The following is a 565,573-nucleotide window of genomic DNA, read 5'->3' as shown; positions in this document are numbered from 1 at the left end:
GCAATTCAGAAGATATAGGCATTTGAAGTTGGCCACTGTCATGATGTCTATACATTTGCTATCTGCATGGAGTATGTGCAAGTAAGGTATATACAACTCTTTGGCATTTGTAAATGGGTTAAATTGAGTCCTATGTTTTGGTATAGAAATAGTTTTCTTTGTTCCCTCAGATTTCTAGTTGTCATACTACCATTACTACTCTTCCATCAAATGTTCAAACTGGAAATCACTAAATTCCTATAATTAGTGCACAATTTTTACTCCCTCCTCTAAGCTTATGCGTAAGACTTAAACAATAGAGTCGGTGTTTATATAAATAGTAATTGTAACCTTTATTGAGCAGTGTGGTAAACAAGCAAAATGACAAATACTGTAAAAAATGACAATGGTCATCATTTTAAAGGGAAACATGATTAAGGGGAAATTTTTGAAGCAAAATGTTTGTGAGTGCCGCAAAATTTAAACCTGCCATAATAATATTAATTCTTTTATTGATATAGAGCACACTGATTACGCAGCGCTGCACCGAGCTTGCCAAATCAGTCCCTGTCCCCAATGGGGCTCACAATCTAATCCGCCTCCCAGTATGTTTTGGAGTGTGGGAGGAAACCGGAGGAAACTCACGCAAACATGGAGAGAACATACAAACTCTTTGCAGATGTTGACCCTGGGACTTGAACCCAGGTCCCCAGCCATCAGGATAAATCAACTTATTCCACTGGAACCTCACCCAAGATGCCTTCCTTATGGTACTATATGATAGATAAATATCTGCCCATATTACAGGTGTTCCCCGAATTAAGATACATTATGTGGAAAAACAGGAGTACTGATTGTCTACTACCTAAAATGTGGCTTATTTTTCATAAATATTCAGCTTCATGGTGGAACTAGACCAGTCTACTGTGATTTCTCTTGTAATGCGGTGCTCAATTCCCAAAAGCATACAGGCCAAACTTTAAATAGTAAAAGGAAAAAAGTGGAATAGCACTCACCACAGGCTTTTTCTTTTTTCTTTATTTACACTCATAACAAAACATGTTCATTTTCATGGGAGGGAGTTGATGATGAGAACAATTGCAAACAACAGTCGTTTCATGCTAACAGTGCTTCATCTGCTTCTCTTGTATCAAAACCATAACCCACAATGGATATTTTTATCCCGCAGATAGAACCGCCCCTTTTCGTAATCTGGACCGAATAGGTCCTTAATATGCAAATAATTGGACAGATAGCCTGTCTTTTACCCTGAATGTCACTTTATCTACCAATGAATGGGAAGCATAATCATGTGTTTAATATAATTCAGCTTACCTGCGAACATCCGCCAGTCCCAATATGGCGCCGGCGCATGCAGCCACTGCTACGTAACTATGGGGTGTGGTGAATCGATCCACCCATCCCACTGAGATGTTACCGATGAAGGAGGAGGCACAACGTCGCTTGGCAACGCTGTTAACATTATTAACATTATTAATCAGGGTGGAAATGTTCTTTTATAAGGTATAAGAAGATGTAAGAATGCCACTAATAGGGGCTAATATAGTTAAATATACGGTTAAAAACACTAAGGACTGAGGTGAAACCTTAGTCCATAACTGAATTGGAAAAGAGAGATTTTTTTCGTGGGACATCGAGCAGCCCCGGGGCACTGACAGATCCGGGGGCTGCCATCAGAGATGGGTCCGAACTAGAGCAGAAGCCCCTTATATGACGCAGTCATGTGTGACCGCTGTATGTAAGGGGTTACCACCGTGATCGGAAGAATCTCCTCTTTTGGGTGTAAGAGGCGGGTGTTGGCTGTAATACAAAGCTGACACCCGCAGCTTCTGGCACCAACTCCGTTTGGTAGCCGGTGTCAAAAAAAGAGCGCCATAGTAGTATATCAGGGGTCCCCAAACTTTTTACATTGGGGGCCGTTCATTGTCCCTTTGAGACCGTTGGAGGGCCGGACTAAAGTTTAAAAATAAATAGCGGTACATGTGACCGCATCCATAATACACTGGGCCCCCCTCAATTAATTATTTAATGTACTGCACCCCCTTTTGAACTATTTTTATATATTGGCCCAATATTGGATCAATTAATTATTAAATATACTGGGACCCCTCTCCATTAATTATTGAATAATGCTCCCCCCCATTAATTACTAGACTGCCCCTCATAATTAATTATTTCTTATGCCCCCCCACCATTAATTATTTACTATGCTGCCCCACACCTTTTATTATTTCCTATGCTGCCCCTCATAATTAATTATTTCCTATGCTGCCCCTCAAAATTATTTCCTATACTGCCCCTAATAATTAATTATTTCCTATGCTGCCCCTGATAATTAATTATTTCCTATGCTGCCCCTAATAATTAATTATTTCCTATTCTGCCCCTAATAATTAATTATTTCCTATTCTGCCCCTCATAACTAATTATTTCCTATGCTGTTATAAATTATGGCGCCCGGCCGCCACAATCTTTCTCCTGCCGTTTTAGGTATACTCACCTCAGTCTCCGCGCTTCTTCTATCTTTTTGCTGCATCCGGTCAGGAAGGGGTGCGTGGCCGCGTGATGACGTCATCACGCGGCCGCGCATCCTAGTTCACGGAGCGATGTGCGCCGGGGTTGTCTTCCGGCCACATCGCTCCAGTAATAGTGCTCGAGCGTCCGTTTCTGGCCGCATCGAGCACTATTTAGTGACAGGCAGGAGCTTCCTGTCCGGACGGACGGAAGCCCCTGCCTGACAGTCGAAGGCCACAAGGCCCCGGTGCTGGCGCTCCAAGCGTCAGGGGCCGGTTAGAAACATGCGGCCCGCGGGCCGTAGTTTGGGGACCCCTGGTAGTATATCACGACACGCGGAAAGTGCCTGTAGCACGTGATGTACTTCTATGTCAAATGTCTTGAAGGGGTTAAGAACATGTTTGAAACTTTGGAGGTTGGGTATTACCGTATTTTTCGGACTATAAGGCGCACTAAAAATCCTTTTTCTCAGAAAAAGAGGATTTTTTCTGTACTTTCTGATGGACAAAAGGATCTATAGTTTCTATGGTATTTGAATTGGTATTTTGATTTTTCAGGGTGAAAAAACGTTTTCTAGATAAATTTCTTACAAAGTTGTTTAAATGTAAAAATAACTCAAAATCGTTGGTTATTTTTTCAGGGCAAAAATTAAGACCTTTAGATAACAATGTAATTTCGTCTTCTGTCATTTTGTTTTCCTTTTGGATCTATAAACTCAAGTGCCTTCAGCCGGACGGCTTGAACGAAATAATAGAATTTGTCTGACGATGAGAATATCCCATCAAGTACACAGTTACCCTTCATACATACCATACAATCGGACCGTCTCCAGTCTCTTGTTACAGTACCCACTGCATTTAAAGATCTGAAACTGCTCAGCGCAGTTACCGCGAGAACTGTGCGAAATCATGAGCTACACAATCACATGGTGGTTGCTTGGCAACCGCAAACAAACCTCCGAGCCGACGCACACCTATCATTCAACTTGCGTGAGACCACAATAAGAGCGTACCACATGAATTGCCCCTAAATTTGAACATTTCTCTACAGGTTTTATGTGTTTTAACATGTATTTTTAAGAACAGTGATGTTTTTACATATAGATATTGGCCCGTTTTTTCAGTTTTTAAGCTTTTTTGTCTTTTTGTGATGTCACTTCCGCTGTACGTCATCAGACGTCAGCAAACATTTGTTGTATATATACGTGTGAGATTACATGTAAAAAAAGTATATGTCTTTTACACCTGAGGAAGGCTCCAGACCAGGGCCGTTTCGCGTAGTGATCGAATAAAATAGTCCAAGTTAACCTCCAGTTTGCTTGTGGCTTTCGGACGTTGCAGCGCCGTTACCGACGAGATCTTCCACTCCACGTGCATTGTATCTACTTGTTGGTCCATCATCCTGGGAGAACGGACCAAAATAGTATCTTGTGGCTGCCAGCGTCTCCAGATGCCCATAAACACTCAAGAGCACACTTGCTCGCTGACACGCTCAGATTCTTCTACCACCAGGTGAGAGTCATCATCATTTATCTCTACACCCGATGTAACAAAGAACCACTTGAGTCTTTTTTGCGCTTTGTTTCTTCTCTGTTTTGTGGTCCACCCTGCCATACCTGAGAGGACATACTCGGACTCAGTATCTTTACACTAGGAGCTTGGCGAACTCAATAGTTGCACCATTACTTGACTTCCCTTCCTCCCTGCTCTCAATTCTCCAGAGACCTAAATTCCTTTGAATGCCTATGCTCTGCCACATGTACTATACGACACACGCTCTCCTCCTCATGTTCATGTCTCCTGTCCATTCCTGATTATCCTGGCCCACTATATTTGACGCAATGGGAAACTGACTTGAATATCTCACACACACCTGAAGAGAAGACACATATCTTCAAATTGTGCCACAGCACCTCAGTAAGCTCAAGATTTGGGTACAAACTCATGGCCAGATGGTACAGGGTTCCTACCCGATTGCACACCATTTTCCCGCAAGTGCCCCTTACGTGCTGGAGATGTGTAGAAGAGAATGGATACTTCTTTCATGTGTTTTGGTTATGCCGGGTTCTTACACCATTGTGGCATATTCTGCAACGCTAATCTCCTTAGTTTGTGGAAACTCATTAAAGCTGGATCCTCCTCTCCTTATCCTCCACCGCTGCGACATCTGAGCGTGCTCTTACAAACTATCTCTGCTTAGATTCTAAATAATGGTGGCTCGATAATGGCTTGTATCCCATTACTTTGGAAGCAATCCACTCCTCCAACGATAGCCATGTGGATCAATAAAGACAACGACATTATGCACATGGAAAACCTCACCTCCTCTCTCCATGGCACATTTGCCAAGTTTCATAAAACCTGACACTCGTGGATCCTCTTTCATTTTTTTTTAATATTTGTTTAATTGGTGGCAAGAGTACAAACAAGAGCAGGAACGCAATCCTTATAACATTACAAACAATAAGCCAAGTGTAAGCCATAATTGGTAATAAGATAAGACAGTCCATTTGATATGTTAGGATGGTTTCTCCTCCAACCTTTCCTGGCTAAACTTTTACCCCCGACCTGCATGCCCCCGCTGTTGTGTTGTCTTGTGTTGTTCCTCCAGCTCTATTCTGTACCCCTCTCTTCCCCTTCCCCTACTCCTTCCCCATTTCTCCACGCCTTCCCCTTTGTAGAGTCATAGGACTCCCCTTGGTTCTGTTTGTTATTATTATAAAAATGGCCAGAGTACAGTGGGGACTGGAACATGAATATGTATGAATAACTCCTACAATGATTAAGTGTAGTACACACCACCATTTATGGTCCATGAATGACCTATTGCTTGAATGTTTTCTACCTTTTTCATGTGTATTATTGATATGACAAGGATTTTGTTCCTGTTTTCTTCTTGTATTCTGGTTACCAATAAAAATAAAATTTCAAAAAAAAAAAAAGAATAAAGTAGACATGCCATTCTGTAAATACCATGAAATCTGTAAAATCCAAGCCCTCAGGAAAAGGGAGCAAATGCGTTTTTTTCACCAATTTCACTGCATTTGGATTTTTTTTTTCACTTCCCATTACACGGCATGGAATATTAAATACCATCACTATGAAGTGCAATTTGTTACGCAGAATCACACAGCTCTGTACATGGAAAAATAAAAAAAAAAATCTAGATTTTTGAAGGTGGGGAGTGAAAAATGAAAATGCAAAAACCAAAAAGGGCTGCAGCGGGAAGGGGTTAATATTCCATTCCGAGTAATTGGAAATAAATTCCAAATACATCAAAATTGGTGAAAAAAAGCATTTGCACCATTTTCTACTGGGCTTGGTTTTTACAACTTACAACGACATGTCACCTTAATTCTTTGGGTCAATACAATCACGAGGATATTACATTTATATAGAGTTTATTGTGTTTTAATACATTAAAAAAAAATAAAACCTGCTATATTCTGGCACTAATAACCTTTTCATACTTTTCATATTCGTTGTGTATGGAACTGTGAGAAGTGCATTTTTTGCAGGTTAAGCTTATGTATTTATTTGCTACCATTTTGGGGGCTGTAGGACCTTTTCATCCCTTGTTATTAAATTTTTATATGTTGTAAAATGGCAAAAAGTGTCATTTTGAACATTTGTTCGCTACTTTGCGTTATTGGGTTTAACCCTGAGAATAACCTTTATTATATTTTCATAGAACAGACATTTTGAGATGTGGGGATACCTAAGATGTTTATGATTTTTACTGTCTATATATTTTTACATCAATGCTAAGGAAAGGGGATGATTTTAATATTTAGTTTTTTATTATTATTTTACCATCTTTCATTCCCCTGGGTTGTCTAATTTATCCTACCACACGCCGCCATACTAGGGCATGGCAGTATATGTGGATTTAACACATGATATTTTAAAATGTATGACTGGCACATTGTAACAGATCTTGGAAAAATATCAGAATACAATTCTGTATTCACAGTATATATTATTTATTCATGTAGATTGTTGTTATTATAAGGTAGTGGGGAGCTGTATGTATTATAATAAATTAAAAGAGACAATGTAAATATCATTGGTGTGATATTAGAGAAACTAAAAGATTACCTTTTTTTTTGACCATCCTGTTACCCCACTCACTGCCCAAAGTACATAAAGACATTTTTCCACCTCCCATGAGACCCATTGTTGTTGGGATTGGCATTTTGGGTGAAAGACTGGGGGAATGGTTAGATATGTACTTACAGCCCCTGACACGAGTCACTCCTCGTTACATCCGGGATACCAAACATGTTATTCAAGTTATGGAGGATTTTGTGTGGAGGGAGGAGTACAGCTGGGCCACATGTGATGTGGCAGTGCTGTACTCCTCCATCCCGCACAATCTGGGTGTCTGTCTGCTTTGACAACACTTAGACCATTACAGCACATATGATACTAATCTCAAGCGTTTCATTTTGATGGCTACTGAGTTTCTATTAAAGAACAATTTTTTTGTGTTTGACTGCACTTTTTATTTGCAAGTGAAGGGGGCCCCAATGGGAACAACCTTTTCCCCTTCACTTGCAAATATTTATATGTCCCAGTGGGAGGAGGATATAATATTTTCAGACACAAACCCATACCGATTAGTGATGGGTTTGGAAAGAGTCAGAAATCATGTTTTCTTCCTTTTTTAAATTTTTAAACAGTAATGAGATGAATTTAACATTCACCTATGTGTATGGAGGAAAGTCCATAGATGTTTTGAGCATCAGTCTCAATCTTGCATAAGTAAGGAATTCTGATGCGGGGATATGCAACTTCTCCCTAATAGGTTCAAATGAGCATAACCCCGCTTCAGACCAAATATCAGCTAATGTGGAGACCCCTTGTCTTTCCCAGCAGTTTAGCCTATGGTTAATTATGCACTTGTTCAGCAGGGACAATCCTATATCTGATGGTTCCAGAATTAGGTGTTTTCTACTCCCCTGGTGTTTTTTACAGTCTAGCCCAAACACCCTAGTAGTATCAAGAAGTTGGATGTTTCCCTTTATTAGATCTAGATTGGTGAGTATAAGCAGGTCTTTTAATTACTCATATGCTGCATAATCCGCCTCTATCCGCATCCAGTTCTCTGGGGGGCTGTCTGACCAGCATTTTTACATGCTTCCAAGATTACCGCCTGATGATATTTAAGTATGTTGGGAAGACCTGCCCCACCCCACCATCTATTGACTCTTGGAGGGTCATTGTTCCACACAAATTGAATCAGAATGCATTTTCTTGAACAGATATTTAGGGAAAGATAGGGGAATACATTGGAAATAGTAAAGTATATTTGGAAGTAAATTACTTTTGATAGCACTTATTCTTTCCAGCCATGGTAGTGAATTGGGTAATTTTTTAAACATAATTTTTATTGTATCTATTAGATTTGTACTATTCATGTTAATAATTGCTTCCATTGTGGGCACGATCATAATTCCCAAATATTTCAGACCACTTTGCGCCCAAGCAAAGGAGAATTTCAAGCTGATATTAAGTTTGAGGTCCCTTGTTTCATTTACTAAAAATATACTGCTTTTTGTTTCATTTATTTTATAATATGATACACAGGAGTATCTTTCAATAGTATGCCTTATGGCTTCCAGGGATAATAACGTGTTGAGACAGGTAATAATTATATCATTGGCGTATAAACCTATTCTGTGTTCTGCCCCCTTGCTTTTAATCCCATGAATGTCCTGGTTTTGTCTTATGGCCTGCGCTAAAGGTTCCATTACTAAATTAAAAAACAATGGTGACAGGGGGCAGCCCTGCCTAACCCAGTTCGTTATTGGAAACTTCTTGGTGATATACCCCATCCCTGAAACAAAAGCTTTTGGATTTGAATACATCATCAATAACAAAAAAAGTAGAAGATAAACCAAACTGGGTTAGGACAGCGTCCAGAAATCCCCTGTGCACCTTGTCAAATGCTTTCTCAGCATCTATTGACAGGACTGCACATGGTGATCCATGGGGATCCTGCCAGTGGTATTAAATTAATTGTTCTACGTGTGGCGTTCCTGGTTTGTTTCTTTGGCATAAAGCCCACCTGATCGGGATTTATTAAGGTATCCATAACCAAAGCCAATCTTGAGGCTAATATGGAGGAAAAAAATTTAAGGTCGCTATTCAGGAGGGATATTGGTCTATAATTATCGGGCCATGATGGATCTTTATTATCTTTATGAATAGTGACTAATTTTGCCTCCAACATTTCCTTTGGTATTTTCTCCCCGGACCTTAATGAATTAAATAAAATAGTCAGGTGAGGCGCCGGAGTATCTTTCAACTCAATATAGTATTCATTTGAAAAACCATCGGGGCCCGGACATTTCCCTCGAGTAATTGTTGGAGCCGTTAAATCTTAAATCTAATAGATGTCTATTTGAAAAAAAAGGATAATTTCTTTCGCTACCATGTATATATATCGCCAGATATCATGCAGATCTTGGTTAGCAAATACTTTTTTAAGATCTGTGGGATAGACAGTGGGGCAGATTTACTTACCCGGCCCATTCGCGATCCAGCGGCGCGTTCTCTGCGGTGGATTCGGGTCTTCCAGCGATTCACTAAGGCAGTTCCTCCGACGTACACCAGGTGTCGCTGCTGCGCTGAAGAGCATCGGAATGCACTGGAGTTCACGAGCCATCCTGGATGAAGGTAAGCGCGTGTCCCACAACACTTTTTTTTTTTTTAATGCGGCGGTTTCTCCAAATCTGTCGGGTTATCGTTCGTCCACGCCCCCCCCCCCATTTGCGTCGCTTGCATGCCGGCACCGATGTGCCACAATCCGATCGCGTGCACCAAAAACCCACGGCAATTCAGGAAAAAAACGGCGCAAATCGGAAATATTCGGGTAACACGTCTGGAAAAAGCAAATAGGGCCCTTAGTAAATGACCCCCAGTGTCTCTATTGGAGCGGTCTATTGATGAATCTGCCACCATATTGAAATCTCCAGCTATTATAAGTTTACCTTTAAAGGAATCTTTTGTTTAATACTTTTATTAAAAACCTTTTCTGGCCAACATTTGGCATGTTAATGTTTGCTATAGTGAATAATTCGTTAAATATTTCACACTCCACTATAATGTATCTACCCTCTGAGTTGCTTATTTTATTAATCAGTCTGAAATTTACTTTTTTATTTATGGCTATTAAGACTCCCCATTTTTTTTTCTTTTCATTCGAGGCATGATATATTTCGGGGAATTGAGGGTCAGTAAATCTATAGGTATCTTTTCCCAATAAGTGTGTTTCCTGTAAGAGTACTAAATCACAGTTATTTCTTTTAACTTCTTTCCAGACTGTGTGTCTTTTAACTGGTAGGTTTAAACCACACACATTCCAGCTAAAAATATGCAACCTATCCATACTAGCTTTTATTTATTTATTTTCACAATAAATTATATACCACATCCTGTGCCAGTTAATTCAAATCACGACCCTGGAAGGGACAAATTAGATGACCTGGACATACCGTTCTTTTTTTTTTTTTTTTTTTTTTTTTTTTTTAACTTTATGAAAAATGTTATGCGGACAGAAAAGAAAAAGAAAAGAAAAGAAAACATGATGAGGAAAAACATATTTTATAGTATTGATGGGACAGATTCCACTGTCCTTTCCTCTAAATCCATCTACCACCCATAGGAGGCTGTAAGACCAATCCATATCCAGGATCAGAAACAAAGTATCTGACACCTGGCCGGGAGAGAGCAACCGAAAGCTCCCTATTACACTTTATGCCAATCAATTGAGCTTTGTCAGCAATGATGGAACACTAGTTTATGTCGGTCAGTTCCTTTAAGCTAGGCCCAACCTACAAACAATTTCTCTGCATCATATACTGCAGTGATGGCAAACCTTTTAGAGGCCGAGTGCCCAAACTACAACAAAGACCCGCTTATTTATTGCAAAGTGCCAACACAGAAATTTCATTTGTGATTTATACTCCCTTCCCTGTCACAGTTTTCATTGAGACCAGCCCCTGAGGCACCAATAAAGCAGAAAATAGTCCCAGGTAGAGCTGTCACTTTAAAATAGCTCTGTGCACAGCAAGTCCTGGGCTGTCTGGGACTGCAGGAAGATACCTGGAGTCATCTCTGGTGATGGCCTGAGTGCCCACAGAAAGGGCTCTGAGTGCCACCTCTGGCACCAGTGCCATAGGTTAGCCATCACTGATATACTGTATTACAAAAGAAAGTCTGAGTCCTTCTGGAATATGAGTCTCAAGGGGAATTCCCACTTATAGCGGATATTTTTTTGATGTAGGACTGTTGTTATTGTGTTGAACTCTCTTCTTTTTGACAGTGTTGCTGGTGAGACATCATTGAACTTAATATTTTTAAATTTTTCCGGAATAGAGTCCTGTCTTCTGAAATTTTTAACAAAGTCCTCCTTAATGTGATACTAGTGAATTTGCGCAAAAGTATCTCTTGGGCATTATGTATTTTTTTTAATCCGATGGATTCTATCTATCATCAATTCAGAATCAGTCGCCTCAGGGAGAACCATGGAAATCAGATCCCATACGACGTTAAGGAGCTTGGTATCTGTTGCTGATTCCGCAATCCCTCTGAAGCGTAGGTTGTTCCTACGGGAACGGTCTTCCAGTTCCATCAATTTAGCTTGTTGTATATTTAAGGTTTCTTGTAGCTGACTGGAGACATCTATAAAGGAGTTGCATGTGACCACCATGTTTGACACTTGAGTTTCAACCTGAGTCGTACGCTCACCAAGTGCAGTGATTTCCATTCTCAGTTCTTTGGTCTGATTTTCCAAATCTTGCTTGATATTCAAGTGTAGTTAATTTAATAATTGTTCCATTGATGATTCCCCCAGCGCTTGAACCTCCGTTGCTTGTATCATGTTAGAGTGGCTGGGGGAATTATCTCCATCTTCAATTGAGGCATTTTTTTTGAATTCCCTACATTTCTTTTATTACCAGCTGGGGACATCTTTCTTTTCTTATTGATCTCTTTAGTAGTTTCAGAAAAATTAGAACGGGAGTTTTTTGGTGAAAAATAATTTGACATATCTTGTTTTGATTTCAACATACATTTGGGACGACCCATGCCCCTTTGAGCCTGCAACTCGAGAGCTTACTACTTAAACAACACTGTACTTCTAGTAGCCACTTTATTTATTTATTTTGCAATTTATTCATGATGAGTACTTTTCACAGTAACCTCAGAGTACGATTCTTTAGTAAGGGAGGTATAGATCAAGATGGTATAACTCAGGTTCAGGTCTAGCACCTCCAGTGCGCACTTAGTAGTAGTATTTAGAGTGGAATCGTTAGTAGAGAGGATGTAGCTCAAGTCTATGTAGCTCAGACTTAGGTTCTATCACCACAGATATCCAATTAGTAGTAGTGCATGGAGGGGATTCGTTAGTAAAGATGATATAACTCAAGGTAATCTGGCTCAGGCTCAGGTTCTATCACTAGCTATACACAGTTAGTAGTAGTATACAAAGGGGGTTCATTCGCAGAGATGATATAAGTCGATGTGTTGTGGCTCAGTCTCAGGTTCTGTCCCCACCAAAGCACTCTTAGTGGAAGTGTATGGAGGAAATTAGTTAGTTCAAAATAGTGTGGCTCAGACTCCGGTTCAATCACCACCAATGCACAGTTAATAATAGTGTACGGAGGGAATATTGGTAAAGGTCATATAGCTCAGGGTTATGTGGCTCAGCCTTGGGTTTTATCTCTAGCAATACACAGTTAGTAGAAGTATAAGGAGGTGGTTTGTTAGTAAGGATGATATAGCTCAAAGTAATATGGTTCAGACTCAGGTTCTATCGCCAGGAATGTACAGTTATTAGTAGAATACGGAGGAGGTTCGTTAGTAGAGATAATATAGCTCAAGGTGGTGAGGCTCAGAATCAGATTCTTTCACCAGCACTGCACAATAAGTAGTGGTATACTGAGGAGGTTCGTTAGTAAATGCACAGTTAGTAGTAGGGGATGGGGGACTTTTAGTTACTCACAACCTAGATGTTACTCCGCTCTCGGCAGCCAGTATATCACTGTCTTCACAACTAGATAGCAGTTCATTCCACACTGGCAGCACGGTCCAGTCTTGGTTCCTGGTGAACTCCCTGTTCCCCTTCGTATTCAGGGAGGCCTCCGAGCCTACAGCCTTCCTCTTCCCCGGAGCCTTCAATTCCCGATCAGCGTGGAGGTTGTTAGACCTGTATACTGTCCCGCATCTCTCCCGGCTCAGTCGCCCTGATGACATGGCACGTCAACACATCATGGTCTGATGTCAGTGTGCCCGCCTCCCTCCTTGTCAGAGCGCGCCTCCCTCGTTGAATAATATTGATTAGCCAATAATAAGCTCTGTAATTGGACAATTCATTGCAGTTCACAATGTGGATAGACAGCACCTTAATTGTTGCATAATTTTTCTAGTACTTCTGTGGTGACAAAAGTACTAGAACATACACTACAGACAGGACCTGCAGCCTCTATTTACAGTTAATGACCTTCTATTTACAAAACAATCTGCAAAAGCCTCAGCTCAGAGCAGGAGAGGAGAGAAGTTTGTAGGATTTTGTAGATACTACAGAGAAGTGTCCCCCGTGTAGCAGGATGACCACTCTGGTGTCTGAGGAGGATACTGGCCAGAGCAGCAGAAGATCAGCACTGGGGGATCCTCTCCAGGAGAAGCCACTGCTGAGGAGATCACTGAGTGCAGCAGGTCACACACATGGGCTCTGCTGTGAGAGTGAGTGTGAGTGAGGGAGGGAGAGAAGCAAAGAGGAGTTTGTAGGAGGATCACATGTAAGAGCCCAAATCTAACATTGTGCCTAAACTGTGCCTAAATTGCGCCTAATGTGCGCCTAAAGTCAAGTGATTAATAAGAGGCAGGAACTCAACTTATCACAGATGGTTGTAGCTTGTGATGATTCTGGCGCAACAGTGCGCCAGAAATAAGGCACAACTACTACACTTAAGCGCAGAACAGTGAAAAATCAGGCCCTTTGTATGACCAAATAATTTTTGTGTGACAAAATGGATTCTGTAAAGAAGAACGTAGCACACATCCTATGTTGATTTTTAGATTTTTCTTTTAATTCATATAATCAGTATTTACAAGAGTTGCAAGAATCGTACAATGAAACAACAGATCACAAAATTTTTTAGACGTTTCGGTCTAAATCGACCTTTTCAAGCCCGATCTGAAACAGGAGGAGTTTCTTGGAGCCGGCTCAGGTGGAGGAAGGAGCTACGTTCTTCTCTACTGCATATTGGGGCTGAGTACCCGACGTAAGCACCATCCAAACTTCATTAGGAGTGCGATACCCCTGTTTCCTAAAATGGATTCTGTGTGACAACAATTTTTTTGTGAATACTATGTGACAAAATGCATTTTGTGCTATATAATTCTTTATCAATTCTGTGTGACAAGATAAATTGTGTGTGCCAAAATGAATTCTGTGAAATTTGTGGGACAGAATGCATTTTGTGAGACAAAATTAATTATGTTACAGAATATATGATTTTTGTAATGACAAAAGACAATTTGGGTCCATAAATATTACTTTTGTAAGCACAAAACAGATTTTGTGATGACAACTTTGAATTTTGTGTCCATAGTATGAATTCTGTGATCACTAAATTCATTTTGTGCCACTAAACACATTTTGTTGCACAGAATAGATTGTGAATAGAGATGAGCGAGCACTAAAATGCTCGGGTATTCGTTATTCGAGACGAACTTTTCCCGATGCTCGAGTGCTCGTCTCGAATAACGAGCCCCATTGAAGTCAATGGGAGACTCGAGCATTTTTCAAGGGGACCAAGGCTCTGCACAGGGAAGCTTGGCCAAACACCTGGGAACCTCAGAAGAGGATGGAAACACCACGGAAATGGACAGGAAACAGCAGGGGCAGCATGCATGGATGCCTCGGAGGCTGCTTAATCGCACCATTATGCCAAAATTATGGGCCATGACAGAGTGACCGAGTGAGGCTAGATAGCATCTAAAACATGCAATAATTGACCCTGACACTATAGGGGACGGCATGCAGAGGCAGAGGCAGCGGCAGGCTAGAGAGTGTCATGGCGACATACCCTAAATGGACTCAGGCTTCACCAAAGGAGGTGAGCAAGAAGCGCTGAAATGATTTCCTATGTGAACAAAAGGTTGACGGTATATTTAGTCGATAACACAGCATGATGGTGACATAGTGACCAAGTTCCATAGCGTATCTGGTGAAAGACCCGAAAAATGAGCCTGACACAGCTCTTTTGATAAGGGGACGACATGTGGAGGCAGCCATGGAGACGACTTCCATGATTAAGAGCGACAGTATGGGGCATTCATATTGCGCTGCTATGATTGCAACTTCAGGTCTCCAGCATGGCGGCGACAGATGGGCCGAGTTCCACTATGTATCTGGTGAAACACCTGAAAATTCTGCCTGACACAGCTCGTTTGATAAGGGGATGATGTGCTGCATATCCTCTCGTGCTCCAGCGTCTGGGGTATAGACAGTTGAAATGAGACATTGGTGGACGCTGTGGAGGATCGTGGAGGCAAAATGGACAGGAAACAGCAGGGGCAGTATGCATGGATGCCTCTGAGGCTGCCTAATCTTGGGATGGAGCTGGCGGTCCACTGCCAGGCGAGATTTCGCCTGTCCAAGCCCCTGTCTCTCGGCTCCTCCCCACCCAAAATGGGCCTGGGGGCCAGAAGCATTTACTTTGAAAAAAATGATAATTTTCAAAGCATGCCGGGTCGTTTGAATATTTCACCTAGGAATAATGGAATAGCATAGTGGTTCTATTTTTAATTGTTTTTACGGAAATGGTTCCATGATTAAGAGCGACAGTATGGGGCATCCATATTGCGCTGCTATGATTGCAACTTCTGGTCTCCAGCATGGCGGCGACAGATGGGCCGAGTTCCACTATGTATCTGGTGAAACACCTGAAAATTCTGCCTGACACAGCTCGTTTGATAAGGGGACGATGTATGGAGGCAGTGAACTAGTAGTAGATTAAAGGTGCTGCAGTTAAAACTATGTTAGTTGGATCTTGGGATGCAGCTGGCGCTCCGCTGCCAGGCTAGCTTTCGCCTATCCAAGCCCCTGTCTCTCGGCTACTCCCCAAACAGCACTTCTAAGAACCTTTTGTATAAGATCAAGTGTAGTAGCGTTCTTATAAGTTTGGGATATGGCAGGTGAGGGGAATGTAAACAGATGCGCAAGAAGCGCTGAAATAATATCGGTAAATGATAAAAGTTTGCCAGTATATTTGGTGGATTACACAGCAGGGTGGCGACAAAGTTAACAAGTTTGATGTGGAAGCCATGAAAACAACCCAAAATTCTGCCTGACACAGCTCGTTTGATAAGGGGACCATGTATGGAGGCAGTGAACTAGTAGTAGATTAAAGGTGCTGCAGTTAAAACTATGTTAGTTGGATCTTGAGATGGAGCTGGCGCTCCGCTGCCAGGCGAGCTTTTGCCAATCCAAGCCCCTGTCTCTAGGCTACTCCCCAAACAGCACTTCGAAAAACCTTTTGTATAAGATCAAGTGTAGTAGCGTTCTTATAAGTTTGGGTTATGGCGGGTGAGAGGAATGTAAACAGATGCGCAAGAAGCGCTGAAATAATATCGGTAAATGATAAAAGTTTGCCAGTATATTTGGTGGATTACACAGCAGGGTGGCGACAAAGTTAACAAGTTTGATGTGGAATCCATGAAAACAACCCAAAATTCTGCCTCACACAGTTCGTTTGATAAGGAGACCATGTATGGAGGCAGCTATATGGACGACTTTTGGAGGCAGCTATGGCGATGATGTGTGGAGGTAGCAATGGAGACAACGTGTGGAGCCAGCTAAAAAGACGACATGTGGAGGCTGCTATGGAGACAATTTAATTTGGATAGTGCCTGTATGTGGCAGTCCAAAAAAGTTTTCAAACCAAAGGAGCAGGTAGGAGGTCCTCCCGAAAAATTAAATAGATTGAGTGCCTGTATGTGGTACTCCCAAAAATTGCTTAAAACAGAGGACCGGGTAGGTGGCCCTCCAGAAAAATTAAATACATAGAGTACTATAGCTAGAGCCAGTTGGCCCTGGCAAAAAATAGCCAGTTTCCTCTGCTTTAGTGTACAAAGAGGAGGAGAAGGAGGACAATGAGGAGGAGTGCATACATTATTCAGGTTGAGCTTCTTTCACCTGGTGGAGAATGAAAATCCAGAGAAATCCAGGCTTTATCCAGGCTATAACTGGCAAAGGCCTTGTAAAGCGTAACCCTGCCAGTGCTGGACAAGCTGCCTGCTCGCCTACTCTCCCTCGCTACTTGTCCCGCAGAAGTACGCCCTCTGCCGCTAGTGCTGTCAGAAGGGAAATACTGTTTCAGCTTGTGCACCAGGGCCTGCTGGTATTCATGCATTCTCAAACTCCTTTCCTCTCCAGGGATGAGAGTGGAAAGATTTTGCTTGTACCGTGGGTCCAGGAGAGTGAATACCCAGTAATCGGTGCTGAAATAAATTCTTTGAATGCGAGGGTCATGGAATAGGCAGCCTAGCATGAAATCTGCCATATGCGCCAGAGTCCCAACGCGCAAGAATTCACTCCCCTCACTGTCCTGACTGCCCATTTCCTCCTCCTCCAACTCCTCTTCTTCTGCCCATACACGCTGAACAGTGAAGGACTGAACAATGGTCCCCTCTTCTGTCTCGCCAACATTCTCCTCCTCTTCCTCCTCATCCTCCTCCGATATGCGCTGAGAAACAGACCTAAGGGTCCTTTGGCTATCAACAAGGGAATCTTCTTCCTCCGTCTCTTGTGACGAGCGCAAAGCTTCCGACTTCATGCTGATCAGAGAGTTTTTCAACAGGCCAAGCAGCGGGATGGTGAGGCTGATGATGGCGGCATCGCCACTGACCATCTGTGTTGACTCCTCGAAGTTACTCAGTACCTGACAGATATCAGACATCCACGTCCACTCCTCATTGTAGACTTGAGGAAGCTGGCTGACCTGACTACCAGTTCTGGTGGAAGTTGACATCTGGCAGTCTACAATCGCTCTGCGCTTCTGGTAAACTCTGGATAACATGGTTAATGTTGAATTCCACCTCGTGAGAGTGGCAGCATCTGTGCTGGACTTCCTGAAATGCGCACAGATGCGGCGCACCTTCGTGAGCAAATCAGACAGATTGGGGTATGTCTTGAGGAAACGCTGAACTATGAGATTTAACACATGGGCCAGGCATGGCACATGTGTCAGTCTGCCGAGTTGCAGAGCCGCCACCAGGTTACGGCCGTTGTCACACACAACCATGCCTGGCTTCAGGTTCAGCGGTGCCAGCCACAGATCGGTCTGCGCCGTGATGCCCTGTAATAGCTCTTGGGCGGTGTGCCTTTTATCGCCTAGGCTCAGCAGTTTGAGCACCGCCTGCTGTCGCTTAGCGATGGCACTGCTGCTGTGCCTAGAGCTACCGACTGATGGCGCCATGCCCACGGATGGTAATTCGGAGGGGGGGTGGGAGGAGGAGGAGGCATAGTAGGCCTTTGAGACCTGGACCGAGGTAGGCCTCGCAATCCTTGGCGTCGGCATTATATGACCAGCCCCAGGGTCAGACTCGGTCCCAGCCTCCACCAAGTTAACCCAATGTGCCGTCAGTGATATATAGTGGCCCTGCCCGGCAGCACTCGTCCACGTGTCCATGGTCAGGTGGTCCTTGTCAGAAACGGCGTTGGTCAGGGCACGGATGATGTTCTCTGACACGTGCTTGTGCAGGGCTGGGACGGCACATCGGGAAAAGTAGTGGCGGCTGGGGACCGAATACATCTCCAGGCTAAGCAACTTGGAGATGTGGACGTTGAGGGCTTGGGCGTGTGGGTGGGTGGGTTGTGCTATACTTCCTTTTGCGCTCCAGCGTCTGGGGTATGGAGAGCTGAACGCTGGTGGATGCTGTGGAGGATCGTGGAGGCGAAGATGGGGTTTTCGCACGGGAGGTGTTTGGGCCGGGGTCCTGGGCAGGGGGCTGACTAGCAGATGACACAGGGGAAGGAGCAGTGGTGTGCCCGGCCGGAGGGGAACGGGCTTGGTGCCATTGAGTGGGGTGTTTAGCATTCATATGCCTGCGCATACTGGTGGTAGTTAAGCTAGTAGTTGTGGAACCCCTGCTGATCCTGGTTTGGCACAGGTTGCATACCACAGTCCATCGGTCATCCGGTGTTTCTTTAAAGAACCTCCAGACTTCTGAAAATCTAGCCCTCGCCACGGGAGCTTGACTACGGGAAACATTTTGCACTGATGCACCAGCTCTGGCCCTGCCTCTCCGTCTGGCCCCACCACTGCCTCTTCCAACCTGTTCTGCTATAGGACTCGCCTCCGTCTCAGAAGCACTGTGTTCACCCGGCCTATCAACCCAGCTTGGGTCTGTCACCTCATCATCCTCCGATCCCTCAGTCTGCTCCCCCCTTGGACTTCCTGCCCTGACAACAACTTCACCACTGTCTGACAACCGTGTCTCCTCATCGTCCGACACCTCTTTACACACTTCTTCCACTACGTCAATTATGTCATCATCACCCACAGACTGCGACCGGTGGAAAACCTGGGCATCGGAAAATAGCTCAGCAGCAACCGGACAAGTGGTTTGTGACTGTGGGAAGGGTCCAGAAAACAGTTCCTCAGAGTATGGTGGTTCAAATGCCAAATTTTGCTGGGAGGGGGCAGACTGGGGGGAAGGAGGCTGAGGTGTGCTGATTTTGGTGACATGGGTGGACTGCGTGGAAGACTGACTGGTGGACAAATGGCTAGAAGCATTGTCCGCAATCCATGACATCACCTCTTCGCACTGTTCTGGCCTCAACAGTGCTCTACCACGAGTAACAGTAACTTGAGACATGATGAACCTAGGGAGTGTAGCTCTGCGGCGTTCCCCTGCTCCCTCATCAGCAGGTGGTGTCTCACCCCGCCCAGGACCACGGCCTCTGACCCCTGCAGTAGTTGGACGCCCACGTCCACGCCCTCGTCCTCTACCCCTAGCCCTCGGGTTAAACATTTTCCAAATTAAAGTGTAAACTTTAAAAAATTGTAAAATTTACATTTTTTTTTTTTTAAACAAAACGATGCTATCCTATTGCTATGGCTAGTTTCTAACCTACACTGACAGCACACAACTGGATTTTGTGCTGTGCCTGATGACTTTGAGTTATAAAAAGAAATAAAAGGTAAAAAAAAATAAATCAGCAAACCCCTAATAAATTGTCCCACTTCGGTGTTTGAGGTGGATATGCGTGTCACTAAGAGCTAAACACAACGGTCGCACGTCTCCCAGCAAATTCCTCACAATATGGTACTAGCTGCACTACTAATGGCAGCAAGCCCAGCCACAGGCAAACCAAAAAATAGTAAAATAAAACGTTATTGTAGCCCTAAGAAGGGCTGTTGTGTTCTTGTAGAATCACTCCTGCCTAACACTATTCTAATAGAACACCCTAACGCTTTCCCTGACCAGCAGCAGCTCTCTCCCTAGCGGCATCCAGACAGAGAATGACGCGAGCAGCGCGGGCAGGGACTAGTCTATTCCAGGGTCACCTGATCAGGCCAGCCAACCACTGCTATCGACGTGTAAGGGTACCACGTCATGCTGGGTGGAGTGCAGAGACTCCTGGCTTGTGATTGGCTCTGTTTCTGGCCGCCAAAAATCACAACGGCGGGAGATGCCATTTTCTCGAGCGGGCGAAGTATTCGTCCGAGCAACGAGCAGTTTCGAGTACGCTAATGCTCGAGCGAGCATCAAGCTCGGACGAGTATGTTCGCTCATCTCTAATTGTGAACAAACGTCGCCCCATAGGATAATGCAGTGCAGAGCAATGGCCTCCTCCCCACCTTCCTCTTCCAGTTCGAACAAGTGCCACCAGTCCATTTGTCCTCGCTGTCATTGATGGCACTCCATCAGTTTTTATTCCAGCAAACCTCCTCTAAGGCAAACCGGCATTCTCAATGGCATCACACAGCTGGTGAAATATCTCTGGAGCGGTGGTCTGGCCATGCATTGCAGTCATTGTGAGCAACTCCTCTATGACTTCAAAATTGTCATCAACATCACAAACATAGATTGGGAGCTGAGCAGTGTCGGTGATAGCTGTGGTCTTATCAAGGGCGACTGAGTATAAATGAAACATTTTGCTTTCTCACAAAGTTGACCACAAATGTCACTTGACAGGTCAGGAAATACGCTCTGCTGGGGTTGGCAAAAAGGCTGATGTTGCTAAACGGACCTTTCTTTTCAGGACAGACAATAATATGAAATGTGTACTTTTTTTTTTTTACAAATTCACCTTCTTTGAATGGCTTCCCTGCATTAGCAATCATTTCACTAGCTTTTACTGCTGCATCATTCTCTTTGGTTGCTTTCTTAAAGAAATCTTGTTGTCTAATAGATATGTTTTAAGATTAGCAACCCGGTTTGCTCTCTTATCTCCCCGGTATTTTGCATACTACTCAGCATGTCTAGTTGTGTAATGACTTTTCAAATTGTATTCTTTGTGCAACTTTCTCTGTGCAAATAAGACACGTTGGGATTATGCCCCTGTGCTCAACAAAGAAAGATTGCACTTCCCACTTTTCCTGAAATTGTCTGTGCTCATCACCAACCACTGCAGGCTTTGAAAAAAAACATGTCTGGGGCTGTGTAATATATAATTCCACTTGGTGTCACTGTTTCAGTGTTTAGCCAATGCGTCGTATTTGTGTTTTTTTCTGTCCCCCTGAGCAGCAATTTCCACGGCCGCCTCAGCTTCTGAGCTTGGGGTAATGGCGCAAGTTTGCAATAAGTCCAGATGATGTCCCGCCTCTGAGAGTAATATACCCAACTGTGATTGGTAGGTTTATTCAGTTCCGCACACAACACTGGAAAGTGCCATTCTTATCAAACTCAGGCCACACTAATATCAAACTTTGATATTAGGTAGGGGCCGCAAACGATTGTCCCGAGGGCAGCAAGCTTGAGACCCCTGCTATAGTGGGAAGTACTTATACTATATCGGCTAATGTAGGGGAACTGTTACTAAATTATCTACTTTGAGACCCCCTATCATGAATAATAATATATATATGGTCTCCATTATAAATTGAGAACCCTATTGAGTATATGGCAAATTTGCAGTATATATTTTTTTTATTATGGAGGGTACCAATTTATTATAAGAGCAACATATATTATTAATAATGGCCAATAATGAAAAATATTTTTATAGCCTCTAACATAAATGAAGCTTTTCATAATGAATAATAATATATACTGCTCTCATACTAAACCCTGTAAATAATGAGGAGTCTCAATTTATATTGTGGTGGTCTCTTTTCACATAAATATTATTATGGGACGGGAATGTAATATATGTAGAAAGCACATTGTAGTCAGTTTTGAGCAGTATATATGATATATTCAGGGATAGGACAGTGGGGCTCAGTTGTGGTGTAGGGTATATAGGATATATGTGGGAGCACAGTGGGGGACATTTACTTAAAGTGTCGGTGTCTGCATTGGCTTTGTTACCGACCTGCTCTCGGAAAGAAGATACAAATTTAATATTGTAGAGCTGTGCAGAGACATTTCTGGCGCCGGGACCATTTTCTGTCCCTGGGACCAAAATCTGTCCTGAGCACCAGAAATGTGTCCAACAGTCCCTGCTAGACCAGTTTTCTTTTGGTCTACTTTCCGCCAGTTTACAGCGCCCAAAAAGGGCTGCGACACACATTAATTGTGTCTGAGTTTCCACTCCGCCAAAGCCACGCCCCTTTTCGGAGAAGAGACGGAGCAGACGGAAAAAGTCATTTTTTCTGTCCCCGACAGCTAATAAATAGGTAGGAGAGCAGAAGATGCGGTGAAAGCGCCACAAAACTAGCGGAAACGCCATAGTAAATGTCCCCCAGTGTGGTTAATGGTGTCGTGAGGGGTGTATAAGATATTTTTGGTGGGTATGGTGTGGTCAGTTGTTGTGTGCAGACAATAAATGATAAATGTGGTGTGTGAGATATAGATATATATTGTAGCGGGGTCAGTTTTAATGTGATAAAGTCCAGAGACACAGACAGGCTTGACGGCAGAAATGCGGTTTCCTTGCGGCTTTTATTGGCAGCCAAAACAAAGCAAAGCTTTACAGGCAAGTAAAATAAAACAAAGCGGGGAAACAAAAACGGCTCCTCTGAGCACTACCTGTACATCAACAGGTCCCTCTCTAGCAAAGCAGCGTACTCACAGCAGCTAGTGACACACGGCTGGCGAGCCTTCCAGAGCAATGTCTCTCACACAGAGCTCCAGCCCAGTATGCAGCTCTGGGATAAAACCCCTTCTCCCAGCTGCACCTGGTAATTAGGGCTGTGCAGTCTCTGGTCAGTGCATTAACCCTTTACCCCAGGTATGGAAGTAACCTGAAAGGAATATATACACCATCTATTACCTTCCCAGCTGGGGTAGAGTGTGCCTAGGTATGGTGTGAGGGGTATACATTATTTAGTACAGTATGAGATATAGTATAGTGTAGTATAGTGTCCTCTGGATAACAACTGTAAGCAACTCTATTTACTATTTGCACAGTGTTGGCATGTGCTGAGAGATTAAAGGGGTATTCTCATCTGGGCATTCACATTTAATTAAATTCATTTGCCATATGTAAACATTTCTTCAATTGGATGTTATTAAAAAAAATGTTCCTGTGTGAAGATAATTTCTCATAAATGTAGCCATGTTGTTCCTTAGAAATGAGAGAGCTTCCCCGGATACGACCACGTCACACTCTGGCAGCGGTGGCCAGACATGCGCTAATGAGCTCTGCCTCACCACCAGGATTCAGCGATCATTACCACAGGACGGCTGTAGGATATGCAGTAACTCCCAGACATTTAATATTCAGAAACTTTTTGTTTCTTTGTGCAATCTCTCCAGCAGACGTGGCCGTAACCAAGGACACAGTCTTGTTTCTAAGGGACCATATCACTACATTTATGGGAAATTATCTTCACACGGGAACATTTTTTTTAATAACATCTAATTGAAGAAATGTTTATATATGGCAGATTTATCAAACTGAAAGTGAATGCCCAGATGAGAATACCCCTTTAAGACATTAGTGGGGGCGAATGCAGCAGCAAAAACTCACAGATGGGAGTAATCACCATGAACATTTATACTCACTAGAGCAGATTTCACATATATCTGTTATATGATCCACCACTGTAAACTGTAATGTAATGCGATTGGGAGGAGATCCACAAAATCTGCCTGTATGGGGCCCCCCAAAATTTCTGGTGTCAGCCCTGTATATGTACATGTGTGCATATGTGTACCGCTAGTGCAGAGTTTACAAACACAGAGCTAGGGTACGGAGTCGGGCCTCCGTTTCAATGGAAATGCAGGTGACTGGTAATCTGAAGCCGATGTATCTGAAGCCTGATTACCGGTAATCTGAAGCCTGATTACCGATCACATGCATTTCCATAGAAACTATACGCAATTGGGTTCGAAAATGCATGCCTTACTGTCACGTCTTAACACCCAGGCTGCCAATCAAGGGGATTAAAGGGGTATTCCCATCTGGGCATTCACATTTATTTCAATTCATTTGCCATATGTAAACATTTTTTCAATTGGCTGTTCCTGTGTGAAGATAATTTCTCATAAATGTAGTCATGCTGTCCCTTAGAAACAAGACAGCTTCCTCAGATACGACCACCTCACATTTTGGCAGCGGTGGACTATGGAGTCCTGCCTGACCCGCTGGGTACAGCAATCATTAGCACAGGAAGGCTGTAGAATCTGCTGTAACTCCTCGGACATTTAATATTCAGAAACTTTTTGTTTCTTTGTGCAATCACTCCAGCAGAGGTGGTCGTATCCAAGGACACAGTCTTGTTTCTAAGGGACCATATGACTGCATTTATGATAATTTATCTTCACACAGGAACATTTTTTTTTACTAACATCTAATTGAAGAAATGTATATATGTATGGCAGATTAATGATACTGAATGTGAATGCCCAGACGAGAATACCCCTTTAATTATGGGAAAGGGGGTGATTTGACCTTTTGGGTTTTTGTTTAATTTATTTTTTATTTTATCAACTTTTTTTTAATTTTAACTTTATAAAGACTTATAGAGATGTCAGTGTGTGCAGAGGCCATTTGGTCATTAGTATCACAAAGGCCTTCAGCAGGAAGAAGCCATCATGAACCAGGTGTGAGATTCTCTTTCTGTACACACTGGGGTCTATCCTGAATGGTCTTAGGGTGGAGTTATTGGGGTTGGCAAGGGCTGGTGGTGATGTGGTACATGGACAGAACCCTGGTCCAGGACCAATTGAGTGATAATCCACAAAAAGCAAAAACAATGATCCAGCACAGGGTGCGATCGGGCATAGCGTCTAGCAGCAATCAGGTTAGCAGTGTCTAACTAACCTGATTACTGCTAGACGCTATGCCTGATCGCCCCCTGTTCTGGATCATCATTTTTGCTTTTTGTGGATTATCACTCAATTGGTCCTGGACCAGGGTTCTGTCCATGTACTCCACATCACCACACACCACCAGAGAAGACTTGACAGTGGGCAAAATCGCATCCAAACAGTATACAGTGCTATAAAGTGGATCACTGTGTGGGGACTTCAGATAATCAGTTATGGTCTGACGAAGGGTATTTTTTTCCTGAAACGCGTTACCATTGGACTTTTACTGCTGTAATAAAAACACAAAATTACTCTCAGCCTAGATCTATTTATATCTTTTCTTCTCCAATTTGGTTATTAGCGCACCCGCACATAGCTCCAAAACTTTTTGCTTCTCCTATATTTACACACTTACGGTTTCTTCCGGATACCAGTCATTGGAGCAAGTGGGAGCTGCTGGAGTAACCATTACAGGAGACCCGCACAAAGGGTGGATATCATCCCCCAGTTGATTTTCTTATTGCACTTGTACAAGTGGCTATCAGGTGAGCACCTTTCAATACTTACCTGACATAACTACCCTGACGATATCACGCAAGGTGCCGTCCTCTTTGTTGTCCTTTTGTTCTCCACTTTCGTTTCACAGGGATATTTAGGCTGGTGAAACCAGAAATCTTTCTCTTTGTTTCCTGACCCTTTGTGGACAGCCAGCACTTAAAGGGATATTCCCACGAAGATAAGTTTCTTATATGTACTCAGCATAAGAAAATAACACATTCTCTAATTCACGGTTATTAACAAAAATACAGCATTTCACAGATATAAGTCCAACCCTTCTCTATGAGTCCTGCTGTACACAATTTCAGTTTCTGCTAGACAGGACCCAGCACTCCCTACAACTTTTAACATAATCTATAGTACCTGCATCGTTCGACGCAGACACAGACGCAGCGCAGCACCACTGCTTCTGTGTATAAACGCAGCTACACAGGTCGCGCAATTGACGTAATTGCGCGACCTGTGTAGCCTGGAGGAGGCTGACACTTACCAGATGTCAGCTGTACGGCCCTTCGTGTAGCTCCGCGGCTTGGTGTAAGAGGCGCAGAGCAGTGACGTTACTATCCCGCGCCTCCACACCAAGCTACCGAAGACCGAGGACAGGAAGAAACCTGCGCCAAAGAGGTGAGTATTATGTTTTGGGTTTTCTTTTAATTATAGAATGGGGGGGCATTAATTATGTCTGGGGCAGGGGGGGGGCATTAATTATATGGCGGGGGCATTATTGTATAACTGGGGCTGGCAGGGGGCATTAATTATATGTCTGGGTTGGGGGGGCATTATTCTACATCTAGGGCTGGCAGGAAGCATTAATTATATGGCGGGGGCATTATTGTATATCTGGGGCTGGCAGGGGGCATTAATTATATGGCAGGGGGCATTATTGTATATCTGGGGCTGGCAGGGGGCATTAATTATATGGCAGGGGGCATTATTCTATATCTGGGGCTGGCAGGGGGCATTAATTATATGTCTGGGGCGGGGGGCATTATTCTATATCTAGGGCTGGCAGGGGGCATTAATTATATGTCTGGGGCGGGCAGGGGGCATTAATTATATGGCGGGGGCATTTTTTCTATATCTGGGGCTGGCAGGGGGCATTAATTATAAGTCTGGGTTGGGGGGGGATTATTCTATATCTGGGGCTGGCAGGGGGCATTAATTTTACGTCTGGGGTGGGGGGGATTATTCTATATCTGGGGCTGGCAGGGGGCATTAATTATATGTCTGGGGTAGGCTGGGGGCATAAATTCTATCTCTGGGGTAGGTTGGGGGCATAAATTCTATGTCTGGGGTAGGCTGGAGCCATTAATTCTTTTTCTGGGGTAGGCTGGGGGCATAAATTCTATGTCTGGGGTAGGCTGGGGGCATAAATTCTATGTCTGGGGTAGGCTGGGGGCATTTATTATATGTTTGGGGTAGACTGGGGCTTAAATTCTATGTGTGGGGTAGGCTGGGGGCATAAATTCTATGTCTGGGGTAGGTTGGGGGCATAAATTCTATGTCTGGGGTAGGCTGGAGCCATTAATTCTTTTTCTGGGGTAGGCTGGGGCATAAATTCTATGTCTGGTGTAGGCTGGGGCCATTAATTCTATGTCTGGGGTACGCTGGGGGCATAAATTCTATGTCTGGGGTAGGCTGGGGGCATACATTCTATGTCTGGGGTAGGCTGAGGGCATAAATTCTATGTCTGGGGTAGGCTGGAGCCATTAATTCTTTTTTCTGGGGTAGGCTGGGGCCATTCATTCTGTGTCTGGGGTAGGCTGGGGCCATTCATTCTATGTCTGGGGTAGGGGTGTTACATTATGGGGCACTATTTGTGTGGTACTTATATTTCAGGGGGCTCTATAAAGCTCTATTACAGTATTTGGGGCACAGTATTGGTGGTAGCAGAAGAAGGGACAGTTAAGGGACACTGGGAAAGTGCAGCACATAAGACGTCTGTGTGGTAAACTTTGCAGGAACGCTGTGTTCCTGGAGGAAGAGACAAGGTGATGGTGGAACTAATGGAGAAGATAAGGAACGAGTACAATCCGAGGACCCGAGGATGCAATAGGTGAGGATCTCATGTGTTTTCTGTAGCTGTATATGATAAATACTGATTTTTTTTATGTTCGCTTCTATACTATATGTAGTATTATAGTAGTTAGGCTGCATTCACACCACAGTACGTCCCCCATACACTTCTATGGGCTCGCGGCGCCCTACGAGAGCGGTATGGTGCCGGACATGTCCTATCTTGTCCCGTATTACGGCGCCGTGGCCATACATCGCTATGGAGAGGGGGGGTGAGCTGCGCTCACCTCCTCCTCCTCTCCCCGAGCTGCCGTGTGCCCGCCATACTACGGTGCGGCGGGCACACGGCAGTGTGCATGTAGCCTTATAGTAGATACTTGTACATAGGGGGCAGTATTATAGTAGTTATATCCCTGTACATAGGGGGCAGTATTATCGTAGATATATACTTGTACATAGGGGGCAGTATAATAGTAGTTATATTCTTGTACATAGGGGGCAGTATTATAGTAGTTATATCCTTGTACATAGGGGGCAGTATTACAGTAGTTATATTCTTGTACATAGGGGGCAGTATTATAGTAGTTATATTCTTGTACATAGGGGACAGTATTATAGTAGTTATATTCTTGTACATAGGGGGCAGTATTATAGTAGTTATATTCTTGTACATAGGGGGCAGTATTATAGTAGTTATATTCTTGTACATAGGGGGCAGTATTATAGTAGTTATATTCCTGTTCATAGGGGACAGTATTATAGTAGTTATAGTCTTGTACATAGGGGGCAGTATTACAGTAGTTATATCCTTGTACATAGGGGGCAATATTACAGTAGTTATATTCTTGTACATAGGGGGCAGTATTATAGTAGTTATATTCTTGTACATAGGGGCAGTATTATAGTAGTTATATTCTTGTACATAGGGGAAAGTATTATAGTAGATATATTCCTGCATATTTATTTTGTATATAGAAGGCAGGATTGAATATGTTATTCTACATGTGTTATTGTAGCATTATTCCTGTACATAGGAGGAAGTATCAATATATTCTTTATCTGAATTGTACATGTATGGCACAGGGAAAGGTATTTAAGGCTTACCGGGTCATGTGTTTGCATCATTTACTGATCGACAGGTCACATTCCTTGCACATTACATTCACTTACTAGTAAAAGATGTTCTTGTTTTGCATTAACCCCTTAAGGACGGAGGGTTTTTCGTCTCATTTCTCGCTCTCCAACTTCCAAAATCCATAACTTTTTCATTTTTCCGTGTACAGACCTGTGTGAGGGCTTATTTTGTGCGTAACAAATTTTACTTTCCCGTAATGTTATTTATTTTAACATGGCGTGTACTGCAAAGCTGAAAAAAAATTCCAAATGTGGAAAAATTGAAAAAAACCGCACAGGCGTCACGTTCTTGTGGGCTCAGTTTTTATGACTTTCACTCTTCGCTCCAAATAACACGCCTACTTTATTCTTTGGTTCGGTGCGATCGCGGTGATACCAAATTTATATAGGTTTTATTGTGTTTTAATACATTTTCAAAAATTAAACGAATGTGTACAAAAAAGAAAAAAAAATTTTTGACATATTCTGACGCTAATAACTTTTTCATACTTTGGCGCACGGAAATGTGTGAGGGGTCATTTTTTGCAAAATGAAGCGACGTTTTCATTGCTACCATTTTGAGGTCTGTGCGACATTTTGATCATTTTTTATTACATTTTTTATGTTATGTAAAAAGGTGTAAAAGTCGCATTTCGGACATTTGGGCGCCATTTCCCGCCTCGGAGGTCACCGCCGGCCGTAACCGTTTTTATATTTTGATAGATCGGGCATTTTGGGACGCGGCGATACCTAATATGTTTGTGATTTTTACTGTTTATTATGTTTTATATCAGTTCTAGGGAAAGGGGGGTGATTTGAATTTTTAATATTTTATTAATTTTTTTTCTTTTTTAAACTTTTTTTTTTCTTTTTTTTTTCCACTATCTTTTAGACCATCTAGGGTACATTAACCCTAGATGGTCAGATCGCTGCTACCATATACTGCAATACTTCTGTATTGCAATATATGGCATTTTTGCAGCACATTCATTACAATGAGCCACTGGCTCATTGTAACGAATCTGCAGATGTCAGATAGCCTCGTGTCAAAAGAAGACACGAGGCTACCATGGCAACCGATCGCCGCCCCCCGATGACGTTCGGGGCGCAGCGATCGAAAAAAAGATGGCGGCGCCCACGCGCCGCCGTCTTTTAAATGCCGCCGGCGACTTTGCCGGCGGCAACGGGGGGGTTAATAGCCGCGATCGGTGCTAGCACCGACCGCGGTTATTAGCGGTGGGGGTTTTATGCATTATGCAAAAACCCCCACCTTTGTATGAAGAGGACTCAGCCCGTGAGCCCTCTTCATACATCCCTTATACCTCTGCGCCGTAGAGCTACGGCGCAGAGCGTTAAGGGGTTAAGGCCATCTACCAACAATTTGTCTGTTATAACCCCACCCCCACATTATCTAACCACACCCACTTGTTTTGACTCCGCCCATAAAATGGGGCCATTTTAAATTCACAGTCCGCCCCTGGGACCCAGGAACTTCTGACTGAGGGTTCTCTGCTGTGTGGCTGTAGCCGTGCCCCCTGCCCGGAGTTTAGAGCCACTGACTGATGACATCCTGTCATCCTGAGCTGCTGTAGTGTTAGAATTTATTGTATGTACATACACATTACTGGGGATCCAGCAGGATCTCCCTGTAGTTGTGTTCTCTATGTATTTCGTATTGTATTTTATGTAGTTACTTTGTCACATGTATGTTGTTAGTAAAGTCTTTTTATATAAAAGTATCTGCGAGGGTTGTATGTAACTCCTTTGATGTATGAAGGACTGGAGTGGGTGCTTATGATAAATAGCACAGACTAAGGGGCTGCATAGAACTATAAAGAACCCACACTCCGTCCCCTTTATCACACATGTATCTATAAAGTGTCTGCCACACATTTGTGTCGCAGCTGCACTATACCCGACACAACATAAAATTCTGAACTGAAAGGGGCGTTCCACTTCGCAGTTGGACCGTGCGCCATATTCATCATGCAGCGTCCGAAATAATTGTGTGCGCATGCTCTACACTCACTGGCCACTTTATTAGGTACACCTGTCCAACTGCTCGTTAAGACTTAATTTCTAATCAGCCAATCACATGGCGGCAACTCGGTGCATCTAGGTATGTAGCCATGGTCAAGACAATCTCCTGCAGTTGAAACCGAGCATCAGTATGGGTGCCAGAAGGGCTGGTCTGAGTATTTCAGAAACTGCTAGGATTTTCACGCACAACCATCTCTAGGGTTTACAGAGAATGGTCCGAAAAAGAAAAAACATACAGTGAGCGGCATTTCTGTGGGCGGAAATGCCTTGTTGATGCCAGAGATCAGAGGAGAATGGGCAGACTGGTTCGAGCTGATAGAAAGGCAACAGTGACTCAAATCGCCAACCGTTACAACCAAGGCAGGCAGAAGAGCATCTCTGAACGCACAGTACGTTGAACTTTGAGGCAGATGGGCTACAGCAGCAGAAGATCACACCGGGTGCCACTCCTTTCAGCTAAGAACAGGAAACTGAGGCTACAATTTGCACAAGCTCATCGAAATTGGACAGTAGAAGATTGGAAAAACGTTGCCTGGTCTGATGAGTCTCGATTTCTGCTGTGACATTCGGATGGTAGGGTCAGAATTTGGCGTCAACAACATGAAAGCATGGATCCATCCTGCCTTGTATCAACGGTTCAGGCTGGTGGTGCTGGTGTCATGGTGTGGGGAATATTTTCTTGGCACTCTTTGGGCCCCTTGGTACCAATTGAGCATCGTTGCAACGCCACAGCCTACCTGAGTATTGTTGCTGACCAGGTCCATCCTTTTATGACCACAATGTACCCAACATCTGATGGCTACTTTCAGCAGGATAATGCGCCATGTCATAAAGCTGGAATCATCTCAGACTGGTTTCTTGAACATGACAATGACTTCACTGTACGCCAATGGCCTCCACAGTCACCAGATCTCAATCCAATAGAGCATCTTTGGGATGTGGTGGAACGGGAAATTCGCATCATGGATGTGCAGCCGACAAATCTGCGGCAACTGTGTGATGCCATCATGTCAATATGGACCAAAATCTCTGAGGAATGCTTCCAGCACCTTGTTGAATCTATGCCACGAAGAATTGAGGCAGTTCTGAAGGCAAAAGGGGGTCCAACCCGTTACTAGCATGGTGTACCTAATAAAGTGGCCGGTGAGTGTATGTTATAGGTGCATCAAAATAAAAAGTTGGTGAACTCTGTCAGAGCAGTGCAGGGGGCACCAGATTCATAAGGAATGTGCACCACAATTACAGAATCTGTTGCTCTCTGCAACTTGCATTGTTTTTCATAAATGTGGACCATTGTGTCTGATGCTGGATGATAAATCTAGTGCAGTAGAAGACTGTTGAGGCTTCCCTGATGCTCATTTGTGTAATTAAAAAAACATGTTTTTCTTAAAAACTAAGCTACTAGATGCAAGAACGGATCAGGAGACACATGCCAGAATCTAAGTGTGCTTGGTTTAGAAGCACTGCATTCATGTGGTAGATTTCCTTTAAAGTGGATTTGGTCTTTGGAAAGAATAGATATAATTAGGCGCACAAGTGTAAATGCACTGTAATTGATGCCGTCTGTCAGCTGCCCATTAGCAGACGGATCACTGTGGTACTTATTATTTTTCCTGATTGCTGAATGCACATCATGCTTCCTGTAAGCAGTTATCTATTGGTTTAGTAACTTTTTACAAAACCTTAAAAATATAAAGCCTAATAAATAGTATGACACATATTGTGAGGTTGCTGTATTTATTTGTTTACAGACAACGCTTTAAGGGTACATTCACACGGCGGTGACCCCTTCTCCCTCCACAGAAAACGGCGACACACAGCCGCACACTCAGGAAAAAATAGAGCATGCTCTATCTTTTCCCAGTGTACGGCGCGGAACATTGCCACAGCCGCCGGCCCGCCATTGCCGTCTATGGGGACGTATATACATCCTCCCAGACAGACGCGTAAATGCACCCCAAGTTGGAAAAAATGTTATAATAACAAGATAGTACATTAGAACAATATCAAAAACATAGTCCAACTGTATACTGGAACGCCCCCTTTGGTGACAAAATTTGTGTCAGATATAGAATAGTGAAGCTGCAACACAAAAGGGTTGTATGCGACACATATGTGTCACGGACACTTAAATACATGCAAGCAGTTTGTACATGAAAAAATGTGCAAAGTTTGGCAGAAAAAATGGTGCAAAGTCCTTGTGCCCCACGGTGTCAGCCTATGCATGTGCGACATGGGTGTAGATTTTTGGAATAAAATCGTTGACTGTTGTGTTGCTAATGCTACGAGCAGCACCAGAACAAGAAAGGGCCATCGGGGCCAAGTGCTGAGAGATTGGGGCCATTGATTCAAATAGAAATGGAGTCACGAGATATTCAGCATGAAAATAAGAGTTAGAATAGTAAGGATGTTAGAGAAGTTTTTTAAAACAGTTCTTAACCCCCTTAGTGACCAAGGTTATTGCGGTTATTTGCGTTTCGTGTCACTTTATCTGGTTATAACTTTAGAATGCTTTAACTTACCCAATTGAGTTTATTTTTCCGTTGATACATTTTGAATTTATGAAAAAAGGTAAATTTGGTAAACATTAAAAAAAAAAATAGCTATTTTCAAAATTCTAAATGTTTTTTTTTTCAAACTGATAGTAACTAATTTAGGTAGTAAGACTAACTAACATTTACTATATCTCAGCTTTGTGTTGTTGTCATTTTAGAAGTGTCCTTTTGTTTTATTACAAATCAAACTGCATTATCTCAAATATTCTAAAATTATTTTAGGGACCATTTCATTTAGGGGTTTTGGAAGTTCTGTTAATCAAAACCCCCCACATATCACCCCTTTCTATTAACTTCACCTCTTAAACAATTGAAAACAGCCGGTAGGAAGCTTGTTACCCCTTTATGTATTTTACAGAAATTCAAACAAAATGAAGGTTTGATTTAGAATTCACTAATATTTATCATTGATACATTCATTTAGCTGAAAATTTTACCCACATTAACTGAATAAAAGTAGGAAATGCATCTAGGAATATGTTGTGCAGTTTTTTCTGAGCAAGAGGAAATGCGTGTTGGAACCATCTCTTGTGCTCCTTGTACAGTTCTTCAATGAAGCCGGAGCACTGTACCCCGGATTTATTGTGCAAGAGGCGTAACCCTTCACTGCGCCGGGAGCATTGGATCAAGGGAAGGTTTTTTTTGGTTAGTGCCCACATAAGGACCTGTGGGTAGTTTTATTGTCCTAAATCACCCTGGCAAGTCGCCTTTAACCCCATAACGCAATAAGACGTACCCTTACGTCTTACTGCGCATGGGGGAGTATGAAGAGGGCTCACGGGCTGAACCCTCTTCATACTCACCGGGCATTTGCTTCATAATGAAGCAAACGCTCGTCGCTAACACCCACGATCGGTGCTTGCACCGATCGCGGGTGTTAACCCTTTGCCGCGTGGGCGCGGCCATCTTGGCTCCGATCGTCACTCCCGTGACGTCACTGGGGAGCGGCGATCCGTTGCCATGACAGCCTGGGATCACACAAAGATCCGAGGCTGTCATGATCGAGGCTATCTATTACAATGTGCGATCTGCACATTGTAATAGATGGTATGCAAAATCCCCATATACTGCCATACTGTAGTATGGCAGTATATGGTAGGATCAATCAGACAACCTAGGGTTAAAGTACCCTAGGGAGTCTGAAAAATAGTAAAAAAAATAAAACAAAGTAAAAAAAAAAAAAATTATATTAAAAAAACATAAAAATTCAAATCACCCCCCTTTCCCTAGAACTGATATAAATATAAATAAACCGTAAAAATCATAAACACATTAGGTATCGCCACGTCCGAAAATGCCCGATCTATCAAAATATAATAACCGTTTTTCACTGCGTTTAACCCCGTAGCGGAAAATAGCGCCCAAAGTCGCAAATGGCATTTTTTTGCCATTTTTAAAAATAGAAAAAATTCTATAAAAAGTGATCAAAAGGTCGCACAGTCCTAAAAATAGAAGCATTGAAAACGTCATCAGAAGTCGCAAAAAATGACACCACTCACAGCTCCATACACCAAAGTATGAAAAAGTTATTAGCGCAAGAACACGGCAAAATGAAGAATTTTTTTTCTGTACAGGAGGTTTTAATTTTTGTAAATGTATGAAAACATTATAAAACCTATCCAAATTTGGTATCCTCGTGATCGTATTGACCCAATGAATGAAATAGACCTGTCATTTGGGGCGCACAGTGAAAGCTGTAAAAACCAAGCCCACAAGTAATGGTGCAAATGTGTTTTTTCATCATTTTCACTGCATTTAGAATTTTTTTACCGCTTCCCAGTACACGGCATGGAATATTTAATCACTACGAAGTGCAATTTGTTACGCAGAAAATAAGCCATCACATAGCTCTGTACACGGAAAAATAAAAAAGTTATAGATTTTTGAAGGTGGGGAGTGAAAAAAAAAACCGCAAAAACGAAAAAGGGCCTGGTCCTTAAGGGGTTAATGTAATCTTCACATGGATACAAAAATGTTAATCCCAAATTCTATCCAAAAGCTGTTAACTGAAGAGTATCATTTTTTTTATATATAAAATAGTAATAGAACTCACACTGCATGTACACTGCAGGTTTTTTTTTCACAGGTACGAAACTGTGCATCTATGGAGCAGTGAAAAATACTGATGCCACACAGGTGTCATCCGCATGCTGTTCATATTTGTGGATCTGTTGCTAGGTAACACAGAATAAAGTGACTGGAACAACAGCATTTACCAGCCTGCAGTATTTTATATGGACCATAACTACTTTGGACTTGCGGGTGATACACGGACGGTATCGGCGTCCATATAGGAGAAGAACAGGAGAAAAACACAGAGGACATACGTGGGCAATGTTGTTTTCAGCGCATTTAAAACTGCTTGCTGTGTGTATGTAGCCCAAGTCACAAAGCCATATGAAGGCCCATGATCCGGACAAACAATTTGTGGCCGGATCACGGCCCCCTTTAAAGTCTATGGCACGTGAACAAACCGTCTCCCCACACTGTGACCGAGCCATGCTGAGCTCAGCTTTCAACTCAATGTTGACATAGTGTGAGCAGGTGTGTTAAAAATTGTGTTTTGTTAACACAATGTTATTACATTAACATTGTGTTAACATTGAATTGTAAACGCGAAGGTTAACAGCAATGCAACTTGCCAAATCTTCTCTTCCCAGATGTATTGCATTTTTTATTCATAGTTTTATAAATCCCCCTAAAGCTCCACTTAAGAGATAATGTGAATAATTACATTCTCAGAATCTTTTTTTTAGTATAGATCAGCGCTATTTATTTGCCATTATTTATACAATTATACAACGTTTAAAAAGGTCCCATTTCTAGGATGTAAAGCAACAAGAAAAATTGTATTTAGATGGCATTACTAAAAGCCACGGTTCTATAGCAGCGTGTCTTCTGAATAGAAGATATCAATATAGTTTTCTATAAAGGCTCTTATATGCAAAGCACCTTATGATCATACTCTCCGCTATATTTTCTCAATTCTTCATACAAATGTGCAAATTTACAGGAAACAGACCAAATCCGCTCTGTAGATTGTACCTTAATAGTGCTTAAGATGGTAGCAAGCATATTAAATAGTATAGTGGAGACTCACAAGTTCTAAAATCAAATTGCGCCAATTTTTCTTCATTAAACTGGATTTCTGGATAAGCGATCCCATTACCACATAGATGATATAGTGTGTTCTAAGGTCACCTTAAGTTTTGGAAAGCAAGAGATTCTAGAAGAGCAAAAAAGTCAATCTATAATCCAGGTAATGCAACTCTATAGTAGATAATGAATGCATATATTTCAAGCTTGTCTGCGGGACACCAGTGTTATCCATAACATTTTCTCTCAGCGTCACATGGAAAATGAAACATGATTCTCCTTTTTATGAAGCTGCATAGGTTGTCATTTTCCAATTGTGTTACCAATCAATGTACTAATGGTGAGATCTACCCAGTTAGTTTATTATTAATTATTCAGGGTTTTCAAGTGCATCAGATGTAAACATCACCATCGTGTCCTACAGTACAACATTTGCAACCTTCAGAATAAAATCAGGAATTTTGTTGCTTTGTTTTATGAAGTTTTATTTTTATCAATAGTTCCTTACAAAGGAGAAAAAAAAAAGAAAAGAAAAATCTGATTTACCAAATCCCTTTTAACGTTCCACGGAACCAAATAAATTCTCTATACAACCATTCAAAGTCAATAAATTAAAGAATTTTACAAGAGCGAGACACAGGCCTTTCACAGTGACAGGCAGAACAGTGGAATATAAAGTTCCGAGAAAAAGCATTTGTGGCATATGGCAGGGCTGTGCACGGATTGGCCCTCCACCGACAACATAATGTGAACTATCCATAAGGCTTCATTCACATCTTCAAAGGAATGATAGATGTAACAAAGATCTTTGATTGCATGTTATCCTTTTTTCCAAAATATACATACGTCCCAAACTGACCATTCATATGGAGGCGTTAAGCCTTATAAGAGGGGAAAAAAAAATCTGAGGTGGGTTTAGCAGATCCCTTCATACCCTCACCTCTATAAATTCCAGTTTGGACAGACCCTCCTCTCGTGCACACAGACCTTCCTGCTGCGCACACAAGCGAGGTGGAGGGCTTTCATGACGTTGTTCTGGAGGAGAAGGTGGAAGGAGATGAGGAGAATCATATTCTTCTGATGCCAGGTCAGGCACATCATCAGATTGAGCATCAGAACTTTCCAGGTCACTGCGAATGCTCTCAGGTTGTGCTAAAGTGATGTCCCGAGTAGCTACTTGGCCCCGGCAAGCATCATCTTCCTCCCCTTCTACAAGTGGAACACTTGCATGCAGAGATTCCTCAGTGCTGCTTTCACTCATCAGCTGGTATCGAGAAGGTTTGGCTTCTATATGAACTTGGATTTCAAGGTTATTGACCTCCCTAAAAGAAAGAAATTGGGGGAAAAAATAACAGCTTTTACATTTGAGTAAAATTTAACAAAATTATACATCATTCACACACACACTTAAATACATACAGTGGGGATGGAAAGAATTCAGACCTTTCTACATTTTTTCACGTTGTTTCATTGCAGCCAATTGGTAAGATCAAAAGGTAATTTTTTTGCTCATTAATGTACACTCTGCACTCCATCATGACAGAAAAAAACAGAAATATAAATATTTTATAATTTATTAAACAAGAAAAACTGAAATATAACATGGTAATAGGTATTCAGACCCTTTGCTGTAACACTCATATTTAACTCACATGCTGTCCATTTTCTTCTGATCCTTCTTGAGATGGTTCTACTCCTTCATTGGAGTCCAGCCATTTTTAATTAAACTGATTGGACTTGGATTAGGAAAGGCAAACACCTGGCTATATAAGACCTCACAGCTCACACTGCATGTCAGAGCACATGAGAATCAGAGTTTTAAAGAACTCCCCCAGGAGCTCAGAGACAGAATTGTGACAAGGTATTAATCTGGCCATGGTTACAAAAGAATTTCTGCAGCACTCAAGGTTCCTCAAGACCACAATGGCCTCCATAATGCTTAAATGGAAGAAGACGACCACTTCATCGACCTGGCTGTCCAGCCAAACTGAGCAATCGTTGGAGAATAGCCTTGGTGAGAGAGGCAAGGAAGAACCCCAAAATCACTTCATCTGAGCTCCAGAGATGCAGTAGGGAGAAAGTTGCACAAAGTCAACTCAGCCCTCACTGCAGCCCTCCACCAGAAGGGGCATTATGGCAGTGTGTGAAGCCTCTCTTCATTGCAAGACATATGAAAGCCCACTTACAGTTTGCAAAAAAAAAACAACACATGAATGACTTCCTATGAGAAATAAGATTCTCTGGTCTGATGCAACGAAGATTAAACTTCATGGTGTTAATTCTAAGCAGTTAAGAAAACCAAGCACTGCTCATCACCCAGCTGCCAAATACAATCCCAATAGCAAAACATGTTGGTGGCAGCATCATGCTATGGCGCTGTTTATCACAGAGTACAGAGATATCCTGGTTGAAAATCTCTTCCAGAGTGCTCTGGACCTCAGACTGGGCCAAAGGCTCTTTGACCATTCCTAATTGGCCCAGCCAGAGTCCTGACCTAATCCCAATTGAGCATCTCTGGAGAGACTTGAAAATAGCTTCCACCAACGCTCACCATCCAACCTGAGGGAACAGGAGAGGATCCCCAAGGAAGAATAGCAGATCCCCAAATCCAGGTGTGACAAACCTTATTACATAATTCCCAAAAAGACTCATGTCTGTACTAGCTCAAAAGGTGCTTCTACTCAATACTGAGCAAAAGGTTTGACTACTTATAACCATGTGATATTTCAGTTTTTCTGGTTTCAAAATTTCTACATTTCTGTTTGTTTCTGTCACGATGGGGTGCAGAGTATACATTAATGAGCAGATAAAAGATATTTTGCTTTCTTACAAATTGGTTGCAACGAAACAAAGAGTGAAAAATTTAAAGGGGTCTGAATACTTTTTGTGCCTACTGTATACACACACTGATCAGTCAGGTGAATGGGAATAAACAAAGAAAGCTAAATAAGTGTTAAAAAGCTGGCACATTTCTATGTACCTTTTCCACAGCCAGAAATGGGCCACATCATCACTTTGGCTATTGTCTGCTGTGAAATGTGCTACACAAATGAAAACTAACGTTCTAGATACAATAGCTAGTTTCAATTTATACAAGGTGTAACTCTGCTACTGAATCAACATTGTAAAAAAGAAACACAAATAAGAGGAGCAGACTGCCCCAAAGAAGCAGCAGCACCATGTATTTAACACATGGATGTCATGCATCCCCGGCGCAAGACAGAACATGTGTAAGAAGATGCACAGTTCCTTTGTAGATAGATAGTTCTCTAAAACTGTGTTCCTTGTGTAACCTGACTGACACACATATTACTTTTTTGAGATATGGAAGTCACATGTTTGGCATTTAGCTTTGTGGCCATCAGACATGGGTTAGACCATAGTCTAACCCATATAACCTATAACAGTGATGGCGAACCTTTTAGCAGCCAAGTGCCCAAAAAGCAACCCAAAACCGCCCTTATTTATTGCGAGGTGCCAACCAAAAATTAAAGCATTACCTTATTGCTACCTGTTCTTTAACAACTTTCAATCATATTTGCCTCCTGAGGACATCAACACAGTAGAAAGATGGGAAATTTGCATCATTTTAGCTTCTTTCCAGTGTCCCTCTGTGCACAGAGAATTGTGGGGCCAGCAGGGGGTCCTCCAAAGATAATTCAGCCCCGTCTATACATTCTGCCTCTTCCTACAGTCCCAAGTAGCAAAGTAAGTGTTAAAATATGACCGAAAGCAGCATCTTTTAAGTTACTTGTAACTGCAGGAAGATCCTTTGAGTCCTGTCTGGTGTGCTGGGGCAATGGCCCGGGTGCCCACAGAAAGGACTCTGAGTGCCGCCTCTGGCACCAGTGCCATAGGTTCGCCATCACTGACCTATAACCTAATGTTCAATAAATCTGGAAAGTATGGTTTGGGATTTGTCTATGGCACCTTAAAATGAAGCCTCATAATGCCTCTATATTTTGTAATCCATCAACTTAGAAAGAATATCTAGAGGAGAAGGGAATACATGATCAGAGGACTGCATTGTCTGGTTTTATAAAGCTAAATAAGTTTAGTTGTCAGAACAGGAAAACAGCCCTTATTGCCCATAGCAACCAGAGACAATCGTTCTCAGAAAGGGCCTTTAATACAGGGCAACGGTCAGTTTATTAATACGAATGGATAGTGATTACGTGTAAAAAAAAAAAAAGTCCGTATTCTGCCAACAGGTAAGCAAGCATTTGTCAGCTCAAAACAAATCTCACTGTGGAAAACAAAAGGAAAGCCTTGCGAGTCTATGAAATAAACAACAACCAGCCAACTTTCTATACAGACAACTGTAACCTGTCTGTGTCATAGGAAGGCACTTTCTTTAGTTTAGTGTGATGTGTTTTCAGTGTTAGAAAGATTCTATAAATAAAACGGCATAAACATTACTATAATCACTAAGGAATTTTGCAACCTGAAGTAGCCTGTGCTTAGCTAACTAGGAAGCTCAAGGGAATGTGAAATCCCTGCTGCTCTATGCCATAATAAAACTCTGATGGAAAAATTGAGATATTCTGAGAATAGCAATTGCCTAATAAAGCCACCAAAGCTAAATGTACAGCTTTGAAGGGAACCTGTCATCAGGAAGGTAATTTTTACATGAAGACAGGTTCCAATAGGTTCTGCAATGTTGATTTAAAAAGGCACCTGAATAATTCCACTGTTGTTTAATTGTTCTATTAACATTGCCTGGCTCCTGTTTATTGGAACCGGTCTTCATGTAAAAAGTACCTTCCTGATGACAGGTTCCTTTTAATACAACTCTAATACAAAATTAGGATGCACAGATTTTGCTACCTCGTTGGTCCATTCTTTATACGGAGATGGTTTCTCTGAGCTTGGTTTATGGCTTGGTGGCATATGAATATTACTTACCTCCCTGTCCCAAGCTTACTTTCTTACATCTTTGCATGGCCGCATTTCTGTAAAAAGTTTTCTGTAAGTTTCTATCAGGCTCCACTGTAAAATAATTTATGCACGCCCCGGGCGCCACAGTGGAGCCTGATGGTGCTCTGAAGAGCACCAAAGGCTAATTTGCATATCTTATAAAAACTCATTTTTTACAGAAATACGGCCATGCAAAGATATTGGAAATGAAGCGTGGGATTGGGAGGTATGCAATAGTCATCTACCATCGGGGTAGATGTCCTTTAAGATTATCCAATGTAGGAATCCCTTTTCAAGTGACCATGGAGGCAACTTAAGAGGCAGGCCAATAAAACCGGCCTCTAGAAGTCAAAGGGAATATTTGCTTAAGTAATTGGTATCCACATACATTACACAATTAGCCCAACAAATACAATATCATGGCAATTTTGTTATTTCCCCTGCAGAAAATTGACGCAACTAGGCAATGTTTACATTATTAGCAACATGAATCATATTAACACAGGAGACCACAATCCTACAAACATCCCATACACTTTCAATGCATAAACGACTCACGTATAAAAGGTTCAGCTAGCTCATCTTATTCTTGAAATGGTGGCGATTTTATGTTCTAAACAACTGAAACTATAGGAAGGGGCTATTAGCAGGGTCAGAAGGGTATTTCTAGTAAGGAAAATGTTTTAACCCCATAAGTGACCACCTTTACGGGTTTCTACTTCGGTCACTAAGGGACCTTGGTCGACGGGTTTTTCCATTATGCACAGGGAAAAAAACCGATTTGGCATTACAGACGGTGCCCTTGCTCTAACAGTCTGGATTGGAATGATCTAAGGTTAACCCCCTAGATCCTGAGGTCAGTGCTGTGACAGTGGGATCTATGTACCTGGTGAGGGCTCCCTCGTCCTCCCGGCGCCCCACAGAGTGATTGTGGGGTGCCATTTTATTTGCCGACAGCTGAAGGTCTCCGGGTCTGTCCGTTTCAGAGCCTACTCAATCCAGCCCCTGGGTGCAAGTGCATAGGCTGACACTTCTAATGCACTTCAATACATGGTTATTGCAGTCCATTAGTATGAACTAGTGATCACAGAGTTGCCACACGTGGCATTTTGGTTGCATTTTTAAACACAATCCAAAGACTCCAACCAAATGCCACGTGTGAACGCAGCCTCGGGCTCTGCAAACACATCATGGCAACGTTATGATAAATATTATTGAATTCCAAATCAACCTTCATTTTGTTTGAAGGCGTGTAAAATACCTAGTGTTAACAAGATTGCTCTTTTGAATAGTTTGAGGGGTGAAGTTAATAGAACAGGGTGATATGTGGTGGTTTAATATTAACAGAACTTCCAAAAACGCATATAGAAATAAAATGATTCCTAAAATAATTGATTCAAATATTTTCTTGAATTTACTTGATCATTGTGATCATCATAATAAAACAAAATGACACTTATAAAATGACGCCAACACAAAGCGGAGATGTGGTAAATGTTAGTCTTGTTACCAAAATTAGTTACTATCAGTTTGAAAGACAGAACATCTTAAATTTTGAATATAGCTAGTTTTTTTTCCAAATGTTTACTAAATTCACCCTTTTTCATGAATAAGGCTAGATTCACACGAACATATGCCATACGCTAGGTGAGCATACTGTCGGCGCGATTGAGAGGAGGGGTGGCCCCCCTCTACATCGAAGTGCACAGCATACTGTATTGATAAGTACAGTATATCAACCAAAATTTCCCACTAACTTGAAGAACAAAATGTCATGAAAAAAAAAAAAACTCAAAAACTCTTGGGTAAGTTAAAACATTCTTAGGTTATTACCAGATAAAGCGACAATTGATGGTTTTGAAAAATAGGCCTTGGTCATCAAGGCAAAAATGAGTTGGTCACTGAGGGGTTAAAGCCATACCTTTCCTGTGGGTTATAAGAACTTATGATGGAGCCAGCCATTGCTCTCGTGCTGGCACTATCACTTGCGGCTCCAAGGCTGACGGAATCTTTTTGGCAAGTATCTTTCTGTACATCTGCCTGAACCTCAAGCCTGCAGAAATAGAAATCACGATAAAAAGTATTAAATGAAGATGTTAATTTTTCATTCAGTGATATACACCAGGATATAGATCACTCATTGGGCCTCATTGTTATCATAATAAGTACCTGCAGTACTTGGCTCTGCTGCCACTCAGCATACCACCAGTTAATGTGCCACCAGTTAAAGTACCCCCAGAGAGAGCAGCAAAGCTAGCAGTTTCACTGTAGTTTCCTTGAAGAACACTCAGTCCATCTGTGGGGCTTCCGCTGGTGCTCAAGACACTGGTAAGGCCCTCCATGCTGCTTTCCCCAATACTGGGGTTTTTCAGTGCTCGCCAGGCATCTGCCACTAAAAATGGAAAACATAGCCTCGACATGAGCACAAAGCACACATCTCATGATGCATTACAGAGCATACAGCAACACTCTTACATTACCTGTGATTGGTCCATCTTCTTCAAAGTCAATTTTGACCCCTTTGCCATTAGCTGTGCTAACACCACATCCCCCACCACGACATAAGGAAACTGGCACCACTCCATACACATAAGCTAGCATGATGGGTACACCAATCCCTGAAGAGATACAATCAATATAGTAAGACAGGGTCAATACTATATACAGGTTTCTAATTTTTCTGTTCTGAAGATTTCAATCACTTACCAACACTGACGGCTGCCACCACAGGAGAAGCAATTACAGACAAGATGACGCCTCCGGTCACAGCCAAATTCTTCTTGTGTTTAGAGGTTTTTTTGTTCTCAAAGCGGCCATGGATCTGTAGAGAAATGAAAACTAATAATGAGATACAAGCTACCTACCTCATAATAATATTATCAACAGTTATATTGAATAGGAAAAGGTGAATGCATAGAGAAAAAAGATAAAACAAATGGTAAACAGATTTGCTAATTCCACTCATCTATGTCAGTGAATTCTGCTTCATTTTATTTGCATTGTATAAAAATACATTGCTTATTAGGTTATTTCCATCTTCTAAAGTTATCACTAGAATTGCTTTATGATCTGATGAGGTCAACCTCCAAAATGGAACAAATAAGTTTTTAACTGATTGGAGCTTTGCAGGCGCTTCCTTGTTCTTTGATGTCATCCTGCACTGGACATCCCCTATCGACCCCAATGGCCAATAAATACAGACTGGCTAGTGACATAGATCCAAGTAATGGCAGATCTAAGTATTCCACCGCTCTCCAATGCCGCCATTCTGCATTTGGTGGCGTTGGAGAGCGGAATACTTGTGATCCGTCCTGTAGATCCAAAAACACTATAAACCCTTCCAATCATCCATTTTTCCTTGTGTTATTCCCCCCAGTGTGGAGCTGGTAGTAGTGCAGCGGAGGTAGCGGTGCACGCCACGTGTTGAGGAGGTAGCGGTGCAGAGAATGTAACGGTGCACCCTGCATATGGAGGTGGTAGCAGTGCACACAATTTGAGAACTTCCTAATAAAACTATAAACCTTCATTTAAAAAAAAAAAAAAAAAAAAAAAAAAAAAAAAAAAAAAGCAAACGTAAACAAAATTATGGGAATAGAAAGAAGACAAATGGCAAAAGTTTTATTGGGGTCCAATTATCAGCTCCGAATCTGATATTTATGAACTATCCTAAGGATAGGTCCTCTACTTCTAAAAAGGAGGGAAACCCGTGTAAAGTGCAAGGCAAATCAAACAAAGCAAGGGGGCTGCTGAACTTTACATACTTTCTGTACTAACCTTTCTGCCAACGTAAACAGGAATCCCTATGACCATGGCAGGAATGGCAATACCAGCGATTAGGGAAATGCCAACAGGAGCACCAATCAGTGTTCCCAATTGCCAAATAATTTTCTTCTTCCTGCTCCATGGCTTTTTTCCCCAAAATGTACAACCTGAGGGGCTGTAAGAGACAACAGAATATTATTATTATAACACTGGTAAAGGCCCCTGGGCATATTATAAGGTAAAATAATGACCTGAGGTAGTGTAGATCAGAAATCTCCTTCATACAGAGCCAGCAGAATTCACAGCCACACACTGCACATGTCATGTGATTACAGCTCCCATCATTCATCTTGATAATGTAAGCGCTACATCTAGGGCAAGATTTCATGTCATCAGCTGGAAAAAAAGACAATGGTCAGAAGGTTGCAAAGCATCAGACAGTATGAGCCTTCTGCTGCTAGCACACCCAAAGCCTCAGTTACACAGAGGCCATCAGAGATGGATGCCATGGCACCCAATGGTCTACACTGAACGGATAACTTTTCTGGCCCACATCCACTATACATCTTGTGTTTCCAACTATATGCTGCCATTTATAATGAGGGACTGAGACTCTTTTGGCTTCTGTGACAGTTTAGGTTGTGTGATAGTGATGGGGAAAGTCGTTAAGGGTAGATATATTTCCCCTAGGTATCTGTCTAATATATTTATGCTTTAGGTAAGTTGTTGTGTGTGGTGGAAAGCAGAATCCTACAAAGGTTGGCTTTTAGTAATACCTGGAATAAAGGTGGCCCTGGTGCTGGACTGGAAAAAGAGAGGACACATTTCCCGTTCTACTGGCTTATCTCTGGCTTTTGGACCACATGCCTGTGCGATCATCTGCAGCAGGTGCTGACTGCAGGTCTCTGTCTCTTGGAGTCGACAGCTGAGCACTGCATTTGAGAGCTGAGACCACACATTCAGTGACTGCAACCAAGGCTGTGAGTTTTGCCTACTCAGGGCCTAGTAGTAAGGTACCTGGTATAGTCATTATTGATTGTCTAGAGCTCAAATGAGTAGATAATGTGTCTTGTTTTTGAAACTTTGAAAGTCCTCATCTTGGTCTAATAAAGCCCATTTTCCTTCCTCTAACAAAGCCAATCCTCCACAAAGGGTGTTTTGGATGCGGGCAACAGATGTAATGTGCAAATATGGAGGAGCTGGTAAAGCATTTCACCATGCTGAAGCAATAGGCAACCAGATAGAAACAAACATGTTGCTGCAAAAATCTTCTGAACATTACTATCAAGGTAGAAGGATGTACTGTGACTGCATTATTGGACTTTAGTGCATGTCAGTTTAATGACTTTAGTACACCAACTTAGTAGACCGTGTAAAATGTAAGGGACAATATATTGGGGTCCTCACCCATCCCCTTTCTATAGGCAGCCATGTCATAAGTAAGGGAAAGATAGAGCATGCTTTCTTTTTCCCATTGACATTACGGTAGGGTGAGACACGTGTCCAAATACCTATCCGGCCACAAATTGTGCGGTCGGAGATCGGTCCAACAAATATTCGTGTGCAAGGGGCCCAAGGGAAGTCTTGATGATTCTTTATCATGGAAGTCTGCCATGATAAGGTGGAACCTTGAAGCTGAGAGGGCATTCCAGGTGTTGAAGATAGTCCTGTGTAACCAGTCTGTCTTAGTCATACCTGAGTTTTATTTTCCAGACCAATGCTTCAGATGTGGGACTAAGACCATTCCTCTCTCTGAAGGTAGGTGGAGAGGAAAAACTCATTCAAGCAGCACCACTCCTGAGAAAAATTATAGCATAGTTGAAAGGGAGTTCTTGGCCATTAACTGGGCTCTCATGTCTCGTGTCTCTCTGCTGGGCCAACAACTAGATTAATTACTGACCACTCTCCCCTTGCATAGATGTGTCAGACAGAGAGAAAAGGCAGTTACAAGGTGGTTTCTTACTTTGCTAAATTTCTAATTTACAGTGGAGCACAGTACTAGAAGGCTGCAAGGGAATGCTGATGCTCTGTCTAGGACTCTCTGCCTTATAGCAAAGAGTGTCCAATGCCACAACAAAGAGGGGGGGGGGGGCATGAAAGGTAGTGATGGGGCAAGTCGTAAAAGGGGTATTCCCACGAAGACAAGATTCTTAGATGCACTCAGGATAACAAAATAATTCACATTCTATAATTCATTATTATTTACAAAAATATAGCATTTCACAGTTATAATTCCAACATGTCTGAGTCAGACCTGGTGTACACAATTTCGGTTGCCCCATGATCCGACTACAAATCAAAACTCTAGGGTCGGGCTGGATATATTATTCTCCTATCTGATGCTGCAGCGAGTTCTCTCTGCATTGGCTCCTTCCCCTGGCATTCCAAGACAAGCTGACACACACACAGACTTCCTGCCAGCAACTAACAGTGTGGGGAGATTTACTCTACCAGCTAAAGGCAAGATAAGGTCTTTATTCAGGGGGGAGGCGCAGAAGAGTGGACAGTGTATGTTATGGCTAAAACAGTAGAGATGAGAATGTCATTGTGTGTTATATGCATTTCATCTCTGATCTGTGTCATCTATGTGTGTCAAATACTAGTGAATGTTCAGAGGCTAAATGAAAGTGTATATAAACCTGGGCCCTAATAATTTAACCACAATGTCAGCATACAGCATCTCACAGCACAGGAGGGATCATGAAATGTCTGCTTGAGAGTCATGAGAGTCCACGTCCCCACACTGGATTTTTACACTGACCATCACCGAGTTATAGTAAAATTGTAAAGTAAGGGGTTACTTTGTGTAACTACCACAAGGGGATTGAAATTTGAGAATTTCCCAGATTTCTGCATGTGTATCTTGTGGAAAGCAGAGACTTACTAAAAGTCAGACTTGGTAAAAGCCAGAATAATGGGGGTCCTCGTGCTGCACTGGTAAAAGAAATGGCATGTTTCCAATCCTTGGCCTATCTCGGGCTTCAGGACCACACATTTGTGAGATCAACTGCAGACAGCTGAGCACTGCACGTGAAAGCTAGAACCACAAAGTCTGGGACTGCAACCTAGTATAGACAGGATAGGACTGCAGGTAGTAGGTTTTGTGTCGAAGAAAAGCATTTTTTTTTGTATGCATTTTTTTTATATTGCACAGGCCATATGTTTTTGAAACCTGTGTCCTTATTTCGGGCCCCTTTCACACAAACGTACGATTTCTCCAGTTCTTTATTTCTGTGCCCTCCGGCTCCATATATATGTGATGTTTTTCATGCATATATGCATGTAAAAAAACATACCTGAACCAGACTCTTGACCATAGCTGATTCCAGAAGGGTGCTTCCGGCGCACACCAAATGAAGGTGCTCGTTGCTGGCGTGCCATGTCACAGGTTTGATTTGGGTGCCACACATGTTTGCAATGGTAACAAAATTCTGTTTGGCAGCCTTCTCTCTCACAAACCAGCCTGGGGCAACTGGCACAACCATAGGCAATGACGGCATACCTAAGATAGAACATAATAGATGGTCACATTCACAGAATAGATGATAAAGAACTTTGGTTTATTCTTGTTTCACCTTGCCACTCCTTTTATGGAAGAGAATTCTAATGACAGTAGGGTGTCCGGCGTCAGTGTGCAATGTTAAAACACAGAGTGCACACATACAACATATATGTACAATTCCAGATATGGTTCAAAATTTGAATTTCGGGTTTGATTTTTATACATTCCCTGGCACCTAGAAACACAATGTGAAATGATGAACATTTGATCCTCTTCACCTAATGTGGCTACATATTAACACTGTGACCCAGAACGTGTCCAACAAGTTAAATGTAACACGAAAGACACACACATTCCTGAATATAGTTTTTATTTCAGGCCATACTCCATTATATACACCTATGTTATGACGTTCTTACTTTAATTCTTATGAGCCACAGAAGGTTCCGAGATTGTGCTGCTAATACAATACCACACATCTAACATTGACCTTTGTTATCTCATTAGCTTGGTTTATGGATATATAGTTTTTTATTTAATTTACCACTGTGTAAGGAGCATACAATGATAGATCTGTGTGAAGCTCAGTGCAATTTTCTGCAAAAATTGTTTAGCGCCCCCTGTGGATAGAATGTTCCTTCTACTGCATATTTTGGTGAATATAAAATTGTGGATATGTATGAACTCCCCATATCTTACTGTTTTTCAGGAAGTACATTTTCTATATACAATTTTTTGGGATTTCTACAAATGTAGTGGATATCACTGTTTCATGCAAAGTTGCATTAAGGTGGTTGCGTATGAATTAGAATGTTATTTTTTTTATACATGGTAGGCTGTGATTTTTGTTTTAGCATTCTTGGGAGTTTAAATTCTTGTCGAGGTTGTGTATTGTTGTATATGTAAATCTGCTCACTGTTATTTTTAAATCCCTATTTGTGCGTAAATTAGTAGTGATATTATGATTATTTATTATTCTGTAAATGATGATATCTCTGAAAAAGTTGTTTTAATAGGTAACTTACCAAAATAAGTTATAAATAAGTACACCATTATTCCATCACCCTTTCCCAGGTTCAGTTACAGATGCAGAGGGTGCATGTACTTCTGTAAAGTCCAAGTCTCTCCTGCAGGTTCTTCTATATTCTGCCTACAGATGACAGACTGATAAGAGGGCACATTTCAAACGCCTATATCTCCTGCACCCATATACACAATTATGGTGTCATATTAAACAGGAGAGTTTCCCTTTTAATAGAAGATATATGGAATGTGCATGGATGCTTCACAGAACTGGAGATAACCACTATTAAATTTACAAATCGGAAATAGAAAGCTGTACATAAAAATCACATTTTAGTACAACTTTAAGAGTGGATAGCTCTAGTTCTGTGTCACATCCATACACAATCTAGATCTAGTATTAAAGGATAGATTCTCCTATTTGACACCAGGATAGGTGCCAGGGTACAGAAGATATGGCCGTTTGAAGTTGGTCACTGTCATGACATTTATAAACGTCTTTTCTGCAAGGAGCATGTGCAAATAGGACGTATAGCTGTAAGGCAGTCATGAAGGGGTTAATGCGATTTTGACCAAGGGGCAAGTCTCTTTCATAAAACATATGGTTTGTTGGGGTTTAGTAGAATTCTTTATGCTGTCATTTCGGTTTTATTTGAATATGTCAAAATTGTAAACATTTCTCTCGCCAATAACGGCGCAATATTTCCAGAAATGCCCAGCAGGAAAAGTTCATTACTGTCTTTAAATGCAATATCAACATAAAGATTGTTACATTAAGGCAATGGGACCATTACAGTCCGAGGTCTAGCAACAATAACAACATTAGTATCACACTGCTGATGTCACCGAACTCCCATAGGTGGCTCCCTAGGATATTTGTGCCAAGAGGCAGACATAGCATCCTTTGTTGCTAAGCAGGGTTCTGAATGCCTAAGATATAGACCTGAAGTCCTGGTCATTGACAGAAAGATTGCAGCTATTCACTTTACACCTTAAATTCTATCCTACTGTTTAACCCTTTAATGTCTTCTAATAGAAACCCTTATTTAACATGCCACTGTCCTGTGACTATTCAAGCCAATAGACGATGGAATCCAGGCACTACAGACAGTACACTGTTCTCAGTGCTGGAGATGTTCAGGTATCCTCTAGCCAGGGGTTCTGCTGGTCCAGTGCTGGTTGGACGACATGATCTCATTAAAGGCCACCTACCCACTGGTTCTGGAAGAAGAATGTGAGGTGCAATCTGTCAGCCAGCCAATAGTCAGTTATCCATTATCTGCCAGCCCACGGTATTTTATATGGATGCAGTACAGTTATAGTGCAATATGTCCCACATTTACGGACAGAATACAGCCGTATATGCAGAACAGAAAAGACCATTTGGTCGTGTGCATGAGGCCTAAAAGGACATCTTCCACCAGGATGGAAGATTGTAAACCATGCAAACTGACATACTGGCGAGTGCCCCCTCTGGCAGAATCTGCTCTTTTAGCTTCTTATGCCCTGGTATTTGCAAAAAAGCTTTTTAAACTTATGCAAATGAGCCCGAGGGGTTCCAGTCTACAGAGATGTCTGTATGAATTGTAGAATTGTATAGTACTGTGGTCATCTTTTTCTCTACATAGAACTGTGGACTAGGTTCAGACACTCATGACAACACATGTGTATTTCACTCCACTGGTGTATACAAGCTAAAAGGTAAAATCCACCCCACATGAACAGATTTTGCCTTAAAGGGCTATTCCCACAAAGACAAGTTTTTTAAATGTACTCAGGATAACAAAATAACATTCTCTAACAGCACTTCTGCCTTGCAGCGCTGGGGTCCTGGGTTCGAATCCCACCCAGGTCAACATCTGCAAAGAGTTTGTATGTTCTCTCCGTGTTTGTATGGGTTTCCTCCCACACTTCAAAACATACTGTTAGGTTGTTTAATGTGTGAGCCCCATGGGGACAGGGACCAATTTGGCATGCTTTGTGCAGCGCTGCGTAATCTGTAGGCGCCATATAAATAAAGAATTATTATCAGTCCTGGTGTACACATTTCAGTTGCCCCTAGACACGACCCTGTAACTTCTGACTTGGGGTCGGGGATGCCATCTTGGATTTCTGTGCAAGGCCGTGGAGCTGGGTTTCTAGAGTGGGTCACTCTAGCCCCACCCTACCTGCAGTCCAGGACTGAGCTCACACACTGATACACAGACACCAAGTTCCTGCTGCCAGCAGCATGAGGAGAACTACAAGCTACAGACAGATTAGTTCTTTATCTAGGGGAGGCACAGAAGGAAGGCACAGCAGATCTAGTGTGTTGTGCAATAGCAGGGATGTAGGAGAGCTGACAGTGTGTAATAGGCATCAAATGGATCTCATCTCCTCTCTATGTGTCAGATACTAGTACAGTGTTAAGAAGCCAGATGAAAGTGTATATAAACCCTGTACCCTGAAAATCTAACCACATTTTCAGCTCACAGAACTAGAGGGATTATAATGTGTCTGCTTAGAGAGTCCCCGTCCAAACCCTAGAATCTTATACTGACCATCACTGAGTGATAAAACAGCAATAAAAATGAGTAAAATTATGAAGTAAAGGGTAAACATCACCAGGAGATTGAAATTTGAGAACTTTCATGGAAAAACCCTTTTAACTACTTGCAACTCAGTGACTGAGTGAATATCCGTTACTGAGCCTTGACACTTAGCGGCAGATTTATCCTTCCGGCATCAGTATACACTGGGTGTCAGCTGAGTGAGCTCCTATTGCGGGTGTTTAACTCGCCTGCCAGGGGTCTCTCCCACACTTTGTGGGTCGCTGATAGTTTCCATGGCAGCCCTGAGGTCCGATCAGGACCCCAGGGATGTCTGAAGACATTGCCTGTGAGATCCAGCCTGTGACAGGATTTTAAAGGCAAAGTGTCAGCCTATGCATGTGCATAGGCTGACTGAGCTAACACCCTGCAAAACATCAGTATTCAGATGATTACTTGTTCATGTCCCATGGTGAAACTAATAAAAAGTTTTTACAAAATCTTATTCAATAAAAAAAAATAAAAATGTCCAAAATCCCCATTAACACAAATTGTGAAAAAGGTAGAAATCATAACAGAATCCCCATATACAGGCGGTCCCCTACTTAAGAACACATGACTTACATACGACCTCTGGATTTTGGTAATTTACTGTACTTTAGTCCTAGGCTACAATAAACAGCTTTAACAGTTAGCAATGGTGCCTGTAATTAAGATTTATTGTTTATCCTGGTTCTTATGACAACCCAACATTTTTAAAATCCAATTGTCACAGAGACCCAAAAAATTCTGACTGGGGTTACAATGATAAAGTATACGGTTCCAACTTACATACAAACTCAACACGATGAATGCCATAAAAAAAAAATGTTAAAAACCCAAAAATTATTATTTTTACCCATTTCATCCCACAAAAAAAATGCAAGAAAAAGTGAAAAAAAAAACATATCTACTCCATAAATGATACTTGTGCAAAGTACTACACGTCCCGCAAAAAACACCAAAAATGCCACATGGAAGACAACGATACAAAAATGATAGACATTTTCCCACATTAGTAAATCTGCAAACTAAAACCTAAACTATAAGAAAAAAAAAATGTAAGTATGATATTCCCATAACCGTATTGACCCATAGAATAAAGTTAACATGTTATTACGCTATTACCTTTTTTACCGTAAAAAAAATCTAGTACGGAATTGATTCTTTTTTACTCCTTCGCCCCCCCAAAAAAGTTAAAGGGGTTTTCCCACGAACAAAAATTAGGCCCATTTCACGGAATAGAGAATAACTTGCTGCTCAGTAGGGGTCTCAGTGCTGAGATCCCCACAGATTGCAAAAACGGAACCCATCGTCGCTCCATCAGACTGATGGAGCAGATGACCACGCGTGACCGTTTTGCTCCATTAATCTCTACAAAGCTGACCGAGATCACAAATGCGCGTCCCTCCCCAATTTCCATTAGAGATTAATGGAGCAGGAAAAAATAAATAAATAAAATCAAATGTTGCCGATAAATGGTGATCCCCATGGAAAACAAATCTTTAAAAAACTAGGCTTTATTGAAAGTCCATTAAAAAAAAAAAAATTAAAAAGGAGCTCACGCATTTCAGGCCGTCTGGCCCTTATTCATAGCATAACCTTTTGTAACAATGCCGCTTGTTTAAATAACTGTAGCACATGCGTGTAGATTTTGCCTACGTCATAGAACATATGACTAAGAAAGTCCAAAACTAAACAAGACTTAATGAAAATACATCAAATCAGTTTTGTAGTTTAACCCTGAAGGATCTCCCCTTGGGTGATTTATCCAAAAATCAAATTAAAAAGAAATCCAAAAAGTTTCTTCTGTTCTTAAGGCACTGGTCCAATCTCTGCCTCTTTTTGGACGGAAAACTTTCTCTATAGCAACAACCTGTAATGTATCTCTGAAATGTTTGGATGCACCTGATACTGATTTGGGTGTATTGGTGTAGCTCCTTTAATATGTTCTCTCATTCTAGTTTTTAATATTCCGATGGTGCCATCTTTGTACAGTTGTAGTTGGCATTCAATACATGTAATTAGATATACTATATGGTGGCTACTGCAGTTCAAATGAGTTCTGATTGTATAAGAATTGTTTTTATGCATATGGGTGCATATCCTACACCTCACTTGTTCACATTTGGTACTTTGTACTTTAACCAAGACTGAGTACTCTTGGTGCTCATGAATAAATTAGGGGCTAACAAATTGCCCAAAGACATTACATTTCTGGCTACAAAGAGGCAGCCTTGGTATAGTAGGTATATATTTTTTAATGATTTTAACAACCTAATGAGAATTCCTGCTAAAGGTAGTACTAAAGGTGACAGGAGAACATTCAGATTTGCCTTCAGTTACTTTTGGTTATATTAATTCCTGTCTAGATTTATGTGATGGGTCGTTGTACGTGTAGAATACTAGTGTATTTGTATCCTCTTTGATGCAAATTATGTGTAATGTTTTTGGTTTCTTGTGAATATGTATCTTGATTGTTATCAATAGTCTGAATGAATTCTCCTTTAGGTAAATTGCATGAGATGGATGACAGCTTTTGGCATGTAATAATGAGTTACTTGATATGCGTTTTCTATATGTAATAACTTTAGATGAATGAGTGTTAGTATTTAGTTTCATGTCTAAAAAGGAGATCTCTGTAGAAGAAAAAGTGTGAGTATGTTGTAGATTGTGTGCATTGTTAAGATAATGCCTAAAAGTTGGAAATGTCATCTTGATTGTATCCATCATAGTGTGTAGGGACAATCATCGATATAACGATCTTACAATTTTGGATGACAAATGGATTGAATTAATTAAAAATACACATTTCTTCATACAAGTTTGCCAAAGAGGGTGAGCCCATGGGACACCTCTGTTCTGTAGATAAAAAACACTGTTGAACATGAAAAAGTTGTTGATTAAAAAAAAATTAATTTTTTGTTTGTAAGACCAACTACAAAACATAGGTAGCACCAGCAGAAAACTAGCATGAGAGAGCAATATAATAGGCGCTACACCTACTGATATACCCAAATCAGTAACATGTGGATCAAAACATTTGGGAGACACCTCTAAACTATAGGTTATTGCTGTAGAGAAAGTTTTCCGCCCAAACAGAGGCAGAGATTGAACCCGTGATTTACAAACAATAGATCTCCAAACAAGATATCGGATTTTTATTAAGTCTTGTTTTTTCTGTAATGAATATAGTTGTGTTAGCCTTTCTTTGTCATGTGTTTATGACATAGGCAAAATCTACACGTACGCGCTTCAGTTATTTAAACAAACGGCATTGTTACGAAAGATGCTACGAATAAGGGACATATGGCCTGGAACGTGTAAGCTCATTTTTCTTTAATGCAGCTGGATCAACCATTTGTCAATATATATTTCTGATTCCGACAGAGCAGATGCTGTGCATGGATATTCCCTCACTCTATGGTTTAAAGGGAAGGTGAGTTGAACCATATATTATTTCTATTGTACAAAAGAATAGGCAGAGCCTTAACTTACAAACTGGCTATGTCCTGCAGGGGTTAAACATCATCGCACATTTCTGGGCTGGGCTAGGTTCACACCAGTGTGTGGCACTATGGCCACCTAAATATACCTGTCACTATGGAAGGGCTTATGTAGTTCTCCTAGAACAATGGTGGCAAACCTATGGCACCCCGACCATCGCCCCAGCACACAAGATAGGATTTAAAAAATCTTCCTGCAGTTCCAAGAAACTTAAAGGGCACCTACCACCACAAATCTACCTATAAAGGTAGATCGGGTGGTAGGTGAATCAATGGGACGTGAGGATAGCCCTTTTAAGGGCTAATCCTCACGTCCCCGCACTGTTTTATAAACTTTTATTACTTATATATGTTAATTTACTTATGCGGCTACCGGGGCGTGGAGTAGCCGCATCTGAGGTTACACGAGGCGGCTACTCCACGCCCCGGTAGCCATATTACCCCTCCTACTCACCATGTTCGGCGCGCAGCTGCTCGTAGCTGCGCGCCCTCGTCCGCCGATCCTGCCGTCTGCGCATGCGCAGAACAGCAGGCCCGCGCCTGCGCAGCCCCGGCTTCAGAGCAGTGACCGCGCAGGCGCGGGCCTGCTGTTCTGCGCATGCGCAGACGGCAGGATCGGCGGACGAGGGCGCGCAGCTACAAGCAGCTGCGCGCCGAACATGGTGAGTAGGAGGGGTAATGTGGCTACCGGGGCGTGGAGTAGCCGCCTCGTGTAACCTCAGATGCGGCTACTCCACGCCCCGGTAGCCGCATAAGTAAATTAACATATATAAGTAATAAAAGTTTATAAAACAGTGCGGGGACGTGAGGATTAGCCCTTAAAAGGGCTATCCTCACGTCCCATTGATTCACCTACCACCCGATCTACCTTTATAGGTAGATTTGTGGTGGTAGGTTTCCTTTAAAAGATGCTGCTTTCAGTCATATTTTGATACGTACTTTGCTACTTGGGACTGTAGGAAGACTGAGAAGTAGACAGGGGCAAATTATTTTTGGAGGACCTCCTGCTGGCCCCACCATTCTCTGTACAGAGGGAAACTGGAAAGAAGCTAAAATTATGAAAATTTACCATCTAAAATGATTGAACGTTGTTGAACAGGGAGCATTAAGTTACTGCTTTAATTTTTGGTTGGCAACTCGCAATAAATAAGGGGGGTTTTGGGTTACAGTTTGGGCACTCGGCTGCTAAAAGGTTCGGCATCACTGTCCTAGAACAAAATCACTTCTGCAGTGAATAAGACTGGTGTGCCCACAGACATCCACCACAGCTGCACCCAGGGGACACCTATGCCAGCGGCACATAATGAGCTGGCCTCCTCCGCTACCTGGCGCAGCGGGCACAATCTGAGAATTCCCCACACACCCTAGCACTAGGAGCTCACCCACAGTCCGGGGCAGGGCACCACCTGCAGTCCGGGTCAGCTGCCAGGCAGCGGCGTAGCAGGAACTCCTCGTACTTGCGGGTGAGCTGAGGGTCGCGCAGGATGGCCCGGACATGCTGAGGGCTCAGGCGCTCCGCGCACTCGGGACACCGCAGGTTCACCCTGCTCTCGGTGATCTCGATGCGGAGATACTGACGCAGACAGCGGAGGCAGGAGCGGTGCCGGCAGCTGAGTAACTCCGGCAGCTCCTCGGGGGGCTGGCGGACCAGGCATAGCGGACACTCCAGGAGCGAGTCCTGGCCTCCAGGGGAAGACGGGGGCTGGGGAGCAGGGGCCGGAGGAGGAGGCGGAGGAGACGGGGGTGGAGAGGGGACTGATGGCTCTGGAGCCGCACGAGTCCGTCCCGGGAATACGCTGGGCAGAGACAAGAGAAGCCGGCGGCGCCGGGCCCCGGGACAGGGGGGAGGCTCCGCAGAGCCCTCTGTCATGGTACAAGTGCCGAGGACTGCTAACCAGGAAGTGATCAGAGCTTGGGGACGGACTGCGCCTCCGCCTCCAATCCGCCCCGCTGAACGAAAGAGCCTGCGCAAGTAAAAGCGGCAGAGAGAATACTTAACCCCGCCCTAGTGAGGGCACTGATTATGCGCAGTCAGGTGATGGGGGGAATCAGATTCCTGGAGGATGCGTATGTTCTCGCAACATGATGTGAAATGTCATTGAACGCTTAGAAGGATTATATCCCTACTGACAGCTCAGTAACAGATTGCTGGCATTATGCGTGTGCTTGGGTTGTACGACTAGGGTCACGTCTGCAATGCTATCTCCATTAGGAGCCATTAACACATCAGCTGATAATTATCACAGTACAGGGATAATACACACGCTGATGTCACAGTTCAGAGATTATACAAACAGTGATGTCACAGTACAAGGATAATGTACACAGTGATGTCACATGACATGCATAATACACACAGTGATGTCACAGTACAGGGATAATACACACGCTGATGTCACAGTTCAGAGATTATACAAACAGTGATGTCACAGTACAAGGATAATGCACACAGTGATGTCACATGACAGACATAATACACACAGTGATGACACAGTACATCGATAAAACACGGTAATGTAACATTACTGGAATAATACACACGGTGATTCATGCACACACTGACAAACAGAAATGTTGCTTCTTTAGGAAGGTTACAAATTGTTTTATGCATTAGCACTAAGGGTAAATCTTTGTATCTGACTTTGAAATAAGACTTAAAAGGTAGAAGGGGTGGTAGGTGGATGAATGGGACGTGAGGATAGCCCTATTTTGGGCTAATACTCACGTCCCGGGTGTCTTTTAGAAAACTTTAATGTCGGAATATGTAAATTTTTTTATGCGGCTACTGGGGCGTGGAGTAGCCAGAAATGAGGCCAATAGTCCCGGCTACTCCACGCCCCAGTAGCCTTGTTCCTCCGCCTACCATCTAATCTTCGTCGCGCAGCTCCTCGTAGCTGCGCGCCCTCGTCCGAGTTCCCCGGGATCTGCGGCCTTCTGCGCATGCGCAGTAGCTCTGGCCTCGGGGGGGGGGGGGGGGGGCGTTAGTGTGGAACAATTTTTTAGTTAGCAGGCAAAGTGGTGTGTGGAATCAATTATGAGTGCATGTTGGCAAGGTCCCGGTACCAACACTGTGTAAACATCCAATCTAAATGCTGGGCTCGTTGACAGTGACGTTAACTGTCAATTAGAGCCACTATATGAGTTGCTAAAGTACCAGTGGAACAAATGAGATGGAGTACTAATTAGTTGATATTGATGCTATATCTATTTAGCAACAGTTAGAATATTGTTACAATCTTCCAGTGCTTAAACAAGCAGTACAAGATTGACACCTGCTGCTGGAAGTCAGAATTTTGATACTAACTGCTTACAAAACAAGTACCATTGTTACAATCTCACAGTGCTGGAATCAGCAATATAAGATTGACATCCATTGTTAGGAGACTTTATCTGGGTACTAAGACCTCAGGACACTGTTGCCCAATTGCAGAGTGTGCACTCTGAACCACACAAAGAAGTCTCCACAACGGCCTGCATAATTTTAACGTAACATAGAAACGGTCCATACCAAAAAAACTTTCTTTTGGAAATTACACATTGCTCTTTTAAGAGTGTTTAATAAAAGTGAAGTTTTTATTGACAAATGAGTTTCAGTGAGGCTTATATGCCTTTTTTGTAAATAGAAGTTACATAATGGGTCTCATTTACTGAGGGTCACACGCGCACTTTTTACTGTGCACCTTTTTTAAAAGGGGTAAAACGGCTTGCACAGGTATTTAAGAGGTGTCTGCGCTGGGATTGTGTCGCACGGAATCTTTTTTGTGGCGCAGCTGCCCTGGCTTCCATGGAGCACAATTTAGGGGGTGTGCCGTTGGACTGCCCAACTGATTCGGACTGAGCGTGGTATTTAACTTTTAAATTGTGTTGCAAGCCCTAGCCCTAAGATGCACCACAAAAAAGATGGTGAACTCTGTAGGACCTGAGCGGGGAAGTGACACATTCATGATTTTGGGCGCACGATCTTAGTGAAACACCGCTCGCACAATGGCCTTTCTGTGAACTCCAGTAACCGGGTATATAAATGTGCCCCAATATTTTTTGCCTTACTTCTCTGTTGCTTTGTGGCTGGACTCCAGCTAAATAGTTTGTTTCTTAATGTCATGTGTGCCTAACCCCATTTTATTACATGTACAGAATGTATTGATTCCCTTGCAGCGGAGGATGCTAAATGTTTATTCGAACCCTCTTTGGAGGGGAGGTTTACTTTTTGGTCAAGGGAGAGCTGTGGTCTGGCCTCTATCTACTTGCATACACTTCTTTTCTGCTGTAGAGGGAGGTGGGTTCTAAAACATGGTGGGGAGGTGGGGGCATTGCTGTTATCGGGATGATATTAAACTATATATTTTGGAATATCCAAGGCTTTTAGGTTTTATTCCTCATTTGCAGATCGAGGGGGCTGATTTGTGGGGGTGCACTGTCAATTGTATCAATGGGACTGTATTATATGTTCCAACGCCATACTCAAGTGTGCCACTGTAAAACCTGTTGGAGCGCTTGTCCTGCCAGATGCACCGTTGCTCATAATGGTCAACTTTAACACAGTGTTGGATGAGCATATTGAGAGGTTTCCAAACAATAGTAGCCATGGTGAATGGAGTCCTACAACCCTAGGCAGATGGTATGAAAACATGGGCTTCCATCATTTGTGATATAAACATCATTTCAGTGTCCTCTACATCTAGGGCCATGACATGCATTTATATGATTTGGGGAACTGAGAGAAAGTTCCCTGAGGTGCTGGAAGTTTTTTTTTTTTTACCATGGATGCTCACGGGTGTTATTGGAAGTGATCTGTGGTGAGTGTGCTGCTTGTGTATGTAAGAGGGGTGGCAGCTGAATGTGTTCTGGTTGTGATTGATTGATGGAGTGCCAGTGAAAGAAAAGTTGACAGAATACTTTTTTTTTATAGGGGTTATCCGGCTGTTAAAAATTAAAATGAAAGTAAACATTAAAAACCATTAAAAGTACCATAAATGCCCCATGCATACTGGAGATCATAATTGGAGAACAACACACATTTTCCATTGTGTAGCCCTATGTTACTATATCCTAACATGAGTAAAATAGCAGTATTTTAAGCTTATTTCATAAACTTTATATATTCTAAAACATAATACAAATTTAAATGAGACAATTGTGAAAGAGCATTGACCAAAATTAGACAACACTTGCAGATACGAAGTACAGAAGTTATTGGTGTTTAACCCCTTATCGACAGATCCTTAATTATTTTTGCTTTTCCATTTTTCACTCTACACCTTAAAAAAAAAAAAAAATCAATAACTTTTTTATTTTTCCGTGCATAGAGCTGTGTGAGGACTTGTTCCAAATGCAGTGAAAGTGTTGAAAAAAAATGAATTTGCACAATTTTATTGAGGGTTTAGTTTTTCCAGTTTTACTGTGCACCCCAAATTACATGCCTTCTTTATTCTTTTGGTTGGTATGAGATACTATATTTATTTAGATTTATTTATTTAGATTCATATAGATTTATTTAACCCATTGACGTTCTGCGTCGTACATGTATATACAACACCTGAGTGAAGTTGGCCCCCCCACCTTGTTCAAATCAAACAAAATTGGTGTCAAACGTTTGTGCTACGTTTGTGCAGCAGAAATTTTCGTTTGTGCCGCTATCGTTTTTGAGATTTGCTTTGATGTACCACTTTGATTTGGGCAATGTGGGGGGGGGTGGTTGACCTCTGATGACCTCTGGAAACTTTCATTAAAATCTCAAAAACGATGGCGGCACAAACAAAAATTTCTGCTGCACAAACCAGCACAAACGTAGCACAAACGTTTGACACCAATTTTGTTTGATTTGAACAAGGTGGGGGGGCCAACTTCACACAGGTATATACAACAGCTGAAGAGAGGAGAGTTGCCTAATAACATTAGGCAACAATGAGTTAACACCATGTATTGTGTAAACAAAGCACAAACATTAACTCCTTCAGGATTCTGCCTATTTTGGCCTCTAGGACACACCCCATTTTCAAATCTCACTATAAGTGGCTATAGCTCTGGAACGCTTTAATATATACTGGGGATTTTGAGATTTCTCGTGACATATTGTACTTTGGATGATATCTTTGTGTTTAGTTTGGCAAAAATTTTGAAAAATTCTTTCAAAATTCTCTACTTTTGAAGCAGATAGTGATAGCACCCGTCAAGGGTGCTCCTGCACACCCGTGCGCCTCCCTGTGCCGCTAGACCTCACTCACCTTCCCTCGTTCCGGCACAAGTTTCCGCAGACTAGGGCGTGCTGGCTCTGTAGGATTTAAAGGGCTAGTGCCCTTTTCTGTGTCCCCTGCCGGATCTTTGTGCCCTGTGCCTCTGAGAAAGCTTTCCTATTGTTACTCTGTTCATTTATAGTGATTTCCCTTTGTGACCTCCATTCCGTTCCCAACTGCGCTCGTCTGCTGGCAGCCCTGACTCTCTGCCTTGTTCCTGACCTCTTGCTGGACCCAGACTCCATCTCTGCCTTACGATTCTGTACTTCGCCTTGGGCACCACCGTGAGCAAAGTCGCGCCTGTTTAGCGACCAGGAGGTATCACGCCGCAGCAAGTCCAACCCGCTTTGCGTCGGGCTCTGGTGAAAACCAGGTGCCACTTAGACTCTGCTCCCAGGTGTCGGCTTACGTCGTAGCTAGCGGTGGTTCAGTGGGTCCACTATCCTTGACCCTGACACCACCCAAATTAATTCATAACTTACATTTTCCAAATGTCTGCTTTATGTTGGCACGGTTTTTTAAGATTCCACATATTTTACTAGAATGTTATGAGGCTTAGAATTTGGGTGACATTTTTCACATTTTTTGGAGAATCGCCAAGATCTGTATTTGGAGGGACATGCTCAACTTTCAATTGACTGTGAGAGGCCTAAATAATAACAAGACTAGTAAATTACCCCATTATGGTAACTACACACCTCAATGTATAAAAAAAGCACTTTTAAGAAGTTTGTTAACCCTTTAGCTGTTTTATAGGAGTTAAAACAAAATGGGGGTGCAAGTTTACATATTTTTAATAGAACTATTAAAAGTTATATTTTAGTCTTGTCCCTTTTTCCTACTTGACCTTTTTCGTATTGAAAATTATGGAATTGCACCATGTCCATTTATACAGTTTATAATGTCTGAAAATAGTCTGTTTTTCCAGGTGGCAGCCTTACCAATCTGTTCTATAGATGCAGATGCTCTTTCTGCCCAGGCGGTGAGACTGCTCTAATTGAATGAGCTCGTACTTTCTCCAGTCGTGATTTGAAATGCTGAATATAACAAATGGATATGGTGGATTTTTATCCAAGTAGCAATTGTAGGTTTTGTAGTTTCTTAATAAATGAAGACACATCTCACATCTAAGCAATATGTTTGGTGTCTTAATTGTGTTAACCTATAGAATAATTTTATCATGTTTATTATATTGTACTGTGACCTGTGTAAAAGTTTTAATTAAAAAAAAAAACAAGTGGCAAAACCGCAGTTTTATTCTGTTCTGCTGCAGCAAGCAGTTAATAAACTTGAATCATTTTGCTATTTATAACATAAAAAATAACCCATTGGAAAATACTAATTTTACTGCAAAACACAAGCCCTCATTTGCATGAAAAAAATAAAGAAGGGAAAAACTAAAAAAGGGTTGTGTCCTAAAGGCCCTTTTAGGCTGTGTCCTTAAGGTTTTAAAAAATTGAAACATTAAAACACTGAAAACAGCCATTTCAACAGAAAAAAGGGTTAGAGAAATACAGGTGTTCCTTGATCAAAAGAGAGTTATTAGTGCTTGTTTATTGCGGGAAAAATTATAGCGTACATCTAACTTTTTGATCGCAACTGCAATTTTTAATTAGATTTTCATTTTTTATACCCTTCACAATAAGGTATAATAATATTATATCTGGTTGGCCAAGGTCGCTACGGACGCAACGGTGCCAAATTTCTGGGGTGGGTTTAAGATGATAAAAGAAAAGTTTGTAGAGGTCTGGAGTGTTCCTAAGCACGTTAAACTGGATGGAGGTCTTCTACTTTTATAATCTCTCATAAAGAAACCATATTCTTCAGTTTGTATATCCATGTGAGTATAGAAATTATCTTCTCTTTGGGAAAAAAGGATATTTGTTTCTGCGTGTCCAATTAATCCCCCCAAAAAACACTTTTGTTGACTTGGTAGTAGCCTTGCCTTTTCACCCCAGGAATAAGAATTTCTATAATCCAAAATCCAGTTCCACAAGCAGTGCTTATGGAGACTTGTTGCTAAGAGGAAATCGTCCAGTTATGGAACAATATGGATGCCGCTGTGGTGTACAACCCCTTTACGTTTGTAATAAAAAGGCAGAGGAGATACTGATGAAGTGAGGAACCTAAGATTCCTATGTTGCCAAATCTGTGGTCAAAGAAGAAAATTAAAAATCTCCTCCAAACAAAGATATCACCTGTGAGTTGCTGGATTTACACTGATTGTCTTAACCATGAATTCACAATTCTCCTTTTGTTGCTTTTAAAAATACTTTTGTTGTTTTAAAATGAAGGGGAGCTACATTGAGAATTTTTGCAACTTTACCCATAGAGCTGCAAGGGCACAGCTATACATGGAGCAAAAGTAGTGTGTCATGGAATGTTTTGGACTGCTGTTACAAAAAGCATCTATATAACCAATAACTAATTGCCAGCAGGAGTAGCCATTCTGCTTGGATGAGTCCTTAGTTTTGAATGGACACAGTCATAGTATGAATCAAAAACAGTGCTGTGACAAGACATAGATTTAACTTTGGAGAAAGAGATGGCAGGCCGCCTTTAAACCCAGTTTAAATCCAGTTTATAGCTTAACCCCTTATCAACCTGGCCCTTTTTTGTTTTTTCATTTCCAATTTTCACTCCCCATCTTCAAAAATCCAGAACTTTTTTTAGTTTTACACGTAAAGAGCTCTGTGAGGGCTTGTTTTCTGCGTAACAAATTGCACTTCATAGTTATGGTATATATTTGTTCCATGCCATGCACTGGGAAGCAAGAAAAAAATGCAGTGAAAATGGTGAAAAAATGCATATGCAACATTTTCTTGTGGGCTTCGATTTTATGGCTTTCACTGTGTGCCACAAATGACATGTCTACTTTATTCTTTGGGTCAGTGCGATCATAGGGATACCAAATTTGTATAGGTTTTATAATGTTTTACTACATTTCCAAAATATGGCGATTTATTCAGTCGTCAGTGCGATAACCATGATGCCAAATTTCTTTATTTTTGCTTACGTTTTACTATTTTTGTACAATAAAACCTAATGTGGGAAAAAGCTATAATTTTTGCATCACCATTTTCCAAGTAGTATAGCACTTTAAATTTTTGTACTATATAGCTGGATGAGAGCTTTTTTTTCACTGTTGTCCTTTAACACAGTACCATTTTTGCATCCACTGGCATTATTATTTATTAAAGCAAATAATATAGAACAATTCTTAGTCTCCTCCTTTTTTTTATTATTTTATTATATAGGATCCCTATGACTGTATAAATTTATTAAAAATAAGTATATAACTAAAACCTTATTATGTGTCTAAATCTCACTGAAAAACACGTGAAGTAAAAAAAAGTATGTATCCCGAGTTGTGTCCTATTATAGTGATGCCTTATAATATGTCAGTATCCAGCTGGTATAAATGTAAAACATGTGACTCTTGCAAATAGAAAGAAGTGTATACCCTGTATTGTGTCACTAATAATGTGCTCGCCATACATAAATTTACATACAATAAATGGACTTGTCAATATTGTACCCCTTAAAACAATATCATAGTGTAAATTAGTGTTATATTATTCCCGATGTGCTCAGGTGCTGTGCTAAAACATATATATTTAACAAAACATGTGCCCTCCTGTAACGTGTACTCCATACTTACCTAATCCTTTAAAAGTTTTTTGAAGGTTGAATCATCTAATTGTTGTCAAACGGATGCTTACTTCTGTTTGTAGACCCCAGAGAACAGGAGTTCTTCGTTGAGTCCTCTCGGAACCATGGATTGCATCAGATAGATTCATTTGGACTCTGCTTGTAATAATTTAGGGATAACCTGGCCTACCCCAATATTTGTAAAGATTTTGTCCAAGCCCAAAGCCTGTACCTTATCATGTTTGCCTCCATAATGGTACATAAAGTGATTGGAGACGGATGTCAAATTTTTATCTTTTAGGTTTGTTTTATGCGCTGCATTAATGGTGGAAAAATGCTGCTCTATTCTCCTCCTCAATTCTTGGGTGGTCTGTCCTATATAGCCACGAACATATTATAGCATACACCGCATTTTTGGTCTTGCAATTTATGTAGTGTTTCAAAGGCAGGGGCGTAACTACAGGGGGCCCCGTCATTCGACCTGACACAATAATGGATGGTGGATGTGCACCATTATAGCATAGTATCATAGTATATAAGGCTGGAAAAAGACACAAGTCCATGAAGTCCAACCTTTAAGAATTAAATAAATGCTTTATCCCCATAACCTGTGATATTTTTTCTCTCCAGAAAGGCATCCAGGCCTCTCTTGAACATGTACATAGAGTCCGCCATAACAACCTCCTGCGGCAGAGAGTTCCAGAGTCTCACTGCTCTTACAGTAAAGAACCTTTGTCTATGTTGATGGTAAAATCGCCTCTCCTCTTGGCGCAGAGAATGCCCCCTTGTCCTGGCCACAGGCCTAGGTATAAAAAGATCTTTGGAGAAATCCTTGCACTGTCCGTTCAGGTATTTGTACATTGTAATGAGGTCTCCCCTCAGTCGTCTTTTTTCTAAACTGAATAATCCCAAATTTTGTAATCTGTCAGTGTATTCTAATCCCCCCATTCCCCTAATAATCCTGGTTGCTCTCCTCTGCACCCGTTCCAGCTCTACTATATCCTTTTTATACATTGGTGCCCAAAACTGTACACAATATTCCATGTGTGGTCTGACCAGGGATTTGTATAAGGGCAGAACTATGTCTTTATCATGAGAATCTATTCCTCTCTTAATACATCCCATAATTTTATTTGCTTTAGTTGGCTCTGGTCACTAAAATTAAGTTTACCATCCACCAATACCCCCAAGTCCTTTTCAGCTCCAGTTTTACCAAGTAATTGACTGTTTAGAACATAATTATACTTTTTGTTTCCATGGCCCAAGTGCATAACTTTACATTTATCTACATTAAACCTCATCTACCATTTCTCTGCCCACTCCTCAAGCTTCCAAAAATCACTCTGTAATGGTAAACTATCGACCTCACTATTTATTACTTTACACAGCTTAGTATCATCTGCAAATATTGAAACTTGACTGTGTAAACCCACTACAAGGTCATTAATAAAAATATTAAAAAGAAGTGGCCCCAATACTGACCCCTGTGGCACTCCACTGATAACGTCAACCCAATCTGAGAATGTGCCATTAATGACGGCCCTCTGTTTTCTATCACTAAGCCAATTACTCACTTACCCAAATACACAGATTTTCCCCTATTCCCAGCAGTCTCATTTTATATACCAACCTTTTATGTGGCACGGTGTCAAATGCCTTTGAAAAGTCCAGATATACAACATCCACAGTGTCCCCCAGATCCAGTCTTGAACTTACCTCCTCGTAGAAACCAATCAGATTAGTCTGACAGGACCGATCTCTCATAAACCCATGCTGACGCTGTGTTATAAGGTTGTGCACAGTGAGATGCTCCAGGATAGCATCTCTAACAAACCCCTCAAATATTTTCCCCACCACAGAAGTTAGACTCACGGGACTGTAGTTTCCAGGATCACTTTTTGATCCTTTTTTGTATATTGGTACAACATTTGCTATGCGCCAGTCCTGTGGAACATAACCTGTCCTCAGTGAATCTTCAAATATTAAAAATAACGGTCTGTCTATCACGGTAAATAGTTCATGCAGAACCCGGGGGTGTATGCCATCTGGCCCCGGTGATTTATCTATCCTAGTGGTTGCGAGGCGGCGCCGTATCTCTTCCTGGGTTAAACTGTTGACATTCCAAAAAGAATTTACATTATTCCTCATTGTGTCTTCCACCAGGGGATTTTCCTGGGTAAAGACAGTTGAGAAGGCGACATTCAGTAGATTGGTCCTTTCCTCTTCTCCTTCCACCATGACCCCCATGTTATTTCTAAGGGGACCCACACTCTCTGTTTTTAGTTTCTTATCATTTATATACTTGAAAAATATTTTGGGATTATTTTTGCTCTCCCTGGCAATATTTCTCTCAGTCTTTATTTTTGCGGCCTTTATCTGCTTTTTACAGGATTTATTTTTCTCTCTATAATCCTGTAATGCTACCTTCACGTTTTAGCACCTTAAACGCCTTATCTTTCTCGCTTGCTTTCCTTACAAGACTAGTTAGCCACATTGGCTTTTTCTTGTTCCTCTTATGCTTTTTCCCATAAGGTATGTGTTTCTCACAGGACTTTTTCAGAATATATGAGAAAAAGTCCCATTTTTTTGGGTGGGGGGGGGGGGGTTTGTCTTTGAGAACATTATCCCAGTCTATGCCTTTAAGGTCTTCCCTTAGTTGCTGAAAATTTGCCCTCCTGAAGTGTAGAGTGTTGGTTGCCCCTTCCCTAACGCTCTTAGTAAAGCGTAATAAAAAGCAATGATATTATGATCACTATTACCCAGGTTCCCCCCAACCTGTAGTTTTGATACCCTATCAGGTCTGTTGGTTAGGATAAGGCCCAGCAGTGCCCCCCCTCTTGTTGGCTCCAGGACTAGTTGCGACAGGTAATTGTCTTTTGTTGTTGACAAGAACCTGCTGCCTTTGAAGTACCTGCAGGTTTCTGCCCCCCAGTCAATATCTGGGTAATTGAAGTCCCCCATGATAAGTACTTCACCATGCTTTGAAGCCGCATCCATTTCACTTATCAGCATTTCCTCTGCTGCCTCCATTATATTTGGAGCCTTATAACAAACCCCTAGTAATATTTTATTATTTTTTTTCCCTCCTCTTATCTCCACCCATAGGGACTCCACATGTGCATTTGCGTTACTGATGTCATCTCGCAAGACAGGCTTGAGGCAAGAATTCACATATAAACAAACCCCTCCCCTTTTTTTATTTATACGATCCTTTCTAAAAAGTCTATAACCATCTATAGTAACAGCCCAGTCATAGCTACTGTCCAGCCATGTCTCGCTGATACCCACTATATCATATTTTCGCTCCAACATCAAGAGTTCCAGTTCCTCCATTTTGCTTGTGAGGCTTCTGGCATTTGTGTACATACACTTTATATGGTTTTCCCTATCCTTATTCATTTTGTTCTTATTCCCCAATCTCATTCCAGACCCCCTTCCTCCCCCATGGACTATGACTCTTCCCAGCTCTCTATCTACACTGTCTATTTGCTCTGCACGAGTGTAGTTGCCCTCCCCCCAGGTCTCTAGTTTAAACACTCCTCCAACCTTCTAGCCATTTTTCCCCCAAAACAGCTACATCCTCCCCGTAAGAGGCAGCCCATCCCTACTGTAGAGCCTGTAGCCGACAGAAAAGTCAGCCCAGTTCTCCATGAACCCAAAACCCTCCTTCCTACACCAACTTTTGAGCCACTTATTTACCTCCCTGATCTCCCGCTGCCTTTCTGGTGTGGCACTTGGTACAGGTAGTATTTAGGAGAAAACTATCTTTGAGGTCCTTGCCCTGAGCTTATGGCCTAAATCCCTGAAATCATTTTTAAGGACCTTCCACCTACCTCTTACTTTGTCATTAGTGCCAATGTGGACCATGACCGCTGGTTCCTCACCAGCGCCTCCCAGTAATCCGTCAACCCGATCCGCAACATGCCGAACCCGAGCACCCGGGAAACAACACACTGTTCGGTATGCACGGTCTTTGTGACAGATTGGCCTGTCTGTTCCCCTAATAATCGAATCTCCCACTACCAGCATCTGTCTGACCTTGCCCGTGCTCCCATTACCCTTCTTACTGGAGCAGACAGTCCCCTGGTTGCTAGAGGCCACGTCTTGCTGCAGCATTGCTACCCCAGAGCTGATATCCCCCTCATCCGCCAGCCTGGCAAACTTATTGGGGTGCACCAGATCAGGACTAGACTCCCTAAAACTCTTCCCTCTACCCCGCCTTCTACATGTTACCCAACTAGCTGCTCCCTCACTCTGCACCTTCATACTTCCCTCCCCACACCCATCTTCCCCAGAGAGCTTGTGCTCCAGGAGCAGCAAACTTCGCTCCATATTGTCAATTGCCCGCAGTCTTGAAACTTGCTCATTTAGATTCAGAATCTGGACTTTCAGATGAGCAATTTTCACACATCCCACACAGCAGTATTCCCCTCGAACAGCTGTTCAAGGAAAGCATACATGGCACAGGATGTACACTGTGTAGCAATGCCACTTATGGAGTCCATTGATCTAATGGGGATTACAATAGAAATATGCACAGAAAGAAGAATTTACAGTCAAAGTAACACAAAATACAGCAGTTACCTGCTAAAGTCCCTCAAACTTAAGTCCCTTAAATGTAAGTCCCACTTAGGACACTGCACACACTTCGGATCACTGCACACTCGCCACCAAGCTCGTATACTCGCTTTTCTGATGCTTTTTGAAAGGTTATGTGCCACAAAAATCTGCAGAGCTCACTGCACAAGATCTGGCTGCAAACCACCAAACAAACTGACCACAGAAGTATATAAAGGCTGCCAATTAGATAGCCACACCCCACTATTAATTAGGCAGCACCTGTGCCTATACTGTCTAGATAAGCAAGGTGAATGCCTCCCTATACCCCCCACACAATATACAGATTATGCAAGTAAAATACCTTCAGATCTACTTGGTTGCAATAAAACTCACACAATGAAATTCAGGAAATAAAAATGTAGATGCACTTATCTATTTGTTGCTGGATCCAAAAAGTACTCCTTCCCTTAAACGTAAGTCACACTTAGGACACTGCACACACTTCGGATCACGGCACTCTCGCCACCAAGCTCATACACTCGCTTTTCTGATGCTTTTTGAAAGGTTATCTGCCTCAAAAATCTGCTGAGCTCACTGCAACAAGATCTGGCTGCAAACCAATTATATCTATATTGTACTGCACATGTCCAGCATAATATGTATATAACTTATGCTGTGATGTGTATATGGTGTCTATATACACTGTATGTGAGTATGTTGCATATGGCAATTTATGTATGTGTATATACACATGAGTGTATTTATATATGTGAGTATACTAATATGTATATTTTTTAAGTGGAAAGGGGGGCCCCATGCAGTAGCCTGCTAGGGGGCCCTGTCTCTCCTAGTTACATCACTGTTCAAAAGATACATTTTCTAATTGATGGGGCCTTTGAACGTGTCCTGCAAGATCATATATTGACACACATTGAAGCTGACGCATGCAAAATTGCCCATCATTTTATGTCCCACAGTGGTTTTTGCAACGAGTCTCACAAAATGGCCGTGACTCAATTGGTCTTTCAGGTTTGTAGCTCTTCTAGCTGTTAGAGTCGCTTTTTCCGTAACATTATCTGCTATTTTAGGTTCACTTAACAGTATGTTCCCATTTCTTTTCATGATCGAATAGGTGTCATCCCACTTGATGTTATATGTTGTAACCAGTCTCACTTTATTATCACTGTCTCTCTGTTTTGGGTGTAAAATTTCTAGTCTTACACAGTTTTTTGCTCGCATATATGCTAGTGAAATTATTTTTGGGGGGCATCCTAGTCTTGCAGTGAGTTCTAATGCATTCTTCTTGAATTCTCAATCGTCACTGCAGTTGCGTCTCAACCTTAGAAATTGGCCGATTGGTATGCCATTTTTTAAAAGTTGTGGGTAAAAACTTAAATATGTGAGTATACTAATATGTATATTTTTTAAGTGGGAAGGGGGGCCCCATGCAGTAGCCTGCTAGGGGGCCCTGTCTCTCCTAGTTACGTCACTGTTCAAAAGATACATTTTCTAATTGATGGGGCCTTTGAACGTGTCCTGCGAGATCATATATTGACACACATTGAAGCTGACGCATGCAAAATTGCCCATCATTTTATGTCCCACAGTGGTTTTTGCAACGAGTCTCACAAAATGGCCGTGACTCAATTGGTCTTTCAGGTTTGTAGCTCTTCTAGCTGTTAGAGTCTCTTTTTCCGTAACATTATCTGCTATTTTAGGTTCACTTAACAGTATGTTCCCATTTCTTTTCATGATCGAATAGGTGTCATCCCACTTGATGTTATATGTTGTAACCAGTCTCACTTTATTATCACTGTCTCTCTGTTTTGGATGTAAAATTTCTAGTCTTACACAGTTTTTTGCTCGCATATATGCTAGTGAAATTATTTTTGGGGGGCATCCTAGTCTTGCAGTGAGTTCTAATGCATTCTTCTTGAATTCTCAATCTTCACTGCAGTTGCGTCTCAACCTTAGAAATTGGCCGATTGGTATGCCATTTTTTAAATGTTGTGGGTAAAAACTTAAATAGTGTCAAATATTGTTGGTTGCTGTTTTCTTCCTATACAGTGTTGTTTCCATTTTGTCCGCTCTTATCGACAGCTGCAGGTCTAGGAAGTCCACTGTGTCTCTAGATATCTGTGGAGTCAATTTGAGATCCCTACGCTTCTGATCTCCATCAGGGTTTCAACCCAGCCTTCTCTCCGGGCTCTTTCCTTCGTACATGCGCAGTGTCTCCGCTATTGAGGTGGAGGTGCGGCAGCACCACGCGTGCATGGGGTGGGTCCGGTGGGGTGGGCGAGTGCTGGGATCCAGGGCAGGGGGGAAGGGATGTCAGACGCCTTGCCTTATTGAATCACATATAAATCATTGATCGCTCTTGATGTATTATATCCTCTGAGGAAGATGTGATGGAACAGCGATACGCATGGGGCTTGAACCTCCATCAGCCAAAGAGCCGTTCAGGAGCCAGAAGAGCTGGCTCTTCTTAGTGAGCGGAGCTTAATGTGCCAGCTCTCTGTGACTACCTATGACAAGATGCAGGTAGTTTTGACAACACCGCGAGAACCCAGCAGTATGTAAAAACCAGAATGCATAGGCTGACTATCTAGTATGCTACAATACATTAGTTGTACCAAATGATCTGTCACGGGTGCTCCCGCGATCCCTGTCACGGATCGCGGGCGCATCCGTGCTCCTGCATGTGCCCCCGCTGCTGCCCGGTGTCTCCTACCTCTCCCGGCTCCTGCACTTCCTCGGACTGCCGTGCGCGTCCCCGCCTCCTAGGGCGCGCGCGCGGCTCCGGCCGCAAATTTAAAGGGCCAGTGCACCGCTAATTGGTGCACTGGCTGAACACCTCACCTTTAAGAATCTGCCTCTTCCTGTGTTCCCTGCCGGATCTTTGTGCCTCATAGCCTTAGAGAAAGCTTTCAAGCGAGTATTCCTGCGTTCCCGTGTATTCCTGCGTTCCTGTGTATTCCTGTGTATTCCTGTGTGTTCCCGCTCCTGAGTCCTGTGTTACCTGAGTTCCTCCGTGTTGCTGTGTTCCGTGTGCCTGTGTTCCCGTTCCCACCTGCCTGGACCTCCCGTTGCTGACCCCGGACTTGGACCTGACGTTGCATCTCTGCCGCCTGCCCTGACCCTGTGCCTGGACCTGTCTACGAGATTGTCATCCGCTAAGGTACCTCGACCTCGGCTGCCACCGTGGGCTAGTCACACCTGGGAACGACCTAGTGGTATCCTGCCGCAGCAAGTCCAACCCGCTTTGCGGCGGGCTCTGGTGAATACCAGGTGCCGCTGGGCTCCGGTTCCGGGTGTTGGCTAGTTACATCTCCTGCGGTGGTCCAGAGGATCCACTGATCCTAACAGTAAGATCCGGCCATGGATCCCGCCGAGGCTTCTTCTCCCAGTCAGCCTGATCTCGCCACCATCGTGATCCACCAGTCCCGGCAGATTGCAGCACAGCGGAATCAGCTAGAGCAAGTCACTGCCATGCTACAACAGCTACTTGCTACCCAACATCAGCAACAGTCTCCAGAAGCGGCCGCTGCGACCCCTGCTACCCCGGCTTATCATCCTGCTGCTGAACCCAGGCTACGCCTCTCTTTGCCCGGCAAGTATGATGGAGATCCTAAGATGTGCAGGGGCTTCATCACCCAGTGCTCCTTGCACATAGAACTCATGCCGTCGCAATTTGCCACAGAGCGGTCCAAGGTGGCATTTGTCCTCAGTCTTCTTTCCGGGAAAGCCCTGGCCTGGGCTACTCCGCTTTGGGACAGAGATGACCCGGTTGTGTCTAGCCTCACTGCGTTTCTGTCAGAGTTCCGGTCAGTCTTCGAGGAACCAGCACGAGCCTCCTCTGCGGAGTCTGCATTGTTGAACTTGCGTCAGGGCAACTCATCGGTGGGAGAGTACGCAGTTCAATTCCGCACCCTGGCTTCAGAACTGGCTTGGAACGATGCAGCCCTCATCGCTACATTTAAGAAAGGGCTCTCTGCGCAGGTCAAGGACGCATTGGCAGCTCGGGATCTTCCATCTACTTTGAGTGACCTCATCACCTTGGCCACTCGAATTGATGTCCGGTTTAAGGAGCGAGCTGAGGAACTACGATCCGAGTATCCCCAAGGCCGTGTTAGACGCATTCCTCGCCTGGCGCCAGTCTTCCAAAGGCCGCTCCAGGTCCCGCCTGAATCTTCTGTTGAGGAACCCATGCAGGTTGACCGAACCCGGCTCACTCTACAAGAGCGTTCCAGACGACGTCAGGAGAACTTGTGCATGTATTGTGCCAGCCCACAGAACTTCATCGGGACTTGCCCTGTACGTCCCCAACGCCCGGGAAACGCCAGCACCTAGGCTTCTCAGGAGAAGCGTCCCTAGGTGTGAATAAAGCTTCTCCACGCTTGATTCTCCCTGTACTCCTCAGCATTGGCACTGGTACTCCGGTCCAGGTTTCTGCTTTCCTGGATTCGGGCTCCACAGCGAACTTTGTAGATGCTGCACTGGTCGCCCTGCATCACTTCCCGGTGGTTCGTCTTGAGAAGCCCTTGTCCATTGCCTCAGTCAGTGGCCAGATTCTCTCCGTGCCTATCTGGTTTCGCACTGAACCCCTGCTCCTTCAAGTTGGTGCATTGCATAAAGAGAGACTCTCCTTTTTTGTGCTGCCACAGTGCACTTCCACTCTCCTGCTGGGTCTCCCCTGGTTGCAGCATCATGCCCCTGTTCTGGACTGGTCTTCTGGGGAGATTCTCCGTTGGGGTCCGGATTGCCCCTCACGCTGCATGACGGTTGCACATCCGCTTCCTGTCAGGACTGCTACCTTGTCTCCCAAGCCCCTGGAGGGACTTCCAGCTCCGTACCGGGACTTTGCAGACGTGTTTTCTAAAAAACAAGCCGAGATCCTTCCTCCACATCGTCCCTATGATTGCCCCATTGATCTGCTGCCTGGATCTTCTCCACCACGGGGTTGTGTGTATCCGCTCTCGGTTCCTGAGACTGCCGCTATGTCGGAATATGTTAAGGAAAATCTGCAAAGAGGTTTCATCCGCAAATCCTCCTCACCAGCTGGCGCTGGTTTCTTTTTTGTCACAAAAAAAGATGGCTCTCTCCGCCCCTGTATAGACTATCGCGGTCTTAACAAGGTCACCGTTAAGAACCGCTATCCTTTGCCGCTTATCACGGAGCTATTTGATCGTCTGCGGGGTGCAAGAATTTTTTCCAAATTGGATCTTCGTGGGGCCTACAACCTTATCCGCATCAGGAAGGGTGACGAGTGGAAGACCGCCTTTAACACCCGTGATGGGCATTTTGAATATCTAGTTATGCCCTTCGGACTTTGTAATGCGCCAGCCGTTTTCCAGGAGTTTGTAAATGATATTTTCCGGGACTTATTGTACAGTTGTGTCGTGGTGTACCTGGACGACATCCTTGTGTATTCTGCCAATCTGGAGTCCCACCAGTCTCATGTACGGGAGGTTCTCAGCCGCCTCAGGACAAACCACCTCTATGCCAAGCTGGAGAAGTGCCACTTTCATCAGAGGAGCCTTCCATTCCTCGGCTACATAATTTCTGATAGGGGTTTGCAAATGGATCCTGCCAAGTTATCTGCGGTTCTTCAGTGGCCACGCCCAGTGGGACTGCGAGCTATACAAAGATTTCTGGGCTTTGCTAATTATTATAGGCAATTTATCCCACACTTCTCATCTCTGGTCGCGCCGATGGTGGCGCTTACAAAAAAGGGTGCTAATCCCCGTGTCTGGCCACCAGCAGCAGAAGAAGCCTTCACGAAATTAAAAACTGCTTTTTCCTCCGCTTCAGTCCTTACCCGACCGGATACTGAAAAGCCGTTCCTGGTGGAGGTTGATGCCTCCTCCGTGGGTGCTGGGGCAGTCCTTACCCAGAAGGGTCCCAGGGGACAAACACTCACTTGTGGTTTCTTCTCCAAAACCTTCTCCTCCACGGAGAGAAATTATTCCATTGGAGATCGGGAGCTTCTAGCCATCAAGCTGGCTTTGGAAGAGTGGCGTCATCTGCTGGAGGGAGCCCGATTTCCAGTCAGCATTTTCACGGACCACAAAAACCTTCAGTACCTTCAGACGGCTCAGCGTTTGAATCCACGTCAAGCCCGGTGGTCCCTCTTCTTTTCTCGCTTTGACTTCCGAATCCATTTTCGCCCTGCAGAGAAAAACATCAAGGCTGACGCCTTGTCCCGTGCTTATGATGTTATGGGGGAGGACTCTGCTCCGAGGCATATTGTTCCTCCAGAGAGACTTGTGCTTGCAGCTGCCTCCCGGCAAGACTTATGTGCGACCTGGTCTCCGAAAGAGGATTCTGACCTGGGGACATTCTTCTTGTGTGGCTGGGCACCCTGGGGTGCAGCGCTCTGTGGCCTTAATTTCCCGATTCTACTGGTGGCCTGATTTGGTCAAGGACGTTCGTGATTTTGTGGGTTCCTGTGCCTCTTGTGCCCGCAACAAGCCTTCACAACTTAAACCTGCTGGTCTTCTGTTGCCGTTACCCGTGCCTACCAGCCCATGGTCTCATGTGGCTATGGACTTTGTTACGGATCTACCGCCATCTTCTGGCAACACCGTTATCTGGGTGGTGACTGACCGCTTTTCGAAGATGTCTCACTTTGTCCCTCTACCAGGTTTGCCTTCTGCTCCACGTCTCGCCAGCCTCTTCTTCCAGCATATTTTCCGGCTTCATGGTCTCCCTCAGCACATCGTCTCGGATCGAGGAGTTCAGTTTGTGTCCAAATTCTGGAGATCTTTGTGCAACCAGTTGCAGGTGAACTTGGACTTCTCTTCTGCCTATCACCCACAGACTAACGGCCAAGTGGAGAGGGTGAATCAGACTTTAGGTTGCTATCTCCACCATTTCGTCTCTGCCCGTCAGGACGACTGGGCATCTCTTCTACCATGGGCGGAGTTCTCTTACAATTCCCTGGACTCCACTTCTGCCGGTTCTGCTCCCTTTTTTATTAACTATGGACTGCATCCTCGACCTCCTCTTCCGTTACCTACGTCTGCAGATGTTCCTGCTGTGGAGGACCTGGTACGTGATCTGAAAGCCATCTGGGAGCAAGTCCACACCTCTTTGCTCCGAGCTACAGCCCAGACCAAGCGTCAAGCAGACAAAAGACGCCGACCATTCCCTGTTTTAGCTCCTGGTGACAAGGTTTGGCTGTCCGCCAAGTATGTTCGGCTGAAGATCCCGAGCTATAAATTGGGACCTCGGTTCTTGGGTCCATTTGAAATTCTCGGCCGCATCAACCCGGTGGCTTACAAGTTGCGTCTGCCTCCCAGCATGCGTATTCCTAATTCTTTCCACGTTTCTCTCCTTAAGCCAGTTATCTTCAACCGCTTCAACCGACAAATTACTCCTCCTCCGGCACCACAAGCTGATTCCACCGATGTCTTCGAGGTGAAAGAGATCCTGGATACTAAGACTGTGAGAGGTAGACGGTTGTTTCTAGTAGACTGGAAAGGATTTGGTCCTGAGGAGAGATCCTGGGAGCCAGAGGATAACATCCTGGACAAGAGCCTGCTCCAACGTTTTCTCAGGCCCAAGAAGAGAGGGAGGCCGAAGGGGGGGGGGTACTGTCACGGGTGCTCCCGCGATCCCTGTCACGGATCGCGGACGCATCCGTGCTCCTGCATGTGCCCCCGCTGCTGCCTGGTGTCTCCTACATCTCCCGGCTCCTGCACTTCCTCGGACTGCCGTGCGCGCGCGTCCCCGCCTCCTAGGGCGCGCGCGGCTCCGGCCGCAAATTTAAAGGGCCAGTGCACCGCTAATTGGTGCACTGGCTGAACACCTCACCTTTAAGAATCTGCCTCTTCCTGTGTTCCCTGCCGGATCTTTGTGCCTCATAGCCTTAGAGAAAGCTTTCAAGCGAGTATTCCTGCGTTCCCGTGTATTCCTGCGTTCCTGTGTATTCCTGTGTATTCCTGTGTGTTCCCGCTCCTGAGTCCTGTGTTACCTGAGTTCCTCCGTGTTGCTGTGTTCCGTGTGCCTGTGTTCCCGTTCCCACCTGCCTGGACCTCCCGTTGCTGACCCCGGACTTGGACCTGACGTTGCATCTCTGCCACCTGCCCTGACCCTGTGCCTGGACCTGTCTACGAGATTGTCATCCGCTAAGGTACCTCGACCTCGGCTGCCACCGTGGGCTAGTCACACCTGGGAACGACCTAGTGGTATCCTGCCGCAGCAAGTCCAACCCGCTTTGCGGCGGGCTCTGGTGAATACCAGGTGCCGCTGGGCTCCGGTTCCGGGTGTTGGCTAGTTACATCTCCCGCGGTGGTCCAGAGGATCCACTGATCCTAACATGATCACTTGTTCATGTCCCACATTTGGACAAAATAAAAGTAAAAAAAAAAAGTTACAAAAAAATAAAAGTGCAAATAAAAAAACGATTACAAAAATAAAAGTCCCCTAATTCCCCATCCAATATAAAAAAACCACACAAAAGTCAAATGCAACGTAAAAAAGGGGGAAAAAATCACCAAAAAAACCTGTGCAATAAAATAAAATTGGCACTGAACCCATATGGTGAACCCCATAAAAAAAACCTCACAAAAATAATATTTTCATATTTGACCTTATTAAAAAAAAGATAAAAAGTGATCAAAAAGTAACATTTACCCTGACATGATACAGGCGGTCCCCTACTTAAGGACATCCGACTTACAGACAACCCATAGTCACAGACGGACCCCTCAGCCCACTATGACCTCTGGTGAAGCTCTCTGGATGCTTTACTATGGTCCCAGAATGCAATAATCAACTGTAAGGTGTCTGTAATGAAGCTTTATTGATAATCCTTTGTCCAATTACAGCAAAAATTTTGAAACTCCAATTGTCGCTGGGACAAAAGAAAAAAAATTGTCTAGAACTTCAATTATAAAATATACAGTTTCGACTTACATACAAATTCAACTTAAGAACAAACCTCCGGACCCTATCTTGTACGTAACCTGGGGACTGCCTGTACCAATAAAAAGTACAGCAAAAATCAGGCCCTAAAACAGCTTTGTAAACAAAAAAAAAATGTTATGCCCATTAATACATGGTGATGCAAAAACAAGTGAATTTCTCACAAAATTAGTGTTTTGTTCTGCAAAAAAAAAGTCAACCATAAAATGAGAATTAGACTCACTGGTAATTTGGTTTCTGTAAGTCCACCATGACAGTCCCACCTGGACTTTGCTCCTATACTATATTAATTTAAGAAGTAGAGGAGGGAATAATCGGGGGCCCCACCTGGAGATTTACCAGATTATTACTTAGGGAGGGATCACCGCCTTGAGAATCTTCCTTCCGGAGGATAACTCTCCCGGATCTACATTTTGGTGGTAATGGCGAGAAAAGGTCAGTGGGTTTGACCAGGTGGCTGCTTGACATATCTAAGTCATAGTATCATAGTTTATACGGTTGAAAAAAGACACATGCCCAACAAGTTCAACCAAGGAAGGGAAGGGATTGATGAGGAAGAGATTTATGGGAAACAATTTTATAGAACATAACCATCAATGTTATTTAGGTGTAAAAAGGCATCTAGACCCTTTAGAAGCTCTCTGCTGTCCCTACTCTGACTAGCGCCTGAGGCAGGCTATTCCACAGATTGACAATTCTCATAGTAAAAGAGCTTGCTTCTGGTTATTAAACCTTGATTTCTCCAGATGGAGGCAGTGCCCCCTTGTCTTTTTATTTGATTTAATCTGGAACAGTTTACCACCATATTTTTTGTATGGACCATTCATATATTTATATAAATTAATCATGTGCCCTCTTAGTCATCTCTTTTCCAAACTAAGTAAATCTAGTTGTTTTAATCTTTCCTCGTAACTGAGACCCTCCATACCCCTTATCATTTTTGTGGCCCTACGTTGAACCCTCTCCAACTCCAGGGCATCCTTTTAATGAACTGGACAGCATATTCCAGGTGAGGCCAAACCAATGACTTGTACAGTTGTAATATTACATCCCTCTCCCGAGAGTCCATACCACTTTTGATACATGAAGTAACCATGTTGTACATGAAGTACATGTTGCTGGCTTTAGGGACAGCTTGTTGACATTGCATGCTGTTATTTAATCGCTCCTTTTCTTTCTGCCCTGGATGCTGCTACTGCCCTGGTTGAGTGGGCTTTGACTGATTTTGCACTAGGAGTATTTGCAATCGTGTAGCAATCTGAAATGGTGGTGCTTAGCCACTTAGCAATTAATGCTTTCAGGCCCCTGTTTTTGCCCTTAACCCTTTAATGACCTGTCCCTTTTTTGTTTTTTTTTTCACATCCATTTTTCATTCCCCACAATCAAAAATCTATAAAAAACTTTTTACACGTAAAGAGCTGTGTGACAGCTTGTTTTCTGCGTAACATATTGCACTTCAAAGTGGCAGTATTAAATATTCCATGCCATGAAATGGGAAGCAGGAAAAAAATCCAAATGCAGTGAAAATGGTGAAAAAATGCATTTGCGCCGTTTTCTTGTGGGCTTGGATTTTACATCTTTCACTGTGCACCACAAATTACACTTCTAATTTGTTCTTTGGGTTGGTGCGATCACGGGGATACCAAATTTGTATACGTTTTATCATGTTTTCATACATGTTTTTGTACAATGTTTTTTTTTTTAGATTTTGCCCTCTTCTGACGTTAATAACTTTTTCATACTTTGGTGTAGGAGCTGTCGGTAGTGTCATATTTTGCTACTTTTGATTAAGTTTTCAATGCTACCATTTTTAAGACTGTACGACCTACTGTTCACTTTTTATAGAATTTTTGATATTTTTTCAAAATGGCAAGAAAGTGTCATTTTCAAATTTGGGCGCTATTTTCCGTTACGGGAAAACCATTATTATATTTTGATAGATCTGACATTTTTGGATGCGGTGATACCTAATGTGTTTGTGATTTTTACTGTTTATTTATATTTATATCAGTTATAGGGAAAGGGGGGTGATTTGAATTGTTAGGTTTTTTTTTATTATAATTAATTTTTTTAAACTTTTTTTTATTTTTACTTTTACTATTTTTCAAACCCCCTTTAACCCTTGGTTGTCTGATATGGGGATTTTCCACCTCATTCATTAAAATGTAAAAATCGCATATTGTAATGAATGGGTTAAAACGAAACAGCTTCGGATCTTCCTAAGACCTGGGGCTGTCATGGCAACCGATCGCCGCTCCCTGATGATGTCATGGGGAGCGACGATCTCCAACAAGATGGTGGCACTCATGCGCCGCCATCTTTTTTAGGATGCCAGTATCTTTGCCGGCGGCGATGTTTGGGTTGACACAGGTGTTACCAGTAAGTTTTTCCTGCAATATGCAGCAAAGACTTACCGGCTGTGGAGAGGGCTCAGCCCGTGAGCCCTATCCATGCACCTGCAGCCCACCTGTGACATGCTATTACGTCACGGGTTGTTAAAGGGTTATAGTGAATAAGCAGATTACAGTCTTTGCGCCATTCTTTAGTAACATCAAGATTTTGAATAACAGCTCTCCTTACATCTAATGTATTCCAGTCTCTTTAGCTGCTATTTTTAGGGTTAGCACAGAAAGGGGGCAAGACTACATCTTGATATACACTCACCGGCCACTTTATTAGGTACACCTGTCCAACTGCTCGTTAACACTTAATTTCTAATCAGCCAATCACATGGCGGCAACTCAGTACATTTAGGCATGTAGACATGGTCAAGTCAATCTCCTGCAGCTCCTTGCCTTTGAACGCGGCATGGTTGTTGGTGCCAGAAGGGCTGGTCTGAGTATTTCAGAAACTGCTGATCTACTGGGATTTTCACGGACAACCATCTCTAGGGTTTACAGAGAATGGTCCGAAAAAGAAAAAACATCCAGTGAACGGCAGTTCTGTGGGCTGAAATGCCTTGTTGATGCCAGAGGTCAGAGGAGAATGGGCAGACTGGTTCGAGCTGATAGAAAGGCAACAGTGACTCAAATCGCCACCCGTTACAACCAAGGTAGGCAGAAGAGCATCTCTGAGCGCACAGTACGTCGAACTTTGAGGCAGATGGGCTACAGCAGCAGAAGACCACACCGGGTGCCACTCCTTTCAGCTAAGAACAGGAAACTGAGGCTACAATTTGCACAAGCTCATCGAAATTAGACAGTAGAAGATTGGAAAAACGTTGCCTGGTCTGATGAGTCTCGATTTCTGCTGCAACATTCGGATGGTAGGGTCAGAATTTGGCGTCAACAACATGAAAGCATGAATCCATCCTGCCTTGTATCAACGGTTCAGGCTGGTGGTGTCATGGTGTGGGGAATATTTTCTTGGCACTCTTTGGGCCTCTTGGTACCAATTGAGCATCGTTGCAACGCCACAGCCTACCTGAGTATTGTTGCTGACCATGTCCATCCCTTTATGACCACAATGTACCCAACATCTGATGGCTACTTTCAGCAGGATAATGCGCCATGTCATAAAGCTCGAATCATCTCAGACTGGTTTCTTGAACATGACAATGAGTTCACTGTACTCAAATGGCCTCCACAGTCACCAGATCTCAATCCAATAGAGCATCTTTGGGATGTGGTGGAACGGGAGATTCGCATCATGGATGTGTGATGCCATCATGTCAATATGGACCAAAATCTCTGAGGAATGCTTCCAGCACCTTGTTGAATCTATGCCACGAAGAATTGAGGCAGTTCTGAAGGCAAAAGGGGGTCCAACCCGTTACTATCATGGTGTACCTAATAAAGTGGCCGGTGAGTGTATATGGAAGTCCGATACAACTTTTGGAAGAAATAATGGGTATAGCTTTAAGATGATTATGTCCTCTAAAATGGTGAGGAAAATTTCCTTACATGACAGGGCCTGTATTTCACATATTCTACAAGCAGATGTAATTGCTATCAGGAAGGCTACTTTCTTTGTTAAATGTTTGATATCACTAGTCTGTAGCGGTTCAAAGGGTAATCTGGAAAGCATGTTTAATAATAGAGACAAGTCTCTTATCGTAGGTCTAAGTCTAGTACAACCTTTAATAAATCTACGAATCTACGGATGTTCAGCAAGAGAAGTGTCAAAGAGGTGATATGTGTACCTTTAGAGTATTGGTTTTTAGTCCCTTAGAGAAACCCTGCTGCAGAAATTCTGGTATTTGTGATAAATTTGGTTTCTTCTGGTCAGGACCCTTATTGCCACCCCCGCTACAGAATCTCTTCCAAATCTTGACATAAATTGCTTTCGGCACCGCTTTCCTACTGTTGTGTCTCATAGGTAGTAGTATAGGCTTTCCAAACAAGCTCCTGATTACAGAGAACCAACTCCTTTTGGGCCAGAATGAAGCGATAAGTATCAACTTGATTCTTTCCCGGCTAAGGTTTTGTAGAATTCTGGATATTAAAGGAATTGGAGGCATATGAAAGGTCTTTGTTCCATTTTTGGGAGAACGCGTCCAGGCCTTCTGCCTGATCCCCAGGGTTTAGAGAAAAGAAAGATTTTTCCTGTGTACTCCTTCGAGAGGTGAACAGGTAAATTTGAGGATTTCTCCATCTCAATTTTATCTGATGATAAATTGCTAGTGGGTTTCTACTCTAGTACGGCTTCAATAGCCCTCTTCCCTGTTTTCTGCACACACATAAAAATCTTTTTTTGAAAGGTGGCTCAGGTCCTGAGACATTGCGCCCCCTGATGCTAAAAGTAAAACAACTGTCCTGTTGTCTGACATTATCTGAACATGTTGATTCCTGATCAGGTCCGTGGACTGTAACATAACTTTCCAAACGGCTTTCAATTCTCTGAAATTTGATGATTTGTCCCTGGTACTCTGGTCCCACTGCCCCTGCAGGATCGCGTCCTGTAGGATTGATCCCCAACCTGAAATGCTGGCATCTGTGTGTATAACTACTACCAGACTGGATCCCAAAATACCTCCCTGAGAATATTTTGTTTCTTTACTCACCAGGCCAGATCTATCATTACTCTGGGAGGGATGATTATTTTTAAATCTAGTTGTAAGGGGTTCTTTTCCATACTGATAGAATCCGGGGCTTAAAAAGCCCTGGTATGATTATGGCCCCATCTTACACTCTGGATGCAAGCTGTCAGAGACCCTAGTAGACTCATTACTAAACAAATAGTACAGATCTTCTTTCTGTGAAAGGATTTTATCTGAAAATTTATTTTTTCTGGGGGTAAAAACGAGCATTGCTTTCCTGATTCCATGGTGACCCCTAGAAATTTTTCCGTTTGCTCGGAACTAGGTCTGACTCCTGAGTGTTTACTATCCAACCTACTCTTGATAGTGTTTGTATGGTTAGATTTTGACACTTTCTTATTAACTGAAGCCTTCTTTAAGATAGAATCTAGGTAGGACCAAAAAGTAATATTCTCTGAAAGGGTAGACCACAAAGTTTATTTTATTTCAAATCTCCTGCTTTAACCAAAGAGCTCTGCGCACAGAGTTTGTGAGCGCAGTCTCTTTGACTGAGAATCTAATGCCTTCCGCAGAAGCATCCGCTGGGAAGGCCTCGGCAGATTTTAAAAGAGAAAGGGATTGAATGATAGCTTTTCTTTTTCTTTTATGTGGGTCCTCCAACAAATCTAGTTCCCCCAACCAATAATGAAGCTTGCAGGCTACCAAAGTGGCTGTCACATTCAATTTTTACATTATCATGTAGGACTCCCATGATTTTTTAAGAAGTGCATCAGACTTCATATCCATAGGAGCAGTTAATTGTCCTGCATCCTGGATGTGGAGATCAGTTTTTTTAAACAACTTTGGTTATTAAAGGGAAATACTCTTTCTTAGCCCCCCAAAGAATTCTTCCTCAACTGATTTAGGTTCAATGACTTCTTCTATAATCAACGTATCTCGTACCGCTTTTAATAGACTTTGTAACTCTTCAAAAGGAAAAAGATATCGAGTACAGGTACTGTCATCTTAAATATCATAGGGGGTCTCTTCATCCCAAGACTCTTCAGGATTACTGCAGTTTTTATGGGTCAAGTGTCTCAAACAACAATTGATCACCGCGGTGCATCCTCAATCTATATTCCTTCCACTGGTTACGAAAGTGCAAGAGTTACCTGTATTTTAGCAATTCGGATGGATGGCACTAAAGTCACACCTTTAATCATTACGAAGGGCAAGAAGGAAAAATCGAACGTGTTTCAGGTGTTTTTATCCTTGAAACTGAAAAGGCCTGGGGCATGCAAGCAGTTATAAGGAAGTGGGTCGATTTAATGTTTCCCCTTGTTATGCGAGGGAGCCAAAGAGGTCTGCTAATCTGGGATGCCGCCAGCACACACCGTGCTAAAGACATGAAGAAATTTCTTCATGAAAGAAGAATAGATTCCATAATGATTCCAGCAGGAATGACGGCCTATCTCCAGACACTTGACATTGCAATAAATAAGCCATTCAAGGACAATTTGCGCATGGAAATTAAGGACTACATGGAAAATAGAATGGAGCGAAACCAGCGTGGAAACTTCGTGAAGCCTAAACTACAAGAGGTTGTGACATGGGTGAAATATTCATGGGATAGAATTACTGACGGATGCGTTACAAATGCGCTACGAGCAGGCTATCTTGAGAAGAAGTCCTCCTTTAAAGAAAGTGCCATTGGTAAACATGAGAGACTGGGGCCAAATGGAGTCAAAAGAAATGGAATTACAAAGAAGTCACCACGAAATTCAGGATTTGGAAGGTTATGATGATGTTCCAGAAGACGATGATATGACTGTATATGAATAATACTGATAGTGGTAACAAAGTCTTGATGGAATTCAAAGTTTGGACAGTTAAAGGATGTACCACAAGTTAATAACAATTTAAGTAAAAAAAAGCTTGTTTTTTGTTCATAACTACTGGAACCAGTAAATGAACCATATATGTACATTCTTTTGTGGCTGGTTATGCTAATGTATGTGATATGTCTACAGTTTATTAATAAATGTTAATTTTTGTTCAACAAGAAATGTCAATTCTTGTTCATGAAAAAATAAGACATCCCCCTGAAAATAAGACATAGTGCCTCTTTAGGAGCAAAAATTAATATAAAGACACTGTCTTATTTTCGGAAAAACAGGGTATGTACCCATTTTGCACAAAATAGTGATGAAGATAGTAGTATATTTATGAATACTGTTTATGCACAAACATCGAAGTAAAAAGAAACATCTGCTTTAAAGAATTGTCTATGGTCTATATTGTTGGACATTATTCATTGACAGGCCATACGTAATGCATTGCAATGGAGAGAGAAGGGGTCACCCCTCTCCATCGCAGCTGCCGTATGCCCGCCCGGCCGTAGCCGGGAGGACATATGTCAGTGTAAATGCAGCCTTACACATTTATTCTTTTCCATTTTATATACAAGTTCCTGAATTTTACAAGTGTTATTAAAAGGGGTTTGCCCATGAAAAGATTATTTTTAGCCCATACATTTATAATTTTACTCAGTTTTATTGCCATTTTAGCTCCTATCAGTCAGTGATGGTCAGTGTAAGATTCCAGATTGTGGGCGAAGAGTCTCTAAGCAAACACATTATGATCCCTGTAGTACTGTGAAATACAGTGTGCTGAAAAGGTGGTTAGATTATCAGAGTACAAGGTTTATATACACTTTCATTTACCTTCTGAACATTGTACTAGTATCCGACACACAGAGAGATGAGATTATGAGTTCCATGAGATGCATATTACACACAAAGACAGTGTCAGCTCGGCTACATATCTGCTCTATCACACTATCCCAAATAAAGAACTTATCTGCCTATAGCGTGTTGCTCTTAGCTCTCCTCATGCTGTGCTGTTTTCCGGCAGAAAGTTTGTGTGTGTAAGATCGTCCTGGAATGCAAAGGTGGGGGCCCACTGCAGGAAGCAGAGAAGAGCACAGCTCCACAGCCGCAGACAAGATAGCTGCCAACCCTAAAGTCAGAAGATACAGGGTCAGAAACCAGGGGCAACTGAAATTGTGTACATCAGGACTGAGAGAGACAGGTTGGAATTAATGTGAAATGTTGTATTTATTTATTTTTTTTAAATAACCATGAATTAGAGAATGTGTTATTATGTTATTCTGAGTACATTTAAGAAACTTGTCTTTGTGGGAATACCTCTTTAAGTAAAAAATAAGCAGCAACCATCTAGCTAATGAAAAGTTTAATCTCCATTAGCTTATTACCTATACCAATGACTGATCTAGCGATGATGGATGCGAAATGTTTCAAGACTTCTCTGCCATACCTTTTTCAAGAAACTGCAGGGGTAACTGCTACCAAGAAACAAGTTGACACAAAAGAAAATAAAAATAAATGACAAGTTGAAACTGGTACATATTTTATTGCCATGTTCTTAAAAATAAGGCACTGAGAAAATTTGATATATATTATATATCAAGAGTAGATTTAAGCTATACAGGTAGGGCCCAATTAAATTTTCTTTTTTAATGGAAGGAATTCTTTAATATCTTGGATCTGCCTCTGTTTAACAAACAAATTTGAGTTACATATCTAATAGTCAAAATTGTTATCGTAATGGTCAACGATTGGTAATCATTCAGTCGATGGATGAAAACATACAATATTGCAAAAGTCAGAAGTTGAAATACAATTTGCATTTCAATATGTAAAGCATGGCTTTTCAACAGATCTAGGCCAGCTTTCTGTAACTAAAGTAATAAGGTAGACAATACTTGAATCTGGCCATATATCTCTTCAATGAAGCAAGACAACCTCCAGATTCTGTAGTACAAGAAACTTTAAGACATGATGAATGCAGTGAACAAACAGCAGCATAGAAAGTGGAGAGTCTACTCAGTCCTCATAGTTTTATAATGTAGTACCCTACTCTTGTGCACAGGGTTTGGGGTCTGTGGAAAACACACTCCTGGGATGGCTTGGAATCAGAGGGCTGAAATGAATGAAGACAAAAAGAAAATATGAATCGTAATATAAACAAAAGGTCAGCCGTGCATGTAAAATGGACAGTGTAGAAAGCCAGCAGTGGATAGGAATCTCACAAATGAAATTATGACATTTATGTATTCAGAAACATTTTACAAGCGCCTTTATTTAGAAATGATTGTAAAAGCAGAAAATCAAAGATCCAGGCAGTGACAGTAGAGGTCACTGCAGAACACACATGTTTATATTGATCACCACCAACACCATATAAATTAACCACATTCTATTTCCATATGATCATCACAGAAATATAACAAGGTCTTTACTGCGTGCTTTGGAGAAAGCTGCCAAGATGCTTGCAAATACAACATCTGGAGATTGGGAAGCATCCACTGCTGTGTGGATTCCATGCTTTTGATAGTAGTCCACCAATGGTGCAGTCATAGTGTGATAGGCATCCAGTCGGGATTTCAGAGTAGCCTCATTGTCATCAGAACGTTTTATCAAAGGCTCACCGGTCACCTGTGAATGAATTTGAGAATGAACAGGATGGGTTAGGAGGGCAACTTTCACAATCTATTGTAACTAGCAGACAGAACAACACACTATCAAAAACCAACAGTGAATAGAAGTATTCAAGAATGCGTTGCCACTTCTTGATTCACAACAGTTGCGGGATGGGGTTAGACAAGCCATCCTCAAAATATTCCAGGTGTGACTTACATACATCAGATATTTAAAGTAGAGTAGAGCGGAGCAATTAAAAAAAAAAAAGGCCCAACCTCTAAAGCATCAAATACTGACAATAGGTATAGCCCATCTACGTCCTCCCTGCAAAAAGCACTCCTTCAAGTTGGTGTAAAAAGGTGTAAAAGTTTATCACAAATTGCAGTTAACTGGGGCTTGCATGTTGCATTTAATCATAAAACAATATATATTGGATAAAACCAATAGGGTTTGAAAGGCTGCATTGCATACTCACATCATCTTTCATGTGCTCTTTAGGAGGATTGAATTCCTCATGGTATGAACGTCCACTTGACTGGTGGATCAGCCTGCATCAAAAGAGAAGGAACATAAAATTTAAAAGATTTTTTAACATAAATAATTTCAGCTACTATCTAGCTTTGAAGATGAAAAGATATGGAAAATCTGAAGGGTCAAACATAGAGATACGGAGTAATGGGTCAGGACAAGTGGTTTATGTTGCTTTAGGCTAAAAGTATACGTCTGTGCTCGATATACGATGCAGCAAGTCTTGTTCGTACTCACGATTACAGTTCACTGCTGCCTTTATGAGATATCACTATGATGCACAGACTGAGCCTTAGGCCCGTTCTACACTCGCAACGCATGCTGCCACAGCCCAAACACCGCAAACCAGGGCTGAACTCAGCATGTCAGTGCACTCCCTGTTTGCAGCGTTCAGGCCGTGCGATTCGGGCAGCATGCGTTGCGAGTGTGACGCGAGTTCATCGCATCACACTCGCAAGTGTGGAACGGCCCTTAAGGTTCTTTTACACAAGCTTATCCTCAAAAAGGCGATTAGTGACCATTAGTAAGAAATTAGTAAAATGTGTCTGTTACCTTCCACAGATTCTACGCACAAGCAAAGAGTCATCGATGCAAAATTCAATAACTGAATCCAGCTTCTCTTGTCTTTTTTCAAGAAGATCATCAAGCTACGGTAGTATATAAAAAAAAAAAAAAACAACTAAAAATAACATTCAATCATAGAAAGACCTGCATTCTGGAAATGTTGTAATGTATATTGTGTGTGATTTACATGGTCTTAAAGGGATAGCAAAACATAGAAATTAAATGATAAATACATGTGACCGAACAGTCCAGCAGCTTGCAGCACTTTTTTTTTTCTCCCATGCTAAAAAGACAAACTAACAGTCTTGAAAAATGTATGTAGAGGACCGGAGGGATAATTTCCCACCAAGGTATTCTTTTGTGGATTTTCTGTTCTTTTACTGATGGTTGTAGCACAAATGCAGAAAGGTAAACTGTAAGGAACATTACTCGGAGATACATTGTAATGTGCAGATGTGCCTAGAGAAATAAGGATGTCTGTCTAAGCTTTTTGTTTAACCCTACAGGGTTAGGCAGTACCTGTGAGACTTCCTTCCATATACAGTGACACTCATTTAGCTAATTTGTTAATTACTCTTTACTTGTTGTTTACTGCGGGGCATTGCTAACTGGTATAGTTTACAAAACTTTACAATAAAAAAAAATTAAGTGCTTTTTAATTTTAAGATTAATAAAATTAAGTGCTTTTAGGATCTTTGGAGCCATTAACGCAACTGGATAAGAAGAATTTAGTACAAAATCTTTATGACCTTTTTTTTTATGCAATAAGAACAGTTACATCATTCTGTGACTGCAACTGTCCAAGTAATTCCCTACCTGCATACTTGTTATTTTTAAAAACCCTCAATAGCACTGAATAAGCGAAGTAACCAATACTTCATATGGTACACATAATTAATCTTTATTAATCACACAGTCATACACAATGACCAGAAAAAAAGTATTTAAAAATACCCGATACACATAAAAAACCAACAGACAGTGTGATAATATCTGGACTGGGAGTTATCATATACCAAATCTGTAGCAAGGTCCTGGTAACACATCCTAAATATCACAGCAGCAATTACACATTTTAGGGGAACACAAAAGACTAAATACACAAAGTCTAGTCTAATACTCTAAATTACCCCAAATTATTTTAAGCCAGCTGTGACACAACCACAATACCAACCAGAGGCCATACTCCACAAGTCCAGTACCACACGGTCGGAACACCCCCATGTATATTTCGCACCCTGCTTGGTTAACTATAAGCACATTTTGAAAAGGCGTGGGGTGTAATTTTATGGTGAAAGATCTAAATGAATTATGTGATATTAGGGGTTTTCAGCGACGTACAAGCTAGCCCCTATGGATAGGATGGGGGCTAACTTGCTTATAGGTGGGGGTCTCAGTGACCATTGTACCCCTGCCCTGCCCCAAGATGAAGTGAGCAGCTGGTCGCACACACTGCTCCATTCATCTCTATGGTGCTGACAGAGATAGACAAGCATTCGGCCATCTGTCAGTAGCATAGAGCTAAATAGAGCAGCATGTACTTACGGCTGCTCACTTAATCTCGGGGTACAACATGGGGATACCACCATCACAAATTAGCAAAGTAGCCAGTATTACGTGGATAGTGGCTAACTGGAGAACCCCTTTAAGGGCTCATGCACACAACTCACGGACAATAGAGCAGATCCCATTTCTGGCCAGACTACAGGTGCACCCACCACTATGTCTACCAGTCTAAACTGGCCTAACAGAAAGTAACAATAGCTCTTCCTCCTCACATCTGTTCATTTCTGTATATGACCAGAACAAGGGTGCATCCTCTACACCCAGAGGAGCTTCTACCATCGCTATAGAGAGATATTCTTTACTGTAACAGCAGTGAGCCTTTCTTAAGCACAAAAATATCATAGTTATGGGATAAAAACATTTCTTTTATCTTACAGGTTGGTCTTGAAAGACCTGCTTCTTTTCCCAACCTACACTATGATCTAAATTGAAAAATAAGCAAAATACAAAGGCATGTCAATCAGACAAATTACCATTTCTGCTTGTTTGACAGTGCGAGGAAATCCATCTAGCAGAAATCCCTTTTTACAAGGTGGTGTATCCAGATTCTTCTCAATCAGCTCTACCACCATTTCATCACTGACCTAAAAACAGAGGGAAAAAAAATGTATTATTAATAATCATCATTGATGCATCTCAAAGATGTTACACGTATATATGTATACCAGATCAGGACATACTTACTAGTTTTCCAGCATCCATTGTGGCCTTCAAGCGTTTGCCCAATTCAGACCCTGAAGCCACCATAGCTCTTAACATATCACCTGTGGCAAGGTGACACACGCAGTACTTTTCTGCCAGTTTAGGAGCCTAGCAATATAAAGAAATGTGCAAAATAAAACATAATATAATGGCCCGTTCACAATGGCAAGCAGCTAAGCATAAATTATGTGCATCAATCAGTTCGGAGTGGTGATGCCGCTTGTGAATAAGCAGTGAGAGAGGAGCTGTGCCATCAGCACCTCTCTCTAGTCCCTGAGCAGTGACTGCATATTGTAAGCACTGGCTACTCCTACAGTAGTATATACCTACATACAAAAGGAGACAGACTTCAACGAACTATATCCAAAATAAAATAATTAAAAGGGGTATTTTGGGGCTGGATACACCAGGAGTAGTATCAGCAGAGTTCCTAAGGGAAAGGCTGTTACAAATTAATATAGGCTAATAGGCGTGATAAAGGGATTCCTTAAATGTTTATTTCACACATGTATTATTGTACAGTATGCAGCTTATTGTATTTATGAAGCAATCCATTTATAGCCCTGCGTGGCGACCTAAGAGTGTAAGGGATGTATGCTGAATATGCCATAAATAATGTAGAACCCTGGCTGGGATGGGGGTGGGGGGAATGTTTTTTTCTCTTTTATTGTTGTATGTTTTTTAAAAATTGAAAACAAATAAAGAAATATCTGATTTTAAAAAAAAGGGGCATTTCGGGAACGTGAACGTCTGATACAAAAACCCATAATGCTATAAATAAATGAATACTCAATGTGTCAGTGCGTAATCCGAATCCGTCGGGTTGTTCGACGCCCGCCCCCTGGATTTTGGCGCATTGGCGCCGGCTTACACGCGACACAATCCCTGATGCGATACGGATCGGAAATCGCCAGAATATCCAACCAAAGTGCCGCCGCAGGACCCTTGTAAATGAGCCCCAATGTGTCTGCTTAGAGAGTCCCCGACCACACCCTGGGATTTTGCACTGACCAGCCTAGGGAGTAATACAGCAATAAAACTGAGTAAAATTGTAAATTAAGGGGTTAAAATGATTTTTTATTGTGTTTACATCACTAGGGGATTGAGATGTGAGAATTTTCTTTCTGAGAAAACGCCTTTAAGCAATGAGGTACTAAAGCTGTATGCAAATGAATCATTAACATATTCAGCTTATTCATGAGTGGGAAGTACAGCCACATCCCCAGTGCATGCTTGATTGACAGCCTGTATAATGAGGTGACTCCTGATGTTGGCTCCTCTCTATACTTCCTGGTGCTGCAGGCCACGCCCCCTGTGGCCTGTGTGTGAATTGAACTGCTCCAGGATGCAGCCATGTGTATAGCAGAACATGTCAGGCACTTGTGTAGCTGGCGTCTGCGCCTCACACACACACACGTGTATAAGAGAAGACAGCACGTCAGACACTTGTGGAGCTGGCGTCTGCGCCTCACACACGTGTATAAGAGAAGACAGCACGTCAGGCACTTGTGTAGCTGGCGTCTGCGCCTCACACACACACGCGTATAACAGAAGACAGCACGTCAGGCACTTGTGTAGCTGGCGTCTGCGCCTCACACACACACACGCGTATAACAGAAGTCAGCACGTCAGGCACTTGTGTAGCTGGCGTCTGCGCCTCACACACACACACGCGTATAACAGAAGACAGCACGTCAGGCACTTGTGTAGCTGGCGTCTGCGCCTCACACACACACGCGTATAACAGAAGACAGCACGTCAGGCACTTGTGTAGCTGGCGTCTGCGCCTCACACACACACGCGTATAACAGAAGACAGCACGTCAGGCACTTGTGTAGCTGGCGTCTGCGCCTCACACACACACGCGTATAACAGAAGACAGCACGTCAGGCACTTGTGTAGCTGGCGTCTGCGCCTCACACACACACGCGTATAACAGAAGACAGCACGTCAGGCACTTGTGTAGCTGGTGTCTGCGCCTCACACATGTGTATAGCAGGGCATGTCAGGCACTTGTGTAGCTGGTGTCTGTGCCTCACACATGTGTATGGCAGAGCATGTCAGGCACTTGTGTAGCTGGTGTCTGTGCCTCACACATGTGTATAGCAGAACATGTCAGGCACTTGTGTTGCTGATGTCTGTGTCTCACACATGTTTAGGTGAACATACCATGTCATCAGGTAGAGCACATAGACCAGCAATGCTTTACTACACATTACACAGACATGAGCAGGGGAGAAGGGAGGGGGAAACATCATTTTCTCTCTTTTATGTCATAAAACAGCCTAAAGGAAACTAAATACAGAAGGTGACGTGTTCCTTCATGTACTAGAGGCAGCCTGTGTTAGTTACATTGACATACACTGAACTACATAAATAGGGAAACCCTTCAATGGTTTGGCTTGTATAATACGATGCACTTAGGGGGCAGGGAAAAAAAGGGTTTCTGGTGTGCCAGGCGTTTCTGGGTATTTTGCATACCACTGTCAGACAGGTTGTACTGTGGCATTGTATGATACATAGCACCCTAATACAGGTCACTAAATGGTAACATTTCATTGACGTCCACGACACGCTACTGCCATACATGAGACGTGCACTGTGGAGTTCCCTCCCCTATACGAGTCTCCAAAGCAGCACTCCGTCATGGCATAGTCACACTACACCGCGACCATCCAGACACAGGCGGCGCTACCGTCTATGAAGCTCTCCTGCTGCGCCTCAGTAATCACATAGTCTTTAAACAAGTTATCCTGCCATCCAATCACAGGGCTCCACGTCACTACACAGCGTCCAGCAGACTAGGTGGAAGGTAGAGGACGCGCAGGGTGCCCTGCTAGGTAGAGCCTGCAGTGACATGGGGTCCTTCACTTCCTTACCTGTGTGCCCTTGCCAGCTCCTGGTGGCCCCAGTAAGATGGCTCTTATCCCGTCCATTACTGAGCTCCGTTCCGTGCCTTCCCTGGGAGCCATGTTTCAAGCAAAAGAGCTGTCACCTTCTAACCTACTACTCACGCCGAAGGTATACCACACCCACTCTAACATCCCATTGGCTGTTGCATGTAGGCAGTTCTTTTTGGATTATGGCTATTGGCTAATATGTCTGCCTATCATGGACCATATTTAGCCAATTAGCGGCCATTGGAGGATATTCAGGTAATGGGATGTGCTGAGACGGCGGGAAGCGGAAGGTCATGAAGCGATCCTGATAGCCGGAGAACATGTGGCTACCAGTGGGCGTGGTTTGGTCTTAACTATTGAATTCTGTGGCTGTAGAATGCAGAAGGATGCAAAGAGATACCCTGTAGGCTCACTGCTACACGCTGACATGTAGTTGCAGGATATAACTGGTAACATATAGCAGAAATTCAACTCCTATTCCTGTGCAGCAGGCTGCATTAACCCCTTAACGACTTGGCCTTTTTTGTTTTTTTCACTTCCATTTTTCACTCACCAACTTCAAAAATCTATAACTTTTTTATTTTTCCACATAAAGAGCTGTGTGATTGCTTATTTTCTGCGTAACAAATTGCACTTCGTAGTGATGGTATTTAATATTCCATGGCGTGTACTAGGAAGCGGGGAAAAAAATTCCAAATGAAGTAAAAATGGTGAAAAACCACATTTGCAACGTTTTCTTGTGGGCTTGGATTTTACAGCTTTCACTCTGCGTCCCAAATGACATGTCTACTTTATTCTTTGGGTCGGTGAGATCACGTGGATACCAAATTTGTATAGGTTTTATAATGTTTTCATACATTTAAAAAAATTTAAAACATTTTTTATTTTGCCATCTTCTGGCGCTAATAACTTTTTCATACTTTGGTGTACGGAGCTGTGGGTAGTGAATTTTGATGGCGTTTTCATTGCTATAATTTTTGGGACTGTGCGACCTTTTGATCACTTTTTATAAATTTTTTTATATTTTTGAAAATGGCAAAGAAATGCCATTTGGAAAAGCGAAAAGCCTTTGGACGCTATTTTCCATTACGGGGTTAAACGCAGTGAAAAACCGTTATTATATTTTGATAGATCGGACATTTTCGGACGCGGCGATACCTGATATGTTTATGATTTTTACTGTTTATTTATATTTATATCAGTTCTAGGAAAAGGGGGGTGATTTAAATTTTTAGTTTTTTTTTTTTAGTTTTTTTTTATTTTTACTTTTACTATTTTTCAGACTTCCTAGGGTACTTTAACCCTTGGTTGTCTGATCGATCTTACCATATACTGCCATACTACATTATGGCAGTATATGTGGATTTTAGTCCCCATTCATTACAATGTGCAATTAGCACATTGTAATGCATGGGTTAAAACGAAATAGCCTCGGGTATTTGGAACACCCGAGGCTACCATGGCGACGGATCACCGCTCCCTGTGACGTCATCCTTTTGAAGCCGCCAAAGGGTTAAAATGAATCAAAAACGAGCAGTGGCCCGTATAATACAAGTTATACTAGTATGGTGGCTAGTTGTAGGGGCGAGTTATACTAGTATGGTATGGCACCATGCCACTACATCTAGCCACCATACTAGTATAACTTGTATTATACGGGTCACTGCTCGTTTTTGATTCATTTTAACTCTTTGATGTGGAGCTTTTGCAGCCATACTTAGCATCAAGACTGCATAACCCACTACATTACTTTATTCCCCTGATGAGTGCGTCACACGATGTACGAAACGCGTAGGGATTACATATTAGGGACTAACAGGGTCTGAAAGGGACAGTACTGGGACCGTCCTTGTCAGGGCGGGAGCAATATTGCGGGATCAGGATACAAAGCGATTGTAGGGCTTAATAGGTCCTGTACCTCCAGAACAGTACCGCTGAACCAGGAGACGGAGCATCGAAGACTGATGAGATCCACCCTATTATTCCTTACTGTCCGGATTAATGTTGGTCCGTGGTTTTGAGATGGTGCACCGTGTCATATGCTATACAGGAAAGCACTAAGGCATGGTGAGGTATTACTGGGGACTGTGTCAGACGAGACTTATTGGAGGTCTGAACGAGCTCCCTTTCTGATGTGTTTTTGCTGACTAGATGGTTGATGCGCATACTATTGTGGTTCACTGTGAACTTATTTTATCAGTAATTATTAAAAGTTGCAAATTAAGGTGGAAGATAAGGATTTGGTCACCTACAACCAAGCTTTCTGTATTTATGTCCAGGGTGACGTCTAGTTCACGTTCCTGGATGTACATATTCACTCTCAACTGCTGTCACTGTTGAAAACTGTACATGGTGACAGCAGTGTGGGAGCCTGACTGTAACACCTGGGATTGACAATTGTCATTGTCCCAGCTGCTTAACCCTTTAGGTGCTTCTGTTAAATATGACCGTGTCGTCAATTGGGCTTCTGTATGTGCCACCGGTCCCGTTCAAACCTAATTCCCCTCCCCCTTCCCGTGCTGGTTTCGGCTTCGAGTCTCAGAGTGGGACAGTAAAAGAAATTTGTAAAAAAAAAAAAAAAGTAATAAAAGTCCCATAAATGGCCCACGTATAAAAAAAAAAAAAAAAAAAAAAAAGTTAAAATTGGCACACAAACTGTACGTACAACATATCTCTACGTAAAATAAAATCATTACTAAGTCTGTACGGTAAACAGTAAATAAATTATTTAAAAAAAAAATGCCAAAAAATTTTTGTGCATCCAACCAAACAAAAAAAAAAGCAATAGAAAGTGATCAAAAAGGCATATTTACACCACAATAATTCCATTAAAAATTAAACTGATCACACAGAAAATAAGCCCCAATACAGCTCAATCAACGAAAAAATGCCTCCAAATGCATTTTTATAAAATGTGTATAAAACAAAAAATAATAGTTAACCCCTAGCCAACCAAGGACGAAAATGCATGTTCAAATAATTGGGGCACATTTACTTACCCGTCCCGTTGACGCCGCCGATACGGATGTCCGAAGAGGATTCGGAGCTGCCGCGATTCACTAAGATCGTGCATCCAATTTCCTGAATGTGTCGCTTCCCCCGCTGAGGTCCGCCGGAGTTCGCCTTCTTCCTGGTGCATGTGAGTTCTGATCTTGCGACACAATTTTGTTTTTCTGTTCAATAAACTTTTATTAAAAGTAATTAGTGTCAACATACATAGACTTGTCATTGAGTCACAGTGAGATTTCAGAATATAAGCTTTCAAGGCATATACACACATAACTTTGGCTTGTCTAGCATTACATTCGCAGTACAAAATGAATTCCGCACTTCTCAAGCCGCTAATTATACCTAGATAATACTTGTCTCCTTTAGTGCAATGAGCAAGGAAACCGGAAAGAAAATCTATGTTACTAAACATTATTAACAACTCGAACCACACTAAACACTTACGACGCGGGGGACCATAGGAAAACACATAGCGGAATACAGAGGGGAAGGGGGTATAGATAGGAAGGGGAAGGCACACCGGGAAAGAGGGAATGTTAAGAAGAAAAAGGGAAAATTTCTCACTCACTTAGGCCATGCACCCTCCACCTGCTTCTATCCACGTGGCAAATTCTGCCGAACTGCGGAAGTCGATCCATGGGGACCAGACTCTGGTGTATTTTTCTATCTGAGAGTCCGCCAGTCCCTCCACAGCTCTCATCTCCTCCATTCTCATAATATGATTTAAGGCTTCCGCCCACTGGGCCCTTGAGGGACTTGCACTTGATTTCCATAGTCTGGGGATAATCTGTCGAGTGGCGGCAATGCAATGTCTCAGAAAACCTTTCTTTATCACAGAGATAGAGCCAGGGATCATAGATAATAGCCCAATCTCTGGGCTCGGTACAACCGAGTCCGACCATAATTTATTGTAAAGTGCAAAGACCGCCTCCCACAGACCACTCACCCCAGGGCAAGACCACCAAATATGTAACATGGAACCCCGTTCCCTGGCACATCTCCAACACAATTTTGTTTTTAAATTCCGCGGGTTGTCCGAATCAGTCGGGTTGTCCAACGTCCACGCCCCTGATTTGTGTCGCATGCAAGCTGGCGCCGATGCGCCACAATCCGATTGTGTGCGCAAAAAAACCGGGGCAATTCAGGGCAAAACGGTAAAAAAGTCGGAAAACCCGTCGAAAATGCAGTGTTCGAACCCTTAGTAAATGTGCCCCATTGGGTAGTTTCCGCTCCTGGATGTGAATTTTTGTCCTGCATGAAACTGTAACCGTGACAACTGTAAGTGGTGACGGTGTGCTAGACCCCGGCTGTATGCAGGCGGCACGGTCAAACATGACCGTCGCTTCTAAAGATGGTGGTTTGTTCAAGTCCAAAGCGGGACAGTAAAAAATTGTAAAAGAAAAAAAAAAGTGATAAAAATGTATGCAAATAAAAGAATAAAATAAAAAACTAAAAGTCCCTTAACCCCTTCCCGACATTTGACGTAATAGTACTGCATGGCGGGAGGTGCGTTCCTGCAAAATGCAGTATTATTACGTCAAGCTTCTGGCGCCGGCTCCTGAATGGAGCCGGTGCCAGAAGCTGCGGGTGTCGGCTATATATTATAGCCGACTCCTGCCTCTAACACCCGAGATCGGAGATTTCTCCGATCGCGGGTGTTAACCCCTAACGTGTCAGAGGCATTTAAATCTAATCTGAAGGGAATCGGAGTCCCCCGCGGCGCTTACCGGGGGGGTCCGCTGCTCCGATCGCAGCCCCGGGACTGCCGGTGCCCGGGGCTGCGAGATCTTCCTCCAGAAGCCGGGTCCCTGCCTTCTGGCAGGACCCGGCTGTAAGACACTGGGCATGCGCAGCATGCTCAGTGTCTTACATTGCACAGTGCAATACATCTGTATTGCACTGTGTAACCTGTAAAATAGCTTGAACAAGTGATCAGAAGATCACTTGTTCAAGCTTAGATGTCATTAACTGTAAAAAAAAGTTAAAACAATAAAGGTTTTTTAAAATAAAAATAAATAATAAAAGAAAGTGAAAGTCCCCCCAAACACCACATTTCCCTGTACACAAGTAATAAAGTATAAAAAACACTAAATCACAAAAAAAAAACACTTATTTGGTATCACCGCGTCCGTAACAATCTGTACAATAAATCCTAATCATAATTGGACCCTCTAGGTCAGTGATGGCGAACTTTTTAGAGACTGGGTGCCCAAACTACAACCAAAACACACTTATTTATTGCAAAGTGCCAGCACGGAAATTTAAGTAGTAATTTATTGCTACCTGTTCAATCATATTGGCCAACAAAACAGTTGAAAGAATAAGGGCAAATTTTGACAAATGTTGTAGCATCTCGCTATGGTTCCCCTGTACAGGAACAAATGTGGGGCCTAGAGGAGCTCTAAAGATAATCCTCACCTTTCCACATGGTCTACCTCTTCCTGCAGTCCCAAGCAATCAAGAATGTGTTTCTTTAAAATAGCACTGAGAGCATCATTTCTGGAGTCTCCTGGGACTGCAGGCTGATTCTTTGAATTCTATGTTGATGGCTTGGTGCCCAAAGAAAGGGCTCCGAGTGCCACCTCTGGCACCCGTGCCATAGGTTCGCCATCACTGCTCTAGGTGAACGTGGTAAAAAAAAAACCCCAAAACTTGCCAAAAATTAAAACTTTTTATCAAATTGCTTTACAAAAAATGTTCTAAAAAGTGATGCGAAAAAGTTACAAGCGCCAAAATGATACCACTGAAAAGAACAACTTGTCACGCCAGAAATAAGCTCACAACCAGCTCCGTCAACCAAAAAATGCTATAGTTATGCTGCTATAAAAATGGCAATACTAAAACAAATGCAATTTTTTCTATTCTAGTCTTTCTTCAATAAAATTGGACAAATATAAATAAAACTATATAAATGAGGTATCACCGTAATCGTAGTGATCCGTAGAATAAAGATAATATATTATTGTTATGCTACAGCGAACACCCCCCCCCCCAAAAATGCTAAAAATCCAAAACAAGAATTGATGATTTTATTTTCCTCCACACAAAAAAAGTTAATAAAATTGCTTTGATAGGCTAAACACCCTCTAAAATAAAGGGTTTTTTTTACAGTGCATCTCGTCTCGCAAAAAATAAGCCCTTATTTGTCTAAATTGCTTAAAAAATAAAGATTGTATAGCCTATTCCCAACGCGCGTTGTAATAGAACGGTGCGGCGGGTAGTGACTTGCCAACACGGTTCAGACACAGTGATCGGGGCAAGATGGCGGCTGATCCTGACAGCCATCCATCCTGCCCCATGGACCAGAAGGGTTACGTCCCCCCCCACACCCCCAGTTTATTATCGCTGCTATTGGCTCATCAATTCAGACGAGCCAATAGCAGCGAATTTACTTATGACGTCAATAATACCGATCACCATGTCTGTAGACACGGTGATCGGGGCAGGGTGGCGGCTGTTCCTGACAGCCACCAATTGTGCCTTGTGGTTCAGAGGGGTTTTGTTGCCCCCCTCTGTCCATGTTTGCCGCTATTGGCTGGTCGATTTGGTCCAGCTAAAAGCAGCAATATTCGTCACAATGGGCATCGCTAGGGTGAATAAGAGCCACACTTGGCGATAATTTCCCTACGAAAAACGAAGATATGGTACAAAAGCGCTGGCCGTGCACATTGTACAGATGATGCTGTACAACTCTTACGAGCTGTTCCAATGTGCAGGTCCTGTCGTATCATTTCTCCGTTTTCCAGAGGAAGATATTAGGAAACTAATATTGGGACAAGAAGGACGGGGCCCAAGTACCTCTGGTTTAGATGTTCCTGTGTTTTGCCAGGACAGCATTTTCCCGGTGAATTCTGCTGCTTCTAAAGATAAGACTCAATAAAGAGTCTGTTCCAAAAGAGGAGTTAGGATGGACACTACATACTACTAAGAGACCTGCGACAACTCCAAGTGTGACAAAAGTTTAGTTGATCCCCTGGTCTATTCTACCTCCTTATACGCAACACATTCACAATTCACGCCCAACCTGTTGTGAATTCAGTAAAATGAATAATTGTAACAACTGTTAGGTCCCGTTGCTCCCTATACCCCTCGATTATCTCATAAGGGGCGCCACATAACGGGCACTGAACTTTCCAGAAATAATTGCAATTTCCATCTTGGACTCCATTGCACATCGTATTTGGAAACCACCTATATGTTCAAAATGATCATTTCACCATGTGTATTACACTACACCACATAATACACATGCTATATTCCCCAAGGGGTGTACATTCAACAATTAGGGTCACTTTTCGGGTTTTCCTCCGCTTTGGTACCAATACGGCTCTCCAAATGTATCCTGACACATGTGAAGGATTTCTTGCAAATTTGGCCTCTAAAAGACAAACACCCCTCTTTTCCTCTACTGTGCGCCCATAAAGCATTTTATATGCACATGTGGGGTACTTCTACACTCGGGAGAAATGGTTTTACACCTTTTTCAGGGTTATTTAATATATTATCCCTTGTGGCTTACATAAATTAGGGGTAAAGTGACATTTATAGGAAAATTTTCACCTTTTTAATGTTTAGGGCCTAATTGGATCATTCACCTGTAGGGGCAAATGCATATATTACACATTGCAAAATTCTCTAAGGGGTGTGCGTTCAAAAATTAGGGTCACTTTTTGGATTCTTATCTGTTTTATACCACTACGGTTCTCCAAATGCATGTCAACATTTCTGTCAAATTTGGCTTCTAAAAGGCAAACCTCCCCCTTTCCTTTTACTGTGCGCCCATACAACATTTTATATACACATGTGAGGTACTTCTACACTCGAGAGAAATAGGTTTACACATTTTGGGGGGTTATTACATTTTTTTATCCCTTGTGGCTATAAAAAATTAGGGGTACAATGACCTTTATAAGAAAATGTTCACCTTTGTCCTATTTAAGCCCTAATTAAATCAAACACCTTTCTGGACAAATACTCATATTACACCTTACTAAATTCTCTAAGGGGTGTGCTTTCCAAAATGGTGACACTTGTTGGGGTTCCCCTCTGTCTTGGTACCACTACGGCTCTCTAAATGCATCCTGACACATGTAAAGGATGTTTGTCAAATTTGGCTTCTAAAAGGCCAACGCCCCTCTTTCCCTTCTGAGCTTCACTGCGTACCCATACAACATTTTATTTGCATGTGTGGGGCAATTTTATACTCGGGAGAAATGCTAGTACACATTTTTTGGGGTTGTTTCATCTTTAATGCCTTATGGGATACAAAAATCAGCCGTAAAAGTGACTTTTTGGGGAAAATGTTCATCTTTTTCCTTTTAGGGACCTAATTGAAGCAAACACCTGTGGGGGAAAATACACATATTACACCTTGCTAAATTCTACAAAGGGTGCACTTTCCAAAATGGTGACATTTGTTGGGGTTCCCCTCTGTTTTGGTACCACTAGGGCTCTCCAAATGCATCCTGACACTTGTAAAGGATGATTGTCATATCTGGCTTCTAAAAGGCCAAAGCCCCTCCTTCCCTTCTGAGCTCTACTGTGTAACCATACAACACTTTATATGCAAAAGTGGTGCAGTTCTGTGCTTAGGAGAAATAGTTTTACACATTTATGGGGGTTGTTTCATCTTTTATCCCTTGTGGCTTACAAAAATTTGGGGTAAAAGTGACTTTTTTGAGAACATTTTCACCTTTTTTCCCTTTTGGGGCCTAATTGAATCAAACACCTGTTGGGGCAAATACACAAATTACACCTTGCTAAACTCTCCAAGGGGTGTACTTTCCAGAATGGTGTCTCTTGTTGGGGCTTTCTGTTTTGGTACCATTATGGCTCTCCAAATGCATCCTGACACATGAAAACTTTTTCAGCCATATTTGCCCTGCAAAAACGAAACAACTCTCTTTCCATTCCAAGTGCCCCCCTGTGCCCGTACAGCAGGGTACAGTGACAAAATGGGTATTGGCATGCTCAGGAGGAATTGCCCTAAACATGGTAAAATGCATTTTCCTTTTTAACCCATTGTGAAGGTGCAAATTTTAGTGTTCAATGAATCTATTGTAAGATAAAATTACATTTCTGTAATTTCACTTTCATTTATCTTTCACCCTCATGAAACGCTCATAGGGTTAACAAAATTCCCAAAGGTTGTTTTGAATATTTTGAGGGGTGTAGTTTCTAAAATGGTGTCATTTGTGGGGGTTTTCTTTCATGTAGGCCTTATAAAGTCACTTCTAACTAAACTGACCCTCCAAAAGTAGGTTTTGATGATTTTCGTGAAAATCGGAAAAATTGCACCTAAAGTTATAAGCCTCCCAGCATCCTAAAAAAAGGAAATCAACTGGATATGTTAAAGCGTTCCAAAGTTATAACCACTTAAATAGACACATGTCAGATTTTAAAAAATGGGCCGTGTCAGGAAGGTGAAAAGTGGCTTCAGCGTTAAGGGGTTAAATGCCCCATACATTCTAAAACTCCCACATATAATAAAAAAGTGAAAATCACCACACAATCCGCATATATATGGCATCGCCGCTTCTGTAACATCCAGTACAATAAAGTAAAATCATTACTGAAGCCGTATGGTGAATACTGTAAAAACATCTAGATTTTTGCGCATCCAACCAAACAAAAAAGCAGTAAAAAGTGATCAAAATGTCACATTTACACCACAATGATTCCAATATAAAAAGTACAACTCAAAAAATAAGTCCTTATACAGCTCAACAAAAAAATCTAAATGTTATACTGAGGATGGCGATGGAAAAGCAAGTGATTTTTCTCTCCAAATGCATTTTTTTTTCTGCAAAATTAGAGGAAGAGAAAATCAATAGATACCCTGTGCTCATATGCTCCGGGCGTCATTGATAGCAAAGTGGATGTTAAAGGAAACCTACCACTGCTCTCATGATGAAATCATACAATCACACCACCCTGTAGGCTATTTTAATACTGATGCCGGCACATACTTTGGTTAGGCACAGCGATTTTTAGTTTAGCTAAAAAAACGATTAACTCACATATGTAAATAGCCCTCCAGTGCTACCCCTACGTCATCAGCCCTCCGTCGATGCCTTCCTATTATTATTTATTCATGCCTCAGTCTTTCATGGCTTTTGGCACCTGAAGGAGGGCAGGTAGAAAGAAGGAGGCGTGAATAATTAACAATTGGAAGGCATAGACTGAGGGCTGATGACGTAGGGGTAGCACCGGAGGGCTAATTTACATATGTTAGTTAATCTTTTTTTAGCTAAACTAAAGATCGCTGTGCCTAACTAAAGTATGTGCCGGCATCAGTATTAAATAGCCTACAGGGTGGTGTGCTTGTATGATTTCATCATGTGAGCAGTGGTAGGTTTCCTTTAAATGTTCTATTTGGCTAAGACAACCTTCAGTGGAGAAGGCAAATTTCAATTACTGGTAAAAAAAAAAGTTTGGGGCGGAGCTACGGTGGCAATGTGAGCAGACAAGCTGCAAGTGAGCACCCGCACACACTGCTGTGCCCAGCCTGAACCGCCGTGCCCAGAAGCCCAATACCTGTGCCCCTGACAGAGGAGACCATCCTGCATGTACGGTAGATCTGAAACTCTGCTCCCGACAGCCGCAATGCGGGGCTTCAGGTCTGGTAAGGGGATGAGGAGAGCCTCACAACATCACCAATAAAGAAGGCTTCTTCATATGTCTATATGGGGAACTATATAGACATATGCTAGCGGTAGAGTACGTACCCCCACCCTACTCAGCGATAGTCCTAAAGAAGTTGCTATGTTTTGCGATAAAATATCCGGGTATCCCCCTATTATTGATGGGAGATTTTAATAATGTGCTTGATGACACATTATATAAATTCAGTGATTCCCACCCCTCGCCTCTGTCTAATACCCCTACTCAATTTGGCCGCACAGTGACCGACCTTGGATTGATAGATGTATGGCGCGTGTTGCACCCCATAGACAAACAGTATTCTTGCCACTCCAGATCACATAATACTTTATCTAGGATTGATCTAGCTCTTGGCAATCTATTAATGATCCCTATGATTTTCGAAGCTAAATACTTACCAAGGCGTCTTTCAGATCACTCCCCACTTTTAGTGCGGTTGAGGCCCTTGCTAGAGCCTATTAGAGGACTGAGATGAAGACGCTTTAATCCGTTCTGGCTGCCAGTGTTGTCTGAAAAAGGCTGTAAATGGAATTACAAAATACGTTTATTGATTTTCTCGAATGCAATGAGGGGTCTACTTCCCCTCTCTTAGTGTGGGATTATGCCAAGGTTTGCTTTAAAGATAGCCTGGTCATAGAGGTAGCCGGAATAAAACGGAAACCTTTGGAATTTGGGGAAGTTCGTCGTAACGGCGATGGAAGGGGCCTATATCCTGCATCCGTCTGAGACTAACAAACTGTCATGGAAGGAGGCGCAAAATCAATTTACTGAAAATTTACTAACTGTCATTGATAATAAGCACTTCTTTTGCAGGCAGAAGTTTTATGAGGAGGGGGGAAAAGCCGGCCACCTCCTGGCTATTATGGCCTCTAAACAGAGGACAGCCACTCTAATACCAGCAATTAAGAATCCAGATGGTAAAGTAGTCACCAAAACTCACAAAATATTAGACAGTTTCAAATCTTTTTATTCTTCCCTTTACTCATCCAAGGTTAACCCCATGCAAGAGCAATTAAACAGCTCCTTAGACAGCCTTACACTACCTAAACTAGATAGAGAACAAGGGTCGGTATTGGAAGCTCCGTTTACATTAAAGGAGCTAGAACTAGCATTAGACTCTATGTCCAATAATAAAGCTCCAGGAATGGATGGAGTTGCAGTAGAAATTTATAAATCATTTAGAGACATTCTTCTTCCCCGCTTATTAACACTATTTAATGAGGCTGTCACAATCTTGGGGAATGGTCCCTTAGGACTAAAGTCTTGTGGACTCCCTGGACCACCACGGGAGATAACGATGCCAGCCGCAACCCGGGAGCGGAGTCTAAGTGGACTCCTGGTCTCCGCCAATGCCCGCCGCAAAGCAGGATGGTCTATCGTCATATCTCGCTCCTTGTGTAGCCACTTACCGGATGCTGTGGTCATGTCTTTTGACGCGGCCAAGGCATTAGATAGTGTGGAATACTATTTTTATTTGAAGTATTATGAAAGTTAGGATTTGGGCAAAAATTTCTAGCATGGGTACATCTACTGTACTCTCCAATAGCCAGGCTACAGATAAACTCACTGCTTTCCTCCCCATTTCCATTATATAGAGGGACTTGCCAGGAGTGTCCGCTGTCACCTCTACTTTTTGCGGTTGCAGTGGAACTTTTGGAGACTGCCCTGCGAACCACAATAAAGGTTAAATGTTTTCAATATGGAGAGCACCAGGATAAAGTAGCATTATACGCTGACAACCTGCTGCTATTCCTAGATGATTGGTGCTCCTCTCTGCAAGCGGCGATAGATATAATAACATCCTTTGGATCCCTGTCAGGCTTTATTATCAACTGGACAAAATCAGTGATAATGCCCCTTTCCCTACAGGTGTGCCCCAGACCACTCACTGAGTATGGTCTTTTAATATTTGGGTGTCCAAATATCGGTGTTTCATTGCGGTGAATATTCTACCCCTGATTAATAAGTTTCAGATGGAAGTAAAGGGCTGGTGTAAACTTCCTCTCACCGTGATTGGCCACGATTCCCCAACTTTTATACCTCCTTCACAATTCTCCCATTTGGATCCTGGTAAAACTATTCCACAAGATTAATAGTATTTTTTTCTGGATCTGCTTTGGAAAAAATTGATCCCGCGGATCAGAATTGCCACCCTACAGAGATCTAAGGAAGATGGGGGTTTGTCATTACCAAACCCGTGGTTATAGTTCATGGCAGCTCAGCTGCAACACCTCCAGGGATGGGGAGATATAGCTGGAGGGCTGTCCTCACAGAAAGTGCTTAGACATATCTTGAATACGGGTAATCTACTGGAAGCATTAGAAGGGAGCTTATTCAAAACTGTAGATGGAGAGTTAGTACCGCTGAAATGCATAGGCAAACTGTGGTGGAAGATACGTAGCCTGCTGGGGATAGAGGGATATATTTTATACACTCCTATATGGCCAAATGTGTCCTCAATGGATAAGCAAGGGAATCACCACTATGGCTCAACTATATGAGGACAATACACTGAAGTCCTTTGAGCAACTACGCTCTCAATTTGAGCTTCAGCACTCCTGTTTTTACCAATTTCTCCAAGTTAGGTATGCAATAACCCAAAAAGAACGTTCCCAACCGATTAAAAAGTCAGCCCACAACATAGTAGTGGATATAATTAAAACGGGGGATGTGCGGGGTATAATCACAGTTAATTACTCATATCTACGGGACTCGTATCAAGCAATTACCTATAGAATTAAAGTCTAAGTGGGAGGGGGGGGGGACCATTACAGGGGATCAATGGCAGGAGATCTTAGAATCCACGCTCAGAGTGTTGGTTAGACAGGCGCAGAGATTATCCAATTTATATCTGCTGCATAGAGTTTCTATTTTACCCCTGTTAGGCTGGTCAAAATGGCATATGGAAGTGATGATTGCTGCCCCAGATGCGACAGATCGCTTTTGGCAAGAAGTTCTTGATCTGATTGATCGGACATATTCTACAGTCACCACACATAATCCTCTTATATGTATTATAGGTTGTGTATCTGAGTTGCAGCTGTCTGATAGTCATAGATTGGCAGTGCTGTGGCTGCTCTATATAGCCAAGAAACTTATTGCTTTCCATTGGAAAGATACTGAGCCTCCACGAGTTCAGAATTTATTTCTTTTAATACGACTGGATAAATTTGTCAACCAAAAGCGAAGTTCAATGAAAAAATTTGATGCTCCAGACTTAGATCCTCTGACTCTCATTAGAGACAGAATAATCAGTGGAAATGTAAGATGATTGTTATCACCATTCTACTAAAACATGGCAGATAACGTAAACGTTATCTCTCCGACAATCAGCAATTGATGTTATATGCTTGCTCTTTATCTATATATATCATTGTTTGATCTAATGTAATATATGTAGCCTACAAGGATTAAGGGTATCCTGGATGGAATTTCTCTCGGAACCTATGCACCCAAAAAGAGGAACACTGGCTATGAGTTATATGCATACGCCTGTTATGCATTGATGCATGGACATTTTACCCGCCAAGCAGGGGAAGGGTGGGGGGAAGGGTTTGGTTTTGCTTATTTTTATGCTGTTTAAATGTAGAAAATGAAAAACTATGAAAATGTTGAAAAAGTAGTATAAATGTATGTATAAAATATTCTGGGGTGTGAAGAGTTTAGTTTATACGCCATAAAAACCTGGACATGCATGGTATATGGTCTGAGAGCTGTGTACAGCGTCATGTCCAGCTTCATGGTTTAAGTAGCCTTGAAGGCTGTGATGCGCGTGTGTGATGTACTGGTGCATGCTCCATAAAAAGCCTGTAGCCAGAATAGAGTGATGTTCGCTTGGATGCGCTGCTGGAGCGATGGTGCGGTAAGTTGAGGGCTATAATTTGAAACTATCTCTTGGGCTGGAGCTATAAGGATAATAATCGGGGCAACACTGGAGTAAATAAAAATGGGCTAATAGGCATATAGATATAAGGGGAATATAATGGGTGAATTAGTTTAGGTAATATTGTAAATTAGTTCAAACAGTTTAGACCTTAATTGGAATATATCTAGGACATATATTTTGGCAATTTGGTGAATATATTTTAGGAAATGTAGACATTGTTCAGGGTAAGGTTGGGGAGGCTCTAATAATCTTAAAGATAAAAAAGGATAATTGTATTAGGTACATAGAGGTATGATTGGGAAAGGGAAATTGAAAGAGATAATTGTTAGGGGGAGTACTAGATTATAGGGAATAATTTATGGAGAAAAAAAATTATATTATGGAGCTACATAAGGAAAATCCATTACCCAAAGATGGTGCTTTCTGGTAAAGACTATTTGGCATAGCCTAGTGAAAGGGAGTGACAATTATAGAGCGGTCTTATCAGAACTCTAAAGAGACCACTGCCATACAAACAGAAGAACAATTTGAACAACTCTGAGAGGAGCTTATGGAGAATGAAGACATAACAATCAAAACTGCGGACAAGGGTTGAGGGACAGTAATTCTGAATAGAAGTGCTTATTTAGAAGAAAGCCAACAGATTCTCTCAGACCAACTATACTTCCTCCAATTATCCACAAATCTAAACACCTAGTCCTGAACAACTGGATCCCTTAAAATCCTTCACTGCAGAAGCACACAGAAGAGGCATTCTGACAAAGAAAAAACTGGATTTTGTAATCCCCACCAATCCAAGGTTGGCCTTGTTCTACCATCTCTCTAAAATTCACAAAAACCCTACCCTTCCTCCGGGTCAACCTATAGCATGTAATTGAGTTGATCCCTGATACTATCTGTCTGAATAGAATGACCATTTTTTGCAACCATACGTCAAGACCCTGTCAACATACTTGAGGGATTCCACCCAACTGAATATGGAACTAGAAGGCTTTGAATGGTAACCTTCAATCCACAAATTGGGCATTTCCGCAGTACGAAAGACCCTAGAGCATGATTTGAACCTACCCCCATCGCCAGAAAGTCAACTTTCTGATTCATAGCATCCGATTCATTTTAGAGCATAACGTTTTTGCATTTCAGAAGAACTTGTTTAAACAAAAACGAGGGAAGGCAATGGGCACTTGCTTCACGCCGAGTTACGCAAATATCTACATGGGGGAGTTCGAAGCAACCTTTATTACTAACAACTTGCAATGTAAAAACAAAATAAATGTCCTCAAAAGGTACATTGATGACCTGTTGATGATTTGGGAGGGAAGTCTACAGGAGGCACAGTATTTTGTCAGAGAAGTCAACTCCAACTCATCCTCAATTTGTCTCACTACCAGATAGAGTTCTTGGATTTACTAATCTCTGTAAATACCTAACTTAACTCTGTCCACTTGTACTTATTTTAAGACAGTGGACATGAACAGCTTCTTGGATTTCAACAGTGTGCACTATAAAAGCTGGCTGATCAATGTTCCCTACAGCCAGCTCAAGAGAATTAGAAAAATTGCACTGATGACATTTCAGGAACAATCATGCATTCTGCATAGGTGCTTCCGAGAGAAAGGATACCCACAGAGCATCGTTAATAGGACAAAACTATTATCCCAAAAGGACTGTCTGTCCAACCACATGCAGATGAAGACCTTGTTGTCAAAACACTGGCCTATCCTTCTCAAGGACTCCCGCCTGGAAACCCCCCCTATAGAGGGGCCCCAACTTTAAAAACATTATTGGCACCAACCAAGCTTTGGAACAAGAAACTGTCCCCAAGACAAGTTGGCGCTACCTTATTTCCAGATCTCAAGGTGTTTCCAGTGCAATAACGATCGCTGTGTGATATTGTGATATTATTTCACATGGACTGGAACTGTTATGCTCTATCTCCACCACTGAAACATTTGAAATTCCATCTTTTCTGAACTGCGCCTCTGAATATGTAGTACAATTACTACAATGTCCATGCTCTCTCAAGTATGTGGGAAGAACAACGCAAAATTTGAGCGAGCGGATGATCACCCACCGATGTCAAATAAAAACTGTGTTTCAACTGCACAGTGTATCACGACACCGCCACCAACATCACAATAATGACATCAACAACTTGTCCCTCATTCCCATTGAACAAATTCCCAGAAATTATTGAGACCGAATTTCCCAAATCCTCAAGAGAGAAAACTACTGGATTTTCAAACTAACACCATGGGGCACGTTTACTTACAAAGTCAGACAGTTAACTGAAATTACATTGTCCATCTATAATGCTGTGTGTGGTGATTCACTAAGAAATTCGCCAGAAATAATGAATCTGTCGCTTCCCTGCACTGGTCAGACAGAGTTCATCATCTTTTATGTGGTGCACCTTTAACATAGGGCCGACCAACGGCACGCCTCCTACTTTGTGTTGCATGGGATCCTGCTCAGCTGCGACACAATAGCAGCGCAGTCCGACAAAAGAGTGGCGCAACATATTTACTCTTCAAGACCCAACATCCTGACTATCTTGGCTATTAGAAAGGATGTCTTTTTTTCTGCTAAGGTACCAACATATTTCTTTTACCACCCACAGACTGACTCTGAACATTTATTACAGGGTGCACAGTATGAATTAAAAGGGGGGGCTGAATGTAACATTTCATTATGGGGGTATTGGTACATGTAAATTAGAGGTCTCTGTACATATGTTAAATCATTTGTGATACTGTATATATGGACTGGGAATTGGTCCGAGTGCTGTGTTTCTGTATGAAGCTCAGTTCTAGTACTTGAACTCCATACTGGTGCTGTATTAATGTACTTTGTTCTGGTGAAGTATATATGTAAATCACTATAATAATAATTCATAACATTCACAATATTATAAGTTGAAAGACACTGTACATTGTAATTAAAAGGGGAACACTGTATATGTTACAATGAATGGGGGGGGGGCGCATGCACGCAGGGCTGATGTCGGACATGTGCGCTTGAGCTCCGCACCATTCAGCGGCAGTTAGCAGCTATCTTTAACGCCACACCGGGATAACAGCACACTGCCCCAACATCAGAACCCGGCAGGGACCTAATTATGGCCGGAGGGGGGAAGAAAAGAGACGCTGGGACTGGAAATTCACCTCTGCTCCCAGCACAGGAGGAGGCCGGGTGTTCGTGCCATGCCACAAGTGCTGTGCAGCAGTACGTGAATAGTGAGACTCCACTACTAGGCCTGATAGGCCTCAGTTACCCACTTATCACCTACCCACCTACCAGTCACTGGCAGACCCACAAGGTACACAGGGCACCAAATTTTTATAGCCTCCCGACCTCCACAGCCTCCTCGCTGCAGCAAGCAATGGCGACAGCCGTATTCTGCCAGATAGTCTTTGACCTTATGGATGACAAACCACAGGCCTCTGGGGATAAGATCTTACTAGCCCGCTTCTCTCAGATGTTTCAAAGTGAACAAACTAAGGCCTATTTGCAAATAACTACTGATCTTAAAGAAGACTTCCAATCGATTGGCTCCAGAATCAAGGCTATAGAGAATTAAGTGGGCAAAACTGGGGCTAAAGTGAACCAAAACAGTGATCACATTGAGGACAATTACGCTCAATTGGAAGAGGCCCAACTCAAAATAGAGGACTATAAAAAAGGTCGGGGTGTCCCTGAGTTGGTTTCAGACACAGACAAAACAGTACAAGACCTACTTAAAGTACTCATTCTGGACCTGCCTGCAATATTGACAGCACATTGTGCCCTGACGGCTCCATGGGCGGATGGCCTCCCTAGGGACATTGTGGTGAGACCCCATTACTTTTCAGTGAAAGAAAAAGTGATGCAAGCTTCCAGCACCTTGGACATGCTGCAGCTATATGGTTCTGACATACAGATATTTTCTGACCTGGCCCCTGTTTAAACCTCTGTTGCAGGTCCTACAACAAACTAATATCAAGTACCATTCCCTTTTTGCATTCCCCTTTCACCTGATATTCCAACATCAGAACAGATCCCATGGTTTTTCATAGAAGGAGAATCTCTCATTGGCAAGTAAGCCTTCTAATGTCAGAATGCCAGAGGCCTCCTGCTCAAGCTGCAAAACAGATGGTGGACCCAGTTACCACCATTTAACCTCCATGGAGTGCTGTGACCCAAAAGAAAAAGTGACAAAGAGCTCGCCTGATTGAAGACATCCAGTCTATGCTATGCGATCTCACAGTTGCATGAGACTCCAAAGTCTGAAGGCCACTGTTGACCGATTCTATATCCCGTCCAGGACTTAGAATGTTATTCTTGATATGCATTTCAAAAGTCTATTATGCATCAGGCTAGTTAATCGCTATGCAAGTTGTTTAATGTTTTCTTTATTCCTGGTGTGATTATAGGAGGTATCTGTTTGTCACGATTACACCCGCGATCCTCGGTACGGATTGAGGGTGTACCCGTGCCTGCTGCGTCTCTCCCCGCTCCCCCAGCCCTCACTTACCTCTCCTGGCTCCGGCCTGCACTTTGGCTCCCAGCGTGTAGGCCGCATGTTTCTTTCCTACAGTCGTGCGCTCCCACCACTAGGGGGGCGCGCGCGGACTTCTCCCAGCCTTAAAGGGCCAGCGCCCCCCTTATTGGCTCTGGCATTCCTGGCTCGGCTATATAGCCTGGCGACTCCCAGCATCCCCTGCCGGATCTTCAGGTCATTCTACTAGAGAGAGAGCCTTCCTGAGCGTTTCCAGACGCCTCTGTGTTTCCGTGTTCCTATGGTGATTCCTGTGTTCCGTGTTGTTCCCGTGTTCCTGTTGTCCTGTGGCGGTGCTGGTGTCCTGTGGCGGTCCTGGTGTCCTGTGGTGGTCCTGCCTGCCATCCCGTGGTCCTGGATGCCTTCCCGTGGTCCTGCCTGCCTGCCTTCCCGTGGTCCTGCCTGCCTTCTCGTGGTCCCCGTGTCCCTACCTTGGCTGCCACCGCGGGCCTAATCGCACCCGCGGAGCGACCTGGTGACTCCCCGCCGCAGCAAGACCATCCCGCTTTGCAGCAGGCTCTGGCGAAGATCAGGAGTTCACTCCCGGGTTGCGGCTAAGGTTGTTATTCCCCGCGGTGGTCCAGGGTGTCCACTGTCTATTCCCCTGAGACTGTGACACTGTTGCAGGGTCTCTACTAGATGGCCCACCAGGGTAATCTAGGAATGTCATCTTTTGTTATCATTATCTGTTATCCCTTTCCTATCCTTTCCTAATCTCCCCCCCCCCCCCCTTACCCTACAACAGATGAGCAATGGGACTGTCACTTACTAAATGACGGATAAAAACTTGTTCACAATACTTACGCACAATGTACAGGGTCTTAATGCCCCAACCAAGAGGTGTACATCATTTAAATTTTCTAAAGCTATGACAGCAGATGTAATTTGTCTACAAGAATTGCATTTCTCTAGAACCTAATGCCCGAAATAAATATATATCTGCTAACTATCCCATTTCTTTTCTAGCACTAGCCAAGGAGAAGAAGTGGATTGGGTATATTTATGACACCAAATATACCGTTTATTCATCGAATAACCATAGCTGATGCAGACGGGCGCTTTATACTGGTTGCAGGTACCATCAAGGAACAGCAGGTGTCTTCCCTTAATTACTATGCCCACCTTCAGGGTTCTGTCTTTGTTGGAGGAGACTTTCCTGACTTGGCTCTGAATCATAAATTGTCCCCCTGCTCTGTCCTCCATCCTCCCTCTCAGCCTAGCACTGATCTCGCAACACTGTTAAGTCATCACAATGTAGAAGACACCTACTATACAAGGCTACACATATAACTCAGCAGCCCACCTATTCATAGGACAACGGATGATCCCCAAGATTAAAAAGACTGCTATAGTACCCATCCCTTGGTCAGATCACGACCCTATAATGGTCTCTATGAACCCAATGTGATATAGACCCCCTCAATTCTTTTGTAGGCTGATCAAGCTCACTCTAACCAATCCCACCATGTTAGAAGAACTCAAAGTGGATGTCCAGTACTATTTTTAGATGGGCAACTCGAGCTAGGAAACCCATAAGATAATCATTAGGGGAAGGCTGTTGGAGATGGCCTTGAGGTTCAAAAGACACCCTCCTACATAGTAAATTAAATCTATATGTGGAATTAATCCATCCAGGCAGAAATCCAACATTCATTAGACCTAAAAATTACATGGAGGTAGCTAGAATGGAGTTGAACATATGCCTAACTACCTCAGCATAAAGAAGCTTAAGATGGTCACAATACAACTTCTATTCTCAAAGTGACAAGCTTTGTTACAACATATTACCAAGAAACTTCCCTGAATTAGTAAAGGGAATTATACTGTAATTTAAAAGACACAGTACATGTTTTAATTAAAGTGGGGGTTCCTGTAAATGCTGAAATTAATTCTAGGAAGGAATTATTTAGACCAATGTAGTGGGATGACGATCTCTACACTATAAATCCAGAATTACTGTATGTAATACACTGTATTTGTTATTTTAGGAGGATTTATATGCTACAATTGCCATAATTACAATATATAAAATGCCTCCCTAAATTAATTACATTATTTATTTTATTTTTTTTGAGATTCACCCTGTACATAGAATAACCTAGAAACTGCCTTGGACAGTTTTATTTTCTGAACCAAGTCTCTGCAATTTTACACTGCCTCCCTTTTACTCCTCCCATTGTTCTAAACATCTGTTATTGTACTGTTATGGATATAGTTCAGTAAGTGTGGTAATCACTGTTTATGAAACCTAGCAAGCTAGAACCAGCACAGAGCAGTTCTAGTAAAAAAATTGTACAACTCTTTTCCTGTACTCGGAAGTGCCTGGAGCTGTGCAATTTACGTAATTATGTTTACTGCTATCCTGCGAACAAAGTGAAAACTGCTCTGAATTGGTAAACGGCACTTGTACACCACAAAGTATTTTACTGTTTACACAACAAGTATGTGTCACCAGGAAGGTGAATGTCTTCTGCATCTTGTGAGATCTGGTTTCTTGACGCCACTTGACTTGTATTAGGCTACATACACATTAACGTGTGCTTGCCCAAAGGGCCGCATCTGCTACGAGGCAGGGTGAAGTCCCCACCTCAGGCGGCAGATTGCAGACCCTTTAGGAGGCGGCATTTTGCCGCTGGTATTATGGATTTGCCAAGTTCTGGCAAGTCCTCACTACCTGAAAAATCTATTACATCGGCATCTGTGAGCACCGCTCTGTAGGACACAGTCCGGCACACGTGATGATGTGTGTCACTACAGAAAGAGCAGCTGCCGGCGCCAGGAGAAGAGGACAAGAAGCTGCGCGGGAGCGATGGTTTATGAAGGTAAGTGGCAGGTTTAATATTTTTTGCTGGGCTGTAAATGATATTATGTGGTTGGCTGTGTTTATCCTATAGGTATCACCTGAGGTATGGACATGCCGCTAGAATGTCTGTACAGTCTGAGGTCCCCCTACGCCGCTCTATTTCTCTGGAGGATTCAGGCGGCGTATGATGACGTGATAACATGCCCTCTGTATCCCTGCACGGATCTGGAACCTGTCAGAAAACAACAGCGTCAGCGTGGGAAACAAGCAATGGAGGTGAGTATATTTTTTTTTCTTAAATAGAACCCATCAGGCAAATTAACCCCCTAAACTAAATATATTTAGAAATCATTGCCTCTGTCCCTTCATTGTCCCTCTTCATGCCTGTAAACTTAAGCAATTAGGTCCTAAAGCTGTATGCAAATGACCTGTGAGATGCCCATTATCATATTCAAGCTGTCAAGCTTATTCATGAGTGGGAGGTACAGCTACACACCCCAGTGCTTGACAGCCTGTATAATGATATGAAGCATAATGGTGTAATGTCTCCTCCATGTGCTTCCTGGTGCTGGTGTCCAAGCCCCCTGAAGCCTGTGTGTGTATAGGAGAGATACATCAGCTCCAGGCAGCCATGTTATAGCAGAACATGTCAGGTACTTGTGTAGCTAATGTCTTTGTCTCACACATGTGTATAAGGAGGAGAGAGCATGTCAGCAGATAAAGCACAGACACTAGCAATGCTTTACTATACATTACATACAGACATGAGGAGGGGGAGGAGAGGGGTAACAGGAGTGACATCACTGCCTCTGACCGAGTGACTAACCTCATATATGTAAAAAAGAAAAGATGATTTTTACAATGATAAATGTATGAATTGACTAGATCAAGGCTGGGATGGTAGTGGTGACAGAAATAGTGACAGAGACCTGATGACAGGTGTCCTTTAAATTGTCCATATTCATAATTCAAAAGTTTAGGGCTATGCATAATAAAACTAAGGAGGGGAAATGCTTTATACCTGGGCTGGAGTTTAATAAAATAGGAAGTTGGGGGCTCTAAACAAAACTAAACAGGGGATCTGCATTTGTGGTCCGTGTCTTAATCATATTTGGGGAGTAAGAGGGATATTTAATTGGCACTGTGTGTGACTAAACTGGGTATGTATATGTGGCCATATCTCAATTAAACTGTTGGCTGTGAGGGTACTGTATGTAATTACACTGGGTGGCTGAATCTGTCTATATGGGACAGAATTTAATTAAACTATGGGGATCTGAATAGGGGGGGCTGTATATAATTATACTGTGGGAGACAGGTGCCAAAAGGTAATTTAACTGGGGGGCAGTGTATATGGGGTATCATATATATTCAAACTGAGGAGATTAAGAGGGGGCTGTATATAAAGACATTTAGGAGGTCCTATATATTAAGTTTTTAAGGTGGCACTCTATAACTATAGTATATACATTTGTAAATTAGAGCGGGATATCTATATGAGAGTATGCTGGTGCTGTATATAAATTCATTAGGGAGTTTTCTGTAAATAAATAATAACAGGGGGATGTATATTAATTAAATTCTAGAATATTATTGAGGTTGCGGTCACATATATAAGTACCTTATGCATCTTGTAAGTAGAAGCATGTGTTTTGCTTTGTTAATTTTAAATACTAATGTTAAAAGGGAACACACATGCTATTGCTTATATAATTAACTTTTATGTATTTGTGGTGATGAGCTTTATGCAATATTATTTTTTTTAGATTTTAAAACACAATGTAAATGTATTATGTGAATGCAGACTTTGGGGGCTCTATATTAATTAAGGATTCTGTACATGATACATATGTAATAATTGTCATGGATGCCCCTGCGACTCATGTCTCGGGTCACAGGCGCATCCGTGTCCCTCGGGCTGAAGAGCCAAAAAGTGTTGTGGGGAGGCGCTAGGAGGTGAGACTTCAGAAGCTACAGGAGTGTCATGTCACCTTAGGTTCCGGCGCTTGGACAGGCTACTCTACACCCCAGTAGCCTCTGAAGTACATTTACATAAGCAAAAGATGTAAATGTTAGGGGAAAAATATTAGGTAAAGACACTCTAGGGCAGCGATGGCGAACCTTTTAGAGCCTGAGTGCCCAAACTTCAACCAAAAGCCACTTATTTATTGCAAAGTGCCAGCACAGCAATTTAAGCAGTAATTTATTTCTCCTTGTTCTTTGACAACTTTCAATCGTTCAGCCTCCTAAGGACACCAACGCAGTTCAAAGGAGGAGGGCAAATTCATATATCATTGTAGGAAGATTCTGCAGGCAGATTCTGTAGGAAGATTCTTTGAGTCCTGTCTGGTGAACTTCATGCTGGGTTGATGGCCTGGGTGCCCACAGAGTGGGCTCCGAGTGCCGCCTCTGGCACCAGTGCCATAGGTTTGCCACCGCTGGTGTAGGGCTTAATTTAGAGCTTAAATGTTGTGGCAAAACTTTCCAACTATTGAACATGTGATAAATGTGACTATTACTTCTGACATGTCATTTTACAAAATTTTCATTTTAAGGACCACTGCTGAGATTAAATATAAGCGACAGAGTATATGACACACGTCAGAGAGGGAGTGGTGTCCAGTCACAGCCCTCCAGTTATGGAATGATTGTTTAGCACTATGTCAGTAGTCAAACTCTCACAGTCACCTAAGAGATAAGCTGTGTGTACATGACAAATGAATGCAGACTGGAGATTTGCCTGTGTTTTTGGGACGGAGTTTAATCTATGCATTAAAAAGGTTGACTTTGGCTCCAGAATCTGTGTAATTGACTTGCACCTAAATGGGCGTTCTGGTGCCGATTTGGACAGTGCTAAAAGGTCCAGATGATAAAGGTCCACCAAAAAGTTGGTGCACACTTCCCGAGCAGTGCACGGTGCGCCAGAGTCATGAAGACTGTGCTCCAGTACAAGCAGTCCCCTATTTAAGAACACCCGACTTACAGACGACCCCTGTACTGTACTTTAGCCCCACGCTGCACTGATCAGCTGTAACAGTTCTCAAAGGTGTCTGCAATTAGGACTTATTAGTATTTCTGGTTCTTATGACAATCCAACATTTTTAAGAACAAACCTACAGAACATATCTTGTACCTAACTGCCTGTATTCAATAATCTGGCTCACTGCACATTATTGAGGCAAATTGCACATAGTGCAGTTTACACAACTTTTGATAAATGTGGGCCAATGTATGTTTGCATTATGCAGGTGGGAGATACATGTGAAATACGGGATAGAGCACTGTTAAAAAAAAGGTTAGAGAAGACTATACAAAAATACAGTTCACCTCCTTAAGATGGATTGTTAAACGAAGCACTGTCATTATATAGAAGATTGTTAGTATACATGTATTTGGTGGTTTTATACATGTAGCCAAAACCTAGTTGAGATTATCCCATGGGCATAATTTAGGGAAACTGGATTTGAGCAGCACTGGGGAGTGATGGCTAGCAGGAGGTCAGACAATAGCCTGTCATGTCTGGACAGTCTTGGAATGCAGATCTGGCTGCTTTTCATCTAGATACCACTGTTACCATAACAAAGCCATCACATCTTGTACAATGACAGTGACATGTACTATGTGACACAAAGCAAATTGCCCGAGGAAGCTGCGACTTAGAATAGTCTTTTCCATATGGAAGTGGATCCTGTGTGTAGCAAATGGGGGGATATAGTAGTAGCAGTTGTACCTGAGTTCAGGACTGGCACCAGAAATCAGGATACTTGGCATGTGAAGGATCTACAAAGCTGACATGTGTAAATACCAGTTACAGTGCTCTGATCCCCGCCCTTCCTATATCAATCAGCATACAGGGGATTCTCTCTGCTCCCACCCTGTCCTGTTATCCGAAATGACCTTGTAAACACGTGATCATTTCCTTATTCCAGTGTGATTAGTCATAATCACGTGCTCCACCTTTCGCTAATTCCATAAAAACAGGGATTTTCCCTGGCTCCAGGACTCCCTGTATCATGAGGTGATGGAGATGTAAGTGGGCGGGGCTAATATGTGATTCGTAGAATGCGGTGTTGCCCGGAAACACACGACATCATGTTTGGCTCTGTCACTATATAAAGGAGCAGCTGCTGCGGAGCGAGAAGAGATTCGCTAGATCGCTGCGGAGAGGACGTTACTCCGGGTCCTTCCTATTGTCACCACTCATGGGAAACGGCCGTGTAAATGCGTTATAAGGTGAGGCGGGGGCCGCATCTCTACAATGGCTGCCCCGTGGATGCCATGTTTCTGCCCATTCACATGGCTGTGTTCTTCCCGCAGAGATTACAAGACGCCAGCACCAGCGGCGATAGCACAGGGCTGAGACGAGCGCCTCCCTGGGGCTTCTGATAGTAGGTATGGTATTCTACCTTGTCACCTGGCACCGCTGATGTATTGTGCTCTTATGGGACTGACCCAATCTTATTCCATCTATGCCTCCTGTCTCCCCCACCCTGTGCCCGGGGTTTGTGCCCTTATTAGTACCTCCTTGTCTCCTTCAGCCTCTGCCGCACATGTCCCCCTCACAGCCTGTGCCCTCTGCCGCACATGCCTCCATGTCCTCCTCACAGCCTGTGCCCTCTGCCGCACATGCCTCCATGTCCCCCTCACAGCCTGTGCCCTCTGCCGCACATGCCTCCATGTCCCCCTCACAGCCTGTGCCCTCTGCCGCACATGCCTCCATGTCCCCCTCACAGCCTGTGCCCTCTGCCGCACATGCCTCCATGTCCTCCTCACAGCCTGTGCCCTCTGCCGCACATGCCTCCATGTCCCCCTCACAGCCTGTGCCCTCTGCCGCACATGCCTCCATGTCCCCCTCACAGCCTGTGCCCTCTGCCGCACATGCCTCCATGTCCCCCTCACAGCCTGTGCCCTCTGCCGCACATGCCTCCATGTCCTCCTCACAGCCTGTGCCCTCTGCCGCACATGCCTCCTTGGCCTGTACCCACCCCTTTCCATGTTCCAGGCCTATTCCCTCCTCAGGCTTTGCCCAAAGACTCGTCACTGGGCTGTCTCCCTCAGTGCCACCCTCAGCTTCCCTGGTCCCTGTCCTCACTCGTGCCTCTATGGGCTGTATTCTCATCTGGAAGTGTGCACTAAGCATGTTTAACAGTCAATATTTTGTCTGTACTTTGCATTATTATTTGTAAAGTAGAGAGAGAGAAAGAGGAAACGTATATCAGTAAGTTCTTGATCCTCAGGATTTGAGTCTCTCCTTCTTTTGGCTTGCTACTGACCATGTGAAACAGTTTTACATTTTTTTCTTGTTTTACAACCAACATAAAATGATGACAACCTGTACAATGCTGGCGTTAATATATCTATGTGATTATTTTATAAATTTAGAAAAGTGTATTCGCCCCCCTCCCCAAGAAACTTCTGATATGTAATTGATTGGTGGCTATAGTTTCCATTTTTTTAATTTTATTTCAGCTTGTTGCATACTTATTAACAACCTAAGACTGAACGGTCAGCAAGACCCAATTAGAACCTAAAAATGCCAGGGTACATCGAGGAATCTGATTTCATCATGGTAGAGGAGGGCTTCATGGCCAGAGACTTGATGGAGGAAATTATTAATGACGTCTCACAGACTGTAAGTACTTTGAAATACTGTCCATGTTCTATAAAAGGGAACATTACCTTCAGGAATAACTGTCCTGGAACAAAGTGTGATTCCATATATTACAATTATCTTTTTAAATGGTCAACACAATGGTCCACATTTATTAAAGTGTTTGCTTCAGTTTTCTGTCTGACATTGCAATAAGAACAGCAAACTGCTTGCACAGGTATTTATGAAGTGTTTCCTCTGAGCCACAAAATTCTGTACCTAAAGGAGTGTGCCGGTGCAGTGTCGGACTAAGCACCTCATTTATTATAGTGACTCGATAAAATTGTTAATGTTCAGGTCTCCAAAATAAGTTGATGTACACTTCCCAAGCACTGCAGCGTGTGCCAGATTAATAAAGGTTGTGCGCAAGTTTTGATCCAGAGCACTCTGCAGTTTGCAGTAGTTTGGATTAAATGTGAACAATTTTTATTTCTATTTTCTGATTTGTGTTTTTTTTTTTTTCCAGGATGACAGGGATGCTTTCTTTGTGGCTGATTTGGGGGATGTTGTAAAGAAGCACCTACGTTTTCTCAAAGCTCTTCCACGTGTGAAGCCCTTCTATGCCGTAAAATGTAACAGCAGCCGAGGCGTAATCCAAATCTTGGCAGAACTAGGGGCAGGATTTGACTGTGCCAGTAAGGTAATAATGGAAAAAATACACGTCACTCAATGTTTCGGAGTATACGGGTGCACAAGTAGGTTACTACACCATAAATATAGAGAAAAGATAACTTGGCACTCCTTATTGGTCAAAAATTGAGAATTTATTTGGTCCAGAATAAACAGTATAGCAATCCAACAAAATTAGACCTCTGTCAGGCACGGATTGCAAGGTACAAGTAGAAATGGAGGTGAGATGCGGTGCTATGACCGCTGGAGCGCAGGAGGAAAAGGGCTCATTTCTCCAGCGGGAGCACCCGCTTTTCCTCCTTTCCGCATGCGCTCCAGCAATCACCACCACCTTGCAATCCGTGTCTGACAAAGGTCTGATTTTACAAGACCGAAGCGTTGCAAAAAATAATTTTGTTGGATTGCTATACTGTTTATTCTGGACCAAATAAATTCTCAATTTTTGACCAATAAGGAGTGCCAAGTTATCTTTTCTCTATAAGTAAGGTAATAAATGGGCTCATCTGCAATCGGATTGGGGTAATTCAGCAAAAGTTAGACATTATCAGATAAATCCAGAGCTGTTTAAATGTAATTCTATACTGAATTATAACTTTATTGTAGTATATAAGAAGACTATAATGTCTAGTCTAACTGTGCACCTGGTGATTGAATTTACAGCAAAAAAATGCCAGATATTTTTGCACTCATGGCATTTTAGGGCCTTTTGCTTTGACAACACACCTTTAGTCATAACAGTCACAAAATTGTCCTAAATCTATACAAACGTGGTACATAAGTTATGACGGACGTCATTGAACAGATTGATCAATGTTTCTTTTGTATGGTTTTTCTGCAGACAGAAATTGAATTGGTCCAAAGCATCGGCGTAAAGGCAGAAAACATCATTTATGCCAACCCCTGTAAACAGATCTCTCAGATAAAGTTTGCTGCCAGGAATGGTGTCCAGATGATGACTTTTGACAATGAAGTGGAGCTGTCCAAAGTGTCACGCACCCACCCAAATGCTAAGTATGTTTCTGTTGCTACAGCCATAGTCTAAGAAGCTACCTCATTTTTGTATGAAGACTATCCATGACTAATTATAATGTTTTTTGTTGATAGAATGGTACTCCGCATTGCTACAGATGACTCCAAGTCTTCTGCCCGTCTTAGTGTAAAATTTGGAGCACCTTTAAAATCATGTAGACACCTTCTTGAAATGGCCAAGAATTTAAATGTTGATGTCATTGGTGTTAGGTAAGTTTATTAGCGCACTTCTTATACGTAATTAGTACAACAACTTGTTTTTGTAGAATGACTATATCTATGCAGTGGGCATCATTCTAACAGATGAATTGCTGAGGTCTATGTTTATAAAAGGATAATGGAATCACCGTATATACTGTAAATTCTGTGTCTAAAAAGTTGAAATTATGGAACTAGTTGTGCTAAACATTTCTATGACCCCAGCAAAATTGAGATAAAAGTGCAGCAAAGCAAAACAATTTAATTTTCATAACTCGGGGACTGCATAACTCACAGGGGCATATTATCATTTGGCAGTTACCTTGCTCCAGATATTTGGAGTGTCTATGGCACTATTTGCACTTCATTTGTCATTCAGCATAGGGCACTATAATAAATGTGGCTTCATTTTTCACATGGTTTGTGATTTGTGACTTTTAGACTAAAAAGTCACACCTAGTTCCTAAGTGGACAGTCTTCTGCTCGGGTGATATACACTTTGAGGCATTTGACATTGCCGTTCTGTCTGTAGCTAAAGTGATAACTTTTCATTTCAGTTTCCATGTGGGGAGCGGCTGTAATGATCCCAAGGCATATGTGCAGTCCATTTCAGATGCCAGACTGGTTTTTGAAATGGCTTCAGAGTTTGGATACAAGATGTGGCTGTTGGATATTGGAGGGGGCTTCCCTGGGACAGAAGACTCGAGAGTTACTTTTGAAGAGGTAGAAATATATACTTCACCAATCCATCATAGTATACTGGATAAGGACCAGTTTCGGAGAACTAATTTAATATAACATGTCTTTCTCAAACAGATGTCAGCGGTAATAAACCCAGCACTAGACCTATATTTCCCAGAAGGCTCTGCTGTTGAGATCATTGCAGAACCTGGAAGATACTATGTAGCTTCTGCTTTCTCTCTGGCCGTAAACATCATTGCTAAAAAGGAAGTGCAACTAGACTGCTCTGGATCAGATGGTATGTATCATTTGTCATAATAAGAAGTTATTTAAGATTAGCAGGTTACTGTTGATTGTATAAAAAGATAGTTAAGCTTGATTGATATTTAATACCCTCTTTTATGTCAATTTCACACTGGTGCATTGTTTTCATATTTTGTCAGCAGTCTCGAATCTGCTAGATGTTACTAGGCTGAGTTTTTCCGAAACTCCTCTTGAAGTGGTTATAATTAAATGAACTACGGGATTGTACAAAACTGTCTGCATTAGGAAACCTCATGTTGTTACAATGGTGGACAACCCCATTTGGATCAACCAGTTCAGTCCTATATTTTATGTATCTTCCAAAATAGACAGCCCCTCTAAGTTTAGTGACACTTTACCCGTTGCAGCTTTTCCTGCATAACTATCGACCCCTACTTCTAGTTTCATTTATGACTTTCACTAAAGATGCACAGATAACTAATTTTTGCATTTAATCATTTTTAGATGAAGAAACATGTCCTAACAAGAACATCATGTATTATGTTAATGACGGTGTTTATGGGTCATTCAACTGTATCTTTTTTGACCATGCTCATCCTAAACCCATTCTTCACAAGGTACAGTTCATTTAAAAGACTTTTTATATAGATTTTGTGTGGATAAGGACTATATTACGTAAAGGGGTTGTTTATAATTCGAGAAAGCTGTTACTTTTACAAACTTCCACTTTTGTACATGGTTTGTGGCTGGTATTGCAGTGCAGATGGTACATGCAGTTCTATCTGTAAGCAACATACTGTACATTAAATTGATGTATACTTGTGTTTGAAATGAGTCTGTATCACTGATTTTTCTATGCTTTGGAGTTCAGTGAGCAGATTTTGACATCTTGCTACAGATATAATAAAGTTATACTTTAAAAACTTTTCCCACAAATTCTATATCTATTTGACCACCCCCTCCTGCTGTCTCATAGAGCAGTTGCTATCTGCAGACACAGTGATTAATTGGGACTTATCACAATCTGCCACTACATTGTGTGCGATGAGAAATGGAACTCCCAACCATTTCATATCTCAAATAATAAAGAAAATGTTGCAAATGAAAGACATACCGTAACTACCCTATATACTCACATAAAAGCCGAGACCCCGAATTTTTAAACAAAAATTCGAAAAACCTATTGACTCGAGTATAAGCTGAGGGTGGGAAATGCATTGGTGCCCGCCCCCTCTAGTGTATAGCCTGCCCCCAATATAATGCTGTAGGAAAAAACTAAGTTTACTCGCCCTCTGACTCCCCCCGGAGGTCCTTTACTATCCATTGCGGCTCTGGCATTGGCTCAGTGTCCCTGCACAGTCGGTCACAGGCACCATGACATCAGCCCCTTGCTGATATCATAGTGTGTGCCGATGCACACATTAGAATGTCAGCGTGTGGCTGATGTCATGGTGCCTGCGATGGACTGGGACACGGAGCCGATGCCAGAGCTGCAAAGCATAGAAGTGGACCTGTGGGGGCGTCAGAAGGTGAGTACACTGTTTTGTTTTCTTGACTCGATTATAAGCCGAGTTAGGGTTTTTCAGAAATGTTTTTTTTGTGCTGAAAAACTTGCACAGAAGGTGTGCGCCCACCCATCCCTATTCCCTGCGCTGTAACAGGTGCTGAGATATGGTGACTGGTAAACGTGACCAGCCACCTTGGCTGGTCAGCAGCCCACCTCAGCAGAGGTTCTGGGCAGCGCAGGATGTCTGGAGCAACTGAGGGGGTGAGTACACTTTTTTTTTTTTTAAGTGTCTCACCATTTTTTACAAATTTACTTGGATAAACTCTTTAATTGCCTCCCCCGAATACAATTCCTATTGTAACTGCCCACTTCCGCCGCAGGATCTGTAATGGCCACTATAACTGTAGTTTTTCAAACATACTAATTTTTTTTTTAATTAATTTCCACTAGTATAATCTTCTAAATCATTTACTTTTTGTAGTTATTACATTAAAATGACTTGTTCTAACTAATAAATACCTTGAGATATTATTGTTTTTTCAATTGTCCTTTCTGTTTTTCCTTCAGAAACCTTCTCCAGAACAGCTGTTATACAATAGTAGCTTGTGGGGTCCCACATGTGATGGCCTAGATCAAATTGCTGAGCATCTTCAGCTGCCAGAGCTTCAAGTTGGTGACTGGCTCCTGTTTGATAACATGGGAGCTTACACAGTGGCAGCATCTTCTACATTCAATGGCTTTCAGCAATCCCGCATTCACTACGCAATGCCACGGGCAGCCTGGTAAGAATGTATCCACAGTAGAAGAGGCTTGTGCATTAATATTTTAATGAGGATTGGTAGATATTAAAGTGTATAGGCAAAAAATCTACAGCTTACTAAAAACTATACTCCTTCCTGTCTTTGACTTATAAGCCTACGTAAAGGAAATCGACCATTTGTTTTTATGCATTATGAACCAAACACACTATGAGCTGTAGCAACACTGATGCAGAAACAGATCTTGTTAAACCCCTGAACAGAGTGGTTTTGCTCAAAAAACAATTATAAACTTCAGGACCTTGGGAAAGCTGTGTGCAGGCTGGCTGCCGTACACTTACATACACAGGACTAATCAACCTGAGCTGGATGACTTGTACACAGAAGCTGGTTGATGGTGCAGCATTTGATTACTTCTGCTTCATATTCGGCTTATGCTGGGCAGGACAAAATTGGAGCAGTGCAGAATTAGGGGAAGGGAGACCGCCAGGGCAGCCACAGAGCCTCATTATTATAATTTTAGAATTGTTTTTCCAGCAAAACCACTCAATCCAGGGATTAAACAAGATATGTTTCTGCATCAGTGTAGCTACAGCATTCTTAAGGTATGTTTGGTTCACAATGCACAAAAGCAAATGGTAGATTTCCTTTAAAGTGAAACAGGAAATGGCTGTAAAATTAAGTGTTCTGCTTTTCCTTCCATACTTGTACTTTGTTGATATCATAGTATCTGCTGTGTGAATGTTCGTATAACGTATACTAGCCATTTTGCAGCTAGCGTATGCTTACATGTTTAAGGCTGGGTTCACATCACATTTATTGTGTATGCTCAGTGTATACATTTTGTGTATATAGTGGCAGGCAGAGGTATAGTTGTTGTCCCCGTCTGACCACCTTATGTTGTATCGGACGAAAAAGGCAGGATGGAAAGAGGTAGCAAGCTGCGTCTTTTCTCAGAGCCAATGTTTTCAGCCCCGTGAAATGTGTGGAACAGGCCCAAGTGTGTGAGGATCACATCACAGCAGTATGACCTAGCGCCAGACCTAATGGAAAGCACATGGATATGCAGTGGAGGATAGAGACTATTACACCTACCAGTTTTTAATGTACCCACATTTCCCACCAGGGGTGTTTTTTCAAATTTGCTTTACATTTCAATAGTTTATAGCTGCTAATGTATTTTTAGTTTTATACTATGTACTCCAAAACCCCCCCAAAACAAATCTTGAACTTGGCCTTTCTGTCTTTTCCAGGGACGCTGTTCAGTTGCTGCAGAAAGGATTAAAGCAAGTTGAGGAAAAAGAGAACATTTGTGCGCCAATGTCCTGTGGCTGGGAGATTTCTGATTCTCTTTGCCTGACTCCTGCATTTGCACCCACCAGAATCATCTGAGCTCCTGCATTCTCTTTAGAAACATGTAGAGGTTGTCAATGTTTTTTTTTTCTCTCTAAGCATGTGGGACCAATCTTGGCTTTGCTGTTTTTAAGTATGCAACATAAAGTCTCTTACCAAACATAATAGGACTCTGTTGACTTATTTTTCGTGTTACTGAAATTTGTTGAAATTGTATTTCATTTAAAATAAATATTTATGTTTTTTATTATCTGCACATTTTTTTTTCTTGTTTTATGGTGTATAATGTTTGACACGCTATTATCTATGATTTACAAGAGGTGATTTTGCCCATAAATAAGTCTCTACGCGCTGCAAGGAAAAAAAAAACACTTTATACTTGCCTAAAGATGAGACGCATCAAAACTTATCTCTTGGGCTTGCAGTTCTTCAATGAAGCAGGAGCACTACACACTGGCTTCATTGCGCATAACTACGGGATGAGCAAGAACCAAAGTGATTTGGTGGGTGAACTCTGCAGAAATGCATCACAGTAGCTATAAAATAGACTGCCTGAAGGAGAAGAAAGAACATGTGAACAGTAAGTCATCACAGATCCATGGAGTCTGGTTTGGGATAACCCGGAAAGCTGGTTGATTTGTTGCGGAGCAGACCTACATCCATAATTTAGCCCCTAGCTATTTGCATCCCTGCCCATTGTGGGCTTCGGGTATAGATGGTAAGCCGGGACACAGGCTGTGATAGAGAGGGAGAGACTGCTGGAGATAGCAGTCAATGCATTTCTAATCTCAAACGGTCTGCATGTGCATACTGTCCTATAGTGACACCAGGGTCGGTTCTAATAGACAAAAGTGGGGTTCTAGCTAATAGTGGGGCCCCAAAATAAAACTATTTTATGATTAGTCCCAGTCAGTAAGAGGCTCCCTTTTAGTATGGTAAAACATACTATTTTAATATGGGAGAATTGTATAGGAGATAGATGATAGGGAGATTGATGGGCAGCACGGTGGCTCAGTGGTTAGCACTACAGCCTTGTAGCGCTGGTCAACATCTGCAAAGAGTTTGTATGTTTGTAATCTGTGTACGCTATATAAATAAAGGAATTATTAACTATAATTATTATGATAGAAGATAAATATAAAAGATGATAGAGATTTCTAGATGCAGAACTATGAAATAGATGATATATACAGTAGATAGATATGAGAGATAAATACATGCAATTTTGAATCAAAGTTAAACATTTTATAAAAAATACTTAAAATTTGATTCCAAAAAAATTTGACTCCAAAAAAATGTGCTCCAAACAGAAAATATTTACCTTCACATCTCCTAAATGTAATAGATGGACATGTGTAAAGTTCACAAATGCCTCATATTGATATGTTCACATAAATAAATCCACATAATATCACTAAACCTGAAATAAGTAAACATCTGCTTTTAGAAATTTAAAGACAGCAACAACCTGCAAAATCTGTAGATTAAAAAGTAAAGGCAGCCGTAAAAGCTATATATTTTTGAAAGCAGATAACTAGGCGATGCATTTGGCAATTAAAATTTGACCACCCTCATATAACTTTGTGACAAACGCAAATTATTAAACAAAAAGTGCATTGAAAATGCCTTGATAACGTACTTTTTACATAAAACTTACATCGAAGTGGAGGTTTACGCACAAATAGGGATTTAAAAATAATAACACAAAGTGAGCAGATTTATATATACCACAATACACAATATCAAGAATTTACACTCCCTAAAATGGTAAAACAGAAACTATGACATATGTGGTTGCTATCCACAAATGTGTTTAAAAATATATAATGCACAAAATAAATATCTCCTATTCTGTCAAAATCTATTTTTTTCCAGAAATCACCATATGAACAAGAATAACTTTTAAATTCATACACACTACCACCTTCATGCAACTATGCAGCAAACGGCAATAAAATGCAAAAATTCCATGAAAATTAAAAATTTCCTCTAAAATATGTACAAATCCAGAATACTTTTAAAAAGAAAACATACTTTCCTAAAACAGCAAAATGCGGGGAGATCATACATACCCCACATATGTATATTCACCAAAATATGCAGCAAAGGGAACGTTAAATCCACAGGGGACACCAAACTATTTTTGCAGAAAATTGCACTGAGCTTCACACAGATGTATCATTGTACTCTCCCTTACACAATGGTGACCCTAATAATAACTATGTATCCATAAACCAAGCTAATGAGATAATAAAAGTCACGTTTAGATGTGCGCCATTGTATTAGCCGCACAATAACAGAACCCTCCGCGATTCATAAGAATTTGCGTGAGAACGTCATAACATAGGTGTAAATAATGGAGGATGGTGTGAAATAAAAACTTTACTCCAGAACATGTGGGTGTTTTTGGTGTTACATATAACTTTATGGACATGTTCTGGGTTGCGGTGTTAATATGTAGTGACATCAGGTGAAGAGGATCAAATGTTCATCGTATCAGACAGTTTTTGATAAAAAAAAAAACTATCACGAAATAAAAGGAAATAAGAGAGAAAGTGTGTTCTTAGATAGTTCTGGATAGGAGAGGGTTAAAACATGAATATTAATTGATATTATTCCTTATCAGTAACATATAGGGGCAGATTTATCAGACTTATCAGTGTCTGAAAGTCAGAATATTTCTAGTTGCCCATAGCAACTAATCACAGCTCAGCTTTCATTTTACTCATGAATATTTTAAAAAGGAGCTGTGATTGGTTGCCATGGGCAACTAGGAATATTCTGACTTTCAGACAGCTTGATAAATCTGCCCCATAAAGTGAATATTTCCATTATCTGTGAGGTGCAGCAGCTCCTGTGTTCAGCAAATTCTCCCTGTAGCTGCCAGTTAAGAATCTGGAGGGGGCTACACTTCAGGGGGCTGCATGTCTGGCTCTGTGACCTCACTTCTTTTTTTCCTATAAAAGAAAAGAGTCTCCTCTTTTATATGAATCTAAATGTGTTTCTACGTGTCAGGAAAACGGAGATATTGGAGCATGTTATTATTGATAGCTTTTGCCATTATTTGCCCCAATCCGCCACCTTCACGCCAGTGGTCCGGCGCTGGGTGTGCCCCCACCAAACTTGTGTATTTCTTTTAAGTGTTTATGCATTTATTAATTTTTTTTAGAACAAAACAGTTACAAAAACCTTATCAAAATACTATATCTTACAGATATTGCTGAATGAATACTTAAAAAAGGTGGCATAGATGGAATGTATCGCATTGTAACACAAAGATTCTTCATGTGCAGAACGGCAGAGAAAAACACAGTATTAAGGGTGCAGCCACACGTTCAGTTTTGGGTGAGGACTAATCATTAAGAAATGCTACTCCTACTCTATTTTGAATCCACTTCTGGTTTATGCATCAAAAATTGCATCTAAAAAACTGAACGTGTGGCTACACCCTCAATGGCATTATACCAAAAACCACACTCTCCACACACACCCCCAACATACAAATAAGCATACCTTTATACATACGCCCCCTACCCCCATACCCAAATAGACCCAAACTCAATGTATTCAAAATATTATAACCCTACAATTCAGTATGCAAAGGGTTATACCACCTGGCCCAGATTAGGTAAAAAATGTTATTATGGGGTTTAAAATTGTTTACCAAGAGAATCCATCTCTTTACGGTAGGAGTATCTTGCTCCTCCCATAACATCACAACCACCTTACAAGCATAGTACAGAACAAGTCTATTAATATCAAGTCTGATTATTCCCAGGAGGCACACTTTTGGGGACAGGACCCGGGATATAAGAGTGTATGAATTCCGTAACTGCGCCCCAAAACGGTTGAACCCTGTGGTAGCACCATACACGATGAATAAAGGATTCACTGGCAGCCTGACAGCGGAAGTAAGTGTCATTATCCATAACTCTTATGTTGTGGATTTTTTTAAGGGGTATAGTAGATACAATGGAGAAACTTTTTCTGGATCAGGAAGTCCCAAGCTCTCACCACAGTATCAAAAAAAGATGTCCTGATCGTCCTTCAGGCAGCACAAGGTAACAATGAGATTATGATCCCTAGAGATAGATCAAATAGAGGCTAGTTAGTACAGTGACCAATCACCACAGAGTGTGGTTAACCCAACCCATATAAGCTCCCTGGGATCATGGGCACCTATTTTATTTTTTGTAGATATTTCCATTAGACAAGATTGGCAAGAAGGGCCAGTCCACGCGTCCCCAACTCCTAGTGTGTGCACGCCGACGTTCTGAGATTTAAAGGGTCAGCTCGCCGATAATTGGCGCTGGCCGGCTGCAGGGGTGCACCTAGCCTTTCTGCTGCCTGAGGCGAGCTATAGAAAGACGCCCCCCCCCCCTCACAATCCATATATGTAATATATCAAGGAGCGTCAGGACCAGACCCAATCATTTTGGGTTAATATGAAAATAAAGCAATGCAAAATACATAAAGTGTGCCACCGTTCACTATATAATATACACAGCAAGTTACCACAAAGAACAAAATACATAAAACGATCCGCCATATAATATAAAATCAATACAGCGTGCCACCATATATCATAAAATACATCCGGCGTCCTTCATGTAATATTTAATACATACAGCGTGCCGCCATATACCATATACTACATACAGTGTGCCCCATATACCACATAATACATACAGTGTGCCGCCATATACCATATAATACATACACTGTGCCGCCATATACCATATAATACATACAGCGTGCCGCCATATACCATATAATACATACACTGTGCCACCATATAATACATACAGCGTGCCGCCATATACCATATAATACATATAGTGTACCGCCATATACCATATAATACATACACTGTGCCGCCATATACCATATAATACATACACTGTGCCACCATATACCATATAATACATACACTGTGCCACCATATAATACGTACAGCGTGCCGCCATATACCATATAATACATACAGTGTGCCGCCATATACCATATAATACATACACTGTGCCGCCATATACCATATAATACATACAGCATGCCGCCATATACCATATAATACATACAGCGTGCCGCCATATACCATATAATCCATACAGCGTGCCGCCATATACCATATAATACATACAGCGTGCCGCCATATACCATATAATACATACAGCGTGCCGCCATATACCATATAATACATACAGCGTGCCGCCATATACCATATAATACATACAGCGTGCCGCCATATACCATATAATACATACACTGTGCAGCCATATACCATATAATACATACACTGTGCCGCCATATACCATATAATACATACACTGTGCAGCCATATACCATATAATACATACACTGTGCCACCATATACCATATAATACATACACCATGCCGCCATATACCATATATTATATACAGCGTTCCGCCATGCAATATAGATACATTCAGTGTACCACCATGTAAAATATACTATATGGCAGTATATGTAGATATACACATACAGTCATACAGCATGTACACATATATACAGCAAATATGCAGCATATACACTCATATAGCATGCATAAACACACACACTCGCTACACACATACAGTATACACACACTTCTATACAGTCATACAGTATACATACACACACACTCACCATACAGTATATACAGATGAATATAAACATATATATATATACCCACACATCTTACTATAAAATAGATACATACTTACGTGGACGGCGGGCGAGTGGGAAAGGTGGGCCGCAGATAGGTGAGGCGGACCGCGGACGGGAGAGGTGGGTCAGGTGGCTGGGAGTGGCGGGCCGCGGACGGGAGAGGCGGGCCGGGTGGCTGGGAGTGTCGGGCCGCGGACGGGAGTGGCGGGCCGCGGACGGGAGAGGTGGGTCAGGTGGCTGGGAGTGGCGGGCCGCGGACGGGAGAGGCGGGCCGGGTGGCTGGGAGTGGCGGGCCGCGGACGGGAGAGACGGGCCGGGTGGCTGCAAAGGGCGGGCCGACTGGCTGCGAGAGGCAGGTCGCGGACGGGAGAGGCGGGCTGCGGATGGGAGAGGCGGGCCGCGGACGGGAGAGGCGGGCCGGGTGGCTGCGAGAGGCGGGCCGCGGACGGGAGAGCCGGGCTGGTTGGCTGCGAGAGGCGGGCCACGAACAGGAGAGGCGGGCCGCGGACAGGAGAGGCGGGCCGGATGGCTGCGAGAGGCAGGCCGCGCGGACAGAAGAGGCGGGCCGAGGATCCTGGAGAGGCGGTTCGGGAGGCGGCTGCAGGAGGGGCGGCCAGGACGTTCACAGCCGAGCTGCGGTGAGTGACCTACCTGATGCCGCCCCTCCGTCCACCAGGAGGCGCTGCCGCCTGAGGCGAGTTTCTCAACTCGCCTCATGGTAGGTGCGCCCCTGGCCGGCTGCCCTTCCTGTTTAAATTCCGGCCCTTTCCTTGTCCCGTATGCTCCTTGTCTGTATTGCGATTTCCTGTTGTGACCCCGGTTCCGTTACTGACTATGATGGAGCGAGGAGACCGTAGGTGGATCGTGGACAGGTGAGTGAGGCTGCTGCAAGGGAGAGGGGGCACAGGCAGACCCACGGGTGTGCCTAAAGCCCGGGAGGGAGGTCGCAGGAGCACCCGTGACAAAAACCTAAATATGACAACCTGCCGATTTTATTTGCCTTGATTAATAGTTGAAAGCCTGTACCACCATCATGCAAATTTGTGACAAACACAAATTATTAAAAGAAAAATGCATGAAAACATTAAAAACACAGCGTACCATGTATGCAAAAATAACTTTTTATTCATACGTAACCACCTTCTTGCAACTTTGCAGCAAACACTGATAACATGCAAAAATGACATTTCCACTAAAATATTGTATATACAAATCAGACTACTTATATAAAGAAGATGTACTTTCCAAAAAACAGTAAGATGTGAGGTGTTCATAAATAATCCTCATGTATATCTACCAAAATACGCAGAAAAGGGCACAGAGCTTCACACAGATATATAATTGTACACTCCCTTAACCCCTTAACGACTTGGCCTTTTTTAGTTTTTTCACTTCCATTTTTCACACCCCACCTTCAAAAATCTATAACTTTTTTATTTTTCCACATAAAGAGCTGTGTTATGGCTTATTTTCTGCGTAACAAATTGCACTTCGTAATGACGGTATTTAATATTCCATGGCGTGTACTGGGAAGCAGGAAAAAAATTCCAAATGCAGTGAAAATGGTGAAAAAACACATTTGCGACGTTTTCTTGTGGGCTTGGATTTTACAGCTTTCACTGTGCACCCCAAGTGACAGGTCTACTTTATTCTTTGGGTTGCTACGATCACAGGGATACCACATTTGTACAGGTTTTATAATGTTTTCATACATTTAAAAAAATTAAAACCTCCTGTACAAAATTTTTTTTTTTGATTTTGCCATCTTCTGGCGCTAATAACTTTTTCATACTTTGGTGTACGGAGCTGTGGGTGGTGTCATTTTTTGCGACTTTTGATGGCGTTTTCATTGCTATCATTGTTAGGACTGTGCTACCTTTTGATCACTTTTTATTAATTTTTTTATATTTTCCAAAATGGCAAAAAAATGTCATTTTTGACTTTGGACGCTATTTTCCGTTACGTGGTTAAACGCAGTGAAAAACCGTTATTATATTTTGATAGATCGGACATTTTCGGACGCGGTGATACCTAATGTGTTTATGATTTTTACTGTTTATTAATATTAATATCAGTTCTAGGGAAAGGGGGGTGATTTGAATTTTTAGGTTTTTTTAATATAATTTTTTTTTTTTAAACTTTTTTTTACTTTTACTTTAACTATTTTTCAGACTCCCTAGGGTACTTTAACCCTAGGTTGTCTGATCGATCCTACCATATACTGCCATACTGCAATATGGCAGTATATGGGGATTTTACTCCTCATTCATTACAATGTGCTGATAGCACATTGTAATGAATAGGTTAAAGCGAGACAGCTTCGGGCCTTCGTGAGGCCCGATGCTGTCATGGCAACGGATCACCGCTCCCCGTGACTTCATCGGGGAGCGAAGATCCGCGCCAAGATGGCCCATGCGGCGCCATCTTTTTGAAGCCTCCGGCAGCATTGCCGGAGGCGATCGCGGTGAAAGCAATATGCAGCAAAGACTTACCGGCTATGGAGAGGGCTCGGCTCGCGAGCCCTCTCCATGCACCAGGACCCGGCGCGCGCCGTACTAGTACGGCGCGCGTCGGGAAGGGGTTAAAAAATGGTAACCCAAGTAAAAAAAACTATACATCCATAAACCAAGCTGATGACATAACAAAGGTCACTTTTAGATGGGTGTAATGTATGGATGCCATTGTATTAGCAGCGCAATAAAGGAACCTTCCATGGTTCATAACAATTTGAGTAAGAACGCCATAACATAGGTATAAATAATTAACCCCTTAGCGACACATGCCGTAATTGTACGGTGCACGTCTGGTGAGGGTACATGGAGAGGGTCACGGGCTGAGCCCTCCTCACAGCCTGTAAGTTTTTGCTGCATATTGCTAGCACTGATTGCGGGAGTTATCCCGCCCATGTGCCACCATGGGGGGGGGGGTGTCACGATCGGTTGCCATGACAGCCTCGGGTCTTCCAAAGACTTGCATCTTTTTTCACGCGTACACGCGTGTTTTTTTAACGCACGTTAAAATCTCGGCATGCTCTACTTTTTCAACGCACCATACAAGTCTATGCATCAAAAACGCAACGCACTCTGAGACACAACGCATTGAAATTGCATTGAAAATGCGTGTGAAAAACTGAGACACTGAACAAACTCTGACTGAAAACTGATTGAACTCTGATGCAAAATGTCAGTTTTTCACTGACCAAACCCTGAGTGCACCCTGATCAAACTCTGACGTGACCTGCAATGCAAGTGTGGAAGGGGCCTTAGGGTGAAGACACACATGGCGTTTTTGGGCCGTTTTTAGTAAGTGCGTTTTCAGATCGTAAAAAACGCATGCGTTAAAAAACGCATGTGTTTTTGTCCTGTTTTCCGAATTTGCGCAATTAAAAATGGACAAAAACGGATGCGTTTTCAAAAAACGAATGCGTTTTTTAACGAATGCGTTTTTTTACGATCTGAAAACGCACTTAGTAAAAACGGCCCAAAAACGCCATGTGTGTCTTCACCCTTAGTGTGAATGTAGCCTAATCGGCGGGCGGGAAGCAGAATTGTTCTAGAGCAGTCTTTACGTGTATGTCACTTAGCACAAAACAATCTTCTGACGTGGGCATAAGATGATCTGTTGTGCAGGCCTTTATAACACTGTACTAGCAGCAAGCTCTGTTTTGTAGGGGAAATTGTCTTTCAGAGGTATTTAAGAATAGCATACCTCCCAACATTTGTGAAAAGGAAAGAGGGACAAAATGGCGGCACGCGTAGCGGCGATCCCCCTAAGCCACACCCCCAATGACTCCCTGGCCACGCCCCAAATTTTAGCCATATTAAAATAATAAAAATCATCTCAATAAAAAAAAAAAAATAATCCTCATTGGGTTTTGAACCCAGAACCTGCAGTGTCCATGTACAATAGAACACAGCACCTCAACCCACTGAGCTATAATCTCAGTTATTATCTGGGTGGCGAATTTTGGTAACTAAGAACTATGACTATATACTGCCCTGGTATATAGGGAGGGATCTTCTCAGATTATTGTAATTATGGAGATTATTATTATTATTATGGAGATTATTATTATTATTATTATTATTGAGATGATTATTATTATTTTTACCATTATTAATAATCATCTCCATAATAATAAAAATAATAAAATTTATAATAATAATAATAGTCTCAATAATTACAATAATAACCTCTGAGAAGATCCCTCCCTATATATCAGTGCATTAGTCTGTATCACAATGTAACACTGGCTGATAACATGTCTTAGTTACCAGAAATCCTCAGCTCTATATCCCTGGGCTTATAGCTCAGTTAGTTAAGGCTCCTGTCTGCAGTGCAGAGGGTCCCAGGTTCAAATCTCAGCCTGGCCAAAACTTTATGTAATTTATTTAAATAAATAGCTTGTGTCTGGGGAAGCCCTGGAGACCATATATGGACAGATGCTGATCTGACCTGATGACGTGGTCCCGGCTCTCCACTAAGCCCGGACCATTCTGTACTGTGAGTTCAGACTTTCAAAGTATTTACTATGCGGACACAGCGGGACCTGGGGGGAAAATCCGTGACAATCTCATAGCTGCCCGTGACGCGGGGCAGAGGTAAGAAAAACGGGAAAGTCCCGTCAAAATCGGGACGGTTGGGAGCTATGGAATAGCACTGCTATATTGTGTTGCACGCGACCCTTTTGTGGCGCAGCAGCGCTAGCCTCCGTGTGACACAAATTAGGGGGCTTGCTAGCCGGCGGTCCAACTGATTCGGACAGAGCGCAGTATTTAACTTGCAAATTGTGTCACACATCCTATGTTAAAGGTACACCACAAAAAATATGGTGAACTGTGTTGCGCCTGTGCAGGGAAGCAACACATTCATGATTTCTGGCGCATGATCTTAGTGAGTCATCGCACCCAGCATTATACACGGAAAAAAACACTTTTAGTGAAGTTTCCGACTTTGTAAGTAAATGTGACCCATTATCTCAGAGAACTAACATTCTTTCACTTCATTCTTCCAATAGACAGGTGGCGCTGTAACAAAAGCAAAGCGTATATGCTTCGTCATTCAGCTTTTTTTCATGGCAATTTAAATGAGCACCAGGTTACACCCATTCATGCACACTTGACCAGTACACCAACTTACATATTATTTATTGATATTATGCTAATATCTTACGTAAACGAGCGATTTATCTGGATGTGCCCAAATCAAATATGGCGGCCTAATTATTCATCACGTGACAGGCGCTCTACGGCTGTTAGTGTCGTGAAGCACCAGGAGTAGAGGACGTCCGGATCACTACAGGTGACAAATAAAACTGGTGATTCTCCCCCTGTAGTTTTAGAAGGTGCCCTGTATTACTGCGTAGTGCTCTGCACCTGCGGGCCTTCTTTGTGGTGTAGCCCGTACTACCTGTCATAGCGGCTGCAGTATGCACTTGTGCTAATGGTTATTGCAGTGTAGGACACAGAGGGCCCATCATCCCAGGAGGCAGCGTTAGTTACATGTGGGACTAGTGCACTATGAGCTATGCTAGTGGTCCCTGGTGCCACCATAGGCCTTGTACCATTACATAGCTCCAACCTGTAAATGGTGTTGGAGTTCAGAGGATAGTAAAGCCGCAGTGCATGTAGTTCCCTGCCATGTCCCTATATCTGGTAACTTTGTTAATACTCTGTAATCCATGAGTCTGCTGCAGTCAATAAACAATGGGCTATATTTTCTATAGGGGGTCACTTTATGTAAGGGCTTTATAATCCTGAAATTTAAGGGTCTGCTTTAAGGCTGTCTTCGTTTTGTAGGGTGCGGATCACATGTGGCGGTTATATTGTTATTTGAAAAGTGGAAAGGAGATTTGCCTAGATGCATTTGGTGGAGAAAGCTAATGAATCACCCCACATGGTTTCTCAGACCAGCATATGCCATTTTGAGTGGTGCAAGCAGGGGCGTGAAGGCCTGGTCCACCACATTTACCATTGCCTCTGCTGGAAAACTGGTGGAAACTATAGCAAAATAACTGGGCCAATTAAGACTTGGTCTACAGATCCACAATGGCAGAGGTTGCATTTGCATTTACTAAGAGGCTGGAGCCTCTTGGTGAATATGGGCACAGGACCACCAGCGGAAGGAATTTTAAGTGAGACTGCAGCTATAGAATATTTATGTTGCAGGGGGCAAACTAGTACTAGTACCCCTCTTCAGTCTTTGCGGACTTCGTAATAAAACAACTGTCTCCTATATATAGCTTTCATAAAATCCTTAATTAAATATATCTTAATTCATATTGTTTTTCAGTTGCACTTAGAGACACTCTCATAAATGTGTAAACTATCTTTTGTGTATGTTTTATCTCCTACTAGTGGCAGGTGACCTCTCTCACAAACCCCTTCCAACATTTAATCTATCTCTAGCTGTGTTGAGATAAATGCGGGCATTGCTTCCTAGTGCCTTATATGTATATGAAGTGCAGCATGCATTCATCTCAACTAAAAGCCTAAAAGAGGATGTACAATCCATAGTTGCTGGCCACATGGGGCCTGTTAGCAGTTATACTAATAATTCCTTTATTTATATAGCACACACAGATGACACAGCACTACTCAGATCTTGCTAAATTGGTCCCTGTACCCAATGGGGCTCACAATCTATTCAACCTACCAGTATGCTTTGGAGTGTGGGAGGAAACCGGAGGACTCAGAGGAAATCCATTCAAACACGAAGAGAACATACAAACTCTTTGCAAATGTTTACCTGGATGGAACTTGAAACCAGGACCCCAGCGCTGCAAGGCAGTAGTGCTAACCACTTAACCACCACGCACTTCTGTAATTGATGGAAGCATTCATTGGTGTAGGAGGCCAGGTGCAGCTGAGAAGTTCTCACTGCTCCCAGGTCTCCACTCTGTGTCCTGTATGCATTGGGGTGAGGACATTGAGCAGAAGAGGACACAGTTGTTGTAAGTACTTGTCAGCTGTACTGTACTGCTCCTCAGTCCTCTCCTGCTCCTGGCACAGCTATGCTCCCTGTAGTTAGTTGTTATTGTTAGTCTGCTGTGGGAGTCTTCAGTATTATTACTGTCTGCCAATAAATGTTGTGCACTCCTGTTTGGAGTTCTTCCTTTTTATCACCAAAATGGTCACCGACACCGCTGCTCTGGTTCTAGGTTGCCATATGGGCAGTTGGTCTCAAAAATGTTTGCCATTACTGTCATATACAGCATAAGGGAAATAAGAAGTAAGAATTTCTACTTGTTTTTGCTGGATATATGGCTGTCTTTGGTTGTGAAAACTTTCTGTAGTTGTTCCCCCTATTGTCCACTGACAACTGAGTATGTGGCCCTAGTTTAAATGCTGTATTTTTAAATTTCTGGCGTTTTATTGTATTTTCTGTATTTACTATTTTTTTTCGCTGCACTTAATTAACAGACATGCCGTTCCTCGATCTTCAGAGCAAATTGGGGATTGATATTGACAAATGGATGCTGCTGCAGAGTTCTCGGCAACCTCTTCGTCAAGTTGGTCGTTGCCATTCCTTTGAGAAAGACTGGGTAGAGTGTGCACATGGCATTGGGGCCATTCGGGCAAAGAAGGAATGCAAGTTGGAATACGAAGACTTTCTTGAGTGTATGCATAGAAGCAAATTGGTGAGTGATCTGCATTTCTAGAAGAAACACTGGGTATTCCAAATATTCATGCCTGATTTTTTTTATGTATATATACATGCGCACATATATATATATATGTGTGTGTGTTGAAGATGTGCATTTTAGGGACAAGCTAAAACAATCTGCAGAATCTGCTTCCTTTATATAAAAGCATTGTGAGGGCTAACTAAAATTTTTAAGTTATGTTATTTCAATTGAGTTACCTTTCCAATTATTTAGTCACTAAGTGTTATTGGATACCAGGATTTCCCACTTGTTGGGGAATTTTCACTTTTCTATGACTACCTTACTGACATCTGGGGATTGGATTTAGGAAGTACGATAAATTTACTGCAAATTATGCCAAAGCAGACTCCAATAATATACTGTATATACTCTAGTATAAGCCGACCCGAGTATGAGCCAAGGCCCCTGATTTTACCACCAAAAACTCAGAAAACCTATTGAGTTGAGTATAAGCTGAAGGTGGGAAATGCATTGGTCACAGCCACCCAGTATAAAGCCAGAAGCCCCCCCAGTATATAGCCAGGCCCCTTTACCATATAGACAGCTCAGTGTAGTATATAGCCAGCCAGCCCCCAGTTTTTCCAGCACATATAAAATCTTACATACTCACTCACTTTCCGGTGGTCTCCCGATGTTCAGCGCAGCTCCCTGATGCTGTTGTCCCCGCAGCTCCTCTTCTTCCTTCTCCCTGCTGTATTAGCCGTCAGAGACACGGCCATGTGCTCTGCCGGCAGACGCACACTATGACGTCATCAGCGACAACATCATAATGTGTGCTGGCAAAGCACATGGCCGCGCCTCTGTTGGCTAATACTGCAGAGAGAAGAAAGAAGAGGAGCCGCACCGAGCATCGGGAGCACTGGAAGGTGAGTATGTAAGTTTATTTTTTTTATAGACTTATGTATAAGCCAAGGGGGTTTACAGCACATTTTGTGCTGAAAAACTGGGCTTATACATGAGTATATATGGTAGATATGAAAATGTAGATTGTATTTCAAATCTACCAGCTTTTAGCAAAGGGTGGAATAAGCCTATACTGTACTGTGTGAAGAGAAAAGAGCAACATCACTTGGTAGGCCACTCTCATTGGATAGGGTCAGAGGAGGGAATGTTTACACCCTGTTGACGGTGTGAAGCTACCTATTTGTCCATTTACTCGAGGAGCATGGCAGATGGGCGACTTTACAAGAGCAAGAGAAGTATTAGTGAGAATGCACTTTGCATTACACTACCATGTTTCTCCAAAGATGCAGCAAACAGGATAATTATTCATTTCTTTACACCAAAAATGTGACATCAATATATCCATAAAGACCATAGCTATTTAGTTTTTATAACACAGGCGACGATATGGTGTTGTGATGTTCTTAAAGGACAACTATCATCAGATTACCCGACGGTAGATAATTACTACTTGGTTCCCCTCCCTGTCCCCGGTTACACTTAGCTTTATTCAGTATGAATGGCCGCATTTAGTAGAAAAATAACTTTATAAAATATGTAAATGAACAAATATGAGCATATCTGGGCTTTACTGCTATATAATGTAATCATGCCCCCGGCCCAGTTGGCTCAGTCTACATAGTGTTCAGAGAGCCAGTGACGTCACTGTCTCTCTCTGCAAATCTTGTGTGAGAATAACACTACATGTGCTGCTTGGCGGGTATGTGCAAGATTTCAAATGAAAAATGGTAGAGGTGTGCACTTGGGCCCTCCAGTGCTACTCTGCCCCTCTTTTTGCCCAGCCTATGATCCTTAAACCATTGTTATATTTTTATATGTATTTTTATGTATATTTTATGTTTATATGTCATATATTTGATCTCCCAAATAATGGCATATACTACCTTTTGATTTTGACAACTATATGCTTTGTTTTAAGATTTGATAAATTTGATAAATAGAGCCATTTGGCTCTACAGTGCGAATTGGTGCTAGGTGTCATTTTTATTTGCAATTTTGGCCATACTTGTATAGTTAGGCACCTGTATAAGGCCCCTTCTACACTGGCGTTTTTCACGCGCGAGTTCTGCGCGTGCATTTGACGCGCAGAACTTGCATTGCACTCTGTCCCATTGTATTCAATGGGTCTTTCTTCATTTGCGTTGTTTTGCACGCGCGTGCTTGCGTTCGTTTGCACGCGCGTCAAAATCGCAGCATGCTCTATTTTTGCGATTCACGCGCATTTTTCACGCCCCATTCAAGTCTATGGGGACGTATCAAAAACGCATTCCACTCGCAAACATTGCAAGTGCAATGCGAGTGCAATGCGTTTTAAACGTAAGGGTTGCTAGGTGACCAGTATAACAGTATTTCCCCTGCTCGCGAACGATCATTTAATTAAAAAAACACAATGAAGAACAGTGAAGAATAGAATAAAAACAGTGAACACAGTGAACACAGGATCATTTAAGATAAAAACACAGTGCAGAACACAGTGCAGAATAGATTACAGATGTTCGGCACATCTGCTTACTTGTCGGGAGATACGCGCGGAGCGGTGCGAACAAAATAGCATGTGAAGAACAATATATATGTGTGAAGAAGACATTGCAGATGTATGGAAACATCTGCAATGTGTTCTTTACACACATATATATTGTTCTTCACATGCTATTTTGTTCGCACCGCTCCGCGCGTATCTCCCGACAAGTAAGCAGATGTGCCGAACATCTGTAATCTATTCTGCACTGTGTTTTTATCTTAAATGATCCTGTGTTCACTGTGTTCACTGTGTTCACTGTTTTTATTCTATTCTTCACTGTTCTTCACATCTGCTAACTTGTCGGGAGATAATATACGCGCGCGGAACAGTGAAGAATAGATCGCAGATGTTTGCAACTTATCAGAAGACATTATTTTTCAATTAAATAAAACATTTTATTCCTGAACCTCGGTCCCTTTGAAAAAGTCCCATTGACTTAAAAAAACGCGCGTGAAAAACGCACCGAAAACGCAAAAAAACGCGAACAAAAATTAAACAAAAACGCAGCAAAAACGTCAGTTTTTCACGCATTGCACCCTGACGTGAAACGCAACGCTAGTGTGCAAGAGGCCTAACACTGATAGCACATCTACTGTCCCACCATTTATGTATCACACATAGTTATCGGGATCAGGTTAGTGCTGAGATAAAAAAAAAAAAAATTATGTGCGAGATTTGAGACATTGACGCCCCCGCCTCTCTGAACATTATGTAGGCGGAGCCGGTTGGGCCAGAGGAATAAGTAAATTATATAGTAGCAGAGCCCAGAGGTGCTCAATTGCTCATTTGCATATTTTATAAAGTTATTTATTAAACCAGGGACGTGAGTAGTAATGCTCTACCATCAGGTTATCTGATGGTAGATGGTGTTTAAGTTGAATTTGTTTGGAAGTATATATTTTGTATGTAAAACTCCAGTTAAAAAAAAGTTTTTCTTAAAATTTTGCACTGTCATGTAAACGATTATCAATAAAACTTCATTGCAGACACCTCTGATAACTAAGAGTTGATCATTGCAGTCTGGGAGTAAAGTTCAGTGAATTATCAGCATCCAGAGGTCTGTCTGTAAGTTGGGTGTCCCTAAGTTGGGAACTGCCTGTACTCTGAAGCCAGCTGTAATCAAGAAAATTAATTTTTTGTTGTTGCAGTAGAATTCACTCTACACCAGTTCCTCATAGGACTGTACAGTACATATATATATATCATTTACCATAGATCAAGCCTTTAATAAAATTACATTTCAAAAAAAGGAAAGTAATCAGTTTTAATGTAGGTTTTCAGATAAAAAGCAGAATAACTCTACCTGCTAGTAATAAATCTACGGTATTTGTTTCTTACAGTTGCAACGCTTGAAAGCCATCAGAGAGCAAAAAGAAAAGTTGGAGAAAGAAGGAAAATACAAAGCTCCAGATTTCAATCAAGACACAAATACCCCTTAATCTCATCAAAGGAGCTGTTCTTGTATCTATTGTTATGTTCGTTCAGTGATTAGAGACAAGTGAAGTGTCGCATTTGAAATATTAAATCATTCACTTAAGTCTATTTTTGTTGTGTAAGTGTCTTATTATGTGACTTAATATCTCATAAGTCTAGTATATCATATCTGTAAAATATTACCGAAAAGCCTAAGGGTGGTGGCACACGTGCTGTTTTGTCTGCGTTCGCAGGGGGCGGGCTGCGGCCCGATCGCATCAGCATTTCTATGAAAATGCCTGCGATTGTGCCTGTGTTTTGAAATAAATTAACGTAAAACACTGGCAGCTCGTTCCCAATCGCAGCCGTTACCATAGAAACGCCGATGCAATCGTGCCGCGGCCCTCCCCGGTGGGTGCGGCTTTGTTTGCGCTTGCAAACGCAGACAAAATGGCACGTGTGCCACCACCCTTAAGGGTAAAAGATGGCAAATGCTTGTACAAAGTAACCCTAGATATTTTCAAATGAACCCCCCCCCCCTCTACGCTTCTAGTAGTGAAGTGCTTCTAGTGCACTTTAGCTATTCATCTCAATAGACCTTACAAAAATCCATATTGTCATCAAAATAACTATTCATTTAATTGGAGCTGATTCTCAGCAGCAAAAATCGCAGTTTTGCTATGAAATGGGAAAATCTTCCACTTCCACATGGGGACATTCTATTATGTCCAGCTTCTGCCGCTGTCAGCTATATATTACAGCTGACACCGAGCTCTAACACTTGCGATTGGAGCTGGCTCCAATCGCAAGTGTTAACCTCTTGCATGCCGTGGCCAAGCATTAGTGCGCCGTGTAAGGGTGTTCCTCCTGAGGATCGGATGCTCTTCTGGGCACCCCGAGGTCCTAAGCAGTCACATCCCTTCCAGACCTGACTGAGCATGCGTGAGGATGTCAGACAATTTACACTGCTCTGTAACATATAGAACCCAATATCACTTAGGAAATAGAGGGTCACCTATATAAACAGATGGAGCGGGCTGCACAGGAGCAGGGACAGTAGTGATAATGGAGACTTTAACTTTACAAATATAAATTGGGGTCTGGGCTTTTCTTCATCTGTGAAGGGGAGACATTTACAGTCCTATAATTGCTAGGCGAAGTTCTAGAGCCCTTTTTAAATATTGGCACCACATTTGCCTTGCGCCAGTCACTTGGCACCATACCAGACTAGGGTTGCACAGTGCATCGAAATCTTGGTACTTATACGATACTTTCAAAGCTAGAACAGTTCAACCGATCCCTCTTAAACCCATGATGATGCTGGGTTATAAGGTTATGTACAATGAGATACTCCAGGATAGCATCTCTAACAAACCCCTCAACAACAGAAGTTAGATTCACAGGTCTGTAGTTTCCAGGATCGCTTTTTGATCCTTTTTTGTATATTGGTACTACATTTGCTGTAACGGTGGCGACGGGTCGCGGCTCTGGTCGCTTTCCCTGTCGCAGGCTTACCTTCAGCCACTGTCCAGCAATGCATCAGCTCCTTTAGGGCTCGAGTGGCGCCTCTCTTTTCTTCTTAAAGGAGCAGAGCGTTTCCCAGTTAGTCTGTCCATGCCTATCAGCATGCATCTGCCATCCTATAGTTCACAATCCCTATTCTCCGCCCCTGAGCAAGGTTGTTAGTTAGATCTAAACTTGCTGTATGGTATCTGGACCTGCTTGTCTTCCGTGTGTGATCCAGGTCCGTCCTCTGATTCTGTTTCTGCTCCGTGTTCCCTGGTATCTGACCCCGGCTTGTATTCACACGGAGCTGTTCCCTATCTGCAGACTACCTCTTTTCTGTGAAGAAGTTTCACTGTATATATACTGTTCTTTGTGTGCATGATCTGATTCATTAGAATTGATAGGGAGTCTGAGCTCAATCTTTATTTGTGCTATCTTTATTTGTGCATTCCTCTTAATTCTACACATACACAATTCTGCTGCATTCAAACTTCAAACACAACTAACACTTCTAGATACCATTTATGTGGCAATGTACAAAGACTTTCTCTTTGTAATTGGATGAAGCATGTGATCAGGTCCTGGAGATTTCTTCTTACTGCCAGCAATAGTGAGGACTGATATTCTCCTGCACCCAGCAGCTACAGATTGTCTCCTAATGCCCCTGTCCAAAAATGATTCACTCACCATCTTCTCAACTCCAGAGTCTAGCATGTGTAATATTGTTCCTGGAAACTGATTGAAACATTAGAAGGGAAACAAGATGAAGCACAGTGAGAAGTGGCAAGGTGATGTAAGACAACACTCAGGGCAATGGAGGTGAAAGTAACAATAAACCCTTTACGTACAGAATACTGAATGGCATAGTTCCTCAGTTGCTTGATTTGGTGTATTATTTTTCATATCTGAAGAAGATATGCCTTCCCTTTATGTGAATAATATTTGTGTGCTGTATAAAATAAAAGGTTAATGCCCCTATGGTTAGTACAAGCTCAATCAAATTGATTGTATGTTTTATACCATTTTTAGGCAGTTGGCCAACTTTTCCAAAAAAGGAAATGTCCTCTGTAACTAGGGGGAGCGACCAGAGAGAAAATCCAGTCTGTGCGCCAGCAATCGTGGTTCAGCAATAGACCAACTAATAGGAGGTACAAACTCACCAGTCTTATGATGCACCAGATTAATCATCCAGCATCAGACACAGTGATTAATCTGGCCCAGAGAACTGTCTAGTTCTACTCTGCACTGGTCTAAAGGCCGGCACAATACATTGCCCCCATTATGTTTGGCTGCTTTGAAACCATTTTTCTTCATGGCGGGAAGAGTATACAGCTGTGAAAATGTTAACACAGCTGCTTACACTGCTTACATTCTCCATATGGTTGATGCCATACATGGCGTTCTTGTTTTTAAGCATGCGCATGCTTAAAAACGGACCAAAAAGGCCACGTGTGGCATCACCCTAAGGTGGCAGTGCTGCCAGGCAAAATTACACCATGTTCTGGACGTCTGTGTTCGCCCACGGCTGCACTCCTTCACACCCACACGGCGTGCAGATGACCTAGCCGCAAAAATAATAGAAATTTCTTGTAGTGTGCAAGAAATTTTGATGATTTTAGTGCTTCTAGAAGACTAGAAGCGTAGAAGCGTAGAAGCACAGATAAATTCCCCCTATGTGTGTAGGAATACAACACTTCACATCACCCTGAACACACCATCCCCAATGTGTTGCAAGGTGATGGCAGCAGCATCGACTGAGAAAATGGATAGAGTTGGTATGATGAATGAGGCTATGTACAGCTAGAGACTGTAAAAAAAATTGTGACTGTGGTGTAGGTTTACCTTTAAGCAGGACAACAACCTTAAAAATAGCATATTAATATGCCGAAATAGTTCAAGGTCCAGACCTAAATCCCATCGTGTAACAGTTTCCAACCAATCTGACTGAGCTGGAGCTATTATGCAAAGAATGGGTGAAAATTCCAGCCTCTAGATGTGCAGAGCTAGTGTGGACATACCCCATCAGAGTTGCAGCTGTCATTTGGAACTAAAAGTGGTCCTACAGAGTATTCACTTCAGGGGGTGAATTATGTATGGAAGCCACACTTCTCAGTTTTAAAATGAGCAAAATATGTAAAAGCATGCATACTTTTCTTTACACTTCACAAATACTTGATACTTTGGGGCACATTTACTTACCCATCCCTTGCGCGATCCTCACAGTGCGTTGTCCGATGATCATGGACTCCAGCATGATTCACTAAGATTGTGCGCCCGATTTCCTGCTTGTGTAGCTTCCCCGCGCAGGTCCGCTGGAGCTCACTATCTTCTTCCCGGTGCATGGAAGTGCTTGCGACACAAATTAAAATTTTAAATCCCACGCTCAGTCGGAATCCGTCGGATCGTCCAACGGCCCGCCCCCCCCCCCCGTTTCGTGTCACATGAAAGCCGTCTCCAAAAGCCACAATCCCATTGCGACGCAAAACAGTAAACGTTTGTGTGGTCTGCGGACCCTTAGTAAATGAGCCCCATTATGTTGCTCGAGTCACATAAAATATTCAGAAACATTTACATTTCAGTTAGTGGCTGTAGAAGTTTAATGATGACAAAAAGTTTAACGGGGTAAATAGTTTTGCAACCCACTGTATGCCATTTAGATTTCTGTACATGATAACAGGTTAATTGCAAAGGATCTCTCATTTGTGATTGACTAGTTGCTAACACCAATTTACACCTGGGGTATTGTTCTGTTAATAAGCATTTTTTTTTTTTTTAAAGGGCTCAATTTCAAAGTTAGAGATTGTGCAATGCTGGTGGTTTTATGTACCGGTAAATCAAAGCCTGTAGTCCTATGGAATAGGGGAGGCAGCAAGGTAGAAAACAAGGGAAAGATGCAGTGTTAGATTTCACAGGTAAATACCTGGTGTTCCTGAACATGGATAGATGGTGGTTGTTGCAGTAATTCAATCATGTAGCCTTTGTCTTTGTGAATGCTTCCTGTATACCTGGAATGTAAACTAGGCTACACACGTATTCCAGTACATCAACTCCCTGAACTACTGTATGGATTTTGTGGAGCTTGCGTTATACACTGTGAATCTCTGCTTGCGACTTTTGGCTAGAGAAGACATATTCCCTAAGACTTGCACAGAAACATTACATTGTTGATCAATTTCTAAGGAGAAACTTTGAAAAGGTAAGCAAAGGACCAATGCAATGGGAAATGGTGAATAAAATTTTTTTTGGAAGTTCACACTCAGGGCCCATTTGACACTTGCATTGCAGATCAGGTCAGAGTCTGATCCGGGTGCGATTAGGTCTTGGTGAGTGAAAAACTGACATTTTTCATCAGAGTTCAGTTTTCAGTCAGAGTCTGTTCAGTGTCTGAGTTTTTCACACACAGTCTTTTAGTGTTTCCAATTGTTGGTGATATATTCCTCTACGGCGGCCATGTTGACCAAGAGAACTAAACAGACGCCATTACAGGTCTGGCCTTGGGGGGGGGGGGGGGGGTTTGTGTGTTGCCCACTCAGAAGCTCTAGAGTTAAATGTCTTAATTCATGTATTTTTCTTATTTAAACTGTTGTTTGCCTTTTACATTATCCTTGGCATTTTACTGTCCTTAGGCCTCTATGTTTTCTTATTATTTGTTTTGGTTATCAAGAAGCTTCTGGAGACATTCTCTATACATTCTGTAGATAAACATGTCTGTGAACAAGGCCTATTAACTTTTTCCCAGAATGTGTTGGTGAATTAATTATGGCCAATAGCATCTAAGCACCTTATCTCCTTTCTTTCACGCCCCCAAAGCTAATTTTTATGTTCTGATATACGACTGTGGTTTTTTGGAAATAAACAGTGTGATTTGAGTGCATTTGAAGGCCAATCTGCGTCTTTGTTCTACTCTGTCATCTCGCTGCCGGCAGCTATCTCATCCTCCCTCAAAGAGTTAATTAGGACTCACCTTACAAAATAAAGAGGGCTGTTGGGGCCCTGCATAAAAAATCCATTTCACAATGCATTTTCAATGCGTTTTTTCACGCGCAGATAACACGTGTGAAAAAGACTCAGGACTGAGGTCTGTCTTTTCTATGGCAATTGATCAGTAAAAAACGCATTGCACTTGCATTGGACTTGCACATGTCTCAGACTACAATGCATTTTTGAGGCAACTCCATAGACTTGTATGGTGCCTGAGCATGCTGAGATGCGTTAAACATGCTAAACATGCGTTATAAAAAACTGAGTCTGAAAAAACCTGCAAGTTCTGCACGTCAAAAGCACACGCAGAACATACGCGTGAAAAAGGGGCCATACACCTTCGGTTGGAGTTAGGTACGATCACTAGTATTAACCTGTTAAATGCCTCTGTGAGCAAAACCACTGCATTTAAATCCCTAGACCTTAAAGAAAATCTACCATTAAAATCCAGCATGATAAACATAAAGAAAGGCAGGTTACCACCTCAGGTCATTCTAGGGGAGGCTGGCCAAATAGTTAAGATACGACTGTCTGATAATGTCTCCTACTTTCTAGATATGTTCCACACTGATTTGACAACTGATCTTTGTACACTGACGAACATTGGGATTCTATCTGTCTGCTGTAGGGAAGAGAGAGGGGGGATTGGGATGTCTTTGCTTTTTTTTTTCTTTTATCTTTTGTGAATGTATACATCTAAATTAATGTATTACATACAAATGGAGACCATTCTTTATTACACCTCAGTTTTATTTTAATTACTATGTGTCTCTCAAAGGGTTGACAATCTTCCTGAAAGCTGTTTCTAATAATTTGAGGGTTGTACTTTTGAAACTGGGGTGATATATAAAGGGTACCTCATACTATATATTTCAAATCTCTTCTTGCGGTCATTCTATAGAAAGCTTCTATGTTTACTTCCAATGGACAGAAATCTGACCATGGTCACGCAAAGCTTCGTTAGTATCACACTGCATAATCATGTGTTATAATGAGCCGTGCACCTGTGTGACCATTGTCAGATTTCTGTCCACTGGGAGTAAACACAGAAGCTTTCTATAGCATGGCCACAAGCAGAGATGTAGAAAACCATGAGAAATTGATACAGAAACAATACTGAAAAGTTGTATAACTTTTTATAATACAAACAATAACATTTAATTTTCTGAAATGGGAATACAGGCAGTCCCCGGGTTACATACAAGATAGGGTCTGTAGGTTTGTTCTTAGGTTGAATTTGTATGCAAGTCAGAACTGTATATTTTATCATTGTAATCCTAGACAGAACTTTTTTGGTCTCTGCGACAATTTTTTTTTTTTTTTGTAAGTTTTTATTCTGAATTTTTCCCAAACATACATACAGTCGAGAAGTAATACATTTACAATGTTTCTTTTTCCTATGTTCTAAATATATATGCATTTCTATATATTAGATGTTTACATATTGGGTAGTTAGTTTTGTTAGTTAGTGCTTATTTATCTTCTAATTCTTCTCGGGTTTCACCCAGGCTGAACTTAATTCTATTGTTCAGTCTGTGTGATGTTACTGTATGTTGAACCATACTATAACTAAAACGTCTAATAACAATAAAGACAACTTGTTGTTCATTTTCTTTAGGTCTTTGTCCAGGTATATTTCAAGGTTTTCGGGGTGTTATTTCCTCTTATTCTTCATAGAACGAGCTCTTAGTCCATGTCTCCCATTGGGCATTGAATTGTGATACTCTATTGTTTTGCTTTGCTATGGCTTGTTCATAAGCATGTGTCGTGTTGATTTGTCTTATAATTTCATTGCTGTCCGGACATATAGGGTCTTTCCAGTGGCGGGTGATTATTAGCTTGGTTGCCATGACAATGTGGGCGATAAGCGCACTGTTTTTGTTGTCAATTTCTTTTATGTTGATGAGCAAAAGGACTTGTTGGGGTGAAAGTTTGGTTGTTTTGTTGCATAGTGATGATAACAAATTTGATATTGTATTCCATAGTGGAGTGATTTTTGGGCATTCCCATAAGATATGTAGTAATGTCCCTCTTTTTCCACATCCACGCCAGCACAAGGGTGACGTGGTATTGTAGATTGTGTGCAATCTAGTTGGGGTGAAGTACCACCTATGCATCGTCTTAATTATTGCTTCTTGATGCGACACACATCTAAAGGTAGATTGTGTTAAAGCCAGTGCTGTTTTCCATTGTGCTAAAGTAAAGGATGTTTGTAAATCTCTTTCCCATTTGTACATATATGGTAATTTTTTGTGTGTTGGGGATTCTTGTAATAAATTATAGAAAAAGGATATGCCTTTTGTCTTGGGAGCCGATTTCTCTAGATAGTTTGAAATTTGTGGATCCAATTGCGGTGGTGTTAGTCCTTTTTCCTGTAGGGTGTTTCTTATTCTCAGGTATAGGAGAACATCTATTGCTGGAAGCTCATATTTTGCTTCTATGGCTCGGAAAGGTAGTATGTCTTTTGGGCCCCATATGTCTTGTAATGTTTTAATTCCTTTGCTTGTCCATGTTGATAGGTCTAGATTTTCAATGTTGTACTTTAACCCCTTCCCGCACCTTGACGTGATACTACGTCATAGGATGCGGGTAGTTCCCGCACCTTGACGTAGTATCACGTCATGGCGATCACCCGGGCTCAGAAGCTGAGCCCTTGCGATCGCCGCGGGATCCCAGCGGTACGCGGTAGCTGGGATCCCGCAGTAACAGCCGGGATCGCGACTATCGCGATCCCGACTGTTTAACCCTATAGACGCCGCGGTCATAGTGACCGCGGCGTCTATGGTGCATCGGTGCGACGATCGGCATCCTCCGTGCAGGGCACGGAGGTGCCGATCATTGCCATGGCAACCCTGAGGCCCGATCAGGTCCCCTGGGCTGCCTATGGCAGCTGCCTGCTAGGATCGTGCACTGTGCACGATCTAACAGTGCAGCTGTCAGCCTATGCAGAATGCATAGGCTGACTATGTAATATGCTGCAATACATTAGTATTGCAGCATATTACAATGAACAAGTGATCAAATGATCACTTGTTCATGTCCCACCCTGGGACAAAATAAAACAGTAAAAAAAAAGTTTAAAAAAAAGGTGCAACTAAAAAAAAATTATTTAAAAAGAATAAAAGTCCCCTTAAGTCCCGTCCCATGCAGTAATCAAATAAAACATAAAAAAAAATAAAAATCACCAAAAAAACACAACATATTGGGTATCACAACGTCCGTAACAACCCGTACAATAAAATAAAATGGTCACTGAACCCGTACGGTGAACGCCGTAAAAAAAAACACAAAAAAAACCTCACAAAAATGATTAAATTTTCACATCTGACCGCATAAAAAGTGCATAAAAAGTGATCAAAAAGTAAAATGTACCCCAACATGATACCAAGAAAAAGTACAGCTTGTCCCGCAAAAAATAAACTCTAAACCAGCTCTGTAAACAAAAAAATATAAATGTTCTGCCCATTGTTACATGGCGATACAAAAACAAGCAAATTTCTCACAAAATGAGTTCTATATTCTGCAAAAAAGTTAACCATAAAAAAGCCATATAAATGGGGTATCGCCGTAATCGTGATGACCCGTAGAATAAAGATAACACATTATTTTTATGGTATGGTGAACGTCAGGGGGAAAAAATGCTAAAAACCATAAACAAGAATGATTTTTTTAACCACCACCAAGAAAGAGTTAATAAAATCTGATTATTAGCTATTGAGCCCCCCCGTAAATGATGTACCTGAAAAGTGGATCTCATCCACAAAAAAATGATCCCCCATATGTCCAAATTACAAAAAAATAAACATTTTATAGCCTGTAAAATGTGACATTGCAGATCTGCTCTGAATGGTGCCTCCTTCCGTTCTATGCCCGGCCGTGCGGCCGTACAGCAGTCACCACCACATATGGGGCATCCTCTGACTCGGGAGACGTTGGGTATCAAACTTTGTGGAGTTTTTTGTCATTTAATACTTTGTGACGGTTTAATTTTTGGCCAAAATTAATATATTGTCTAGAAAAAATGACAGCTTGTAAATTACACCTCCATTTTGTTTTAACCACTGTGAAGAATCTAAAGGGTTAACATACTTCTTAAAGTTGATTTTTTACACATTGAGGGGTGTAGTTTCTAAAATGGCATAATTTATGGGGGTTTACTGCTGTTTAGGCCTCTCAAAGTCAGTTAAAGCTGAGCATGTGAGTCTAAATAAGGGTTTTGGCGTTTTTCCTAAAAATGAGAAAAATTGCTCCCAAAATTCTGAACCTCCTAACAACCTAGAAAAGAGAGAAGATGCATAAAACCCTGCGCCGATATAAAGCAGACATTCGGGAAATGTTAGTTATAAAGTTACTTGGGTGCTATGACTATCTGCCTGAAAAGCAGAACATTTTGAACTATGAAAATGAAGAATTTTTAGAAATTTTTGCCAAATTTCAATTTTTTTCATAACTAAACACAAAAGATATCATCAAAATTTTAATATTACTTTGAAGTACAATGTGTGACGGTAAAACAATCTCAAAATCCCCTGGTTAAGTTAAAGTGTCAAAAAGTTGTAACCTCCTATAATGACACAGGGCAAATTTTAAAAATCAGGCCTGGTCCTAAAGGTCTAAAATGGCATAGACACGAAGGGGTTAAGAATGTTATTGGAATTTTGCTTAAGGGAAAGTTTGTCGCTACTTTTTTCCGTGAGTTGAGCAACTCTTGCCATGCTCTGTCGGTGGCCTTTAGTGTGAGGATATTCGTAGATGGGGCTTTTTTTCCCCACATTCCATTGAATAATCTTAGCTGTAGAGGTTGGTTTCTATTGAAAAAGGATTCTTGTTTGATCCATTGTTTGTCTGTGGGTTCTTTCCACCAATTGCTTGCATGGTCTAGGATTGTGGCGTAGTAATAATTCTGGAGATCTGGTAAACCCAGGCCTCCCATTGTTTTTGACTTTGTCATTATTTTTAAAAATGTTGGGTTGTCATAAGAATCAAGATTAACAATAAAGCTTCATTACAGACACATTTGATAACTGTTACAGCTGATCATTGTAACCTAGGACTAAAGTACAATAAATTACCAATATCCAGAGGTCCGTTTGTAACTAGGGGTCATATGTAAGTCGAGTGTTCTTAAGTAGGGGACAGCCTGTACCCCTTTAAGCATTAACCTCCTGTCAGTATCTATCTTCTGTGTACAGACTTAAGAAAGTTTACAGAAACACTGCTCGCTGCTGGAGAAGAAAAAAGCAACAAAGCCTTTTTCTGTAACCTCTTAAGGACCACCCACTGTACATGTATGTCCTGCTTCCCTGGGCTTTAAACCTGTGCCATAAACTATGTACGGCACAGGTTTAAAGCTCTCTCCCACCCCCACCCTCTCCCTGTGATACAATCGGGTTAAAAATGGTGTGGAATGGGGTAACTGCGGGTCCCTATTATACATGTAGTAGGGAGCTGTTCACGAGCCAGGCTCATCTTAGTGAGCAGAGCCTAATGAGCCAGCTCTCTAAGAAGAGCCGCAATTCCCATCACTAATGTTAAAAACTCTAGACCTTGAGTGATGTCATAAGCACGTGACTGCTCAAAATCTTCAAGTCTTTGTTCATTGCTCCATGAATGGTATTTAGCAGAGCTGTGTGTTTTTGACAGTTCAAATGTAGTAGAAATGTGTATGTATGAAAGTTTGGATATAGTAGAAATGTGTACGTATGAAAGTTTGGATATAGTAGAAATGTGCATGGATGAAAGTTTGGATATTGTAGAAATATGCATGGATGAAAGTTTGGATATAGTAGAAATGTGCATGGATGACATTTTGGATATTGTAGAAATATGCATGTATGAAAGTTTGGATGCACAAATAAAGACAGAGCTCAAGCTCCTGCACACACTGAACAGTATATATACAGTGAAAGCTCTTTTCACAGAATAGGGGTGGTCTGCAGATAGAGGGCAGCTTCCATCAAGTAAAATGGGAGGGTTCCTCTCAGAGAGGTGGTCTTTTGGAGAGCTTTCACTGTGTGTTTATATTTATATATGTACACATACTGTGATGTTGCCATGTGTCCTGTGGCGTGACAAGACATCAGTCGGCCCCGATGCTAACTCTAGTTCGGGGCCCCCATATACCTAAAATCGTGCCATTGCCTTCCATCCAGCACATTTGAAAATACACATATATGTTACACATGCATGCTACACCAACATATACTCACAGAACCATACTCATACACCTTAGGGTGGTGTCACATGCGGCGTTTTGAGACCGTTTTTAAGTCCGTTTTTTTCTCATTTTCATGAAAATTGCTAAAACTCACATTTTGAGGGACAACTCAGCTTCCAAGTGACTTTGTAAGGCCTATATGATAATAAAACCCCATAAATTACCCCACTATAGAAACTTCACCCCTCAATGTATGTAAAACAACTTCTATTAAGTCTATTAACCCTTTAAGTGTTTCACATGGGTTAAAACAATATGGACCTGCGATTTTTGGAAAATACATTCATTTAGGCCAAAATTGACAGTTTCATAATAAATAAAATGATGAAACGCTCTGCAACGTCTAATGCCCAATTTCTCCCGAGTATACTGATACCCCATACTTGGTGGCAAACAGCTGTATGGGCGCACGGCCGGGCATAGGATCAAAGAAGCGGCATGCACAGCAGATTTGTATTGTCACATTGTACAAGCTATAAATTTTAATTTTTTTTGGTAATGCGAACATATGAGGGCTTATTATTTCACGGGTGACACAAACAAAATCATCAATTTTTATTTTGGATTTTTAGCACTTTTTTTCCCCGCTTACCGTAACGTAAAAATAATATTTTATCTTTATTCTCTGGTTCACTACGATTACGGTAGCACCTCATTGATATCGTTTTTCTTATCTTTGCTCAATTTTACTGAAAAAAGCAATTTTTCGGGGCCATAACTTTTGTATTTTTCTGTTGTCAGTTCTGGTTGAGGGCTTATTTTTTGCGAAAAGAGTTGTTCTATTCAGTCGTAGCATATTAGGGAACGTAGCTTTTTTTGATCACTTTTTAGAACATTTTTTTGTGATGGTGTTTGATGAAAAATTGTATATTACGGGAAGTTTTTCGTAGTTTTTTTTTTTGTCGTTCACCGAGCGGGTTCAATATTGATTTAGATTTATTGTACAGATTAATACGGACGCGGTGATACCAAATATGTACATTTTTCGTGTGTTTTTGTGTTTTATATACTGTATTTGCATTATATGTGTAACTGGATTTATGAGACTTTATTTTATTTATTTATTATTATAAAATGATTTAATCTTTTTTTCTTTCACTTTCATACATTTTCCACCTTTCACTCAATAAAATAGCAGCAGCGGTGGCCTCCACTCAATAAAATAGCAGCAGCAGAAATATCACATTTCTGCCCCTCTTCCCTTATTCTCTCCTGTTGGCTGATCCAGTCAGGTGACTATCTAGCACTCTGTATGAGTGCAATATAGTCCCGGCTGAAGTAGGGCGGAGGAGCAGGGGGCCTGCAAGAAGAACAGAGCAGATCTTGAACAGCCGCGGGCCCACTGTCATTGATGGCCCCATCGCATCCCCTGCAACCGTGATTGTTACGCCCTGCATGTGTTTATTTTTTTATTCCTGTGTAGGTGTTTTATGGTGTAGGTCAGTGGTGGCGCACCTATGGCACTGGTGCCGGAGGTTGCACTCAGAGCCCTTTCTGTGGGCACCCAGACCTTCACCTCAGCATAGAGTTTGCCATGTAGGACTCAAGGCTTCCTCCTGCAGTCCAAGACAGCCCAGGATGTGCCATGCTCAGCGCTATTTTATAGAAACATCCTTGGCTGCCAGGACTACAAGAGGAGCAAGATGGTGTGGATAGAGATGGATTGTCATTAGAATTCCTGCTCTGGGTCTCCCGATTCTTCCTCTTCAGGGGACCTTGAAGGTAAGCTACAATCCAAATTTCTCTGTCTTCTTTCTATTGTATTGTTATCCAGCTGTGCTAAAACTATTTTTTGTCAAGTAACTTTATAGTTAACCTTTAAGGTGTATTATGTCTGCACTATTCACTTGTGAAATTTAAAAAATCTTCAAAGGTTAAGTGTATGTTTAAGAGTACACTTTAGTAGGAAAAAATTACAAAAAAGTTTATTTTTTTTACATTGTTGTAACCATAATATATCTGCATCCACAATACCAACAGAACCTAGTTGATAATAAAATCATAGATGACTAAGACTAAATTCACACCTGCGCTCTGCAGTTTCTGCCCTCTTCCCCCCTCATCAACACAGTTTTTTTTCCTGCTATTAATTATGGGAGCATGGGCATAACTAAGCCTAAATCATAACGTTTATACCTTAAACTGAAATCCTTAGACATGTATAAAGTATCATGACCTTATGGCGTAATATTCTATTTCAAGATATAACAAAGTGGACCCCAAAAATCTTGCTGTGATACCCATTCTTTATCGTGCCCCTTTCCTGCAGCTACTGCCCTCTGTCTCTCTTTACACGCACTGTTTATAATGTCTGTGTGGACCCCTGCTGATAATGTCCCCTAATGTGACACCCAACTAATAATGCGCCCCAATCCTGTACCCCCACTTAAATTGCCTCTTCTGTACATGTCCCCTTTTTTGTTGCACCCTCACTTTGTGTTGCCACTTCACCTTTTCTTTCCACACCCACTTAAAATACTCCCTAATTTATGCACCTATTTATGTAGTAGCTCCTTACTTATAATGGCCACTTTCTGTAGCCCACCCCAGCTTCTTAGACATTTTCCATACACCCCCACTTATAGTACCCCATTTCCTTGTCATGCCCCCTTTTTTGTTGCCATGCTGTGAAGTATGTGATACTACAAATGCATTATTATTAGGAGAGCTCGCAGATGCCATGCTGTTGGGGAATGTTATGTCCCAGTGATATGGATACAGCATGAATAGCTATTGGGTACGTCAGTGACAAGCTATGCGTCCTCCCCCATCATTTCCATGCCTGTGTGTGCCCCCTGGTTGAGTGTGCAGGACACGTGTGCCGGGCACCAGCAGATCTGGGTGAGGCTCTTTGTACAGCAGCTCCTCCCTCCCCCATCATCGGGTGCACAGCCCGGCACAGTGGGGTGGTCCCTATCCCTGGATCTCCTCTCTAGAAGGGATTGTAGTCCTGGATGTGAGGATGCCCGCAGTATGCTGATGCCTCTGTGCCAGGGATGATGATGAGGCTTTCCTCAGTGTGGATGTGAGCTGCCTCTCCTTCTCTATCTCTGGAGCTCCTGTGCTGGGGGCAGGGTCTCTTTCATTCTGCTACACATAAGACTCTCCTCCCTGCAGCCTCTGGACACTGGATGTCATCATTGTCATCAGGCTATGGATGGGAATCTCTCAGCACCTGGCATTTGCTTTTAAGGTTTTCCTTGGATGCCATATTCTTCCCTGTCTGCCTCTCTGGATGTCACTCTGTTCTAGGCAGTCTCACTGGATGAGACTCTGGATGTGATTGTCACTTCAGGCTTGGATGTCCCTTATCTTTTGGCGTTTGCTGCAAAGATCAACAAATTCCCCATAGTTTCTGTTTCCTCCTTTTACAAGGGGGTAAGTGGGTAGTCCTTATACAAATCATAACATCATACAACCATTATGAGTTTCATTCTGTCATCACTCACTGTGTGACATTTTATCATATGTACAGTGCCATACCAGCAACATGCAAATGTCATAACCCCATAACATAAATTATATATATATATATATATAGGCCCCTTTCCATCTGTGTGTATCTGTTTGCCATATGCCACATTCTTTCATTTCCTTTATACTATTTATACTTAATATATTATTTTGTGTATCTCTACCATTGTGTCATTAGCATGTAACATGCAGTGTTATGCCTTCATGGAGTGCCTTATCAGCATAATATTAATATTCAATGTTATCCTCAGTATCTGTTGCCATATATATGTCACTATAATGTATGGATTCTGTCATCATAGACAGTCCCCTGGATAAATAATGATTTAATGATAAGAACACTATGAGCAGATTGAATGAAAAATATGTGATAATTGTGTTTTAGTCAGAATATACAGCCATTTCTAGTCTCTGGAGAGGTTTGCATCCAGCTGGGAAGGCAGAGCGGCATTGTATTTGTTAGTGGTTACATCAGCAGAGAGGTAATACAAATCCAGTCTTCATCAGAAGACATTACACTTTGCTTGTGCGCAATACCATTCAAAATTGTGTCCTCCAGGAGCCAACACAATGTATGGGACACCAGGGTCTTCTCAGATTGGTTGCTTACTGATCTGATCCAGCAATCCAGTCACAGTGGCAGAGGGTGTCTTCTTACATCTCCATACATAATCCTCCAAGAACATGGCTGACGTTTCATGTACTTTCTACGTGTGTACATTTTACTTTTCATATTTTACAGTAATTTAACCCAAAAGCATTACAATGGCTCAACATCTCCAACCCATTGAAACCATGGATTGAATTAAAGGAAATCAACCACTCAAAAAAACAAAAGAAAAAACCTAGAAATATTCACCTCTGCTCCTCTTCACTTTGATCACGGTGCTCTCCGTAGCTAATCTAAACATGCCAGGACCACCTGGAAAAGGAAGTTCTAATTAGTAGCACACAGAACAGGGACAAGAAGTCCAGAGTTTCGTGCTGCTAATTATGCACACCCTTGCCACCTCCTATGCTGGGAGAGTGAGGTGTTGTCACACGAGAGGCGTGAATACATGCCTCTAGCGTGATGATGCCATGCTCACCTATGCTCCTACTGTAGCATGGAAGAGGGAGGTGCAGAGAAATAAAGAAATAACTTTTTTTTGTTAGTGATCCCAGCGTTTCAAGACTAGTGCTGGATGGGACTGGGATCAAGAAGCAGAAGGAGGGGAGGTGAAATGTATCTTATTGATGTTATGTGTGATTGAGCAACACAAAGTATAAAGTATTTGTGAAGAGTAAAAATGGCTAGGGCCCACCAGTGAAATTGATTCATGCTCAATGTTATGTATATTGGGGCTTTGGTTAGGTATATTACAGGTATAGGTTTGTAAGCAGTGGTTGGGGTACTGGGATGATGTTAAGCAGGGCATTGTTGTAAGATGATATAAGAATTTTCCCTGGTTTCTCTGGGTTTCCGCTGGTGGCTGGACTTTGGTTAGGGATGTAAGTGTCAGCCCTAATGTTACCATTTAATAACTGATGGCCATAGTCATCCTCTACCCACCACATACAGAAGTCAACTTGTTTCACTGATAATTAGTAAATGGCACTACATATGCTGATAGTTGTCCCACAATCTGGATGCTTAGTCATTGACTACAGTGCTTAGCAGCCAAAGGCAGAGTGGGCCTCTAGCTCCTCACAGGTAACATGTCTTCCTTTTCAGGGCCAAAACTGCATGAAAACTACCAGCAGCAGATCTCCACACTGTGCCCCTAAAAATACCACAGTATAACACTTACAGTATAGTGACACCTGGATAACATATATGCCACACACTGTGTTTTGTTAATTAATATTACCCTCCAAAACACAACTGATCACACTGTTCCCACCAGATACATCCCTCACAACACAACCTGCTTTGCTATGCTCCATAAATAAATCAAATGTAAACTCCCTTAACAAATGTATTCTGTACCCCCTGCATATATATGCAGCCCCTCTATATATCTTTCAAATTAATCATAAAATAGATGGGTTAATATATAGCCCCCTCAAATAAATTACCCACATAATGTACCTCCAATTATTTGTATAAATATCCCCTACTAATCAATTTTTTTTATAAATTGTTTACAAATTTATTTTATATGTATGGCCTCTATAATCATTAATTTTACATATAATTTATGATTATTTAACATACAGTAAGCCTTTAAATGATTGAAAAATTTAATGGCCACTATATATGACTTACTTATTTAAAGGGGTATTCCCGCGAAAATAACACATTCTCTAATTAACATAAATACAGCATTTCTCAGATATAAGTCCAACCTATTTCTATCAATCCTGCTGTACACAATTTCACCAAGTGTCACTGCTGCACTGAAGTCCGTCGGAGTTCACTTGAGTACACCAAGCTACCCTGGGTGCAGGTAAGTCTGTGTCAAGCGACACTTTTAAAAAAAAAATCCGGCGGTTTTTCCGTATCCGTCAGGTTTTATTACGGCCACTCCCCCCATTTCCGTTGCGTGCATGCCGCCGCCGATGCGCCACAATCCGATCGCGTGCGCCAAAATCTCGGGGCAATTCAGGGAAAATCGGCGCAAATTTGTAATATTCGGGTAACCCGACAGAAAAACGTGATTCTGGCCCTTAGTAAATGACCCCCAATGTGTCTGCTTAGAGAGTCCCCATCCACACCCTGGGATTTTGCTCTGACCAGCCATAGGATCAGTGATAGGAGCTAAAACAGCAATAAAACTGAGTAAAATTGTGAAGTAAAGAGTTTAAATTATCTTTATTGTGTTAACATCACTAGGGAATTGAAATTTGAGAATGTTTCTTTCATGGGAAAATCCCTTTAAAGAGAACCTACCCCCACGAATCTACCTATAAAGGTAGATCGGGTGGTAGGTGGATGTAAGGGACGTGAGGATAGCTCTTTTTAGAGCTAATCCTCACGTCCCCGCTAACTTTATGTAGACTTTATTCCCCTAATATGTAAATTTCGTTATGCGGCTACTTGGGCGTGGAGTAGCCGGCACGAGGCTACACAGCGCGGCTACTCCACGCCCCAGTAGCCACATTACTCCTCCTACCCGGTTGCATGCGCAGAACGCCGGCCGACGGCTGAGCAGTCCCAGCTCCGAGGCCGGAGCTACTGCGCATGCGCAGTAGCCGGCTTGTCGGACGAGGGCGCGCAGCTACGAGGAGCTGCGCGCCGCAAGCAACCGGGTAGGAGGAGTAATGTGGCTACTGGGGCGTGGAGTAGCCGCGCTGTGTAGCCTCGTGCCGGCTACTCCACGCCCCAGTAGCCACATAACGAAATTTACATATTAGGGGAATAAAGTGTACCTAAAGTTAGCGGGGACGTGAGGATTAGCTCTAAAAAGAGCTATCCTCACGTCCCTTACATCCACCTACCACCCGATCTACCTTTATAGGTAGATTCGTGGTGGTAGGTTCCCTTTAAGGGGACGCAATATTAATTAATCATTTAGGGGGGAAATTGTGTGCTTTACATGGAATACATCATCTAGGGGGGGGTATTACATGTATATATATATATATATATATATATATATGTAATAAATATATATAGTATATATGTAATATATATATAGTATATATGAATAAATATTTTAGGAGGCACTGCATGAGAATAATTCACCTATATTATATATATAATTCACCTACATTATATTATTTTATATAATATATTATATATTTTTTTAATATACCCCTTATAGGTCACCTGTCATCAGGTCTTTGTAACTAGTCCTGTCACCACTACCGGCTGGGTAGGTAGTGGTAGGGACAGGGACTATGTCGGTCTGATGCGTGCAGGGGATGTCTCCCAGCCTTTTCTCATTCTTAGAATGGCATCTGCATCTTATAGGTGCAGATGCCATTGACTGTGTGATTGGCAGGCATAGTACTCAATTTGACATTCCAACTGCATCAAGTACTATTACTATTACAGGAAGTGGACTCCAATTTGGATGGAGGCTCCTGCCATAGCGATAAGTGTCGGGGCCCTGTTTAGCCAAGTTTGTTTTTTGAGAATGTTTGTCAACAGCAATTTACATGTGAAGCCACATATACTCAAGGATTTAGGTATGGGCTGTGACTGGGCCATTTTAATAAATGAACTTGCTTTGCCTTAAAGCATTTCTTTTTAGCTTTGCCTGTATGTGTAGAGTAGCTGTCATACAGGAAACTTATACTCTCCACGCTTGGCAATCTCTGCCAGCTCCATAGAGATGAATGAGCAGAACGGTCATGCAGGCCGTCTGCTCCATTACTCTCAGGGTGTGACGAGGAGTCCGGCTGAGGTACCTGGGACCCCATCGGACCCCTCGTTCTCGTGATCTGTGGGGGTCTCATCACTGTGACCCTCACAGATCAGCAAGTTAGGCCCTTTCCTGTGGATCACCGTAATCGTAGTGATCTATAGAATAAAGATAATATCTTATTTTTACTTTACAGCCCCCAAAAACTACAAAAAGAAAGGAGACCAGAGTTGACGATTTTCTTTTCCTCCATACATTCATGAGTTAATAAAATCTCATGAATATGCTAATGACCAACTAAAATGAAGTATTTGTAAAGTGCATCTCATGTCACAGAAAATAAGCCCTTATTTGTCCAATTTGGCAAAAAAAGTAAAATTGTATAGCCAATAAAAAGTGCCAATGCAAATCTGCATCCCTTCCCTTCGATGCCCTGGTTACCGGGTTACCACCACATGTGGGGGATTGTTATACACGGGAGGGATTGAGTATCAAACTTTTTAGAGTGTTTTGGTATTTTATCCACTGAGAATTTGTACATTTTTTGAAGAACACATTCATTTAGCCAAAAGTAGATTTCAAAATTGCACAAGATTTTGTTTTAACCCCTGTACAACAATTAAAGAGTTAACAGACTTCATAAAAGTTGTTTTACATACGTTGAGGGTGTAGTTTCTATAATGGGGTTTTACCATTATTTAGGCCTCTCAAAGTGACTTGAAACTTGAGCAGGTCTCTCAATAGCATGATTTTGTGTTTTTTATGAAAATGTGAAAAATTGCACCTAACGTTCAAACCCTCATGACCTCCCAAAAAAAGAGAGGATACATAAAAAAGCATGTCAACATAAAGCAGACATTTGGTTAATGTTAGTTATCCAGTATTTTTGCTGTTATGACTCTGTGTTGAAAAAGTAGAACATTTAACATTTCAAAAATTGAGAATTTTTGCAAATTTCCACCAAATATTGTGGTTTTTTTAAAAATAAATAAATGCAAAACAAAGTGTCACAAGAAAACAGTTTTAAAATCACCTGGATATGTTAAAGCGTTCCAAAGCTATAATCACTTATAGTGAAACAGGGCAGATTTGAAAAAATGGGCCATGTCAGAAAGGTGAAAAGTGGCTTTGGTGTTAAGGGGTTAAGCAAAAAGGTAAAATTTTGATCTGTTCTAACCAGAACCACTTCTTCCCTGTGCTTTCGTGTCCCATACATAGTTTTTGCATTCTGCAAATGGAACACATAAAATATCTTAAAATACAGTACATTTAAGACAGTGGCTGTAATGTTTAAAAATGAGGACAAGCTCAAGGGCTATAAATACATTAGCAATCCACTGTAGTTTGTACATGTCAAATTAAATATAAACACATCAGAACACAAATAAAAGGTCCATTATTAAATTATATAAATATACTGATCTGCTTTCCCTCCAAGCCTAATACAAAGATCAAGCTACAGTAGCACACAGAATCCCTGCTGCTTTACCATATGTGACAGGTGTGGTCCTGTTTCAGGGTTATCCCTTGTCATCTATGCCCTTGTATCAGTTGGGGCCTTCTCTTTTTACCTGAATTTTAAGAATTTAAAGTCTTAAAGGGAACCTGTCATAAATGTTTGCCCAACCACACTATCAGCCCCTTCCATTAGGGTATGATATTTTCTTTTTTAGCATTTCCTATTTTATGTGAAATCTTAGTTTACCTAAAAAATATCACATCCAAAGTCATGTGAAAATGAGCAGAAAACTGTCATCTTTTACCATAGAAGCGTCAGGTTCAGAGACCGGAGGGGGATCACACAGACGCCTATACCTTGTGTTCTGTATCAGCTGATGTTATCTTTCAACCCACATCAGACTTGTAGTTCAGTGAGCTTTGAAGATATGGGCAGGTAGAGTCATAGATGGCAACAGGGTCGGACTGGGGGACCTAGGTCCCACCAGTGAAATATATTCTGCGGGTCCACCTACTGCTGCTGAAGTGTGCATTTGAATAGCTTTTGCTGTTTCAATAGTTTATATTGGTTTAACAGATAAAAAGCTCGAAGCATCCAGTATATTGTAGTGAATAAAGAGTCATGAACAGCATGTATTATAAATCTACATTTTAATATCCTGAAGCTGAATTTTGTTTGTTGTATGAATACACTGGTTATGTCTGTATATGGTTGATTGACCATTTCATAAGAAGAACCAAACAGTTGAAAAAAATAAAATGAATCAACACAACATAAACTTGCATTAGAATTGTCTGAGCGTAGATGTGTACTTCTATAAAAAGAATGGAAAAGTTAAATGTTATGGTCTAGGGTAAGGGCGGTCATAATGTTGTAGATTATTGGCCCAGGGAGAGGAGGACCAAGGTTGCCATACCTTGAAGGGGGTGTGGGATTTGAGGAATCCACATGCCAGTGCTGTCTCATAAGAGTACATTTGGTTGATCTCTGCTATAAGGTCTTCCCGTTTGGGATAGATGAAGATTTCCATCTCCTGGTTATTGAGAAATGTAGCCGTTTCTCCTGGGTCTCTCTAGTATCTATGCCAAAAATTTGCCCTTGATTGGCAAAAGGAGTCAGTCCAATACTTAGGAGTTCATTTGATTAATTCCACATACTTTGTACTCACATAACTATATCCCTCTTCTGACCTCACTCACTAAGGAATGCGCCTCTCTTCAAAAAAATGGAACCCTCATGGTTAGTCCGCATAACAACGAGCCTTTTGGTTAGACTTATATATTTATTTAGAACTCTGCCGATACCTCTCTGTTAGAGATTTCAATCTAGGGCTTCGACATCCCTTCACAGTTGTACAGTGATTTCCAAATTAACTGCTATAATCAAAATGGCTACCAGTACCAAACATAAAATCGCTGGAGGCTGGTAGTCCCTGTCATTGTGGTATATTACGACACAACCCTTTTATCACAGGCAGCCAAATGGCACAGTGCTACTATATTCTCTCCGTGGATGCAAATAGAAAGCTTTTTAGCTAAGGGAATAAATATTCGCTAACTGATTGTAGCAAAAATGAGGAATCTCAGCAATTGTATACAAGAAGAAAGCGTGTCAAGACAACCAAACTATAAACAAAATATCAAACTTTATTTACACATATGCAATTTTGACAAACACTGACCAATTTAAAAACACTTAAAACGTGTAACAAGTACACAAAACAGGACTCAATGGGATGAAAAGTGTCCAAGTCATCCCAAGAAAACCACCCTGGCTACAACAAATCTTGTCTGGTGTTGATGAATGTACAATAAGAGCTCCCAAAGGGAATCAGCTACATAAGGTGCATGGCAACACAACAGTATAGTAAACTTTTCCTACATAGCAATCATAAGAAATAAGGCACTGTGTATCACCCATATATATACAAAATCATGGTAATTTACCAGACAACACCAGAGACAGCCAGGGGGTCGTGATGCCCCACGCGTTCCGTCACCTAAAGTGACTTCATCAGGGGAGAGCTCTTATTGTACATTCATCAACACCAGACAAGATTTGTTGTAGCCAGGGTGGTTTTCTTGGGATGACTTGGACACTTTTCATCCCATTGAGTCCTGTTTTGTGTACTTGTTACACGTTTTAAGTGTTTTTAAATTGGTCAGTGTTTGTCAAAATTGCATATGTGTAAATAAAGTTTGATATTTTGTTTATAGTTTGGTTGTCTTGACACGCTTTCTTCTTGTATACAATTGCTGGTATTTTTGTGTCTATAAAACAACCAGTGCATATTGGCTGTGCAGGACCCACACCCTTCTTTTGTGAAAAATGAGGAATCTCCCCAACAACATAAGTTAATTTATCAAATTGGAACACTCTGCACCTGACAAACAATAATAATAATGTAGACAGACTCCCCTGGAAAGATTTCTCCATTTCTCTACATGCACTGCAACCGCATCAGGCAAAATGCAGCTTTAACCCCTTAAGGACACAGCCAGTTTATAGTTTAACGCTCAGTCCCATTTTTTGGATTCTGACGTGTCACTTTATATGGTTATAACTTTTTAACACTGTTACTTATCAAAGCGATTCTGAGATTGTTTTTTCCTCACATGTTTTACTTCATTTTAGTGGTAAATGTTGGCTGATAAGTTTTGCGTTTATTCATTTAAAAAAAAGAAAAAAATTATGAATCTTTTGAAAAATGTGCCATTTTCGAAATTCGAAATCATTGTGTTTTCAGGCAGATAGATTTGCCACCTAAATAAGTGGCTAGATAACATTTCCCACATTTCTACTTTACATTTTCATAATTTTTGAAATGTCTGGATAATTTATTTTGATGTCACGCGGCTTACAAATCGAATATAGATTTTCCGTATTTTCAGAATTGACTATTTTGGGGATAAATACAGTTTTGAATTAAATTTTACATATTTAACATAAAAAACCCTATATCAGTGATGGCGAACCTTTTAGAGACCGAGTGCCCAAACTACAACCAAAATCCAGTAATTTACTGTGAAGTGCCAACGTGGCATTTTAAGCTGTAATTTATTGCTACGTATTCTTCCACATCTTTCAATTGTATCGGCCACCTAGGGCCACCAATACAGTTGAAAGAAAGAGGGTCTCTCTGTAGAGGAAGAATGGTGCGTCCAGCAGGATGACCTCCAAAGATAATGCAGCCCTGTCCACACCTCACTTTTCCTGCAGTTCCAATCAGCAAATGAAGTGTCGCTTTAAAATAGCGCTGAGAGCAGCATCTCATACGTTGCTTGAGACTGCAGGAAGAATTGGTGGATTTGTCCTATTTGGTCAACTCTGTCCTGTGGTGATGGCCTGAGTGCCCACAGAAAGGGCTCTGAGTGCCACCTCTGGCACCCGTGCCATAGGTTCGCCATCACTGCCCTATATAATCAACCCATTTCAAATCGGTTATATGTTCATTTAGCGCTAAAATTGACACATTTCCAAAAGATAAAAAGAGAAAACCCACCATACAATTTTTTATGCAATCTCTCTCGAGTACAGAGACCCCCCACATGTGGCCTTTACTTTTATGGGTGCACAGCGAGGTGCGGGAGGGAAGGAGGGACCTGCTGCTGCCAGGATTTCTCATTGGCCTATTTTGTTGTTTATAAAATTTTCGCTTTTTGTTATTGGGGCCATGTGATGGCATTCTTTTTGCAGGATGAGATGCTTTTTCCAGTGTTATCATTTTGGGGTTGGTATCCCCATTGGTAAAAATTTAGGAACTTTTTTTTGAGGACAGGAGTAGAAAAGCATCAATTCTGTACTGAATTTTTTACTTTTTTTTTGTTGTTGTTCACCGTATAGACTAATAGTCATGTTATCTTTATTTTATGGGTCAATAATTATGGGATACCTTACCTGAATATTTTTTCTTATGTTTTATATGTGTCAGAGACACCGGGAGACACTAGTGAGAAGGGAGATGTGGTGTGTTACTGCTTCACCCTTCTCCACCCCTTACAGCATCTCGCTGAATGAGGGCGATGCAGTGAGTAGCAGAGCCGTCACGTCCGCCGGCTAAATAGACTTGGCAGTCACAAGACCATCGGGTCTAAAGGGGTTAAACAGAGCTGCTGAACAGATCCCCAGTGACAGCTGGTCATTTCCTCTGTAACTGAGGCTCTTATAGATTCCTTGTAAAAGCAGTGGTGACATCTCGGTGGGAGGCATCGGCATCGCCAGCCGACAACCCTCCGATGACATCACAGGACCAATCTGATTGGTCCTGTGACGTTGATCATCGCCATTGGCCAGTCAATACAGACCAGCCAATGACAGCGATCAGTGACAATTTTTGTGCAGATCTTACTAGCCCAATGCTCTGTCTCTTTACTGTACCCCAAAACACACGATTACCCCCCCCATTGTCCGTTTTCCCTATCCCCGACAACCATCTGTTGGGAGAAGTAATAGTAGCGTGGGGAAGTAGTAGTAGCCTGGAGGAGGTGTTGTGGTGGCGTGGGGAAGTAGTAGTAGTGTGGAGGAGTTGGAGTAGCGTGGAGGAGTAGGTGTTCTGTGGAGGAGTAGGAGTAGCATGGAGGAGTAAGCGTATTGTGGAGGAGTAAGCGTTTTGTGGAGGAGCAGGCGTTTTGTAAAGAAGCATGTGTTTTGTGGAGGAGCAGGCGTTTTGTGGAGGAGTAGGCGTTTTGTGAAGGAGCAGGTGTTGTGTGGAGGAGGAGGCGTTTTGTGGAGTAGCAGGTGTTGTTTGGAGGAGCAGGCATTGTGTGGAGATGTAGGCATTATTCTGTGTTGTTCTGCGTAGGTTGTGTACTATCCCCCCCATCATGTCCTAGAAGACACATACTGACTTAGAGGTATATAATTATAAGGTTTTATGTGTCCACCTCGTTCTCACAAAGTGACTCTGAGGAACCCTCGAGAAGGCGCTTTCGTAGTAGTGCCTAGGAACAAGGACAAGAGAGAGGTCCTTGTACTAACCACAATACATGGGCACACCACCACCCCTTCCCCTGTACAAGGTACCAGTGTAGAAGTTACATCGATGTGGAGGCCAGAGGGGAACGTTCCTGGAATTTCAAGAGGTGGTAGTCAAGCAGTTGATTTTTAGAGACCAGGAAGGGGGGAATGCTAGTACGTCTGGAAGCAAGGCCACACGTATTGTACCAAGGCAGCACTTTCCAGGAGAAGTTTCCCAAACTACCAGCAAGGGAAGGACTCAGAAGAGGTGCAGGGTGTGCACCCAAAAGGGCATAAAAAACAAACGATATACCAGTGGGACACATGCCCTGAAAAAAACAGGGTAATGCATGAAAGATTGGTTCAGGATTTACCACACGTCCCTGGATATATAATTATACCCTGATGCACTCTCACACAGCTTATACACAGCATACATCATGCCGCATGCTGCACCTTCCCTGCTGAGCTATGCCGTGTGTGGAGCCTGTAGATTATTGCTACATATGGGGTATTGCTGTACCCGGGAGAACCCGTGTCATGATTTTTGGGGTGTTTGTCTCCCGTGGCAGGAGCTGGGCACAAGATGACATAATGGATATTTTGTTCGATGCGCTATCCATTATGCATCAGCCTTGGGGTCCACCTGTGGGGTTAAAATGCTCACCACACCCCTAGATTAATTCATGGAGGGGTGTAGTTTTCAAATAGGGTCAGTTCTCAGGGGTTTCTACTGTACTGATCCCTAAGGGCATCTACAAATGTTTTATGGTGCCAAAAAAATGTAAATATCTGTGCTCCAAATGCCATTCTCTTCCAAGCCCCACCATGTCTCCATCTTGGAGGTTATTGTCACGTACTCGGGAGAACCTGTATGATGATTTTATGGGTGTTTGTCTCCAGTGGCATGAATTGGGCAAAATACGTTTGACAAATTTTGGGAAATTGCAAAGCAAATATTACTTGATACTATTCAATTTGTGTTACATTTGTGCCAGGATCTTATGGGTTAAAATGCTCACACAACCCTGAATAAATTCTTTGAGGGTTGCCCTTTCCTAAAATGGAGTCACTAGTCAGGAGGTTCTATTGTACTGGTACCTCAGGGGCAACCCAACACCAGTCTAGTGAAAAGGATGCTCCAAAAGCAAAATTTTGCCTGTCCCTTCTCAGGCCTCCCTTGTCCCTAGCCTGTAGGCTATTGAAACACATGGGGTATTGCCATACCCGTAATAACCCACAGAATGATTTTTGGGGTGTTTATACACAGTGGCATGAGTTGGGCTGAATACATTTCTTCCTACTATGGCACATTTGAGAAAACAATGCAAATTTTACAATGCCCCCTTCACTTTGTATTACATTTGGCCTCTTGGGGGTTAAAATGTTCATACAACCCTAGATAAATTATTTGAGGGATGCCCTTTCTTAAAATGGGGTCACTACTCGGGGGATTCTATGTTACTGGTACTTCAGGGGCATACTTGTCACTAACTGGTGTTAGGGTGCCCCTGAAGTACCAGTACAATAGAATAGTAAATTTTGGTTCTTCCCTTCTCAGCCCTGCTTTGTTCCCAGCCTGTCAATTATTGGCACATGTGTGGTATTGCAGTACTCGGGGCAACCCGCAGAATGCTTATTGGGGTGGCAAGACTTGGGCACAATATATTAGGCATTAGACATTTTTGAGATAAAAACACAATTTTTGCTCTGCACCGTTTACTTTGGATTAGATTTTGACCAGCATGTTAGGGGTTAAAATGCTTACCACAACCCCAAATAAATTCTTTGAGAGGTGTTTCTGAAATGGTATAATTTTTTGGGGGTTTCTATTGCACCGGTACCTCACGGGCTCTGCGAACATGGCATGGTATGACTTTTTGGCTAAAAAGTAGGCCATTTGAAACTTTGAAAATTGTCATTTTGAAAATTGTCATTTTTAAAAAAAATTTCCTAAATTATTGAATTCCCCCCCCCCCCCCAAAAAAATAAACTGATCACCGAAATGACACTACTAACATAAACTACAATGTCTCACGAGAAAACAATCTCAAAATCACAGGAATATCTTAAAGCATTGAAAATTTATTACCACAGGAAGAGACACATGTCAAATTAAAAGGACTGAGCCTTTACGTACAAACAGGCTGCGTCCTTAAAGGGGTATTCTCGCCTGGGCATTCACATTCAGTTTGATAAATCTGCCATATATAAACATTTCTTCAATTAGATGTTATTAAAAAAAATGTTCCTGTGTGAAGATAATTTCTCATAAATGTAGTCATTTTGTCCCTTAGAAACGAGATAGCTTCCTCGGATACGGCCACCTCTGCCTGAGAGATTGCACAAAGAAACAAAAGGTTTTGTATATGAAATGTCTGGGAGTTACTGCATGTCCCACAGCCGTCCTGATGGTAATGAACGCTGAAGCCAGGTGCCCAGGCAGGACTCTACAGCGCAAGTCTGGCCACCGCTGCCAGAGTGTGACGTGGTCGTATCCGAGGAAGCTATCTGGTTTCTAAGGGACAACCTGACTACATTTATGAGAAATTATCTTCACACAGGAACATTTTTTTTTAAATAACATCCAATTGAAAAAATGTTTATATATGGAAGATTAGTGAAAATTAATGTGAATGCCCAGATGAGAATACCCCTTTAAGGACTTAATGTTCAAGGCCTGCATAAGGCCATATTCACAAGATGACTGAAGTCACAGATGCCCCTGCAACCTCTGGTCGCAGGCGCACCTGTGTACCTCAGTGTGCCCCAGCGTCTGGACTCACCTGTCCTAGCTCCAGTGGTGATCCCTGTAATGGCCCTGCTCTGGCGCCCACAAGCTCCCGTGTCCTAGGGCGCGCACGCCAGTTCTGTTAAATTCAAAGGGCCAGCGCGCCTCTAGTTGGTGCTGGCCAGCTCCCTGCCCTGATAAATTTTAGCTCCTTTTTATGTTCCCTGCCAAATCTTTGTGCTTCCATGCCTGAGAGAAAACTGTATTCCAAGCCCTCTGCGTTTCAGATTTCCCGTTGTGACCTCGATTCCCTTCCTGACTCCGATTCCGTGCTGCCTGTCCTGACCTATTGCTACGTCCCCGACTCCGAACCTGTGCTGCCTATCTTGCCTGTCCCTGACCACGAGTCTGCCACACGATTCTGCACAACGCCTTGGCTGCCACCGTGGACAAAGTTGCGCTTATGGAACAACCTGGTGGTACCATGCCGCAACAAGTCCAACCTGCTTTGCGGCAGGCTCTGGTGAAAACCTGCTAACACTTAGACTCCGGTCCCAGGTGTCGGCTTACGTCATCGCCCACGGTGGTACAGAGGATCCACTACCTCTGATTGTGACAACTGAATTGCATTTTGAAACACATTTCATGCACATCCAGAATAACTTCTCCCTTAATGAAGATGTGTCTAGATCTAAAACTTGCGTACAGCAAGTAGCAACAAGTTTGAAGCATCTCACTACTTAACCCCTGTTTGGGCCACTATGATGTTCCCTAATGTCATGTGGATCGCACATGCCCTATACCTGTGTGATCCACATGACATTGGGGCACGTGCCCAGGGGTGTCTTGTCTGACTTCCTGCTGGGTCAGACTCAGCAGTTCAGACTATGGGTTTGCATAGGCTGACTGTTCTAATACACTGCCATACATCAGTATGGCAGTGTATTAATTTCAGATTATCATTTGTGATAATAAAAACCCATACAATAAAATAAAATAATTACCATATATACTAGAGTATAAGCCTAGTTTTTCAGCACAAAAAAATGTGCTGTAAACCCAAACTCGGCTTATACTCGAGTAAAAAAAATATATCAAAACTCACCTTTCTGGCTTCCCCCACTGCTGGCTATATACTGGGTCAGGGGGCTGGCTATATACTGGGGGATATGGGCTGGCAGGCTATATACTGGGGGGCAGGTGCTGGCTATATACTATGGGGCAGGGTTCGGCAGGCTATATACTGGGCTGTGACCAATGCATTTCCCACCCTCGGCTTATACTAGAGTCAATAGGTTTTCCCAGGATTTTGTGGTAAAATTTGGGGCCTCGGCTTATACTTGGGTCGGCTTATACTCGTGTATATTCAATACTGAACCCTTATGTTAAATGCTCAAAAAAATAAATAAAAAACAAAAAAACACAGCAAAAATTTTGATTTTTGCGCATCTAACCAAACAAAATACACCATAAAGTACAACTCGTCCTGCCCTAAAACAGCTTGATCAACAAAATAATAAAAATATTACGCCGCTTATTAGACGGCAAAATTAAGGGATTTTTCAATGTTATCAATGTTCACATATAACAAATTAAACTTATAAGGGTAGATTTATCAAGCTGTCAGAAAGTCAGAATATTTCTAGTTGCCCATGGCAACCGATCACAGCTCAGCTTTCATTTTACCAGTGCTCATGAATATTTTAAAGGGGAGCTGTGATTGGTTGCCATGGGCAACTAGAAATATTCGGATTTTCATTCTGCTTCTTAGAATATACATATACACTTTACACATAGATACACATAAATATGTACCTGTTATGAATACAAATATACCATAAATTAAAGTACTGCACACATAACTATATACCAGGATATAATACATAGAAGCAATAAATGTGCTGTACAATAAGGCTGAGAGCAGATATAGACTTCACTCATGGATTAAATCGGTCACAGTCACTGCCTTCTCCCTCTGTCCTGGCCTTGTCCGTATCTTGTGGCCTTTTCACAGGTGACAATTCTCCATCAGCTATGCAACCTCTCGAAGACTTTTCCAAGCCGTCCCAGCAGGATTTGCCAGGCAGTCAGCTCCTTGCCACACTGTGCCACTAAAAATATATCACAGTTAGAATATAGTGTCTCCTGGATAACTACTATGTCCCATGCTGCTAAATAACACTCCATACAATTGAATACACTGCCGCGTATAGATATTAAATAACACACAGTGCCCCCAGTCATATACAATTAATAACAGCCGCTCCCCATCATATGTAAAATTAATAAAGCCCCCACCCATGTCATATAAAATTAATAACGGCAGCCATACTGCCATATAACATTAACAACAGCCCTCCCCCCAGTCATATCAAATTCATAATAGCAGCCCACCCCACCGTCATATAAAATTTATAATAGCCCCCCCATCATACAAAATTCATAAAAGCCCCGACCAGTCATGTAAAATTCACAACAGCACCCCCCTTCATATAAAATACATAACAGCAACGCCCCATCATATAAGATTCATAAAAGCCCCAACCAGTCATGTAAAATTCATAACAGCAGACCCCCCTATCCTATAAAATTAACCCCCCACAACTTATAAAATTCATTGGGCCACCCCCCTCATAATAGCATCATAAGAGCCCCCCACCCACTCATTATAACTTCATACAGAATGCCCTTATCAGTGCTCATTAAAAAAAAAAAAAAAAATCCGTACTCTCCTCTTTTTCCCAGTATACACTGGCCTCTCTCAATGCCCTATACATGCGTGACACCGTGTGACTTCACGCATGGCATCATGCACGTCTGCTCTCTGCTGGCAGCCTTCGCATGGGTCCTTTTTGAGGCGGGCGGTGTGGTGCCGATGCCGGCATAACTGCTTCCTTTGTTTAACTGTTTATTGGTATTTTCAATGTATTTTCCAACATATACAAAAGCATAAATACATTGTATGTTTACATTACACAATCCACCTGTAACACAGGATACATAGAAATTATTTAACATGTTTAAACCAAAGTCCTAGTCATTTGGAGTGGAGCCCCATTGACTAGGTAAGAGATTAACCTTATAGAAATACATACCAGAACCAGACAAACGGACAGGGTTAGGTGTACCATTGGGGAGTAGTTGTAATGTACATAGCTACCATTCAGTCTTACAATGCCAATTAGGGGCACAGTCCCCTTTGCTTCTCAAAAAAATCATCCCACAGTGTGCAGATGAGGTCGAAGGGTTCCATTGTATTTTGCGGGAGTGCCGTTAGAAGTTCCATTGTACAAATCTTGTACTCCCTGGAACAGTAGTTGGCCTGGGAAGGAGGGGCAGATTGCCATCTAGATGATATGACACATTTGGCTGCTGTTCGAAGGCGTAATAACAATCTTGCCGCGTGTTTACCCAACTTGCACGGAAGGGCATTCAAAAGGTAGACACTGGATTCTATGGGTTGTCCTAACTCTGTTTCTATTATTTTCTCCACCATGTGCCAATAAGTGTTGATGTGAGAACATGACCAAAAGATATGTGGGGCATCGGCTATTCTAGAGCCACATCTCCAGCATGCCTCTGATTCAGCAGAGAATATTTTGTCTAATAAGTCTGGGGTATAGTACGACCACATCAACACTTTCTATTGGTTTTCCTTATACTTCACAAAACTTCACTCATTGGGATGTCTTAGCTGCTCTGTCCCAGATTCCTTTCCACACTGTCACTGGTGCTCCTGCAATACATATCCTGGGTCACAGGCACAAACGTGTGCCTTACTGTGCCCCCGGAGCCCGCCTGCACGTTGACTCACCTCTCCTGGCTCCAGCAGTGGTCTCCGCGCTCCCCGCCGTCTGGTGTGCGCGTTCCTGTCTCCTAGGGCGAGCGCAAGCTGGCTCTGTAAGATTTAAAGGACTAGCACGCTGATAATTGCCGCTGGCTGGCCGCCTGCCAAGGTAAATTCCTGACCCTTCCTGTGTCCCTAATCTTTGTGCTTTTATACCTAAGAGAAAGCTTTGTTCCATGCCCTTCCTGTCCTGACCTACTGCTACGCCCCTGACTCTGAACCTGTGCTGGGTACCACTTCGACCCAGGTCTCAAGTGTCGGCTTACATCATCGTCCGTGGTGGTCCAGTGGGTCCACTACCCTGGTTCCTGACACACTCAGTGACACACTCAGTGAAAGGCTTTTTCCCTGGAACTCTTCCCATTTAATTATATATTTATGGCAGGGTGCGGCAGGGCTGGTTCTAGACAAAGTGGGGCCCTGGGCAAAACTAAAAGTGGGGCCCAAAAATAAAACTATTTTATGACCAGTCACAGTCAGTAAGAGGCTCCTTTAGTATGGTAAAACAAACTGTAATATGGGAGAATTTTATAGGAGATAGATGATAGGGAGATTGATGGGCAGCATGGTGGATCAGTGGTTAGCACTACAGCCTTGCAGCGCTAGTTAACATATGCAAAGAGTTTGTATGTTCTCTCAGTGTTTTGTGGGTTTCCTCCCACACTCCAAAAAATTACTGGTAGGTTCATTAGATTGTGAGCCCCATGGGGAACGGGACTGATCTGGCAGCTCTCTGTAGCGCTGCGTAATCTGTGTGCGCTATATAAATAAGGAATTATTAATTATAATTATTATGATAGAAGATAAATATGAAAGATGATAGAGATTTCTAGATGCAGAACTATAAAGCAGATCATATATACAATAGATGGATAAGAGAGATAAATACGGTAGAAGAGAAATAGAAGATTATAGGAACTATAGAGATTATAGAGAACTAAACGGATTGATAATAGATATATAGACAGGAGATAGATGATAAGCATCTTCACCCAGGAATTCAACCAAGGGGTATTGTTTACACTTTCACTGCCTGGCATTTCTGTGCATTTTGTCATGTTATTGGCCAGAGCAATTTTTACAATTTTGACGTTTAAAAATAAAATTACAGCAAAAATAATTAAAGTAAAATTGTATTAAAGAGTTTATAGACATGCGCCTCCATGCAATTTTTATTCAAACTGAAGCATTTTATAAAAAATACTTAAAATTTGACTTTGATGGCCAAAAATGTGCTCCAAACAGAAAATATTTACCTTCACATCTCCTAAATGTAATAGATGGACGTGTGTAGAGTTCACAAATGTCCTATATTGATATGTTCACATAAATAAATCCACATAATATCAATAAACCTGAAATACGTAAATATCTGCTTTTCAGCTAGAAATTTTAAGACAGTCACAACCTGCAAAATATATAAAAAAAAAGAATAAAAAGTAAAGGCGCCATAAAACCTATATAATTTTGAAAGCAGACAACCAGGCGATGCATTTGGCAATTAACAATCAAAATTTCCTCCAAAATATGTACAAATCCATAATACTTATATAAAAAAACATACTTTCCTAAAACAGCAAGATGTAAGGAGATCATACAGACCCCAAATGTGTATAGTCACCAAAATATGAAGCAATGGGAACATTAAATCCACAGGGCACACCAAACTATTTTTGCAGAGAATTGCACTGAGCTTCACACAAATCTATCATTGTATGACCCTTACACAATGGTAACCCAAATAAATAACTATATATCCATAAACCAAGCTAATAAATAAAGATAATAAAAGTAAGTAATGTGCCTACACAGCCCCCCAGTAAGTAATGTACCCCACTCAGCCCCCCAGTAAGTAATGTGCTCACACAGCCCCCCAGTAAGTAATGTGCCCACACAGCCCCCCAGTAAGTAATGTGCCCCACACAGCCCCCCCGTAAGTAATGTCCCCCACACAGCCCCCAGTAAGTAATGTCATCCACACAGCCCCCCAGTAAGTAATTTCCTCCACACTGCCTCCATGTTCTCCCCCTTCCGTGGCCCCTCTCATGTCTCACCTCACAGATGCAGCTCTCTCCCTGTGTCCACTGCTTTCCCCAGCAGGTCATGTGACCATGACATCATCAACGGTCCTTCAGCCTCCGATGCTGCAGCTCCTGCTGGGGAAAGCAGTGACTGCAAATGATCTCATCAGGATCTGTGTCCTGAGGACACAGATCCTCATGAAGGAGGGAAGGAATCTTGGCAGCGGGGGCCCGAGTGGGCCACTCAAGTACCCCGTGGCCCCGGCACTTGCCTGGGTTAGCCGGGTGCTGGCGCCGGGCCTGGATGCAGTGGGTGTTGGCGAAGCCAGCGGTGATGAGGGCAGAGTCAGCGTGTTTTGGTATAGCAGTGGGCTACTTCGACCCTGGTTGGAAATGCAAGCCTAATGCAGTTTGATAACTTAAAACCAAAAGTACAAGCGTCAAAAGTTACATTCCCCCTCCAGCCTTTTGGCCTCACACTTCTTTCACAAAAGTTTTCTACTCATTTTCACATGACTTTAAAGGTGATTTTTTTTTAAAGATTAAAGAGTGAAATTTCACATAAACAAGGCAAATCTAGGATATTTCATACCTTGCTACTAGTGGAGTGGAGTAAAAGTTAGTGACAGGTTCTCTATGAGTGAATAAAACACCAGATAAACTGCACGTTGAGCATTCTAGAATGTTGAAAGTACACCACTGAGCTAGGATACATATAAATTATTGTAAATAAAAATATGTTTTATGAAATAGAAGATTCAACGCACATCTATCTGCCACGTTCAAAAAACACACACGCAAAGATGGAATCAAATTTCTCTATGCAAATGAAGTCATAAAGTGACCTTCAAGTTAAGACTTTGGAGGGCATGCTTCATATTTTCAGATGATACTCTAAAATAAATAGATTGAAGGTCAAATAACAGCATCATGGGAAGAATGGAGGGCAGTGGATTTGTTGACTATGGGTACATTTACACAACCGTATGCCCCCTCCCCCTTCATAGAAAAAATTGCTGCATGGCTGCATACACGGGGAAAGATAGAGAATGCTGTTAGGGTAGGATTCAAGACATCCTCTTTTAGTGTGCGTTGGCTGCGTGTTTCTAATCAAAAAGCATGCGTGCACATCATAAGAAATTAATTCAGACACATTTGCTGATTTAAATCTCACTCATGCGATCATGGCCATGGCAAATCTGCACTGCTAGAACTTTATTTGGTTTCACAAAACTATATAGAAATTATGGAAGAAGCAGAAGGGGCGGAGAATTCCCAGCTCGAGTAGTCTCTTGATTGGAGAACTTCCCTGCTGTTGCTTATTGACGTCAGGATTGAAGTCTTGTTGACATTCTTTAGCCTTAATTGTTTTCATTATGATCACGATGCCGGCGCCATTTTATAATGAAGTCTCTGTTACAATGATTTTAGGAAAATAGAACAAGTAGAAATGACAGGATTTGATCTATCAGCAGGTTTACCTTAACAGTCCCCCCTAAATCCTGGAATTTCTCTCAGCTACTCTTAGTCTAGAAGGACCTACAGATCTGCCCATATGTGCTTCGTTCTCCTCTTCACCAGTTGGATGACAGCAGACCCCTGTTGGGTGCGCCCCCATTTAGTGGACTTTCACATATGGGAATCAAATCTCTACTCTACCTCTCCCTACTCCAGGGGGCTGTTTGATATGTTTCAGGGGTGGTTGATCTTAGAGGGATATCTTGATTATGCAAATTTAGGTAACTTGAGTAAGGGGTCTTTGGCTTGTCTAACTACTGATACCCATGATACTAGGTGGACTTGATGGGGGGGACCACATAACACACAATAAGTGACAAGAGCAAAATCACAATCCCCAATTCGCACTTAAAGGAAACCCTTCCAATCCCCCAACCACAAAGTGAAGGATATAGCGTCCACTTCCGAGTTTCTCTTGGGTTCCCTGGACAGTCCTTCAATCTTTTTCAAGAGCATGGGTAATGGATCCATAGGGGGTGATGTCATCTGGGATGTATATGCGACAAGCCACTCCCACCATCTTACAGACTCCTCCCTTCTAAGCAAGGGTCATGTCCAAAATCATGCGGTTCTGGGAAGCATCTCCGGTATAATTCACAAATCTCTGTTGATTACAATAAAACCAGTTAACCCAACCAACATCTTTGCTCATAGCTCTCTGGGGAATAATGGACTCTAGACCTGCCCATATCTGATTGTGGGCCTTGTACTCATCTGGGACCCCCCTTGGTGCTCCCACTGTATCTATATAAATGTTGTCATCTAGGTGCTTCTCTCAGACCTCCAGAATCCTTTGGGATTCTCTACCTTTTCTTATGTGCCTAATCAACCTTATCCCTGGGGATCACGAGGAAGGAATGCACAAGAGTTATCACCGTACACTCACCTTCCCAGCCTCTAGGCCCGACCTGACTCTCCTATCCCCACAAATCCTGTACACATCAGACACTGCTAATACAGGGTTACCTGTGCTGTCAATGTTAAAGAAGGTCATTGTCTGCACCAACTGTAGGTAAAGTCTCCTACCCTGGGGGCATCCTGGTCACCCGTATAGATACAGTGATAGTCATGGTTGGGGTGTCCCTGAGCATACAGTCAGTCAGAAGAGACCAGCTAGCAAGAAGAATAAGTAAGTTTGCAATAGAAAGCGTGGAAGCATGCTGACTTCCCTCTAGCTTCAGACGTGGCACTGGTCAGCAGGACTTGGAAAGGACCGTCATAGCGAGGCTAAAGACTCTCTCTCTGGTGTGTCTTTACCACCACGTAGTCTCCAGGCTTCAGGTTATGCATCCTGAGCTCTCTGTCTGCATCTGAAAAAGGAATCAGAAACACTTTTGCCGACCTTTTTCAAGGCCTGGCTCAACTGTGTGGCATGTTCCACCTAGTTTCCTGCCATCAGCTAAAGGGCCTGTGGGAAGTAGGGGCCTAGTCTGGGTGCACAGCCAAAAAGTACTTCAAAGGGGGGCAATCCCATCTTTCTGTTAAGGGTGGTCCTAACTGAATGGTGGTCAGCAGAAAAGCACTCGCACCATGGTTTCCCTGTTACTTCCATGGCCTCCTGGATCTCTAACTTAGGAGTGCTGTTTAGTTTTTCATTCCCACCACTAACTTGGGAAGGGTAAGGGGTGTCCAGGGCCTGTTCTACACCCAGGAGGGACAAGGCTTCAGGTCTTTAACTGTCCAGTGAAGTGGGTTCTGCGACCGGACTCTATGGTCTCTGGAAGTCCAAACCTGCAGAAAAATCTCACTCACCACCTTCTTGGCTGCAGCTCTGGCGGTAGCCTTGGTCATGGGAGAAGCTTCTGGCCACCCTAGAAAGAGATCAATGCACACAAGCACGTACTCCTACATACCACTTTTTGGTAGCTGGATAAAATCCATCTGCAGTCTCTGGAAGGGATACAGCAGCTTGGGTGTCACCTTCCGTGGGGTCTTTACCACCTTACCCGGGTTGTGGCGGGCACAGACTATACAGGCTTTCACTAGTCTAGTGACAGGGGTAGTAATGCCCGGGGCAAACCACTTGCGGTTTATGAGTACTAGCATGGCCATTTGGAATATGTGTGTGTGTCCGTGGGCTACTTGACTTACAGTCGGGTGCAGGGCTCCGGCCAGGCACACCCTCTCTCCCAGCATCCAGGTCCCATCAGCATCTGGGCTCCAGCTTTCCTCCACACTTCCTTCACTTCTGATGACACTCGGGCCACCAGGGACTGGAACACCTGTGGATCAAACTTTTTTTTTTTTTTTTAATCAAACTTGTTTTTATTAAAATTTTTGAGTTTTAACACAAACAAACAAATCCTTTGCATTACAATCAGTCATTTAGACTTCAGAAGGTTGCATATGTATAATTGGCCAAGCATGGCCTACATTGTTACTCAAGTCCAAAATACAGTATATCCAAGGAATTTCTTCCAAAATGCGGATCAATATACTAACAATATACAGCAACAAACAACCCTCCCCCCCCCCCCAGAGTCAGCTCCCAAGAGTAGGGCATATGCGCCCAAAAATGTTACTTCTCCTAATCTTGCCATAACATCCAGTTATCTAACTAGACTACGTGGCTAGAGAAAGCTGGTATTGCATACTCGACCTTATTTGTAATAACCGTTGCGAAGGCAGACCTGACGTATCCATCCACTTCCCCCAAATTTTTTCGAATTTAGCAATAGAATTTCTTTTCAAGTAAGAACCATATTCCAAAGTGAGCACGTTATTAACTCTACTTATGTACTCCCTCACTAATGGAGGCCGTGGCCTAATCCAGTGTGCCGCTATCAATTTTCTTACTTGATATAGAGACCTCTGAATCCCCACGGTTTGAAGTGCTAATAAGTTGTCTGTATCAAGGATTCCAAACAAACAGGAGAGAGGCGTAGCAGGTATAGTGACCGAGAACACCCTGCCCAATATATCCAACACTTCTTTCCAAAAGTTACCTAACTCTCCACATTCCCACATCATATGCAGGATACCCGCTTCCTCACAACCACACCTAGGGCAATTAGAGTCTCCACGGATCCCTATTTGATGTAGCAACTGTGGTGATCTATATGCCCTATGTAGCATGAATAGATGGGACATTCTATGAGCCTCACTTGGAGATAAGGTGGGCACCATCTCTAGGCAATCTGACCATTGCTCATCCGATATTGGACCTATGTCTCTTTCCCACTTAATACGGCATTTAAGTTGCGTGTCACCCAAAGATTTGTTCAACAGAACCACATTATAAAAAGAGATCAGTCCTTTGGTTGTGTTGGTCATCAATGCTCTATTAAGGGCTCCACAAGGACCTATTATTATTGGACTTGCACGGTTTTGAGTGTCATATGCGTGTCTCAACTGAAGGTATTGGTAAAACCATGCCTGTGGTAGTTGATGAGTGTTACTCAATTCCTCAAATGTTTTACATATACCGTTAGAGCATAGATCCTCTATAGTAATGACACCTTTGTTTTCCCACGGTGAAAAACCTTCCAAGCGGAAAATTTCGGGTAGAGCAGGGTTTCTCCATATAGGACTAAAGGGGGTATATTTGGGGACTCCCAAAATAGCTTTCACCTTGGTCCATATCTTTTCCATTAATACCAAAGTAGGTTTCTTACTTAACTGACCACCCCCAAAACTAGCTTCTAGAGCGTGTGCTGGAGTGGGGAACCCAGTCCATGACATAATCAATCTGCCAGCTGAGTTAACTCCCTCCTTCCTTCCCCAGCCCGCAAAATGCTGAATTTGCGAGGCCAAGAAGTATAACCATGGACTAGGAATAGCCAGACCACCATCTGTTTTACTCCTCTGAAGCGTATCTAAACTGATCCTCGCCTGCTGTCCCTTCCAGATCAGTTTGCGAAACAGCCCTTGAATTTTGTGGAAATATGACTGCGCTATCCAGACCGGAGAGTTGTGTAGGATATACAAAAGCTGCGGCATCAGGACCATTTTAACTAAATTACCTCTGCCTATCGGGGAGAGAGGTAGTTTACACCACATCTGGATCTTACTCATAATACGAGAAAGTAGCGGTTCTAGGTTGTCCTTTATATAGTCCTTTGGTTGTTTAGTGACCATCACCCCTAAGTACTTAATCTTAGATTCCACATGAAGAGAACCCACGGTGCTGGGGTCCCCAGGGATAGGATCAAGAGGGAGTAGGACTGATTTGTTCCAGTTAATACTGAACCCTGAGTATGACCCAAAAGTCTTAATTATATCCATTGCTCCTGTGAGTGACTTATCTGTATCTCCGAGGTATATCAGCATGTCATCAGCATAAAGGGAAACACGTTCCTCCCGGTCTCCCCCTGCAAATCCCTGCACTTCTGTGGTGCTTCTAAGTATGGCCGCTAAAGGTTCTATTGCGAGCGAAAACAAAAACGGAGAGAGCGGACAGCCCTGTCGCGTCCCTCTCTCCAGTTCAAAGGCATCAGAAACCAGCCCGTTAACTTTAATTCTTGCTTTTGGACCATTGTATAGCAGCTGAACCTTTCTAATAAAATTAGGTCCGAAGCCCATTCTACTAAGAACGGCCCATAAAAAATCCCACTCGACGCTATCAAAGGCTTTGGCAGCGTCGAGTGAGAGAACCGCCCTGCCAGTCCTACCATGTCCCTCTGCCTGAATATTAAGATATAATCTTCTTATATTGACCGCCGTGGACCTATCCGGCATAAATCCCGATTGGTCCGTGTGCACCAGGGAAGTGATTACATTATGAAGACGATTGGCCAGGGTTTTGGCTAATAATTTAATATCAACAGGGAGCAAGGATATCGGACGATATGAGTCCGGGTTCCTCGGGTCCTTTCCTGGCTTTGGCACCAACACCACTATTGCCTCCCGCATTGATGGTGGGAGGGTACCTTGCTCTGCTGATTCTCCAAACACTTGCAATAACTTAGGCAACAGTAGCTCCTGATGTTTTTTAAAGAACTCCCCTGGTAACCCGTCTAATCCTGGGGCCTTGTCATTAGGAAGAGACGCTAGCGCCTCTTCTAGCTCTTCTAGGGATAGGGGGGCTTCCAAACTTTCAACTTGTTCTCGTGATAGACGCGGCAAGTCTATAGCTTCCAAATATTCCTTTATATCCTGTGCACTACGACTTAACCTGGTTTTGTAAAAGTCTTCATATAATGTATGAAAGACCCCCAGTATTTCTTTATCACCAGTCACTATAGAGGTATCCGGAGCCAGTATCTCTCTTACCTGTGTAGTGCCCTTCTGAGCAGAAATTATAGTTGCAAGTAAGTGACCCACCGCTTCTCCCTGAACGAAATATTTTTGTTTAAGAAAGAATTTTTTGTCCTCCGCTACTCTCAATGTATGTTCTTTCAAAAGAGTCTGAGCCTCCTTCCAATTAGTCTCTGTCCCTGGCACTGGGTTCTGCAAATATTCCCGTTCAGTAGAAAGGACCCTCTGCTGTAAATGTATCGTCAGTTCCCGCGATCTAGCCTTATGTCTGTTAATATGTTGTCTATAAATTCCCCTAATGTACATCTTCATAGCGTCCCACACCAATCCATCCGTGCTTGACTCCTCATTGTCCTGGAAAAACGCCTCTATTTCCCTACGAAACAAGTCTCCCTTATCCACTAATTGTATCCAAAAGGGATTTATTGGCCAACTACCTACCTGACGCGGTACTTCTGAGGGGATAACTAAGGTGACCAGAACTGGGGAGTGGTCTGATACGCTTCGGGGCAGATACTCCACCCCCTTAATATATCTGTGCATGGGTGGTGATATTATAGCCAAGTCTATCCTAGAGAGAGTATTATGTGAACTGGAATAGCATGAATATTGCCTGGTATTAGGATGTGTGACCCGCCAATAATCATACCAACCAACCTCATCCAATAATCTAGCCAGCACAGTAGCGCTTTCAGGACCTGCTCGCGTGGCCCCCCCAAATGTATCACAAGCCGCTGATAGGACCATGTTATAGTCCCCCACCATCAGGACCGGGACCTGCGGTAGGCCATTAACAAATGTAAGTATCTTTTTAATGACCTCACATGTAAACGGTGGAGGAATATATAATGCTACCAGTATTTGAGGTATCTTGTGAATAGAACAATGTAGGCACACAAATCTCCCATCCGTGTCTATCAAGGAGGAGAAGCATTCAAATGGAATTGAATGGGGCACCAAAATACTAACCCCTCTAGAGTGTGTCGAGTATGTAGAATGATAGGAATGTGATAACCATCTTTTTTGCAAGTAATGCGTGTTGTCTTTAGTCAGATGCGTTTCACATAGACATATTATAGCTGGCTTATGCTGCTGAATTGTAGAGAAGACTGCCATTCGTTTAGTAGCATCTCCTAAGCCTCTAGTGTTCCACAAAATCACATTATACTTCTTAGCCATGTGTGCATGATTCATCATATATCTCAAATTCGTCTACCGTAAGTACCCCCAGGAGCTGACTCTTCCCTCCCCCCAAACCAAAAATCCCCCCACATAAACTCACATTAACAACATTCCCCCAAGTATGGGAGATAGGGGCAATACATTTACTTTCCCGTACCTTTAGAAGGCACCAAACCAACAATTGTAACTTATGCATATAAGTCATTTACCGTAATATGCAGATCTAGAATACCCAAACTGAGCTCCTGTCCACAATAAATGTTGACATTAGCATACTAGCAAGCATTTATGCAACAATATGAACATTAAAGTATGAACTTTACACCCTTTTAGAAAGAAAACGGAAATAAAAGACTCCTTCCCCTATAAGAAGGAGAAAGATACAATATATAATCAGAAGATACTGCTCACGGCTCCTCCCGGTCTGCGCTTCTAAGCCTTCCTTCGTTAGTGTCCAGCCACTTTACAGCTTCTGTTGCCAGATCGAAGAAATGGGTCGTATCAAATGCCACCACCCTCAATCTTGCTGGGTAAAGCATGGAGTATGGGACCTGTAGGGCTCTCAACCGACGTTTTACCTCCACAAATTTCACCCTTCTTTTTTGGACTTCAGCAGAAAAGTCCGGATAAATAGATATTTTCTGCCCATTGATGGTTAAATCCGGATGGTCCCTTGCTGCTCTCAAAATAGAATCACGATCCTTATAATGCAGGACCCTTAGAATGAAGGATCTTGGTGCTGCTCCTGGCGGCAAGGGTCGAGATGGAACTCTATGGGCTCTTTCTATTGCAAACAGCGGGGATAGGACCTCCTTCCCCATTTTTTCGTTCAACCACGATTCTATGAATGCCACCGGATCTTTGCCTTCAGCTTTCTCAGGAATACCGACAATCCTCAGATTATTCCTGCGTAACCGATTTTCAAGATCGTCCGATTTTGATATAAGCAGGGACACATTGTGTGCCAAGCGCTTTAATTCTTTGTGAACTGGGGGCAGTTGGTCTTCAATATCACTGACTCTGTCCTCCACCGCATGGACTCTCTCATTTGCTCTCCGGAGATCTTGCCGGATTAAGTTAACATCCTCTTTCAGGCCTCCAATATGATTATTCATAGCCAACAGTGCTGAGCCACAGTGTGCAACTGCCAAAAATACATCTTTAATAGTAGGCTCCTCCGGGACTTGCAGAGAGGCTTCTAGATCTGCCGCAGGACCAGGTTGCAGTGGCCCCTTAGGACCCCTTTTTGATCGTTGAGGCAGCGGGGTTTCCACTTCCTCCTCCATGTCTCCATCAGAAAGTGCTGGTTCAGACTCCACTGACGGGGTTGCTTTTGCAGCTTTTGGAGCAGATTTTCCTGTGTCCCCCCGTGCAAAGCGCTCCAGACGTGCGGCTACGTCCTGAAACCTCACAGCTGAGGTGTCCTTAGGATGTTTTGCTGGGGTATTAGGGCCGCAATCCTTCCCCTCCTTTTTTCGTGCGCCAGAACGCGACATGGCAGGCAGAAATAGGATTATCGCAATGGAGTGAGGGAAGGACAGGCCAAAGAAATACTAGTAGGGAACTCCTTGTCCTATTTACTGAGAGTCCAGGGGTCTGGGCAAGGCAGTAAAAGTAATGTGAATTATATACAGCAGATACCTGGCAGTAATGACGGAGACTTAGCTCTGCGAGTTACGGCCTTATGCTCGATGCAGCCTGCTCTTCCCCAGGAATGGTGCTGAGCCGTCTGTCACTGTGTCCAACTCCTTGTTCTCTGCAAAGTCCCACTCAGGACCCGCATCAGTGCTCCGAGGGCTTCAGGGACCCAGGCAGTATTCACTGCTCACCCTCTCTCTCCTCCGCGGGTTGGCACTGTCTCTGCGCGCCTCTAGGTCTCCCTGTCAGAAGCACGTGGCAGGAGAATATGGCCGCCTCCGTCTACAATCTGGCCGCGCTCGCACTCGGGCAGCGCTAAAACGCGGGACCAGGCAGTATGTGTAGCCGTCCCTCTCTCTTCCTCCGGCGCCTTCTCTCCTCGCTGCCTCTCTACACCCCTCAGTCTCCGCTGCAGCAAGATGGCGGCCGGAGCACCCGACTGTGCTCTGCACAGGATAAGCCGCTTTCCGCCGCGCGCTGTATTCTCCGGTAAGGTCTCCGGCTGGATAGGGCTGACCGGAGCGTTCTCCCGTTCTTTCCTCAGGTAAGTGGGCTGCTAGTCACCAATGTGCAGGATGGTACAACAGGATAATGTGCAGGAGCTCAACTCCGTGCGTCTTACTCCATCGCTGGTCAGGCCACGCCCCCCCGTGGATCAAACTTTTAGCTCAGAACTCACTGCTGAGACTTCAGGACAGTCTCTGGGCTCCATCTGTGCAGCTGCCTTCGCCATCCCGTCAGCCACATACTTGCCCTTGGCTTGTGGAGTTACCAAATTGTGTGTGGTTTAACTTTTATTATCCTCACCTCTTGTGGAAGTAAGAGAGCATCCATGAGCTCTTTAACCAGCGTGCCATGCTTAACGGGGGTCCCTGCAGAGGTGAGGAAATCTCTAGCCTTCCATAAGGGTTCATAGTCGTGTTAAGACCCCAGACCTATACCTTGAGTATAGATGTTTGCCCTTCTACCTTCCACCAGCTGTAGTGCTTCCCTGAGTGCCATCACTTCACCTCCTGCGCTGACCTGTGTGGAGGGAGTGGTTCTTGTACTACCTCATGTGCGTCACTGACCACTGTATATCCAGTGTAGAACCGTCTGTCTTCTGCAGACCTGGAGCCATCTATGAGAAAAAAACTCAACATCTGGGTTAATCACCCTTCTCTCCCCCCCTCTGAATCCTGGCAGACTGGTGACAGAATGAAGGATTCAGAGCTGTGCACCTTATCAGTGTATCCTGGGGAATCAGGAGTGCACACTGGAGTCTGAGCTGTCTGGCCTTTGCTCAGATGCTTGGGCTGTACTTGGGTGAGGACACTGTGCGAGGTATGTGGGGTTTGCACAGTAACTGAGTGATCTAGGGTCTAGGATCAGCTCACTGGCCTTGCTGAGCAGATTGCTGGCTGCAGCTACTGACACATGAGGGGCCCCCCTCACAACTGGGTCTAACCGGGCCTAATAACGGGCCACTTGGGAGGCCACCACGTTCCTGGGCTAAGACACCTGTGGCCTAGATACTCTGTGCAAAATAAAATAAAAGGTCTGGTTCAATAGGATGTGTCTAGGCCGGGGTAGACAGGATTTGCCAGCTTAAGGCTATGGAATGCATCAATTGCCTCCTGACTAAGGGCAAATGGGGAAGAGGCAATGCAGTCAGAAAGGGGCAGCATTGGTCTGCAGGCAGCAGACCTTATCCCAGGCTGCAGGAGTTGGCCAGTCCTAGAATCATGTGAAGAGGCTTAGGGTCTCAGGGCAGGGGCACATTCTGGACTGCCAGCTTTCTTTCCTCTGTCAGATATCTGCCTGTGGCTGAGAAGCAGTGACCTAGGAAGACCACCTTCTCCTGGCAGTACTGGAGCTCGTCTCTGGAAGCTTTGCAACCCTTCTGGAACAGAAAACACATAAGGGCAATAAATGCATCCTGGCAAACAAAAACAGTAGGTCATCCGCATACTGAAAAGGAGAACATCCAGTAAGGGGCTAGTCTGCCAGTCTACTCCCTGTAGGGCCGTGGGTGAGTTTTACCCCCCCTTGTGGGAATCTACATCAGGTATACTGGAATACTGAACTGGTAAAGGCAAATAGGTCCTGGCAATCCTCATGCAGGGGCACAGAGAGGAAAACATTTGCCAAATCAATAACAGTGAATAATATGTCACTCTCAGGGACTGCTGCCAGTTTGGGCTAGGGACTACTGGGCTTCAGTACACTCATTGGCAGCTTGGAGGTCATGGACCATGCTACATGTATCCGGCTGTTCTTTCTGAGTCTTTTCTTGACCGGAAATGGGCTAAAATCATCATCGGACTAGCAGGGCAGAGTCACACATCAGTTCTACAATGAAAGGCACTAACTCTGTTTGGGGGGCCGTTCTCGCTGACATCCTTGTCCATTACCACCCCCCCTTGTCTTGCCCTGTTGGGGCCGTCTCCGCCACTCACTACGGTAATGTCGCCTCCCCGTAATGTCGCCTCCCCGCAACGGTCGGTTGAGACTTCCAGAGATGTTGTCAATCTCACTTCGGCGTGGTCTGTGAAACATCCTCTATTCCCTCTGTACGTCAATGTGTCAGAGTCCCTCCACCACATCTCCAGCCCAGTGTTCTGTGCTACCTATAAAGTTCTGGCCAGACTCCAACGTCTCAATAAAATCCAGGTACACTTAAGATGGTTTTTAATCAAAAAGGAACAAAAGTCAGTCATAGGCTCTGTAATACAGTTGGGGGGCTTGTTCTTGCTTAGTCTGTTCATGGGGTACACAGGAGGACATCACATCATACTGTATTCTTGTTGCACAATCAAATAAATTCCTTCAAGTCTTTTTTAGATTGTCAGGGAGAAGTCTAAACGCAGCGATCTACCCCTCCCAAATGTAAATGTTCTCACTAGCCTGTAAACCACGAGATAACAGAACACAGATTCCAAGCAACTCAATATGGAGAAATTCAGTTTTCCGTGAACATCAAGGTCACTATCGTCTCTCTCGTAGATAAGACAGACACAGCACATGTCAGTTCTTCACAAAACAAAACGCAGCTCCAACAGCCCCCACCCTTTTGTTAACCCCTTAAATGCCAGAAAGCAGGTACCGGAGACATTTTAACACTTTTTATAGCAATTTTTCTCTAATAATACTCAAACAAACAACATCCCTCACTCCAAGACCCCTAGCAGACGTCCGAAAAGGTGAACAAAAATCACCAGCCGGCATTTTTTCAAACGTCTTGCAGGACGCCCCAAGCATGGTCAGCTGTTATCCTACAAAGCCCCACAACAGCTTTTATGGCTGCCAACAGCAATCAACTTTCAGGGACTTGAAGGGAATATAACTTAAAATGGCCGCCACAGAAAAATAAACTGTCTTAAGATGGCCCCCACTGAAGGATGGTAGGGCGTGTCATCTTCTCTAACCACCAGATACAGGGGTGGAGTCTGGATTACAGGGGCCATTTTTCACTCCAAGGAAAATATAATTGAATCTCTTTTTCTCAAATATCACCTGTCTCTTTCTTAAACGGCACTCTGAAGGATCCCTGTCACTCTGTGATGGTCCGTCAGTCAAAGTTAGAGGTTCTCAGAGTCTGTTTACATGTTTACAAGTTGTACAATCATCAGATCCTCTAACACATCCCAAAACTCTCAAACCTTCATTATTACTTTTTATTTCACCGCAAACCTGTTCCATTAAATCAAATTGCACTTTTCCAACAGTCCTACTTAATTCATCCTACTTGACTCAACAACCTTCTCTCTACTTACATCAAGCCAATCTTCTGTCTGTGCATCTTTCCCTTCCCTGCACTGAACTATCGCTAGCACACCAGTGGTTCCCTCTGGGAGGACGTCCTTTCTATTCCGAAACCGCAGCATAATTTGTCCGAGACCCTTACCGTGCAGCTGCTCACGGCTTAAGGGCTGACCTTCAAGCTCCCCGATCACCAGTTATAGAGACTTGGCTCACTGCGTGTCAGTTACAGAGGTTTATCAGAAGGTCTGACCTTCAAGCTCCCCGATCACCAGTTATAGAGACTTAGCTCACTGCGTGTCGGTTAGAAGTTTATCAGAAGGTCCCCGCTTAACGATCTCCCTTTTTCTCCTAATTCCTGTCAAAATCCCTAGACACCCGTTCTTTACCCGTTCTCCTATTCTGGCGGCCTATGTTTGGCGGGCAAACATCCGTCCTTTTTCTCCTTATTCTGGCGGCCTATGTCTGTGTGCAGACATCCGTCCTTTTTCTCCTAATTCTAACGGCCCATATGTCTGATCTTCACTGCGGCTTCGCTATACTCCTCTCTATATGAACTTCGAACGTCCTCCCCCTCCCTTTCTGTTCTGGCTCAGCAAAGCGCATACACTCAGCAGCCAAGGCACTTCTCATACAGTGCTATATAACAATTCAGACCCCGATGCAGGACACCAGGTGGCTATACATATTTACCCTCCAATCCCAGCTGTCTACAGCCACAGGTATCACCACTCCCCGAGTCACAGGCAAGTCACAGGTTAACATATGTTATCTGAAACTTACCGTGATCGTGGGCTGATCAGACCCAGTCGGGAAGTGGTAACCCCGAGGCTGCAAACGGTGCTGGAAAGAGGGGGCGTCCTGGTCATCCTGATCGCGAAATCTCAGCAGTGCCTCCAATGTTAGGGTAGGATTCAAGACATCCTCTTTTAGTGTGCGTTGGCTGCGTGTTTCTAATCAATAAGCATGCGTGCACATCATAAGAAATTAATTCAGACACATTTGCTGATTTAAATCTCACTCATGCGATCATGGCCATGGCAAATCTGCACTGCTAGAACTTTATTTGGTTTCACAAAACTATATAGAAATTATGGAAGAAGCAGAAGGGGCGGAGAATTCCCAGCTCGTGTAGTCTCTTGATTGGAGAACTTCCCTACTGTTGCTTATTGACGGCAGGACTGAAGTCTTGTTGACATTCTTTAGCCTTAATTGTTTTCATTATGATCACAATGCCGGCGCCATCTTATAATGAAGTCTCTATTACAATGATTTTAGGAAAATAGAACAAGTAGAAATGACAGGATTTGATCTATCAGCAGGTTTACCTTAACAATGCTCTATCTTTTCCCCGTGTGCAGTGCAGACTGGTGCCACACATGTGTACCACCGTACCGCCGGGCCGCCATTGCCGTTTATGGGGACGTTTATGCGTTAAGATGACAGTACACATTAGATGTACAGTATATTTTAGTAGGTCCTGCTCCCCATCTAATGTCTATGGAAGATTCTCAACTGCTTTCTAACAGCAGATGTTTAAGCAGAAAGTAAGTTTGGGCATTTTTGTTTTCAACATGTACTATCCTCCAATCCTTGTCCTTCCTGGGGACATAAGCTTCTAAATGCACGCATAGGTGAGTAGAACGTGCATATGTATGGAGATATAGGGAGAAATACCGTAGCTCTCAGGTTTGTGGCCTGTTGGATGACAGATTTGTGTGGACCATCAGGGTTTCTTATGCACATTCCAGCATTGTTTGCTGAGGCATAGCAGGTTTGACACAGCCCAGCTGGGATTGCTCAAGAACTGACATCCGCTGCAACACTGGAACCGGGAGTAGGTGAAGTGCACTGTAATATTTGTCCCTAGAGATTTTTCTATTATATTCCTGGAAAAGCCCTTTAATTGTCAGAATAAATGTATCTGTTGTAATATGGTAAAATACATTTCTATGAAATAAATAAACAAGAAGGACCCCAAAGAATAAGTAATCTGCTGTCATTTGCACCCCACATGTGTTTACCGCATCTATATATATGACTTCATTTTTTTTTTTTTATACTGTTGGTGTGTTCAGAGACACAGAGAAATTTGTCAAGACTTGTACTGTCTTGTACTGACTCAAAGTCGGGAATTGCAACTTTTCACCCAATTACAGCAACTGCATGTTGAGTAGGTGGGGAGGGGCAAGATGAGTGCAGTGCCAGGCTGCATAGTGGGCTGTTATGGGTCAGGGAAACCCCACATCGGTGCATCAGCTATAGCTAGCGCCAGTTTTTGACACAGCTAATAGCACAATTCTTTATGCAGTTAATGAATCCGGATGCCCTCTCCTTCGCTGGATATACTTAGAGGCTGGCACGAGCTACAGGCTAGGGTAACATCAATCATTGATAAATCCCCCTCCCCCCCACAGTGTGTAGTTTCTGGAACTAGATGCAAGTTTTTTTTAACTCAAAACCCAGCAAAGCATGCTGCTACTCCCCGATTACCCGAACCAGGCGCATTCCTGGTGCCCTAAGTAATTTCAAAGGTTACTTTATTAGTAAATCTGCCGTTATGTGAGGAGCATGGTTGGATTTCCTCAAGATATATAACATTGTCACCAGAAGACAGCATCCTCTGTCATGAAGCAGCATTTAAATAAAGGTTCATTTTAATTCAACTTAAGTATGGCCACATGAATGAGATCTATAGTTAGTAGGTGGAACTCATTAAAATTCCCCGGCGGCCCTGCGCCTATATTCACTAAAAGGCTACTGATGGTTTTCCAGCAGAGACTACAGTTAATGTGGGAGAACCTTGTGTTCATGCCTTGGCCAGTCCCTGCCCTCTCTCCGTCCCCAACACTGGGGCGGGGATATTCAAGTTTTTTTCTCTACCAGAAAACTGGTGAAGCCATAATGAATCTCCTCCATTATCTGCATTACCAGATCTGATCAAAGTACTAGCCAGTAACCAGAATTGTAGTGGTTTACTTCTGATGGGCCGCAGTTTAAACCATGTCCGTATATTGCATATAATGTCATTCAGAGGCTTGATGACATATTTATCAAAGCTTTGTATGTAGGCGTAGGCACAAGTCTTAGCATAAGCATAAGTAAATGTTTCATAATGGTATGGCAGCTAATAAGCACACACTATTATGGTATACAGTCAGGTACACTACTACAATGCTTCTTTATGCATGATAGTCTTCCCACATGATTATATATGTACATTGTGTATCTTTCATAACACCTCCACACATACAGTCTGTATTGGTGGCAAAGACACAAAATACAAATATAAGAATTAAAAAAACACGGAAGCATAAAATGTTATGAAAAACGATGCACTTTATGGTCATAGGTTGACCATTATCTCCCAGTTTACAAGTTTAAAAATGCTATGTTTTCTTCTGCTCGTCTTGCATGACATTATTTGTATATTGATCTCTGGCTGCCCTGCCCAAGTCTTTTTCTTTGTATATAGGGAAAGACCTATCATACAAGCCAAGATAAACAGGGAGAAACCATAGGGCAGTGATGGCGAACCTTTTATAGACCGAGTGCCCAAACTACATCCAAAACCCACTTATCGTGCCAACATGGCAATTAAAGCAGTAAAATTATTGCTCCCTTCTCTGTCATAGCTTTCTATCAGAGAAAGTCTGATGTCAGTATCCTGAGCACATCAAAACAGTAGAAAGAATGAGGACAAATTCAGGTTCCCCTGAACAGTAAGAATTGTTATCTCTGGAGCTGAAGCGACAATGATAATGCAGATCTGCCCACCCCTTCCAATTCCTCCAGTAGTCTCAGACAGTGCTTTTGCTTTAAAGGGGTTGTCCAGAGGTTGAATAACTTGACTGATTTCTTCCAAAAACAGTGCCACACCTGACTATGGTTTGTACCGTTATTGGGACTCCGCTCTATTCATCTCTATCCAGCAGAGTTGCAATACCTACACAAACCATGGTCAGGTGTGGAGCTGTGTTTGGAAGAAAGCAGCAAAGTTTTACAACTTCTTGCCAACCCCCTTAAGATAGCACTGAGCGTGGCAAGTCCTTGGCTCTCTGGGAATCCATGAAGATACCTTTTGTCCTCTTTGGTGATGTCCCATATGCCCCACTCGTTACCTTATGCTCATGATGCAGCCTCTTTGCGCTTCCTCCGTGGCCCCTGTGGTGATGGCCTGTGTACACACAGAGAGGGCTCTGAGTGCCACCTGTGGCACCCGTGCCATAGGTTCGCCATCACTGCCATAGGGGACTTGTACATCAGATGCTTCTCCCCATTCCCAGAATTTTTTACATATTTTTTCTTTGCATCATGATTAATTCTTATAATGAAGCATACATTTCATACTGCCCGCTGTTAGCATCATGAATCTGCTGACAAGATCTTTAATCTGTAATTTTATCTTGAAATTTTTTTTAATTTAATTGTTGGATATTGAATTGATAATAGTTAAGTTTGTAATATGTTTAATTAAAACCCTTCCTGACACGTGACATGCTATTACTGCACAGAGTCTGGAAGCAGGTATTGAGAGGGCTCATATGCAGAGTCCTCACCATACAGAGTGGGTGTTTGCTTCCTACTGCAGCAAATACCCACCTGTTACACCCGCGGTTGGTGCTGGCACCAATCGCAGGTGTTAACCATTTAAATGCCACCATTTCACCCTCCTGTCACCATTTCAACCGGAAGTAGCTATTTGTTGCTATAACAGCTGGTCTATGCTAGATAAATAGTCCATGTTTGCTTTGGGTTCCAAGAGCTTTTCATTTAACCCATCTATACTCATCATTCTCGCTTTTCAATTACCACATTTCCTACACAAGAACATTGTTCTTTCTAATGCATTGTTTTTCTCTAATGTTTAAGGAATGAAGTTTTATATAAAGTTTTATTTATTTTACAGAGTAATATCCATTTGTCCCAGTAGCCATGTCATCTTCAGATGAAGAAACCCTCAGTGAGAGGTCATATAGAAGTGAGAGGTCATGTCGGAGCGAGAGATCTGGAAGTTTGTCCCCTTGTCCTCCAGGTGACACTCTTCCATGGAATTTGCCACGTCATGAACAGAAGAAAAGGCAAAGCAAGGACTCAGTTTTAGATCCTGCAGAGAGAGCTGTAGTCAGAGTGGCAGGTAAGGAAATGATTACAGAGTGTATGAAAGGTATGCTGGTCTTCCATACTGTTGGATTATTAATGCTTAAAGGGGTTTTTCAAGATTATTGATACTGAGGACATATCCTAGTGGCCCACTAGCGTCTATTTATTCGGGGACCTACAGGCAGCTTATTAATGGGGGTGTCAGACTAGATTGGTGATCAATATCGATAATGCCTCTAACCCAAATATCCATCTCTTAAGGACTAAACAACACCATGACTAAGGTCACTGAACACATTTATCAGCTTGTGGAAAGAAAGAGCAACATGACATATATTTTGACCTGAATCCTCACAGATGTCACTTTAAATATAGGGTTTGCACTGTTCTTAGTAAATGTGCCCTAACACTATTTCCACGGAGACATTAATTTAAACAATTAAACATCCCCTTGTGGATTTAAGTTCAATTGTAATTTACAGAAAATCAATATTGTGTAAAAAGATTCATGATATTTGTAAGGGCTCAATCATATCCATGGATGGGTTGCCGAACTGTAATGATGATTACAATTTACCACTGCTACTCCATCGGGAAGCAGGGGCTCATTGCATCATATATCACTATGGTGCACGGAGTTCCATCCTCAGCATTGTCGGTCCATAAATCTAAGATCTAGGATTCACAACCATGTTTGTCTGCATTGCTGTTAATTTTGGGCTGACCCGTCTTGAATGTGTGCATACAAAGATAGATGGTGCAGATTACTTGCCAGACTCTGGACTTAGGATACATGTTATATTGAAACCTGCTTTATATTATAACGCTGGCAGATTAGGATAGCTGTTCAGTGCGACAGGTTCCCTATAATATGTTCTTTGGGTCTCATATGTTGTTAACAATCGGACAGTCACTATAGAATAACACACATTACTCCTTTGGGTGAAGCACAAATCCTCCCACTTAATGGAAAGGGTGTGTACAATTGTCATTGTCAGCGAACTTGGCAGTGAAATAAGTTATTGAAATTTTATTTGTCTTCTTGCCAAAGCATCACATCAGACTATAAAAAACAAAAGGATTACACAAAGTATTGGCGGGTGATGTTATGCAGAATGTCTTGTTTATGGCTACGCCATTCATGACTTACCTGTGGGGGCATGAATGCATAAACATAGACATTTCACTTAATACCCAACATGAGGCACTGTCATATTATTGTAATAAACCAACTTTCACATAAAATATGTTCTTCACATTCCTGTAACCTTGTGTAATTGGGCACCCCACCCTCCTTTGAAAGGTACACTTAGTTGAACTGGGAGCAGGTTAATGTAAAAGCTTGTGTGGCAAGAAGTGCTGGTGCTATACGTGAAGCTGCTGTATAGATATTAAAAGGAAAGCAGTGGGATATGTAAGTAGATGCTGATGGGAGACTCATTTAGTATGATCTGTTTCCATGGCAACACTAAAGCCTGAGCAGCCATTCTTCTAGTTGCTATGGTCACTGAGCTCCCCTCTCCGATTCCTTAGGAGGGGGAGGAGATTCCCAGCCTCCTCTTTTGGTCTTTGTTCTTAGTTGGCCAATTCAGTATTCCCTTCTCAGCAAGTATGCCCAGATCACTGCGCAAACCATCATGTCAATGTCCTCCTTACATTGAAGTGAGGAAGGAGACGAGGAGTGAGGAAATTCACAAGACGGCTCCAAGCTGCATACTTGTACTAGATCCTTTGCTCTCTGCAGCCACACTATTACCTTTGTTTAAATGCTGCTCTGCTCACAAAGGTCATCATTCTTTATAATATATCATATCCTCCACAAGGGTATAGCCATGACCATTGTCAGCTCGTTTGCATTTCGTCTTATAGTAGTCTCATGTCTCTTTTCTGAATCTTATTGTATGTACCAGAGTGGATTTGGCATGTGTAAAGATGTTATGACAGTTATATCTATTGATCTGTGGCACCTAAAAACACAGTCATGGTGTAATTTTAAAGAGGGGTATCTACCTTATTACTGAAAAGGTAGAGAGAGAAGGAGCCACAGGGAGACAGAACTAACAAGTATATGCACTCTCCTGGGACATAACTAGGAGAAGAAGGGCCCAATAGCAGACTTATGAAGGGGTCCCCTACCCGCTCAGAAAATATACATATTTGTATACTCACACATTTATACTCTCTTACACATATACATGCATTTATATACTTATATACTTTGTATACAATGTACATGTGATTTTGAGATCTCACAAGAACTCACTAGCAGATGTGTCCTTAGTAACCTGCCTTAGTGTACTGTGTGAACATCCATCCCCGCACCTCCGATACCAGCGGATTGTACTTCTTCTGTCCGCATGAAGTAACATAGCTGCTGGTATTGAGAGTCTTTTTGTTATCCCCGCCCTGATGCTATAATGGCTGGATGTAAAACAAACCATGGGTTGCTGGTAGCTAAGGATGCAATAGCTGGTGAGTTCGCTTAGTTACCCGCACCCTCCTGCTTAACCCTTTCCCGACATTTGACGTAATAGTACTGCATGGCGGGAGGTGTGTTCCCACATTTTCAGTAGTACTATTACATCAAGCTTCTGGCGCCGGCTCCCGAAACCACTGATCAGTGGGTGGCAGGATTCGTGGCCCCGTTCGTATCTACGAATTGTCCTCAACTTGGATCGCCGTAAGTTGGGGACTGCCTGCATATGATTATGGGTTGAGTGGGAATTTTTAACCTACTTGAGTACTTCGTGAATTATATGCTGTGACAGACCATATTTTTAATATTGGACGATTCCTTAAAGGGGTATTCTCGTCTGGGCACTCACATTCAGTTTGATAAATATGCCATATATAAACATTTCTTCAATTAGATGTTATTAAAAAAAAATGTTCCTGTGTGAAGATAATTTCTCATAAATGTAGTAATTTTTTCCCTTAGAAACGACATGGCTTCCTCGGATACGGCCACCTCTGCCTGAGAGATTGCGCAAATAAACTAAAAGGTTTTGTATATGAACTGTCCAGGAGTTACTGCAGGTCCCACAGCCGTCCTGTGGTAATGATCACTGAATCCTGGTGGTCAGGCAGGACTTTATAGCGCAAGTCTGGCCACCGCTGCCAGAGTATGACGTGGTCGTATCCGGGGAAGCCATCTCGTTTCTAAGGGACAACCTGACTACATTTATGAGAAATTATCTTCACACAGGAACATTTTTTTTAATAACATCCAATTAAAGAAATGTTTACATATGGAAGTTTAGTGAAACTGAATGTAAGTGCCCAGACGAGAATACCCCTTTAAGGACAGGTTCTGACCTTTAGGACTTTGGGCATAGCAAACGTGGTGCCAATATTCAAAAAGGGAACAAAAAGTGATCCCAGAAACTACAGACCTCTGCGTTTAATTTCGTTTTTCTGGTAAATATTTGAGGTGTTTGTTAGAGATGCTATTCTGGAGTATCTCCATAACCTTATAACACAGCATCAGCATGGGTTTATGGGGGATTGGTCCTGTCAGACTAATCTGATTCGCTTTTGTGAGGAGATAAGTTCTAGACTAGACCTGAGGGAGGCTGTGGATGTTGTGTATCTGGACTTTTTCAAGGCATTTGATAGAGTGCCACATAAAAGGTTGGTACATAAATGAGACTGCTGGGACTAGAGGAAAATCTATGTATTTGGGCTAGAAATTGGCTGAGAAAACAGAGGATCATCATTAATGGCACATTCTCAGTTGAAGTTACCACTGGAGTGCCAGAGGGCTCAGTATTGGGCCCCTTTCTTTTTTATATTTTTTATTAATGATATCATAGAGAGTTTCAATATTTGCATCTTCAATATTACTTTGATACTAAGCTCTGTAAAGTAGATGATACAATATTAGATGGTATAATATCAGGGATTTGTGGAAGCTGGAGGATTAGGCAGAAGAATGGCCAGTTAAGTTTAACATAGATAAATGTAATGCACTTATGAAACAAAAAGTGCAATTATTCCAAAGTTCTAAACAGTCAATTACTTGGTGAAACTGTGGCAGAAAAGACAACTGTGTTGGTGGATGAAAAACTTAACTTTAGTGACCAGAGGCAGCCAGTTGCTGATAAGGAAAATAAAATTATGGGAGAGACATGGTTTCACATGCTAAGGATATAGTATTGCCCTTATGCAATGTAAAAAAAATGAAAAAAGATGTGCTATTGAGCAAGATATATAACATTTTATTGAATAAACAAAAAATTCCTAATATATATATATATTTTTTTTTTTATCATCGACTTGTGGCATTATGTGACACGAGTTCATATTACCTTTATATGACCAATATATACCTATATGATTTGGTTTGATATCATGGTTGTATTATTCTCATGAATTGTCTGTTATTAAATGTATTGGGGCACATTTACTTAACCGTTCGGAGTTGTTCACCGAAAGTGCATTGTCCGACGATAATGCATGTGTGCCGCGTTTCACTAAGATCGCCTGATATCGTGTATATGTTGCTTCCCAGCTCAGGCCTGCAGGAGTTCCCCTTCTTCTTCCTGGTGTATGTAAGTTCATTGGATTACGACGCAATTTGAAAGTTAAATCTCGCGCTCAGTCCGAATCAGTCGGATCATCCAACAGCATGCCCCCCCCCCCGATTTCTGTCACATGAAAGCTGACGCAGCTGCACCAAAGTTCGATCGCATGAACCACAATCCTCTGCTAAATACCTGTCCGAGCCGTGCAATCCCAGATTGTTTTTCTATCCTTGTTTATCAATATAGAGGGAAAAACCAAGGGGTTTCTTTGTGATATACATAAATGTTTATGTTGTTAAAGAATTGTTTGTATATTGAATAAATTTTGATATATTTTATATGAGATATGTCTTATTCGATGTGCAGGCTTCCTATTTTTGCCCTTATACAAATCATTATCAGGGGAGACATCATTGTAATGTACAAATACCTGAATTTCCAGAAGATCTTTTTATAACTACTGACCAGGACAATTGGCATCTTCTACACTAAGATAAGAGGCAGTTCTGCCATAGACAGGGATTCTTTACTGTAGGAGCAGTGTGACTATGGAACTCTCTGCTGCAAGAGCTTGTTAAGGCGGATTGTACCTGTTCAAGAGGGGCATGGATGCCTTGCTTGAAAACAAAAATATCACATGATATGGAAAAAAACACATTTGTTTAATTTTATAGGTTGGACTTGATGGTCTTGCATATTTTTCCAACCGTATCTGCTAAGGTACTATGATATTTTGTAAAGTTACAGATGTAGCACTGCGTAACTTGTTAACCAGACTTGATAACTCAGTCTGTTGTGTTAGCAAAACCCTGAACAGGATGAATCATTAGGTTAGGGATTGCGTCTAAGCATGGGGGATGCATGTATTATGTAGTAGATATACACCCAGAAAACTCAGATTGTTCCAAAAGATTTGCCTTTATACTTAGGCCCCTTCTCCACTGGCGTTTTTCACGCGCGAGTTCTGCGCGTGCATTTGACGCTCAGAACTCGCATTGCACTCTGTCCCATTGTATTCAATGGGTCTTTCTCCATTTGCGTGGTTTTCAACGCGCGTGCTTGCGTTCGTTTGCACGCGAGTCAAAATCGCAGCATGCTCTATTTTTGCGAGTCACGCGCAATTTTCACGCCCCATTCAAGTCTATGGAGATGCATCAAGAACGCATTGCACTCGCAATCATTGCAAGTGCAATGCGAGTGCAATGCGTTTTGTACGTAAGGGTTGCTAGGTGACCAGAATAACATTATTTCCCCTGCTCGCGAACGATCATTTAATTAAAAAAACACAATGAAGAACAGTGAAGAATAGAATAAAACCAGTGAACACAGTGAAAACAGTGACCACAGGATCATTTAAGATAAAAACACAGTGCAGAACACAGTGCAGAATAGATTACAGATGTTCGGCACATCTGCTTACTTGTCGGGAGATACGCGCGGAACGGCGCGAACAAAATATCATGTGAAGAACAATATATATGTGTGTGAAGAACAAATTGCAGATGTTTAAATACATCTGCAATGTGTTCTTCACACATATATATTGTTCTTCACATGCTATTTTGTTCGCGCCGTTCCGCGCGTATCTCCCGACAAGTAAGCAGATGTGCCGAACATCTGTAATCTATTCTGCACTGTGTTCTGCACTGTGTTTTTATCTTAAATGATCCTGTGGTCACTGTTTTCACTGTGTTCACTGGTTTTATTCTATTCTTCACTGTTCTTCACATCTGCTAACTTGTCGGGAGATAATATACGCGCGGAACAGTGAAGAATAGATCGCAGATGTTTGCAACTTATCAGAAGACATTATTTTTTAATTAAATAACCCATTTTAATCCCAATCCATGGTCCCTTTGAAAAATGCTCGATTCTCCCATTGACTCGCGCGTGAAAAATGCGCCGAAAACGCAAAAAAAACGCTAACAAAACGCGCGTGAAAAACGCAAAAACGCTAATTACTCCAAGGAAAAATGGAACAAAAGCGCAGCCAAAAACGTCAGTTTTTCACGCATTGCACCCTGACGTGAAACGCAACGCTAGTGTGCAAGAGGCCTTAGGGAACAAACAGCAAGATTCAACATGTTACCACTTCTTAACTTCTGTCTCTATGTCTCCCATCTCTTTGTAAAGTTGTTAGGGGATAGGTATAGGAGTACCTTTTTATCTCTTTGATCCTTTGCACTTACTATTAAGTCCCTCTTTACTAATATGTTTTCTTCTATAAGTCATTACACAAATCCTGGATACACCTATATAATAGACTGAACACAGTGATTTACACACAGGTGTGGCTCTCTATATGCTTCTTTACTACATTGCATTTTCCTAGTTTTTGGCCTTATTATATAAAGGTGCCTGTGGCTTATAACTTGTATTGGATGGCTTTGAATATAATTTGCAGATAATATCATCTGTTACTGCTATCACAGTAATGCTAGGGTCAAAACAGAAATATTAGGTACATACTATGTTTACATAATTTACATTTTTCCTGTAATGATAATGATATCTAATTATCAGATGGAAGTACTATCACTTGGCCTACTTACTCCTGTTCCTATTTAGAAGTAAAATATACTGAGAAGTAAAGATAAACATCACAGAGTCTGCTGGCTGGGCTGTGCGCACAGAGTTGTCTCGGACCTGCAGCCGCCATGAAAAAGAAGAGGCGCTGCCCACGGAGCTGTCACAGACCTGCCGTGCACATGAACATAGAAGAGGAGTTGCCCGGGCCATCGGAATTTATTATTTTTTTTAATATACCAGAGTATAAGCCGAAAAAATTGTTCTGAAAAACTCAGCTTACAGTCGAGTATATACGGTACAAAACCTATAAAGATCAAACAAGGAATAGAGAAATAGTAGTATTGTATATTGTACCTGGGCTTTTTATATGGTCCTTTGCTCTTGTTCCTTCCACAAATGTGTGTGTGGGCTTCTGATGGGTAACCGATAAGTAGAGCTGTACCAATGACTGGTATAAGGGGATACATTCCATGAGAAGTGACGTGCAAAAGATAAATGAGGACACCTTGATAACATCGGCCAAACTAAAACAAACACAGTTCTTACCTTCTATAACTGTTTGATTTGCTGTAACATATATCAAACAGTATTCTTAGCACATTTTTGTTAGAGAATGCATATCATTAAAGAGCATGTCAGAAGATTGATTCTGCCTGCAGTATTACGCCAGCAGGGGAATGGAGTGACTATGCAACTTTTTTATGCAAAATTTTTTTTACAAGTCGCAAGTCATGAATTTGGCTTTGCACAGCATTGCACGGTGTATACGCCAGGATATTGAATTGGCGGAAATAGCATTGAAAAGTGGCAAAAAAAATAATTGCAACTTTTTTTGAAACTTTCTTACACCAAAAATGCCAAGCAAAATCAATTCTAAATAACCCCCAATAATCCTTACCTGTTATCCTTTACTGCAAAAACATTAATATGGCAGCAATGCCCATTCAAGTCCACCACTCTCCTGAAAGTGGTCCTACATGAGGGAGAAACATGGGGCTCAAGACATGTTTCCTAGTGGTAGGGCTTCCAGTGAGGAAGGATTGGTGATTAATGTTCTTAATTAAGGATGCAAAGCCTCGGGGATTGGGCCACTGGGCCACTAATCAACGTATTGGTCTTATGAGTTTTATGTCTCTTTGTCTTCTGTTTGAAAATGGAGGGAAAATCAGCTGAAGCCTCTAGAGACGATGCAGCTACAGAGATCTTTTGAAGGCCGGACACCTGCCATGTTAGTTTAATCAGCCTAATGGAGCTAGCTAGTGTTACCTGAGACTGAGGGGAAGTGAGGATTTTGAGTAGTATAAGGCCTCCCTCCCTAAACCCCTATTCATCACAGTACTTTATATAGGTGAATGTTGAGATTTCACAAAAAAGAGGCAGTTCTAGAAAGGATATTTCAAACAGTACCTGAGGATGCTGGTAATTTATTGGGGTGAAGACTGGAGACAGGTTTCCTTTAACTTCCATAATTTGATGCATTGAGACTGAAATGGGCGTATGATGACCAAGCAGGGGCGCACCTGCCATGAGGCGAGTTAAGCATCTCGCCTCAGGCGGCGCGCTTCCTGCTCGAAGAGGGGGCGGCACCGTGCTCCCACTCCCCGCCAGCCTGCACCATGTGCCTGACCCCCGCTGCCGCTGGTCAGGACAGCAGGCCCTCCGTCCAGGACCATGCTCCCCGCTGCCTCCGGCACTCCAGTGTTAAGTCCATCTCCACGCTTTCGGCCGTTGGCCGACACTCCCACCCGTGCATACCTCCGCTCCCGCCCCTCACACTCCGCCGCTCCCCCCACCTGCTCTCGCTCTCGTAGCTCCACTCCACCCAACCTAAGCTTCCGACTCCGCTCCCGCGGTCCTGGCTGCACTCCCCCCAATGAAAGCTCCCGGTCTGACCCCGCTCGCGCGGTCCTGGCTGCACTCCCCCAGCCCAAGCTCCCAGCTCTGACCCTGCTCCCGCGGTCCCGGCTCCATTCCCCCCAAACTAAGCTCCCGGCTTCGACCCCCTCCCGCGGTCCCGGCTCTCAAACCCCCCCCCCTTCCTCGCTGCTGGGCTGCTGGCTCCCGGCTCCGACCTCGCCTTCCCCCGCTCCCGACTCTCCCCCCCCAACCCTCGCTCCCGGCTTGAAACCTCCACCGATGGACAAGGCAGCAAACTTACCAAGACCCCAGGACCATAAAAGAAAGTTAATGGTATTTTATCTTTGCATATATAGATGTATGTATGTATGTATGTATGTGTGTGTATATATGTATGTGTGTGTGTATATATGTATGTGTGAGTATATATGTATGTGTGTGTGTGTATATATGTGTGTATATATGTATATGTGTGTGTATATATTTGTATGTGTATATGCTTGTGTGTGTATATGCGTGTGTGTGTATATATGTATATGCGTGTGTGTATATGTGTGTGTGGATATATGTATATGCGTGTGTGTGTGTATATATGAATGTGTGTGTGTGTGTGTATATATATATATATATATACTGTATATATGTTTATGTGTGTATATTTGCTATATGTATGTGCAGTGTGTGTATATGCTGTATCTACAGTTTGTATATGTGTATATATGCTGCATGTATATGCTGTATTTGTAATATTTATCAGGACTTCTATTTTGTACTACATGGCGGTACGCTGTATGCATTTTATACTAGATGGGGGGGCCACGTATGCATTTTATACTACATAACGGTATGCTGTATCTTATTCTACATGGCGGCAGGCTTAATGCATTTTATTCTACATGGTGCTACCCTGTATGCATTTTATTCTACATGGGGGTACACTGTATGCATTTTATTCTACATGGCGGCATGCTGTATGCATTTTATACTACATGGCGGTACTCTGTATGCATTTTATACTACATGGCGGTACGCTGTATGCATTTTATACTACATGGTGGTACGCTGTATGCAGTTTATGCTACATGGCGTCACGCTGTATGCATTTTATACTACATGACGGTACGCTGTATCTATCTTATACTACATGGCAGTATGCTGTATGCATTTTATACTACATGGCGGTATGCTGTATGCATTTTATACTACATGGCAGTACACTGTATGCATTTTATACTACATGGCAGTACACTGTATGCATTTTATACTACATGGCGGTACACTGTATGCATTTTATACTACATGACGGCACACTGTATGCATTTTATACTACATGGCGATATGCTGTATGCATTTTATACTACATGGCAGTACACTGTATGCATTTTATACTACATGGTGGTACACTGTATCTATTTTATACTACATGGTGGTACGCTGTATGCATTTTATACTGCATGGCGGTACGATATGCTTTATCTATCTTATACTATATGGTGGCACGCTGTATGCATTTTGCATTTCTTTATTTTTACACCAAACCAATATGATGGATCTGGTCCTGACATTCCCTGATATAATACATATATGGGAGGGGGGGGGGGGCGTCTCTCTATGGCTCGCCTCAGGCAGCAGACAGGCTTGGTACACCCCTGTGACCAAGACATATTTCATGTGCATGTATGAGCAGCATAGTATTAGTTCTGAATGGTAGCACCTAGCTGTAAGGAAGTGGAGCAGAGATGAATCACAAATTGACTCATTCCTTGTTGATTATCTCTCTAGGTGAACATGAGCTGTGAACATTATACATGAGTCAGATTTTGAAAGAAATCAGTTTTATTTTCTACCTGCAACAAATGTAGTGGGTCTATGTAAAAAATAAATGAGATTAAAAAAAACAAGGGAATGGAAAGATGGGTTTTATTATGGCAAAAGAAGAAGAGGCCATCACTCCTTCAATCTATACTTTGTTTTAAAGGTTTTGTCTACTTTCAGCAAATAATTGATATGGTTTGTGTAAGGAAAGCTATACAACCAATATACTTTCGCTAGATCTCTGCTTTCACAATTGATAAAGAAATAATATTTAAAAATCATTTGATATGATCACTTTTACTGGCAGTGTTTATTAAATGTGAAGTATTTCTATTAGTTCTTCAGATTACTTATGATAAACGTGATAACCAGTAATAAACAATTATATTTTATTACAAATAATAAACAATGATTTTGACAGTCGCTTCATTCACTATATTTTCATAGCCAAGCCAAAACAAAGGTACATGTGCCCCTATATGATTTACAAGTCAATTCCCCGCTGATTTACAAATTCCTCCTGCTGGTGGTCGTGCGATCAAATTCACTAAGAGGCTCCAGTCTTTTAGTGAATATGGGTGCATACTCATTTCTGATCTGTAGACCAGATTGGAACTGGCTGAGTTTTTTCTTATAGTCTCTGACAGTTTTCCAGTAGAGCGTGGTAAATGTGGGCCGGGCGTTCACACCCCTGCCTCCTACCACATGCTCCCTTCGCCCCTCTACGATCTCTGCCTGCTCTTTGACCCATCATGCAGATCAAAAAAGAACAAAATCTGAGATTCATGCTCCTTCTCCGCCAGTTTTCTGGCCATAATGAATCTCTCACAATGTATATTTCTCTTTTATTTGAATATGGATTTTTAGAATAAAGAAGAAAAGTGTTTAATTTAGAATTTTTTTTTTACAATGGATGTGTAGCTTTATGCACCAGTTCTTTATAATTAATCTACCTTTTACAGGGAATCTGTATCTCTGAGGGCGCGTTCACACGTTCCGCTATCGTCGCGTTCATAACGCGACGCTAGCGCACAGTGGGCGGGGCTCGGGCCGATCGCATATGCAGGCCTCCACATGCCTATTTTTATGCAGCCCCACATAATTCATAATCTGCATGTTGCAATCAAAAAAAAAAAAAGTATACTTACCACTTACGTGCCTGTTCCCATGCAGATGCAATCTCTCTTCTCCCGGCTCTTCTTGTTTGCAGGGAGACAAAGACACGACAAAGACACGTCATCACACTGGGTCCTCCACACTGTACAGAGCGGGCCGACAGACCGCTTTGCATATCAATGGCACCTGTGTCTTAACATTCACCTCCCTATGGGTGAAGACACACATGGCGTTTTTGGGCCGTTTTTGGGCCCATATACTGGTGCTCTTCCACCCATAATGAATTGTTGCAAAAACAAGAGTCACTTACTCCCTGCTCCCCACATCCTTGTGCAGCTGCTATAGATAACTGTGCATTACCCATTGAGTTGAATGTAGCAGCAGTGAACCATCACTCTATTTAGACTGGAACTTCTGTTTTTCTGTGGCTTTGGGTCCAAGAGGTGTGACCTCCCTGGTCTACAATGGGGAATTAGTTACCTTGATATTCAGGCCGCGGTCACACGTACCACTAAGCGTCCGTCATAACGCGACGCTACCACACAGGGGGAGGTCCTTGGCCCGAACACACATGCGTTTCCAGGGAAACGCATGCGATTGTTAAGCCGAACGCATGAGTTTCTCTGGAAACGTATGTGTGTTAGGGCCGAGGACCTCCCCCTGTGCGCTAGCGGCACGTTATGAACGGACGTCTAGCGGTACGTATGACCGCGGCCTCATGTGAAAAAAAAAATAATTAAAACCATGTTTACACTGACAGCGGCTGGTGATCAGGGGTCGTGCCGTGGCTGAATGGGTCCACCAGAGAAGGTGAGTATGAGCTGTCTATTATTTTTATTCCCCACACCCCCCTATATGCTGGAACAGAGGTGTAACAACCGCCGTAGTAGTTGTAGCCGCTTAGACAAACTTCTGCCCTCTCCTCGGCTCATCTTCCCGGATTCCAGCTGAACGGCACAGCCACCTGCCTGCACCAGGCCACTGAAAAAAGCAAAAAAAAAATATTTGCACATAGCCACCTGCCTGCACCAGGCCACTGAAAAAAGAAAAAAAAAAATATTTGCACATAAATAAAGCATAAATGCATGCATATATATGTGTATATAGACAAAAAAAAGTTTTTTAGCGACACACTCCCAGCTCTGCTAAACCTCCAGACTAATAAATGCAAGGCTATACCTGGTCTGGATACATGGGAGTAGTCATCCCACCTAGCTCTCAGACTACTCCAATAAAAGCCGGCCCGGATCAGCTGCATCAAGCAGCTGTGCTACTTTTAAATAAGGGTAAGAAACCTGAGGGCGCGTTCACACGTCGCATTTTGACCTGCGTTTAAAACGCATATACAACAGCTGAGGAGAGGTGATTTGCCTAATTACATCATTGTTAACATTTCCGTTAACAATGCGTTAACGCATGCGTTAACATACCTAAATGGTAATGTAATTACTGTAGGCAAATTACCTCTCATCAGCTGTTGTATATGCGTTTTAAACGCAACGGAAACGCAACGTTTGAACGCGCCCTAAGGTTCCTGATAAAGATTAGCAGCTTACTTCACTGAGGCCAGGCACCTTGGTGACACGTATTTGCCTTCAACCATGATACCGTGTGCCTTATCACACTATATACAAATACGGTATACGTATATATTATATATACATATGCTGCATGGGTGTGTCTGCTGTATGTGTGTGTATAAGCTGTATGAGTGTTTATGGTGTGTATGTGTGTATGTGTTGTATGTATATGCAGCATGTGAGTATATGGTATGTGTATATATGGTGAGAGTATGCTGTATGTATTAGTATATGACAGTGATGGCGAACCTATGGCACGGGTGCCAGAGGTGGCACTAGGAGCCCTCTCTGTGGGCACCCAGGCCATTTCCCACACAAAGTTCACCATTCAGGAATCAAGAAGCAAGGCGGAGTGGACAGAGCTGGATTATGATTGTAGAGCCTTCTTCGGACCCATGATTCACCCTGTTAAGGGGACCTTAGAGGGAAACTACAATAATAATCCAAATTTCTCCTTCTTTCGTTTGAAACCAGTGAGTTACTTTAGTTACTTTACATTGGCATTTGGCACTTTGTGAAAAATATGTGGCTTTTGGTTGAAGTTTCGGCACTCGGTCTCTAAAAGGTTTGCCATCACTGGTATATGATGTATGTATACTATGTGTATGTACTATACAGTATATGTGCAAATTTGATGTGTACAATACAATACAATAAAGCTTTATTGATCCCTTAGGAAATTGTGGTGTACATGGCTCCAGCATTTAGAGTACACAAAAGAAAAATCATAGACAGAAACAAAGATGATAACACATGAAATAGTGGTACAATATGGCTTGGGGGGAAGGGGTGCTTTCTTTGGAGGGGCAAGTGGGCGTTAAGTTGGTTTGGCTGTTCCTTGAGTCCATTTATTGTAGAAATCGATGGCTCTTGGTATAAAGGAGATTTGAAACCCTGTTGTTCGGCAGCTGATCTGCCTGTACCGGTCACTTCTTGTTCTCCGTTGTTGGAGAAGTACTTGGTGCAATGGATTTAATGTGTTTTCTGCAATGGAGATAAGCTTGCTACGACTCCTAACCTGCCAAATACTGTCGATTGGGCTCAGGCTATTGTCTACAATGCCTTGTGGCCTTCTGGTGATTTTGGCCAGACTATTATATTCCTTCTTTTTAATTGACCCTCCACAGACAATGGCATAGTATATAATGCTTGGGATACATATACTGTATAATACTGTATGTGTGTATATATAGTCTGAGTTTGTATATACTGTATGTATTAGTGTATATACCAGTGTATATGTGTGTACAAATATGTATATATTTTTTTTAAGAGGGGGGGGGGGGGACTATGCAGAAATCGGCTATGGGGCATAAGCTCTCCTAGTTACCAGCTGTTCAAAACTTCTTTATTCAGTGCTAGATGAGGGGGTTAGAACAATTGCCTAATTATTTGGATCACAAAATCTGCCGCAAGGACAGTACACTACATATACAATGAAAGGGGATCTACAAGTGATACATGACTCAACCCCACAAAAGACACAACTTTAGCCTTGATGTTGAACTGATACATTATTCACATTTAAATATTAGTTTTAGAATGTATCTTTTTAGACAAGTCTGTTGAAGGGTAGAATATATCAAAAATTTCAACTTGGGTAAGCCTTTTAGTATTGTACATCTAGATAAGGTGGCAAAATATAGCAAACTAACACAGAAACCACCACCTTAAATGTGCAAATAAAAGAGATTTACTAAAGCGATGTAGCATGATCTCCTTCTGTCTCTTGTGTAGCAGTTGACCCCCCAGCATGAGCTTTCGTAGATTAATCTCACTCAAAGACTATAATGCGACTGAAGATTAATCACTGATCCCAAGAGAGGTTAAATCATTGTTTACGCTTAATCCTAATTCATAGTAGCATATCTTGGAACAATATTTATTTTGTAACAGACATCCTATCACAAGAGATCTGGTGAGCAGTAACTACTGTAACTGCTAGATGTAATTCTGGCCCTGGCATGTGTATAGGAAGAGGGACGGGATCCAGTCTATGTACAGAACTGCGGAATATTAACCTAGTGTGACAGAAATAATTTGATTCGAATACACATTTCACTATTGCAATCCAAAACAGTTCACTATTGCTATACACGTACACATTTTCCATATTTTGGAGGGACTAACATAACTGGCCCTAATAATTGCACACTTCTGCTGTACAGATCATAATCTGGGATTACGGATTAGCATGACTCCTAAATTTGAATGAAATAGGTATGTAGGTTTTGCATCTATAATCCTGGTGCTTGTCTTGTCAGGGCACCAGGAATGAATGTTCACCACTGTGTGGATCTGTAGCTTTGATGAGATTTGGATTAGGGTTTTTTTTTTTTAAATATAATTGTGAAATAAAAACACTGGATTTTTGTTGACAAGTGTCTGTAATTTACCAATAGTTGTACATGCTATAATATTACAATATTTAAAGGGGTTGTCCATTTTCAGCAAATAATTGATATTGTTACTTATTAAAAAGATCTACAATTTGCCAATATACGTTCGGTATCAATTCCTCACGGAATTGATACAGAAAGTATATTGGAAAATTGTGTAACTTCTCATTACACAAGCAATATCAATTATTTGCCTAAGGTGGACAACCCCATTAAGCAATGTGGATAAAAGTGCACCAGATTTCAACCATGATGAGCCGCTTTATTAAATCTAGGGCGCTGTCACACAATCCAGGCTAACGGTCAGTTCATGCTTGCATGTTACACTCTCTGTGTAAGAACAGTATTACGGAAACTAAAAACAGAAGGTGAACCTTCCGTTCATCTCCCATTCTTCATAGACTTCAGTGTACAAAAGGTTTCCTTCCGTTATACTTTCATTATTAATAGTGAATTTGATGATGGGCGATTAGGCGAATAGTTTTGTATTAGTTAGAACTGATGCTTAGGCTAGAAGCTTGTGACCATGGTTGGTCCATGAATCCATGAATATATGAGCAAGGAGTCTCTGCTACCATGAGGAACAGCAGTGCCAATACTGTAATCATGATTGGTATACAGAGCCGCTGTTTTGGGAAGAAGGGATTTATTGGGGATTGGGGACTGACCATGGTCCTCTGCTTTTAGTCTTACTATTGGTCCTGTTTTGCTGACAGGCACAAAGGGGGACAATTACTATGGGATTTCCATCTTTTATGTGGCTCTCCCACCGAATTTTCTCAGTTTCAACCCATTTATTAGTGATCAGTGCCAGAATAAATGTGATTTTATTCACCTCCACCAACTCTGCTCTGAAAAGGGGCTTGGCTTTTGTGGTGCGGTGACACAGACACTATTAATATATGTGTCTTTTTCATTTTTTGTCTCTGGTAAGTGGTGGAGAGTAGTCCAAAAGAAAATTGGACCAGCAGGCACAGGCCTACCCTTGGGAGTCACAGCTGTCCACATGTGGAAGTTGGAGTGCTGATAATCCGGTGGACACAGCGGGCTCCCTCCTCTGGATATTATTTTGCACACCACTTGTAGATGGATGTGGGCTTTCAGAAGATAAATGACTCTCCACATTTACATTTCTTGTGTCCAACTCTGACTGGATGCCATGTGATGCCAGCCGCAGCAGAAATGTATCCCTGGATAAAACTCTTTTATCCAGAATATATGATAATGGGAACATGGGAAGGTCTCCTATTTCTCTGAAAACTCCAGTGCTGAAATTGTGCTGCGAGCGAAGCGCTGCGCCGCCGCTAGATGTCCCCTCTCTCCTCTATCACGGGCTCACCGCAGTCCCTTGAATGGCCGCTGTGCGTCCGCCCAGGCTCCACACTCCCAGGCGCAGTACCCTATCACTCGCCTGGGTGTCCCTTTCCTCGACGCTGCCTGGGCGGAGACAGGAGCCGGAAGTCGGATCCACAGGCACCGGACAGACCGGCGGGGAGAGAAGTTCGCCATGTCCGGGTATATCCCGGGACAACTCCCGGTGGATCGTAACCAGGAGAACGAGTTTGTTCGGGCATATGAAGGAGTGCTGGAGAGATATAAAGGTACCGGCGATGAGGGCTGTCATGCACATGATCAGGGGAGGGTCGGGCTATGTGCACTGCTGCTGCCAGCCTGGTACATATGGCACAGCACTGGGCATTGGCCTCACAGATGCCGGACACAGCAGTGACAGCTCTGCGAAGGCTGGGGATGTGACATAATACGGACGACACACGTACAGTCCCCGAGCAGGCTGCTAGTAGCACGGGAATGGAGGCCCTGGGAACGTGACACTGCCTCCAGAAATGTAGCAGAGCTGAGGTGTCATTTAACTCTTTGAATCTCCATAGCAATCCGGTGTAAACCCACATGTAACACTGCATAAAGTGACAAATTCACCTCTGCTACATGGGGAGTTGTATAGTGCTGGGACATGTCTGCATCTTGTTAATGCCATGAAACAGGTGAATAAAGAATGTCCACTTTATTCATGTCATGCTATGAGGCTTTATGTTTACGTGTGACCCTATGTGAAAGAGTCTGGGTGTAACAGCCAAGTGTTCAGCAATGGGTGTAACATTGATATAGGAAAGGATAATGCTGTGGTAGAAGACATAAGTTACAGCATGGGTGTAGCAACCTAAAGAATAAGGGGTGTGTCAGTAATGCAGGTTGTCGGGCAGGACAGGGTTAATACCAGGGGGTACAAGGTCATCATTTCTAGGACATTGGTTTTGCTCTAGTGGTTTCTCAGTGTGAGGATACAGGGCCTCTGTGATGTTTCCTAACAATAGAGTGGCTCATTGCCAGTAGCGTCTTAATCATAAGGTGGGTGACGTGATATGAGAGTATATAAGCTCAGAAGAAACACTTCATTGTCTATGTGCTAGCAGCCATTTTTAGGTACTGACATTGCAGCTATCCCTCCTATATGGCTCAAATGAAAGTTGAAGAGGAGTTTAGTATATTAGGTGTCCTATCTACAGACATAACGAAACTGCATTGTGCTATTCTTCTAGCACAGGTAACCAGCACTTCATCAGTTAACACTCAGTTTTCTCCTGTCACCTTGGATTTCCTTGTCCTGTATAAAAGCTTTTGACCAACTGTGTTTTTGTCTTCTTTTCTATATCCAACATTTACAGCTGGTTAAATATTACCTCGTATATAAAACAAATGGCTGCCGTTTTCACTAGAAACATAGTAGGTGGGTTAGGGAGTTCAGTTATGGCGTATGATCCCACTCAGGGGGACTGGTGTGTTGTTCCTGTGAGGTAGTGTAACGTTATAGATATGATACCTTCTGTAGGGTTACACAATGTCTCCCTGGTGTTTATTCTTGTATAACCATTTATATGGACATGAATACACAGTACAGAAATGTGAAGCACTCCCTCCTTCCCCTTTTGTCCACATATTAAAATACCTTTCCTCTCCTGTAGCCAAAGTGTCAATATTATATTGGATGAGCGTTAATTTAGGAAACATCTGTCACCAGACGTAATTCTTATACTACCGGTAAGATATGCGCAGCTCTGAGGAGCCCTGGTGTCAGTGTGTGGTAGCATACAGCACAGGTAATGCTATAGTCATTTATAAAGAACCCTCTGCGGTGGAAAGACACCCTCTGTGACAAGAATAGATGACCCTCAGGGTGTAAAGTTCTTTTGAGATAAATGCATTAACTCATTATCTTTCTTTTGGGGTGTCAATTTAATATTTCCTAGAGAAATAGTTATATTGATCAAGTAGATGCGATAGGTAGCAATGTAATTGGTCACTTACCCCCTGTAACTAAAATAGGTCTGTTCTGCATCTTCTCTGTGGCATGTTTCTTTTACGTTTGATGTCACTTTCTAGGGGTGCTCTCTGTAAAGTGGAATTTCTACACCCTGAGGGTACCTGCACACTGAGGTGCACAATATCGGCTCGCAAACAACAGCTGTCTGCAGTTGTGTATCATTGGTGTGTGAGGTCCGCTCACACACCAACGACAATGCTCAAGCCACAGATAAGGGCAGAAATAGGACCTGCTCCAAAATTTGGGGCTCAGTTGGCTCATAAATGGGGTCGTGGAAGCCACAGCTGTGGGTATGAGCCCCAAGAAATACATGGAGACCTGCAATATCTATTAAAACAATGACTAGCACACCTAATAATAATAAATAATATTTCCTTTATTTATTTACATAGCACCTACAGATTACGCAGCGCTACACAGAGCTTGCCAAATTGGTCCCTGTCTCCAATGGGGCTCCCAATGTAAGGGCTCATTCACACGATCGTTCATGGGGACATACATGTGGCCGCATATACGTCCTCATAGACACTCATAGACAGCAATGGCGGCCCGGCGGTGGTACGGTGCCACACGTGTGGGACCGATCCTTGCACAGACACCGTAAAAAGGCAGAGCATGCTCAATCTTTCTGCGATTGTGCGCCCGTGCGCTGTTGTTTCCTATGGAGAGAGGAGGGGTCACCTCCAGCACATGGGTGTATGCCCACAAGGCGGAGCATACCGCGTGGGAATGAACCCTAATCAACTTACTAGTATGTTTTGGAGTGTGGGAGGAAACCGGAAGACCCGGAGTAAACCCACACAAACACAGAGAGAACTTACAAACTTTTTCCAGATGTTTATCCTGGGACTTGAACCCAGGTCCCCAGCACTGCAAGGCTGTAATGCTAACTACTAATACACACACGCAAAATAATGTTTCTTAATGATTGATGGTTCATGTAGCTGCCTTGGGGCAATAAAAATGTACATTTTTAACAAATAATGTTCTGTATTTTATCTATTTGTTAACAGTAAAGTTTTACAGTAGATTGCCTACCATGAACTTGCCAGCAAATAACTTGTCGCTATGTGCAGATCTCATCCGCATAGAAGGATTGAAATGTACAGTGCTGTCACCTGCAGCCTATACATGCAGAGAAACCTTCATTTCTGGGTAGTTTCCCTGACAAATCTCTGAAGCATGTTCACACCATATAGCCCCAGCTGTAGGTGCAGCAAGGACATGACAGCGTTTAGGGTGTGTTACTCTGAGCGGACATGAAGTTATCTCCAGTTGTGACAACAGCTGTAGGTTTGACAAGAATGTGACAGCACTGTTCCTGTGCTGTGTAAGTTGTAGGGCTGGGTATTGTAGTGGAACATTAGGAATAATGTTTTTCTATGTGATCTGTTAGTCTAGGGCGAGATTACATATTTACAGTTTAGCACCTATGTATGTAAAAGTTTGTCATAGAGCCATAGTGCGACCCAGCATGCATTGCAGGTGTTCATAATGATATACTGATATACAAAAGGAATTTGACAGACGTGCTTCTTAAAGCTTAGAGGTGTCTGACATGGAAGGTGCGGCAAACTAGCAGAGGTGTGTCTGCCTCCAGGATAGACGCTGAGAGGGTAAATCAGGTGTGTCCCAGACACTTGCTTCCTTCCTGCATCTGTGCAATCTGTCAAAGCACTGGAATAGGGGCAGGGGTAACAATGGTCTTCAGATACTAATAGTGGGACTGGTCAAACTAGATCAGTGATGGCAAACCTTTTAGAGATCGAGTGCCCAAACTTCAACAAAGACCTGCTTATTTATCGCAAAGTGCCAACACAGAAATTTAATTTGTGATTTATACTACCTTCTCTGTCACAGTTTTCATTGATACCAGAACCCTGAGAACACCAATAAAGCAGAAAATAGTCCCAGGTAGAGCTGTCACTTCAAAATAGCTCTGTGCACAGCAAGTCCTGGGCTGTCTGGGACTGCAGGAAGATACCTGGAGTCATCTCTGGTGATGGCCTGAGTGCCCACAGAAAGAGCTCAGAGTGCCACCTCTGGCCACCAGTGCCATAGGTTAGCCATCACTGAACTAGATCATAGAAATGACAGCCTGTTCACTGATGCTCACCATTGGTTAGGATGTAGGAAGCTGGTGTGATGGTAATAGGACGAATGGCCAAAGGACAATAGAAGGTAAACAGCATCAATGGAGGTCACCTTCAGCGGAAAAAGAAACTGCTTAAAGGGAACCTGTTACCAGGGACCTCATTTTCACTAAAGACAGATTGCAGAATTCCATTACACCTGCAGTGCAAAGATGCCATTCTGGCTTCTCTAAGCATTTGTATAACAATATAATTGTGCGTTTTAACTTGCCTGGCTTCCTGACAGAATCCTCTGGTAAGTCCAATGATTTGCTTTGGTTTGGATGCATTGGGGGACTGATGTAGGCTCACCAGGCAGTGAACTCTGTCCCTGTGTGAGTGAAGGAGCAGAAGGGAGGAGTTGTACAGGAGCACAAAGGTGGGGGCTGAAAGCTGAGGAGTGATTGAGCAGCATAGACAGGTCACTTTTTTTTAATTCATCCAAACCAAAGGAAATCCAGGGACTCCTTGCCACATGATTCTGTCAAAGCCAGGTAGGTTAAAACACACAATTATATTGTAATGCAAATGTTCCCTATAAGAAATACAATACTTTTAAGGGAAGCAACTGTACTTTTTATTTGTTGGACCTATAAGGATAAAAGATACAATGCAGCTGTCACATATTAAAAGTATGTAAAATGCATTATTTGGGGCATTGATTACAAATATCAGCTTTTTGCTATATGTAAAATGTAAAGCTGAGATCACCTTAAACAATAAACAAGTATTGGGCATTGTTGACATTGTGTGTGCGCTTTTTTGGTGGATGCAAATATTGGCCAACGTATGCCAGTGTGTTGGCATTTAGTGGCTTGCTTTGTGAAAGACTCCCATGTAGAAACATGTGTATCACAGGATGCACCCATAAAGAAAATGATTTGTTGACCCTTTTTCTATACAGTTTGCGAGGCTAATAAGACACTTCATCTATACCAGAGGTTTCCTGCCAAATGACATTTATTCCTTGTCCGCAGGATAAGACGTATCTGCCTTATAACTGGGAGATACCCAGCGATAACAAGATGGATGGATCATTAAAATAAAGCTGTATATGCACAACTGTGTCATATAGACAATGTGAATGGTGTTATAATTGTCTGCATACGTTTCTTCTGATCTATTCCCATCTACAATACAACAGTCCCATAGAAGTGAATGGTCACTCATATTATTTGTGGGACAACCATTTAATTGGAGCCCTATGACTGTTCTGTAGTAATTTTAACCTTCTAGTTTCTTTAAAAAAAAAAAGCACAAAAATGATGCCACATGTGAACTTGGACGCATCTGGTTGTATATTATGTCGGTATTTCATTTTTATTGCAATAAGGGCCCTTTCATACACACATTGGCAACAGAAGTTTATGTTTGGATAATTAAAGAAAACCGGGCCAGATCAATGTCTGGATACTGTTTTACAGATAACTTGGTTACAAATTACTATTCAGTAAAATAAATAATTTAAGAGCAACATTTAAATTTAATGGGAAAATATAAGTCCTTAAAAATAAAAACAAACTAATGAAAGCTGTTAGGTCCCTGCTTCCCAGGGAACTCCTTCCTGTTTACTGCAGTAAGAGAACTGCAATGTTAAGCTATGCAGTGTGCGACCAGAGATAAGTATAATGATAGTTGGGCTCTGTCTGTCCGTCCTTGTTTTCCAGCTTCTGATTGACAGGGATATCTCTGGAATCCAATCCACGGCTGCGGAAATCCATTTGTCTCTCATTAGACTTGCTTCTCCCACTCCTCCATTTGTAATTTTATCTTAATCAATGTTTATTGGGGAATGGGTGGGGGGACAATGGAAAAGAAAATGATTGTCACTAGTATGTCAGTGATGTAACAGAAACAGTAAAGGTATAAAAAGAACGGGGGGAGAAGACACATAGGGGGGGATGGGAAACACGAAAGATTGTGGTCCAGCGGACTAGCAAGATAGAAGCGCCTACAGCTTATGAAAGGAAGAGATCTTGGAAATTCTGGCTACCATCTCCTCCATTCTACTGATCTCATCCTGATCATGATGTTCTTAGTAGCTAGTTTGTCCCAGGTACCATTGTAATTGTAGGATCACAAGTCTTGCACTCCAATGTTCATAGATGAATGTGTTGGGCTTATAGCTGTAGGTACTGTACTGGGACCACACTGTACCTTTTGTATGGCTCTGATTCAATACGCAAACATTTTTATTTCTTTGGCTGCATTGGCTCCAAGGATCCTGTAACATTAGTGTGGCAACAATGTGTACATTAGCCTAATGTGATCTTGAATAACACCAGTCTTTTTTTGCTGGTAGGGTCACATATGATAGTTTTCCTCTTGTAACCAGCAATCTTGTTTGTTATCTTGAATATCATCTCGTCAGCACTACCTGCAGTTGCTGTGAGTGAGATCTGCAAGGCAATTATGTTTCCTGGAGGCAAATATTTCAAGTGTTGTTTGCATTTTCCATATTTCAGTTCCCGTAGAAAAAGATATCTCAGTTTAACCGGATATATTCCAGTGTGTACAAGCATTTAATAGCGGTGTACTCAGTCAAAAGCATTTACTGTTTCTCAGTATATGTATATGGATGTTTTTGCATGATTTTGAGGTGAATTTTCATGTTTTTAGTGACATGGACAACTGGCAGAGTACTTGTGTGCGGCAAAACATATTTTCAGGCATGTTGTAGGGACTTGTCATTTCCTGTATATCAGAAAATAGAACCTGTGTAAGGAAGCCATTGTATACAGGGAAGGAAGCTGCTTTTATTCAAGTTTGGGATCATAAGGACTTCACTTATTGTCAGGGTAGCAATAAAGTTTAGGCTGAAGCCGCTATACATGAAAAAGATCAGATTTACCTACAAATGACCAGACAGTCTGCATACACATGTATGCCGTTTTCCTGTCCATGTTGGGTCACAGTACATGGCTTGTGTATTGTATACTTGAGATCAAAATTAGAGATCAGTGTAAAATCATTTGAATTCTTTTCAGAAATAATGTAATCTACATTGATCAATGTTTGATGGATTTTTTTGTAAAGGGTATACCATAACACTAGAACAATGACCAAAGTATATCAACGTAAAAACCTTAATTTTTCAAAAAAACTTGATGACCATAATTTGAGAACAGAAATGACTGTAGCACAGAGAAAGATTAGAACTACATTTTCTGAAGGTTATAAAACTCAGCAAGCAGTAGGAACTGTACAGGCCTTTGCTGTGAATGACTTCAGCACATCTGTGGTCACAACAGAACATCACTCATCTCTGACACTGCTCTGGTGGGTTTTTTGTCTACTCTTCCACAATTATGTGACTGTTGTGGGATTCTTTGCCATAACTTTGTTACCAAGGATTTTCCAGAGGTTTTTTTATCGAGTTTAGATCAGGACACACGTGTTGTTTAAGAAGGTTCTGATACACTGTTGCATTCACTCTGCCACTTTGGAATCAGTCTTTCCCCATTTTTTAGATGAATGTAATGGGGCACACTTACTTACCCGGTTCCTGCGCCATCCCTGTTCCGGACAGTCCGTTGAGTATGAACTCTGCTGCGATTCATGAAGATCGTGTGCCCGATATCTTGCATGTGTCGCTTCCCCGATCAGGTCCGCCGGAGTTCACCTTCTTCTTCCCGGTGTATGTAAGTGCATGGCTTGCGGCACAATTTTTAAGTTAAATCCCGCGGTTTGTCAGAATCCGTCGTCCGACGGCCCGCCCCCAATTTGTGTTGCAAGAAAGCCAAATTGCGCCAAAAACCCCTTTTAAATCCCTGTCCCAGCGGTGCAAAACGGAAATCGTCGGGATGTCCGACGAGAGTGAGATCCACGGGGGCCCTTAGTAAATAAGCCCAAATGTTTCCCATTAGACCCAAATAAATTAAACTTACTTTCATCACTATATGAACTGTAGCCTTTTGATTCTTTCTGCTAACGAGAGGTTTGGTCACTGCATATAACAAGACAGATCCTTACCCTGTTCAGTGTTGAACTTGGGAGCAATTCCATCTTCAGTGTTTGCACAATTACCCATGAAGAAACTCTGCATTATCCTGTCCTCTTTTACATTTGTGTTTTGAGGGCTACGGGCCTACTTGGGAAACTTGAATGAGTGGCTGCCATTCAAATAGGGCTTGTCAGATAATTAGGGAAATTGGCACCAGGTGCCAGATTACACCTATAACTTGCAGTATCTGAAAGTCTTCTCTAATTTTGATTTGTTCTTTATAATCTATAACATTTAATACTGCTATGTTACTCATGTTAGGATATATTCACAGGGGACTACACAATGACCTTGACATTTAGGAAATTGTGTATTTGTATCTCCAGTTTATGTTTAGCTCTTATTCATTTTTAGCCTATGTAATGTACAGTATAGTATAATAGTAGATAAGGTTGAAAAAACATGTTGATCCATCAACTCCAGCCTATAACACTACAAGTCTGATTGCAATTAGATTTGGTAGAGAATCAAACCTTCTAAGCCCCCATTAGCTTTTATTAGTTAAAACTAGCAAACTAGTTTCACATGAAACAAGTTAGACCCTAACTTGCTGATCAGTGGGGATCTCGGTGATGAGAACCCCCACAGATCACCAGAACAGGGGGGTCTGATGTCCCTCTATTGAACCTCCTTGTTGCTCCCCGAAATGAGCAGAGCAGCCGGCCGTGCAGGTCTGTGCTGCCCCATCCATGTAGTTGACGGAAAGGGCCTAATTTGTTTTGTGGGAAGCCCTTTTAATTGGACTTTGTATGGGTCTACTATAACCCCATTTGCTACCACTTCTTTCAGTCAGGGAATATGGGACACTCTCTTGCTTGTGGTGGGACAGAGGACAGTAAAGAAACTTGAGATCTATGCTACGGATTGGTGCCGGGAGAAGGCATTTCTTCTTTTGGAAATGGCTGAGTAAATTAGGTGAACTAGTAAAAGAAAATTGTATGTTTCAGTGTATTCTGCTTAGGGGAGGAATGAAAGTCCAGAAGAGCTCCAGGCTCCTAACACGTACTGGAAGTGGACATGTGATGCGGTTACAGAAGGGTTTTATATGATACATTGTAAACCCTAATTCTATCTATAGAATCAGACTGTAACTTTTACTGCAAGTTTAGCTTGCAAGGAGCTCATTTGAGTCTTTTTTTTTTTTTTTTTTTTTTTTAAAAGTCATTATTTTTTTTATCAAATAATGTGGTGTCTGTCTAAATAAAAATCTCTTTCACATTGTGTTAAATGAAATGTAAAAACATACCTGACCTCTCTGTTCTAGTGCTGCATTACAGCGCTTTATGGAAATAATGAAGATATGCTTCGGCACCAGCTCGCCCTGAGCTGGTGCACGGTATTTGATGCTTATAAGTACAATTTTAAAGTGGTAGGTTTCCTTTAAAGCAGTTTTTAATTCTAGTTGGACATCCTTTTTGACCTCCCTTATAAACAAACCATGTGTTGTTAACAGATGGCACAATTCACTTGGGCAAAGTGAATGTATGATTCAAAATTGCGTGGTTAGCCATCCACTGGATAGGTGATACTGTATATGTAATACAAGTGGGTCCATCTAGTAGAACCTCTCCTGATCAGCATACTGGAGAACCTTGTTCCTGCTTACAAAAAGGTGTCCATCCAAGGCGGTTTTGTAAAACAGAAATGTAGTTTAACTATCTAATGCTTTGGAATACATTTTTAAGGAGGTGCGCTCCCCACCTCTCCTCTCAGCTCTCTCTATAGCGAGATGTGCTGCTGGGTGGTACGTACAGCGCAGCAAGGTATGGTGACAGGCGTATGTATTCACCGTACATTGCCGTGCTACATAACTGCTGTTCGTACATCATGGGAATGGAGCCCAAGGTTCTATTCCCATAAATATTTTGTATGATCTACCTAAATAGCGTGGTCATAATGATGATGAGCCTTATTATTACTGTACATTTATCATGTTTTATCACATTATTATTCAGAGTTGGAAATTGAGGAGGTTTGCCTTTGACTCCACAGCCCTGGTTCCAACACTTTTAAAGCATGAATTTTCAAGAAACGTAATAATCCTGAGATTCTTTAGGCTCAGAGGCTTAGAATCTGCATTTTTGTAGGGGTTCTTTAGGAATTTTATAATTTTTCTTTTAACATTTTTTTCTTATTAAAATAAAGAACCATTAGGTGAGCACAGGAGCCAGACAAGTTTGCCTTGTAGTGGGATGGTTGGTAGAGGACGGCAATGAGCCCTGTTTAACATATTTGTAAGGCAAAAGGTTGGTGCAGCTTTGATGCTCCTTTCATGGACTGGTCGTGTTGGCGTGGGTGTTTTTGGGGGGACTGGTTTGGCTGGCTTAGCAGCTGGTTGTGTGACACCTAGCAACTGGTTTATGGATTCCCAGCTGTTCCTCTCTCCCTCAACTAGAATTTCTGGTGTCTGCTCAATTTGTCTTAACCCTTTGTATTTTTTAAATTCTTGAAACAACTGCATGCCATAAAAGCTCAGGGGCGTCTTGTGCAATGCTGCACTTTTTAAGGGTATGTAAAGAATATGGATCTATATTTTATGTGAATATATCAGCAGGAGGAAAGTGATTCCTCTTTTCTTTCTGATGTCTCCCTTTTGTGTACTTGAGCTAATGGGACTTCCTGTTGTGGGAAAACTGGGAATTTACAGGAAATTGTTCTATTGGTGTAACTAGTTTATCATTAGACATGTCAGCTCAGACTGCTGGATATGGTTGATGTTTTACTTCAATAATACTAACCCTTGGCTTCATCTACAGTACACAACATCAAGACTTCCAGTATAGTGGAGAATCACGTCATATAACAGCAGCTTTTGCAGGATATATTTTATATGCTATAAACATTTTCACTTGTGGTTTTAATCTTGAATAATAAGATTATATCCCCATGGGAAACATAGCTTTATTACTGTAACTAAGTTTTTATATTTTCTTTATGATTTTGAGAGGGGCACAAGGGCCAAGGAATTAGGGATAAGGTATTAGGAATTTTTTTTTATTCCAACACTTAGAATTAATACACTATGTTGTGTGACAAGCCAAACACAAATCCCAAGAACTGAGGTTATTTAACTCTGTGGCAGTCTAGGAGATGTCTCCGCACTGGACCCAGCTTTAATTCAGCCCTTCAGTCTTGACTTCTACTAATGCATGGGGAGACCCTGCGATGTGAGTGGGCACAGTACCTCCGCACATATGACTGGTTGCTGTCCCAGCCATCACATCTCTACTAGATTTCCAGGTTGCATACCTAAGTGTGTTTTAAGGACCCTCTAACACTCTCAACAAGGCAGTGCCTAGAAGTATTGCTTTATAGAATGTATGCCTCCTTTTCCATAGCGTCCCCCATGACGGCCCCAACTGGAGGATGACCCTTGACCTCTGTAGGGACAGGAAGCAGAGAGGTTAAATACCCCACCCCGGCATCCGTACACCAGTGGCTTCCTGTCCCTACACAGGGCAGGGAGTAGAGAGAAGTCTCTCCTCATCCCCAGTAGTTGGGACGGTGAGGGGGGACCAGTGTGGCGCAGGGAATCGTCCCTTACCCTAAGGCAGTCTCGGCCTCGATCGGACTTCGGTCCTTTCCTCTGCCACAAGACAGAGATGCCTTCTTCTCCGGCTCTGCCCGCGGCTCTGCGCAGCTAAGGACACCCGGAGCGTGTCCATCGCGGAGGTCACGTGGGCCGGCCGCCGTCCGACTCTGGTGACGACTTCCGCCGGAAATGACGGGACCGGATGTGACGTCACGATGGCGCGACCCGGAAGCAGGAACGTGGAGCGGTAAGCTTGAAAAAGCAGGTATTCACGTTGATCTGAGGTCTAATAGTCGCACTCTGGTCCTGACGAGAGTAGTCGCTAGAATCGGACGCTATTCTGAGCATTTTCCAGCCAACAAGGTCGGTTAACATGCTGTATGGTTGCCTCATATGTGTCATATGTGTTATATACAATTCAGGTCTATATAGACATGTGTATATCTTTCTTAGGGGCTTGTGCTGTGTAACCCTCAAGATACCTCAGGTACTCCCTTGTTATATTCCACTTGATTAAATGTCACAGTCTATCTCACATTTCTATAAATGTTTAGGCTTGCTGATATCAGTGGTCCCACAATTGGGAATATGGAGACACATGGCATGGAGGCTTCAAGTCTGGACCTCATATCCTTGAACCCTGTAAGTAGGGTCAACCGGGGATAGGGTGGTGGGTCACCCACATGTCCCTATATTTTCACATGAGGTGTCGGTTACGGACTAATTACCTCTCCTTCTCCTTGGCAGGAGCCCAGGGAAAAGGAGAAGGATAAAGGGAGAGCTAAAGATCAGTCCGGCACAAAGAAAACCACTTCCAAAAAGTGTAATATGTGCTTAGAGAAACTCCCTACGGACTATAAAAAGCCGGTCTGTAAAACCTGCGTAGATAATCTACTCAGAGAAGAGAGAACCTCATTTGTGGATGAAATGCGTAGCTTTATCAGAGAAGAAGTTAAAACATCTATAGCATCATCCATAACAGCTTTCATACCTCAGGAGCCTCCACATAAAAAACAAAGAGTTATAGAATCCATGTCGGATTATACATCAGACTCAGAAGGGACCAAGGAGTCTACGGATATGGAGCCAGGTCCCTCAAATTCAGCCAGTAAGATGGAGTCGAGATATTTGTTAGCATCCGAAGATCTGGAACCCTTACTAAAAGCTATGAGGGATACCCTCAAAATTGAGGAAATAGAAGAGACCAAATCTATTCAGGATGAATTATTCGGACTTCTTAAAGTTAAGAAGAGGCGAGTGTTTCCCATAAATGACACTCTTAAGGAACTAATACTAGAAGAATGGAGAGAACCGGAGAACAAGATCTCCATATCTAGAGAATTTAAAAGTCGTCTGTCCTTTGATGAAACAGAAGCCAAAATTTGGAACGCTACCCCTAAAGTAGACATCCAGGTCACAAAAATGACCAAGAAGACAGACCTCCCGTTTGAGGATGCAATCCAGTTAAGAGATCCCCTGGATAGAAAGGCGGACAGCCTTCTAAAGAAGACATGGGAGTGTGCCATGTTGAATCTAAAATCAAATATTGCCACAACATCCATGGCACGGACTCTCTTTCATTGGATTACCGAACTGGAGGGTCATGTTAGAGATGGTACTCCTAGGGAGATGCTATTGAGTACATTTTCAACGTTGAGAGCAGCCACCGCCTTCATCGCAGATGCCTCAGCGGAAGGAGTTAGAATAAGTGCCAAGGAAGGGGCACTATCAAATTCAGTTAGAAGATCACTTTGGCTTCGCCAGTGGACTGGCGATTTCAGATCGAAGTCAAAATTATGTGGTATTCCATTTGAAGGGGAATACCTATTCGGTTCCGAACTTGACACGCTGTTGGAAAAAGCGGCAGACAGAAAGAAAGGGTTTCCGGAATCCAGAAGTAACCAAAGAAAGCAGCCCTTTCGAGACTCTAAGGACAGAAAACAGCCCTTTAGAGGGAAAGGCAAACAGGGCAGGTGGAGCTACCCTAAAGGAGGGAGAGGAAAGGGCTTCCTTCTCAGTGCCAGCAACTCGGCCCCAGCGTTTAGAAAACAATGACGCCAGGGTGGGGGGAAGACTATTGAAGTTCCACTTCCAGTGGACTCAGATAACATCAAATCCCTGGATACTAAGTATTCTTCGGGAAGGTTACCATCTAGAACTAACCTCTCTTCCCCCCAGAAAATTTGTTTTGACAGAGCAGCCCTCAGGAAACCTCTCAAACTCGCTGTGGTCAGAGATACAAAAACTCATTCAGTTGGATGTCATCATCCCGGTACCTCAGACACAGTTAAAAGAAGGACACTACTCTCCCCTCTTCTTGATAAAAAAACCGAATGGCTCTTTCAGGATGATATGCAACCTGAAGAATCTGAACAGGTACATACGATATCGAAAGTTCAAGATGGAAACAGTGAGCTCGGCAGCAGTTCTGATCCAACCAGGAGCGTCTATGTGTACGATAGATCTGAAGGACGCATATTACCATGTGCCAATACATCAAAAATCTCAAAAATTCCTCAGATTCGCAGTACGATCACCTTGGGGAGAAGAGGTCCACTATCAGTACAAGGCGCTGCCTTTTGGGATTTCTTCGGCCCCCAGGACATTCACAAAGATCATGATCGAGGTGATAGCTTTCTTGAGGCGGAAAGGGATTCTAGTCATCCCCTACCTGGACGATCTGTTACTGGTGGCCAGTTCGAAACAAGAGCTTATACACCACCGAGATTTTACAATGAGGATCCTACATCAGTTAGGATGGATAATAAACCTGGAAAAGTCCAAACTAAACCCAAGTACAGAGGTTGTGTTTCTAGGAACGTTATTAGATTCGATCCAGCAGATGTCCTTCTTACCGCCAGAGAAAGCAACGAGACTAATGCAACATGTCATATTGTTTCAAAAAAGAAGTCATTGCACGATAAGGGAAGCCATGAGGATACTGGGCCTTATGACATCTTCCATACAGAGTGTACAGTGGAGCCAGAGTCACACCAGAGTCCTTCAAAGTTGGATATTGGCCTCCTGGGACAAAGATCCCCAACATCTAAATCAAAAGGTCCAGATTCCGGAAGCTGTCAAGCAATCCCTGGAGTGGTGGATAGATACTTCCAACCTGGGAAGAGGGATATCATGGCATCCCTGGCCAGTGATAAATATCCGGACGGACGCAAGTCAGTCAGGATGGGGAGCGGACATAGCAGGCCTTCCCGTTCAAGGTCTTTGGCCGTCCTCGACCAGATCCCGTTCCTCGAACTTCCGAGAACTGAGAGCTGTACTAGAGACTTTAAGAGCAAGTGCTCAAAGCCTGAGGGGAAAACATGTAAAAATTTATTCAGACAACACCACTACGGTGGCTTATCTCCGTCATCAGGGGGGTACCAGGAACCCCGATCTCCTCAATCTTTCAGACAAGATATTCATCTGGGCAGAAACCAACATCCGCTCTCTTTCAGCCACCCATCTAAAAGGAGAATTGAATCAAGTAGCGGACTATCTCAGTCGTCAGACGATAGACCACAACGAGTGGTGTCTAAACGAGAACATCTTTTCAAGTCTCATACAAAAATGGGGACAACCAGTGACAGATCTTTTTGCCACCAGCAAAAATACAAAAGTTCCTCATTTCTTCTCTCTGGATCCAAATACTCCGGTTTGCCAAAGGGATGCCTTCAGCCAGTCCTGGAGCGGACCTCTAATGTACGCATTTCCTCCTATACCTCTCATAGCGAGAGTGATTCAGAAGATCAGAGAGGACCAAGCAAAGGTTATACTCATTGTTCCCTGGTGGCCAAAGAGGAACTGGTTTCCATGGCTAGGAAAGATGGCATTGGAAGGACCTGTCATGCTGGAACCTCTAAACAACCTTCTGTTCCAGGGTCCAGTTTACCATCCAGATCCACAGGCTCTCCGGCTCTCGGCTTGGATCCTGAAAGGCGATTGCTGATATCCAGGGGACTATCAAACAAGGTAATTTCCACACTCAAAGCGAGCCGCAAACCAGTTACCCACAAAATCTATGCCAGGATATGGGGAAGATTTGTGTCTTTTTGTGGCAGGACTCCTCCTAACCAAATGTCCCCTAATGTCTCACAGGTGCTCGACTTCCTGCAAGCAGGGTTTGACAAGGGCCTTAAGACGAATTCCTTAAAAGTCCAGATTTCAGCCCTCAGTGCCTTTTTCGACACCCCATTAGCCGAAAATAGATGGATCCAAAGGTTTGTCAAAGCTACGGCTAGACTAAGACCTCAAATAAAACAGAATATCCCCAATTGGGATCTTTCATTAGTACTGGATTATCTCACAAAAATACCGTTTGAACCTCTGGAGTCGGTCAAGCTTAGAGAATTAACGCTAAAACTCACCTTTCTCATAGCCATAACAACAGCTAGGCGTTTGGGTGAGATCCAGAGTTTGTCTATTAAAGAACCTTATCTTAAAATATGTGAAGATAAGATTGTACTAATGTTAGATAAAGCCTTTACTCCCAAAGTAGCTTCATCTTTTCATCGTAACCAAGAGATTATTCTGCCTTCCTTCTGTCAGAATCCAAAACATCCCAAAGAACAGGAGTGGCATACGCTAGATGTCAGAAGATACCTGCTACATTATCTTGAAGTTACCAAATCCTGGAGAAAAGACAACAACATTCTCCTACAATTTAGAGGAAAGTGCAAGGGCAGAAAGGCTTCAAAGGCATCCATCGCCAGGTGGATAAGAACAGTCATCAAAGAAGCTTATGATGCCAACAACCTGGACATTTCAGGGACCATTAGGGCCCACTCGACCCGAGGAGTGGCAGCCTCCTGGGCGGAAAAACGGGGCGCCTCGTTAGAGGACATATGTAGAGCAGCTACCTGGTCTACTCACCTAACTTTTGCCAAACACTATAGGCTAGATGTTCAAAGTGCTAGAGACCAGTCCTTCGGAAGGAAGGTCTTACAAGCTGTTGTCCCACCCTAATTATTTATCTGGTACATCTCCAGTTGGGGCCGTCATGGGGGACGCTATGGAAAAGGAGAATTATTCTCACCGTTAATTCGGTTTCCATTAGTCCACCATGACGGCCCATATATATTTCCCACCCTGTAATTTGAAAAAAGTTGAAATTGCCTATTTGTTCTGTGTGCATTGATAACATACAATAAATGGGTTGCATCCAAGGCCGGTGTAGTTATTTGGAAGCCACTGGTGTACGGATGCCGGGGTGGGGTATTTAACCTCTCTGCTTCCTGTCCCTACAGAGGTCAAGGGTCATCCTCCAGTTGGGGCCGTCATGGTGGACTAATGGAAACCGAATTAACGGTGAGAATAATTCTCCTTTTTTATAGTCTCTATATCAATCAATGAAGGAAGTAATTATATTAGAATTGTATTAGGTAATTAGGTAATAGCTCTTTTTTTATTCTATTTTTTGGCCATGATAATTGGGGCTATTATTTTGCCGTGTTCTAGTATGAGCATTATGCTTTTCAGCAGCCGCATGATCATCAGTAGCAATGGTCTGGTTGACATTTGGGCCTATAGTTTTCTAGGCAAGCTAGTGCAGATAACCTGTGACATCATCACTTACAGTAGTGGAGCCAATGCTGATGTTTTCTATAGTGGTGTTATTTACTGTAATGCTATCTGTGACATGAATGAGGTGACTGCTGTATTTAAAATCCCTACAGAATTAGCAAGTGTAAGTCCATTAATAGCCCACAGTTAGAATTGTAAAGTTTTATTTTACTTTTTTCACTATAGATGCTGACACAAATTTTTTTAAGGATCATTGAAAATCCCTAAAGAATGTTAAATTAAAACTTGGTTAAAAAATAGGCAAAGTTCCCTTCCTGGTAATATCATATACAAGTGCTTCTCAATAAATTAGAATATCAGCAAAAAGTAATTTTTTTTTCAGTAATTCAATTCAAAAATTGAAACTCCTTTATTATAGGACAACAACCTGCTGTGGTTGAAATTCTCATCGGGGTTGCACGCCAGGTAATAGTTTGTCCTCTTGTCTGTCACATTGGCGCCACTTTGCAGTTTTTGGCATCTATTTCCTTATCACTGCTCGTGTTTTCGCTTTTGTGCCTTTCTGTCAGTGGCTTATTTTGTTACATTAGTGTTTAGCCTCATTATATCTGTCTTTATATCAGTTTATTGTTCTCATTTGTAATAAAGATTACTGTTTCTCGTAATTTTGTTGAAGGCTTGATTCTTATTCCCTCTTTTTTGTTTTTTTGGGGTATTTTCTACATACTACAGGGGGCTGGCAGGCTATCCACTACAGGGGGCTGTGACCAATGCTTTTCCCACCCTTGTCTTATACCCCAGTCAATAGGTTTTCCCAGTTTTTTGTGTTAAAATTAGGGGTCTCGGCTTATACTCGGGTCGGCGTATACTCGAGTATATACGGTAACTAAACACTACACCTGTTTTAAGTTCATCTGTTTATAATGACTCTCTATATAAGAGTTTCACTTTTTTAATTGAATTACCGTAAAAAAGAACTATCTGCTGATATTCTAATTTATTAATAAGCACCTGTATATGATACTAACGGGAAAGGAACTATACCTATTTCTTAACCAAGTTTTATATTAACATGTTCTTTATATTAAATTTGTTTATGATAGGTCAACTTGGGAAGTTGTGCTTAAACTAATAAATTATGAGCCATGCTTTCTGTCACTGGGATATATGCCGTATACGGTACATTAAATGTGAATGCATTCTAATAAAGAGTTTGACATAAGAGACTGAAGCCACCAGAGATCTATGGAGAAATGTAGAGGAGGTGAACACTAGTGTAAGCGGTAATGATGTTTTATACAGTTGAAATGCAGGGTTTATGTGGCTATCATGGATTTGGAAAATCTCTGGCAGTAGGGAAGTCAGTAATAATTTACATTCTATCACTTATGTTGGTTTTCTAGGCCATTCTCTCGAAAAAAAGGTTTTTTTAAGCCCATTGTAATATTTCACATATTTGCCTGTATTTTTTATGTTTTTTTGGTGACTTGAGAAGATTTAGTTCTGTGGGCTCCAGCAGAATAAATATTTGTGGCATGTGATAGATCTGCTCTTTGGGGATCACATATTGCACAAGTCTTTAATATAATTCTTTGCATTCACTGTATTCACATCTCTCTCCTGAATCTGCCAGCTGTCTGGGAGCAGGTGAGGAAACCCAATCTCCCGGCCGCACTTGTGCTCAGCTATGACATGTGTGGACCGTTTCCTCCAGTGTTTCATTTGGTCCTTGCATTCTTAATGCTGGGATGCTCGCTGCATCATGCAGAGGTGGGGATATCTCTGGACCGGCTCTTAGTGCAGTTGTCTGGGGATCTTTGGAATAGTTGGCATTGTCAGTGTAAAGTGCAGAATAAGGACTTCCATGTTGTGATCTTCATGATCTGCTGGTTTCCTAGAGCTGTGTAAATTTACCTGGAGCTCCTTTGTGCCCCCTCATTCTTTGCATGACCTCTTGATGCACAGTGACCGTGTGTTTGCATAGAGTGGGGGTTGGTGCTTTGAAGCTGACTGTACAGGGATCATTTACCTCTGGGTGATAGAGGTGCAGGTAGCTCTACCGGAGGGGGCCATGAGTATCACTAACTACAGAAAATTTCTACACGACCTAAACAGCCTTAAAGGTAAGTCCATTCCCCTTTAAATATTCTCTAGGCAGGGCTGTACATTTTCTACATGCCAGCTGATTATTTCCACAAAACCTATGCATATTGTGTCAGCTCTGTATTTCTTCTAATAATTTTGTTTGTTACAGTTCATTTACAAGAATTATATGCCATGAATGTGTGGAAAAGCCTCATGGTCTCCAACCATTGTCATGTAGACTAGCTTGCTAACTATAGCTATAAAAAAGCAGTACATATATAGAAGACCTATGTACGTAAACCATGTGTGCATTCATCTCTATCACTGTGAAATATGGTTGTGTGCCAATAGATAATATATTATAATATTATTTTGTCATACTTTAGTCAAAAGTTTAATGTCTAATTGTAACGGTCATAGCTACACCACATTATATCTCCAATACTTGTGGCTTTTGTGTTGTCTGTCAGTTCTTGGCTCTCATATGTCATTTGTGGCTGTATCATCTAACTTCCCTGAGCTGTTTTCTGCCTCTAGCCTATTGTCCTTTAAAGGGAGCCTGCAAACAAAGTTTCAACCTGAACAGACATGGAAAATTCATGGACTCCTAGTGCAGTGGTGGCTAACCTATGGCACTGGTGCCAGAGGTGGCACTCGGAGCCCTTTCTGTGGGCACTCAGGCCATCACCAGAGAGGACTCCAGGTATCTTCCTGCAGATCCAGACAGCCCAGGACTTGCTGTGCACAGAGCTATTATAAAGTGACCGTGCTACCTGTGACTACTGGAGGAATGGGAAGGTGTGGACAGATCTGGATTATCATTGTAGCTCCTGCTCTGGCCCTGACAATTCTTCCTGTTTATGGGACCCTGGAGCAAAGCTACAATGATCATCCAAATTTCTTCTATTTTCTGCTTTATTTGTGTCCTCAGGGTGCTGGTATCAATGAAAGCTGTGACAGAGCAGGGAATGTAAATCACTAATTACATTTCTGTGTTGGCACTTTGCGATAAGTAAGTGGGTCTTGGTTGTAGTTTGGGCACTCGGTCTCTAAAAGGTTCGCCATCACTGTCCTAGACTAATACTTGGTGTTACATGGGATATATCATGTGACTATTCCCGGTCTGCTTTCTGTTGTTTGTGTGGTTTTACAAGAAATTTCAATCTTTATGAGAGAAGTGTTACTTGTTGTAACTGTTGCACCTCTTGGCTTTATCTACCTATATTCTCATTTCTCTTTGTTTGAGCTCTTTTACCAAATTTTATAAAAATATTATTCTTTGTTTACATTTTTTGTCCGAACCCTTGTTTTGTGTTCAGAAGATCTTGTTGTACCACGCTTGAGCTACTGGTTACTTTGTGTTCTCCCACTGCTTGACCTTCTAGTGGCTCTGTGTTCGCTCGCTGTCTGACCCTCAAGTTGCTCCATGTTCTCCCACTGTCTGACCCTCTAGTTGTTCTGTGTTCTCCCACTTGACCTTCTAAATGCTCATTGTTTTTTCGATGACCCTGTAGATGCTCCATGTTCTCTGGCTGTCTGATCCTTCTGCTGCATCTGTGTGCTCCAGTTGTCTAATGCCACTGATGCTCCTGTGTGCTCCCACTTTCTGTCCCATCCGCTGCTTCTGTGTGCTCCTGCTGTCTGACCCCTCCGCTGCTTCTGTGTGCTCCTGCTGTCTGACCCCTCTGCTGCCTCTGTGTGCTCCTGCTGTCTGACTACTCTGCTGCTTATGTGTGCTCCTGCTGTCTGACTACTCTGCTGCTTATGTGTGCTCCTGCTGTCTGACTACTCTGCTGCTTATGTGTGCTCCTGCTGTCTGACCCCTCTGCTGCTTCTGTGTGCTCCCATTGTTTGACCCCTCTGCTGGTTCTGTGTGCTCCTGCTGTCTGACCCCTCTGCTGCTTCTGTGTGCTCCCGCTGTCTGACCCCTTTACTGCTTCTTTGTGCTCCTGCTGTCTGACCCCTCTGCTGCTTATGTGTGCTCCTGCTGTCTAACCCCTCTGCTGCTTCTGTGTGCTCCCATTGTTTGACCCCTCTGCTGGTTCTGTGTGCTCCTGCTGTCTGATCCTTTTGCTGCTTATGTGTGCTCCTGCTGTCTGACCCCTCTGTTGCTTCCGTGTGCTCCCATTGTTTGACCCCTCTGCTGGTTCTATGTGCTCCTGCTGTCTGACCCCTTTACTGCTTCTTTGTGCTCCTGCTGTCTGACCCCTCTGCTGCTTATGTGTGCTCCTGCTGTCTAACCCCTCTGCTGCTTCTGTGTGCTCCCATTGTTTGACCCCTCTGCTGGTTCTGTGTGCTCCTGCTGTCTGACCCTTTTGCTGCTTATGTGTGCTCCTGCTGTCTGACCCCTCTGTTGCTTCCGTGTGCTCCCATTGTTTGACCCCTCTGCTGGTTCTATGTGCTCCTGCTGTCTGACCCCTTTAGTGCTTCTGTGTGCTACTGCTGTCTGACCCCTCTGCTGCTTCTGTGTGCTACTGCTGTCTGACCCCTCTGCTGCCTCTGTGTGCTCCTGCAGTCTCACCCCTCTGCTGCCTCTGTGTGCTCCTGCAGTCTCACCCCTCTGCTGCCTCTGTGTGCTCCTGCAGTCTCACCCCTCTGCTGCCTCTGTGTGCTCCTGCAGTCTCACCCCTCTGCTGCCTCTGTGTGCTCCTGCTGTCTCACCCTTTTGCTGCTTATGTGTGCTCTTGCTGTCTCACCCCTCTGCTGCTTCTGTGTGCTCCCATTGTTTGACCCCTCTGCTGGTTCTGTGTTCTCCCGCTGTCTCACCCCTCTGCTGCCTCTGTGTGCTACTGCTGTCTCACCCCTCTGCTGCCTCTGTGTGCTACTGCTGTCTAACCACTCTGCTGCCTCTGTGAGCTCCTGCTGTCTGACCCTTTTGCTGCTTCTGTGTGCTCCTGCTGTCTGACCCCTTTACTGCTTCTGTGTGTTACTGCTGTCTGACCCCTTTACTGCTTCTGTGTGTTACTGCTGTCTGACCCCTCTGCTGCTTCTGTGTGCTCCTGCTGTCTGACCCCTCTGCTGCTTCTGTGTGCTCCCATTGTTTGAACCCTCTGCTGCTTCCGTGTGCTCCCATTGTTTGACCCCTCTGCTGGTTCTGTGTGCTCCCATTGTTTGACCCCTCTGCTGGTTCTGTGTGCTCCCATTGTTTGACCCCTCTGCTGGTTCTGTGTGCTACTGCTGTCTGACCACTCTGCTGCCTCTGTATGCTACTGCTGTCTGACCCCTCTGCTGCCTCTGTGTGCTCCTGCTGTCTGACCCTTTTGCTGCTTATGTGTGCTCCCGCTGTCTGACCCCTTTACTGCCTCTGTGTGCTACTGCTGTCTGACCCCTCTGCTGCTTCTGTGTGCTCCTTATATTTGTTGTGCATTTTATTTCTTTCTATCAATGCAGTCGTGGACTTTAATCTGATCTAGTTCTCTCGGGTATTTGTACACTTTGCCTTTCTACACTTCTGTTGTAAATGTATATGTCACAGCCATTTTCATCTGCCTTCTTGGAAATGTTCTTCTATTACTGAGCTTCTTGGAACGGTCTCTTCTCTGTATGAAGCCCTAACATCTCTGTTGTGTTTGCATATGTTGTCACTTCTTTGTGTGCCCTGGGCATATGGGCATATGATTGTTATTTGTGTAACTCTTTGCACATTCACAGCTTTCTTCTTCTGTATATGTGACTGTTCTTATTTCCCTGTCTTATTTTCCTTCTTTCTGCTATGGCCTCTGTGGTGCGTTCTGTCACGTGCTGTGACATACACAGCAACACAAGGTGTCCCTGTGTGATAAGGATGGAGCCGCTTCTAAGCAGTAGCATGCTTCCCTGAGGAACGTATACACTTGGTACTAGAATTTTCTTGCCTATATATGTGTGTATGCATATATTTGAAAAACAGCAGCACAGTCCATCCAAAAAGGAAGTGGGTGCTATCTGGAAACTCTCACCAACAGAGTATAGTGAATAAATGCAGAAAAACGGCAGCGCTCTGAAATGTGAAAAAATGCAATGTTTATTCCATCTCTAGAAATGTTTCAGCTGTGAACCCAGGCTTTTCAGATGAAACGTTGCTAGAGATGGAATAAACACTGCGTTTAATCACATCTCGGAGCGCTGCTGTTTTTCTACAATTATATAAATATATAATAAAGAATAGGAAAGCAGCACAGAGAATAATAACAGTGGGTGCAATGCCCCTGGGTTCGACTTAGCCCATCAATATACAAATAATAAATATTGGCTGCACTCCAAAATTGAGAATAATGTAAAGTCTATTTTAATCCAAAGTTTCAATGCAGAATTCAAAATGTTTAAGCTGCATTGTGTTTTTTTTTAATGTTTTTGGTTGCGTTTTTTTCTTATGCATTTTTGTTTATTACCATTAAACAGAATGTATAAAAATAGCAGCATCTTTTACAATGCAAAAACACAACGTGGGAATGAAACCTCAGGGTGCAGTCACATATGGCGTTTACATTGCGTTTAGAAATACACTGCAGATGTCTGGTGGCATGGCTCAGCCCAATCGCATATTAGTGTACCCTTGCATGAACTAACAATAATTTCCAATATTGTGCAACCTAGCTTGGGAGGCTTTTTCTACTTAAAAACTCTGCTTATACTTGTGTGTATGTATGAATATGTATGTATTGTGTTTTGTATGTGTAGATTTTTCTTTCTGTTGCTTTCTAGAAAAGCAATGTGACATTAACCCCTTAACAACTCGACCATTTTGAACCTTCCTGACACAACAGTTTTTTGGAAATCTGACATGTCACTATAAGTGGTCATAACTTTAACATATTTCCAGGTGATTTTGAGATTGTTTTTTTCGTTACACATTTTACTTCATGTTGGTTGAGAAATTTAACCCCTTTGGGCACCAGGACATCCTGGTGCTAAGGAGGTGTATGGAGAGAGCTCACAGGCTGAGCTCTGCATACACATCGGGTGTTGGCTATATAATACAGCTGACATCCGCCTGTTGCTGCTGCGGTCGGTGCTGGCACCGATTGCGGCAGTTAACCTGTTAAGTGCCGCGGTCGAATCCGACCCCGGCACCCAACTTACCATCTCATGGGCATCATCCCCATGTGACATCATCGGAGGCCAGCGATTGGTTGCCTTGGCAGCCTACAGTCTCATTAAGACTTGTTGGCTTGCCATATGTAATGATCTCTAATGGCCAACAGATGGCAGGATATTAGAGATCAGCAGTAAAATTGTTATACAGGCGGTCCCCTACTTAAGGACACCCGACTTACAGACAACCCATAGTTACAGACAGACCCCTCTGACCTCTGGTGAAGCTTTCTGAATGCTTTACTATAGTCCCAGACTGCAATAATCAGCTGTAGAGTTTCTGTAATGAAGATTTATTGATAATCCTTGTTCCATTACAGCAAAAAATGTTTAACCTCCAATTTTCACTAGGGCCATTTTTTTTTTTTGTCTGGCTCTACAATTATAAAGTATACAGTTTCGACTTACATACAAATTCAACTTATGAACAAACCTCCAGACCCTATCTTGTACGTAACCCGGGGACTGCCTGTATACTGCAATACATTAGTGTTGTAATATACAGTATGAGCATTAAGACCCTGCAGGGTCTGAAATAATGGTAAACTAAAAAATTATTTTTTTTAAATATTAAAGTAAAAGTTGAAATCACCCAATGTAAAAGAATTAAACGTTTAAATGTCAAAATTTGTCAAAATGGAAAATATTTTATATGTACAAAATATTTAAATGTTTAAAATCTATTAAAACCTAATAAAAACTATATAAATTTAATATGCCTGTGATACCGCTGTCATTTGCAGCACAGAATTAAATTTGTAAAAACAGAGCCCACAAGAAAACGTACTAAAAAGTACAATTTGTCCCGCAAAATAACAAGCTCTCACAGATCCCTGTAAATGTGAAAATAAAAAAGTTATTGCTTTTGGAATGAGGGGAGTGAAAAACAGAAACGCAAAAAAACGACAAAGGGATGAGTCCTGTAAGGGTTAAACAATATGTTTAGTATTTATTTATGTGAAAAAAAAAATAAAATTTGACAAATTTGAAAAGAATTATGTTTTCAAAATTTTCTACTTCTGCACCTACACTATGGGGCAGATTTACTTACCCGGCCTATTCGCGATCCAGCGGCACGTTCTCTGAACAGGATTCGGGTCCGGACGGGATTTATGAAGGTAGTAACTCCGCCGTCCACCAGGTGGCGCTGCTGCACTGAAAATCATCTGAACGCGCCGGAATACACCGAGCTGGACCAGGTGAAGGTAAGCGCTTCCCAAGTGACACATTTTCGGTTTTTAAATGCAGCGGTTTTTCCGAATATGTCAGGTTTTCGTTCGGCCACGTCCCCCGATTTCCGTCGCGTGCATGCCAGCGCCGATGCGCCACAATCCGATCGCGTGCGACAAAATCCCGGGGCAATTCAGGCACAATCGGCGCAAATCGGAAATATTCGGGTAACACGTCGGGAAAACGCGAATCGGGCCCTTAGTAAATGAACCCCAATGGGTTAAAAAGGAAAATGCATTTTACAATGTTTAGTGTAATTCCTCCTGAGTATGCCAGTACCCATTTTGTCACTGTACCCTGCTGTATGGGCACAGTTTTTGGAGGACAAATAAGGCTGAAAAACGTTTCATGTGTCAGGATGCATTTGGAGAGCCCTAGTGGTACCAAAACAGAGGGGAACTAGTGACACCATTTTGGAAATTACACCCCTTGGAGAGTTTAGCAAGGTGTAATATGTGTATTTGCCCCGTAATGGTGGTTAATTCAATTAGGCCCCAAAAAGGAAAAAGGTGAAAAAGTCACTTTACCCCTCATTTTTGTAAGGCAAAACCTATAAAAATTAAAACCAACATGTGAGCCTAGTTTGCAAACTACATTCCTCAAGGAAATAATCAAGGGGTATAGGGAGCAATGTGACCTAACAGTTGTTAACCCCTTCCCGACATGTGACGTAATAGTACGTCACATGTCGGGTCCCGGTACATGGAGAGGGCTCGTGGGCCGAGCCCTCTCCATAGCCGGTAAGTATTTGCTGCATATTTACCGCTGATCGCGTGGATCTCCGCTCCCCGTGACGTCATCGGGGAGCGGCGATCCGTCGTCATGGCAATTTCTGGTCTCACGAAGACCCGAAGCTACTTCGGGTTAACCCATTCATTACAATGTGCTGTCAGCACATTCCTAAAAATGATAACATTGTAAACGTAATCAAAATCCGCAAAAAATTACACCACCCTCAGCTCCGTACACCAAAGTATGAAAAAGTTATTAACACCAGAAGATGGCAAAATCACCCAAAAAAATTTTGTACAGGAGGTTTTAATTTTTTTAAATGTATGAAAACATTATAAAACCTATACAAATTTGGTATCCCCGTAATCGCACCAACCCAAAGAATAAAGTAGACGCGTCATTTGGGGTGCACAGTGAAATCTGTAAAATCCAAGCCGACAAGAATATGGCACAAATGTTTTTTTTTTTACCAATTTCACTGCATTTGGAATTTTTTTCCCCGCCTCCCAGTACACGGCATGGAATATTAAATACCACCATTTTGAAGTGTAATTTGTTACGCAGAAAATAAGTCGTCACACAGCTCTGTACATGGAAAAATAAAAATGGAGTGAAAAATGAAAACGCCAAATCGAAAAAGGGCCGCGGCGGGAAGGGGTTAAAATAATTCCTTTTACCAAAATGAATTCACAACAAAAGGTTGGATGTGAATTGTGAATGTGTTGCGTATAATGTTATGGAATATACCAGGGGACCAACTAAAATGTTATCACTCTGGAGTTCTCGCAGGTGTCCTAGTAGTATATAATGTGCTTTCTAGCCCCCCCCTTTTGGTACAGACTCTTTCCTATAGAATCAGCGGAATTCACCCAGAAAATGTTGTCCTGGCAAAACACGGGGGACATCTAAACCAGAGGTACTGGGGCCCTGTCCTACTTGTCCAATATTAGTGCCTTAATCACCACCGCTTGAAAATGGAGAAATGATAAGACAGGACCTGCCAGTAAGAGTTGTACAGTGCCATCTGTACAATGTTATCCATAGGGTGCTGTACGACTTCAGCACCTGATCTGACAGATAAACTCCACCCATGTATTTAGAGTAAGCCAGGATGTTGTCTGGCTTGGTGGTACCTCGTACAAGGGGTGATAGTGCTGGAGTCCCCATGGATTGTGGTCAGAACCATAACCTCCCTTTTGTCCTTATAATTGACCAACACCATGTTCTGATTGCTGGTGCATTGATGTCCCCCCTTTCTAAGTGGCTGCCTAGCAAGGGATCCAGGGAGACCTCTCTGGTGTGATTGGAATAGTGGAATGCAGGGATAAAAGTTATCCACATTACCCAGTATTTAACCCTTTAACCCTGCAATTATTTTTAGCATTGCCATTCGTTGCTCCTATTAACCCCTGTGATGCTCATTGTGACAAATATTGCTTCTATTGGCTGGTCTGGATCGACCAGCTGCACATAGTATGATGTTTTCTTGCTTAGATTATACAGTCATACCACATTTTCTCAGTTTTGGAGGATGATACTTGGGTGTCAGGGAATCATCTGCTTCAGTAATGTTCAAACAAATTCTGTGAATTTTCTAAAACAATTACTATATAAATACTATTCTATATTTCACTGCAGTTATTACTGTTACTGCTTAACAGTAATAATACCATATATAACTGCGAGTATAAGCCAACCAGAGTATATGCTGAGGTACCTAATTTTAACACAAATAACTGGGAAAACCTATTGACCCGAGTATAAGCCTAAGGGGAGAAATGCATTGGTCACAGCCTCCAGCCAGTATATAGCCCCCTAACCCCTAGTATATAGAGAGCCGGCCCTCTGACCCCTAGTATATAGCGAGCCAGCCCCCTGACCTCTAGTAGTATATAGCCAGCTAGCCCCCTGACCCCCTAGTGTATGGCCAGCCAGCCCCCTGACCCCCTAGTGTATGGCCAGCCAGCCCCCTGACCCCCTAGTGTATGGCCAGCCAGCCCCCTGACCCCCTAGTGTATGGCCAGCCAGCCCCCTGACCCCCGAGTGTATGGCCAGCCAGCCCCCTGACCCCCGAGTATATGGCGGCGAACCTATGGCACACGCCATGGGGGTAGTGTCCCTCACTGGGTGGGGGGTAGTGTCCCTCACTGGGTGGGGGGTAGTGTCCCTCACTGGGTGGGGGGTAGTGTCCCTCACTGGGTGGGGGGTAGTGTCCCTCACTGGGTGGGGGGTAGTGTCCCTCACTGGGTGGGGGGTAGTGTCCCTCACTGGGTGGGGGGTAGTGTCCCTCACTGGGTGGGGGGTAGTGTCCCTCACTGGGTGGGGGGTAGTATTCTCCGCTGTATTTGCTCCTGGTTTGTGATATAATTGGTGATGTTGGACTTTCTTTAGTGGTCTGTTTATTATCAGTATGGTGGTATTTATCTTGTTGTACTGGTAATTGTCATCATGTAGCAGTATTATATGTCCCTTATAGAGTGGTATGGTGTTAGGCTAAATAGACGTGTTGGCACTTTGCGATGATTACATGGACTTTGGTTTGGAGTTTGGGCACTCGGTCTCTAAAAGGTTTGCCATCACTGCCCTAGTATATAGCCAGCCCCCTGACCCCCTAGTGTATGGCCAGCCAGCCCCCTGACCCTCTAGTGTATGGCCAGCCAGCCCCCTGACCCCCTAGTGTATGGCCAGCCAGCCCCCTGACCCCCTAGTGTATGGCCAGCCAGCCCCCTGACCCCCGAGTATATGGCGGCGAACCTATGGCACACGCCATGGGGGTAGTGTCCCTCACTGGGTGGGGGGTAGTGTCCCTCACTGGGTGGGGGGTAGTGTCCCTCACTGGGTGGGGCGTAGTGTCCCTCACTGGGTGGGGCGTAGTGTCCCTCACTGGGTGGGGCGTAGTGTCCCTCACTGGGTGGGGCGTAGTGTCCCTCACTGGGTGGGGCGTAGTGTCCCTCACTGGGTGGGGCGTAGTGTCCCTCACTGGGTGGGGCGTAGTGTCCCTCACTGGGTGGGGCGTAGTGTCCCTCACTGGGTGGGGGGTAGTGTCCCTCACTGGGTGGGGGGTAGTGTCCCTCACTGGGTGGGGGGTAGTATTCTCCGCTGTATTTGCTCCTGGTTTGTGATATAATTGGTGATGTTGGACTTTCTTTAGTGGTCTGTTTATTATCAGTATGGTGGTATTTATCTTGTTGTACTGGTAATTGTCATCATGTAGCAGTATTATATGTCCCTTATAGAGTGGTATGGTGTTAGGCTAAATAGACGTGTTGGCACTTTGCGATGATTACATGGACTTTGGTTTGGAGTTTGGGCACTCGGTCTCTAAAAGGTTTGCCATCACTGCCCTAGTATATAGCCAGCCCCCTGACCCCCTAGTATATAGCTAACCAGCCCACTGACCCATAGTATATAGACAGCCAGCCCGCCCGCCCATTCCCCTTAGTATATAGCTAACCAGCCAGCCCATGCCCCCCAGTATATAGCCGAGTATAAGTCAAGTGTTTTGTGCTGAAAAACTTGGCTTATACTTATTATTAGTATATCTGATCATTTTAATACTAATATTAATGACATACTTGTATATGAAGAAAGAGTATCCATATTATGGTTGGATTATATGTTTATAGGGGAGCTATGAGGGCTTGGGGTTCTGCCAACAACTGTGTTATATGTTACTATCCCATGGAAAACATTTATCCTGCAGATATACATCAGATTGTTTGAGGTCTCGCCTCAATAACGGTTATTCTCGCGCACACACAAGTACAAGAGTAAGAAAATGGCTGCAAAAAATATCCACAGAACAATACAAACATCCCCAGATCAGACTCGGGAGCCCCCCCCCCAGCTAAGATACCTTTTATTACTTGTCACACAAGGCTGGACATTTTAGCCAAGAAATGCTTCAGGTCTTGGGTTATTTTATGCCACATATAAACATGTTTATGTAATCCCCGTTTTGTTAGTGAATGAGATTTTTATTGGAAGCAGATATTCATGTCATGTTTCCTTCCAGATCCTTTTTAGAACGTGGAGAAAAAAAACATGCCATATTTCAGGCTCTGCCTAAAAGTCTCAGTTTTCATTACATTGTTGTGCCAGTCACAGTGCATGGATAATAATAAAAAGCAGAGCATTATTTGCTGTTCTCAGACAACTTTTTATATGTCTGTTGTGACCATCCCTCCCCCATAGCCTTATGACTAATCAACACCCAAAACCTGAAGCTGAGACTTGCCAGTGATGACGCCATCATACCAGATAGCTGTGTCATGAGATGGAGTGTACATTGTACAGAAATCCTTGGAAACTCAATAGCTCACAAGTGCATGTGATAGATGATTGGGAAGAGCTGAGGACTGTACTGGACTTGCATTTCTTGCTTTCCCCAGCAGAGTGCACTGTTGTACTTGACAGCTTTATAATAAAGTGTCAGTTATTTATAAATACATGAAAGTGAATCAATTTACTGTAATAGATCCCATAGCCGTCAATGGAGAGCTTAAAGGGGTATGCCACGGGACAGGAGGGATGCATATACATGGGACTATATTGGAAGGATTCAGAGAGTCTCTTATATTTAGCACTGTATGTTGGGCAGGTGGTTGTTTTGCTTGTTAGTGCATTTAAATGGATTGTCTTGCATTTGAAAAACTTGTCTGCTTCTTTCCTTAAAGGACACCTGTCATCAGGTCTGTGTCAATTGTCCTGTCACTACTACCTGTTAGAGCAGCTCACAAGGATCCCATCCCAGCCTTTATCTAGTTATTTCATACATCATTCATTGTAAAATCATCTATTTTTTATCATGTAAATGAGGCTGGTCACATGGTCAGAGGCAGTGATGTCACCCCTGTCACCCCTCCCCTCTCCTCCCCCTGCTCATGTCTGTGTATAATGTATAGTAAAGCATTGCTAGTGTGTGTGCTGCATCTGCTGACATGCTGCATCCTCCTAATACACAGGTGAGAGACACAGACATGAGCTACACATGAATCTGACATGTTCTGCTGTAACATGGCTGCCTGGAGCTGCTGTATCTCTCCTAAACACACACACATGCGGAGCGTGGCCACCAGCACCAGGAAACACCAGCACCAGGAAGCACCAGCCTCACATCATTACACAGGCTGTTAGTCATGCACTGGGGGTGTGGCTGTACCTCCCACTCATGAATAGAGTGGACAGCTTGAATATGCTAATGATTCATTGGACATTTCACAGGTCATTTGCATACAGCTTTAGGACCTCATTGCTTAGGTTTACAGGCATGTAGAGGGACAATGAAGGGATAGAGGCAATGCTCTCTAATGGCAGTTTATGAAAATATATTTAGTTTAGGGGGGTTATTTTGCATGACGGGTTCTCTTTAAGCAGGTAATACATGCTATTGCAGCACGGTTACATTACATTTTCTACAGAACAAACAGTAGCCAGGTGTGCCGCTGCTTGTGAAGAAAGCATCCATGCCAAATGCCAGAAGGAACCTTTTAAGCGAGGAGAGTGTGTTTATTACTTGGGGCTGTGTGTTGGAGGAGAGAGATTTTTTTTTTTTTTTTTTTTATACATGGAGGTGACTGGATGATGACTTACATGGAGACAATCGGGACATGGCAGGTTATACTGATATAGGGGGGATGTATCACACACTGGTACACCAGTAAAGTAAGTAACACATCCAGTATGACCAGTGTTGTGATGAGACCCTTCACTGGGGTAATGTGCAGTGATTGCATTTACACACATCATTACTATGGAACAAAGCAGGACAGTCTGTTACATCATCACTGGGAGCAGAGCATAAGAGGCAGGAGGAGTTACTGGGAAATGAGGGATCATGGCAGCTGTAAATATCAAGTGTCTGTCATCTTGGATATAACTCTTCCTACTTTAGAAATTCCATACTATTTTGTAAATCATAAAAACAAACTATTTAACCGGTTCGCGACCGCCCGCCTGTATTCACGGCGGCGGTCGCGTTCTGATGCATGGCGAGGGCTCGCGGGCCGAGCCCTCTCCATAGCCTGTAAGTCTCTGCTGCATATTGCAGCGAAGGCTTACCGGTAACACCCGCGATCGGTGCCGGCGGCTTCAAACAGATGGCGGCGCATGGGCGCCGTCATCTTTCCGGGGATCGCCGCTTCCCGTGACGTCATCGGGGAGCAGCGATCCGTTGCCATGGTAGCTTCGGGTCTCACGAAGACCCGAAGCTACTTCGGGTTAACCCATTCAGCTATCAGCACATTGTAATGTATGAGGAGTAAAATCCCCATATACTGCCATACTGTAGTATGGCAGTTTATGGTAGGATCGATCAGACAACCTAGGGTTAAAGTACCCTAGGGAGTCTGAAAAATAGTAAAAATAAAAATTAAAAAAAAGTAAAAAAAAAATTATAATAAAAAAACCTAAAAATTCAAAAAACCCCCCTTTCCCTAGAACTGATATAAATAAACAGTAAAAATCATAAACACATTAGGTATCGCCGCGTCCGAAAATGCCCGATCTATCAAAATATAATAACGGTTTTTCACTGCGTTTAACCCCGTAACGGAAAATCGCGTCCAAAGTCAATACTGGCACTTTTTTTGCCAAAATTCTATAAAAAGTGATCAAAAGGTCGTACAGTCCTAAAAATAATATCATCAAAACATCATCAAAAGTCGCAAAAGATGACACCACCCTCAAGTCCATACACCAAAGTATGAAAAAGTTATAAGCACAAGAAGACGGCAAAATTAAAAAAAAAAATTTTGTTCATGAGGTTTTAATTTTTGTAAATGTATGAAAACATTATAAAACTTATACAAATTTGGTATCCCTGTAATCGTACTGACCCAAAGAATAAATTAGATGCGTCATTTGTGGCGTTTTCATTTTCATTCCATTTTCACTGCATTTGGAATTTTTTTCCTGCTTCCCAGTACACGGCATGGAATATTAAATACCACCATTTTGAAGTGTAATTTGTTACGCAAAAAACGAGCCGTCACATAGCTTTTTACATGTAAAAATAAAAAAGTTATAGATTTTTGAAGGTGGGGAGTGAAAAATGGAAATGAAAAACCGGTTAAGCTTCATATTTTGACATAGAGTTTTGTTGTATTCATTTATTTATAAGATAATGGTTTTTTGTATCAGACTTTCTTTCCTGGAAAAACCCATTTAAGGCTACATTCACACGATGTATGCCCGCCGTACTGCAGTACGCAGGCATACATTGGCGCTGCAGAGAGGAGCAGGGGATGAGCGCAGCTCACCCGCGCCCCTCTCCATAGGAATATACAGCGCACGGCGCCATATTCCCGGTAAGGATAGGACATGTCCTATCCTTCTACGGGCTTTGGAGCTGTATGGTGCCGCATGTGTACTGAACCGTACCGCTCCCATACAGGGCCGTGAGCCCATAGAAGTGTATGGGGGACGTATATACGCCATATAGGCGCCCGCCATACGTTTGTTTGAATGTAGCCTAAGGCAGTGTTTTTATAGACAATGTTTACAGATACTCTTCTAGACAGTAAAAATCACTTACTTTTTTGAGTTCTTCACCTAACAGTTTGTAGGTTGCGCAGCCATAATTCTCCCTACTGGCTCTCCTGTCTGGATATTTCTTGCGTTTATTGCTTTTTGCTGTGTGACTAAAGGAGAGAGATAAAAATGACGACCAAAAGCAAAGCCATAGGCTGCTGTCCTTACTGTGCCGACCCTGGCGCTTATTCCTATGACAGATTATAACACAGCACAACAGTCATATACTTGTGATGATTTAGGGGAGAAGATTATTTTAATTTTTTAGGGTTTTGTGTGGCAGATGTGTGCCTGAGTCCTATCATCATGGCCTTAATCTGTGAAATCAGACCAGCAGGAATTTTGAAGTAAGTGTGTGCAGATTTAGAAGTGTAGGATTCACGCTGAGGGTATGTGTCATGGATGAACAGAAGAAATCGTTCTGTGACGTTATTCAAATGGAAGGTATTGATAAAGGCTAGGTTGCATTTTGCCACTTTGTCAGATTTTGAGACTTTGTTTTAAAGTTTATTTTCGCACCATAAGAGACATTTTGCTTTTCTGAGCTGGGAGGTCATAGGATCCTATTAATTATTGGTTACTGTATATATACATAGTTATACAATGATGGAACTGACTCCAGGACTTCAATATATAAATAAATCAAATACAAAGACACAGATTAATTTCCCACAAAACTATATATCAATCTTCTCCGCTTAGAAGGTGCTGTGTTTTCATGGTCACAGGTTCTAGCCATGTAAATACAGTATTTGCAGTAAGCTCTCTCTAGTAATAGCTGCCTTATTTACTTCTATGGTTATTATGGAAACTCGTGTAACGGAAGCTTATCTATTCACCTTCTGTTTCCCATTAACTTCATTGTATCTTAAAGGAAACCTACCATTTCAAATGGTAGGTATAAGCTGTAAGTACCGAGCACCAGCTCAGGGTGAGCTGGTGCCGGTGCTTACTTTCGTTAGTGTTATTAACCGCTGTATCGCGGTTTTAACACTTTTTAAAGTTTATAGCAGAAGCTGCTTCGGCGCTGTGCGCCTACATAGGAAATGCCGGAGACGTTGACGTCAGGCATATAAACCCCCTAAACGAAATATATCTTACTTTTGTACCATTGAATTTTACAAACTTTAGCGTTTTACACATGCTTAAAACTGAAACAAAAACGCCACGTGTGGCATCACCCTTAGATTTCCGTTTATTATTGTATTAATGATGGCATATAACAATGGAGGTCCAAACACAGATGTGTACTAGGCCTTTTGTTTTCAATAAAGTAAAACGTATTGTAAAAAATGTCTAGTTTTATGTGTAGATTCATATTTTTGTCTGCACAGTAGCAGGAAACACTGTGCCCCCAGTGTACATGAGTATGTAACAGCAATGTCCGTCTAGAGTCTCTAGACAAGAAATATATATTTATTTTTTGGAAAATATCTTTGTGGTTTCCCCCAATTGTGCTGTAATCCACTTGTCCTGTCTGTCAGTGTATATAGATAACATGAAGGTCAGTGTGCAGATGTTCTAAATGTTTGTACAAGTCATCCCACTATATAGTACATTAAACTAATACCAGCACGTGTTTGACTATCTGTTATTCAGCTGGTAGCAGGAATATTCTGAACTCTGGGGTATCACAGAGACTACCATCCAAAATGTTTCAACCAATTGGAAACGTATATGTTATTGATCTAGAAGATACAATCCGTAAGTGACGAGGGGCTTATAAAGTTTATACCTGTGTGTACTGGGGCAGTAAAGTATACCTGGCTATATGTAATGTTTTTATAGTGTTCATATCAGAAAAGCGAGTGCATTGTGTGAATAGAGGGCAGAAGGGTGGTTAATGTATAGTATGTTTCTGCTTCCTGAAGGTGTTCAGGCTTTAATATGCTTTGCAGTACTGTGTGATGACAGATGTATATGTGGCACTCACTGTGTCCTTGTGTGGAATTTCAGCTTTTGATAAGCTGGACAGAGGATGATGACCTAGCTTTTCCTCTCCCTCCCCCGCACTTCTTTATGGAGTAGTGTCAGTGTTCATTCTTGCCTCCTTACATGACTGGAGGCAGTTTGAGTTTGGATGGATGAAGAGGGAGGGCTAAGGTGGGCTTTCATGGTATGTTCCAGCTGGGGAAGAGGCGGTTGCATACCTGAGGATGATGTGGAGTTCAGGTGGCCGCAGGCTGGAACAGCTTCCTGACTTGGAAAATACACCTCACAGAGGGAGAACACCTATCTCCTGCTTGGCTAGGATTGGCCCTTCTGCGCCCTAATTTCAGATCTCGCGTGGGGGCTCCGGGCAGGATGTGGGAGGAGCTGTGCATAGAAGAGTTGCCACTGCCGGATCCTTTGGTGACTGCCCCCCTAAATGAAGGAAAGGTGCAGGAAACGTCTATCATGTGGTCAGATTGGGGGCCACCACAGTCCAGTTCGCAGCTGGTGTGCCTGATGTGCTGCATGGGTTAGTATAACTTCTGCAGAATTGGGTGGGTGTATTCAATGTGCACGGCGTGCTGCCTGTTTCACTTCCCCTGCATCTCAGTATATTTAGCAATAATCCGTTTGCTGGGTTCTCAGGATGAAGCAATGTGTGCATGTGTCATATGCAATGAGCTGACAAGTTAAACCTACCCTGTCTTTGTGAAATATTGTGCTAGCTTTCAATGTGTCTCGCTTGTCATATGCTTTCTCCACACCCCCCAACCCATAAAAATCTCTCATCTGTGTCCTGTCTCCAAACTGTGTCTTTGGATTATTGTGACCGCCTGTTAATCCTGGCAGAGAATGGGCTGCTCTAGGAGGTTTGCTGGATTAGGATAATCTCTTGCCTGTGGCGGGAGGGAAAGTGTCCGTCCAGAGTAAGAGGTCACCGCACCTGTCATTGTTTTAGTTTTTTCCTTGTAACGTTAACTTTCTACTTAGCAATTTTTTATTTCTTGCAGATGAACGAGACCGAGTACAAAAGAAAACATTTACCAAATGGGTCAACAAACATCTCATTAAGGTATCCCCACTTCATCAGATTGTGTATTGGATAGATATTATGTCATATTATTAGAACTACAGTGTAGTTCTTTTCTCTTCATTGCAGTCTTCCTTGCTTTTCCTTTTTATATTTTTAAAAACTCATATCCAAATTATTGAGTTAATTTGGGATTTTTTCAATGAGCACCTCTAGCTCATTAGCTTATAGAATATAAGTTTATATTTCATCAAAGACAATACTCTATCAAGTAATAAAAAATGTTATAGAAAGTGCAGAAGACGGTAGACAAGTTGCTTGTATGACTGCAAGCACAGGTCAGTGTTGGAATCACACACATTCAGACAGCTGCTAAACTCCCTTTAAGGCATAATTCTAGTACTGGTGCCAGAATGTATGTAGTTTTATTTTATTTATTTTTTTATTTAATGTGCCTTGGAAACTCCACATATGGTTATCATGCAAACTTGTTCACTTAGAGGCTGAAGCATGTATGGAAAAAAGGCCACATTATTTGCATATCAGTCATATATCCTCTGTTTATAAACTGTAAAGACATTTCTGATGAGAATTATCCTTTTCTTATTTGTAGCATCTACTTTTTGATCTACTTTTTCTTTTTGTCTGTTGGTTTAGTGATAACAGCCAATTATTGTGTCTATAGGTTCGCAAGCACATCAATGATCTTTATGAAGACTTACGGGATGGCCACAACCTTATCTCCCTTCTGGAAGTCTTGTCTGGTGTCAGACTTGTAAGTATAAGTTATTTCCTACTTCTTTTTGTTCCTCTATCAAATGCTTTCTTTTCCTCACCATTTCATTGCCGTGTCCATCAGAACAAGGATCCTGAGGCTCCTCGGGGCCTGCGACGTATGCCATCCCGTCGACTGTTGATGAGGGAAGAGTCTGAAGACAACCCTGATGATGCTGTATGTCACTAGGGCAGTCACTGTGTCAGATAACTCAGTTTGAGGATGATAACCAGCACTGGGTGATCTGCTCACAAGCACAACACTGGATGATGGGAGGTGGATGTGTGCTGTTTGGTTTTGCGATGGCATGAGGAATTTTAAAAAAAGGGAATAGGATAGTTTTTTCACAATACCTCCTTCATTAACTCATTACACCGGGATAAATGCAATGGCTGCCGGCCTTGTGCTGGAGGAGGCCACAGATGTGTGGTTTTCTATAACTCTCCACTTTAATCACACTCTACTACTACCACTACCTGCATTCCAACTTTTCTGAAATCTAACCCATCAAAGAAATCCTTCCAGCATCTCCTAGTTTTTTCTTCACAACTCAATTCCGTCTCCTGATTTCTAAATATGTCTTGTCTGTTCTCTTACAAACTTGTCTTCTAACAGCGTTTGACTATATTTCACGCTTTTCATGAGTGCGCAGTGGTTTTCACTTCCTGGTTGGAATCTTTAGTTTTCAAAGCAAATTTCTCATTGCCTTACAGCCAAGGGAAAAGGGGCGAATGCGTTTTCATCGGCTGCAAAACGTGCAGATTGCGCTGGACTTCCTCAAACAACGTCAGGTAAAGCATGTGACGGAATAAAATGCTAACTTTTATTTGCTTTATCAAATAAATGTTAGATGGATGAAAAAAAGCTAATACTCACATTTAGGATTTATGTTTAGGTGAAATTGGTTAATATCCGGAATGATGACATCACTGATGGCAACCCAAAACTAACCCTTGGATTGATATGGACAATAATCCTGCATTTTCAGGTAAGGTCACATCTTATTTTCTGTATGATATGCTATAAATGTCAAGAAATGACATTTGGGCCATGACTCCGATTTATGTGAATAATAGCCATGCTGCAGTTCTCCGGGTCAATTGGTATATAGTGAATTAAAGGGGTTTTCCCATGAAAAGGAAATTCTCATATTTTAATCCCCTAGTGATGTTAACACAATAAAGATCATTTTTCACCCTTTACTTCACAATTTTACTCAGTATTATTGCTAATCCAAGCACTCCTTTGTATTGATGTCAATTGAAATTTTGAGTGTTTCAAATGAAATTAACAAATTATGACAAATGGCTAATATGCAAATATGAAGATAACGAGAAAGCTAATGTACACAGAGTGGCCAAATTTTAAAAGCCAAGAGCATAACGTAGCCATGAGACAGGGTATTTTTACTGTAAACATACATCTTACGCAAAGTTCAATGCACACAGTTGATATTTTATTGGACTGTGCCACCCTACATTCACATGCGCATATGGGGTACGTATGTACAGCCGCAAACACGCCCCCCATAGACGGCAATGGCTGCACAGAGCGATACGTTGCCGCACGTACTACTCCGTACATGGGGAAAAGATAGGACATGTCTTTCCCCATGTGCACGGCCCGTACATCATGCATTTCTAAGGAGAAGGGAGGGTCACCCCTACTCCCCACAGTGGCGCCAGACATATGGGCACCTGGCTATGGCCCGACGGGCATACGTTTATTTGAATGTAGCCTAAGGTGTAGAGCACGTCTTCTAAACTATAGCATGTAAACTTATATGCTATAGTTTATTAAGATCGGATGCCAAAGAGATGAAAATCAGCTATGTTGCTTTACATTTGTTTTACATTGGGATAGTTTAAGATTCTTGAATTAAATAAGAGTGAGCTTGGAAAATTGCTGAATTTCAGTGCTCTAAACTTCTAAAGTTTATTCTGGAAAATATAAAATAATATAAATGTTTTATGTGCATGAAGCAACCCTTATTTAAATGTGAGGTTACATTTTAAGAATATATCAATGCATTAAATATAAAAAGGCAGCTCTAGGTTAGTGGTGGAACACAGTGTGCACTAAATTAAAAGGTGGCATCCACACAAGGTATTTTGTAGCTAAAGATCCATATCCGTATTGTTACTGATAACAGCAGCTTTAAACACCCACAAGCATGGATAATCTACGTTTATACTTGCATAAAAAATGCTGTAAAGCCCTTAAAAGAGCTATCCTCGCGTCCTATTGAGCCACCTACCACCCGTTCTACCTTTATAGGTAGAAGCCTCATTTTTTACTTTCTGTGGTTGTGAATCTGTCCCTGGTCTTGTGATGGCATGCAGGTGCATGGCTCGTTTTAATACACAGCTCTGATTACTCTGTGATATAATGAGCTGTGCACCTGTGTGACCATGGACACATTTCTAGAATGACAGCAAGCCGAGAACCGTCTGGTGTATATTTGAAGAACTTTTCATTATACAAACAATAATATTTGCTGAAATTGGAACATACCTTTTAAGTGTTTTTAACACCTTAAGGACACGGCCTAAAATGAACACAGCACTTTCCTGCAGCGGAACCAAATCAAACTGCTGTTTTGCCACTTGTCTTTTAATTAAAAATGCAGTCCACTGCACAGTATAATAAACATGATAAAATTATTCTGTAGGTTCACCTACAGGTTTTCTTATGTTTTACTTCTTTAGCAAATAAAACACTTTAAGGCTGGCGCCACACGTAGCGCTTTGTCTGCGCTTGCAAACGCAAATGCAGACAAAGTTGCGCCCACCGGGGCGAGCCTCAGCCCGATCGCATCGGCGTTTCTATGGAAACGCCTGGGATCGGGAACGAGCCGCCGGTGTTTTGCGTTAATTTAACGCAAAACACCACCGGCTCCTTCCCGATCGCAGGCGTTTCCATAGAAACGCCGATGTGATCGGGCCGAGGCCCCCCCCCCCCCGGTGGGCGCGACTTTGTCTGACTTTGCAAGTGCAGACAAAGCGCTACGTGTGGCGCCAGCCTAAGGAAACCATGTTTGACTATGTGACTTTTCCCACAAATAACAAGCCCTAATAATCCTCTTTTGTCAAAAGGTTATGGTTAGATTGGTACTATTATAGGGTACATCTAACTTTTTGATAGCTTCTATTATATATTTTTAGGAGGTAGGAGCTATTTTTAACTTGGTATTTTATTCTTATTTTTTATACCCTTCTTAATATATATTAATATATCTGTTTGTCCAAGGTCGCTACAGACGCAACTATACCAATTTTATGTGTGTGTGTGGGGGGGTAGTTTTTTAATTTTTTTCAACTTAATATAATTCTGTATAGTGAAATGGGTGATTTTTGTACTGTTAAAATTTTTATTTCACTTTTTTTACTGTTCGGCTGCCATGACAACCCCCCGACACCCCGCAATTGCGTTGTGGGGGGCCAGGGGAGTGACAGAGGGAACCATGTCCTTCCATGATTGTGCTTCATCGTGGCAGTTAAGGTGTTAAACTGCCTGGCAAGGAGAGATCTCCCTGCTGGACAGATGCAGCGGGGAGCGGGCTATATAAAACAGCCGGTCTCCTGCTGTTGCTGCGCGATCCCAAGGACGAAATAGATTGTCCAGATGCGCCAACAGAGTGTTAATTCGGACAATCTATTTTGTCTAGTGTCGCAGTTTAAGGAAATCTATCCATGGATGCAGAGCTTCTACCTTAAACACACTTACATTTTGGTGTTTCCTCCTGGAATCTATGTGAAACTCCAGCTCACCTTTTCGTGTTGTACCATATGTGTCAGATAAGGCATGGGCTACCTTTCTGCTCAGGTTTGTAGAATCCACAAAATAAGGTCACATTCCAGCCAAATTCCTGACATGATACATCTTTATTTAGGTAAAATTCACTCGCAAGTGTGGAACAGGCCTAAGTTACACTTGTAGATATCTGCCTGAGGATGCGGTCACACAGTGGGGGACATTTACTATGGCGTTTCCGCCAGTTTTGTGGCGCTCTCACCACATGTTCTGCTCTCAGACCTATTTATTAACTGTCGGGGACAGAAAAAATGACTTTTTCCGTCTGCTCCGACTCTTCTCAGAAAAGGGGCCTGGCTTTGGCGGAGTGGAAACGCAGACACAATTAATATGTGTCGCAGCCCTTTTTGGGCGCTGTAAACTGGCGGAAAGTAGACCAAAAGAAAACTGGTCTAGCAGGGACTGTTGGACACATTTCTGGTTCTCGGGACAGATTTTGGTCCCGGGACAGAAAATGGTCTCGGCGCCAGAAATGTCTCTGCACAGCTCCACAATATTAAATGTGTATCTTCTTTCCCAGAGCAGGTCGGTAACAAAGCCAGTGCAGACACCGACACTTTAAGTAAATGTCCCCCAGTGTGTTCTTTGTGTGTTTGGCTGGTTTGAATCCATTTTTCTTCATTTCTGGGAGTGTAAGAAGCTGTGAAATTGTTAATTTCTGCTTACACGTCCAGAAATGAAGAAAAACGGATTCAAACCAGCTAATTTAAAAACGTGCAAAGAATGCACCAAGAACGCACTGTGTGACCACATGGAATGTGGCCCGTTCTTTAGGGTGCGGTCACACGGTGCGTTCTTGGAACATTTTTAAATGCACTGAAAACGCATGCATTTATTTCTGGAAGTGTGAGTAGTGGTGAAGCGGATTAAAACCAGCATGGTAAACATACAAAAACGCATACGTTTTCAGTGCGTTTTAAAAAACTGTTCAAGAACAGTCCAAGAATGCACCGGGTGACAGCACCCTAAGAGCTAAAACACACTTTAAGCCTTTATCAGTCAATTGACTCTACTGCGTATTGGTGGAAGCAGGAACTTCCAACCCTGGCTGTGTGGTCAGTCCTTGACATGGTAGTTTTATGATCACGGACTGATCTAGGCAGAAAAGGACACATTGTGGGATATTTATTAGTGCTTCTACACCAGTTTTTGTAATACATGTGGGTTCATGGAATATTCCTGTGCAGGTCTAGATGTGAATCAAGTACACAGTTTGTACCTGTGTGCATCCACCCTAGACCTCTTGCACACAATCGTTTTTGTGTGAAGTATGCTAGCCTCTGTTCTTTGCCGCTAGCATATGGTTTCTTGTTGTTTAATGGTCTCATACACATGGCCATGGTCTCCACACCCTGCATATGAGATGGCTGCCTGAGATACGGTGCTCAAGACAGGTCCTATTCCTGCCTGAGTCTGCCCGTTTCTTCTCCTGACACACAGGCTTCAAATGAGGGACCTCGGGCACCTTGTTTGCAGCCTGAGATTGTAGATGTATGTGTACAAGAGACCTAATTTTAATCCTTGGTATATTGCTAGTACATACCAACTGCATTATTGGTTGTGGTCCAGCAGGGTTAGTAAATCACCACAGACAGCGGATACCCCACCCCCACATTAATACCACTTCTGTGCAGTTTCTGCAACACAGCCCTATTCTCTAATTCTACACATATAGTGGCGCTGCTGTACCCTGCTTTTGGCAGAATACCCAGTCGGGGTCCAATGTTTTAGCTGCTTGCAAATGTGTATTTTGTCAACATTCACATGACAGTAAAATATGGCATATTGATGGACATTATATTGTGATGGCATTTTCTACACATACCTATAAAGACAGTACTTTGGCCTTATATGCAGGTAATTATCAAGTATAATATTTAGTACATGAGGTACAAGCTTTGGTGGTTTATGGCGAGAATAGTTAATCTAGAAAGCTAAGACAAAAGATATTCCCTAACATAATATATAGATGTCATTGTTTAATTTACAAGCTGTAACGCCCTGCAGATATATTCTAATATAAAATGACTGTTTCTCCTTCTGAAGTTAATTTATAGATAGGCATTGTGCTTCCTTTTGTATAAGCTTCACTTTGCTTCTCCGGCTTTTTATTGCCTGGTTCCTTACTCCCCCTCCCTTGTGAGCTGTCATCCCCCTCCTCTCCTCATATGGGGTGGGGATAAGCCACCTCACTAATACAGAGATCTGTCCATCCAATCAGCTGTGGGCTTGGTGTAAGGTGCCTGTGATCTGAACACTGCAGAGAGATGCAGGGAGATGTCTCAGTCTGTAAGATGTCTGTCTGAAGCAAGCATCAATTGCAGGACGGGAGGGGAGGATGTGTGCTGCTTCCCTAGTGACATGTCTACATTGCAAGCAGAAGGTGGTGCTCCGAGGATTGGATCCTTTTCTTATCTGAATTCATGTATTGTATGTACTGTATGAATGCACCGGAGACATGGGCAATTCTGTTAGCTGTGTGCGGAAGCCCAAGGAGAAGAGACCTGGGAAAGAGAAGGAGCCCCAGTCTGGAAAGAAAAAGAGACGTTTTAGAAGAAAGAAAAAAGATGAAGGAGCGAAAGGGGAACAGGAACAAATGGATGAAAAGGAGGAGGAAAGAGAAGAAGCAAAGGATATATCGAATAATGTATGTGCATCTATTAAAGAGCCTGAAGGCATCAGTGGCATTCCTCAAGAAGAGGGGAGAGTGCTTCAGGTCAGAGAGACATTTCATGGCATGGTGCATAGAGCTCAGCTGCTAAATCCTATAACTATACCCGAGTCACCACCATTAGGGACCACAGTCATAGCTCGTATAGTGGACAACCCAGCAGATAAGAAACAACCATCACTCAGCACTATGGTGGCTTTTGACTGGGCTGGTAATAGCAGAGCTATTCTGCTGCCTATCAAGGGTGATGTCCTGGACAAGTCTGTTTGCTATAGGACTAGCTCTTGTGAACAAACTAACCTTGGATTGTCCCCTAAAGCAAATGATACAACAGAAAGGAGTGTACCCGTCACACTATCCTGGGGACCAGAATTGTCATCCTCGGGATATGGCAGTGAGCCCCTATCTCAGCTGGAGCAGGTGGGATTTTATAGTCTGTGCACGTTTTTTTTTTGGTCTATATGCTCTTTTGTGTATCCTTTTGTCTGTAAGTATTGCAGTATTGAGTAAAACTACTCAACGTTGGGTGCTGTACAGGTTTATAAATGTGATTTTAGTGATGTAGCAAGTAACAAGTGAAGGGAGCAGATATTCGGAGCATACAGGGAGTGTGAAAAGTCACACCTCGCCTGGCACTGCATTAATCTCGGCAAAGAGGAGCTATGAGAAAGGGGTCTGAGCTTGTGGTCCATTTCCTTCTACAGATCTCTGATATTTATGTCAGTGGAGAATCGGGAGATATGTCTGCCAAGGAAAAGCTGCTCCTATGGACGCAGAAGGTGACCGCAGGATACGTTGGGGTGAAGTGCACCAACTTTACTTCTTGCTGGAGTGATGGCAAGATGTTTAATGCCATCATTCACCGCTACAGGTTTGTGGATTGAGACACCAAACAATATTGAAAAATACTGCATGAGAACAAAAAAATTGTAGCCTTTTGTCTTTCTATTTTCAGACCTGACCTGGTAGACATGCAGAAAGTGGAAATTCAGAGCAACCGGGAAAACCTAGAGCAGGCGTTTGAGATAGCAGAGAGTCTGGGTGTAACCAGATTATTAGATGCTGAAGGTCTGTACAACAAACTTAATATGCTCTATATTGTCAATCAGAAATTATTTATAAATATATTTATCTTAACACTGCCTCTGGTTCTCTAATAACCTTAGATGTAGATGTGGATTCTCCTGATGAAAAGTCTGTGATCACATATGTGTCTTCTATATATGATGCCTTTCCCAAAGTCCCAGAAGGAGGAGAAGGGATCAGTGCCACGGTAAGTTTTGTTCAGGTTGGCCCTACTAGTGGTGGAGAGTTTCAGATCCTAAGGCTTACAATCCTGGTCTGGGTTCTTCTTACAGGAAGTAGACTCCCGGTGGTTGGAGTACCAAGAGAGAGTAATGTCACTTTCACAATGGATCCGTCAGCATGTACTTCTGATGTCTGACAAATCATTTCCACAGAATCCTGTGGAGTTAAAGGTACAGTGACACAATAAGCTCATTATAGTAATCATGTTAAAGATAGTCTGTCACCACCTGTTGCAGTTTTTGATAAATTTACTTCATGGAGTACCACTGGTGGTGTCCACTACTCTCTTCCACTATGGTAGAGCATAAAAGATACCTTTCCTTTTACCATCAGTCCCCATAAAAGCGCTTCTATGGAAGTTTCCCTTCTGTCATTCTAAAATGTAGCAGCCTGCATTATTTTTGCCATTTAAATAGCAGAAATACCAATTAACGCTGCTAATGGTGGTGTGAAAAGGGGCTTATTAGTTGTAACATTCAGATTATGCTATGTGAGCCATATATCCTGAAATTCTGGACAGCAGGGTCCTCCACATTATGTAAATGCAAAATTCTTTTCCTATCACTGTGTATAGGGAGAATGCTGTTAATATGAACACAGCCCATGAATTTAATGGATTCTTCACTCATACCAATTGTGTCATTACTTTATACTGCTACTTCCCTTTAACACATGACAAATTTTTTTCATATGTATTTTTATTTCTAGGCACTTTATAATCAGTATGTACATGTGAAAGAAACTGAAATTCCTTCAAAAGAGCAGGAAAAAGTACATATCCAGAAATTATATCAGATGCTGCAGGTATGGTTCCTTTTTTATTCACTCTCAGCAGGGTATGATAGAGGAGATCCTTGCTCACTATCATACATCTAATAATAAAGTTTCCATTCAGAACATTGTTGCACCAAGCACCAATGTTTAATCTCAAATATGACTAAAATCTTAAAGGGGTTATCCGGGTGTTAAAAATTACTGAGGGCCGGGCTGGGATGGGCTAGTTAAACATAAACATGTACTTACCTCGTCCGGTGCTGCTGATGTCCCAGCCCTGGGAGATGGTGTCGGATGGGAGCTTCCGGCCGAAGCTCCCATCCGACACCATCTCCCAGCGCTTATAACGCTGAGAGATAGGGACTGATGGGAGGAGCCGGCCACATCCCGGACCGGAGTTCCCTGTGCGCGGCTTCAGTGCCCCTGTAAACAAACAGGGGCACGGATCAAACAGACAGCGTCGCGGGACATCCGCGGCGCCAGAGGAGGTGAGTACATGTTTATTATGTTTAACTAGCCCACCCCAGCCCGGCCCTCAGTCATTTTTAACAGTCGGACAACCCCTTTTAATTTCTTACAAATTTGGAACGTTAAAGAGAATTTTTTCTGTCTTTCTGCACAGCCCTGGATAGAGTTTGGTCGTTTTAAACTTTCTTCATCCTTTCATCCAAATGATGTGGAGGAACAGTGGGGGAAGCTCATATTGTCCATGATAGAAAGGGAGAAAGTTCTCCGACCTGCTGTGGAAAGGTATGTATTTCTATGGCTTTTCTAGAAAGATTTACAGTTGTATTTTTTTTCTTGAACACTGCGTTACAATGAATTCATTTTTCATTCTTTTCTTCTCAGGCTTGAACTGCTTTTACACATTGCTAACAGGATTCAGAATGGCTGCCTGAGCTGCGAGGAGAAGCTGACACTAGCAAGGAATACACTGCAGTCTGTAAGTGACAATTGGAGCCGCTCTGCACTGTGCACTATAGTAGAGTTTTATGTGGCTGTATTGATTGTGGTGACTGAATGGGCTCTTGTTAAATGTGCAGAATTGCGATTAGGTTTAGATCTGCGCTTTTGTATGGTAAGAGATTATGTGGTTGAATTGTATTGACATTGCCTTTCTATTTCTGTTTAATTTCCTTAGTTTACATTTATTCTTTCAAGTATGTCATTTTGGACAAAAATGTTTTCCTATAAACACAAATGCATTCAAGATAAATGGATAACAAAACTTTTTAAAAAATATTTTTCTTCTGGTAAACAAAGTTTGTGAGGGTGATAAATTACACGTGTTCATCTAGTTTAAAAAAAAAAAAAAAAAAGTATTGATCCATGTATTTATCACCCATCTTCCGAATCCTATTAACTATTATCATACATGGATCCATGCCTTTAATTAAACTCTTCTAGATCTTTTCCCATGACCCCCTCCTTTGGTAGAGAGTCCCCTAATCTCACATTATAGAATCCCATTCCATATGAGTGTAGGAAGCTTTTTTTCCCAGTTTATGAACAGCACCTTGTTACTGTTACATTGTGGGCTTTGAAGCTTGGGAGAAATCTCTGTATTAAAAATATTAAAAAACGTACTTGCCAGGTCACCCCTCAGTAAGGTGAGCCTCTTGCCTCGGTAGTACCACCTGCAGCAAAAGGTGGGGCAGCATCAGGGGTACAGTCACCTGCTACAAAGCTTAAAATATAAAACCTGATATATTACTACTAGATGGGGCAAAGAGGGGTTGTCATTCTATAGCCTGCCCCAGAAAGCAGAGGGTTTAGATTTACCCTTGCCCCTCAGTTGTTATTACACTTTCATTTTGCTAACCTTGTTATGTAGAATAGCCATTCATTTTTCCCAAAACTTGAGTCACTGAACCATAATTTAAAAACCATTGACATTTTATCTTATCTATTTTCCATGAACTTTTTAGGATGCTGCCAATGTAGAATGTGGGCAAAACACTCAGCAAGAGCTTGAAGTTTTGCAGTTCCTGCAAGAAAGTGAAGGTCTTCTCCGTCAGCTTCAAGCAGATGTACAAATTTTGAGAGATGAAAAGTATTTCCAGGTGGATGAACTTGCCTTCAGGTAAAGGTTTAAAATGAACTCTACAAACATTCCCTCTTTCCTTCTCATTATTACCACCAGTTCTAAGCCTTGGAACATGTTTCACTATTCTGAACATAGCCTATTTTATTTACCTATTCAGAGTTCTGCGGATTCAGGACGAGCTTCTGACACTGAGACTGGAATATTCTAACCTGTACAGAAAAGGGAACTTCATCAGCTCAGACCTACAAACCTCTGTGTCTCTGAACACCTCTCACCAGCAAGGTTTTCAGACATCAGCTACTTCTTCCACCTCTTGGTTTCGTAAACCAATGAGTAGAGCAGAACTACTAGCTTTATCCTCATCAGAAGATGAAGGTAGCCTCAGATTTGTTTATGAACTCCTTGCCTGGGTGGAAGAAATGCAGGTGAGTTTACCGGTCTGGAGGTTAAACACATGTTCTACTTATTGTACAGATATGAATTTATGTTAAGTGCAAATAATAATCTTTATATAGCGCCATCATATTCCATAGTGGACATATACAAATAAAATATTACACTACAGACTACAAATAGTCGTATGGAGCAATAGGAGTGAGGTCACACAATTGATTGTTCGAAGTTAAATTTGAATGAAAGACAGAACAGGTATATTTTGTATGTATAACTCCAGTCCCTGTGACAATTCAATTTTCAATATTTTGGAACAAATATTAAGTAGACAACTTTGACAATCCTTACAGTTGATCATTGCAGCCTGAGGTAAAGTTCAGTAAATTTTCTGCATCCATAGGTCTGTCTGTTACTAGGAGGAGTTTGTAAGTCGGGTGTCCTTAAAGCGAATCTGTCACCTGGAATGCCATTTTTAGCAATTGATTCTAATAGTCTATGCCAAGCTGATTTAAGAAATTCCTTTCTTTCATATTTCTTGGCCCTCAGCCAGCAGCGGGTGGTGAGTCCCGGGGAATAGGGAAAGTCTCTTCATGCATTCTTCCAGTGTTCCACACCATCCCCCTCCCTTCCTTGCCTGCCTAATGGAGAGGAGGTGAAAGGGAGCTGGTTGAATGTGGAGGAGAGGAGACTGAGACATAGGCACACAAAGGCTGAAGATGCCCCCCTCCCCTCCCTTACCATGTGAACTTTACATTTACAGTATCCCCTTAGTTTATAGTGATGTCAATGTGAAAAGTTGAACTTTAGAAAGCAGATGTAATGTTCAAAGCAAACTTTTATTTTATTTTTGTGAAATAAATGTGTTTTTTTTTGTATCCTTCAGTTAAAACTGGAACGTGCAGAATGGGGCACTGATCTTCCTAGTGTGGAGACCCAGCTGGAAAATCAACGTCAAGTACACACCAGCGTGGAGGAGTTGTCCTCAAGTTTGCGAGAAGCAAGAAGTTATGAGGTGGGTGTGTAGGGATGTGTACTCAGCCCACACATTTACTGTTATTTTTTGGAGTCGGGTCATTATGGAGTGTTTAGAGTCACCTATTAAATTACTGAAATTACTGCTGAACAAATATATACAGAATATGTAAAAGAAAACCAATTTAAATGATTTTTTTTATTCAGGTTAAAATGTCTCCAAATTTCCACAGCAGTTATAGAGAGACTTTAGGCAAACTTGAAATACAATACTGCAAATTAAGGGTAAGGCAACATATTTTGTAAACCAGTAACAGTTATTAGTAATTAAGCATTTTTTAAGGTGACATATTCTATGACTTTGCGTAGGAAACCTCAAGCTGCCGCTTACGCCACTTAGAGAGCCTCTATAATTTTGTGTCACGAGCTACAGCACAAATCATCTGGTTGAATGAGAAGGAAGAGGATGAGCTTGCTTATGACTGGAGTGATGGAAATTCCAACATGGAGTTGAAAACGGATTACTTTTCTGTAAGTAAAGAGTTTTAGCTATGTAAATAGACTTGATACTTGAGTTGCAGTGAAGTAATTTATTTATCAGTAAGTTTTTGTTTTCTCCATTTTTCTCTAGGAGCTCAGACTTGAGCTGGAGCAGAAGCATGATGTTATTCAATCCCTGCAGGAAACTGCTGAACTGTTGTCATTAGAAAATCATCCAGCAAAACAAACTGTAGAGGTATGTCTGTAGGCAGGCTGACTTTACCTTGTGGCAGAGGCAAGGCTACATAGACCACAATACAGCCATTATGTGGCATATGTATATGTCCCTTGTCTAATTACCTTGTTTTTTGGTGTTATTTCTCATTCAGGCATATAGTGCTGCAGTTGTTTCTCAGTGGCAATGGGTACAGCAGTTATGTCTTTGTGTAGAGCAACATTTAAAGGAAAATTCTGCATATTTTCACGTAAGTTCATTTTCTATTCTATATGTTTTTGGATGGTCTAAAGTGAACAACAATCAAGTTCATGTTCCCTAGATGAATAGAACAGGAATCCATGCATGTTCAATCACTTTTAAACTTGGTCTAAATTTTTAGGATTATCACAAATAACATTTTATTCTTGTAAAGTTCTTTAGAGATGTACGGGAATCCGAAGTGTACCTGAAAAATCTTCAGGAATCGATAAAGAGAAAATATTCCTCTGATCGCAATACAAGTATGAACCGATTGGAAGACATGTTACAAGACTCAATGGTTAGACATAATTCTAATATCTTCACTGTTGTTTTACTTATGGTATATGAGTGTATTAACCTTTCTGTCTTTGTGATATTTTCATAGGAAGAAAAAGAACAACTAATCCAATCCAGGAGTACAGTGGCCAGCTTGGTAGGGAGATCCAGAAACATTGTGCAACTTAAGCCCAGGAACCCAGAACACAGTCTAAGTGGTACACTGCCTATTAGAGCTGTATGTGATTACCGGCAGATAGAGGTAGGAATCATGGAAGGTTTTTTGGGGGGAGGGGAGGGGGGGTTTGGCAAAGCTTATGGGAGAGTGTCTTTTTATGACATTGATGACTTTCTTTTTACTAGATTACAATATGTAGAAATGAAGAATGTGTACTTGAAGATAATTCTCAAAGAACAAAGTGGAAAGTGATCAGCACAACTGGAAATGAGGCTATGGTACCATCTGTGTGCTTCCTCATTCCTCCACCCAATAAGGAAGCAATAGATATGGCTGTCAGGTGATTATATCATAGTTACCTATGTCACTGCTGCGTATGGACATAAATATTTTTTGTTGATAACCTTTTGTTGAACTTTTGCAGGGTGGAACAGCTGTACCAGAAAGTGATGTCACTTTGGCATCAATTACACGTGAATACAAAGAGTTTAATTTCTTGGCATTATGTTCGTAAAGATTTAGACTTAGTGCAAGGATGGAATATGGACAAGGTAAGATGTTTGTGAAAAATTAAGATTTAATGTTATATCATCCACTGATGGCTCTTCTCATTAGATCTTTGTCTTCAGCTTAGGGTTCTGCCTTTGGCAGAACGTTTGCAGGCTCTATCCAGTCTCCAGTCACACCTGGATGATTTCCTTGAAGATAGCAAGGACTCACAGATATTCTCTTCTACCGATCGCCTCAACATGGAGCAAGAAGTAGAGGCCTGTAAAGAGCAATGTAGGAAGCTGGTGGACCTGATTGAGGCTGGTGAGAAATAAAGCTGATTCGTAGACTCAGTAGGTTCTGTTATGATCTCAATGAATGTAACATGTTTTTTGTGTAATTTTTATTCTCCTTTTCAGAAGATAAAGATGAGTCTTTAGCACAAACTTATTTATCAGAACTTCACAACATTCGCCTGCACTTAGAAGACTGTGAACAGAGATTGGTGAAGAGGTTGCAGAGTCCCTCAGGCTTTGATGGAGATGCTATACATGAAAATACGATTAGAATATCAGAGCAAGAGGTTTGTATGTGTTCACAAATCTATTGGTTTCTTAATATTATGTGCATTTGTCACATATTTTATTTCTTATTGTTTATTTTAGAGGATGCAGGATGAACTAAAGAGGTTAAAATCTGAATTGTCAATGGTATCTGAGCGCTGTGACCATTTCTTGCATATGTCTCCATCTGGCTCCAGTACCCCAAATGTTCGCTCACAGCTAGACCTTTTAGTTGGAAAGATGGATCAAGTCTATGGCCTGTCTTCAGTTTTTTTGGAAAAGTAAGGAATTGGAAAATATATATATAAATAACCCATTATTAGTGTGTTAACAAACTAGTAGGCAGTCTTTAAAGGTGTATTCAAGGATGGCTAAGCTTTGCATTTAACTTTACCAGTTGAGACCATTTTAGAATGTTTTTTGAGATAATTCATGAACTTTTTCTAAAAATGTATATTTTATGTCCATGAGAACTGGTGATGTAAACTAGACTATTTAGATATTTTTTTGCTATGTTGATTATAGTGACTTACACTCTCTGTATTATGACTGTATAGTCTTTAATGTTCTTGTTCTATTCTCTTAGATTAAAGACAGTAGACGTGGTTATACGGAGTCTGCAGAGTGCAGAAGGTCTTGTTAAAGGATTTGAAACTCGACTTAGTCAGGAGGACACCATTTCTGCAGATCCAGTTGCTATTCAGAGTCAACAAGACCTATTACAGGTAGATTCCTTTTATAACTTCTTCTGGTGCAGCTTGTGATTATTTGAAACGGGATTACTAAGGACTCTCCTTATGTTTTATAGCAATGGTTGAATGAAGCAATAGAGAAAGGCAATGTCATTTCTACACTGGAGGAAGATATTGCAAAATCAAAAGATGTGAAAGAGCGCTTAAACCAGAAGACTCAGGAACGCTCTCTAGATTTAGATCAGTATCAAGAAAAGACAGCTAAGCTTCGGGAGCGTTGGAGTGGTGTGCACACTCAACTAGAAACAAGGTAATTACTTGCTCTTGTATTTTCATCTAACCTTTTAAAACAAGATTTCAGTAATCAATTTATTGTTTTGCTTCATTTAAAAAAAAAAAATCAGGCAATCTGAATTGGCCACTATCCGAGAAGTATTAAAAGGTTACAGGGGGCACCATGACAGTTTAATCCAGTGGATTGAGGCAACAAAATCACAGCAGGAGATGATGAAACCTGGACAGTCCGAAGACAGAAGAGTCTTGTCCGAGCAGCTTAATGAACAAACTGTAAGGATTTGCAAAATATGGTTTTCTTCCAAATAATTTGTCTTGGTGGTTTATGAAAAGTTTTTCTACTTTTGAGAAACCTATAAGCATATATCCTGTACGCTTGATGCAGTGATGTTTCTTGGTATCTTCTGTGCAGCCTCGGGGTCTACAATAGAGTGATTAAAATTTCCCAGGACACCCTTTTATTTCAGAAACCAATCAGAATAGCCCATAAAGTAATATAAAAGCCGCTATATTGACTCAAGAGCTAGTTTTTCCAATGAGAAGCAGGTCATATAATATATGAAAGACCAGGATTTTTTTTCAGAAATTGATTGCTGAAATTGGATGCAATGGGAAAGATATATTAATGTGCCAGTCTTTAGACCAATGCAGAGTAGAACTAGCAGCTTTCTGCTGCGCCAGATTAATCACTGTCTGATGCTGGATGATTAATCTGGTGCCGTATAAGGCTCCTTTCAGACGAACGTATGCTACACTTGGGCTGGAGAAAGGGAGGATGAGATCCTCACCCTTCCCCCTCTGCACAGGGAGCATGGGAGTACATACAGTGGAAGATGGAGCATTCTCTTTCTTTACGCTGACGCTCCTATGGGTAATGCGACCGTTCAAATGGAAGGCTGAATTAAGGTCTTCGCCTGAAAGGGGCCCAAGACTAGAGTCAAACTTTTCTACTTCCTATTGGTTGGCATAGTTTGCTGCTCCACAATATTGCACTTTCTGTCATACGGCTATTTTCAGGGGCAACCATGCCCCTTTTTACCGAGGCCATGCCACCTTTTTGGATAAATTGGAAAACTGTCTAAAAATGCTCTTAAGCCTCAATAAAACACAGAGAATTGAAGGCGCTATATCGAATAGTTATGACCTTGTATGAGAAACTCTCTGTTGATATCTTTTGAATAACAAGAGTTATTGCAAATCTGCTGTCCTTCTTTAATATTCAACATGATTATCTTCCCATTGGAAAAACTTGCTGATGATCCAGTATGGCAGCTTTTATTATTGAGACTGTGTTCCCTACATTATGTACGTATAAGCTTGTAAATGGGAATGATGCGGAACCTGTGAAATAGTATCAGCAACGAGTGAAATCTCTGACCTCGGGATCCTGAATAGATGCCTGCCGCAGCCCTGCTGCCCTATCCTGGCAGAGAGAGGGGGGGTGACATGTTCGCTCTCTGTAATGTTTGTTTTATGTATGAACTTTTCTGTTAAAAAAATGGAAAAAGAGTTGGTGGTTAATAAAAAGTATCTGATTTAAGAAAAAAAAACATTATAAAGCAGGTCCCATATCTATTACTTTCTGGGGTATTCAGCTATAAAAAAAATTCTTTTGTTTTTAGAATAAAAGTGTCTTGGGACTTTTAACTCACCCTGTATATTTATGAGTTAAAAACCAACAACTCCTAGTTAAAAGATCCACCTCTGCGGAAAATTGGGCTTTAATTAGTATAGTTTTTGCATTGGGAACAAAAGGGTGTTGAAAACACAAAATTAGAGGTAAAATCTATTTTTTTACGTAACTCATGTCAGGAATATGAATTTTTGCTAGCTCTTGGTTAATTTCATGTATGAAGGGTTCAGGAGAAGCATCAGTCTTGGAATTTACAAAAGGGGTTGAAATGTGTCTCGTGCATGATCACCTTGATTCATATTTTGGCCTTGAATTGTTTTGGATATTTAGGCACTAGTGGCTGAAATAGAGCGGAATCAGTCTCGTCTGGATGAATGTCAGGCTCTTTCCCAGCAGTATTCTGTGTCTGTGAAGGTTAGTATTTTGCCTCCATTTATGCCAAGTACAGTAAAAGCACAATCCTGTTAAAATATTGGTTTGCTAAAAATTTCTTTGACTAATTATTTTTTCAAGGATTATGAACTTCAGCTTATGACATACAAGGCCTTTGTAGATTCGCAGCAGAAGTCACCACTGAAGCGTAGAAGAATGCTGTCTACCTCAGATGTTATAACACAAGAGGTAAGGTGGTATATTTTTCTGTTTGTGTTTTTATATGCTGTTAATGTGCTATAAATACTTAACTTCTTTCTTCAGTTTATGGATCTTCGCACTCGCTACACTGCTTTGGTGACTTTAACGACACAGCATGTCAAGTATATCAGCGATGCCCTGCGGAGACTAGAAGAAGAAGAGGTAGTGTTTATAGGTTAACTCCATGTTCTTACGTGATATATGTACATTAACCTTCTAATACATCAATTTTTAATGTAGTGTTTGTTCACTATAGAATACTGACTCGCATTTGTTTAGGGATTCCCACTAATAAAACAAATCTTGTGAGTTCAAATAACATAATAGACTACATTGGGAGGAGAGAAAATGTACAGTTGCTTTCCAAAGTTTTATACTTAAAAGGGATTTTCCAAAGTTTCAATGCACAGAATAGGATATAACAATCTGATTGATTCTACTGTTGTAGTGGTGGTAATATCAAGTACTCATTCATCTTCTATGAGAATGCTGCTGGAGATGGCCAAGCACTGAGTTAAGTTATTTTCAGCATTGACACAGTGGTCAAATCTCCACTGATTAGTTTTGTTTTCTTGTATCCTGTGGATAAAACGTGGGGCAACCCCTTTTAATGGCACATCAAAAACACATCAAACAAAAAGCTAAGAGTTATTTTATAACAAATGTTTGTTTTATTTTCTTAAAGAATCTGCTTGTGGCATTGCACTATATTTCCTTTCATTTGATACTTTACTTATATCATAGAAAGTTCTTGAAGAAGAGAAAGAAAAACATATTGAAGATCTGAAACAGCTGTCTAGTTGGGTTTCTGGCTTATCCCAGGTGGTGTCAGGGCATGGAAGAAACAGTGCTGACTTGAACAAGTCAATCTCGGAGAAGAAGGTATGTCCTCACTATTGGCTTTCAAGCAATTTTTAGTAGATTATCTTTATTGGTTCAAACATATCCACAGTGTTGACAAAATGCAACTTATTCAAAGCATAATTTGGATGAGTTTTGATATTGCAATGGGGGAATCCACAATGAACAATTCAGAACATTACAGTATATTAAAAAAAAAAATTATAATCGGAACATTTTATACTCAAAAACATGCCATGATTTTGATTTAGCCTGTAATTTTAAAATTTTTATGGGAAATTTCCATCACTGTTTTATTTAAGTTTACAGACAAATTTAGAAGGCCTCTTTAAAATGTTGCTAAACTTGTAAAATATATTTTTATCGCAGAAATTAATAGTTCCATATAATGTTTTATTAAGAAACATGTCCCTTTTTTAACAAGTAATTGATATTGTTTGTGTAGTGAAAATGTATACAATTTTTGTACAGCCAGTGACAGGTTCATGTAGAGCCTTATTAATTAACTGAAACTCTTCTTTTAGCTAAAAATTGTTTTGCTTATATCCACATAGATCACCTTTTATATTACATTACCCGACATCAGGTCCTCCTCATTACCTCTACTCCTCCTTATGCTTTATGCCCCCTTACTATTTATCAGTTCATGCTGTGTCATCATCTCAGGTCCACCAGCCTCTAAACAATAGCATACTGTACCCCCTGTATGTATTTGACCACATGAAATCACAGCAGCCTCTATAGACTTCTACTCCTCTCCATCCTCCATGGAGGCTGCTGTGATGGCAACAGAGCTGTCAGGCAAAATAATGGGGCATGGATAAGCCAATTTGCTTATCAGAAAAATGGCTGTAATTAAGGCACCGTGCCCCACTGGCAGCTAATTTTAGATGATATGGGGAGGACTTGTAACCCTTTATCAGCAGGCATTGTTAGGGTGATAAAAAATTTGGTGACATGTCTTCTTTAAGTTATTAGAAACTTTATCAGCTCCTTATCTCTCAGCTGACAGTGGAGTATGGGAGGGAAAGACGATTTATACACACTGCTAAACACAGAAAAGTGAGGGAGGGAAAAAACAGCACAACGAAACATTTTTCTTTAATAAAGGATATAAGTGGTTAATCGTATCATCAGAACTATTGATGTAGGTAATCTGTCTTAAAAGCTTATTTACAATTTAATCACCTACATACTCTTGCTTATAGAGTGGACTAGATCTTCTGGTCTCCTGCTCTATGCCTCATTCTGCCTTTAAAAAGGACACCTGTCATCAGGTCTCTGTCACTATTTCTGTCACCACTATATGTGGGAGCAGCTCACCAGGATCCCATCCCAGCCTTTATCTACTCAATTCATACATTATATCATTGTAAAATGATCCTTTTTATTATGTAAATGAGGCTGATCACATGGTCAGAGGCAGTGATGTCACACTTGTTACCCCTCCCCTCTCCTCCCCCTGCTCATGTCTGTGTGTAATGTGTAGTAAAGCATTGCTAGTGCCTGTACGTCATCTGCTGACATGCTCTCCCTCCTAATACACATGTAAGAGACACAGACATCAGCTACACAAGTACCTGACATGTCCTGCTATAACATGGCTGCCTGGAGCTGTTGTATCTCTCATACACAAACACAGGCTGCAGGGGGCGCCAGCACCAGGAAGCACATGGAGCAGCCATCACACTATTATACAGGCTGTCAGTCAAGCACTGGGGGTGTGGCTGTGCCTCCCACTCATGAATAAGGTGGACAGCTTGAATATGCTAATGACTCATTGGACATTTCACAGGTCATTTACATACAGCTTTAGGACCTCATTGCTTAAGTTTACAGGCATGTAGAGGGACAATGAAGGGATAGAGGCAATGCTTTCTAATGTCAGCTTATGAAAATATATTTAGTTTAGGGGTTAATTTGCCTGAAGGGTTCTCTTTAAATGATCTTAAGTTACCTTCCAGTCACAGATTTTATGTAGATAATTCTTTAATGTTTTATGGCAACTCATCCATAGGCACTAAATGAAGAGCTTCTATCAAAGAAAGAAAAAGTTTCTGAAGCTATTAAGTCTATGCAGATCTTCCTAGCCAAGAGGGGTGACAAGTGAGTATTGCTAGATTTATTTTTGTTTTCCTATTGTAGAATTAAACCCTTTGTGTAAAAGTCTTAATAAAACCAGTCATAATGTGTGCAGCCACTAAACCACTCCAGCATGAATTTATGTATATGGGGAAGGAGTAGTAGTAAAAGTATTCAGCAGTAAAAAAGTAAGAAGGTGTATGTTCCTACAATCGGTCTAGTGGCATTGGGCACAGATGAAAGAAAAAAAAAGTATAGATTTTTACTGCACATCATGTGCACAGAAAGACATTCAGTCCTTGGCTTCATCTCCACAGTATTTATGCTCCTCATGACACTGGCTCATCTCCTGATGAGTTTAACTTTTTTTCTTTATCACACAATGTCAAAATGGAAGGGTTTTTTCAATTTATTTTATATAAAATTAGTCACCCTATACCTAATAACAGTTTTTTTGTAATGTATAGCAGATTTAGTTCATTTGTCAAATTTGTTCAACAGACTGTCACCTGAGGAGAAAGCGGAGATCTCTTCTCAGATTCAGGCGCTGAAGGGGACCTATGATGGGCTCTGTGAAGAGTCTGATAACCAGATACAGGAGCTTCACACTGAACTTGCTCGTGAGGCTGAGCAGAAGGTATGGAATACTGTACCTCATTTTACTCATATTCACATACATAGAAATATGTGTTTAGTAATCATTTTAGTGTTTAGAGACATTATGACCATCTTCACAGAAATATTGTCTGTGTATACTAATTTAGGTTTTATTTAAAGGGAATTTGTTACTGTGCCTACCACATCCAACCAATGTAATGGCTGCATTGGTGAAAATCCTATGGCAAATATATAAGTTTTGTTGCTCCTGACTTCCTCCACAGTGAGCCCACAAAAGGGCCTGAATATAAATGTGTAGCTGGTACTTCTAAGCTCACAGGTAAAGTGGCCGGATCAGTGCATCACTGCACAGAGCCTATGTGGACCAACTATGGAGAATACCAAAAGGATCTTAAGAGCTATAACAGAAATATGTGGGAGTAAAGCATAGTCACTGATTCCATTTCAAGCTTTTAGCCTTTTCATTTGACTTATACTATATTTATACTTTGTACAACAGTACTTTGTAGTCTCTCATCTGTATTCCAGTGCAAGCAGTCTTGTACTTGGATGCAGACTTGTGCCTCTCTCATCCCAAATGCTTTATTTATAGTTTAAGGTACATGTTGCGCTTCTTTGTACATATTACGTCAGTCACACATTCTAACCACTTTTGTTTGTGCTCTTTTATTGTGTTTAATACGCGCACGTGAATGTCTCTGTAGAGAATTAAACTATCACATTCTCCTGAAAGTGTTTGTTCTATAGTAACCATTTTTCCTTTTAACAAACGTGTGGATATAGTGGAGCACAAGTGTATTATTTGTACTGAGCACGATGTGTCCTCTATTTGTCTTATAAACAATTAACTAGCATCCTTGCTTATGAGTTCAACTAACCATAAAGAGGCCATATACAAACCTCTGTTTATAGAAAAAGATTTGGAGTGGAAGATCCCTGTACATGGGGATACATGTTGCAAACAATACTGGCATGCTGGAAGCTAACACCAAAGCTTTTCCTATGTGTTATACATCGTTGCATAAGGTTCTCTTGTCTGTTGCGTTTCCATGACATTTGCTGCAACTTTGGTAAGTAAAAACTTTTGTCTACTTTCTTTAATTTAATCTCCCTTTGACCTCAGTCTTCCTTATTTTGTTATGTGCGTGGAAATGTACGTATATAATATTATTAACCTCCATGTAAGTATGTTGGCCCAGTAAGAAGAGGTATAAGTGCATGTTAAAATTTGTCTGTCCTCTTTTTAGTTGGTACTTGTTTGCATGGTCTATGTTGGAAAAAATTATCAATATATGAGTAACTTTTGGTGATGGGCATCTTAAAATCATATAATGTTGAGTTTACAGATTTTTTTAGTTCCTTTAATTAATTCCCACAAGTTGTATAAGGCCATGTTCATGCAGATGACCTGCTCACACTCTGATATCTGTTGTGGCTTAGCAAGACTGAACTACTGTGTGGGTTTGAGGGGGTTAGTCTGTGTGTTTCCAACAGTGGATTAGTGCAGTTTCTGTGCTAAACTATAGAAAGGAGCCATACACCAATTTCTTTTAGTTCAATGTGGAATTTCGTACCTTGCACAGGAAACTCTACGCCATATGATTGGTTGTTCGGCTTTCCATTTCAAACATTGGGAAGCAGATGACAGAAAAAATTGTAATCTGTGTGAAAGTGAAGCTGTGTGAACATGCCCTAATTCTTAGTGTTTTCCGCTACATATTTGCCGGTGGCTATCTATAGTGCTTGCTAGTATTTCTGTTACTATACGTTTGTAGCTATATAGATGCATGGTAAATTCTTTTAGCTATTGTTGGAACTTTTTTTCCCCCCCATTTGGTTGACATGTTCCCTAATGTTATCTTTCTCTCATTCTAGGAAAGTAACACAATTGCTGGAGTTATAGATCTGGGATCCATGGAGGTATTTCCTATATTCCGGGCCATGCAGAAAGGTCTTATTGACCAAGATACTGGCTTCATGCTTCTGGAAGCTCAGATTGTCCTTTCTGGCTTAATGATTCCGGAAACAAACAAGAAAGTGACTTTGGATGAAGCTCTTCATGAGAATATTATTAACTTAAGGATATTCCAGTGTCTACACGATCTGAGTGTTGCTACCACACTGCTAGAAAAACACAAAGAAGTAAAGCTTAAAATTCAATTCCTTGTTACTGCGATCAAAGAAGGGAAAATTGTTAAAAGTGTTGGTCTTAAAATCTTGAATACCTATTTAGCCTCTGGCATACTTCAGATATCCGGCAATGCAAAGGAGCCTATACAGGATATGTTGGTTAGTAGCAACCTAATGGAAAAAACTGCCATCTCTTGTAAGAACTTTATTGATCCAAACACAGCAAAAGGAATAAGTTTACAGGAACTCATGCAAAACTGCATAATTCACGAGTCCACTGGATTGCGACTTATTCCAGTCCAGCAGCTAGCAGGTGGAATGGTGTGTCTCACATCAGGCAAAAAAGTCAGTGTCTTTAAAGCAGTGCAAGAAGGACTTATAGACAGACAAATAGCTGTAAGGCTTTTAGAAGCTCAATTGTTTGCAGGTGGAATAGTAGATCCAAAAACTGGCCATAGACTTAGTCTTGATGAAGCAGTGAGGTACCATTTGATGGACAAGGATATGGCTTGTGCTTTGCTTACACGACAGCTTAGTGATGGTGGCATCATTGATGTTGCAACTGACCAAAGAATTTCATTGGATGAAGCAGTTAAATGCCATCTTATAGGGCCAAAGCTGGCTCTTCATGTGTTGGAGTCACTGGGTTCCTTGAAAGGTTTTCTGTGGCCAGAATCTGGTGAAGTCCTTCCTGTTTCAAATACCCTTCAGGAAGGCAGTGTATCTACGGAGCTGTCAATGAAAACACTTGGCAATAGACACAAGATTCAAGGCCTTTATGTTGTAGAAAAGAAAGAAGTTATGTCTTGGGACAGAGCCATTCAAGGTGGTTTCCTGGATGAAAACAATAGCAAAACGTTGCAGTCTACTCTGATTCCAGATATAGCATCTAGTCTGTCAGCAGAAAGCTACCAACAGCCTGGAGGACGGTCACTCTCTGATTCAGCAACCAGCAGTACACAGCCTGTTGACGAGACCATCTGGGAAGTTTTAAAGAATTCACAATCTGAGGGAAAAGAAAAGCTAGTGACGTCTATAAGACACTTGAGCTACATAAACTTTCACAATGGCCAGAGGCTGCTGCTGATTAAAAACAGTGAAAAACAAAAGGACAAGCTGTTTTTAGAAGAATGTGAAAATAGTTTTGGTGGAAAGAGTCTTGATCTGAAAATATATGCCAATAAGAATAATCATGATCTAAAAGATACTAGCGATTCAGAATTTAAGGCAAGTCTTGCTGACATAAATACAGACCTAAAAGACATGGCAGGGACCAGTTCGTCCTCCTCTGTGGGTCACCCTCAAACACTGGAGACTACATCTTTTCAAATCCAAGTTCAAAATGCTTTCAAACACAACACTATGGATAACCCAATGCTGGAACACACAGAGGATGGAGCACTAACCAAAAATAACGTAATTCAGCCTGACCTTCCTGGCACCAGCTTAAGTCAAGTCCATGCTGCATTTATGGCTAATGATAACAAACCTCTTGATGACAGCCAAACATGTTTTCTGGCAGAGGCTGAAAGATTGGTAAATGAGTCAGATTTTCAAAAACCTAAACTTGCTATAGAAAAATCTTTATTAGAAATATCAATTGATGGACAATATAAAAATGTAAACAGAGAGCAAACTGTCCTTAAAGGTATCGAACATCTGAAAGCAATGTCAAAGCAAGATGTGGTAAAAGTCACTAAAAATTGCAATATCCCACAAGAAATGGATGCTTCACCGAATATTGCTGGAGATATTTCCTTTGACATGGAAGAGGAGGATACTTTAGATATGCTGTCTGATCAGATGAGAAATGGAGGGATTTTGGATGCAAATTCCCATCAAAAACTCCTTTTAAATGAGGCAGTAGCCAAGGGGGCACTCTCAAGCCACACTGCTTTACGACTCATGGAAAGACTTGAACTGTTCTCTGGATTTTTTGATTCCCAGTCTTGTGAAGAGTTAACAATCCAAGATGTGATAGATGAGGGGCTGATGGATGAAGACCTCTTGCAAAAAGTCTTCAACTCGGACAAGTCAGTTGCTGGTGTTGTAGACATGAAAAACAACCAGATATATTCTGTTCATGAAGCAATGAAAGCGGAGCTTATTCCTGAAGATATAGCCAGAAGTATTTTAGAAGTCCAGGTGATCACTGGGGGTATACATGATGTGAAGAGAGGCAAGAGGATATCCGTCACTTTGGCTTCCAGTCTTAACTTGGTAAACCCTCCAGATAAGGAAGAACTAATAAAGTTAGAAAAGGCTTCTAAGGGTAAAAGCACAGACAAACGTACAAAGGAGAAGCTCCTGAGTTTACAGCTGGAGTCCAGTGGGATCACAGATGCAAAATCTAAGAAACCTTTGCCTTTAGTGGAGGCTCTCAAAAGAGGAGTTGTTAACAGACAAGATGCAATCCTACTTTTATCAAAACAAATTCAAGAAGGTGGTATAATCCATCATTTATCAGGAATACGCTTTTCTGTGATTGACGCTCTCAAACATGGCTTGATAGATCAAGATTTGTTTGAGGAACTTTCTGAATTTGAATGTCTTTATCATCTGCATCTTTCTCAGCCATCAGAGCAGGGACAAAGAATATTGTCTTCAAATATTGGTGGTATTATATCAAGTCAGTTGGATCTTAAGCCAGAGGATAGAGTTTTTCCATATACAGACATATTAAAAAAATGTAAAATTGAAGTTCTGACTGGTCATAGATATGTAGAACTTGATCTGCTGGAAAAAAGTTCAAGCGAGTTGCCAAGTGTTTCTGTAGATTCCAAGTTGGACATTCCCCGCTCAACATCTTCATCCATTCTGGAAGATCAAGATATTCACACTCATTCAGAAGACAACTATGGTCAACAAGGTCCCCAAGTTTCTCATCGTGATGTGAAACAGAAAGCTCATTCTATTCATTTGGATCCAAATGGGCAGAACATAGATAATATTTCATCAAGTTTTGGGGAAAATGTTACAAATATTAAAAAAGTGCCTTCTAAAAATAAAAAATCTTTTGATATTACAAAATCAAGAATGAAAAAAGATGATGGGGAGAATGCAAATGCCAGTGGGTTAAATATATCATTTAAGGAATCCTCTATTAGTAAAAAGATGCCAAGGTTATTAAGTGAAAAAGATTCATCAGATCCGGAACTACCTAAACAGAGTGCTGACCTCAATGGATCATCAGCCCTTTGTGGTGAGACTACCAAAACATCTGTCAGTAAGAGCGTAGACTATAAACTAAACCCCACACTTGGATCGCCTCTAAAGGATGCAGCAGTTGTACAAATGTCGCATGCAGGAGATCTGGAAGGGTCCGCTGTTCAGGAGGTTGCATCTATAAGAAAGAACAAGTCTTTAAGTACAGAACATAGTTTGTTTGATTCATCTGGTATTTCTGAGGCTCAGATAGATGGAGGAAAATCTTTTATATCAGTAAGCCAGAATATTAATCCCAAAAGCAGAGAACATAGCTCGACTCTACAATCTATTCTTCCCCAAATCATTCAGGAACAATATACATACAGCTCTGGTGGAAGCACACAGACCTCTTTACCTGATCTAAATGTTTCACAGAAAAACTTAAATGAAAAGACACTTCTGGCTCAGCTGGTTAAAGATCAACATTTAGAGCATGAAACAGACATAAAAGATGCACATGGCCCAAGTTTTGTTTCCCCAGATAAGAAACTATCAATTGGTAAAAGTGTCTTACAGCCATTGGACAGTGATTCTGTTCACCGTGCAAATACATCTGCTGTACAGCATGTATCTGAGCAAATAGAAAAGACTACTAATAAGAAACGAAATGGCAAGACATTGGAACATGTTGGACAGAAGGGAGATCACAAGCCAAAAGACCAAAAGTGTGCTCTGGAGTCGGGAAAAACCCCCAAAATAAACGGACAGCAATCTGGTGTTTGCCAAGATGTGAATATCCCTTTTAAAGTGGGAGAAGATGGTCATCTTGTCAAAGAAACAGACACTACATTCAGCACCCTGACCAAGGAACCCCTGAAGGTAAAGAAATGCATTACAAATTTTATAAGTGCTATATGTGTGCCGGATGTTCTAATAGTACTTTAGTGTTATCCCTAAGAGCCAAAACATAGGACCTTCTACCAGTAATCAAGGACCGTGACTTTATTTCATGAACCATGCCGGGATGAGACTCCAAGATCCTAGTTACATATGATGCAAGGAGTCCTGCTGTGGAACAACAAAACCTCCAACAGTGACGTGCTATAATAATTTTCTCAGGATTGGGCTTTTATCAGGAGGTCTTACAGCAGCTACTTACATCCTATATAATATCGGTGTCTCGCCTCGGCAGTGATTCATGGGCCACGCATGGCAGTGTATTTTAGCCTTAATGTTCATTTTATAACAGCTTTCCAGAGAATATTTTCTAGCAAAGACTGCATAATCTTGGAAGTAGTATTTTATATTTTTAAAAAAGATCTACTGACCAATGTAGCTAATAAGATTTCACATTTTATTTCTTCACAATTTAGTGTATTTATAAGTAATTTTATAAAACAAAAAAAAAATTCAAATTAAAGTGAATCACCTTAATTTGATTCACTTTGAGCAGCATAGTAGGCCAAACACTATCAAATCTCTATATGCACTGAAAAAAAAAAACTGTTTCAACAGAAGAAACCCTGCTGGGGCACACATTTTTTTAGTTTGTCGATACACTTAAAGATAGAGCATGTAAAATGAATTCTGAGCTTCTCTACCATGTTCCATTGTGAAATATGTTTCTTGCTTTCCGGTTTTTTTAGAGCTCTCATGATGCCTACAATAAGCAAGCTTGCCTTCAACATGAAGAGAACCTTGTATGTTTCCTCTCTGTGCTTCGGGATATTGAAGTAAAGCTGGGATCCCTTCAGCCAGTTTTACCAGGCCTACAAGATGTCCAGGAGAAACTGAGACAAGCAGAGGTGAATGATTGATTAAAAATGTTTAGTTCTGAGACATTTAAAGTATGTTGTACAGGCAGTTCCCGGGGTTACATACAAGATAGGTTCTGTAGGTTTGTTCTTAAGTTGAATTTGTATGTAAGTCGGAACTGTATATTATATCATTGTAATCTCAGCCAGAACCTTTTTGGTTTCTGTGACAATTGGATTTTAAAAATGTTGGGTTCTCATAAGAATCAAGATTAACAATAAAGCTTCATTACAGACGCCTTTGATAACTTACAGCTGTTTATTGTAGTCTAGGGCTAAAGTACAATAAATTACCAATATCCAGAGGTCTGTTTGTAACTAGGGGTCGTATGTAAGTCGAGTGTTCTTAAGTGGGGGACCGCCTGTACTAATTCCCAGATACACTATTAATTTCTTGTATTTCTTTTCAATGGGAGAAACCGTGACTAATGTCCCCACATCTTACAGAGAGAACTGATGTTTCCATAGAATAATTTTGACATGAAATAAAAAAAATATGAAAGATAAGAAAATACATATTCTGCACCAAGAACATGCCATTATTCTATTAAATGCTCTTATGCCCCTTCTTTTCTTTGTATATGTGTGCTATATGCACATTGTTGGACCTGTTGTATCACGGACACTTTAAGAAATCAGCAGATATTTACTAGTAATGGGATGTGTTGTATTTTCAGCATGGGGTCCATTATTTTAAGTCGAAAAGTAGTGCGGCATGCAGCTATATGTTAGGACAAATGGAACATAATCTTGTGTTGGGGGTGTGATTAAAGAGCTATTATTGCTTTGGGAGGCTTAGTTATTCTCCATATCAGAGAATGTGGGATCTCTCTTTTTCGTACTGTATCTATCAGAAAAAAACCCTGTTCTTACAATCGATACAGGTACTTGATGGCATACCATTGCAGTATGTAAAAAAATTAAATAACCATGTGCTGTGTTTGCCTAATACTGTTTTTTTTAATGCATTGAATCAGAATAGTGCTCTGATAATTTCATTTTTTTTTCTCTCAAGGTACTTGATCAGGAACTAAAGAATTTGGAGTCTCCTGCTGCAAAGGAGCTTGACTTTGTGAAGTGTATTGTCTCTGCAAAGCCTCCCCATGTGCCATCGCAGCTCCTGCAGGCTTTAGAGAAGGATGCTAAGAACTTGGAGAAGTCTCTGAATTCTATAAGAGAAATTTCTGAGGCTCGTGTTAAACAGCTCCACTCAGTGTTTGAGCTTGAAAAGGTCAGTCTTAATACAAGCCAGAAACGCTAAAATGTTCATTGATGTAAGAAATAGGTATCTACTGTGTAAACAGAGTAAAAAGGAAAATGGCAGCACTCCAATTACAGAGAAAGGGAATAAAAGAAATAACGGTACTATATATACCATGTGTTTATAACAGAAATGTTTCAGCCACTAGTAGCTGCAGCCTTCCTCAAGCAAATAAACAGTGCAAGCAAGTATATTTAGCGTTAAAAAAACAATATGGCACCCATGTCATGTGATCAAAATCACGTGACTTCATTGAAAAGTATGTGAAAATACTGTATATATGTTAAACAACATTATCTGTGAATGTATTCAAAAACAGGTGCATAAATAACAAGACCCAGTCCATATGAACATTTTTTATATCAAATTCATATGTACCGTATATAAGCCAAGTATAAGCCGACCCGAGTATAAGCCGAGACCCCTAATTTATCACCAAAAACTGGGAAAACCTATTGACTCGAGTATAAGCCGAGGGTGGGAAATGCATTGGTCACAGACCCAGCCAAGTATATAGCCAGCCAGCCCCCTATAATATACAGCTTGCCCCCATTAGTATACAGCCTGCCCCAGCCTGCCCCCATTAGTATACAGCCTGCCCCCAGTAGTATACAGTCTGCCCCCAGTAGTATACAGCCACCCCAGGCAGCCCCCAGTAGTATACAGCCACCCCAGGCAGCCCCCAGTAGTATACAGCCACCCCAGCCTGCCCCCCAGTAGTATACAGCCTGCCCCCCAGTAGTATACAGCCACCCCAGCATGCCCCCTAGTAGTATACTACCACCCCAGGCAGCCCCCAGTAGTATACAGCCACCCCATGCAGCCCCCAGTAGTATACAGCCACCCCAGCCTTCCCCCAGTAGTATACAGCCACCCCAGCCTGCCCCCAGTAGTATACAGCCACCCCAGCCTGCCCCCCAGTAGTATACAGTCAGCCCAGAATAAAAAAAAAACTTATTTACTCACCCTCCGGTGGCCCCGATGCGCAGCGCTGCTCCCCCGATGTCATTGCGGCTCCTCTTCTGGCTTCCCGGCTCCTCTTCTTGCTTCTGTGTCGTCTTCTGTCTTCCTTAACATCGTGTTGGGCGACACAACTGTTCTCTCCCATGCAGCGCCTAGTATGACGCGCCGCTGCTGACGTCATACTAGGCGCCGCACGGGAGAAGAACAATGGCGGCGCCCAGCGCGATGTTAAAAAAGACAGAAGACTGCGCGGAAGCAAGAAGAGGAGCCGGGAAGCCAGAAGGGGAGCCGCGATGACATCGGGGGAGCAGCGCTGTGCATCGGGGCCACCGGAGGGTGAGTAAATAAGTTTTTTTTTTTTTTTTTTTTTTTTAGTCGTTTAAGTATTTTTTTTTACAAGTATTGACTTGTGTATAATCCGAGGGGACGTTTTTCAGCACATTGTTTGTGCTGAAAAACTCGGCTTGTACACGAGTATATACGGTATACAGATCAATAATGTAGGTTGGTCACACAGTGCAATCTAAAACTTGTTGTGTTTAGTATGCCACTAGTATATGTGCCATCCTGGTATATGTGAATCCTGGTAAAACTCTGGACGGCATAAAGCCAAAACGTGCATACACAAAAAAAATGGCGCTAATGCACATGCCTATACAGTCATATGAAAAAGTTTGGGCACCCCTATTAATCTTAATCATTTTTAGTTATCAAAATGTGGGTTTTTGCAACAGCTATTTCAGTATGATATATCTAATAACTGATGGACACCGTAATATTTCAGGATTGAAATGAGGTTTATTGTACTTACAGAAAATGTGCAATATGCATTAAAACTAAATTTGACAGGTGCAAACGTATGGGCACCCTTATCATTTGCTTGATTTGAATACTCCTAACTACTTTTTACTGACTTACTGAAGCACTACATTGGTTTGGTAACCTCATTGAGCTTTGAACTCCATAGCCAGGTGTATCCAATCATGAGAAAGGGTATTTAAGGTGGCCACTTGTTGGTGGCAAGTTGTTCTCCTATGTGAATCTCCTCTGAGGAGGTAAAATGGGCTCCTCAAAACAACTCTCAAATGATCTGAAAACGAAGATTGTTCAACATAGTTGTTCAGGGGAAGGATACAAAAAGTTGTCTCAGAGATTTAACCTGTCAGTTTCCACTTTGGTAAGGAAATGGAAGTCCACAGGGACAGTTCTCGTTAAGGAGGACCTGTCACCAAAATTTTCGGCACTAGAGTTGCTTACTAAAGTAAGCAGCTCCTAGTGCTTGAACTTTAGTAAGCAACTCCTAGTGCCGAAAATTTTGGTGACAGGTCCTCTTTAAGCCCAGAAGTGGCAGGCCAAATATCAGAAAGGCAGAGAAGAAGAATGGTGAGAACAGTCAAGGACAATCCACAACCTCAGCATCATTTTGAATCTGTATGGGAGAGTGATGCAAAAGAAGTTGTTTCTGCAAGCACGCCACAAACATAGTTGCCTGTGGTATGTAAAAGCACATTTTGACAAGCCAGTTTCATTTTGGGAGAAGGTCCTGTGGACTGATGAAACAAAGATTGAGTTGTTTGGTCATACAAAAAGGCAGTATGCATGGCGGCCAAAAAACACAACATTCCAAGAAAAATAATTGCTACCCCAATCCCAAGACCTGAATATCATTGAATGGGGATGATTTGAAGCAAGCTGTCCATGCTAGACGACTATGCTAACTGAACTGGAATTATTTTGTAAAGAGGAATGGTCAAAAATACCTTCATCCAGGACCCAGGCACTCATTAAAAGCTACAGGAAGCGACTAGAGGCTGTAATTTTTGCAAAAGGAGGATCTACAAAATATTAATGTCACTTTTCTGTTTAGATGCCCATACGTTTACACCTGTCAATTTTTTTTTAATTGCACACTTTCTGTTAGTACAATAAACCTCATTTCAATCCTGAAATATTACTGTGTCCATCAATTATTGGATATATCAAACTGAAATAGCTGAAAAATGATTAAGATCAATAGGGTACACAAACTTTTTCATATGACTGTATCATTCCGCCATGTTACTAAAGAGAAAGTCACTTTTCTTGGACAGTATTATCTAAACAGGAGGTTGGCAAAATTTCCACAACAATATCCAACAGCCCTTGATCTCAGCCCAAATATAAAATCTAGTGTGCCACATGCTTGGGGTAAAAGTAAGGTACTGGAACAGGGGAAGTATGTTCCCCACCACAGTTAGACAGCCCACCACACATCACTGGATCAAATTATTCTGTGGGTGAGACTGTGGGATGGCTACCTGTACCATGAATTGCCCAATATTATTGCACCTATTTTGGCTCACATATAAGGCTTTAAAGTTGACATAATATTGGTGCACTTTCTTTCAGAATTCTAAATGTCTGATGGTCACCACAATTACCAACTAACAGCACCTTTAATGCTTTCTGTGAGCCAAAAATAGGTGAAATAATATTGGCTGATTTATGTTACAGGTTGGCATCCCACGATCGCAGCCATGGATGACAGGAGTGCCTTATTGTTTTTTTATGTCATTTATACTTGCTTGTGTGCATGGTTCACTTGCTTTGCGGATGGACATTTACTATTTTGGATGGACTTTTGTCTCTGTGCACCCAACAGTACTGCTATTTTCCATTTTTGTATTATACAAACACAGTTAGGATGAATATGTTATCTTTATGTAATAGTTTAATGTTCTGTATTGTAAGGGAAAAGTCTGTGCTGAGCATGAGGAGCTGGAAAGTAAACTACAGGCCCTTTTGCAGAGGGTAAAGGAGATCTCGCACTCTCTTGACTGCCAGAAGACAATGGATTTTCGATCCGTATCTACTGTAAGCGAAGAAATAAATATTTTAGAGGTAATTTCTCAGTTTTACCATGCTACTAGAAACTTAGTGTATTAGTCCCTTTCGCTCAACTTTTTTATGAAAAAAATTGTATGACATGTATAAATATGGTCAATGTTTATACAATATATTTGTTTCTACTCCTCTTAAGTAACACCTACAGTCCCCGTAGAGTTTCCATATATGGCTGATAATAGTGGTACATATGACATCTGCGCCTGTGATGACCGAAATGTAGTGCAGGCCCCACCTCCATTAGCAGCCATGTAGATGGGGCCTCTGTGTTGATAGCACAGGGCATGGCCAAACAGGTGTGGCTTAAGAAATATTGTGAGTGACACATTATATTATAGGGGTTGGCCTCTCTTTTACATACATTTTCCATTTGCCTTTAGTCCCTGAATGTGCATAAAGTGGTTTAGCAGTCCTTCTTCTTACTTGGTTTGATTGCAGCACCTAGAGGGTCCTGCCAAATTGTGCGTTCTTGGACAGTTCATGAACCATGCTTAGTGCGTTTTTAAATTCACTGAAAACGCATACATTTTTGCATGTGTCTGGCTGGTTTAAATCTGTTTCACAGCTGCTTACACTTCCATAAATGAAGAAAAACAGATTAAAACCAGCCAAACTCATGGTAAACATACAAAAACGCATGCGTTTTAAAAACGCACTAAGAACAATCTCTGTGCGCTGATCGTTTGCTATGACAACTATGGTAGATATGTATTACAACATTCTGTCAATGTGTACCTCTGATATGCCGATAAATGCAATCTATTCTATAGCTGCTTTCCCAGCAATAAATGTGCCTTACGGATGCTTTCCAGAACTTTTCATTTCACATACAAAACATTAGGTCTGGGATAAATATTGAAACGCATACACATTACGTTTTCACAACTTCAATTTCATTCTTTGTTTTAGAGTTTGAAGCAAGCTATGATGGACAGCCGGGTTGATCTGGAGGACATTGCCTACGATGTTCAGTTCTTTATTTCTGAACAAGCTCAAAACTTGTCACCACAACAAAGTCGCATACTGCTTCGCCTTTTGAACGAGCTGCAAAAATCTTTTCGCGAGACCTCTGAAAGTTTGTTGGCTCAGAGTAAAGCTCTGCAGTTCCGTGAACATCAGGTGAAATATAGCATAGAGTTCAAAGGGATATAATAAAGCACTTATCTGCTATCTAATGGATAGCTGTTAAATGCTAAATCAGTGGAGGGCAGATATTCCCCCAATTTATGGCACCTGCTATGAGACTTGGATGAGTGTAAAAGCCAAGCTGTTTTAAAGTGCATAGCACAGACAAAAAAACTACTAGGTATCTGGTCCCCCACAATTTTTACGTTTATTACCTTTACAGTGAATAGGTGATGACAAACTTTTTGTCAGAATTCACTTTTAAGCTTAGACTGCATATTTGTTTACATGTTATACACTGCTTATTCACTGAACAGAGGCCTTGATTGACCCCAAGGTGCAAACAGATGCTGTGGACTATATAATATTTGGTGACAGCATGTCTCATGGAATATTAAACTACATCTAATTTGTTTAATTCCTTATTTAATGCCTAAATTTTTAGTTAGTGATTTAGTTTTGATTTTACCTATGTCATCTGCTTTTGAGTGGAGCCGCTATACATCCAGGTGTTGTGGGAATGCTAGATGTGTCCAGATCTGCAGGCGGAAACTATGCAGCATATTATGGTCGATAAGGCTGCCTAAGGGTGAAGATACACATGGCGTTTTTGGACAGTTTTTGGGCCGTTTTTACTAAGTGCGTTTTCAGATCGTTAAAAACGCATCCTTTTTTTTTTCATTGCACAATTTCGGAAAAACGGACAAAAACGTTTTAAAAAAACGGATGCGGTTTTTTTAACGCATGCGTTTTTAACGATCTGAAAACGCACTTAGTAAAAACGGCCCAAAAACGCCATGTGTGTCTTCACCCTAAGGCTATGTTCACATTTCCATAACTTTATTTCTTTATTTCATATTTACTTCCTAAATGAAATAACTAAAGCCATTGGAGACCAAAACATCCCTTAGACTGTTTGGCCTCTTTTATGATGTGCATTATTTTGCAGATTGAAAATATTCTGCCTTCAGGACTTTTCATTCTCTGCCGAATGAACAAAGCTCTGATAATGCAGATGTGAACAGATCCATAGAATGCCAGTACTATACTACGACCATTTTGCAATGCATACCTTGATGGACAAAATTTGAGAAGGCATCTCCACCACTTGACACTAGGTTTCCGTCCATGAGCATATGTGCTATTTAACTTTGTTTGATTCATCCATTCTAAAAGTGCTAGTATAGATTTTAGGAATTAGAATGTTATATTGGAGTATATATTATTTTATTAATATTTGATAATGTGTTATTTTTGTTACCCTTAGCCTTTTATAACAAATTTATATCTTCACATGATGGTATTTGACCTGGATTTTCTGGTGCCAGAAAACCTAACAGCAGAACAAGACAGGCAATAAGAGTCGTTTTTGATGGTACAAGAGAACCTCCAGGTTTGTTCACATGTGGCGCTTTGATTCATGCACCAGAACGCCAGGTGTGAACACACCCTAATAGTTGCATCTGTTAACTGCTGTTTTTGTCTATGTTTTGTCTGTATTAACATTATCTACAAGCTGCCTAATTTGTGTATGTATTAAACCTCTTGTTTGCTTTCCTTTTTTCAGGTCTCTCTACTCTAACAATGAAGGATTTCTTCCTCACTCTGATACTGGTGTTAACACCAATACCCACTATATGTTTTTTTTAGAATGATTTCTATAAAAGGGACACATCGTGCTCACCAAATAGGCAGGGATTTGTAGGGAAAAGAAGTGGGTACCGCCCCATACTGATTCTTAGTCCTGATTGTATGAATTGTTCCGACACAGAGGCCACTTAAACATTGCAGTAGTCTGATTAGTATATGGCATCAGTATTATAAAGCCAAAACCTAATGATGTAATGTAAAGATTTCTACCTCTTTTTTTTTTTTTTTTTTTTTTTTTTTTTTTGCTATTGTTCCACTCATTGGGTTGACTTGTACTGAGGCAAGTACTGACCAAAGTACTGCTGTGACAATGCTGGCATCTGTGTGGGCAATGCCTCTCTGTTTAAAGAGGTTGAAGGTGGATCTGAACACTCAAGATCTTTTATTTCCTTTTAGACACTTCAGGAGCAGCAGGTGGCTTGTGCTCAAGAATTAGAAGGCTTGAGCTCCTGGGCTGAACAGGTGGAGAAGGCTGTGAATGAGCACCACACCAGTACCAGCGCACAGGACCTTTCAAGTCTTCAGGATCAGTACCAGAGCATGCAGGTGATTATGTTAGTCTTTACAGTTTAAAAGCTTCGTTTTAGTATGTAAACTGTAAAACTTAAATTATTGATAAGGCAGAATAAAAATCCCTATTTATTAAACTAAAATTTTTAACTTCACTCCTACTCCAAACAGAAACTTAACAAGGATGTTCATACTCGAGCTAACCAGTTTTTAAGTGCCATCAAGGCAGCAGAGAACTTTCTTGAACAAAACAAGAACAAAATGAGTCCTGCGGAACTAGAGGCATTCCAAAGAAGATTAAAGAAGGCTAAGGAGCAGTACCAGGCTGTACTTCAAAAAACAGGGGAGACAGAGAAAAAGCTGGAGTCTGCAGTGAGCACTGCTGTCTTAGAGGAAACCAAAAAGGTAATATGAGATCAGAGAACATTTGGGCTAGTACTGGTATGTCCATACATATATGTATATGGTCATGTGTATAAGATTAACTTTCTAAAGTGAATGTGTAGTAGGGCACCTCAATAGTCCCTCAATAGCAGATGTAAGCAAATGAAAAGCCCATAAATATTGGATCTACCCAGTATAATCCTAGCACACAGCAACTTTACACATTTACATTCACATTTATATGAAGACAACACTTTTGTTAGCTTTTCATTTTTTGGACAATTTAGCAATTTTCTGAATAGATCAGGATGATTATATCTATATTTATTCTAAACATAATTTTGGGTGTCACAGTGTGTTCCTCCTGAACTGTCACTAAACAGTGTGTAGTGACTTTTTGTTTTTAACTGCAAATTTTTATTCGAAATTTTCCAAACACAATGTAATACAGCGGGTAATGCGTGCAATGCAGGTCGATTCGTACATTAATCTACATTTCTGGTGTACAAAATGTTAACCCATTAACCGCTTCCCGACATTTGACATAATAGTACTGCATCGCGGGAGGTGCGTTCCCGCAAAATGCAGTACTATTACGTCATGCTTCTGGCCCCGGCTGCTGAACGGAGCCGGGGCCAGAAGCTGCGGGTGTCAGCTATATATTATATATTACCTGCCTCTAACACCCGCGATCGGAGATTTCTCTGATCACGGGTGTTAACCCCTAACACGCCGCGGTCGCGCTGACCGCGGCGTGTTAGGGGGAATTTAAAGTGAATCGGACCCCCCCCCCCCCGCGGCGCTTACCGGGGGGGGTCCGCTGTTCCAATCGCAGCCCCGGGACTGCCGGTGCCCGGGGCTGCGCGATCCTCCTTCCTGTAGCCGCAGCATGCTCAGTGTGTTACATTACACAGTGTAATACATCTGTATTACACTGTGTAATGTGAAGAATAGCTTGAACAAGCGATCCGTGGATCTCTTCTTCAAGCTTAACTATAAAAGTACATTAAAAAAGTTAAAAACATTAAATAAAAACATTTTTGAATAAAAATAATTAATTAAATAAAGTTAAAGTCCCCTAAACACAAATATTCCCTATACACATGCAATAAAGGGAGAAAAACACAAAATCGCCAAAAAAAACCCCACATATTTGGTATCGCCGTGTCCGTAACAATCCGTACAATAACTCAGAAACTTTATTGGACCCGCACGGTGAACGCTGTAAAAACAAAACCCGAAAAACACGCCAAAAATGTACATTTTTCATAAAATCTCTGCACAAAAATGTTCTAAAAAGTGATCAAAAAAAGTTATGTGCGCCAAAATGATACCACTGAAAAGAACAACTCAACACGTAAAAAATAAGCCCTAAACTAGCTCTGTCAACCAAAAAATATTAAAGTTATGTCTCCGAAAATATGGCGATGCAAAAACAAATGAGATTTCCTCTATATTAGTTTTTATCCAGTAAAATTGTAAAAATAAATGAAAAACTATATAAATGAGGTATCACCGTAATCGTAGTGATCTGTAGAATAAAGATAATATAGTATTTTTAGTGTACGGTGTACGACCCCCAAAATATACAAAAAGAAAGGAAACCAAAATTGACAATTTTCTTTTCACCCATACATTCAAGAGTTAATAAAACCTCATAAATTAGCTAATGACCCACTAAAATGAAGTATTTGTAAAGTGCATCTCATGTCGCAAAAAATAAGCCCTTAAATGTCCAAATTGCCCAAAAAATAAAGATTGTATAGCCAATAAAAAGTGACAATGCATAATCTGCTCTGAATGGCGCAGCTTCTCTTTGATGCCCTGGCGTGTGCCCATACAGCAGGTTACCACCACATATGGGGGATTGTTATACGCGGGAGGGATAGGGTATCAAATTTTGTGGAGCGTTTTGGTATTTTATCCACTGAAAATGTGCACATTTTTTGAAAAACACATTAATTTAGCCAAAATAATTTCCCTTTCAAAATTGCATCCGATTTTGTTTTAACCCCTGTAAAACAATTAAAGGGTTAACAAACTTCATAAAAGTTCTTTTACGTACGTTGAGGGGTATAGTTTCTATAATGGGGTAATTTATGGGGTTTACTTTTATTTAGGTCTCTCAAAGTGATTTGAAACCAGAGCAGGTCCCTCAATAGCAGGATTTTGCGTTTTTTATGAAAATGTGAAAAATCGCACCTCACGTTCAAAGCCCCATAACATCCTACAAAAATAAGACTATGCATAAAAAACCATGTCCACATAAAGAAGACATTCGGTGAATGTTAGTTATTAAGTATTTTTGCGGTTATGACTATGTATGGAAAAAGTAGAACATTTTGAAGTTTGAAAATCAAGAATTTTTCCAAATTTTCACCAAATATCTGATTTTCTCATAAATAAATGCAAAACATACCACCAAAATTTTTCAACTAACATGAAGTACAATGTGTCACGAGAAAACTATTTTAAAATCACTTGGATATGTTAAAGCGTTCCGGAGTTATAACCACTTATAGGGACACAGGGCAGATTTGAAAAAATGGGCCGTGTCAGGAAGGTGAAAAGTGGCTTCAGCGTTAAGGGGTTAAGGACCAGGCCCTTTTTCGTTTTTGCGTCTTTATTTTTCACTCCCTTCAAAATTCTATCACTTTTTTATTTTTCCATGTAAAGAGCTGTGTATCGGCTTGTTTTCTGCACAAATTCCACTTCATAGTGGTGGTATTTAATATTTTATGCCGTATACTGGTAACAGGAAAAAAATTCTGAATGCAGAGAAAATGATGACAAAACACATTTGCGCCATTTCATGTGGCTTGGTTTTTACGGCTCTCACTGTGTACCCCAAATGACAGGTCTACTTCATTCATTGGGTTAGTACGATCATGGGAATACCAAATTTGTATAGGTTTTATAATGTTTTCATAAGATGTGCAACAAGATGTAAGGGTAGGTCTTATTGCGCTATGGGGTTAAACAACAGCTAAGTCAATATTCAGATTAAAGTATTCGGAGTTAAGGACATCATTACAATACAATGTACTGCAAATCTGCATCTTTTTTTAGTTGGACGAAATAAAGCTGTCATACCATGCTATGGATCTCCAGTAGTTCCTCAGTTGGATTAATGCTACAATACCCTCTTCAACTAATGAGTAACCAATATATCAGACTAGACAAGAGGAACTACACACATCAGGAAAGATAAGACCTGGAAGGGGAAACAAGAACTGCAGTGCTAGTGGCTCTTCTGTGTAGTGACTTTTATTGAGGGTTCAACAAACACTCATTTCACATCCATGAGGTTCTTTTTGAAGACTATAGGAAAACTGCTCTAGCTGTCAATATGAAGGAATCCTGGCAGTCCCCATTATTAGTTCCATATGGTCCATCGGCTGTTTCAGTTTGTCATACCACACATCTGGCACACCACTGTGCATTCTGTTGTAAATATTGGTAACAATGCAGATATGAGCAGAAGTCAGAAAATATAGCTACAATATTTTGTGTGAGGACTTGCACTTTCACATACACAAATCTCGGCCTCCACTCAAGAATCTAAATGGAATATTGCAAATATATTTCTACACATTAGCTAAATGTTGAAAGATAATCTAATTTGTTTAGGGGCTACTCTGCTGTCCTAATGTCTGCTGTTTGGAAATAAATCAAGGGGTGTGAGAAGCAATCAGGGTAAATTTTTTGGTTATTGTCTACCATCTAATGTATGAGCAGCTCAAATTGTAGACTAATATTATTGCAATTTGCTTCAAGGTCTTTTTTTCTATAAAGACATGTACGTCCTTTCCACAGAAAACTATGCAATAATATTTTAATAATCATAAATGTTAAAATAATATAAAAATATGGCATTTTATCATCAGAAATCCGTTTCCTTTTGAATAACAAAAAACTTACATTAAAATATTGATAACCAACATGAATATTAGAATTGTAAAGTGTTGTGGTACAGAACCTACTTTCTTCGGAATTGGGATTTAATTTTTCTCCCATTATAGTGACAACCTTTTTTTTCTGTCTTTGCTATGGCTACATGACTGCTTATGGTCACAAAACATTAGATTGCATTACAACTGCTAAGAGCAAGTTGACACAGTACAACGGTGGGCAGAAGGCTGTTTTCAAGCTGCAGTACTTGCATTATCTTTGTCTTGTGCCTGTAGTTCACAGTGTAACACTATGTAATATGTTTAAGTTTATTTTTTTTAATTCTCCTATGTCTTTTATAATTTACCAGATTATATTTATGTGACTGTTTCTATTACCTTTAGTCCAAAACTGCTGAAGAGCTGAAGGAAAATCTGGGGAAGATTGAGTCTCTTCTGTGTCAGGTTCTTCCTTCTATCCCAAATAAAAGCAACCAGAAAATCAGTGTTACTGATGGAAAAGAAACTGGAACGAAAGCGTCTTCAGCTAGCGGTGTTCCTCCAGAAGATCCTGCTGACATCATTAATGCCTTGTATGAGAGGAAAAAGGTAAGGAGGTGAAAATGATGTGTTCTTTGGTAAACTCTGCCTTCTGTGTTAGTGACCAAAATAAGAGCTGTGTGTTCGGCATTAAATATTGAGAAAAATTGGACATATTGGTGCCAAACCAAGAAGGTTTAAAGGGTACATATGTATGGAGGGATTGGGGTGGATCAAGTTCATGTTTCTTGAAATTGTTCGCTGGGTAGGGTGGTTTTGAATGTTCCTGGTGGGAAGTCATTTACTTCAGAACGTCACTTCAAGAAACAATAACAGAAATGTATAACTCTCCCAGACAAACCTGACAAAACCAGCTTTTACCAATCACAAAATTGAGGCAAATTTTATCAACACGTTTCACATTGTCACCAAAGTTTCAGAAGCTCTCTGAGAATTTTCCTGGAGGCATCCCTAATTTTAACAAAAATGAACAGGTGGCCTTCAAATTATTGAGAGACAGCACAATTGTAATACATGTCCATGAGGAATACTTCTAGGGGACTCGCTGAATCCTATTAGACTGCGTATAATCCCTCTTACTATTTTTTGCCATATTTTAACTGTCGATTTACAAAGGAAAACTGGTGAACACACACACACGCTTCCTGATGCTTGACGTTGCAGCTCTATACTCTTTCAGATCTCTCCCAGAAACCCCCACTTTAAAGAGGAACTTTTACCACCTCACACATGTGGAGTGTAGCATAGCTGCTACACAGATTCCGGGGCACTTCGAATTTTCTTTCTAGCCTGGTTGTGGAGATATCAGTCCCAATATCTGACCATTATAATCTATGTTTGGTCAGAGAGGAGGAGCTGGGGGTGGGTGTTATGTTAATCTTCTCTCATACTGTCAATAGTGAGCTGTGATTTTTTTTTCTATGTTCATCTTAAGGCTGTGTTCACACACATGCCACTAGTATTCGGTTGACATTCCATTTACACTGTGTTTACAAAAATGCAAGGTTGCAAATTACGATGCAAATGCAATGTAAATGTGAGCGCAGTATAAACACACAGGCAATGTAAATGCCAGGCAAATGCAATGCAAACACAAACGTGATGCAAGTGCAATATAAACACAAAGTAAATGAAAACGCAAACACAGTGGAAACACCGCGTGAACGTTAAGACAAATGCCATGTAAATGCGATGCAGGTGCCACGTAAATGCGATGCAGGTGCCACGTAAATGCGATGCAGGTGCCACATACATGAAAATTAACCGTAAATGGCAAACGGAATGCAACATAAACCTGAAGCAAACTCCATGTAAATGTAACACAAACCCACTTAAATGCAAATGCCACATAAATGTAAACAGAATGCACATGAGACGTAAAGGCAAATGCTAGGTAAATGCAATGCAAACACACAACATAAACGCAAATAGCACGTAAATGTAAGTGTAAACACGACGTAATCACAATTGCCACATAAACATAAGTGTAAGTACAAGAAAAGCCACATATACACAAACTCCCCGTAAATGCCACATAAGCGAAAGTGTAAACATGACGCAAAGGCCACGGAAGCTTAAACGTTACACAAGTAAGCGCTAACGCACTACAAATGCCATATAAGTGAAAGCATGAATGTGATGCATATGTGACGCAAATGCCATGTAAGCAAAAACACACTGCAAATGCCATACACGTGAAAGCGGGAATGTGACGCAAATGTGACGCAAATGCAGTGTAGGCGTAAACATAAGCTAATGCGTAAACATGAAGCAAACTCAACGCAAATGCCACATATTCATACTGCAAAGCAAATGCTAACTCCACTTGAGTGTAAAGGCGACGTGTGAGCTGGTTCAGAAGGAGCACCAATTTAAAGTCAATCCTCACCCCTAGCCAGCTGAAGCCTGCATCCACAACTGCATCCAAATCAAACATCTCTCTCCACCAAAGCACCAGGGATATTCAAATGCAGCTCCAGGCAATTTTTGTGCTGTGATAATATCCAGCATGGCGTTACCTCCATAAAAAGTATCACCAAAATTAACTTTTCCCATTAAAGAAAATATGCCATCGAAATGACCACAGTGACACTGGTAATTTTCATATATTTGTTATCTATGGGCTCCTTCCTTCTAAAATCAACTTTTAAAATCCTGGTTATGAGCCTGGTAGGTTCTGTGGTCCCCCAGTGCTGCAGATTCACAGGCTCTCTCTCCTCTTTCTGTATAGCAGGAAATGCATGGGTAGGGTAGACCCACTGTGCTTATTCTAACAGCCTGTGAATCTACAGTTCCGATGGGCTCTGGAATTATTAGCATATTTATAAAAGTTGTTTTTAGAAGGAAGGGGACAATGGATAACAAATATATAAAGATTACCACAGTCAGTGCCTTGTCCCTGGTTTAAAATGCTTAATTTTAATGGTAGATTTTCTTTAACCATCAGTATCTTCAAATACGACTACCCTTCCCACTCTGCCTAGCCTGATACACCCACCCTGTGTATTTATTTTGTCCATGTTAATGATGGGTATATAGCCACCCCACAGCATCTGCATAAGTTTTTACTATTCATTTATGTAAATACTTCCCATGTCAATGATGTTTTATATAGGCACCCTTCTGCATATTTTTCGTTATTTAAAGAGGACCTGTCACCCATAATTTTGGCACTAGGTGGTGCTTACTAAAGTAAGCAGCTCCTAGTGCTTGAACAAATGCTGCAGTGTTAGAAGGATAGCGTTATCAGAAGCCTCCGGTAACACTACCTAACACTGCAGCTTGGTTAGGGGTGGTGATTGCCGCATGGCGTGCGGCAGTCACCGCCAGCCTATGGAGCGAGCGGGGCGGTCCAGCGAAGAGGCAGAGCCTCGGACCGCCCCCTCATGAATACGTCGGACAGCTTTGCGAGTGGTCCGACGATTACATTGTACTTCGCCGCATCGTTAGATAGCGTTACCGGAGGTTCACGGTAACACTGTCATTCTAACACTGCGGTGTTTGTTTAAGCAGTAGGAGCTGCTTACTTTAGTAAGCAGCTGCTAGTGCCGAAATTATGGGTGACAGGTCCTCTTTAACTCTGAGTTGAATAGGCAAAGTTGTATGTGACAAAAGCTATTTATTTGTGGAAAAAAGGCTTGAAGGCTGGGTATGGGTGGAGGAATGATGTTATGGTGGAAAGTCTTTGCTATATTTTGTATTTTCATGCTCTCTTACGTCTATTGTAGACACAGCATGAAGAAATGTTGGCCAAGCAGCAAAACTTCATCTTGACCATACAGTCAGCACAAGACTTCTTAGATAAACATGGTAGTACGTTATCCCCTGAAGAGAGGGAACGCTTGCAGAAACAGCTGGAACGTTTGAAGGAGGAGTACGCTACCTCACTCTCTCAATCCCAATTGCAGCTGAAACATTCACAAAGCCTACGTGATGACTTGCAAAACTTCATTCATGATTGTGGAGAGTTTGAGAACTGGCTTCATCAGAGTGAAAAAGAATTGCACAACATGCAGAATGGGGAAGCAGAATTTGCAGCATTACATGACTTGCTGCACCGGCAAGGCGATTTCTCTGAAGATGTGATATCGCACAAAGGAGATTTGCGATACATCACTATTGCTGGTCAGAAAGTCATTGATGCAGAAAAATCAGCTGCTGAACAGTGCAATGAAGACTCGGAGGTGCAAGTGGCTGGTGCATTGGTGAAAAATAAACTTGAAGATGCTTCCAAAAGATACAGTGCCTTGCATTCAAAGGTAACCTCTAATAACTGTTAGAACATGGTCCATTGTAGTAAATGTGATCCTACAGAAACCACAGACAAAGGCAAATCCTCTACTCGCTTACATTAAAGTTTTGTTTCTTTACAGTGCTCTAAGCTGGGAACTCACTTAAACTCTTTACTGAGCTGGTACCAGCAGTTTCAGGAGGGCTCAGATGCAGTAATAAGCTGGCTGCAGAATGCGGAGTCATCTGTAGAAAAGTTACTTTCAGAACCAGTAGCTTCAGATCCAATGGCTCTACAGTCTCAGTTGGAGAAAGCAAAGGTAAATTATCTCACTCCATAAAATAACAAAACTCTATGTGAGGTCCAGATCAGTTTTGAGAAAGGTCTTGTCCATATTTTTTTCAGAGCATGCAGTGTGAAATTGCAGAGCATCAAGTACATGTGGAGAAGGTTCATAAGGCTGTCCGTGGTTTTCATGAAATGAAAGGAGATCCATTGCCAAATTGCAAGAAGATCCAGACAATTGCTGGTGAGTGTACATGTCCGAATCTACCACTGAGATAAGAGCACATGTAACCAAGAAGCATAAATCTCTGAAAAACTGGAGTTACTGTTTATCATCCAAAACTCCAGATACTTTAGCGATTTCTTTGGCAAAGAGAAACATAGGCTGACAGTGTGTAATTGACAGTACAGTACAGTTTAAATGAGTACAAGTTTTTATTTCACTCTTATTTGCATTGGATTATTTTCTCTCTCTCTCTTTTTTTTAATAGAGAAATGTTATTGTTTTTAAAAGAAATCTAACATCAGAAACAAGTATGATAAACCATAGATCCAGACATCATTATCCATAGCCTCCATCTTTCTAAAATCAACTTTTTCTAAAATATTCAAACAAGCCCTAAGGGTTCTCGGCATAGTCACTCTGTACTGTATCTTCACAGTCTGTTATATGTATTGTCACACCCCCCCTTCCCCTCTCACTGTGTGCTGCTACCATGAGAATGCAAGAGAGGAGGGAGGGAGACTGTGTAGCTACAGAGGGACTCTGGTAACTATGGCCAGAACCTTTTAAAACTCACTAGCATTATTTTAAAAGTTGCTTTTTGAAGGAAGAGGCCATGGATAACAGATATAAGAAGATTACCACAGTCACTGCATCTATGAGTCCCTGGTTTATCATGCTTGATTTTATAGATTTCCTTCAAGTGTTACATATTAGACTTGCAATAAAAAGTTTATACATTGACAGGATAGCCATCATGGGCTTGTCATCTCAATGTGAATATGTACAGGCTTGCTCTTTCTGTATACCTGTGTATGATTATAAGAATTACAATGTCACAGAATAAAGATTATACAACAATGTAGCAATGTACCGTGTAGGAGGAAATGCCTAAAACATAACTTTAATTATATAAATGTTAAAAATGTGTCTCATCTAAACACATGCTAGACCTCTAAAATATGGACATGTCGCACAAAAATATGCATGTTGAAAAATGCCCAATAAATACCTCTCAATGGTGTGAGTCTGAAAGAGACCTTACTATGATTCTGGAGAGGAATTTAAACTTGCTTGCACAGATTATGATCAATACCAATATCAATATAGACTCTTTGGAGGGAATTGGTCTGAGAGAAACTGCAAACAGAAAATGAAATGGAGGGCTTTGTGTTAGAAATAATCAGCTACAGAAATATCCATATGTACTCCTATAGAAAAACCCTTGTTACTGACCTCATCACTGAATGTCCAAAGTGGCTATCTCAGGCAGACTAATAGCTCATATAGTACACTTTACTGTTGACACACGCCCTGTGGAGGCAATAACTTGATTATAAAGGTCTAAGTGAGGAAGGTCGATTGTTTCCCCTATCCTGACGTAATGCAAAGGGATTCCCGTGTGTCCAGAACGTCCACCTCGCTGTTTGGCTTCTACAAGTGCATGGACGCATCGGTTTGCTGCATGTCATACCGCAATAGAGGGGTGGGACTGTAAGTCTTCTCGATCTCTCAGGAGATTGGAAACAATGAGACCTGGATTACGCCAGAATACCTTCACCATCACAGGATCTCCTGACAGGTCAGCACCGACAGAAATGTACCATTGGCAACTAAAAACGATTCAAGCATTGCATAAGAAATTTTTTTCTGTATATACATGTATATGTTGTTAAATATGGACAAGCAACACAGCCTTTTGGTTTATAGCAACCAAAGATTTTGCGTTCCAGCCATGTACCTGCGGCTTTTGGGGCTACAAAGTGACTTTTGACCAGCCTATCTTGTATCGAACAACCCCTTCACCATTTCTTTTGGTGTTTGCGGTTTCTCTCACACAAATTCCCTCTGAGGAGTTATGTTTTGATAGCCGAAACGCGTCAGGAAGGTGATATGAGATGAGGGTGTTATAATTAAACTTGGGGACAGTGGTGGTATTGCCCTTGTAAGGGTGGGAGTTGTGTTAGTGTTGGCTATGAGAGGGTTTGAATAGCCTTAAAAATTCCATTCAGGACCCCCTGTACCCTATATGTATTGTCGTCATCTCTACAAGTAAGTTTGAATTCCTCTCCAGAATCATAGTAAGGTCTCTTTCAGACTCTATTGAGAGGTATTTATTGAGCACTTTTTAACCGACATATTTTTTAGAATTCTAGCATGTATTTAGATGAGACTTTGCCTGCTTTTTAAAATTTATAAAATAAAAGTTATGTTTCAAACATTTCCTTCTGCATGGTACCACTTGATAATCAAATTGCTGTATAATCTGTGTATGATCTGTGTATTATAGTATAATTGTGTATCATTATAGATTCTATTGAAAGCCGGTTCCAGACTCTGTCCAGCAAGATGTCTTCCCACTCAGATTTGCTTCAAAAGTCAGTAGCACAGTCTCAGAGTGTTCAGGAAGGCCTGGAGCACCTCTTACACTGGTTGGAGGGAATAGAAATGACTCTAGAGAGGCAGAAACAATCACCTATGTCCTCTTCAGCAATTCAGGAGGCTCTGGCTCAGGACATGGTAAGACATGATCATTGTTTGTGGTTCTGATTTGTTCCTCACATGAATGTATTCAACAAAATAATATAACACAACATAAACCATCTTTATGACATGTGTAAAAATTATATATTTATTTGTTATATATTTATAGAAATACATATTAATGTATAAAAATTCTGCAGTGTGTTATAGATTATATAAAAATAACTATTAATTACTCTGTATTATTTTATCAGTTGAAATAATTATGACAAGAGTTCACAATCTATGAGGATGATAGGGTGACAGTACTTAGATAATGGCCCAGCCAATCTTTTTAAGTTTTTTAGAATAAATAATTCTGCGTGAGTCACCAACAGCTATCTACATTTACAGAATTCGATGTGCATGGACTTGCAAAGTAACCTGTATAGTGACATCAGGAGCTCAGAGATTACATAGAGGAGAGAAGTGAACAGAGGTGGTTAGTTTAAAGAGTGTGAAAATGGAGATGTAAATGGGAGACAAAGATTATATTCCTCTTAAATCACTGGTGGGTTGTAGAGCACGAATTTGGTGATGGATTGAATGATGAAGCACTGTGGTGAGCTTTGTGGAGGAGGGTGATTAGTTTTAACTGTATTTGGAAGGAGACTGGCACATACTGACTGGCACATACTAAAGGTATCGGTATAGAATTTGGATTGATAGACGAGTCTGGCTGCTATATTCGGAACAGATTGTAGAGTGGAGAGTTTAGTAAGCGAATGACCGATTAGTAGAGAATAACCAAGACTGGAGTGAATCAGAGCCACAATTAAGTTCTTAGAAGCTTCAATGGTAAGGAAATTGCAGCTTTTGGAAATTAGTTTTGAGGTATATATTATAAAACGTATAGTCAGATTAGTTATAATATAGTTTGTGTCTAGCTTTTCTGAAATCGTTATAAAACATTTAGTATGAGGTTCTGTTTTGCAGAAATTGAGACAAGACATTGGAAGTAGAAGAGGTAGCCTGGATGCCACCGGAGAAATGGTGGTGAAGTTCATGGAGACCGCAGACAAAGCAGCAGCTGCAACCCTTCAGAAGAAGCTGTCTCAAGTCACTGCTCGATTTGACAGTGTCTGTCAGCAGCAAAGTCTACAAGAGACTGCTTTGAAAGAAGTCTTACCAAAAGTAGAAAGATATGAGCAGATTTCAGAAGCACTTCAAGATTTTATAGCAACCAGGTCCCAACTGTTGGCATCGGGAAACCAACCAGATAGAGATATTTCTCAGTTTTCTGAGCAAATCCAGGTTTGTTTAAATCCTCATTATTATATGTACTTAAACCTCACAATGCAAGCCCTCATTTGCATGGCAGTATTGTGGTCAATAATTTCATCAGTAGGATTAGATATTAAAAAATATTAAGGAAAGATTTGCACCATTTTTCAGTTTTAGGCCAACTCTTAGGTCCGGTTTAGAACTGCTGATTCAAAGTCCTGACCAGAATAACACTCCATCACTAATGGAGTTTATCATTTTTCATTCTATCAGAGGCCAATTTAATACACAGAAATGTTACCAAAATGTGTTCTGTTACTTTTTTTTAGGAGCTAAATATAGAAATAAAGCAACAAGATGAGCAATTGGATACACTTGAACATCTTGTGAAGGATCTAAGCACCTGTCCTCTGCTTCTTAATGCTTCTGAGCATTTACAAAAGGTTCAGACCCTGAAAAAAGCTTTCCAGGATCTCCAGGAGGCAGCAAGCGACAGGTAATCATTCAATATGTACTTAGATGGTTAATTGTTTTTTTTTTATGTTGAACCTGCTAAAGCAACATTTCTTCTACAGGCAACAGGAAGCAATGTCCTGCCAAGAAGAGCTAGAAGAGTTCAGGAGCCTGGTTGGCAGTATGAGGAAGTGGCTTAAAGATAGTGAGGACAGAATACCATCATGTGACGTTTCTTATGGATCACTTGAATTACAGATCTTACTACAGCAAGTCCAGGTAATCCATCTGAAATTATATACAGTAATCCCAAATACTAAAATGTCTTATGACTAGAATTGATGCTGTTGTCCCATTTTCTAAAATTCTGAAACTTGGTACCCTAACATTTTTACTAGTCTGATATTTTGGAATTTGGAGTCATTGATCTATGGAACATGAATGGCTAAGCTGAACACTATTGTCATCTTTGGAGAGCCGTAAAATGAGGACAGCACTGAAAGAATTACAGATTTTGCATTGTTCTACTGACCAGTCAGAAAAATATAGCACAATATAGACAACGTCCCAAAGTAGTTGGCCTTATTATGTTTAATGATAAGCAAGGTATTGGTGGTTGGAATCAATAAAAAGAGATTGAATAGAGCATTTATGGGTATTATCAGAAAGCGCCATATCTTCATATTGTATCTGCTGTGCCAGAATGGCCTCTGTGTATGTGTTACAAGAAGAATAAATCGACATTACATTATGATTTCTGCAAGAAGATTAATGCAAAATTATTAGTCTTTGTGATATTGATAAGCAGATGCTAATATCACATTTGTGTTTTTTTTCTCCCAGGACCTCTTGAAAGACTGGAAATTGAAGGGTCCCCAAGTGGAAATCATCACACATAAAGGATCTCAACTGGAGAATCGAATTATGCAGATAACTTCTTCAGAAAGCCAACTACAAAGAGGTGAGCAGGGAGATGACATCTTCATTCTTTCTCATGCTGCCATGTCTCACCTCCTTACTTGTCTGTCTGTGTTCATAATATCATATATCCTAGCAAGACCTAGACCTTACAGTTCTATTCTTAGAGATATTTGTTATTTAGGATACTGCGTGACATTTACTTCATAATTTACAGTCACAATTCCACTGGTTGTTAGGCTCTGTTCACACTGGTGTTATAGCCTCTGTTTTTATAGGAGCCATGACAGAAATGACAAACAGTATAATATACAGAAAGGCAGAAAATGTGTATTCATTGAGTGGGTCAATAATCCATAATTCCACTCTACAACCTTGCAATGAGATCAGTAATAGAATTACTTAAAGGACACCTGTCATCAGGTCTCTGCCACTTGTCCTGTCACCTCTACCTGTTGGAGCAGCTCACAAGGATCCATCCCAGCCTTTATCTAGTTATTTCATACATTATTCATTGTAAAATCATCTATTTTTTATCATGTAATTGAGGCTGGTCACATGGTCAGAGGCAGTGATGTCACACCTGTTCCCCCTCCCCTCTCCTCCCCCTGCTCATGTCTGTGTGTAATGTATAGTAAAGCATGGCTAGTGTGTGTGCTGCATCTGCTGACATGCTGCATCCTCCTAATACACAGAGACACAGACATCAGCTACACATGAATCTGGCATGTTCTGCTGTAACATGGCTGCATGGAGCTGCTGTATCTCTCCTATACACACACACACATGCACACACAGGCTACAGGGAGCGTGGCCACCAGCACCAGGAAGCACATCATTATACAGCCTCACATCATTACACAGGCTGTCAGTCATGCACTGGGGGAGTGGCTGTGCCTCCCACTCATGAATAGAGTGGACAGCTTGAATATGCTAATGCTTCATTGGACATTTCACAGGTCATTTGCATACAGCTTTAGGACCTCATTGCTTAGGTTTACAGGCATGTAGAGGGACAATGAAGGGACAGAGGCAATGCTTTCTAATGGCAGTTTATGAAAATATATTTAGTTTAGGGGGGTTATTTTGCATGACGGGTTCTCTTTAAATCGATTTAGCAGATTATCCTCTAGCCCCAGAAGTCTTATTTCATGTACTCATACTTTATGTGTGATATAGTATCAAATGTCTTAATATAGAAGTATTAGTTGCTGTTTAATTGGAAAACTGCTTTATGGAAACATATTACCCGTACTATGGTGGTGTGTCTAGGCTTTATTATTTGACTATAATTAGTCGCATTAAATTAACAGGGTAACAGATTTAACCAAAGTGGTCAATTTAGGTATTTTACAGCTTTAGATATTTTAGGCTATTCCCTATGGTTCCTGTGTCTTTATCTACTAGTTTTTTTTGTTTGAAAAAACATGAAATGAACGATTGAATGCAATTTCTATTTTGGTTACTGACCCCTGTTGTTCCTTAGTATGGACTATGTTTCGTTAAGAATAGGAGTTCATTATGTTGAGAAAGTAATTAATGGTTAGTGGCGTAGAGAGCAGGGTCTGTAAGGAGGGCTGTTTTCACATCTAGCTATACATATCTATAACCTTCCTGGTTTCAAGTGTCCTATTTTTGGTGATAAGACTTCATGGTGGAATAATTCATATTTCAGCTCTATTTGTGCACTTGTGGATGTGTGTGTACTGGTAATATGCCTTAGTAGTGGACATGCATGGCTGGACAACTCCTTTTACTATTTTTTGCTAAAGGACATCTACACCAGGATGAAGGATACTGACATACTAATGTGTGGGCCATCTTGCAGGATCTGCTCTCCTTTTAGCTTCTTAGGATCTTGTTTTTACAAAAAAGCTTTTAAAAATTATGCTCTCAGGCTCCATTGACATGTATGAGCCCGGGCCCCTCAGGCTCATTTGCATATTTTTTAAAATTTATTTTTACATAGAAACAAGGTCCTAAGAAGCTAAAACACAATCAGATCCTGCCACAGGGGGCACACACCTGCATGCAAGTGTTCTTTGAGTCAGGGTTAGCAGTGTCTGGGAGATGGGTTTGTGGACCCTCTGGAACATCGCAGGAGGTGGTACTAGCCGCCACCTGGGTCCAGAGTCTAAGTGGCACCTGGTCTTTACCAGAGCCCGCCGCAAAGCTGGATGGTCTTGCTGCAGCAGGTTGCCACGAGGTCGTTCCACGGGTGCGACTAGCCTGATCTGGTGGTGCATGATGGGAGCCACCTGGCTATATAGCAGAGCCGGGTTGACCAGCTCCAATCAGAAGGACGCTGGCCTTTTAAATCCTATGACGCGTGTGCAGCCTAGTCAGAGCAGGAGCGTGGAGTGGTAATTCTGGGCCTGGAAATGGGGCAGCGGGGACAGTGCCGTGGGGAGGGGCACGGGTGTGCCCGCGATCCATGACAAGGATCACACCCGTGACGCTTGGTTTACAATCCTTTATCCTGGTGGTAGATATCCTTTAATGAAATAATTGCAACCAGACTGGGAGGGTGGACTTTTTGGCTACATGCCCACGTCTGCAGCAGTAGCCGTAAGCCGCGACCCGAGTGGAAAGGGGTGAGTGCTCCTCGCCCCTCTTCATATAGAGCTGAGTAGCCGCACTGCATAGCCGGTCAGGAATAGGACTGTGTGGCATTACAGCTCGGACCCAGCACTGTGACATACAATGTGCTCATTGTATGGTGTCCGTGTATAATGCACATCATGACAGCCATAAACTAGCTGATGTCTTTGCGGCTAGCTCTCACAGCCGTTACTTGCAGACGTGTGCGTTCACCCTTACCTCTGTGGGTGTCTAACTTTCATTGTAGAATGCATATGTATACTGTTTCATAGCAACGTCAGTCATCTGCAGTCTCACTAGACATGTCTTAACTGCAACATTTACAAATGACCATTTGTTATCAATATAGCATGCCATTTGAAAACATGTAAAACATTGACCGGTAAAAAGTAGATAAAATCTTACTTGATGTAATGCAGTTAAGAAGATGCCCTTGTTTGCAATATAACATTTTTCAGGGTTGTGTCCTGTCATGCTAAATTTGTCAGCATTTAGTTTCTCTCATCTCTATAAATATATACACGCAGATTATCTAAACCTGTATTTAATAGGAAGTTAATCCTGTCCAACACCTTTTATAGCTCTTTCCATCCTGGGGATAAAGGATTGGACATGTTGAAATTCTGTGAGGCTATTTGTGCTGTCCAGTGTTGATGTATCTTTGTGTCTGTACCGCATTGTGATGTCCCTTCTTGTCCTGTTCAGGTTCTGTTCAGATGGCTTCAATGAGCACAGTAGGGAATGTTAATGGATATCATACTTGCCAAGGTGAGCTTGTCCATGTACTGATTTTGTCTTACTTCCCCTTGTGCCTTTATCTTTGGAATATTTTTCCTTCATATATAATAAACTGTTTTTTTATAGATTTGACTGGAATCCAGTGTGATGTCTCCGAGATTAGTCAGATGTATGAAGATCTTGGAGTAGTACTTAAGAACCACGATGAGCGGTTGTCTGCAATGTTGGAGAAAATGCAGAAGGTTCAGCAAGAAACAAATGACATGCTGAAGTGGCTGGAGTCTAAAGAAAAAGTTATAACTGCTGTCAATGTTTCTCCAACAAAGAGTGAGATTGTTAGAGCACAGGCACAGCAGAACAAGGTAAGTCTCACTCACTGGATGATAAATAATTGCTCCTCCAGGAGATCTTCCATTTATCATTTTTAGTTGTGAAAACTAACAAATAAAAACAAATTTCTGCGCTAAATTTCTTTTACATTTTTGCCTATGAACGTTTGATTGAGTGTTACGGTTTTGATTCCGTATTTAACATACAGAAGCCATTTAGGCCAGTGGCATCTGAGAGTTGTGTGCTGCATGTTATTTGAATGGTCAGCACTCGGCTACAATAAATGCAATAGATTTTAATGGATCAGTGCCCACAGCCCCTAGTCAGAACTGGTTTTCATTGAAAACTTATAGACCATAGTTTATGAGGATCCTGGAAAAGCAGACTCTGCAAATTCACCATTAATAAATGGGCAATAAGGTCCATTTTTCGATGCCTATTTTAATAATTATTGTGTTCCTTTGTTGATCATTGTCGGATCCAAAGAGACCATGTCGTCTCCCTTGCTTTAATAAAAAAAATTATTTGACAAAAGTTTTGTTTACCATCCCCATTGTCAAATAGGTGTTTTTCTACACAATCCATAAAGAATTGACATATAAGGAATACAGAAATCTCTATTTCCAGACACTAAATCTGTTATGAAATACACCTCAAACTGGTGGTGTTCACTTCCACAAGTGAAGACAAAAGCAATGGAAATCATGATAATCATGAACCATTTTGAAATACAAATGAAAATATGTAGGTGTTGGAAAAACTGTATGAGGTGGAGGGGTGGCTTCTTTAGTAATTATGTTCATGCGGTGACAGCTGTGACTATAATGTTTTTAAGAATAGAAAGTGCCCATGTGTGTGTCTCTTCCTCTAGCTTCATTAAGGGAGAAATGAAAACTTTGGACCCTTCTAATGAACACCTGGGTTCCCAATGACTTGGACATATAAATATGTTGTAATTAAAGTTAACAGCTGTTGGCATTAACATCCTTTGTCCTACTGTCCTTCTGCTGATGCACCTTAGATTAAGATTTATATCTTCCCTTTTAATATTGCAGGAATTTATATTTGAACTTGAGCAGAGTTCTGAAAAAGTGCAAAAGTTGAAAGGTGAACTGAAAGCGTTGCTAGAGGAGCATCCCAACTCCCCAGAGGCTGAATCCTGGAGGCAAATGCTGGAAAATCTTAGTAAGAATGAGCTTTATCATAAACATTTGGAAATCTAATATTTGTATCTTTGCACCCTTTGAGATAATTTATATATATATAAAAATTTCTGGCAGTATAAGACACTTCTCAGTTTGTACTAGGGATATGCTAAGAGTACATAGATAAGAATCACTACATGCATGTCTCTTTTATTTTTTTTAGATGAACGGTGGGATCGAACGAATCAAGTTTCTTCAGAACGGCAGCTAAAACTGGAAGAGTCTGCCAACCAACTTGCTACCTTCCAGACTGCTGCCTCCCAGCTACGGCCATGGTTGACTGAGAAAGAGCTAATGATGAGTGTTCTGGGGCCTCTCTCAATTGATCCCAACATGTTAAGTGCCCAGAAACAGCAGGTGCAGGTAAGGAGAATGTTTAACATTTTTCTAAAAGATGTGCTTTATTTAGTCTTAAAGGAAACCTACCACAAGGAATCTACCATTAGAAGTAGATCAGATGGTAGATTTCTCCTGCCTGCCTCTGCAGGTAATTTACATATTACTTTATTAAAGTTTTTAAAATGTAAGGGTCTAGGACAGTGATGGCGAACCTTTTAGAGACCAAGTGCCCAAACTGCAAGTCTACGATATCATCTCAAAGTGCCAACATGGCCATAGCCTAAAATTACCGACAATAACACTTTATAAGGGACATATAATAATGTAATATGATGACCATTACCAGTACAACAAGATAAATACCACCATACTGATAATAAACAGACCACTAAAGAAAGTCCAACATCACCAATTATATCACAAAGCAGGAGAAAATACAGTGTGGAATACTACCCCGTACAGTGAGGGACAGCACCCCCGTACAGTGAGGGACACCACCCCCACAAAGGAGGGTGGGAGCACTGAATTACAAAGTTACATGGAACCAGGCAGGTGAAGTTTCAAGCAAATGACCCCATATGACAGCCGTCTGTGGCCATATATATATATTGCCCCTGGTCCAGAGCTCCGGGCACCTGTGCCCTACTGTCAGTGAGGGCAGTGCAGTGCACCCCAGGGTCACTGGCAGCATAGCACAGAGACAAGAGATGTGGGCCAAGGGCAGTATATATGTGGCCATGGATACATGTCATACAGGGCAGTTTGGGACACTAAACAATAAGCACCTATAGTTGTTTAGTGTCCCAAAGCTGCCTGACTGCTGCCTGTGACATACACACAGAGTAGCTCCTGCCTCCTCCCTCCTCCTGTACTCATCTGTGCTGCATGCTCGGTCCGTTCTGCCTCATAGTCCAGTGTTTGTCTTCCCAGGCTGCAGGGGAGGAGGGGGAGGGAGTGAGAGAGTGCAAGGCAGCACTAGTGAGCACAGAGCAGCCTACAGTGAGAGAGATCTCTGGAGCTTATCTTGGGGGCCGAAGCTCCATTGATTAACATAGAGAAGGCAGGGTAGATGGTGCGCGTGCCCTCCGTGGCACGCGTGCCATAGGTTCGTGACCACTGGTCAAGGAGTAGTAAAATGAAGATTAGGGCAGAGGCCGGCAGGAGGAATCTACCATGAAATCTACTTCTGATGGTAGATTTCTCATGGGAGGTTTAAGTGTAAATGTGTTGATAGATATTTTTGATTTCTCTGAAAGGATTTGTCATCACTTTAGGAGCTGCAGTAATACTTATGTTGGCATGGTCAGGGAGAGGGAGAGCAGTGCAGAGGCTCTTCTCTCTGAGATGGGGGTGAAATGCTTTGTCAGTGCTTCTTCTTCAGTACATTGATGAGGGGGTCTGGCAGTGCTGAATCCTCTTGACCTTTGGACTATAAGACGCAGGCACTAATATTTTGTCTTGCTAAAGTGTAACTTGTAGTCCGGAAAATACGCTAAATATAGTAAATCATCAATCTACTTATAAGGATATTAAAGCATGTTGTAAATCTTGTTTGGATTAGATTGGTTGGATTAATAGGAAAAAGTTGCTATAGTCTTGTGAATCCTGGCTTCCAGTTTCTGTATTGTGCTTTGTTGTGTCTTGACTTTGTGTATTCTCATCTGTCACTTTATAGAAACACTGCTGTGTTATTTTTGTTCCAGTTTATGTTAAAGGAATTTGAAGCTCGGAAAGCACAGTATGAAGAGCTAAAGCATGCAGCATATGGTATCCTGACAGGACCTGGAGATGAATCTCCATCCACCAGCCAGGTTGAGGATGATTTCCATGAAATCAGCCAAAAGTGGACAGAGTTAACCAACCGTCTGAATTCCAGAGCTGACCATATTGACCAAGCTGCTGTGAAGAGTACCCAGTATCAGGAGGTCCTACAAGGACTTACAGACAAGATAAAAGAGACGGCCAAGAAGCTTGGTGCACAACCAGCAGTTAGCACCCAGCCTGATGCTGTAAAGCATCAGCTGCAAGAAACTAGTGGAATTCGCTCTGAACTAGAAGACCTTGCTCAGGAAGTTGCTTCAGCTCAAGTTTTATGCAGTGAGCTTTCTGCACTTGTGGCAGAGCCATACCTCAAAGATGAACTCCAAAAGCGACTTGACACTGTGGCCCTTCCTCTTAAAGGAATGGAAGATTTGGCAGGTAAATTTTGTTTGCCAGATATTGTCTCCACATTAGCCCTTTTCTTTTTTGTTTCAGTTTTTGTAATAACTTGTAATAACTTTCTTTCTTTTTCAGCGGATCGTGTAAATCGACTGCAAACAGCACTTGCCAGTTCTCAGCAGTTCCAGCAGATGTTTGATGAGTTGAGAAACTGGTTGGAGGAAAAACAGATGCAGCAATCCAAGAGCAAACCAATATCATGCAAACTGGATAAGTTACAATCGCTTCTTCAGGAGCAAGAGGAATTTCAGAAAACACTGAACCAGAATAGTGGATCTTATGAAATGATTGTTGCTGAGGGTGAGTCTTTGCTTCTATCCTCTCAGCCTGGCGAAGAAAAAACTGCTCTTCAAAATCAGCTAGCAAGTCTAAAATCTAACTGGGAGGAGCTTGGAAAGAGGACCTCAGAAAGACTCGGCAAACTTAAAGATTGTTCTAATAAAGCCCAAAAGTACAAAAGACATGTTGAAGATCTTGTACCTTGTTTAGAAGATTGTGAGAATCAACTCAATGAAATGCAGGTCACACTTAACCCCATGCAGCTTGACGCCCAGCTTCTCAGAGCAAAGGTTCTTCAAAGTGAAATAGACAAGAAACGTTCTCTACTTGAGATGGTGAACAGCACAGCAGATCTCCTAACTGAAGCTGCTGAAGCCGACGAACAAGAAATTTTAGAAGAGAAAGCCCAGTTAAACCAGAGGATGGACAGTGTCACAGAACAACTCCATGACAAAGCTGGGTCTATTGAAGAGATGTCTCTGAGGTTCAAAGAGTTAAATGATAGCTTTAAAAACATTGACAAGAAGCTGGAAGGAGCCAAACATCACTTGGAGATTTATGCAGCACTTGGTTCTCAAGCTTGCAGCAATAAGAACCTAGAAAACATGAAGTCCCAGCAGGAAATGCTCCAGAACTTGGACACACAGGTTCAGTACTTGAAAAATCTTATTCAAGGTTTGACTGAGGATGCCCCAAAAGGCTCTGATGTCTCTAGTCTCCTACGTCAGGCAGAAGATGTACAGAATGACTTTGATACAGTCAAGCAAGAGGTAAATGAGTGCTGTTTGAATATGGAACAAAAACTCCAAGGAATTGGTCAATTTCATGCTCACGTTAGGGAAATATTCTCAAGTCTGACTGATCTAGATGACGAACTTGATAACATGGGCCCAGTGGGACGGGATGTAGACAGCCTCCGATCACAAACTGAAGTTATGCAGAAGTTTTTAGAAACTGTGCAAAGCTTAAAATCTGATGTAGATTTCTCAGAAAAGAAATGCAGAGTGATGCTGGAGAATGAAGGAGGACCAGACCTCATTGCATTAATGCGAGAACTTGGCACACTGAATAAGCAGTGTATGAAACTGACTGAAAGGGGCAAAAATCGACAGGAACAATTGGAAGCTACATTGGGAAGAATTGCGGACTTCAACGTGAAACTGAAAGAGTTGAAACACCAGATATCGACCGCAGAGGGCAGCAGTGCATTGCAGGAGGTTGTTGGTACCGAAGTAGAAGTTATTAAACAGCAGCTGCAGGATTTTAAGGTACAGATTGCATATTTTGCCTGAAATGTTTACTTTTTATATCAGGTGTCCTTTATATCAGATGGCCTGTTAATACAGCACAAATTCCATCCCAACCTTTAATCTTCTGGCCTATCTTCTGGCCTGAACTTTGACATCATAGAGATCTATAGTACTGTAAAATCAATAAGCCCCCATTCAGGACAGACCACATTACACTGATGACTAAATTGATCTGAGCAGTGTCTACTTTTAACCTGTATTGTGATCATCTTTATTCTGAGTTTGATGGAATGCTATACGTTATTCTTACGTGTTCTTTTGCTTTTACATTTCATAATCTCTTTAGGACTTTCTATTGTTTGCTAGAAGTAAAGGACTCATTAATCCATGCATATACACATTCAGGGTTGTGACTAGCTCTGATAGGTGGCTATAGGGAATGTACTGTACATGCAGAAACACTGTGATGTTTTCTGGGATGTAGTGCCAGAAGAATTTTATTAAAAATATTGTGTATCACAGCTTGCATGGCTGCCTACGCTGTCGATTGGCAGTATGCAGAGTGGGGACGTACGTAAATTAACAGTTGTTGGAGACATGAGGTGCTCAGGTGCCTCCAACTAGGCTTGAGTGCCTCCAACTTATATGCATAATTTTATAAACTTATTTTCTGAAGATGTGTGCCGTTCGAGGATATATCAAATGTGCTGCCAGACACACTTCTGACTCAATGCTGCCCTAACTTCTGTTGCATATAAACTATTATCTGATTTGAGCACTCTCCATGTTCTTAGCTCTCTGCACAAGATGGAGCAGGGGTGCCTTTTGACGAAATCGGTGTTCCTTGAGTAACCCACCAGCCAGCTTTGTTAAAAAACACAACCTTGCCCAAAGATTCCCTGTGCTCACAGTCTCTTGGTGCACTCCTGCGAAGAACATCTTGATGCAGGAAAGTGACATTGCTACAATTCATTACTGATAGACAGCTATGGCAAACCTCTGTGTTGGAATATCATTGATAGCTGGTTGTTTACTTAAACTAAATCTACCATCAAAATCCATCATGATGAACCAGGGACACTTAATAGATCCAGGCACAATGGTTATTTTCGTACATTTGATATCCATGGCCTCCTTTCTTCTAAAACTTTAAAAATATGCTAATAAGCCTAAGGGGCTATTGGGGGTGTTTGCTGAGCCTCTCCGTGCTACAGCTTCTCAGGCCGATACTCTGTTAAGGAGCACGTTTCTCCTTCCTAATGTGTAAGATTACACATCAGGCAGAGGGAGGGGGAAGCGAGAGCAGAGAGAAGGGGTAGACAGTGTAAAAGCCTGTAAAGTTGCAGCAGGAATGGGCTTTGGTGATGTACCCAGTGTTACTTCCGCCTTTATTTCAGAAGGAAGGATACCACGGATAACAAATATAAGAAGATTACCACAGTCACTGGATCTAGGAGCAGGTGTTCCTGGTTTATCATGCTTGATTTTGATTGTAGATTTCCTTTCCTGTGGATATCTTTGTCTTATCCCTTAAGTATCTTCATTATAAGAGTCTGTACTCTACATTAATAGGAGACAGAGACTCCTGTCACTAATACTAATTTGCCTCAACCTTCCTGATAGTATGCTAATAGTATCAGGACTATAGATGGAGATAATAATCAATGTGCACCCCTAGCCAGCAGAGAGGGTTCTGTCATGGTCATGTGATGATTGAAGCAAAAGAAGTTCACTGGAGGTCTGTGTTTTTTGTAATTAGTTGTGGTGATGTGTCAGACTGTAATTTTTAGACAGACTTGTATATAGGGGCACAGAGAACGTATTTGTTATTTTATCAATCTACTATAAAGAAAGGGAAATCCTTTGCTCTGCTGCGTCATGGGAAAACCACTAATGGAGCAGGTAACCTTTGTAGATTTTAATCCTGTTTTCATGCACATTTGGTAAACTGGCTGGCTAGAATTACAATTGTGACCCAATGCATTTCCAGTAAATTTTCATCTAACTCTGCCACACCGTTAACAGTTTAGTGCCTGAGTGTGGATATTAAAAGGGAAACATCTGAGCTCATGGGAAGTGGAAACAATGGCAGGAAGAGAATGTGGTTTTACATCAACAGCATACAAGTCAAGTTCTGCCAGAGAGGAGGCCAAAAGACCAATAGATGTTTAGGTCAATCTCCATGGATATATATGTTTACATGGTGCCAGGAAGTTGTGACCTCTCAATCATTAATAGGAAGTTGTACTGTCCCATGACAGGCTGTTATATATGTCATATATCTCACTTGTGTTCCCAAACCTCTTTCTGGAAAGTAGCCACTAGTCTAAGTAAGGGATGGACAACATGGAGAGTGACTAGCTGCTTACTACTGAATGTTAGCAGAAGACTGGATAATGTGAATGTCACACAATTATCTGTAACTGATCGTACAGTGCTGTACCTGTCAGGGCTAAATAGTGTTACTGTTCAGGAATTTTGTAGTGTTGAAGCTTACCTATCTTTTTTTTTTTTTTTTTTAAACCTACAATATGCGTTTACATGAGATTTATGAGACACAGTACCCAAATTTAGTCATACATTGGGGAAAGCCAGTGGAGGCTTACCTACTGTAATCTACACCTACAGGATGGGATCTATGTTGATAAAAACCTGCAGCACAAAGTGAATCCACATTCTGAGCAATACGACCCTTCTGTCCCTGGCTTATAGGGGGAGCCACACATGACATCTGTAAAAAATTAAATAAAAGTGAAACAGGATCATCATCAATAAATTAAATAAAACACTCAATTTACTCTATTTTCCTGATAACAGAAGAATTTCCAACACACACTAATAATGACCCATTTATTATCCTTCCACTACTCAGTGTTTAGACCAGATTTTTTTAAAATTACTTCCGTATCAGATCTTGGAAACCTGGTAATGGGTTCCCCAGTTTAAACTGGGTGCTGGTTACAGATCACATGCAAGAGCTTAGAAGAACAAAACGGTTCATTGTTGAAAGGAGTATTGAGAAATCAAGAATAAACACTGTGTTTTTTTCATTTGAGGTGAAGTTTTTCTCTGTGCTACTTATATTCCTGCAAAATGCTCCCAAGAAAGTATGTACACTAACTATAAGGCTAGAGATGCAAGTTGTTGATGTCATGGGTGGCTGAAGACTTGGCAGTGGCAGAGCCTAGCTATCTAGGCAGTGACATGACACCTTTCCAAATGTAACACATAAATCCAGATGGCTTCAATACTATGAAACCTATTCAGATGTACATCTTATTTACCGTGCAAATGCTCTTCCTCAAGGTCAGAAGTAGGACATTTTAAGGCAATAATCTCCAAGTGTGTGGGTGTACTCCAAGCTCTTTATTTTGGGAGAACACTGCCTGCTGATTCATCCCATGCCAGTGAGTCTCCTAGATACACAGGCCGCTCACTGATGATGTGCTCTTGGTGCGGCTCTAGTTTCTCACAGACACAGAGGAAGTTGTTCACTTTGTGAATGGGATTGAATTCTACCCCAGCTCTCCCTGGCTGCACGTGGTCAGTAAATCTAGGCTGGATGATCTAATACAGTTCCCTCAGGATTCAAACGATGAGATGCTCATACACCATCTCAGTATTGTTCTCATTTTTCAGTAAATCCTAGACTATGGTTATCAGGGCTCCTGGGGGGGGGGGGGGGCACATAAGGCTGTACATAAGGAATCCATGAATCCATGGGGGTGTTGGGGCTGTATCTATTGAATCCATAGGGGGTGAGGGGGCCTTTATATAAAATAACCATGAGGGGGCTGTTTGGTATGAATACCTTACGAATATTTGTTTGTTTTATTATGTTTTAGTTTCTGAATTTTTAATGCCCCCACTTGAGTTCACTGCAAAGGAGCCCACTGAGGCTCTGTCACTCAGGGACCTACTAAAACCTGGAGCCGGCCCTGTTTGTGAACACAGTTATCCCCCATCTTTTTATCCTGGTGGGACCCCTTTTCATTCTGGGAAAGGTCACTTTTCCTACCACCTCTGCACCAGAGCTTGTTTTGGGAAATCCAATATTGCTTTCTAGTTTTATTTTCTAGCTGAGATGTTGCCTGCCATGGCCGGTCTATGCCTAAAGGCTGCCAGCTAGATTAAACTGGGGAAGCCGTTACCAGGTTCCTAAGATCTGATACAGAAGTAATTTTAAAAAATCTGGTCTAAACACACCAATTGTGTGTTGGAAATTCTTTTGTTATCAGGAAAATAGAGTAAAATGAGTGTTTTATTTAATTTATTGATGATGATCCTGTTTCACTTTTATTAAATTTTTTAGATATTGCTATAGTACAAAAGGAAGGTAAAGAAATCTGCAAAGCCCAACCAGGTTGGTGCACAAACCTTTGTATCTAGGTCAACTTTTCACCCACCCCAGATTTGGCCATCTAAAAAAGGAAAAATATACTAGACACCTATTGAAAGCTCCCTGGTAGACAAACATAATCCTGCTATAGCTCTGCTACATGCACACACAGACAGCTCTGCCAAATTCACACAACCCCCGTTAACTCTCAACCCCTAAAATGACCCCCCTTCCCTCAGCTCCTGATCCACCATTTAATAAATCAGCTTACCATCCCTTTCTTTTACCCCTGAAACACATCCCTCAGCTCTTAACACCTTATAGTTAGTACCACTCCCCATCAGTCCTTTATCCTATTTATAAAACATCCCCCCACCTAGTCATCCCTCAGAATATCTTGGCTTTCCCTGCAGCCCCTCAGTATAACATCCTCCCCATTACCTACATAGCTTCCTAGCCCCACAGCTACTCACAGCAAAATGTATAACATGCTGCACTAGGTGCACCAGCGTACAATTTTTTGGTTGGTGAGCTGAATTGATTTTTCCACACACAAAACCTTTCATAAATAATGTTTTAATAAAATGGTAAATGTGCTATGATTAAAGGATTTGTCCACAGTAAATAATTTATATTTTTTACTGAAACACTATTTTCCAATATACTTTCTGTATCAATTTCTCACAGATTTCTAGATTTTTGCTGTCATTTAACAGGAGCCTTCTGTGTTTACTTCCCAAGGATATAAACTGGTCCCTGGTCATGTGATGTCACACAGGTGCACAGCTCCTTTGTATCACAGAGAGATATCAGAGCTGTGTGCCTGTGTGACATCACATGACCAGGGACTGTCATATTTACTATTACTAATAAAGATCACTTGCAGTAACACAACTTTCTGTTTCTAAATGTATATCAGACTTCTTTTATTCATATTGCTCTGCTGTTTGGCCATCCCTCCTGTGATACCTGAGGGTGCATTACACGTGGCATTAATGCATATGCATCACAACATCTGAGAAAAGGAGTTTTGACTAATTACTTTGCTGTCAACATTGTGTTTACAAAATGCATGTGTTAATGAACCTGTTCCCACGTGTTAAGTAAACATAAGGTTGACAGTAATGTAATAAGGCAAATCTCCTCGTATCAGCTGTTGTGATGCGTTTTAAAACCCATGCGATAACGTCACAGAATCAAAGACCAAACTGTGATACTCCTCTCCATTTTCTATGCTATAAGTATACAGTCAGGTAGGCTTAGCTGTGAGATCATGCGTTATAACTGTGTCTGGAGTCTGTCTAGTTATTTTTAGTAAATGTGATAGGAGTTTCTTTCCCCTCTTGAGGGTGGGTTCAAATGTTTTTTTCAAATGCAGTTTTGGATTATATGTATGATCTGCAACTGCTTTTGGATTCAAAAATTGCATCTGAAAAACTGAACGTGGGAACACAACCTTAGAGAGAAGTCAGTGTGGTACAGTCCATTGTATATGAAGCTCTAATGGGTGATATATAGATAGTGTGTCACTGGAGGCAGTCACGCTGCTGCTAAGCAACTATCCCAATTTGATTAACTGAGATGGAAACAGCAAGGATGACTCATAGAATAATAATGGAGCGCATGGAACACTTAGGTTTTGGTTGGAGTGTCCCTTTAATATTCAAAATGGTAACATTTTATTTTGAAGTTGAAACATTTCTTTTGACTCCACCCAAACTGGATCGGACTACATAGCCATTGTTATATGCAGAACTTTTGGCTCTACTATTGTACTAACACTGACCATTGGAGGATCTGAATATTCTTGAGTTTGTTGTGCCAGGAAGCTTGCGGTGTATTGGGTGTGTGTTCATGCTTCTGGATCCTTGTCTGGATTCCCGACACACCCAGATCCGCACAGCTGTCAGTCTGTAAGGCAGCTGAAGTGAAGCTGTTTATAACCTGCCATGTGCTGCAAGGGTATGAATGGCAGAGTATAGCCAGAAGAGTCCAGTTATCCAAGGAATTCATGCACTGACAAATTATGATTCAGTGCCATGTCCACAGCAACACAGAGCTCCCTCCCTTTTTGCATAGCTGCTGCTCTGTTATGTTTGGTAGTTTTTGCTTGCAATGTTTCTGTATCCTTTCTTTTTTTGTATGACCATCAGTTATAGATACTTAACTTACCACTTAATATTCAAATATTGTTGTATTACTGCCAATACACACAAGTTAATTCTGCTTAGCCCTAAAATTTTAAATGTATTACATTTTGAAGAATATTTTTTTTTGCAAAAGGGACATTATCCACTGTCCAGTTTCAAAAAAAATTTACATGAACACAATCATGTGCAAAAACAGGCCGCAAACAGCAAAATGTTGGAAGCAGTTTTGGTCAGGTGGAGAAAGGAGGGGTGAGCGCTGCTATTTACCCCTTCCATCTCCATAGGAGCTCGTTGGCATACACTTGCTGCCACTAAGCTTTGTCATGGTGCAATGGTGTGCTCACCGCAGCGTGCACAATAGACCTGTATGAGGGCCGGGAGCTAGCGGCAATTAGCGGCCTCGTTTATGGTTGTGCACACATAGCTTTTTTTTCAACCATAGATCATTTTTATTATGAATGACTGATTCTCAGAAAAGGTCATCAATATCTGTTTTGTGGGGATCAAGTGACCCCGCACTGTTCATCTGCACTAGGCATAGATACAATGGACAGAGCTGAAAGTCCCCTAAAGATTGGATACTGATGGCCTATTCTTGGTATAAGCCATCAGTGTCTGAGAGTCCAGATATCTGCTGGAGTCAGTCTCTAAGGAAGTGATAGGGGGTTGTTCTCTTGGTGCCCCTCCACTACAGAGAATGAAGTACCCTTCCTGCTGCTATGGGTATCCTATTCACTAGTATGAGGTGGTCATGTACTGCAGTCCCCTGTACCTTTGGGGGATAGCACTATTATCCAAGGAAGAAGAGTGCAATAGCCCAAACTGTTAACAGCAACATTATGATTTAGTATTTTACTATTGGAATGGAAATCATTTCTGTACATTATCCTGACTTAATTGTAATTGAATGGGGTGTATCTCTGTACTGGCATCTGGGTGGTATATCAAGACTCTTGCATGATGGGATATATGAAGAGAGGAGATACAGACCTATTTGTAATATATTACGTTGAGATACCACATGTAGAACCAGCAGCGTTCTGTATAGTGAATTATGACTAGCTACAATGTCTGTGTGAGGTAATGGCAAATGTTTGGTCTTACCCAATTGCTACTCGTGTGCTATGTATAACCCTTTAATGGGGCTGGGGTATATGCTTGTTAGGTATGGGTTATACTTGTTTGGAAATTCTGTAGTTATAGAGGCCTCAATCTGTTCCTCTTCCTCCCCAGTCCCCTTCCACCCTGTGCTGGCATTAGGTGCGTGTGCCATGGGATGTGCTACTATTTAACACATTGGATGTACTCCAGTATGGCAGGGGATGTGGTGCTGCATGGCAGGGGATGTGGTGCTGCATGGCAGGGGATGTGGTGCTGCATGGCAGGGGATGTGGTGCTGCATGGCAGGGGATGTGGTGCTGCATGGCAGGGGATGTGGTGCTGCATGGCAGGGGATGTGGTGCTGCATGGCAGGGGATGTGGTGCTGCATGGCAGGGGATGTGGTGCTGTATGGCAGGGGATGTGGTGCTGCATGGCAGGGGATGTGGTGCTGTATGGCAGGGGATGTGGTGCTGTATGGCAGGGGATGTGGTGCTGTATGGCAGGGGATGTGGTGCTGTGTACCACATGCTGGTATGGGATGTGGTGCTGTGTACCACATGCTGGTATGGGATGTGGTGCTGTGTACCACATGCTGGTATGGGATGTGGTGCTGTGTACCACATGCTGGTATGGGATGTGGTGCTGTGTACCACATGCTGGTATGGGATGTGGTGCTGTGTACCACATGCTGGTATGGGATGTGGTGCTGTGTACCACATGCTGGTATGGGATGTGGTGCTGTGTACCACATGCTGGTATGGGATGTGGTGCTGTGTACCACATGCTGGTATGGGATGTGGTGCTGTGTACCACATGCTGGTATGGGATGTGGTGCTGTGTACCACATGCTGGTATGGGATGTGGTGCTGTGTACCACATGCTGGTATGGGATGTGGTGCTGTGTACCACATGCTGGTATGGGATGTGGTGCTGTGTACCACATGCTGGTATGGGATGTGGTGCTGTGTACCACATGCTGGTATGGGATGTGGTGCTGTGTACCACATGCTGGTATGGGATGTGGTGCTGTGTACCACATGCTGGTATGGGATGTGGTGCTGTGTACCACATGCTGGTATGGGATGTGGTGCTGTGTACCACATGCTGGTATGGGATGTGGTGCTGTGTACCACATGCTGGTATGGGATGTGGTGCTGTGTACCACATGCTGGTATGGGATGTGGTGCTGTGTACCACATGCTGGTATGGGATGTGCTGCTGTGTACCACATGCTGGTATGGGATGTGCTGCTGTGTACCACATGCTGGTATGGGATGTGCTGCTGTGTACCACATGCTGGTATGGGATGTGTTGCTGTGTACCACATGCTGGTATGGGATGTGTTGCTGTGTACCACATGCTGGTATGGGATGTGCTGCTGTGTACCACATGCTGGTATGGGATGTGGTGCTGTGTACCACATGCTGGTATGGGATGTGGTGCTGTGTACCACATGCTGGTATGGGATGTGCTGCTGTGTACCACATGCTGGTATGGGATGTGCTGCTGTGTACCACATGCTGGTATGGGATGTGCTGCTGTGTACCACATGCTGGTATGGGATGTGCTGCTGTGTACCACATGCTGGTATGGGATGTGCTGCTGTGTGGCATTGGATGTGCTGCTATGTACCACATGCTGGCATTGGGTGTGTTTGTGTGTGGGCTCCTGCAGCATTCCAGGCATTCTTCTCCCTTGCACCGGGCTGTTGAGGGGACCGTGCCCAGCTCCTGGACTGTGTCATGTCTTTCCCCTCTCCCGCCCTTCCTACTACTGTTGCTCCATGTTTGGAAAGTCTGTGCTGCCTGTGGAACTTGTATGAGACGAGGCTTTCGCGGCCCCATAGCGCCCTGCCATCACAAAGGGAGCTGTCAGCAGCCGGTGCCAGACGCCAGGGACACCTGCTGCTGGTGTGTGCCCGACGTCTGGCACCGAGAAATGTGCCCACACCGAGAGAGGGCGAAGCGTCAGGCGTAGACTCTAGTGCCGTTATGTGAGGCGGTGCCAGTCCCGGAGGCGGTACTAGTCGGTGCTGGAGGCGGCGCCCTGCCCGGGAGGTGCTGCTTCTCGTCAGTCCGTTTCCCGCAGACTTTCTCCTCACGGCTCGGTGTATGGCTCCGGGGGATGAGCACGGCGGGGACGGGAGTGAGTGCAGGCACCGGGACACACTGAGCGGATCCCATCCGTCATGTGAAGCACGGCTCTGAGCACAGCGAGCAGCAGCCCTTTGTTCGGGGAAGTTTTTTTTCTACTCTTATTGTCAAGCGCCTGAGAGGGGGGAGCCCGGTCATCGTGATACACAGCACCGGGAGACAGCACAGACAAAGCCCTACTCCTGCAAGGGAGTGTGACTGGCAGCACACAATGCCATGATGTGCCCCTCACAGGAAGCCGCAAACTGTGCCCCTGCTAGAGAGAACTTCCTGTGTGTGAACTTCCAGGGATATCCGCTCCCATTTCAAATCATAACAGCCCCGACATCTGTGATGTGCCGGCAGCAGGGAGGACATGGAGGGTGATGTGACGAGCTGTGTACAGCCGGGGCCTGCTCACAGGTGTCTGCAGAGCTCTGCCTGAGCTGTACTCATCAGTGATTTCCAGGACAATGCCATGCATAGGATTGCCAAAGCTTCATTGTGAATGTGCCCTCTTCATGGAGATACTTTGATAAAGACTGGCTGCAAAAAATGGGAAAGCCACTTAGCCGCCCGGATTGCCTGCGGCAAAACCCAGCATGTCTGGGAAAAGGGGAAGAGGAGGACGGTTACATTGAGGATTGCTATGTTCCTCAGAGGTCCATCTATGATACTATGAGGATTAATGAACAGATTGACCAGGGATGTAAACTCAGTCAGCCCTCAAAGAGTACTATGGACCGGGCAGAAATTGCTACTTTATCAAGTAATGGTACCCTGGGGACATCTAATGCCTCTGATGCCAAAGCACAGGACACAAAAAAGCTAGATGAACGTGTGATATTTGACGCCCTCAAATTAAGCAATGATACTCTAAAGTCTGCCCCTGTGCCCCCTCGTCGCCGACCTAATGCTGACCGCAAAGAAAATGTCAATCGGAGATCCTGGAAAGCATTTATTCCACCAAATTTCCCAGACTTTTCAGAACGTATAGAGGCCTCCTTGAGTGAGGTATCGGAGGCGAGCACCTCTAGTCATTCCCTGCACAATAAGACAGAGTTCAGCCAGTTGTTACCTGACCGCTCCAAGCACTCTTCTTGTGAGCAAACGGAGTCCATGTCTTCCACATCAAGTCAGATGAGAACTCCTGCTCTCACTTCTGAGGTTTCAGGGAATAAGAGTTTGGAGCACAATGTGGACTCCCAATGTCACCATGTCCAGAGCTTTGATTACTACAATGACAGTGAGTATGAGCAGGATCCTCTGTTAGCACAAGAAAATACAACAAGTTTGCTCACACGTTCCAATCCCGGGAACAACTTTCCTAGTGCCACGTGGCCAAGGGCGCTTAAGAGCTTTATCAAGGGAAGTCTAAGTGATGGTCACCATAAGGCTGCTGAAATGGCTTTTGAGGAATGTGTTATTGAGACCTTGCCCTTATCGCCATGCTTAAGTGATGAGGTGTTAGATGAATCTTCCAGTGTTCTTATTGTGCCAAATTTAAGGGAAAAGACTCAGTCAGAACTGAAGTTTGAGGAAGATGAACTTAAAATACTAATGGAAGCAGAAGAGCAGTGGGATGACATTGACTCTGGAGGTGGTGCTCATTCTGTGCCAATATTTGACAGTGAACTTTTGTTTCGTAAAATAGAAGAAATAATGGTTGTATCATCAAATGAAGGGTCACCAGATAAAACCACTTCAATTAATAATCTAGACACTCTTTTTTCCATTCATGGTGAGACAGTCAAACCAGAGACTAGCCACTGGCCAGAAACAAGTGAGGACTCCTCCATCTGCTTCTCAGCTGCAGGAAAAGTTGCAAGGAGGAGGTACCAGAAGTTGGGCATCTATAGTGATTCAGAGTCTGACACAGATTCTGACCAGTTGTTCCTGGAGTTGGAGCAGCAATGTTTGTCGGGATCAAAAGATGAGTCAGTCCCAGAGCCTAGTGAGAAGGAAGTGAATAGTAAGAGCCCATCACACGTGGTCCTTGGTAATAGTAATAAAACTGCACAGGAGGCCATCAACTGTCCACAGCTAGATATATTACAAGACCACTCTTACTCTAAGGCTAACTATGTAGACTTGCCCATTACTGAAATGCCATGCCCTGACCTGACAGGTCAAAGTGACAAAATCTCCCTTGTGTCTGATGAATCGATACCTGCCATAAGCACACAACAGCCATCTGACCCTTGGATACAAGTTAATACAAGCACCTGCACGCCTTCAGAACCGGACACTTGTCATTTAGGTAATTCAGACGAAATGGCTGCTTTTGCTAATGTTAATATTGGTGAGACCAATACCTGTGTAGACTTTACAGAACCTCATTGTCTGGCAGTGGATGAATGGACTAAATGCTTAACACGGAATAGAAATAATGTCCCAGAGTCATCTGAGCAACCAGACATTAAAATTGCACATAGCACTTCCAAACTTGTTCTTGAAGGAGAAGAGGAGACCCCCACACTTACCCATGTCCTCCAAACAGAGTCCTGTTCCACTGTGTGTGACCTGGAAAGAGATTCATGTTTAGGTAGTTCAGAGCAACCAGATGAGCCGTGGACTTGTGATGCTTCATTTCAGTGCACAGATATTATTTCTGCAGAGTCGTGTGATGAGGCTTCTGATGGCGGGGATTTGACGGTTTCTACAACACATGGTTGCAGTAGCTTACTAGATGACAGCCTTCAGAGTTCCACATCTGCAAGCGAGTTGCAGGAATTACTAGATGACTCTGGGTGCAAAATTGAGGAAAGCCAGATAAAGAACATCTTGTTTGAGTTGGCAGTAGTGGACAGCAGCATTACAAAAATACTCAGCGAATCGACGACTCTCCAGGTCAGTAATCTTAGTGTGACATCTCAAACTATCGAGACGGTTGTAAACATATCTGAACTTGCCACCATCTGTACAGAAGAAAATAAGGCAAGTATAGTTGAAGAAACTACCATGGTTCCGCCTGTAGAAGTTTTACTGATGACAGACACACAGGACAGGTCATCTCCTAGCACAGTTGTACCCAAAACTGAGACCTGTAAAGCTCAAGTATATTCCTTGTCATCTGAAAATCTTGTAGATGAGCAGGTTGTTTGTGGCCTTAATAGATTAGAAGCCTCTTTCTCCCAGGAGTCCAGCTTAAATCAAGACTTCACTGGCTCTGTTAGTGCTCATGACTTGGACTATGCACAGATTGCATCCTCTCCAGGTAATATTCCTGAAGAACAGTATGGCCTTGTAACAAGTGAAGGCAATTTCATTTCTGTTCTGCAGGAGGTCACTGTGTCCTACAGTGAGATTGACACTTCCATCGAAGCCAGAGTTGAAAATAGCAATTCATCAAAAACTCTACCAGACTTCCCATGTGCTGAACCTAATTTAGGTGCAAAAAGTATAATAAAATCGTCTGAAAACTACTGCAAGGACACTGTGTCTTCACAGCAATCTGAGGAAGGATGCAAGCCTCTGGAGCCTGCCTCTAGTCAGGAGAACGCTGAATTTGAGCTTGGATTTAAAGGACTGGATGCACATGTTCATTTGTCAGATCTGAGTGACAGCACTTCTTTGTCTGTAAACAACAGTCTGACATCCCATGAAGAAGACGTGGCTTGTGAGATTGTACAGTCTGCTCATGACACTTGTGACAAGATCATCCGTACAGGACAACTTGTTGCTGACCCCACTGATTTGTCTTCTAGCACAGAGGTAACAAATACAGTGCACTAAGTCTTTCATATATACTCTTCTGGGTATCCATTGCAGTTGCATTGTTTGGGTTCTATTATGCTATGTCCTTATAAAGAAAAGAGGAGACCTGATGATTATATAACTTGGGCGATGACTACATTCCTGATTTGCATACAGTTTGTTCACCCAATGGTTAATTATAGATCACTAGTGCACAGTGCTTTTCATAGCATGATGTAGGCGGAGAGCTCCAGCACATCACGTACAGAAAAATGCTGCTTTTGCTTGAGAAAATTCTAGGAGCAGAATAGTACAGCGCTGTCTATGGGATATCCATTAATAGAGTGTTTGTTTGTATTTCCAACCTCTTCCCATTCTTCACTAACCGTTATCTGCACACGGTGGTAGCTTCAGCTGTTTTCAAACTTTGGAATTTGCTAATACATTTCTGCTGTCAGAAGCCAAGGTCTGTGTAATGGTAATGCACAGAGGCCTCATATGATATGGGTCAGTTGCAGAGACCACGGAATGTAAGCTACTATTTTCCTCTGTAGTCAGTGGAATCTCCTCCACCTTACTGTTACTGCAATATGCTTGAATTTTTCACCCAGAAATCCAAAGTGTATGCATTCCAATGCTCCGGCATTCCTCTTGTATGTATGACCGCATAGGCCAGAAACTGCAGTTTTACCTTTTCAATCTGTGGGTTTCTTGCATGTGTAAATAAAAAGCCTGGCTATTGGTGCCTGTTCCAACCAGTAGGATTCCATCCAATATCGATCCATGGGATTCTTCTTTTAATGACTTTTATCTTTGCCCTGCTTTACTGCGTGTGTTGCACAGAAATAAGGTATACTATCATTTGCTTCCAGCAAAAAGATCCTCAGACCCATCTTCAGAAACTGACATTGGATGTTTTGTGTCAGCAAAAGAAATGTGTCCAACATGTGTCTAGTAAGTTAACATGTTTAGGTATATCAGTATATTTGACACGGTTAAAGAGTTGTCTGACAATAATAAAAACTTTACTCATGGGCTGGGGGCTGTGACAAAAATAATCCTATACTTACCTTCCTTGGCGCTCCCAGTGTCCCACGTAGTCGTCTTTTGCTGCTGTGTCCCTGTTTACATGGCTTCTCTACTCCGGGAAACTTCCAGGGGCCTGGCACACCCACCCATCTCCTGTCTATCTCCTGTCTATTAGCCCCCATCCCCACCTGTAAACTTTTAAATAATGTCGGATAACACCTTTAAGTTATTCTGTATGAGGTTTCATCAAAATTACAGAAAAGCTTGTTCCTTATAGCAACCACAGTACTTCTAGTGTGAAAAGGTCATTGCAATGTGATCAGTTGCTATGTGCAACAAGGTGAAATTTTTATAAATGAGGTCCATGGTATTTTTCCTCATGTATCTCTTGGTTATGTTATGAAGTATGGCAGCTGCATAGTTAATAGTACTGCTTCGGGCAGTAGCATTATTATTGAGATTCTTATTTAATATGCACTACTTTCCTTACTAATTACCATTAATGGAAATGAGCCAAGCTTTCTCTTAAGGGTTTTGCTGGATGTATCAGCATATGATGGACTAGTTTGGCCTGCTTCAGTGGTTTGGAGAAACATCTCCTAGTTTATAAGCAGTCCTTTTATTATCAGTAGAGATTGATACACGTTCCCTCTGATTTTGGTCTGTAGGTTAGGACTCATTTATAAGTTGCACACAACTTGTACATTCTTATTTGTTGGTTTAAGTGACACCTTACACACTATGTTTACTATATGAGAATATTTTGCTTTGGAATTTTGTTTCACAAGCTTCTAGAGAAAAGAAAAAACTAGCCTGGCTACCCATAACTACTAGAACCCATGTATTTATTAAATGGTTTATCTGCTACTAAGTTTCCGGCCACTTGTAGATAAGAAATTATGTTTCCAGGAGTGATCTGTACTGATTGACTCCAGATCATTTGGGCTTCCACTTCCCAAGCTATCATTAGCCTTTTTAAAACTTTTTTTTTTAATATAGGATGATGGTCATATCACATGAATTGCTTTGGGTTAATGGCGAGCTCGGCCCACAACTTGCTTCATTTGATTCCTTTTGTGGACTTGAATCAATTGTAGTGACCTTGCCTAGGGGAAAACTGTCGTGAAAATCCATCAGTGGCTCCATCTTTTACCTGTCTTTGCCACACACCCTTTTCAGAAAGTGATGACAGAATAGACCTTTGAACCTGACATAGCTGCCTGATAGTGGTCACTCAGGGGTTCAGCTGGTCTAGCTTATTAGACCAGAGAATAGGGTTACATGACCCATCACCTGACTAACTTGAGCCCTCTGTATGCAAATTCTGAAAAATACTGTGCCTGCCTTCTCTCTTATGAGCAATTTTATCTACCGTAAAAACACATCACTGTGGAATAATTTGCGTTCCCTTTTATTAAACGGCTGAAAATCAGGCTTTCCAGCCATACTTGTTTATTTTCCTTACTGCAAGAAACAGTATAGAAATGTGTAGAAGACCAATGCGCCCTTTATTGTGCATGCATCTGCTTTTCCCCCGCAACCTAGATATGAATCAATAGCACGCTAACCACTCTAGTTGGATTTGTCTGCTCTGTCTCATATAATCCTATTACTTCATAGTCTTTCTGCTCTGTACAAAAAGGAAATTAAATATTATTTAGACGTTTAGCTTGTAGACAATCTGTAGCAAGGTACTTGTCCATAAATCAGAACTTCTTACGTTATAGTAAAATTAGTTGTGACTTTTCTTTCTTATATTGATGGAGATTATATGTAGATCTGTAATTTCATACCTATGAGACAAGTTTGTTCTTTTTATAATTGGGTGTAGTTTAGCTTACGAAGATGAACCATCTATCCTGCTTTTATCGCCATTCACATTCACTAAGTGATAATGAATTTCAGGGTGGCACTGTGTTAATATGTTCCTATATGACTGATTTTGGTACCACTGGCTTTTTTGGTACCAGTATGAGTAAAGCCGGATGGTACCATATATTTTGCGTACATTGCCAAATGAAAAAGAAACTACTGCGCTAGTCAAACAGTTGCTGTGTTTTTTGTGGTCAACAAATTATTTTATCTTTTCCTCTTAAGGTTTTTCAAAAGGATAAGGTAGACTCTCTGCAGGTGAAACTGCAGCAAGTGAATGGCATTGGTCAGGGTCTCATTCAAAGTGCAGACAAGAACTGTGATGTGCACGGACTAGAACATGACATAGAGGAACTCAACTCCAAATGGAACCTGATAAACAAAAAGGTGAGAGGTTTATACCATTGAAATTGTTTATTTTTCCTACTGGGGAAGACTTAACATGGAGGCATTGCAGGCTTTTCCTGATTCTCTGACAGCCTGTCTTAGAATCAACACCTTATATTGCACAGAGATGTGGTGGGAGGATTTAGATGTAATTTCTAGTGAAATAGACTGCGTGTGGGTGGTAGAGATGAGACCATCTGACTTGTACAGCTTGAAACTGTTTCTCAGAGCCTGCTGTTAAATCACATTCTTGTATGAATGATGCCAGACCCTTCCTCCCCACCAGGGCCTTGTCACCTAAGATTGCTATCTTGCAGTGAGTGATGAGAAATTGTTTGTTTAACAGGTGGCAGAACGAGTGACGCAGCTACAAGAGGCTCTGCTGCATTGTGGGAAGTTCCAGGATGCTCTGGAACCGCTGCTCAGCTGGCTCACTGACACCGAAGACCTGATTGAGAACCAGAAGCCTCCCTCTGCTGAATATAAAGTAGTGAAGGCACAAATTCAAGAGCAAAAGGTAATTGGCCCAAATTTAAAGCAAATGTTATAATATATATCTTTGGCTTCATATTCTTTCAACAGCCAGAAAGTTCAGCTCTAAGGGGTTATTATTGAGGCAGAATTCCAATTCACCTTCATATTAGCCAAGACAGCATGAAGTAATTTGTGCTTTTAACAAACTGAGAACTATTAATGGGCTTGTCTGGGAACAGTTTTTTTTTTTTTTTTAAACTGGCCTGTAAACACGAGAACAAACTTGTACTTTCTTTACTTTGACATTTTGGTCCAGTGCGGCTCCTCCCTTCACAGCTGGCCTTTGTGGTATACAGAAGTTCAGTGGTGACATCAGGACCTTGGCTCACCTGCTATGACTCTGTATGCCAACAGAGGTCTGCAGTGACAGAAAGTATATGGAGAAAGGTAAGTATATCTTCATTTTTGTTATAAATCCCAGACAACCCTTCAAGCACCAGGATGTAATATTACGTCCTGGTGTGGTAAGGGTTGTATGGAGAGAGCTCACGGGCTGAGCTCTTTCCATGCACAGTGGGTATCTGCTGTATAACACAGCTGACACCCATCTGTAACTGAAGTGATCAGTGCTGACCACGGCATCTAACAGGGCTGCTGGTAGTTGCGGGCATCTTGGGCAACGATTGGGCATAAGGGGTGCTGATCGGTTGCTATGGCAGCCTACAGCCTCATAGAGACTCGTAGGCCTGCCATGGTTAGTGATCTGATGGGCAGTAAAATTACTATATACTGCAATACTGTAGTTTTACAGTATATAGTATGAGTAATCAGACCCTGCAGGGTTAAAGTACTGAAATAATAGTAAAAAAAAAAATGTAAAAGATAACATTTTAAATCATTCTCCTTTCACTAGAACACATTTAAAAATAAACAGTAAAAATCATAAACATGTTAGGTATCGCCACGTCCGAAAATGCCCAATCTATCAAAATATAAAAAATATTATTCCTGTCAATGAACACTGTAATGGGAAAATACTGTCCAAATGTCTGACTCGCCACTTTTTCACCATTTTTCCATCCAAGGATATTTAAATTAAAAAATGAATCCTATATGAACGGTCATATAGGTCCCAATTTGATATAAATTAAAATGTTAGCGCATCAAAAAAATGGCACTTTGCATAGGTCCGTACACCAAAGTGTGAAATAGATATTGGCCCCAGAATTTGGCAAAATGTTATTTTTTGGTATATTAATGGTATATTTTTTTTTCTAGAAAAGATTTTATATTTTTTAATCTACTAAAATCCTAATAAAACCTTTATAAATTTGGTATCACTGGGATCATACCGACCCAAAGTATAAAGAGGGAAGTATCATTTGAAGCGCAGAATGAAAGCTGTAAAAACAGAGAGCAGATAAATACGCCGCAAATGTGGTTTCTGTCAATTTCATCGCGCTTGGAATTTTTTTCCAATACATTGCATGGATTATTAAATGGCACCACTTAAAAGTACAATTTATCCCGCAGATACCTAGACCATATACATTTTTCCCATAACGGAAAAATAAAAAAGTTATTGCTGTTGGAATGAGGGGAGTAAAAAACAGAAATGCAAAAACGAAAAAGGACATCGTGTGGCACCTAGAAATATACTAAAGAGGAGAATCATAGATAATCACTGATTTCCCTCATTTGTAAATCACTATGGAATATGATGACGCTATAATAATAAAGATTATTATTATTTTAGTGTATATAAATTGGATATAAAAAGGAGAAGATGATAATTTCCCATGACGGTTTACTATTATCAGCTTCTTTATTCATTTAGTTTGTGAGCTAGATTTCAAGTTCTGAACATTCCTCTCATGACATTGCTGTCTTACTGCTATCTTTATAAATCAGAACAAAATATTTTTCTGATGTATGATTTTCTTGTTTGGTACAGTAACTATCTTTAAAGGACATCTATTGCACAATACTGCCTGCAACAATTTGCATTGACTTTCCCTTCACTTTGCCACTTACAGCTCCTACAGCGCCTCCTGGATGATCGTAGATCAACTATGGACATGATTCAAGTTGAAGGTACAAGAATTGCAGAGGGTGCTGATCCTGCAGATGGGGAGAAAATAAATTGCCAATTGGAGACCCTCAAGGATAGGTGGTCATCTCTGCTGCAGAAAGCACAGTCAAGGTGCGGTTTACAGTTGTAGAGGAATAAAGATTAATATTATTTTTTGTTATTAATGTCTTGTCTTATTACTTGTACAATATAATAATGTTATGGTTTAGAGGGCAGACCAGTTTTATAAAGGGGTAGATAGTATTGGAAATACTGTTAAACCATTTCGATGTATCATTTGTGGAAAAATGATCCTCCATTAACTGGTTCCTATAATAGCTAACGTAAATTTATGGCTTTGTGCCATTAAAGTCTTTTGGAGAGGGCTCACAGGCTGAACCCTATCCATACAGGTCAGGTGTCTGCCGGAATATACTGCTGCCCCTTCCATGCCAAAACTTCACAATTTATGAAAAGTAGGCAAAAGGCTATAAGAGCACCTCAGGTTCCAGCTACACATCTCGCCGGAGTCAGCAGTAACTGACGATTAGAGAAGTCGCTGGGAAGTGTTTCTTGTTATTGCTGTGGAGCTGGAGCCCTGAGGTGCTCTGCTAACGCCCCCAAAGCACTTCAGCTAATTCTCACGTTTTTATAGTTAACTTTTGCCACGGATGGAGCAGCTGGAAAATAAAAACATAGCCATGAGCACATTTGTGGACATAGCCCTGTGAGGTGATGGATACCTTACAAAGAGGATGTATGTTATTTTACTCATGGCTGTTTGTGTAATTGATGCACTTATTAGTGTCAGCACAAACTTTGTTATGGAGTCGATAAAAATGTATACCATATTTCTTTCTTGTTTCCTGAATTCATACTGTTATTTTTTTTTCAAACAGGCAAAAACAACTTGACGATATCTTAGTTTTAGCTAAGCAGTTTCATGAAACAACTGAGCCCATATTTGACTGGCTTTCAGCCACAGAAAAGAAGTTGGCAAACTCTGAGCCAATCGGTACACAGACAGGGAAGATTCAGCAACAGATCATTCGCCACAAGGTACACAAAGGTTGAAGAGGGAAATTATGTGAACTGGACTGTACATAAAATATGTATTCATTATATGATTATCAAAAGAAAGCTACAGCTTTAAGTGTGACAGCATAGTTTTGATCTTTGTTTTCTGTTATCATTATTTTTCACCATTTTATATCATATGACTTTCAATTTATTTTCTACATCGTGTTATTTGTCATTTTATTAATTTTATTCATTTTTTTCCTTTGCATTTTTTTTCTTTTATGGTGTGTTCCTTCTGTACCATTTCTAGAGTCTAGAGGATGATGTTGCAGTGCATGAGACTGATGTATGCCAAGCTGGCAGGCTAGTGGACAGTCTTTCAGTCCTATGCTGTGCAGCTGAGCGTAATAGGCTGGCGCAGAAATTAGACTTCTTGCATGCCCGGTACAGAGAGGTTCAGGATCTCTGCAGCAGAAAAGGTGCCTTGCTGGGGCAAGCTCTGAGCAATGCCAGGTTGTTTGGGGAGGATGAAGTGGAAGTCCTGAACTGGCTGGCAGAAGTAGAGGATAAATTAAGCTCTGTCTCTGTTAAAGATTACAAGCTGGATGTCCTACAGAATCAACACAAAAACCAAATGGTACATTTATTTTACCATCTTCTTTTTTTCTGTCATTGTTTTTTTATTGTGTATCATTTTAGTGTCTTTTTTCATTATTTTATTTCCATTGCTTTGCAAAAAAAAAAGTGTTCTGATCGTAAATCACCCTTTTCTAGTCTGTCTTATTCTCAGATCAATTGGGACTGCTCAGGCCCGCCAGAGGTCTTTTACAACAGTGTGGTTACATCATTGGTTTAAGCTGCTTTAAATAATGTGGCTGTACTGTATCCTGACAGAAAATCTACCATCAATATCCATCATGATAAACCAGGGACACTTATTCATATATCTCCGCACTGTGATCATCTTACCATATATACTCGGGGATAAGAGGAGTTTTTCATCACAATTATTGTGGTGAAGAAGCCCCACTCAGCTTTTACTCAAGTTCATAAAAATAAATACTTAAAATTCGTACTCGCCCTCTTGTGCTGACCCCTGGCCGCACCGGCAGATGCACATCTAAGCCATCTGCTGGCGCGGAAACTAAGATGCAGCAGTGTCGCCGCCTGCTGACGTCATAGTTTGTGAGCTTTCAGATCTCATTCACGTGCGAAATATTTAAAGGGGGCACTCTGCTGGACATTCTAATAATGGGGGCACTCTGCTGGACATTCTAATAATGGGGGCACTCTGCTGGACATTCTAATAATGGGGGCACTCTGCTGGACATTCTAATAATGGGGGCACTCTGCTGGACATTCTAATAATGGGGGCACTCTGCTGGACATTCTAATAATGGGGGCGCTCTGCTGGACATTCTAATAATGGGGGCGCTCTGCTGGACATTCTAATAATGGGGGCACTCTGCTGGACATTCTAATAATGGGGGCACTCTGCTGGACATTCTAATAATGGGGGCACTCTGCTGGACATTCTAATAATGGGGCCACTCTGCTGGACATTCTAATAATGGGGGCACTCTGCTGGACATTCTAATAATGGGGGCACTCTGCTGGACATTCTAATAATGGGGGCACTCTGCTGGACATTCTAATAATGGGGGCACTCTGCTGGACATTCTAATAATGGGGGCACTCTGCTGGACATTCTAATAATGGGGGCACTCTGCTGGACATTTTAATAATGGGGGCACTCTGCTGGACATTATATTAATTGGAGCGGCTGAGTGGGTATTTCATTCATGAGGGGAGACTACTGGACATTTTATTGATGGGGGAGACTACTGGACATTTTATTGATGGGGGAGACTACTGGACATTTTATTGATGGGGGAGACTACTGGACATTTTATTGATGGGGGAGACTACTGGACATTTTATTGATGGGGGAGACTACTGGACATTTTATTGATGGGGGAGACTACTGGACATTTTATTGATAGGGGAGACTACTGGACATTTTATTTGAGACCAGCGTCTGCAGTACGTTTTCCCAGTTTTTTTATGGTAAAATTGGGTACCTCTGCTTATACTCAGGTCGGGTATATTTGCTATCCATGGCCTCCTTCCTTCTAAAATTTTTTTTTTAAATTATGCTGATGAGTCTGAGGTGCTCTGAAGGCGTATCCAGAGCCCCTCAGTGATGTCTTTTTCACTCACTGTTACAATGAGCAGAGCAGATCTCCCCTTCCCCTGCACTTCCTGCTGCTGCTTACCCCCTCTCCCTCTGCCTGTGTAGAGAAGGGGGAGGGCGAGACATGTTCTTCTCATTGTAACATCAAGTGAATCAGCAACACTGAGGGGCTCTAGAAACACCCACCAGAACCCCTCAAACTCATTAGCAAATTTTTATATATAGCAGCCGGATATACGTCCCCATGGAAATGTTATGGTTCTCGGCCGTGGTGCTGTGCGCATACGTGTGCCACCATACTGTGCATTGGAAAAAAAATGAAGCATGTTCGATCTTTTCCCTTGTTTACAGCCAGGTGCCATGCGACAATCCTGCTCTTCCTCCATCGCGCCGGAAGTTTGAAACTATCTTTAAAATCTCTCAAATCTTTGTGCTAGTGCTAACAGGTCACTGCTGTATTCACAAAAAGCAACTACAATTTCCTTTCACTCTATAGACTCTGAAACGTACTTCCCACTATTCAATATTCTAATGCTAATGTCTGAAGATTTACCAGGTCAGCTTCTTCTGTCTTCCTATCTTTTTCACTATAGACTGCTTCCCCCAGACTGCCAAGTATTATCAGTATTCCCTCTGCTCAAGAGTAATTAAAATAGTGTAAAGATACCATAGCCCACATCCTAATATAGTTACTTTAGTTCCATATACTAATAGCTCATAGTTATTGAAAAATTTTTTGTTTTGAAGAGATATAGATGGCTTTTACTTTCTAGTTCATTTCTTGAATTGGTTGGGGCCTTTTCAGTTTAATCTATTGTGGACCTGCAGTTTGCAGTAAGGTTGTATGTTTATTCTACTTTATTAGGATTCTGTATTCCATTACCACATGTTTTTCTAGAACCCATAACAATAATGATGGCTTTCCTCTAAAAACGATGCCACGCCTGGCTACAGAGTGTGATTTTTCATCTTTTCATTAATGTTAGCTGCTGTATGTCTCTAGAAAGACACAAATAGCAGAAAAAAAATTATTCAATTAAGGAAAAGAATGGTAATACTTTGTACTAACTGTTTTCTTTTTACACCAAGGCTCTAAGTGAAGAAATAATCAATAGAAAGAGAAATGTGGACCAAGCTGTTAAAAATGGACAAGCCTTGTTGAAGCAAACGACAGGTATTGCTTTTAACGTGTGTGTTGTATAGAAAAGTTCTTGATGATTGCATGCCGTCTTCTCTTGACTGCACATATTGATTTTATAGGAGAAGAGGTACTGCTTATCCAGGAGAAGTTGGATGGCATCAAGACCCGTTACGCCGAGATCACTGCTTCGAGTGGAAAGGCTCTCAGGACACTAGAGCAGGCCTTGCAACTAGCCAGCAAATTCCAGACCACCCATGAGGAATTAACTAGCTGGCTGGCAAGGGTTGAAGATGAACTTGCTCACACGAATGGACAGTCAACAGCAGGAGATCAAATTCCACAGTTTCAACAGAGACAAAAGGTAAGAACAAATAAAAGGATATGATTTGATAAAAGAGATGGTACGGATGCGACACAAACATGTGCTGTTATATTAATTCATCATACACAGGAGTTAAAGAAGGAGGCCATGGAGTACCGCATAGTCCTTGATACCATCAATGAGGTGGGCAGTGCCCTTCTAGAACTTGTGCCTTGGAGAGCCCGTGAAGGTCTAGACAAACTTGTCTCAGAGGCCAATGAGCAGTATAGATCAGTCAGTGCTACTATTGGACAGAGAGTTGATCAGATAGATGCTGCCATTCAAAGATCACAGCAGGTAAGGCAACTTAACAGTGTATGGTTGTAAGAAAGTTGTGTTTTGCAGTGTTTTTTTTTTTTTTTTTTCCCTGAAAGTTGAAAACTATCCAAAGCTATATCGATTTTGGCTCCCTCATATCCATCTATATTATATAAATCATGCAGCTGTTTATACCAACTTGTTTTAAAGCTTTTCCTGCATTTTTCTTGAACACTAAAATGATTGCAGACAAGGATTTTTTGTGTTTGCGTTTTAGGGAAAACATATACATTGTCACATTAGGGGAGGCGTCCTATTGAAAATCTTTCAAGACAATAGGTTATCTGAAACAGAAAATTGCATCATGTGCTCCACAGTGCAAGTTGTCCTTTTCAGAAGTTCCACACTTTAGTTAAAAGGTGGAGGATCCACTTGGTCATCCTTATTCTTATTCTGTAAAATTTGCAAAAAAAAAGTCCAAATTTCAAGATATAATTTCGCCGCCAATAACATTTTAATAAAAATTTGTACAGTTCCCAGAATTGTTTGAATAAAAATGTCAGCTCTTCCTACAGACAAAGGCCCCTTCCACACTAGCGTTTTTCACGCGCGAGTTCTGCACGTGCTTTTGACGCGCAGAACTTGCATTGCACTCTGTCCCATTGTTTCCAATGGGTCTTTCCTCATTTGCGTTGTTTTTCACGCGTGTGCTTGCGTTTGTTTTGATGCGCGTCAAAATCGCAGCATGCTCTACTTTTGCGTTTCACGTGCGTTTTTCCCGTCCCATTCAAGTCTATGGAGACGCATCAAAAATGCATTGCACTCGCAAGCATTGCAAGTGCAATGCGTTTTAAATGGATGGGTTGCTAGGTGACATGAATAATTCGAGATTGAGCATTTAATTAAAAAAACACAGTGAAGAATAGATGTTTCCATACATCTGCAATGTCTTCTTCACACATATATATTGTTCTTCACATACTATTTTGTTCGCACCGTTCCGCGCGTATCTCCCGACAAGTAAGCAGATGTGCCGAACATCTGTAATCTATTCTTCACTGTGTTCTTTACTGTGTTTTTCACTTAAATGATCCTGTGTTCACTGTTTTTATTCTATTCTTCACTGTTCTTCACATCTGCTAACTTGTCGGGAGATAATATACGCGCGCGGAACAGTGAAGAAAAGATTGTAGATGTTTGCATACATCTGCTAACTTATCAGAAGACATTCTTTTTCAATTAAATAAAACATTTTATTCCCGAACCATGGTCCCCTTGAAAAAGTCCCATTGACTTAAAAAACGCACGTGAAAAACGCAGCGAAAACGCAAAAAAAAAAGCGAACAACACGCGCGTGAAAAACGCTAATGACTCCAAGGAAAAATGGAACAAAAACGCAGCGAAAAACGTCAGTTTTTCACACATTGCACCCTGACGTGAAATGCAACGCTAGTGTGGGCCAAACTACAGCTCAGTACTGCTAAGGGTGTCAGAATAAATGACAATATGTAGAAACTTTATTTTTCTTAATTTTTTTTAATTTGTTAAGTTGATAAATCTAAGCAAAGCTATATATACATTTGGTCTCTCCATAATTAGTGTGACCCTAATAATAAAGGGGATGCATTATTTGGACTGCACAGTAAAAGCCCAAAAATCATAATGCTCCCCCAACCAAATTTCTTCTGTAAGTTTATTGATGAAAATGTTATTAAAGTCTGTTGTGCTACAATTCAGTTCTCCTCTTATTGAGACCTTGACTTCAGTAGCTAATGGATATGTTTATACATTAAGCACATCCCCAGACAAAGTATTTGCACATAGTAATCTGTGTTTACATTCCACATAATAAATACATTGGATACAAATGTATCCAGTATTGCTATGAAACATTATATTAATCACAATGAATAGAAATAATGTAGAGAAGTCGACTCAACTCAAATGGGTTTTCCATCCCAGACATTTTTATTAGATTTCCTCAGAAAACCAGCATGGATTTCTTATAAGTTGAGGACCCATTTAATGGGAGCACTGTGTGGTCTGTATTGAAATATTGGAAGGTTTATTAGGTGCATAGACTTGAATGGTGAGACCTGCCCACTTAAGCTGCCACCTTTTATTGTCTTTGGATGGTTGGATGTGATTCAGTGGGTGGATGCTGCTTCCTAATATGGTGAGAATAGGTGCTCTTTTTATAAGTGGAGGTCCTAAAAGTGTTTATGGCATAAATGTCTGAGATGGGAATGCCTTATTGATTATCCTTGTTTGCTCTACACTAGAGAATCCCTTTCATGTAAAGTAAAGGTGAGCTGCCATTTGTACAATCAAAAGTGCTTCTTGGGAAAGCTGTGAAGTCAGATACAAGTATATTCATCCTAAGTAACACAATTATAAAGTGTCTGGTGCTTGTAGGCATGTCCTAGAGGAGGTACACCTAGTTTTGGACTTTTTGCTTCTTGTGTAATTGCTTTTTGTTTTGCTATTCCTGCAGGCTTCTGCAAATGTCAGTGTCTGTAAATGTGATATGTGTTCATGGGACATGTGCTTTAGAACAACTTGTTTTCTGTTTCTAGTGCTCTGTTTGATAGTTCTTGTTGCCTCCTCATTTGTGTCTGTGATGTCTGAGGAAGTATATAAACTAATTTAATCTTAAATATGACAGCATCTGAGTTTGAGCTGTGTGCATAAAAGAACCCATCTTGACAGCTCTCTTGACGTTTCTGTTAAAAGGGATCAAAGTTTATTGACTCGTCAGCCTTTCAAAATGTCTGATTGATGAGGGTCGAAATATTTAAAAGAACAGAGGTCTGATGCCCCAAATACGAATAGAGCAGTTGTTCAAGCATGTGCACTTCTAGCAAATTCATTTCTATAGCGATGCTAAAGAGACAAGAGATGACTTGGCTATCTTAAGCAGTCTACTAAAGTTTCAACTCGCAACCTGCCCCCTCTATTTATATGGTGAACGCAGGACCCCCTATTCTTGTCGTAGGTGGACAATTCATAATTGAACTGAATCAAATATAATTAGGCTTTCAACAGACGGGTGGTCCATTACTGCAGCAGACAGGCTGTCACTGACCATGTGATGGAAGAGAGGCAAAAATATTGAGATTGATGGCTTCTCACTTGTGGAGCCATCAATTCCTCCCCCAAATGTCTTCCTCTGTCGGCTAAATATTGAGACATGCTCAGGGAAGCGATTTATATGCACTATGCAGTTGGCGCTCTGAGCTAACTGCAATTGATTCTAATAATAATAAGATTCTAAATGGCCAAGTAAAAGCTCTGTACACAAAAGGAAGGTCTCCACTGCCTGTAACACTAGTCGGCCTCAGACTCCACAGCATACACTAAGGAGCTACATCACTGAAAAGGTACTAGCACTTTAAAGACCATATTGCATCACACCCCTATGAAGAGATGCTAAATAATTATTTAATAGGCATTTCAAGTATTCGCCAACAACAGATTGTCAGAAAAGGTATATTTATCCCAAGTATGTTGACTTGTACTTGATTCCATATTTCAGTAGTACTGCTCAGGCCTTGATTCTTAGACCTGTATACGGCTGTGAATAAAAGTCAACAAAGAAACTAGAAGAACAGTATGATTAATAAAAGTAGCTTTATGGCCAGTATATGTTGTTAAATAAAGGTGACCTGCCTTTCTGTTTACGTAATAGCTGTGGAGATGTCACTTTTTGATGTTTAGTGTGTCTGCAATGCGTGTGCTTCATTGTCCTCCTTCGTCTTTGCTCCTTTCCTGCCAGTACGAGCAAGCTGCTGACGCAGAGCTAGCCTGGGTGGCTGAGACCAGGAGAAAACTTTTGGCACTCGGTCCAGTCTGTTTGGAGCAGGATCAGACAACAGCTCAGCTCCAGGTGCAAAAGGTAGGAGTACTGCTTATCATGTGAATTCTTGAAAGAAAGTCTTTCTACCTATTTAGGATGTACACCTAGTTGTGTTTTGGTGTTTTCTAGAAATGTACTTCATTGTCAAGTGTTTAGGTCCAGCACTGGAAAAAAGAATGTTTTGAGTCGAAATAATAGTGAGGTTTTTGAAGGAATGAGATGTGACTGATTTTCCTTGCATATTTAATTCTGATAACATACAAGCTTAATGGAGTTTGTTACTTGCAGGCTTTCTCTGTAGACATTATCCGCCACAAAGATTCTATTGATGAGCTGCTTGGAACACAAGAAGAGATTCTGGGGACATGTGGAGAGGAACAAAAGGCCACTTTGCAAGTAAGTGCAAAATTACAGTCTAACCTGCCATCTAATGTATCTAATTTTATATAGGGCTTTGATTAGTGCTTACATCTGTATTTATTGCAGGAAAAAACCAAACTATTGCTGCAGCAATATGACGACGTCAGCCACATAAACTCAGAACGCTCTGCTCGCCTGGAACGTGCTCAGGTCCTTGTGGGTCAGTTCTGGGAAACCTATGAGGAATTAAGCCCTTGGATTGAAGAAATGAAGGCCACAATTTCCCAGCTGCCGCCTCCTGCTGTAGATCATGACATCCTCAAGCAGCAGCAAGAAGAAATAAGGGTAGGGCATATTGAAGATAGTCCTGTAATACAAGCTATTTTTAAAACCGTCTAAATCTCTGTGTGATTTCCCAAGACACAGTGCAGAAATTAGACCAGATATAACTGTCTGAGGTGATGTTCTCTGCTGACCCAGTATAACGTTTTACACAATGCACTTCATCCTATTCATTAAACAATTCTGTCAGGAACAGAAGTTTTACATTTCCTGCTTTTCTGAAATTGCAGCAATTAAGAGAATCTGTTTCTGAACACAAGCCTCATATTGACAAGCTACTAAAAATTGGCCCACACTTATGTGACCTGAACCCTGAGGAGGGGGCGGCCGTTCAGGAAAAGTACAGTAACGCAGAGGCGGTCTACCTGGGAATAAAGGAAGATGTGCGCAAGATGGCAATAGCATTGGATGAGGCACTTGCACAAGCTGCTCAGGTATAGTACCTTACTGTGTCACTTGGCTTACTGTAGCAGAACCTGTAGCTTGACACATTGTGGACCAATACAAAACTAATGTAAAATATCAATAGAATAGAGCTAACACCCACACTACTAAACACTGAGCTACACAAGTACATTTGTATTAATTAACTATAACTTCAGGGTTATCAAGTTAGCACCTTAAAAACAGACAGATGTTAGACACTGAATAGTTTTGTCCAAGTTCTGGTCTTTTAAATGGACAATATTGTTTTTGATTTGCAAGTGATATGTTTCCTGCATCCGTTCTAGTCCCCATACCATTTGCTCCATAGTCCAAGCATTGGCGTGTTTTATTTTACCCTTGTGGTATTGTGCTTGCATTGTTGTGTTGCTGTGGTTCATGTTCCACTAACCCCCCATCTCTCCTCTCATCTCACATCACCTCCCTTTCCTTGTGGAATGTGTTAACTTTCTGTTGTGCTGCCATGGTAACATGTCCCTGTCGGCCTGACTATTCTGCATTACAGATTGGGGAGGTAAGTGTCATCCTGCTTGTTAAGTTTCCCATATCAACATTTGCCTGCTTTTTCATGTCCTGCTTCTTCCATGAATTGTGTTTTTGGCAGTCATTCATAAACCTAACCATATCTATTGCTCTGTTAGTTCCATGACAAGGTAGGACCGATGTTGGAGACACTGGAGAGCATGGCGTCTCGCCTACATATGCCCCCTCCAATTCCTGCAGAAGTGGATAAGATCCGTGACTGTATCAGTGAGAACAAGAATACACTTATGGAACTTGAAAAATTACTGCCCTCCTTTGAGGCCTTAAAACATCGTGGGGAGGAGCTTCTTAGTCGCTCACAAGGAGCTGACATGGATCCTGCAGCAAAAGGTAAGCAAGCAAGTAAAAATCTCTGATTAAGGCTGCTTTCAGACACACATATGCTACACCCCGGCCTGGACCCCAGCGTGGTATACGTTCGGGTAGAGGGTTGAGCACTCCTCACCTTTCCCCTCTCCATAGGAAGGCGTGCTGCCATGCCATACATAGGACAAAAGATAGAGCATGCTCTATCTTCTTTGTGGCGACAACATGGTAACCACAGACGGTTGTCAACGTACTGTGCCAAGCTCAATACACTTCTATGGCAGCTGTATTCTAGCTGCCATTAGTACGAGTAGAATACGGCCACCATATATGTGTGTGTGTGTGTGAAAGGGGCCTTTAATTGCTTTGTTGTAACTTTGTGACTTTAAAAGCAATCAAATCCAAATGCTTAGATTTCCCTGGGAACCAGTTCTTCATGCTCCTTTTAGGTTGCTATAGTTAAAAAAAAAAAAAAAAAAAAAAAAAAAAAAAAAACTTCTTTGTAAACCATTTGGTAGTGAATATTTGTATTTTTTTATAAAAATGCTATTTACATGACAAGGCCCCATGTTTTTTTGTCTTGCTTTAGCCATTCAAGATAAACTGGATCACCTTACATTCTTCTGGGAGGATATCAAAACCAAAGCAGACGAGCGTGAAATGAAATTGTTGGATGTCCTTGAATTGGCAGAGAAATTTTGGTTGGACATGAATGCACTGCTAACAACAATCAAAGATACACATGAGATTGTCCATGATCTGGAGAGTCCTGGAATTGACCCATCAATGATTAAACAACAGATTGAAGCTGCAGATGTAAGAAATCCGTAAAAAGAAGTTTATAGGGTAATTTATCAGAGCTTGTACGCCAGTTTTTTGGCCTACAAGTCCTGAAACAATCACAGTCCTTACAGCTATTTCCCCATTAGCGCCACCTCCACGCCAAGGGGGTGTGACCAGCAGCTGTGCACTAGCTTTGCCCTGCAAATATTCAAGCCAGAAAATTTGCAGGCTGTAGTGCAATTCTACGCCAGGCAGGTTGTACAATAAATGTCCCCCCATATTTAGGGTGCCTGATTCAATTTCCATAGATGGTTGAAAACTACTTTCCTCTCTTTAGTCCATTAAGGAGGAAACAGATGGACTTCATGAAGAACTGGAGTTTATTAGGATCCTTGGGGCTGATCTTATATTTGCTTGTGGAGAAACTGAAAAACCAGAAGTAAAGAAAAGCATTGATGAGGTACGTCACATAGAAATTGCTGATCAGTGAAGGAAGCTATACCATGTAATGCATCAGACCTGTTTTGAGAGAATTTTCATGCTTGCAATGCACACAGAAGTTCCAAGGGTTTTTCTACTCAAGAGTTTTGTTGTAATTCAACACTTAATGCTCCATAACAGATACCATATATACTTGAGTATAAGCCTAGTTTTTCAGCACAAAAAATGTGCTGAAAACCCAAACTCGGCTTATACTCGAGTAAAAAATATATCAAAACACACCTTTCTTGCTTCCCCCGCAGCTGGCTATATACTGGGGCAGGGGGCTGGCTATATACTGGGGGATATGGGCTGGCAGGCTGTATACTGGGGGGCAGGTGCTTGGCTATACACTTTGAGGCAGGGTCTGGCAGGCTATATACTGGGGAGGCTGTGACATGCATTTCCCACCCTCGGCTTATACTCGAGTCAATAGGTTTTCCCAGGTTTTTGTGGTAAAATTAGGGGCCTCAGCTTATACTTAGGTTGGCTTATACTCGAGTATACAGTATATCCATAATGAGCTGTTAAAGATGGGTGCAGATGTCACACAGACCAGCGGTTTGTTGCATTATGCAGCAAACACCCAGCAGTAACACCGATTGCGGCTGTTAAACTTTTAAATGATGCTGGCAAAGTCACTTGTGGCATTTAAATCACTGGTGGCACGAGGGCGCCACTAACTTGGGAGGATTGTTGTTCCCTGTGACGTCCATTTCCATGAGTCTTTAGATGACTCCAGCAGCGGTCAATGGGAGAGATCTGACATTGCCAGTGTATTATCACCACCATTAATGCCCTCTTCTGCAATACAGTCGTATTCCTGAAGATAATAATAATCTGACCTCATACAGTATGAGATCTATAAATACAGTAAAAAAAAAAAAAATTGTAAAAAGAACAAAAAGTTCAAATCACCCATCTTTCCCTAGAAGTGATATAAAAATAAGCTAAAGAAATAATAAACTTGTTAGGTTTTGGCAAAATGCCCGATCTATCAAAATATAAAAACTTTTTTTTTTTTTTTCGGCAGTGACCCCCATTAAGATATATAGCAGCAAAATGTCCAAACACCACTTATTTGCCATTTTGCATCACATTAAAAATGTAATTAAAATTGATCAAAAGGTCGTACAGTCATCAAAATAGTATCAATGAAACCGTCAATTAATCTCGCAAAAAAATTACACTTTACACGGCTCTGTATACTGAAGTAGGAAAAAGTTATTAGCACCAGAAGATAGCGAAACAGATTTTTTTGTTTTCATATACAGGAAGTCCCCAGGTTACGTACAAGATTCAATAGGTTTGTTCTTAAGTTGAATTTGTATGTAAGTCGAAACTGTATATTTAAAGGGCACCTACCACCACAAATCTATCTATAAAGGTAGATTGGGTGGTAGGTGGATCAATGGGACGTGAGGATAGCCCTTTTAAGGGCTAATCCTCACGTCCCCACACTTTTTTGATAACTTTTATCAAACGAGGGCGAGGGCTACGTGGAGCTGCGCGCTGAAGATGGGTGAGTAGGAGGGGTAAAGAGGCTACCGGGGCATGGAGTAGCCGCCTCGTGTAACCTCAGATGCGGCTACTCCACGCCCCAGTAGCCGCATAAGGAAATTTGAATATATATGTAATAAAAGTTATCAAAAAAATGTGGGGACGTGAGGATTAGCCCTTAAAAGGGCTATCCTCACGTCCCATTGATCCACCTACCACCGGATCTACCTTTATAGGTAGATTTGTGGTGGTAGGTTCCCTTTAATAATTGTAGATCCAGACAATTTTTTTTTGCCCCAGTGACAATTGGAGTTTCAAAATTTTTTGCTGTAATGGGACCCAGGATTATCAATAAAGCTTCATTACAGGCACTTTACGGCTGATCACTTCAGCCTAGCACTATAGTAAAGCATTCAGAGAGCTTCACAGAGAGCGTCACAGAGGGCAAAGGGGTCCGTCTGTAACTAGGGGTCTTCTGTAAATCGGGTGTTCTTAAGTAGGGGACCGTCTGTACAAGGTTTTAATATTTTAAAATATATTAAAACACCTTAAAACCTATATAAATTTGGTGTCCCTGTAATCGTACCGAGCTAAAGAATAATCATATAATTTGTGTTATTTTACCATTTTCACTGCATTTGGAAATTTTCCTGCTTCCCAGTACACCGCATGGCATAATAAATACCATCACTAAAAAGTACAATTTGTTACGCAGAAAATAAGCCCTCATGCAGCTCTGTACATGATAAAATGAAAAGGTTGTAGATAAAATGAAATTTACAAAAAATGACTGCCTACTTGAGGGGTTAAAGTGCACACTTTTTGAATTTGCCATTCTTATTTTCCACTGATTTTAACATTCTCTTCCTTGGTTAGATGAACGTAGCGTGGGAAAATCTGAAGAAAACTTGGACAGAACGGTTGGAGAAACTGAGAGATGCAATGTCCCATTCTGTGCAATATCAAGACACCTTGCAGGTAGATTCCTATAATAGGTGATGCTAAGCTAGTTAAAAATGAAGTAGACAGAAATATTTGGTTAGATTTATTATTACTGCAGCATTCTATGCAAATGCTTTGACACCAGGAAAAGTACTAGACTCCGTGTGGGTGACTTGTTACACAAGCACACTGTGCTTTGACCTCTCTATAGGGCAGTGATGGCGAACCTATGGCACGGGTGCCAGAGGTGGCACTCTGAGCCCTTTCTGTGGGCACCCACGCTGTTGCCCCAGGACAGAGTTTAGCAGACAGCACGGGAATCTTCCGGCTGCTCTCAATGCTCTTTTAAGATGACACATCCTTGACTGATTAGAACTGCAGAAACAGTGAGAAGGTGTGAACAGGGCCAGATTATCTTTTGATGGCCACATGATTCTTCCAGTACAGAGAGACCCTGGAGAGAAGCTATAATGATGTCTGAATTTGCCCTCCTGCTTTCAACTATCTTGATGTACTCAGGGGGCCAGTAGGATTGATTGTTGTGGAAGAACATGGAGCAATAAGTTACTGTTTAAATTGTCAAGTTGGCACTTGATGGTAAATAAGTGGGTTTTGGTTTTAGTTTGGGCACCCAGCCCTTAAAAGGTTCGCCATAACTGCTATAGGGTAACCACTGGGACAGCAAATGTTCTAATGTTTTAAGCCTCTATTGTGCAATAACCTTGCAAATTGCCTACATTTACAGTTAATCTATAGATCCAATGAAATGCATGGTGAAACAATATACTTTGACACACAGCAAAACTTATTGAAGTATGTAGTGGGTTGGAGCTGATCCCTTGCACAGCAGTTTGAATTCCACATCAGAAACTGGCAATAAATTAACGTGATCTGTAAATACGTAGCGGAAATAATTTTCTGCAGGTTCTTTTTACACAGCCTGTGGATGGATTTTTACAAAGCTAATATGTTGCACATCCATATTGCGTACAATTGGTCTATAACTAAATAACCAGTAGTTTAAAGTAACTGATTTTTATTTTAGGCAATGTTTGACTGGTTGGATAATACGGTCATTAAACTTTGTGACATGCCACCTGTTGGAACAGATATCAATACAGTAAAGGAGCAGATCAATGAAATGAAGGTAAATATAACTCCTTAAAATATGAAATACATTATTTTGGTCTAATGGTTTAAAAAATCCATCTATTGAGTATATCAGAATATATCCAATGTTGTTGCTTCGGTATAAATTAATTATTCATTTCCTTTGGAACTAGGAGTTTAAAGTGGAGGTTTACCAGCAGCAAATTGAAATGGAGAAATTAAATCACCAAGGAGAACTGATGTTAAAGAAAGCTATTGATGACACAGATCGAGACATCATTCAGGGACCGCTCACTGAACTGAAACATTTATGGGAGAATCTTGGAGAGAAAATTACACACAGACAGGTGTGGAATGTGTCTTCCTAGACAATACATAGCAGAAACTACTAAGACTTCTGCATTGTAAACTGTTAAAGCTAATCTTGTTGTGATTCAGAATATTTAGGAGCAATACTTTACTGGAGGTGGCTTACTGCATTTAGATTTATCTTGTGTCATTGAACTTACTTGGGGTTAAGCCCCTGCTAATGGTGAATTCAGTTTGCCTTTATGACCGTGTGAGGTAAAATTGGGAAGCAGTTAAGCATTAGGCCCCTTTCTGATATGGTCTTCTTGGAAGTACATGCCCACCCTTCATTTTGTTTGTATCTGTTGTCTGTAGCACAAACTGGAAGCTGCCTTGCTGGCTCTTGGGCAATTTCAGCATGCTCTAGCAGAAGTTATGTCATGGCTGACACACACAGATGAATTGCTGGATGCTCAGAAGCCCATCAGTGGAGATCCTAAGGTCATTGAGATTGAACTTGCCAAGCATCATGTAAGTAATGAAGCTTTGTATACAGTTGTGGTTGATCTCCATAATGATGCTTTGTGGATTTATGTTTTTACGAAAATATGTCTTACATTGTAGTCACATTACATAATATTAAAGAGTTCCTTCTTATTATTCTTGTAGGTACTGAAGAATGATGTTCTGGCTCACGAGAGCACAGTGCAGACTGTCATCAAGGCTGGGAATGAGCTGCTCGAGTCCAGTGCTGGAGATGATGCCAACAGCCTAAAAATGCGCCTACAGATGCTGAACCAGTTGTGGGAGTCTGTACTACAGAAAACTGAGGAGAGAGAGCAGCAGTTGGATTTTGCTCTTCAACAGGTTTGTAGTATCAACTTTTAGGTTTTTACCAGTGGTCGATAGTGGCTTAACACCCTGGTGAGGGGGGACTAGACTACAAAGTTTGAAGCAATACTTATAGAGGGAAAGAAAGAAGGTATGTGGCCACATAGTCATAAACTTTACGTGACATTGACGTGTGATAACTGGATATTTTCCTTCCTGAGATCTTCTAGCCACTCTCAGCAGGTGGGCGGTTGGGCGGAGGTTAGCTCTCCTCACCCCACACCTTTTCATAGGAGCTCGGTGACCGCAAATCCGGCAAAAGATAGGACCTGTCACGTTGCTGTGAGACACAGGCCCACATTTATTATTAATGAGGCAAACTGCACTCCACATTCATGAAGACGGGACCTTGAATGTGGTGCTTCTCTGCATGCAATCACAATGCATAAACTGAGTGCAACAGTTTTTTTTCTGGTGCACTCAATTTAAGGGGGTGTGCCAGATTTCTGTCGTACTTGTCGACATAAATGTGGTGCGCAGTTCAAATCCGCACCAGAATCCCGATTAAGTTTCAGGGAATTGTGTTGCAGCCACAACACAACACAATACTATCAGAAACGTAACATTAATATACGTGCAACCAGTATTCACATGTATTTATGTGCAAAGTGTCTTTATTAAAAAAAAAAAAACCTGGTGCAGGCCAGTTAATAAATATGGGCCCCAGTATGCTAACCGCACCGTGACCAGGTACCATAGACCTCTATTGTGGCCATGATCTGGTCACAATTATGGTTGTGTGCATGAGACCGTGGGATGTTTTCATGAGTTTTTCAACACATTGTAAAGGCACACCGGTCATAATTGTTACGGGGACTGTAATGTTTTTATTGTGCATTACAAATTTTGTCTTGCATTGTAGGCTCAAGGTTACACTGGTGAGATAGAAGATTTCATCCAGTGGCAGAGCAGAATAGAAAGCCAACTTTCCGTTGCAAAACCCACTGGGGGACTTCCAGAGACCGCACGGGAACAGCTGCAGGCTCATATGGTAAGAAATTATTCTGTTGTCTCCAGTTTAAGTGATCATAGCAGAGGGAGGGGTATCCTGGGAGAATACACAAATTATTATGGAAGCGCTAAGTCATTTACTTAATAACCAATTACTTAGCAGTTAGTGTTAATAAGAATGTTTTAGTGTATGTGCACAAAATTTATAACTGGTAGCTTATATATTATTATGATTGTCATTGAACATAAAGACTGTGAACAAATTGTGACTTTTTGGAAAAGGGAAGGGGTGTTGGGCAGGAGGTTATAGAGGTAGAACCTGTATCTTTTGAGAATTTATGACATTCTGTTGTTATGCCATAAACTTTCATTATGGGAATACATATTTATGGTGTGAAATTTCCGTTATGTTTCCATAAAGAGTGAACATATATGTTAACACATCTTCTGTATTTTTGAAGGAACTCTATGCTGAAGTGAAAGCAAATGAAGAGCTATTTAAACAACTTCTGGACAAGGGACAGCTGATGCTTTTGAGCCGAGATGATTCTGTAGGCTCGGTCACAGAGCAGAATGTGGCTCTTCTGAAGAGAAAATGGCAAAATATTAATAATAAAGTAGAAGAGAGAAAGGTAAGTGTTCTATGCATCTGACTGGACAACGCTTTGGTTTTCTGTCATATTTTTGGTTTCATGACTGCACTAATGGGATATTGTAATTCATATACCTTTTTGCAAATATACTGTATTTTACCATGTCATTTGTTTTATAGAGAACATTTATGATTTGTAGTGTTGATTTGGGGAATTTTTCTACCAACAGGCAAGATTGGAAGAAGCTCTCGGCCTAGCCACAGACTTTCAGAACTCATTGCAAGACTTCATCAACTGGCTGACCCAAGCTGAGCAGAGCCTGAACATTGCACCTCCTCCTAGTCTCATTTTGGACACTGTTCTTTTTCAAATTGATGAGCATAAGGTTATTTCCTGAAAATATTCAGTTATTCATTTTTCTTTATCTATCACAGCTTTTAGATGACATTTCTTTTTGTTTCTGTTTAGGTCTTTGTAAATGAGGTTAATGTACATCGGGAGCACATTATTGAGTTGGACAAAACTGGTAACCAACTAAAGTTTCTTAGTCAGAAGCAGGATGTTGTCCTGATAAAGAATCTTCTGCTTAGTGTCCAGTCTAGATGGGAAAAGGTGGTTCAAAGATCGGTGGAGAGAGGGCGCTACTTGGACGATGCACGGAAAAGAGCAAAACAGGTTTGTATGGGAAAGATGCATATGCTAGAAATGTGGCTCAATTTGTGCTAAAAAAAGGCTTTGGAAACTTTAAAAAGGCAATCGATCCTTTATATATACATATATTGTTTAGCTTCAGATGGTTACACATATTCAACATCCTGGTCTGGAAAACAAAAGGATTAGGTAGCACAAATCCAACTGGCTAATCTGGTCATTTCACCATAATCTACCATCAGGAAAAAGTCAAGTGGGCCCATTCGCATTAGTTGGTCAATTGAATCCATGAAGAGTAGTCCACTTGGCCATAGACTACAAATGGAATTAAACATAACACAACATCAACTCATTGTGCACACCTTCTGTCTGTTAGTAGTGGACATTTCTCTATTTTGTGTTTTAGTTTCATGAAGCCTGGAAAAAATTGGTGGATTGGTTGGAGGAAGCAGAGAATCATCTGGATTCTGAGCTGGAAATCTCCAATGATCCAGACAAGATCAAATTACAGCTTTCTAAGCACAAGGTTAGCTTGTCTCAGATCTGTTTCACACACCTTCATGTTATATCAGATTCATGTTACTGTTATTACCTATCCTGGTTATGTGTTCTTCTTTGTGGACTAAGTTTGGCATTTGCATCTGAATTGTTTGAATTTGTGGATTGTCCATCCTTTTTTTAAAATAGGAATTCCAAAAAACATTAGGCAGTAAGCAGCCAGTGTATGACACAACTGTTAGGACTGGACGCGCGTTAAAAGAAAAGGCCTCACTAAGTGATGATGTACAGAAACTAGACCATCTTCTTGGAGAAGTAAGGGATAAATGGGACACAGTGTGTGGCAAATCAGTTGAAAGGTAATTTAGCAAATTTTAATATTATTATTTTGGTTGCTCAGCTGCCATTACTAATGTTGTATACTACCTGTTTGTTTGAGATGGTCACCTCTATAATTTGTTCATACATTATTTGTTCAAACATTTATTCTACATTCTGCTTTTGCTGCGTTGTGTCTTGACTTGAGACTCTTTGAGCACACGCAGCCACACATTAATGGTGCTGCAGATTCTTGCTCCTCCTCCTGCTGACAGAGGTGGGAGATGGCTGCATTTTTTTTTTTTTTTTTGAGAAACTACCGCCATTCTCAATTGCCTCTGAACTAGAAAAGCAGATGGAGGCTATGGACGGACTTTGAATCATATATATATATATATAAGTAAAAGTTTATTAAAGAGTGAACGTTATCCCTCATAATTTGAACATATTAACATTTTAATACTTCTATTTTTCTTTTCAGACAGCATAAGCTGGAGGAGGCTTTGCTCTTCTCTGGCCAGTTTATGGATGCATTGCAAGCACTGGTAGATTGGCTATACAAGGTGGAACCTCAGTTGGCAGAAGATCAGCCTGTGCATGGAGATTTGGACCTTGTAATGAATTTGATGGATGCCCATAAAGTAAGCTTTTATGACAAATATTATACATAAAAACATTTTGATTTCCATTGCGCTCTTTTTATTATTTACATTTTTCGTTTTTATATAAAGGTTTTCCAGAAAGAGCTTGGAAAGCGGACCAGTAGTGTTCAAGCTCTAAAACGTTCTGCAAGGGAACTGCTCGACAGTTGTAGAGAAGATACAACTTGGGTGAAAGTTCAACTCCAGGAACTTAGCACACGTTGGGACACTGTCTGCAAACTGTCTGTGTCTAAACAGACCCGCCTGGAACAAGCTCTGAAACAGGTAAATATTTTTATAATTGTATAAGAACAAAACAAAATCTTACCATAGTATACTATGGTAGTAGAATGTTAATTGATATATTCTATTTAGGCTGAGGAGTTCCGTAGTACTGTCCACATGCTCCTGGAGTGGCTGTCAGAGGCAGAACAGACTTTGCGTTTTCGGGGTGCTCTTCCTGATGATGCCGAAGCCTTGCAGTCTCTCATTACTGTTCATAAGGTGATTAGTGTTTGATCAAAGGCTTTTTTTTTCATTGCTTGTACTGTAAGAAAATACAGTACTTGCTCTAGGCTGGTTGCTTGCTTAATACAGTTTTTTATTTATTTCTCTAGGAATTCATGAATAAAGTAGAAGAGAAGCAGATAGATGTGAATACAGCTGTCAGTATGGGAGAAAGGATTTTAACAGTATGCCACCCAGACTGTATCACAACAGTCAAGCACTGGATTACTATCATACGAGCACGATTCGAGGAGGTATGTTTTGTTCACAAATTCGTGGTTTGCAATACATACCTTAGAAAAAACATTGGAGGGACAGGAAATATCCTTTTTTGTGTGTCACTAGACACAGTTTATGAATATTATGAAAATGTTTCTGGTGGTAACTTAGTGACATTTTGATGCATTAAATAATCTTTACATGACTTAATTTACAATATAATATTTTATTGTTAAAGGTTTTGACATGGGGAAATCAGCACCAACAGAGGTTGCAAGCCGCACTTGCCGAACTTATTGCAAATTCTGACCTACTAGATGAGTTATTAACTTGGATCCAGTGGGCCGAAACTACACTCATCCAAAGGGATCAAGATCCCATGCCTCAAAACATTGAACAAGTGAAAGCACTTATCTCTGAGCACCAGGTAAGATGCACAGTGTTTATGTATCACCATTTGGGTTATTGGACTTGCATAAAAATTATATTATTATGCATATTGGCCAGATGACATTCCAGTCTGTTCATTCAGAATGATTTTTTTTATGCTGCTTACACTTTACAATCCTGTTGATAAGTCTCTAGAATGAGAGAAAGAGAGTCGTATACGAAGATTCAATTGTATTTAGAAATATATAAAAATAAATTATACAATTATATTGACCACATGACAAGATCCTGCCGGGCTGGCAAGGTTGATGATCAATGTATAAAAAAATAAATTGTTCCAAGGTTATACCCATTTTCCACAGCTCTCTTTAAAACTAAGTAATTGTTCCTGAAGGAGAAGTCCCAGCTGGTTATCAGGAAATCTCACAAAGGATAATTTAAGCGCCATGCAGACTTGATAGCATCCATGCTGTGCACGTACTAATCATTTTCACAGTTCTTTGGATTGTTCCCATGCTCATTGCTATTGGGAGAGAATTGTTGGACCCATTGGGTGTTTATAGCAAGAGACAATAGACTGTTAGTGGGTGGTCTATAGAGACTAAAGAGACATTGCACTGTTCACACTTAAAGCATAGTACCTGTTGGAGAGACTGAAGAGGAGCACTGGGCACACTGTAGATTGACTGACGTATTAGGAGAGCAACAGATTTGTTTTGCCCCCTTTTTCTTGTTCTCTATTCTACTTGACCTCAGAAATATGCCGCAAATGTTTGAATAGGATTTCCTTATTCATGGGACATAGTGGAGCTGGCGTACGAGCCATACTTGTCTCTAACTTGCAATAGAATCACTTTTGTTGTTTGTCTTAAAATTGAAAATAAGTTAAAAAAAAAAAAGGATGCAAATGGCATGTGACAAGACTTGTATGCTTATTTATTTTAAAGGTGTTTATGGAGGAGATGACTCAGAAACAACCGGATGTGGACAGAGTGACAAAGACATATAAGCGGAAAACTACAGAATCTAACCATGCTTCATTCAATGACAAGACCCGAAACAGTGAGTGGGGCATTACCAATTTCTCAATTCATGCTGTTACAAGTTTCACATAAATATACAGATCCATATATATATATATCTTGACTGTGCAGAATGGTTTTGCCTAAAAAAGAAATACAGTCAGTTATTAGGCTTATATTTCATTATTGCTAGTTGATATCGTTAAGATTTTGACATTTTGGTGGTTTTGTAATATATATGAAATTGCTTCTTTTTGCAGGGAAGCCTCCAGTACAGTCCACCCCACCGGTGTTTCAGGTGCCCTCACAGTCCGAGACCAAAAACCCAAGGGTCAATCAGCTCTCTGCTCGTTGGCAACAAGTGTGGTTATTGGCATTAGAGAGACAGCGGAAGCTCAATGATGCCCTTGACAGATTAGAAGAGGTAACAAATATTCTTCTATGTGATTTTACCTGCATATTTGCCTTATAACCACATCTTTTGGTTTGCAATTGTGCATTTTACAAATATTATTCTATATTAAAACATTTTTTAGTTAAAAGAGTTTGCCAACTTTGACTTTGACATCTGGAGGAAGAAATATATGCGGTGGATGAATCACAAGAAATCTCGAGTTATGGATTTCTTCCGCAGGATAGACAAAGACCAGGATGGGAAAATTACCAGACAGGAATTTATTGACGGAATATTGGCTTCCAGTAAGTAGATTACTTGTAGGGACTTGTATGTGATGGTGAACTCCATCTTCTTAATTCAGTTGCTAACTAATTCGGTCTTCTGTAGAATTTCCAACCACAAAACTTGAAATGACAGCTGTAGCCGATATCTTTGACCAGGATGGTGATGGATATATCGATTATTATGAGTTTGTAGCTGCCCTTCATCCAAATAAAGATGCTTATCGACCAACTACAGATGCAGATAAGATTGAGGATGAGGTAAATTAATTTTTCATGTTGATGTGCATATCTTCACTTTCTAGTACCTTTTTATATGAAAGTAATTATTTTTTGTGATTAATTTCTTTAAAGGTCACCAGGCAGGTGGCACAATGTAAATGTGCAAAGAGATTCCAAGTAGAACAGATTGGGGAGAATAAATACAGGGTGAGCACAATTTTGTTTTCTTGGCATGTTATCTGTGTGTAGCAGGACATATGTTTATAGGTGAAAGTGCTGAAATGTGTGTATACTAAAGTGCCACAATAATGTATATCTTTCATGCTAAAAGCAAGGGATTTAAATGGAGGATACATTACCATTTGTTTGTGGTTGTACCATCCTTAAATATTACATTTCCCTGTTAAAACAACAACAAATGATGTTTTTTTATATGATATAGTGCAGTGATGGGCAACCTTTTGAGCTTGGTGTGTCAAAATTTGCCAAAAAACCGAGCATAACTCGGGTGGTGTGTCACCATGACAAAAAAATATAATTTTGTGATATTTATCGTTTAAATAATAAATCTGTATACTATTTAACTTCTAGGGTACTTAAACTGTAGGTTGTCTGATTGATCCTACCATGTACTGCCATTCTACAGTATGGCAGTATATGGGGATTTTCCCAATCATCTATTACTATGTGCAAATCACACATTGTAATAGATCGATTACAATCAGACAAGTGTGGAAATGCTTAGTAACCTGTGAACTTTCAGTCATGAAACTTCACAGGTTATAGCAAGGGCGCAGGTGCCGCTGTCTGCATCTCCCTTATGCCCTCTTGGCAAGGAGAAGGTGTGAGGAGCAAAATAATCGCAATGTCTGGCGATTTGCAAGGCGTTGCGATTATTTCAGGGCTTGTACGTCACAAAACTGACACACAAGCCCTGATGACTGTCTTCTATCATACAGTGCACTGACCTTACTTACTATATGATGAGAGTGGTTGTCCTCCCTTGCCCCTGCTGTGGAGATGGTCAGTGTAGAGGTGGCAGCTGCTGGGACATCACACAAGGCAGCAGCGATGTGACCTCTGACTTGCTGCCATCCTCCCCCCACCACAACTATCAGGAGCTGCAGAGGAGCCTCCTGGGTGTATGGCCGGGTCACCTCTCCTGCTGTGCCCCATGCTGATACCTGTGCTGACTGGAGACACTAGGCACAGCTCACACATGGGGAGAGGTCGGCCCGAGGAGGAGGGGGGTGCTGGAAGCTCAGTGCAATCTCTCAGCCTCCCGGCTACTGCACCTGGTCATGTAGGATGAAAATTAACTCTCAGGCAGCCGCGTGTCAGTAAAAATGGCTACGTGACACGCGTGTCATAGGTTAGCCATCACTGATATAGTGCCTATTAGTGTCCTTTTCTTTGCTGTTAGAGAATGCACCTCTCTTTTTGGGCGTGTGGGCACATCACACATATTATGCATACATAGATACATATAATATTGGAACAATCTTTTTGTAGGAAAAGTCTTAAACGGGGATATTTCCCCTTTATAGTTATGTTCTTAACACTAATATACAATGAAGTGTCATTGCCAATTGTGTTTCACTAAAGAGTTTTCTTTCTTTCTCCTTGTGCTTTCTCATGTAGTTCTTCCTAGGGAACCAGGTACAGTGCATTCTGATGCTGCTGCTTTTCTGCCCAAATAATCACATGCTTCTATACTAAATTGATTTTTCTCTGATAATCTTCTGACAAGCACTGATAGATCCAAGCTGTTTAGTAAATGTGTTCAGACCTGCTTTTCACACAAATGCCTCTTTTTCATTGTATAGTACCAGTTGGGCTTGGTTCGCTTAGGAACAGTTCGACTCAGATTGGTTGCCATCTAATTCCTTTTCCACTGCATCAACAACCTGCTGCTCCCTTTGACAAACAGCTAGTGTTGACCAATCTGAGCTGGATAGTTTGGACATGTCACAGTTGTAATAAAGTACCATAAGAGAAAACAATGTGATACCAATTACTTTCTAATACATATTTGTAGTGAAAAATCAATGTGTGAGATTAGAACTGAATCAAAGCAATCTGGGTTCGATGCAGTGGAAAATAAACCCACAGTGCTTAATGTGCACGTGGAGGGCTAGGTCTGTATGTCATACTCAACAGCTTTATTCATTCTTAAGGTGTTTATAGATTTACATGAAATTCATGAGATTTCTCGCAGCTAAAGGTGACTGGAAACTTCTTGTGAGATGTCCTGTAGAGCTCTGTTTTTGGGAACTATTTTGTGCAAATAGCTGATAACACTGTAATAATTCTTTAGGAAAAATCCTTTATAAAAAATAAAGCACTGGGACATATCTTACAGAAGCCCATCAGCCAGACAGTTGCAAACGCATGTAATCGGGTTTCACTTTCCGTAATATGACTGAATTACTTTTCAGGACCATGTGTGTTTGGGATAACTAACCTCATTTCCATAACTAATCATAGAAATCAATGAATTGTGGCTGTGGATACCTCCTATTCACACCCTAGTAGATCAAGGGGGAATAACTAGCTTCTTGTCATCTTAGCCTGAATTTTCTGGATTATAAAGTTTCTGATCTGCCGTAAGATTCCTTCACTGTTAGTATGTGTCTATACGCACATAGATTCATGTTATTCCATCAATCTATGTAGTTATATGTCAGCACTGGTATATGGCTGACTTGACACGTATATCTCGAGATTTTAAGAGCTGTCCAGCTAATCAGTAGTTTGGTTTTCGCAGTTTGGAGACTCTCAGCAGTTGCGCTTAGTACGTATACTGCGCAGCACGGTGATGGTCCGCGTTGGAGGAGGCTGGATGGCTCTAGATGAATTTTTGGTGAAAAATGATCCTTGCCGAGGTAAGAATTATTTCTGTTCATAATAGAACACTGTATTTATTCAATAATCCTTTTATTATTTTTATTAGAAATTAAATCATTAATTTTTTTGATCTTTATATTTTATCAATTAGGGTGTGACTTTTCTTAGACAATTTAAAGCTTAGAGAAAATCTACTACCACCAGGATGAAGCACACTTACATGCAGGCATGTGCCCCCTCTGCAGGATCTGATCTTATTTTAGTTTCTTGTGCTTATGTTCTAACAAAAATAAAAGCTTTAACAAATATGCAAATGGGCATGAGAAGCTGAAATAAAATCCATCATCCTTGTGGTAGATGTAGAATTTTTTTTTGGTCATGGTATTTTAACATTGGAATGTGATGATGTTCATCAGCTGCCTCCCCTGTTGTGCCTTTGTGGCTGTTTATCCATTATGATGGAGTTATCAAATTTATATACCGTATATACTCAAGTATAATATAAGCCAAGGTACCTCATTTTAACACAAACTGGGAAAAGCTATAGCCGCCGCCCCCAAGTATACAGCCTGCCAGCCCTTGTCCCCCCCCCCCCCCCAGTATATAGGCCAGCAACCCCTGCCCCCAGTAAATCCTGCCAGCCCACACACGCACCCTCCCCAGTATACAGTAGTTAGCCAGGCCAGACCCTGCCCGAGCATGCCAAGCCTATAAGAAAAAATAAACACTATATACTCGCCTTTCTGACACCCCCACGGGTCTTCTTTTTGCTTCGGGTGCTCCTCCCATACACGATTACGTCAGCCGCTTGCTGACCAGCATCTCATAGGGACCCGAAGACTGAGCCGGAGCACCCGAAGCAAGAAGAGGACCTGTGTGGGGGGCGTCGGAAAGATGAATACAGTGTTAATTTTTTTATAGACTCGAGTTTACGTTGAGTATAAGTCTCTCAATTTTTATGCAGAAAAACTCGGCTTAAATTCGAGTATATGCAGTAAGCTTTTTATGTTATAACAGAAATTATAACTTTCAAAGAAATAATTTCTCTAATCCAATTTCTTGACCACAAAAGCATATTTTACACTTCAGTGGTAGCTATGTGAGATGATATTTTTTGCAGGATGAGCTGGCATTTTTTTAATCCATACTATTTTGGGGACTGTATGAGCTTTTGTTCACTCTTTATTTGAATAAATGTGGTGAAATGCAAGAAAAAGCAACAACATTTGGCAGATTCTTTTATACAGTGGAGGTATACTGTATACACCTTATATAGAGTGACTGTGAACACTCGCCATTCTGTGTAAACATTCATGCGTCATGAATATATAGTACACACCTTTAATAGAAGAAAATAAACTGACTTTGCATGCCAGCAGCTGCTTGCCTTTACTAAAAGCATTTATTTATCAGTTTATAACATAATTTTCCTTAAACTCCCTTCGTGCCACATTATCAAGGATTTTAGACACTTTTATTACAAGTATAACAAAAGGCTAGCTAGAAAAGGGGTATGTGCCAAAATGTAGATTCTGTAGCACATTTTGGCACATTAAGCTAAGTAAACTAATAGGAGGTGAGCGTTAGACTAGACATTGTTAAACTACGCCAAATTTATAATTTCCGTAATATACTTTGATATAGCTGGTGCTGTGTTAGAAATTCTGTCTAACTTTCCATATTTTAAGACTTTAAGATAACTCTGCCTCAGCATAGTAATAAAAGAATAATAATCTACCTGGTATTTCCTTCCATCCACCATAGCACAGTATGGTGCTGGAGAATCTATTTTGTATCTATGGTAGTATATGTAGTTTATGACAAACCTAGGGTATGGTATTTTGTGGCCTCTGCTTCTTTTTATAACATATATGTTCCTTCAAGATATGATTGTTGGGACTGCATTGTGCATGTTCATCTCAAATCAATCCTATATCTTGATAGAGAATTTAGTCATTGGCTGTACATTTTGCATGGCTTATATCATATCCATTTCTCCCCTCTGCACCTCTTTATCCTTCTTAGTTCAACATCCAGGCGGTAAATTAAAGAGAACCGATTCCGTCTCATCCATAGGTTTGGGTAACTGTTCTTTTGTAGATGTGCTTATTGTTATATCAAGCAAAGTGTTTTGCCTATTGTCACACACAAGAAAAGAACTACATATTTCTACATCTCCGTTAAGGGTTGGGTTTTATGGTTCATGTAAGAGATTATGTCAGCTTTAACCCCTTAAGGACGCAGCGTTTTTGCGTTCATTTTTCTCTCTCCATCTTCAAAAATCCATAACTTTTTCATTTTTCTGTGTACAGAGCTGTGTGAGCATTTGTTTTCTGCGTAAGAAATTTTACTTCTCAGTGGCGTTATTTATTATTCCATGCCATGTACTGGGAAGCTAGGAAAAAATTGCAAAAGTGGTGAAATTTGCAAAAAAAGAAAAAAAACCATTTGCGTCACTTTCTTGTGGGCTCAGTTTTGACAACTTTCACTGTGCGCTCCAAATAACACCTCTGCTTTGTTCTTTTCCCTCAGCATCTGAAGAGTTAATACTAGCAAACCCCACATCTGTATGAAGAGGGCTCAAACTGTGAGCCCTCATACAGCCCCAGCACCGGGAGGGGAAAATGGGTTTTGGAGAGATTGGAAAACAGGCAGGAGGAAGTAAATAATGATATTGTTCAAAGTTATGCCGTCACATAGTTCTGAAAGCATGTATTTTAACCCCTTAAGGACCAGGCCCTTTTTCGTTTTTGCGTCTTTATTTTTCACACCCCACCTTCAAGAATCTATAACTTTTTTATTTTTCCATGTAGAGAGCTGTGAGATGGCTTGTTTTCTGCGTAACAAATTGCACTTCATGGTGATGGCTTTTAAAGGGGTTATCCGGGTTTAAACATTTTTTTATGGCCAGACTGGGGAGGGCTATTTAAACATAATAAACATGTACTTACCTCCTCAGGTGCTGCCGATGTCCCACGCCGCGGCCCGTCTTCTCCGTGCGCTTGTTTCATTACACCGGCGCACAGGGAGCTTCCGGCCGGCCGGATGCTCCCATGCGCACCATCTCCCAGCGCTTACAACGCTGAGAGATAGGGACGGATGGGAGGAGCCGTCCACAACTCCCTGTGCGCGGCTTCCGTGCCCCTGTTTGTTTACAGGGGCACGGATCGAAGTGACCGCGGCGCGGGACATCGGCGGTGCCGGAGGAGGTAAGTCCATGTTTATTATGTTTAACTATCCCTCCCCAGCCCAGCCATAAAAAGATTTTTAAACCCGGATAACCCCTTTAATTGTCTATGCCATATACTGGGAAGCGGGAAAAAAATTCTGAATGCAGTGAAAAAACGCACTTGCGCCGTTTTCTTGTGGGGCTTGTATTTTACGTCTTTCACTGTGCTCCCCAAATGACATGTCTACTTTATTCATTGGGTCAATACGATCACGTGGATACCAAATTTGTATAGGTTTTATAATGTTTTCATACATTTATAAAAATTAAAACCTCCTGTACAAAAAAAAATTCTTCATTTTGCCGTTTTCTTGCGCTAATAACTTTTTCATACTTTGGTGTATGGAGCTGAGGCGTTTTCAATGCTTTTATTTTTAGAATTGTACGACCTTTTGATCACTTTTTATTGAATTTTTTTATATTTTTCAAAATGGCAAAAAAATGCCATTTGCGACTTTGGGCACTATTTTCCGTTACAGGGTAAAACGCAGTAAAAAACAGTTATTATATTTTGATAGAGAGGGCATTTTCTGACACGGCGATACCTAATGTGTTTATGATTTTTACTGTTTATTTATATTTATATCAGTTCTAGGGAAAGGGGGGTGATTTGAATTTTTTTTTTGTTTTTTTAATATAATTTTTTATTTTTTTTATTTTCATTTTTTACTATTTTTCAGACTCCCTAGGGTACTTTAACCCTAGGTTGTCTGATTGATCCTACCATATACTGCCATACTACAATATGGCAGTATATGGGGATTTTGCACACCATCTATTACAATGTGCAGATCGCACATTGTAATAGATGGCCTAAAACATGATAGCCTCGGATCTTTGTGTGATCCGAGGCTGTCATGGCAACGGATCACCGCTCCCCGATGACGTCACGGGGAGCATCGATCGGAGCCAAGATGGCGGCGGCCACGAGCCGCCGGCTCGTTAATGCCGCCGGCAGCTTTGCAAGCACCGATCGCGGGTGTTAGCGACGGGTGCTTTCTTCATTGTGAAGCGAGCACCCGGCGAGTATGAAGAGGGCTCAGCCCGTGAGCCCTCTCCATACTGCCCCATGCGCAATAAAACGTACAGGTACGTCTTATTGCGTTATGGGGTTATGGAGCTCCTGCTAAGAACAAAAGCCTGTACAAATAAGATTTTTTATTACAGGCAATAGATTGATTACCGCAGCTCAGTTTCTTTTAGAAAATCCATCAGTTTTTGGCACCACGCATATGAAAACATGCTTCTACCAATATCCGCTTTCCATCATTTAATATTGTAGACTATTTTCACAAACAGTGGGTGAATAAATGGGTGCAGTCATGACTGGGGCTACAGCATACTTCCTGAACCTGAGAAAGTGTTGCATATCAAAGTGTGTGGCTTCTCAGATACTTAACAACCCTACTAAACCTATGTTCGCTGGCTAAATTTTAACTTGTTTTGCTGAATTAAAAATGTGTGTTGTGTCTTCTAACATCTTCTTGTGCATCTTGTTTACATAAAAAGTTACAGAAGATTTGACCTCCATGTTCTTATTTCAATTAGCAAGGGGAAGGACTAATCTCGAACTACGAGAGAAGTTTATACTGCCCGAGGGGGTTTCCCAGGGAATGACCCCCTTCAGGTCAAGAGGGCGAAGGTCAAAACCGTCTTCCAGAACTGCCTCTCCTACTAGGTCCAGCTCCAGTGCCAGCCAGAGTAATCATAGTTGTACATCCGTCCCATCCTCACCCGCTACTCCTGCAAGCGGTTCAAAGGTAAGTGTTGTTCATGACTAGTATTCTAATATTAGAGTACAGTATATTATGAGATGCCATATGAGGTTCAAAGGGCAATATTGTACGCTTTGCATAATTCTCTTATTTCAGTGTTTGTATGTGATAAACTGTTCTATATACCTGTCTTTTATGCACATACTGACCAGTTCTAGATGCTCTACCTTTTATCTTAGTATGTGTAGCCATAGAGGTTTTTGAAAGGAATCACATGATCTTGTATATAAAAATTAACCCCATAACAACTTGGCCATTTTGCACTTTCCTGACTCAAATGTGAAATGTGTCTGATAACAAACATGCCTGATTTATGTTGGCATGGTCTTTTATGCATCCTCTCATTTTGTAGAATGTTATGAAGCTTAGGTACGATTTGTCGTGGAAAAAAAAAAGCAAAATCATTCATTTTAGGGACTTGCTCAGCTTTCACGTCATTTTGAGAGGCCTAAATAATAGTAAAATCACATAAATTACCTCATTATAGAAATTACACCCCTCAACTTATATAAAACCTCTTTATGCAGTTTGTTAACCCTTTGTTTCACAGGGTTTAAAACAAAATGAGCTGTAATTTTGAAATTATTTACATTTATTAAAAATTTTTGCCTAAATGAATTTATTTTTCAAAAAATTTACACATTCTCAGTGTTGCACATACTCAATGAGTTGCAGTCGGGTCCTGCTCAGATGTAGGACTGGACATGTAAGGTGATGGCACAACCCCCGGGCTCTCGTCTGACCCCGTAGCTTCTGTAGGAGGATTGAACCCCCCTCCCCTCCCCCACCCACTTTCTTCCCCCTGCCCCGGGTAAGAGCCACAGGGGGAAGTCCGATACACGAGGACAGGAGGCACACCCCCCTTGCACACAAATGTAATATAGGGTGGTGTGCTAGCATTTTTTCAGAGGCTCGCACATATCTCCATTTATTTCTTATGCCTAGTGTATGAACTGACTTCCTGGGCTGCAAAAGATAGAGCACGTCTTATTTCTGCCTGATCGGGGTAGTCTTTTTTTCTGTTGTGCCTTAAAGTCGATGAAAGATGGGGTCACAAACAAGGGATCGCAGCCCCTTATTATGACCCTCAAAAGTGATCTGTGACCTAATAATGAGTGGAAATTGGAAATAGAAAGAAGTCCTGCCACTGAACGAAAAAATTAATTTGACTTATTATAGAATGTCTAGTATTTAAGTGGTATTAGACATTTATATGCATTAAACATTTTTGCTGTTCCACTTCAGATTTACTCAGCTATACTTTCATTGAAATGACTGTAGGCCAATAGACCCCATTCTCTAGATAGGTATGGGCCTCAGAGTAGGGCCCAGCATCTATTAGACATTTATGACATATCGTGTGTAGAGATGAGCGAGCACTAAAATGCTCGAGTGCTCGTTACTCGGGTCGAACTTTTCCCGATGCTTGAGTGCTCGTATCGAATAACGAACCCCATTGAAGTCAATGGAAGACTCGAGCATTTTTCACTGAAAGAACACATTGAAAGAACACTAAAGAAGAACACATTGCAGATGTTTTCACTGAAAGAACACAGTGAAGAACACATTGCAGATGTTCCGTACATCTGCTAACTTATCCGAAGACACGCGTGCCGAACGGTGTTCTTCACAATAGTATGTGAAGAACAATATGTGTGAAGAACACATTGCAGATGTTTCCATACATCTACACGTTCGGCACGCGTGTCTTTGGATAAGTTAGCAGATGTACGGAACATCTGCAATGTGTTCTTCACTTAAATGATCCTGTGTTCACTGTTTTCATTGTATTCTTCACTGTGTTTCGTTAAGTAAATGCTCGATCTCGAGCCGCGAGATACTTGTCCGAGCAACGAGCCATTGCGAGTACGCTAATACTCGAACGAGCATCAAGCTCGGACGAGTATACTCGCTCATCTCTAATCGTGTGCCATAGAGGTTTTCTTTTCAGGATATTTTATTTCTTTAAAAAATATGTTTTTTTATCTATGTGTTATGAGTGTCTGCATTAGTCCATTTGTCCAGATTTTGTTTAGTTTTATTTTCTGTTTGCATTTTTGTGACAACTCATCTCCCTTCTTCATTTTCACTCGCTTCCCTCATCCATCCTGCCCTTGCCCCTCTTGCAGACTCCACAGCAGCCAGCTCGCTGTTACGAGAAACCCTGGCTTGTAAACAGCAAGGCTGGCACGCCCTCTAGGGGCTCCGAATATTCAGACTACCAGATCCCATCATGTGAGGTAGAGTATGGTCCTCCACCAGTAGAGCCTCACCCCTTTCAGAGAGCAATCTTCCTGCTAACACTCTGCCTTGTCATGTTTTCTAGAATTAAACTAACATTTGTCTTTGGAATGGTTGAGAATAACTTGTATCATTATCCAAATAAATCAACTTTCACAGTTTTTGATTGATTTCTTTCTAATTCATGATGTTGAAATGCCTTCAACATCATGAATTAGAAAGAAATCAATCAAAAACTGTGAAAGTTGATTTACAGTTTTGGCGCTGGCCAGTTGTTGGCGCTGGCTGAAAAACTAAAAATGGTCTCTCTTTTTTTTTTTTCTAAAATTATCACAGATTTATTCCTCTTGGATATCAGTGCATGACTTTCAATTATACTAAGATTTCTGCAAATTCATAATCTTAATTCTTTCAGATTGGTGTTTACTCAAAATGTAATAAAATAAATACCTTTAAGATTTCATGCATGCTCCTTTGGTCCTTTGAACATCACGTGAATGCAATGTCTTCTCTTTATCATCGCATATAAACTGAAAAATATTATTTCTTTTACTTTTGATATTTTGATCTAGAAGGTTTTTCCTAGAAACACCGCTACAGAATTAAGATTTCTCTTACATTTGTATATTAAAATTCTTTGGGTTAGGTGTATCCATTTACGGTGTAACAGGCTAAAAATTATATTTTGAAATGCATTGGAGAAGTGGGTAATACCTTTCTGTGTCCAGTCTGGTAAAATTCAATTTGTCCAAATTAGAATCAGGATCTGCTTGCCATAGTTTTCAGAGTAATACAATGTTAACTTATCTAAATAGAGAACAATACAGGTGACAGACTTAACAATCTGATCAATTAGAGATACCAGAGTGCTGTGCTCTGCAACTTCTGACAGTCTCGTATAACTTGAATGAAGCATCAGATGGGATATAGACCTGCTTCTACATCATTTGCTGAGAACAGGAACTCCATTCCCGTGGCAGATTGGGGTGTTACCCCACCAATTGTTATTCCATATCCTGTGGATAGAGGTTAAAAAAAAAACTTGAGACCTCCCCTTTAAGGACTGAGCCAAGTGTACGTATAGGTTTAGGAGATTATAAATTCAGTCATAGGGTGCATTCACATGGCTGTTATGGGGGCCATGGTCTGATACTATGGCACACAGTGTGATACTGCACGGCCACTGAGTAGGACTTGTCCTAAATCTTGTGCAGATTTGTGATGCATCCGCTCGCCTGACGATGGAGGGAGGAGGGTTAAAGAGCCAATCTCCTCCTCCTGGCCCCGTACACGCCCGGGATCAGTAACATATTACCAGTTCATTGTTTATACATGAAGTCCCACATTTCTAAATTATTGTCAAAAGATAGACCATTGTAGTTTCAAAGTAAATAAAGAATAACTTAGATTGTATTGTTCTCTTAGCTACTAGTAGATAGTAGTTAAGCAACAAAAATTTTATTTTCTTCAAGCAAGCCAGAGGCTACAACTGGTGATAAATCTGGTCATTGTTCAGATTTCTCTTTATTCATTCATTATTTTTGGCCCCATTTAAGGTAACTCCAGCACAAAGCAGTAAAATGAAGAAAGCTGCTATCCACACAAGCCGCTCTTCCCTCACAGGAGAAATGTCTGGGACCACCCCTTCCGGTGCCAAATCAATTCGACCTGGTGAGTAGTTTACCAAAATGCCATTGCTGCCTGAATAGTAACTGTACCTTTGGTGGTCAGGAATTCATTCTCTTTATGCACATTGGCTTTGAAGGCCACCTTTTCAGGCATACCAAGTCTTTAAAGGGGTTGGCCACTTTACCTCATGTTTTTGTATTGTATGGGGAATCTGTTTTTCATGCTTCCTACTGGCATGAAGTGGGGATAAGCGATAAACCAAAAGGAATAGGCTCACAACTTTAGGCAGTACTGTTTCAATGTTATGACATTTTGTCAGGACAGAACAGGGAATTAGTTTGGCTAGGTTAGAGCCTTTTGCTGTAGGCCCTTTGGCCCGAACTCCCAATACAGTATGCTGTCTCCTACCAGCAACACAATAGCATGGTTTTTACAAACATTGATTGAAGTGAGCAAGTGTGTATCTGTTAAAACCCTGCAAATAATTGGTAAAGAATGTGTTGAACTAAATGTAACTCGGTAAAATGTGAAGTTATTGAATGTTATACTACACATCCTGTCTGAAAGCAAACTGTGATGTAGGTTGCAGAGAATGGACAGAATTCATGGCTAATGTGGCTGTGCCACATGTATAGTTTAGATACCTAAAAAGCAAGAAAGATATTTATTTACGTGTCCAGTGCTCCAGACACAGATGTTTACCTAACACCCAATAGTGTTATATCATAGGTGGAGCTCAACACATGGTGGCAGGTCCTCTTTTATTGTGATGTTGTAGTAAATGTCTGAATGTATTATATAGTCCTCCTAATGAGCCTTCTCCCCTTCCCACTCCAGATCCCAAGAAAAGTGGCAGCCGCGCAGGAAGCCGTGCGGGAAGCCGAGCCAGCAGCCGCAGGGGAAGTGATGCCTCAGACTTTGACCTTCTAGAGACTCAGTCTGCCTGTTCAGACACCTCTGAAAGTAGTGCTGCCGGTGGACCATCCCGCAGAGGACTCTCTAAACCTTCAAAAATCCCCACCATGTCCAAGAAAACTGCCAGCACTCCTAAAACTTCAGGCACCAAGAGATAGTTGTAAATGATGCAAACTCTGACCAGAGCAAATAGCCTTTAAATGTGGCAGACCATGACATTTTCTATCATGCAATGTACATCTGGATGTACGCTGATTCTCTGTGGAGAAATTTCTATCGTCTATACATGTATACAAGAAAATTGTTTATAACTGCCTTATCTGTTTTTGTTTTTGTATGTTACTACTTCCATGTGAATATTTCTGTAGATACAAAGCCTTGTGTGGGTTCCTGGAAAGATTCAGGGACCTCAGTAGTCTGGCGTGTTAAACTGAAGAGTAGGCGGCTAATGACCTGATTTTGTGGGGAATGAGACCCTTTTTGTTAGGGTTAATGTCCTGAGGCAACACTACTAAACTTTAATATGAAATCCTCTGTTTTGTACATGAACTGACATGAGATTTTAATAAGATTTAGTCTTTCTGAATTGACAGCACTTGCACATCCTGCTTTGACCCATACAATAAAGATACTGAGTCTCTTGCAGCAACTGCTGTGGAAAAGGAGCAATGTGGGTGATGCCACACGTGACCCTAATTCCAAATCCTGGTGCAGCAGAGATTAGCATATGCGCATCCACAGCCATTTTGCACTCATGCCAGATTTTGCTGATTTTCTAATTGTAAACTACATATGTTTTATTTATCTGCTTAGGATTTTCTTATTTATTATTTAATGGTCATTCCACTTAGAATTTGTGTGACATGTTCATTTTTGTAATAAACACTCAGAAGTGTGTCCAATAAATGGCACAATTCCTCCCTCACATTTGGCTGCTGGCTTCCTCTGACAGACCGACCCTGTGGGGTGGAAGTGTTAGAGCTCGGATCGATCCCTATTGTTAGCGGCAATACATCCGGTTCTAACCAGGCTGCTTTGTGATTTTCTCAATTAGTTTGCTACAGAAATTGAGCTGTACCAATGAACTGTTATACAACAACACTTTTGTATTAAAATTGCTTGCAGTAACAACATATCCAATATGCCTTTGTCTTTGTTTTTTACACAGATTTCTGCTGGGTAATAAATCCTTTCTCTCTTACCCTGTAAGATGTTCATTTTCTGACTGTGCTTCAATACCATTCCTGCCCTACGTAGAACATTCTGAATGATTTCAGACACAAATATGCCATATTTTTTCTAAGCTGTATCTACAGGAGCATCTCACATCTAGTCCCGCCTGCAGTCATTATAGGGTTTGGTGTGTTGCTTAAAGAAGAGGAAGTTAAAGTAGTTTCTTCCTCATTCGAGAGCGGAAGTGTCCTCTCAGACATATATGAGGCTGCCTGCGTCTCTGAGCTCTCTGCTCTCTATAATATCTTGTTGGTCTCCTCTACACACAAGTTTGTGTTGCTTTTTGTACCTCTTACTTCTGCGTTTAGCATCTTTTGAATATATATATATATTTTTATATTTGCTCTTCTATCATTGATTACATTTTTGATCCATCCCACCTGCTTTGGCACCAGGGTGGAGATGGAGCTATGGAGGCACTGTGCTCGATGGCTTATTGACTGCCGTGTTCTCCCTCTAAATCATCGGGTGACTTTGGAAACTGCCCAAGTATGTGACCTAGCTCAAGCACTACGAGATGGAGTTCTTCTTTGCCAACTACTCAATAACCTGGTGCCTCATAGTGTCAACTTAAGCGAGATCAATGTCAGACCACAGATGTCACAGGTATGTTATATTCTTACCTCTGGCTCTTATAGACGTATGAAATATTTCTAAGACGACATCAATGTAAGTTTCACCACAGTTATTATTTCTTATTGTGGCTTGATCTTCCTGTACTGTGTATGTGCACTCTGCAGTATTATGGTGAATGTCTCAGCAATCATTTACAGGCCGTTGTGACAGGATATGCCATCTACCCTAGCATTTCTTTTCACACACAACTAGTTTATCTGGTTAATAAGAAGCTGGGGCAAAGGGAAGCATGTGAATTGATGGTAAAGTTAGATTTTGTTCCTCACTGTGCACAAATGTAATGACAGAAGAGCCCGGTCTTATCTGGTACAGGGAAGTTTTACCTCTTGGTAAGGAATTGTTGACTGTTGGACACAACTAAAATGCACTCAGAAGACATTTTCCCCAATTTAAAGGCTTTGAAAGGACATGGTGACAATTTGTTGCAAAACCATCTTGACTTTCAAACCTAGCTTTAAGCAGGTGCTGCTATGGGAAATTCAGTTTTAAAAGGAACCTGTCAGCAGAAAAATGAGCCACTGAACCACTACCAGTATATAGTGAAGCACCAGATCATGCTTCTCTCATGGCCCATGAAGACAGATGTAAATTGGTGGTGTAAAGTCATGCAGGGCTATCAATCATAGTAAAGGGGGAGTTCTTAGGTGGGGAGAACTTGACTTCACTGCTAAACTCTAAGCTTTATTGAATGTGTACAACCATTTTACATCTCACTTCAAAGTTGATTTTCTAGACGATACCTTCACACTGGAAAATGAAAGAAACCTGATCTGGAAGGTGTTAACCTGTTTCACGACATACTGTTAGTGATCTATTAGACTTCAGAACTTAAAGGACATCTACCATCAGGATTATAGATTATAAACCAAATACGCTTACATGCTGGTGTGTGCCCCCATGGTCAGGATCCACTCTTCGATAAGCTTTTAATGCCTTTGTTTTTACAAAAAAAGGCTCCAAACTGTGCCTGAGGGACTCCATGCTCCATAGATAATGGAGCCTGGAGCCCCTCAGGCTCTTTTGCATAGTTTTAAAGCTTATATTTTTTAAATTGTGGGCATAAGAAGTTAAAAAAGAGCAGATCCTTATAAAGGGGCACGCACCAGCATGTAAGTGTATTTGGTTTATAATCCAAGATCCTGATGGTAGATTTCCTTTAAAGGCCAAACTGTCAGCAGAAACGGTACCTACCTTATCTTTGGAGCGATACACCGCCAAAATGGCTGGTTTGAATGTATAGGGAGCCATACAAGAAAAGCCAAAATCTGTGTCTACCCAAGGACAGAAAGGGTTTCCCAGTAGTATATTTGTGAGATTGCAAGACTTCATCTCAAAGATTTAGCAGGATCTAAAAACTTAGTTCTAATATGTGAAGATAAATGTGTCACAGGAACATGTACGCCTTCATGCCCAACTGCATGTCATCTATTCTTCAGGCTACAGGTAGCCTAACAGAACTTTAAATGGTGCTGTTTTCTCCAATAAGCGTATCTTTTTGCTCTAATATTGTAATCCTTTACAGAACATTACATCACTGCCTATAAATGTTTGCTACTTTCCAAAAACTCCTTGGTGTGTGTGGGGAGGGATTTATGTTTGATCATAGAGCTAACTTAGAATAGTGAGGCATATGTCAATTTTGTGTCAAACTAAAAATAATATAGTGTATGTGTCACATAGGGTATCTAATGCACAATCTGGGTGCATAAAGCCCTGCTAGGAACACTTCTTATGTATACCATTGTTATGCTTGAAGAATAACGGATCCCTAAAATTGTAGTAATTTGTCTCAAGCTTCCAAATTGGGAAATAATGCTAAAATCAGGAAAAGTATACACTATATTTAGGTTTTTTGTCCCTTTAATAACATAGAAAGCTACAACGATTTTGCCTAATTAGAAATCGACAATTTAGTGTGAGGGTCAATAAATTCAGCCTCCAATTCCCCAAATAGAAAAATAGGGAAAATATTTTGTTTAAAACAGACTTCCTGGTTTTGTACAGCACATAAAAGCCCCATCTACGCAACATGGATATATTGATTAAATTATCCATAAATCCTTATGTTAATAAATGGGTCTTTATGGAAATATTATTATTTTCTACAGGCAATGGTGGGGTATACTATTCTATGTACTTTTAGAATTGATGCTACCACCCAAAATGTATGGATACATTTATTTATTAGAAAATAACACCTGGAATATAGTTCAGGGTTAGTCTAAAGTCTTGAGGGCTCCCTTCTTATAGTGTTTCCAATCGGAAGGTGGTCATGTACCACCGTATGATAGAATATCAGAATTCTCACAGAAATCTGATTTCTGATCAGATCGACCGTGTGCAGCTAGTTTACAACCCCTGAATAGGCCTACGGTGCACAGGTGGGGTGAGCGCTCCGTGTCCCACTGCAACATGACCAAGCCAGATGTGTATGAGACCTTTATCTGAGAGATGGATATTGAATAACATTTGGGGACATAGAGTTTGATCAGGGAAGCTGTACATGTATTTTACAAGAAAGCATTGTGTTAGGGATTTTTATGCAGGGCCCCAACAGCCCTCTTGACTTTTGTAAGGTGAGTCCTAATTAACCCTTTCATGATTGAACATAAGGACCAAGACATACACGTCAATCTCTTAGTCAAGATCTTCTACCGTTTAATAATCAAAATGCATAATATATATCAGACAGAAGAGTCATCAAAGGGGTGTGAATAGTATACTGCAAAGCTATTGGTCATCAGCATATTCTGGGAAAAAAGTGAATTAATTGTGTTCAGTTCTCAGAGACCTTGTACACAGATATTGTTTATACTAGTTTGCTGAGAAGGAGATGATAAGTGGCTCCAGAATCATATTATTATGCAGCTTCCAGGACAGACTGGCTTCTCATTACATGTCACAGGGTATTAGCTGACAGGCGAGCAAACATGTTACATAAAATGAAATTTGAATCATGACATTAACTTGACAATGGTCAGGGAACATGGCCGCTGTATCTAAGATGGCGGACAGTAGTCAAGATGGCGTCCGAAACCAGTGCGACCTCCATAACAATTCCCCCTTTGAGCTTTGCTGGCCTGTAACTCCATCCTGAGCGACCTCCTCAAGCTCCAGGTACCCACAGGTAGGCTAAGCCCGTACCTGCTGGACTTGTTACCTCTTCACCAGATCCCCTGGAGGCCAGTCACTCAGGGGTTACAGGTCTGCACACTCAAATCACATCACTGTGTTCCCATAGTTCACAGGTTTGTAAACAGGCAGCATCATCCTCCGCTCCGGGCACTTTTCCTGTCGTGGTTCTTACCGCCTGGACGGCCATTTGGGACATGGTGGACTTGATGAGGGGGACCATACAGCATGCCATAAGTGACAAGAGCAAAATCACAATCCCCAATATTACCCCCACTTAAAGGAAACCCTTCCAATCCCCCAACCACAAAGTGAAGGACAAAGTGTCCACCCCAGAGTTTCTCTTGAGTTCCCTGGACAGTCCTTCAATCTCTTCACGAGCATGGGTAATGGATCCATAGGGGGCGATGTCATCTGGGATGTATATGCGACAAGCCACTCCCACCATCTTACAGACTCCTCCCTTCTCAGCAAGGGTCATGTCCAAAGCCATGCGGTTCTGGGAAGCATCTCCGATATAATTCCCAAATCTCTGTTGATTACAATAAAAAACAGTTACCCAACCAACATCTTTGCTCATAGCTCTCTGGGGAATAATGGACTCTAGACCTGCTCATATCTGATTGTGGGCCTTGTACTCATCTGGAGCCTCGCTACGATGGTCCTTTCCAAGTCCTGCTGACCAGTGCCACGCCTGTGAAGCTAGAGGGAAGTCAGCATGCTTCCACGCTTTCTATTGTAAACTTACTTCTTGCTAGCTGGTCTCTTCTGACTGACTTGTATGCTCAGGGACACCCCAACCATGACTATCTATAGGGCTGATTGTTCTGCAAGATTTTTGCATCACATGAAGTACTGTGTAGCCTTTAAATTGAAGAAATGTCTATTATTTTAGAATGCACGTACGATAGTTTAGAGTTTAATAATCTGGATAGACATGCTTTGTACCTGTGAACATTTGCATATATAGCCGTTATAGAACATATTTCCTCATTATGTAGACACAAGGTACAAGTGTAACCAGCTTAACATAAGGGACTTAGCTGTAAGCTAATACTAGAAGAGCTTATTAAAGACCTGTATTATAGGGCAATAATGGGTGTACACCTCTATTCTACAGATGTTGCCTGCTCTGTTTTCCAATATAGATTTCCTTACTGCCTTGCCACACTTATCACTGCCACTCTCTGGAATTGATACATCTTTTTTTTTTTTTCAGAACTGCCAATGTCTTACTAAAATAATTTGTTGTTTTTTTATGTTTTTGTAATAGTTTGGTTATGGAATGCTATTTCTTTACTATTAGAGCTGTAAATACAAGACTATATTTAGAAAATGTCTCCTATTTTCTAAATGTAAATATATTTCTTAGGTTACCTGTGCACATTGCATATGACCTGTGGTTTTAGAGTAGCAGTGTAGTGACTGTTCCTGATGTGTTCAATATGTCCCCCTGCTGTGTGCACGATTATGCAAAAGCTATTCAAGAACTAGGTACTGATAACTCACTACTACTGAAACTTAGATTGTTATAGAGCAGTGGTTCTCAACCTGTGGGCCGTGACCCCAGCAGGGGTCGAACGACCAAAACACAGGGCTCGCCACAGCCGTTGTAGCCATGATTTTATTGCATTTTTACTGCAAATCGCATGGTTTGGAGTCACCGCAACATGAGTAACTGTAATGCGGGCTCACAGCATTACAAAGGTTGAGAACCACTGTGATAGAGGATGTATTGGAAGGTGCGAAAGGGCTCCAAGATGCACAAGTGGAAGTCTCAGTAAGACCCTCAATTCAGCTCAAACAAAGTCCTTGCATTGACTTGTCTTGCATGATTTTTATCAGTAACCTAGGTATGTGGGAATATGTAAACCAGCATAAACTTCCATTGGGGCAATTAGTGCCAAGGGACTGACCATCTGATTGCTATGACCAGTCTATGGCACCAGTCAAAATCATGTGTCCTTGAAGGTGTCAGAATTGTTCTGTTACTATTCTCTAATCTAGGGGATTCATAAGCCTTGACTGTATTCTTATATTGGTGGATACTTTAGCCAAGTTGGCAAACCTATGTATCCAACAAGAAGCATACCAGGATCTCTCATCCCTTAGGACAGTGGTGGTGAACCTATGGCACGGGTGCCAGAGGTGGCACTCAGAGTGCTCTCTGTGGGCACTCAAGCTACCTCCCTAGCACACAGTTTACCAGTTTGGACTCAAATAATCTAATTGCAGTCCCAGGCAAGTCCAGATTTACTAATCTCAGTGCTATTTTAACCCTTGAGTTGCCAAGGCCATATCTCATTTGTTCCTACAGGAGACACCTCAGTGGCTAAAACAGTTTGAGATACATCCTGGAATATAGGAGCCATAACTTTAGATCCCTGGCACCTAGAATTTTTTGGCTGCTTGGGACTGAAGTTTCCTGTGATTCGTGGGAATGAAGTTTTTTTTCCTCCTTTATTACCAAAATGGGTGCGAGTACAACATGTTACATGGGGCTGAGAACTCTGGAGAGGTGTGGAGATGACCGGATAATCTTTGAAGGTCCTCCTGTTGGCCCCATGACTGTACACCCATGGGGCCTGTACAGCAGGACCCCCGAGAGAAGCTACAGCGATAGTCCGGATTTGCCCTCCTGCTTTCAGTTACATCGGTGCCCTCAGGTGGCTGGTATGATTGAAAGGAAAACAAAAAAAAATGTACAGCTTATATTGGCACTTTGTGATAAATGATTGTATTTTGGTTCTAGTCTGGGCACTCAGTCTCTAAAAGGTTTGCCATCACTGCCTTAGGAGATGTCTGAGTGATTGATGATCTTAAAGGAATTCTACCAGCAGTTATAAATCCAGTCACAATGACTTGGGTTCATATTTTTATCCATGACCTTCTTCCTTCTAAAATAAACTTTTAAAATTATGCTTATGAGTCTGTTACACTGTCACACCCTGCCCCTGGGAAGTGCTCTAGCATACTTATAAAACATCTTTTTTTTAAGAAAAGAAAATCATGAAAATGATTCTGCATCTGGGGCATTCATGCTGATTTATAAGTTTTGAATCAGATTTCCCTTGGATTTCAGATTCTGTATATTCCGGTGTATAAGACGACCCCCCTACTTTCCTGTTTAAAATATAGAGTTTAAGATATATTCGCCGTATAAGACTACCCCTTTTCTAACGCATACAAAACACCGGTAAAAATTAAAAAAAAAAACAGATTTGAAATTAACATGGTCCTTTTTTTTTTTTTTCAAATTCCTTTATTGAAAGCTAATTAACGTACATACATGAGATCAAAGCTTACTTAGCATACAGTTACAAAGTATTCGCTTTATGCGAAAGTGGCTTGTATGTACAGAAGTTTAAGACGCAACAGCTGTAGAGAGGGTACATTTTAGCAGGTGTCGTCATAACATAATCTTCAATCGTATAACTAAACAAATATGAATGGAACAGAATCAAACTCAAATTCGGGTATCGTGGTCCTTTTTTTAATTCTTATGACATGCAGGTATATAGCAGGAAAACTGTCGCTCATAAACATAAGGCATACAACAACAACATTACCATCGTCCATTTTACTGTAAATGTTACCATACTGTACCTTAAATTTTTATTTTATTAAATATTCCATGTCATGTACTCAGAAGCGGGAAAAAAATTTCAAATGCAATGAAAATGGTGAAAAAACGCATTTGCGCCATTTTCTTGTGGGCTTGGATATTACGTCTTTCACTGAGCGCCCCAAATGACATGTCTACTTTATTCTTTGGGTCGGTACGATTAAGGGGATACCAAATTTATAAAGGTTTTATAATGTTTTCATACATTTACAAAAATGAAAACCTCCTGTACAAAAATTATTTTTTTGATTTTGCCAACTTCTGGCGCTAATAACTTTTTTATACTTTGGTGTACGGAGCTGTGGGTGGTGTCATTTTTTGCGAAATTTGATAATATTTTCAATGATATAATTTTTAGGACTGTACGACCTTTTGATCACTTTTTATAGATTTTTTTATATTTTTCAAAATGGCAAAAAAGTGCCATTTTCGACTTCCGTTATGGGGTTAAACACATTGAAAAACCGTTATCAGATTTTGATAGATCGGGCATTTTCGGACGCGTCGATACCTAATGTGTTTATGATTTTTACTGTTTATTTATATTTATGTCATTTCTAGGGAAAGGGGGGTGATTTGAAATTTTAGGTTTTTTTATTATTTTTTTATTTAACTTTTTTTTATTTATACTATTTTTCAGACTCCCTAGGGTACTTTAACCCTAGGTTGTCTGATCGATCCTACCATATACTGTCATACTACAGTATGGCAGTATATGGGGATTTTCCTCATTCATTACAATGTGCTATCAGCACATTGTAATGAAGGGGTTAAAACGAAATAGCCTCGGGTCTTCGGAAGACCCGAGGCTACCATGAAGACGGATCGCCGCCCCCGATGAAGTCACGGGGAGCGTCAATCCCAGGTAAGATGGCGGCGCCCATGCGCCGCTATCTTTTTGAGGCTGCCGACAGCTTTGCCGGCAGCCCACGCTGTGAAAACACCCGCGATCGGTGCTAGCATTCGGGATTACCGGCGTATAAGACGACCCCAGGGAAGACAGAAGATTTTTCTGTCTTCAAAAGTCGTCTTATACGCCGGAATATACGGTAATTAAAATTTTTCTCCCCTGTTGACATACACTATGATGGAGACACAGGACAGAAGATGGCCGCTGGACACGTGACCACATCACATGTCCTGCACCTGCCTGGGAAGGTCACGTGATCACCACTAATATTGGCTGTAGCAGTTGGTTGCAGTGCATCCAGTATGGCCATTGTTGTGGTGAGACGTCATCTCACTGGGGCAATGTGCAGTGATGGCAGTTACACACATCATTACTATGGTAACAGAAGGACAGACTGTTACATCATCGCTGAGAGTAGAGCGAGCATAAGAGGGAGGAGGGTTTACTGACAACTAAAGGAATGCCCCTTTAAGGAATATGTTAACCTATTATCCAAGACATAGTCAGGATAATATGTACTTCTTTATTCCCGGAGATTCAGCATTAAGCAGAAATAGATATTTAAAATCAATGTACAAATATCATCTAAGCAGAGCCGGATCATAGGGGGGAGCACCCGGGCCCCCACCAAATTGGGGCGATTCAATGTATTTGGCGCCGGGCTCCTCGGACCACGGGCCAAATCCTGCTGAAGTTTCTGCCTTTAGTCTATGGCAGAGCGAGGGAACAATAAGTTCCCTGCTCTGCCATAGACATTCCAATGTAAATAAAGATGGCGGCGCCCTGCCGCTAGGGTCACGTCTTGGAGTGTGACGTCTCAGCGTGTGACGTCACCGTGCTGCGACTCACGGCGTGGGCTGTAGCAGGGCACCTCCATCTTTGTTTACATCCGTTCTCCACCCTGACACCGTGAGGGAGGATGAAGACAGCACGCATCGTGGGAACGATGGAAGACGAGTACAATTTTAGTATTTTATCTAGGACTGTACATAGGGGGGTTGTATATATTTATTATGTGGGCGGGGGTGTATAGCAATAATAGGAATCTGTATATAATTGTTATAGGGGGGTATATATAGTTATTATAGGGGGATTGTATATATTTATTATTGGGGGTGTATATAGTTATTATAGGGGGGTGTATATAGTAATAGATGAACTGTATATAGTTATTATAGGGGGGTGTATATAGTTATTATAGGGGACTCTATAGTTATTATAGGGGACTGTATATAGTTATTATAGGGGACTGTATATAGTTATAGGGGGTGTATATAGTTATTATAGGGGTGCATATAGTTATTATAGGGGGTGTATATAGTGGTTGCTGGGTGAGCTGTATACAGTGATTACTGGCCGAGCTGTATACAGTGATTGCTGGGCGAGCTGTATACAGTGATTGCTGGGCGAGCTGTATACAGTGATTGCTGGGCGAGCTGTATACAGTGATTGCTGGTCGAGCTGTATACAGTGATTGCTGGGGGAGCTGTATACAGTGATTGCTGGGGGAGCTGTATACAGTGATTGCTGGGGGAGCTGTATACAGTGATTGCTGGGGGAGCTGTATACAGTGATTGCTGGGGGAGCTGTATACACTGGTTACTGGGGGAGGGGTATACAGTGATTGCTGGGGGAGGGGTATTTAGTGATTGCTGGGGGAGCTGTATACATTGATTGCTGGGGGAGCTGTATATAGTGATTTCTAGTGGAGCTGTATAAAGTGATTACTGGGGGCTGTATACAGTCAGGGCCGATTCTAGCATATTTGCTGCCTGAGGCGAATATTAAAATGCTGCCCCCTCTTCTCGCCGCTCCCTGTTCAGCAAATTCTGAAAACTTTACTAACAACATCCCCATAGGCAGCTCCCTGACACTGTGTGACTGACTACAGGTTCTGGGAGTCATAAGTGACATCTAGTACCTTATAGATGACAATCTCTTCCATCAGGAGGACTTTATTCCGGGTTCTCCAATCCATTACGTATCACTGCTGAGTTCACGGCCAGATAGCTTCAGCTCCGTGCAGCATCTCCACCCGGCGTCCCTAAAAATACCACAGTCACTTACAGTATGAAGGCCCCATATAAAATGAACAGCAGCCCCCCTCCTACCCCCACTAAAAAGATTATGGCCCCATATAAAATGCACCCCCCCCCCCAGATAAAAGGATTACGGCCTCATATAAAATGCACCTCCCCTCCAGAAGATAAAAGGATTATGGCCCCATATATATGCACAGCACCCCCCCCCCCAAATAAACGGATTATGGCCCATATATATGCACAGCACCCCCCCCCAAGATAAAAGGATTATGGCCACATATAAAATGCACAGCACCCACCCCCCAGATAAAAGGATTATGGCCCCATATAAAATGCACAGCATCCCCCCCCCCCCCCCCCCGAGAACAAAAGGATTATGGCCCCATATACACTCACCGGCCACTTTATTAGGTACACCATGCTAGTAACGGGTTGGACCCCCTTTTGCCTTCAGAACTGCCTCAATTCTGCTGGAAGCATTCCTCAGAGATTTTGGTCCATATTGACATGATGGCATCACACAGTTGCCGCAGATTTGTCGGCTGCACATCCATGATGCGAATCTCCCGTTCCACCACATCCCAAAGATGCTCTATTGGATTGAGATCTGGTGACTGTGGAGGCCATTTGAGTACAGTGAACTCATTGTCATGTTCAAGAAACCAGTCTGAGATGATTCCAGCTTTATGACATGGCGCATTATCCTGCTGAAAGTAGCCATCAGATGTTGGGTACATTGTGGTCATAAAGGGATGGACATGGTCAGCAACAATACTCAGGTAGGCTGTGGCGTTGCAACGATGCTCAATTGGTACCAAGGGGCCCAAAGAGTGCCAAGAAAATATTCCCCACACCATGACACCACCACCACCAGCCTGAACCGTTGATACAAGGCAGGATGGATCCATGCTTTCATGTTGTTGACGCCAAATTCTGACCCTACCATCCGAATGTCGCAGCAGAAATTGAGACTCATCAGACCAGGCAACGTTTTTCCAATCTTCTACTGTCCAATTTCGATGAGCTTGTGCAAATTGTAGCCTCAGTTTCCTGTTCTTAGCTGAAAGGAGTGGCACCCGGTGTGGTCTTCTGCTGCTGTAGCCCATCTGCCTCAAAGTTCGACGTACTGTGCGTTCAGAGATGCTCTTCTGCCTATCTTGGTTGTAACGGGTGGCGATTTGAGTCACTTTCTATCAGCTCGAACCAGTCTGCCCATTCTCCTCTGACCTCTGGCATCAACAAGGCATTTCCGCCCACAGAACTGCCGCTCACTGGATGTTTTTTCTTTTTCAGACCATTCTCTGTAAACCCTAGAGATGGTTGTTCGTGAAAATCCCAGTAGATCAGCAGTTTCTGAAATACTCAGACCAGCCTTTCTGGCACCAACAACCATGCCGTTCAAAGGCACTCAAATCACCTTTCTTCCCCATACTGATGCTCGGTTTCAACTGCAGGAGACTGTCTTGACCATGTCTACATGCCTAAATGCACTGAGTTGCCGCCATGTGATTGGCTGATTAGAAATTAAGTGTTAACGAGCAATTGGACAGGTGTACCTATTAAAGTGGCCGGTGAGTGTATATGCACAGCACCCCCCCCCCCTAGATAAAAGGATTATGGCCCCATATATATGCACAACACAGAGACAGGCGCGATTTATTTAGCTGGTGGGCAATTCGGGCAGCAACGGGCACCCGAATCACCCACATTAGAGCGGCAAATATCGCCGCCCTTTACAGCGACCCGCGTTCTGCCACCTGAAGCGAGATTTTCATCTCGCCTCATGGCAGATGCGGCCCTGTATACAGTGATTGCTCGGGGAGCTGTATACAGTTATTGCTGGGGGAGCTGTATACAGTGATTGCTGTATACTGGGGGAGCTGTATACAGTGATTAGTGGGGAGGCTGTATATGGTTATTGCTGGGGGCAGTATATAGTGATTGCTGTTCCCCATTCAATGGGGTCAGGACAATTGCATTTTGCATGGCAACTCAGAGCCTGCTGGGAGGGACCGATTTATAGATTCTTCTCTACTGCATCGCTTGTGACAAGGAACAAGGGGAATATTTACACCGCTGGTGTATGATAGGGGCCGTGCCCCTCTGTGTCCCGCGGGATACATCAAGAGGCTTCGGCCCGCCGGGAAAAACTATGCCAGGTCCAACCATAGAAACCAGCAAAGGAAAGCAGCCTGTCCTTTCCACCGGCCGCTGCCCGTCTACACCCCTCCCCGCCAACATATCGTGGAGGTGGCGTAGTCACTGTTAAAATCGCAAATTCTTGCACCGCTTCAACACCAGTAATAAATCTCCCCCTATGTGTTTTGAATTGTTTACATGCAAAACATGTGATGCTTGTTGCCGGTCGCAATTGTTACAATGAAAATGCATCTATGGTCAGGACAAGCTTCTCTATAATTCAGACACTGTGTGTGAACACAGCCTCTAAGGCAGTGGTGGTGAACCTATGGCACGGGTGCCAGAGGTGGCACCTGGAGACATTTCTGTGGGCACTCAGCCCAGGATAGAGTTTACTAAATAGGACCAAATCCTCCAAATATTCTTGCAGTCCCAGGCAACTTAAGAGATGCTGCTCTTAGTGCTATTTTAAAGCGACACTTCATTGGATGATGGGAACTGTGGGAAAAGTGAGAAGGTGTTGACAGAACTGCAATATCTGCAAATTCATCCTCTACAGAGAGACCCTGGAGAGAAGCTACAATTAGAGTCTGAATTTGCCCTCCTCCTTTTAACTGTATTGGTGGCCTAAGGGGCTGATATGATTGAAAGATGTGGGGGAAGAGTTAGCAATAAGTTACTGCTACCGGTAAAAACATGGATTTTGGTTGTTGTTTGGGCACTGTCTCCGAAAGGTTCTCCATCACTGCTCTAAGGCATTGCAGGTATGGAGAAGATGTCACCTCATGGCTTAATTAAAGGCCAGGAACACAATCACAAGAATTGGCTTGGCTAAGAATTGCAGATGTAATAGCGTTTTGGACAGAGGCAAGATTTTATTGTTTGGAAGCTGAAAAGATCCTAGATGTTCCACTATTGCTGGCTAAAGTGGACTAGTGAGAGTATCAACCATTTGGACTGCATTTGAACTTGAATGACCTTTTAGAAGTAGAGCACCGATAACTAAAGTTTATGTTTGTACTATTTTCTTTTTATTAGAAATGGTACCAGAGCTAAGCTTATTGAATAAGTATGGTATGAGACCCAAACTTATTAAAAAGTTATACTAGAATGATGCTTACTACACAGATATTTCACCAGAGCCAAGCGAAGTACAAAAATATGGTCTGAAAACCTAATTAAATACAGAATCAAGGTTCCCACATAGATATTTTACTAGAACCAAACTTAGTATAAAATATAGTGTAAGAACCAATTTTATTAAATGAACAATATGGAACAAACTTCATTGGTACCATAAGATTTAACCTCATTTAATCTACAATACGCTGCAACTGAATAGAGGAAAACTCGACTGTCAACTTTGAAATCCATTGAAATCACACGGTTTCCGCACAGAATGCGTAACATTGCTGATTTTGGTGCGTATCATCCGTAGTGTAATAAAGTAGCTTTAAAGTGAATGTGATTTGGAAAAAAAATGATGTAGACAATGCTCATGAAATTGTCCTCTATTGTCGCACTGAAATTGATGCTCATTGTGGAAAATAAAATAACAATCATGTTACTTTTCTTGTGCGTCTTTGCAAATTTTTGCATGTGTTTTTTTAAATTAAAGTTTATGGGATAGTGAAAATCTGCATCAAATCTGCAACAAATCGTGCACCATTGTGAAACGAAACCGGCAACAGATAATTCTGATCATTCTTATAATCCATTAAAAAAACTGTTTTAAAGCATTTGTCCACTATTTACAACCATTTTCAAGGTTGGTAAAATAGACATAAGCATTGCATATATATTTGAATATTATATAAAAATGACATGAAGGACTTCAGGTTCTGGCACTAGCAGAGATGACAGCATGGTGAGAAGCTCCTCTGTGCCCCCATCATTGTTCAGTTGTTGATTGCTACATTCTCCCACAGATACTCAACCCTCCCCGGGAAATCATTCTCGGAAGGCTAGGGCATAAGTTGATGGAGCATTACATGCCTTGTGGCAGGCGGAGATTCCATAGTGGCAGTGCTCATCAATCTGCTAAGCAGCAAACTCCACACAAGATGGTGCCTCTCAATCCTCCAGAGTAGCTCCACGAGCCCGAATCAACCCTTAGCTGGCCTGATTTTTTCCATGGAAGACCACCAGACAAGCTTACTGCTGTGCTGCAGTACATACTGACTGACCTAAAAGATTGCAAGCAGGTCTGGACACATGTGTCACTGCAGCTGAGAGCCAACTTACTGCAGCATTTCATGCTTCGGCATCTCTGCAAGCAAATTCCCAGCACCTGAAGCAGATGGCTAATGGTGGTTTTGGAGAACAGGTCTTGCAGGGGCCTGTGAATAGTAGCATTTATTCGAACCTACTGACAAATTGTCTGTATGCAATGACTCTTCTCAGTTCTCCTCACATCAAAGACAGGAGGTCAGCCTTTTTGGTGCCCTTACTACACCATTAAATGCAATTCTACGCACACATTTTGACACATACAAAACATGTGAATGCACCCCCAGAGTAACCAAACGCTTTGTAACATTTAAAAACGCACCACGTGTGAGTGCACCCTCTAAGTGACCTTGCTAAACTGTGTAGCTGGGGAGCTGGGGGGGGGGCTTAGATTTAATTGCCCTGCGATGCCTATGCTGTTTGTACCAGTGGCTTTATGCCATTAATATTTATGTATTGGCCCTGTGTTTGTTCTGATATTAAAGTGAATAAAATATTATTTTTAAAAAATCACATTAAAAAGACCTATGTAGTATAAACCTGTAACATCTGCAATCTCTTTCATCTCTCCTGTACTTCTTGCAAACCTACTAACAAGGGCACATAAATAAATTCTGGAAAGCTACTACCTGCTGCTTTATGGATACTTATGGTGGCCCTGTTTTTTTGTTGTTGCGCCATGTGGGCCATTATATGTCGATGCCACAATTTTAGTTTTTTTTTTTACTCACAACCTTTTTTATTTCTAGTTTCCCAACAGTTTTTTGGCAAATTTTTGTCACATAATAATACCAACAAACAGTAAGTCTACCAGTCAAGGCGGTCTTCCACAATCTAAAATTACAGTACAAAAAAAATCAGGACCCAAAATAAAAAAAAAAGTGTGTCACAACTAATAAATGCCCCCCACTGGGCTTAGGCAGAGAACTTAAGGTTCTAATGAGCATTTTCCGATTTTGTGAGGGGTCCTCGTCTGAAAATACACATACAGTATTAGAAACAATTTCATTCCTTAGAGATGCCAGTAACTAATGAAAGGTTGTGACATATTTGGTATTATGATTAGACATGAGTGGACCCGAATTTCCTGTCTGGGCACTCCGCTAGCTAGCCATGACTGTGATTAACCAAGGCCACACCCCTGACCAAACAAAGCCATGGCTCATTTATATAGGCGTTCGCGTCCATTCATCTCTAATTATAATGTGAAAGCAGATATTATAAATGTCTAGTAAATTTTATTTGTAGCACAAGTAAAAGTTATAAAAATAATAAGCAAATGATGTAAATAGGCATTGCTTATTGAGCTATGTGAGCTTCATGTAAATATGTTCTTTCAAAAAGGGAAGCTTCAAATAACATATCTGGCATTGTTTCAAGTTGAAATACCATATATACTTGAGTATAAGCTGACCCGAATATAAGCTTAGGGACCTGAATTTACCACAAAAAAACTGTGAAAGCCTATTCACTTGAGTATAAGCCTAGGGTGAGAAATGTGGTGGTCACAGCCTCCCCCTGTATATAGCCAGCTCCCCTGTCCCTAGTATAGAACTAGTCAAAATCCTAGTATATAGCAAGCAACCTACTTCCCCCAGCATATAGTCAGCCACCTCTTGCCCCCCCCCCCAAGTACATAATAAGCCAGCCCCCTGGCCCCCAGTATATGGCAGCCAGCTCCCTTTCCCCCAGTTTATAGTGAGACTTCCTCCTGGCCCCCCGTATCTAGCCAGCCTGTCCATGCCACCAGCATATAGCCTGCCAGTCCTCTGCCCCCAGAATATAGCCAGCCAGCCCCCCATTGTATATCCTTTCCCCCAGTATATAGCCAGCAAGCCCATTCCCCTGGTATATAGCCTGCCCACCCCCTGCTCCAGTATGCCCAGAACATAAAAATAATAAACTCGGTACTCACTTATTTTCTTCTAGTTCCTCTGCTTGAAGAATATCCGAACCTTCCTTTCAATCTGCACTGAAAAATTTGGGATGCGGCGAGCTGACTTGTTTGAAGCCTTTGACCTGTTTGATGTGAGAGATTTTGGAAAGGTATGTGCTTTTACTTTGTATGAATGATAAGTTTGAGACACATTGCAAAGTTTTAGGTCCAAGAAGGTGTCAGAATATGCCTACACTCATAAGTTAGAGTACATAATGTCCCTTATCCAGTGAGCAATCTAATGCACTTCAGCACAGTATTGGCATTTTCGTTAGACCATACGAATTTGTTGCATGAAAGGTATATATAAATGTAATAATATAAAAACAGAATGTGCATACAATAAAACAATATAATCAAATATTATGCTCAAATGAGCGCTGAGATTTACATGGCATGGTTACAGTAAAAATAGAGTTCCTCCTCAATATATAATGAAAGGGTAGTTATAAATAAACAAATAAAAGAATAGGTATGTAATAAATTGCATGAAAGAAGAACCAAGGTGTTCTTAATATGGGGGACTCCTTATAGAAAACTGAATAAATGGCTGTGGGTAAAGCAAGTGTTTAAGGAATTCAACTCACCAGGATTTTTTTTGTCTGGAGTTACATTTATAGAGTATACCTGTTCCAACTTACATACAAATTCAACTTAAGGACACACCTAAAAAAACCCTATCTTGTATGTAACCTGAGGATTACTTGTATTGTTTTTCTACTAAACTTAAATAAAAAGAAAACTGCACACTTATTAGTGCTTAGCACAATTTTAAAAAAATTAAGGATAAGCAAACTATGAATTTATAGAAAATAGCTGTACAGGCGGTCCCCTACTTAAGAACACTCGACTTACATACGACCCCTAGTTACAAACGGACCACTGGATATTGGTAATTTATTGTACTTTAGTCCTAGTCTACAATAAACAACTGTAACAGTTATCAAATGTGTCTGTAATGAAGCTTTAGTGTTAATCTTGATTCTTATGACAACCCAACATTTTTAAAATTCAATTGTGTCACAGACACCAAAAAAGTTCTGGCTGGGATTGCAGTGATAAAATATACAGTTCCAACTTACATACAAATTCAACTTAAGAACAAACCTACAGACCCTATCTTGTATGTAACCCGGGGACTGCCTATATTTGCATAAGTCACCCTTAAGGTACCTGAACACGTCGTGGATTGTCATGCACAAAATCTGCATACAAATCCACATCAAATATGCATGTTTTTAAGTGGATTTAATATATTTTTTTCACCTGATGTTATGTAATTTTAAGCAAGAAACGGCATGAAATCTGCATACATTGTATTAAATACATAAAAACAAATACTAAATAATTGAAAACAAAAAACAATGGGAATGAAAAATGTGACACCCTTTAAGAAACACATTTTGACTTGCCTGTTGTAAGTCACAAATTAAAATCACCAGCGATTCAATGCCTATGTGACATGAATTAGCCAATGAACGATGACTTCAGTGTTTCGAAATGGAACACTTTCCACGTGGTAGGCCCTGTTCCTTTGTCACAATGTTGAGACAGAGATGCTACCCGAGGGCATCAGACCATCTTCCAAGAGCTTGGTATTCCAGTTGCAACAGTGCACAATGTTATTAAGAAGTTTGAAACTGTCAAAAATCTCCCTGGATGTGGGGGAAAGAGGAATATTTACAAGAGATGTCTTTGAATGATGGGAAAAAACACCACCTCAAACATCCAAAGACCTTAAGGCCATCCTGGAAAAGTCTGGAGTCATGATTTCAAGAAGTAACATACGACAGATACCAAACCAAGCAGAGCTTGGCCAGAAAAGAAACCTTTGCTGAAGAAAAGACATAAAAAGGAACTACTGATCTTTGTCAAAGGGTACCTTGACAAACCACAATCCTTCTGGAAAAATGTTCTGTGGACCGATGGAACAAAATTAGAGCTATTTGGCAATGTAATAATGCATCAGTTTCCTTACAAATGGCGTAATGAATCTCGTGAGGAAAAGGACACTCTACCGACAGTTAAAGGGGTATTCCCATCTGTGGGACATGCAGTAACTCTCGGCCATTGCATATAAAAAAAGCATCTAGGGACAATTATCTAATTTCTAAGGGTCAACCTGGCTACATTTATGGGAAATTATTTTCACACAGTAATTATTTTTTATAACATGCAATTGAAGAAATGTATATATTTTAAGAATATTTATATATTCTTATTGACGAATATCAGTGCGAATAGCCGTTTAAGCATGGCAGATGATCCATAATGCAGTGGGGTTGCAAACAATCAAGAACTTTGAAGGAGGAGTGGGTGAAAATACCAGCTGAGAAGTGCTTATAGATGACTACAAGAAACATTTGGAAGATGTCATCAATGCCAAAGGGTGTGAAAAAAAAGTATTTTGTAGGGGGACCTTTATTAATACACACAATGCTTATTCTGTTTATTCTTTGAAATTGCAACATCTAAGTAAAAAAAAAAAAATTACTAATTTAAATAATCCTGAGGATATAACTTTGGTACATTACCATTTATTTCTAAAGATATTGTGCAGTACTTTGCACTCCACGGAAATTACTCTTTATAAAGTCTCCAATGATCTCTTCACTGCTAAATCCAAAGGCAACTCTCCTTATTCTCCTCATTCTTCTGGATCTCTCGACAGCATTTGAAACTGTGGACCAGCTCCTGCTCAGGATGCTTCACTCCATTGGCCGAATGGACACTAAACTCTCTTGGTTTTCTTCCTATCTCTCTGACCGCACTTTTAGTGTCTCCTTTTCCAAATCTTTCTTTTTTCATCTTCCTCTCAGTATCGGGGTTTCTCAGGGCTCAGTCCTAGGTCCTCTTCTCTTTTCCCTCTATACTGCCCTATCAGCAGATTTGGTTTCCAGTATCAAGTCTATGCTGATGATACTTAGCTTTATACTTCTGTACGTAACATCACCCCTGCCTTAATCCAGAACACTAGTGATTGTCTCTCTGCTGTCTCTAACATCATTTTTGTCACGGGTGTCCCCGCGATCCATGTTGCGGATCGCGGGTGCACCCGTGCTCTGCTGCCGCTGCCCCGTTACCCTCGGGTCAGTACTTACCTGTCCCGGCTCCTGTTGGCTCCATCACGGTCCCGTCCAGGCTGCAGGTCTGTCTCCTGTGTAGGCCGCGCGCTCCGGCTGCTAGGGCGCCCGCGCACGCCTACTCTCTAAGAATTTAAAGGGCCAGCGTCCTCCTTATTGGTGCTGGCATACCTGGCTCTGCTATATAGCCAGGCTACTCCCAGCATCCCCTGCCGGATCTTCATGTCCTGTTACTGAAGAGAAAGCCCTCCGTGTTCCCGAGCGTTTCCAGACGCCTCTGTGGATTCTGTGATTTCCGTGGTGTTCCCGTGTTCCTAGTTTCCTGTGTTCCCTTGTTCCGTGTTATCCTGTGGCGGCCCTGGTATCCTGCCAGCCATCCGAGGTCCTGCCAGCCATCCAAGGTCCTGCCAGCCATCCAAGGTCCTGCCTGCCATCCATGGTCCTGCCTGCCATCCGTGGTCCTGCCTGCCATCCGTGGTCCTGCCTGCCATCCGTGGTCCCCGTGTCCCTACCTTGGCTGCCACTGCGGGCCTAGTCACACCCGCAGAGCGACCTGGTGACTCCCTCTGCAGCAAGACCATCCCGCTTTGCGGCGGGCTCTGGCGAAAACCAGGAGTTCACTTAGACTCCGCTCCCGGGTGCGGCTAAGGTTGTTATGTCCCGCGGTGGTCCAGGGAGTCCACTTACTTAGTCCTAAGGCACTAATCCCCATATACTGTGACAGTAGGATCCGGCCATGGACTCCGCCAAGGTCTTGTATCCTGCAAAAGCCATGGACTGTGTCGAGGATCCGTACCTGCTACTGGGTGACCTCCCTAGCACCATCGGCCGGCAGTCCCAAGAGATTGCTGTCCAAAAGGAACTCTTGGACAAACTTGCTGCCACTCTTCGGATGATTGCCTCCCAGATTGACTCCTCCCGTTGCTTCAGTCATCCCGCAATGTTTTTTGGCAGTAGAGACTGGACCCGAAAATTTTTTGCCGGACAAAATTGATGGCAACCCCAAATTGTGCCGGAGATTTATTTCCCAGTGCTCGCAGCACCTTGAACTGTTATCCTCCCAGTACCCCTCCGAACGCTCTAGGGTGGCGTTCATCTACTGTCTGCTCTCTGGAGAGGCCCTGGCCTGGGCTACCCCCCTATTGGATAGTGGTGACCCGGACATGGTTTCCCATACCAAGTTCCTGGCTAGAGTCCAGGTTTGAACCACCTCAAGTTCGGCTACCTCGCCTGTCCAGCTTGGTCCCGGTGTCCCCAGTGTCTCCACTGCCTCCCAGATCTGCTCCAGCATCGCCCAAACCTCCACAGCTTTCCAGATCTGCTCCAGCGGCGCCCAAGCCTCCGCAGCTTGCCAGAGCTGCTCCAGCGGCGCCCAAGCCTCCGCAGCTTCCCAGAGCTGCTCCAGTGGCGCCCAAGCCTCCGCAGCTTCCAGCAGCTGCTCCAGTGTCTCCGCAGCTTCCCGCAGCTTCTCCTCTGGCTCTGCAGCTTCCCGCAGCTGCCCGCAGCTGCTCCAGTGTCTCCGCAGCTTCCAGCAGCTGCTCCAGTGTCTCCGCAGCTTCCTGCAGCTGCTCCAGTGTCTCTGCAGCTTCCAGCAGCTGCTCCTCTGGCTCCGCAGCTTTCCAGAGCTGCTCCAGTGTCTCCGCAGCTCCCACAGCTGCTCCAGTGGCTCTGCAGCTTACCAGTGCTGCTCCCTTGGCTCAGCAGCTTGCCAGTGTTGCTCCCGTGGCTCAGCAGCTTGCCAGTGCTGCTCCCGTGGCTCTGTAGCTTGCCAGTGCTGCTCCCGTGGCTCCGCAGCTTGCCAGTGCTGCTCCCGTGGCTCCGCAGCTTGCCAGTGCTGCTCCCGTGGCTCTGCAGCTTGCCAGTGCTGCTCCCGTGGCTCTGCAGCTTGCCAGTGCTGCTCCCATGGCTCTGCAGCTTGCCAGTGCTGCTTCCGTGACTCCGCAGCTTGCCAGTGCTGCTCTAGTGGCTCTGCAGCTTGCCAGTGCTGTTCCCGTGGCTCCGCAGCTTGCCAGTGCTGTTCCCATGGCTCCGCAGCTTGCCAGTGCTGTTCCAGTGGCTCCGCAGCTTGCCAGTGCTGCTCCCGTGGCTCTGCAGCCTGCCAGTGCTGCTCCCGTGGCTCCGCAGCTTGCCAGTGCTGCTCCAGTGGCTCTGCAGCTTGCCAGTGCTGCTCCCGTGGCTCCGCAGCTTGCCAGTGCTGTTCCCGTGGCTCTCCAGAATTCGTCCCAGCCTCCGCAGCTTGCCAGTGCTGCTTCCTTGACTACGCGGCCTCCAGAGCCTCCACCGGCCTCCCCTGAGGCCGCTCCAGAGCCTCCACCGGCCTCCCCTGAGGCCGCTCCAGAGCCTCCACCGGCCTCCCCTGAGGCCGCTCCAGAGCCTCCAGCGGCCTCCCCTGAGGCCACTCCAGAGCCTCCACCGGCCTCCCCTGAGACCACTCCAGAGCCTCCACCGGCCTCCCCTGAGGCCTCATCGGTGTGCCTAGAGTCAACCCAGCCTGCTTCCCAAGTCTTCTCGGTGCCTGCTCTCCCCTTAAGGTGACTTATCATCAAGAAGAATTGGAGGAGACGAAGAAGGAAGAACAGCGGGCTGAAGAAGAAGAGAAGAGGGGCCCTAAGGGGGGGGGGTACTGTCACATTACCCTTGGGTCAGTACTTACCTGTCCCGGCTCCTGTTGGCTCCATCACGGTCCCGTCCAGGCCGCAGGTCTGTCTCCTGTGTAGGCTGCGCGCTCCCGCTGCTAGGGCGCGCGCGCGCCTACTCTCTAAGAATTTAAAGGGCCAGCGTCCTCCTTATTGGTGCTGGCATACCTGGCTCTGCTATATAGCCAGGCTACTCCCAGCATCCCCTGCCGGATCTTCATATCCTATTACTGAAGAGAAAGCCCTCTGTGTTCCCGAGCGTTTCCAGACGCCTCTGTGGATTCTGTGATTTCCGTGGTGTTCCCGTGTTCCTGGTTTCCTGTGTTCCCTTGTTCCGTGTTATCCTGTGGCGGTCCTGGTATCCTGTGGCGGTCCTGGTATCCTGTGGCGGTCCTGGTGTCCTGCCAGCCATCCGAGGTCCTGCCAGCCATCCGAGGTCCTGCCAGCCATCCGTGGTCCTGCCTGCCATCCGAGGTCCTGCCTGCCATCCGTGGTCCTACCTGCCATCCGTGGTCCTGCCTGCCATCCGTGGTCCTGCCTGCCATCCATGGTCCTGCCTGCCATCCGTGGTCCCCGTGTCCCTACCTTGGCTGCCACCGCGGGTCTAGTCACACCCGCAGAGCGACTTGGTGACTCCCACCGCAGCAAGACCATCCCGCTTTGCGGCGGGCTCTGGCGAAGACCAGGAGTTCACTTAGACTCCGGCGCCTGGGTGCGGCTGAGGTTGTTATCTCCCGTGGTGGTCCAGGGAGTCCACTTACTTAGTCCTAAGGGACTAATCCCCATAGACTGTGACAATGTTCTCTCTTTCCTTGAAACTTAAAGGGGTTGTCCAAGAGTAAGAAAAAATTGTGAGTTGGCTTGGTTGCACAAAAAAATTTAACTTGTACTTATCTCGATCGGCACTTCCTGTGTCCTGCGCCGCAGCCCCTCCTTGTTGTGTACCTGTTTGTTTACAGAGGCACAGAAGCTTTTTCTTACTCTTGGAATACCCCTTTAATCTTTCTAAGACTGAATTTCTTGTCTTTTCATCATCTACTAACCAACCAAACTATGACCTCTCAATCTTTGCCTGTGGGATCACCATGACCTGCTGTCTCTTGGTTGTGCTGGACTTTGACCTCTCCTTTATACCACATATTCAATATGTCGCTCTCTCTTGCCGCTTGCATCTCAGAAACATCTCTAGAATCTCACCATTTCTTACAATTGAAACATCTAAAATGCTAATTGTCATTCTGATTCACTCTCGCCAAGACCACTGTAACTCACTAGAAATTGGTCTTCCACTCACTTATCTCTCTCTCCTCTCCAATCTATCCTTAATGCAGCAGCCAGGCTTGTCTTGCAGACTGAACGCTACACGGATGCCACCAGTTTTTTTTTCAGACACTGCACTGGTTGTCTGTCTCCTTCCAAATGCAGTTTAAAATAATCACCCTCATCCACAAAGCGCTGCACCTCCCTTTCCCTCCTCTCTCATCTAAGTCTATCGCCTAACCCGTGCTCTTTTATCTGCCAGTGATCAAAGATTATTTGCTATATTAATTCAAACCTCTCATTCGCATTTACAGGCCTTTTTCCAAGCTGCACCAATTCTCAGGATCATGAATAAGACGCCACACATTAATCTTTAGGCACTACAATGTGTGGTTATGTAGCCTCTTAAACAGACTCATTTACCATATCCGTGTAAATTTTTGAATGTACCAGAAGTGTGGACTATGTTCAATTCTCTTCAATTCCCTAACCCAGACTATTAGAATAATATCCAACCTCCAAAGCTTCAAACGTGCTCTTAAAGCCCATCTCTTTAGGCAAGCATATCACATTCCCTAACTGCATAAAACTTCAAATCTTTTGTTACTAACCCATCCTGTGTCATCCTCCCATCTGTTATCCGGAAAACACCAGATACCAAGCTCCAGGAGCTTCTCTGCAGTCGCACTGACCTTGGACTTTGTATATAAGATGGAAGCTGATGGCTGGTTCAAGCAGCAGCATCTTTGTTTCTCTATTAAATTGTTTTAGGCTTTTTGACCATTATACAAGCTCTTATACCTCTTGTGTCACCCCCTTATCCTCATAGACTGTAAGCTACGACCTGGACCCCCTCTCCTATTGTTCCATATGACCGCTTGTACTCTGTAATGTAATATTATATTTGTATATGTCCCATATTATTTGTAAAGCGCTACAGAATATGATGGCTCTATATAAATAAAGCTTATTATTATTATTATTATTATTATTATTATTATTATTATTGTTATTATTATGAAAAGGGATGTCATTAATGTGGAGCAGCCCTTTTAATTTGTAGTATGTTTACATTTGATACATGTGTATAATATATATCTCGCTATTAGCACTCATGATTATAACTTTGCTGAGTATATCACCAAGCAATGAGCGATAGTAGACAGTGGAGGAACAAAAATCTGGCTCAATATTTGCCTATATTTTAATTCCTTTCACCTGGAAAGATGAGGAGTCTAGTGATCACTTGTTTCTCTGCATATGTTTTAGAGACTGTAGCCTGAATACGACTTCAGTGCTAAGTGACCACAATCCTCCATCTATGTGAATATCCACTAAGGGCTGTGAGAACACATAGCGAGACACAGGCTGTTGTTTCAGTTCCTGTGTGGGTTTCGCTCACTTCCTGTTACCGCTGCTTTTTTCAGCAACTGCTGGGAAACTCCAGTCTACTGTATAATTGCGCAGCAGTACAGAAGGGCCTGATGTCATATCTCAATGATGTATGAAACCATAAAATGGTATAGACAGTCTGAGGGGTTGTATGCAGTGCTCCCTTCTTTCTGATGCTTCCATACAGTCCATCATGTACAGAGATATATTGGGAAGTTGTCCTGGAAAATAATGTAAAAGTGGCACCACACACTACACAGGTCCATAACTCCAGAAGGCATCATGTTTTTACCTGGATGCAACAGCAACAGCCTTCTGAACTATACACATAAACATACCCTACACAGATCCTCTAAAGTACACTTCTTGAAAAATTAAAGGGAAGCTGTCATCAGGAGCCATTTTTCTGGCTCCCCCCCAGAGAATAGTGTATACATTCCCAAAGAGTTTTTATAGTAAAACTATCTCATTCTGAAAAAAAAAAAAAAGTTAGGTCAAAGTATAAGTTTTTGTATGCAGAGCGGTGTCCATAGACCCATGGGAGGGGACAGTGAGAAGGGATGCAGACATGTATGACTTCCTGAGGGGGGAAGCATTGGAGAGAGTAGAAATAGGGGACATGGGAGGTTTTTTCCCATTTTAAATTGATGCATGACGGAGCGGTTTCCGGATGGTGGAGGCAGGTACAGCTTCTCACATTGGACTAGGGACACAGCTCTTCATACAAAAAGGTGAACTTTAAATAATCTTTTTTTTTTTTTTAAAGTCAGTTTTACTATAAAAACTCTTTGGCAATGTGTACACTATTCTCTATGGGAACATAGGGAGCCTCCCTATAAACAACACAATATAACTCCAGGTTAATCAAACTTCTGTGAAATCAAACTGTCCACTTAGGAAGCAACACTGATTGACAATCAATTTCACAGGCAATTAGCAAGACACACTCAATAAAGGAGTGGTCCTGCAGGTGGGGACCACAGATCACTTCTCAGTCCCAATGCTTCCTGGCTGATGTTTTGGTCAGTTTTGAATGTTGGTGGTGTTTTCACACTCATGGTAGCATGAGGCAGACTCTACAACCCACACAAGCCTCTCAGGTAGCGCAGCTCATCCAGGATGGCACAATGCGAGCTGTGGCAAGAAGGTTTGCTGTGTCTGTTTGGTAGTGTCAAGAGGCTGGAGGCGCTTCCAGGAGACAGGCCAGTACACCAGGAGATGTGGAGGGGGCCGTAGGAGGGCAACAGCCCAGCAGCAGGAACGCTACCTCCATCTTTGTTCATGAAGGAACAGGAGGAGCACTGTCAGAGGATGGTATGAGGTACACAGAGCGGGGTTGGGCTCAAAGCCCAACACTGTGCAGGACGCTTGGCATTTGCGAAAGATCTCGAAGATTGGCAAACTCTCCACTGGCATCCTGCGCTCTTCACAGATGAAAAAAGGTTCACACTGAGGACATGTGACAGGCATGAGTCTGGAGACATCATGGAGAGCAATCTGCTGCCTGCAACATCCTTCAGCATGACCGTTTTGGCTGCGGGTCAGTAATGGTGTGGGGTGGCATTTCTTTACAGAGCCACACAACCCTCCATGTGCTCGCGAGATGTAGCCTGACTGCCATTAGGTACTGAGATGAGATCCTCAGACCCCTTGTGAGACCATATGCTGGTGTGGTTGGGTTCCTCCTAATGCAGGACAATTCAATGCTGGAGTGTTTCATCGGTTCCTGCAAGATGAAGGCAATGAAGCTATGGACAGACGCGCTGGTCCTCACTCCATCCACCAATATCATGTTGCACCACAGACTGTCTAGTTGGCAGATGATTTAGTACAGGTCTGGGAGAACATCCCTCAGGAGACCATCCGCAACCTCATCAGGAGCATATAGGGCTTTGTAGGGAGGTCATACAGGTACGTGGAGGCCACACACAATACTAAGCTTCATTTTGACTTGTTTTAAGGATATTACATCAAAGATGGATCAGCCTATAGTGTGTTTTTCACTTTGTGTGTGACTCCACATCCAGGCCTCTGTTGGTTAACAAAATTGATTTCCATTGATTATATTTTGTGATTTGGTTGTCAGTACATTTAACATTGTACAGAACAAAGTATTCAATGAGAATATTTGATTTCATTCAGATCTTGACAGAAATGACATGTAGTGAATGCCAACTTAGGAGCTTTAACAGTCTGGTTACGATTTGCTGCTCTATTTTGTGTAGTAAACTCCTCCAACACTGTAAACTTCTCCCCTCCATGCTTGGAGACTGCTGTTCTCACTTCATTCTCTACACAGGAGTGCGTTTCTTACATGTTTAGAGAATAAAAGCATACATACCATCCTGGATTGAACCAAGCAGTTCCAGTGTAACATGCAAGAGTATACCCCAAATGCAGACTATACCTGGGGTTAGAATGGCCTAGGCTAGATTATACCCCTGGGCATATTTTGGCCTAAGCCATTTTAAACTCCTGAGGCCACTTCATAGCTTTGTGATATACACAAGAATTGCTTAATTTTTCTACATTTTATTGGGGATTCAGCTATGAAATCTTATAACACACACATAACTATCACTGTAAGGCCCCTTTCACATTGCTGTTATGTGGACATATATAAGGTCGAAATTTTGTGGAAGGATATATGTCCCCATATATAGCTATGGCGCCCACAGCTCACCCCTCCTTCTCTCCACGCTCTGCCGTTTGCTTGCATGGGCTATGGCCAGGCAAGTAACATTAAGGTGGTTTCACATTGGCAATGGTGCTGCTCGCCCGTTGTTTTTCATATGCTTCTGTTTTGTCTCCACGTCTGCCAAAAAAAAACCTGATAATTTAGCATTGCTTTGAAAACATCACACTGGGTTTCTCAGCCTCATCAGTGAAACATAAATTGAAGTTTCATCGTTTTTTTTGCAGACCGATTTACTTCTATTGCCTTCCATGATCCACATCAGTGAAAATCAACTGACATGTTTCCAAATTTTTTAGAGCCCTGCGTCTTCAATTAAGACAGCCAGAAAAAGAATTAAAGGGGTATTCCGAGAATATGAACGTCTGATACAAAAAAGGGGCTGTAGTCAATAGGTTTTTCCAGTTTCTTTGTGGAAATTTAGGTGCCTCGGCTTTTATTCGGATGAGCTAATTCTCGAGTATATACAGTAATTCTATGATCCAATTCCCTAAACAAATTATGTTATACATAGCACCCCTAAACTGATGGAAAACCAGGAATACTACCTGGGGCTTGGGCAGGGGTAACCAAAAATATGGTCTATTTACTCTGCTCTGTCTTCTTGTTCAAGCATTCCAGCGCTCGCCTGTTCCTCGGCACTAGCTACTGGACCAGAATTGTTGGAGTTACAATACAAACTTTGGCCAGTCAGGGGACAAGTCACATAGGACAAGTCACCTTTGAAAGCATCCTCTGACGTTAATTGAGAAAAAGAAGGCAATATGAAAGCAGATATGTGTCTGGTTGCTACACCATTTTCCGAGCAGGCCATAGGCAGCTATTGCAAATTTCACCTGTTAACACCTATGGAGCCTGGAGGCCCTCAGGATCATTTGCATACAGTCCTTCATCCTGGTGGTAGATGCCCTTTAATGTCTATAAAATTCACTTGTTTTGTTCAATAACTAACCATTTCTGTTTGTTTTTTTTGGATTTAGGTTATCAATACTCTGTCCATGTTATCCTGGACACAGATTGCACAGAGTAAAGGCATTTTGTAAGTATGTTTTCTTTTTGTTTTTTTATTCTTTTACATTTAGTTTTAATTTTTTTCCCCAGGAGGTGCCAAATTATGACAGTGCTGTGCTATATAATGATATAATGACTCACGACTTTTTGTTCTCAGGCCATTCCCTACCGAGGATTATGAAACAGATGATGACATCTACAGTGGTCTTTCTGATCAAATTGAGTAAGTTCTATAAAATCCAGAGTTAATTAAAAGAAAAAACATATTCTGCTGTTTCTGAATATTCACATATTTTCTGGAATGGTCCTTTAACCCCTTCCAACGGATGCCCTTTTTGGTTTTTGTGTTTCAGTTTTTAGCGATATTTTCAGATACAGGGTTTCGTTTTTATATTATGATAGGCGTGGAATTTTGGGACATGGCAGTATAATAGGTTTATGTTTGTTTATTTATATTTCTGAGCTAGGTAAACAGGGGGTGATTTGGAATTTTATTTATTCATTAATTTTTTTTGCTTTATTCCATACCATATATTGCAGTATATGGGATTTTTCCGGGTCGTCTGTGGCAGATGGCGCTGAATGACAGGCCTTGGGGAGTCTCGGGGACACCCCCAGCTGTTATGGTAACTGATTACCACAAATAGCAAAGATCCGAGCCAGGATTGCCCTAATCATTTATAGGGTTTAACACTAGCAATTGGTGCTGGTGTTAGTGCAAACAACTGGTATCTATGCCCATAAGCCCTCCTCATACATCCTTACCAGCACTGTGACATACTATTTTGTCACACCACATTAAGGGGATAAATCTTCCTTACCCTGTCTTACCTTTTCCTTTACCTGTTTTATGATGAAATGTTAGTAGTAGAGGAAAGGTGTTCCTGCATATTTATAGTTATTTATGTATTCAATAAATACATTGTTTAGCATAATTAAGTGTTTAAGTTGGCTGGATTTTGTTGGTAGGTGTTAGAAGAGGAAGCAAGTAACTTCCACCCCAAATGATTTTTTGTATTATAACTATGGCTTTTCCTAGAATTTATTTGTGTACATGTTTTTTTTTTTAACAAAAACTTGATATATTGGTAAAACTACCGGTAATCTGATCTGTGTGATATATCAATTATAAACCAAATGTACCAGATCAGGTTTATGGGCAAAATGTAACCAAGTGAGAGTTTTGTGGTGGTTCTTTCACATGGAGACAAGAAGAATGGTCAGTTTATGGATGCTTTAGTAGCGCGTAGCTTTAATGGATTGTTTGGAATCTAATAATAATAATCTTTATTTATATAGCGACATCAAATTCCGAAGCGCTTTACTGATTCTGGGGAACATGTACAAATATAATATTACATTACAGAGTAACAACAGTCATATGAAACAGTAGGCACAAGAGTTTAAAATCTATGAAGATGAGGCAGGAGGGGGGGGGGGCTGAGAAAAGATGTACAACAGCTTGTATAATGGTCCAGAAGCCTAAAACTATTTAATAGAGAAATAAAGATGCTGCTGCTTGACACAGCCATCAGCTGCCATCTTATATACAAAGTCCAAGGTCAGTGGGACTGCAGCATTTAGAAGCATTTTCCGGATAACAGACAGGAGGAGTACCCAGAATTTGTTTTTTAGAATATGAAACCACAAGACATTGTAACCAATGATATTGACTTGACCTATGCAATGAACATATCTATATGATACAAAGTGAACTGTAATTCTTAGCAGGCATTTATAGTATCATGAGGGGCATATTGTCTATTGATGTTAGCAGGTTTAATCAGTATATAGTGCTCCCTTCCTGTCACCATTTGTAGTGGACTTCTGTTTAGGCTGTGCACTTTTTTTTTGATGTTCCAATAGTGATTGCTTCCTCAGTACATCACATTCTATAGTAGCAGCAGGACTATACATGAATAGGCATCATGAGAAATCATTCTTAACTGTCAATAGGTTTTCATATAGCTGCATTTGCGCATTGCGGTAGCATTTTCATAAGATTTCCCTGCTGTACTAATAAATGTTGCCTGTTGCAGCCAACCAACATTTTACTCTATTTTTCCAATGTGCCCTATGAAGTTTAGACAGATTATTCCATTAAAATCATAGCTGATAGATGTATAATTACTATGGGCTACACTACTTTTTTGCTACAAGATTATATACGATTATATTTCTTCATATTGTCTCAGTGTCCATAATTATTAAAAAGAACACAGCACTCATATTTCTCGAATTGTATCACTTGTATGTGAATCATATATCACAGTGACACTGGGGAGGAAGATGAAGACCTTTATGATTGTGTTGATTTGGATGAAGAGGAAGGCAATGAAATATATGAAGTACTTATGAAGGGTGATGAGCAACCACCGCCACCAAGAGATGGGGTAAAGTATAAGTTACTACTTTTGGTGCCTGTATGTGCAGCAAACAAAGTAAACAATATTCATGTAAAGTGACCAATATTCTTGTATCCCATTACATAAATATATATTGATATCCTCTTACACTGAATACAGAGAATGACTACAGATGACATGAAGAGGTGCTGCCTCCAGGAGTTGTACCAGACAGAGGAAAAGTACACAGATACCCTTGGATCAATCTGCCAGGTAATGATTAGTATATGAAGTGAGTTAATATACAAAATTGTTGTGTAAAAGCTCAAGATTAAGATGTCTGTGATGATATTGTGCTGAAGTGTTGATAAGACTTACAGGATTGTCTTTCCTTTTCAGTTTTTTATGAAGCCCCTTCAGAATTTTCTTCGCAGAGATAAAATGAGTGACATATTCATCAATATAGAGGTAATTGCATATATTATGTATGTCTGTAGGTACTGGCTTTCAAATAAAAGCCACTATTATTTAAAGGGAACCTGTCATGGCAATTTGGGACACTAAACTACTGGTCCTTTAAGGACCAGTAGTTTAGTGTCCCAAATCTCCCTTAAGTGATTGTTTATAAAATAAAACCAAAACTTGATACTCATCTTGTCCCTTGCTCCCTCTGGTATCTGTGCACAAGTAAAGTCGGCTACACTGTGGAAGTGCCATAAGTATAATGTATACATGAAATGAAGCAGGGGCGTTATTTTTCTGATGTGAGTCCATGTGCCTCAATGGACTCCAAACTAGCTAAATATGAAAGTTTTTTTCCCTCTCCCTTGAGCTGTCAAACAAGTTGATTTGGGACCCTGAACCACAGGACCTGTAGTTTGTTTAAGGTCGCAAATTGACTACACAGGTCCGGTTTAAATGCAAGAGTCCTTTTGAAAAGAGTTCTAGGAGTCAAGCATTACTAATTTAGCACTGAATAGGGACATGCAGTACAAAGCTTACCGACATATCACCATCTCTGCACAGATCAACACAGTTGTCTAGGCTTGGAAAAAGCAAAATTGATGACTCATTGACAAGATCTTTTTATTAATCTCTGAATACTATCAATACAACATTGTTCTAGGATTCTAATCAGCCTGTTGAATAATAATATTGCATCCATGCCCAGGATATTACCACCCAAATACTAAACATGCATAAGCAAAGAATGGTAAATGCACTAAAAGATTATAAAAATTAAAACTAAGAAATGTAGAATGATCAAATGGTCAGCCCTATCAACCAGAAGGTGAGAAATGTATGATTCAGCTGCCCTCAGACGTCCATAGTGGATTTCCCTCTCATTCCACCGGTGGTTAGATTTAGAGTATGGCTTCCACACAAGAATGTGGTTTGCATTTTTCTATGACTATTCTAAAGGTGCCAGAGAAGTACCCAAATGAGTCCAGAAATTGTACAGCACTCTCAAATATGTTTAAAGTGTCAAAAAACATTTGTTTCTATGTTATTACCACAAACTGCAAGTCCCTGCTATAAATCTCTTCTTTTTACTTAAACCTTAGTTAATGGGGCATTCCAGTGACAGGGTGTTGTCCCCAATCCTATGGGAAACATACCCAATAATAAGAATGGGGGTCCATCTTAATCCCAAATGAATGGAGTGTCAGGGGGAGCATGTAAACTGCCGCTCCATTCGCTTTCTATACACTCAGCTATCTCTGCCATAGAAATAAATAGCATTTCACAAGTGCAATTAGGTGCTTTTGGGGGGATTACAATGCATTGTCACTGATCAGCAAGTTATCATTTATGATGTTCATTGGGGACATTGCTGTGTCTGGAGTATCCTGTAAATAACCGCTAATGCATATTGCTATTAAAATGTTTAACATGTTTTTTGTCAAGTGGACCTGGATTACATCCAAACTGTAATGTCATTACTGTGCTATGTGTATTTGGTATATTGGCAGGTTTCTATATTTTGTTCAGATCCATGTTCCTTTTATTGCAGGATCTGAGAAAACTCCATCAAAGCTTTTTGTTAGATACCAAGAACTGCACTGCACCAAAGACCTGCCAGAACTTGTATCAAGTGTTTCTTCAGTACAAGGAGAAGTAAGATATATATCACATATTCTGGTTAAGGGTGATATGTAAAGTGCACACTAAAAGTCACATAATGACCAGTGATACATGGGACCTCTATTTCCTGTTTGTTGTTTGATCATATACGTTTATTATATAGTTCATATATTTTATGACTGATCACCACAAAACACAGAGGCTAAATGTGTTCAGATGCAACAAACTTACATCTCCAAACCACCACTGCTTTAATATCGTTACATGAATATCACCTGCCACTGTGTTTTTTTTTCTACAGTAACAACACGTTCTGTTAGTACAGGTGTCCATTTACTTAAATATACAAGCACATATAATAGAATACACTATTCTACTTGTGAGACAACACAACAATCCCTCAAGACATTAAGACTTGAAATAAAGTTTCTATAACTCTGTTTTTCGACTAGGTTTCTTATCTATGGGATGTATTGCAGTCAAGTGGAATCCGCCTCTAAAAGATTGGAACAGATTTCCCAGGAACATGAAGGGTTCAGGATGAAGCTAGAGGTATGGGAGTTGTTGCACTTTGATGTAAAATTGGACCATCTGTTATTTTATTTTTATAAGAAGGAAGTTTGGATTTTGTTGGGCATACGGTAAATATGATTTGTGTTGGAAAAATTAATAAAACCACAATGAGTTGCTCAATCCCTCAATGACGCAGGGTTTTTTTGTGTGTGCTACCTTAAATTTTTTTTTAATTTGGGGTTAAAAATGGAAAAAAAGGCACTTTTTTTGTAATTTATAGTATATATTTTTTACAATTTACAAATAAACTAAAAATAAACATTATTAATGAATTTTCTATTTTGTTTTGGTTGTTTTGATGTATAATATCTATAGGCTTGGGAAAATGGGACATTTACATTTTTCCCCTGTAACTGGGGCATAAGCTCAGATTAACCCCTACAGGCAATGCAGACTCTCTTCCTCTGTGCATCGCGCTAATTCAGTGCAATGCTGTGAGGAGTGAAGAAGGGAGAAGCGATCACAAACTAGTGCAGAAGCAGAAGAAAACTGCAATGACGTCTTTGGACCTGCTTCAGACGTCAGTGCGCAGTCTAAGAAGAGTTAAAGGAAAGCTGCTACTAGGAATAACAAAAAACTACAGATACTCAGCTGTGCTCCTCTTCATCACGTTCTCGGCAGTGGTCTTCTTTAATGTTGACAGGCTGGGATCACCTGGAAAAAGCAGGCAGGATTTCAGGTACGCAGTGTCCAGCGATCCAGGCTGCTAATTATTTACACCTCTTGCACTTCCTTCTCCCATAATGGGAGAGGGCGATGATGTCACGTGAGAGGCGTGCATTATTAGCAGCCCAGAGCACCTGACATCTTTTCCCCGTGCTCAGGGTGTTAATTATTGGTCTTTTTTCCACTTGATCTTGGTGTTAACATTAAAGAAGACCACCTGCTGAGATCGTGATGAAGAGGAACACAGGGGAGTATCTGTAGTTTGTTTTTTGTTATTCATAGTGGTAGTTTTCCGTTAATAAAAAAGTGTTTACCTGCCACAGATGTGCGGACAGCATTTTACAGGTAAAAGTTATAGGGTGAAATGTGTCATCGTATCAGGTAAACCATGCCCCCTGTACCTGCTGGAAATATCAATAGATATATTCCTGATATAGCCGGCGGTTGACAAGTCTATGCCAGGCACTGGCTATAACTTGCGTCTTATCGGGCGCAGGTTATAGCTGGTGCATGGGACAGGCATGTCCCAGCCTGCTTCATGCACCTGTGTGTGAAGTGGGCTGAGAATTGTGATTATTTCAAGGCATGCCAGAAAACTGGCATCCAAGCCTTGATAAATCTCCATAGTTTATAAGTTTATTCATAAAGGGAGCCCCCCCTACTTCTCCTAATAGACAGCTATCCGTCCGTGTCTGCAGAGAAGGACAAGAGTAAAAAAATCCGGCTAAACCTTTTTGAGGCCAAATGAGTATATTAGATGCTGAGTTTTCAAGAATACTAGTTCTCTTTGTCAGACATTATGTTATGCATGAAACAGAAAATTTGCAGCACTTAATACACGTAAGGCAGTGATCATCAAAGGATAGTAAAAAAAAATAATTAAAAAACTAATTATAAATTTACATACATTTACAAAGTCAGGTTAAAAAAAAACTAAAAACTTGAGGTGTGACAAGAGAGCTCTGTTTGTCATCTGTTTGTGGCCTCCAGGTCAGAGATAGGGGGTCATGAAGCTGGCATCGACATTAAGACCACTTTGTAAGGTGTTGAATCTCTGCATTCATTTATATTCATATTCTTTTCTTTTCCTCTGTGATCTGAAATGTCCAGTTAAAACCGTAATATGCAATCTTTCATAGTGTGGTCCTCACTGGAGGAATGTGCAGCCGCTCTGAGATCTTTACTTCAGTTGTTAATATCAGATTAGAGCTAGTTTATGCGCTGATTAAGTCACTTTAACCATTTCCTCCACACAGAGGCCTGTGGTTGGACACTGTTCACACATTATTACTTAAAGGAAGATCTGCTGGAAAATGTCGCCCTGATCTTACTTATCTGCTGTGATTGTGGTGCTATTTCTTAGTCTTGTACCTTTATGAAAAATCGGTTGGAGTTCCTTGGCAGTGTGATGTAGGATCTTCAGTTGTGGGCAGTAGGTGACTACTAGGGGTACTTGGCCCTCCTGTTTGGGTCTCTTTGTATGCAAGTAAGCTGTCTCTGCTGATGGCTGTTGGTTTGGGGTGAAAGCTATTCTAACCCTCATGGAATTGAAGAAGGGCATCCTCACCTGCTGTTCAGATGATCAGAATATAATAAATGTAGTGAAGGTAGTTTATCGGTTTTGTGGTGAATGTAGATAGGAATGTACCTTCCAGTTCAGCCATAAAGTTCTGTGACAAGTTCTGTCAGGAGTTTATGTTTCTCCATCTGTACCCAACATGCCACTATTCCACCTTTGTAGGGAATGTTTGCATTTGTATTACTACAAAACGTGTTGGCACATTCACATGGGTGACCGTGTACCTGTACAACAATCACAGCAGTTACATGAGATTAAGGAGGCATTTTCCTGCAGGTCTTCCAAAGTGGTGTATCTGATAATGTGTGAACAGTGTCCCACCACAGGCTTCTATGTGGCAGAATTAGGCCAGAGACTTCATCAGCACATGAACGTGGAGAAACTCCAGAGAAAACCACTCTATTGAACATTTTCAAATTATGGTTTTAACAGAACATTTCAAAACACACATCAAAAAGATATAATGGGAGTGTAAATGAATGCAGAGATTTAACACCTTGCAAATTGATTTTTATATCCATGCCAGCCCCCCAACCTCTGACCTTGAGGCCACAAGCCAGAAAGACACAGAGCTTTTCTTGTCATGCCTCACAGTTTTTATTCTGTTTATTGCCATTTTATTGTAAAAATTATTTTCTGCTTCATGCATAACATCATTTCTGATGAAGAGAACTAGTATTTTCCAAAGCTCAACATCAATTATACTCATCTAGTATCAAAAGGCTATTGCCTGATTTCTTCACTCTTCTTCTCTCTATGGCGAACACGGTACAAGTCTACACTACTCTGCAGAGAAGGGTCATAAACTATGTGCTTTTGTATTCTTTCACTGTTCCTTGTAGCCACATTCTAATCTATGCAAAGGGAGAAGTTACATTGTGACCACTATGCAAAATATGTTGTGTGCTATTCATACTTCAGTCACATGCATTGTAGAGATATTAAAAAACACAAAATATGTATTTACATATACGTTAACTTGCGTAATATTACTTAATAGGCACTAACACAATATACACAGGTAATAGAAATAGTTTCCTATGCGTAAATGCAATGTGTTACTACTATCAGGACGACCGGCCCTGATAGTTCCACACGTGATATATGTGTGAGTGCTGTGTCACATATCAAAGCGTTATTCCATAAAATACATAAATGGAAAGGGTACAACATAACAGAGGATACAAAGGCTAATGTTATATACATTATCTATGGACATAAAATCGCAACCCTCTAGGTGACATGTTTTCAGTGTACTTTTGAAGCCAGTCACACACAATACACGTATTTGGCCAAAATGTGCCATCAATTATCCTGTGGATAACTTCTAATCTAATTTTGCAATTCTATGTTCTATTTGATGGACTTACTATATGCCACAACCTAGTATACAGTAAGAAGTCCGTTTTTTTTATTCTATTCATTTCGGTTGTCTTAATTTTCTATTCTTTTGTTATCATTCTCTTTGGGGTTTTTTTTTTACCAAATCCACTGGGTTCCCCATTCTATTTTTATATTCTTCTCAGTTTACATCCTCCATGGGTCTTTTCTTTCTTTCATGTTTTTCACATCCTCTCCTTTCTCCTTTATGTTTATGTTTCTCCTTTATGGTCTTAGGCCTCCTGTGTATTCTCCCATTCATTTTGTAGCTCTTTTGATCCCGTCCTCTATGTCCTACTGCCCCATGTCTTCTCCTTACAAGCATCCTATAGTATCTTCTTCCTCTATTCCTTGTTTTCATTAAAAGAAGTATGACAGGTTTCTAAGGCTGGAGCAACCAAGTAACCATTTTACAGAAGATAGAAGTTGTTTAGATTCCTATCAGACTTTTATTAAAATCAGAGAATTAACAAAAGGAAAAATTTTAAGTGAGCAGATGGAGACCTCAAAGCTGTGAAAATAAGTTCACCATGTTCCAGGAAAATTACAGAACAAAAATTTCAATTTATCAAATGTTATTTTACACGTGCACAAAACAGAGTATAAATTATACTGTATTTGACACTTTGACTAGAAGATGCTGATGAATCTCATTAGTTTTGCATTACTTCTAATGGTGTGAATGTCACCGATGACCCCAGTAATGACAAAATGTTGTAATAGTATTCAGTAATTGACAATAATTACTCTGGTTTACAGGAATGTTCTCAGAGAGCTAATAATGGGCGTTTCTCTCTGCGGGATCTTCTGATGGTGCCGATGCAACGGGTTTTGAAATATCATCTATTGTTACAGGTAATTTTTTCAAACAAAAGTGCTTAATTACGGTATGCCTTTTTCTTAAATGACTATATTTACCCTTCTTTTATGTCTGCTAAGGAACTGGTGAAACACACAACAGAACAAACAGAGAAAGATAACCTTAGGCTAGCTCTGGATGCAATGAGGGTGAGTGTATGAACAAAGTTATGATGATGAATGCTCATTTGTAAACATAAATGTAATATCCACATGAATACATACTGATTGGGCCGTACCTGAAACCTAGTATCAATACAAAATAGAGAAGCTGGGATAGGAACAAGTCAGATATCATTTATGAAATGGTGAGTGCTCATATAAGTACCTTGTTAAAAAAAAAAAAATCAATATGTGAACATTAAAACTAATAGTCATATCTAAAAGTTCCAGTACAATACAGTGTATATAATAATGGTATGCTGATGCAATTTGTGAAAAGTATGCAAAAAGCAACAGCATTCTTTTGCTTAAATATCAAAAGTGCAACAGGGCTGCAACATTTTGGAGGTTACTCCTCCTCCTTCAAGCATGCGTACTGACTTCTAAGGTATAAATATACATTCAATGGTTGCAACATAACTTACAAACATCTACAAATATTATCACTAGCAGTCAATTCTACCACAATACTGAAACACAATTCTATAAGAATATATTAAAGTTACAGTTTATATAACACAAGAGGATGAAGCATCTCTAGTTTCATTGTCCAGTACACTTGACCTTGAAGCAATCTATGTTTATCAATAACTGAATCAGTACCATGTATCTGTTCTAGTACTAGCCAACACTTTATGACCCCTTTCCTTAAAATGGCGAACATGTTTTAGGATTTTTTTGTATGATCTCTCACTGTCTTTCTAACTTCTTCCTTTCCACCTGTTTCTCTCATCTATTTTTATTAAGGAATAGAGATGAGTGGACCTGATCTGACCTGACCTGGTAAAACAGACAATCTGGCAAATTGAGGCGCTTACCAACTAGCCATGGCTTTCATTGGCCAAGGGGACCGATCTGGCAATATGTCCAGATCCTTTAACCTAGTTTTTATATTTTTTTATGTCTGTCCTCTGAACTGTGATCAGAATTGTGATCAGATTGAACTATGATCAATTGGTCAGGAATTAATAGGAGGATGTTCTGCCCAGGTGATACATTCCAGTAAAACGTATGCTGAATGTGTGGAATGGGATCAAACAAAGGTAAAACTGAGAGGTCCACTGACTTCAGCACCCAAGGGGGAACACAGAGTATGCAGTAATTAAACTTCAGGTTTACTCCTCTTCCCCAGACCTGAAATATAGAAGCCCCATGTTGGATTCCATGCTTGGCCCCATATCCATACCGCTTGGTTGAATCCAATGGATATATATTTTGTTCCAAGTGGTATATATTTTATCTTGCATTGGATGTTTTGAGCAGGTTACAAATTTAGGTCATTATTATTACCCCTGATGAGCCTGTGTTCAGGCGAAACATGTCATGTTGGGACCGTTTATGACCTAGGCCTTCTCTTCTATACTAGTATCTCACCACACCCATAGATGATTTAATATGGATTTTTTTTATCCCAGGGACAGGTCCCAGGCGGGGTGGCAGCTGTTTCGGGCTGTTGCTCCTAGTTGAGGCTTTCAGGGTGGTCTTTTAGGATCCCTCTTTTTAGGGTGTATTAGGGTGAAATGTACAATGTGTTTTTGAATTGACCATTGGATATGAGTACTTTCCGAATTATATTTGAAAGTCTTTTGGTTGGTGATTTTTACATAAGTATTTTATAGACTTGAAATTAAAAGATAAGTTTTATTAGCTCATCCTCATCATTTGTACTGTGTAACTCGAGATTGTGGTGAGGACGATGAGGAATCTACATTACCTCTTCCCCTTTTTTTGTATGTTCAGTTGCGCATCTGTTGCGTTTTGTCTCCGTTTTATCTATGTGATGTTTTGTCTGTGTCCGCAAAAAAAAAAATTAAGTTTTAACATTGCTTTGAAAACATCACACCTGGTTTTTCAGCCACATCAGTGAAAAAAAATTGATGTTTCATCAGTTTTTTTTTTTACAGACCCATAGACTTCTATTGCCTTCCGTGATCTGCATCAGTGAGAAAAATAGGATGTTTAAGAATTATTTTCCACAGACAATTGATCAGTGAAAATGCCAATGTGAAATTATTGGCTTTGTGCGGCATCTGTGGAAATTACTGAACCATGGGTGCCAAGAGTACTGCTCTACTCTCTGTGTAGTGTTCAGGCTAGATTACTGCCGATCAGCTTCCATTCATTTGGATGGGAGGTACGCTGTAGTGACTTGGTTCAGACAGCCCAGAGAGAACAGAGCTGTCTGCGGCATATATATAAATAATAGATAAAATGTATATATATTTTATTGCTTTACAGGATTTGGCACAATGTATAAATGAAGTAAAGAGAGATAATGAGACAATTAAGCAAATCACCAATTTCCAGTGTTCTATTGAAAATCTGGTATGCTTTTTTTTTTCTTTTATTCTGGTATGCTTTATAACTCTACAATATGTGATTAACCAAAAAAAGAAAGTGATAAGAAAAGATGGACATAATAAAATCTTTGGCAGACACACTTTTAGAAGACAGATGGTGGTTGTTATTAAGTTAGGTCATATATTATATTAGGTCATATATCACTATTTGTAAACAGGCCATAACTTGGTCTAAAGAACAGAAGAGTTGTAAACCTTTTTATAAGGCCAATTGTCATAATATAAACACACTTTAATGTCAATGTTGAAGCAGCAAGATCCAACACCTCCACAGGCCTTAGGAGCTGAATAACAGCATTATAGGGATCTGATGGTGTTGCTTCAGGTCATAAGATGCGCACCCAAGACATAGCTTGTACATATAATTCAGATGCTGCTTCTGCATCTGAATTGCTGCTTTACTGGTCTTGTACAACTCTTGTTGTACAAAACCTCAAGTATTTGTGCTTCACTGCAACCAACAATATATCCAATGGATGATATTATTTTTCTTAAATAAGAACAATAGCTATAATCGTACTAAATATCACACCTCCAACTTTCTGTATGTGTACGTAGTAGGTCTTGTATCAAGAAAACTGGGAATAAATATGCGCAGAACTGAGAATGTAGCTGACTGGAAAGAAAACATCCATTGTTATATTGCTAGAAATATTGAGAGGTTTGGAAAACATCAGATCATAGAAAAATTTCTTATATTATTTAATGACTAAAACGATTTACAGGCTGTCCCCGGGTTACATACAAGTTAGGTTCTGTAGGTTTGTTCTTAAGTTGAATATTTTATAATTGTAACCCCAGCCAAAAATTTTTGGGTCTCTGTCACAATTGTATTTAAAAAATTTTGGATTAACCAGGATTAACAATAAAGCTGCATTACAGACACCTTTGATAACTGTTATAAATGTTATAGCTGTACTTGTAGCCTAAGGCTAAAGTACAGTAAATTCCCAACATCCGGAGGTCAGTTTGTAACTAGGGGTCATCCGCAAGTCAGGCGTTCTTAAGTAGGGGACTGACTGTATTTATAAATTGCATATGAATTCTTATATTTCCTAACATGAATGTATTTTTCCTTTAGAATGACTCTCTTGCTCAGTATGGAAGACCAAAAACTGATGGGGAGCTGAAAATCACTACTGCGGAAAAGAAGTCAAAACTTGACAGGTAAAATTAACATCTCCCATTGTCATGTCTAATAAAGTCCTAAGCTACATGCTATTATTTTGTCATTGGTTCATTGGCAGATTTCTCAAAAAGTGGCTTAAAGCGAACCTGTCACCAGAAATGTCATTTTTAGCTAACATTAACTGGCTCCCTGCCAGAAGTGTGTAGTGAGCCCTGAGGGAAGTGCTCTCTCCACTACCTGTCATGTGCACTGAGCAGGCAGGGAAAGGGGATGGTGTGGTGGAGAAGAAGAATACATCTATGAGACTGAGACATATGAACTCATGCTGCAGATGACCCCACTATCCCCCAAAAGTCACCACACACTGCTGGCAAGGAGTTAGGTAATATGGAATAAAGTTTTATAAAGTACTGAAATGATCCAGAATGCTGACAAAGACCTTTTTAAAATTAGCATAGCATAGGCTATTGGAACCTGTCACTAGTTAAAAGTGACATTCCTTGTGACAGGTTTAAAGTAAGTGTTACACTGCAGTCTTCCCGTTATTGTTTGCATAAAAAATATAGAAGTTTAAGAACTGCTGAAAACAAATTCATATATAGTACAAACAAATTGAGAGAGTTCAATAAATAATCCAGACAGCAGCTACCATTTATAATATGGATGCAGTACAGCATACATTAATATTGTACATTTGCCAGGCATGAAGAATAAATATACGTACTGTAGAGCATGGTTCAATCCCAGTACACAGGGACGAATATATACCAAACAATGTTGGTAACCCTGACTAATGCACAAGATGTTGAATGACTATTGTTAAATCATACCCAGAATAAGCTAAAACAGCTTACTCATAGTAAACTCTGCAAAAAGGGTTTTGTAATCCTTTAACATAAATTACTGTAATACCTATATTCATTTCTTATTGTACATGATATACTCTGTGTGTTTTACAGATATGCTTTCCTTCTGGACCAGGCGCTGCTTATCTGTAAGAGGAAGGGAGACACATATGACTTAAAAGAATTTATAAAACTTCACAATTATCAAATCCGTGATGATTCTAGTGGAGAGCGAGATAACAAGAAGGTATCAAATGAAAGATGCTAGATGCTAAAGATAAATACATAGTGGTATTTTAGAGTTATATATTATAATATGTGGATATTAACCCCATAGCGCAATAAGACGTACCCTTACGTCTTACTGCGCATGGGGGAGTATGAAGAGGGCTCACAGGCTGAGCCCTCTTCATACTCACCGGGCATTTGCTTCACCGGGCATTTGCTTGCACCGATCGCGCGTGTTAACCCTTTGATTGCCGCCGGCAAAGCTGCCGGCGGCATTAAAGAGCCGGCGGCGCGTGGGCGCCGCCATCTTGGCTCCGATCGTCACTCCCCGTGACGTCACCGGGGAGCGGCGATCCGTTGCCATGACAGCCTGGGATCACACAAAGATCCCAGGCTGTCATGATCGAGGCTATCTATTATAATGTGCGATCTGCACATTATAATAGATGGTATGCAAAATCCCCATATACTGCCATACTGTAGTATGGCAGTATATGGTAGGATCAATCAGACAACCTAGGGTTAAAGTACCCTAGGGAGTCTGAAAAATAGTAAAAAAAATAAATAAAAAAAAGTAAAAAAAAAAAAATTATATTAAAAAAACATAAAAATTCAAATCACCCCCCTTTCCCTAGAACTGATATAAATATAAATAAACAGTAAAAATCATAAACACAATAGGTATCGCCGTGTCCGAAAATGCCCGATCTATCAAAATATAATAACCGCTTTTCACTGCGTTAAACCCCGTAGCGGAAAATAGCGCCCGAAGTCGCAAATGCCATTTTTTTGCCATTTTGAAAAATAGAAAAAATTCTATAAAAAGTGATCAAAATGTCGAACAGTCCTAAAAATAGAAGCATTGAAAACGTCATCAGAAGTCGCAAAAAATGACACCACCCACAGCTCCATACACCAAAGTATGAAAAAGTTATTAGCGCAAGAACACGGCAAAATGAAGAATTTTTTTTCTGTACAGGAGGTTTTAATTTTTGTAAATGTATGAAAACATTATAAAACCTATACAAATTTGGTATCCCCGTGATCGTATTGACCCAATGAATGAAATAGACATGTCATTTGGGGTGCACAGTGAAAGCTGTAAAAACCAAGCCCACAAGAAATGGCGCAAATGTGTTTTTTCATCATTTTCACTGCATTTAGAATTTTTTTCCCGCTTCCCAGTGCACGGCATGGAATATTTAATACCATCACTACGAAGTGCAATTTGTTACGCAGAAAATAAGCCATCACACAGCTCTGTACATGGAAAAATAAAAAAGTTATAGATTTTTGAAGGTGGGGAGTGAAAAATAAAAACGCAAAAACGAAAAAGGGCCTGGTCCTTAAGGGGTTAAAAGGCATTTGGAGCCACCTTAAGCGAAAACAGTAAAAGCCTTGAGATCTTTTTCAGCTTAAAAAAAAAAAATCATAAACTTACAACGCCATGTTATTTTGGGATACATTCATATCTACACATTAGTTTCTTTTAGGAGCCTCAATTACAGATATCATCAAAAATCACAGAAACAAGTGCTGTATGCAGGACTTTATTATATGGCAAAATAACGGACTCCCAATAAACCCCATTGTAGCCAATAGGATCTGTTGAACATAATTTGAAAATATTTTAACATGGCCTATACATCTGGTCATGTGGATCCATACTGTTAAAGGGGTTCTCCAGGATTTTCTTACTGATCACCAATCATTAGGATAGATCAGACTGTCCCCATTCCCCAAACATTTACACATTAGCTGAAAAACCATCTATTTAGAATTTCCCACAACTAGTGTTTCATTCTATACTCTCATATACTCTATATTGTAAGCCCTCACAGGCAGAGCCCTCCTTGTGTTGTGCTCCTTTAGTCTAGGTTTGCATTTTGTGCTATTCTATGTAGTGTTAACATAGTCAAGTTTCAATATTTGCAGACGATACTCAGCTGTGTAAACTAATTGATGCTGAGGCTGACCGTATAGCATTACAAAGGGATTTGTTGAAGCTGGGGGAATGGGTGGAGAAATAGCTGATGAGGTTTAATGCAGATAAATGTAAAGTTATGCAAAAAGTACACTTATGTTCTAACCACTCAATTACTTGGTAAAACTGTAGCTGAAAAAGACTTGGGGGTATTGGTGGATGGTAAACTTAATTTTAGTGACCAGAGCCAGGCAGCTGCTGATATGCAAAAGCAAATAAAATTATGGGATGTATCAAGAGAGGAATAGATTCTCATGATGAGGACATAGTTTTACCCTTGTACAAATCACTGGTCAGACCACACATGGAATATTGTGTACAGTTTTGGGCACCAGTGTATAAAAAGGACATAGTAGAATTAGAACGGGTGCAGAGGAGAGCAACCAAGATTATTAGGGGAATGGGGGGACTAGAACACAATGACAGATTACAAAATTTGGGTTAATTCAATTTAGAGAAAAGACAGCTTAGGAGAGACCTTATTAAATTGTACAAGTACCTGAGCAGGCAGTACAAGGATCTCTCCACAGATCTTTTTATACCTAGCCCTCTGACCAGGACAAGGGGGCATCCTCTACGCCTAGAGGAGAGGCAATTCTTTCATCGCCATACACAAAGGTTCTTTACTGTAAGAGCAGTGAGACTATGGAACTCTCTGCCGCAGGAGGTTGTTATGGTGGACTCAGGGGCGTAACTACAGCGGTAGCAGCCATAGCAGCCGCTCTGGGGCCCATAGTGTCAGGGGGCCCCGTCATCCGACCTGACACTAAAGAATGAAGAATGTGCACCATTATATACATATTATGCTGCACATTGGGGTATTTAGATTGTTTATGTGTGTGTATCTGTGATGTGTATATGCTGTATGTGTATATGGTGTATGGTGTGTATAAATACAGTACGTTATATGTGATGTGTATATGCCCTATATGTGTGTAACAGTGTATAAATATGTATGTATGAGTGATGAACTGTATGTTTATGTATATAGAAATGTAATATATTTATATTTTTAAGGCGGCAGAAGTCTGCTATGGGGCCCTGCCTCTCCTAGTTACGCCAGTAGGTGGACTGTATGTAAGTGTACAAGAGAGAGGCCTGGATGACTTTCTGGAGAGTGAAAATATCACAGGTTATGGGAAAAAAAAACATTTGTTGTATGATATGTAAATCCATATTTAAATGTATAAGGTCATGGAATTAATTGTGCTTTATAAATAATAGTATTAATAGATTTGTGGTTGTCTGACACCTTAAACCTTCACTGCTCAGCTGCTATAATGCAATTGTAGCACTGAAGTTAGTAATGCTCCTTCACACTCCAGTGATGTCACAGTCACAATATTTTTTACCTTGCATATTTGCAGCTTGCCTGCATTCAAATTAAAGAAATGTAAAAAATCATATTTGGCATATTTCTAGGTTGCAACAAGAATTATCTTTTATTCTTCTGTACAATGCAGTCAGGCAACCCCGCCCCCTACAGTCAGGCAACCCCACCTCCTGCAGTCAATATATGTTACTGTGTCTGGGATATCAGACTTGAATATATTTTCTTACATTTTAATAAATACCTAATGTGGGGAAAAATCTATCATTTTTGCGCTAAGTCACTGCGCTCCGTGGCGGATATATCCGCCACGGAGCGCTAAGGGGTTAAAATTCACTTTTACAATTGTGCTAAAATGTGAGGGGTTACCCTAACTCCTCTGTGATCTGGCTTTACAGACTGTTACAACTGTCTACTCCCCCTCACTTCCTGAGTAATGCACAACTGCCTTATCCTTATTTAGGATGGACTGGATACAGGTGGCACTACACAAAGAAAGAAAAGTCAAGAAATTCTTTATTCTCTGGGAACCATTCATCAATATTCTTCCCCCAAAAATTAAAACAAAACAACAACATGCTTCCAATATACCACATGGTACTTTGAACATCAAATTGCCCAAGAACCACCCATTGCCTTTTCATGAGTGCAATTATTTATGAACACCTCACCTACTGATGGTATTCAATACTCTGGGATAATGGGGTCTGTGCTCTCCCTCCCCCATCTGACCCCCCTTCTTCATCTACCCCCCCTGCCTATTGTTTAGCAGTATGAACTCCTGCCCTTGTTTGACCCTTAATTTTTATTGCGTAATTACCATTGTTTCTTCATATATTTGGAAAATTCAAATAAACATTTAATAAAAAGTAGGTTCATGGCCACCACTTTATTGTGGAGGTCAAACTTAGATTACATTTCAGAATGCGATATGTACTCCTCAATATCCCATTTAAAAAATGTATCTCGTGATTTGCAGCCCTTAGCAGTAATACAATGTGAAAATAGGCTGTCTGAACCCAAGAGTTATTCCATTCAGCCATCCATAATCTATCTTATCAATTTATCTTTTAGTGGTCACACATGTTTTTTCTGATTGATGCTCGAGGATCTCAGGGATATGAGCTTTTTTTCAAGACTCGGGAGTTGAAGAAAAAGTGGATGGAACAATTTGAAATGGCTTTGTGAGTGACTGAAATAGAAATTTCTATATTAAACAGATAAGATTTTATTGTTGTGCTTTGAAAATGTTTTGTTGCACTAGTTGTCATACAGGTTCTTGGTTGTATGGCCTACCAGCACTGCATAATAAACACAACATATATATTTTGTGAACATGTTTCCTTAATACTAGCTGATACTTTGAAATTGAAAACTTGCATTACTGGTTTATAGGTCCAATATTTATCCAGAAGACGCTCATGCCAATGGACATGATTTTCAAATGTATTCATTTGAGGATACAACAACATGCAAAGCCTGTCAAATGCTGCTCAGGTAAGTCTCGTGTGAATAGTTTCATATGAAAACAATTTGTTATTGACATATTTAATCTTGTATATGCATTTTTGGCACCGTAGGGGCATGTTCTTTCAAGGGTACAGATGTGTAAACTGTCGAGCTCCAGCTCATAAGGAATGCCTAGGAAGAGTGCCATGCTGTGGGAGACAAGGTAAGTTTGCCATTTAGAAGCTATAAAAATTATAAACAGGAAAAACAACTTAAATTTTGAAAGTCTAGATGGTAGTTGAAGAAGTTATCATTATACAATATAGCTTCCTTTGTTTGGGGGAGCACTCGGCACAAGATGTAAAGTGTGTATCTAAAGATCCTTGCTGCTGTTCTTACAGCATCCTTCAATGAGTCCCTTAGCTGCCTGTCACTATTTGCTGAGCATTTCACTGGTAGTTTTACCAATATATTTCACTGATTATATTAATTTTCAAAAAGCTTAAAAAATAACATACAATAATTATATTAGTACATAGCCAACATGGAAACCATACAATAAGACGTTTAACTAACAAAATAAATAAATAAACGGGAACTGAAATGTGGGAATAGGAGTAGACTCCCTCTCCCACTCATCTTGTTCCCGGATCTGCCCACCAAATTTATCCATAGAATCTGATATAGGCTCATTGACCTTTATCAGTGACAGGAATGCCCTGTTTGAGCCGTGTTCCATCAATGGTACTCTTAGTAATGAAATCTTTTTGAATGGTTTGATAATCTTTTTACAATATGCCTTATTCATGATAATGCTATGAATCTTTCCTTTAGATGCTGCTGGATCTACTCTGAAAAAGGTACCTATACACAATAGAATATACTGTAAAAGGCAATCAATCTTATGCACATTGTGTGAAGCGGTTATAGAAAATGGAAACTTGGACAACGAGCAGCCACTCAAACCTTTCTGCTCTGCTCACCTTTTTAGACAAGTATAAACATATTGTCAAATTTAGGTTGCTTCTGGGTTTTCTACAATCCTCACTTAGCAAGTCATGTTTTTATTTCTAAAATCACAACATGATAGAGCATAAGTTTGGAAGTTACCATTACTAGATTCTTTATGGTTAGGGCTACACAGTGCCCTTGGCTGTAGGACCACAAAACTCCCTCACAATGTAACCTGTAGTCACAACAAAATTGTCTCAAATCCACACGGACACAAGCCATGTGAGTGAGGGAGGTTATATACAAGAGTGGGAACTACTGTAAAGTTTGGATTTGAGGCTGTGACTTGCATTTTTAATCACTCTAGTACAACAACAATAACATGGTGACATTTAGGCTGCGGTCAAATGTGGCAGTAATGCATGTGTTTTCAAACGCATCACAACGGCTGACAAGAGGAGTTTTGCCAAATTACATTGCTATCAACATTGCGTTTATAAAATGAATTAGTTAACAAGATGTTAACACCCACTTTAACATATTGTTAAAAAAACACACTGTTAATGTATGTGTTAATATTGTATGCATGTTGTAAATACAATGTTGACAGCAATGTAATTAGGTAACTATCCTTTTCTCAACTGTTGTGATGTGTTTAAAAATGCATGTGTTAACGTCTTGTGTGCCCCTGAAAAAAAAACCCTTCATCTGTCTAAAAAGTTTTTAAAAATTGCAAAAAAAATTGATACATAAGTGGAAAGTCACACAGAAATCTTTAAAGTCACACAAAACATCTTGAAAAATGACAGCAAAAGTGGCAGTGAAAAGTCACAAAAATTCAAGAAAAAATACTAGTAGAAATAAATATACATGTCCCCCATTGATTAAAATGGTGAAGAAGTTACAAAGTGGCAATGCAATCTTTGGTTGTGCTTTAGGAGCCACAACCAAATTCTCCATGCAGTCCAAAACTATATGTTCAGATGTATTATTTTATTCTAATGAAAAATAGGTATCATATCATGTGTGATATTAGTTTTATGATAGCAAGATATTTAGAAGGTACAATTACAAGTTGGCTGAGGCAAAATATTGAATAGTAATAGCTCTGTAGTCAAGAGATAAATAATCCTAGTGGCTATCCTAAGTCTAAGTTTTTTTATGCTTGACACTTTGCATTTGTTATCCTAAGTCTATACAGTAAATTATTATGGGGTAACTCATCTGATATGACTGTGATAAGAATTGGAAATTGTGAGTGGATGAGGATGGAGGAACTGTATGTGTACAGTACTATGAATAGAATATAGTATTAACGAAACCAAACACTTATGTGCTCATAACTGATAATGTCCTTTGCAGCAGAAACCGGGTCGAGGGACACCAAATAAAAGGGGAGAGACAGGTATGTCCAAAGAATCAAAATTTATTTAAAGGAAACCTACCATAAGGATTCTAATATCACAAGTAGATCTGATTGTAGATTCCTCCTGCCTGCCTCTACCCTAATCTGTAATTTAATAATCCTGGATCCTAACCTAATTTGTTAAAAACCTAACTTTATTTTAGTAACATGTAAATTAACTTAAACTTAGCATAAACTTCTAGGGTGTTCACTATCCTGGCCGGGCACTGGGAGCTAAGGTGGCGGATTAAGCGTCCCAAGTGTCACCACCGCAGCCCATACTGGCCCCCTTTAATGAAATGTACACAGCAGAGCCCCCTTTTACAGAAATGTCTACAGCAGAGCCCCCTTTACAGAAATGTTTACAGCAGAGCCCCCTTAACAGAAATGTCCACAGCAGATGCCCCCTTTAATAAAATGCCCACAGCAGAGACAGCTCCCCATAAATGAAATGTCCACAGCAGATGTCCCCCTTTAATGAAATGTCCACAGCAGATGCTCCCTTTAATGAAATGGCCACAGCAGATTCCCCCTTCAATGAAATGGCGACAGCAGAAACAGCCTCCCCTTAAATGAAATTTCCACAGCACATGCCCTTCTTTATTGAAATGGCCGCAGCTGAGGTCCCTGTAATGAAATGGCCACAGCAGATGCCCTTCTTTAATGAAATGGCCGCAGTTTAAGTCCCTTTAACGAAATGTCTGCAGAAGATGCCCCCTGTAATGAAATGGCCACGGCATATGCCTCTGTAATGAAATGGCCGCAGCAGACCCCTCCCCTACTTTAACTGAAATGACCACGTAAGAGCCCCTTGAAAAAAAACGCTTTACTCGCCTTCAGCTTCTCTTCCCTTCGCCCCGTCTTCTCCTCTTCCGGCCCACGTGCAACACTATGACGTCTGGACACGACCCGGACACATCATAGTGATACGTGGAGTCCAGTAGAGTTTCTTTTTTAACATGAACCCACGATGATCTTAATATAGGGCCCAGGTATGGGCAGGTGTGGGCCCTGAGAAGCCAGAGGCCCCTTCTAGAAAGTTAGAATAGGTTCCAAGATTATTAAATTACAGATTAGGGCAGAGGCAGGCAGGAGGAATCTACCATCAGATATACTTCTAATAGTAGATTCCTCATGGTAGGTTTTCTTTAATACTTAACTGCAACTTCCAATTAATACATAGCAAATGTAGATCAATCAATCTAAATTCTACTTAGAAATCTATGCTTGAGCTATGACGTGTGTGTCTGCATTTTCTATGTCAGGTCTTACAAAGATGGAGACTTGTCACAACTATGTGGGCATTCCTCCACCACCTATTGCTTTTGGTCCACCACTACAAATGCAAAGGGGTGATGTCATAGAACTGACGAAAGCAGAAGCTGAGCAGAACTGGTGGGAGGTAAGTGTTCTCCATATGTTCCATTCTACAGTTAAGGAGTCATCTGGATGTATTGGATATCATTCAATTTTCTAGTATTTGAAATTCTGCAAATAATATTGCAGTTGACCCCTCTCTGCTTAGATGAGTTCTGTGTAATGCATCCATACTCTCCCACTCTCCCAGAAATGCCACAAAAACAGCTAGAAAATCTCCTGCATACTCTGGTCTCTAGGACATTTCTGGTGTTTTGAGAACTTTCTGTGCTTCACATAGAAAGAATGTGTCATGTCCCACTAAAGGGAACGCATCATGTCATCCATATGGGCATCTCTTAGAAATAGGGGGAATAACCCACCTTTTATGAAGAGGACTCAACTCCATACAGCGGTAGACATTTTGGAAACAATTGCATTATGAGAAAATGTAGGGTTTTCTAAGATTGTTCATCTGTTGATGGCATGTGACAACTGGCATGTTTATCTCTCTATTAGGGCCGAAATACATCTACAAATGAAATTGGCTTCTTCCCTTGCAGCCTGGTGAAACCTTATATATATGTAAGTGAAAATGTAATGTGTTATGTGCTTCTATATACTGCCTATGTGTAATTGCTGTAAAACACTGTGTCAGCCAAAGCCTTAGTTGTCACCAGGAAAAATAATAGTATTTCTGTATCTTCTATCCAACATAATGCCAGCGAGACTCTACTAAGTTCAGTAAGAGCAGACACCATCCATCCAATATGCCCAGCTATGGGCCTTTATTTAGATATATTATTAGTGGAAATGGAGTAGATCTGGCTTTCCTACCAGTGCATTTCTTTCTGTATGGTCCCATAGCGTGGTCTGACTTCATTGGAGACATGCCACTGCCTGGACATACATTTAAGCTGCTTACAGGATGATTGGTTTTCCACTTAATTACACATTATTATTTGTGTAGGGATTCTGTAAGTCCTATATTTCTTGTTTTTACCACATAACCTCTCTGTAGATAGATTTATCAGCAATGGTGGCCATATTTTATACCATCATTTTGAGTGACATTTTATAAGGACCTTTAATTTGCCAAATGATCATGTCCCAAGTGTTTTGTTATTTAGTCACCACTCTTAATATAAATGATTTTTCTCAAAATACCTTTTTGTATATACCAATGAGGAGCCCTGATTAAGGGTGAAAACTTTTCACACCTGTACACTCTTTGTCTGTGGGACATTGATGGTAGATCTTGATCAGAACCCATGATTTTGTGTATTTGTGTTACACTAAAGTTTATGAATTGCTAGAAAAAGTTATTTTATAGTGTTCCTCAATTGTGTGATTACTTTCTCTAGAAAGAGGAGAGATGGCATTGGAAATATTACATGTAATACTAAATAGTTCCAAACAAAACTAAATATAAATCTTCCCTTCTCCTGCACTATAGCAAGCTATTTTTATTAAGCTGAAAAACAAGTTTGTCTTGGTTTTGTGTTTAATTATTTATTATTTCCTATAGAAACCAATAGACGATTTCTCATCTTTTATTTGGTAAGTGCATAATCATTGCAAACATTTAACCATTTTCTAACCAATTTAAAGGAAACCTACCACCACAAATCTACCTATAAAGGTAGATCGGGTGGTAGGTGAATCAATGGGACGTGAGGATAGCCCTTTTAAGGGCTAATCCTCACGTCCCCGCACTGTTTTATAAACTTTTATTACTTATATATGTTAATTTACTTATGCGGCTACCGGGGCGTGGAGTAGCCGCATCTGAGGTTACACGAGGCGGCTACTCCACGCCCCGGTAGCCACATTACCCCTCCTACTCACCATGTTCGGCTCGTAGCTGCGCGCCCTCGTCCGCCGATCCTGCCGTCTGCGCATGCGCAGAACAGCAGGCCCGCGCCTGCGCAGCCCCGGCTTCAGAGCAGTGACCGCGCAGGCGCGGGCCTGCTGTTCTGCGCATGCGCAGACGGCAGGATCGGCGGACGAGGGCGCGCAGCTACGAGCAGCTGCGCGCCGAACATGGTGAGTAGGAGGGGTAATGTGGCTACCGGGGCGTGGAGTAGCCGCCTCGTGTAACCTCAGATGCGGCTACTCCACGCCCCGGTAGCCGCATAAGTAAATTAACATATATAAGTAATATAAGTTTATAAAACAGTGCGGGGACGTGAGGATTAGCCCTTAAAAGGGCTATCCTCACGTCCCATTGATTCACCTACCACCCGATCTACCTTAATAGGTAGATTTGTGGTGGTAGGTGCCCTTTAAGAATAAAATAGACTCTGACTTTATAATATAAAAGCATTTTTATATACAGTACTTTTTGGAGCACAATACAGGCTCCACAGTTAGGGTTTACCTTGGTTCCACCAGATAAAATCATTCAGTACAGTATTCTCCATTATTATGCATCCTGATTTTTCTCAGGGTTTTTATTTTATATTCTTTTTGGTCATAATTTTTAGTTTTAAACAAAATGTAAGACTTAGAAGCTGATGAAATAGTAAAAAAAAATTTTTGTGTACATTTTAGCTTTTTTAAAAAAATATAACATAGTCAGCCATAGTACTTTATGTCGAAAATGTCTGTTTTAGAGTAACTGGTTGTCTTATAGGGTGATGTTAGTGACTGTTGGAGCAAACACATTTTTGGGGTTTTTATTCTTTTTTTAAACATATTTTACTTAATGTCCCACTAAGATGAGAATAGAATTTTGGGAAGATTTTTTAAAATATTTTTTTTTACATTTAAAGGAAATCTACTATTGGGGATCTACTTTCTGAAGATTCCCCCCTAGTTCATTACTCCATTTGTCTCCGATTCAGCCTTGTTGACTACTCTTCTCAGCATGTCTCCGGCACCAAAAAAGGCTCTATTGCACTTAGGCAGTTCTCGCCTGTTGTTGGAGATGCGCTGAGAGAAAGACGCAACAAGGGGATAGGCGGTTATGTCGTGGTGAAGCCTTTCTCCCCAGAGCGGTTTGTGGCCACTCCACAACCCCAGTAGCCGCTGCAAGCAATTTGCATAAAGAATGATTAACATTACTAAAGAAAAGGTTGAACTAGACTTTCCTATAAAAATGAAGTGCAGATGCTGTTCCATCGGGAACTACTTCAGACAGAAGATTCTCGATGGTAAATTTCCTTTAAAGGACATCTACCACCAGGATGAAGGATTGTAAACTAAGCACACTTAAATACTGGTGTGTGTCCCCTCTGACAGGATCTGCTCTTCTTTTAGCTTCTTAGGACCCTATTTTTAAAACAAAAAGGTTTTGAAAATGATGCAAATGAACCTTAAGGGCTCTGGGCTCCATAGATGTCAATGGAACTTGGTGCCCCTCAGCCTCATTTGTATAATTTATAAAACCTTTATTTCTTATAAACAAGGGCATAAGGAGCTACAAGAAGAGCAGATCCTACCAGAGGGGGCACACACCAGTATGTCAGTGCTTGGTTTACAATCCTTCATCCTGGTGGAAGATGTCCTTTAACTTTTAGACTGTAACTGGATTTGCTCTGTAACCCCAGTTACAGGTGAAAACTGCATTTCCATAGTGACAATCATCACTATTTGGGCTGTGCTGAATCTAGGCATACTCAGCAGCAGCCTTTCCACACTGGTATCTCTACAACCAGCCACTACCTCTATTCTCTGTAAATTGCTTGATTGGAGTCCAACAATTTAGATTTGAACACAAATCCAATCTTGCAAGTTTTGCTCATTCCAACCTATTTCATATATTAACATGATCTCACCCAGACCAGGCTGAGTAAGCAGGCTGTAAGCAGGCTGAGATTGGGCAAATTTGGATGCTGTGACAAACTTTGGGGTTTTTTTTGCTCATTAGTCAGCAATACATTAGGAAGGGCCCCCTCTTAGTAATCTGTTAGGCAGTGTCCTTCCCACCTCTTAGTTAATTGCTCCAATGCAACATAAAAAAATAACCAAATCCTCCACATCTTCATGCTGACAGTGAAGTATAAATCATACCTCTGCTGTGCGGCCTAATTAAGATACAGTAGCGCAGTGCCAGTATTGCGGTTCTACGTGCTAAAAAGGCTGCGCCTCGGAGGTATGTAATATACCTCACTGCCAGAATCACTTGCATGTCCTATAGACCCCCCAAAGGAGCAAAGTGGTGTAGGCTCTGGGGTTTACGCCCTGGGAGCCCTCCGCATAATCCAACCCCAATCTCAAAGTATAATAGGTATACCTATTACAGGTAATCTTATTGCAGGGTGAAATTCAGACCTATTTATTTGATCATAAATAATAACATATTAATCCTGATTTATCTTTCTCTCTGTTAAGGTATGCTGGTCCAATGGAAAGAAAAGAAGCCGAGGTCTTATTGACTAATCGATCTGATGGCACTTTCTTGGTCAGGCAGAGAGTTAAGGATTCTGGAGAATTTGCAATTAGTCTAAAGTAATGTTTCTATTAAACATAGTAGCAATTTTATACAAATCATGCTTTCTATTGCTTGTACTCAAGACTTTATATTTGTTGTGGTGAGTCTTTTAGTGGTATTTCTAAATTTGTAGGTTTAATCAGGAAATCAAACATATGAAAGTTACGGTTCATGAAGGAATCTGGAGGCTCACAGAAAAAAAAGGATTTAAAGCACTTCCTGTAAGTACAATTTTCCCACAATGTTACACATGTATTTAGCTACATCATGCAGAAAATATAAACATTGGCTTAATCACCATTGATACATTACTGCTGTGATAATAAAGGTTATATTAGGCAGGAGTCCACTATTATCTTTCAATTCATAGGACATAACAGTAAGTTCTGAAGGTTATTTATAAATCAGAAAGATTAATGATCTATTGGAATGGAGGCAAAATGATGTAATAATGTAGGTTGGGGCATAGAAAGATTATAATATACTGTTATAATGTTACACAAGTGGTCATAGTCTATAGTAGTGTTATATGTTATCAAACCTAAATATTTTCCCTGAAGTAAAACACTTGCATTATATATTACCATAATTTAACATTAAGGAGGACCTGTCACCCAAAATTTCGGCACTAGGAGCTGCTTACTTTAGTAAATTAAACAAACGCCGCAGTATTAGAAGGATATCGTTAACGCAAAGCGGTCCGATGTATTCATGAGGGGGCAGTCCGAGGCACTGCCTCTTCCCCGGACCGCCCCGCTTGCCCCATAGGCTGGCTGTGGCTGCCAATGTATTCAAGAGGGGGTGGGGTTGGGGCTGGTTAGGGGCGGTGACTGCTGCTTGTGGAGCGGGCGGGGTGGTCTGGGGAAGAGACAGCGCCTCGGACCGCCCCCTCATGAGCAGGTTTTATACTTTATCTATACCAGGGTTTTGTGAAATAACATATTACCATTTTTACTAGGAATTAGTTGGTTTTTACCAACAGAATTCTTTAAAAGATTGCTTCAAGCTTTTGGATACAACTCTAGAGTTTCCATTCAAGGAACCAGAGAAGAAAGAAAATCTCAGGATGGGTAAAAATGAAGATAGTATGTTATGATCTTATTAATAATTTTCCATGTGAGATCGGATGTTGTATACTGCAAGATAGACTTAAAGCTATCATTCTCCATAATCCTGTAGATAAGATCAGCATTAATGTAGAAAGGGTCACTCGTCCTCAATGACACATCATGTAAATCTTATTTATATCAATGTATAGTGGATATGTATACATGGCCATTTACCAATGATTGATAACAGACCATACCAAAAATATTATGACGTACAGCAGCCCATGTAAAATGTACAAAAACAAACATTAACATGAAATAGAGTTGACCCACCTATAATTTTGACCACTGCCTGGATGTTTGCACATTCCTAATGATGTAGGGGAAAGAAAATTATTAAGTAGTTCAAAAAGCTGACATGCTGCCATGTAGATATATATGCCATGTAGATGTATATGACAGAAAGTCACTTTATTTGATACTTATGCTTTAATGGCAGGATTCTTTAAGACCCCCTTTGCTTCATGTATTTTTAAATGTAAGGGGGCAGGATATATATATCTAATGCATTTTTTACCCACTTTCTTCAAATGTAAAGTGAAATCCCTGGTTCAGAAATGTCTTATCCCTCATCAGCCATACATTCCTGTCCATAAAATTGACAGAGATGGAGGGTTATATGATTCTAACTTTCCATGACCTATCTACCTTCCAGGATTCTCACACCTTGACATAATCATAGGATCATTGTATGTCATAGGATGCAGGTTGTTCCCATACCTTGATGTACAATTACGTCATGGTGATCACTCATGTTCTGAGCCCGATCGTTGCGGGAGCTGGGCTGTATCTGAAAGCCAGGCTTCTGCAGTAACAGCTAGGATCGCAATAGTCATGATCCTGGCTGTTTAACTCTATAGACCACGCATTCGCGGTGACCGCGCCTTTGTCGGCAGTAACAGATATTCACCTGGCCGATCAGCACTCTCCGTGCCAGACACGGAGGTCCCGACTGTATCCATGGCAGCCCTGGGGTCCAAAAAAAGGTGCAAATACAAAAAAATTATTGAAAAAAGAATAATAGTCCCCTAAAGCCCACATCCTATGTAAAATCACATATAACAAAAAAGTTTAAAGGGTATTCCGGAAATATGAACGTCTGATACAAATATTAATGATGCTATAAATAAATGAATGTAATAAAACTCAATATCATTAGTCACAAAATGGAGCTTAAATAGTTTGATTTTATGATTCACAAAATTTTATGGCCTCTCTAAAGTATGCAGAGTTATCACCAAGATGGCTGACACTGGAAACTACAAGTTCCATGATCTTTTAGTTCTCAGTAACTCCTCCTAAGCCTTATGTTTTGCTCCCAGTGATGATCTAACAGGTTTTCTTGCTCTGTTACCATAGTAATGATGTGTAACTGCCATCACCAAACCACTGGCCATACTGGATGCACTGCAACCAACCGACTACAGCCAAACCTAGTGGTGATCACATGACCCTGCCCAGGCAGGTGCAGGACATGTGATATGGACATGTGACCAGCAGCCATATTCTATCCTTTGTCTGCTCCACGTGAAGGAAATCAACGAACTGATTAAAGGGCCAGTAGTATTTTTATTGTACCTTACTGTGTATGTCCACAGCATTTTTCTGCTAAGGGGAGCAGAATTTTAAATAACTAATTACACATTAGCTTATATTTAAAGGACCCATTTGTATATGAATTATGCTGATTCTTGGAATACCCCTTTAAATCACCACAAAAACACTGTAAATTGTATCACCACATCCGTAACAACCTGTACAATAAAATAAAACTGTAACTGAACCTGTACGTTGAACGCAGTAAAAATGAAAGGGGAAAAAAATTAAAAATTATGATATTTTCACATCCGACTTCAGAGAAACAGGCTAAAAACTGAACAGTAACAATTACCCCAAAATCATACCAATGTAAAGTACAAGACCTAAAACAGCTCCGTAAAGAAATTTTTTTTAATGTTATGCCACTTAGAACATGGCGATGCAAAAACAATCAAATTTCTCACCAAAAGAGTTTTATTTTCTACAAAACAAGTCAACCATAAAAAGCTATATAAGTGAGGTATCGCCATAACTGTGGTGACCCATTGAATAAAGAAATTTTTATTAGCTAAAAACCCTGAACCAGAATTTATGACTTTTTTTTAACCCTCAGCAAGAATGAGTTAATAAAATCTCATCAATTAGCTATTGAATCCCCGTAAATGTTGTATCTCAAAAATGGATCTCAACTTGCAAGAAATAAGCCTCTATATGACCAAATCACAAAAAAAAAAATTTACGACCTGTAGAATGTGACAATGCAATGTGGATTCTATAATGGGGTAATTTACAGGGCCTTACTATTATTTAGGCCTCTCAAAATCACTTAATCGCATCATCCACTGCTCTTCAGGGGTTTTGAGCAGCGATCACTTACATTGTGCTGCGCTGCTGCTTGTGAAGAATCTTTAAGGCTGAAGAGCATGGACGTTCTATTTACAGAGAAAAATACTTTTTAAAATAACTTATAGTGATTAGATAATAAGGCAGACATGATAAATATCAGGCTAGGTCCTGAAGCCCTAAAATGGCTTAGTACTGAAAGAGTTAAGCTTGTATTTATGAATACTATAATAAGGTCCTGGAAGATAGATTGGTCATGGACGTGACCTGAACCAAGTGTTTTACTTTAACCCCTTTCCACCAAGGCCCTTTTTCGTTTTTGCATTTTCATTTTTCACTCCTCACCATCAAAAATCTATAACTTTTTAATTTTTCCATGTACAGAGCTGTGTGATGGCTTGTTTTCTGCGTAACAAATTGCACTTCATAGTGATGGTATTTAATATTCCATGCCATGTACTGGGAAGCGGGAACAAAAAATCCAAATGCAGTGAAATTGGTGAAAAAACGCATTTGCTCCGCTTTCTTGTGGGCTTGGATTTTATGGCTTTCACTGAGCGCCCCAAATGACATGTCTACTTTATTCTTTGGGTTGGTACGATCACGGGGATACAAAATTTGTATAGGTCTTATAATTTTTTCATAGATTTACAAGAATTAAAACCTCCTATACAAAAAAATATTTTTTTTATTCTGACACTAATAACTTTTTCATACTTCAGTGTAGGAGCTGTGGGTGGTGTTATTTTTTGCAACTTTTGATGATGTTTTCAATGCTACCAATTTTAGGACTGTACAACCTTTTGATAACTTTTTATTGAATTTTTTTACATATTTCAAAATGGCAAAAAAATGCTATTTTCCATTACAGGGTTAAACAGTGAAAACTGTTATATATATTTTGATATGTCAGGCATTTTTGGATGCGGCGATACCTAATGTGTTTATGATTTTTACTGTTTATATTTATAACAGTTCTAGGGAAAGGGGGTGTATTGAATTTTTAGGTTTTTAATATAATTTTTTTTTACATGGAGATTTTCCTCCTCATTCATTACAATGTGCTAATTGCACATTGCAATCAATGGGTTTAAACGAGACAGCCTCCAGTCTTTGAAAGACCCGAGGATGTTATGGCGACCCATCACCGCCCCCCAATGATGTCACAGGGAGCAACGATCTTCGCTAGACAGGTTGACACACGTGATTGGTGCTAGCAATATGCAGCAAAGACTTACTGGCTATGGAGAGGGCTCAGCCCACAAGCCCTCTCCATGCACCCAACGTTTGACCTACTATTACATCACATGTTGGGAAGGGGTTGATGAAATTGGTAAATTAGCTACTATACTGTCCCCCGCACTTACACACATTACGACAAACATGAGGAAAAGTGACCAACCCACAATTATATTTCTATTGCAACTGGACTAAGATAATGCTATAATGATTGGATTATGAGTTAAGTAGTGTAAACCAAATAGTTTGGAATTATGGGGGATTATATATTTCTCATTTATGTCTTCATTACATCAACATGCACTGCTGTTGCCCTTTAATTAAACAGGACAAAGGATGAAGTATTTAGGATCTGCTCGAGCCCGTTATGACTTTTGCGCCAGAGACAGAACAGAATTAAGTCTTAAGGAAGGAGACGTTATCAGGATCCTAAATAAGAAAGGACATCAAGGATGGTGGAAAGGAGAAGTTTATGGCAAGGTAATAATCAGGGGAAAAAATAAAATACAGACATAAAACTTCTTAATCAAGAAAGACCATAACAATGTGTAATATATTGTCTGTCCTTTACAGATTGGCTGGTTCCCCTCAAATTATGTTGAAGACGATTTCTCTGAGTATTGCTGAGGGATCAAATCTCTGAAGAAGCAAAATCTCTCAAGAACATTCAGTTGGAGAATTCATCTCTTTTATAGCTAGTAAATTATAGACTCATACCACTACTTTCCTCAAGTGGTTTTTAAGGCAGTTCTACATTTGTTATCAAACAGCTTTATTAATGTTGTCCCTGAAGTTTTTCAGAGACTTTCAAGGACAGCAAACAACAAAAAAGATTTTACAGACGAGGGTGTTGAGTCACATATTAGAAATAAATTTACCTCTTTTCTGGTGTATATCATCTTTGGATTGATACCCACTGATGGCACTATTACTTATGGTACTATTACTTCGCCTGTGTACTGTACATGTCCCTTAATATCACCTCTTCAGTCATACTTGCTATGATATGTAAACCTGTTGTAATGTGCTCCACTTACTAACTTTAAGAAACATCAACAGAAAACTTCCATCATTGCCACCTTGTTATCAATTATTCTATTAATAAGTCTTATTTATTTTGCATAATGAACCCTATAAGCCATCTTTTATTTGACTTGGAGGTAAAATTGGAAATGCATTAAAAATGCTGTAGTTTAAAACACTGTAGGGGAGATTTAGCATTAGGCGAGATTTTGAGAAGTTGTTAGACTGGCAGGTTTCCAACAGTCGGATTTATAGTCCGATGTATGTGCAGTGTTAAATTGCCTTCTGATGTGAGTATCAGCTGTGTGGGAATAGACTGCACCAGTCACACGTATGTTTAACATCTGCTCAATGTTTTTGCACAGGAAATTCTCAGATACCTCAAACATAAAATTGAGTAAAAACTTGAAAATTGTGCGACTTTGAGATAAATCCCTCCCTGTAGTAGCAATCGACCCACCTACACCTCCTCCATAGAAACGCCGATGCGATCGGACCGCGGACCGCCCCGGTGGGCGCGGTTTTGTCTGCGTTTGCGAACGCAACGTGGGACAGCGCCCTTAATGTTCGTCCACACAGCCCTGGTGTAGACATTTCATGAATATTCAATAATGTTGTGCAGCACTCTTCATAAAAGGAGCTACAGAAAACACTTGTAAAGAGAGATAAAAATAGTTATGCACTCTGACCGGAGTTCCGCATATTGTAATTGTTCCTCCTTTTAAAACATTTTTCCGCTTTTTACTCCAAAGAAAGGAGAAGATTTTTCCACACAATTTGTGTAATCAAAGAACTTTCTTAGTGCGTTTTTCCTTCCTCAATTCCACCATTAACCATAGCAGAATAGCAGAAGAAAAATATGTTTTTTCAATATGTAAACCTGATGAGATGGATATGTATACCATTATATGTAATATGTATACAAAATATGGGTAAAATTACACTATGTCTTTCGATGTATTTGATCCATAATTGTTTAAAGGGAACCTGTCACCAGGGACCTCAATTTTCACTAAACACAGATTGTAAAAGCCCATGACACCTGCAGTGCAAACATGCCTCTCTGCCTTTTCTAAGCATTTGCATTACAATATAATTGTGTGTTATAACTTGGGTTTGCAGCCAGATCTTGTGCAGTGAGCTCTGCAGATTTTTGTGGCAGATAACTTTAAAAAAAAGCATTAGCAAAGCGAGTGTGTGAGCTTGGCGGTGAGTGTGCACTGATCCCAAGTGTGTGCAGTGTCTTAAGTGTGACTTAGGTTTAAGGGAAGGAGTACTTTTTGGATCCAGCAACAAATAGATAAGTGCATCTACATTTTTATTTCCTGATATTCATTGTGTGATTTTTATTGCAACCAAGTAGATCTGAAGGTATTACTTGCATAATCTGTATATTGTGTGGGGGTATAGGGAGGCAGTCACCTTGCTTATCTAGACAGTATAGTCACAGGTGCTGCCTAATTAATTGTGGGGTGTGGCTATCTAATTAGCAGCCTTTATATACTTCTGTGGTCAGTTTGTTTGGTGGTTTGCAGCCAGATCTTGTGCAGTGAGCTCTGCAGATTTTTGTGGCAGATAACTTTAAAAAAAAGCATTAGCAAAGCGAGTGTGTGAGCTTGGCGGTGAGTGTGCACTGATCCCAAGTGTGTGCAGTGTCTTAAGTGTGACTTAGGTTTAAGGGAAGGAGTACTTTTTGGATCCAGCAACAAATAGATAAGTGCATCTACATTTTTATTTCCTGATATTCATTGTGTGATTTTTATTGCAACCAAGTAGATCTGAAGGTATTACTTGCATAATCTGTATATTGTGTGGGGGTATAGGGAGGCAGTCACCTTGCTTATCTAGACAGTATAGTCACAGGTGCTGCCTAATTAATTGTGGGGTGTGGCTATCTAATTAGCAGCCTTTATATACTTCTGTGGTCAGTTTGTTTGGTGGTTTGCAGCCAGATCTTGTGCAGTGAGCTCTGCAGATTTTTGTGGCAGATAACGTTAAAAAAAAGCATTAGCAAAGCGAGTGTGTGAGCTTGGTGGCGAGTGTGCATTGATCCCAACTGTGTGCAGTGTCTTAAGTGTGACTTAGGTTTAAGGGACTTAAGTTTGAGGGGCTTTAGCAGGTAACTGCTGTGTTTTGTGTTACTTTGACTGTAAATTCTTCTTTCTGTGCATATTTCTATTGTAATCCCCATTAGAATAATGGACTCCATAAGTGGCATTGCTACACAGTGTACATCCTGTGCCATGTATGCTTTCCTTGAACAGCCGTTCGAGGGGGAATACTGCTGTGTGGGGTGTGTGAAAATTGCTCATCTGGAAGCCCAGATTCTGGATCTAAATGAGCAAGTTTCAAGGCTGCGGGCAATTGATAATATGGAACGAAGTTTGCTGCTCCTGGAGCACAAACTCTCTGGGGAAGATGGCTGTGGGGAGGGAAGTATGGAGGTGCAGAATGAGGGGGCAGCTAGTTGGGTAACATGTAGAAGGCGGAGTAGAGGGAAGAGTTGTAGGGAGTCTAGTCCTGATCTGGTGCACCCCAATAAGTTTGCCAGGCTGGCGGATGAGGGGGATATCAGCTCTGGGGTAGCAATGTTGCAGCAAGACATGGCCGCTAGTAACCAGGGGACTGTCTGCTCCAGTAAGAAGGGTAATGGGAGGACAGGCAAGGTCAGACAGGTGCTGGTAGTGGGAGATTCCATTATTAGGGGAACACACAGGGCAATCAGTCACAAAGACCGTGCATACCGAACAGTGTGTTGTTTGCCGGGTGCTCATGTTCGGCATGTTGCGGATCGGGTTGACGGATTACTGGGAGGGGCTGGTGAGGAACCAGCGGTCATGGTCCACATTGGCACTAATGACAAAGTAACAGGTAGGTGGAAGGTCCTTAAAAATGATTTCAGAGATTTAGGCCATAAGCTCAGGGCAAGGACCTCAAAGGTAATTTTCTCCGAAATACTGCCTGTACCATGTGCCACACCAGAAAGGCAGCGGGAGATCAAGGAGGTAAATAAGTGGCTCAAAAGTTGGTGTAGGAAGGAGGGGTTTGGGTTCATGGAGAACTGGGCTGACTTTTCTGTGGGCTACAGGCTCTACAGTAGGGATGGGCTGCACCTCAATGGGGAGGGGGCCGCTGTTTTAGGGGAAAAAATGGCTAGAAGGTTGGAGGAGTGTTTAAACTAGAGACCTGGGGGAAGGGCAATTACACTTGTGCAGGGCAAATAGACGGTGTACATAGAGAGCTGGGAAGAGTCCTAGTCCATGGGGGAGGAAGGGGGGCTGGAATGAGATTGGGGAATAAGGACAAAAGGAATACGGCCAGGGAAAACCATATAAAGTGTATGTACACAAATGCCAGAAGCCTCACAAACAAAATGGAGGAACTGGAACTCTTGATGTTGGAACGGAAATATGATATAGTGGGTATCAGCGAGACATGGCTGGACAGTAGCTATGACTGCGCTGTTACTATAGATGGTTATAGTCTTTTTAGAAAGGATCGTATAAATAAAAAAGGGGGAGGGGTTTGTTTATATGTGAATTCTTGCCTCAAGCCCGTCCTGCGAAATGACATCAGTAACGCAAATGTGGAGTCCCTATGGGTGGAGATAAGAGGAGGGAAAAAGAATAATAAAATATTACTAGGGGTTTGTTATAAGGCTCCAAATATAATGGAGGCAACAGAGGAAATGCTGATAAGTGAAATGGATGCGGCTTCAAAGCATGGTGAAGTACTTATCATGGGGGACTTCAATTACCCAGATATTGACTGGGGGGCAGAAACCTGCAGGTCCTTCAAAGGTAGCAGGTTCCTGTCAACAACAAAAGACAATTACCTGTCGCAACTAGTCCTGGAGCCAACAAGAGGGGGGGCACTGCTGGACCTTATCCTTACCAACAGACCTGATAGGGTATCAAAACTACAGGTTGGGGGGAACCTGGGGAATAGTGATCATAATATAATTGATTTTGTATTACGCTTTACTAAGCATGTTAGTGAAGGGGCAACCAACACTCTAAACTTCAGGAGGGCAAATTTTCATCAACTAAGGGAAGACCTTAAAGGCATAGACTGGGATAATGCTCTCAAGGACAAAAGCCCCCCCCAAAAATGGGACTTTTTCTCATATATTCTGAAAAAGTCCTGTGAGAAACACATACCTTATGGGAAAAAGCATAAAAGGAACAAGAAAAACCCTATGTGGCTAACAAGTCTTGTAAGGAAAGCAAGCGAGAAAGATAAAGCGTTTAAGGTGCTAAAACGTGAAGGTAGCGATGAGGCATTACAGGATTATAGAGAGAAAAATAAATCCTGTAAAAAGCAGATAAAGGCCGCAAAAATAGAGACTGAGAGAAATATTGCCAGGGAGAGCAAAAATAATCCCAAATTATTTTTCAAGTATATAAATGATAAGAAACTAAAAACTGAGAGCGTGGGTCCCCTTAGAAATAACATGGGGGTCATGGTGGAAGGAGATGAGGAAAGGGCCAATCTACTGAATGTCGCCTTCTCAACTGTCTTTACCCAGGAAAATCCCCTGGTGGAAGACACAATGAGGAATAATGTAAATTCTTTTTATAATGTCAACAGTTTAACCCAGGAAGAGGTACGGCGCCGCCTCGCAACCACTAAGATAGATAAATCACCGGGGCCAGATGGCATACACCCCCGGGTTCTGCATGAATTATGTACGGTGATAGACAGACCGTTATTTTTAATATTTGAAGATTCACTGAGGACTGGTTATGTTCCACAGGAATGGCGCATAGCAAATGTGGTACCAATATACAAAAAAGGATCAAATAGCGATCCTGGAAACTACAGACCCGTAAGTCTAACTGCTGTGGTGGGGAAAATATTTGAGGGGTTTATTAGAGATGCTATCCTGGAGTATCTCACTGTGCACAACCTTATAACCCAGCGTCAGCATGGGTTTATGAGAGATCGGTCCTGTCAGACTAATCTGATTGGTTTCTACGAGGAGGTAAGTTCAAGACTGGATCTGGGGGACGCTGTGGATGTTGTATATCTGGACTTCTCAAAGGCATTTGACACCGTGCCACATAAAAGGTTGGTATATAAAATGAGACTGCTGGGAATAGGAGAAAATCTGTGTATCTGGGTAAGTAATTGGCTTAGTGATAGAAAACAGAGGGTGGTCATTAATGGCACATTCTCAGATTGGGTTGATGTTACCAGTGGAGTGTCACAGGGGTCAGTATTGGGGCCACTTCTTTTTAATATTTTTATTAATGACCTTATAGTGGGTTTACACAGTCAAGTTTTAATATTTGCAGATGATACTAAGCTGTGTAAAGTAATAAATACTGAGGTCGATAGTTTAGCATTACAGAGGGATTTGTGGAAGCTTGAAAAGTATAATTATGTTCTAAACGGTCAATTACTTAGTAAAACTGAAGCTGAAAAGGACTTGGGGGTATTGGTGGATGGTAAACTTAATTTTAGTGACCAGAGCCAGGCGGCTGCTGCTAAAGCAAATAAAATAATGGGATTATCAAGAGAGGAATAGATTCTCATGATAAAGACATAGTTCTGCCCTTATACAAATCCCTGGTCAGACCACACATGGAATATTGTGTACAGTTTTGGGCACCAGTGTATAAAAAGGATATAGTAGAGCTGGAACGGGTGCAGAGGAGAGCAACCAGGATTATTAGGGGAATGGGGGGACTAGAATACAATGACAGATTACAAAATTTGGGATTATTCAGTTTAGAAAAAAGACGACTGAGGGGAGACCTCATTACAATGTACAAATACCTGAACGGACAGTACAAGGATCTCTCCAAAGATCTTTTTATACCTAGGCCTGTGACCAGGACAAGGGGGCATCCTCTACGCCTAGAGGAGAGGCGATTCTACCATCACCATAGACAAAGGTTCTTTACTGTAAGAGCAGTGAGACTATGGAACTCTCTGCCGCAGGAGGTTGTTATGGCGGACTCTATGTACATGTACAAGAGAGGCCTGGATGACTTTCTGGAGAGAAAAAATATCACTGGTTATGGGGATAAAACATTTATTTAATTCTTGAAGGTTGGACTTGATGGACTTGCGTCTCCTTCCAGCCTTATATACTATGATACTATGAACTTACTCTTGCATGCTAACAAAATCCTGGGGTAGTCACAAAGGCTGGGCTTTGGTTTGCATGCATTTCAAAAAACAACATGTGACTTGTCTGAGCTGCAGGTTGTCTCCATGTTTGTGCTCCTGTACAGCTTGTCCCTCTCCCCACTGATGTCAGACTGACCAGGCTGTGACCTCTGAGAAGAAGCAGGAGGCGGAGCTAGACAGGAGCACAAAGGTGGGGGCCAAACTCTGAGGAGTAACACAGACAAGGCACATGTTGTTTTTTGAAATGCATCTAAACCAAAGTCCAGCCCCTGTGACTACCCCAGGATTTTGTCATGGAGCAAGAGTAAGTTATAACTCACAATTATATTGTAATGCAAATGCTTAGAAAAGGCAGAAAGGCAGATTTGCACTGCAGGTGTAATAAGCTTCTGCATCCAGTCTTTAGTGAAAATGAGGTCCCTGCTGACAGGTTCCCTTTAAAAGGGAGAACTAGAATTGGACGCTAGCAACGCCCCGGAAGAAGCCTAGGTTGGCGAAACCCAGGGTCTGGAGAGCATGTGTAGCTGGTGTCCTCTGTAATATATGATATGCACAGTTTTAAAGCATTTTTGTGAGTATATTTTAAGAACCTACTACGCTATTTGTGTGAATATTTTCTTCTAGCGGTCTGCTATGGTTAATGGTGGAATTGAGGAAGGAAAAAAAGCACTAAGGAGGTTCTGAATGGTGGTCTATTCCCGTTGGAAGTCGTTTGCTTGCACAAATTATGTGGAGAAATCTTCTTCTTTCTTTGGAGTAAAAAGCAGAGACATTTTTAAAAGAAGGAACAATTACAATATGCGGAGCTCCAGTCAGAGTGCATAACTATTTTTATCTTTCTTTATAAGTGATTTCATTAATATGATCAGTCATATGCTGCATAAATATGACCATTCATGCTGCTACAGAACAGTAAATAGATCATGTTATGAAAGATGAGCGATAATTGGAACTTACAAACAAACAATACTTTAGAGAAATTAACTTTATGCAAATCATTTCACAACAAAACCACAGGAAACTGTGCTGTCATGAGCCTAGACAATGTAGAAACTGTAAAAGGCTCAACATGAACTTTTTGGTTGAGGGTTCGCCATTAATCATTTCAAGGTCTCCACTAAAGAAAAGTTTCATGCAATATACTGTACATCTTCCAGTTTTACATAGTCAGGTTAATAAAGATACAAGTCCATCAAGTTCAACCTACTATCGAGTAAACATTGTTAAAGAAACATTGCAACTATATCCTGCAATTGTACATTTTGACTTTTTCTGTTTTGTATTTTGTACTTCCAGATTTTTCAGCCTTCTGTCTGACATGATCAGACTTAATCTTGATTTTTGGATTTATCTCCGTCTACTCTTCCTCTGCGGTAAAAAAGTGGAAAAGCTTCACATGGGCAGCTAGAGACAGCTCTATTTCTACCTGCTATGCAGTGTTGTTTTTGATTAGAACTGTCTGACAGCCGATGTTTAGTCATATGCAGCAGAAATTAGGCATGTCTGCCCCAGGGCCGCATCTGCCAAGGCGAGATGAAAATCTCATATCAGGCGGCAGAATGCAGAGCCCTTTAAAGAGCGGCATTTTGCCACACTAATGTGGATGATTCGGGCACCCGTTAATGCCCGAATCGCCCACCTGATAAATAAATCTCGCCTGTCGATTTAAGTCACAGACGCGATTTATATGCAGAGAGATGCAGCGCCTATCTGACTGCTGGCGTTGCTCCGTACTATGCAGGGACACAGGTGGCGGATGATGACATCACGCAGCCTGTGCCTGTGAGTGGAGCTGCAGGAAGACGATGATGGAAGAGGGAAGACGGGAGCCGTGTGAGCACCTTGCCTCAAGGTAAGTATAAGTTTTATTATTTTTCATTGACAATTATTATTTAAATCTGGGGCTAATACTGCTATAACAGGGTAGATGTGAGGGGCTTCTATATACATGTATATGCGTCCAGAATCGTTTTATACTGGGGGGACTGTATAAATTTATATGGGGACAGATTTGTTTTATACTGGGGACAGCATACATTTACATGGGGCCAGAAACCATTTTTTTCCTGGGGAGGGGGGGGGGGGGCTGTATATATTTATATGGGGGCAGATTCTGATTATAGGGGGGGTGCTGTATATATTTATATGGGGGACGATTCTGATTATAGGGAGGCCTGTATATATTTATATGGGGGCGGATTCTGATTATAGGGGGGGCTTTATATATTTGTATGGGGGAAGATTCTGATTGTAGAGGGGGCTGTATATATTTATATTTGGGAAGATTCTGATTATAGGGGGGCTGTATATATTTATATGGGGGGCAGATTCTGATTATGGGGGGGCTGTATATATTTATATGGGGGGCAGATTCTGATTATGGGGGGGCTGTATATATTTATATGGGGGAAGATTCTGATTATAGGGGGGCTGTATATATTTATATGGGGCAGATTCTGATTATACAGGCGGGAGCTGTATATATTTATATGGAGGCAGATTCTAATTATAGGGGGGCTAAATATATTTATTTATATGGGGCAGATTCTGATTATAGGGGGGCTGTATATATTTACATGGGGGAAGATACTGATTATAGGGGGGGCTGTATATCTTTTATGGAGCAGATTCTGATAATACAGGGAGGAGCTGTATATATTTATATGGGGTCAGATTTTTTTTTTTTTTTAGGGGGGGGGGGCTGTATCTATTTATATATGTGTGGCTGTATTAAACTGGAGGGCTTCTAAATATAATAAAACTGGGGTCTATGTGGGGCATGTTAATAATTAAACCTGGGGTTGTGCTATATGGGAGGCTGTATATAGTCAACTGAGGGGGATCTAAATATGGGGGCAAGATATTAATTAAACTGGGAGGAAATATATGGGAGCTGTATATAATTTTATTGGGTGGGAGGTGAATAACGAGGCCTTTAAATATATGAGAGCAGGGCTTTATAAAAAATAAGATATTATGTATATACAGTATATATTCATTAATTAGGGGGTGCTATATATTTACATTGGTCAGGGGAGCACTGTGTATAAAATCATATGTAACATAATAACAGGGTGGGATATATTAGTTATAGGATACAATAGATTACTTTGCATCGTGTAAACGAAAGTGAGGGTTTTCTGTGTTAATAAATTAGAGGTGTTGTATATTGATTGGTGCTGTGCGTGCTATCATTCCAGTAGAATATATATATATATATATATATATATATATATATATATATATATATAAGAAGGAATGTTTAATATGTGTGGAGCGTGTGGTCAGTTGTGTTGTGACGGGTATATATTATTTAGGAGCACAGTGTTGTTACTTACTGTAAGTGACTGTGGTATTTTTAAGGACACCGTGTGGAGATTTGCTGCACAGAGCAAAAGACATTTGGCCGTGAATTCAGCCGTGATACGTCATGGATTGGAGAACCCGGAATAAAGTCCTACTAGATGGCACTAATGGCTCTCAGAACCTGTAGTCAGTCACACTGTGTCAGTGGTCCTGCCTGTGGGGATGTTAATTGTTAGTAAAGCATTCTTCAGCATTTACTGAACAGGGAGCGGGCAATGGAATAGGAGTGGGAAGGGGCAGCATTTTAATATTCGCCTCAGGCAGCAAAAATGCTAGAATCGGCCCTGGTCTGCCCCTTTTATTTTTGAGAGTATTGACAGTCATAAAGTGAACCCTCCTTGAATTATTTTCATATCAGTGCAAAATGGAATGTCCTAAAATTAGGTTTATACAACAGATTTCACCGTGAATCAGTTGCTTGTGGAACCACCATTAGACATTGTTTTGTGTTGAGTTTTGTGGGAATTTGTTTATGCACAGCTGTTTAAAGGTCCTACCATATCATTGTAATTGTTGTAAGGTGTTATCGTTAGAGCACTGCAACGCCTAGTGGGACATGTACCATATTTTTCAGACTATAAGAGGCAACCTAGATTTAGTATTCAAAAAAAAGGAAAAATATATTTGACACCAATTTAGAAATTCCCTGGTGGACAAACAATCACAGCACTGCTACATCCATTTCATCACACAGCTACACTCCATCACAAATAGCTCTGCTACAGCCATCCATTAATTTACACACGTAGTTTTGCTACGTCCATGCATTCACACACACAGCTCTGCTACATCTATTCATTCACTCACACAAAACATGGGGGACATTTTTCAGTGTGATTATATTTGCACCTATGCCACCCCCACACCATGTGGCCATAGAGGGAGCATGGTTGTCAGAGGAGTGGGCAGACACAGGACTTTCTTCACCTTGCCTGCATACTTTTTAAAAACCTGCAAACCTTGCAGACCTGGCATAGTTTTGCCCAGATAGGCCTCTTGGTGTATCCATTGTGAGAGAGGATAGCATGACCTTTCTCATATGCCAGTGCACGTAAATTCTCCCTGTAGCTCTTATACATAACTATTCCTAGCTGCAGTATAAAGAAAACTTCTTGTATCACTCCGGCACAGAGAATTTCTTTAAAACTTCTAGTCTTTATTGTCCAAAAATCGGAAAATATAAAAACAGTTGTGAACATCCATTAACGCATCACCAAGTACAATGCATACATCCATGTGTAATGTCTTTATATGGGGGGAAAAAATGACAGTGGAACATAAATGAGGGAAACTCAATAATGAAATAAAAATTCATGTTTGTATTTTAAACCTTTTGGTATTTTTGTATCTAAATAAAAAATCCAAAACGCTTCCCTATTTCGTAGTGTCTTCTGTCTACCCCCCACCCCCTTCTTCCCTTTGTGGATCTGTTCTATGTGAAAGGTCTCTAAGCTTGAAACGTTGCCCTGGTGTACCTCCACAAAATGTTTAACAGCTCCTGACATGTGTTTGGTGTGGAAACTTCCTTTTTTACTGTTAGTAATGTCTCTGAGATGTTCTGTCAGTCTCTCTTTGTATCTTCGTATGGTACATCCAATGTACATGACCGCACATATGTTACATCTGATGACATATATTACATAATTGCTATTGCAATTGAGATATTTTTTATGTCATATGCTGTTGTGTTGTCTGTATTGGAGAATTTTTTGTAACTTTAACAAATTTGCATGTGGTACATGGGTGTGAGCCGCATCTGAAGAAGCCCTTAGTGGTCAACCATGTGGGGTTGCTGTTATATCTTGTGTGTTCACAAAATAAACTAGGGGAAACATAATTACCTATTGTGGGTGCTCTAAGTGGTACCACTTTGCATCCTTCCTGTAAGATTTTAGCCAATTTCACATCATCCATCAGAATGGGCAAGTTCCGTTCTACAATCCTTTTGATCTGGGAAAATTGGTTGCTATACTGTAATGTCAGGTATGGAATGTTATTTTTGTTGTCTTTTTCATGGAGTGATGCTGCCTGGTGCCATACAGTAATTCCTCGCTTTTTTTTGCATCCACAATATGTTTGGCCCTAGTTAACCCCCAATTTGGGTATTTCATTTGTTTCATTATAGAGATAATATTTGTAGTCTCTAAATGGTAATCCTGATCGGTACTACAGTTCCTCCGAGCTCTTGTTATTTCGCCAACCGGGATGGATTTTATAGTATGTGTCAGGTGCGAGCTTTTCGCATGTAATATAGTATTGCCTGAGGTTTGTTTTCTGTATGTGCGGGTTTGTACCATTCCCCTTTCATCTATGCTGATATACAAATCCCAAAAAAATAATGCTGTTCTTACCCACAGAATGTGTAAATTGTAGATTGTATGGATTGTATACAAAAGCCCAGGACCGAAGCCCGGGTGGAGTAGGAGTCCCACTACCAGCCTACCCCTACTCCATAATAAGCAGCCCAGTACATACATTACAAAGGTGTCTGTGTTAGCTAGGCCAACACAGGCAAAACAGACTATTCCTGCTTATCATGTCTGCATTAACCCTTGGGTTACTGCAGACAAACCCAGGGCTTTTACCACATGCATTTCATCTGCCTGTAATGCTGTTCTTACCCACAGAATGTGTAAATTGTAGCTTGTATGGATTGTGATTGGAATAATCCATGAGCACTGGTATGGCAGACACATCCCCCCCCCCCCCAAACAATTAGGAGATTGTCGGTGTATCTGCCGTACCAGTGCACAGTGGCCAGAAATGGATTACTCTCACTGTAGACATACTTTTCCTCCCAAAAGGCCATGACTAAATTGGCCAAAGATGGGGAATATTTCGCTCCCTTAGAGACCCCACAGACCTGCAAATAATGGGTATTGTTGAAAGAAAAGTAATTGTGGGTCATTAGGTACCATGTAAATTCTTTAACAATAAGTTTAAAATTGTTGTCATAGGTACTATATTTATTAAGGTGGTGATCGAGTGCTTCGATCGCTATAATGTGAGGTATGCTTGTGTACAATGCCGTGACATTGCATCCTACCCAAATAAAATTGTTCGACCATTTCATCCCATTTATTGCTCTAAGAACATCCCTGGTGTCCTGTAGATACCCCGGTATCCTACGTACCAAGGGTTGCAATTGTAGGTCAAGCCGCTCGCAAGCTCTTTCATTTAGTGAACCAATGCCGGATACGATGGGACGCATAGGAGGTGGATTGATTTGCTTATGAATTTTTGGTAGGGCATGTAATCTAGGCATGGGAGGATGTGACACTTCCAAAAATTCATTCAGAGCTTGTAGTGCAACACCTTCATTTAAGATTTGTACAAATACTGTAGTGAATGCTTTAGTGGGATCCCCCACTAGTTTTTTGTATGACTCTTGTGTAAGATTAGATTTGAAGGCAGACCTGTTGGAGGAGCAAGAGTCATGCAAATTTTTCAATTCTCTCTCTATGACCTCCTGATATTTATCCATTGAAGGGGTTCTTGACTGTGCTGGATAAAAATGAGGGTTAGGTATCTTTAATTTTTTTGTATTTTCTTGTGATATTGTAACACCTCTTTCATCCAGTTCAGTCAGTGCCATAACTGACATTTGTTCTGCAAAATTAAAACCCGAAAACATATTACTGTTGAATATTAGTATGTTGACTTAATTCATGCGTATACACACTTTCCGGGATCTGAGTCATAAAATGTCTTTTGACAGTAAGTCCCCTAATAAATTTGTTAATGTCCTTAATGGTATTAAATATGGCGGATAAGGGCAGTTGAGTTGTCTTTATGGACTCAGACTTATACAAAACACGGGTTCAAGAGCTGTTGGAGGACCAGGAGTTGTACAAAAACTAGTGTCGGATCCCACTCAAGCATTCACTACAGTATTTGTACAAATCTTAGATGAAGGTGTTGCACTACAGGCTCTGAATGACAAAGAGAGAGAATTTTTGGAAGTGTCACATCCTCCCGTGCCTATATTACATGCCCTACCAAAAATTCATAAGCAAATCAATCCACCTCCTATGCGTCCCATCGTATCCGGCATTGTTTCACTAAATGAAAGAGCTTGCGAGCGGCTTAACCTACAATTCCAACCCTTGGTACGTAGGATACCGGGGTATCTACAGGACACCAGGGATGTTCTTAGAGCAATAAATGGGATGAAATGGTCGAACAATTTTATTTGGGTAGGATGCAATGTCACGGTATTGTACACAAGCATACCTCACACTGTAGCGATCAAAGCACTCAATCACCACCTTAATAAATATAGTACCTATGACAACAATTTTAAACTTATTGTTAAAGAATTTACATGGTACCTAATGACCCACAATTACTTTTCTTTCAACAATACCCATTATCTGCAGGTCCGTGGGGTCTCTAAGGGAGCGAAATATTCCCCATCTTTGGTAATTTAGTCATGGCCTTTTGGGAGGAAAAGTATGTCTACAGTGAGAGTAATCCATTTCTTGCCACTGTGCACTGGTACGGCAGATACATCAACGATCTCCTAATTGTTTGGGGGGGGGGGGGCGATGTGTCTGCCATACCAGTGCTCATGGATTGTTCCAATCACAATCCATACAATCTACAATTTACATATTCTGTGGGTAAGAACAGCATTACAGGCAGATGAAATGCATGTGGTAAAAGCCCTGGGTTTGTCTGCAGTAACCCAAGGGTTAATGCAGACATGATAAACAGGAATAGTCTGTTTTGTCTGTGTTGGCCTAGCTAACACAGACATCTTTGTAATGTATGTACTGGGCTGCTTATTATGGAGTAGGGGTAGGCTGGTAGTGGGACTCCTACTCCACCCGGGCTTCGGTCCTGGGCTTTTGTATAGCCCACAGGTGCGGGTCACAGGTCTCGTTAGGGCCTGATTTAGTCTGCAGGCCAGAAGCAGTAGGAGAGGCCCTACCTGGAGAGCTGAAAGCGAGATTGCATTCTGACAGCAAAGGTAACTGAGGGCCTCCTGTCTTGCTGCTGGCCAAGAGCGGGTGCCAGGCAGCCTGGTACCCAGATAGTTAGGGTCCGTCAAATGTATTAGACAGCGCCTAGCCGGGCAGGAATTACTTTTGTAACATTTTTGCATGTGCCTAAGCCGAGGCTGAATTTGTGTTCTGTTTTGCAAGTGTGAATAAAACACTTAAGTTGGACTTTAAACCGGCGTGTGGCCCTGCTTCCTGCACTGCTACCAGTCAACTACCAGAGTAATTCCCCACATATGGTGGATTGGAGCGGGCAAAGTGCAGTGAAGTATACACTAGTGCATGTCCTGGAAGTCGACAGCACTGAAGCTGCAAGCCACAGCCATGGAGGAGTTAATCAAGCAGCTTGTCCAGTCCAACGTGCAGCAGCAAGAGACAAACAGATTGCTGCTCCAGGTGCTTACAGCCCTGGCCGCTGCTCAGCAAAGGACTGTCCCAGCAATGAGGGTGAAGCTATGACTAAAATGACCGCTGAGGATGATGTGGAGGCCTGTCTGACAGGCTTTGAGAGGGTGGCCACCCGAGAGAGGTTGCCACAGCAACACTGGGCAGAGATGTTGGCCCCCTTCCTTGTCGCTGATCCCCAGCAGGCATACTACGACCTGAGCGAGGAGGATGCCCAAGACTACTCCAAGGTAAAGGCAGAGATCTTGGCCCGACCTAGGAGTGGATCAGTATCTATGCGCTCAAAGAGTGAATAGCTGGAGATACCAGGAGGCGCTACCACCGAGGGGGCAGTTGCACCAATTTGTTCACTTGGTCCGCAAGTGGCTTCAGCCGGAGACATCAACCCCAGCCCAGATGGTCGAGAAGGTTGTTTTGGACCGTTTCCTGAGGGCCTTGTGGGTTGTGTCACCCACAAATTCCCGGGGCAGGACAACGCCCAATGTCCGGGAAGTACCCCAGGGGAGGAGGAGGGGGTAGGCTCCCACCTGTTGGACCTGCCATGAGCCAGGTCATATTGCAGCCCATTGCCCCAATTCCTCAGAGCCCATGGACTGCAGTTCCACCAGAAGGGTTTCTCTCTATGCTGCCCCTGTCTACACAGCTACTAGCCCCGACTCTGCTGATGAGCGCCACCTGTGCCGGGTGACTGTGGCAGGGCATCCAGCGTTGGCCCTGCTGGACTCAGGCAGTCGGGTAACCTTGATTAATGGGACCCTCATAGACCCCAAGACAGTCACAGGGCGCACAATTGGTGTCCTGTGCATCCATGGGGACGTAAAGGACTACCCCACCACAGTTATTAACTTCCAGACCTCTTGTGGAGAGACACTACATGAGGCCGCGGTTGTCAAGAACTTGCCCCATGACCTTATCTTGGTCATGTTCTGAACTCTATGTCGGGGAAACCAAGAGTTGGGGGATTGTTCTCCTGTGTTGTCTGGTCAGATCTCTGAAGCCGAGCCTGATGACCCAGACTCTGGAGTTCCTGCCGTAGGGGTGACCACCACAGAAGATGGAAGTGTAATGTTTCCCCTAGATGTTATGGCAGGCGAAACTGAGGAGGAAGTGACAGGACCGCAGTTGTCTGATTTGGAGGTATCCCGTGACAACTTTGGTACTGCCCAACTCCAGGACCCCACTCTGGTCCACGCCAGAGAAAATGTGGTAGAGATTAATGGTGTACCTCAGCACCCAGGTGCGGATAAGTGTTTCCCTCGTGTGGTGGTAAATCAGGAGTTATTGTAACGCATTGATAAGGTCCACGGTGAAACCCGGGAGCAGTTAATGGTACCTCAGCCATATTGTCAGATGGTGTTAGACCTTGCACATAAGCATGTGATGGGAGGGCACCTAGGTACCACAAAAACTCTGGAACACATCTTGAAGCGTTTTTACTGGCCAGGAGTGTATGATAGGGTAAAAAGGTATTGTGAAACTTGCCCTGATTGTCAATTGCATGCTCCCATGGTACACTTCTGAAGTCCGTTGGTACCTCTGCCCATTATTGAGGTACCCTTTGAAAGTGTCGCCATGGATTTGGTCGGTCCTTTGGTTAAATCTGCTCGGGGGCATCAGCATATCCTGGTAGTAATGGACTATGCTACCCGATATCCTGAGGCCATCCCACTACGGCACACCTCTGCGAAACTAATTGCTAAAGAGTTGTTTGCCATGTTCTGCCGGGTGGGACTTCCCAAGGAGATCCTCACAGATAAGGGGACTCCTTTTATGTCAAAAGTCAGCAAGGAGCTATGTCGGCTCTTTAATATTAAACAGTTACGCACCTCTGTGTACCATCCTCAGACGGATGGATTGGTAGAACGGTTTAATAAAACTTTAAAGAGTATGCTAAAAAAGGTGGTAAACAAGGATGGGAAGGACTGGGATGTACTGTTGCCATATTTAATGTTCACCATCCGAGAGGTCCTACAAGCCTCTACTGGGTTCTCACCGTTTGAGTTAGTGTATGGCAGACATCCCAGGGGTCTCCTGGACATAGGCAAGGAGACATGGGAACAAGAGCCCACCCCCCACAAAAGTGTAATAGACCATATCGCAGATATGCAGGACAGGGTGGCGGCCGTCATGCCCATTGTCAAAGAGCATATGGAGGAGGCACAAAGGACTCAAAGCCGGGTTTATAACAGGTCAGCAAAAGTAAGGAGCTTTAGTCCCGGTGATCGTGTGTTGGTGCTAGTCCCCACTGTAGAAAGTAAGTTTCTCGCTAAATGGCAAGGACCATATGAGGTGATAGAGAAGGTAGGAGAGGTGAACTACAGGATACGTCAGCCCGGACGGAGGAAACCCGAGCAGACTTATCATGTAAATCTGTTAAAGGCCTGGAAAGACAGAGAGAGTCTGCATATAGAGATGGTACTGGCTAGTCCACCTCCTGCGCTACCCTCACAGGCTGCAGATAAGCCTCTAGCAGATGCAGAGGTGCGAATAGCAGATACCCTTACCAAAGGACAACAACGAGAGGCTCGAGAGTTTGTAGTAAGAAATACAGATGTGTTCTCAGAGTTGCCTGGTTACACATCTGTAATTAAACATGACATTGTCACTGAGCCGGGGGTAAAGGTAAGATTAAGGCCGTACAGAGTCCCTGAAGCTCGTAGATAAGCCATTTCAGAGGAGGTTCAGAAGATGCTGAAGCTAGGGGTCATTGAGGAGTCCAAAAGTGAGTGGGCCAGTCCAATTGTTCTAATTCCCAAACCAGATGGGACGTTGCGATTTTGCAACGATTTTAGAAAATTGAATGAGGTGTCTAAGTTTGATGCCTATCCCATGCCCCGGGTGGACAAGCTTATTGAGAGACTAGGGGGAGCTCGGTACTTCACCACATTAGATTTAACTAAAGGATATTGGCAGGTACCCCTGACCGATAGGGCTAAAGAAAAGACAGCCTTTGTTACCCCTGAGGGCCTTTTTCACTATGTTGTGTTACCGTTTGGGCTTCATGGGGCCCCCGCTACCTTTCAACGGTTAATGGACATAGTGTTGAAGCCACATAGGAGATACGCCTCCGCCGATCTAGATAATATTATCATCGACAGGCAAGACTGGGAGAGTCACTTGGCCAAGGTACAGGCCATAGTAAACTCGCTAAGGGCAGCGGGCCTGACCGCAAACCCCAAGAAGTGTGCACTAGGAATGGAGGAGACACACTATTTGGGGTATGTGATCGGTCGAGGTATAATTAAACCTCAGGTCAACAAGATTGACGCTATACAGGGTTGGCCTCAACCAGTGAGCACAAAACAAGTCAGGGCGTTCCTGGGCATTGTTGGGTACTACAGACGGTTTATACCAAACTTTGCCACCGTGTCCGCTCCCTTGACAGACCTGCTGAAGGGTAAAAGATCTGTCATGGTGCGGTGGAATGAACAAGCAGAAGGGGCTTTTCAGGCATTCAAGTGTGCATTGTGCGGATCTCCCATCCTCATTACGCCAAACTTCAAGAGAGAGTTTATTGTGCAGACGGATGCGTCAGATGTAGGGCTGGGAGCTGTCCTGTCTCAGGAGGTGAATGGCGAGGAACACCCCATTACCTACCTGAGCAGGAAGCTCACGCCAGCAGAGAAAAATTACAGTATCATAGAGAAGGAATGTCTGGCAATAAAGTGGGCATTGGAGTCCCTACGATACTACTTGCTGGGACGACAGTTCCGTCTCATAACTGACCACTCTCCTCTCACGTGGATGAGTAGAACTAAGGAGAAGAATGCCAGGGTCACTAGGTGGTTTTTGTCCCTCCAAAATTTCAGCTTTACGGTGGAGCACAGAGCCGGGAAGCTACAGGGCAATGCAGATGCCTTGTCCCGAACGCATTGCTTAATGTCAGGAGTTCGCCCTGGTGGGTCTGAACTGAGGGGGAGGGTATGTGAGAAAGTGAGAGGTGTCATTTGGGAAAACCGCTATCTGTCCTACAGGCAGATGAAATGCAGGTGGTAAAAGCCCTGGGTTTGTCTGCAGTAACCCAAGGGTTAATGCAGACATAATAAACAGGAATAGTCTGTTTTGTCTGTGTTGGCCTAGCTAACACAGACACCTTTGTAATGTCCGTACTGGGCTGCTTATTATGGAGTAGGGGTAGGCTGGTAGTGGGACTCCTACTCCACCCGGGCTTCGGTCCTGGGCTTTTGTATAGCCCACAGGTGCGGGTCACAGGCCTCGTTAGGGCCTGATTTAATCTGCAGGCCAGAAGCAGTAGGGGAGGCCCTACCTGGAGAGCTGAAAGCGAGATTGCATTCTGACAGCAAAGGTAACTGAGGGCCTCCTGTCTTGCTGCTGGCCAAGAGCGGGTGCCAGGCAGCCTGGTACCCGGATAGTTAGGGTCCGTCAAATGTATTAGACAGCGCCTAGCCGGGCAGGAATTACTTTTGTAACGTTTTTGCATGTGCCTAAGCCGAGGCTGAATTTGTGTTCTGTTTTGCAAGTGTGAATATAACACTTAAGTTGGACTTTAAACCGGCGTGTGTCCCTGCTTCCTGCACTGCTACCAGTCAACTACCAGAGCAATTCCCCACAATGCGAAAAGCTCGCACCTGACACATACTATAAAATCCATCCCGGTTGGCGAAATAACAAGAGCCCGGAGGAACTGTAGTACCGATCAGGATTACCATTCAGAGACTATGAATATTATCTCTAGAATGAAACAAAGGAAATACCCAAATTGGGCATTAACTAGGGCCAAACATATTGTGGATGCAAAAAAACCCGAGGAATTACTGTATGGCACCAGGAAGCATCACTCACATGAAAAAGACAACAAAAATAGCAACCAATTTTCCCAGATCAAAAGGATTGTAGAACGGAACTTGCCCATTCTGATGGATGATGTGAAATTGGCTAAAATCTTACAGGAAGGATGCAAAGTGGTACCACGTAGAGCACCCACAATAGGTAATTATGTTTCCCCTAGTTTATTTTGTGAACACACAAGATATAACAGCAACCCCACATGGTTGACCTCTAAGGGCTTCTTCAGATGCGGCACACACACCCATTTACCACATGCAAATTTGTTAAAGTTACAAAAATTCTCCAATACAGACAACACAGTAACATATGACATAAAAAAATATCTCAATTGCAATAGCAATTATGTAATATATGTCATCAGATGTAACATATGTGCGGTCATGTACATTGGATGTACCATACGAAGATTCAAAGAGAGACTGACAGAACATCTCAGAGACATTACTAACAGTAAAAAAGGAAGTTTCCACACCAAACACATGTCAGGAGCTGTTAAACATTTTGTGGAGGTACACCAGGGCAACGTTTCAAGCTTAGAGACCTTTGCCATAGAACAGATCCACAAGGGAAGAAGGGGGTGGGGTAGACAGAAGACACTACGAAATAGGGAAGCATTTTGGATTTTTTATTTAGATACAAAAACACCAAAAGGTTTAAAATACAAACATGAATTTTTATTTCATTATTGAGTTTCCCTCATTTATGTTCCACTGTCATTTTTTCCCCCCATATAAAGACATTACACATGGATGCATGCACATAATTGAATAACCTATTGGATTTTGCTTTGTTTTTAATCTTTATGTTATTTTTGTCTTACCTGATTGTAATTATAATACGACCTAGGAATATATATTGGGCGATATTAAGATCGAATATAACTCGGAGTACAAATATGTATTCATTTGTCTATAGTCATGTGTTTTTCGAGTCGTGGTTACCTGTGACCCCGTGGTTCGGGGTGGGGACTAAATATGTCTAATTATTTATAATACAATATATAGTGGGTATATGTTTTTTCTAATTCATGTATTATTTTATTTTGATGTTTTTACGGTCGACGTGCCGACACCGGATGTACGTGTTTTACGTCACTCGGTTACCGGCATATTAGACTCACATCTCATGTTCATTCAGTATGCCATGACTAAGGGTGCAGTACACACCTGAAACGCGTAGGCTTTGCCATTTCCACATGAATTGTACTTGGTGATGCGTTAATGGATGTTCACAACTGTTTTTATTTTTTTTACGATTTTTGGACAATAAAGACCAGAAGTTTTAAAGAAATTCTCTGTGCAGGAGTTATACAAGTAACTCTTTTTCCTCTATGCTATGTTAACGTCAAGGTCCGGAAGTACTCTGGAGCACGAGCAAAGATGCAGGTGAGCAGCTAACGTCTTCACTTTTTGTTTAAAGAAAACTTCCCCTCCAATTTAGCCTACCGGCAATAGCTTCTTTTCACTACCTCCAGCTGCGCCATGCATTCCAAGCACAGTTTGGCTCCCTCAACTTGTCTGTAGAGTTAACTTCTCTAGAAAAACGACTGATTTCCCCGGAGCTGTCTAGACCATTCACCCAATCTTACACTCTTCTTCAGTCCACGCGTAGAAGGCCCTTCGATAAGGCCCTTTTGCGCTGGAGGGAAGATATCCCAGACCTTTTGGATGAGGAATGGAAAGAAGTTGAATCATCCTTCTTTGAAAACATTGTAAGCGCTAGGGACTCTCTGGTCCAAACAAAGTTCCTTCATCGCATTTACTACACCCCTGAAAAACTACATCGTATAGGCGTTATAGAGGAGGACACTTGCTTCCGATGTCAGGCTGCCAGTGGGTCCTTTCTCCACTGTGTGTGGTCCTGCAGTAGGGTTCAGCCATTCTGGGGCGCAGTTATGGAATTTCTGCATTCACACTTTGACATGCCCCGAGTCCTGTCACCCAAAGTTTGCCTCCTGGGTATAATTAATGAGTTAGTACATGGACATTATGATAAGATCTTCTGTAGAATTGCCCTTTATTATGCATGTAAGGTAGTCGTAATGTCATGGAAAGATCATGACACCCCCACCTTAAAGCGGTGGATCCTACTAATAAATAAGTTTGTACCCCACTACGGTACAGTCTATCAACACAGAGGTTGTCCGCAAAAATTTGACCTGATTTGGGCAAGGTGGTGTAACACCCCGCATACTGCTGCGTAAGGGTATTCACTGTTGTTTCTAACACCTTTAATCCCACCTGATGTGTAAAGGGGGGAGGGGGAGGAAGCAAATGTATGGTGTTGTTGTTGATGTATGTGTGTTGTATGAGTGTGTAGGTAGCATGGGCTGCGGTAGCATTCCATTTATATTATATCATATCTAGCAGCAATATTTGTGTCTAATTACGTTTATAAGGCCAAGGCACGCCACTCCTGTCAAAATATTGATGCCGCAATGTATGTACGATACTGTATTTCTGTATTAAGTTGGACTACTGTTGTTCTTACAAATGTTCCAAAAAACCCCAAAAATAAACACTTAAAAAAAAAAAAAAAAAAAGAAAACTTCCCCTCTGCCAACTGCAGTAAAAGGTTTAACCCTTTCCTTGTCATGGTTTTCTGGAAATTTTGCTTTGTTATTGGCCAGCATAAAAAATTGTGTACAAATTTCATCATAAGAATTATAATACCTTAAAACCATATATTTTTTTAAAGCAGACCCTTTTCAAAATTGCATTAAGGAGTTTATAGATAAAAGCACCATCATGCAATTTTGATTCAAAGTGTAAATTAATTTACAGAAATGCATATAAATTGACTTTGAAGGGTAAAAATGTGGCCCAAACAGAAACTAATTTGTTTCAGGTGTAAAAGGTGAACATTTATAGAATTCATATACATCTTTATTTTGCTGGTGTATAGTGCATGTCTAGCATTTCCTTAAAGCAATTAAAAATACTGTTTTGTTACAACACACACACACATAGGGGGTTAATGTCTGCTTACTATCAGGCAGAAAAGAGAAGGTTATTCAGCAGTAAATCAGAACGGAATTAGTTTGTCCAAAGGAGCATAAAGGCACCGGAGACTGATACATTTTTGTTTCTTGTTGGACAGAAGACTGTGGAGGACATCACCAAGTGACTCCAAGTGAGCATGGAGGTGCATGAAAGGGCCATGGCCACTTCCAATGTTACTACCACACTATGACAAACCTGCACCCAGTTGTGGCTCTACTATGCTTTTCTGCCTGGTTGTGACCACACTATAGTATGGGCAGTTGGTTTGTATTTGCCCCTCTGATGTGGATTTGTAGAGTTAACCATTTACTGCAGGGTATACTTACAGTTTAAAGGGTTCTTGAGCTCAGCCAGGCAACAGAACTCTCTGCAGTCTATGGTAAACTACACCACCTGGGGACATGTTATGTTAATACTGTGCATGAACAAATGGCAGTATTTTCTTTTCTTTGTAGCAGATGGCCTCTCCAACATCTCCCCCACTTTACAGAAAAACGTCTAGTAAAGGCAAACACAGTAGTTGTACTAGATGTCAGCAGCCAACTCCACATGACTGGCAACAAAATGTGTATATCATGTCTTTCTACTCTCATTCTCAGACAGTAGCTTCAGGCTTCATCTACGGTAATGGTTCAAGGATCAGCTTTCAGAAACTTTCCAGGATATTCGCTCAGCGCTTGCCTCTGCATCCTCACAGAGCTGGTGAAGAGTAGAAGACATTGATAGTTTTTTCTCCTGGTGAGCCTGCTGAAAATATGTCCCAGGTCAAAATGTCATCAAAAGCTCCGGTGGTCGTATATACCCCTCAAATTTCAGCAAGGACGTCCTTCAGCTTAATTCAAGCCATAGTCCTCACTGCAGATGCCTCTAAGTCCAGAAGAAGTTTCTCTTGAGAGAAAATGTTTTCCTTCAATATTCGGGAATTAATGTCAGGCTAACACTGGTCATTTTTCCCACCGATTTAGGAACAAGAATGTCACTAAACAAGATGGAAGTAATCACAGTAATCCTTCCTCTGTGACACAGGAGGGTTTGGTATCCACTTGCAATAGAACTTTCTAGGGGAAGAATTTGGAAGCTGCCCCTCAGAGGATTTCCTACATCCTAATCTGAAGCACCTAAATCTAGCGGCAGGGAGACTGAGCAAGGCAAGTTAAGAGCTAGAGAATAATTGAAAGTTAAGTTATAGTTAATATTCCTAGCCTCCAGAAAGCATAGTACTTTACTCAAGAGTGTGGCAATTTTTTTCCTTCTGGCTCTACCTGATGTGATCATATTACGGACTATGCTGGGGTACTTTCTGAAAGTACCCTCTAGCTCTAATATTAATCAGGAAATTGTGCTGTCTTTTCCCAACCTATGCTTAAATTGCTAGAGGTCAACGGATTTACACTTGCCTTGTTGGAGGTCACAATTTGTTTAAGGCCTTGTTTATCCAATAACGAAGGTGTGAAAATAAAAATCTGTGGCACTCACTAATGGCAGGGTCAATTTTTTTTATTCAACAGCTGATCACATAGTAAAGGTCAGCAAAGGGCGTCTCATGCATGGCATGTTTAAGCGCACAGAGGAGGGACTAAATACTAAGCATTCTGGAGTCATCATGTGGCGTCTGCCACATGACAACAGGTACTAGTTTATCCGCCTACCAGCTTCTATGATCATCTGAGCGTACACGGCTGCTGAGGCGCTACTAGTATAATAACGCTAACTCATCCAATCCCTTCCCTTCCTTGGTTGAACTTGATGGACAAGTGTCTTTTTTCAACCGTATAAACTATGAAAACTTCTAGCTACTGCCGCATACCAACTGCAGCAGGGGAACTGCCGTGTTCGTAGTACTGCAACAGTCTACAAAATCCAGATAAACCAGAAGATAGTCACTATTTTGTGAATAATGACCAGCTTATATTAAATAACGCGTAATTACAACAGAAACTTAAGATTACAATGTGCTTCTGCAACTTCATTATTATTAACATATCTTCATACAAGGTTATGCTTTACTTTCTTAAAAATAATTTTCACTTTGCAAGATGGAAACTGACATCTCATTTCTATTACTGATCCTAATGGTCCCAATACACCTGTTTTAGGGTTCCAGCTAGCTTCCTCCGGGAGCAAATCCCGCTGCAGATCTCGTGTATAGACACCGATTGCCTCAATACACACAAAACTCAGTACATTAGGATCCCATGCGTGTACCATACGAACATGCTCTGAGTCACAGTGAACCTTTACCTGATGTTAGCGATTCATAAAATCTATATCAAGCCCCGTGACTGTACTCACAATCATTGGGACAAATAACACAAGGAAATTGGAATTATGTAAATCATTTAATCAGAAAAATAAAAAATAATTAATAATGAAAAAACCCTGATTACCCTCCACAATTAAAAAAAAAACGTTTGTAAGAACCAGGCATTGTATATAATCTCAAATAGATTTAAGGAAAGCACTTGTTCTCTCCTACCCTGTGTAGAAGAGGAGATACATTCATGCAGGGTGCACCAGGGAAGCCCCATTACACAGAACAGTGTAAATGCAGATTTAGTAGTGTACAGGCTCTGAATGCCGGCACACTGCACTTATATGCAAATATAACAAATTTTCTGAAATTCTGTATAGATTACATAAAATGTGTTCTGGATGTTATCCAAATCAGAGTTACAAACACAAGTGTAACTAATCTAATAATAATAGATGTACAGCTCAGGTCTTTGAATGTGAAGTACAGTAATATCATGGTTTGAGGTGGATTTCAACCAGCTTCTGAGGGTGGCTGCAGGATAGTAGTTAGACCTTACCCGTATTGAAATGCTATGTGCATGCAAGGAATCCCAGAAATTTGGATGAACTAACATTGTGAAAAATGTTACTAAAAGTGGATTTACGAGTTATTAAGTGTTTACTTTTCTGCACCAAGGTTAACGGAATTTGTGAAAAATGATTAAAAATATGGATTTAAAGAAATTCAGTTAATTGTAAATAGTTTACTTTTGTTATTGAGATATTGTCTCTGTATTATATTACACCCTGTAATGTGTGTGGGTATGTAAAATGGGCCCCTGCTTCATAAGGATGTATAGAAAGTTAAACTCGAAGTCACTCTGCTTATGAACTCAAAAAATGTCACAGCAACATACCGTTACAATTATCATAAGGCAAGTAAATGGTAAAGCTACTCAGCAAAATAGGAAATTAAGTGCATTAACAGTACATGTACTGGATCTAAACTGGCTTCATAGTGCAATCCGCATTTGGTCTGAAATTTAGGAATGTGTACAGGACAAAGCCTAAACCTGTTATTGGCAGAATGAATATGTAATATAGGAGTGTTTTTGTCCTTCAGTGTTTGGCCATCACTAGATCCTGCCAAGATACAACATGTACCTATGGCAGGCCCTCAAAGCGTTAAAACTCAAGCACCTGGCAGAAGAGAATCCCTGAATATTAAGACACCAACATTTTAGGCACACAGAACAGCAACATGTCACCCGATGAATTCTATACTTTAGTCTCAGATACGTGTGCCCATTATCATATTCACCAACAGCAAAAGTTAATCAAATTTCAATTTCTAATCTTGTGTCTTGGCAAGATCTCCATTTTTTGAAAGACTTCAGTGTACTCCTTCTAGTTTCAGAGTCCAGCCATATTCCACAGCGAAGACTCCTGGAGGGATCATTGGTAGGTTGATAAGTAGACCCAATTCTGGGTCTTGTTTCCATTTCAGTAACCCAGTAAGACCCAACATTGTCACCTGCAGGAACATGCCAAAACAATATAAATCATACATGCATTCACATAAAAATATTATACACAAGATAATACAAAGACATCTGTTACCTGTATGTATGTATCCACTTCAAAATGACCAATGCTAGTATATACAAACAGACAGACAGACCGAGAGAGACCGAGAGAGACCGAGAGAGACCGAGAGAGACCGAGAGAGACCGAGAGAGACCGAGAGAGACCGAGAGAGACCGAGAGAGACCGAGAGAGAGAGAGATTATTATTATTAAAGCCTTTCCACAACCATATTAAAAGATTTGTATTCCCGGACAACCGCTCTACAACAGGCAAGGACTGGATAGCTTTCTGGCATAAAAGAGGTTTTTTTTCCCTTCACACTGTATACAAATGTGGCAATGTGGCATAAAATGACAAGATGTCACAATTTCTATGCGTGCACTTAAAATTGACTGTCACCCGAAAACTGGCATACAATGCATCATAATTAGAGGCGGTGTTCAGTGTTACATTTCTGCACAGTAAAATAAAATGTGATTATGGAGTAAAGGCATTTTAGAATTTGGAAAGAAGTTGGTTTTTACCACGCAGGGCTAACGAAATAGTGGAATAACACCGCTAGGGTCGTAGAGCAATTTTTTACTGTGCAAAGAGTCCATCTGTGGACAATTGGGTACAGTGTGTTATATTTGCATGGGTGGATTATTATTGTTCCGGCTGCGTCCAGGTTGGGTTTTGTTTTCTTTCTACTCACTACAGTATATACCAGAAATGTATGTTTGTGTGTCACAATGTTTATTACGAAAAAATGTTTGGATTGTTTTCCAACTGATAAAAAGAATCCGATTTAAAATTTAGTATTTTGAAGAACACTGCAGATCTTTTACTACAGCCTTTTTACAGGAACCAAAAGATTCTTTGTATTGATCAGACAAAATTTGAACTCATAGGTATGACATATCACCATTAAGTCTATGAGCCTCTCACTACACTCCATATTCCTTCATAAGTCTCATTAACCATATATTGCTATTTTTTTTCCCCATCATAATTTCACCTTTGAATGCCACCCAATTTCACCTTCAGCATTTTGAATAAATTTAACTTTACTCATTTACAGTATTTTTCGACTATAAGACGCAATGGAGTATAAGGCGCACCATCAATAAATGCCTGCTAAGACTTCTAGGCTCATATATAAGGCACACCGGATTATAAGGCGCACCTGATTCTAAGGATGAATGACCAGCAGGTGGCAGACCTGTGCACAGTTCCAGGCAGCTGTTGTCTGCATGTACGGTTCATATATAAGGCACACTAGACTATAAGGCGCACCTTTGATTTCTGAGAAAATCAAAGTATTTTTTGTCCACCTTATAGTCCGAAAAATATGGTATATATATACACACATTTTATTTTTATGTCCTCGCATTCAGGAAGTTCTATTGAGAAAAGCCTGTAGCACCTATCCATACAGTAGGATACTCACATTTGTATTTGCAGTGGGTTTCGGAGACTGTAGCTTTAGAACATTATCTACAGGCCATTTTAGGAAAATGCTATATACAGCTGACTCTTTAGCAGTGTACCTGAAAACAGAATATTAAGTTAGAAAAGGGATGAAGGATGATGAAAATATTAAGCAAATGTTACATTCAGAACTTTTGTCCCCTTTTGATCACACTACCAGAATCCCCCATTTCCATTAGTAATACTGCCTAGACTTACCACAACTTGCAAGTAGTGTTTTCCATCTGCACTCTCCAAGGCTTTGTAGCATATATTGCCTCTCCATTAATGCTCAGCCACTTCCCAACATTTCGAAGCCTCTCTTGGAAAATTGGCACAATTAACCCCTCCTTGCTGGGTCCCACATTTAAAAGATAGTTTCCTCCATAGCTTACAGTCTCCACTAGTTCCTGAAAGATATTACATATTAGCACTAACAAAAAGCATAGAGAAAATAATAATAATAAAATATCTATCTATCCATCTATCAAATGCTATGGTTAATTGAAAATTCAGCTTTGAAAAAGTAAAAAAACTGGGCTCCAGGATAAGCTTTACAGTCAACTTTAAGGGTTTGGCCACTTTACCTTCATTTTCTTGTACATGTGTTAACACGATATGTAAAGTGAAGCCTCCCATCTTTTACCTCATCACATCAGCCAGACATTCCTGTCCATAAAATGGCTGCAGATGGATGGTCATGTGAAGCCTAAATGGCGATTGCTCATGAACAGTTAGAGATCACATGACCCACCACCTGCAGCCACTTTATGGACAGGGATTTCTGGCTGATGAGGGAAAACACAGGAGGCTTAACTTTACATATCAAGAAAGCAGAGCAGAACTATTATTATATGTATATTTGTAAACTACCTAATATGCTGCCCCCCACACTGCAAGGATGGGTTCCTCAATTTAGCAGATGCTAACATCTCCAACCTGCTAAGCAGTGGAAAATGAAGAGAGCATGTCCAAGGTAAGATAAATAACAATATATAAATAATTCCTTAATTTATATAGCGCACACAGATTACCGGTAAGCAGTGCTGCAGAGCTTGCCAAATCAGTCCCTGTCCCCATAGGACACACAATCCAATCAACCTACCTGTATGTTTTGGAGTGTGGGAGGAAAGCTGAGGACCCAGAGGAAGCCCACGCAAACACAGAGAGTACATACAAACTCTCTACAGATGTTGACCTGGATGGGACTCAAATCCTGGACTCCAGTGCTGCAAGGCTGCAGTGCTAACCACTGAGCCACCATATTACAGATCCAGCCAAGTCTGTCATCTGCTCTAATTGGATAAACACCTTTCATCAAGCAGCAGTACCCTAAAATAGCCAAGTTGTGAGATCAAATAGAAAGGCTATGATACATGTAAAGATTTTACTCACAAGAATTATGGTTGCTTCATCCATCAGCTCATTCACTTGCATGTTGCGTCTATAGCCCCAAGAGTGGCTATCTATAGAAGTACATTTCTCCCACTTGTGGTCTGGCAATGTAGATGGAGTGTATTTATCTGCACAGTTATAGAAACCTCCGTGATGGCAGGAACAGTTAATGCCCCAGCGGTCATTGACCACCACTTTGTCCTGAAAGTAAATTTGAAAATATTAACTCCATAACAACTTGTGCCTATATTGTTTTCATGTTTTCATTTTTCACTCAAAAATCTATAACTTATTTTGCCATGTACAGAGCTGTGCGCGGGCTTGTTTCCTGTAGTTGGGACGGTATTTAATATATTCCATAGTGTGTACTGGGAGGCGGGAATTTTTTTTTTTAATGAAGTAAAAAATTTTTTTTTTTTGTCTTGCCATCTTTGGGCACCAATAACTTTTTCATACTTTAGTGTATAGAGCTGTGTAAGGTGTCATTTGATTGTAAGATGAAACCACATTTTCATTGCTACCATTTTGGGGATAGCACAACCTTTTTCATAAAACTGTGTTTGTGTAAATGGAGAATTCGCTACAGATCTGTAAGTGTGTGCCACTGGTGTTCCAGGCTGTCACGGAAATGGATCACCTCTCCTTGAGATGAGCGACAACTGAAGCCAATATGGTACTGCTCACGTGACGGTGGAAGTCAAAGATTTAACACCCTATTGGTGCCAGCAGTCATAGTAAGTGTTTGCTGCAATCTGCCGCAAAAACCTAACTTGTATGGAGAGGGATTAGCCCATAACCCCTATACATACAATGTAACGCAACTGTGACGTACCAATACATCACAAGTTGTTATGGGGTTAATTTAAAACTAAAATAATGGTTATTGAAACAATACCTTACACAACATAATAGAAAATACATAAACATATTATTTGTATTATGTACATCTAAAGCACGCTCTAATTAAAAAAAAAAAAAAAAAATTAAACAAAAAAAAAGTCTAGACTGATTGCTGTATATAATCAGCTACTAAATATTATTATTAAAAATAAGTTGGAGAGCGCTCAAGAGCTGGACCCTTTCCACACAGACAGGTCTCTGCTGTATTCATTGCAGCTGAATAATTTATTTTTATTTCAAGTCTATTCACATTTAAAGATAATTATCCCAGAGGGTGAAATCTGTAAAGGGAATAAAAAAAAATTCTGAATTGCTGGTTTTCTCATATTCAAGAATCTCATATTTCAGATAACATACGGTTTATGGTTTTGTGATATGTGAAACCAAGATAAAGACTTAAAAAAAAAAAAAGGCAGGTTTTTATCTGCAGCTTGCATTTCCAACTAGGTCTTTAACTGTTTGTATCTCCACTTCTGTAAGACCTGAAAGCTGACATTCTTCATTAAAATTACACCAAAAGCATGGTTCTAGGTACTATAGAACCATAAGTAAGGATATCTGAAGTGACTCTCCACTAGCCACTCCACTGTAGCCTTAAAACTTGACTCATCTATGGCAAATATGACTCTTCTCTCATTTTTGGAGAATAGTCTTTGGAGAAGAAATGTCATAAAAGAGAATTCTAGAAAGGATATTTTAGAAGGGAACTATAATACCTTGAATAAATTTCCACAGCATAGAGGGAAAAGTATGAAATACCCTTATTTTACCCTTTAAAATTCTGCATTTATGTTCAAATATAAACATTTCATGCTTGCTAATGCAATTCCATGTGTTAATATTTCTGGGATGCCTTCGCTAGGATGAAAGCTTTGGAGAGATGCCTGATAAAATGTAACCAACATGACAAGCATACCTTAACAGGGCTGTCATTGTACAACCAGGCCAGAAACCCAGTGGAATTCCAGTAAGTATCTGGCGATTCCCAGTCCCCATCAGACCAAATCAAATCTGGTTGATATCTGAAAAGCAAATAATACAAACAAAATAATCTGATAAGTACATAATATAAACAAAACTATTTATAGAAAAATATAAAGCACCATAAAAGGAAGTCTACCGTTTTTTTTGACCATACAGAGATGTAACAATGTTACATGGTATGGTAACAGTATGGTAATATCTAAACAAAAGCCTGTTCCTGTTCTTACTCATAGCAAAACTGAAAGGCTTTGATCTCACACCACTGCATCAGAGTGTTCCAAGTTCAGTACCAATCCTGGTATAATATAATATAATCATACAGGGTGGGCCATTTATATGGATCCAACTAAATACAATGGGAACGGTTGGTTATATCAACTTCCCGTTTGTGGCACATTAGTATATGGGAGGGGGGAATCTTTTCAATATGGATGTTGATCATTTTGAAGTCGGCCATTTTGGATCCAACTTTATTTTTCCAATGGGAAGGGGGTCATCAAAGTCATTGAGAATTTCACAAGAAAAACAATGTGCTTAGTTTTAACGCAACGTTATTCTTTCATGAGTTATTTTAGAAGTGGTCATAAACTTGTAAATCTGTTCTAAGTGCTGCCCATTGTGTTGGATTGTCAATGCGACCCTCTTCTCTCAGTCTTGACACACTGATAGTAACAGCGCAAAAGAAATGTTAGCAAAGACTTTAATCTTTGGGGTCATCTGTAGGCAATTGTCTATGCTGTGAATATACAAGATGTGCAGAATCTGAAAGAACGGACACAGGAAGCCTGTGCTAGCAATTCTTCTGCGGTGTTGCTTTCAGCATGACAAAGTCTTAGGAGGGAGCTACAGCGCGAGTCTTTCACTTCGTAGCAAGTAGGGGACCTTTCACACATCAGTAGAAACACCAATGCATTATCCCACTTTATTTTCCTTGTACCCACCAAATGTTGAAGGTGTAGATCCACAGTGTACATCAAAATTCCAAATCTCAATTAAAAGTATTTATTATGCTCACAAAACGTGATAAAATAGCACTGTATAAAATCAAGCCAGATAGCATCAATGCTTGACCCGGTATTTTGCCGTGGTGCATTTTTCAGAGCATGTGCATAAGTGTTTCTACTGATGTGTGAACAGTCCCCTACTTACTACAAAGTGAAGAAAGATTAACTTTCCAAAAGCGCTTTATTTTCTCTTTTGCACCTGCAAGTGCAGTGGAGAACTTTGACTGAAGATCTGGATTCCTATAACTACTGTGGCGGTACCAGTTTGGCATTTTACATAATTAACAATTACAGTTTGGGCTGTGCTGGGTCTAGACAGGCCAAGCAGTAGCCTCTTAGTTCCAGGTTTTCGGCGGTCAGGTGTTCGGTCACATGACGGCTAAAGCGGACCAGCGAGTGGCCTCTTCTCTGTACTGAGCCATTTCTGAGGGGGTTGTGTATGAAAGAAGACGACGGAAGCGTTCTCCTCCCCATGGTCCCCTGCAGCAGGTAACTGCCTAAAACCCATTCTATGTCATTTGGTACCCAATAGAGCAGTGAGTTTTGGTTTGCAATTGGGGCCACTCTAAAAGGTTTGCCATCACTGCTCTACGCGGTTGCTGGGATGTCGCTATAAAAATGCTGCTGCTTGGTCCGTCTACCTCCAGCATCAACAGTGAGGTTGCATAGACCTGTTCCGGTTGGACTGCGCTTCTAAACATAATTCAACTGGAACAGGGAGGGGCTTAGCCTGATCGCATATTCGTTTTAAGTGAAATGCAAGCGATCAGGGACAACCGCTGTGTAAACATTGCAAAACGTGTGGGACTTATTCACATCACCCAAAAACAGACATGCACTATAAAATGTGCAGAATTAACTACCAAACACCAATTTCAAGTCTATTTTAGGGAAACACTTTTTTAGTGTTTCTACTAAAAGAAAAAAAAAAAATATATATATATATAGAAAACCCTTGATGGCCATAGCTACACCCAGTGTTTCTATACATGGTATCAGTTTGTAGTCCAATTTACCCACTAAAAATTCTGTGTTCATGATATTGTGACGTCACTTATTATGCTGGAAGGGAAGTAGTTTCTCCCGATCTAGATTTATATTTCTCAATATACAGTTCCCTTAGATTTAAAGGGCATCTACCACCAGGATGGAGGACTGTATGCAAATGAGCCTGGGGGCTCCAGGCATCATAGGTATTAATGGAGCCTGGAGCCCCTCAGGCTTATTTGCATACAGCCCTTCATCCTGGTGGTAGATGTCCTTTTAGGAAGTGAAGATATACACATTTATATACAAGTCTATACATACAGATAAATCTACTTTCTATGCATAGAATATATTTACCTCATCACCAGGTCATACAGCTCTGGCATTGCCTTTGCAAGCACAAAATACTGAGTTTTGAAGCCACTTTCCTTGTCGGCCAAGTACAGTGGATGAAACCAGTCCAGTAATGAATGATATAATCCATAGTGCAGATTTCTGGAAAACAAAGTTACTTTCAGTATATAAAAGAAAATTATATATGCTATTATTACTGAATCTTGTCTCTCCAGCAATTCTAAAGCACATGGTGGATAGTGACAAGAGGAACACATTGATAGATCACATGTACAAACCGTTTCTTTATCGCCTTTCCAAGATCTCCCACAAGATCCCGATGAGGTCCAGTGTCCACAGAGTTCCAGTTCCAGGCTACAGGGGACCCCCAGTTAGTAAAGCCTTCATGATGTTTTGTGGTCAGAACAACATACCTGATAAAGAGAAGACATTGGCCCAGATTTATTAAACTGTGCCAGTTTTTTGTCTGAAAGTGCACAGAATAGAATATGCAAATGGGGATTTATTAAAGTACAACTGTATAAACTTTTATCTTTGTTACCTATATTCCGTAGTTTATTTGCTATCCCACTTAGATCTCAGAACTGAAATAGCTGCTTTCTCTCCATGTGCTGATAAGTCCTGTGAGTCCGTAGTATGTTTATCTGATGGTTTCATGGGAGGGGAGGTGCTGCTGCTCCCTGCTCACAGAGGAGGAAGTCATGTGACAGTGCCCTCTATGTTTATCTAGCAGTGCTTGATGTGTGCAGATGTCTCCTGCACAGAATAGTGAGGTACAAGTTCTCCCCTGTTCCCTATCAGTCCCTTCATCCCAGTCTGTAATACTACAGAACTTTCTCTGTGTCTCTGCACCTCATGCGGCTCCCTTCCCCACCTTGTCATCAGCAGTATCAGGTCTGTGCAGATAAGCTATTAACCCTTACTGCGCACACAGCACAGGCTATAAACTTCAAGTACCTGGTTAACGTATGATTTATTCCATGTTTCCAGCTCCTCCATGTGATGGAAGCTGCCAGACTAGTCACCATATGCACCCTGTATGTGCACTGAGCAGAGTTCAGTGGATTAACTTGTGGGAAACTAAATGGATTTAACACAAGGCATCATGGGATCTGTGGTCATGTTAACTGGCCTCAGCCTGAGGGCATAGACTGACAGATATTAGTCTCCGTCCACTTCCCCTCTGGTATCATAGTATATAAGGCTGGAAAAAGACGCAAGTCCATCAAGTCCAACCTTTATGAATTAAATAAATGTTTTATCCCTATAACCCGTGATATTTTTTCTTTGGTGAGAAAGATTTTGGTCGAACAAACTTTCAGAACAGAAAATGTCATAACTTTGGAAAGAAAAGAGCGAGCAGCACAAAGTAGGCATCGTTCTGCTTGTTTTCAAAGGGGGAAGTCACATATAATAATTTGGTACAATCATTAAAAGTTTACAGTTACACGTTTAGACTTACAGACGGACTTCTCTGCCCACTGTGAGCTCTGGTGAAGCTCTTTGGATGCTTTACTATAGTCCCAGGCTGCAGTGATCAGCTATAAGGTGTCTGTAATTAAGCTTTTTCTGATAATCCTTGGTGCTATTACAGCAAAATATTTTGAAAATCCAATTACCACTGCGACAATTTTGTCTGGTGCTACAAATTATAAAATATAAATTTTCCAACTTGTATACAAATTCAACTTAACAAACCTAATGAACAGGATCATGTACATAACCAGGGACTGCCTGTACATAGATCCAGTATTGTGGTAATCTTTACAGGTGGTCCCTGACCCCTAGTTACAAACAGAACTCGCGATCGTGGTAATTTACTGTACTGTACTTTTCTTTAGTCCCAGGCTACAATGATCAGCTCTAAAATTTATCAAAGGTGTCTGCAAATGAGCTTTATCGTTAACCTAGGTTGTTATGACAGCAAAACATTTTTAACCCCTTAAGGACGGAGGGTTTTTCGGCTAATTTCTCGCTCTCCAACTTCAAAAATCCATAACTTTTTCATTTTTCCGTGTACAGACCTGTGTGAGGGCTTATTTTGTGCGTAACAAATTTTACTTTCCCGTAATGTTATTTATTTTAACATGCCGTGTACTGCGAAGCTGAAAAAAAATTCCAAATGTGGAAAAATTGAAAAAAAACCGCACGTGCATCACGTTCTTGTGGGCTCAGTTTTTACGACTTTCACTCTTCGCTCCAAATAACACGCCTACTTTATTCTTTGGTTCGGTGCGATCGCGGTGATACCAAATTTATATAGGTTTTATTGTGTTTTAATACATTTTCAAAAATTAAACGAATGTGTACAAAAAAGAAAAAAAATTTTTTGCCATCTTCTGACGCTAATAACTTTTTCATACTTTGGTGCACGGAGATGTGTGAGGGGTAATTTTTTGCGAAATGAGGCGACGTTTTCATTGCTACCATTTTGAGGTCTGTGCGACATTTTGATCATTTTTTATTTCATTTTTTATGTTATGTAAAAAGGTGTAAAAGTCGCATTTCGGACATTTGGGCGCCATTTCCCGCCTCGGAGGTCACCGCCGGCCGTAACCGTTTTTATATTTTGATAGATCGGGCATTTTGGGACACGGCGATACCTAATATGTCTGTGATTTTTACTGTTTGTTATGTTTTATATCCGTTCTAGGGAAAGGGGGGTGATTTGAACTTTTAATATTTTATTAATTTTTTTTATTTTTTAAACTTTTTTTTTTCACAATTTTTTAGACCATCTAGGGTACATTAACCCTAGATGATCAGATCGCTCCTACCATATACTGCAATACTACAGTATTGCAATATATGGCGTTTTTGCAGGTCTTACATTACAATGAGCCACTGGCTCATTGTAACGAACCTGCATAAACCATGTAGCCTCGTGTCAAGAGAAGACCCGAGGCTACCATGGTAACCGATCGCCGCCCCCCGATGACGTTCGGGGGCGTGGCGATCGAAAAAAAGATGGCGGCGCCCGCGCGCCGCCGTCTTTTAAACGCCGCCCGCGACTTTGCGGGCGGCGTTTAGAGGGTTAATAGCACCGACCGCGGTTATTAGCGGTGGGGGTTTTGTGCAAAATGCAAAAACCCCCACCTCTGTATGAAGAGGACTCAGCCCGTGAGCCCTCTTCATACATCCCTTATACCTCTGCGCCGTAGAGCTACGGCGCAGAGCGTTAAGGGGTTAAGATCCAATTGTCACAGAGACCAAAAAAAATTTAACTCGGGTCTGCCTGCATTTCTTTTTTTAAACAAATAAAACCTTTTCATCATTATCAGTCATTATAATATATTATTATATAGCTGACTTTGCAGACTTTTATATGATTGGACAAATATTATGTGTTTTTCTGCTAATCTACCCTCCAGCTATACCTTCAGTGTCCCACATCAGCTCTTCCATTACCACTGTACTCCTCTCATGCAATCTATGTGTTATTTAACCACTATTCCACTCTTATGCAAAGCCAAAAAAAACTCTCAAAGTCCCTTAACCATCTCCTTTCTCTGTATATTTTTCTCCTACAGGCAGCAGGAGAAGATCTCTCCTCACCCTACTTCTTTTAGTGCCAAACATTACACTACCCTGCAAACCTCCTGCTCTGTACTTTAGTGGCTTACAATGTTCTCACTCACCTAGACCTGACAATAGGCAGGGAGGAGGGGGTAGAAATACTCCTCTCCCCACGGTGACACTTCAAGGTCATTCCTCCTGTACACTTCCTCATCTTCCTTTCTTTTGAGGTCCACAACCGGCTGTAATATGTCGCCCTCTGGCAAACCCAACAAGTTTCTTGACCACTTTGCTTCCTCGTTTTCTATCCTGTAATATTCCAACGCTTATCATGGGAGACTTTAAAATGCCTATTAACACACCCATCTCCCCTTCGGCCTCCCAACTTTAATCCCCAACCTCCTCTTTAGGACTCTCACAACTCTCTGATTCTCCTGGAGAGAAACATCCCAGAACTAGCCTTTGCTCAGCCCTCTTCAATCTCTAACTTCACTAACACTGTCTTTCCACTTTCAGGCCATAACCTTCTCTCTTTAACTGTAAGTAGTTCTTCTCCTTTACAGAACCTGCCCACCTATAACACTTACTGGAACCCATGTGCCATCTCACTGAAACTTTGCAGTCATCACTGTCCCTCATCTCCTCTCATCTGTCCTAACCTGGTTACTAGCCATTAAAATCACAACCATAAAAGTGCTCTGGATGTGGCACCTCCCTCAGTCCGAAAATTTAAACACATTCGTCAGCAACCTTGGCACATTCCCCAAACCTGTTTCCCTAGGCAGGGCTCCAGGAGTGCCAAACGTCTGGAGAAAATTGTGCACATCTGCAGACTTTCTACGCTTCAAATTGATGCTTAGTGCTTATAACACCACCCTCCATCTTGCCAAAAAGGTGCATTTCACTAATCTAATAACCCATCCTAAAAGGCTCTTTGATAATCTTCATTCCTTACAAAGTTAGGAAATAATATCCCAATCCACTTACTCCATGAATTCCCTTTACTCCGCTAATTCACCTTGTTCGCTCTCTTCCTTTGAGCCAGTCACAGAGGAAGAAGTGTCAGGGCTCCTGTCCTCTGCTTGCCCCACAACCTCACCACCTGCACTAGTAACCTCATCCTTCCACATCTCATACAGTCTCTCTCCCCAGTGGTCACTTCTCGCCTCACTAAAATCTTCAACCTCTCTCTTCTGGGGTCTATCCCTCTTCCTTCAAGCATGCTGTTGACACTACATTACTGAAGAAAGATTCCCTAGACCCATCCAATGCTAACTACTGACCAGTCCGGTCTATTCTCAACTAACCCACTCTCTCTCAGTCAACTCCTTCCTTGATCCCCTACAAACTTGTTTCCGCTCTATGCACTCCACCGAAACTGCTCTTTATAAAGTCTCTAATGATCTCCTCATTCTAGTGGATCTTGAGACAGCATTTGATACAGTGGACCACCAGCTCCTCCTCAGGATGCTTCACTCCATGGGCCGGATAGACACTGCACTCTCTTGGTTTTCTTCCTATCTCTCTGACTGCACCATCAGTGTCTCCTTCTCTGGATCTCTCTTCTCCTCTTCCACTCACTGTTCCGCTAGTGTTGCGGAACCTCGGCCCGATCACATATGCGTTTTGAATGCAAGACTAGTGGAACGTGTGACCTCGCCCTCAGGGTTCCTCAGGCCTAGGTCCTCTTCTCTTTTCCTTATATACTGCCCCCATTGGACAAACAATCAGCAGATTTGGTTTTCAGTATCATTTGTGTTATATTTGCCAATATCACCACAATTTCCTGCTTCCCAGTACACAGCACGGATTATTACATACCATCACTAGGAAGTACAATTTGTTACACAGAAAACAAGCTCTAGATAAATAAAAAAGGTACTGATTTTTAAAGGGCATCTGCAGCAAGAGGCTAATATCCTTTATAATAAGAAGTATGTGTGTGGGTCCTATTTTGTTGTTGAACTAGTCAGGCATCAAGTACAAGAAAAAAAAAAAAAACACTATCTCAGAGAGAACATAAATAACCCACAGATGTAGATTCTGAGAATTGCAAGTTATTCACATCCACATGCCTCAAGACTAACACAAACATTGGGGCACATTTACTAAGGGCTCTGCACGTTCTTTTAGGTTTTTTTTTTTTTTTTTTTTTTAACCAAAAGAGTTCCACAAAAGGAAGTATAATCAAATATTGATAGTTTTATTGTAAACAAAACATTTTTTAAAAAAACCATAACAACAGGTACATACGAGTTACTAGAAACCTGTGCCCAGGGGAGATATACCCCGACACTAGACAGCGTGGGTTAACATTGTATGTGATATTTTGCGCAATGGCAATAATGACAACATAAAAATATCATGCAAGTACACATGGGAGATAGACAACGAATACCTATTGTGGAAATTCATCCACATCAAGGATGTATCAAAAGAGTAATGCAAGTGCATATAAAAAGAGAACTTTTTGTAAAATCAGAAAAGTCAAATTGTCCTCACCCATAGTGCAGCTGAACCCCACACTGACCCCGACGCACGTTTCAGCTGTCAAGCCTTCATCTGGGGGTGATGTAAGGCTGACCCGGATGTGGTATAAATGTATGTAACCAGCCAATCAGAAGATTACCTGCCAGGTGTTAGTTCTCAGGTTATAAAAAGAAAAACTGCTGCTGCTTCTTGGCGCATGCCGACCAGGACAAGATCCAGATCCCGGAACCGGAAGTCTCGTGTGCGCCCGAGATCTCGCGAGCACGGGGTTACCATGGTCACGAGATGCCAAGCGCCGTGTGACACCGCCGGTGTGTTCACCGGTCTGCCTGCGCATGCGCACATTTTAATATACATTTCCTCGTATACACTCTCGTATTCTATATATTAAATATATTCTTCAAAGATTTATATTCCCAAACATGGTTATGCTGTTGGGATACACACGCTCTATTAATATTTTATCTATTCTAGTCCTGCAGTCTGCCAATATTACCACAGTCCAGGTGGTTCTGTATACCTCATACCATATGCGCTGCGTGCACATGCGCAGGCAGACCGGTAAACAGACCGGCGGTGTCGCACGGCGCTTGGCATCTCGTGACCATGGTAACCCCGTGCTCGCGAGATCTCAGGCGCACGCGAGACTTCCGGTTCCGGGATCCGGATCTTGTCCTGGTCGGCATGCGCCAAGAAGCAGCAGCAGTTTTTCTTTTTATAACCTGAGAACTAACACCTGGCAGGTAATCTTCTGATTGGCTGGTTACATACATTTATACCACATCCGGGTCAGCCTTACATCACCCCCAGATGAAGGCTTGACAGCTGAAACGTGCGTCGGGGTCAGTGTGGGGTTCAGCTGCACTATGGGTGAGGACAATTTGACTTTTCTGATTTTACAAAAAGTTCTCTTTTTATATGCACTTGCATTACTCTTTTGATACATCCTTGATGTGGATGAATTTCCACAATAGGTATTCGTTGTCTATCTCCCATGTGTACTTACATGATATTTTTATGTTGTCATTATTGCCATTGCGCAAAATATCACATACAATGTTAACCCACGCTGTCTAGTGTCGGGGTATATCTCCCCTGGGCACAGGTTTCTAGTAACTCGTATGTACTTGTTGTTATGGTTTTTTTAAAATGTTTTGTTTACAATAAAACTATCAATATTTGATTATACTTCCTTTTGTGGAACTCTCTTTTGGTTAAAATAGTGCTTATAAGTTCCATTGGCATTACTTAATTTCAAATTGCGTATATTTCCAGCAAAAATTCCTTTTCGGTTTGGTACGTTCTTTTAGGTGTAAGCTGCTTGCTCAGGTATTTAAGAAGTGTCCGCACTACAAATGTGTTGCGCGCGACCCTTTGTGGTGCAGCTGCACACAAATTAGGGGATGTTCCGGGGCTCAGTCGAACCACGCGCCAGATTTAACATGCACAGTCTGTTGCACGCCCGATGATAAAGGTGCACCACAAAACAGTTGGTGAACAGTGCAGGCCAGTGCAGGGAAGCGCCAAATTCATGATTTCTGGCACAATTTCTTAATGAATCTGGCACACCCCTTATACATGGGCAGAGCACTTTTAGTGCAGTTTCCTACTTTCTTAGTAAATGCCCCATTGTGTTTGTGCCACTGGAAGTGACAGATGAGTTTTATGCGCTTTGCCTTCTGAACTGACTGATCTGCCAGCAGGATGAAGGATTGTAAACCAAGCACTGCCGTAGATACTGATGTGCGCCCCCCTCCGGCAGGATCGGCTCTTGTTTTGGCTTCTTATGCCCTGGTTTTCACATGCTTTTAAAATTATGCTAATGAGTCTGAGGGGCTCTGGGCTCCATAGGGTGTATTTGTAGATCATTTGTATCATCTTTAAAGCCTTCTTTTTGTAACAATCATGGCATAAGAAGCTTAAAGGTGTGCAGATCCTGCCAGAGGGCACACACCAGGATGTCAGTGTGCTTGGTTTACAATCCTCCATCCTGTTGGTAGATGTACTTTAAGACAATTGAAAGCCCAGTTCATGAAAGAGTTAAACTACACCCAAATCTGGAAATACAAGGCTGAGGTGACCTGACCTAGAGTGGAAAAACAACTGAAAGAAGAACAGCAGTCATGTGATGCACCTGTCACCATACAAAATCCCCAGTGGAGCACCTCCCCGACCCCTGCACTCACCGAGCTCCCGCCGACTCGAACAGCTCAGCCCAAGCATCAGGGTCAAAGAACTCGGCGGTGAACTGCGGGGCGAAGTCTGCGTACGTGAAGCCGGGCGCGTAGTTCTTGTTCATGAACTGCACATAGGCCGGACTCTTCTCCTGCCGCCAGCTCCACCAGAACCACTCACTGCCGAACGAGGGCACCGAGAACACCCCCCAGTGCAGGAAGATGCCGAACTTGGCCTCATCGTACCAGCAGGGCAGGGGGCGATTATCCAGCGAGTCCCAGTTCGGGGCATATCTGGTTGAAGCCGCGCTGTGCAGTGCTATGAGAGCCAGCACGAGACCGGCCAGAGAACGGGAGGCGGCCATGACAACGGCTACAGCAGCCCTCCTGTCACGAGAACGGAAGCGGCTAGTGATTACCGCAGCTTCACCCCGCCCCTAGAGCCACTGAGGGGGAGGGGTCATATGAGCTGCCCCAGTAGCGGCATCGCTGTGCCCTGTAAAGCCCCGCCTGGTTCTGCCTCCATCCTTCTATTTCCACGCAATAAACAACTACCTATCGTTTAGGGGAGGGGTTACAGGTGTGGACAAGATACACGCGTTTTTTCCAAGGCTGCATTCACGCAATGCGTTTTTATTACGTTTTGAGTCTTTCCCTTGATCGCATAGTGAGGTATCATTGTGTTTACAACACGTTGAGGATGTGTTCACACGATGCATTTTTTGCTGCATTTTTGACACATACTGAGGTTACATTGCATTAATAATGCATTTGCTAAAACGCAATGTAACCTCAGCATGTGATCATTATTCAAGCCTCTGGAATGCATCAAAAACGCAGCAAAAAACGTGATGCAACACATCGGGTGAACACAACCTGCGCAAAAGCGATGGAAGACACCACTTGGGAAAGGCGGTGAAAGTTCTGGGTTAAAGTGATTGTCTGTGAATACATATTTTTTTTGTATATATAGGAAGAGTAAAGAGCTGGTACTAACCAGTCACAGCTTAGCTTTGATTTTCCCACTGCTGTCTATAAAATTAAAGCTGGGCTCTGATTGGTTGCCATGGGAAACTAAAACTGTTCTGCTTTCAGACTATTCAAATAAATCTTCCCCATTCCTTTATATAGCGCCATAATATAGTGCGGTGGTTTACAGATCGCTTCTGACAAGCGCTCGGTGGGGCTGTGTGGAGAGATGCAATACGCTGCATCCGCTCCCCATTGCCTCTGCTGAGTATGCTACCCTTAAAGGAAACCTACCAGTTATAATGGCAGGGGTAAGCTGTAAGTACCGAGCACCAGCTCAGGGTGAGCTGGTGCCGGTACTTACTTTCGTTAGTGTTATAAACCGCGGTATCGCGGTTTTAACACTTTTTAAACTTTAGATCAGAAGAGGCTTCGGCGCTGCGTGCGCACGCCTACATAGGTAATAGCGGAGATGTTGCGCGCACACGGTCGCGCGCAGCGCCGAAGCCCCTTCTGCTCTAAAGTAAGTAAGAGCTGGTGCTCGGTACTTACAGCTTACCCCTGCCATTCTAAATGGTAGGTTTCCTTTAAACTCTTAGCAATCTGCGTACGATATATCTGACGCTGAGCTGATGCCAGCTCAGTTCCAGATCGGATAGACAATCAAATGATTGCTTGTTCATGTCCCATTGTGGAACTAATAAAAAAGTTTTTTTTTTTTAAATGTATGCAATACAATTATAACTAAATGAATAAAAATGCCCTCAAGCCCCATAACATATAAAGAGACATATAATGCACAAAAACGTATAAATAATAACACATAACACACCGTAAAGCAAAACTGTTAAAAACCTGCCAAAAATTATGATTTTTACCTATTTATTCCCACAAAAAATACAATAAAAAGTCATCAAAAAAGATATGTACTTCAGAATGATACTGTTGCAAAAAAACAAGCCCGTAGCCAAAAAAGTAAAAATGTTATGCCACTTGGAAGACGGCGATTAACAAATGATAGATTTTTCCCCACATTAGGGTTTTATTTGGCAAATTTAGTAAAACATAAGAAAAATGTTCAAATATGGTATCCCGGTAATCGTATTGATCAACAGAATAAAGATAACAACATGATTATTAGGCTATACGGTGAACACCAAAAAAAAAAAAGAGTAGGGGATACCAACCCCAAAATGGTAACACATCCCCCCTAAAAAATGCCGTCCCATGGCCCAAATAACGAAAAAGCTAAAATTTTATAGCCTACAAAAGGGGCCAATGAGGAAACTAAAATCCTGGCAGCTGCAGGGAGCTCCTTCCCTCCTGCGCCTCGCTGTGCGCCCATAAAACAAGTAACGGCCACATGTGCTGGGTCTCTTTACTCTGGACAAATTTCACAAAAAATTGTAAGATTGTAAGGTTTTCTTTTTTATGTTTTGGAAATGTGTTAATTTTAGGGCTAAATGAACGTATAACAGACAAAATCTGACAATTAAAAATTTCATCTTAATTTTGATGTAATTACTATGAAGATCTCAAGGGGTTAACAATCTTCCTAAAAGCTGTTTCTGATAGTTTGAGGGGTGCAGCTTTGAAAATGGAAAGTTGATATTTAGAGGTTTAGAAAATGTTAAATATTTAAAATGTCATTCAAATTATCCCCAAAATAGTCAATTCTGAAAATACAGAAAACCAATATTTGATTTGTAAGCCGTGTGACATCAAAATAAATTATGAAAATGTAAAGTAGACATATGGGAAATGTTACAATCTATCTGCCTGAAAGTGCGATGATTTTGAATTTCGGAAATGGCAAATTTTTCAAAAAATAATAATTTTTAATTTTTTTTGTAAATAAACTAAAAAGTTATCAGGCATAATTTACCACTAAAATGAAGTACAACATATGAGGAAAAAACAATCTCATAATCGCTTTGATAAGTAACAGTGTTCAAAAGTTATAACCATATAAAGCGACGCAAGTCAGAATACAAAAAGATGGGTCTGAGTCTTAAGCTGTTGTCCCAGCTCGCCCCCCTTCGCTGTGCGTGTGCGTCCCCAACTGCTAGGGTGTGCACGCAGCAGCTTCTCCTGATTTAAAGGGCCAGTGCGCCATTAATTGGAGATGGCCATATTGCATAATTCTATATAAGCCTTCCTGCAAGCCCTGCCGGATTTTTGTGCCTCACAGCCTGAGAGAAAGCTCTTCTGCGATTCACCTGCGTTCCTGTGTCTCCTGCGTCCTGAGTCCCTCCGTGTTCCCGTCCTGTGTACCAGTGTTCCTCCGTGCTTCTACACTGATGCAGAAACATATCTTTTTTAATCCCTGAACCAAGCGATTTTGCTAAAAATTCATAAAATTATGATAATGAGGCTCTGTCGCTCCTGTGGCTGCCTCGGCACTTCTCCCCGTCCTAGTTATGCACGGCTTCAGCCTTGTCCTGCCCAGCAGGACGCAAAATAGGGAGACATTTTGAGTTCTTGATTTAGACACCAGATACACTTACAAAAATGGAAACATATGGTAATAATTAAGAAACTGCAAGTGGCAAGTGTAGTCAGGCCACATAAATAATTGTGGCCAATTAAGCTCCAAACCAAATATACCAAACGGATAAAAAGAGTACTTTCAGCATACCAAAATGGTTAAAAATATGTCATTTATTGATTGTACATTAAAATTTGTGGTAAGAAGTAATCCAGGAATGAATACACAACAGCCAGTGCTGAGTAGCAAATTCACATATATAAATTTGTATCAAAAGTAATCCCATACTCCTTGTGTTGTGATGTTGCACCGTTTCATTTCTGTGCCAATAAGCGATTTAAACAAAAAAATAAGTAATCCCTTACATATATATGAGTAAAATCCTATAATAACAATCACAGTTCTAAATAAAGTGCTAATGTGCAAGTTGTAACATACAAATATTTCCTGATAATCAGGGTACAACTGAAGAGAAGACGCTACCCAGCGCCTCCCCGACATGTGTTTCAATGCAAACAACTCTTTGTCAAAGGCTCCTCTCCATCCACCATTGATATGGACAAGTGGCATTAACATCATGGAAATTTTGAGCTGACTACATTTAATTCTTGTTTACTTTGCATATCAATAAAATAAACCTGATAAGTAGGCATGAGGAAGAACATAATGGAAATTCCTCAAGAGCAGTGGGAGCCACGATTATTGTGCAGCCCGGGGGCCCATGGTAGCCCAAATCTTATGGAAAGAGGTATGTCCTGGGCTGCAATTTCATGTGTGGACGCAGACAGAATTGAAACCGTCATTGCACCGGTCAGAGTTGGAAACTGGAAACTGTAAGTAACTGTTTTTGTTTTAGGTACTGTATATAGCAACAAAGAGGGGGCAGCATAATGTGGAGGGCAACAATATAAGGAGTTAGAGAAGGGGTTCCAACAACATAATGAGGTGGTGGGGCACATTGTTTGCTCTGGAAAGCATTGACTATGGGTGAGAATGAGACATACAAGGAAGTGAATATGACAGTCTTGTGATGAAGTTTACATAACTTATGCAACAAGAGGAAGTTTGGGTAGTTTTTCTACATTCAAGTTAACCATTTTGCTTTTGCAGTGAACCACATGAAAGAAGAACATTTGGAGGCTGACTCAAACTTTAACAACAGGCTCTCTACTTAGGGAGCAAAAAGTCTGTCCCGTAGCCTGGCTTGAGACAAAATTGCTAATTACTCTAATCAACAATTCCAATATTTAAAATGCACTTTATATAAATATACTATTTAGATCAGCCTTTTGAATCTAAAATGACTTACTTAATGTATTAACTCATATGTAGACATATTCTACATATCCTTTACCAACTCCCAAATAAAAAAAATGTTTTGATAACGGCGTAGTTCCAGAAGGTAGTACACTTACCAACAGAACCAAATTAATACCAGAACCAAACTAAATACAGCCACATAACCAAGTTCTTTACATATTTAAAACCACCAAAACCAAGTTCAGTACATAAAAACAATACCAGAACTGAAATTAGAAGAAAAAATACGGCAACGCAACTCAGTTAAGTACATAAAAACACTACTGGAACTCAGCTAAGTACATAAAAATAGAACCAAGTTCGGTGTAAAAAATATTGAGTATTGAGTGCAGAATTGTGAACTAATGGGGCACGTTTACTTACCCAGTCCGAGGAATTCACAGAAAGTGCATTGTCCGATGATCGTACACTCTGCCGCGATTCACTAAGATCGTGGCCCGATATCCTGCATGTGTAGCTTCCCCGCTCAGGTCCGACAGAGTTCACCTTCTTCTTCCTGGTGCATGTAAGTTCTAGGTCTTGCAACATAATTTGAAACTTAAACCCTGCGCTCAGCCCAAATCAATCAGATCGTCCGATGGCGCGCCCCCTGATTTCTATCGCATGAAAGCCAGTGCAGCTGCGACACAATCCCAGTGCAAACCCCTGTTAAATACCTGTCAAAGCTGCACAAATCCCGAAAGCAACGAACAAACCGACGAAAGTGCAACCCTTAGTACATGAGTTGTACAGGAGCACAAAGATGGGGGCCACGCTCTGAGGAGTGAGTAACACAGACAAGTCACATGTTGTTTTTTGAAATGCATCCAAACTAAAAGCCCAGCCCCTGTGACTACCCCAGGATTTTGTCAGGGTGCAAGGTAAGTTACAACACAGAATTATATTGTAATGCAAATGCTTAGAAAAGGCAGAGGTATTTTTGCACTGCAGATGTAATAAGCTTCTGAAACCTGTCTTTAGTGAAAATGAGGTCCCTGGTGACAGATTCCCTTTAATGCTGGCACATAGGCGCACATTTATTAAATTATTTTCACCAGTTTTCTGTCTGACTTTGCACTAGAAAGAACATGCAAACTGCTTCCACATGTACAGTATTTAAGAAGCGTTTGCACCAGTATTGTGTTACAGCTGCACTGTGGATCATGTGCCACGATTGTGTCTGTGCCACAATTTTACATGAGGAAAATGCACAAGAAAAGAAATGGTGCATTTTGCCAGAGAGGTGCTGGGGATGCCAGATTGCTGAAGAACATGTGACACACTTGAAGAATCTGTCACACACTGCACCCTCTAAAGGCTAAGAGCAGTATTTTTGATAAATGTGGGCATAATGTGTATAATGTTCAGTTCGACAGATTCATTAAGAACGTGCGCCTGAAATCATGAATTTGACGACTGGACCAGAAAACAAGCCCCCTTTGATATAGTGTTGTAGGAGAGTAGAAGCGGGTCCACCACGGACGATGATGTAAGCCAAAACCTGGGACTGGAGTCTAAGTTGCACCTGGTTTTCACCAGAGGTTGGACCACCAGGTCGTTTCACAGGCGCAACTTTGTCCGCGCTGGTGGCCAAGGCGAGGTACAGAATTGTAAGGCAAACTCGTGGTCGGGGACAGGCAGGAGGTTGAGGCAGCACAGGATCAGAGTCGGGGACGTAGCGGTAGTTCAGGACAGGCAGCACGGGATCAGAGTCAGGAACGGAATCAAGGTCACAACGGGAAATCAGAATAATGCCAAAGGGCATGGAACAAAGCTTTCTCTCAGGCAGAGAACTCAAAGATCAGGCAGGTGACACATGAAGGGACTGGGAATTTATCAGGAAAGGCGGCAGGCCAGCGCCAATTATTGGTACAATGGGCACCAGGCACCGTGCGCAGGCACGCGTCCTAGGAAATAGGGACGCGTGTGCCTGACTGCGGGAGCTGCGGAGACCACCACTGAAACCAGGGGAGGTAAGTTACCTTGCAGACTGGGTTCCCAGAAGCGCCGGGAGGAACACGGGTGCGCCTGTGACCCGGTATATTGGTCGCAGGAGCACCCGTGACATTAGATAGGTAAGCCTCCGCTCTATTTGAACATTAAGAGGCAGGGAGGTTGTATAGGGAAGCATAGAACTGCCGGAACTCAGGAATGTCAGAGGGCGCCTGCAAAACCCATGTAGAGAGGGAATTAAGGGGGTATTCTTAAATGTATTCAGGATAACAAAATAACACACTCTATGATTCACTGTTAGTAACGAAAATACAGCATTTCAGATACATAATTCCAACCTGTCTCTATCAGTCGCCACTGGACACGACTTGTCTGAGGCTTCACAGAGCCTTTTTCTCTCTCTCTCTCTGCTACCTCTGCAGCTGGCCCTCCCCTTGCATTCCAGGATAGAGCTCTCACTGATACACAGACACTGACTTCCTGCTAGAATGTACACAGCATGAGGGGAACTACAAGCTACAGGCAGAAAAGTTCTTTATCCAGGAAAGGGGAGACAGGCAGATCAGATCTGACAGTGTGTGTAGCTGAGATGCAGCAAGAGCTGGAGAGTGTCATTGAGTGTTATATGCATCTCACCGATCTCATCATCTCTGATCTGTCTCATATCTCTTTCTATGTGTATACTAGTACAATGTTCAGAAGGTAAATGAAAGTGTATATAAACCTAGTACCCTGATAATCTAACCACATTGTCACCACACAGAACTAGCCAGATCATAATATGTCTGCTGAGAGAGTCCTCGCAAACAGCTAAAACAGCAATAAAACTGAGTAAAATTGTGAAGTAAAGGGTTAAAAATTATTTTTATTGCGTAAACATCACTAGGGGATTGAAATTTGAAAATTTTCATTTGTAGGAAAACCCTTTTAATTATCATAACTCTGGAAGACAATAAGCATGGGTGCAACGCTCTGGACAACCACCTCCCACAGAACCCATAGCATAAGCAATCCCTAGCACAAACAGTCTTCTGATAAGGAACTTCTAATTTAAATGCATTTTCCCTCTTTAAAAAACAAAACAAAAAGAAGTTATTGCTCTACAACAATATGCAAATCAATCCAAATTTGATCCACAGAACATTCTCACCAGCTTTCGAAATGGTTAAAAATAGAGGAGTTCCTCAGTAATTCCTCCTGGCTTCCTGCAGTGGACCTCGTTCCACGAAGATCCTGTGCTGGAAATTTGGTACAGATAGTGTGGATTACCGGGGTAAACAAGTAAAAATGTTTTATTGACTTATACTCACAAAAGTATGTTTATAAAAGCGCGCATCACATAAAAGTCCATACGGACACCAAACTGCTTGCCCGATCTAGGTTTCGCCCACTCTGGCTTTTTCCGGGGCCTGATGTACTTTCCCTCTTTAACCTAGCCCCATCGGACATAAACACACGTAGGTCACATTTCAGGCCCTCGCACATGAAAGGGGCATTGGCGTGGTCAATGGAGTTTAAGGATATCAATAATGTTTTTGAGCTCCGCCAAGCAAACCGCATCCTTCAAAAGATGATCATGAAGGGGCCCAGAGAAATATCTCTGAGAAGGCAGAAAGGGCAAATGACACCCATCACGGGGGCATGATCCGACCATAGGATAGAATCAATAGAGCAAGTTAGGCAGAGATCAAGAAGAGAGTGAAATATCAACAGGACGTCAATGCGACTATACATGTTATGAACGTTAGAATGGTAGCTGTAGTCTTTCTAGGTGGGATGTAAGACTCACCATAGGTCACCCAGTTGGCGTCTAGCAATCTTTTTTTTAGAAAGCTAGGACTTACCCTCAGATGTGTCCTGTAGAGGGTCAAGGGAAAAATTCAGGTCGCTGCCAGCAGCAGGGGGTCAGATGGATTAAAGCTATGGACTGACGCTCACCATGGAGACACTCCCAGGGAGGTAGAAGGGTCTTCACCCTGCTGTAAGCAGAGTCCTGAGAGTGGAAGCCCATGGTGAGGGGCCTGCCCTGGAGCCTGATCCTCCCCCGGGCCCTAATGGGATGGGGACCGAGTGGCTGCCCAGACCTGAGAGCCACCACTAGCCCTGGCTGATTGCCATTGATGGGAATTACGGCTCCGCTCCGCTCACTAAGAAGATCCAGCTCTTCTGGATCCTGGGTCTGTGATGGCCAGTCTGCGGAGGGCATATGTGCAGAGGGAGAGGCCTGCCATGTTGCATGTGGTGGAGTGGGGCGTGTATGTTACCAGTCTGGAGGGGCTTGGAGAGGAGAGCGAGGTTTCTGTTAAGGGTACATCATTAATTCCATGATTCTGTACATTCTATAAATGGTTCATATACAATAAGACAACAAAAAATGTAACCACATAATACAAACACTACAAGATTTTTTTTATATTAGCAGACAAAAATAGATATTATGTATACACAGATAACTGTAGCTTTAATACAGGAATTGCCTGATTCTGAGGCATAGAAAATACACGAGTTTAAGACTCCATAAACACAGGGCTGGATGGGAAAGGCACTTGGGGTGTGAATCCCGAGAGCTTCACCACTGCACAGTAAAAAGGGGCCTCCATTAGAGCTAATGATCCTGCAGCAGCCAGGCTCCTGGGGTTCAAACTAGCCCTTATCTTGCAGAATATAGATCTTCTGTGTTTGGAAGAGATAACTATTGTGTCCAGCAGGTGGCGACATGAGACAGTGATGCTACCTCCTGCTAGAACTGATGGCTGACAACATGGTATTCCTGGTGATGAGCAGCATCAACAATTTTATCATGAAGGGAAAGGAATCAGCATGCTAAGGTCAGTGATTGAGTGTGTGGGAGGGTGTTTATAGAATATAGGCAGCACTAGCAATGCTTTACTATACATTACACACAGACATGAGCAGGGGGAGGAGAGGGGAGGGGTAACGGGTGACATCACTGCCTCTGACCATGTGACCAGCCTCATTTACATGATGATTTTATAACGATTAATGTATGAATTGACTAGATAAAGGCTGTGATGGAATCCTTATGAGCTGCTCCAACAGGTAGTTATGACAGAGACCTGAAGACAGGTGTCCTTTAAGTGAGATGCGAAGGAGTTTTTGCGTCGAATTGTCACCGTTGATGAAACCTGGATTCATCATTACACACCAGAAACTAAGCAACAGTCAAAACAATGGATTTCTCCCACTGAATCTGCTCCAAAGAAGGCGAAGACGGTCCCATCTGCCGGAAAGGTCATGGCGGCGATTTTTTGGGATGCGAACGGCATCATCCTCATGGATTTTTTAGAAAAAGAAAGAATGATCACTGGACAATACTACAGTGAGTTATTGGATTGCTTCGACAAAAAATTGAAGGAGACACGGTCGCATTTGGCAAAAAAGAAGGTGCTGTTTCACCATGATAACCAGCACATTCATCTAGGATGCACCAGCACATTTTGTCGCTGCCAAACTGCATGAATTGCGTTATTAATTGTTGCTGCAACCCCCGTATTCACCTGATCTGGCTCCCTGCGACTTTTTCTTGGTCCATAACATGAAGAAATGGCTCATGGGAAAAAAATTTAGCTCAAACGAGGAGGTCATCGCCGAGACAGAGGCGTATTTTGGAGAGTTCGACAAATCCTATTTTTTGGAGGGGTTAGAAAAATGCCAGGAATGTTGTATCTTTCTAAAAGGGGACTATGTTGAAAAATAAAATAAAAAATTTGGGAAAAAATGGTGTCTTCATTTCTAACACAGGTACTTATTGGACCACCATCATACAGGGTGATTAACCTGACAGCTTCCATCACATGGAGGACCAGGGAACATGTAATAAGTAAAAGAAATTAAAGTAAACTAGTTACATGAAGTCTATAGCCTATGCTGTGTGAGCACTAATTAATAGTTAATAGCTTATCTGCACAGTGCACAAAGTTCCAGTACAAGGTGGGGGAGGGTAGCAGCATGAGATACAGAGAGAGACAGAGGACGTTCTGTAGAATCACAGGCTGGGATGGAGGGACTGGGAACAAGGGAGATCTTGTACCTCACTATTCTGTGCCGGAGACATCTGTATCCACTGTCTTGGAACACATCCAGCTCTGCTTCATGCACAGACAGAGCTTTGTCACATGACCTCCTCCTCTGTGAGCAGGGAGCCGCACTCCCTCCCATCCCATGAAACAAACAGATAGACAAACTATGGACTCAGCATAAACAGAGGAAGCAGCCACTGCAGCAAAGAGGTAATCTGAGGGGGATAGCAAAGAAATTACTGAATACCCTGTTTCCCCGAAAATAAGACAGTGTCTTATATTAATTTTTGCTCCTAAAAGGGCACTAGGTCTTATTTTCAGGGGATGTCTTATTTTTTCATGAACAAGAATTGACATCTATCGTTGAACAGAAAATCAACTTCTCTAACACCCTTCTGACTCTCCAAACTCTGAATTTCATGCTGTATTTCTTGTGACTCCATTTCTATTGGAACCATGGGCCCCAATCTCTCATGTTTAGTAAAAACACTTTCCATAGATGACCCTTCTTATCCTGATAGCTGCCGGTATCACATTTGCAGCACAACAGTCATTGATTTAATTCCATGAATTCTTCCCCATGGCACAACCTTCTGCAAAATCTAAAAGATTTACTAATAATAATGTATGATGTGGGGGGAGCTGCTGCAATGACTGCCGCTAGGTCTTATTTTCAGGGGAGGCCTTATATTTCTAAACCTGAACAAAATTGTACTAGGTATTATTTTCGGGGGATGTCTTATTTTAGGGGAAACAGGGTATAGGTAACGAAGATAAAAGGCAAAGTTGTTTTACATCCCAAGAGCTATTGATTTGTGGAAAAAAAACACATTTACAGTTACTCTTTAAAGGGAACCTGTCACCTGGAGATCCATTTTTAGCACTCCCCCAGTCCCCACAGCGCATAGTACATACTCTGCCAAAGTGTTTTTGTATTAAAAATTGGTTTTACAGAAAAAAAAGATATGTTATATTGTACCTTTCATTAGCATCTGCTGTGTGACTAGGCACTCGTCCATGGAGAAGCTGTTTCCCAAGGGTGGGGGGGAAACTGCTCCTTTCCAGCCACTCCCAGTGGACGAGTGCCTAGTCACACAGCAGATGCTAATGAAAGGTACAATATAACATATCTTTTTATCTGTAAAACCTATTTATACAAAAACACTTTGGCAGTGTACAGTATGTACTATGCTCTGTGGGGACTGGGGGAGTGCTAAAAATGGGTCTCCTGGTGACAGGTTCCCTTTAAGGGGTTAATTTTATGTTGTAAGTGTCCCTTTTTTCCAGGCACACTGTGGAGATGTGATTTACAGAGCTGAAGACATTTGGCGGTTTATCTTATGGTTAAATTCACCATGGCTTGGAGAAGTTGTAATGAAGTCTTCTTCCTAATGGAGCAGACCACTAATGTCTGTGTCACTGACAAACTACTAATGTTAATCCCAAAGTTCAATTTTTTTGGTGTCATATGTGGGGACGCTGTTAGTAATGTTACATATGGGGATGCTGTTAGTAATGTTGTCAGCATACTTTAACCCCTGTCATGAGTGATCCTGCGACCCATGTCGTGAGTCGTGGGCTCGCCCGTGCTTCTGTTCTCCCGCTGGCACAGCGCCCGCACAACTTACATGTCCCGGCTCCTGCTCTGTCTTCCTCAGCCGTGAGCGTGCATTCCCGACTACTAGGGCGCGCGCATGCCGGCTTCAAAAGATTTAAAGGGCCAGCGCACCGCTAATTGGCGCTGGCCATTTTCAGCAATTCTATTTAAGCATGCCTCTTCCTGCAAACCCTGCCAGATCTTTGTGCCTACACCATTGAGAAAGCTCCCCTGTGATATTCCTGCATTCCTGTGTGTTCCTGCTCTTGAGTTCCCTTGTTCGTGTCCCATTCCCATCTGTCCGAACCTACCGTTACTGACCCCGGATTGGACTTAACCGTGCATCTCTGCCGTTTGCCCTGACCCTGACCACGAGACTGTCTCCTGCAAAGGTACCTCGCCTGCCACTGAGGGCTAGTTGCATCTGTGAAACAACCTGGTGGGCTTTGCCGTGGGCTCTGGTGAAGACCAAGTGCCACTTGGATTCTGGTCCCAGGTGTCAGCTAGTACCACCTCCCACAGTGGTCCAGATGATCCACTGATCTCGAATCCTGACAGTAACATCCGGCCATGGATCCCGCCGAGGTCCTGCATCCCGTTCAGTCCAATCTTGCCATCATCGTAGTCCAGCAGTCCCGGTATATTGCCGCAAACAGCTGGGACAAGTCACCGCCATGCTGCAACAGTTGCTAGCCACTCAGCATCAGCATCTGGTTCCTGAGACTGCTCCAGTGTTGTCTCCTGCTGCACCGGCTTGTCTTTCTATCGCTCAACCCCGGCCACGACTGTTGATGTGAAGTTCGATGTGCAGGGAGCACTGGGTAATAAAGCCCCTGCATAGCTTGGGGTCCCATTCATATTTGTCAGGCATCAACAGTTGTAGCCTGGGTTGAGCGGTAGAAAGACAAGCCGGGGCAGCAGGAGACAACGCTGGAGCAGTCTCAGGAACCAGATGCTGATGGTGAGTGGCTACCAACTGTTGCAGCATGGCGGTGATTTGTCCCAGCTGTTATAATGGCTGACGTGTGGACTATTTAGCCACACATCCCTGTATACAAAGTATTATACATGAAAAGGTAGCGGGGATGTGCATACAAATTGGCCTCAAACCATAGAAATCCAATATACAAAAATTCTTTATTATGATGCCATAGCACTACATAAAAACATTTAAAAACATAAGGCCACAAATGCCAAAAAATACAGTGCATAAGTGCATGCAGTTCATGCAATATGCTTGCACGCCCCCAAATGGGTCCGGTGTGGACCAACTACGGTGTCGATATGTGAATCCTGGACTGTGTGGACTGGTTTTGTATGCAATGCAACCAAATCTGACCAATAAAGTGGCGTGTGCATATGAGGTAATGAAAATGCAACCTATGCCATGGATAATCAATTATATGCAGTCCAAAACAGTAAATAGAATGGATATCACCGTATGGTTTGTTGGGGGATGAAGAGTTGTGCCCCACGCGTTCCGCCTCCACAGGCTTCCTCAGGGGTATAATCTGTGTGGGGTGCTGGGCATGGTATAAATAACAAAAGTAAATGATGTGAGAGGTCTCACCTGTGTGTTGGATCTGTATGTAGTCGCGTGTAAGGCGCGGCCGCGCCGGAGCGCACTGCGCATGCGCCCGCCCAACGCTCGCGAGACCGGCACAATCCTCCGCCTCCTGCTTGTGCCGGCCGCGCGTCACGGGGCGGGCACACCCACAGCACGCCCCCAGCGCCGCCCCGTCAATTGTACAGTATCTTGGGCTGTAGGTAAGTGTGTGGTATGATGGTATTTAAATGACAGTGGGTGGTATAGAACATAGGCTTGATGAGCAGTATGTAAACAGATGTGCCCATGTAGTAAGTGGGTAAAATAGAGGTCTATGCATATATATTTGCGGATGTTGAAGAAGACTAGGGATATGTGATATCATTATAGATAGATGCTTTCCACTGCTAAATAAGCAGATGGGATGTTGGCCTGTAGTAGCAGGATGAGTTGGATATGTAGAGTGAGTTCCTATGATGGGCGAGGGGATGTGAATATGCATGCGTGACTATAATTTGGTGTGAAGTGGTTGAAACATAGTTTTGGAAAGTGATGTGAGTATGTGGAATGTACACCTGTCGTGTATAGTGAATAAAAAACCTATAAACTGTAGATGTCCCAGCTGTTCGCGTTGTCCGGCAATCTGCCGGGGACTGCTGTACTACGATGATGGCAAGATTGGGCCGAACGGGATGCAGGACCTCGGCGGGATCCATGGCCGGATGTTACTGTCAGGATTCAAGATCAGTGGATCATCTGGACCACTGTGCGAGGTGGTACTTGCCGACACCTGGGACCAGACCACCATGGGCTAGTCGCACCTGTGGAACGACCTGGTGGCACCCTGCCGCAGCAAGACCATCCCACTTTACGGCGGGCTCTGGTGAAGACCAGGTGCCACTTAGATTCCGTCCCAAGGTATCCAGGGGATCCACTGATCCCAAATGCAGACAACCCCTTTCGAGGGCAGCGTTTTTCGTTCATTTTTCGCTCTCCACCTTCAAAAATATATAACTTTTCCATTTTCCTTGTACAAAGCTGTGTGAGAGCTTATTTACTGTGTGACAAATTTTACTTCTCTGTGACATTATTCATTATTTCATGCCATGTACAGAGAAGCTTGAAAAGAATGTTGTGTATTTTTGTCAATTTCTTGTGGTCTCAGTTTTCACTGTGCGCTCCAAATTACACATCTACTTTATTCTTGTGTTCGGCACGATCACCAAATTCATGTATGTCACAGATGCCCCTGCGACCCATGTCCCGAGTCGCAGGCGCACCCGTGTGCCCTCCTGTGCCTGGCTGCAGCGGTACTCACCTCTCCACGATACAGCGGCACCTCCTGTGGTCTGGCACACATGTCCCCGCCTCCTAGTGTGTGCGTGCACCCAGGCCCGGCTCCAGCACCCGGCATACCTGGGCAAGTGCCGGGGCCCAGAGAGCTGCCGGGGGCCCACACACATGCTGTGCACATCTTCACTTCCTGTGGTGAGGAGCTGTGTCCTGCACTGTTCCTCCCCCACTCGGACAGACACAGCACAGGTAGAGGCTACAGAGCTGCCTGTGTGCTGCAGCACATTATGGGTTAACCTCCCCCCTATCACCTCATCACACAGAGCTGCAGTACAGCTGAAATCCGGCAGCTCAGAGATCGGGACGAAGAGGAGGAGGAGAAGCCTGAAGACTCCTCTGTGTGATACCAGGGCTGCTGCAGACACCACAGGGTGTGTGATAGTATGTGACATGTATGGATGTGTATATAGTGAGTGTATGGTATGTGTGATGATTTGTTTGCCTGCATGTGTATCTGTTTGCATGTATCTTTCTGTCAGTGTGTGTGTGTTTGCCTCCATGCTTGGTGTATGCATGTATCTATCTGCCTGTATATATGTCTTGCTGCATGTGTGGATGTGTGAATGATATTAATCATCTCAAATGTACATGAGAAGCAGAGAGGGTTCAGTGTAAGCAGTGATGTGTATTATGAGGTTCCGCAGCAGCTCAGGTGCGTATTATGAGGTTCCGCAGCAGCTCAGGTGTGTATTATGAGGTTCCGCAGCAGCTGAGTTGAAGTTTCAGTTTTATTACGTGGCAGAGTGGAGGGGTACACATTTTTAGGCTCGACCTTTTGGTTAAATGACCTCAAAACTGCCTTGACCGTGACATGGCTGTTTGGGATGATAAACTGGGGAATATTTCAGGGAACAGAAGACAGTTTTTTCGTTTTTGAATTTTTAATGCTGGCACGTGAGTTCTCTGCAAAGGGGCTCACTGTGACGCTGTTGCTCAGGGGCCTACTGATATCTGGAGCCGGCCCTGCGTGCACCAGCTCTGCAAGAATTAAAGGGCCAGCGCACCGCTAATTGTTGCTGCCGGCCATCTGACCTGATAAGTAGCCAGCCCCTTCCTTTGACCCCTGCCCGATCTATGCCTCTGAGAAAGCGTTCCTATTCTGCCTGTGAGATTCCCGTTGTGACCTCCTGCTATGATCCTTTGCCACCTGTCCTAACTTTCCGCTACATCCCTGACTCTGATCTCATGCTGCCTGTCCTGACCTCCTGTCTGTCCACGTCTCTGCCTTACAATTCTGCATCTAGCCTTGGCCACCACCGCGAGCAAAGTCACACCTCTGAAGCGACCTGGTGGTATCCCGCAGCAGCAAGTCCAAACAGCTTTGCGCCGAGCTCTGGTGAAAACCAAAACCAAACCACCTAGACTCTGCTCCCAGGTGTCGGCTTATGTCATCACTCCCGGTGGTTCAGTGTGTCCACCAACCCTAAGCCCTGACAGTAAGATCCAGCCATGGATCCCGCCATGGTTCCGCTACCTGAACTGGCCAGCAACTTGGACAGCTCACCAACGTCTTGCAGCAATTGTTGGCTACCCCGCAGCAGCATCCGGTTCTTGCACCACCTCCTGCTACTGTAGCAACCTAGCCTACTGCAGAACCCAGACTGCAACTATCCATGCAGTCCAAGTATGAGGGAGATGCCAGGTTTTCCCTAGGTTTCATACTGCAGTGCTCCTTGCAGATTGAAATGATGCCTTCGCAGTTTGCCGCAGAACAGTCAAAGGTGGCTTACCGTGATCAGTCTTCTTTATAGGAAAGCCCTGGCATGGGCCACCCCCCTCTGGGACAGGAACCCGGTCACAGCTAATATAACCACATTCCTTGCTGAACTCTTCTTTGTGGAAGCAGCTGGGGCGCCAAGGGGACTTGTCTGTCGGTGACTATGTGGTTCAGTTCCGCATCCTAGCTTCCTGGAAGGAAGCGGCTTTGGTCACCAGCTTTAAAAAAGGAATTTCAGGACAGATTAAAGACGTCCTGTCTGCACGAGACCTGCCATCTTCTCTAAGTGGTCTCATCTTCCAAGCCACTCAGATTGACATCCAGTTCTCAGAGCACTTGGAGGAACAGCGTCTTGAACAAGCGCAGACCCGGACCCGTTGACTGCCCCGCTTGGCTCCTGTCTTCCGAAGACCACCTCTGCCGCCCTCTGGATCTGGTGCAGGGGAGCCCATGCAGGTGGATCGAGCTCTTCTGACACCTCAAGAGCATTACAGATGAAGACAGGAGAATCTCTGCCTCTATTATGCCAGCTCGGTACACTTCCTTGATGCTTGTCCAGTCTTTCCTTAGTGTTCGGGAAACGAATGGACCTAGGGTTCTTGAGAGAAGTGTCCCTAGGTGGGAGCAAGGTTTCTGCATGCTTGAATATACCTGTTCTACTCAGCTTCTGGCCAGGGAGCCAGTTTCAAGTTTCTGCCTTCCTGTATTCCAGCTCTGCAGGAAACTTTGTGAATGCTGCCCTGGTCTCCCAGTATCATCTTCCTGTGGTCCTCCTTGAGAAACCGCTGGTCATCTCATCCATCAGTGGGCAGATTCTCTGTGATCCGGTCTGGTACCGCACTAAACCTTTATGTCTGCAAGTTGGAGCGTGGCACTTGGAGAGAATGTCATTCTATGTGCTCCCCCAGTCTACGTCCATGCTTTTGGGTCTTTTGGTTGCAGCCCGATGCATAGGTGCTCAACTGGCAGACTGAAGAAATTCTTTGTTGGGGACCAGAATGTGAATCTCGCGTCTACAGAAGGGATTCATTCACAAGTCCTCTTCCCCAGCTGGTGCTGGATTCTTCTTTGTGGCCAAGAAGGACGGTTCTCTCCATTCATGTATTGACTATCGCGGCCTTAACAAGATTACGGTGAAGAATCGCTACCCACTACCTCTGATCACAGAGCTCTTTGACTTCACCAAATTTATCAAATTAGTGAAGGCGATGAATGGAGGACCGGCTTCAATACTCGTCATGGGCACTTCGAGTAGCTTGTCATGTTGTTTGGACTCTGTAATGCACCAGCCGTGTTCCAGGAGTTTGTCATTGACATTTTCAGAGACATGCTTTATACCTGTGTTGTGGTCTATCTAGACGATATCCTGGTGTTCTCCATGGACCTTGAGTCCCATCAGGCCTATGTACGGCAAGTTCTCAGGCGCCTAAGGGCCAACCTATATGCCAAGCTTGTGAAGTGGCAAATCCAGAAGAGTCTTCCTTTCCTCAGAAACATCATTTCTGACAAGGGAATACAGATGGATCCTGCTAAGTTGTCCGCGGTACTTTAGTGGCATCACGCAGTAGGACTTTGTGTTATCCAGAGATCCCTAGGCTTCGCTAATTACTACCGGCAGTTCATACCACATTTCTCCTCCCTCGTCTCTTCCATTGTGGCACTGACAAAGAAGAACGCCAATCCTAAACTCTGGCTTCGGCTGGCTGAAGAAGTTGAAGTCTCCCTTTGCTTCTGCTCCAGTTCTTACACGGCCTGATATGGAAAAACCATTCCTGGTTGATGCTTCCTCTGTAGGAGTTGGAGCCGTTCTCACGCAAAAAAGGGCCTAAGGGCTGATCCCTCACTTGCGGTTGTTTCTCCAAAATCTTCTAGGCCACAGAGAGGAACTACTCTATAGATGATCAAGAACTTCTGGCCATAAGGCTTGCCTTAGAGCAGTGGCGTTATCTTTTGGAAGGAGCTTGCCACCTGTTTCCCCAATTGTAAGACACCCCTGATAGTAAGACGTAGTGAGGGTTTTAGAGGGGTCGGCTAATGTAAGACGTACCCCGAAAGTAAGACATAGTAAACTGTACATTGGAAAAATATAATCCATAGTACCGGTACCTTTTGCTGCGATATGCGGACAGTTAGAGCAGGATGCGGACGGTTAGAGCGGGATTCGGCCAGTTAGAGTGGGATGCGGACGGATCTGGAGTGGAATGAGCAGAGGGATGTGGAGGCTGCGGGAGCAGCAGTAATGTTGTCCGTGGTTCATCAGTACCATGGACAACATACAAAAACACGCAGCCTCAGTGCCCTCATGTGCAGCCGCTGGTGGCCCCTCTGATTGGCCCAGCAGCTTCTGCATGATGAAGAAGAATCCACACCTGTACCCAGCACCGCAGAGGAATTCATCCGATCGCCATTACGGTACCAAGTAAGCAATTCACAAAATGCACCATGTAAAGTTTCCTTAACTTTTTCCAATATAAGACATACCCCGAAAGTAAGACATAGTGGGACTTTTGGGGGTAAAAAGAATGTATGACACTGTCTTACTTTCGGGGAAACACGGTAGCTATACAGACCACAAGAACCTTCTATATCTCCAGACTGCTCAAAGTCTCTCGTTCTAATTTTTTGATTCATTTTCGTCCAGCAGAGAAAAACATTAAGGTCGATGCCCTCTCTTATGCCTCTGACGTAATCAGGGAAGAACCGGCTCTGCAACATATTGTTCCTCCTGAACGACTTGTGGTTGCCGCTTCTGTGGATCTACGACAAATTCCTCCCGGCAAGACCTATGTCCGACCTGCTCTTTGGAAGAGGATATTAACTTGGGGACTGGGCATCATGGGGTGCAAAAATCTGTGTCTCTCATCTCTAGTTTCTACTAGTGGCCAGGTTTGGTCAAGGATGTACGAGATTTTGTGAGTTCCTGCACTTCCGGTGTCCCAAATAAGGCCTGCTCCTGCCAATACTCACCTGCCCATGGACTCATGTGGCCATAAACTCTATTATGGATCTTCCGCCACTGTCCGGTAATACCATCATCTGGGTGGTCACTGATCGGTTCTCTAAGATGTCCCATTTCGTTCCTCTGCTGTGTCTGCCGTTAGCTCATCTTGCCAGCCTGTTCTTCCTCCACATCTTCTGGCTTCATGGACTTGTCAACATATTGGGGCAGATTTATCAAGTGTCTGAAAGTCAGAATATTGCCCATGGCAACCAATCACAGCTCAGCTTTCATCTTACCAGTGCTCATAAATATTTTAAAGGGGAGCTGTGATTGGTTGCCATGGGCAACTAGAAATATTCTGACTTTCAGACAGCTTGATAAATCTGCCCCATTGTTTCAGACCGAGGGGTCCAGTTTGTTTACCGGTTCTGGTGTTCCCTCTGCAGGCAACTTTAAGTAAAGTTGAATTTCTACCATTTCCAATCTAATGGACAAGTGGAGAGAGTTAATCAGACCCTGAGCTGCTATCTCCATGATTCTATCTCTGCCCGGCAGAACCACTGGTCCACCCTTTTGCCATGGGCAGAATTTTCCTACAGCTCCTTGGACTCTGCACCTCTCCTTGGCTTCCACCGGGAGCCAAGTGGTGTCTCGCTGCAGCAAGTCCAACTCGCTTTGTGGCGGGCTTTGGTGAAAACCGGGTGCCACTTAGACTCCGCTCCCACGTAATTGATCGTGGTGATTCAGTGGGTCCACTACCCCTGAAACCTGACAACAATGTGTATGAAAAAAGAAATTGTATCACCATCTATTTATGCTAATAACTTTTTCATACTTTGATGTAGGGAGCTGTTTAAGATGTAATTTTTTTGTGAGATGCGTCCTTTTGATCACTTATTAAATTTTTTATGTGATGTAAAATGGTGTAAAAGTGTGCTCTATTTTCCATTATGGGGTTCACCGCCAGGATTAATAGTTTTTATATTTTGATTTGGCGATACCTAAAATGCTTGTGGTTTCTATTGTTTATTTAGTTTTATATCAGTCAAGTGCCTCATGGGAATATAGAGAGAAGGCACATAACTGTCACCATCTCTCACTCTAACTCTCACTCTCTCCATTTCAGAGGGTTTTTTGTCCCGCACACCACTTTGGGGTTCACAGGGCTGAAAACAGGGGCATGAGGGGGGCCAGATTCATACATTTAAGCAATTAGCTCCAGTGTATGGTAATTGTGCCCCTATAGCTGGTGTAAACAGGTTTAATTTTGGTAGCAACCTTTACTCTTCAATCTGCCAGTGATCTTAGATTATTTTCTACCTTAACTTGAACCTCTCATGCACGTCTCCAGGACTTCTCCAGATGTGCACCAATTCTCTGGAATGCCCTTCCCCGGTCTACTTGCTTGTTAATATCTGTTCTCCCAACACGTTGCCAACAGCATGGGAGCTTTTTCCCCAGTAGACCCTGCAGTTATTCCCATATAATATATATATATATTATATATATAAAATACCCCCTAACAACCCTTACAACGTGGCCCCTCTCCATCACCTCCCCGTTTAGACAATGTGACCCCTGTCCTTCCCATCCCCCTTTGGACAATGTGGCCTTTTTCGTCTTCCTACCCCTTTGGACAATGTGGCCCCTCCCATCTATTCATCCACATGTTCCATGCCTCTTCTCAGTTTTTCATGTGACCAAGGAGATGTCATATAAGGTCCTTTACCCAGTTATATTTGCAACGTCTACCCCACATATGATCACATGAAATCACAGCATGCCTCCATGGACTTTTACACCTCCCCATGTCTCCATGGAGGTTTCTGTGATTTCATGTGATCTGTTACATACATGGGGTAGAAGTTGCACATGTAAGAGGAACTTAGATGGCATGAAGTGCCCAATGATGGAACAGAGATCTCTCTCGATATTCCACACAGCAGCATTTCCTAGCCATGAAATCTGTCTGTAACAAGTAGTAAAGGCAGTGCAGTGAACATTGCATATAATGGACTATTGCTATCATTGGACACACATCAGGTGTGTAGTGTTAAGGAGGTCGCACTGGTTTCGGACGCCATCTTGACTTCTGTCCGCCATCTTAGATACAGCGGCCATGTTCCCTGACCATTGTCAAGTTAATGTCATGATTCAAACTTCATTTTATGTAATATATGTTTGCTCGCCTGTCAGCTAATACCCTTTGACATTTAATGAGAAGCCAGTCTGTCCTCGAAGCTGCATGATATTAGGATTCTGGAGCCACTTATCACCTTCTGGCAGAGGAAATTAGTATAAACAATATCTGTGTACAAGGTCTCTGAGAACTGAACACAATTAATTAACTTTTTTCCCAAAATATGCTGATGTCCAATAGCTTTGCTGTATACTATTCACACCCCTTTGATGACTCTTCTGTCTGATATATATTATGCATTTTGATTATTAAACGGGAGAAGATTTTGACTAAGAGATTGATATGTCTTGGTCTCTATGTTCAATCATGAAAGGGTTAATTAGGACTCACCTTACAAAAGTCAAGAGGGCTGTTGGGGCCCTGCATAAAAATCCCTAACAATATTTGGCGTGTCCCTGGTTGGGCTTAGAAGTAAACAACAACAACACCGAGACAGCCTCCGTGAAGAGTCCCCGCCGGCTCGGTGAACAGAACTGACCAGAGAGCTCTCAGGGTAAGATATTAATTTTTCTTGTCTACCTTGATATGTCACTTCTGGTTCACTGGTTGGACGGACCGGGTAAGACTGTCTGTGTGTTATGTATTTGCCACTGTTGTTCACTGTAACCTAAGCTCAGAGTTTTTGGCAAAGAACCACTTTGTAAGGTGATGGACAGAGACTGGACAGAGACTGGACAGTGACGGATGGTCAGACAGTCTGTGGTGTTAGCTGAAACTGTGGGACGGGAGGGAGTAACCCTTAGAGGTCCGCACTGCTAAAGTAGGAGATACTTTGTTGTGATTGTCAGATTATCATAGTGTCTATAGTACTGTTTGACTAGTGTCAATAGGGTTGCCCATAGAGGTAGAGAGCTCAATTTGTGCACGTGCAGCGGAGACCCACTCTGATCAAGTGTGCGTTTAGCTTCATTTTGAAGTCTGAACGACTTTGTGGATGACTGTAAGAACTAGTAGTGACTTGGTAAAGAGTCAGTAAGAGAGTTGACTTGGTAAAGAGTCAAGGAGAGAGTAGTTCAGTAAAGAGAGTTGATTTGGTTAAGAGTCAATAAGGGAGACTTGGTAAAGAGTCCTCTGTGGAAGTCTGGTATCTAGTTTCTTTGGGGTCGGTCACACAAGGTGTCGGATTCGTTGTGTCTGTGGGGGACAGGTTTGGCAGTGTTGCAGTTGTAGACATTTGTGATGGGAAGTAAGCAAAGTAAAGTAAGCCAAGGGTGCGGACCTAGAAAAGCTACTCAGATTGTGTCCCACATGGAGGGGAAAGATGATGTAAGTAGACAAAAGGTTGTTGAGTTAAGTAGGACTGATGGAAAAGTGCAAGTTGACATGATCGGACATAAGGCTGGTAGTTTTGTGTTGAAATGAAAAGTAATATTGAAGGTTTTGGGATGTGTCAGATGATCTGATGATTGTACAAGTGAGAAAACTTGATCAGATTTGGAAACAGACACTTATAGCCTCTGACTGACAGACGGACCAGGACAGAGGGACAGGAATCCTTCAGAGTGCCCAATGAAGAAAGAGACAGGCGATAAGGGACATTTCAAAGTTTTTGATGTGGAAAGAATTTGAGGAAAAAGAGATTTTATTATATTTTCCTTAGAGTGAAAAATGGCCCCTGTAATCCAGACTCCACCCCTGTATCTGGTGGTTAGAGAAGATGACCCGCCCTACCATTCTTCAGTGGCGGCCATCTTAAGACAGTTTATTTTTCAGTGGCGGCCATTTTAAGTTATATTCCCTTCAAGTCAATGAAAGTTGATTGCTGTTGGCAGCCATAAAAGCTGTTGTGGGGCTTTGTAGGATAACAGCTGACCATGCTTGGGGCGTCTGCTAGGGGTCTTGGAGTGTGGGAGGTTGTTTGAGTATTATTAAAATTTATTGATCCCGACAATTAGAGAAAATTTACTATGAAAAAGTGTTACAATGTCTCCGGCACCTGCTTTCTGGCATTTAAGGGGTTAACAAAAGGGTGGGGGCTGTTGGAGCTGCGTTTTGTTTTGTGAAGACATGTACATGGCCTTGACGCTGAAGTTCTCCAAAAATCTTGGGCTCTGTCTGAGCTGTGTTATCACTTTGTGTTCTGTTCTGACCTTGACGCTACAGTAAGCTGAAGTTGTTTACAGAAGGGGGCAGATCGCTGCATTTAGACGTCTCCCTGACAATCTAAAAAAGACTTGAAGGAATTTATTTGATTGTGGAACAAGAATACAGTATGATGTGATGTCCTCCTGTGTACCCCATGAACAGACTAAGCAAGAATGAGCCCCCCAACTGTATTACAGAGCCTATGACTGACTTTTGTTCCTTTTTGATTAAAAACCATTTTAAGTGTACCTGGATTTTATTGAGACGTTGGAGTCTGGCCAGAACTTTATAGGAAGCACAGAACACTGGGCTGGAGATGTGGTGGAGGGACTCTGACATTGACGTTCAGAGGGAATAGAGGATGTTTCACAGACCACGCCAAAGTGAGATTGACAACATCTCCGGAAGTCTCAACCGACCAACCCAAGTGGGTGTTGCGGGGAGGAGACATTACTGTTGTGAGTGGCGGAGACGGCCCCCACAGGGCAAGACAAGGGGGGGTGGTTATGGACAAGGATGTCAGCGAGAACAGTCCCCCTTCTGAACGGCCCCCCCAGACAGAGTTAGTGCCTTTCATTGTAGAACTCTCCCCTGCTAGTCCGATGATGATTTTAGCCCATTCCCGGTCAAGAAAAGACTCAGAAAGAACAGCTGGATACATGTTGGATGGTCCATGACCTTTAAGTTGCCAATGAGTGCACTGAAGCCCAGTGGTCCCTAGCCCAAACTGGCAGCAGTCCCTGAGAGTGACATATTATTCACTGTTATTGATTTGGCAAATGTTTTCCTCTCTGTGCCCCTACATGAAGATTGCCAGTACCTATTTGCATTTACCAGTTCAGTATTCCAGTATACCTGATGTAGATTCCCACAAGGGGGGGGGGTAAAACTCACCCAGCCAATACCCCAAGGCCCTACAGGGAGTAGACTGGCAGACTAGCCCCTTACTGGATGTTCTCCTTTCAGTATGCGGATGACCTACTGTTTTTGTTTGCCAGGATGCATTTATTGACCTTATGTGTTTTCTGTTCCAGAAGGGTTGCAAAGTTCCCAGAGACAAACTCCGGTACTGCCAGGAGAAGGTGGTCTTCCTAGGCCACTGCTTCTCAGCCACAGGCAGATACTTGACAGAGGAAAGAAAGCTGGCAGTCCAGAATGTGCCCCTGCCCTGAGGCCCTAAGCCTCTTCACATGATTCTAGGACTGGCCAGCTCCTGCAGGCCTGGGATAAGGTCTGCTGCCCCTTTCTGACTGAATTGCCTCTTCCCCATTTGCCCTTAGTCAGGTGGCAATTGATGCATTCCATAGCCCTAAGCTGGCAAATCCTGTCTGCCCCGGCCCTAGGCACATGCCACTGTACCAGACCTTTTATTTTATTTTGCACCGAGTATCTAGGCCACAGGTGTCTTAGCCCAGGAACGTGGTGGCCTCCCCAGTGGCCCAACTATTAGGCCCGGTTAGACTCAGTTGTGAGGGGAGCCCCTCATGAGTCAGTAGCTGCAGCCAGCAATCTGCTCAGCAAGGCCAGTGAGTTGATCCTAGACCCTAGATCACTCAGTTACAGTGCAAACCCCACATACCTTGCACAGTGTCCTCACCCAAGTACAGCCCAAGCATCTGAGCAAAGGCCAGACGGCTCAGACTCCAGTGTGCACTCCTGATGCCCCAGGATACACTGATAGGGTGCACAGCTCTGAATCCTTCATTCTGTCACCAGTTTTCCAGGATTCAGAGAGGGGGGAGAGAAGGGTGAGTAACCCAGATGTTGAGTTTTTTCTCATAGATGGCTCCAGGTCTGCAGGAGAAGACAGACGGTTCTACACTGGATATACAGTGGTCAGTGGCGCACATGAGGTAGTACAAGCAGAACCATTCCCTCCACAGGTCAGCGCAGGAGGTGCAGTGACGGCACTCAGGGAAGCGCTACAGCTGGTGAAAGGTAAAAGGACAAACATCTATACTCAAGGTATAGTTCTGGGGTCTAAACACGACTATGAACCCTTATGGAAGGCTAGAGATTTCCTCACCTCTGCAGGGACCCCCTCTAAGCATGGCACGCTGGTTAAAGAGCTCATGGATGCTCTCTTACTTCCATAAGAGGTGGGGATAGTAAAACTAAAAGCACACACAATTTGGTAACTCCACAAGCTAAGGGCAGGTATGTGGCTGACTGGATGGCGAAGGCAGCTGCACAGATGGAGCCCGGAGACTGTCCTGAAGTCTCAGCGGTGAGTTCTGAGCTAAAAGTTTGATCCACAGGTGTTCCAGTCCCTGGTGGCCCGAGTGTCATCAGAAGTGAAGGGAGTGTGGAGGAGAGCTGGAGCCCAGATGCCGATGGGACCTGGATGCTGGGAGAGAGGGTGTGCCTAGCAGGAGCCCTGCACCCGACAGTAAGTCAAGTAGCCCACGGACACACACACATATTCCAAATGGCCATGCTAGTACTCATAAACCACCAGTGGTTTGCCCCGGGCATTACTACCCCTGTCACTAGACTAGTGAAAGCCTGTATAGTCTGTGCCCGCCACAACCCGGGTAAGGTGGTAAAGACCCCACGGAAGGTGACACCCAAGCTGCTGTATCCCTTCCAGAGAGTGCAAATGGATTTTATCCAGCTACCAAAAAGTGGTGCGTAGGAGTACGTGCCTGTGTGCATTGATCTCTTTCCAGGGTGGCCAGAAGCTTCTCCCATGACCAAGGCTACTGCCAGAGCTGCAGCCAAGAAGTTGGTGAGTGAGATTTTTTCTGCAGGTTTGGACTTCCAGAGACCATAGAGTCCGGTCGCAGAACCCACTTCACTGGACAGGTAAAAACCTTGTCCCTCCTGGGTGTAGAACAGGCCCTGAACACCCCTTACCTTTCCCAAGTTAGTGGTGGGGTTGAGAGACTAAACGGCACTCTTAAGTTAGAGCTCCGGGAGGCCATGGAAGAAACAGGGAAACCATTGCGGACCACCCCCAAAAGAAAGATGGGATTGTCCCCCTTTGAAGTACTTTTTGGCTGCGCACCCAGACTAGGCCCCTACTTCCCATAGACCCTATAGCTGATGGCAGGAAACCAGGTGGAACATGCCACACAGTTGAGCCAGGCCTTGGAAAAGCTCTGCAAAAGTGTTTCTGATTCCTTTTTCAGATGCAGACAGAGACCTCAGGATGCATAACCTGAAGCCCGGAGACTACGTGGTGGTAAAGAGACATCAGAGAGAGAGAGTCTGGAGCCTCGCTACGACGGTCCTTTCCAAGTCCTGCTGACCAGTGCCACGTCTGAAGCTAGAGGGAAGTCAGCACGCTTCCACGCTTTCTATTCCATGCTTACTTATTCTTCTTGCTAGCTGTTCTCTTCTGACTGACTGTATGCTCAGGGACACCCCAACCATGACTATCACTGTATCTATAGGGCTGACCAGGATGCCCCCAGGGTAGGAGACTTTACCTACGGTTGGTGCAACAAGACAATGACCTTCTTTAACATTGACAGCACAGGTAGCCCTGTATTAGCAGTGTCTGATGTGTACTGGATTTGTGGGGATAGGAGAGTCAGGTCAGGCCTAGAGGCTGGGAAGGTGAGTGTACGGTGATAAGGTTTGTGCATTCCTTCCTCGTGATCCCCAGGGATAAGGTTGATCAGACACATAAGAAAAGGTGGAGAATCCCAAAGTATTCTGGAGGTCTGAGAGAGAAGCACCTAGATGACAACGTTTATATAGATACAGTGGGAGCACCAAGGGGGGTCCCAGATGAGTACAAGGCCCACAATCAGATATGGGCAGGTCTAGAGTCCATTATTCCCCAGAGAGCTATGAGTAAAGATGTTGGTTGGGTAACTGTTTTTTTATTGTAATCAACAGAGATTTGGGAATATATTGGAGATGCTTCCCAGAACCGCATGGCTTTGGACATGACCCTTGCTGAGAAGGGAGGAGTCTGTAGGATGGTGGGAGTGGCTTGTCGCATATACATCCCAGATGACATCGCCCCCTATGGATCCATTACCCATGCACTTGGAAGGATTGGAGGACTGTCCAGGGAACTCAAGAGAAACTCTGGGGTGGACACTTTGTCCTTCATTTTGTGGTTGGGGGATTGGAAGGGTTTCCTTTAAGTGGGGGATGATATTGGGAATTGTGATTTTGCTCTTGTCACTTATTGCATGCTGTGTGGTCCAATTCATCAAGTCCACCATGTCCCAGATGTCCGTCCACGACAGGAGAAGTGCCCGGAGAGGAGGATGATGCTGCCTGTTTACAAACCTATGGACTATGGGAACTCAGTGATGTGATTTGAGTGTGCGGGCCTGTAACCCCTGAGTGACTGGCCTCCAGGGGATCTGGTGAAGAGTTAACAATTCCAGCAGGTACGGGCTTAGCCTACCTGTGGGTACCTGGAGCTTGAGGAGGTCGCTCAGGATGGAGTTACAGGCCAGCAAAGCTCAAAGGGGGGAATTGTTAAGGAGGTCGCACTGGTTTCGGACGCCATCTTGACTTAGATACAGCGGCCATGTTCCCTGACCATTGTCAAGTTAATGTCATGATTCAAACTTCATTTTATGTAACATGTTTGCTCGCCTGTCAGCTAATACCCTTTGACATTTAATGAGAAGCCAGTCTGTCCTCGAAGCTGCATGATATTAGGATTCTGGAGCCACTTATCACCTTCTGGCAGAGGAAATTAGTATAAACAATATCTGTGTACAAGGTCTCTGAGAACTGAACACAATTAATTAACTTTTTTCCCAAAATATGCTGATGTCCAATAGCTTTGCTGTATACTATTCACACCCCTTTGATGACTCTTCTGTCTGATATATATTATGCATTTTGATTATTAAACGGGAGAAGATTTTGACTAAGAGATTGATATGTCTTGGTCTCTATGTTCAATCATGAAAGGGTTAATTAGGACTCACCTTACAAGTCAAGAGGGCTGTTGGGGCCCTGCATAAAAATCCCTAACAGTAGCATGTAAATTTACTGATTTTTTTAAATTGCAACTATGGAAAGGAACCATTTAGAGATAAGGGCAACGCTCTTAGTTTTTAATGAAGACCTTATTTTGGGTGGGTTAATTTCCATGTCAGGTTAAACTCCGAAGGAGTCAGCCATTTTGTAGCGGCTCAGCCCCACTTTTTGTCTTCTGACTTGCGTCGCTTTATATAGTTATAACTTTTGAACACTGTTTCTTATCAAAAAAAAAAAAAAAAATTGCCATTTTGAAATTTGAAATCATTGCATTTACAGGCAGATAGATTTATCATTTATGTAAGTTGCTGAATAACATTTCCCATATGTCTACTTTACATTTGCAGAATTTTTGAAATGTCTGGATAATTTATTTTGATGTCACGCGGCTTTCAAATCGAATATCGATTTTCTGTATTTTCAGAATTGACTATTTTGGGGATAAATACGTTTTTGAATGAAATTTTACATATTTAACATAAAAAACCCTATATAATCAACCCATTTTCAAATCTGCACCCCTCAAACTATCAGAAACAGTTTTTAGGAAGATTGTTAACCCTTTGAGATCTTCATTGTAATTAAATCATAATGGAGGTAAAATTTAGTTAAATTTTGACAGTTATACGTTCATTAAGCCCTAAAATGTACACATTTTCAAAATATAAAACCCATCTAAAAATTTGTTATGCAATTTCTCCTGAGTACAGAGACCCCCCCACATATGGCTGTTACTTGTTTTATGGGTGCACAGCGAGACGCAGAAGGGAAGGAGCGCCCTGCAGCTGCCAGGATTTTAGTTTTCTCATTGGCTCCTTGTAGGCTATGAAATTTTAGCTTTTGCGTTATTCGGGCCATGTGAAGGCATTTTTTTTGGGAGATGAGATGCTTTTTCCAGTGTTACCATTTTGGGGTCGGTTAGGAACTTTCTTTTGAGGGCAGGAGTAGAAAAGCATCAGTTCTGTACTGAATGTTTTCCTTTTTTTTTTGTTGTTGTTCACCGTATAGCCTAATGATCATATCTTTATTCTTTGGTTTGATACGATTACAGTGATACCATGCTTAAATATTTTTTCTTACGTTTTACTAAATTTGCCAAATAAAATCCTAATGTGGGGAAAAATCTATAATTTGTGGCATAACATTTTTACGTTTTCGGCTATGGAGCTGCTTGATGGTTTGTTATTTTGCAGAACATGTTGTACTTTGCAAAAGTATAATTTGAGTACATATAATTTTTTATCACTTATTGGAAATTTTGTGGGATTAAATAGGTAAAAACCCACCAATTTTAGGTGGGTTTTTAACAGTTATTTTCCACAGAAACGCATATGCAATTGTGGCATGGCACGCCCTCGTACACTTTGATTCCGCTTCTCAGAGTGCGGTCACACGTCGCATTTAACGCATGTGTTTAAAAACGCATTGCAACAGCTGAAGAGAGATTTGCCTAAGTAAACAGTTGTTAACATGTGTGTTTACAAAAGCAGCCATGAACGCATTGTTAACACATGTGTTTGTTAACGCAAGTGTTAACAGCTGTTTAATTAGGCAAATCTCCCTTCAGCTGTTGCAGTGCGTTTTTACACACACTGCAACTACAGATCCTTGTGGGCCTGCGCATTAGGGCCCCAAATCAACCTTTTTGAAATTGGTACATGCTGAAAACTAAAGATAATAACATTTTATACTCCCCTTTATGTGCGTACAATCATGCACATCTTCCGATGTGGCGAGTGAAGCCATGGTAATGCCCGGCTTCATTGTCCATGCGCTGTAAAGCCAGGGTGTACTACATCGGCTTCATTTGCTGCATTGCACAGTCACCGAAAGAACAAGGATTGTATAAAGTTTTGGTTAATAGGATAGTTTAAGAATACTACATGGCAATTGGTGACACTAAACCACCAGTCCACAAGTACCTGTGGATGGTTGAGGGCGCGTTCGCATGAAGCGTTGGGTTTTTTTATGTGCTTTTGAGCCCGCAGCTCACAGTCCCAAACACTACGTGTAAACATCCCCTTACACTGCAGTTTCGCATAGTAAAAACTGTTATCAGAACCTAATATATATATATATATATATATATATATATATCACAGCTTGCACTGAACCGCCATAACGTCAGCTTGGGCTCCATCACGTTACTCAATCTCTCCTCACAGCACAGCACACCTAATCAGGAAGAGGACGCAAGCGGATGACGCTCCAAGATAACGTGTAAGTTCCACGTCGTCAGGCTCTATGAATGGGAGGCGTGGCTGTGACTCGTTGGGCGTACCCGGAACTGTGAGATACAGTCTGCTCCACTGATTGATAATTCATGCTCAGTCCCGCCCACTCGCGTAGAAGCAGCCAATGTGCTTGTAGCATCGCTGCACGTAGTGGTAAGGGAAGTAAAGTCACTAGTGGGAGGCGAAGCAGTCAGCTGGCAGTAAGGCTCGGGAGCTTCGCAGACAGGTGAGGCTGGTGCTATTGCTTCTATTACCTTCTATCTATCATGTACATAGTAATATGGCTCCATTCTAGTGCTACCTCCTCCCTTACAGGGGATCTCCAGGTCGGACATGGTCCATGGGTGTAACAGTACATCAGGATCAACCTCCTATAGCAGAACCTGGAGATAACTATGTAATGTTGGTAAAAGATTGTGATTATACCAGGGGAAGGAATAGATCTGCCATTCAGGATTCTGCTAGAACTGGATTGCCCTGGTTATCAGCACTTCTGCCATACAGGGCAGGTCACATTTGTAAGATGGCAGACAAGTTGCATCCCTTTACCTCGGTAGATTGCCATCAGTTGGCTGCGAAGTGTTGTGTGATTTGTACATGATCTGTTAGCCACCTATTCACATTGCATAGGACTCGTGGACCAACAGACAAAATGCCTTGTCCAGTGCTACGTAACCATGGCTCCCCCCTCTGTTGATCTCTTCTGCTTGTTTTACTCTTTTCTTGTACATGATCTCCCCTTCCGTCTAAATTAGTCAATTCTGCACTTTAAGCTGAGCCTGACATTTGGTTTTTTGCTCCCATGATTTTTCATTGGCATCGTTATTCTCTATAATCGGTTAAATAGTTATTAAAGGGACATTGACTAGAAGGGGTTGTCCAGGTTTTAAATACACTTTATGTACAGCTGGGGGGCTGCAAAAACAAAACTTAAAAACAAGCTTATACTTATCTCCTCCATCGCTCCTGTTGTCCCAAGGTTAGCTAGAAGAGTGAGAAGATGCAAAAGAGTAGCCAATAACTATGGCATTCGATCATATACAGGGTTTGATGTCCAATATATATGGTCTCACCACAAATGACAGACACAAAGGCAGTGCAAAGCTTAGATGTATAGGAGCCATATAAATTCTACAAAAGTGTTACCTATGCGGCATATCACTTTTACAGCATATAAATGTAAGATATATCATATAGTAAAATATAATTTTTTAGTATGGGAAATTGAAGGTGGTTCCTTTAAACTTGGGGTAGTTCAAGGGGTGGCCCAGTGACAACATGGTAGCCCCTATCCACAGTTCAGTGATGTTAGCATAGGCCTGAGATAGTCTAATCGGGTTACATGGTGGTGCTTGTGCATTGCTAATCAAATTGTTTACTGTGTTTACAGTAACTTACATTACAAAGGCTGATGAGAGAACAACAGTCTGTCCATTCAATTCTGATAGCAAGAGGACAGTGTATCTCTAGCCCTGGAGATTACCTTTCAATGTGCAAATAAGGGAGATTAAATATGCCATACTTTCTTACATCTTGATTCTCCCTTATTTGCACATTGAAAGCTAATCACATCTACTGGAGACGCACTGTCCAGTTAGTATCAGAATTGTTACACACACACTTGAATGGACAGACTGTTGTTTTCTTATCAGCCTTTGTAATGTAAGTGTAATGTAATGTGTACTGTGAATACTCACTGTATCTGCACAACTTAATTAGCAATGCACAAGCCAAGTCACCTTGGAACCATGTATTGTCGACCCTTCAATTTCTCATACATAAAACAATATTTTACTATATAATATATTTTACATCTATAAGCTATATAAGTGTTATGCCGCATAGGTTACGCTTTTGTAGAATTTATATGGCTCCTATACATTTAAGCTTTGCACTGCCTTTTGTAGTGAGACTACCGTATATATATATATTGGACATAAACCCTGTATATGATCGAATGCCGTAGTTATTGGCTACTCTTTTGTATCTGCTCACTCTTCTAGCTAACCTTGAACGAATAGGTAGTTGTTGTTTTGTAGTGTTTTATTTTGTATTTTTGTGTTGACTCATATCTAGTAAAATTAATTGGACATCAATGGGGATTTATTAATTTGCGCCAAAAAAAAAACACTTTTATCACATTTATTAAAAGATTTCAGACCGTTTTAGAGAGCCTGAGTTACTACAAAAAAAGTGTGACAAAATCTGGCAAATTTTTATATACCAGCTAGGTGCAGGTGCTACCAGGTACAAAATACAACTTGACATTGTTTTACAATGCCAGATTTATCATTCAGAATCAAAAGCTGTAATAAACCTGGTGCAATATAAGAATGTCTGAGGCTGCTTTCACACAGCCGTTGTGGGGATGTATATCTTTTCCATACATCCCTATAGTAGGCTATGGAGACCAGCGGCGGTGCAGTGACCACACACATGTGGTACCGTACACGGAAAAAAAGATATAGCATTCTCTATCTTTTCCCATGTTTACAGCCATGCGCCATAAATCGTTGTGGAGATCGCACTGCTGTAGCCAGGGCGAGCATACGTGGGTGTGAAAGGATCCCTAGTTTGAGACACTTTTGATAAATGCGGCGCATCTTTCTTTTACCACCTGGATAACATTTGTATTGTGCTGCAGATATATGGTGTAAATGTTTTGACACAAACAAGTTAATTTGTCACTGTCTTTGTAAATCACACCTGAATGAGTTTTACCTTTGTACATTATATTTAGGATTAAGACTAAGCAGTGTAGTCAGAGTGTACGTGCAGCTTCCATATTCAAACGGCTTTAACTTTTTTTACCCCTTACCTCCTTCTCGTGTGTCACAGTGTTCTTTCTGCTGACCATTTCCAGGAACACTACCCCCTTTATGCATTTTATTGCTAAATCCTGAAGCTGTGGGGGTAGAGTTATGTTTTCAATTAATGTTCTACATAACCTTCATGAGATGCTGCTGCATTCTCTTTTGCAAAAAAGTTTTTTTGCTAAATAGTTTTCCCATTTTTTATACAGATCTGTAAAGCAATGGCTGAGAAAGTACTGGTAACTGGAGGAGCTGGCTACATTGGTAGTCACTGTGTCCTGGAGTTGATTGAAGCTGGATATGAACCCATTGTCATAGACAATTTTCACAATGCCATTCGAGGTAAGTTAAAAAAATGAAAACAGCATTTTTATAATTTTTACCAATTTTTTTTCTGGTAATTAGGGACAAAGCACACCTCAGTTAGGGTGAATTCACACGACCGTCGGGGGGACATATATACTGCCGCAAGCTTGCGACCATACATACGGCCCCCATAGACAGCAATTGGTGCATGTGCCGTACAAGGGGAAAAGATAGGACACGTCCTTTCTTTGCCCACGTTACGGCGCCATGCGTCACTTTGGAGAGGGCAGGGGTCACCCCTCCTCCACTCCATTGCGGCGAACCTATAGCTCGGCGGGCATACGTTCGTTTGAATTCAGCCTAATCCTGAGCCAAAACAAGGAGTAGAGACTACATAGATTTAAGGTACAATAGAGAGATTTGCACCTGTTCTCTGTGTTCATTCATACCTGGTTTTGACAATAACTGATGCGAACAACTGATGAAATAACAGAAGGGAACTGCCCCTTAATGGAAACCTACCATCACGGATCTCCCTACTAAGGTAGATCTGGTGGCAGGGTCATCTAATGTATAGTAGGATAGCCCTTTTTATGGCTAATCCTTTAGACCCCTGTAACTATATTATATTATAATTTTTTTATTACCCATATATCCAAATTTCCGAAAGACGCTACTGGCGTGTGGAGTAGCCGGAGTTGTGCACACAGTTCTGCCCATGCACAGTAGCTCCAGTTTTGGAGCCAAGACCGTCTGTACAGAGCACTGACGATCAAAAGAGGCTACTGAGGCCGCTCCACGCTTGCATATTAGGGTAATAAAAGATTTAAAAAGTTACAGGGTCTAAAAGATTAGCCATAAAAAGGTAGATCTGTGATGGTAGGTTTCCTTTAACTGTTAGGAACTGTAAGTTCCCATGGCTATGGAGCATTGTAGAAGTTCAGTGTGTGTTTTGGGAGACTCATGGCACACCTTGACTGAACAATACTGTGCATTGAAAAGTCTAAAGAACAAACCAGACTTTGGCAAATGTGAGTGCTTTCTATGTGAATATGTAGTGGGAATAGCAGGGTAGGCAGTAGAAATATAGAAGATTAGCCTGTGCATTTTTCTGTCACTGCTGGGTTCTGTTGGCAAACAAGGCTGCAGCATTGAAGTTACTGCCTCCACTGTTACTGGACACACATTTCTATGCAGACAACACCTTTGAATGAGTTGCCTCATTTCAGATATTGTTACGAGGGTTCATTGTTTAGTGAGAAAGGGATGAAAGTGTGTTGTAAAAAAGCGTCAAATAGGATCAAATAGAATATATAAATTTAGACCAGACACTCTTAAGATGTGTTAAATCCAGTAGAAGAATATTAAATCTAAGTTTACATTGCCCATTAGCCAGTGCTAGTAATTTTTCCTCATGACTTATCACTCGTTTGTGAGTCCCTCCATCCATGCTTTACAATCTAGAGGAAAATGATCCAAAGAAGATTTTAGGAAAAGTACGGTATGTTGATTAGACTTTTCATGTGGAATTCCTGAACATGGGCATCTCCTTCCTTTCCAATCTGTCCAAAGCAAATCCTGACACTGCTCTTACTGTATGGAGGATTGAGCAGCAGAAATATATCTCTCTATAGAATGGAATGATCTTTACTCTTGTGTAAAATGACCTAAATATACTAAATGTTTAAAACATTTTATGAAATTACATAGTGAACAGATTATCTTCTTAATCTAGAGAGCAGGAAATGAGGATATCTTATTTCGTAAGTAGAAAATAGCCACAAGCATTTTTGCAAGTCTGCTCTTCTAGATCAAAAAGTGAACACATTTCCAGACATTTGTTTAAATTGCTTCAATAAAACATAACAACTAGAAAAGAATAAAGCAACTTTAAAAATCAACATTTTTATCTGTACACAGCATCTATCCAAGCCCATGGGAACCAGGGTTGTCCCTGTTGCTTAAATGAGTATTTTAATGAAGGCATTGACATTGACCATGGCAATTAACCCCTTAACGACCAGGCCCTTTTTTATTTTTGCATTTCCATTTTTTACTCCCCACCTTCAAAAGTCTATAAGTTTTTTTATTTTTCCATGTAAAGGCTTGTTTTCTGCATAACAAATTTTAATTCATAGTGACATTATTAAATATTCCATGCCATATACTGGGAAGTGGGGAAAAAATTCCAAATGCTTTGCATTTGTGCCATTTTCACTGTGCGCCCCCAATGACATGTCTCCTTTATTCTTTGGGTCTGATCACGGGGATACTGTATAAAACTACGAAAAATGGCAGCACTCTGAGATTTGAATGTGGAGTGCTGCCATTATTTTATATTTTATATGTGGATGGACCCTGGTTCAGGTCCTGGGATGAGCATCTGAGTTGTTCTCAGCCTTTCCCTGAGTGCTGCCACACTTCTTGAGATATACACACACATATAGAGGTTTTATAATGTTTGTAAATGTATGAAAATATTTTAACTTCCTGTACAATGGAGGACTGTACAGCCTTTAGATCACCTTTTATAAAAATGTTATATGGTGAAAAAGTGTGATTTTCGACTTTTGGTGCTATTTTCCGTTACAAGGTTAAACGACATGAAAAACTGTTATTATAGTTTGAAAGATCGAAAATGTTTGTAAATTTTAGTGTGGAAAAGGGGGGTGATTAAAATTTTTAGGTTTTTTTTTAAATTATTATTATTATTTGCTATTTTCCAGACACCCTAGGGTACATAAACCCTAGGTTGTCGGATTGATCCTACCATATACTGCCATACTACAGAATGCAGCTTTAGTGTTAGCACCAATTGCGGCTGTTACCGGTAGGTGTTTGCTGCAATATGTAGCAAACACTAATATGGTTTAGAGAGGGCTTGTGCTTGAATATGACCATGATTTATACATGATACATGATTTATAATGCAGGGATATCACTGATAAAACAGTAATAAGAAGAATGTACAGGCTCTTAGAAGTTTTCCATTTATTATGTGTTGTGAAGTAAATGTGCAAACACTTATTCATTTTCAGGTATGTAATATTCTACCACCTAAACTATCAATCAAATTTTATTGTCATGTGTTACATTTTACACATAGGGGCAGATTTATTAAGTGTCTGAAAGTCAGGATATTTCTGGTTGCCATGGGCAACTAGAAATATTCTGTCTTTCAGACACTTGCTAAATCTGCCCCAAAATGTTATGTGGTAAAGTATTTGTGTTCTGAATGAATAAATGCACAAGGGACCCTGCCCATTGTCTTGTGCACTTATTCTTCTCCACACTGGGGCAGATTTACAAACTTCTGTTGGCAATAACCGCTGTTATGATGATGGGCTCCTTTTTCATAACTGCAATTATAACTCACAGGAGCCAATGGTCTACCGGAGAGTCTGCAGAGAGTGCAGGAGATTGTTGGAAAGAAGATTGAATTTGAAGAAGTGGATCTATTGGACCGGGAAGCACTAAACAGTGTTTTTAATAAGGTAGAAACCAAGATTGTAGTGTATTGTCTATTATTAAGTACTGTCTTAGCATATGTCTCAGTACAGGTGGTCCCAAACTTAGACAGACCTCTCTGCACAATGTGACCACTGGTGAAGCTCTCTTAATGTAATGATCGGCTGTAATGAAGTTTTATTGTTAATACTTTTTCCCGTGACAGCACAAAATTTTGAAAATCCAATCGTCACTGGAACAAAAATACATTTTGTTAGGGGTTACAATTGTAAAATATACCTGACTTACTCACAAACCTAAACAACCTATCTAGTATGGAACGCGGGGACTGTCTGTATTGTTTAATCCTTGGCAGCATTGTAAGTGTTCATGACCAGGAGCAATATATTTAAAAGTCTGTAGCCTTACAGCTCTATTTTTAATTTCAACTGGGCTGGGTGAAAAGTAGCTTTTGTGACAAATTGCTCTTATCCATCTTATCCTAGAACACATACAAAACTACCACAAACATATTGGGAATCTCCGGTTCCAAAAATGGCCTATATATTCAAATATCAAGATAATTATCCCATATGATGAATGCTGTAACGGGAGAAAACACTCATATCGACACTTTTTCACTATTTTGCCCCCAAAAATGTACTAAATATCCTAAAAGCAGCTTTGTCCCGTCAGAATATAGCACTACAAAACTTTTTTTTTTCCCCTCAAAATTGTATATGTTATTAAAGCAACCAGCAACCTAATATGAAGTTGTTATCTCTGTGTTCATACTGATCCAAAGAATAAAGGGTGGTGTAATTTTAACCATACTGTGAAAGCCGCAGTCAGCCTGTAAGGGACTGTGAGGAGTTTTCAATCTCAATTTATTTGGAATTTTTTCAGGATTCCTAGTATATTGTGGTACCACAAGGAAGTAAAAATTTGTCTAGCAGAAAACAAGCCCTTATGTGGTTTATATGGAAAAAGTAGCAACATGAATGTAGAAAGTAAAACATTGGGGACATTGATCATAGTTTTTAGACTTTTTTAGACTTTGTTTTGCACAATTTATGGCACAGTTATTAAATTTGTCTCTAATTTGCAACTTTTTTGGGTGCAAGCAAAAGTTTGACACTGAGTGGTTTTGAGTCTCTGCACCGAATCTGACATAGTGAATGGCTGTTTTACAGATGTTTGACATCTATCACAATTTTGCGGCTAAAAAGTTGCAAAAATACACCTTTCCTTGAGAAACTGCACTTGAAAAAAAAACCTCCCTTTTTAATGCTGAAAACAGAGGTCTTTGCTTCCCAAATGAAAAATTAACTCTATGCACCATGAAAAAAAATACTTCAGTGTTGTTTTAAAATGTAAAAATTATCAAGTAACGTTAATTTCTATAGGACCATCCCTTTGAGTGAGATTATTGTCAATCTTAATGTGCAGATCTGAAAAAAATCAGACCCCATAAAAAAGGCAAAAACTCATTTGAGCAAGAATTATTATTATTTTTTTTACATATCTGTAACTTTTAGTCTCTGCACTTATAACACAATGTAGTCTATATTGTACATTGTACATTTAGTTAGACAATTCAAAAACTCATTTACTAAGGTAAAAATAGATCAATCATAATTCACAAGCCAAAAGAAAAGAACAAACCAGGCGCAAAAAAAGACTAACCTGAGAGACACTATTATTAATGTCCACCATTGAGTTTCTGATGCCTAGCGGGAAGAGGGATTTCCTTTTAAACCATTTAGATTTTGTGGTCCCTATTGACTAAATCATGCAAAGGGTTTATGCCACCAACATCTTTCTCTTGTCACAAGATACTATCCACTGGCTCCGTACTTGCAGCAGGTAGTAGGAGGAGGAGAGAGGAGAAACACTCTAAATTGTAGGGGTATATCAACTACATATTCAGGTCCTAATGTCAAATTGAATAAGTGGCTTAAAAAGTGAAAAAAACTATGTAACCAAACTCCTCATAAGATAATAAGGCAGACCAGTCAGTGGTGTGATTTAAATATTTTAAGACTCTGAATAATGTACTCATCACTTCCTGTGATCTGACTTTACACAGCACAAGTTCACTGCGGTTATGCATTTTGCTGGACTGAAGGCTGTGGGAGAATCTGTGCAGAAACCCTTGTTGTATTATAAAGTGAACCTGACCGGCACCATCCAACTTATGGAGGTAAGTAACACAACGTTTTGCCATTGTCAGAATTGTGATTGCAGCTCTGCTCCATCAATATGAAGACTTGCATAATTCAGTAACTGATGTGTGCCCAGCTCTCCATGTCATTTCCCTAGTTTTCATTTATTTGTTGGATTTTGTTGTTGGATTCTGATCATTAGATCACATGTACAGACACATGGAAAGTAATGTTTGATATTCCCCCTCCAGATCATGAACTCTCATGGTGTGAAGAATATAGTATTCAGCAGCTCTGCCACAGTATACGGTGACCCCGAGTATCTTCCTATAGATGAGAAGCACCCAGTCGGAGGATGCACAAACCCCTATGGAAAAACAAAGTATTTTATTGAAGAAATGATTCAGGATCAGTGCAAAACTGAGGGGGTGAGCAGTAGAACCCTAAAGCTTTATTGTAATTGTCATTTATTTGAGAAAAGTGATGATATGTGTTCCGTCCTTTCTAGGAATGGCACGCTATATTATTAAGATATTTTAACCCCATTGGAGCCCATGTGTCTGGTCGTATTGGAGAAGACCCTCAAGGAATTCCAAACAACTTGATGCCATATGTCTCTCAGGTTTGTTGTAGGCAATCTTTTTTATTAGATTTTATACATATATGACAAATACAAAAACCTTACACCCCCCACCAGGTTTCATATAATGAGAATATACATCAGTTTGATAAGCAACTTCACCACGCAGGGCGAAGATGTTCAATTGGACAGCCTTAGATAACAAATTAGAAATACATACATAGATTACAATGTGAGCTTTTACATCAACAGGCATTAAATATATTATACCTATAAATGCAACAGAGGCAACTCTGGCATGTCTAGCCATGTGGCCCATAGTTTCTGAAACTTTGAGACTCTATTTCGCTTTGTAAACACAGCCTTCTCATTCAGTAGTGTCACTGCTCATAAAACCTTCTTTAGTTGGAACGATTAGTTGAATCCACTTTGCAGCTATTGTCTTTTGTGCCACCTAATGTACCACCAACTTCCTTGCTCCCTCCAGTCACATCTCCTCCATACACCCTAACACACACCAGTACATTCCTAGGAAGGGTATTATCTTATACACTATCAATAATGTCCAACACCTTCAAACAAAAAGAGTGGAACCTATTATAGGACCACAACATATGCATCATCTCCGCCGGTTCTTCCATACATTTAGGGCAGACAGCATCTGCGCAATCAATACTTTGATATTACTTCTGCTGTATTCCTTTTTTCCAATCTTTTCCAAGTTCAGATGCAGAAGACATGTTGAGGTACATACCATTGGTGTATAGATTTATTTACTAAATGCTAGTGAATTTATGGACATGAAACTTAAGTTGTTTAATTGGCACATTGGGGGGAGATGTATTAATGTATCAGTCTTTAGACCAGTGCAGAGTAGAACTAGACAGTTCTCTGATGCGCCAGATTAATCACTGTGTCTGATGCTGGATGATTAATCTGGTATAAGACCGCTGAGTTGAACTCTGCACCTCCTATTAGTTGATCTAGTTTTCTGCACCACAATATCTAATTTTCTGGTGCACAAATTATTTTCTATCCATTCACGTCCCCTAGTTACCATGGAAAAGTCCTTTTTTTCGGAGGAGTCGGAGCAACCTAAAATGTTCTAAAACCTTCAGTAAATGATGATTTAGATGGCAACATATGGTCAGTGACTAACACAATATAAACATCAGGACTGCTAATCCTTCAATCCAGTATGCCTGTGCAAATAAGACAGTCTGGGGGAAGTGTTTACAGTATAAAAATAATCATTATTAAAGAAAAAAAATATATATGCAAAGTATGTGCTTTAATTATATATCATTCTAGCATCAACTTTGTGGTATTTGAATGGTTTTGGGTATTTAATTTACCACTAAGAGGTACACTTTAATGGCATCCATGGCTGTAGAGGCTGCTAGATGTGCACTGCAATGTTCTTTACTCATAACTTTACAAGTGAACCATTCTATTGTAATGGAATTTTATTAGTTGAGTAGATTAATCCACACTTGTGCAAAACATTTTAGAATATGGGCCAGAAAACATATCTGTTATTTCATATGATGTGTAACTTGTATTTTATAAATTTGAAAAAGGGGTTGGGTATATCTTACTAGTGGCTGACAGCCTTCTATTTAATAGTGTGCATTTACAGATAGCTGTCAGTCACAAATGGGACTGCCCCACGTGACTTCTTGGCATAGAAAGAGCAAAGATTTAAATGTAGAAAATACAAGTTATGCTAAATCTGAATATAATAAATTATTCTGCTCTATAACATGCTGCCTGCAGATTACACTGCATTTAAAGGGAACCTGTCAGCAGAAATTGTCCTAGTAAACCACTACCAATAGGTTGTCAAGCAGCTGAACACCTCTAATGGGGCATATTTATCAGGGCCTCTACGCCACCCTGAAATAATCGCAAATGCTAGTACTTGCGATCATTTTGTCCTCTCCGCCACCTTCATGCCAGTGGGGCGTGAAGGGTGGGGGCACAGCTGGACGAGTGGAGGGCGTGTTACTGTTCCCGTCGCACTCGCTGCTGTGGGCAACTTTTCACATTTTGCCTGGCGCAGAATAAACGTTGCACAGCTGAAGCCTCTTGATGTATCGCGCTGCAAAAATGCAGCAGCGGGGCTATCATATGCCTACACACGAGCGCCAGTGTATGATAAATATCCCCCATCATCCAGAAAATGAAATTTGAAGTGAGATGTCAAATGGTTGTATAAAGTCAATGAGGTAGAGAGTTTTTAACTCTGATGTCAAGCTCTCTCTGCCTCAGAACACCCCTACACTGCATTTATGGCCCTGCATCCAGAGACATCACTTAGCAGTTCACCTGAAGTCCAATGCATGATGTCAACCACAGCGTAGGAGGCGTTCTGAGGTGGAAAGATCTTGATTTCAGAACTAAGCTATATTCGCCTCTGTGACTTTATGCAACAATATTACATCTCACATATATTACATTTCTTTTAAGCTTTAAGAAAATAGTTTGAAACATGGAGCCATATCTTGCTTTGAGTCCGCGATTAAATATATTAATATTGTTTTTTCAGGTGGCTGTAGGAAGACGGGAATATCTAAATGTGTTTGGAAATGATTACAACACGCCTGATGGAACTGGTAAGTCTGTGCATGGTAAATGGTTATTATATTACTACCAACAAGGGCAATGTGTAGTTCATAATAGTGACCTGGGGCCATGTAAATGTAGTTCATATGTGATTGACATTGCAATACAGAGTTGAGCAGACTCAGTATCCACGTGACCTGGACACAATGCTGGATCGGTGGTCGAACAGCCAATCAGGCAAATTGATACCCCTTGCAATCAGCCATGGCTATGATATGCCAAGACAACACTGGTCAATCATAGCCATGGCATTATGTCCGTGTTGTGCAGCCAAACGTGGACGTCAAGATCGATCATTTCTAATTATAAGCCTTAACAGAAACTAACAACTTTACAAATTGCTGAGTTTGTATTCCATGTCAAAAATATGCTCTAGGGATTGTAGGGTGGCAATATTCAGATTCTCTACCAGTCAATAACTGCAGGTCATGGGACCAGGACCAGAGACTCTCTAAAGTGGCTTAACCCATTACCTGTGGTGATGGGTAGATTTTGACATTATCTTGCTTGTATAAAGGACAAGTGGTAATACTTAAAAATTGCATTAATAAAACACACCCTGTGGGTGCATTCACACATGGTGTTTTGGTTGCATCAGGAAGCGTTCATTTTCAAATGTTTCTGTGCATGTGCCTGCTTTGAAAGCGTTTTTCTTCATTGTAGCAAGTGTAAGCAGCTGTGTGAACATTTTCACAGTTGCTTACACTTATAGCAATGGCGAAAAATGCTTTCAAAGCAGCCGTACGCATAGTAATATTTGAAAATGCATGCATTTTGACGCAACCAAAATGCCACATGTGTGCGCACCATGAAAGCCATCAGTCCTCATAAACCAGATAGCGGCATCCTAAAAAGATGTCAAAATCCATTTGTTTTGGGTTTTTTAACCTTAGTGTAATAGATGCACTATAGTTACTAATGGTATTTGTTTCTTGTTCATCTGTTTTACAGGTGTAAGAGATTATATTCACATTGTGGATCTGGCCAAAGGTCATATTGCTGCTCTCAAGAAGCTGCAGGCCAGCAGCGGATGTAAGGTGGGTATGTGAGGATGTATGGAAGGTATAAGACCTGCCATTCTTGTATATACATAGTAACATCATGTAGAGTCTGTTAGCATTACTTACGTTTGGTCTCTTAATATCATAACATGCAGGTATATAATCTGGGAACTGGAGTGGGATATTCCGTGCTTCAGATGGTGGCTGCAATGGAAAAAGCTTCAGGCAAAAAGGTTGGTTTAACAGAACTTTAAAGGGGTTGAATGCCGCCATATCCATTCACTACTATGGGAACCATGGCCTCAGTTAAGACTTATGTGCACTTAACACAGCACTGTGAACTAATTCACAGCCATGTGTTTACACCAGTAAGATCAGTGTGGCTGCTGTGTGTTAATCACAAGTCGATAGTTTACAGGGTTCCCACAGAACATTCAGACTAAGTATCCTTTAACATGTACACTTTTATTTTCTTTTAAAAACCAGGTTCCCTATAAAATAGCAGCAAGGAGGGAAGGTGATATCGCCACCTGTTATGCAGATCCCACTGCGGCTGCAGCCGAGCTGGACTGGAAAGCAGAGTATGACTTGGACAGAATGTGTAAGTAAGAAGTAATAGGACCGTTTGAAATCTTTCCTCCAAATCCTGAATACCCCCACTCAAACTGAACCACCCCAGTCGCTGTTCCTGTGCCATTTATTTTTAAAGTATCTGTTTCAAATGGACTAACCCTGTCTGTAGACCCTATTAAGACAGATGGACAAACCCTTAAAATATACCTTATTCAGGATTTGCTCTGGAGGAATAGTTTTTGCCTCATACCAACCTTTCATTACCAAATATTAGACCACTACCATGCTCCTCAAATTATACTAACTGAATCATTTATTGCTGGAAACAGGAATGGACTCTACAAAGAGAACAAAAAAATAACAGAAATATTTGTTTCTCTTTTGTATTTTGGATCCTAAATTGGTTTTGGGGTACAAATAACAATGTGAAAATTGCCTGGGTTGCTCAAATCTATGTAAGGAATATCAGGGTGAATTATCAGTCGTTTTACCTAACCATGACTGGCAAATCCTAAGGTCCATTTCACAAAAGCGTTGCAGAGATTCATCAGAATCTGGTCAGTATTTCACTCGCATTCAACCCGCATGATAAAAGACTGATGGCTGTGGTCTGTTTTGTCTATGGCAATTGCTCAGTGAAACACACATTGAACCTGCATGTACCTTACAGTGCAATACTTTCTGATGCTTGTCCAAATACTTAGCAACAAATATCCAAAAATGTTTCAACAGAAAGTGCTCGGTAGAAACGGTTTAGCCCACTATGAATTATACAAAAAGAATACAAATCGTGGTTAAAACTTAGCTTTTACTGAATTCAGTTGTTTGTGGTGCCCCGGAAGAAGCCTTGCCGGCGAAACCCTGGGTCGGGCGGAGAGAAAGCTAGCGTCCCGTTATGTGAATTTGTGATATGCGCATTTTTATTGGATTTTTGTGAGTATAATGAACTGGAATAAATTTTAACCTTGTTGGAACGTACCACACGATCTGCCGGCATATTGTCTTCCAGTTATAATATAATAAAGGAGGAGAATGAGAGTGTGATGGTGCTAGTCTGAATGGTGACATACTTTCAGCAGGAGAAATTGAAGATTGGTGCTGTTCATCGAAGTTTTAGAAATCTTGGAGCTCCGGTCATAGTGAAAATATTTTTCTCTATCTTGTGGACTTTTACTGAATTCGTTTAAAAGTGAACAAACAGTAATCTGGCTTCAAAGAAATTGTATGAACGCACGGTTGCCCATCTCTGTGGGCTGCACATCTTGATATACAACAGGTTAATATCTACACTCAGGTTTCCGGGTGTTCCTCGGTGGAGGTGCCGCAAACAAAGGGTCAATAAGGTGATTACGGGCACCCTATGTCCATATAGAGTGTAGAAAAGGAAAGAGGAGGAAACAAGGTGTTGTAACTAGTTGTTACTAGAGGTGTTGTAACCCTTAGGTTAGGCTAACAGGGTGTTTTAGAAATTGAACCTAGGGCATTAACAGGGAGAGTGATAGTCATGCTTGACCCTTGCCTCCCATGCCTCTAGTTACAACACCTTGTTTCCTCCTCTTTCCTTTTCCTTTTCTACACTCTATATGGACATAGGGTGCCCGTAATCACCTTATTGACCCTTTGTTTGCGGCACCTCCACCGAGGAACACCCGGAAACCTGAGTGTAGATATTAACCTGTTGCATATCAAGATGTGCAGCCCACAGAGATGGGCAACCGTGCGTTCATACAATTTCTTTGAAGCCAGATTACTGTTTGTTCACTTTTAAACGAATTCAGTAAAAGCTAAGTTTTAACCACGATTTGTATTCTTTTTGTCCAAATACTTGTTTCATCCTGCCTTGAAAAAGAAAAGTGTGCTGAGAGTTTCAGTCACATTAAAAAAAGAAAATTTGCACATGCTTGAAAAAAAAAAAAGTTTGACAAAGCCCATTAAATTGAATGGTGGAGTATCGCACTGATTTCAAGCCAGTTTTCTGGTGTCGAAGCAGTGAAATAATCACAAATTCTTGCGTATTGCAAGAATTTGCAATCATAATAACAACTACACCATCTCAACACCATGTGGGCAGGCACAGGGGCAGGGAATTCCTACTCAATGCCTGGGTACTTTATAAAAACCCGCACACCTTGGTTTGCAGGTTTTTACGCGAAACTACACCAGGCCAGACCATAACACGTGCATGAAAAAAGCTTGTGTAAAAGGGATGAAAAACTACACTTTGATAATCTTTGGCAATACCACTTCCACTATTGTCAAGCATCCTTAGATCTCAGTAGCTAATATTGTACCCCACTGCATTAAGATATGGTTGCTAGCATGTAGAATGATCAACAGGGGCAGTATGCATAGTAATTCAAAGTGGACCGTGCACAACCAAAAGGTAAGTAGTAAATTCTAGCAAAAGCGGTATATGTCGGCACATCAAACATAATCTAGGCAAGGAATGTGTCATCTGACAATGTACAAAATCCCTTTATTGAAATAGCAAAAACAAAACATACATATACCCGACATTGGATAAAGGGACAATATAAAACCAATTAAAAATGTACCAAGTACATAGGTAGAATCATTAGCCAGTCAATCCATTTAGGGGATATACAGGTACGTTGGGTATTTATGAGAGCCCAGCACTCTAGTGGGCACTTCTACCCCTGAGGAAGTCCCCCATTTAGGGGACGGAACGTGTGGGGAGCCCTCCACCTCCTCCACACCAATTGTAGCACCTGAGGCTGTTTGACATGGGACGCTGACCTACACACCTTGACCCATACATGGACTAGTAATGTATCAAGGCTCATTACTATTTATTGCATGTTGACTTTATGTTTTCACTTTTACAACAGGTTTTGTGTAGTGTCTAGGTTCTTTTAGACTGCTTATTTTGTTCACTTGGTACTAGGGGTGTTCTTGGAGAACTTTTCTGTTAGTTCAGGAGGTGTGCTGCCAGTCATCCCTACACGGATTGACTGGCTAATGATTCTACCTATGTACTTAGTACATTTTTAATTGGTTTTATATTGTCCCTTTATCCAATGTCGGAGTATATGTATGTTTTGTTTTTGCTATTTCAATAAAGAGATTTTGTACCTAAGCTGGTATACAACATTGTATAACTATAGTCTGATGCAAGGTAAGTATCCATCTAAAACATTTACTCAATAATATCAACTCCACAGTTATGTTATATAAGATCTCCCCTAAAATCAAGCATATGTATCTACTACAATTATAGAGTGTGTCATTATAGATGGACCATTTTATCATCCTACTCCAGATTATACATATTTTAGCCAATTGTGGCATAAAAATATGTATCTCCAAGGAGACAACATGCCTACCTAACTGTTACTGGTATATAGTGGCCCTATTATATGTTTGCAAGTAAGGCAAAGTGAAGGCAAAAGGCTTAAGTGAAGGCAAAAGGACCAACAAGTCTTAAGCATCTCTGGGAACTCCTTTTTTGTACACTTTTTTGATAAGTACCGTATATAATTCCACATGTGTTACCGTAATTCATAGTTTTGATTCCTTCAATGTGAATCTACAACTTTTATAATCATGAAAAATCTTTGAATGAGAAGGTGTGTCCAAGCTTTTGGTCTCTACTGTTTATCATATACCATTTTTAAAAAATAAATCTATAAAAGGGGCATAAAATAATGCATTGTTCAGGCCATAAGGTTTGACACATTTTATACAGAAAATCCATTGTGCCTCCTTCCTCTGAATATGGTTATCCCAATCGTCTCTTTTTGGCAATGGTCTTGCCCTTTTTATGGCCTGGAAACTGAGCCTTAGGGTCCTCTCCATGATTTTGATGGACATGTTTGGAAATTGCTTTGTCTCTGTTATTGACAACGTCAATCCAGAATCCATGTTTTAAATTAGCGAAAGGTCTTTCCCAATTAATTCAGTGGGCAGTGACACGTCACCAGATAAACCAGTCCTATTTTCTGACAATTCACAAATTCTCTAATGTCAGAGTCTTCCTTTGGTGACGCTTCTCAGTTTCCAGGCCAATCAAAAGTGTGAGACCATCACCAAGAAGAGGTGATTGGGATACCCATAATCAGAGTAAGGAGGCACAATGAATTTAATGTATAAAATATGTCAAGCCTGATGGCCTGAACGATGCAATATCTTATGCCCCTTTTATAGCTTCTATTGACACAAAAAAATGGCAGTATGATATAGATGTAAGCCTTGATGATGCATTTTTCCCTCTAATGTGATCTATCTATTTGAGAGAGGATAAAGATCAAATTTAGAATGAGGGCCTGAACAGGACATGTCACCTGTAAAAACTGCACTAGAAGTTGCTTACTAAAGTAAGCAGCTCCTAGTGCTACAACAGACACAGCAGTGTCACACTGCTAGCGTTATCAGAAACCTCCGATAGCGCTAGAAAACACTGCCACGCTGTACAATAGAATATGCCGGACCGTCCTGTAAACGGTTAGGCGTATTCATGAGGGGATGGTCCGAGGCGCTGGTTCACCTCCGTAGGCCAGGGGTGACTGCCAAGCTTCAAGCGGCAGTCACCGCCGCCCCTAGTCTTGCCCCTTCATGAATATGCCTGACCACTTATAGCGTGTTTTCTTTTGTACAGCGTGGCAGTGCCTGCTAGCTTTATCGGAGGTTTCTGATAACTCTAGCAGTGTAACACTGCTGCGTCTGTTGTAGCACTAAGAGCTGCTTACTTTAGTAATCAGCTCCTAGTGCAGTTTTTACAGATCCTCTTTAATACATCAACGTTAAGGCATGTCCATCATACAATTGAATATACTGTATCTTATATCTGTGGAATTTCATATACATCCCCATGAATATTGGACTTTGATTAACTGCAAACATATAATAGCGCCTTTATATACCAGTAAAAGTTAGCTAGGCATGTTGTCTCCTAGGAGATACTTATTTTTATTCCAGAATTGGCTAGAATAGGTTGAATGGACTATTATTCTACCCTATTGTATAAATAGGAGCTAGTGACACTATTCTAGGTGACAATCTTGAGTAGGATGATGCATCATTTATTTACAATGGTCCATCTATAATGACACACTGTACAATTGTGGTAGATACATACGCTTGATTTTAGTGGCAAACTTATACAACATAACTATGGGGATGTTGTTATTGAGTAAATGTTTTAGATAGATACTTACCTTGCATCAGACTATAGATATACAATATTCTGATGATGGCTCTGTACTTTAGCTTCTCCCTACCAGCCTTGTGATTGGTCACTGAGCCTGAACCGATAGACCATGAGATGGGCGGGAAGGGCATCATGCTTTTATACTCCTATCTGTTCGCCTCGCTTAGCAGATCACTACTGAGCGGTGGGCTTCCACTATCAGGACGCTGCTACTTTGTTATATTCTTGTTCTCATCTACAATGTAAAAAACTTTCCTGGTGAACCCTAACTAATGGTGAGAAAAGTGTTGAGAGGATTTGAGAGAGCTTGAACAATAGTGCAATATGCTGCAGCAATGACATTGGCTTAACTGCATTAGTGTTTGGACTCTGTATGACAGGGCCAGGGCAGAGAAGGCATTTCAGGAATGACAGAAGAAAGGGGACCGCTGACAGTGGTACAGCGAACACTACCTACCTACTGTTGACCATTCCACATGCTAGCAACCATATCTTAATGCAGTGGCGTACAATATTAGCTACTGAAATCTAAGGATGCTTGACAATTGTGGAAGTGGTAGTTGACTCCTAACTCAGGAAAGGTAAGCTAGTACCATAGTGAGATCCCCCCCCCCCCCCCTTGATTTTAATACGCCAAATAAACGTTACGTTTTATTATACTTCTTTATGTGAAATTTCAGTGAGGTTTTAGTATAAAAAGTTACCTTCCCAATTAAAAATTTCCACCTTTCACGACATTTGTGGTTACCATCTATCTATAATATATTTATTAAAAAATTTACAGCTCATAGTACTTTGTAATTTTTGTTTTCAATATTTCCAAATTTCTTTTAACAGGTGAAGATTTATGGCGGTGGCAGTCTTTAAATCCAACAGGATTTAGTAAGGACCCCTAAGCAGCTCTGGACAGCAATTTCTTAAATCATGAATTCTTCTATAACTACATTTTCATTTATATACTGACAACTAATATACTGTATAAAATATTAAACTATTGTGATCTAAATTGAACCTCAAGACGTCTTCCAATACAGTGACCAATCTGCTGGTAAAAGACACTCCTACCTCACATGCATCCGGTTTGTGAAGTATTTTGGAAAACTCTCTGCTCTTTATACTTGTAAAAGAAATCAAAGACATTGTTTACAGAAAATTGAAAAACTGCATATATCCGAGTAATGGACAAATGCAAAGGAAGGGGTGTTACATTCCTTAATTTATACTTTTTTATGTTTGACATTAAATTTGGATTTCAGAAAAGCATAATTTTTGAGAGATTGTAATTTATTTGTTGGAAATGTTTTTACGAAGATTTAATTAGTACTAAGACAGGTTGTCCCATGACCGCCTTTACTCATGAATTCTCTATACATACTAGTAATGTTGAGGTTTTTTTACACATAATTGCAGGGCCGGATTAAAGTTGGTGGGAGGCCCCCCATCAGGATTCACACCCGCTAAACCTCAGAAAACACACAAACACACCTCGGCTGCTGCAGAACCTCATTATACAAACGTGAGCAGCTGCAGAAAATCATGACATACACCATAGCTGCTGCAAAATCTTTTTATACAAATATGGCAGCTTCTGCAGAACCTCCTAATAACCACACCACAGCTATTGCAGAACCTCACTATACACAACTTGGCTGCGGCAGAACTTCATTATACAAACGTCAACTGCAGCAAAACCTCATTATACACAAATAGTCTGCTGCAGAACCTCATGATACACACAGCTAGTATTGTTTGGCATCAATGGTCTCTGGGAAACAAGCAGGAAGAGTTTTGAAAAGAGAGGGTCAAGTACACAGAGAGCGTTACAAGAAGTGTAAACCAAAATAAAATACGCCACCTTTGCAAGGCTGCAGCAACTACATGCTGGACATGAAACATACCTCCCAACCGCCCCGGTTTCAGCGGGACAGTCACGGTTTTATACCCCTGTCCTGCTGCCCTGGGCGGTTGAGAGATTGTCACGCTTTTCCCGGCATTGTCCCGGACCGAGAGACGAAGTCCCATCTCCTGGTCCTGGGACACACTACTATAGATGCAGAGACACAGGGGCACATTTAGTTACCCAGTCCAGTAGCAATGCCGAGGCACATTCTCCGACGTGGGTTCGGAGCTTGCCGGTATTCACTAAGGTCGTGCTCCCGATATCCACTGTCGCTGCTGCGCTGAAGTCCGCCGGAGTTCACCTTCTTCGTCCCGGTGTATGTGAGTGCTATATATTTTTTTTTAAATTCTGTTTTTCTGAATGCGTCGGGTTTTCCACCAGCCACGCCCCCTGATTTCTGTCGCGTGATAGCCGGTGCCGATGCACCACAATCCGATCGCATGTGCCAAAATCCCGCGGCAATTCAGCACAAATCGGAAATATTCGGGAAACCTGACGAAAATGCGTGATTCTGACCCTTAGTAAATGAGCCCCACAGTCTCTGGAGCAGCGCGGCTTCAAGGAAGTGAGCAGAGAGTTCCCAGCACTTCCCCCCTCCTCCTCCCCTGGGCCGGCCCCTCCCCCTCACAGGGCACAGCACCAGGAGAGGTGACCCAACGTGCAGGGGGAGGGTGGCAGAGGCTACATCGCTGCCTTTTGCAGAGCAGGGGATGAGGGAGGCCAGCACTCATCATACATGCAAGACATCGTACAGTGAGTAAGGTCGGTGTACTGTATGATAGAAGACATTCATAAGGGCTTGTATGTCAGTTTTGTGACGTACAAGCCCTGAAATAATCGCAACGCCTTGCAAACCGCCAGACATTGCGATTATTTTGCTCCTCACGCCTTCTCCACGCCAAGAGGGCATGAAGGAGATGTAGACAGCGGCGTCTGCGCCCTCGCTATAATCTGTGAACTTTTGCAACATCCCCCACCGGGGCCTAGCCTTTTTCTCTTGGGGCCTGGAGACAGCCGGGGCCCGGGATAGTGGAGTGGCTGGCGATTGCGGCCTAGGCATGCTGGTGTCACGGTGCTTGGTATGGGGACCGGAGGGCTGTCCTACAGACTGGCAGGTCTCCAGCAAGTGGTGTTGGCAAGAAATGATGAGGGAGAGATGGTTATAGTGGTTCTCCCTGGGGCAACCCTTTGAGGTCTGGAGTACGAGTCCCTGTGTAATGGATAGGGTGCCCGTGATGGTGACAGCCGTAGTAGCAGGGATCAGACGGAGGCAGACGTTGTCTAAAAGCAACTTACAGTTCTTTATTGGAACCAACAGGAACAGTGGATAACGTGCCAAATGAATCTTGACAAATAGGAAAATGCTGGGGATGCACTTGGTGAGGGAACCACAGGGATTGATCACCAGCCTGGATGCAAGGGCAGGCTGGGAGATAGCTGTGTCCTAGTAGGATGCTTCAGCTTGTCCTGGGTTACTTCAGATATCACCCTTGAAGGTAGGCTGATACCCCTTTTCTCTCACTAACTCCTCAGAGCTGCTCAGGCAGTGAGCTGAGCTCTCCTCTGTCTGACTAGACTGGTCTTATCTAGTTTACTGGCTGTACTGTACTGGTCTCCCTCAGAGACCAACTGAACTAGTCTGTCTGACTGACTCTTGTCAGGATTAACTCCAGTCTTCTACTGCTTTCTAGAACTTTCCTGACCAGGGGTTTTATTACTCCCACTGATCAGGTGGTGGTTACTCCTCCAATTGCATCCCAGATTACAATACAATATGATAACAGATGTGATTGGCTGATGGAATGACATCACATTAACCGATCCCTTTCCTGTTTTTTCATGTCCATTTTTCACTCCCCACCTTCAAAAATCTATAACTTTTTTATTTTTACACGTAAAGAGCCGTGTGACGGCTTGTTTTCTGCGTAACAAATTGTACTTCATAGTGATGGTATTAAATATTCCATACCATGTACTCGGAAGCGGGAAAAAAATTCCAAATGCAGTGAAAATGGTGAAAAACGCATTTGCGCCATTTTCTTGTGGGCTTGGATATTACGTCTTTCACTGTGTGCCCCAAATGAAATGTCTACTTTATTGTTTGGGTTGGTACGATTAAGGGGATACCAAATTTGTATTGGTTTTATAATGTTTTCATACATTTACAAAAATTATTTTTTTGATTTGGCGCTAATAACTTTTTTATACTTTGGTGTATAGAGCTGTGGGTGGTGTCATTTTTTGCGACATTTGATAATATTTTCAATGATATCATTTTTAGGACTGAATGACCTTTTGATCACTTTTTATAGATTTTTTTTATATTTTTCAAAATGGCAAAAAAGGGCCATTTTCAACTCCGGACGCTATTTTCCGTTACAGGGTTAACTACAGTATGGCAGTATATGGGAATTTTCCTCCTCATTCATTACAATGTGCTATCAGCACATTGTAATGATGGGGTTAAAACGAAATAGCCTCGGGTCTGCGGAAGACCCGAGGCTTCCATGGAGACGGATCGCCGCTCCCCGATGACGTCACGGGGAGTGACGATCCTAGGTAAGATGGCGGCGTCCATGCGCCGCTATCTTTTTGAGGCTGCCGGCAGCAATATGCAGCAAAGACTTACTGGCTATGGAGAGGGCTCAGCCCGTGAGCCCTCTCCATGCAGCGGGACCAGACCGCCACGTGAATACACGGCGGGCGGTCGCGAACCAGTTAAACAGTTAACTCCTGCCTTGCCAGGCAAGATCTACCGCTGTAGAGTTCCCCGTGCTGTGTAGTGACCTGCTGTGGGGTTGATCAGACTCCACACAGGTTGCAAGCTACATATTGGGACGTATTCGCAACAACCCCTCTGCCTTGTATCGGTAGGGGTGTTGCACTTTCATGACTGAAAGTTTGCAGGTTACTAAGCAATTCCACACGCGTCTGATTGTAGCCGATCTATTACAAGGTGCGATTTGCACATAGTAATAGGTGATGTGGAAAATCCCCATATTCTGCCATATTGTAGTATCAATCACACAACCAAGGGTACCCAAGAAGGGCTGAAAAATTGTAAATAAAAGAAATAAATAAAACACATAAAAATTAAAATCACCCCCTTTCCCTAGAACTGATATAAATATAAACAGTAAAAATCATAAACACAACGCCGTGTCCCAAAATGCCAGATCCATCAAAATATAATAACGGTTATTCACAGAATTTAACTCCGTAACGGAAAGCGCCCACAGTCAAAAAATGGCACTCTTTTGTCATTTTGCTAAATATAAAAGATGTAATAAAAAGTGATTAAAAGTTTGTAAAGTCCTAAAAATGGCAGCATTGAAAATGGCATCTCATCTCGCAAAAAATTACACCACCCACAACTCCGTACACTGAAGTATGAAAAAGTTCTTGGTGCCAGAATATTAATTTTTGTAAATGTATGAAAACATTTTTATATAAATTTATATTCCCTTGTGATCGCACCGACCCAAAGAATAAAGTAGACAAGTCATTTGGGGCGCACAGTGACAGCTGTAAATATGATGCCCACAAGAAAAAGGCACAAATGCATTTTTTCACCATTTTCCCTACATTTGGATTATTTCCCTGCTTCCCAATACACGGCCGGGAATATTAAATACCGTCACTATGAAATACAATTTGTTACGCAAAAAACAAGCTCCACACAGCTCTGTACATGGAAAATGCATGGATTGAAATATGCAAAAATGAAAAAGTGCATTAGTGACACAGGGTTAAACTAATGTCACTAACTCCATACTAAGACTAATGCAGACCATTTAGATGGCGCCCGGATGCAGAGGGGCAAGTGTGGGCATTCTGGAGGACACTATTGCATATGTGCATATAGCATGTATACACATCAGGCTGCGGTCACACTTCCAGTAGTTCAGCATTTACACATGACATGGTAAGTGTAAACGCACTCTGTGTCGTTCAAAAATTATGTGGTCACCTTTGTAAAAGTCAGCTTTGGTCGCATTGTCACACCAACCCTGTAGTAAGCAGGCTTGTTTTTATATGTTGTTTATTGTATGTTAAAAACTCAATAAAATGTGTTTAAAAAAAAAAGTCAGCTTTTAACGAAAGCAATCACTGTGTATCGAGGGCGTGGGTAGGGGTGTGGCCAAGGGTGTGGTTAATGTCCCCCTTTCTATTTTTGAAAAGTTGGGAGGTATGCATGAAAGAATTAATGCACTCATGTAGAGACACTGGGGGAGGGGAGGTCTTTCTCTGCTGTGTGCAAGAGATGTTACTGGCACTGACATGGTTGTAAATTAAGAGATCTTCAATCAGTGCTAATCGCCTCTGTCCAGCCTCCCGCTCCTACTTACAAGCAGAGCAGGATCGGCCAGAGCCTGCATATGTTTCTCCTCCGCCCCTCTCTCCTCATCTCTCTTTTACTGCTGCTGGGGGCACAGAGTTCATTTATATTGGTGTCCTAAGGATTCAGATTTAGATGAATTTCATGATTTTCTACTGGGGACTTTGAGAGTGGTGGTGGGAATGCGCCCCCCACCCTATTATAGGTTCCTGCATACTTGACCAGTTCTACTCTCATTGTACAGACCCTTGTGAGTGCAATGAAATCCTGGCTACGCTCCTAATTATGTAGAAATTGTAAGCAGCTCTGAGGATCAATAGATAGGCTTTATCTGAGGATTTTTACCATTTTCTCTCTTATGCCAAGTTGGGGGCCATGCCTGGCAGCAAACTGGGCCGGCGCTGAGCTTTTTTTTGCCAGGCTACAGCACAATTCTTATAGGCAGGACTTATAGAACTTCTGTGTGGCGGCCCACACTATCAATCAATACCAGGTCCTACCTTACAGCTTTAACCCCTTAAGGACGCAGGGTATTTTCGCTCATTTCTCGCTCTCCATCTTCAAAAATCCATGACGTTTTCATTTTTCCATGTACAGAGCTGTGTGAGGGCTTATTTTGTGCGTAACAAATTTTACATTCCCATGATTTTATTTATTATAACATGCCCTGTAGTGGGAAGCCAAAAAAAATTCCAAATGTGGAAAAATTGAAAAAAAAATACAGGTGCGTCACGTTCTTGTGGGCTCAGTTTTTACAACTTTCACTCTTCGCTCAAAATAACACCTCTACTTTATTCTTTGGTTCAGTACGATCGCAGTGATGTCAAATTTATATAGGTTTTATTGTGTTTTAATACATTTTCAAAAATTAAACAAATGTGTACAAAAAAGAAAAACATTTTTTTGCCATGTTCTGACGCTAATAACGTTTTCATACTTTGGTGTACGGAGCTGTGTGATATGTCATTTTTTTTGCGGGATGAGCCGACGTTTTCATTGCTGCCTTTTTGAGGACTCTGCAACATTTTGATAATTTTTTATGTCATGTAAAAAGGTGTAAAAGTCGCATTTCAAATAATTGGGCGCCATTTGCTGTTCCGGAAGTCACCGCCGACAGTAACCGTTTTTATATTTTGATAGATTAGGTATCTCCGCTTCCCCAAAAATGCCCAATGTGTTTGTGATTTTTACTGTTTATTATATTTTATATCAGTTCTAGGGAAAGGGGGGTGATTTAAACTTTTAATATTTTATAAATTTTTTAAACTTTTTTTTTTTCACTATTTCTTAGACCATCTAAGGTACATTAACCCTAGATGGTTCAATTGCAATATATGGCATTTTTGCACATGATTCATTACAATGAGCCACTGGCAACCAATTGCCGCCCACCGATGACGTGGGTGTTGGCAATTGGTCTTTGCTGCGATATGCAGCAAAGCCCATCTCTCTATGAAGAGGCCTCAGCCCGTGAGCCCTCTTCATACACCCTTCATAGCTCAGAGCGTGAAGGGGTTAATCGCTGTGATTTTGAGATTGTTCTCATGAGACATTGTAGTTTGTTAGGAGTATAATTTCACTGATCAGTTAAGGTTTTTTTTGGGGGGGGGGGGGGGGGATTTCAATAATGTAGGAGGAATTAGAAAAAAAATTAATTTTCAAAGTTTCAAATGTTCTACTTTTTAGACAGATATACCACAATTATTTTTTGTAGAAACCTTTTGCCAATCGTCGTCTTTTGATTTCCATAACAGTAGAAACCCCCAAGAACTGACCCCATTTTGGAAACTACACTCAATTCATCCTGGGGTATAATACAGTTAATACATCTTCACACCATACCTTGACCTCTTAATGGGCAGGTACTGGAGTAATTGAAATCTCCCTTTAAATTGTACCAGGGACTGACTATGGCCACGTTTCTCCATATAAACTTGGCACTAAAATGGTCCAATATGGGACCGACGTTAAACTATCATAAATGGGGTCATCTCTGGGTGGGCACTGTGTGTTGACTTCAAAGCGCATCCTGCTCATTGCCATGCGGAACATCGGGGTGTGGTACAGATCGATGGCTTATTTACAGTCCCTGTAAGTAGTATTATGCCCCAATACTTCTCCATCTCTGTAGTGACAGGGGTCCACCTGTAGGGTTGTGCATAAAATAAAAGGGGTATTTGGCAATATGCAGTGCAGCATAAAGATTTGTCTGGACCAAAATTAAATTCAATAGCTCCTTACTTAAAGTCCACAGCTCTGAGCCCTGCTGTCTCAAATTTAATTCCAGGTTGGCCCAAAAAGTCTGGGACCTGAGGGGTATAATTATCTGGGGCTACCCATGTGGGGTCAGTGGAAGCCCCAGACACTTCTCCCCTAGAAGTCCCAGGCAGTTCTCTCACAGAAGTACCAGGCACTTCTCCAGCATTAACCCTACGGCACCTGTAGGGGGGTTCTTGCAGGTCACTGGAAGACAAGGGAGAGGTAGAAGGGGACATCATCCCCACTAGCTGACACTGTCGTAGGCCAGTATGTTGTACGCCTCAAACACTGTACGTCTTCAAAGACATTGTACACCCAACAATACGGACAGCCGCACAGCCGGCACACAGAAAAATTTGGTAAAAGCACTAAACTACTGGTACACCTATGGTGAAAGTTAGTTTAAAATGAAAAAGTACCCCACAGCTTGATTTCTCAACCTCTGCCCATGCAAATTTTTTATTCCTTCTTTCAAATAAATTGCAAAAATATCTTAAATTGTTGCTTTCACATTACAATTATAGGATATTGAGTGCAATTTGATTAGGGAGCCATGAAATTTTAGCGCAAGGCAATGGGTCTTTCTAAATACATTTCAGTTCCCACAGGTAGAATTATAAACATTGCAATAAAACACCACAAATGGGTAGAAGGCTTTTTATTGTGAATAAAAAAAACAAACAATTTGTAGGTAATGCTGCTTATGTAGGTACACTGCTCTCTTCCCAGTGCATGCGGAGCCTTACACAAACAATCTGAGCTCAGAGAAAATGGATGCAAGGCCAGAAGCATAACATCTGTCTGGAGCTGGGACAGACAAGTGTGAAAATACCTAGATAGGGGCACAGTACCAGCTGTAATGGGCCTGAGCTCTGCTCCTGAAAGGACGGAGTGTTTAAGGTACAATCACATCTCAATACTCAGCCGCTCCTCTGAGGTATATGGTGGCTTCCTGCTGTTACTAGGCAAGAACCTGTAACAGCAGAACATGAAATGTAACACTACAAGAATGTGAAAAAGCAGCAGCAATGATAGAACCTGCCTTTTTTTATTTGCAGGGATTATGAAATGGGTGTAGGAGCAGCAACCCCGACCCTGTACCTTAAACATCTCCAATCACATCTGGCAGGACAGATAATACTTTTATCATAAACCAGCACAGAGTGGGGGTGGGTGGGTAAGAGGACACGGGCTCAAGGAAGAAACACTGGAGGCGAGGCCGAGAGGCATTTTCCTGCAGTGGGACCATCTGCGAGTTACACTTTTGGGATAACCTTTTCCAGGAAATCTTTCACTGCCATCATTTCCTGCAACAAAACAAAGCACAATGAAAAGTAGGGATAATACTCAGGATAATCAACAAGACAAAGATTTTGGATACCTATGACCTATGCCTAGTTTAAGCCCCCATCAACCTGATAATGAAGACCCGACAGCCAGCGTTCCCACTGATCAGTTGTTCTTGAGTGTGTCAAAGCAATACAATGCCCACAGCCACAAGAAAAAGTAATAAAAGAATGCAAACAAAAAGCTCAAAATGGAGGGAACCTGAATGTGCAGGCAATATTTGCAGACAATTCTATACCACAGGTTGCAGTAACATGCTTGTACAGGATATTTAACTCCGCAACAAAAAAAGTGACACGCAGATAAATCCACATGGGACTTTTCTCCTTTCTTCCTCTGTCAGGACTGCAGTCTTCTCTAGTCCCTTCTGCAGCCCCCAGGTCATGTGACCAGGCTCTGCCCATGTACATGACTAAACACAAAGCCACTGGTAGGATACTGTACTGTAAGAGGAGAGGGCAATATCTGTACCATCACAGAAGCCCTGGGCAGAATAACACTCATACTAACAGGACTGCAGAGAAGACGCTCTGTTGATAATTTGTATGCACAGATCACTGTGCCTCCTCTGAGCATGTCTAACGCGCTCTTACCATTAGATCACTGTTGTATGTGATCTGTAATATATAGTAACAGAAGGAAACAAATATATATCTTGCTCAATACTTCCTGTCGCATCAGGTAAAAATTAAAACTAAAAAGTACCATATAATAAATATATATATATCTCAAGACACACACAGAGCTAAATGTCTGGGGTGTGCAGAGCCAACAATTGCCTGGCGGTTATAGAGGGTATTTGCAGTTTCTGCACAGTTTCCCGAGCTAGCAGGGACCCAGTCTCCAGGTGTCGGAGACACGAGGGAGAAGGGAGATGTGATGCAAAGAGGACTCTAGACCCGCTGGTCATGTGACCAGAGCTTATAAAGGGGTTATACTAGACCCCAGTCACAGGTGGTAATTTCCCCTGTAACTGAAGCTCTTACAGATGCCTCAGTTACAGGGGAAAATTGTAAAAAAAAAAAAAATTAAAAAATTTAAAGTAAAAAATGTCCCCCAAGGGTCTTTTATGACCTCATGGGGGACATATAAAGAAAAAAGACAAAATAATATTAATAAATATTCATAAAATTACTCTGACATTTCCCTAAGTAATAAAATTCCCGGTTTTCATGCCACTAAGGGGACACACACACACGCAACTTTCTGGCAAGAAAAAAAAAAAGTTACATTTCCTGGTGCATGAACAGAAATTGTGACATTTTATCCCCTATGCCAGCTACACGCTAAGCGGGTAGGGAGTGGTTTGTTTGCTACATCTGCCCCCAAAGAATCCTGGTGCAGTCCATAGCAGAATTCTAAGGCGGTTTCTTCATTCAGTGAGCCCACATGGAGGTTCTCCTAGAAATGAAACAGACCAAGGGTGTCCTTCTCGGAGTTACAGAGCGTACCTTTCCATCAAGAATAAAAGGTATAGACAGGAAGACAAAAGCAGCATTGACAAACCCTTACCTCTTGACTGGTACTATGCATGACTCCAGGATATGTTTTATACTGAACTTTTGATGGGGTCACCACAGATTTTAGCTTTTCTGAGGTGAGTGTTCCAAAGCGAACAGGAATCATAGGATCTGCCTCACCATGACACTGCAGGATGGAAATGTCTTTATTTACACCACAAGCCTAGGATTAGAGAAAGAAATAAAAGGATACACCACATCAGAACTGTTATATGAAATTGGAAAGCCTCAACCGAATTATAAAATGATTGTTTTGGTAGAATACCCCATCAAAAAAATGGAGGTAAACCATAATGTAACAGGAGTTTGACACAGTGTTAAATTTGTCTACACAAAATTAACTCTAATTTTCTCCTTTCTACCGGTTGCATCTTCAACAGTTCAATATATTTACAAATACAAAGTATTTAGGCCCGGGTACACAGATATTAAAATCTTCTTGCATCTTCTTAAGTTTGGTGGAGGCCACTGGGCAAAAAATCTGGTGCCCTCTCCCCCAAATCACAATTCACACCAGTAGAATATCATAAAACACACCTCAGCTGCTGCAGAACCTCCTTTGTGGTGGGGGCCCCGGGGCACGCGCCCCAACTACCCTATAATCTGGCCCCGTCTTGTATTGTTGCATTAAGTTTAGTAAAATGCCATTATCAGTGTTTCCAACTTCATTAAGAAGAAAGCTTTTTCAAAAGAATGGGTGCAAGTATTTTCCAAGTGAACAGCAGCTTTTATTGAAGGGTTCATTAAAATGGCCTTATTTTCCAGGCTGAACAAAAGGACTTTGAGCAGCAGAGTTCTCTTTGATGCTAGAAATCATTCTGTACCACACTGCACCAAAAAATACACAAACATATACAGTAACAGACTGGGCATGCAGGCCGATTGTAACATATCACAATGGTCGAACACAGCAGTTCCACGACTCGCAGTTAGTTGGTAGGTTTTTGCTCGGAAAGGAAATTTATACATCAATACAGGTACAATCGGTGTTATACCCTAGGGCTGAGTCCCTAAACAGCGTCTCTTGTTTTCATGCGAGTTGTATTGCGTTTGTCCTCCTAGCCAGACAGACCCCAATTCCTTAGTGTGCCCCTAAGCCGTTCCATCTGGTACCATTGTGTTATGGAAAAAGGCTGAAATTTGGTGTCCCTATCCTGTGAAGAGACATGGTGCATGAGGAAACCCTTCCACCTCCTGAACAGTTTCCCCGTCAGACTTGGCTCTCTCCGCTTCCATTTTCTCCAAATGGAAGAGTTGTGTCATTTGTTCCAATACTTTGGACACCAAGGGGATCCTCGGTTCCAACCACTGTTGTAGTAAGCACCATTTTGCCACCAGGCTGACTACGTGAAACAATTTTGGGAGAGCCCCCGACGTGGGTTGCGTTTCATCCTCCTGCCCAATATAGTGCAGTGGTGGCGAACCTATGGCAAGGGTGCCAGAGGCGGCATTCGAAGCCATCTCTGTGGGCATCACCCCAGCATGAAGTTCACCAGACAGCACTCAAAGAATCATCCTGCAGAATCTTCTTACAATGATAGAAAAATTTGCCCTCCTCCTTTCAACTGTGTTGGTGTCCTTAGGAGGCTGAAAGATTGAAAGTTGTCAAAGAATAAGGAGAAATAAATAACTTTCTAAATTGCTGTGCTGGCACTTTGTAATAAATAAGTGGCTTTTGGTTGAGGTTTGGGCACTCAGGCTCTAAAAGGTTCGCCATCACTGTCATAGTGGAACAGGTAAGTAATGGGATTGATGGGGGATCTCCTTTCCCCATAATGAGGTGCCTAGGCCTTGAATCTCCGTCCAAAATGCTCTGGACTGGGGGCACTCCTGAAGTCCATGATATAAATCAGTGCCTGGCTCTTGACATTTAGGACATGCTACCTTCCTTTCCGGGAACGCTGGGGATAGTGATAGGTTGAAGACATAAATTGCCCTATGCATTATAAGGAACTGGGCGTCTCTCCATCTCTCATTAAGCACATTATTCCCAACAGCCTTCCATCCCTTAAGGATTCTTTCCCCCATGTCCTCTTTCCCCAATTGTCTGCCTCAACTAGAGAAGGAGAGCTCCTTGCGGCCCATCTCTTAATCGGAATAAGATGGATATTCCACCTCTATATATAGGGAATTTCAGTTATCGGTCAAACTCATTATCAGTTCCTTCCCTTGACAGGTTTCGGATTTTGTCTAAATAGAACTTGGACATCTGTGCGTATTGTATTGTTTGGTCACCCCTTAGCTCATACTTTTGTACTAGTTCTGGCTTAGTCATCCACCTATGCTACTGCATATGTAACAGATCCTTAACATGGATTCCTTTATCTTTCCACTCCATAAATAATCTACTCTACGGGAACCCTGGGTGGTGCTACAGAGGTAGATCCAGAGACCATCCATGGAAGATGGTAGATCTTTCTGACTGCCTTCCAGGTCGCTATTGTGTCTCAGAATCACTGAGGTTTTCAGCTCAGGTGGTAGGGAACCTATCTGGACATGCAACAAAGTACAAAGGTCCCATGGGGAACAGTAAGCGGTTTCAAGTTTTGTGTCTAAGTAGCAACTGCTGTCTTTTATCCAGTCCAAAATGTGCCATGTTAGACACGCCAAATTGTAGCCCCTGATGTCAGGTAGGTTCATTCCCCCCTGGTCTTTTGACATCGTCAGTTTCAAGAGCCCCATGCGTGGCTCTTACCCCGCCACAAGAATTGGGATATCTCCTTGTTCAAACTCATAATATCCTTGTGTTTTAACAGGAGGTAAATAGTTTGCATGGGGTAGAGCAGTTTGGAAACATTCACTAAAAAATGATTTTATAGACTGTTCTTGCAGGAAGGGTTCCACTTTCACTTGTCCCAGTCCAGTCCTGCATCATTTGTGCTTCTTTTTATGTTATACATGTCAGAACTTTTCAAATACACAGCACCATGGAATGAATACATATTTAAATACAATTATACTATAGAAGAGGTGTCTTCACTAACTTTGGCTTCCAAGCTCTATCAGACTTACAGAAAAGCATAGGACCACATCCCTAATCCTAGCCGACATCCTATTAACCCACTGATGGGTACAGATCCAGACATAGGTCAAAAATCAGACAATTATGCTGTAATAATGTATGGGTGTCTACAAGTATATACAGAACCATTATATTGCATTACATGATACATCTGTGTAGTTTCATTGTATGCACTGATGTGACCATCTGGACAATTTCACATCGACAAGATATGCACCTGTGAAAAATGCATTCCAGCTATGGGAGCCCCAAAGCCCACCAAAATCTTGGTGTGGCACGAATGTGGTAGCTTGTGTCCGGGGAAGTCTCTCCTTTCAGGAGATCATAGTATATAAGGCTGGAAGGAGACGCAAGTCCATCAAGTCCAACCTTTAAGAATTAAATAAATGTTTTATCCCCATAACCCGTGATATTTTCTCTCTCCAGAAAGGCATCCAGGCCTCTCTTGAACATGTACATAGAGTCCGCCATAACAACCTCCTGCGGCAGAGAGTTCCATAGTCTCACTGCTCTTACAGTAAAGAACCTTTGTCTATAGTGATGGTAGACTCGCCTCTCCTCTAGGCGTAGAGGATGCCCCCTTGTCCTGGTCACAGGCCTAGGTATAAAAAGATCCTTGTACTGTCCGTTCAGGTATTTGTACATTGTAATGAGGTCTCCCCTCAGTCGTCTTTTTTCTAAACTGAATAATCCCAAATTTTGTAATCTGTCAGTGTATTCTAGTTCCCCCATTCCCCTAATAATTCTGGTTGCTCTCCTCTGCACCCGTTCCAGCTCTACTATATCCTTTTTATACACTGGTGCCCAAAACTGTACACAATATTCTATGTGTGGTCTGACCAGGGATTTGTATAAGGGCAAAATCTATTCCTCTCTTGATACATCCCATTATTTTATTTGCTTTAGCAGCAGCCGCCTGGCTCTGGTCACTTAAATACAGAAACTGTTTAGCTGGTGCACTTATTCTCAGAGGTGAGCCCTAGAAGTAGGATCTGAATCAGTTTTGGAATATTTTGAAAGTCCAAATACACCTTTATGACCAACTCACTACCACCATATGCAGTGCCCATTATTAACCCCTTCCCGACTATTACAGCGCGTGGCAGGTGTCGGCTCACGTTCGGAGCTGGCACCGTACAGAACTGGTGTCAGTTGCATATCACAGCCAATACCCGTCTGTATCACCCGCGACCAGAGGTTCATCTGATCACAGTTGTTGCGTTCAAAAATTAGGGTCACTTTTCGGGTTGTTCTGTTTTATACCCCAAGGGCTGATGATAATAATGATAATAATAATTTTAAAAAAAAAGTGTCCCTTGTTGGGGTTCTCCGCTGTTTTGTATTACTAGGGCTCTCCAAATGGATCCTGACACATAAAGGATTTCTGTCAAATTTGGCTTTGAAAAGCCAAACATACCTCTTTCCCTTTTGAGCCCTACTCTGTACCCATACAACATTTTATCTGCACACGTGAGCCAATTCTACACTCGGAAGAAATAGTTTTACACATGTCTGCGGGTTGTTTCATATATTATCCCTTGTGACTTACAAAAATTAGGGCTAAAAGTGACTTTTGGGGGAAACCTTCATCTTTTCCTTTTTAGGGCCTATTTAAATCAAACACTTTTACAGGCAGGGTTTCCCTCTGTTTTGGTACCACTACGGCTCTCTAAATGCATCCTGACACATGTAAAGTATGTCTGTCAAATTTGGCTTTGAAAAGCCAAACATCCCTCTTTCCCTTCTGAGCCCTACTGTTTACCCATACAACATTTTATATGAACAAGTGGGGCAATTCTACACTTAGGAGAAATAGTTTTACACATTTCTGGGAGTTGTTTCATCTTTTATTCCTTGCGGCTTACAAAAATTCAGGGTAAAAGTAACTGAGAAAATTTTAATCTTTCCTTTTTGTGGCCTAATTAAATCAACCACCTGTTGGGTCAAATACACAAATTACACCTTGCTAAATTCTCCAAAATGGTGTCTCTTGTTGGGGCTTTCCTCTGTTTAGTTCCACTAGGGCTCTCCAAATGCATCCTGACACATGAAAACTTTTTCAACCGGTTTATTTCAAAATTTTCGCCAAATTTCCATTTATTTAATAAAAAAACCTAAATAAATATATTGCTTAAATTTCTCAACCAACATGAAGTACAATGTGTCACGAAAAAACAAATCTCAAAATCAACTGGAAATATGTTAAAGCGTTTCAAAGTTATGATAAAAATAAAAAAGAGCCATGCCAGGAAGGCGCAAAACGGGCAAGTCATTAAGGGGTTAAGCAGCTTAACTATGCAACAACTTCAGGAAATATTTTCATAACTATTTTAATAGAGGAAGACAAAATAAAATATTTTTCTATAAGCATTTTACCTGAGGGAATGTCTTATGCAGTGGCAGCCAGCAGCTAAGTCCAACAATTCCAGCAAGTTTGTGTTGACAGGTCAGAGCCGTATACAACGACAGGGCTCCTCCCTAAGAAAATAAAGCAAAAGCAGACGTCAAAATTGGGGCTGTAACCCAATGTGGAGAACAAAATATACAGGGAAATGGATCATAATAATTATATGATTACAACAGCGGAGACTTCATTAACTCCTCAACGACATGTGATGAATAGTACCTCACAATGCTACTAACGGGCTGATCACTCTCCAAACATTCTTGGTCATTGCTGCATTATGCAGCAAACGCCCTCAGAGAACACCATTGATCAGTGCTGAAGTCCAGGGGTTGTCATTTCTGAAGATTAGCTACATTTTGCAGATCTTCAGCAGATCCGCCATACACTGCAATAGTGCTGTATTTCAGTATATGGTAGGAATGATCAGACTCCCTAGGGTTAAAGTACCCTAGGTGGTCTGCAAATACATGCTTTATATATAAAAAAAAGTAACGTTTAAAAAGATGCCCACTTTCTCTAGAAGTGATATAAAAAATAAATATCTATATCTAGGGAAAGGGGGCAATTTGTAAACATGCAAAACGCAAAAACAAAAAAGGCAATCAGCAACAAGAGGGTAAACTTTTTACAAACCATTTCGTTTTAGAAAGACATGTGTATTAATATAATCTTTATTTCCATTTCCCTTCCCTTGACTTGACAGACGCACATGTTCTACAAAGAACCAAAGTCTCTTGTGGCGAAATATAACTCAAATGTATGAAGACAGCGGGTACATCACCGTCATTCATCTCTCTAGGTACCTGTGAAAATCCTCCTAGAACAATCCTATTTGCCGGAATTCCATTCTTCACCTCATGTTCAATAATGCTTTTAACTGAAAATCAAAAAAACATGAAATTTCCAGATTAATTAAAGCCCATGTATTCTTTATACCTGTGCTCTCAGACCACAAGGCGTGGGCAAATACCGGGCCAGGGATCGTTCACTGCTTTGGAGGTGGATGAAGCAGTTGTGGCAGCTGCCTGAAGGCAAGAACATTCCCCTTTTGCTACTCAGACAACTGTACCAGAAGAACTTTATTAGTGCTGTGTGACATGTGGGAAGAAGAACCTGGCACTGCACCAAATCTGCAGCTCCTGCCTCATTATATAGCACTTCTGATGTTTGTGAGGGTTTACTACAGATACGGGTTCAAGCTAACTGACTGCTGTCTTACACATATGGACTGGCAAGGGGAAAGCTGCAGGAATGACCCATACGCTTCTTCCATTTACATTGGGGTAATGAGCAGGGCTGTCGAGTCGGTGATCATTTGAGTGGAGTTAGGATAAAATGGACCGACTCAGATACCATAAACATAATTATAAAAATGATGAAACGTCCTTTCAAATGTCTGTTCTATTAAGGTTCTAAAGATTTAATCCAGGAACGAACAACTTTTTTTGGTTCAAGGGCCATATGGTCATACTGCTCAATTTTAAGGAGCCATTAAAGTAACTAGCACTAGCAAGATGCACCAACAACCTCAGTACAGCACATAATGCCATCCCCAATTATAAATACCACATTACAGCAATACCTGGAACCTCTCCTGCTCCTGGGGGCCAGTGCACAAGACCAGTGTCAGGACGCCTTCCCAAGTGGCGTTTTGTTCTCGCATTTTGAAACGCATCCAAAACAAAAGTGGTAGGGGGTTTGAACTAAACGCTTATGCGTCTCATTGCAAACACATATGCGTTTTGGTTAAACCCCCCTCCAAATTTCTTTTAGGATGCGTTTAAAAACGCAAGAGAAACTCCACGTGGGAAGGCGCCCTCAGGCGTCAGAGCTGAGTGGCAGGAGAGGCCCTGGGAGCAGTGAGGACTCATCTGCACTCCCTGTCAGCAGGGTGCTGGGTGCAACTTGAAACTTGGCAGGCCACACATGGCTTGTCGGCTGAAGGTTGTGCACTCCTGTTACAATCTAAATTAATGTGTGTTGCACTTCATGTGCACCACTCAAGCGCCCCTGCTACAGATCAGAGAAAAGGGCACTAGCAGGAAAACAGGACTGTGGAATCAGAGTCATTGCCATTTTGGTGGAGGTGAAGTCGGGGCTAGGGACAAATACTTCATTGTTTCAGCAACTATTCTTGGAAAAAGGGTTTCTCAAAATATGAGATTGTAGAGTGATAAGCGTGGGGTGGAATTACTGCTCCATAACCATGATTGCACTACTTTTATCAATATCTTCAACTGATGTATATCCTGGTGCAGAAATCTGCTTAGCCGGGTGGAGATGGTAGAGGTGAGCAGACGCAGCCGTGCTCTAGCCCAGCTTGGTCACTAGCCATGAACTGTGTAATTTTCACATGGTTTTAGTTTACATCTCCCCATGTGTCTAATACACAAACATAGACCTGAGGGCAATTTTTAGTTTGCGAAGCAATCAGTTAAACATACAAATGCCACTGAAATTCTTAAGACAAACTATTGTCAGGGGACAGTTTGCTGCATCACAGAACTACAGTCTGCTACAGTCTACAAGAAACAGGATTTTGTCATCTACTCTTTTTACACTAGATTGAAAAAAATGGTGCCATAAGTATTCTTACTGCTGTCAGCAGCCTTCTTAATGCCTGCTTCATCTTCAGGAGCATCTGGACTCAGCCCCATTAAGTCAAACCTGCATGGATAAAATATATAAATGAGCCACCAGCAAACCTGGAATGAAACGCTACGGAGATGGACACACACTTACCAAGCTGGCATCACCATCTTCATGTTCAGTGTTACAGGAATGCGAGGCCTGCACATAGTAAAGGTTATTGGTTGTGTGCTATACAAGCAACCTACACATCACTTTACCAGAGAAACCAAGGTATGCATACTTACGCATGGGGACATATATATTTCACATGAGGGTGTTTTATGGCAGACAGTGCCTCTGCCCAGCCATGTCTATAGAGAAAAAGAATTATTACTATCAAATTGCTGCAACCTACTTTCTACATCCATCAACACAACAATTCTTCAATGCATTGGAAAAGATGGAACTCAGGTTTGACCATGGAAAAAAAAAAATTGATTGAGAGATATACACACACACACGAAAAGCATACTCCATTTCTGCATTCTAAACCCACTCACAATGTGCCTTCCCTGTTCTCTCAATCCAGAGGAAAATGAATACTCATCGTTGGTGGGACACCTTCCAGATCATGTTTCTTTCATTACCAAGTGTGGTGGCATCATCCAGAAAATCAACTTTGAAGTGAGATGTAAATTGGTTGTATAAAGTCAAGGAGGCAGAGATTTTAACACTGAAGTCATGCTCCTTTCTCAGACCCCCCCCCCCCTCACTGTTATTGATGTTCCATCATCCAGAGACATCAATAGCCGGAGCTCCTGGAATACTGCATGTCAAGCACAGAGGAGTAGGCACTCTCAGCTCCCAACAATGACTTTAGTGTTACAATCTCCGCCTAGAAGGAACTCCGCTGCACAATATTCTGGTAGTGGTTTATTAGTCCAACCGCTGACGAAAGGTGCCCCAATGTCTCACATTAGGAAATCTTTACAATTATAAGCAAAATCTTAGCACCAATGAATGACAAAATTATTGACTCAACAGAAGAAAACAAAGGAACCAATGTTAGGATCTACTCCAATGCTGGCTCCCTCTGTGTACTTGACTGACCTGTGCGTCTCGAGGTGAAAAAGGGGTTTAAATATAATTGTTTAATTGATTATGACTTTGCAATTACTTACATTTCTGTCACTTAATAAGTCTCATAAGTCTTTTTGAACAGAAAAAGTTTTTTTGTCTCCATTTTTTCCCCAAAAACACATTTTATTTGGTTTTCAAACAAACAGAAAATTTTACATAACAAGCCTGTTAGCCACAGGTGAGGCTGGAAAGGCAATGTATCATCCATAGTATTTATACAGTTCTGATTCAATCATGAACAATACAAAGCTCACAAGAGTGTTGAACAAAAAAAAAAAAAAAAAAAAAAAACACACACACAAAATAGTGCATGGGGAGAGGGCATGTTCCTATCCTCCAGGCTTGACCCACTGTCCAAATCCCTGGGGGACATCGTATTGCTTAATGTTTCTGTACATCTTTTGAGTTGCCGTTCCTTTCACTTCTGTATCTAGAACTGGCTGTTCTATAGTCTGTCAGATTTGGAGGGCTCCAAGGGAATTCTTTAGCACTCCCATGTTGTACCATGACGTCAGTTTGAATGGAGTCATCAACTCCACTATTTCTGATCTGCTCATCTTCCATTTCTGGAAGAAACCCTTCGTTTTTCCTTGCGTCTCATTGTTTCCAGTCGAGGAGCAGTGTGTCTAAGGGTAAGCTAATGTCCCACTTATCCTGTATCTGGCTTCTTATTTGGTTCCAAAAGTCCTGAGTGTATGTGCAGGAAAATATTCCATGCCATAAGTGTGTTGGGTATCGAACACCTCGGGCAGGCTACTAGTCTATCTGGTTTAGATGGCGTTCTCGGGAGGTTGAAGCCAAAGTGGGCTTGATCTATTATTATAAAATACCAAGCCACAATAGAAGTAAAAACGGCGCTGGCACTACTCTCATGCACCTTATAATCCTAGACCTGATTGGACCACAGCAAAATTGGAGTCTTATGACTGGCATCCACTGCAGGGACGTGAAGACAACAGGGGTGCTCAGCGTGGGAGTTCAGTTATCGCAAGTAAATGGTGAAGAAAGGAGGACCGCGGTACTCACCGGAGATTTCTTCAAAATTTATTCAAACATGCACAGGTGGTACAGGACGCCGACATGCGGCAAGGCGACGGGCCGCTTCACGCTGAACAGCGCTTCCTCTAGCCTCTGACGTCATCCTTCCGGGGCACGTGCACTATAAGCACCGGCCCCAGGAGGTTGTCATAGATACATAGCAACAATGTAACAAACACACATGAATGCGTGATAGTTTCGACACATAACCAAACAAATAGTGTGTTAAAAACAATAGCGAGCAAGAGAGTACATTCGAAAAGCAGTATTAGTGCATGACAATGGAAAATTTAGCAATACATTTTTTAAGGGATTATAAAAAGACACTGAAATCATTCCAGTCATTCAGGCCGAGAGTGCCCATGGCTTTACACCTCAGAATCCACTTGGCTTCGCGGCGTAGTAGATCCTTCTGGTGATCACCGCCCCTAGGGTTAATATCTACCTTTTCTATGCCCGCGAAGCGAAGTGGAGTTGATTCATTGGAATGGTGCAGCCTTATGTGCTCAATCAGCCTAGGACAACCGTTCCCAGTGGACACCGAATTAAGGTGTTCCCTGAATCTTGTAAACATGTTCCGGATTGTCTTCCCAATATAGAATTTATAACATGGACAGACAAGAACATATACCACGTAGGTGGGGCCCCGCAAGTAATAAAACTTTTTACACCAATTTTCACGCCTCCTAGATTTAAAGTTTTAACCTGCATGTTGTACCTGCAAAAATTACAATGCCCACACTTATAGTTGCATTTGGGAGCACCCTTGCTGAGCCAATTTTGCCTGGGGACGGAGTACCTACTCCGGACTAGCTCAGTACCTACTGTTTGAATAAACCTTGAAGAAATCTCTGGTGAGTGCCGCGGTCCTCCTTCTTCACCATTTACTTATTATAAAATACGTCTCCCTCCATTGTTCACTCAGTACGCATTTTTTAATCTGCGTCCACCCTTTCATGATCCCAGTTTGTGCATCCCACTCTGGGAATTTACTTTAGAGGAACTGCACAAACTGGTAAAGGCAATACAGTTTCTAAGAAAAAAAAATTCATAGACACACTAATAGAGATGAGTGGACGTACCATTCCAGTTCTGCCGCACGAACCAGAAACATTGCCTGTCAAACGGCCAATATAGCAAATTGACTCCCCTAGCATTTAGCTATGGCAATGTAGCTAGGGGTGTCAATTTTTTGGTTGCTTGACCAGGACAAGTTGCCGGATTGGCCACCGAATAGCCAATCAGGCAATTTGTCCTGGTCAAGCAACCAAACCTAAATTCTGAATGGGAACATCGGGTCGGTTCAGTTACTAAACAAATATTATTCAGTACATTTTGGTTAAAAACTTTTTTTTCCCCCCACAGTGTTTTTTTTTTTTATGTTCTAGCTAAATTACTTGGTATCATAATGATTACTGTAGACTAATCACCTAACCCCTTGCTGATATAGTAGTACGTCACATGTCGGTCTGTAAGACCTGAGGTTGTACATTTTTCTTTTACTTGTACCACTAGCACATTGTAATCAATGCTCAGTATAATCTCCATATACTGTACTGTGGCAGTATATGGTAGGATCACACAATGTAAAGTTAATAGTAAAAAAAAAAAAAAAAAAAAGGGGGAAATACCCTCCCCTTTCCCCTAGAACTAATACGAACAGTAAAAATCATAGGCATGTTATAGGCATGTTATAGGCATGTTAGGCATCGCCGCATCACACTATTCCAATCAAAATATAATAAAAGTTATTCCCAGTAATAACGTTCTCAAAATGATAGCATTGAAAATGTCTCGCAAACAAAAAACAGCTCAGTACACCGTTTTTCACCAAATTTCACTGCATTTGGAATGTATTTTTCCCACTTCCAAGTACATGGCATGGAATATTAAATGCCATCAGCCCTCACACCGCTCTTTATAAGCAAAAATTAAAAAAAAAAGTTAGATTCATTTTTCACTCCCCACATCAAAAACGAAACAAAATCGAAATAAGGGCTTTGGTGGGAAGGGGTTAAACATTCCCCATGTATGTGGGAGTCAGAAGTTAGGCTTACCGACCCCACAACCGGGCCATATTTGTATACTGACAGAAACCTAGTAGGAGAAATAGCAGACACGCTGGCCACATTGCTGATCGGATGGAGGCAGCAGACTGCTGTCTAGCTCAGCCTTGACCTGCAGTGGGTGCAGCTGTCAGCAAGGAGGTCACCGCTTTACACAATAGAAACTTACCCCGTGTCCCCAAGGCCGTGCAGGAAGATGACCTGTAGAAAGAGAGACATCCATCAGACACCGCATACAGCACTGCTGTGCCGGCAATGACATGCAAGGAGAACGAATAGCAGCAGGACACACTGCAGCCTCCACCGGCAATGCCCGCAGCTCCTGCCATACCCCACAACCTCTCAGTGGTCATGTGCTCACCGCTGCGGTCTCTCGCTCCCCTCCGGGTACGGTCACAGCATCAGTGAGTAGCGGCACAGACATGTTGTTTCCGCACATGCACCGGAGTGATGTCACACACCGCCCCGGTGACCTCTGACCTCCGGAGAAGAAACAATGAGCCGCAGCCGCTAAGCGGATCTAACCCCGGCGCACGTCACGTGATCGCGCCTCTCCCCGAACGTCACAGCCGCACGCAGTTATGGATCTATTGCCATGAGACGGCCATCTTAGTTGTGGCGGAAAAGACCAATGGGCGTGTAAGGTTGTTCATACTCGTATATTGAATCTATACAGCTGTTCTAATCATAATACGATATAGGGAAGCAGTCTTCTTTTTTACAATTCGTTAAAGCCGTACTATATCGTTAAAAAGCGGTATGCTAGCAGTAGAGATAGCCAATACATTGGAATTTTCCATGAAATAACAATTCTTTGATATCTTTTTGTACAACGCTAAACTGTCCCATTCCTTCACATTTCCACTTCGAGCTGTATGAATAAACTCACTAATGAACGTTACTATGGGGTCAAGCTGGTACGGTAACAAAAATGTTTCTCTGATTTTGGGATATTTAACAAACGAGACTATATCATACACAGTTTAGAAGTAATCAGTAATTTAGTAATTCAAATTGCCCTTGAACTTTACTCTCCAATCCCACAACAAAAAATACCCTTAAATCTATCTCAGACAGTCATTCCCCCCACAGTTGCAATAGAGTAAGTGGTCACAGTGCCTGCCCCAGTAGCCAGTAAATACCTGCCCTAAGTAGCCGGTAGCCACAGAGCTTCATTCTTCTAGCCAGTAGTCACAGAGCATGCCCCCAGTGGACAGTAAACAATGAGTCTGCCCTAAGTAGCCGGTAGTCACATAGCCTGTCCCCTCTAGCCAATATGCGCTGAGCTTGCCCCCCCCCCCCCCCCCCGCCAACAGTCACAGAGAATGCGCCCACTAGCCAGTAGTCAAAGAATGCGCCCAGTGGCCAGTAATCACTGTGCCTGCCCTAGGTAGCTGGTTATCACATAGCCTGGCTCCTCACTGAGCCTGCCCCCCCCCCACACACACACTGTGCCCCAGTGGATCCACTCAGCCTTCCCCTCAGAAGCCACAGAGCCTGCTCCGAGTGGTCACAGTGCTTACCCCCAGTGGCTCCACTCAGTCTGCCCCTAGAGGCCATAGAGACTGCCTCAGTAGTCAGTAGTAACAGTGCTTTCCCCCAGTAGCCAGTATTAACATAACCTGCCCCTCTCTCACAGTAGCCAATGGTATATAAAAAAAAAAACATTCTTACCTTGTTGTGGTGCAAGCAACACGTGGCCATTTAAAACATCTGCCTGTGCCAGATCATGTCCAGCCACAGGCCCTTTTAGATCCCATGCTCTGCTGCTCTCCATACACTCTCCACACAGCTCGCCAGCGTTATCCTAGATGCAGCGCAGGCGGCATGTAACATATGGAAGGCAGTGGAGCACAGGAGCTAAAAGATGCAATGGCCTACGGCCAGAGATGACCCGGCACTAGGAGACATGTCATATGATCGATATTAAAAAGAGGAGTGTAATGTAGATAAACCCCTCCTGGGGGGAACTCTACCCTCCTTGAGAAGATTCTCCATTACTGCGTCCTCATATAGCAAGGGCAAATGGCACAAAAATCTATTTACACATCTCATTAAATTGAGAAATGAATGCAAGACAAAGGGGCTCATTTACTTACCCGTTCCTGTCGCGATCCCGCAGCGCGTTGTTCGACGCTGATTCGGGTCTGCAAGGATTCACTCAGATCCGTGCGCCCGATATCCACCAGCTGTCGCTGCTGCGCCAAGGTCCGTCGGAGTTCACCTTCTTCCTGGCGCATGTAAGTGCTGATCTTGCGACACAATTCTTTTTTAAATTCCGCGGTTTTTCCGAATCCGACGGCTTAACATATATACACAAGAACTTTCATGGCGTAAATACTGAGCATATGTAGAAAACACAATGTGAATGTAGCCTTAGTCTGTTATGAGTGCTGAATGTAGATTTATCTTCAATGTCAGGGCCGCCATTATGGGAGGTCTAGTGCCTAACACCCCCCCCCCCCCTCCCTATCAAAAGGAGGGCCTGAAGGGATCACAGTACCCATAAACCCCTCCAGCATTGAGCGGCATTTCCGCCACTGGCGGATCTTCCTACAGGCGGCGGCATAAGGACATGTAAAGGATGGTATGTGGAGTGGACTTTTCATTAAAAAGGGACCTATGGGGTGGACATTTCATTAAAAGGGGGCATTGGGGGTGGGCATTTCATTAAAGGGGGCATCTGCTGTGGACTGGGGGGTCTGAATGTGGACTGAGTGCACTATCTGTATACTGAGTAGGCACGTGCAGAGACTGTTCATAGACCAAGTGGGCATGTGCAGAGGTTGTCTATAGACTGAGTGGGCACGTGCAGGCAATCTATATATTGACTCTAGCTTGTCATGGCTTAAAAATGTTTTGGTAAAAAAAATGGTGTATACAATGTTATATATCAATGTAGGAATGGGCGCCAGGGGGAGGGGATGGCCCACAAAAATCCTCCAGTCAAGGGCCTGAAATTCCTAGTGGCGGCTCTGCCAGTGTGAAAAGAGATATATCCAGTGTGAGACACTGAAGGGGTTAACTGATGATGGGCAATATATTTTGCCTGGGTTTTCGTGTCATGAAAGGCCTTAATGCGGTTTGTCTAGCTGCAATCGCTGTAATTTTGGGAAGTACAGCTCAAACAAGCTATTTGCATTGCATGGCCTGGTTGAACGCAGCAGGCAAATTGTAAGTTCCAGTGGACGGAAATCTGATCTAGAAAACCGTGAGGAATTGATACAGAAAGTATATTGGACAATTGTAAAACTTTTCATAATACAAACAGTAACATTAATTTGCTGAAATGTGAATACCCCTTTGAGGCAGCACAAGCGATGATTACCGAGGGGTCCCATACTGGCTTGCAAGGGTTCCCGGTTGTCCAGCGTTCCGTACAAGTGGCGACCAGAGACGTGGAGGCATATCGCACCATGTTCTAGTGAGTGGCTGAGCAAGAGGGGTTACCGGCTGACCAGTGGGCGGATGTCGTGGCACAATTCCTGACAGGCGAATTGCAGAAGACCTACTATGACCTGAGTGAGATGGAGGTTTGTGAGTACCCCCGACTAAAGGCAGAGAGCCTGGCTTGTCTCAGGGTCACCATGCAAGTTTGTGCCAGTCAAGTCAACCAGTGAGCGTTCTCAGAGAAGTTTCCCCCGCGCTCCCATGGTCGAGAGAGTTGTTCTTCTAAGTTCACCCCCGGATCCAGCGATGGGTTGGACAGTTTGGTCCCACCGATGCCGACGAACTAGTGACCTTGGTAGAGAAATATCGGGCTACTCCTTTTGCTTAATGAACTCTTGAGTCAATATGGACATCCAAATTAGAGTATTGTAAATCTTTAATATTTAACAAGAGGATCATCTACTTACCTCTTCCAGACGAAGCCATACCAGTGACAAGGTGACCAGACCATCTGGTAAGACTGCTACTGCACAAACGGGGAAACAGGGTAGGTTGGGAGGGGGATCAGATACGTGAACACACAATGAGCTCAGTGGTGGATAACCCAGACTTCCCCCCGGGTTGACACCATGACTATTTAGTGCCTTTATGACAGGGTAGGATACTGACTTTCATACAACTCCTCTGTGACTCAGGTCTTCTGCCGATGGATAAGATGACATTGGGTGAGCCTTGCTCTGCTAAAATGAAGTGGGAAAACTAGTGAATTAGGAAAACTTCAATCATTTAAGAGAAAAACACAGTGCAGAACACAGTGCAGAATAGATTACAGATGTTCGGCACATCTGCTTACTTGTCGGGAGATACACGCGGAACGGTGCGCCCAAAATAGCATGTGAAGAACAATATATATATGTGTGTGAAGAACAAATTGCAGATGTTTAAATACATCTGCAATGTGTTCTTCACACATATATATTGTTCTTCACATGCTATTTTGGGCGCACCGTTCCGCGCGTATCTCCCGAAAAGTAAGCAGATGTGCCGAACATCTGTAATCTATTCTGCACTGTGTTCTGCACTGTGTTTTTCTCTTAAATGATCCTGTGTTCACTGTTTTTATTCTATTCTTCACTGTTCTTCATTGTGTTTTTTTAATTAAATGATCGTTCTCGAGCAGGGGAAATACTGTTATTCTGGTCACCTAGCAACCCTTACGTTTAAAACGCATTGCACTCGCATTGCACTTGCAATGATTGCGAGTGCAATGCGTTCTTGATGCATCTCCATAGACTTGAATGGGGCGTGAAAAACGAGCGTGACTCGCAAAAGTAGAGCATGCTGCGGTTTTGACGCGCGTGAAAACGAACGCAAGCACGCGCGTGAAAACCAACGCTAATGAAGAAAGACCCATTGAATACAATGGGACAGAGTGCAATGCAAGTTCTGCGCGTCAAATGCATGCGCAGAACTCGCGCGTGAAAAACGCCAGTGTGGAAGGGGCTTAACTCTTCTTTTTTACTTATACAGTGTGAGAATGGGGTTTTGGGGTCATTACTTTATGTGGAGGCTATAAGTTAATAATATAAGTGTGTTTGTGGCTATTAGTGTGAGGGGGATATGTGGGATCTTTTAGTGAGTGTAAGGGGACTATTACTGAATGTGGGAGTTATAATTAAGTGTGGGGGGCTATTAGGTTGTGTGGGGGCTATTTTTGTGTGTATGGAAACCATTAACAAGTGGAGAGCTATTACTGAATGTGGGGAGCTATGAGGGGTCTTTTAGTGAGTGTAAGGGGACTATCCATAAATGTGGGGGTTATAAGTGAGTGTGGGGGCTATTAGAAAGTGGAGAGCTATATTACTGAATGTGGGGGCTATTAGTGTGTGTGGAGGCTATTTTTGAGTGTAGGGGATTATTAGCAAGTGAAGGGCTATTACTGAGTGTGGGGACTATTACTAAATATGGGGGCTATTAGTGAGTGAAGAAGGGTCTATTCTGAAAGTGGGGGTTATAAGTGGCTGTTTGGCTATTAGTAGTTAGCATAGAAGAGCTATTGCTAAGTGTGGGGGGCTATTATTCAACGTGGAAGCTTGAGTATGTGAAGCACTTACTGTGTGGGGTTCTATTACTGAGTGTAGGTGGCACTGTTACATGTCAGGCCACATTTATGGATCATTATTAGGTGAGTGGCACAATGTGGGGGCTTTAGTAAGTGTGAGGGCTACAAGAAAGGGGTGTGGTGGCCCTCTCTCTGGGTGGCAATAATTGTGAAGTGTGCAGCTTGTAAAGGTGGATTTTATAATGTTTTACACTAGGGGGCATTACTAGTATTTTTAGGAGGACTTTGTGTGTAGCTGTGTTACATTGTTTGGTTGAAGAGTTTTAGTGGTAGAAGAATTATAACACTGTTAGGGGACAAAGATTTAGGGACGATAGAAAAGTGCAGAACATAACATGTGGTAATCTCCATAGGCACAGCGTATGGCTGGATAAAGAAATTATGATGGGTGGCTTAAAAGGAGAACATAAAGAACTACTGCTCAGGATATAATAGGTAGCATTTCTACTGTGTTTTTTGTAGCTATACAGTTTTTTTTTTTTTTAAAGTACGGTTTTTTCAGGTGCAATCATATAGGGGAGGGGAGGGTTATGTACAAAAGGGGACACAACTGAGAATTTGATATATTTGCATTGGGGCCCGTGCCCCAGATCATTTGTGACCCTAGCAACGCTCCTGCTTCCTTTACTTGAACATTTGGCCAGAATTGCCAAGTCAAAGAGACGCAGGTGAAGTAGGACCAACACGTAACCCCTTACCCCCCCTTCCCACTCCCTCTTTCCCTTTTCAACCCATACCCCTCCCCTTAGATTGATTCTTCATTTACAGTTTTGTATATCTTTTTGAGAAAAATTGTACAAGATTTTTCAAAGCCTTTTACAACCTGCTTCACCAGAAGCGTATAATTTGTCATCTTATCTTTTAAATCATGCGCACATAATAACCGCTGACCTGGTACTTAGCTCCGCAAATACTATTTTACGACATTTGCTACATAACATTGTAACATGTTTCACCCAAATCTGTCCCCCCTGCCTGCGGGTGCTATTGGTTATTTGATGTGTACTGTATACATTATATGATTGTAACCAGTGTTTGTTATATCTTTTTTCTCAATAAACTGAATGATTAAAAAAAGGGCTGTGCCAGGAAGGTGAAAAGTGGCTTTGGCAGTAAGGGGTTAAACCCCCCCTATATATCAATACAGAAACGGCTTTTAGTAATTAAATAAAAATGGAGGTGAAATTTAGAATGGTCAAATTTTGTAGGTTGTACGTTCATTTAGTTCTAAAATTTACACATTTCCAAAAGATAAAAAGAGAAAACCCATCTTAACCCCTTAAGCCACCATGACGTTTCCCCAACATCGAGGCCATGCATAAAGACACTGTTGTGGAACGCCATGGCTTCTGCCTGTCACCCTGACAAAATGCAGTGTAAACTGATCAAAAGGTCCATAGATAGCCAAGGCTCTCAGCAAAAATTATAATAGTTGGGGGCGTGGCTTTGCCAAGGATGTGAACGGTCACACGCTGGTGAAGCAGTATAAAGAAGAAGAATAAAACAAAATGACACTTCTAAAATGACACCAACACAAAGCTGAGATATGGTAAATGTTAGTAACCAATTTGGGTGGTAAGACTATCAGTTTGAAAAACAGAATATTTTGAGGTTTGAAAATAGCTAATTTTTTCTAATTGTTTACCAAAATCACCTTTTTTTTCATTAAATTAATGCTAAATATATCAACCGAATTTTCCAATCAGTACAAATTGTAACAGAAAAACAAACTCAAAAAACAATTGGGTAGGTTAAAGCCTTCTAAAGTTATAACCGGATAAAGTGATAGAATAGGCTTTAGTCATCAATCCGCAAATGAGCTTGGTCACTAAGGGGTTAAAGATTAAACAAAACCTCAACTTATAGTGTGTTTTTTTTTTCTTTCAAAACTATACAAAGTTAAATAGCCACACATACTCAGGTCAAAGTCAAGCAGCAGTAAGATGGTATTAGTTTATTCAAGCACAGTTTACTCAGGACATGTCATGCTCTGCTGCATTCACACTAAGAGATAAAATGGGATTGTGGAGTGATCTGCGTTATTTTATGATCAGCAGGATTTGCAGCAGATTCATAGTTGCAGATTGTTACTTCATGACGATGTGCCTGTAAATACAAAACAAAATTAGTTAATCCAAGCAACATGTATCCCCTATCCACCCATAGGAATTGGGGAGTCCTAGTCCCATGTTTTGCAAATTGCATTTATCCTCTAAGTTCCAAGGTCAAATAAAAATCAATAGAGCGCACAGAAATCCCACTGGTATACAGCGAGTTGAGGAAGCAATGAAGAGTTTCTTAAAAAAAAAAAAAAATGGAATGTTTTTAGAAGATATGTCACCTACTTTTTTTTTTTTTTTTTTAATATAAAAAAGCACACTATGAAAGCAGAAAAAGAAAGCTGCAAAGAGTTTTTTTTTTTTTTTTTTTAATTTACCTCCGTCCACTCTCCTCTTAATCCAATGTAGTAAATCTTGGTGTTTTCAGCTCCAAAATTTTTGGAAATGTGAATAGATAGGTGAAACACATTTGAAAAGCGAGCAATTCTGTAAAAATAAAAAATAACAGGAGATCTAAACATGAAATCTAAAGAAAAAAAAGCTTATGCAAACCACATGCAGATTTATAGAATCATTTCTGAAAGAAATGGGGGCCGAGAGCCACTAGGTGGGCCCACTCACGGGCACAACTTAGTCCCCAGTGACCGAGTGCTTGCTCCCCAAGGCAGTGCTCTGTGCACTGCAGGAGGGCGGCCTCCGTCTTTGCACTGGACGCCGGCAGAAGACCCCGATGAAGACAGGAGAGCAGGATCTCTTGCTGAACCTGAGGCGATTAATACTTGTTTTTTTCTTTTTTACTGACCACATTTAGCCCAAGGGTGCTGCATACAATATAACCATGTGATTATTGATTACTTTAAGGGGTTGCTCAGCAAGTTTATTTTGGATTCAGACCCAAAGAATTAAAGAAACACAACCTGCCAACAGTCAAGAGTCCATTGAGCACCTCCATAACCGATGGAAGAGTTTATTGGTGCAGAAGGCTGGGTGAGGGTCTTTACAGCTGAGAAGTCTTCACTGCTCCCCCATCCTCTCTGCTCTGTGTTGGTTGAATACCCCAGAGTCAGGGCCAAGAACAGAACGGCTTTAGGACCAGGAGTGCCAAGGATATCAGGCACACAATCTTAGTGAATCGCGCCAGAGTGCATCATCGTCGGACACTCCGAAGTTTGAGAACTCATCCGGACGGGTAAGTAAATGTGCCCCATTATGATCGATCTAGTTCTGTGGGGTGACAATGTGGTTACATTATCAGGGTACAGTGTATATACACTTTCATCTGGCTTCTGACATTGTACTAACACACACTGACAAATAGAAAGGACGGATGAGACAGATCAGAGATGAGATGCATGAGATTTCTATTACAGAGGCTGACAGACTTTTAAACTGTTACACTTTTAGCTCTGCTACGTCTCACAGATATGTGCCTGCATTCCCCTTCCCCAGGATCACTTAACTCCTTGTAGTTTGTAGTTTCTCTCTGCTCAGGATGTGCTGGCAGCAAGTGATCAGTCTAAGGCATTGATGGCGAACCTTTTAGAGACCGAGTGCCCAAACTACAACAAAAATCCACTTATTTACCCTGATGTGCCAACATGGCATTTTAAGCAGTAACTTACTGCTACCTGTTCTTCCACATCTTTCAATCGTATCGACCCCCTGAGGTCACCAATACAGTTGAAAGAAGGGCAAATTCAGACTCTCATTGTAGCTTCTCTCCAGGGTCTCACTGTACAGGAAGAATGGTGGGTCCAGTGGATGTGCTCCAAAGATAATGCAGTTTTGTCAACACCTTCTCACTTTTCCAGCGCAGGAAGATTTGGTGGATTTGATCCTATTTGGTGAACTCTGTGCTGGAGCAATGGCCTGAGTGCCCACAGAAATGGCTCTGAGTGCCACCTCTGGCACCCGTGCTATAGGTACGCCACCACTGGTCTACGGTATGTGCAGGAGGTGGGGCTACAGCCTCAGAGCAGAAAGACACAAATCTCATCTGCACAATCTCACACAGAAATCCAAGATGGCGGCCATCAGACCCTAAGTCAGAAGTTACAGGGTTGTGTCTAGGGGCAACTGAAATTGTATACAACAGGACTGATAGAGACAGGTTGAACTTATATCTGTAAAATGCTGTATTTTTGTTAATAACAGTGAATTAGAGAATGTGTTATTTTGTTATCCTGGGTACATATAAGAAACTTGTCTTTGTGGGAATACTGCTTACATAATCAGACTGCAACTGCACGAACGTATGCCCGTCGGGCATGGAGAGGAGGAGGGGTGACCCCTCCTCTCTCCATAGCAATGCATGGCGCACATGTTCTATCTTTTCCCTGTGTACGGAGCGGTACAGTATATATACGTCCCCCCAACGGTCATGTGAATGCAACCTTGGATCCGGGATAAAACAGATATTTAAAAGGACATTTCATAATTATTATCTTTCTGTGGAGTCGGTCCGTTTTATGACGACTCCAAGTCCACAGCCCCACAGATTTAATCAGTATTTTGTATTTAAAATGTTTATACAAGATACAGATCAAATGTGCAATGTGTAAAGGCAAAACCCTGGAAGAATTTTTTTTTTTTTTATGCTGGACTTGTTAATATAAAGTCTTCTATAATCATTAAGGGTATTTATGGGTAGACATGTTAAACAAAATTTACTTTGTAGGATATTCTAGTTCTCCAGTGGTGTCAACATGTAGACTGAAGACTTGATCTGCTTCTCTTCCAACATCATCAAAACTCATGTGAGGAACGTTCTTAAACCTGTGAGACGTATATAAAAAGATTTTTACATATTTATTGACAAACATTTAGTTAAAAGAAATTTATCATGCTTAACGTTGATGGTAGATCAGGGGCACTTACTGATAAATATAAGATTGCCACAGTCTTGGTTGATCTGTTATCCATAACCTCCTTGCTTCTAAAATTGTCTCTCAAATTATGCTAATTAGCACAATGGGCTCTGGTGGGAGTAAACAAAGCCCCTCCATATTGTAGCCTCATAGGCTTTTTCCTACTCTCTCAGCACATGCCTATAGCACACAGTAGGAGTGGGGAGTGCTGCTGCTCAGTGAAACAACCTATGAAGCACGGAGGGGATATGACAATAACCCACAGAGCCCTTCTGGCTCATAAGTATAATTTTAAAAGATGATTTTAGAAGGAAGTAGTCCATGGAAAACAAATACAAGAATATTACCATGCTTGATTTTGTATAACACAAAAAAAAACAGCGAGTAATATATGATCATGTATGAAATTTCTCTATTTTGCACGTTCCTCAATATGTTCATGTGAGGTGACTTCGGCAACAATATGCAGATGGAAGGGTATGCAGGATGAAGGGGTGCCATAAGAGCTTCTATATGCCAGCAATTCTTTATAACAGAATTAAAATTATTCATTAAAAAGGTTGCTGCTTGATCCAGTCATCTTATACACAGAGTCCAAGGTCAATGGGACTGAAGAGTAGTCTCTAGCTTGGTATCTGATGTTTGCAGGACAACAGATGTGAGGAAACATAACGGGTTAGTAAAGAGACAGTTGAAGTTTCATGCAGTTAGGGAGTGTGATAGGACTGCCCAAAGAGAAGGGTATTAGAAACAAATCTGAAGTTTAGAGGTTGGGTATGCATCTAATGGTACTGCATTCCAGGGAGTTGGTGCAGCTCGTGAGAAGTCCTGGAGACATGAATGGGAGGTGCAAATTAAGGAAGAGAATATTCTAAGATCACTGGAAGATCAAAGGGCATGGGTTGGACAATAGACTGAGATAAAAGGAGTGGTAGGGACGTGTGACACTGTACAAAACTTTGTGAATGAGGAGGATTAATTTAAACTGCTTTCGGAAGGAGACAACTAGTGCAGCAACATAGACTGGAGTCATCCGTGTACAGTCTGGCAGCTACATTAAAAAAAAAAGTTTGAAGAAGAGAGAGTTTAGTAAGTGGAAGATCAATTAGTAGGGAGTTACAGTAATCTAGACGAGAATTAATCAAAGCCACAATTAGCTTCTTAGAGGTATTAGTTGTAAAAAAAAAAAAAAAAAAAAAAAAAAAATATTTTTTTGAGATGCAAGAGTTTGAAAGTATTCTGTATTATGAATTTTCTTTCACATGGTTGTTCTGAAGGGATAATGTGCCATCACATACAATTTTCCTTTTTGTCATGGCATTACATTACTTTTTTTTGTGTTGCAGCCATATGTTTGTAGTACTGTGCTTTGAAAATATCACACACACATTAAACAATGTACACCATTTGGCAAAGTATTTCAGGGTCTTTACCCTGGAAATCTACCATCAAAATAAATCATGGATGCATCAGGGACACTTACTCATAGATCCAGGCACTATGATGGTGTCAATCTTCTTATATGTGTTATCCATGGAATCCTTCCTTCTAAAATCAACTTTTAAAAAGGTGCTAAAGAACCTCAAAAAGGCTACCAGGCGGTTCCCGGAGCCCCTCTGTGTTGCAGATTCACAGTTCTAAGCAGGAGCAGAGGGGCGAGACTGTGAAACAACCTGTGAATCAGCAGCATGGAGGGGCTCCAGGAACTGCCCCAGTAGCCTATGAGGTTAATTTATTTTAGGAAGCCATGGATAACAGAAAATAATAAGATCACCACAGTCGCAGTGGCTGGATGTATGAGCAAGTGTTCATGGTTTATCCATGCTTGATTTTGATGGTAGCTTTCCTTTCAATGCAGCTTGCACTTGGCATGACAAATTAGGTGTCTTTCCATACATTTTTCTACAAGAAAAAAAAAAAAAAAAAAATGAAACAGTATATTAAATTCAGGTTTTGTTTTTAAAAGCCTGAAAAGTCCCCACCTCCATGTATTCAAATAGCAAAATGCTTCACTACTAGAAACAAATGGGTTTGGGTTGTTGGAACAATCTATTATGCAAAGTCCCGTTATCTATACACATATCAAAACCTAGATGGATTTTGAAAAGCAAGTATTCTGAAAGCGAAAGGTAATACATATATAACTCAGAAAAGGTAGTTCCTCTCCTGTGAATAATACTCACAATCTAATTTCTGCAGGATGGGCATCGCTATCATCGCCAATGACAATAATCCCTTTTAATTTCACATTGCCAGTGAACCTTACAAAGAAAAGAGACATCATCAGCAACTGCAAAATCTTTTGAAAAGTAACAAACGCGATTCCTCCAAATGATTAAACTTACGGGATGTTGAACAGCAATTCTGCATCATCATCACTTTCTACAAACTAGAAAAAGAAGCAGTGCATTTGTATAGTTTTCCCTATGGAAAATATATATATATATATATATATTTTTTTAAATCTACTTTACTCACAAGCTTACAAACCGTCAAAGTATCGCTACAGAGGCAATTTCGTTAGTTTAGACTAGTGGTTCTACGTTACTGCTGGTTTCAGATGCAATCCCAAGTCTGTTAGTTCTCATGGCAACAGGCTAGATCTGATGCGTGGCTGATTGTGTAGGTTAGTGACACATAGTGATCTACTACATCATGGTCTTTTAATAATCTGCATTGTCTGAAGCTACGTTGTCATTTTTCCCCCCATCGAAAAGCTTATACCAGAAGATGGACTATGTCAGCATTGGCAGTCACACCAACACTGCATTGTGGTTTCTGTCCGTATGGGAACTGTACCCAATACACATGGATTAAAGCTTTGCTCCACCAAATTAAAAAAAAAAAATCTACAGATCTATGTCAAAATGCCAGATATTTGACATAATCTGAAAATTATTTTAGATTTATTTACACCTTCAATGTAATAAACCTGTACAATTCCATTGAAAAACAAACTGAAATGACTGCCCGACATGGTGCGCTGGAGAGGAGGAGGCGGTGACCCTTCTCCCCCCCCCCCCTCCATAGAAAACAGCAGCGCACGGCCGCACACACAGGGAAAGATAGAGCATGCCATGTGGGGCACCTTACCGCCGCCGGGCCGCTTTTGGGGACATCTATGCGGCCTCAGACGGACGTGTGAATGCACCCTTACCCTGATAAAGTTGTGTATTAGTTACCAAACCCTTAATTAAAAGGAGCTCCGGGAACTGCTGACAAGTACTGGTTGTGTTCTGTATGTGACAACAATCTCTGGACTGTGCAGAAGGGTGGCAAGTCAAACCATAAAATCCGGGCCTGGCTAGGTTTTGTCAAAGACTACATTAATGTTGACAAAAGCATGTGGGGAGACTTCTGAAGTGACAAGACCAAGGTGGAAACTTCTGGCTATAATTCCAGAAGGTGTCTTTGGTTAAAAAAAAAAAATATATATATTATATATAGATTGTAGATCACCTAAATAGCATCATATGCGCAGTCAAGCATGGTGAAAGCACCATTTTTCTGTGATGGAGTGTCCTCACATTCCGTCTTTCAGATGCTGTTTTTGAAGCCAAAAGCAGATGCAGGTCATAATGAGTGAGGACTTATCATTGAGAGAAGCTAATTGTTTATTTTCACTCCACTCCTGGTTGCGACATCAAAAACCGTATCCGAAAAACTGAATGCGTGGACGCACGCTCACTGGGTTTTTAGACAAGGTGGGAAAGCTGACGCCACTTTCATGCATTTTGACCACATTAGAAACCGTAATGGGAGGGGCTTTGCCAGAATGCATATGCATTTTCACGGAAACGCATGTCTTCTGGAATGAGCACCTGGTGTGTTGCATGTAAACAATGCAAAATGCCTAGTGCTCATTATAGTACACATGTGTTTAGTGAAGACGCCATGCATTCTGGAAAAGTCCTTCCCTTTGCAGTATCTGATGTAGTCAAAACCCATAGAAAGACGCAATGTGTGAATGGAACCTTAACAGTTCCAGGCACAAACCTTTCAGGACTGTAAAGAAAAAAAAAAAGGCTTAAGATGAACTGCACCGTAACATCAACCCAGAGCAATTGTCCAAATTAAAGCCATGCTTAGATTTGCATTGCTAAGACCCCTAACTAAAATAAATGTAGCCAAAACATACATTGAGAATGCTGTAGTTATATTGATGCAGAAATATATCTTGTTTAATTCCTGAACTGAGTGGTTTTGCTGAAAAAACTATTATAAAATTATGATAATGAGGCCCTTTCACTCCTGTGGCTGGTTCAGAGCTTCTCCTCTTACCCAAATTATGCCCTACTCCAGACTTGTCCTGCCCATAAGCCGAGAATAGGTAATCACAGTGTTGCTCATGACTGGCAGAAGTAATCAATCGCAGCACTATCCCCCAGCTGCTGTATATGCGTCATCCAGCTCGGTTTGATTGGTCCTGTCTGGACAGTTCAGGAAGCTCTTGTAATGTGTTTATGAACGGCAGCCAGCAGCACCCAGCTTTCCCAAGGTCCCGAATTTCATATTTGTTTTTTTAGCAAAACCATTCAGATCAGGGATTAAACAAGATATGTTTCTGCATCAGTGTCACTACAGCATTCTCATGGTAGGTTTGGTTCATACTGCATAAAACCTCTAATCTGTCATATCTGTCTTTATATACTATAGGTGTTACTACATGTTCAGAAGACAACCCAGAGAAGAAACATTATTTAGAAGTAGTGACCAGTAGGTGTCCCAACATACATTACGGATGCTGGACCTAAGGGGAAGAAAGCAGGATGGGGCCACTCTCCTGTCCAGTCATCTCCATCACACCCGTGTCTGTCATGCCGGTGCCGTCACTCCAGTACAGGGCTCATAGTGGACGGGAGACATGTGGCTGCAGTCTATGACATCTCCTCTGACATAGCACAACGTTAGTCATAGTCACCCTGCTCCGGTCTCCTCGCTCCTCCCAGGCCTTGAACACTCCCTTCCCGCTTCCCTCTACGCTTTCGTTCAGACACTGCAGCTTGTATATGTCAATCTTTTGGTAAAGGCCGTATTCCAACCCGCGCTCCGGTGTTTCTGTCCGCTCAGCCCCACAAGCGCAGCCTCCAGCATGACTGTGCCCGTGCGACATAACCGCTGCTTTTCAAACTTCAAAATGGCCATATTGGTACTCCTGCCAGATATACTCATTCACTGTGCCGCCATCTTGGTACTCTCAAACGTCATGGATTAGTCAGCTAATCACATCGTCTCATCCGTGTAAGCTGCTGATGATGTGAAACCTACAGCACTTGCGCCGGAAGCTTTTTCTTTTTTAAATAGATTGAGATGTAAAGAAGATGTGAGGATTCTGTGTTCTGCCATTGTAGTAGGCCATAGGAGGGTAAGTGCAAAATGCACTTTTACTCCCCTATTATAAGGGAAATATACAAGTAGTATTCACTACCGGTCACTGTATATCAATTATGTTGATGTAATGAGAATCACTGTAATAAAAGCAGCATGAGGCATTTATTATTTACGATGGGAAACCGTTGGGTGGATTGTACGGTGTAGCTGTCCAAGTAAAAGATGGGGCACATTTACTTACCCGTCCAGAGGAGGTGTCTGGCGATAATGCACTGTGCCTTGATTCACTAACATCTTGCGCCTGATATCCTGCATGTGTCGCTTCCCCGCTCAGGTCCGCCGGAGTTCGCCATCTTTTTCCCGGTGTATGTAAGTGCATTGGTTGCGACACAATTTTAATCTTAAATTTCGCACTCAGTCCGAATCAGTCAGATCGTCCGACCACCCGCCTCCCGATTTCTGTCGCATAAATGCCTGTCAAAGCGGCTCAATCTCAAAAACTACGGAAATTGATCAGCGGAACCTTAGTAAATAAGCCCCAATACGAGCTGTTCATGGGGCTGTTCAGTGCAGAATTAAAAAAAAAAATGTAAACCACAACAGAAACGTAAAACTTAGGTTCAGACTTCATCTACAAAAATATCCATTGGATTTTCCTTCCATGAATCCTGTCTGCTGAATCCTGCTTTTTAGATCGTGTAGGGTACTTGAAGCCTACAAGCCTACGGGATCTGATACTACCATACTGCAGAATATGCTGATATTCTGGATCATCTGTAACAGATACAGTCAAAAAGGGTTCAGATTCCTCTTCATACATCCTTAAAGGGGTTGTTAGGGCTTTAAAACCTGTAAAAACAATAAAAATCCTTGGGTGCCATTAAACAGTGTGGCAGTGGCGCGACTGGGATGTGGATGTGCTCTTTACAAAATGAATTCAATGAATAATACTTTCTTTTTATGAATTATCAGCAGCCAGCCACACAGTTAATTTCCACCCCTATCCTTGCCTCCTCCATCGCTCCCATTGCACTGCCTGTCACTTCCCTGTCCCTGTTTGTTTACAGAGGGCGGCTCTCCCATCCAAGTACTTCTGCATACCTGATACGCATTTAAAGTGATACTGCATCAAGCATTCAGCAGAGGACAGATGGGAGCGCCTGCCTCTGTAACAAACAGGGGAACAGCAATGCTGGGCAGCGCTATGGACAATAGTAGCAACTGGGGACGTAAATACAGGCAGTCCCCTACTTGAGAACACCCAACTTACAGATGACCCCTAGTTAAAGACGGACCACTCTGCCTACTATGACCTCTGGATGCTTTACTTTGGCCCCAGGCCGCAATTATCAGGTTTAAAGTGTCTGTAATTAAGTTTTTTTTTTTTTTTTTTTAATAATCTTTGGTCCCATTACAGATATATACAGGCAGTCCCCGGGTTACGTACAAGATAGGGTCCGGAGGTTTGTTCTTAAGTTGAATTTGTATGTAAGTCGAAACTCTATATTTTATAATTGTAGATCCAGACAAGAAAAAATTTGGCCCCAGTGACAATTTGAGTTTAAACATTTTTTGCTGTAATGGGACCAAGGATTATCAATAAAGCTTCATTACAGACACCTTACAGCTGATTATTGCAAACTGGGAGTATAGAAAAGCATTCAGAAAGCTTCACCAGAGGTCAGAGGGGTCTGTCTGTAACTATGGGTTGTCTGTAAGTCGGGTGTCCTTAAGTAGGGGACTGCCTGTACTGTGAAACTCCAATTGTCACTGGGGCAAACATTGTTTTTGTCTGGATCGACAATTATAAAATATACAGTTTCAACCCTATCTTGTACCTAACCCAGGGACTGTCTGTAAGTTTTTTTATTGTTTCTATAGCCCACACCAAGGCCTGATAAACATTTTTTAAAGCCCAGACAACCCCTTCAAAAGCATGGTATGTACACTTACATCACATGTAGTTAAAGGAAACCTCTATAAACCTCTGTTTTTAGAGGTTTCCTACGCTGTATTTATCTAATCTTTTTGCCCTATGTAAAGCTGAAAAAACTGAGCACTAATGTCAGTATTCATCCGCGATGATGGCGCGACTTTTTTGTGAGGCAGAATCATGGTCGGGGACAGGCAGGAGGTCAAGACAGACAGCACGGGATTGGAGTCAAAGCAGAGCAGAAGGTCAGGGCTGGCAGTGGAGAAGCGTAAGCAGGAACAATTGCAAGGCATAGGGAACAAGCTTTTCACTAAGGCACAAGGCACAAAGATCCAGTGGGGCATGAGGGTAGAGGCTGGCTTTTTATTAGATTACCAGGTGGCCAGCGACAGACACCGCTGCGTGCGCACTTGGAGGTGCAGGAGCCAGCGCTGGATCGTGGGGAGGTGAGTCAGACTACTGGCGTGGAGGAGGACACAGAGGAGCATGGGTGCGCCTGCAACCGGAGACATGGGTCGCAGGAGCAACCGTGACAGTATCCTCCCCTCCGGCCTCCCCATCTTATTGGTCTGAAGGAACCTCTGCAGAAGACCACGGACCAAGATATTGTCCTTGGGCTCCCAAGACCTCTCCTCAGGAACGAACCCCTGCCAGTCAAACAAGGAAAAACTGCTATCCTCTCACCATCTTCGTGCCCAGGACCTCTTTGACCTCAAAGATGTTGGTGGAATCAGCCACAGGAGGAGGAGCTTGCCGAGAGACGTGGTTCAGGATGACTGGCTTCAGAAGAGAGACATGGAAGGA

General features: G+C 41.8%; 11 protein-coding genes and 3 long non-coding RNA genes across 47 annotated transcripts; 7 read left to right on the top strand and 7 right to left on the bottom strand.

The window, feature by feature from the left end:
• Positions 1 to 36,012: 36,012 nt before the first annotated feature.
• Positions 36,013 to 57,579, bottom strand: RNF19B (ring finger protein 19B). The gene is made up of 9 exons (XM_072136552.1): positions 56,988 to 57,579; positions 48,304 to 48,509; positions 45,259 to 45,403; positions 45,020 to 45,182; positions 43,952 to 44,066; positions 43,726 to 43,863; positions 43,415 to 43,637; positions 43,167 to 43,298; positions 36,013 to 37,650 (listed from the first exon to the last, which is right to left on the bottom strand). Exons 1-9 carry the CDS (start codon positions 57,473 to 57,475, stop codon positions 37,257 to 37,259), a joined length of 2,004 nt encoding a protein of 667 aa, XP_071992653.1. The 5' UTR covers positions 57,476 to 57,579; the 3' UTR covers positions 36,013 to 37,256.
• A 29,767-nt stretch (positions 57,580 to 87,346) lies between these two features.
• AK2 (adenylate kinase 2) lies at positions 87,347 to 94,835 on the bottom strand. Of its 2 annotated transcripts, XM_072136551.1 has the most exons (7): positions 94,676 to 94,834; positions 91,779 to 91,904; positions 91,568 to 91,678; positions 89,517 to 89,611; positions 88,912 to 88,984; positions 88,256 to 88,451; positions 87,347 to 87,936 (listed from the first exon to the last, which is right to left on the bottom strand). In XM_072136551.1, the coding sequence occupies exons 1-7, from the start codon at positions 94,766 to 94,768 to the stop codon at positions 87,929 to 87,931; spliced, it is 702 nt and encodes a 233-aa protein (XP_071992652.1). In that variant the 5' UTR covers positions 94,769 to 94,834; the 3' UTR covers positions 87,347 to 87,928. The 2 variants fall into 2 exon arrangements, with proteins under 2 accessions (XP_071992652.1, XP_071992651.1); XM_072136550.1 differs by lacking the exon at positions 87,347 to 87,936 and having other exon boundaries at positions 88,078 to 88,451; positions 94,676 to 94,835.
• A 21,740-nt stretch (positions 94,836 to 116,575) lies between these two features.
• Positions 116,576 to 120,652, bottom strand: LOC140118519 (uncharacterized). The gene is made up of 3 exons (XR_011853209.1): positions 120,446 to 120,652; positions 120,324 to 120,381; positions 116,576 to 116,825 (listed from the first exon to the last, which is right to left on the bottom strand). It is a non-coding gene; the product is annotated as an uncharacterized lncRNA (long non-coding RNA).
• Positions 120,653 to 120,684: 32 nt separating this feature from the next.
• On the top strand, positions 120,685 to 128,828 carry AZIN2 (antizyme inhibitor 2). Of its 2 annotated transcripts, none has more exons than XM_072136549.1 (11): positions 120,685 to 120,826; positions 120,911 to 120,981; positions 122,063 to 122,225; positions 122,710 to 122,883; positions 123,712 to 123,884; positions 123,978 to 124,112; positions 124,658 to 124,823; positions 124,917 to 125,079; positions 125,550 to 125,662; positions 127,120 to 127,334; positions 128,564 to 128,828. In XM_072136549.1, exons 3-11 carry the CDS (start codon positions 122,127 to 122,129, stop codon positions 128,700 to 128,702), a joined length of 1,377 nt encoding a protein of 458 aa, XP_071992650.1. In that variant the 5' UTR covers positions 120,685 to 120,826; positions 120,911 to 120,981; positions 122,063 to 122,126; the 3' UTR covers positions 128,703 to 128,828. The 2 variants fall into 2 exon arrangements, with proteins under 2 accessions (XP_071992650.1, XP_071992649.1); XM_072136548.1 differs by having other exon boundaries at positions 120,911 to 120,985.
• A 10,644-nt stretch (positions 128,829 to 139,472) lies between these two features.
• On the top strand, positions 139,473 to 146,024 carry NDUFS5 (NADH:ubiquinone oxidoreductase subunit S5). The gene is made up of 3 exons (XM_072136547.1): positions 139,473 to 139,632; positions 141,753 to 141,970; positions 145,823 to 146,024. The coding sequence occupies exons 2-3, from the start codon at positions 141,755 to 141,757 to the stop codon at positions 145,919 to 145,921; spliced, it is 315 nt and encodes a 104-aa protein (XP_071992648.1). The 5' UTR covers positions 139,473 to 139,632; positions 141,753 to 141,754; the 3' UTR covers positions 145,922 to 146,024.
• A 14,438-nt stretch (positions 146,025 to 160,462) lies between these two features.
• Positions 160,463 to 369,910, top strand: MACF1 (microtubule actin crosslinking factor 1). 27 transcript variants are annotated; one of them, XM_072136536.1, is made up of 102 exons: positions 160,463 to 160,977; positions 198,561 to 198,788; positions 252,693 to 252,754; positions 253,398 to 253,487; positions 253,572 to 253,664; positions 254,201 to 254,278; positions 254,383 to 254,475; positions 260,676 to 260,842; positions 260,927 to 261,039; positions 261,138 to 261,244; positions 261,330 to 261,449; positions 261,988 to 262,083; positions 262,676 to 262,803; positions 262,903 to 262,996; positions 263,982 to 264,136; positions 264,258 to 264,525; positions 265,377 to 265,505; positions 265,673 to 265,750; positions 265,835 to 265,996; positions 266,097 to 266,201; positions 266,335 to 266,430; positions 266,596 to 266,721; positions 266,809 to 266,961; positions 267,063 to 267,217; positions 267,302 to 267,428; positions 267,507 to 267,690; positions 267,786 to 267,949; positions 268,032 to 268,210; positions 268,516 to 268,654; positions 268,738 to 268,931; positions 269,026 to 269,188; positions 270,879 to 270,962; positions 271,062 to 271,169; positions 271,245 to 271,343; positions 271,926 to 272,063; positions 274,060 to 274,148; positions 274,626 to 274,761; positions 276,618 to 280,898; positions 281,666 to 281,824; positions 282,849 to 283,064; positions 286,788 to 286,937; positions 287,850 to 288,059; positions 290,112 to 290,261; positions 290,397 to 290,630; positions 294,905 to 295,108; positions 298,288 to 298,818; positions 298,933 to 299,109; positions 299,196 to 299,319; positions 301,610 to 301,818; positions 302,758 to 303,075; positions 303,375 to 303,541; positions 303,621 to 303,777; positions 304,342 to 304,459; positions 307,723 to 307,785; positions 307,882 to 308,117; positions 309,141 to 309,270; positions 309,454 to 309,653; positions 311,333 to 311,828; positions 311,925 to 313,396; positions 329,924 to 330,085; positions 330,432 to 330,602; positions 332,596 to 332,762; positions 333,530 to 333,689; positions 333,961 to 334,287; positions 336,934 to 337,018; positions 337,105 to 337,346; positions 337,437 to 337,643; positions 341,380 to 341,499; positions 341,749 to 341,856; positions 341,947 to 342,165; positions 342,393 to 342,596; positions 343,248 to 343,479; positions 344,045 to 344,271; positions 344,576 to 344,698; positions 347,095 to 347,196; positions 348,206 to 348,307; positions 348,444 to 348,617; positions 348,934 to 349,089; positions 349,228 to 349,425; positions 350,312 to 350,440; positions 350,862 to 351,032; positions 351,223 to 351,378; positions 351,462 to 351,668; positions 352,051 to 352,170; positions 352,332 to 352,501; positions 352,942 to 353,101; positions 353,192 to 353,386; positions 353,477 to 353,605; positions 353,719 to 353,862; positions 354,066 to 354,254; positions 355,165 to 355,279; positions 355,500 to 355,663; positions 355,776 to 355,938; positions 356,024 to 356,178; positions 356,272 to 356,346; positions 357,781 to 357,798; positions 358,907 to 359,024; positions 361,012 to 361,062; positions 363,764 to 363,975; positions 366,120 to 366,230; positions 367,788 to 367,902; positions 368,698 to 369,910. In XM_072136536.1, the coding sequence occupies exons 2-102, from the start codon at positions 198,587 to 198,589 to the stop codon at positions 368,931 to 368,933; spliced, it is 21,465 nt and encodes a 7,154-aa protein (XP_071992637.1). In that variant the 5' UTR covers positions 160,463 to 160,977; positions 198,561 to 198,586; the 3' UTR covers positions 368,934 to 369,910. The 27 variants fall into 27 exon arrangements, with proteins under 27 accessions (XP_071992637.1, XP_071992620.1, XP_071992626.1 ...); XM_072136519.1 differs by having other exon boundaries at positions 361,012 to 361,068; XM_072136525.1 differs by lacking the exon at positions 253,572 to 253,664 and having other exon boundaries at positions 361,012 to 361,068.
• On the bottom strand, positions 174,421 to 252,032 carry LOC140118516 (uncharacterized). 3 transcript variants are annotated; one of them, XR_011853208.1, is made up of 3 exons: positions 251,901 to 252,032; positions 249,755 to 249,860; positions 174,421 to 176,619 (listed from the first exon to the last, which is right to left on the bottom strand). It is a non-coding gene; the product is annotated as an uncharacterized lncRNA (long non-coding RNA). The 3 variants fall into 3 exon arrangements; XR_011853206.1 differs by lacking the exon at positions 174,421 to 176,619 and adding an exon at positions 211,301 to 211,575; XR_011853207.1 differs by lacking the exon at positions 174,421 to 176,619 and adding an exon at positions 221,252 to 222,739.
• On the top strand, positions 227,402 to 229,641 carry LOC140118513 (uncharacterized). The gene is made up of 2 exons (XM_072136516.1): positions 227,402 to 228,222; positions 228,328 to 229,641. Exons 1-2 carry the CDS (start codon positions 228,127 to 228,129, stop codon positions 229,633 to 229,635), a joined length of 1,404 nt encoding a protein of 467 aa, XP_071992617.1. The 5' UTR covers positions 227,402 to 228,126; the 3' UTR covers positions 229,636 to 229,641.
• A 268-nt stretch (positions 369,911 to 370,178) lies between the features above and the next one.
• VAV1 (vav guanine nucleotide exchange factor 1) lies at positions 370,179 to 432,266 on the top strand. Of its 3 annotated transcripts, none has more exons than XM_072136514.1 (27): positions 370,179 to 370,614; positions 386,651 to 386,767; positions 398,704 to 398,762; positions 398,892 to 398,957; positions 401,007 to 401,127; positions 401,260 to 401,352; positions 401,479 to 401,547; positions 403,094 to 403,197; positions 403,617 to 403,716; positions 408,122 to 408,217; positions 408,302 to 408,370; positions 410,621 to 410,707; positions 411,824 to 411,909; positions 412,831 to 412,963; positions 417,333 to 417,442; positions 417,654 to 417,755; positions 417,839 to 417,930; positions 418,542 to 418,567; positions 420,021 to 420,063; positions 421,329 to 421,465; positions 421,939 to 422,004; positions 422,948 to 422,979; positions 425,755 to 425,871; positions 425,988 to 426,075; positions 426,813 to 426,924; positions 430,913 to 431,064; positions 431,158 to 432,266. In XM_072136514.1, the coding sequence occupies exons 1-27, from the start codon at positions 370,411 to 370,413 to the stop codon at positions 431,209 to 431,211; spliced, it is 2,535 nt and encodes an 844-aa protein (XP_071992615.1). In that variant the 5' UTR covers positions 370,179 to 370,410; the 3' UTR covers positions 431,212 to 432,266. The 3 variants fall into 3 exon arrangements, with proteins under 3 accessions (XP_071992615.1, XP_071992616.1, XP_071992614.1); XM_072136513.1 differs by having other exon boundaries at positions 370,181 to 370,614; positions 426,813 to 426,939; XM_072136515.1 differs by lacking the exon at positions 410,621 to 410,707 and having other exon boundaries at positions 426,813 to 426,939.
• Positions 432,267 to 457,493: 25,227 nt separating this feature from the next.
• FUCA1 (alpha-L-fucosidase 1) lies at positions 457,494 to 473,835 on the bottom strand. Its single transcript, XM_072136511.1, has 8 exons — positions 473,415 to 473,835; positions 465,501 to 465,635; positions 465,226 to 465,363; positions 462,810 to 462,915; positions 460,994 to 461,194; positions 459,818 to 460,008; positions 459,579 to 459,678; positions 457,494 to 458,096 (listed from the first exon to the last, which is right to left on the bottom strand). Exons 1-8 carry the CDS (start codon positions 473,765 to 473,767, stop codon positions 457,956 to 457,958), a joined length of 1,365 nt encoding a protein of 454 aa, XP_071992612.1. The 5' UTR covers positions 473,768 to 473,835; the 3' UTR covers positions 457,494 to 457,955.
• Positions 473,836 to 504,638: 30,803 nt separating this feature from the next.
• Positions 504,639 to 524,723, top strand: GALE (UDP-galactose-4-epimerase). 2 transcript variants are annotated; one of them, XM_072136510.1, is made up of 11 exons: positions 504,639 to 504,766; positions 507,803 to 507,935; positions 511,278 to 511,393; positions 513,436 to 513,549; positions 513,763 to 513,939; positions 514,020 to 514,133; positions 516,640 to 516,706; positions 517,668 to 517,753; positions 517,873 to 517,950; positions 518,204 to 518,318; positions 524,295 to 524,723. In XM_072136510.1, the coding sequence occupies exons 2-11, from the start codon at positions 507,815 to 507,817 to the stop codon at positions 524,351 to 524,353; spliced, it is 1,047 nt and encodes a 348-aa protein (XP_071992611.1). In that variant the 5' UTR covers positions 504,639 to 504,766; positions 507,803 to 507,814; the 3' UTR covers positions 524,354 to 524,723. The 2 variants fall into 2 exon arrangements, with proteins under 2 accessions (XP_071992611.1, XP_071992610.1); XM_072136509.1 differs by lacking the exon at positions 504,639 to 504,766 and adding an exon at positions 504,832 to 505,006.
• Positions 524,724 to 532,598: 7,875 nt separating this feature from the next.
• On the bottom strand, positions 532,599 to 547,671 carry LYPLA2 (lysophospholipase 2). Its single transcript, XM_072136507.1, has 9 exons — positions 547,428 to 547,671; positions 547,236 to 547,267; positions 543,128 to 543,193; positions 542,994 to 543,041; positions 542,848 to 542,918; positions 541,055 to 541,128; positions 540,221 to 540,322; positions 534,815 to 534,985; positions 532,599 to 533,262 (listed from the first exon to the last, which is right to left on the bottom strand). The coding sequence occupies exons 1-9, from the start codon at positions 547,503 to 547,505 to the stop codon at positions 533,212 to 533,214; spliced, it is 693 nt and encodes a 230-aa protein (XP_071992608.1). The 5' UTR covers positions 547,506 to 547,671; the 3' UTR covers positions 532,599 to 533,211.
• Positions 547,625 to 562,635, top strand: LOC140118508 (uncharacterized). The gene is made up of 2 exons (XR_011853205.1): positions 547,625 to 547,705; positions 562,162 to 562,635. It is a non-coding gene; the product is annotated as an uncharacterized lncRNA (long non-coding RNA).
• On the bottom strand, positions 554,518 to 562,618 carry PITHD1 (PITH domain containing 1). The gene is made up of 6 exons (XM_072136508.1): positions 562,427 to 562,618; positions 559,851 to 559,894; positions 559,689 to 559,766; positions 557,309 to 557,413; positions 555,016 to 555,124; positions 554,518 to 554,684 (listed from the first exon to the last, which is right to left on the bottom strand). Exons 1-6 carry the CDS (start codon positions 562,616 to 562,618, stop codon positions 554,583 to 554,585), a joined length of 630 nt encoding a protein of 209 aa, XP_071992609.1. The 3' UTR covers positions 554,518 to 554,582.
• Positions 562,636 to 565,573: the final 2,938 nt, after the last annotated feature.

This window comes from Engystomops pustulosus, chromosome 2 (genome assembly GCF_040894005.1).
Source record: "Engystomops pustulosus chromosome 2, aEngPut4.maternal, whole genome shotgun sequence".
Lineage (NCBI taxonomy): Eukaryota > Metazoa > Chordata > Amphibia > Anura > Leptodactylidae > Engystomops > Engystomops pustulosus.
Note: the sequence above shows the minus strand (reverse complement) of the source record. Positions and strands in the feature narration are given on the sequence as shown.

What these genes read in the sequence shown, in the direction of transcription:
- RNF19B (XM_072136552.1), bottom strand. Translation starts at nt 57,475, where the DNA reads ATGACAGAGGGCTCTGCGGAGCCTCCCCCCTGTCCCGGGGCCCGGCGC. An exon ending in GGTGGCAGCCGTCAGTGTTG is followed by an intron (nt 43,864 to 43,951) that starts GTAAGTGATTGA and finishes GTATCTCTTCAG; the next exon opens with GGATTGGTGTACCCATCATG. An exon ending in AGAAGATGGACCAATCACAG is followed by an intron (nt 43,638 to 43,725) that starts GTAATGTAAGAG and finishes TTCCATTTTTAG; the next exon opens with TGGCAGATGCCTGGCGAGCA.
- AK2 (XM_072136550.1), bottom strand. Translation starts at nt 94,768, where the DNA reads ATGGCTCCCAGGGAAGGCACGGAACGGAGCTCAGTAATGGACGGGATA. An exon ending in GAGCTGGCAAGGGCACACAG is followed by an intron (nt 91,905 to 94,675) that starts GTAAGGAAGTGA and finishes TTATATTGCTAG; the next exon opens with GCTCCTAAACTGGCAGAAAA. An exon ending in GTGCGTAGAATCTGTGGAAG is followed by an intron (nt 88,985 to 89,516) that starts GTAACAGACACA and finishes CTTTTGATGCAG; the next exon opens with GCTGATCCACCAGTCAAGTG.
- AZIN2 (XM_072136549.1), top strand. Translation starts at nt 122,127, where the DNA reads ATGCCAGGGTACATCGAGGAATCTGATTTCATCATGGTAGAGGAGGGC. An exon ending in GTTGATGTCATTGGTGTTAG is followed by an intron (nt 124,113 to 124,657) that starts GTAAGTTTATTA and finishes TTTTCATTTCAG; the next exon opens with TTTCCATGTGGGGAGCGGCT. An exon ending in CGAGAGTTACTTTTGAAGAG is followed by an intron (nt 124,824 to 124,916) that starts GTAGAAATATAT and finishes TTTCTCAAACAG; the next exon opens with ATGTCAGCGGTAATAAACCC.
- NDUFS5 (XM_072136547.1), top strand. Translation starts at nt 141,755, where the DNA reads ATGCCGTTCCTCGATCTTCAGAGCAAATTGGGGATTGATATTGACAAA. An exon ending in GTATGCATAGAAGCAAATTG is followed by an intron (nt 141,971 to 145,822) that starts GTGAGTGATCTG and finishes TGTTTCTTACAG; the next exon opens with TTGCAACGCTTGAAAGCCAT.
- LOC140118513 (XM_072136516.1), top strand. Translation starts at nt 228,127, where the DNA reads ATGTTTAGGCTTGCTGATATCAGTGGTCCCACAATTGGGAATATGGAG. An exon ending in ACCTCATATCCTTGAACCCT is followed by an intron (nt 228,223 to 228,327) that starts GTAAGTAGGGTC and finishes TCTCCTTGGCAG; the next exon opens with GAGCCCAGGGAAAAGGAGAA.
- MACF1 (XM_072136517.1), top strand. Translation starts at nt 259,759, where the DNA reads ATGGGCAATTCTGTTAGCTGTGTGCGGAAGCCCAAGGAGAAGAGACCT. An exon ending in TGGATTTTGCTCTTCAACAG is followed by an intron (nt 349,426 to 350,311) that starts GTTTGTAGTATC and finishes CTTGCATTGTAG; the next exon opens with GCTCAAGGTTACACTGGTGA. An exon ending in TGGAACAAGCTCTGAAACAG is followed by an intron (nt 353,387 to 353,476) that starts GTAAATATTTTT and finishes TATTCTATTTAG; the next exon opens with GCTGAGGAGTTCCGTAGTAC.
- VAV1 (XM_072136513.1), top strand. Translation starts at nt 370,411, where the DNA reads ATGGAGCTATGGAGGCACTGTGCTCGATGGCTTATTGACTGCCGTGTT. An exon ending in GGTTCAGGATGAAGCTAGAG is followed by an intron (nt 403,717 to 408,121) that starts GTATGGGAGTTG and finishes TCTGGTTTACAG; the next exon opens with GAATGTTCTCAGAGAGCTAA. An exon ending in CTGAGCAGAACTGGTGGGAG is followed by an intron (nt 421,466 to 421,938) that starts GTAAGTGTTCTC and finishes TCTCTCTATTAG; the next exon opens with GGCCGAAATACATCTACAAA.
- FUCA1 (XM_072136511.1), bottom strand. Translation starts at nt 473,767, where the DNA reads ATGGCCGCCTCCCGTTCTCTGGCCGGTCTCGTGCTGGCTCTCATAGCA. An exon ending in ATGAAGCAACCATAATTCTT is followed by an intron (nt 460,009 to 460,993) that starts GTGAGTAAAATC and finishes AATATCTTTCAG; the next exon opens with GAACTAGTGGAGACTGTAAG. An exon ending in AACACTACTTGCAAGTTGTG is followed by an intron (nt 459,679 to 459,817) that starts GTAAGTCTAGGC and finishes TTCTGTTTTCAG; the next exon opens with GTACACTGCTAAAGAGTCAG.
- GALE (XM_072136510.1), top strand. Translation starts at nt 507,815, where the DNA reads ATGGCTGAGAAAGTACTGGTAACTGGAGGAGCTGGCTACATTGGTAGT. An exon ending in TTTTCACAATGCCATTCGAG is followed by an intron (nt 507,936 to 511,277) that starts GTAAGTTAAAAA and finishes TATAACTCACAG; the next exon opens with GAGCCAATGGTCTACCGGAG. An exon ending in TAAACAGTGTTTTTAATAAG is followed by an intron (nt 511,394 to 513,435) that starts GTAGAAACCAAG and finishes GACTTTACACAG; the next exon opens with CACAAGTTCACTGCGGTTAT.
- LYPLA2 (XM_072136507.1), bottom strand. Translation starts at nt 547,505, where the DNA reads ATGTGCGGAAACAACATGTCTGTGCCGCTACTCACTGATGCTGTGACC. An exon ending in TAAGAAGGCTGCTGACAGCA is followed by an intron (nt 541,129 to 542,847) that starts GTAAGAATACTT and finishes TTTGATTTTCAG; the next exon opens with TTAAAAGCATTATTGAACAT. An exon ending in TGCATAGTACCAGTCAAGAG is followed by an intron (nt 533,263 to 534,814) that starts GTAAGGGTTTGT and finishes GTTTTGTTGCAG; the next exon opens with GAAATGATGGCAGTGAAAGA.
- PITHD1 (XM_072136508.1), bottom strand. Translation starts at nt 562,618, where the DNA reads ATGTCGCACGGGCACAGTCATGCTGGAGGCTGCGCTTGTGGGGCTGAG. An exon ending in GAATTGCTGTTCAACATCCC is followed by an intron (nt 559,767 to 559,850) that starts GTAAGTTTAATC and finishes TTTCTTTGTAAG; the next exon opens with GTTCACTGGCAATGTGAAAT. An exon ending in TAAGAGGAGAGTGGACGGAG is followed by an intron (nt 554,685 to 555,015) that starts GTAAATTAAAAA and finishes TTGTATTTACAG; the next exon opens with GCACATCGTCATGAAGTAAC.